The following is a 576716-nucleotide window of genomic DNA, read 5'->3' as shown; positions in this document are numbered from 1 at the left end:
TGGTAAATTTCCTGCGCATCTCAATTTACAGATTAGTACTTTCAAATATCCACATATAATGTAATTTAAAGAAATAACAATACACATCATCACTTGCATACAATTTTCATCTGCACAGATTAAATACATCTTTTATCAAGCAAATTCACATAAGCAGTTTCATCCCAATTCACATAACTTAACCATACATCATAATTCTATATTCATAGTAAAGTCTTGCAATTTCAATAATGGCATACCTCCTCTCAAATTTATCCTATTCTAGGATCATCTAGAGTTCTGTATCTATAAAGCATATAAATGAAGCATCCACATTCATAAATGCTACCCAATCACAGAATCATATAAGTTCTTCATCTAGACATAGCTGACATACGTTAAATCAAGATTATCCAATCAATGGGCCTTTTAGGATTTCAACTTCTTAACACATCAAAAGTACACCACTAGGTGCGATAACTCTATAACTTGGTACAATTATTTTTCTCACAAACCTATCTGCCTAACACAGTCCATTCTATTGAATTATAAAGCATTTATTAATAGGTCAAACAAGGTCAACTAAGTAAATCAAAGCTTGGTTTGGGGAAGGCCTTACATCCTCCTCCCCTAGGGTTCGACTTACTCCTGGAAGTCGCATGAGTAGAATTTCAAAGTAGGGACATAACATTGCCCTCCATTTCCATAAGTTACTCAAACTATTACCCTGCCTACTAGAATGATGAAATACCAAAATAAACTTATTATTGTAATTAACTTACTATCTTCACAAGGTTAAATTCTTAGTATTTTTATTACATTTCCCTTTGATCTCAGGTAGGTGTCTGCAAAGCTCTATCTTTTAACAACTTACATTATTTTACCCTCCAAATCATAATCAAGGTTACACATATAGAATTTTCTAGGAGTTCTACAAGTTTAGGATTTGTTTAAAAGCATGCTTATGCTACTATATTCACGTCCAAGCATGTTACTAAAGAATATCGACATCACACTTAACCACCATGAAGCTACTTATTCTACATTCGAGGCACCTCATTAGGGTGTTAATGTAATATTCGTAAAAGCGTCCTAGGTGCATAATTTCTTCCTACTTTCTTAGGTGACAAGGCAAAAGCACATTTAGGTTCTTCAATTCCGCCCTTATATAGGGTAGTTTTCTACCACTAGGGATTAACATGTTTTTATATTTATAGGCTCCAAGGTTTAAGTTTTATAGGGAGCATCATTCGCAATTTTCCAACCATTAAGGTACACAACACCCCCATTCTAAGGGTGTGATAGAAATTATTAAAACTTATTTTAGATATCATCCACGCAAACCTCTCCATACCCATGCCAAATTTACCAGTCGAAAATCATTACTTTCACAATTCGTTAGGTCTAGGTCACACTATTGTTATAAATTTTCTCTTCCGGTTACTCGCAATTAATTTTACTTAGGAGGATATTCCTTCCTTTATCTTAATTTGATAAAACACGTTCTTTGTTAATTCTTGTGCCTAATTTCACTCCTTGCGATATTCTCCCTTGACACACTAACAATGGTTCAATGAACATGATAGACATTTACACAAATCACATCACTAGGGCTAGTTGTATCAACCATCAAAATGACCACTTGACACTTTACAAGATCAAAATACAAGTTACTTTTGCCAAGTCCAATGAAAGAAGAAAAATGTCGGCAATTGAAAAATATTAAAAATAGAAACACGGCAAGTGCCATAGTTCATAAAAAAAAGAAACATAAATTTTAGTGGTCTTCTCTTCATAAACAAAATAAACCAAAAAGAAAGTCCTAGCCCCAGTGTCACAATATACTCTTCAAAGAAAATCAAAATTAATGTTGGATCAAACTCGAAACAAGATGACCATTCTAGCCATGCTATGGGGAGTAACCGCAGCACATCACTCAAGTTCACGCGTCCTGAGTGTGTTAGGAAGTGATTATTAGACTCTTGAGATTTTAGATTCTTTAAACTCCTTTATCAATTTCTGAAATACATTCTTATACGCAAGAGATCACATTCATTTATTTTTTATAAATCATGTTCGATTTTTTTTAACCTTCACGTGCTAACTATTTCAAGCCACACTTTCCGATATAATCCACGATCTATACCGGGTTATTAACATCCTTAATTATATTCTAACAGGTGTTTGCACTAACTCTACCATTCTCCGTCCATTCCTCTTGCACTAATCTTTTGAACACTTAATTATTCACAACCTATGCTTAATTAGAAGTTAAAGTTGATAGGATTAAGAACATTACTAACGTAATAATTACGATAACTCTTATTCTCAAGTGGGTTTAATAAATTTAATAAGGGCGATTATAATTTCACTCAAAAGTCTCTTCCATTACAGTTGCGTTTAATAGTACTTATGTGAGGCCCTACCCCGATTCAGTTTGACATTTTTAGTTATTTGCATAATGAGACTATTATGGATGTTTTATTTTATGCATTATGGACTTAGAACTTATATGATTCCATGATTTGGATCACACTGACATTTGTTGATGTTTTATTTCATGCATGATGATTATGAAACCTTAGATATGTTACTAGAATAGAATTACATTATGATGGTGAATGTCATTTGCAGGATTCTATTTTGATGAAAGAAAAATGATGCATATTTATGAATGGTTCATTTTTGGGAAATTATGTTGATTGCTTATGTGAAATTGAATTTGAAACAAATGAGATATTGTATTAATGTTGCCAAATGTATGAATGTTGATGTGTAATGAAATCTATGTATTTGAGTATGTATAATTGTGATTATTTGGAGTTACTAATGTGTTAATTGAGATGCGCAGGAAAATTATCCATGTGACCATGGAATTTAATGGAGAACCAAGCCTAGACCAATGTGCGTTTGTTAAGCCGGGAGTTGTCTATTTGGAGAGACAACACCCCTCCCCTTGTAATGTATTTTATTTGTGATGTGTATAATGCTTGAGTGTAAAATTTAATTTATATGTAAATGTGTAATCCTTCAAGAGACATATTCCATGTGTAATTTTTATATTGTATTTTTGTTGTGTCACTTGACACATGTGCTGATTAAGTGTCATTGATGTTGACTTGTCTCTTGGAGGGAGTTTTGTTCTACCCAAGCCATTCAAAAACTTGAGTGTGGTCCCAAATTTGTCTTGGGTAGGGAGTCATGGGAGTGGTCAACTCAAGCTTGACCCGTAGGTAAACTTCAGTGGGGTTTCCAAAGGGTTTAATGGATTCCTAGGGTAAGTTTTTAGGCTTTTCCAAAGGTCCAAAGGGTATACCTATGGGTTAGGGGTGTTTTGAAACATGTGGCTTCTCCCATGTGACTATGTAGTCACTTCAAAAAGTGATAATTCCAAGATGCACGAAAATTGAACTTAGAAAGTTCTCCCTAGGATAGAGAACCTTCCCTTTAGGAGTTAAACTCTCTTCCCCATTCTCTTCCACCTTTTCCCTTTCCAATTTTAGGAATGTGCAAGAGTTTGGGAAGGGCAACCAATGGGAACTCACACCTCACCCAAGGGGTTGGGAAGTGTGTGAGAGGCCTTCTTAGGCAAGAATTTGCAAACTTAGTGAGTAATCACCCACTCTCCTCTCTGGGAGATTTTGCTTGTTTTGAAAAGTTAGTAGGAGTCGGCATTTTTAGTGGAATTTTGGGAGAAAAGATAGTGGAAATTGGGCAGCTCATCCCCAACTAAAGTTAGCAAACCTTTTGGCAGAATAAGGTTGGTTACTCCCTTCTTTCTCTTGTTATGTTGTAAATGATAGTTGTGTTGTTTTGTGAAAAGGAAAGAGTTGCTTGTAAGATTGTGTTTATGAAGTTTTTGGTTGAAGTTATTATGTGTAGTTTCTTTTCTATGTGTTTGTTTGTGTTCTTGTGGTTTTTGGGAGTGTCCAAGATCTCCTATCCTTGGGAGGGTAGGAAGATCTTTGGGTGGAAGGAGTTTGACAGCCATGGGTGAGAGGCTCTCCTTATGGAGAGTGTTCTCAAGGGAGTCCTTGGTGACCCTTGATGCATAGCCTTGTGTATGCATTTGGGGGTCATAAGGGGAGTATATATGGCCTTGAGCCTTTTTGGGGGGCATAAGGTTGTGAAAGTATTTGGGTTGCATTTGTGTTGCCATGGGGTGGCTAATGTAGTATTGTTTGTTGGCATGCATTCTCCCCATAGGTACTTGGTCCACTTCCACCCATGGAAGAGTCACCATGAAAGTGGTGAATGTGAAGCTTGGGAAGGGGAAATTTGATTGTAAATATGTTCCTATGTTTTGTAGAGGTTTTGCATGTTTGTAACCCGTCTAGTGCTTGGTTCTCCAAGCTCGGGGGTGGCTTCTAGTAAGCCTAGGTTGGGAGGTGAGCTTCCCATGGTCAAAAAGTGTTTTATTGCAGGTTGCATGGGAATGGAAAAGGGAAAAAAAAAATTGAAGAACTAAGTTGCTGTTTTATGTTGCAATATATTCTCTTTTGGAGTTGTAAATGAAAAGAAGAAAAAAAAAAAAAAGTGGGCTAGATAGTGTTTATTTACATGGGAAGAAGGATGTTTGTATGCATCATTAGTTTGTAAAAGAAAGAGAAGGACATTGTGTATTTGTTTTCAAAAAAATAATGTAGCAATGTATTCCTATTACCTTGAAAAGGGGGAAATGTAGATGTTTTAAAACTTCAAAACTTCTTTGTAACCATGCTCATTGTATTTAAATCTGTTAAAGAAATACATGATGTTTTCACTATTCTAGTTAGTTGCAAATGAAAGCATTAGTGTATTAGGTTGTATGAAAATTTTGTGTTTAACTAGGGTGGAAAAGTAGATGCATTATATTTCTCTTATGTATTCTGCAAATAAATGAAACCATGTTGCTGTAAATTTAATAAAACAGTCTTTTACTTTTTGGTTATTACAAAAAAGGAATTTTATTAAACAAGTTTATCCTTTGCAAAAAAAAAATAGAACTTTTAGTTTTTAATGTTATCATTTTGTTACAAAAATAGAAAACAGATCTAGAAATCCCCTTGAAATGTATTTTGTTGTTTACAAATTAATCAGACACAAAGATATTTATATATATAAATATATATCTATATATATATATAAATATATATTTATATATATTTCTTTTATACAAATTTAAACATTAAAGAATCTGATTTACACTAAAACAATGTTCACAGTCTGATTATATTAATTTACAGACAAAGGGATCTGAAAAACAAATCATTCAAAAACATAAATCTACTCATATATATATATAAATATATATATTTATATAGATATATACACTCATATATATATATATATATATAAAGAATCTGCCTGTTACAAAACAGCAACCCTTATGCAATTTATTTTACCCAAATTATATATATATAAATATATAAATATATATATATATATATATATATAAATATATATATATATATATCTATATATATATATATAAATATATATATATATATCTATATATATATATATATATATACATACACAAAAAATGTTATTTAACAAAAAAAAAAAAACCATATCATAATCTCTGAGGGTTTAACCCTGTTGAAAAATCCAACAAAAAAAAAAACCTCGTTTAAACTAAGCAAGGGACTGTGTTAGTGCAGCGGGGAGGCCGTGGCTCCCGGGTGGCGGCGGCCGCAGCCTGCGGCGCCCGCAAACTGCGGGCGGCGTCGTCCGCAGCCTGCGGGGAGCCGCAGATTGCGGCGGCGCCGGCCGCAGCCAGCGGAGCCTCCGCGGGCCGGTCCGCCCCCTTCCCCGCTTCGCCATTCTTCCACTCCTCGCTGCGTCCGGAAACCCTTCCCTCCCTTCGTCACCAAGCAACATGAAAATAAACGGCGCCCGGGTAGAGGGTAACATCACTCGGCTCTCACACTCATCGCTTTCCCTCCCGCAGCCGCCGTCTCTCCTACTCGCAACCCGCACACAAAAAAAAAAGGAATGAAGAGCTTGGGCACTAACGTGTTCGCCCTAACCCTAATTTTTCGGGTTAGGGCAACACTCCCAAAATTAATAAACATGTGAGTTTTTTTTTGGGGGATTATAAGTCCAAGCACTCACATATAAGAGGGTTATAGTTAAGTTTATAAATGATTACCTAAAGATATATATATTTATATATTTGTATATATATATATTTATATATATATAAACACATATATATATATATGTAAGTAGACTCTAAATGTCATTTAAAAGGAATTAAATTTAGTAAAATAAGTATTACAACGTAGGGCACATGGAGGATAGATTTTATAGAAGGTTATTATTATTTTTTTAGAGAGGATTTAATTCGAAGAGGTGTTTAACTAATCTATTAAATTGGACACATATATATTGATTTTAGAATTTATGTAATGTTATTTTTCCCTTTAAATTATTATGGAATATAGAAGAAATTCTATAAGAGGGATTTTAATAATTAGGTAAATTAGAATTACAAAAAAAGGGGGATAAACCATTAAGTTCTTTGTAGGGCCAAGAGGGCCAAACCAAGTAAAAGATTATAAAGTGAGTTGTAAATATAGATGTTTCAATTAAATAAAATGTTTTTAAATTACCAGGAATAAATAAATTTAAAAATCCTAGAAGGATAGGAATGATTAAGCAAATTTCATAAAGAGAGTTTAATTTGGGAGTAAACGCCATACTTGAGATTTCTAATTAATAATTTATGAAGAATAGTGAATGTCCTTGTTGGGAGAAGTTTTAGCGCGTGAAACAACTTAGTTATCCTTATTACTAAATCGACACAATTATAGTTAAGACCTAGCCCAAAATGCAATTATTCATTTAAGTTATTCGCACTAAGTTTCATTATTTTAAATTAGTTAGTCGATAATTAGTTAAGTATTTAAAAAAAAAAAAAAAAAAAAATTTCCGTTCGTGCCCAAAAGTGGGCATGACAACTTAATTAGGCCATCTTCTACTAGATAGACTTTTTATGTAGTTACTTGGTTCAATATCCATTATTTAATAAATATCCAATTTTCTCCATCATGTTATCGCATCCTTCCTTAATAACCTAATTTATTATGGTTTCCATTAACTATCTTAAATGCAAAACCTTGATTCAATGATACGTGGCAACTCAAGTGTCGACACTTTCATGTCTTACACACTCGGTTGATAGTTCGGTACCAAATTGACACTTGTTTACTTGGAATCTCTTATGATTTGATTAATGTAATCTTATAGTTTTTACTAGGGACATTATTTGTTTTCTTAGCACCTTATGCCAACTCTTGTATTTTCACCTCCAATACTCACTTGCCTTCCTTAGGCAGGAGCTTTTGCCAAAGTACTAACACTTAAGGTTAAGAGCCATTTGGGGTGAAATTATTGTTAAGTAAGGTCAATAATGGTTGTCAACAATTCCAACCCACACATTTCACAGCATAATTCAAACAACTCAAAGAATGGACTTATTCTCTTCTACTTTACTTAATCACTTTGAAATCAAGGGGGTGTGCACTCGAAAAGTGGCCAACACCCATTCTTTTAATAAAAAATTTAGTAAAAAGGGAAGTTATCTCCTTCCATATTACTTATTTATATTTACTTACAAGTCAAATCCGGCATATCACACCTTCAATCTTTTTGATCTAAACAAATCATCTTACCATTCTAATATCCAGTTACCCTATTATGGTGTAACATAAGGATGTCCAACAATTACCAATGTCTTAAGACTCCCATAATTTCCAAATTCTTAGCTAACCACATAATTTGGCTCCTTATCAATGTTCTCATCAAATATTTTATACTTCCAACTAATCCTCATTAACACTTTAGTATTATATTACTATTATACTCTCCATCCCTAAGCCATTTCTATCTGCACATTGCTTCGTCCATACTTAATGTTTTCGCATACTCTCACACTTGAGTGCCAAAATTTGCAAGGCTTCTTCGATTGTGCCTAGTAGTTAAACTGTGTTACATACTGTCTTGTACCTAGCGACTAACCATTATGGGGTTGCACTTTCCTTCTTAGTTTCCGAACGACATCTAGTTACCCATTTCTAGATCATAAAATCCTAATAGTTTTACACTCCTTGCATTTCAATGGGGATCTTTCGTTCGATTCCCAAATAAACTCTCCTCTTTCTTGCATTATTTACTTTCGCCAAGGTTATCTTTCCATAAAGGAATTAATTTGAGGCTTTACTTGCTTGTTTCCCCAATCATATAATCCACGGATGAACTTAGGGTTTATTGTAATTACGTGTTTTTACCCGAGAAGTTCATGCCGCCTTTCTCTTTGTCTAACTCATCTATAGTATTACTAGGGTTCTCTGATCAAGGGAATTGTCATTCATTAGTTTAGTTCTTATCTCCAAGGTTATCCAACTCTAGCTTCACTATAATGCTACAACCATTGTCTAACAAATGTTCTTAATAAGAAATCTATCATGTCCGCATTCTTAAGGTACCTAGCCATTAGGATAGGTTAATGCTTCTTTCCTGAGATTTGCAAGAGTACCCCTTAACTCTTCTTCATTATGCTCTCTATGTCGGCCTTGATCTTTTAACCATTATAATTTTCACATAACTTAAAATTTTAATTTATCTTGTTTATGGTGCCTCCATCTAAGGTCTATTTATCTCATTTGATTTGCCATGTTAAGAACATATTTCGATGGATGGCATCCTTTTAGTTATCATCAAGAGTATTTTATTGAAAAAATTAACTCCTCATACTTGATTTGATTAGGGCAGTTATTGTGTTTTAGGTTCCAATTGAATGGTAACCTCGTAGGTACAAAAGGTCTAGTTTTTCGTTAATAGACACCGAAATTACTTCATATGAATAAATAGTTGAATATTTCGCAGCCTTCGGGGTTTTATTTAAGCCATAAATATTATGACTAACAAGTTCAAATTTTAGGGTTTTTAGTGACCCTTGGAACCCCTTGAATTGATATATATTGATCTATCGATCTACAAGCATTTTCACTCATGTTTCACTTTGTTATTTCGCAAGTCTTCACCTAGGTGATATACTTCAAGCCATAGTTTGATTTCAACTAGGTTATGAATGTAGCCCATGTTCACCAGTGTATGAACCTAGGGCTCTGATACCAAAATGTCATGCCCAAAATTTAGGGCAAAAACGAAACAAATTTTTTTTTTAAAACACATACTAATTAATTAACAAGTTCACTCACACGACAAGTGTTATTGAAATTTTCATAATTATGTTCGAGCTAATTCTGAAACGAACTAAGCATCGATAATTTATTAAATATTATTTGCAGAAAACTAACTGGTTTACTTTTATCTCCACGAGATACCTAGTCATTAGGTTTATTAAATCAATCAAGCTAAAAGAATAGGAGAGGGAAAAAAATTAATTTAATCTCCAATAAGACATATAGTCTAAACCTCCAATTTAAATTTTAAATACTCTAATTAAATTACACGGGACATCATTAAATACATTTAAAATTATAAAAGATAAGCTTACCTCCGATAATTTATTTATTTCACTTTTCTTTTACTTCTTATGAGTATTCATATGGAGGTATTTAACTATCAAAAAAAAACTCCATTATAAACTTTTAAATATTTTAAACTTTATTATATACTTACCCAATTTATAACCAGAATATATATATATATATATATATATATATATATATATATATATATTTTATTTTAATCCTTTTAAAAATTGTCTCCCCGAAATAATAGTTAATTTTCTCTCCAACCCTAAATGGGGTTTCACATTATTATTTTTTCTTTTATATAAATATATTACTAACTATGAAACTATTCTATTATTTTAATCCTTTTACCCTAGCCCTACCCGGGCTAGGGTTTAATTCTCTTTTTTTTTTAAATCATTGTGAAATCTTTTTAGCAGGGCCGAACCCCGTGGCGGCCATTTTTTTTTTTTTATTGTAGGTCGTTGAAGGCGGCGGGGAGGGCGACTAGAAGAGGGCCGAGACGCCACTGTGTGGGCGCACAGTGGGCACCGCAGCACCACTGTGTGTCCACACAGTGGGCGCCGCTAGTGGCTCCCCCACTGTGTGGCCACAAAGTGGCGGCCGCGGCCATCCACTGTGTGTCCACATAGTGGGAGCCGAAGCGGCTACACTGTGTGTGCACAAAGTGGGCGCCGCGTGGCCCTCACTGTGCGTACACACAGTGGGGTCCGCGTGGACCCAAAAATTTTCTTTTTTTTTAATTTTTTTTTTTTTAAAATATATTATATATAAATATATTTATATATGTATATTTATATATATATATATATATATTTATATTTATATAATTTAATAATCATAGTTAAAAAGGGTGAAAATATTCCAACAAATACTTTTTTTTTTGTTAAGATTTATATGCAAAATTTTAAAACCAAACTAATAAAGGAAATGCATTGCGTTAATTCAAAAATATATATATAAATATAAATATAAATATACATATATATTTATATATTTAAATATATATATATTTATATAGACTTAAGTTTCCTTTTTAATTATTTGTTTCTAATTGTTGATAAATGAATAAAGCAAAAACTAAAGTTAAGCTTTTTAATCAACACTAACTAAAAATACAATTTAGAAATACATTTTAAGAAATACGATATACTTCTCTAGAATAAAAAGATTCATTGATTTTTCCTCTAATAAAATATTTACATAAAACATCTTTTTTTCTTTAAAATACTTAAGATCTTTCAGCATAAATAAACTCCTATTTTGCCACAAGTAAAATATAGATAAAATTTAAATGAGATCTATTCTTTTTTTTTTTTTCCATAATACAAAGAAGCTTTTGCATGCAACTCAAAATAACTTTTCTTTACTAAAAAAAATCAGAAGTAGAAATAAAACAAGCTTTTCTTTTTACAACTCTAGGATATTCTGCAAATTGTACTGGATGTTTCTTTGTTTAACTACAACAATAACCCCAAGTCAAATTTCAAGAATTACATCTTGCCTCTCATTTCTAAGAATGAGGGCTTACTTCTATAATAACTTTAAACAAATATTTGCAAATGAAATAAAGTATCTTCAACAATAATCTTCTGTATCTTTTCATGGCACCTATCCTCTTCTCCTGAGTTTCCTGCATAATAGAAAACACAAATATGACCACGGAGTGCTCACCTCCCAGCCTAGGCTAACTGGTAGCCACCCCCGAGCTCGGAGAACCAAATCCTAGACGGGTAACAAATAGGAAAACACATAGAAAGCAAATGCATATAGATTTTCTAGACACATTCCCAACTTGGCTTTCACAGCACCACACTTTGGTGATAAACTTATTCAAAGGGTGATAGTGGACCAATACCCTGAGAGAACTGCAAGTATGAAATAAACAAGAAGCCACCTCATGGCACAATAATAATATCAAGAATCTCAACCCCTTATTCCTTATGCCCCCCAAAGGCATTCTAGCCTTATATCCCTCCTTATGACCCCCATTGCACAAAACAGGCCATGCAGCAAGGGTCACACAAAGATCCCTTGTGATCGCTCTCAAAGAGAGTCTCTCACTCGAGGGTTGTCACTGCTACCACCCTCAAGATCCTCTTCTCTCCCAAGAGTAAGAGATCTTGAGAAAACTCCCAAAACACAACAATTCATAAAGCAAAAATACCAAAAGATTTTCTAACACAAACTTTCAAGAACACAAATTTCTTACACCAACCAACTTCCAGACATAAACAAGAAGACGACATTAAAAGAATAACTGAAACCAACCTTAATCTGTCAAAAGGTATTATGGTATTCGATGAAGAGCTGTCCAATCCACAAATCTTTTTCCTTCTACCCTTAATCAATTTTTCTATTCCATAACATTATTTTCTATTCAAATTTTCTCTTGTCTCCAAAAATGGAGAGTGGGTGATTACCCTCCAATTCCCAAAAATCTTGCTTAAGAAGCTCACTCCCAAAGTTCTCACAGGTTTCTAAAAACCAAAAAGGAAAGAAAGCAAAAATGCAAAAAGACTCTCATTCCAAAAGGAAAAATCTTGATTAGATTTAACTTCTAATTTTCAATTTTCGCACAACCCAAAAAAGCCAATTTTTAAAGCGTTAAAAAGATCATTATAAAGTAGAAACTTGCCTAAAATTACCTCTAACCCCTAGGTATACCTTATGGGCTTTAGGAAACCCTATTAAACTACCCCTAGGTGTTCATTTAACCCATTTTAAACCCCTCTGAAGTTTATTTTCGGGTCAAACATAAGTTGACCACCCCAAATATTATATCCCCAAAGTATTTATGACAACACATTATTTTATTTAAGAAGAACTATAATTAAACACTTTCCCACCAAGAGACAAAATAAAACATTTAAATTTAAATCCACACATGTCAAGTGACACAAATAAAACACTTTTACAAAAATAAAACATGAAATTGTCTCTTGTGGTTTTTACACAATAAATTTAAATAACACTCAACACTCATGCAACATATACAGTTACGAATAAAATACAACACAAACGGGGTGTTGTCTCTCCAAATAGACAAACCCTGGCTTATGAACATACATAAGTCTAGGTTTGATTCTCCGTAATTTCCATGGTCACATGGTAAATTTCCTGCGCATCTCAATTTACACATTAGTACTTTCAAATATCCACATATAATGTAATTCCAAGAAATAACAATACACATCATCACTTGCATACAATTTTCATCTGCACAGATTAAATACATCTTTTATCAAGCAAATTCACATAAGCAGTTTCATCCCAATTCACATAACTTAACCATACATCATAATTCTATATTCATAGTAAAGTCCTGCAATTTCAATAATGGCATACCTCCTCTCAAATTTATCCTATTCTAGGATCATCTAGAGTTCTGTATCTATAAAGCATATAAATGAAGCATCCACATTCATAAATGCTACCCAATCACAGAATCATATAAGTTCTTCATCTAGACATAGCTGACATACGTTAAATCAAGATTATCCAATCAATGGGCCTTTTAGGATTTCAACTTCTTAACACATCAAAAGTACACCACTAGGTGCGATAACTCTATAACTTGGTACAATTATTTTTCTCACAAACTTATCTGTCTAACACAGTCCATTCTATTGAATTATAAAGCATTTATTAATAGGTCAAACAAGGTCAACTAAGTAAATCAAAGCTTGGTTTGGGGAAGGCCTTACAGTAAGGTACAAATCGGGATGAAGGTTTGCTATTTGTTTGTGATGAAGAGGGAAAATGCTAAAAGAATCACAACAACACCCGGTGAGTAGAACAGAGAGGATGGCATCAAGACATACCAGAAGCCAAGATGAATTATCAAGAGGATGTGCTGCTAGTACATCGGGTGTTTGTTGGTCATACCAGTAAGGTGAATTGAGTCGATAGTGAACCCTGGTAAACAAAGAATTTCAAACCGACGTAGAAATCCAAGCAGAGTTGGATGTCGACAAGAATGACAGGTAGATGCCAGGTGGTGATATTGCACAAGTCGATGAAGTTTGCATTGATGCAACAAGTCAACAAGCATGTCAACTTTTATGAAAAACCTACAAGTCACAGAGGATGCTAGAGGATTGCGGCTCGAGCAAGGCAAGTTGGCAAAGTGACTGGATTGATCCTCTAAGAAGATTTGATCTTCGTTCTCATTTTTTGAAGGAAACAACAAAGCCATTAATGCCATATGATAGAGAAAAGTAGAAAAGCTTGATGCAGACCTCCAAAATTAGAAAACACACATTGGAATGCAAAGCTTTGCTGGTGTTGATCGATGTCATGAAGATCATATCCCTAGAAAAGAAGATTGATGTAGGGACTTTGCGGGGTCATAACTTTTGACTCAGTTGTTCGATTGGGCTGAAATTTTACGTGGACGTAGGGCCCCCAAAACTTCAAATTTTTAGGGCTGGATTCCTTCATCTAAGGCCTCAAAATTGGCTTTTACTCTTTTTTCGGTTTTTTAGAAAGTTGGTTTTTTAGTTAATTTTGAGCTCATAATTTTTTTGAGATTAGAAAGTTATTTTATTGTGTTGTAGGAATGTTTTTTAGATTTCTATAAGTTTTTGTGATTTTTTGGATAGATTTGAAAATTTCCTTAAATGGCAATTTTTGGATTTTGTAAAAATTTGCCCAAAAAGGAAATTTTTGGTGGTTATTTAAAATAGGGAATTTTTCTTTGTAATGGCAGAATGGTTGGAGTTGCAGAAGAATAATGAAGAACATTTGATCTATACTTGTGTTTATTTCTGATTATTCTTGGTTATATTGGTTATGTTTTAACTGGCTACATCAAAGATCGAATCAAATCAGATTTGGTTCGAGTTGGAGAAGGAAAAACCTAACACGACATTGTTTGAATGCGGTTTTAGGCGGGAATCCAAGATTATACATATATGAGCTCGAGACAAAAATGAATTATGATTTATGTGAAGAAGAAGAGTGAAGAGAGCTTGAGAGAATAAAAGATCATCCTCCTTAGAATTTATTTTTAAAAAGTTGTAGAGAAAGCTAATCGGTGAGGTCTGATTGATTAAGAAGGCATCCAAGTGTGACACAGTGGATTGTGAGGCTAAGAGAGAAAGAAGAGAGGTCAAGAATCAGAGAGAGTAATCTGATAACTGACATTATGAGATCCAGTGAAGAAGAGAAGACTGTTAACCAATAGAAATCTATGTGATCAAGCGTTGTAGAACTCATTTGCAACTAGAAGCTATAACTGTATCAAAATTGTATTTCAACATACATCACCAAGTTGGAGCTTGGTGCAGGGGTTGGTTCTCCTTGGGTTGGTGCCCTAAATCAGTAGGGGTTGGTGCTTCTTGGGTTGGTGCCCTAAATCTTTGTAATTCATTGTTTCACTTGTCAGGCTAGATTGGAGGAGTAGTCTCCAGAAGCATTTCTCATCGAGTTTTTTCCCATATTGGGTTTTCCTCATACATCTGGTGTTGTGTGTTGCATTTGTGTGTTTGTCTCTTTTGGTATCCTCATTTTTCTTACTAGTTTAATTGTTTAGTGCTGAGGATAATAATGAGTATTCTAAGGTTGTCTTAAAAAGGAAAAGAATTTAGGAACCACTGAGTCACCCCCTTCTTAGTGGTACATTGTGTTCAACAATTCATAGCAAAGCTCAGGTTCCCAATTGTTTAAAAGCTTGGGTATATTCTAGACTTAGAACACAATGGAAAGAAATGAGTCTGCCTCCTAAAAAGCCCCCATGTTTGATGGATCTAACTATGCCTTCTGGAGCAGAAGAATGGAGACCTATATTCCCTCTCTTGATTTTGATGTGTGGATGACTATCAAAAATGGGTATATTGTCTCTAGTGTTCCTCCCACTGATTTGGATGCCAAGAAGGAGTATGAAAACAATGCAAAGGCTAAACATGCTATCTTGAGCGAGTTGTCTGATAATGAGTTTGACAAGGTCATGCATTGTACATCCGCCAAGGAGACTCGGGATGAAATGCAGAGGTTATTTGAAGGAGATGAAAAAGTCAAAGAGGCCAAGCTGAAAATACTAAGGGGCCAACTTGAAGGCATCAGGATGAAGGATGAAGAAAAGATTGTAGACTACCTTCACAAATTTGATGAAACTGTGAACACCATTAGAGGACTTGGACAAGAAATTGTAGATGAGATTCTTGTCAAGAAGGTACTTAGATCTCTCACACATAAGTATGATACTAAGGTGTTTGCCATAGGAGAATCCAAGGATCTAAAGACCTTCACAATGGATGAGCTTTTTGGCTCACTAATAGCCTATGAAATGAGAACAACCAGTGATACATCCTCAAGGAAAGAGGCAGTGTTTAATTCCACCAAGAAGGGCAAAGAAGTGGTTGCTCATATTGTAGGTATTATGGATATGTTACATTAGTTTTGTCATTGATGTCAACACTTATCAACACTTATCCTTCTAGATATCTTTGGTTATGTTCACCGAAAAGTTCAGTGACTTATGCACAGTCACTGGTATTTGGTTCACCGACAAGCTATATTGTTCACCGTTACTAAGGATGACTTGTTAACATCTGGAGATCACTTGGTTATGTTGAAGACATGGTTTGGATACTTGGTTTTGATGATTTGGTTATTGGTCTAATTAGGTTGACATATTTGTTGTTACCGGCAAATAGGTCTAGGTTATGGACCAACATACATTATCTATTCCAGATCAGCATGACATGTTATGGAGATGGTTTAATCTATTAATATTGTTGTTGAGCCGACATGATACATCATATCTTGACTTACTTGTAATAGATCTTATTGTATTATTCTTAGTAAGCCAACCTACACATTTGGTCTTAGGTTTTGGTATATATGTAAGATCTCAATTGTGATAGTAATATAGGTGTAGTGGTATGTAATAAGGCATTGTAAGGTTGTGATATTCGGTATATGTGAATATAAGCAGAGCTACTCACGCAGACATCATTTGAAGATTCAAGGAAGGTTTGAAAAAGATAATCAAAGCTTAACTAGTACTGAATCTAGCATTGGAGATGCTACTATGAGCAGTACATTATTATTGGATATAATCATCCAATTGTAGTCAGTGTGACTCCCATCTTGTGATTGAGCAGTGAGCTCTAGGGACTTGACCTTTCTGCATGTTCAGACCCTATTTGTAAACACATACTATCTGCAGTAGTATCATTTGATTGTGGGTAAGGTTTCCCACCTTGGTTTTTCCCCTTACAGGGTTTCCACGTACAAATCTCTGTGTTATGTGTTGTGGATATTGTTTCTCTTTCTGTTTCATGCATTAAGTTTCACTGGTACTATTATTAACTATTAATCTATTTACCAACATTAAGTTTGGTTTACTGGTATTAAGCATCAAGTTTGGTTAGGTTGTATTTGGGTTGAAATTTATTACACAATTGATTCACCCCCCCCCCTCTTAGTTGCCTCTGGGTCCTAACACATAAAGGATCCAATGAAAACTTTGATACACAGGTAGAAAACTTCATCAGAAATATCAAAAGAGGATCCAACAAGTATAAAGGAAAGTTACCACTTAAATATTTCAATTGTAGTAAAGTTGGACATTTTGTTGCAAAACGTCCTTATAATGAAACTGGTCGAGATGAGTCAAGAAGCTTTAGTAGATATCCTAGTAAAGAAAAAGAAATAAATGTCTATTGGCAAGGAAGAAGAGGTTACTGAATGTAGAATGACCTATACACTATTGAGGATGATGCCACAGACAAAGAAAGTGCATTGGAAGATGACTACCATGACAATGATAGAGGAGTTAATCTCTTTACGACACTTGATGAACTGGTTGCTGAAGATGAGGAAGAAGAAGACATTGAGGTGGAAGTGGATCTAGAAGGTGAGCTTATAAGTGCTCTTGAGGAGCTGAATAAAACAAGAAGAGAACTCAAGAAGTTCAAGCTTGTTGCAGTAGATGAACAAGGTCTCTTGAAGCAATCCCTGGATAAGAACAATCAAGTTATATCTGACTTGAAACTTCAGTTGGAAGAATCCAAGAGGATATTGTTAGGGTTTCAAGCAGATCTGAAGCAAATATGAACTAACAATTATATGCAGATTTAAATACAAAAGATAAAGAAATAAAACAGGACACAGATAACACAGAGATTTAACGTGGTTCACCCAGAATGGGTTACGTCCACCATACACAGCCATCCAATCTTTCTTATTATCTAGCAAAAATAGTACATCAACCTTACCCGGCGAGGATACGTGCTGAGTGTACAGTACTTTGCTGATCAGTCGCCACATTTCAACAATCTCCCACTTGGAGACTGATCAGGCTCCACACCAAACAATCTCCCACTTGGAGACTGATACTACACGACACCACTGTACATGCAACATCCGCTAGATAAAACACTAGGACTTGACTGGTATAAATTCCACAATTATTAATCAAGAAGACCAACAGAAACTGATGAAGAAATTAGCTTCTCCTATGGAACTGCCTTTGTGAACATATCGGCAGCATTCTCACTTGTGTGAATCTTCTCAAGCCGTAACTGACCCTCCTCCAAAATAGTCCAGATGAAGTGGTACCTGAGCTTAATGTGCTTTGTCCTTGAATGAAAAGTAGAGTTCTTCGCAAGATGAATGGCACTCTGGCTATCAGTATACAATGGGCTATCCTCTTGTGTCTGACCCAATTCCTTCAGAAAACATTGCAACCAAATCATCTCTTTGCTGGCTTCTGTAGCAGCAACATACTCAGCTTCAGTGGTTGAAAGTGCAACAACCTTTTGCAACCTAGAAATCCAACTGACTGCAGTTCCCCCTATAGTAAAAACATACCCTGTAGTACTCCTCTGTGAATCAATATCACCCGCCAGATCAGAGTCAACAAATCCACTTAGAGCAGCATTAGATCCTTTGAAACATAATGCCTTCATAGTAGTTCCTTTCAAATACCGAAGAATCCATTTCACAGCATTCCAATGTTCCATACCCGGATTACTCATAAACCTGCTCACAACTCCCACTGCATGTGCAATATCTGGCCTTGTGCATACCATTGCATACATCAGACTGCCAACAGCTGATGAATACAGGATGTTAGACATTTTATTAACCTCTTCTTGTGCCTTTGGGCACATCTCCTTAGTCAATTTGAAATGACTAGCCAAAGGTGTACTAACTGCTTTTGCATCCTGCATGTTAAATCTTTTCAACACCTTCTTTATATACTCACTTTGGGACAAATTCAAGGTTCTATTTTTCCTGTCCCGTGTAATCCTTATACTGAGAATTTGCTTAGCTGCACCCAAATCCTTCATAGCAAATGACCTGGCTAATTTCTGTTTAAGATCGTTTATATGTTGCATGTTAGACCCAGCAACAAGCATGTCATCAACATAGAGCAACAGGATAATATAACTGCCATTATCAAATCTCTTAAAATATACACAATGATCAGAATGACATCTATGATAACCGTGTTCATCCATGAAACTATCAAATTTTAAATACCATTGTCGGGGTGCTTGCTTTAGGCCATACAGACTTTTCTTCAACCTGCACACCAAGTTCTCCTTACCTTTGACCTCATATCCCTGTGGTTGCAACATGTAAATTTCCTCCTCCAAATCTCCATGGAGAAAAGCTGTTTTGACATCTAATTGTTCAAGATGTAAATCATCTGCAGCCACAAGACTAAGTACAGTTCTAATTGAAGTCATTTTTACAACTGGAGAAAATATTTCATCATAATCTATACCCTTTTTCTGTGCAAAACCTTTTACCACAAGTCTGGCCTTATATCTTTTCTGACCTCCTTCCTCCTCCTTCAGCCGATAAACCCGTTTGTTAAGCAAGGCTCTTTTTTCTACAGGTAGAAGAACTAAGTCCCAAGTCTTATTTTTCATCAGGGAGTCCATCTCGTCTTTCATGCCTAGCTGCCACTGTTGTTTGGCATCCACCTGCATTGCTTCTTCATATTCTTCTGGTTCACCAGAATCCGTTAATAAAATAGAATACAAAGAAGGAGAAAATCTTTCAGGGGGTCTACTTGTCCTCATAGAACGTCTAACACTTGCAGGAGTTTGTGGGACAATCTGTTGTTGCTGAGCATCAGGTACCTGTGGCATTTCATTTTCAGGAATCTCATCCAACACCACATATTCTTGTTTGTCCTGTTCATGCTTCTTTTCCTGCATCTGTTCTTTATACATAACCTTCTCATTGAATATAACATCTCTACTTCTAATTATTTTCTTATTTTCAAAATCCCATAACCGATAGCCATATGCATTTATCCCATATCCAATGAAGGTACATTTCTGAGATTTAGCATCAAGCTTGGTTCTGTTTTCTTTATCAACATGGACAAAAGCTTCGCAACCAAAAGTTTTTAGGAAAGAATAATTTACCTTTTTACTAGTCCATGCCTCCTCTGGAATACCACCATCCAAAGGGGTTGAAGGTCCTCTATTTATCAAATAGACAGCAGTATGTACAACATCTGTCCAAAAATGTAAGGGCAATCCAGCATGCAATCTCATGCTCCTCGCACGTTCCATGATGGTCCTATTCATTCTCTCTGACACACCATTTTCCTGTGGAGTTCTTGGAACTGTCTTCTACTTTCGAATCCCATTTAAGGAACAGTAATCTTCAAATGCTTTGTTGCAATACTCACCTCCATTATCCGATCTGAGACACTTCAACTTTTTTCCTGTCTCATTCTCAACCAAAGCTTTCCATTTCTTAAAAGTTTCAAAAACATCTGATTTTTGTTTTAGGAAATATACCCATGTTTTTCTGGTTGAGTCATCAATAAAAATAACATAATAACAAGAGCCACCAAGAGATGATACCTGAGCCGGTCCCCATACATCTAAATGTACAAGCTCTAACTTCTCACTCTTCTTCTCTTTCCCAACCTTGAGAAATCTAACTCTTTTCTGTTTACCATAAACATAGTTTTCACAGAACTCTAAATCAATCTTCTTTAGTCCTGGCAATAGATTTTTGGAGTGAAGGATTTTCATCCATTTCTCACTCATGTGCCCAAGCCTATGGTGCCACATTATTGAATCTGTTCTTGCAACATTTATTGTTGTTGTCCCTGCAGTAACTTTATCTGTAGCAGCTAAGGTAGAGTAAGTGTTACCAGTACACAGATATAATGTGCCTACCTTCACACCTTTAGCTACTACTAATGATCCTTTAGTGACCTTCCACATACTGTCTGAGAAGGTAACTATGCAACCTTCACTACCTAGTTGCCCTGCAAAAATTAAATTTCTTCTTAAATTAGGAACATGTCTTACCTCCTGCAGAAACCAGTCATTACCATTCTGCAACTTGATCTTTATCTTTCCTTTTCCAATAATTTGACAAGGCTCATCATCACCCAAATATACCTGTCCAAAATCACCTTGAACATAATCTAGAAAATATTTTCTATGGGGTGTAGCATGAAATGAAGCCCCAGAATCTATTACCCAGGAATCATTAACATTATCCAAATATAAGATTAAAGCATCTTGTAAAGTATTACTTGCAATATTAGCTTCCTTACTGTCATTTTCATTTTTGTCTCCTTCTTTGTTTTTTCGAGACCAATAGTCTTTCTTTAGATGACTAGGCTTTCCGCAGTACCAGCAATCTTTCTTTCCTCTAGATTGAGAGTGTCCTTTCTTTGACTTTCCTCATGACTTCTCATTCCCAGGGCCTTTTCCTCTTTCCTTTGATCTTCCTCTATTCTCCACATTCAAAACACTACCCGATGATGTTGGAGTCTCACCTGTGCTTTTCCTTCGCATTTCCTCGCTTAGGATAACACCAACAATATCATCAAATACCAAAGTATTTTTACTAGAGACAGAGTTACTTACAGCCATAACCAAGCTATTCCAACTTTCTGGCAAAGAACATAAAATCAAGAGAGCCCTAACCTCTTCTGTAAAGGTAATTTTTACCAAAGACAATTGACTGGTAATTGTATTAAATTCATTTAAGTGCTCCGCTACAGATCCTCCCTCACTCATTTTCAAATTAAACAAACGCTTCATAAGAAATACCTTATTCAAAGTCGAGGGTTTCTCATACAGCTTAGCCAATGTTGCCATCAAATCTACAGTCGTTTTTGCTTCTGTTATATTGAATGCTACAGACGATGCAAGGCATAATCGAATGGATCCCAGTGCCTTTCTATCTAAAATGTCCCACTCTTCATCTGATATTGTGGTTGGTTTCTTTGCTTTTCCTTCCTATGGCTGCCACAAATCCTTTTGATACAGGTAATCCTCCATCTGCATTTTCCATAACTGATAATTCTGGCCGTTAAACTTTTCAACCTTGAATTTGGAATCCTCCATTGCTCCCACTCAAATCTGAAAGTCCTGCCAATTTACAGAAAACCTCGCTCTGATACCAATTGTTAGGGTTTCAAGCAGATCTGAAGCAAATATGAACTAACAATTATATGCAGATTTAAATACAAAAGATAAAGAAATAAAACAGGACACAGATAACACAGAGATTTAACGTGGTTCACCCAGAATGGGTTACGTCCACCATACACAGCTGTCCAATCTTTCTTATTATCCAACAAAAACAGTACATCAACCTTACCATGCCTTTAGCATCCCAGCCGCTTATAACATGCATTTTTAGGGCAACAAACAAAGTCGGCCTTTTTTAGGGTTTTATTACAATGTCGATTTTTATCAACAAAAACGGCAAAAAAAAATTTCTTGGGGGCTGCTGCCCCCGAACCCCTGCTTTCTCGGGGGCTGCCGCCCCTGAACCCCTGCCTGGGGCCCGGTGCGGCCCCAGACCTTGGCGAGGATACGTGTTGAGTGTATAGTACTTTGCTGATCAGTCGCCACATTTCAATAGATATGTGAAGTCACATCCTTTGATCTGATGAAGAAGGAAAAGGAGAATCAAGATATGGAAGCAGAAATAGTGAAGCTCAGAAAGGAGCTTGAAGAAATCAAGGAAGAAATAAAAGTGAGAAGCAAATATGAAGGTAGAACTGAAGCCTTAGACAAGATGTTAAGAAAACATAAGCAATCCAAACATACCAGTGGTTTGGGATTTGAATAAGGTAAAAGTTCAAGTAGTAAAGATACATCTAGTAAGGAGATATAGTTCACTTCTTCAAATGAAGGTGAAGAGAAGAAGACATTTATGGTAAGCAAGGATACCGGTAAGAAGACATATGCAGATGTTGTTAGAAATCGCCACACAAACTAGTATAAACAATCAATGAACAGGAGGCCACACTCATTGTACCGACATGCAGATCAAAGGAGAAATGCAAGAGTTGGCCATGAAGGATTCACCAGAGTCAGCAACATGAAGGGAAGACCCCCAATGAGGTAGTTGTTTGTAGGACCAAGGCAACTCAACCGATATGTTTCAAACTTTCATGGTTATTGTTACCAGTGTAACAAATTTGGGCATAGAATAGCTGGCTGTAGATTAACCAATAAGCCCTCTATGAGTTATGAAAGTAGAATTTTTTTTAACACACTCTGGGATATGAATGTCATCTTTTATCAGTGCAATGGATTTGGTTATAGGAGTTTTGAATGTAGGAAGAATAAACTGGTGTCCTACAATAATTTTAAAGATACATCTTTACATGAAAATGTGAAATGCTATAACTGTCAAGAGTTTGGACATATAGAAAAGTTCTGTAAAAATAGGAAGATCAAGCAGAAGAAGACAAATCATGATGAAGAACCGGAGCACAAAATAGCAGCTAACAAGAAGAAGGAAACCAAATTGGCATGGGTTGAGAAAGAAAAAGAAAAGGCAGAATCAAGTCTGATAGTGCAGACTACTTTACCTGCTGAAAGGAAAAATCTATGGGTTGTAGATAGTGGATGTTCCAACCACATGACCGGTGATAAAAAGAAATTTATCAAACTTGAAGACTAGAATGGTGGTTCAGTAAGATTCAGAGACAACTCATCCATAAAAATAAAGGGAAAAGGTACTCTAAATATTGATGGAAAATTGAAGGCACATGATGTATATTATGTGGAAGGCCTAAAGCGCAATATGCGGAGTGTGTCAGATGTGTGACAAAGGTTATAAATTCACCTTTGATTCTATCAGCTACTAGATAAAGAAAGAGAGTACCATTCAGGTTGTGGAAGAAGGAAAGAGAACATATGGTAATGTTTACAATCTGAAGGAATGCTATGAGTCCCAATGCATGATGGGATAGGTTGATGAAAGCTGGTTGTGGCACCAAAGATTAGGCTACGTAAACTTTGATAACTTAGCTATAGTAAGCAAAAAGGGGTGTGTAAGAAATATTCCACCCATCATCAAATTGGTAAGCACATTTTGTGATGAATGTGTGAAAGGGAAGCAGACTAAGGTGAGATTTAGGATAAAAGAGCACAACAACTCAAGACCACTTGAAATTGTATATAAAGATCTGTATGGTCCAACTAGGACAAGAGCTCTTACTAGTGAAAGATATTTTATGCTCTTTATTGATGATTATTCAAGAATGATATGGATCACTTTCCTACAAGATAAATTACAAGCATTTGACAGATTCAAGATCTTTAGGAAGATGGTGGAGAAGGAAAGTGGGTGCAAGCTAAAATGTCTAAGATCAGACCGGGGTGGAGAATTCAAATCAAATGAGTTTGAATATTATTGTGAAAGACATGGAATTAGAAGGCAATACTCAGCCCCTATGACACCACAACAAAATGGTGTGGTAGAAAGGAAAAACAGGACAGTCAAGGAGATGACCAGAACTATGTTAAATGAGGCTAGTCTGCTAGACACATATTGGAAGGAAGTTTCTCATACTGTTGCATATACTTTGAACAGGGTTCAATTAAGAACAAACAACAAAATGGCACCTTATGAGTTGTGGTGTGATCGAAAGCCATTAGTAAAATACTTCAAGGTATTTGGAAGTAAGTGTTTTATCAAGAGAGATATGGATAACCTAGGTAATTTTGACTCCAAGAGTGATGAAGGAATATTCCTTAGTTACTCATCTAACAACAAGGCTTGCAAATGCTACAAAAAAAGACTAAGAAGAGTCATTGAGAGTGTGCATGTAAGAGTTGATGAGGATATGCACAAAGGAAGTCAATCATAGGTGAACCGGTATGATGATTCTAGTGATGAAGGTGGGGAATCTCAGTCAGATAATGAACTGGAAGAAGCATCCAAAAAGGTTCCCAATCAGTATGTGCAGTTGAATCACTTGGAAGAGAAAATTATAGGAAATAAGAGTGATGGTGTGCAGATAGAAGAAGACTTTCCCAGAATGATGAACAAGTCAACTTCTGCCTCATGACTAAAGTACAACCTAAAACATTCAAAGAGGCTAGTGAAAGATAGGAATGGATGGATACCATGGAAGAAGAACTGTAATAGATTGTGAGGAACAAGACTTGGGAATTAGTCCCTAGACCAGAAGACAAGAACGCCATTGGCACTAAATGGGTCTACCAGAACAAGATGAATGAAGAAGGTAAATTTGTTAGGCATAAAGCTAGACTTGTGTGAAAAGGATACTCTCAAGTACAGGGCATTGGCTTTGAAGAAACTTTTGCACCGGTAGCTAGATTAGAAGCAATTAGAATGTTTCTATCCTTTTCTACCTATAAGGGTTATGAAGTATATCTAATGGATGTAAAATCTACCTTCTTGAATGGAAATTTGGAAGAAGTGTACATGGAACAACCAGAAGGGTTTCTGCTACATGATGATGAAACCTTTTTGTGCCACTTGAAGAAGGCCCTATATGGTTTAAATCAGGCTCCTCGAACATGGTATTCAAGATTAGATCAGTACCTGAAGGAGAAAGGATTCAAAAAGGGGAGTGCTAACAGAAATTTATACAAAAAGAAAGATGGAAACCACATGATCATTGTGGTTGTGTATGTAGATGACATTATTTTTGGAGGCAACAAGGAAACCCTTTGCAAAGAATTTGCTGATCAGATGCAGTCAGAATTTGAGATGTCAATGTGTGGTGAATTGACATACTTCCTAGTTTGCAGATATTATAGCAAGATAAGGTAATATTTATCTCACAAACTAAGTATGCAAAGGATATGTTGAAGAAATTTCAAATAGAGGATTGCAAACTATTAAGTACCCCCATGGTGACCGAAAGAAAATTAAGAAAGAATGATGAATCACCGGTGGTGGATCCAACATTGTATAGATCCATGATAGGAAGCCTATTGTATCTTACTGCTTCTAGACCAGATATAGTATAGGCAGTGTGCATGGTTGCCAGAGTTCAAGCTGCACCAAAGAAGTCACTGATGAATGTAGTAAGAATAATCTTTAGGTACCTACAAGGAACACTCAGTTATGGTTTGTGTACCCTAAACAAGGGGAATTCATCTTCGAAGCATACATTGATGCTGATTGGGTAGGTTGCATTGATGACTGAAAGAGCACAAGTGGTGGTGCAGTCTCCTTATTAACTATTGAAGTAGAATACATTGTTGCTACTACATGTTTCTCTCAAGTACTTTGGGTGAAGCAAACCCTCAAAGACATACAGGTCGACATCATTGATCCTATTCTCATCCGATGTGATAATTCGATTGCCATTAACATATCAAAGAATCTAGTGAATCATTCCAGGACAAAGAATATAGCCATCAAGTATCATTTTCTCAGAGAGAAGGTTGAAGGATAGGAAGTAAAGATGGACTATGTCACTACTGGAGAACAAGTAGCAGACATTTTTACCAAAACATTGTCGGTAAGCACTTTTAAGTACCTAAGACATAAGTTGGGAGTTGTGTCACCTACCTTATGCACTTAAGAAAGGAATGATTTATATGGTTCAAGGGGAGTTCATAGAAGCATCTATAACTCTTGAACCACATCTCAGTACTGGCTGCAATCACTGGTAGCAGCCTAAGGGGGAGCTAGGTATGGATCAAAGGGGGAGTGTACAACACCCTATGTCATTGTGTCAAAGGGGGATAAATATACTAGTATGAAGTCTTGTAGTAAGTTGACATCAATTCCAAATGGGGAGATTGTTGGCATTATTGACATTAAGTTGCCATTGATGTTAACTGGTTTGGCAAGGTCACAGGTAAGTAAGAAGTGGTGACCGATATAAGAAGAGAAACATATATGGTGACAATGCACATGTGAGTGAGAATCTAGAAGGAAGGCTACTGGTACACATGAATTGTGTCATCTATCAGTAAAGAAGGCTTACTGGGATGAAGGTTGGATGTTTGTTTGTGATGAAGAGGCAAAATGTTAGAAGAATCACAACAACACCCGGTGAGCAGAACAAAGAGGATGTCATGAATACATACCACAAGGTAAGATGAATTATCATGAGGATGTTCTTCCGGTACAAAGGATGTTTGTTGGTCATACCTGTAAGGTGAAATGAGTCAGAAGTCAACCTTGGTCAACAAAGAATGTCAACCCAACATAGAAATCCAAGCAGAGGTGGATGCTGACAAGCATGACAGATGGATGCTAGGTGGTGATATTGTATAGGTCGACGGAGTTTGCATCAATGCAACAAGTCAGCAAGCAGGTTGACCTTTATGAAGAATCTGCAAGTTATGGAGGATGCCAAAGGATTGTGGCTCGAGGAAGGCAAGCTGGCAAAGTGATTGAATTGATCCTACAAGAAGATTTGAACTTCCTACCCATTTGCTGAAGGAAGAAACAAAGCCATTAATGGTGTATGACAGAGAAAAGAAGAAAAGCATGGTGCAAACCTCCAGATTTAGAAAATGCACATTAGAATGCAAAGCTTTGCTGGTGTTGATCGATGTCATGAAGATCATATCCCTAGAAAAGAAAATCAAATCAAAACAGATTTGGTTCGAGTTGGAGAAGGCAAAACCTAACACGACATTATTTGAGTGTGGTTTTAGGTGGGAATCCAAGGTTATAAATATATGAGCTTGAGACATAAATGAATGATGCTTGATGTAAAGAAGAAGAGTGAAGAGAGCTTGACAGAAGAAAAGGTCATCCTCCTTAGAATTTATTCTAAGAATGTTGCAGAGTGATTTTGCAAGTGAATTGGTGAAAGGGTTTAATCAACAGAGATAGAATATTGGTAAATTATTGCAAGTCTAACAGTTATGCTAACTGGTGAGGTGTGATTGATTAAGAAGGCATCCAAGTGTGACACAGTGGGTTGTGAGGCTAAGAGAGAAAGAAGAGAGGTCAAGAATCTGAGAGAGTAATCTAATAACCGATAGTGTGAGATCCAGTGAAGAAGAGAAGACTGTTAACCAACAAAAATCTATTTGATCAAGTGTTGCAGAACTCATTTGCAACCAGAAGCTATAACTATATCAAAATTGTATTTCAACATACATCACCAAGTTGGAGATTGGTTCTCCTTGGGTTGGTGCCCTAAATCTTTGTAATTCATTATTTCACTTGTGAGGATGGATTGGAGCTGTAGTCTCTAGCAGTATTTCTCAATGAGGTTTTTCCCATATTGGGTTTTCCTCATACATCTGGTGTTGTGGGTTGCATTTGTGTGTTTATCTCTTTTAGTATCCTCATTTGTCTTACTGGTTTGACCATTTAGTGCTTTGGATAATAACTGGTATTCTAAGGTTGTCTTAAAAAGGAAAAGAATTTCAGAACCACTAATTCACCCTCCTCTTAGTGGTACATTGTGTTAAACACTTTCATTCTGAGATGCACTAATAGGATTAAAGGTACGAAACGTTTCAGAGATAGGAGTTCAATCCATTCTCAAATGACTTAGACCATCCAACCTAACACACTATGTAACCAAGATTTATGAATGGAGGCAGAGAAAACTTCTCCATCAATTCTTGAAACTTTGATCTTCTTTTTCCCATGTGTGTACATTTGTGTTCATTTTGACTCTTATAACCATCAAAGATCCTTGGAATCCTATGTGGCTAGCTATGTGAGTTATTTTGACTTCAAAAGTATCCGGATAGAGCCTCACTGCCAGCAATATTTTAGGGCTCCGACGAGGTTATACACTATAATCTCTCCAATATTTCTCCATTACTAGCAGGCGTCTAAAGCCCTAATGGAGTTATTCACATATTCCCATAGTCAAGCTTTTATTATCGCACTTGTATGCGTGATATTTTAGCTATATATCTTTGTGCTTTTTGCTTTGAGATGGGTATTGACATAACATTTTTTTTTTAAATTTCTTGCCTTGACTTGTAAGTAATGAAACCTATTTGGGTATGACAATTACAACGATGCTAAAGTAGAATATTGGATTTTTCACTAGTCACATGACCGACTAGGTATCTGTGATGACTTAGAGCTATTGATTAATTTGTGAGATATAGAAATTTATAGAGTTTGGGTAAAAAGACTTGATAGTGAAACTATGACCATGGATAAAGCTTAATCACAAGGTGACATTGAAGATGAATGACTAAAAGCCTCCTAAAGACTTCATGAACAAGTATCTAGGAAATAAGACAACCTTTGTTCCTTTCAATGCAGATAGGTGAATGACTCAGACAATCATCATGTTTTTATTGATGCAACTATATTATAAATCAATAATGATATGCAACTATATGTTGTGCAATTTTAAATGCAAGCAACTATGATGCATGAATATATGCAATGCAATGCAGTAAAGAAATATGCAACTGCAGTATTAAAAATTGAAATGAACCCACCGTTAGATGTAATATATTTTTATGTGCATGTTGTTATTGAGTTGGTATGAACTTTGTGTAGATAATTCATTGGTCTTTGTTTGAAGAGTTAGATGAACCTTTCTTTTTCAATAGAATAGTTAGCTAGGAGTCTTTCATGTACAATTTTTGCTATAGCCTCCTTATTTTCAAACCAATTCAGCTGTGGTAAATCTTCTTGCCCCCAATCTTTCAAGTGTGGGTGTATGAGACAAATAGATTTTGGTTTCAAAGTTGTGACATGAGTAGGTGCTATGCCTATTTTTACTGATGCACTTGAAGAGTATGATGAAGCCAACACGGTGTTGATCACATTAGTTGGTGTTATGTTTGTTTTTGTCACCACATTGGCATTTGATGATGGTGCACATACAATAGTTGACAAGTTGTCCCGTGTAGTATGATATAGATTGATGATTTCATCGATAAGGGGTTCATGAACAACTTGCATAAAGGGATTGAGATCATGAGGGAGACTAAGAGATATGGTAGATGTTAGGATAACCGGTGAAAAACTAAGAGGGGGGTGAATTAGTTGCTAACAAATTATACCAATTAATCCATTTAATAACCTTTAACTAGATTAAGTACTGGTAAAACAAAAACAGATACCTGTAAATAATACAACTTAACAATTAAATAGATTTGTACGTGGAAAACCTAAAAAGGGAAAATGGTGCAGGAGCACCTCATGACTAAGATGATAAGAGAAATAAAGGCTAAAGGACACACATGAGAATGTGACCTTTAAATCTATGTAATAGGGGAGTCTTGTTCATTTGATGTTTGATTTATTTGTAATAACCCCATCTTGTTATCCAATGACATGGATTTGGCAAATTGATAAGCCAACATGGGCATATGGGCCTAGGGGTATTTGGTTGAGTATTTTTCTAGGTGTTTATGTGTTGGAGATGTCTTATAAATGTTTAGGACATGTTGAAGCACCTCTAAGTAGGCAGATTCAACATATGTCAAAAGTTGCTCAGACTTGACAGCTTTGTTGACAACTTTTAATCACAACTTTTGGTTGCAAAAAGAAACTTCTTTCCAATGGTCACCTCAGTTTAAAACATGGTTGATAACCATTGAGGAAGTTATAAAATGTCATCCCCAATCATCATTGGGAGGGGAAAATGACTTTGTAAACTTTGGCATCATTGAAGTAATATATTTCTAAGAATTTCTTGCAATTTCATTATTCTATGTGGTGTATCATACTGTACGATCATTTTTGAATTATGAAACTAGTGGGATGTGTTAGAGTGGCCAATCACCTTTTTGATGCATCAAGTATGAGGTCCTAATTTGCCAAGACAAGGAAGAAATTGACAAATTTCTGGAAGTGTTCTAGATTTGACAATTTTGTTTAGGGTTTGCAAAGAAATTGTCTTACGTTGCTGATCCTTCATTGGTGGTTCATGAATTTGGAGGGGATGCAAGTATGGCCAATGTATTTTAGGATTTTAAAGGCCTTTTATAGGTTAGGACCATTTGGAGGTGAGGTTTTGATGCATTAAGGTGGGAAACTTCATGTGGCCATCGACAAGAGTAAGCAAATAGGTCTCACATCAGGGGTTAAAAGTATGATCATGGCCTAAGACTTAAGAATTAGTGTCTTTGAAATGGCTTAAGAGTATTCCTTGAGTTTTTTTGGTGAGTTATGGTCTATGTCTACACACTCCTTTGTAAAATAGGCCTAATTAGGCTATATCAGTCTCCTAACCAAAGTAGGGTTTGGATTATTGTGTTCCCTACCAGTAAGAACCCTTACAATATGTTTTGTAACTCCAAAAGGGGTATCCAAATCCAGGATTTTTTGTCTGGTATTTTGGAGAAATAAAGAGTTAAGTGTGGAAAACCAGTCTGGCAGGGCTACTAGGTTTTGTAGGCCTTGTTGCAGCAATTACCCAAACCGATAGAGGGGACCTGAATTCAATGATTGTAAGAGGTCTCCCCAACATAAGGGAATTCAAATAAAACCTTAAATATCCATTGTTTCATTGGAGAAGGGACCAAACCATTGCTGACCATAAAGACCTTGTACCGGTAGTCTTTTGTTTAGAAGAAAGGGATGTGGGACTTATCAAATTGATTTTCCTTAGCCCCTGGAGTGTTGTGTGATTGATGGGGTCCTTGGTGTGCTTTTGGATTAGGGTAACCTATCCTATACTAGTACCGGGACCTCTGCATCAGATTGGTATCAGAGCAAAGGAGGAATCCTTTTGGGAAGAAGAATAGTACATGTCAGCAAAAGAGTCAGAGGGTGAGGCTAGAAGAATGCCTCCGAAGATGACAAATGTGGAACTTGACAAGATGGTGCAAGAGAAAAGAGAAGAAAATGATCGACTTAGAAGATTTATTGAGAACTTGGAAGGTAGGCTGGAGAGAGGACCTGATGGCTTAGAGGAAGTGGGAGAAAAGGAGAATTGATAGGGAGAAACCCAAAGAAGGACCAATTAAGGCTAAGTAAAATCTTCTTGTTAAAGGACTCCTTCAAGTGAGAGAGGAAAGGTTTTGGTCTTCTTGATAAGGTCCACTTTCAATGTTCACAAGCTTCACTCGACCCAAAACTTCCTCCTTGAGCTCTTCCCATCATTTGTTCATACACTTGCTCAACTCAAACTACCATGCTCTCATTCCTCAACCCATCAACTTCAACATATGGATACCCCTGCTCACCACACATTGTTTATGTTGTTTCTTGGTAGCATTTAGCTTCTTCAAAAGGTTTAGATAAGGAGTTAAAGACTTTCTTTTGGTTTTGTTCTCAAAGACCTAGTTCAAGCTCACTTCTTCATGACTTACTCAAACCCTTACTATAGGTCTAAACCCCAAATATAGAAACTCTAATCATAATGAGGTGTTAGGAGGTTTCCTTGAGTGTTTTAAAATGGATTCCAATGGCTATTAAAGACCATTCAACCTTGCACAAATCATGTTCACACTTTTTGCAAAACAAGGCTAAAAAGGGCTACTAGCCGAGTAGGGTGAATTTAGGTGAAATTTGATCATACTGTCCAAAGATGGCAAAAGAAACAATGGATCTTTATTGGGATGGTCTATTTAAGGTCCTAGCTCATATACTTTTCAATTTTTAAGCCTTGAGATGGTCAAATAGTGACTATCCACATTTATAGCCATAAAAGTAGGGTTTTGGAGGGTTTTGAACCATGATGCTTTGGAAATCACTTCTCTATCTTGTATCAAGCTTCCACACTACTAGGAAAATTTTGCCAAAAAAATTTAATACCTCCCCCACCACTATCACAGAATAATTATGCCAAGCACTTGACAAACAAACTCTAAATGAGCAAAATACACTCTCAAATCACTATTTTTTCTGATTTTTCATAGTTTTCCCTACATAACAGTTGATAAGGAGTACACCTAGAACACCACCATTGCAAATAGATGCCACCACAAAAGTATTCAACTCTTATACAACATCAAGAATCATTTGCCAATACAAAATAGCATTCATAGAGCAAATTTTGTAACAAAAACCATTATATTTCCCAAAACAAGGAACTTACTATCCTACACCAAACAGTGACACTTTACAATGTAAAATGGATAAATTTTGGTTCTCCAATCCCTTCAAAATGCTTCATGGGATAGGTGTAGACCTCTGTCCATGTCTTGTTTCAATATCTGGTGCTTAGAACCCAAATTTTGAGCATAAAGGAAGAATACTAGCCAAGTTAGACAACTTGCCTAATAAGTGTTCAAACTCATCTTTTCCATCATGACTGACAACAAAAACTTAAAATACAAAATTTACAAAGGTCCAACTTGGTCTCCAAGGTTCATTTTTGCTTGGTTACCCATGGAGACCAAGTGTTCCAACCCATTTTCTTCAAAACCCTAGTTCAAGGCAGCGAACTGACAAAACTAAAAAGATTTTATTTGATAAACCAAAACACAATAAAAACCCTAACACAAAGAATGAAAAACCTTCATAAAACCATGAAAGAATAGTACAAAAATATTGCTCTATATGGACTGTTACAACAGATTACTCTTAAAAAGCATGAAAAACAGTCATATTTTATTAATTTCTGTTGGTGTAAATAAATATTCATTATGGATATTATTACACTTTACTTAAATTAACTTAGGATAATGCATTTCTTCGTAGTTTGAATTTGAGACACTTAGGGAAGTGTGCACATAGAGATAGAGCTTGTAGGAGAAATTCCACCTTTTATGGTCTTATTTTGCTGTTACACTCCACATTCGGTGGGTCATCCACCTCTTGTGGAATATTATATTATTTCTCCTACCTACCCCTAGTATTTCTTACCTACCCTTGTTTCTTATTGAGCCACATGTCATGATTGTGTGCTCGTGGCCTTGCCTATATAAGAAGGCCTATATTCATTATATTGGTGAATCCAGTTGATCATTTTGCATATTGATGAGAATATAGTTTATCTTGTCATTCTATTGTTTCTTTTTTATGCTTTTCATTGTACCCTTGATCTTGGCAAAATCTCACATGGTATCAGAGCCATTGGGGCTTCATTGATTGGTTTTTGGAGACATTGTGGAAGGCTTCTATTTTTGGATTTGAGGGACTATATTTTTTGGAGGCATCTTAGAGCATTTTTGACCTCACCATTGCATCTGGGAGGCTGTTTCCATAAAAATCGAATATAAATTCGACCTATTTTTGGCGAAAATCAATTTTTGGGTGTGGAAGAAATTTTCTTCCCAATTCGGCTGGTACGTCAGCTTCTGCCCAATCACCAGTGCACAGTCAGCACCCAGTCAGCAGCACCCAATCAGCACCCAGTCAGCATTTTCTTTGGAAATTTTTAGACCCCTCTCCATTGAGCAGTTTGGATTTTTGGGTCAACTTTGGAGGCCCATAACTTGCTCAATTTTGCTCCTTTTTGGGTGCAATTTTTTTTATTTGGGCTAATTTTTTGTGCTCTTCGTCGTGGTGTGGTTATTTTCTAGTTTTGGTGCACAGGGTTTTCAAATTTTTCAGATTCTGTCAGCTGTACCTATCCAATCCTCAATTCTACAACTTCAAAGGCCTCGTTTGAGCTCATATGACCTCCTTTTCAGGTGCTAGTTTTTTTTAAAGTGCATGTTTTTTCATCTACTTTAATAATCTATGATCATATTTCAGATATTTTATGTAGAAATTGTACTTTCAGATATTGGTCTTATTTGGCCTATTTGGTACTTGTAAATTGCTTGGATCTTAGTTTAGATCTCTTTCATTATTAGTTTGAGTCTCTTTTGGCCTTATTGAGGCAGTTGTAAAATTGAAATCAGAAGTCCACTTTGCCATTTTTTGCAAGTGGCCCATTGTACATGCACTAAGTATAAAGTGTCAAATCATCACTTTTGGGGGGGTGTCTTGTGTGATTGTGTCTCTCTTTCCTTGTGCTCTTTCATTTTTGTTGCAATGAGTCCTCATAAATTTCCACCTTTAACTCCACATAATTATGCATCATGAAAAATTAAAGTTTGGAGCAAATTAATGGAAAAAGGTCTCACGCATTACATAGATGGAACAATAGCACCACCACTTGATCCTAAGGTTGATCCTAATTCTCAGTTAGAATGGCTCACTAAGAATTGCATGGCTCTTGGAACTTTGCGCAAATATGTATCAGATGACCTCATCTTTCATATTGAAAAGTGTACTACAATCAAAGATGCTTGGGATATGTTTCAGAAATTGTATGGTCAAGTTGATGAAATCAAAGGTTATAAGATTGACAATGAGCTCACCAACTTGGATCCCAAGAGTTTTAATACAATCCAAGATTATGTCACCAAAGAAAATGAGCTAAGAGAAAAACTTAAGGATTGTGGAATTGACAAAAAGGATGTTCAGTTGATATTTAACTTGTTGGACAAGCTTGCACCAGAATATGTAGCATTTGTGTCTAGCTTCCAAACTCATCGTTTGACAGTGGGGAGTTTCTATGTTATGCCTTCATTTGATGCTTTCATAGAAATGTTGATATTGGAACAATCTAAGTTGTTGAACATTGGGTTTCTCAAGTCTTCAAAGTCCAAGGCTTTGGTGGCTAATCAAGGGAATCAAGGAATTCAAGGAAAGATTCCAACAAGAAGAAGAAGCAATCTAAGTCACAGCCACAATAGGAAAAAGGACAATCATCCTCTTCCAAGAAGGGTACACCACCTAAGAAAGATAAGCCAACTTGTGCATATTGCAAGAAGTATGGTCATGATGAGCATCGATGCCACACAAAGTGAGTTGATGAGTTAACTAATCTTCTTAAGAAAAACAACATCAACTTGCCATCCGCCTACATAAAGAACGATTCATCTCCTTCCTCTTCCTCACAGTCTAAGGGAAAAGGGAAAGCATTTATGGCTACAACAAGTTCTTTGCAACAATGGATACTTGACTTAGGTGCCTCATATCACAAGGGTTCTACAAAGGAGCAGTTTTCTTCATTGGAGCCATCTAAGGTACCTCACATTTATATAGGTGATGATACACAAGTAGAGGTTGAAGGGAAAGGTTCAGTTGACATGGATGATGGAACATTTGAGAATGTTCTCTATGTTCCTAACTTGTCTACCAACCTTCTCTCTATCTACCAAATCACTCACTATGGGAATGGGAAAAAGGTTGAGTTTACACTAGATTCAGTTGTGGTAAAGGAACTTGATGATGATGCCTTGGTAGCAGTGGGACAAGTCAATGACAACTCAAGGCTTTATTCATTCTCCCACTTTGTGCCAAGTTCACCTTCTAGGGTCTTGCTTACTCATTCAAATTTAGAAAGTAAGCTATGGCATGAGCGGTTTGGTCACCTCAACTACAGCTATCTTCAGCAGCTTAGCCCTAAAGACATGGTCACATGTCTACCTCGAATCAGTTTTTCAGAGGGTGTATGTTCAGGTTGTTCCATGGGCAAGCATCCCGAGGATAAGTTTGATAAGGGGAAAGCTTGGAGAGCTTTGGAATTTCTTCAACTTGTTCACAACGATGTGGCAGGTCCATTTCTAGCACCTTCATTTAGTAAGGCCCACTATGTCCTCACCTTCATTGATGACTACTCTTGCTTCACTTGGGTCTACTTTCTTATTCATAAGAGTGAAGTATTTGACAGATTTCAGGACTTCAAGACTCGTGTGGAGAAGAAATCCGGGAAAGTGGTGAAGACTCTTCGTACAGATAATGGAAGGGAATATGTGAACAAAAGACTTGAGGATTTTTGTACATTTGAGGGGATTGATCTTCAGCATTTTGTCACATACACTCCATAGTAGAACGGAGTTGCACAACACAAGAATAGAACTCTCAAAGAAATGGCTAGTTGTATGATACATGCATGTTCTCTTGATCCTGCCTTTTGGGCAGAGGCTATCAGTTGTGCCACACACACCCAGAATTGGGTTCCTCACAAAGCTTTGTAAGGTATTACTCCTTTTTAGGCTTGGGCTAGTAGGAAAATTATTGTTAAACATTTCAGAGTCTTTGGGTGTCCAGCATGGGCTCGCATACCTCCACAGAAACACAAGGCATTGGAACCTCAGAGTCGACCTTGCATTTTTGTTGGATATCCTAAGGGTGTTAAGGCATATAGATTGATGGATCCTGAGACACATGAGGTGTTCATTAAGAGGAGTGTTCACTTTGAGGAAAGCTCTCCTAGCTTAGCCTCTCTACCTCCTCCACCTTCCTCCATTGTGGATAGTGATGCTAGTGATTCAGATGATGAGACTCCTTCAACTCTGACTCACAGGGTTACACCTCCGTGGGGTCCACTTGTAGTTGAGGAGCCTTGTTCTCCACCTCCACCTAGACCTCGTTGGGCTTGACAAACACTTGAGTCCGTAGGTTCTCTTGTTGGGGATCCTTCAGATACATAGAGAACTCGATCACAACATCAGGATCTTCCACATGCATTCATTGCTACTGCTTCCGATCCATAGACATTTTGTGAAGCATCAGGGGTTCCTAAGTGGGACCAAGCTATGGAGGAAGAGTATAGTTCCTTGATGAGGAACAACACATGGGATTTAGTCCATCTCCCTAAGGGGAGAAAAATGGTTCGATGTAATTGGATCTATTGGACCAAGTTTGTAGCAGATGGTAGTGTGGATAAGTATAAGGCTCGACTTGTTGCGAAAGGTTTCTCTCAGGTTGCAGGTGTTGACTATACTAAGACCTTTGCACCCATATCCAAGATGAACTCCATTCGCTTGACACTTGCTATTGCTATAGCTCATGGTTGGGTTGTACATCAGATGGATGTGAAGAGTGTTTTTCTTCATGGTGATCTTGATGAGGAGATTTATATGGAGCAGCCATAGGGTTTCATCCAGGATACTTCCTTGGTTTGTAGACTAAGGAAATCTCTCTATGGCCTTAAGCAAGCCCCCAGGGCTTGGTATGCCAAGATGGATTCCTTTCTTCTCTCCGTAGGGTTCACCAGGTGTCATTCTGATCTGAATGTCTACATTTTGCAATAGGATGACTCTCACTTGATACTTGTGCTCTATGTTGATGACTTGATCATTACAGGGAGTACTGCATCCATCATTAGTAGGGTCAAATCTGCTTTGCATGACAGATTTGCTATGACTGACTTGGGTCTTTTGCACTACTTTCTCAGGTAGAGATTTCACAGTCACCTTCCAGGATTACACTATTGCAACCCAAGTATGCACTTGATCTACTTGCACGGTTTCATATGGTTGATTGTAAGCCTGCACCGACTCCCTTTCTTTCAGGAGTCAAGCTTGAGGCTCAGTGTTCTTCTCCACCAGTTGATGCCACTTTGTATCATCAGCTTGTGGGTAGTCTCATCTACTTGACCCATACACGCTCTGATATTTCATTTATAGTTGGCATGGTTTCTTGCTTCATGCAGGAACCACATGAGCTTCATTGGAAAGCCACCAAACACATCCTTCATTACATCTAGAGTACACATCACTATGGGATTCACTATGCAGTAGGCACAGGACTTTGTTTGGTTGGTTACACAGACTCCGATTGGGCTGGTGATCTTGATGATCGTAAGTCTACTTCCAGTTATAGTTTTCACCTTGGTTCAGGCCCCATTTGTTGGCAGAGAAAGAAGCAACAGGCTATTTCTCTCTCTTCGACTGAGGCTGAGTATCAAGGCACTATTAACGCAATGACTAAGACCATTTGGCTCCAGCAGATTCTCATAGAGTTTGAGTTCACCACTCCATGGCTGACAGTTCTACATTGTGATAATCAGAGTGCTATTGCAATCTTGAAGAACCTAGTCTAGTACCAGTAGACCAAACACATCGAGATTCATATGCACTATATCTGAGAGTTGATTTAGGAGCAGGTCATTGATTTGCAGTATTGTCCTACAGTAGAGCAGGTTGCTGACATATTCAACAAAACCTTTCATTAAGAGTAAGTTCCAGTAGTTGCAAGCTCTCTTGGGGGTGCAGGATGTGTCATTAGGGGGGGCCAGCTGACTTCTCCTTCCTCTCTTATGGGGGGGACTTTTTCCTCTTTGAGGTTTTGTCCTTCTTATTTGAGAGTCTTTTGTATTTTCATCTCTCTTTTTGGGGGGAGTTTTTTTCCACTAGGTTTTCTCCTTTTCTCCGTTTGTGAGAGATTGCTTTGCATATTTTTGCTTGCATTTGCATATTGTACATGGGTACCTATCATGGCCTAGTAGCCAGGACCCATCTTGCATTGTTGACTTGAGTCTTCATTCCCCTAAGTTGCACTTAAGTGGGGGTGTTGGTGTAAATAAATATTCATTATGGATATTATTACACTTTACTTAAGTTAACTTAGGATAATGCATTTCTTTGTAGTTTGGATTTGAGACACTTAGGGAAGTGTGCACATGGGGATAGAGCTTGTAGGAGAAATTCCACCTTTTGTGGTCTTATTTTTCTATTACACTCCACATTCGGTGGGTCATCCACCTCTTGTGGAATATTATATTATTTCTCCTACCTACCCCTAGTATTTCTTACCTACCCTTATTTCTCATTGAGCCACATGTCATGATTGTGTGCTCATACATCCATATGGCCTTTCCTATATAAGAAGGCCTATATTCATTGTATTGGTGAATCTAGTTGATCATTTTTCATATTGATGAGAATACAGTTTGTTCTTGTCATTCTATTGTCTCTTTTTTATGCTTTTCATTGTGCCCTTGATCTTGGCAAAATCTCACAATTTCCTCTTGCTAATACAAAGGCAACCCATTTAAAATATTTGAAGTGTCCTTATATAGGCACAATCAAACCATTTCAACCATTATGGTGTCCATAACTACCTTGTAGAGTGATTTTACAACTTTTCTCACTTTTTTTCAAAATGTTGCTTGACAACATTGGCAATTTTTGACTCTTAGTGCATTTTTGACCTACAAGACAAATATCTTCCACCTAATCATTTGATATGGTGTCAAATCAATAAATACACCTATTCCAATTCCTTTCTAGTCTTGTTATAGGGTGTTTAACACATTTTCACCATAATGCCATTTTTGGCTTACAAGGCACTATGGGCCAAAAATGGAAAGAAAACTTGAGAAAAACTACCTAAACAACTCTAAGATAAACCTAAACCATAATGAAACCTAAAACACACACTTGGACTCTTACAATATTCCTTTATTCAATTCATGATCCCATCAAGATCAAACAAGCCAAAATTGTGAAGGTGCTCCTGCACCAAGAACCCACAAGGGTAGGAAGAAGAGGAAGTTCCCATAGAGCATAGGTACCTGGTCAATTCCTTGAAGTCTTTGGAGAGGAGAACCATGGACTATAAATCCAACCTTCCTATTTTTAGTGGGAATATGGATGTTGATGGAATGATGGACTGGATAGAGTCCTTAAACAACTTCTTTGAATGTGAAGACATTGCTGAGAACCAAAAGATAAAGATTGCCAAGTCAAAAATGCAGGGAGCAACCATGACATGGTGGAATTTTGTGCAAGGAGAAAGAGTGAAAGAGGGAAGATGAATGATCACCTCTTGGAAGAAGATTATTATAGAGATCAACAGAGTATATGTACCAGAGGACTATGAAGTCTAATTACACAAGAGAAGGCATAATCTCAGACAGAAAGAGATGGATGTGTGTTCCTATACTGAAGAATTTCATAAATTGAGTATAAAGTCTAAGAAGGTTGAAGATGAAAATGAAAGAGTGGCAAGATATCTAAACGACCTAAGGTGGAACATACAAGAAGAATTGAACCTCTTGTGCCCTGACACTATTCATAAATGCTATCAATTAGCATTAAAAGTAGAGGAGAAGCTCAAACGAAGACAAGAGCAGAGCAGTAGAGGAAGGGGTAAGCAACCAAGAGGAAGGAGCAACTTCAGAGGAAGAGGATCAAATTTTGAATTTCAAGGAGAGAGTAGTCAAGATTCCTCAAGGAATGACAACAACAACAAAGGCAACTTTAGAGGTAGGAGGAGCAGTTTCAGAGGAAGATCATCAGGAAGAGGAGCAGGACCAATAAAATGTTTTAACTGCAACCAAGAGGGACACATTAGTAGCATATGCCTTCAGAAGATGGGGTCTAGTTCCCAAGGATAAAGGAGATCCAATCTAACCCAAAAATTAGATTACCAAGGCAGTAGTAAACCTGATTCATATGGTTATCTAGAGAATGAAGAGGCACTAATGTTGAGAAGGACCCTCTTGAAGGTACCAACACCTATGGAGCCACCTCAGAGGAAGTATATCTTATGCACCACTTGCCAATCAGGAGGAAAGGTATGTAAAGTTCTGGTTGAATCAGGGTATACTAAGAATTTTATGTCAATAGAAATGGTAGAGAAGTTGAAATTGAGGAGGATACCCCATCCATGCCCCTATAAGGTGTCTTGGATCATAAAAGGGCAACAAAATCTTGTAGAGGAGAAGTCATGGGTAGAATTCTAGATAGGAGTATATAAAGATAAGATTTTGTTTGATGTTGTTAACATGGATGCTTGCCACCTCTTGTTTGGAAGACCATGGCAGTATGACCTCAAAGCATACCATGATGGCTTTAGGAATACCTATTCCATCACAAAGAATGGCAAGGTCATAAAGCTACTACCCCTAACTAAAAATAATGAAGAGAAGAAAGAAACTCAGTCCAAAGTGATGATGATAGAAGAAAAACCATTCCTCAAGGAGATAAAGATGGAAGAAGGAATATGCTTTGCATTGCTTCCAATACCAACGCCAAAGGGGAAGCCTGCTGTAGATGATAAGGCAGAGGGAATGGACAAGGATCCCTATCCAAAAGTGAAGGAGATCATTGGTAGATACCAATGCATAGTTGCAGATGGAGTGCCAAGGAGTTTTCCGCCAATGAGAGAGATCAGTCACTATATTGACTTGATCCCAAGGGCTACACTGCCTAACAAGGCTGCATACAAACTCACACCACAACAAAATGAGGAGATGACAAGGTAGATTCAAGAGTTTCTAGGCTCTGGTCTGATTGGAGAGAGTCTTAGCCCATGTGTTGTACCGATAGTTTTGGCACCCAAAAAGGATAGAACATGGAGGCTGTGTATTGACTGAAGAGCTCTCAACAAGATCACCATAAGGTATAGATTTTCAATGCCTAGGATAGAGGATTTTCTTTATTGTTTGGGGGGTGCAAAATATTTTTCTAAAATTGATTTAAAGAGTGGATACCACCAAATTAGGATTAGGCCCGATGATGAGTGGAAAACAACCTCCAAAACAAATGAAGGGTTGTATGAATGGAAGTTTAAGCCATTTGGTTTGTCTAATGGCCCAAGTACATTCATGAGACTTATGAATGAAGTTTTGAAAGAATTCACAGGGAAGTTTGTAATAGTGTATTTGGATGACATCCTAGTATTTAGCAGGACAAAGGAAGAACATTTGAGGCATCTAGACATGGTTTTTAAAAGGTTGAGTGAAGAAGAATTGACGATCAATATAGAGAAATGTGTGTTCATGCAGGAAGAGCTCATCTACCTAGGATTTGTGATCTCCAAGGGTAACTTGAAGATGGATCAAGATAAGGTAAATACAATTCTTTCTTGGTCTACTCCTAAGACTATTAGTGAAGTTAGAAGTTTCCATGGATTAGCTACATTTTATAGAAAGTTCATAAGAGGTTTCAGTCAGATATGTGCTCCAATGTTGGAAACCATAAAAGGTAGTCAAAAGTGTAGGTTTTCTTGGACAAAGGAAGTGGATGAGGCATTTGAAACTCTCAAGATAAAGGTAGCTCAATAATGGGTACTTGATTTACCTGATTTTAACAAAGTGTTTCAGATTGAATGTGATGCTAGTCATGTGGCCATAGGAGTAGTTATAAGCCAAGAAGGTAGACCTATAGCATTCTTTAGTGAAAAACTTAATGAGGCAAAGAGAAATTATTATTCTTCTGACCTAGAAATGTATGCACTAGTTCATGCATTGAAAAAATGGAGACACTATCTCCTACCAAAGGAATTTGTGGTCCACACTGACAACCAAGCCTTGAGTTTCATTAACAGCCAAAAAAAGGTAAGCCATAGGCATATGAAGTGGGTAGAATCCCTACAAGCCTATCCTTTTTCCATAGAACACAAGAAGGGAGTATCCGACAAAGTGGTTGATGCACTGAGTAGGAGAGTGCTAACCATATGTGAAATCCAATTAGAAAGCATTGAGATTGATGCAATGAAAGATATGTATGTTGTAGATGAGGACTTTAAGGAGATTTACAAGGCATGTATAGAATTTGGTGAAAGGTATCATGTGGAGTTTTCTGATTTTCTGATCCAAGATGGACTTCTTTTCAAAGTTGGGCAATTGTGCATACCAAAGTTCTCAATAAGGACTAATATCATCAAGGAAAATCATAGTGGAGCTATGGCAGGTCATTTTGGTTTGGACAAGACACTTGAATTGGTAAGAAGGCACTATTTTTGGCCCAAATTGTAGGTTGATGTAAGAAAATTTGTAGACACGTGCACCATTTTCCAAAAGGCAAAAGGAAGAAGTACAAATGTTGATCTCTATCAACCCTTACCCATTCCCTCAAGACCATGGGAGAGTGTGTCAATGGAATTTGTAATGGGTTTACCTAGGACCCAAAAGGGGTTTGACAATGTATTTGTAATAGTGGATAGGTTTAGTAAAATGACATATTTCTTGCCATGTAAGTCCACTAGTGATGCATCTTATATAGCAAATTTATTTTTCAGAGAAGTAGCAAGGATTCATGGACTTCCATTAAACATAGTGTCTGACCGGGATGTCAAATTTGTTTTCCATTTTTGGAGAACTCTATGGAGGAAACTTGGCACCAATCTTCCTTTCTCATTAGCCTATTATCCACAAATGGACGGGCAGACAAAAGTAGTAAATCGATTATTAGGGAATTTGTTGAGATGTCTTACAAGGCAGCACGGTGAAAAGTGGGATTAAATCTTACCTTAGGCTAAGTTTTCCTACAATGAAACTATAAATAGAAGCACTGGGAAGTCACTCTTTCAAATTGTGTATGGATTGCATCCAAGAGGGGTATTGGAGTTGAGAAAACTACCCCATACGGATCCTATAAGTGCAGATGGTGAGAGAGTTGATGAAGCCATAAAAGAAGTTCATGAGCAGGTCAAAATAAAACTTCAAAAGTCATCAAAAAAATACAAAGAACATGTAGATTAGAAAAGGAGAGAGGTACAGTTTCAAGTTAGAGATTCAGTTTGGGCAAATTTGAAGAAGGAAAAGTTACCCAAGGGCAAACACACTAAGCTCATGCGAAGGAAATTAGGACCATGTCAAATCTTGAAGAAGTTTGGCACCAATGCTTATGAAATTCAATTACCATCAGACCTTGGCATATCTCCTATTTTTAATGTTTGTGATCTAACTCCTTTTAAAGGTGACTCTAATGCAAGTAACTCACAACAGGTCCTAGAAGAAGCAGCAAATATAGATTTTTCCAAACATGAGCCACCTAAACTTGAAAAAGTGTTGGACACCAAGATTGTAAAGAAGACTAGGAACAATGAGTATAAACAATATTTGGTCAAACGGAAAGGAAAACCAGACTCTAAAGCCATTTGGTTGGATGAAGATTAGATCAAGAAGCATCGCACTACATTACACGACCTCATCTCAAGTGGACTTGAGATTCATTCACCCCAGGAGTATGGTGCAAGAGTACCTCATGACTAATATGATAAGAGCAATAAAGGCTAAAGGAAACACATGAGAATGTGACCTTCCAATCTATGTAATAGGGTAGTCTTATTTGTTTGATGTTTGATTTGTTTGTAATAAACCTCACCTTGTTACCTAATGACATGGATTTGGCAATTTGATAAGCCACCATGGGCATATGGTCCTAGGGGTATTTGGTTGAGTATTTTTCTACGTGTTTATGTGTTGGAGATGTCTTAGAAAGGTTTAGGACATGTTGAAGCACCTATAAGTAGGTAGATTCAACATATGTCAAAATTTGCTTAGACTTGACAACTTTTAATGACAACTTTTGGTTGCAAAAAGCAACTTCTTTCCAACTATCACCTCGGTTCAAAAGGTGGTTGATAACCATTGAGAAAGGTATTAAATTTCATCCCCAATCACATTGGGAGGGGAAAATGAGGGGAGAAGGACTTTGTAAACTTTGGCATCATTGAAGTAATATATTTCTGAGAATTTCCAGCAATTCCATTATTCTAAGTGGTGTACTGTACTGTATGATCATTTTTGAATTAGGAAACTAGTGCGCTGTATTAGAGTGGCCAATCACCTTTCTGATGCATCAAGTGTGAGGTCCTAATTCGCCAAGACAAGGAAAAAATTGACACATTTTTGGAAGTGTTCTAGATTTGACAGTTTTGTCTAGGGTTTGCAAATAAATGGCCTTACCTTGTTGATCCTTCATTGGTGGTTCATGACTTTGGAGGGGATGGAATTATGGCCAATGTATTTGAGGATTTTAAAGGCCTTTTGTAGGTTAGCACCAGTTGGAGGCGATGATTTGATGCATTAATGTGGGCAACTCCATGTGGCCACCGACAAGAGTAAGCAAACAGGTCTCACATCATGGGTTAAAGGTTTGATCATGGCCTAAGACTTAGGAATTGGTGTCATTGTAGTGGCTTTAGAGTATTCCTTGAGTTGTTTTTGTGAGTTAAGGTCTGTGTCTACACACTCCTTTGTAAAATAGGCCTAATTGGACTATATCGGTCTCCTAACCGAAGTAAGGTTTGGATTCTTGTGTTGCCTACCTATAAGAACCCTTAGGATGTGTTTTTTTAACTCCCAAAAGGGTATCTAAATCTAGGATTTTTTCTCTAGTCTTTTGGAGAAATAAAGAGTTAAGTGTGGAAAATCGGTCTCGTAGGGCTACTAGTTTTGTAGGCCTTGTTGCAACAATTACCCAAACCGGTAGAGGGAACCTGAATTCAATGATTGTAGGAGGTCTCCCTGACCTGAGGGACTTCAAATATAACCTTAAATAGTCATTTTTGCATTGGAGAAGGAACCATACCATTGCTATTCGTAAAGACCTTGTACCGGTAAATGAAAGAGACCTTGTACCGACAGTCTTTTGTTTAGAAGAAAGGGATGTGGAACTTGTCAAACTGATGTTCTTTAACCCCTAGAGTGTTGTGTGATTGCTAGGGTCCTTGGTGTGCTCTTGGATTGGGGGAACCTATCCTATACCGGTACCAGGACTTGTGCATAAGAAAAACCACAGTGGGAAGCCTACCCATAGTCAGATGATACTTCTGCAAAAAGTATGTAATACAATGAGGGGCCTACACATGCAGGAAGGCACATTGCCTAGAACGCACTTCTCATTACAAAAGATTCTCACTAACTACAAAGAGGTTATAACCACCTCAAGATAAACGGACAACAATCCAGAGTAATGAATTGCCAGAGATAGCATCTACCATGCCTGATTACAGTCCCGGTTAAGCTCAATACTGGAGGCCTTTGACCTCTTACTTAATCCCAATTCGATCACCTATGATCGACCAAATCTCATTCGCATATGATATTGCATTTCAAGACCATGACAGTTATTCCACATTCCCATACCATGATCTACAATAAGATCTTACATCATTTTATACCAACCCTAAGGCCTTAGCCAATTAGGTTGGCCACCTAAAAGATATTACAATATGATCATTACATAAATGCATAATATAATGATATTCCATGTTGTCTTAAGACCAAAATAACAATAACCAATCCATATCATATCCCAAAACATCCCAGTAACGTGTAGAGTACACGTTAACAAGATACCAGTCCATAACCTAGATAGGCACCAGACCTATTCTGGGTCTACCATGCTAAAGAAATGTCTTCAAGCTGTTTGAAGAACCATCAAGAACATCTTCAGCATCTTGAAATCCATGTAGAAGCCACACCAACACCACTTATGCATCCTGTCAAGATTCCTCAGTAAAAGCTCTACCGATAAAACCTTAAACCAATGTTGGTAAGGGTTTACAAGAGTGTATGATAGCATCTGATCAGCAAGTCAATACCAACTGACCAAAACATGCTCCAAGAACATGTAACACATAAAATCAAACATACTCCATTAATCCAAACATGTCGGAAGTGTCCATCAAATAGTCTCTTTTAGCAGTAACACTAGATCTTCTACCGGTAACCAAAACCTGTCTGTCAGTAACTAACCATAACAACTAGTGTTGACCTCAATGACAAGAAATCAATTCAACACATAATCAATTTATCCATAATGCCAACAATATCCCCTGATGCCCTCCTAAATGGCACAATGTTAGTCTAAGATCAAAGAACACAAAACACACAAAACATTAGTGTTAGTCAATCAAAAACTAAAACATATGAAGGCATTCCAAGAGAGACACTAAAAACATGCTAATGAATCTAACTAAAGAAGTAAAGACAATGAGACATCTCCAACTATCTCTTAGCATGAGATTAGCTCCTTCTCCCTTGTTCCTCTCCTCTCCAAGTTCCAAAATAGTGTAGCTCTCCGCAGCTTTTTGCACTATGGATGCTTATGGAGGATTGAGATTGTAGTATAGCTCTAAATATGAAATAAAAAGCTATTTTTATGCTAAAATGATATATTTTAACCAAAAAGACAAGATTTAGTTATGCTATGCTAAATGCTCTCTAAAATGTCTATAGTCTAAATGCTTACAAGTTTTCAGGATCTGGATTATGAAGGAATGGGCTCTATTTATAGGAAAAATGGAGCAATGGATGGCCAGGATTGAAAGGTTTAATCAAGGGTCAAGCTTGAAAGTTGGGAATCCATGTGCACAATTTGCACCAATGAAATGGTGACAAATGTCAACATAGGGTTGGGTTGAAAGAAGAGGTTGGAGGCATTAAAGGCCTGAGAGGACCTCATGGTTATCTAAAGGCTAAGAGTCAAGCCTAAATTAGGATTACCAACTGAATTAGGAATTAATCCAAGGATAAACCTTTGTGCAAATGATTAAGAGATAATCATGGTCAAAGCATTGAAGGCTTGATGAGACCCTTGGGTTGGGTAGAGGTTGAGTCAAAACAAATGTTTTAACCATGTGGGAGGGTTGAATTAACCATTAATGGTTATTGGAGACTTTGGGGAATTAAGTGGTTGAAAGTTGGAAGCCTTCAATGGTTATCAAAGACTTTGAGGAATTAAGTGGTTGAAGGTTGAAAGCCCTTAATGGTTATCAAAGACTTTGGGGTCTTTGAGAAGTGACTCCATTTTGCTTAGGAATGTGACAATATTTAGGGGATGGATTAGACTAATTAGGAAGGGGTTAGAAGAATCTAGAAGGGGATTAGATTTTGCAAGTGGATTTGGTGGGTGAGGGAAAATAGGATTTTATTAAAAATAAAAATTCATTTATTTCAATAAATGTGTGCAAGTTGCATTTGTAGGAAAATGCAAGTGGGGGGGGGGGGGGGGATAATGATTTAAATAAATGTTTTACTTAATTTATTTAAAAGAGGAAAAGGGGATTTAATTAAATAAATTGATTTTATTTATTTAATTGAATGGAATTTGATTTAATGAATTAATTAAAATAAATTGAATAATTTATTTAATTAATAGAAGAATGTTTGGGGATGAATTAATTAAATATTAATTTAATTAACTGATGGCTAGTGGATTTTTAATCAAATAAATACGAAATATTCATTTAATTAAAATGGACAGATTTGTGTGACTACATTTGCCCCTCTTTGAGACGGTGCAGTTTATCGCATCGTTTCAAAGAAAAACTGGTGTGAAGAAATGCCCCATAAAATGTAAATTTAATGGGTGGTATGCCCCCTCGAGAGATGGGCCGAATTTTTTTGAAAAATCGGGCGATCTCTCGAAAAAGAATGAAAAGTGGAGGGGAGGTAGAATAGAAGAAATTAGAACTAATGATGAAAGAATGGGAGAAAATGGAGTGAATATGAAGAAACAACAAGCCAGCGGGTACCCTGAAGTCATGCAAGAGATACATAGCAGATGTAGTGTGGGGTTTGGATCGATGCTATACAATTGATCAAAAATTTTTGGACAATCTGGTGCAATCGATTTAATTGCCCCGGTCAAGTCAAAGCGTGACAGTTGATGTCAGTTGGTCGCTTGGACATGATAAAGTCTGAGTAAGTGAATCAAAGTGACCTGATGTGACTTAGACAATTGATGTAATTGCCCGATGAAGTCAAGGGATATGAAGCAAAATACTCGTTGAGACGTAGACAATTGATGTAATTGTTCATTGGATTGTGTTTGATTGGTTGATCAATTGATAGTGTGTGCGTGTGATGGATGGTTGTGGGGAATCATGGCAGCCCCGTTGAGACTAGGTCATTATGATAAATGCCTGATGTAGTTTAGGATTACCATAATCGATTACCTGTTGAGACCCGAAGATACGTGATCAGAGTATCTGTTGATAGTCTAGGTGTGTGTGAGTCGATGTATCTGTGTAGACAGAGTAACTGGCTTAATTTTGTGGATGAGTGAGGATGGGAAGTGATGAAGGGATTAGGATGATGTTGATGATCAAGATAGGGAGGGTGAGGGGGGATTTGATGTTAGATAGAAGATATGGAGGACTTATGACTCATTCCTATGGAAGAAGAGGAAAATAGAGTATGCATTATTATGACTATGTATGCATGATATGCAGCTATTATGAATGTATGGATGGTTGGAATGCAACAGAATGCAGTATATACAGATGAGATGGAATGACGATCCATAGTGCTCTATTTTCATCATTGAGCTTTAAAATGTTGGAAGAGAATACAAGCATCTTGACATAATGATTCAAGATGACTAGAGTATTTCTTACATGGATTTGATATAGCAAGTTAATACAAGCAACTTGATATAATGGATCAAGTTGACCTGAGTATTGCTTGCAGAACAGACAAGGATTATCTCCTTTCGTGCATGACTTGGATCGTCCTCCTTGATCTTAGGCTGATCAGATCCTGAGACAAGTTCATATCATACTAAGAAAATAAAACCTTTATCCAATTTTGGAGGAAGAGGAACAAAAGGATGAGCATTGTACCTGCAAACAAACAGTATATACATAAAGAATAAAGAATAAGGATCCTTGGTAATGGTTCATGTCCATATGGTCAAGGTATACGCTGTAGTCAGCAAGCCGTAGTGATCTATGACTGTATTTTGCATAAGATCACGTAGCTTGGTGAACTTCCCACGTAGACACCATTAGTACATGCCCCAGAACTTCATCGGAAATAATGCACAAACGATACAAAACAATGCTGAAAGATTCTGATACAGATACACAAACAATTATACTCACAAATCAACCAAGTATTTGATAGCCTAACAGAATTTTCTTGTCAAAGAAAATGTCATCTTGTCTTTGTTTTGGTAAGGAAGGATGCATCCTTGTTTTAAAGACAGGTTGGATTGTTGATGTCGATTGTTTTGGTTTGATTGATAAGTGGTTAGTGTGTGAGTAGTGTTGTCAATGTTTGTGTTGGTATTTGCATGGATGAGTATGTACAAGGTGTTGCCTTGTTTTTGTGTGATTTTTGATGGGTTTTCCGATGTTTTTTGGATTTTGTGAAACAATTTTGAATGTTTTTAGTATTTTGAGAGTCATTTTTGAATGTTTTTGATATTTTCTGATGATTGCCTGAATGAAGAGCGTAATGACACATAAGACAATGTAAAATCCACTTCCATCAATAGGTTAAGGGTATGGCCCCCAGTTTGTAGACCTGACTATGAAAAGGTGGGATGCTAGACGCGTGGAGTACTTTCTTAATTGCAGATCAAATAACAAGCCATAGTTTCGATGGATGGATGTGTGTGTGCATGAATGTGATCGCAATGAGCCTGAAAGATACTGGAGCCATTGTTTTTACGAGTGGCGCCTGTTTGCCAGGTTTTCACCATCGCACTTACCCAAGGTGCCACCGGAGTGGTTGTTCACCATTTGGATGCATGATTTTTCTTTACTTTTTTGAATGTTTTTGTATTTTCTTCAGGACATTTTCTGAATTTTTTTGGTATTTTCTAGTATGCAGGGGACCCGGATGCTCTGTACAGCTTAGGTATAAAACCGTTTGAGGTGCATGCTGTTGATTGGATCTGCAAGTGGTTCTCCATCTGAAGTAGCCAACTGATATGCCCCGGACCCGAATACAGCAGTGACAACATATGGGCCAAGACAATTTGATTCAAACTTGCCTTGATGTTCTCTGTTTGGTTGGTTGCGAGGATTCTCTCGAAGAACAAGATCACCTACCTCAAATGTACGAGATCTAACTCGGTGATTGTAGCTTCTACTCATGCACTGCTGATAGGCTTTGAGGTGATTGTATGCAGCTTGTCGCTTCTCATCAAGTAACTCTAAGTCCTGAAGATGGGATACTCTGTAGGCTTCATCATCGATGAGATTATGCAAGGAAACCCGTAATGATGGTATCTCAACCTCAATAGGTAAGATAGCTTCTGCACCATATACCAATGAATAAGGAGTTGCACCTGTAGGGGTCCGAATGCTAGTTCGATATGCCCATAGTGCTGGATTCAATTGAACATGCCAATCACGACCGGCATCATTGACTGTCTTCTTTAGGATTCTCAATATGTTTTTATTGGATGCTTCAGCCTGACCATTGCCTTGTGGGTAATAGGGGGTGGAAAAGCGATGTTGGATATGAAATTTCTCACAAAGCTCACGGACATCCTGATTTTTGAAAGGAAGATCGTTATCTGTGATGATGGACATGGGTACACCATACCGGCAGATGATGTAGTTGAGGATGAATGAGGCGATCTGCTTGCCGGTGACTTGGGTAAGTGGAACAGCTTCGATCCACTTGGTGAAATATTTGGTGGCGGTGATAATGAATTTATGGCCGTTGGATGAAGATGGGTGAATCTTACCCACAAGGTCAAGGCCCCATTGGCAAAAAGGCCATGGTGTTGTAATTGGTTGCAGTTCCTGTGCTGGTGCATGTATTAGGTCACCGTGAAGTTGACATTTCTTGCATTTCCTGACAAAGTAGTAGGAATCCTTTTCCATAGATGGCCAATAGTATCCAGCTCGCATGATCTTCTTGGCTAGTGATGGACCACTTGAATGAGTCCCGCAAATTCCTTCATGTACCTCTTCCAAAGCCTTTGTTATCTCATCCTGTTCTAGACATCGAAGGAGAGTACCATCAAGACCGCGTCGGTATAGGGTGTCGGCAATAATGGTATATCGAGCAGTTTGGCGAATGAAGGTTTTACGTTGGTTATTTGATTGGTTGGGAGGAAGGGTGTGATCACAGAGATAGGTGTAGAATTCACCATACCATGGGGATTCGGAACCAACAAGGCGACATATCATTTTGGATTCGGGGATATCATAAGCGGGAATCCAAAGCTGTTCGACCAAGAACTCGTAGCGTGTTGAATTCTGTGGAAGATCTAGGAGAGATGCGATGGTAGCCATAGCGTCAGCAGCTCGATTCTGATCTCTTGGTATTTTCTCAAAAGTGATAGTAGTAAATGATGTCTTTAGAGTGTCCACCATTTGCTTATATGGCATGAGTTTATCATCCTTGGTTTGATATTCATCTGTTGCTTGTCGAATGACCAGTTGTGAGTTGCCATATACTTGTAGTTCTTGTAATTTCCATTGTATGGCTAATCTGAGTCCTATGATCAAAGCCTCATACTCTGCTATGTTGTTTGTGCATGGAAATGTGAGCCTGTAAGACTTCGGGATGCTATCACCTTGAGGTGTGATAAACAGAATGCCTGCCCCTGAGCCGTGCCTGGTGTATGAACCATCAAAATATAGTTTCCATGGTTGTACTATTGTGATCATGAATATCTCTTCATCTAGAAAATTGGAAATGAGGGGATGATCGCCTATGAGTGGCGCATCGGCCAACTGATCTGCAATAACTTGACCTTTGATAGCTTTACGGTCCACATACTCGATGTCAAATTCACTTAGAATCATTACCCATTTGGCCAAGCGACCTGTCAATGCTGCTTTGCTGAGTAAGTACTTGAGCGGATCAATATTTGTGATGAGTTGTACCTTGTGTGTCAACAGATAGTGCCTCAGTTTAGTGGCTGCTAAGATTACTGCTAGGCAAGCTCGCTCAATAGGTGTGTAATTGAGCTCATAGCCAACCAGTGTGCGAGAGATGTAATATACAGCACACTCTTTGCCTTCTGCATTATGTTGTGCCAGTAGTACACCCAATGTTGTACTTGTTGCTGAGATATAAAGTAACAACGGTCTACTTGGATCTGGTGGCATCAGCAATGGTGGATTCATGAGATAGTCTTTAAGCGTCTGAAATGCTTGCTGGCATCTGTCATCCCACTGAAAGCGGATGTTCTTGTGTAGCAGGTGTGTGAACGGGTGACACTTATCAGCCAATTGTGCAATGAATCTGCGGATGGATTGAAGCCATCCTTGTAGTGTCCTTAGCTGACTGATATTCTTTGGAGGTGGCATGTCCATGATTGCTTTTACCTTTGCTGGGTCGACCTCAATACCTTTGCTTGAGACAATGTATCCTAGAAGTTTCCTGGAGGTTACTCCAAAGACACATTTCTTTGGGTTGAGTTGAACATGGTATTGTTCCAGTCTATCAAAGATTTTATCTAAGATGTGGAGATGCCCTTCTCTAGTGAGTGATTTTGCTAGTAAGTCATCAACATAATCTTCCATCATGGTATGCATCATGTCATGGAAGATGGTGGTCATTTCTCTTTGATAGGTTGCTCCTGCATTCTTTAGACCGAAAGGCATTACATTCCAGCAATATGTGCCCCATGGACATGTGAAGGTTGTCTCATGTTGGTCCTCTGGTGCGATCTTTATCTGATTGTAGCCAGAAAAGCCATCCATGAGTGAAAGCATCGCATGTCCTGCTGTTAGATCCACTATGATGTCGATATTTGGTAGGGGAAAGTCATCCTTGGGACATGCCTTATTCAGATCTCTGAAGTCAGTACAAATGCGGATGCCCCCTTTTGGTTTGCTGACAGGCACAATGTTGGAGATCCATTCTGCATAATCAATTGGCCTAATGAAACCAACATCTAGGAGTTTCTTGAGTTTTGTTTTGACTAGCACTGCAATCTGGGGATGCATCTTACGAAGCTTCTGCTTGACAGGTTTGGCTCCTTCTGCTACAGTGAGGTGATGCATGACTAAATCAAGATCAAGCCCAGGCATGTCTGCATATGACCATGCAAAGTTGATCTGATGGTGCTGGAAGAACTCTATAAATTTAGGCTGTTCCTCTGGAGTGAGAAGAGATGCCAGATGTATAATATGAGGATTTTCAGGAGTCCCCACATTGTATTCATTGGTTTCCTCGATAAGAATCGTTGATCATTCCTGTTGTGTACTAACAGGGAGAATGTCAAACCCTTCATCCTCAAGTGCCTCAAAGAGGTTTTCACCATTGGATACGCTCTTTCTTTTTACTTTTGTGGGATCAAACAGTGCCACAGTGTGGTTTTCACTGGAAGATCCATGTTTCATTGTTATATTTTTGCAGCTGAAAGGTTTGGCATCCGCCTCGAAGTATGCTGCGCTATTAAGTTCAATGGAGAATCTAGCTTTGTGATCCCCGCTTGGTAGATTATCCTGTAATTCCAAAAAGTCAATGATAGCCTCATCGTTTTGGAAGAGATCAAGACATGGGGGATTTGGTTGGTTCCATTCGATGAGTTCAGGGTGGATAATGGGCATTACTTCATCAATTAGGTTAAGTGCGGGAGATGTATCAGTGAGGGTTAAGATGTTGTGGTGAAGGTCGTTAATGGTACTCTCCCTGTCAGAATCAGGCGTAGGATGAGACGTAGGGTCTGTGGAAGATGTTTCCAGCTCAGGTACCCAAGTGGTCTTTATCTGTGCTTCTCCGTAAACAGGAATGTCTTTGCGTGGCGGAGGTGGTGATGTGTCTTCCTCATCTGAAGTGTTAAGTTGTACAGAATCAAATTCCCACTCATGTGAGTCGGTCTCTGAATCACTCTCCAGCATCCGATTGCTATACCATACTGGGATGTCTTTGGAGTTAAACATGGCAGGTGTGATTGGTTTATGTATCTTTGTAGTGATCGGTGCTGTAGGAACCGTGATGGGGTTTAAAAGATTTGTCACTGGAAGTATCGACAGTGTTGATTTAGTAACTTCTGTTGGAAGGGCTGGTGCCATAGATGCTGCTGCGGGTTCTGATATAGTTGTTGCTGCTATTGGTGTTATTGATGGGATTACTGGTTCGTTTGGTGGGATGATTGGTATTGTAGATGGTTGTGGTGGGGTTGTGAGCCTCGATGGGGCAGTGGGGATAATGTTTGATGGTGCTTTGATTATGAAAGGTGTCCTCTTTGCAGTAGGTGGGCAAAATGGTTTGCTGGGTTTTCCTTTAAATCTGAGTTTAGGAAGGACTTCTTTTTCAAAGCCTAGGCCTGTATTACCTTTGGGCTTGAATTCTGGTAGCAGAGGTTCATGTCGTCCTTGTTTGCAGTATCCCAAAGCACTCTAACCATCATATCCCATTCTTTGCATAATGAGGAGGCCTTTGCCATACTGTTCCGTAGGAAGTGTAACTTGCGGTTTATCAGTGGTAATGGGATCTTTATAGATCCATTCCGCTAGGTCTTCATCTTGTGTCTCTTCCTCTTGACTCTTTCCAAGGATGAAAGGCGTTAAGGCACATGCAGGCGTGATTAGTGGTTGCTGGAGTAACTGTTGTGGTTTACCATGTGTTCTAGGAGAAGTGGGCATTTGTCCCACACAAAAGAGCTGACTCAAGTTGTATTCTCCAGGACCTTCCTCTGTGACTTTCATCTTAAGCTTTTCTTGCTTGGGTATAGGGGTGTTTGAACTGGCAAGAGAGGCAGGATTTACATATGATGTGGAGGAAATGGCTTCCCTATTATTAGGAACAGTAATCTCTGGTTGATGGCTGATATTATGGCAAAATACAAAGGGATTTGCATCGCCCAGGATTGTGACCTCTGCACCATTATGTGGGAACTTGATACATTGATGGTAGGTAGATGGAACAGCTTGCATGGCATGTATCCAAGGTCTACCTAACAATAGATTATATGGCAGAGGAAGGTCCAGAACCTGACAAATGATATGCTTTACCACAGGGCCCACTCGGATTGGTAGTACCACAGCTCCTTTGGATGAACGCTCTGCATCATCATAGGCTTTGATGGTGATCTTCTTACGAGGATCCACTGATTCTATTGCATATCCCAATGCTGTGACCAACTGTAGTGTGCAAATGTTTAGGCCTGCTCCATTATCGATCAAGACTCGCTTGATCCTGTGTTGGTTGACAAAGCCTTCAATGTGGAGTGAGGCGTTATGAGGTTGTTGGAAAGAAGAGTTGTCACTTTCAGAAAAAGTGAGACAAGGTGATGACTTTAGATTTCCAACCATGGCTTGAAATTGGTCCGTATTCAAGTTTGCAGGGACTGACGCCTCTTGGAGTGCTTGATCCAAGATAGTTTTATGAGATGGTGATAGGCGTAATAGCTCTAAAATGGATATAAGCGTAGGTGTTTTATCTAATTGTTCCACAAGATTGTATTGCTTTGGGATGGAGGTGGTGCCTTGTGGAGCTGCCTTGATGGTGACCTTGCCACGATGTGTAACAACATTGCAATTTGAGGTGGGATTTTTGAAGGTTATGGTTGCGATTTGTTCACTGGCATCATACAGGTGATTGACAGTGTAATTATACGCAGCTTGCGTATAATCAGTGGTATCAGGACCTCGTCTGGACGTGGAAGGACCCCTTTGATCTTGCGATGGAAGTGGATTCTTGAACATCTGATGATCATTATTGGTTGTTTTTGGGTCATGCCCTTCAATTTCAATTTCTCCTCGGTCAATAAGATCCTGAATGAGATCTTTCAATCGATGACAATTACTTGTCTTGTGTCCTCTTCCTTGATGGAATTCACAATGTTCAGTATCTCTCCACCATGCCGGTTTGACTTGAGGCTCATAATTTGATAAGTTAGGTAAAGTGATCAAATTCTGAGAAATGAGTTGTCGCATCACTGTTTCAATGGGTTCCCCTAAGGGAGTGTATGTGCGTTTTTGTTTTTGTGGACGAGGTCTTGGTTCATCATGAGATGTGATGCGACCTTGATTAAGAGGAACATTTGTGTTATTTTGAGGTGGAGGATTTTGTCTTGCAAATCGAACCACAGGTTGTGCATTTTGGACAGTCCGAGCATCCACAACTCCATCGTTGACGATATTCTTATTCTTGTTCCAAAAGTTCGGTTTATCGCTATTGAAGCGCGGGCGAGGACCATCTTTGGGTTCATTAAAGATTTTGATGAGTCCTTTTTTGATGAGTGCCCGTTCACATTTTATACCTTTGGTGATCATATCATTAAAAGAATCTGTATCTTTGACATCCAGGTGAAATTCCATTTCTTCATTTAAGTTGGAAATGAAAATTTCCACTAGTTCTCGTTCAGGTAACTGAAGAGAACGTCTGCTAGACATTTGGCGCTATTGTTGCAGGAATACTGAGAATAATTCACCTGGTTTTTGTTTGGTGTTGCATAGATCAGCCATGGTGATGTCGCGTTCAATATTATAAGAGTAATGAGATAGGAATTTCTGGATGAGTTCCTCAAATGTTCTAATGCCACCTGGTAGTCGGGAAAACCATGATGTGGTTGTTCCTCCCAAGCTTTGGGGAAAAAGGCGCATTAAGTATGTGTCTTCATATGCAACTTCGAGACAAGCGGAATGAAATTCTCGGACATGATCGCGGGGATCTCCCTTTCCTCTATATTTTTCGAATTTTGGTGTTTCGAATCCTCGTGGAAAGGGTGGCATATAAAGATTCCTATCAAAAGGATAGGGACAGATGTCATTAAGTGAGAATTGATTGGTCTTAACACCACTATGAAGTTGTTGGGCGAGATTCTCGACTTGTTGCCGCAACATCTCCATTTCATTAGGAGGAGGAGGTGGTGGGTTACCTCGAGGGATGTTATATCTGATGGGATCTCTATGCCTTTTTTCCTCGTGGCGACTTTGTCTTTCTGATGCTTGTCTTAATTGGGCAAGATCAAATTCTGAGGGGAGTTTGGCTCCTTCTTGAGCGAGTTTTAAGAAGTGAGCATCTGCGTTGCTCCTTAGTATTTCATCAAATAATCTGTTAAAATGAGGATTATGCTGAACCCTTTCGATTGTTGAAGGAGTGGGTGTAGCTGGGTTTTCATCATTCCCATTTCCTCCAAGTGCTTCTTGAAATTCATTGAGGTTGTCCTCTTCTTCCTCAATTTCTATTTCTCGTTGCCTTGATCGTGATCGGGTTTGAGCCATTTTGTTTGCAAGTTTGTTTTGAAGTTGATTGAAGATGATGATGAGTGGTGATGAAATGAAAGATTGATTGGTTGGTGATTTGTGTTGTATGGGGATCTCTAGCACTTTAAGGTAGATGTAACTGAAATTCCCCCTTTGAATTGCTTGTTTGTTTTGATAAGATTTGATATGATAAGGTGCAGAGAAATCTGAGATGTGTTACAGATTTAACTACCTAGCAATGAGAGGATTCACTCATGAACTAGTTTTAACCTGCGTAGATGTGTCTCTTAGGATGAGCTTATCCTAGATGTAGAAACAATCTAAAAAGTGATGTGATGTGTTTGATTTCAAGCAATATCTAAAAAGGAATCTTGGGATAAGAACCTCTTAATGTTTTGAGAGTTGGGACTGATTGATGATGAAGTGATGATGTATGAGTGAGATGATGGATGAAAATGTTTTCAACTTCAATGAAAACTTTGTGTTACAAATGGAACAAACTCTACCTCTTCCCTTTCAGGCGTTGGTGGCACTTCTCGAGCTGTGTTGTAGGTGATACAGATGTTTGGGAAGAAGTTGGGATTAATCTTTCCTCCTTGATTTTTGTGATAACTTAGAGCTCTATATTGCATAAAAGCTCTACGGTTCAATGATTCTGAATCAAACTCGTTTGTTTTACCTTGAACGTACAGACGCATGCGATGTAGAAAGACTCTATGTGAGACAAAGATTTGTCTATTGAGATAGAAGAATTTCCTCCTTTTGATCAAAGCCTTTGAGCTTAGTGGTCTTCTTTTCAAGGTAATATTCTGATGACACTTCTTCTTTCGCAAGATGTGAAGAATGGTCATAAATTTTGTCTCTTTGTTGTTTGCACTTTGTTTTTGGTATTTTTAGTTGTGTTGACAGATGTTGGATGAATACTTTGTTTTTGGGATTTGATTTTCTGATTTTTCTTTGACAAGAAAACAAAGCAAGCACACAAACACAAAATTGTTGCCTCAAAGGCACAAATGAGTATGGGTCTAGATTAACCCAATCCTTGGACTTGTTTTTGACCCTTCCTTTAGATTTATTTTAAGGTGTAATTCCAAAGCCTGAAGTTGGCTTAATTTGCTCTAGGTCTGTAAAACGAACACACTTCAAACACTTTTTATCCCTAAGGTCAAATGGCCAGTTGTGATAAATTTAGCCCACATCTTGATATTTCTTCGACTTTGGTACTACATACCTTATGAATCCCGCCATGGCAGGTAAGGATGTGATATACTAAGTCTTGCACGAGCATAACAAATAGATGATCCCTATGATGGGGGAGTCACCACTTTTATCAAGCCACAAGTGACCTTTCAAAAAGCTATGTTTCTACTCAAGGAAATATGTATGGTGAGTATCTTGGGAGCAAAACCATCTATGCTCTTGCACTAAATTATACCTCAAATATCCTCAATCAATAGAATGGGTGGGCTACTACTTAAAGGTGTTTAGTCATGTTCGATGGCTTTGGACATAAGTTCATTCTGCAGTGACTCACTTAAGAGCCTTGTAACTGGTGGTGGGGCCCATTTGTCCTTTCGGCCAGTTACACTGTAGGAACAGCTATACCCAAGGCTACAGCTTTCGCTCTCACCTAATTTCTATAGCGGCTCGAAGGATTTACCGCTCGAGGTCGTTCCCAAGAGTATCGATCCCTTGGCAGGCCTCTCTTAAAAAGATAAAATTTGAGTGTTACTAACACTTTTCTCTTGCACCTAGGACCACGAGAGCCAAGGGAGAGGATAGTGTGTGTTAGAAGTAGGTCCACTCGACTAACTTTTGTGCACAAGCGGGCCAAACACGAAATTCACTTGTTCCTTTTAATCCAACATTTTGCAAAGATGATCTAACTATTTGGAGATGTTGCTCCAACAGCCATGGTGTTCTTTTTAACTTCAAAGGCAATGTGTTTTGTAATCTAGAATTTTGAAAATCCTGGTCAACTTAATGAAAAACACGTTTTTCTTTGAAGGAAAATTTGTTTGTCAAAAATAAATCAAGACAAGTGGATTGTTCTTTTTACTGCACCAAAAATTGAAGTGTGGATTGTACTTTTTAAGTCCCAATTGATGCAAATTAAATTAAAGTTGCGTTGTTAATTTTAAGCACCAAAGAAAATGAGGCCTAACTAGAAAACAAGAAAAAAAACTATTTTTTTTGTGTTTTTAAGTTCTTTTTTAAGCACTTAAATGAAAATTTTTGTGATTTTTGTTGGGTTGTTAACCTGCACAAAGAAAAGAAACAAGTTAATAAAATCAATGCTCAAAGGGGGGGCTTCCACAAGCCTAAATTCTGATTTTTTTGGTTACAAGTCAATTTGGGCGACACTCTGTCGCAATAGTGCTATTCTGTGTTTTTGCAGAAGTGCTGATTCATACAATAGCGCTAGTCTGCGTGAGCAGAAGCGCTAATTAAAACAGTAGCGCTGAAAGAAAACAAGAACCCGAGAAGACAAACGCGCTAAAAGTGTGTCAATAGCGCTGAAACGGTGACAATAGCGCTGGAATGTTGTCAATAGCGCTGAAACATTTTCAATAGCGCTATCTTAGGGTCAATAGCGCTAAAAGAAATTGTTGCAAAAGCGCTAAAACGCATTCAATAGCGCCAAAGCGCGACCTATGTGGCAATTTCAACAAGCAAAATGTTAATTTCAAAAAAAAATGATCAGAAGGTTGCGTGTTCGATTCACGTCAGGTTCACCAAATGATGCCCTCCTAAATGGCACAATGTTAGTCTAAGATCAAAGAACACAAAACACACAAAACATTAGTGTTAGTCAATCAAAAACTAAAACATATGAAGGCATTCCAAGAGAGACACTAAAAACATGCTAATGAATCTAACTAAAGAAGTAAAGACAATGAGACATCTCCAACTATCTCTTAGCATGAGATTAGCTCCTTCTCCCTTGTTCCTCTCCTCTCCAAGTTCCAAAATAGTGTAGCTCTCCGCAGCTTTTTGCACTATGGATGCTTATGGAGGATTGAGATTGTAGTATAGCTCTAAATATGAAATAAAAAGCTATTTTTATGCTAAAATGATATATTTTAACCAAAAAGACAAGATTTAGTTATGCTATGCTAAATGCTCTCTAAAATGTCTATAGTATAAATGCTTACAAGTTTTCAGGATCTGGATTATGAAGGAATGGGCTCTATTTATAGGAAAAATGGAGCAATGGATGGCCAGGATTGAAAGGTTTAATCAAGGGTCAAGCTTGAAAGTTGGGAATCCATGTGCACAATTTGCACCAATGAAATTGTGACAAATGTCAACATAGGGTTGGGTTGAAAGAAGAGGTTGGAGGCATTAAAGGCCTGAGAGGACCTCATGGTTATCTAAAGGCTAAGAGTCAAGCCTAAATTAGGATTACCCACTGAATTAGGAATTAATCCAAGGATAAACCTTTGTGCAAATGATTAAGAGATAATCATGGTCAAAGCATTGAAGGCTTGATGAGACCCTTGGGTTGGGTAGAGGTTGAGTCAAAACAAATGTTTTAACCATGTGGGAGGGTTGAATTAACCATTAATGGTTATTGGAGACTTTGGGGAATTAAGTGGTTGAAAGTTGGAAGCCTTCAATGGTTATCAAAGACTTTGAGGAATTAAGTGGTTGAAGGTTGAAAGCCCTTAATGGTTATCAAAGACTTTGGGGTCTTTGAGAAGTGACTCCATTTTGCTTAGGAATGTGACAATATTTAGGGGATGGATTAGACTAATTAGGAAGGGGTTAGAAAAATCTAGAAGGGGATTAGATTTTGCAAGTGGATTTGGTGGGTGAGGGAAAATAGGATTTTATTAAAAATAAAAATTCATTTATTTCAATAAATGTGTGCAAGTTGCATTTGTAGGAAAATGCAAGTGGGGGGGGGGATAATGATTTAAATAAATGTTTTATTTAATTTATTTAAAAGAGGAAAAGGGGATTTAATTAAATAAATTGATTTTATTTATTTAATTGAATGGAATTTGATTTAATGAATTAATTAAAATAAATTGAATAATTTATTTAATTAATAGAAGAATGTTTGGGGATGAATTAATTAAATATTAATTTAATTAACTGATGGCTAGTGGATTTTTAATCAAATAAATACGAAATATTCATTTAATTAAAATGGACAGATTTGTGTGACTACATCCCCCTTTGGCATTTATGGCAACACTAGATGTGAAAAACATATAAGTACCAAGAAATGCCAAACAAGTCTCGCCCTGTGGAAGACAACCAACAGTCTTTTGAATATCAATAACTCTCCCCCTATGAATGATATCCCTATAAAGTTTTGAAATTATTTTTCACATCACTATCTCTCCCCCTTTGAAATCAATGCCAAAAAGCTGACACAAATATCAAATCAAGAATGTAAACCTCTAAATCTCAAAGTTGACTACTCCCCCTGAGTAGTAGCACCACTCATCAGTGCTAGAATGAATAGTATCTCTAATAATGCATGTCAGACTAATGATAAACTGCATCAATCAAGTATCTGTCAGAGAGGCAGAAATCCCTAACCTATCTCTCAAATACTCAAATGATTCCTTAGACAATAGTTTAGTGAATATATTTGCAATCTATTCTTTTGTTGATCCATGAAACTAGTTTCTTTCCAAGAAAGAAAGCTCCACCAGAAGTGCTATTCCTATCATCAGTATCTCCTGCCCAATCTGAAACAATATATGCACATAAAGTGAAATCATCATTTTAAGAATACCATAAGTCATATTCTGTTGTTCCTTGCAAATACCAAAATATCCTCTTTACTACACATTCATGATTTTCTTTAGGATTACTTTGATATCTAGAAACAATACTTGTTGCATTCATAATATCCGGTCTAGTCTAAGTTAAATATACAAAGACACTAATCATAGATTTATACCTTGTCGGATTTACCGATGTAGAAGTATCCTTGATAGATAATTTCTCACTTGTCACCATAGGAGTACTTATCGATTTGGAATTTTGCATACCAAACTTCTTCAACAATTCCCTCAGATACTTAGTTTGACAGATAAAAATTCCTTTGTCAGTTTGAGTAATCTGCAAACCTAAGAAAAATTTCATCTCATCAATCATGGACATTTCAAATTTATTCTTCATGTTGTTAGCAAATTCCATGCACAATTTATCTTCTCCTCCAAAAATGATATCATCAATTAATACTTCAATAATTAGAATATCATCATCATTAATTTTATAATATAAATTGCTATCAGCACTGCCTTTAGTAAAACCAAGCTTCAAAATATATTTATCCAACCTTGCATACCAAGCTCTAGGAGCTTGTTTTAATCCATATAAAGCTTTCTTCAATCTGCAAACCATATCTTTATCATTTGTCAGTGAAAATCAATCAAGTTGCTCAATGTATACTTCTTCTTCAATTTCACCATTCAAAAATGCACATTTAACATCCATTTGATAAACCTTATAGTTCTTATAAGCTGCATAGGCAAGAAAGAGTCTAACAGTTCCAATTCTGGCTACAGGTGCAAATGTTTCACCATAATCAATTCCTTGCATTTGAGAGTATCCTTTACAAACCAATATAGCTTTGTTTCTTAAAATTTGACCATCCTCATTCAGTTTACTCCTAAAAACCCATTACTTCCAATAACATTCTTATTTTTAGGCCGGGGAACTAAAGTCCAAGTCTCATTCTTCTCTATCTGATTTAATTCATCTTCCATAGCCTTTAACCAAGGTTTATCCTTACAAGCTTCAATAAGAGAAATAAGACATACCTCTTCATTTTCCAATCTTCTTCTTTTCATAACTCCCTTGTTCCTATCTCCAATGATTTGATCTTCAGAATGATTTAATCTTACATACCTTGGTGTCTTTTGAACTTCAGGTTCACTACTCTAATCATCAGTCATAGTTGAATTTTCTAATTGTGCTGGTGTAATTGTCTTAGTTTCCTGTACTGGTTGAGGCATTGTCAATTCTGTTATGATCATTTTCACTATTGGTTCCTTGTCATATGATATAGATTGATTTTTGTACTGCTCATCCACTTTCACATTAGCACTCTCCACAATTTTCTACAATCTTTTGTTATAACATCTATATGCTTTGCTTTGAATTGAATAACCAAGAAATATCCCTTCATCACATCTAGGATCAAACTTTCCAATTGAATCATCTCTTTTAATATAGCATTTACTTCCAAATTTTTTGAAATATTTAATAGTAGGTGTATGTCCAAACCATAATTCATAAGGGGTCTTACTGGTTTCACCTTTGATGTGAACTCTGTTGAATGTGTAGACTGTTGTACTCACTGCTTCTCTCCAGTAGATATGAGGCAATTTGGCTTCCATCAACATAGATCTTGTTGCATCCAAAATTGTTTTGTTCTTTCTCTCCACTACTCAATTCTGCTAAGGAGTCCGAGGTGCAGATAATTGTCTCCTAATTCCATTTATCTCACAATAACTGTTAAAATTCATGAGAAGTGAACTCACCGCCTTGATCTGATCTTAGACAGTTGATTTTCAATCTAGTTTCTATTTCAACCTTTTCTTTAAAGATCTTTAATTTCTCAAAGGCTTCAAACTTCTCCCTAAGAAATCACCCACATCATTCTAGAATAGTCGTCAATAATCAACATAAAATACCTATCACCTTGAAATCTTCTAGTCCTTGCTGGACCACATAAGTTTGTGTGAATCAAATCAAGAACATCATTAGATTTATCTTGTATGCTTTTAAAATAAGTTCTAACTTTCTTTCCCAATCGACATTCCTTACATACCGAAGTATGAGGCTTCATAATCTTAGGTATTGTTAGGTCTGGAAGACAACTGAGAGGGGGGGGGGGGGGGGGGTGAATCATTTGTCAAATAAATTCAAACCAAAAACAACTTAACCAAACTTAATGCTTAATACTAGTAAACCAAAATTTAAGCCGGTAGACAGTTTATTAGTTAATTCAAGTACCGGTAAAGATTAATGCATGAAACAGAAAGACAATAACATCCACAACACATAACGCCAATATTTGTACGTGGAAACCCTGTAAGGGGAAAAACCACAGTGGGAACCCTTACCCACAATCAGATGATACTACTGCAGATAGTATGTGTGTACAATAGGGGGTCTTCGCAAGCAGAAAGGCCAAGCCCCTAGAGCTCACTGCTCAATCACAAATAGGAGTCACACTGACTACAATTGGATGGTTAAATCCAATAATGATGTAATTCTCAAAATAGCATCTTCATATGCTGGATTTAGTACCGGTTCACTTCTGATTGCCTTCACAAAAACCTTCCTTCAACCTTCAAATGATGTCTGCCTGTATAGATCTCCTTATTCTCGCATATACCAAAATATAATCCTTTTCACATTCGCATATTGATCTTACATAAATACCGAAGCCTAGGACCAAAATGTATAGGTCGGCTTTACAAAGATATTACAATAAAAATAATTTACAAGTAAAACAATAAATGATGCAATATTCAATTCAACATGTTGTCTTAATGCATTTACAACATTAATAAATCATCTCCATAGCGTGCCATGCTGATTTGGAATAGATAAGCTTGTCGGTGCTTATCGTGGACCTATTTGTCGGTAATAACAAATATACAAACTTGAATATACCAATGAACAAATCTCCAAGACAAAGTGTCCAAATGATGTCTTCAACATAACCAAGTATTTTCCATGTCATTCCAAGTGTCGGTGAATAATATATCCTGCTGGTGTACTAGATACCAGTGATTATGCATAGGTTACTTGCTTGTCGATGAACTTTGTCAATTCTCCAAGTGTTAACCATAGTTGATAAGTGTTGACATCAATGACAAAACTATATCAACAAATCCAAAATACCAACAATCTCCCCCTTTGGCATTGATGGCAACAAAAGATGGAAAAACCATCAAAGTGCCAAAATAGAAATGCCAAATACCAAAAACCAACAATCTCCAAAAAGAGATCATCACTAGAAATCAAAATTCAGATACAGAGAGTAATCAATCACTCCCAAAATAACAATTTATCCCCCTAGGAGTAACATGTGTTTTCCTTGTGTTTTTCCATATCAATCTCTTCCCCTTTGACATCAAACTTATTTAGCATACCAACTACTCCCCCTGAGAAGTAACTCTCTTCATCAAATCCAGAATAAAAGATTTCTCTGTTATTTCTACCGGTTGATGACAAACATCAACTATTTAAGTTTCTACCGGTGGGGGTATGACCCCAAGCTGATCTCTAAGATATTCAAAAGTCTCCTTAAGCAAAGGCTTAGTGAAAATATCTGCAATCTGTTCTTTAGTATTCACATAAACTAGTTTCACTTCTTTTGCTTCAACATTCTCTTTCAGAAAATTCAGTTTGATAGAAACATGTTTAGTTTTAGAATGTAATACCGGATTCTTTGATATATCAATTGTTGTAGTGTTATCACAATATATAGTTATAGGTTCCTTGCATACCTTTATGTCCTTCAACATTTTCTTAAGCCATAATACCTGTGTACAGTTAGTTGTTTCTGCAACATATTTTGATTCAGCTGTTGATAAAGATGTGCAACTTTGTTACTTACTCAACCAAGAAATTAATCTGCTTCCAAGAAAAAATGCTCTATCGATGGTGCTTTTTTTGTCATCCACATCTCTTACCCAATTTGCATCTATGTATGCACATAATTCAAAGTTTTCATCTCTAGAATACCATAAACCAAGATTTGTAGTGCCTTGCAAGTACCGAAAAATCCTTTTTACTGTTGATTCATGATTTTCTTTAGGATTACTCTAAAATCTTGAAACAATACATACTACATTCATGATATTAGGTCTTGTTTGTGTTAAATACAGTAAACCTCCTATCATAGATTTGTACCTAGTCAGATTAACAGGTGTAGATTCATCTCTTAGTGATAATTTGTCACTTGTAGTCATAGGTGTGCTTACTGGTTTAGAGTTTTCCATACCAAATTTCTTTAGTAACTCCTTCAAGTATTTAGATTAACTCAAGAGTATACCTTTATCAGTCTGTGAAATCTGTAATCCTAAGAAGAATTTTATCTCCCCAATCATAGACATTTCAAATTCTTGTTGCATTTCAATAGAAAAGTCTTTACACAATCCATCTTCTCCTCCAAAGATTATATCATCAACAAAAACTTCTATAACTAAAATGTCATCATTAGTCACTTTATAGTATAAGTTGCTATTAGCATTACCTTTAGAAAAACCAATCTTCAAAAGATATTTATCCAATCTTGCATACCAAGCTCTTGGAGCTTGCTTCAACCCATACAAAGCTTTCCTTAACCTGCAAACCATATCTTGGTTATTTATCAAAGAAAATCCATCCGGTTTCTCAATATAAACTTCTTCTTCAAGATCTCCATTTAGAAATGCACATTTAATATCCATTTGATATACTTTTTAATTCTTGTGTGCTGCAAAAGCCAAGAATAATCTGACTGCCTCAATTCTAGCTACCGGTGCAAAGGTTTCATTGTAATCTATTCCTTCTTTCTGTGAATATTCCTTACACACTAATCTTTATTTATTTCAAATTACATTACCATCTTCATTAAGTTTGTTTCTGAATACCCATTTTGTTCCAATTACATTTTTGTCTTTAGGTTGGGGAACTAATGTCCATGTGTTATTCTTTTTTAATTTGTTCTAGTTCTTCTTCCATAGCTTTAATCCAGTGTTTATCTTCACATACCTCATTAGTTGATGTTGGTTCAATTTGAGAAATAAGACATACCTCTTCATTTTCCAGTCTTCCTCTTGTCATAACTCCTTGATACTTGTTCCCAATTATTTGATCTTCAGAGTGATTTAGTCTTACATACCGGGGTGTCTTCGTTTGCTATTGTTCCTCAGTTATAGTGGAATTTTCAGTTGATACCGGTGTAACTGGATCTTCGTTCTATACCGATGTGTGTTCATTTGTTAGTATCTTTGTTGCCAGTTCAGAGTCTATGTACCTTGAAGTTCCTCTAAACTATTCATCAATCTTCACATTTGTACTCTCAACAATTTTCTGCAATCTCTTGTTAAAACATCTATATGCCTTTCTCTTAGATGAATAACCAAGAAATATTCCTTCATCACTTCTAAGATCAAATTTACCAATATACTCATCTCTTCTAATATAACATTTTCTTCCAAATATTCTGAAATATTTAAGAGTAGGAGTAATACCAAACCATAATTCATGAGGTGTCTTACCAATTTCTCCTTTGATGTGAACTTTGTTGAATGTGTAGACTATTGTGCTTACTGCCTCTCTCCAATATACATGTGGTAAATTTGCTTTTGATAACATACTTCTAGCTGCATCCAAAATAGTTCTATTTTTACTCTCTACAACTCCATTCTGTTGTGGTGTTTGGGGTGTTGATAACTGTCTTCTAATTCCATTCACTTCACAGAATGTATTAAATTCCTTAGATGTAAATTCACCGCCTTGATCTGATCTCAGACATTTGATTTTCTTATCGGTTTCATTTTCTACCATTGCCTTGAATAGTTTGAATTTCCCAAGTGCTTCTAATTTTTCTCTGAGAAAAGTAACCCAACACATTCTAGAATAGTCATCAATGATTAGCATGAAATATCTATCACCTTGTAAACTTTTAGTTCTAGCTGGACCACATAAATCAGTATGAATTAAGTCAAGAACATTATTGGATTTTTCTGGAATACTTTTAAAAGTAGCTCTAACTTGTTTTCCAAATTGACATTCCTTACATACCAAATTGTGAGGCTTAACAATCTTAGGTAAATCTGTAACTGCCTTAGTAGTACTGATTTTCACAATGCAATCAAAATTTACATGACAGAGTCTCTTATGCCATAGCCAACTTTCATTAATATGTGCAATCAAGCATGTCTTTTCATTGTTTTTCAAATGAAAGATATTACCTCTAGTTTGATTACCAGTTGCAATTTCCAAACCAGTTATGTTCATAATTTTGCATTTCCCATTCTTGAATTAAAATTGAAATCCTTTTTCAACTAATTGACCAACACTCAAAATATTGTGCTTTAAACCTTCAACATAGTAAACATTGTCAGTATTATGCTTACCATCAAGAGATATAGTACCTTTTCCTTTGATCAAACAAGCTTTATCATCTCCAAATCTTACTAGACCTCCATTATATTCCTGAAAAGTCAAGAATTTACTTTTATCACCAGTCATATGATGTGAACATCCTGAATCAATGATCCATTCATCCTTAACTTCAATTTCAGCTGCCAGGGCCTGCTCTACTGGTTGAATAGTAGGTGTCGATTGATCTTCTATTATAGCAACAAAGACCCATCCATTATCTATTAGATCCTCATCAGAATCATCAGTGACTCCTTCATCAGCAAGATAACAAGATTTGTCTTTATTCTTCTTAAATCTGTATCTCTGATATCCAGGGTTAGGCTTGTATGTTCTTCTAGCTTCTTCTCTCAATTTTACATGTCTATCAGGGCATCTTGAAGCCATATGACCAATCTTATTATAGTTAAAACATTTAAAAGGTGCTTTACCTTCATACTTACTTCCAATTGGACCTTTAGACATTTTCCTTGCAAATAGTGCTTCAAGTTCTTCAAGTTCTTCATTTTCTCTCCTGCTTTCTTCAAGTTCTCTTGCATAAAAGGCTTTCCAATCAAACTTGTCAAATTATGGTGTAGATAATGTTGATGCCTTAAAAGCTAAATCTATCTTTATAGTAGCAACATGACCAAATTCCTCAATTTCAAAAGCTAAAAGTTTTCCAATCAATGTATCCCTAGTTACCGATGTATTAGGCATTGTTCTTAACTCATTTATAGCAGTAACTTTCATTTTGTATGTCAGTGGCAATCTTATTAAAACTTTTGAAACAATTTAATCTTCACTTAAGGTTCCTCCACAACTTTTAATACCCAAAACAATTTCATTTACTCTTTCCATAAAAGCAAAAATCCTTTCATCTTCTTCCATTTTCAGATTTTCATACCTGACTTGGAAGATTTCAAGTTTTGCAATTTTGACTGTGGAATCTCCTTCATTCAATGTTTCCAAATGGTCCCAAATATCTTTAGCAGTAGACCTATCTGATAATCCCATAATTTTCTGATCTGATAATGCGCTCAAAAGTGCTTCTCTTTCTTTGCAATCATTTTCTTCATCTTTAGCCAAGGTAGGTGGATTAGGTTGATTCTGAGTAGGAGCAGTATAGCCATTCTGTGTAACTTCCTAGATGTCCTCTCCAATGCAATTCATATGTGTCTCCATCCTGATCTTCCATATTCCATAGTTGGTTCCATCAAGTTTAGGAATGTCCTTCTTGAAATAGTTAGAAGACATTGGATCTCCTCAAGCTGTTAAACTTCTGCAAAAGAGGACTCAACTCTGATACCAATTGTTCTAACTTTCTTTCCCAATTGACATTTCTTACATGCCGAATTATGAGGCTTCATAATCTTAGGTATTGTTAGGTCCTGAAAACAACTGAGAGGGGGGGGGGGGGGGTGAATCAGTTGTCAAATAAATTCAAACCAAAAACAACTTAACCAAACTTAATGCTTAATACCGGTAAACCAAACTTTAAGTCGGTAGATAATTTATCAGTTAATTACAGTATCGGTAAAGATTAATGCATGAAACAAAAAGACAATAACATCCATAACACATAACACATAACACCAATATTTGTATGTGGAAACCCTGTAAGGGGAAAAACCATGGTGGGAAACCTTACCCACAATCAGATGATACTACTACAGATAATATGTGTGTACAACAGGGGTTCTGCACATGGAGAAAGGCCAAGCACCTAGAGCTCACTTCTCAATCACAAATAGGAGTCACACTGACTACAATTGGATGGTTAAATCCAATAATGATGTATTGCTCAATATAGCATCTTCATATGATGGATTCAGTACCGGTTCAGTTCTGATTGCCTTCACAAAAACCTTCCTTCAACCTTCAAATGATGTCTGCATGTATAGATCTGCTTATTCTCGCATATACCAAAATATAATCCTTTTCACATTCATATATTGATCTTACAAATAAGATCTTACGTATATACCAAAGCTTGGGACCAAAATGTATAGGTCGGCTTTACAAATATATTACAATAAAAATAATTTACAAGTAAAACAATAACCGACGCAATATCCGATTCAACATGTTGGCTTAATGCATTTACAACATTAATAAATCATCTCCATAGCGTGTCGTGATGATCTGGAATAGATAAACCTGTCGATGCTTATCCTAGACCTATTTGCTGTTAACAACAAATATGCAAACTCGAATATACCAATGAACAAATCTCCAAGACAAAGTGTCCAAACAATGTCTTTGACATAACCAAGTATTTTCCATGTCATTCCAAGTGTCGGTGAACAATATATCCTGTTGTTGTACCAGATACTGGTGACTGTGCATAAGTTACTTGCTTGCCGGTAAACATTGCCAATTCTCTAAGTGTTAACTAGAGTTGATAAGTGTTGACATCAATGACAAAACCATATCAACATATCCAAAATACCAATAGGTATATCTCTAACTGCCTTAGTAGAACTGATCCTAACAATACAATCAAAATTAACATGACACAACCTCTTATGCCCTAACCAACTCTCATCAATATGAGCAATCAAACATGTCTTATTTCCATTGTTCAAGTGAAAGATATTACCTCCAGTCTAAATACCAGTTGCAATCTCCAAACCAGTCTTGTTAATGATTTTGTATTTTCTATCTTTAAACTGAAGTTGGAAACCCTTGTCCACCAATTGACCAACACTTAAAATATTATGCTTTAAAACTTCTACATAATAGACATTGTCAATATTATGCTTACCATCTAGAGAAATAGTACCTCTACCTTTGATCATACATGCTTTGTCATCTCCAAATCTAACTTGACCACCATTGTATTCTTGTAGGGATAGAAATTTCCCTTTATCTCCAATCATATAATGTGAGCATCCACTATCAATTACACATTCATCCTTATCTTTAACTTTTGCTGCCAAGGCTTTTTCTTCATTCATGATAGCTGATTCTGGTTCATCTTCCTTTAAAGCGTAGAACACCCATTCCTTTCCATTGCTAGATCCACTAGCAGAGTCTTCTGTCGGTTCATCCCTTGAGTCATCACTTACTCCTTCCTCATCCACTATGTAGCATTGTTTACTTTTCTTGAATCTATATCTGATCTGGTTAGGCTTAAATTATTTATTAACTCTTTCCTCAAACCTTGCATTCCTTTAAGGACATCTAGATGCAAAATGACCAATCTTATTACATGCAAAATATTTAAAAGGTTCTTTTCCTTCATACTTACTTCCTTCCGGTCCTTTAGGTACTCTTCTGGCAAATAAGGCTTCAAGTTGTTCAAATTCTTCATCTTCTTTCCTCATATCTTCCAATTCTTTTGCATATAGGACTTTCCAATCACTTTTGTCAGTAGATGATGATGATGATGATGCATGAAAAGAAGGTTCAGACTTACAGCTCCAGAAGATCCAAATTCTTCAAGATCAAAAGCCGATAATTTCCCAATCAAAATGTCTCTATTAACTAAAGAGTTAGCCATTTTTCTCATCTCATTAATTGCAGTTGCCTTCATCTTGTAAGCTGGTGGAAGGGCTCTCAATACTTTGGAAACTTTTTAATCTTCACTCAGAGATCCTCCACAACATTGAATTCCCATAACAATCTCATTTACTCTTTCCATAAACACAACAATTCTTTCATTATCTTCCATCTTCAAGTTTTCATATCTTACCTAGTAACCATCAAGTTTAGCAATTTTGACAGTAGGATCACCTTCATTTAGAGTTTTCAATTTATCCCACATAACCTTAGTCGATGATTTATCAGTCAATCCCATGATCCGCTGATCAGTAAGTGTACACAAGAGGGTTTCTCTAGCTCTACAATCATTTTCAATATTCTTGTCCAAGTCTGCAGGAGCAGGATTCCCAGATGCCGAATCATAAGGTGTGTATCCTTTCTCAGTGATCTCCCAAATATCCTTGCCAAGACATCTAAGATGAGTCTCCATTTGAATTTTCCATATCCCATAATTTGTTCCATCAAGCTTAGGGATTTCTCTTCTGAAAATAGTTGAGGGTGGATTTGAAGTGCTAGCTTCCATAGGATCTACCTCAAGCAGTTAAGCTTCTGCAAAAGAGGACAAAAGCTCTGATACCAATTGTTAGGATAACCAGTGAACAACTAAGAGGGGGGTGAATCAGTTGTTAACAGATTATATCAATTAATCCATTTAATAACCTTTAACCAAATTAAGTACCGATAAAGAAAAAATAGATACTGGTAAACAATACAACTTAACAATTAAATAGATAATCAATGCAAACCAACTATACCACATAACACCATGATTTGTACATGGAAAACTCAGAAAGGAAAAAACCACTGTGGGAAGCCTACCCATAGTCAGATGATATTTTTGCAGAAAGTATGTGATACAATGAGGGGCCTAGACATGCAGGAAGGAACATTGCCTAGAATGCACTACTCATTACAAAAGAGTCTCATTTACTATAGAGAGGTTATAACCACCTCAAAATAAATGGACAACATTACAAAGTAATGAACTACCAGAGATAAAATCTACCATGCCTGATTACAATCCCGATTAAGCTCAATACCAGAGGCCTTTGACCTCTTACTTAATCCCAATTCGATCACCTATGATTGACCAAATCTCCTTCGCATATGATATTGCATTTCAAGACCACGACACTTATTCCACATTCCCATACCATGATCTACAATGAGATCTTACATCATTTTATACCAACCCTAAGGCCTAAACCTGTGAGAGTTGAGAAATACAACACCACAGGAGCCCAAATGATCTTTGGAAGCTGAATAACCTGTTACAAGGAGAAGCAAGGAAGCAAATAATAGATAAAACAAATACATAGAAATAATGCTAAAAAAGATGAGAGCTCAATATTCAAAAAATGTGTAATGTGATAATCCTTACAATACAATGAAAGAACTCAACCTTTAATAGGTCAAGAAACCCTAAAAAGGAAAACCTAGGTTTGCACATAATAATTAATAAAAAAATTAATTATTATGCACCTAATGTTAGCTTAAGTGTAAAAAGAGATAATAGGGAACTTAAAGAATTAAACAAATATTGTTTAACTAATCAAGTAAATACCCAAATACTTTAACACCCCCCCTTAAGATAGACTTAGGGAGAAGCTAAAACCTAGAACAACTACTGAAAGCAGGAAAGATGGGTCCCGGCAACAAGGCTTGATCAAGTGCCCAAATACAACCAAATCTCCATGAAATGGAGAAATAGAGAAAACCACGTGGTAAAAAAACTCTACTCCAAAAAAAGATGGAAAAGAACACCACTGAAGCATGAAGAACCTACAAACACTATCAAAGAATAACTGGTGATCTAAAGAACCTCCACTGAAATAGAACATGACCAGGTAAAGAAGACTATAATCTGTATGAGTGCCCTCAAATGACACTACTCGAATCAGAAGGCAAACAAGGCAAAAAACTGAAATCGAAGATACAGATGGCATAAAAACACCAAAGCCTGAAGAGCTGATCAATCAAACCATAGAAGCATTAAACCAATAGGACAAACCTCCCCATAATGCTGAAGAGAGAGAGGGATAGGTACACTGAAAAGAACGACCAACAAGAACCAGGATCATCAAGGGTGCAGAGAAAGTACATGGTGTCTTGGAAGGAACACTCACTTGACACACATCATGAGGTGAATGTCATGGAAGGAACACTCACTGGACAAAGGCAGATGGCAAACAAAAGGCAAACATCAACCCTCATGGCACTTTATAATAGTGCATGTACAATAAGGCACAAGATGTGCATGATCCCAAGTAAACAATACATGATGGCACTTTATCTCAGTGTGTATACATAAATACAATGCTATAATGATAAGAAGACTGGAAATAGAAAGGAGAACCAAAATAGAGACATCCTACTCAGAGAAGAGATCCCTAGACCTAAAACAACCAAGATATCCATAGAGTGCTGAAAAAGAAAAAAACTAAAGAAAATATTCCTAGAGCAGAATATGGAAATAAAACCCACATGGCTCGCAAGTATACAACACACGCTCTCCAAAAATATAAATTTTTTGAAAAACAGAGTTTGGATGCTCATTCTACGGCTCTTGGAGTGCAAAAAAGAGACCCCACTTTGACTAGAAAAACAAATTCCAACATCACAAGGTCCATCTCGAAACCAGCTTTCTAACGCCTATTCATTTTCGAAAAAATGACTCCGTATGCCCAAGATATGGCCAAAAAATGAACCCCCCCTTAAAAAGAAAAGAGGGAGGAGGTCTGGTGGCAGGAGCTTGGCGGAGGTGGCCACTGAGCGGCATAGTGGTGGTGGTTGGTTGGTGCCCTGGTGGCCAAGTGGTGGTTGAGCGGTTGTCAGCGGAGGAGCCTTGGCAGCTGGTAGGCACTAGCGGTGTAGGAAGGCAGCGTGGCGGAGCGGCGGGTGGGCATAGACGGAGCATGGGCAGTGGGTTGACGGGTTGCAATGGCGGTAGGGGTCGGAAAGAGGCCAAAGGCAGAAAGCTGGTGGTGGGTGCCAAGGAGCTGCGGGCGGCGGGGGTCGGGAAGGGGCCGCAGGTGGGAAGGCTGGCAGGTGTTGCGGCTGGGAAGCTGCGACAGGCAGGGAACCGGGGAAGCACCGGCAGAGGCAGGGAGATGCGCCAGCAAGGGCAGGCAGTGGGTCGAGGGATGTCAGTGGGGCCCACTCTGACAGTGGCAACATGTGGCCTACAACAAGGCAGGGGACCCCACGGTACCCTGGGTACCGTGGGGAAACCCCCCCCAAAAAAATTTTTTCCTTTTCACCTTTTACAATTTTTTTTTTATTTTTGACTTTTCCAATGATTTTTTTTTAAAATAAAAAATTTGTCTTGCATGCCGTAAAAAGGAAAAAAATTATTTTTTTGAATTTTTTTTTCTCGAACTACGTGTTAGGGTCGTACGGCCTAGTACAAGAGAGAAAATCACCCCCAGATGCTCAGGAGTCAAAACTAGGCAAGTTTTATATGACTATAGGGGATTTTGAGCCTTCTAAGCATGATGGTGAGATCTGTTTAGGCCCAAAGTGCTCAGAAAAAGAGGCCTATCCCTAAGGACAAAAAAAAACTTCCTGAAACCCCAAATCTGCTTCCAATGCAAAAATTCTCAAAACAAGAACAAATAGTTACAGATCTGAAACTCTGATACCATGTGAGAGTTGAGAAATGCAACACCATATGAGCCCAAATGATCTCTGCAAGTTGAATAACCTATTACAAGGAGAAGCAAGGAAGCAAATAACAGATAAAACAAATACACAGAAAATATGTTCAAAAAGATGAGAGCTCAATATTCACAAAATGTGTAATGTGATAATCCTTACAATACAATGAAAGAACTCAACCTTTGATAGGTCAAGAAACCCTAAAAAGGAAAACCTAGGTTTGCACATAATAATTAATAAAAAAATTAATTATTATGCACCTAATGTTAGCTTAATGTAAAAAGAGATAGTAGGGAACTTAAAGAATTAAACAAATATTGTTTAATCAATCAAGTAAATACCATAATACTCTAACAAAACCAATTAGGTCGGCCACCTAAAAGATATTACAATAAGATCATTACATAAATACATATTATAATGATGTGCCATGTCAGATTAAGACCAAAACAACAATAACCAATCCATAGAACATCCCGAAACATCCTGGTAATGTGTAGAGTACATGTTAACAAGATACCCGTCCATAACCTAGATAGGCACCAGACCTATTTTGGGTCCACCACGCTAAAGCAATGTCTTCAAAGTTGTTTGAAGCATGATCAAAGAACATCTTCAGCATCCTAAAATCCATGTAGAAGCCGCACCAACATGACTTATGCATACTGTAAAGATTCCTCAGTAAAAGCTCTAATGGTAAAACCTTAAACCAATGTTGATAAGGGTTTACAAGAGTGTATGATAGCATCTGATCACCAAGTCAATACCAACTGACCAAAACATGCTCCATGAACATGTAGCACATAAAATAAAACATACTCCATTGATCCAAACATGTTGGAAGTGTCCAACAGATAGTCTCTTTTGGCGGTAACACTAGATCTTCTACCGATAACCAACCATAACAACTAGTGTTGACATCAATGACAAGACATAAATACAACACATAATCAATTCATCCATAATATCAACAGTAGATTCATTTGAGAGGTAATCTTGTGAGAGACATTGAGGATTATGACATGGAAATGATGGGATGGAGGGATCTTGACTTGAAAAGAGATTATTAGAAAGGATGGTAGGGATGTCTTGATCTTGCTTAGGAGGTGGATGTTGGATGGGACCTGAAAGAACATCTTGCTCTTGAGAAACAAGGGTGTTATTGTGAGTGGAATAGAAAAGAATGAGGGGATCATCATAAGATTCTTGATAGGTGGAATCTTCAAAAAAATTGGGTAGGATGAAAAGGTTTGTTCTTGATCTTGATTTATTTCATGATTGATTTTTTCTGATTTTGGATTGTCCTCACGACATGGGGGAGTTTGCATGGGAGATTTTTGGAAAGTTTCAACCTTTTGACTTGATGAGGAAGGATTTTGAATGAGATCATCTAAATCATGACTTGAATTAGATTGGATTTGTGCTATGGATACTATTCATATTATTTTTAGTTAAAGTGCGCGGGCAATGTTTTGGTCGAGATGCCTTGTTTACTTCTTTAAATTTCTAGCTACGCTCGACATATGGGCCAAATGTCATCTCGGTGTTGCTCCGACAGCCCATGTTTTATGATTCAAAGTTTGTAGCAGCGCAGAGGTGACAAACAAATGGATCGGTTCTGGTGACTCGACTTTTCTTTTGGGCCTCGCCTTGTGGTTTGAGAAAGATGGAGACACGTCGCATCTCTGCGTTGTTGGTAGTTTTTCGGTTGGGAGGCTCTTCCGTAGAGGTTCCCCTGAGCATCTGTATGTCCTTTAGTGTGTGTGGTCTATCAGGAAGTGCCACGCCATGCTTTTTCTATTCAAGCAGGCATGAAGATCGTCACGGCTGGGTGGGAATAACAACTTCAAAGGCCGTTTTGTTGGGTGTATTTCTGCGGAATTCCATGGCATGGTTTTTTAGTTTCATGGGTGCTTGTGCTTGGTTGGTGGATGTTTGGGCTATTAGTAGAGCCGTGGGCTCTATTTATGCTTTTTTTTCCCTATTTTGGGGGTTCAGAACTTTCAAAAAGAAACAATTAAGTTTTCTTAGATAGAATTTTATCCTTTTAGCTATTACTGTTTTCTAAAGAAGGTTAATTGGATTGTGCCTGCGGCCTTTTTGATGCCTCTTTTCAGCATGCTTTGATGGTTTGCTATTCTTTTCCCTTGTGATTCTGATAACTTTGGAAATATATATCTAAGACTCTGCCAATTAAACTATGTTTCGCACTTGTTATCTAGTAGATGCATGATTGATATTCTTTTATGTTGCAAAAGAATTTTGATTGTATCTTGGTTATGGTTCTGTTCGGATATGTAGATTGTTGAATGGATTTTAAAACTGCATGTCTTTGGGTTTTATATGCTAATTAATGTTTTTATAAAAAACTCTGGCGCATCGCCTCAGTAGTCTAGATCTTGTTGTTTTAAGTTTCCTTCTTCCCCTTTTCTCAAAATCATAAGGAAGAGTCGGCTTCTCAAACCCGAAGGTCATTCAGTGAGTCTCGCGCACTTTGGTCCCCCATCACTGAATTTCCCATAAGGTTGTTTGATTTTAGAGTAAAATTTAGTCACTTGAGCCATTTTATGAGTCACAGGCCCGTCACCAGGAGTCAAACAACCCTAAATCCTAGTTTACTCCTTCCCCCTAGTGAACGTTCATTCGGCTGCATCCTCCTCTTCTTAGAGCTTACCTATCTTTCTTGTAGTCACCCTCACAATGATGGTACATGTTCCCCCAGAAATTTTTTGACTTGGAATAATGGGAGCCCCCTCATTCCTCCAACCTCACCAGTAGTCTGGGGGCCAATTCCTGTGGCCGCGTTGAAAGCTGTACCCAAGTTTACTAGAGAATGTCATAAGACTTGAGGGGACCATTTACAAGATATAGCTAGCATCTGCACAGTTGACACCATTACCGAGCAACATGTAGCCTTGAGGTTTCTCATAGCCTCTTTCAAAGGAAGAGCTCTAGATTGGTTCAGATCCTTAGGGCTTAACACTAGCAGATTGAGATCAGCTGAGTGACCGTTTCTTTCAGAGATTCTTCGACAAGGCTGACAAATTGTCATTGATGCACTAATTGATCACAATAAAGAGGGCCCCTCAAGAAGTGTTGACGGAATTCAATTTGAGATTCCAACGGACCTGGCAAAGAATACCTCTACCCGCCCTCCCTCCTGCAGATATGGCATTTGTTTTCTACCTAAAGGTCTTCAATTTTGACATATCAGTGATGATCCAATCCCTAGGTGGCAACACCCTCCTGTAAGCATTTGACATAGCAGTACAAGCAAAAAATAATTTGATTGATGCTGGGAAGCTCGCCCCTCGTCCCATCATGTCAGTCTTTCCTGAAATATCTCACTAAATTCCTGAACAGGCCGTCTCTAGTATATCTACTCCATAATCTATGTATGTGTACCCTGCCCCCAGCAAACATATGTCCCTCCACAATCATCCCTAGCTATAGAGATCAATGACATGAAACATTTGCTGAGATCCTTCTCAAACGAAATCGTTAATTTGAAAAGAGCCCAAATCTCACCTGCTAGACCCCCTTTTCAATAAAATTTCCAAGGGAACTGACCCCCATACCAACATAATCAACATGCAAACCACTGTGCCTTCAAGTCTGCCCAGCTGAATGGTCAAATAGTTCTAGTCCCCAATCCTTTTCAGACCGTTTATCCCAACACTGACAAAGAGTTGACAGTGGTCAAAATAATCTAGCGGATGGTACTAACTCTTGGTGTTTTCCCTGCAACAACACTCACATACCAGGAAATTGTCTGAGAAGAAATCTACAACAAAAGATTGTAGGGCAACAGAGCCTAAGTGTGATGCCTGATGAGTCTGTTTATGCATCTCCTGGTATGGATAATGCTTCTCTCATCGCCCAAATGCAGGGTATGTCAATGCAATAGGAGGCAAAGATTTCCCTAGATCATGCATTATTCTCTTGGATGGAAGACGAGGATGCGGTGTTAACCAATGGTGCAACTACCTCAAAGGAGGGAAGCCCCTTTGTACAATTAGATTATAATCTCCATTCTAAAAGACATTTCAATGGGGGGAATCTGAACACATCAGGGAGAACACCCACAGTTAAAGCTCCTGAACAACCTGCAGTCGTCCCTGCATACCCAAGGAAAGAGTTCATCCCTTTCAAGCCAAGAGATTCAAAAGCATCAGTTCCCACAATACTAGATATGGTGGAGTAGCTGAAAAAGGCTCTGACCAATATATCTTTGTGTGACCTCCTTAACATCCTGGAGCAAAAGAATTGGCTGAAGGAGGCCCTGTCTGACACCAGTGAAAGCGTAAGCGGAGTCTTCATCGAAGCTCCAAAGTATAACAAAAGAGAGCCCCAACCCTCTATAGACAAATCCTGCTCTTTGACTGTGTTAACCAACAAGACCACGTCTCCCAAGGCTCAAATAGAAGGTAAACCCAAACCCAACCCATTCTATCTAACCCTTATAGTCGGGGATAAACTCTTGCATAATTCTATGATAGATTCTGGAGATAGCACTACTATCATGCCCAGACAAATTGCTAAGGTTTTGAATATCAAGTACGAACCTTTAAATAGGGGGGTCATGCAATTAGATGGAAATAAATTCTAGACCATAGGTCTTATTAAAAGTCTCTCATTGACATTGTTCATGTGCCCTAGTATTACTGTGCCCCAAGAAGCATTGGTCATCGACATCCCACCTGTTTTTGGGCTCTGCCTTTCCCAGGATTTTACTACCAAGATAGGAGCCTATCTATCCTTAGATTGGTCTCACCTCATCCTCTGCACCCAGCGCGGAGCCAAACTCAAAATCCTTTCAGAGCCCCTTCATGCCGAGCACGTAGCAGACTAGGCAATGATTAATTTTGAGCCCACTCATACTTCCATCTCGAATGAAGAAAGGAAAGTCATAGAACTCCTGGAAGAAAAGGAAGTGACCGAGGAGATCCCACCAAACCAAGAGGTTTTCTTAAATGAATTCATAGACTCCGATCCATTCTCCAACTACCATGCTACTAGCCTTGGCACCTATTGCATTTTTGATAAAAACTAGGTCATCCCAAAGCTTATCAAAGAGCCTTTCTCTAAGGAAGAATTCTCATCTACTCTCTGGACCTTGCATTTTGATGGTGCGAGATGCAAAGTAGGTTTCAGAGCCAAGATTTGATTCACTTCTCCTTCTGGCAAGCGAATCTTGAATTCTTTCCATCTATAGTTTACATGTTCAAATAATGAGGTAGAATATGAAGGACTGATCCAAGGTCTGAGATTGGCGGAGAAGATGGGTATCAAGAAACTAAGAGTCCTGGGTGACTCTGAGCTGGTGGTACACCAAGTTCAAGGAATTTTCAGTGCTAAACATCTCCACATGAGATCTTGCCATGCCAGAACATGGGATTTAATTGAAAGCTTCGATGCTTTCAACATCTAGAGTATCCCCCGACAGATAAATGTTGTTGCCGATCAAATGGTGTTAGGTCCCGAAGACAATTGAGAGGGGGGGGTGAATCAGTTGTCCAATAAATACAAATTAAAACTAACTTAACCAAACTTAATGCTTAATACCGGTAGACAGTTTAACAGTTAATTGTAGTACCGGTAAAGTTTAATGCATGAAACAGAAAGACAATAACATCCACAACACATAACACATATATTTGTACGTGGAAACCCTGTAAGGGGAAAAACCACGATGGGAAACCTTACCCACAATTAGATGATACTACTGCAGATAGTATGTGTGTACAATATGGATTCTACACATGCAAAAAGGCCAACTTCCTAGAGCTCACTGCTCAATCACAAAATGGGAGTCACACTGGCTACAATTGGATGGTTAAATCCAATGATAATGTACTGCTGAAAATAACATCTTCATATGCTAGATTCAATACCGGTTAAGCTCTGATTTGCCTTCTTCAAACCTTCCTTCAATCTTGAATTATGTTTGCGTGTATAGCTCTACTTATATTTGCATAATTATATTCCTCTTCCACTATCCTTGTTACAATCTCACAAATGAGATCTTACGTTTATACCAAAACCTAAGACCAAATGAGTAGGTCGGCTCACTAAAAGATATTACAATAAAATTAATTGAAAATGAATCAATATGCGATGCATGATGTCGGCTCAATGCATTTACAATAATAATAAATCATCTTCATAACGTGTCGTGTTGATCTGGAATAGATATGCTTGCTAGTGCATATCCTGGATCTATTTGCCAGTAACACCAAATATGCAAACCCAATTAGACCAATGAACAAATCACCAAAACAAGGTGTCCAAACAATGTCTTTGATATAACCAAGAAATCTCCAAGTCATTCCAAGTGTCGGTGAACAATATAACTTGCCAGTGAACCAGATACCAATAACTATGCATAAGTCACTGAACATGCCAGTGAACATAATCAAAGATCTCCAAGTGCTGATAAGTGTTGACAAGTGTTGACATTAATGACAAAACCATATCAACATATCCAAAATATCATCAAATGGCTACAATTAGATCATAATTCAACCCTACTATGGACTTGCTTGCCAATTCCCAAACAGTCTGTGTGGTTTTTTGGCCAGCTATCCCTAATAATGACAACCAATTGCATGTTTTCGAGAGTGATGAGCAGATTGCACTGTTCATTGAAAACTTGGGGGAGTTTGCAGATCAGCTACAACCTAAAGTAAAGGAAGTTTACGAGGACCAAATCCTCTAGCTAAAATCCAATAAACTTCCTAATGGTCTGATCACCTTGGAGAATTTGTTTGACCACGATGACACCAAAAAGGACAAGCGGAAGCTTACAATTGATAAAGCAGATTATACCAAAATGTCAGTAGGAGATGGAAGATTACTTAAAGTGGGAAAAGATGTTTCTCCGGAAGATAGGAGATGCTTGGCCCAGTATTCTGATGAATGCATAGGCATCCTGGCATGGTCTTATGAAGACTTGAAAGGCTATAACCCCAATGTCATTCAACATACTATTGAACTCATTGATGGAGCTAGGTTAGTTTGATAGAATCAAAGGCTAGTCAATCTGAAGATTGAGTCTATCATGGCTCAAGAGTTGAGAAAGTTGATCGAGTCCTGAATTATCTACCCCATTAAACATAGTAAGTGGGTGTCTAATTTGGTGCCCGTAAGAAAAAAGAATGGAGATATTTGGGTCTGTGTAAATTTCAGAGATCTAAATTAGGCGTCCCTCAAAGATCACTACCCCTTGCCTTCAATGGGGCAGTTGTTGAGCACAGTAGTGGGATCAGAAATGTTCTTGATGCTTGATGGTTTCTCAGGATATAATAAAGTACTAGTGAAGCTGGAGGACCAACACAAGACAAATTTCACCACCAAGTGGGGAACATTCACATACCAAAAGATGCCTTTTGGGTTGTCAAATGATGGAGCAAATTTTCAAAGAGATATGGATCTAGCCTTTAAAGAGCTCATTAATAAGATTATTTTGATATACTTGGATGACCTAACAGTGTTTTCTAAACATTGAGAAGATCATTTTGATCCTCTCGAACTGGTTTTCCAAAAGTGCCTCGAGTTTGGAATTTCCTTAAACCCAAAGAAATGTATCTTTGGCATTCCCCAAGGTAAGCTAATAGGACATATAGTATCCAAGGAAGGTGTCTCCAGTGACCCAGACCGAGTCAAAGCAATAAAAGACCTTCCCCTTTTGGTCAACAAAAAAGGAGTCCAGTCTTTCCTAGGAAAGGTCAACTTTGTCAGCCATTTCATTTCTGATTTTGCTGGAATAATAAGGCCCATCACCCTAATGCAAGAAGGAGACACATTTCAAATGGACTCTTGAAGCCAAAGGATATTTTGAAAAAATCAAAGATGTCATATGTTCAACCCCCATGTTATCTATCCCAGATATGTCAAAACACTTCATAATGTATGTTTTTTTAGGTCAGTATAGAATTGCCATGGTCCTAACCGAGAAGGATGTCAAAAAGGGGAGCGAGCATCGCATGGATTTTCATTCAAAGACTCTCAAAGAATATGAGGCTAAATACAATTTCATCGAAAAGAAAGCCTTGGTCGTAGTGAAGGGATTGAAGAAATTCAGGCACTTCAATGCTTGCAATAAAACCACCATATATGTAGCTCATCCTGTAGTCTGCGAATACATCATGTAGGGTGATATCACTGAAAAGAGGGCCAATTAGATCACTAAGATCCTGGAGTATGATGTCGATGTCAGCCCAACCAAAATAGTTTGCGAAAGAGGCTTATGCAAATATATAGTTCATGAGTGCGAACCTCGTAAAGACAAGATGGCTACAAAGGAAGTCATGATGTTTTCCCCCGAGTCTCCAAGCACATGCTAGATGGAGGCCAGAAAGAACTCTATGAAAAATGGAATTTTCCCCGAGGGTCTCCCTCTAGAAAAGAAAAGGTTCTATAGACTCCAAAACAATGGTTTCTGCCTGATAGATGGTGTGCTTTTCAAAATAAATTTTGATGGGGTTTTGCTCTGCTGCGTGGAGCCATGCCAAGCCAATAAAATCTTGCATGAATTTCATTATGGTTCGTCAGGAGGCCATTTCTTTGCATAGACAACCATCATCAAAATCACCCAAGCCAAATATTTTTGGCCCTCTATGTTCAAAGATGTGCACGCTTTGGTAAGGGAATGTAAGGAATACCAGTATTATATTGGTAGGAGTAGAAAAGCGGCAATGCCCCTTAGACCTGTGATGATAGATGAGCCTTTCACCCAATGGGGACTTGATTTTATAGGAATGATAAACCCCCTAGTTCAACTAGACACAAGTGGATCCTGACTGCCACTGACTACTTCACCAAGTGGTCTGAGGTCATCCCTTTAAGAAATTCGTCGGAGAGCGAAGTGTTGACTTTCCTAGAAGACCTAGTGTGCTGATATGGTCGGCCCAAGACCATCATATCAGACAACGCGTGGGCATTCACCAATTCTTGAATAACCCAGTTCACCCTCAACAGAGGTATCTACCTCAAAACCTCTTCCAATTACTACCCCCAAGGGAATGAGCTCACCAAGTCCACTAACAAGAACCTTATTAGGCTCACCAAGAGGATAGCCTAAAAAAAAAAGGGAATGGCACCACCACTTGAGGAGTGCGTTGTGGGCAGACCGAATAACACCCAAGAAGGTTCTAAAAAACTCCCCATACAAGCTGGTTTATGGGAAGGATGCGCTATTTCCTACCTCTTTAGAGAGCCCGACCCTGTAGCTACTTAAGTCTATCGAGGTGGCAGAGAACGGCCGATGGCCATAAGGTAGGAAGAAATTATAGAACTCAAAGAAGCCAGAGAGACATCTTTTGCATCTCTCCAAGACCACCAGCAAACCATCAAGAGGTGGTTTGATAGCAAAAAAAGTTTTGATCAGGTTTTCAGCCTAGGGGACCTCATGCTGAAAATAACGAAAGAGCGGCCAAGCTTGGTTAGCATGCCAAGTTCAAAGATTTGTGGGAGGGGCCTTTTCATATCGTGAATTGTAAGGGCGTTAATTCTTTTGACCTCGAAGATATGAATGGAGAATCTCTCTGGATCCCAGTCAATGGGTTCCACCTCAAACCTTTCTATTAATATTTCTTCCTCCCTAAATGTATATATTGTAAATAGTGCTTTTTGCGTGCCTTATTTATTTTAATTATTCTCAATCATTCCCAAGCATGGTAATTGTAATCACAATATACACCATATTAAGCAAAAAGAGAAAAAACTATCATATTATGGGTATTTTGTTTTACATTTTCAAGAGCAAGGCTTTTGGCCCCCTCCTATTTTTTACAAAAAGTAATAAGTCAAGTGCTATAGGTCAAGTTGTCGCTTTCTCATTGATCATCCTCATCTTCACCATCCCCCATCTAGAAGTCTAGGTCCCCGCTATCATCTGGAGCATCATCTCCCTCCGACCCCTCATGGCCTTGATTGTCATCAGGCACCCTAGCCATGTAGATGATGACCAGGTCTAGTTGTATATGTGGCGTCAAAACCCAAGGGAAAATGTAGTCCCTAAATTCAGAATATTATTCAGTTCCATCCAGAATAGGGACTATCATGTGAACCCGCAAGAGGAATTCTACAACAAGCTCAACGCAAAACCTATGAGAAGATAACATCATCGTCTTTAGACCGCCAACGAGCAGATGCCAGGGTACTTCATCACCAGACAAAATGAACCGTCTCAGGTCATATGCCAGGGAGAGGCCCCTGAAAGGGACATGATATGAAATTACATCCTCCAATCTGCCCAGATAGTCCTCAGAAAAGAGATCCTTGGTAAGTTGTGAAGCTAGTAGCCCAGCCAGACCACAATCTAGTAGTGAGGCTATGAAGCGCGAGAAAATATCCGTGTTCACACAGTATCGATCTGCATTATTGATGAAGTCCTCTCTGAACACCCACTTAATAGCAGCAATTATTAGAGGATTCTTCCACCACATCATCAACTGTAGCCTCCGATCAGAGATATTTCCAAGGAAAGTGACCTACACTTTGCTGCTGACAAGCCTAATGGGAGTATCCATGGTTGAAGAAACTCCATCATTGAAGCTAGCACTATACAAAGAATGTCTGAAAAGACATATTTATAGAAAAATTGCAGCTTAATATGACGAATGCTTGAGGTGCCAACCTTCCCAAACTCCAATGCTCCTGCCATTTTTCCCATTAATTCACACAAGGGAATGAGACTAGATTTAGAGTTGGCCATGTCCTGCCAGGTTCCTCAAGGAAAGAGTCTATGTAAGAAAATGCCACACATATGTGCAAGTACATCATGTTTAAAACTGAACCTCTGTAGGACTGTCTCAACTTGCACAAGCTTCACTACCTATCAATTCTCTTGGTTAAAAAAAAGATCTATCTAGACATGCTTTTTCTCTCAAGTTGATTCATGTAACGATAGGTTAACTAAACACTTTCTTGAAAAGTGGGAATGGCGACGCTCGTCCTCCTTGGGAGTTTATTGCAGCTGCAAAATGAGCTATCATGTGTGTAGGAGGGTGCTTGCCATTAAGCATTCACTTTTGCAAAAATCTAGGCATGCAGTGCATTTAAAGAGAAAGGTTACCCTCTCTTTTTTGTCTTATTATGATTTTGTAACCTAAGTGCTCTTTTCTCTCTCAGTTTTTGAAATTTTGGCAGAGGTAAAGTCACAACCTGGAAATGGAGGCTGAAGCAACATCCTCAGGCTCTACTCATGGAGGATTCTAGGTGGATGTTCTCAGAGAACTCTCATATTCTTCACACACCATTTCTCCCAAAGAAGAGTACCCAAGAACGAAAGTCAAGGCAAAGACGATCACTCGGAATACATCTGTTGTGCTGGATTCCTTTGAAAACATTTTTGAGCCAAAGGTCTGCAAGCAACCCAAGAACCTAAGAGAGGCCGCATGTAATAGAATGCTCAACCATAGAGCAGAATCATAGTCAATGGTAGTTCATTTCCTGGGGTAGTGGTGCACCCCAATTTGTTGTCCCCATGGTTCCATATTGTCCAGAGCTCATAGCGGTCTGCGCCAATGTTTTCGACCCCCACTACCTGTTCTATCAGTGGCTCTTCCTTGAAGGTGGTAATCTCTCTAGAAGCTATAAGGAATATGATGTGTTGCCCTATCTTCGAAGGGATAGAGTTATTCTCAGAAAGTTTCAATGGAATAGTTCTAGGGTACCAGGAGAGATGCATTGACCTTTTTCCAGAGCACACTCAACCAGATTCTATCTTATGGGCTTCCGAGGTTCCCACTATCATACAATGATCTAAAGCATGATGACCTCAAGGATATTTCTTCTACCCTTGCCTGGCTCTACGGTTATGATAATGACTGAGACATTACAACCACAATGATGGGTTTTCTTTTTAAGTGTAGGAAATAAAGAGAGTCTGTTCATTTTGACTTCTCAATTACCATAGCCAGGGCCATGGTGAAGCAATTATTAGAGTTTGAGCAGTTGCGACACTTCAGGTTTTCCTCAGTTTTGGTCCATCTGCTCCTACATCTGAATGAAGCTTTCTTCAGCCAGCATATGCGGTTGGCAACTTGTGATGAATCGAGAAATAGGATGTCAGTGTCAGCTTCGACGCCCCTGTTGTTATCCTCTTTCAATGCATACTAGTTTTTGGACCTTTTCTTGACTCCCACGCTCAAATATCTTGGCTCAATCATTGATGAACTATTAGCCCACTTATCTCAAGTCCAGATGAACTGGATGTAGAATGAATGCCCTCCCTGAGATTGGTTCATAGGTCACAATTTTTCTTTTGTTTGAGTGCATGGGTTTTTCGAGGAGCCTTTTCGTCTTCCCGTCTATGTTACCGAGAGGACCCTGGCTCTAGAAATCTCATGAGAGTTGTTAAGGATTAAGAGAGCCATTGGGGCAGGTAAGCATGATACCTCCATCTCTGAATATCACAAGGCCATTGGTCCAATCACTCTAGTGAGGAGAAATATCGCAGAAGAGGTCTTGACATCTAAGCTAGTGCAGCTTGGGCTGGTAGTGATCGATGACTCTTGGAGCTATGATCCTACAATAGCCTCAGTAAGAGAAAGAATGCAGTAAAGCATGAGCCGCGAAGCTCATGGGAGGGGTGTAAAAACCCTTGGGTTGATGACCCAGGTTTGTATGTGGGTCTTGATGATTTCCCTATCCTTAAGTACCCCCCATGGTTGAGTTTCTATTCAGTCCTACAAAGGTTCAACCCTGCAAAGCCCATTCCTCAGGTGATATTAGAAAGTATGAAAGTGGAAGCCTGGCCCAGGAAAAAGAGGGAATATTTTTAGATTTATCGACAAGAAGTAACTCAGCCTAGAGCTAATATTGGAAATGCCCCTTTAGACGAGCGCTTTGAGCGAGAATGGTGTTAGCTAAATAAATCTGATGAAGAGACAGGTGATAGTTCCCCACATGGGGACTCATCCCCTAAGGTGGCCCCACGATAGGAGGTAGATGTTATAAGTGTCGAAGAACAAGATCTAGAACCTCAAATCCTCCTCCCTCTAGTTAGTTCCACTCGTTGGCCTTGTTACTAGGCTAGTAAAAGAAAAGCTAAGAAGCAGGCGCATGACTCCCCTCCAAGCAAAAAATAGCATCCGAGTGTAGAAAAGAAGAGTCCACCTCCCCAGACCCCAGGAGTCCCCTCAGATCCACAATAGTTGGTGACTTTGATGGTTCAAGTATGCCCTTCTTTACCTTTATCTTTTGCTCAAGTTGTTTCCTCTGCTATCCCTCCTGCCACAATGCAAACCCAGGTCCCCACTACCCTTACTTTGGCACCCGTCAAGACACTGGTTGAACCTCAAGATGTATTCCCATAGGTTTCCATTCCTTTCCTAGCCCCCACCTTTATCCCCACGATAATTTCCATGCAGATGTCTGAAGTAGTCTCTTTGTCGCGTAGGCTTGGTTTTGGAGATTCCACTCCCCCCCAAATCATGGGGTCAGCATCCATGATTCCTTTTCCATCTAGAGCCTCTCCTTTCATCCAATTACTTTTTCCATTAGCCCTTGATCATCCTATTCAGACCACTTTTGGTGGGCCTATTTCCTAGTTCCCCTTTGCGGTTCCCCCTGGCACAACTTTCACAAGCGAGGCTATTGATAACCCATATGATTTCCAATAGCAAGTCACCTATTCCATGCCTGCTCGCATCGGTAAGACGGGCAAGCGAAAAGAAAAGGAAGGTGCCTGTCTAGCCCATCCACACCTGTGAATGCATTTCATTGATGAGAAAGATTGCCTTTTCTTTGCAAACCTTTTCCCCAAAGTCAACAAGCCAGAATACCAAATGAGACCAAATGACTACACCTTTCATGCTATTGACATTAGCCTTGAAAATGCTATGACATCTGACAAGGCGAAAATGGTAGAAGAAACTTCAAAGGCCATGTCTTCATATTTCATCAGGAAAACCTGTCACCTGGAGAAAATACAAGTAGAGAATGCGCACCTTCGAGAGTCCTTGACCCGGCAGAGTAAGGAAGACAAGGCATGGAGCTCAGAAATTAATTGCTTGCAAGGTTTGTTGATGCAAGCCAATTCAGATAAGGGAAAGCTACAGTTAGCCCTTAATAATGTGAGCACCCAATTGAAGGTCCAGGAAGTGAAAAGGAGTGCAGCCTTAAAAGAATTGCAGGAGAAAGACATGGAAATCCAACAGCTAAGAGAAGCTTTGAGAGATGCCACCCAAGTACAAGTTCAGTTGTGCGAAGAAGTCTGTCTAAAAGAGGAGTACGCCTGACAGCTAAGTGATGCACAAATTATGCTCTCAGAGGAGAAAGAGAGATTTGAAGCAGAGCTCTAGAGCAGGGAGGTTAGTCTATAATTGTCTGAAAGAAAATTCCTAGACATGGAAGTTTTGTTGTAGCAAGAACGAGATCATACAGTGCAACTCCAACAAGCAGTGCAAGACGGAAGCGCTAGGATTCTCACTCTGAAAAGCTAGGTGATCATTGAGAATAATAAGTGCAAAGAGTTGCAACATGAAGTAGCTTCCAAGAGCAAAGAGGTTTTGTAGTTGCTAAGTATTCCTCCCCTCGTGCAGGTTTCTCAAGATTTTTTGTTAATTCTAACTGAATTGTATGTTTCCCATTGGGAGAGAGTTAAGTAGTATAGCCCCTCACTACAACTCATGCTGAAATTCATTCGGGAAGCACAATCCCTCTGTGCTGAGGTGGAAGCCCTTGTCAACAACTCTATGGTCATCCTTAGTCCTAAGATCCCCATGGCTCAGGACCTAATCCAAATGTTATATGCAGCTCAAGATAAAGAATTGAGAGGAAAGGGGATAGCATACCACCGACAACTGATCAAGAAGACAAATATTTTAATCAACCATCATAGGGTGATCATGCATGTATCGGCGACACTTGAGCCCTTGCAAATCTCTATCCTAGATATCAAATAGTGTATAGAGAGGTTTGTCTCATTAGGCTTACCTTCTCCTTTCTCTGCAGATGGTTTTGTACTGGGAGTGGATCAAGTATTAAGTTAGGTCAAGCATTTGCAATAGGACAAATCTTTCATCCAGCACCTGAGTGATCCCATCTCCACAGAGGAGGTTGAGCATCTCCTGCACCCCTTAGCTCAACTCTATGCATTCCTAAATTTGGTCCATGATGAACTAGTCGGCTTGCCTTTTGATGAAATTATCTACCTAGATCAACATTATCAAAGTCTAGAATCGCAAGAGTTGCCCCTTGAGGAAGATTGGATCTCCTTGCAGCAGGTCTTTGATCTGCTCTACCCCATCCTGGCATGAAGTCTGGTCTCTGAACCAACAATTTTGGGTTCTTGTATTCCGCAGGAAGAATTTCCCCTTTTAGTCGCCAAGAAATGTTCACATTATTTTCAGTTAAAGTCCGTGATCAAATTTTTAACTGGGGTGCCTTGTTTACTTCTTTAACTTTCTAGCTGTCCTCGATGTATGGGCCAAATGTCATCTTGGCATCACCCCGACAGCCCATGTTTTATGATTTGAAGTCTGAAGCAGTGTGGAGGTGACAAGCAAATGGATCGATTCTGGTGACTCAGCTTTTCTTTTGGGCCCTGCCCTGTGGTTTGAGAAAGATGGAGACACATGGCATCTATGCACTGTTGGTAGTTTTTTGGTTGGGAGGCTATTCTATAGAGGTTCCCTTGAGCTTCTGTGTGTCCTTCAGTGTGTGTAGTCTGCTAGGCAGTGCCATGACATGGTTTTTATATTCAAGCTGGTATGAAGATCATCGCGACTGGGTGGGAATAACAACTTCGGAGGCTGTTTTGTTATGTGTATTCTTGTGGAATGCCACGACATGGTTTTTTAGTTTCAGGGGTGCTTGTGCTTGGTTGGTGAATGTTTAGGTTGTTAGCAGAGCCGTGGGCTCTATTATGCTTTTTTTTCCTTGTTTTGGGGTTCAAAACTTTCAAAAAGAAACAATTAAGTTTTCTTAGATAGAATTTTAGCCTTTTAGTTGTTACTATTTTTTGAAGAAGGTTAATTGGATTGTGCCTATGGCCTTTGTGATGCCTCTTTTCAACATGCTTTGATGGTTTTCTATGCTTTTCCCTTGTGATTCTGATAACTTTGGAAATATATATCTAAAACTCTATCGATTAAACTATGTTTCGCACTTTCTATCTGGTAGATGCATGATTGATATTTCTTTACGTTGTAAAAGAATTTTGATTGTATCTTGGTTATGGTTTTGTTCGGATATGTAGATTGTTGAATGGGCTTTAAAACTGCATGTCTTTGGGTTTATATGCTAATTAATGTTTTTATAAAATTCTCTGGCGCATCGCCTCAGTAGTTTAGATCTTGTTGTTTTAATTTTCCATCTTCCCCTTTTCTCAAAACCATAAGGAAGAGTCGGCTTCTCAAACCCGGAGGTCATTCAGTGAGTCTCGTGCAATTTGGTCCCCCATCACTGAATTTCCTAGAAGGCTATTTGCTTTCAGAGTAAAATTTAGAGTCAACATATACCCCTTGGGAAATTGTATTATTGGGTAGAGATGGTGTGGATTGGTCTTGTGTGAATTCAGGGGATGATGAAATGGTGGATAGATATGGTTGATTTGGATTTTGGTTGAAAGGAGTATGATTTTGGGTGAAAGAGGTTTGATTTTGGTTGAATGAATTTTGATTTGGACTTTGATTGAATGGGATTTGATTTTGGTTGAAAGGGGTTTGATTTTGGTTGAAAGAGGTTTGATTTTGGTTGAAAAAGGTACTTTGAATGTTGGGTTGATATGATTGGTATGATAGATATGTTGGGTTGAAAAAAGGTTGACCTGAATCTAATGTTGGTTGAACTGAGGTAGGAATGATTTTGTTGAAGAATGAAAGTTGACATATTTGAATGGTCTCACAAGATGAAGAAGGTTGGCCTAATAATGTTTCCCTCATGGTTATCAACTCTCTCATCATATTTTCTAACCAACCCCTATGGTTGCTAGAACTAGTCATGTCTCTCATTTGTTGTTGCAAAGTATTGATTTGTTGAGCTAAGATTTCTATGGATGGTGATGGAATAGGAATGGAAGGGATGAGTTGTTCACCTTCCCTATGAAATACATAATTCCAGTCCATGATGTTTGCTTGATTGGTTTGGACCTAGGATCACAACATGTAAGATATTTTCTACATTTCTTGAATGTTTGATTTTGATTTTGATGTTGCTATTGACAATTGATCTTGTTGTAGGTGTTTTGATCTTGTTGATGTTGAAACTTGACTTTGATCTTGTTGATGTTGATGTTGCAAAGACACAATAGAAAGAAAAGAAAACAATTTAATTAAACAAAGAGAGCACTTGTTTAAAGGACTTTTTCAAATCCTCATGAATGTTGAGATCTTTTTCAAGACCCTATTTTGTTTTCGATAGTATTTTGGCAATTCCATAGCACATCAAGCACACTCTCCTAGAGACAAAAGGTCACAAGTATTACCAAAATCCACATCTTGATACTTCATCAGCTCAAACAACCTTGTCACACCCTAGGGTATGCCCATTTTTTTGCCTTTTTCCAAAAATTAGACCAAAGAAGATTTCTCCTCAATTGACTCGTTATTTTGGGAGATATATGGTGAGTGTCTTGGGGGCAGATTCTTCCCCACCCTTACACTGTGATAATTCAAGTGTCTGGTTACTAACTCGGTTTGGCTTCTAATTTCTAAGGTGTTTAGAAAGGGTTTCGTTCAAGTTGTCACAATCAACAACATTTTACACTCCATTGAGGGAGGTCTTCCAGTCTCTAGAGGCTATTCTCTATAGATTTTAACGTACCGTATAGGCACTAAGGGAGGCATAATGTCATTGTGACATCATGTAACACTTGTCACATATGATTTTCATCACATACACATTTATACATAGTGGCTTGGATTACTTGGCTTTAGTCGTTGCCATTTAGGTTGTTCCCCTCTCACCAACTTTAATGGTGCCCTAAGGGAAACTTGGGAGGGTAGGCCTTCTAAAGGATGTAAGTACAAAACTTTACTGAAAGCATAAAAGAAGAGAGTTTGGTTTTACGATCACCTATTGAAGGGGAGAGAAAAATACCTATCCCTTCGAAGACACAAAAAACAAAGTTCTTTTAATCATTCCATTGCAATGATTTTCTATTCTAAGTGGAGATGTTGCTCCACATAGGCATGGTGTTCATTTTTAACCTTCATAGCAATTTGTGAAAGAACATGAAAGAATTTGATTTTGTTCTTTTTTAAAAGCACCAAAAGAAGTTCTCTACTCAAAACCTACATAGAAAATAATGTTAGTAGACACATGGTGGGCTATCTAGCCCAATTTTCTCAATTACAGAGCTCTGTCTTTTCACAAACAGAGAGAAATCTTGATAAAAACCAGAACCAAATAAAGACAGAATGTGAAAAATCTAAACTTGCAATTGCAAACTAACTACTGAGTGTGTGGGGGAAAAGGTGACACTAAGCAAACATGCCCTAATCTCACCTTCAATCACACATTTGTGGAATACGAAAGAGCCTAGAGGTATCACACAATTGGCTACTTCTTTTTGTGGAAGAGAGAGCCACGGGCTACCTATTAGTATTTCTATTCCTTTGTTGCAAATGATAGATAGAATGATGCAAGTTCAATTCCTAACCCCAAAGTGCAAGTATGAACTAATAACAAGATTGCAGAATTGAACTTAAACAATGGAAAGCTGTAAACACAAGGACAAGGCAAGAATGCAAATGCATACCCGGAGTCAAAATCTGAGTGAAAATGTTCGGGACAGGGGCGCGGGCGCCACTATCCTGATTCTGCCCCTGAAACTGTTGTTTTGCAACCTGGAAAGCTGTCAAAAATGCTGAAAACTGCTGTCTGTCAGGAGGACCAGGGCGCCCAGCGCCCCTATCCTGGCAGGACCAGGGTGCCTCATGCCCCTGTCCTGGTCTTTTGCTCTGAAATTTGGTGTGAAGTTCCGTCTCAGTCTGCTTCCGTCAGATCTGCAACTTGCGGCGTCGTCCGAATCCCGAAACCTGCACTTATATCTGAAAAGGGTATGGTGGGCGGCTATATAGGATTTTGCCTTAGTCAAACCCCTGCTTTGGTGATTTCCACCTCCACGAATAGCCAAGTTGTATTGTAAAAGTAGTGTGTGTGTAGACCTTGTGTGTGTGCAAGATCCTAAAATGCAAGCAAGCAAACTAGAGCAACCTAGAAAGTAAACCCTAATTGCTTGTAAATGATAATGTAAATGCTCCAAATCAAGATGCAAAGTGATCTAAAGCATGAATACAAATGATGTAATGAAGCTTATGCAAAGACATGAAAACAACATGAAATCATACCCAACCCCAAGGGAGGGGTACAAGCCAATCTTCAGTCGGTAATCCCCTATTGCTCTTCAATGTCTTCAAAGCCCTAAATGAATGAATGAAATTGATGAATTCTTGATGGATGGATGTTGAATGTTGTTGAAGTCTTCAAAGATCTTCTCTTTCGCTGCATAGAAGGTCCTTGAAACCAAAAATTCGGATCCTTTCAAATGAAGAAAGAGAGCCTTTATATATGAAACCCTAGGTCTTAATTTCAACTTTTGGCCGACCTAGAGATTGAATCTCCCGCCAATTTCTTGGGGTTAAGCTTTATTTTATGATTGGATCATGCTCCTAAAATTTCGGGAAAAATGTCCGGGACCATGTGCACGCCGGGCATGGTCCCAACAACTTTTCACCAAATTTTCAGGGCCGTCGGACATGATGATTTTAGAGAGAATCCCGAAGTTACAGCTGATTTCGAGATATTTTGACCCCCGAAATCAAGCCCCCAAGTTCAAAATAGGACCTAATTAGGGTTTTTGATTAAATGATGTATTGGAAGAATAAAATGAAAGGGGCACACTTTAATGAAAGGGCCCAACTTTATAATGTGGAAGATGATGAAATAGGACCTTAGACCTAATTAATTTGATTAATTAAGTGCTAAAGGGGAAATGCAATGCAAAATGAAAAATGCACCAAGGCGGGTGCTAAACTAGGTGTGAAATTGTACCACCCTAGCAAGTGCGTACAATTTACGACGCTACATTTAGCCCCCACTTTAGCGGTCATATGAACACTATGTGCATATGCAAGCTAAAGTACAGAAAAGTAAACATTATTTGAAAAAGGATATATCCATAAGTCTGTCGAATGAAGCCCCTAGTGGTATCTGCAGTACACAGTTAGGAACCGCACCCTACAAAACACACGTTAGATCACAAAATCACCTAATGCTTACTAAGGAAGGTGATGAAAATTCGAGGGTAGCTATATGCCCCCCCCTGTTTCGGCTTGCTAATTTTAGTGAGTTGAAATAGGGTATCATGTTTACCACTTCGAATTGTTAAAGAATATTGATGACAAATGCTCACAAGAAGATTTGATATGAGATCAAAAACTAATGGAGAATCATTTGGCAAGAAAGAGGACTAGATCTCAATTCCAACACAACAAAGAGTGTGAGGATTTGAGAGTTCTCTAACACAAGATGAAGGATGCAAAGAGAAGAAAAGAAAGGAAAAAAGCATGAATACACACATTGGTGATCCATGAGAAGAATAGTGAGAGAGAAAACATGGACTTCTCACCCCTAGATCTTGTCTAGGTGACCCATGGGAAAAAGGACATGGAAAACTAGCCCCTAGAGTCTGTCTAGGTGATCCATGTAAGGGAGGAGAGTGAGAAAGTCTAGCCTTATGCCGCTAGTTCCACTCAACCTCATGCATGTGTGTGTAAGGGAGGTTAGAAGCACCTCATAGGAGTCTATGCCTGAGTATGCTACAACCTGTATATGTATAGTACAAAAGCGTGACATCTCGCTCTAAGAGTCTGTGCTCTGGTTCCGAGAATAATCACCTTGCATAAAAGAAAAATGGAGACATCTCGCTCTAAGAGTCTGTGCTTTGGTTCCGAGAATGACCCATTGCTCAAAAAGTGTAATGTTTATGTCATAAGCAAAGTAGAACAAGGATACCTACCTTTATCACAAAAGAAGATACCCCAAAAATGCAACAATGTCATAGATCCAAGCAAGAGAGTTTTGCACTCTTTAAGCAAGGATAAGATAGTTGAAAAGGGATATCTTGTAGTATGTGTAAAGGAGATCCTTTAGAGGAGAAGAGATCTTTGTACAAAAGACACCTATCCCCGAGAGGAATTATCTTAGACAAATATAACATCTTCTAGAATAAGACAAAGAAGAGAATAAGAATGCAATACTTACTTCTTTTGTGAGGTGAAAGTGATTCTTAATGAAGGATGACGCTCTTTTTAACCCAATTGGGAGAGTGAATTCATTATGGATGTATTTTACCAAGTGCAAAAGAGGTTGTGGTCAAGGACTTACACCTCTTGTAAGAGAGAATCCTTTAACAAACAACAACAAATGCATACAAGGAATAACATCAAGTAATAAAGTTCACACCATCCACAAAATAGGAAAGGGTGGATCCTTAGATAAAAATAAGGAAAGATCATTGCCTCCCAGGGATAAGGACAATGAGAAGGACTTACACAATCTTCTAGGGAGAGATTTAGACTTAAGAAAAATGCAAGCAAGACATTAGTGTATGTACAATGCTCCTCACAAGAAGTGGGTAAGGTAAGAAAGAGAATACACATCTTCTCCCATATCTAGGAAAAGATGATTCTAAAGAAAAGATGATCAATATTTCCACATTATTACCCCAAAGGGAAATTTTAACCATAAAAAGAAGAGATGTATGAAATCACTCTTGTCCCCCATAGGAACAAGAGATAACATAGAAAATTAGGCTATTATGTTGCTTCAAAAATATGATTGCACTTGAAATTGTACCATCATGAATGACAATGAGCCCCCAGTAAATAAGCTACCAATGTCACATAATGATGAGCAACATAATAGCCATTAATGTTATTTAAAGACATGATAGATTGAATGAGGTATTTGAATATGACATGCTAAATGCTCAACTATAAGTGAGATCAAAAACATGTATAAAATGACAAAAATTGAAGAAGAAAAGTCACAAGAAATCTTAGAAGAGGGATGAGTGTAATTTATTAGAGCCTTATCCCTAGAGGAAAGGACTTTATGATGAATAGGAGATAAAGATTCATAAGTGGATTTAGAAATTTGAGGGGATTCATAAAGAGATTTGTTCATTGCCAAGATTTCCTTATGAGGGGAATGAGAGTTGATAGAAGTAGAAGATGATTTAGTTGAAGTGAGATCATCATCACTATTAAATATAGCATTCACATTGAGAGATGGTCTTTTAGATGATTTGGTGGGCTTAGAAAGATTATATCCAAGTCCAAATGAATATTCATGCATGTTATGTTCTAAAGGAACTTTAATTCCTTGTTCATTTGCGCCACAACCATTTCCACTATAGCCACTCTTAGCGAAAATATGGAAACCATGACCATAATGATTAGCCATTTCAGAAAGAAAAGGTGGTTTTTCATAAGGCAAAGAATCAAATTCTTCAAAATTAGAGGTGTGAGGAGAAGAAGTTTGAGAAGTGGCCACAAAATTATTGCTCATAGGTTCAGGTAAGACTGATTGATCTCTAGTTTCTTCCTTCTTTTTAACTTTAAGCTCTCTAGGAGGAACCCTATACTCACCTACAAAGGTGGGATTGAAATCAAGAGATCCCCAATCATCTTCTGCGAGAACCTTCTCAGGATCAAAAGCCTTTTCATGTGTAGATTCAAGTTGAGAAGAATCTTCTTCAGGAACTTCAGACTCATCCAAAGAATTTTGATTATCAGAGGGTGATGATTCATCCATAGGTATCTTGTTTAACGAGTCATCACTAGAAGAGGAAGGCTTAGAAGAACTCCCTTTGGAAGTAGATGTTTGCAAACAAGCTTGAAAATTAGTATCACCTATCAAGGTATATGTCTTATTATTATAAATAAATTTAACTTGTCTATGCAATGTAGAGGGGACAGCTTGCATACTGTGAATCCAAGGTCTCCCTAATAACAAGTTGTATGTTAGATTTCCCGACATAACATGGATAGGAGTAGGCAAAGTAACAGGTCCCACTGTGATGGGTAAGGTGATAATACCTAATGAAGACTTAGCCACATTATCAAAGCCTCTAATGGGACGAGAGTCAGGCTCAATAAGGGATGTATCCACATTCATCTTATGCAATAGATTAATGCTACACACATTAAGGCCAGAACCATTATCTACCAATGTTCGTCTTATAGCAGTGTCATTTATGATAACCACAATCATCAAGGGATCATATTGATGTTGAATTTCACTAGTAGGCAACTCATCTTGAGTAAACACAATCTGAGCTTTAGGATTCATCACAGAGTTAACCAAAGATACTATATTACTAGATGTATTAGGTGGAGGAACATTCAAATCTTTCAAGGCATCTTGTAACATTCCATGATGAGCGGAAGAAGTTTGGATCAAATCCCAAAGGGATATCTTAGCAGGGGTAGCTTTAAGTTGTTCTATGAGATCATATTCCTTACCGAGAACTTGTGAAATACGTGGAGCTTGCGAAAGAATTGGTTGAGGATTAGGAAGAGACACTGGAGTAATAGGAGGAAGATTAGGCTGCCTATTATTTCTAGTATTATAAGTATGGGCAACCGCATGATAACTCTCTCTAGTCAGTTGCTTAGCATACTCATAAGGGCTCTTAGTAGAATAACCTCCTTGCACAGTAATAATAGGTTTCTTAGGAGTGCAAAAAGAATCATTAGCATAACCACCTTGAACCACTAAGATAGGCTTAATTAAAGGTTGAGAATTTTGAGAAGGACAGGCACCTTGGACAGTGAAGAGAGGTTTGTTAGGTGTTTCATTCACACGTATCAAATTAATTGAGGATAGTTTAGAGGAATGAACAAAAGTGTTGGAAGAATTATTGATAGTCTTCTCTTGCACTAAAATCTCATCACGGATTACATCAATTTTAGGAGAGAGACAAGGGGTAGGCATTGATGTTCTAGTAGGAAGAGTAATACTAGGAAAGGTCATATCATCCTCTATCATCAAAGGACCTACATGGGGAATACACTCTCTAGGAGAAGGATCAACATTACTCTCTAAAGTCTCACTTTTGAGATGGAGATCTTTGAAAGAGATGTTAACCATCTTGTTTTGAACTAGGGTATCCATATGAGTAGAACCAAGTTGAGGAGAGGGAGATGCTTTATTTTTAGAGGGAGAATAATTGAGATTCAAGGAAGGTGAGACACTATCAAGGGAGTTTTAAATCTTGATTTCATCCCCTTTGGCTAGGGGTAGAGAATAATCTACACCTTCTTCTAATGGTTCATCCCAAATAGTGAAGTGGTTGAAAGGAATGTTTAAAGTATTGTCAATTTCGGGAGAGGAGATAACATTGTTTATTAATTCCTCATCCTTAGGAGGGAGAGGATCAATAGATGTGTTAAACTCATCCTCTTTCCTCAAAATATGTTCAATATGATCTTTAGGGGAGAGAGAATTAAGGAAATTGCTTATTATTTCATCTTCTTTCTCTAAGGGATGCTTATGGGTAAGACAAACTTTAGGAGAAGGGTAAGCATTTATCATTAATTCATCATCTCTAGTGGGAATTTTGTTGGAAAAGGAAATGCCATCACTAGGAAATGTATGGATAATGTCATCTTCTTGCACAAAAGGATCCTCATGAAGGGAGTGTTTTTTAGGAGGAACATGAACATATTTCTCCAAAGATTCATGCTTAGGAAGGAGATCTTTGAAAGAAGTGTTCATAACCTCTTGTTGCACTAACATGCCCCCATTGGAAGGACCAACTTTAGGAGAAAATAAGTCAATGTCCATCAATACCTTTTCACTTAGAGCAGCATCATGTAGGGAAGGTGAAGTAACATTAAGAAAGGTGTTTATGATATCGTTCTCTTCCTCTAGGATAGCTAAATAGGAAGGGCACATTTTAGGAGAATTGTCAAGATCACTCTTAAAGTCTTCATCCTTAGAGCATGGGAGAGTCTCAAAGGGATTGGTAGCAACTCTTTTAGGCACTAAAATGTTGTTATAGATGGGGGGAGGTTCTTTAGGAGAAGGAAAAATTGAAGCAAAGGAAGCTAACCCATTATCACATCTATGAAATGAATGCATCATGATAACAATTTTCCTCTTTCAAATGATAACACATGCAAAATAGAAGGAAATGTTTAATTTTAACCAATGCAAGCACTTAGAATGTAGATTTAGACAATGAAATTTATGATTCAAATGAGTTCCTAAGTCAGATTTGAAATTATTGATCCCAATTAAGCTATCCACAAGTTCAACTTTGAATTGAAAAATTAGGGTTTTAGCAAAAATTTCCTCTAAATTTTTGAATCTTGCAAGAAATTAACACTTGTAAATACAAATTTGAATTTGAAATAGCATAAACACTCAAATTTGAAAACATAAATCAGAATTAGAGAAGATTGGAGTTCACGTCGGGTTCACCAAAATGTGTGGGGGAAAAAGTGACACTAAGCAAACATGCCCTAATCTCACCTTCAATCACACATTTGTGGAATACGAAAGAGCCTAGAGGTATCACACAATTGGCTACTTCTTTTTGTGGAAGAGAGAGACACGGGCTACCTATTAGGATTTCTATTCCTTTGTTGCAAATGATAGATAGAATGATGCAAGTTCAATTCCTAACCCCAAAGTGCAAGTATGAACTAATAACAAGATTGCAGAATTGAACTTAAACAATGGAAAGCTGTAAACACAAGGACAAGGCAAGAATGCAAATGCATACCTAGAGTCAAAGTCTGAGTGAAAATATTCGGGACGGGGGCGCGGGCGCCACTGTCCTGATTCTGCCCCTGAAACTGCTCCGAAAACTGTTGTTTTGCAACTTGGAAAGCTGTCAAAAATGCTGAAAATTGCTGTCTGTCAGGAGGACCAGGGCGCCCAGCGCCCCTGTCCCAGGGACTAGGGCACCCAGCGCCCCTATCCTGGTAGGACCAGGGCGCCCCACGCCCCTGTCCTGGTCTTTTTCTCTGAAATTTGGTGTGAAGTTCCGTCTCAGTCTGCTTCCGTCGGATCTGCAACTTGCGGCGTCGTCTGAATCCTGAAACCTGCACTTATATCTGAAAAGGGTATGGTGGGCGGCTATATAGGGTTTTGCCTTAGTCAAACCCCCGCTTTGGTGATTTCCACCTCCACGAATAGCCAAGTTGTATTGTAAAAGTAGTGTGTGTGCAGACCTTGTGTGTGTGCAAGATCCTAAAATGCAAGTAAGCAAACTAAAGCAACCTAGAAAGTAAACCCTAATTGCTTGTAAATGATAATGTAAATGCTCCAAATCAAGATGCAAAGTGATCTAAAGCATGAATACAAATGATGTAATGAAGCTTATGCAAAGACATGAAAACAACATGAAATCATACCCAACCCCAAGGGAGGGGTACAAGCCAATCTTCAGTCGGTAATCCCCTATTGCTCTTCAATGTCTTCAAAGCCCTAAATGAATGAATGAAATTGATGAATTCTTGATGGATGGATGTTGAATGTTGTTGAAGTCTTCAAAGATCTACTCTTTCGCTGCATAGAAGATCCTTGAAACCAAAAATCCGGATCCTTTCAAATGAAGAAAGAGAGCCTTTATATATGAAACCCTAGGTCTTAATTTCAACTTTTGGCCGACCTAGAGATTGAATCTCCCACCAATTTCTTGGGGTTAAGCTTTATTTTATGATTGGATAATGCTCCTAAAATTTCGGGAAAAATGTCCGGGACCATGTGCACGTCGGGCGCCATGGTCCTCTCCGGGCGCCATGGTCCCGACAACTTTTCACCAAATTTCCAGGGCCATCGAATATGATGATTTTAGAGAGAATCCCGTAGTTACAGCTAATTTCGAGATATTTTGACCCCCGAAATCAAGCCCCCAAGTTCAAAATAGGACCTAATTAGGGTTTTTGATTAAATGATGTATTGGAAGAATAAAATGAAAGGGGCACACTTTAATGAAAGGGCCCGACTTTATAATGTGGAAGATGATGAAATAGGACCTTAGACCTAATTAATTTGATTAATTAAGTGCTAAAGGGGAAATGCAATGCAAAATGAAAAATGCACCAAGGCGGGTGCTAAACTAGGTGTGAAATTGTACCACCCTAGCAAGTGCGTACAATTTACGACGCTACACTAAGCAATTGTGAATTGATATGCAATCAGTTGTGAATTACTGTGATAGCAACTGTGAATTGATGTCTGAGAAATTGCATAGCAATATTAGGTAAATTGCTCATCAATGATTTTTTATTTTTTTTAACAGCAGAAAAGGACAGTTTATAGGGATTTATTCTACAACGATGTTATCCTAAATTACAAGAACCATCACATCAATGTCATCATAAAATTTGTATTTGGCAATGACTCGATGGATGTTTCTATGGTATTGGGTGATTTCTTATTTTTCTTCAATTTCGTGAAGCTCTCTTTCTCCTTTTAGGAGTCTTTGGTATGCTTTTTGTTTTCTCCTATGTTGTCTTTCTCTCCTTGCACTTGCAATTTTGAAGGTTACCTTTCCTACCATTGGATTAGACACATTTTATGAAAAAAATGAAAATTTCCAAAATTGAAAGATTTTTATGGGTTAGGTGCACAAGATCAACGTATTAAGAAATGACAAACTAAAAAAAAAAAATCTTTTTTGAGCAATTGCAAATCATTTTAGCAATTACGACGGATTTTACTATCAATTATAATGGATTTTGATAGCAAGTGTGGATAAATATTAGCAATTGTGAATTTTTGTCTAGTCAATTGCGGATTCTAGTTTTTTGTGCACGTACAGATCTAAAAAATCAATCAAAACAACAAATCAAGGTTATCATTTCTTCATGTCGAGTTCACCAATTGTTTCTCATGTTTGAAATCATCAAATCTAAGCTAATTAGGCTAAAAGGATGAATTGCAAAAATCCTTAACTAATCAAGCTGATTTTAAACACAAAGCAATGAAATAAATGAAAGAAGTGGAAGAAGTAAACTAATTAAACTCTCTATTCTCCATTTGTGCTTCCATTGTTCTTCTCCATTGTTGTTGGTGTAGGTGGATCTTAGGTATTGCACTTGATTTCCTGCATAAGATGGAAAACAATTTTGAAGACTATGATTCTCTGATTCTAGATGTTGTGATTCTAGATTGAATTGAGAAAAGAGGTTGAATTTATAGAATTTCAAGAGAGATGGGGAGGGATTTTGAACTCAAGTCTTGATTGGGAGACAATTGATTTAGATTGATTAGTTAACATAGTTGATTGATTTGTTAACTAACATTGATTGACTTGTTAACTCATTTGATTGAGTAATCAACTAGATTGATTGGATAGTGAACAAAATAGATTAGTCAGTTGACTGAATAGATTGGGGAGATGACTCAATGGATTGGAGTGATAAGTGGATTGATTGATCAGTTAGAAAAAGGTGATTTGGACTGAAAATGGGTGATTGTTGAGTTAATTGAGTTAACTGATTTGATCAATCAGTTAAGATTTTCAACATGTGTTGTAGGAGATTGATTTGAAATTCAATTTCATGTTATTTGGAATTGAATTTTGGTTTTCGAATACTAAAATGCACATGAGATTTACTGAAATTCATTGAAATTCAAATTTGGTGAAATGTGAATTTGGGAGAAATGAATTTCAATGGAATTATTTGAAATTCAAATTTGGGGAATTAGAAGAAGAAATTAATTTATTTAAATAATTTAAACATTAGAAATAGAATAAATTAAATAGTAAATATTATTTAATTAAAGGATAAGTATTAATTAATTAAATAAATAATATTTAATTAATATTTGAAAAGGGGATTTGATGATGAATTTATTAATAGATAGAAATTGAATACTTAGTAAGATAGATGATGATGATTAATTTGGTTTAGAAGAATAAGATTAATATTAATTAAATAATTATTTAACTAATAGGACAAATAGTTAGAACATGATCAAAGAGACATCTTTAGGTGTCTACAAGGTGCATTGGTATGCATCAATACGATGCATTTTACAATCATATCTTATGATCTAGATTGATGAGATGGCTACTACTCAAGGGGAGTAGTCAAATGTTCAGATTTGTGAGTTTCTATGTTTGCAAATATGTGTTTTTTCCATTAATGTCAAAGGGGGAGAGATTCATGTGAAAAAATAGTTGGAATCCAAGAACACAATTAGGGGGGGGGGGGTTGAATCAGTGTTCTACCGATAAGATTAATTTTAACCTTATTAGCACAACAACCTAGCAACTGGTATGCATAAAAGAAAATAACAAGTAATAATGCAACCACAAAGATGAACACCATAACACCACAAATTTATTTGTGGAAAAACTCAAAGAGGAAAAACCACAGTGGAATTGGTGACCCACAATATCTATCCACTGATCAGATGAATAAATACTACATATAAGGGGCCTACACATGCAAGAAGGAACACTGCCTAGAGCGCACTACTGATCACCAAGGAGCCTCACTGACTACAAAAATCTTCAAACTCCAATCTAGAAAGAAGATTGAACTACAAGAATATCATCTCCTATGCCTAAGTACAGTTTCGATTAAGCTCAATGTCAAAGGTCTTAAACCTCTTACACAAACCCAATTCGATCACCTATGATCAACCAAGACCTATGCATATGATTACAACTTTATTCGCACATAGATAATCCCATAACTACACTCACACGATCTACAAAGAGATCTTACATCATATTTATACAAACCCTAGACCTAAACAATTAGGTCAGCCACCTAAAAGATAATACAATAAATCCATTACATAAACCCACAAACCAATGATAACCCAAGCCGGCCTAAGATCGAACAACATTAACCAAAAAATAAATCCAATTGGTAATGCATTGGGAGCATCCACCAACACGTTACACAAACCGGTCCATAACCTAACATAATAACACCAGACCTAAAATAGGTCACCATAAGCCAAATGAAACACCACCAATCAACTGGAACATGAACATGATAACCATCAACATCTCGAGGAGCTTCAAGAAACTGCACTAACACCACTTATTGAATTCATCAAAATATTTGCAATGAAGCTCTGTCAGCAAAACCCTTACCGGTAACCAAAAGGCTTACTAGAACATATGATATCTTCTGGATCATCAAATCCCAAACCAATTTAATGTGACATGCATCTGAATGAGAAAACCAAACCAATTCCACCAATCATAACATATCAAAGAATACCAAAGATGGTCTCCAGATCAACATCACAATCCAAGCACTCTACCAGAACTCGATAGACAACCAAAAAAGATAGTGTTGACATCAATGACAAACATCAATGCAACACATAATCAATTCCTCCATATTTCCAACAATCTCCCCATTTGGAATTGATGGCAACACTAGATGTGAAAAACATCCAAGTGCCAAGAAATGCTAAACAAGTCTCCCCTAATGGAAGACATCCAACAATCTCCCACAAATGATATATCAATGAAGTTATGAACCAAATAACCAAAGCATAGACCGAACTCCCCCTGTGATTGATATCTTTATTAAGCTCTATTTTTAAAATGCATATCCCTCCCCCTTTGAAATCAATGCCAGAAATCTGACATAAACATCAAAGAAAAATCAAAGATCCTCTGAACCACACAGCTAACTACTCCCCCTAAGTAGTAGCACCATCTCATCAATCTAGAATGAATAATAGCTCTGATAAATGCATACCTGATTGATACCAATCAGCGTCACTAAAGTCTCTACCGAAGGAGGAGAGACCCCCAATCTATCTCTAAAGCACTCAAATGATTCCTTGGGCAAAGGTTTAGTGAAGATTTCTGCAATTTTCTCTTTAGTATTCACATAAATCAATATGACTTTATTTACTTCTACCTTCACCTTAAAAAAGTTATACTTTATTTATATGTGCTTTGTCTTATAATGAAATACTAGATTCTTTGATATGTCAATAGCAGTAGAGTTATCACAATGAATAACTACCAATTCATCATAGTCTATCCTTATGTCTTTCAACATTCGCTTCATCCATAGAACTTGTGTATTGTCAGTAGTAGCAATAACATTCTCAGCTTCAACAATAGATAAAGAAGTACATGACTGTTTCTTGCTAATCCATGAAACAAGTTTCTTTCCAAGAAAGAAAACTCCATCGGATGTTCTTTTCCAGTCATCTATATCTCCAGCCCAATCTAGATCTGTATATGCACATAGTGTGAAGTCATCATCTTAAGGGTACCATAAACTATACTCAGTTGTTCTTGTAAATATCTGAAAATCCTTTCTATCAGAGAAAAAGTTTCATCATAATCAATTCCTTCCTTCCGAGAATATCCTTTACAGACCAATCTAGCCTTGTTCCTCACAACTTATCCATCTTCATTCAATTTATTCCTAAAAAGACATTTAGTTCCAATAACATTCTTATATTTAGGTTAGGGAACTAAAGTCCATGTGTTGTTCTTTTCAATCTAATACAATTCCTCTTCCATAGCTTTCATCCAATATTCATCCTTACATGCTTCATCTACTAATGTTGGTTCAATTTGAGAAATGAAGCATACCTCTTGAACTATCAACCTTCTCCTTGTCATCACTCCTTTGTGTTGGAATTGTGTTGTCATTGATGTCAACTAGTATGCGATGACTACCGATAGAAGAGATATTTGCAACACTATCATGCAGGAGTACAAGATGAGATATCTTTGATATCACCTTGTATTGCAGAACACTGGTAAGGTAAGGAAGAGAATGTCATTCAAAGGAATGATAACTTGAGTCATTGGTACATAAGTTAGTGCCTGACTTGTCTAGATGAATTGGTAAGGTTACCGGTATAGTGTATCACCGATAAGGAAATGATGTCAAGTGATAAGTGAAGTGTTGACAATGAGCAGGTTGCTTGGATGTTATTTGTGATGAAGAGGTGGAATGTTAGCTGAATCACATGAACACCAGAGGAGAAGGATGTATAGGTCACTGGTATGATGTGTGGTTGTAGAAAAAAAGGACTCCCACTGGATAGAGATGCAGTCACCATGTGTAGTGATGACTGACAGTGAATGTGATTACACCAGATCACATGTGCCTATTGGAAGACATGCTGCACAAACAGGGAAGCCACATAAGTGCATTGTGGGATGCAAGTGACAAGGATCCACTATCATCAGTAAGTGGAGCTTATCTCCTATTATGCATAAGTGTGCATCATAGTTATGTGAGATAAGGAAGATGGGGTAAAGGCAATTTTTTGAAGGCTCACACTAGATCTAACGATGAATCAAAGGAATGTCTCAAGTGCATGAAATCAGAGATATGCACTGGACCAACAAAGAAGGCATGTTGAGCCACCAAAACAAATGAAGTGTGATGAGTTTGTCACTTTGAAAAACCAGTTGAGATATGGTCCGATCTAATCAAGAAGAAGGCAAGGGTGAGTAGATGCAGGCAGAGGAAAATTGCCGGATTGAATCTGGTGAAGGTTGATGACATGGTATCTTCAAGAGTGTTTACTGGTATGTATGTCCACCGGTAATATAGACAAGGTGTAGATGCAAAAGAATCCCATTTGATGAAGATGTGCATAAGGTTGGTTAGCAAGTGTGCTGACTAGTTGTGTGTTCCACCAAAAGAGAAGCAAAGTGCAAGGTTGATGACAGACTTGTTTGAGGGTTTTACTGGCAAGGTTATTAAGCTGGTAGATGAACCCAGTAATGGAGTTGGTCAGCAATCCAATCTATACCAACATAGTTGTTCAAGCATAGGTGGATGCTAACATAGATGCCACATAGAGATGAAGTTGCAAGCTTGCAAAGGTTGGTAAAGTGTTGAGTAGAGATAGGTTTTTCTATAGGTGTGTATTTAGTATGGATCCTATGATTTGTGGATCGAATCAGAGGATTGTGGCTCGAGGAAGAATGAATGACAGAGAAAAATCAGGGAGTTTTTGGTTCCTGGATCGAAGCAAAGAAATTGGATTGGATGCGGACCTTTAGAAGGAAACAATAGAAGTATTAATGGCATTTTGATAGATGCAGGTTGAGATACAGGGCTAGAGTTGCTAAGTTTAGAAAATTTGTATTAGAAGGCACGTTAATCGTGGTGATGTGCAAACAACTGTCTAGGGGATCAGATCGGATAAGATTTGATTGGATTTGGTTTGCCTCAAGGCTAATGGGGAAACCCTAACCACCTGAGATTTGAATTGACTTTTTGTGGGAAAACTAGGTTATAAATAAGGAAGCCAAAGATATTGTTAAGTGTTGCTAGATGAGAGAAGAGTGAGCTGCTATGAAGTGATTGAGTGTTGCATGAGAGAGTTAGATCAGTCAAAGTGAAAATAGCAGAAGAGGATAGTGACTGAGGGAGTAAAGATTAAATCAGTGATAGGGTTTAATAGAGGGTTAACTGGTATGGTTTGAGCAACTGGTATAGCAGCTAGAGTTTATCTAAGGACATAACCAGTATGTGCTTGTAGCAGTAGGAAGATAGTTTAGAGGATTGAAGAGAAGAGCAGTGAGGAGGAGATTCAGTAGAGCACAAGAAGAGTAGAGGTGAACCAGAAAAGGTGACCGAAAATGCAGTAGTAGATGAAAGCAATAGAAAAGTGAACTGATGTAGTAGATAAGGTGTCTCACTAACTGAAGGAATTTATGTTGTAACTAGGATATTACTTTTGTATTTAAATATTTTTGTGGTCACTGAGTTGTAGCTCGGTGTAGGGGTTCTAGCTCCTTTAGGTTGGAGCCCATAAACAATTTAGTGGTTGGTGCTCCTTGGGTTCATGTGTTGGCAATATTGCATTATAACAGACAATGAAAGATTGTTGGCATTTCTTAAGGATATTGAGAAGGTTGTTGATGATTATGGATATAACTGATTAAAGATGTTTTACTGTCTTGATATTATTATTTTGTCATTGATGTCAAGAAATTGATTTTCTAATTCAATATGATGTTGCCATATCTTGAGAAGTATGATATGAAGATTATAAAGATGTCGGTAAAAGACACAGGAAAGAATATGATGAATAAGGTATTCAATGGGCAACTACTACCGAGTTAGACAATGATGAGATCATGATGTTTTAGATTGTTTTAACATCATACATATGTTGTAAATTGTAAAGGTTAATACTATACTATGTTATCAAGCAAAGAACCTAGTCGGTAAACCCTAAGGAAACTAGTCCGTAAACCCTAAGGTTATCGCTATCGGTTAATGAAGGCGGAATGTCTACCGAGTGGAGTTTAGTATTCACCGAGCTGTTACCGAGTTGTAACCGAGCTATAACATAATGCATTAAATGTTTACATGCGGTATTTAATGAAGGAAGCTGATGAGCTGGAGTGGATTAAATGATTGGTAAGTCATGGAAGAAGTTTGTTAATGCATCCAAGGCAATGGAAAGTCGGCATGAAGATCTACAGCTCAGATTGAACCGCAATACCTTGGCACAAGTTCCAAGACTATTATGCAAGTTCCAAGGCGAGGTAAAACATTTTCAGATCAAAAGATGCATTGAACCTAGACAAGATTGAAGATCTGATGGCTATGATTGATCATGGGAAATGTGATCAAGGAGATTATATGGTTACCTAATTGTTTATAAATAGGAAACTATTGATAAATAATGTATGTGGGCAAGTGTATGCACAGGGATGCTACATAGTGATTTCTGAGCACAGAAGCTCGAAGACCTGTTAGAATAACAGAGTATAGAAACCCAGCAGATAGACAAGATTAGTTCTACGTCTAGATTGTATTGAACAAATAGGAATCTGCTTTAGCATTTTAGATGTGAAGTTGCAGATAGATTTGTATTACTGTTATTTTGTGAAAGTGACAAAAAATCTCTTAACCGAGTGGACTTAGCAGTCTTATATGTAAATTCTCTAGCAAGGTGACATTCTGATTGAGTGTTTGAAATCCTTTAACAAGGTCACTTCTAACAAAGTGAAGATCCTAATAGATCTGAGGGAAATCCCTTAACCGGGTCACATCTAGCAATGTGTTTGTAATATTTAATAGGATTTGCTTTTAACTGAGCATACTCTAGAAGAGTATATTTCTTAGTGGGTCCGAAATCCCACAGTGGTTTTTCCCTATTTGGGTTTCCACGTTAAATCTGGTGTTATGAGGTTTATATTGTTCATATGCTTTTGAGTTTGCATGTTTAACAGTTTTGGTTATATTACTGTTATATATGTTACCGAGGTTGAATCTGATGTTTTTATGGATTATTAAGTTTGTATGATTCACCCCCCCCCTCTCATCTTGTTGGCTATTGGATCTGTACTTATATTAAGTATCAGAACTATCAATTGGTATCAGAGCTTTGGACTCAAGAAGGAAATTTTAAAGGCACTTGAGTTAAAGATCCAAAGATGTATAAGAGGGATGCACTGAAGCTGAACAAGTCAAGTTTCTCTACATGGCAGAAAAGGATGAAGCTACATCTGTCAGGAGTTGGAGAATATGTTGTATACTATCTGGAGAATGATTTTGTTACACAGAGCACCTATCCATTGACTATGGAAGAGATAAAGGCGAAGCAAGAACATATTCAAGCAATGATTGAAATAACATCTGCATTGACTGATTCAGAGTTTAATGATCTAGAAGGCTGCAATGATGCAAAGACAATGTGGGATAAGCTCATATCAGTATATGGAGGAGATGAACATGTTCAAAGAGAAAAAGTAGATAGTCTGAGAGGACAACTTGAATCTATGAGGATGATTGAAGGTGAGAACATAACTCAGTACAGTACAAGACTAAAGGAGATTTTCAATCAAATCAAAGGAGCAGGTGGAACTATTGAAGAAAAGGATATAACAAGTAAGTTGTTAAGAACCCTTCTACTAGCTTATGCAATCCGAGTCTCTACAATCAATGAATTGAGGTCTGTACACAGAGACTTCAGAAGAAGAGATAGAAATACATGCTTAATAGCTGATGAGGAATCTAACTATGATAAATTAGATGAGACTGATACAGAGGAAGTAGTTTATGTGGCTATCAAGGATGGCTTAGATGAAGAAAGGTATGAAGAAAAAGCCCTAATATCTCACATAAACACTAATGATTCTTGGATTATAGATAGTGGATGCTCACATCATATGACAAGAGATAAACACAAGTTTGTTATGTTAGAAGATTATGATGGAGGCTATGTTAGATTTGGTAATGATGCACCATGTCCGGTAAGAGGTAAAGGATCTATAACACTTCTTGATAATGAAAGATGCAATGATGTTTACTGGGTTGAAGGTTTGAAATACAATTTGTTGAGTGTAGCATAGCTAAACAACACAGGTTACCGAATAGAATTTCAGAAAGGAATTGTCAAAGTTCATGACAAGAATGGAAAGTTAGCTGCTACCAGGACACAAATAAAATGTAATACATTTCACCTTGACTCAACTTGGAATAAGTGTTTGCATGCAAAGATTGATGATACCTGGTTATGGCATAAAAGGTTTTGTCATGTAAATTTTGATAATCTGATCAAAATAAGTAAGAAGCATAGAGTAAGAGGTCTATCGAGTCTTGAAAAACCTGAGAATGCCAGATGGGTAAGATGACAAGATCAAGCTTTACAAGTAAGTCTTACACTTCTAAGGGAATTTTAGATCTAGTGCACACTGATCTTTGTGGTCCTATGAAAGTTCAAAGTTATTATGGTGATAAGTATTTCATATTATTTGTGGATGACTATTCAAGGATGATGTCAGTAATGTTCTTAAAGAAAAAATCAGAAGCTTTTCAAATGTTTAAATGGTACAAGGCAAGAGTTGAAAATGAAACAGGAAGACAACTGAAATGTCTTAGATCAGATAGAGGATGAGAGTTCACATCTGAGGAATTCAACTTATTATGCAATGATCATGGTATTAAAAGACAGGTCTCTGCACTGAGAACTCCACAGCAGAATGGAATAGCTGAAAGAAGAAACAGATCTATTGTGGATTGTGCTAGAACACTGATGATTGAAAAGAAGGTGCCACAAACATTTTGGAGAGAAGCAATAAGCACAGCTGTTTACACCTTGAACCGAGTAAAATTGAAGAAAGGTACTTTGAAGACACCATATGAAATCTGGTATGATAAGAAACCTAATGTTAGTTATTTTAAAATCTTTGGAAGTAGATGCTATGTTCATAAAGATGATAGAAATGGCAAGTTTGATCAGAAAAGTGAAGAAGGAACATTTCTAGGTTATTCTTCCAGATGCAAAGCATTTAAATGTCTGATCAAATCATCTAACAAAATAGTAGAAAGTGCAAATGTGAAAATTGATGAATTTGCAGAAAGAAATGATGAAGGAAATTCCAAGGAACTAGAAGACTATGATGAATTCATCTATGTTCAACCGAGAAGTCCTACTGAGAAGACTGTTGAAGAAAATGAAGAGAATATCCAGTTACCGAGTGATGAAGAAGATCATACAGAGCCTATCGAGCCTATATTAGCCAAGTATGTTAGAAGACATCATGCACCAAGTCAGATTATAGGAGATAAGGATGGTCTAGTGATGACAAGGAACAAACTGGGACAGAACACATGCTTGATATCTGAATTTGAACTGAGAATAGTGAAAGAGGCATTTAACAGTGAAGATTGGGTAAATGCTATGACAGAAGAGATTGATCAAATCAAGAAGAATGACACATGGAAACTAATCCCAAGACCGAAGGACAAAAATGTAATCGGTACAAAGTGGATTTTCAGAAACAAGCTAAATGAAAAAGGAGAAGTCATTCGAAACAAAGCAAGATTAGTTTGCAAAGGTTATGCTCAAGAAGAAGGAATTGATTATGGTGAAACTTTTGCACCTGTTGCTAGACTTGAAGGAGTAAGAACATTGTTGGCCTATGTTGCTTTCAAGAACTTCAAGGTATATCAAATGGATGTCAAATCTGTATTTCTGAATGGAATATTAGAAGAAGAAGTTTTCATTGAACAACTTGAAGGATTTGTTGAAGACAATAATAAAGATCAGGTATGTAAATTGAACAAAGCTTTATATGGTTTGAAACAAGCACCAAGAGCATGGTATGCAAGATTGCACTCTTATTTGATTAAGGTTGGTTTTATAAGGACAAGTGAGAATAGAAACATGTACATGAAGAATGATGAAAATGGAATATTGATCTCAGCCATATTTGTTGATGATATTATATTTTGTGGAAATGACTCTTTATGAAAGAACTTTGGAAATGAAATGAGCAAAGAATTTGAGATGTCATTAATCTATGAGATAAAGTATTTTATAGGTTTATAGATACTGCACATGAAAAATGAGATTTCCATTACTCAATCCAAGTACATAAAGGAAATCTTGAAGAAATTTGGAATGGATGATTCAAAACCAGTAAGTACTCCTATGACTATCAACTGTAAATTATCTAAGAATGATGAATCTGCATTTGTTGATGAGACACTCTATGGATCCATGATTGGAAAACTACATTATGTTGTTCACAGCAAACCAGACATAGCACATGCAGTAGGTATAGTTGCAAGATTCTCTGCAGATCCTAAGGAAACACACATGATAGCAATCAAAAGAATTTTTAGATACTTGAAAGGCACAGAGGATTATGGCTTAGTATATCAGAAAGGAAATGATTTTGATTTAAAAGTTTATACTGATGCTGATTGGGAAGACAACATTGATGATAGAAAAAGCACAATTGGAGGAGCTTTCTTTTTAGGAGAAAGACTAGTGAGTTGGCTTAGTAAGAAACAAGGATGTGTTTCATAGTCAACAACAAAAGCTGAATACATTACTGCAGCATTGAATTGTACCAGCATTGCATGGATCAAACAACTGTTGGAAGGTATAAATGAGAAAGTTACCGAGCCAGTAACTATATTCTATGAAAATACTAGTGCCATTAATATTTCAAAGAATCCTTTTATGCACTCTAAGACAAAGCACATATCTATCAAATATCATTATCTTAGAGAAGAAGCTCAAGAGAAGAAAGTGGTGTTGGAATATGTTAGCACAAAGGAGCACATAGCAGATATCTTCACCAAGCCACTACCAAAGGACACTTTTGAATATCTCAGAAGCAAGTTAGGGGTCCTACCCCTATCTTCTACTCACTGACCGAGTTCAGTGAAAGCATCAATCCAATGACTCTAATGAACATCTTTGGGAGTTGATGCTGAGTTATACACTTTAGGATGTTTTCTAAAACTGTATTGGAATTAATATAATAAATATTACAGGGAACAGGAATTAAAGACAAATGCTCTGAACGAGACTCAGTTGATACACAATAGCAGGAAATCACTTCTTACAGAAAGAAATTTTGTTTTAGTTCTTTATTTTCTTTTTGGCATCGTTGTCAAAGGGGGAGAAGACCTACAAAGGGGGAGAAGACTACTATAAAGGAGAGAAGACTGATAGAAGATCTATCAGGGGAGAAGACTAAGAGAAAACTGAGCAAACTACAGATTGGGAAGAAGACTGAAGAAATGAGGAGAAGTCTAATGTATGGGGGAGAGCATTTCAGCATTTCAGAATCACAACAATCCGAATCTATTAAGGTCAAATCAATTGGTTTTTCCATCAATGCCAAAGGGGGAGATTGTTGGCAATATTGCATTATAATAGACAATGAAAGATTGTTGGTATTTCTTAAGGATATTGAGAAGGTTGTTGATTAGTATGGATATAATTGATTAAAGATGTTTTACTATCTTGATATTATTATTTTGTCATTGATGTCAAGAAATTGATTTTCTAATTCAGTATGATGTTGCCATATCTTGAGAAGTATGATATGAAGATTATAAAGATGTCGGTAAAAGACACAGGAAAGAATATGATGAATAAGGTATTCAATGGGCAACTACTACCGAGTCAGACAATGATGAGATCATGATGTTTTAGATTGTTTTAACATCATACATATGTTGTAAATTGTAAAGGTTAATACTATACTATGTTATCAAGCAAAGAACCTAGTCGGTAAACCCTAAGGTTATCGCTATCGGTTAATGAAGGTGGAATGTCTACCGAGTGGAGTTTAGTATTCACCGAGTTGTTACCGAGTTGTAACCGAGCTATAACAGAATGCATTAAATGTTTAAATTTGGCATTTAATGAAGGAAGCTGATGAGCTAGAGCAGATTAAATGATTGGTAAGTCATGGAAGAATTTTGTTAAGGAATCTAAGGCAATACAAAGTCGGCATGAAGATCTATAGCTCAGATTGAACCGCAATACCCTGGCACAAGTTCCAAGACTATTATGCAAGTTCCAAGGCAGGGTAAAATGTTTTCAGATCGAAAGATGCATTGAACCTGGACAAGATTGAAGATCTGATGGCTATGATTGATCATGGGAAATGTGATCAAGGAGATTATGCAGTTACCTAATTGTTTATAAATAGGAAACTATTGATAAACAATGTATGCGGGCAAGTGTATGCACAGGTATGCTACATAGTGATTACCGAGCACAGAAGCTTGAAGACCTGTTAGAATAATAAAGTATAGAAGCCCAACAGATAGACAAGATTAGTTCTATGTCTAGATTGTATTGAACAAATAGGAATCTGCTTTAGCATTTTAGATGTGAAGTTGCAGATAGATTTGTATTACTATTATTTTGTGAAAGTGATAGAAAATCTCTTAACCGAGTGGACTTAACAGTCTTATATGTAAATCCTCTAGCAAGGTGACATTCTAATTGAGTGTTTGAAATCCTTTAACAAGGTCACTTCTAACAAAGTGAAGATCCTAACAGATCTGAGGGAAATCCCTTAACCGGGTCACATCTAGCAATGTGTTTGTAATCTTTAATAGGACTTGCTTTTAACCGAGCATACTCTAGAAGGGTATATTTCTTAGTGGGTCCAAAATCCCACAATGGTTTTTCCCTATTTGGGTTTCCATGTTAAATCTGGTGTTATAAGGTTTATATTGTTCATATGCTTTTGAGTTTGCATGTTTAACAATTTTGGTTATATTACTATTATATATGTTATCGAGGTTGAATCTGATGTTTTTATGGATGATTAAGTTTGTATGATTCACCCCCCCTCTCATCTTGTTGGCTATTGGATCTATACTTATATTAAGTATCAGAACTATCATCATACCCTAAACATTGTAATAGAGTTTCATTGTGAGGTTGGATTGGAACAGTAGTCTCCAGTATTATTGCTCACCGAGGTTTTTCCCAACTTGGGTTTTCCTTATACATACTGGTGTTATGTGATGTCCCTTTGTGTGAATGCATTTGTGTCTAGTCTCCTCACTAACCAATAAGTCTGCATTCGGCTAGATCTTTTAATCAGTATACTTTCATAGGGATAGTTAAAGGGAAAAGTTTGAGATCCACTGATTCACCCCCCTCTCAACAGTGCATTATGTCTAACACTTTGTTCTTATCTCCAATGATCTGATCTTTTGAATGATTCAACTTACATACCTGGGAGTCTTCTGACTTTCAGATTCTCTTCTCTGATCTTCAATTACTATTGAATTTTATGATACTGTAAGGGTAACTGGTTCAACATTTTGTTCCAGTGTAGGAACTACTGGATCAGTTATGATCATTTCCACTTCCAGTTCTCTCTCATAAGTTCTGATTTGACCTTTGTACTGCTCATCCACCTTGACATTAGTGCTCTCCACAATTCTCTGCAATCTTTGGTTATAACATCTATATTCTTTTCTTTCATTTGAATAACCAAGAAATATCCCTTCATCACATCTAGGATCAAGCTTTCCAATGGAATCATCTCCTTTTATATAGAATTTACTATCAAAAATTTTGAAGTACTTAATTATAGGTGTGTGGCCAAACCATAACTCATAAGGTGACTTATCGGTAAACCCAACCAGATCCAAGATCCAACAAATATTCATTGGTTAACCTTCAAACTGAATTCTCCAATGTCTGAAACAAGGTTTTAGACCATTATTGAGGGTAATGCAATATTTATCATTGATTTGCCTCCCCTAAGGTGAATGCCTCAGTTATCAGATGAGTTTCCTGCCAGTGCAAGAACATTCTACTCTATTGGATGAATATCGGGGGTATTTGATTCTACCAGTTGATCCTCAGACATTCTAATCCACTTCTTCTCATGCTCCTTTCAGATTTCATCAACTTTTTTCTTTCCCTTCTCATTGGATTTTTCATTTCCTATCGGTAGGTTCTTGCTTCTACAAAATTTAGCAATGTGTCCTACTTTGTTGCATGCATAACAAGTGACATTATTCTTTTGAATTTCCTTTCTATAACCTTGATCATTTATTGACCTACATTGATTAGCCATATGTCCAAACTTTCCACATGCATGACATTTTACATTCATTCTACAATCTATTGTCCTATGACCATACTTTTTGCAACTGAAACACTGTCTGGTAAATGAATTGTTGTTTTGATTGACTCTATTTCTGCATTGACTTTCCATATGATCAAACTTATTGCAAAAACAATTCTATAATTAAATTTATGTGCATTGGGTTGTCTTACCGGTGACCTTTGATTCTGGTTGTCTAGTGGATTCTTCTGATAGTTCTTCTGACCGGATGCATCATCCTAATTTGTAGTACCAAAGCTGCCTCCATGCTCAAATCCAAGACCTCTACTATCTCCATTGTCCCTTTGATTCTTCAATAATTCATCAAGCCTTGCACAACTGACCTTGAACTTGTCTTTGTACTCATTTGCAACATCCAGATCACTTCTTCAGACTGTCATAATTATTTCCAACTCTTGCTCATTGTTTTGAGATTGCACCAATTCAGTTATCAACATATCATTCTCATGTGCCAACCTAATGAATTCTTCATATCCGTCTTTCAGAGATTTGGCAAGATTTTCATCATTTTTCTTCCGGCCTTCAATCTCCTTGGACATCCTCATGGTAAGGGCTTGCATTTCATTCTTCATGACACCATTTTCTTGACTCAGCTTCTAGCATAGTTCCTTTAGAGCATTCTTCTCTTCATCATCTTGATTTTGTAAGATTTTTTTCCTTTTAGCTTGTGTAGATGACAACCTCTCTTGAAGAGTAAGGATGAATTCCTTTGTAGATCTCAGCTCATCTTTTGTAGAGTTCATCTTGTCTTGCATCTTCATGTTCTTTAATCTTTAAGAATCATAGTCTTCAAGTGCTACTTCAAGTTCTTTCTCCAAACTCATCTCCATGGATTCTGGATTCAGGATCTTCCTCAAGCTATTAGACTTATTTTGAGGCACTAGGGTCTGATACCAATTGTTGGAATCCAAGGACACTGAGAGGGGGGGGGTGAATCAGTGTTCTACTGGTAGGATTAATTTTAACTTTATTAGCACAACAATTAGCAACCCATATGCATAAAAGAAAATAACAAGAAGTAGTAATGCAACCACAAAAATGAACACCATAACACCATAAATTTATACGTGGAAAACCTCAAAGAGGAAAAACCACAGTGGGATTGGTGACCCACAATATCTATCCACTGATCAGATGAATATATATTACATATAAGGGGCCTACACATGCAGGAAGGCACACTGCCTAGAGCACACTTCTCATCACTAAGACACCTCACTGACTACAGAAATCTTTGGACTACAATTTGGAAAGAAGATTGAACTACAAGAATAACATCTCCTATGCCTAAGTAAAGTTCTAATTAAGCTTAATGTTGGAGGTCTTAAACCTCTTACACAAACTCAATTCGTTCACCTATGATTGATCAAAACTTCTGCATATGATTACAACTTTATTCACACATAGATAATCCCATTACCACACTCACACGATCTACAAAGAGATCTTACATCATATTTATACAAACCCTGGACTTAAACATATAATACAATAAATCCATTAAATAAACCCACAAATGAATGATAACCCAAGTCGGCCTAAGACTGAAACAACATTAACCAAATAGTAAATCCAACTGGTAATGCATCGAGAGCATCCACAAACATGTTACAAAAACAAGTCCATAACCTAACAGAATAACACCAAACCTAAAATAGGTTGCCATAAGCCAAATGGAACACCACCAATCAACTAGAACATGAACATGATAACCATCAACATCTCGAGAACCTTCTAGAAGCCACACCAACATCACTTATCGAATTCATCAAAAGATCTTCAAGGAAGCTCTACCAGTAACCAAAAGGCTTACTAGAACATATGATAGCTTTTGAATCATCAAATCCTAAACCAATTGAATGTGACATGCTTCTGAATAACCAAGCTAAACCAATTCCACCAATCATAACATATCAAAGAATATTGGAGATGGTCTCTAGATCAACATCACAATCCAAGCACTTTACTGGAACTTGGTAGACAGCCAAACAAGCTAGTGTTGATATCAATGATGTTCTTGGTTGAGATGATGTATGTAGCATGTTGCAGATGCTCGATGCATAATTATTGGAGGTGTTTCATATTTGAAGTGGTGATTTAGGTCCATGCTATGTCCTAGCCAACATTTTTTGATTCATATATGATATTGTAGTGTGTATGGTTATAATTTTATAATTAGGTGATATGTGTTGAGTCAACCTTGATGTTATTGGTCCAGGTTGATGTCATGTATAAATAAACGTAATATTCACTATGAGAGGTGTGTGTGTGGTGTGTGAATAATGTTTCAATCATTCAAAAGCAAGGAAAAAGTGTGGAGAAGTAAGTGAGAGATGTTTTGTGCTTAACTGAACCTATAACCAGACATAGATGATGCTATTTCTCAGTACATAATTTTTTGGAAGTGATCTGAATTTGTTTGTAAGGTAGTGAGCCTTCCCAGGGTTGTTGGCCTTTGTTGTTTTTAAGTAGTGAGCTATAGATAGTGTGCCTAAATACATGTTCATTCCCTATTTTAATATTTCATATACTTCTAATAGGGTATCATCATATTGTGGGTAGGTTCCCACCATGGTTTTTCCCTTGATTGAGTTTTCTACGTCAAAAATCTTGGTGTTATGTGTGTTCATTTTGTGTTGTTGATTTATTCTTTCACTGTTAATTATCATATCTGAGATTAAAGTAAGTTGTAGTAAATATTTGGTGACAACTGATTCACCCCCCTCTCAGTTGTGTGTCCTATTTTCGTCACAATAATCTCCCCCTTTTTTATTGAGGGAAACATCAATAAAAAAATTGATAATCTCAATGAAAATTGATAATCTCACAACAACTCTCTCTCTCTCCACAATAATCTCACAACTCTCTCCCCCTTTGATAAAACTAACAAAAGGCATTGAAAGACAAAAGAAGAAGCATTTTGACCAACTCACACCACTTCTCCCTCTAAGAGTAGTATCACCATCAATCTAGGAAATAAGGATAAGTGCTAAGTCTCCCCTTAGAAAGATGCATCATAAAAAATGCATCTAGTTAGATAAAGGAGGGGCAATAACCCATAACTTCAATCTTAGATACTCAAAAGTATCTTTCGCCAATGCCTTTGTAAAAATTTCTTCTATCTGCTCTGATGTATAAATGTATTCTAGTATGACTTCCTTTTTCACAACCTTCTACCTAAATAAATGATAATAGATTGAAATATGTTTAGTTCTTTAGTGCATAATTGGATTTTTTGAAATATTTATAACATTGGTATTATCACACATAATAGGAATAGCTTCATCATATATTACTTTGATATCCTTAAGATCCCGCTTCATCCAGAAAAATTGATTACAACAAGATGTGGCAATATATTCAGCTTTAGTAGTTGATAATGGTACACATTCGTGCTTCTTATTTATCCATGAAACCAATCTGTCTCCCAAAAAGAATGCTCCACCACTGATACTCTTCTTGTCATCAACACTTCCAACCCAATCAACATATGTATATGCCTTAAACATGAAATATCCATCTTCAATGTACCATAAACCAAAATCTTGAGTCCCTTTCAAATATCTGAAGATCCTTTTCACTACTTGATCATGAGTCTTCTTTGGACTATCTTGAAATCTTGCAACCAAATATACAGCTTGCATAATATCTAGTCTAGAAACAGTAAGAAACAATAATGCACAAATCATAGATATGTACTTCTTTTAATCAACATCTAGAGATGCATCATCTTTTCATAACTTGCACCCAATAGCTAGAGAGGTAGTAATAGGTTTACAATTCTCAATATCAAACTTCTTCAACATCTCTTTAACATACTTATCTTGAGAAATAAAATTTTCATCCAACTAAGTAATCTGAAGTCCAAAAAAAAATGACATTTCTCCAAACATATACATCTCAAATTCTTTTTGCATTTCTTCTATAAATTCTTTACACAATTCATCACTTCCTCCAAAGATAATACCATCAAAATAAACAACAACAATCAACAACTTACTTCCTTCAACCTTAAAATAAAGATTGTTGTTTGAGTACCTTTCCTGAAATTCTGTTGCAACAAATATTTGTCTAATATTTCATACCATGATCTAGGTACTTGTTTAAGTCCATACAATCCCTTCTTTAATCTACAAACCATGTCTAGATCATCTGATAGTCTAAAACCATCTGGTTGCTCAATGTATAGCTCTTCTTCCAATTCCTCATTCAAAAATGTTGACTTAACATCCATTTGATATACTCTAAAGTTCTTGTAGGTAGAAAATGTAAGAAACACTCTAATACCTTCCATCCCAACAATATAGGAAAAGATTTCTTTGAAATCAATACCTTCTACCTCAGAGTAGCCTTTACAAACCAATCTTTCCTTTTTTCTTATGACTTGTCCTTGTTTATTCAATTTGTTCTAGAACACCCACTTCGTTCCTATCACATTTTTATCCACCAATCTAAGTACTAGCTCCCAAGTCCGATTCTTCTGCATCTAATTTAGTTGTTCTTTCATAGGTTTAACCCAACTTTCTTCTTTTCTTTCTTATTCATATGATTTATGTTCAATGCATGAAAGAAAAAACAATTAGTTTTCTCATTTACCTTTATAACACTTCTTGTCTAGACTCCTTTATTCCTGTCTCCAATTATCTAATCTTCAGAATGATTCCTTTGCACATATTTCAAGGTCTTAATTGTAAGTTGGTTTATGCTCAGATATCTTCCATTGTATTATTCACTCTATGTATGTAACTTTCAATGCTTTCATGATCATCCATTCTGATACCTTTAAATTTTTGCTTCAAGTTCAAAATTCTTGCTTATTGAGTCTTCAGATCACCTTCATATGCATCACACAACTTGTTCCATATTTCCTTAGCTTCTTCCATTCCTTTAACCTTGCTAAATAATTCTTCACTAAGACATTTAATGATAATTGTTCTAGCCTTTGCATTCATCTCCCGAGCCTTAATCTCATCTAGAGTTGATGGTCCATTCTGAGGCTATTGATAACCTATCTAAATAATCTCCCAAATTCCATTCTGCAATGCTTCCAAGTAAGATTCCATTTTTATTTCCAATAGGTATAGTTTGTTACATCAAACATTGGATTTTTAACATGAAGGTCATGTGCCATCTGTAGATATGCCTCAAGCGGTTAAGCTTTCCAAAGAGGAACCTTTCTCTGATACCAATTGTTGAACACTTAACATGACTCACAGAGGGGGTAAATCAGTTTGAAATTTCAAAAATAATTAAAAACTAACTTATTTAACATTAGCACTTTAATCATCAACACATCAAGTATAAACATGTAAACACATGTACAACAAATTTACATGGAAAACCCAAATAGGGAAAAATCGTGATGAGAATCTAACTCACAATATGAATAACAATCTTTACAACATTTTAGGCTTGTATCCAAGGAGAACCAACACCTGAAGGAATTGTAGAACTAAGGCACTCTACCTTAGGAAATATACAAAAAGGACCTATACAATTGAAGAACACTTCTTCAAGTCAAGATACAACTATTGCTAAAGGACTCATTGTCAATCAACAATGAACGAAATAGCTAAATTGAAATTGAGAAGGATTCTCTAGATCATGCAATTATCCTTGAACAATAATCAAGTGACCAATAACATGGAAGAAATCTCTAATAATCTCCACTGTCACAACACACTTTCTTGCAAAATATATCAACTTCAGAGCTCTTCTTAAACTAACTCTCGCATCACCCCAAACTGAAATCTATTTGCAAATAATTCACATACACTTCTCACAGAATTAAATTTTCATTCATGCTCAATTCCTTCATCCCATAGCCCTACTATTCCTCCATACATCCAATCCTCCATCTTATTTATGTGATACAACATTGAAATCCTAATCAAGGGTCGGCCAAAACAAAATAAGCAATATTACACAAAATAAGTCAGCCGGATCTAAAACATTTAGCTTGGTCTACTCTTGGACAAAAAAGGAAACCAAAACATATCATAATACATCATTCTATGAATAATCCGACAATCCACACATGCTAACCCATATTCCAAAGGATGTTACAAAGCATAACATGTAGATATAATTAGCTAGTTTTCCACATAACCACTTCCAATGCAAAATACTCCATGCGGATGTCCACACACCAAAGGGAGACCCAAATAAACATATCAACATATTTTCCAATACATATTTGGACTAAAGAAATATGATCTAGACTAAAATACAATGCAATTAAAAGCATATTTAGAGGGCACCAAAAGCATTCTAGACCACCCTAAATATAGGATGACATAAGCAACACCAAAAGAGTATCCGTACCAACATCCATATAGATAACCAAAGTTTGACAAAAAATATCTAAATCAATACCCATCCAGATAACTAGGTTTGACATCAATGACAACCATACAAGCTCATGCTAACAACATTCTCCAACATAAGAGAACTCCAAAATGATATTATAGACGGTTTTGTATCATGGCCAATCATATATTAGAAATTAGTTTACTCAAGTTTGTGGCTTATTTACCCATAGACAATTATTTGGCAAATTTAGGAGTGCAATAGGAGAATATTTTTAGAAAAGGAGATGGGAGAGGGATCCTTGTTAAAAAAGTTGAAGCAATAGTAGTAAAAACAATAAATAATAAGGTTAGAGAGTATAATTTGAGAGATCATTTGTTTACACCTTAGGATGCAAAAATGAGAAGCATTTGATTTGGATTGAAATTCCCAAATGTAATTGATTTTTGGGGGTAAATAGAGGTTTCGAGAAGAGTGGCTAAACCTCTTACGAATGGAACAAACAACAAAGCTATGTTTCAAGCACTACTTTAGGGTTTAAAAAAAAAAAGCGAATTAAACTTAGAGAAGTTGAAAATAAGAGGTGATTCAATGATAGTTATTAATGTTTTGAGAAGAGGGAAAATCCTAATTCGAAGCTACAATCCTCTTGGAAGTAGCTCAAATCATCATCGAGGATTTCAAGTTGGTGACTATGAATCATATCCATATGGAAGCTAATGCAGAGGTTGAAAGATTGGCTAACATGACAATAGATGAGATAATAATTAATGAGGTAGCTAGTAATGAAACCTTGGTAGAAAAAAAGAGTGCAATAAAATAGCTCTAGAGTTTGGAATAGTGGGTCTAAGGATGACATCTAGACTGATATTATTTTTTGATTATGTCTATTTGATTTTTTTAATGGTCTTGTTGGAATGTGCAAAATTTTGCTTCTTTTGCTAAAAAGCATTGTTTGGGTTTAAGGCCTGATAGACTAAACCTTACCCTTTAAACTCTAAACCCTAGTATTATTGCCTATATCCTATTTTCCCTTTTGTTATATTTATGTGTTGACCTGCTACAACCCATTTCCAATCTCTTTAGTTATGACTTGAGCCTTTTAATTTATCACGTTGACCAGCCCCATGTTAAAAATCCAATATTAATCGGTTGGTCTCCATCAACTTCTGAAATGCATATATCTTTTCCTAAGTTTCCCTTTGTAGTTGCTTGCTAGGGTGGCCCAATTTTATGATATTAAACTGTTTGCCTCCTTTCTGCACATGTTATTTGAAGTTTATAAGTGTTTGGGTGCAAGCAGTTGAGGCAAACTATGATTTAGCGATCTAGCCATAATTAGTCACATAAGGTGTTAGCTGCATCTTCGTGGGTTAGGGTGATTTCATGAATCAAGGTGTACAAATTTGTGAGGAGATGACACATTTCAAGTAGGACAAGTGTATAAATGGTTAATTATGGTCAGATCACATGGTCACAATAATCAAAGTTCAACTACCTATTATCTTTGCAATGGACCATTGAAGGTTATTAAAATGTCAAGGCATATCATCACAACAGTTAGGGATAACACTTTTATGGCCCATGATGATGACACATGTCTAGTCCAAGAAAGAAGTTAGGTTGATGGTGAAGCTTGTGAGATGTCCACGATGACCGTTGATATTTTTGATCAATGGATGAGATTTAAACTTTCATTCCTGACCATCTACACCATCCAACCCCACATTGAAACTTGTAATCAGTATAGACGTGCCAACACATGGAACCACATCAGATTGAAATTCGATATGCATAAAAGGAAATTATTTCTAATCAAGTGGCTAGTTTATGAAATTCTTAGAGAATTTTACAGTATGATCTCTCTATTCAATACATATCTTTCAAAGAGATTTGGCAAGCCACTCTAGTGAGCATTCAATAAGTCTATAGGGTTATCTGATTCCCTTGAGTGATAAGAAATTTTGTGAGAAGATAAGGAGAGCTTCAGATTATCCACAACAACTATCAACAGTAGAAAGAAGAAGGAGAATGTTTATCTTTGATAGAAGATCTAAAATTTGTTTGTTTTTCTCTAAGGAAGTCACCTACTGCTTTTTGAAATTGTAAAAGGTTTGAAGCTTGTTGCATCCTCAATTTTTCTATAAGAGGATATTCAAGGCCTTGTGTCGAGTCTCTAGGTCCATATAGAAAAAAAAATTTAACATTGTAAGAGAGCTTTTTCACCACAGGTGAAAATAACACAAAAAATTTCCATAGTTTTGCAAGATAGTATTGTAACTAGTTTCATGTCCTATTTGCCATCTTTTTACAAAGGATATGCATAAGTACTTTGCAATTATATAAAAATCTTGAAATCAAGTCAGTGTTTTCCAAATTGTTCTATCTATTTGTTTTCTAGAATCTTATATGAATCAATGAATCAAGGATTTTTGGTTTATGCTTCTAGAGTGTGTTGTTGAATTTCAACAGATTTAAGCTCCTTCTAAAGTAGAAGATTAAATTTCATATTTCAAGTCAAAAAGATTTTATTAGAGAATAAATTTGGTTTAGATGCAATTAGGAAATTCATTTATGCTATGATCAATATTAGATATAAGTCATATCAGGCAAAGGATGTTTTAGAGCATGTATATCTTATATTATAATAAAGGTTCATCTAGCCCAATGGATGAGACACTAGTCATAGAATGATGTTGCTAACTATGGAAATTAAAAACAAGAAACAACATTAATCCTTATATTTAATTTCTTTTTTTTATATTTCAGTTTTCAAGAGTAGCGAAAAGTATTGATTCTCATAGCGATTCAAGACAAATATACAATGATACAAGCCATATCCAATAAGTTTTAAGCTTTTCTTATTCACTCAATATGTTGAAAATATATTTGTGATAGTACTAAAAGGAGCTCAAAATCATCATTAGAGTACTATAAAAGGGATACCCACCTGGGTCCAACAGAGCCTAAAGTGTAGAGAATTGAGTAGTTCCTTATCCCTAGTTACTATTTTTTTAGTTGGTCCACTGATCCAACACCTTGAAGATTGAGATTGGCTACTCATAAAGGATTCTTGGAACTATCAATTGGAAACACTAACAAAATGGTGACTCTTCTAGGGAAGAGTTAGTGGTAAATTCATTTGTGGAAGAGTCAAGAAAGTGTAGATTCTAAAAATTTGTTTCAAATTACTTAAATTTTTAGATCTAATTTTTTTGTTGCAGTACATATAAAAGTTATTGTGAGTGACTTTGTTGTCGGAAGAACCTAGAAGAAGAATAATCTTTAAAGATTTTTCAAGCTATTGATAATTCATTCCTCTACAAGAGAGGTGGAAAATCTATAAAAGAAGAACCTAAGATGTGAAGGAAATATTCAGATCTACAAAAAAATTAGTCAAAGAAGAAAGAGGACAACAACTACAATAATTCCCATTTTTTCTCATATTCCTTTGCAGAGACAAAGTTCCCTATTAGTTTAAAGATAGCAATAAGGAAGGGAAATCATAGTAGTAAGTTTTGCATACTTCTAAGATGTTGAGTGCATTTTTTGTGTTGTGAGATGAAGTATGCATGCTCTTAGATTTTATGTTTTTTGAAAGGAGCTCTTAGTATTTGTTGTAGTAGGTTATATATTGTGTAAATTTAAGATCTCTTGTTGTATGAGAAAGTCTATCAAAGTATAAGTGTTAGGATGTATTAACAATATGTGCATCCATGTATGGTTCCTAATGCGACCATACCTACTAACTAGCCATGTGCTCAGAGAACTAATTTCACTATGGAAAGATATAGAGCCATACATTTCAATGGAATCATTGGTTACCATAAGCACATACCACCTGAAATCAGAGATAGGATACTGAACTTTGGGGGTGATAAGTTTGAATCTTCATCTAAACATCTTCAAAGATTCAACAATATTATAAAGGAATATGAGGTTGATCATGAGGATGTCATCATGATCTTATTTATGCAGTCTTTGAAGAATAATGCAAGAGAGTGGTTCTCAAACTTATTACCATGTACAATCAACTCATGGGATGAGCTCAAATCATATTTCATTGAGAATTTTGGTGAAAGAATATCAGAAATTTTGATTATTAATGAGTTCATGAACATCCACATTCAAGAGGATGAGTTAATTCCAACATTCAACCACAGATTGATGAAGACATGGAAAAGAATACCTGAAAAATCAGACCTAATGACAAATTAGCTTTATTCATTTATCTAGGAGAAATTGACAACAAGGTGAGCTATCAGTTGAGAGATAAAGATCCACAAAGTTTGAATCAATATATTAAAGAGGTAGTGGGAATTGAAAGGTTGTCTAAGTATGGAATGATGAGAAGTCATAGGTCTAAAAAAAGGGTTCTCATTGATCTATGTATACAGTTGATCAAGGAAGACGAGAAGTTGTAAATAATTTCAAAATTATTATTAGTCTATTGCCCCAGGTTTTACTTCATTTCAAGATGTTGGTAATGTTTCTCCCAATGTTATTCATGAATCATAGTATGATGGAGTATGTTGTTGTCATATATGCTGAAATATGATGACATGATAGTATTGTATGTTGTCATTGATGTCAATATGTTGTAGTATCAACTGGTATATTGAAGCTACCGAACTGGCAAGTGAACCGGTATGATGATTCAAGTGAAGCGGTATGTTGAAGTGTGAATAGGTATGATGGTATGAATCGGTATATATAGAAAGTGAAGTGGTATGTTGGAATGTGAACCGATATATGCAAAGTTTGTATCAGGGTTCATCTGATATGACTATCGGTTGGTAGTCTCAACTTCAGGGTTTCTGGTTGATGCATTTAAAGTCTGTGTGATTCGACTGATGAAATTCTGTGATGAGTTAGCATTGAAATGAAGATAAGGTTTGTTGTCACGTCAGCCTTGTGCACGTGAAGAATCTTCTTGAGGATCCTGCATTAAGAAGATTGATTTTATCCACCTCGAGAATGTTTAAAATCACAATAAATGGTGGAGAATGCGTGATGGGTTATTAGCTTCCAGAAGCAGAGAAGAAAAAATGATGGAGAATGTCTTGAGATTTGTTCAAGATTGTTTTATCCTATGTAATGTGATTAAATGACCAGGATTGAATTGACTGTATTGATAACCTAGATGCTTCGGGGTTTAGGGTTTATGCTACCAGCCTAATTATTGTCTATAAGGTCGATGATGTTTGTTATTGTAAAGTTGTTGGAAAATATTGTGTGTGTATCCAAGTGAAGAGATACTTGATTCTTGCTAGACTAGAGAAGTGAGTAGATACCTGCAGAGTGTGATTGCAGAAGTATAGGAACTTAAGTGGATCTGCCTTAGCATTGAGTGTTGTTATCAGATCAGTGTATTACCTGTTGACTTCTAATCATTTCAACAGTTTGAAAATCCCTTTACCGAGTAGCTTTAACAGGCTTTTTGTAAATCCTTTAATAGGGTGACTCAAAATCATTGAGTTCTTTAAATCCTCTTGCAAGGTAAACTTTAACAGGGTTTTAACCTCTAATTAGGTATTTAGCCATCCCATAATCGAGTGATTCCTAGCAGAACCTATTGTAAAGTCTTTAACCAGACTAGGCTCCTAACAGAGTGAACTTCAGAAGAGTTCAAGAACAACTTGTGGGTATTCATCCCCATTGTGGTTTTTCCCAATTGGGTTTCCACATGAAAAATGAGTGTGTTATGTGTGATGTTTTTTCATATGATGTTTTAGTGTTTTCTATTAAGTGGTAAAGCATGCAAATCCAATGGTCATTGTATTTCTAATGTTTTACTTGCTTAGGCTTATGAGTGAAGTTGATATGAGATGTTAGGTCTAAAGATGATCTAGATGAACTGGTTTATGTCTTTCACAGTCACACTATGTGTTATCGGTAGTGCCTTATTTTAGATCAGTGATAATGTTTGTTGGTTAGTGCAGTCTTTGCAGTTTGAGTTGTTTAAGAAGTTTTTGTCCATACTGATTGACCCCCCCCTCTCAGTATCTGTTGAGTATGTACTATTCATCATTATTCATAAATTGGTATCAGAGCAGTCCTCCTAGTCCTATGTGTTGTAAGCTTAACTGCTTGAGGAAAAGATCCTATTCTAATGTTGAAGAGGGAAGGTCCTAAGTTCAACAAAGATAACTTTAAGATATGGAAGGACATAATGAATATATACATTAAAAGTATGGGTACTCAACACTGGAACTATGTTAAGAATACTTATGTTGTCCCTACTGGTACTCTCATCGATGATCAAAGAAGAGAAATTCAGGAGAATGGGCAAGTCATGGAAGCTCTTATCAACAACCTATCTGATATTGAGTTTATAGATGTTCAAGATAAAGACAATCCCAAAGATGTATGGGATACTCTGGAGTCTATCTATGGTGGTGATGAGCATGTGAAGCAAGCTAAGGAAGAAAGCCTTAGAGGAAAGTTTGAAGACATGTGGATGGTTGAAGGAGAGACCATTCAAAAATATGGGATAAGCATTAAAACTATTGTTGGAGACATCAAGAGTGCAAAAGGTACAATGGATGATTCCACCATTGTTAGCAAAGTTTTGAGATCCTTATTACCAGTCTATGCAATAAGGGCTGCTACTATTTAGGAGTTGAGATCTATTGATAAGACAAAGGTATCCCTTGACTCTATTATTGCTAAGTTGACTGCATATGAGCCAAACAGTTATGATGGTAGTGTTTAGAAGACTCAATCAGCCTTTAGAGCATCTGCTGCACCATCTAGAAAGGGAAAGAAGTTGGTACCAGTTGTGAATCGAGACAAAGTAGAGATATGGATGATGAGGAGATCTTGATGGAATTTGAAGCTCTTCTTGCCAAGAGACTTCCTAAGGGAACTGGAAAATACAGAGGTAAGCTCCCTTTGAAATGTTTTTCTTGCAATAGGATAGGACACATTATTGTCAACTGTCCTAATAGTGATAATAAGGACAAATTGGAGAAGTTTAAAAAGTTCAAAGGTGGAAATAGAAGAAATTGTCTTATTGTAGTTGATGAAGGTGTCATTGGTGATGAATCAGAAGATGAAGAAAGTGAAGACATAGTGGTTGTTGTTGTTAAGGAAGATGTGTCAGACAAGAAGGCTCTTGTCTCCCACTTTGATAATTCTAATGAGTGGATTATTGACAGTGGTTGTTCTCACCACATGACTGGTGACCGGAGAAATTTTCTGTCCCTAGAAGAGTATGATGGAGGTATAGTCCAATTTGGTAATGATGCACCATGTATGGTAAAAGGAAAAGGGTCCATTTCTATAAATGGAAAAAGCAATGCTGATAATGTGTATTGGGTAGAAGGTCTCAGGCATAACCTTCTGAGTGTTGCCCAGCTGAATGATAATGGACTCACTCTGGAATTCAAAGATGGAGTGTGCAAAATAAAAGGAAGGAGTGGTGACCTGATGGCCACCTGTATACAGACCAAAGGTAACTTATTTAAGTTAAATAAAAATATTATTCAATGTCTAATGGCTAAGTTTGATCACAATTGGATATGGCATATGAGACTCTACCATGTAAATTTTGATAATATTGTGAAGGCCAGTAAGATAAAGGAAGTTAGAGGATTGCCTGTGCTAAAAAAACTGGAGAATCCTTTGTGTAGAGAATGTCAACTGGGGAAAATGTCTTCCTCAACCTTCAAAGGTAAATCTGTTACTACTTATCAAATTGCCATTAGTTTTACATCCAAAGTCATTCTATATACTCTAGTCAGTATGAACTGTCTAGTCGATTACAAAAGGAAAGTAGTCACAGAACGCAGTATACACCGAGCTGTCTACCAAGTGTTATATCATGTCTACCAAGAAGTAAAGATAATACACTGAGTTGATATACACCGAGTGAAACGTGTTACCAGATTCATTGAACCTGGACACACATATGAAAATGTGATACAAGATCGACGCACATAGAACCGTTATCGCATTGGAAATTGCACATATAGATTTTGTATAATTTTGAGGTCATCCAACCAATGAAATATTTTGCATGGTTATTCATTCAAAAAATCATGTTTGTAAGATCGAAGCAATGAATTAGATCACCGACATAAGAAATCTATTTATACAGCATGAATTTAGGGTTAGAGATATATATATATGTGAATGAGAGAAATGTGTGTGCATATGTGTATGAAGCAAGACTTATGTGATACATGAGAAATCACAAAGTATTATGACTGTTACAGAGACACAAAGGTCACCGAGAAGGTTTTTAGAGAACAGTCAAAGAACAGAGTAAACAGAAGGGTTTACCGAGTTACTTTATGAGTTACTGAGGTATGCTATAGGCAAGGTAATCTTATTTTGAGGACATAGAATCTGCTATAGCATTTCAGATGTAAAGTTGCAGATATTTGTAAAGTCTTATTGTAATATTTTGAAGTTGTAAGAGAAACCTTTAACAGGGTAAAAGACTCTAATCAAGTCTATAAATTGTAAAGCCTCTAACCAGGTGCAGCATTTATATAAAGTGTTGTAAAATCCTTTAGCAAGGTAGATCTAACAGATCTTATTACTCCTAACAGGGTAAGCTATCAAAAATAGCTAAATATGTAGCTCTAACTGAGCACTCTTTATTATTGCAGTAGTGAAGTTGTGGGTGCCATCCCCACCGCAGTTTTTCTCTCTAACCAAGAGTTTCTGTGTAACCAAAATATATGTGTTATGGAGTGAATCATGTATGATTGTTATCTGTTTGTTTTAACTTTATTTTATGTTATTGCACTATTCTGTTTATGCATAACAGTAAGGTTATTATTAAAGAAAACTTTTGGAGTACTAATTCAACCCTCCCCTCTTAGTACATTAGCTTTCCATATTGGGCCTAACAATTGGTATCAGAGCTTGAATCTTGGAAAAGGGTTTAACTGCCTAAAGAGAAAGATCTTATCAATGGAAGGCTACAAACAATCTTGGAGGATTGTGTATCTGCAAGAAGAATTGGATCATGCTAATCAAGTGATTGCAGACATGCAAAGGCGAATGCAAAAATCTCTGAAAGTGAGAAGAAGACTATCTGATGATTTGTAGGACTCTCAAGAGTTAGTGGAACAAATTGAGACATCATCTGAGAACAGTATGTCTGAAGAGACTGAAGAAATGATTGGACAATTGAAAGAAAAGAACAAAGCACTGGCTAATGAACTAAAAGCAATGAAAAGAGAACATGAACATTTCAGCACACAGATGACTGAAAATCTTGATGCATTAAGGACAACCGAGGACAAAGTAAGAGATTTAGAAAGAGAGAAACAACAACTTGAAGCTTTAGTATTTGATAAGGATGATGAAATCATAAGGTTGACTGGGATTCAAAAAAATCTGTCAGATCAACTAGGTTATGCACATCATGAAGCAAATCTGAAAGATGATGAGAATCAAGCATTGAAACTTGAAGTATCAAGGTTGAGCAATGAACTTGAAACAGAGAAGAAATCCAAGGAAACACTGAAGAAGAGTTATGAAGCATCAAAGATGTTGGATGAGCAACTGAATACAAGACGACCCTACAAAGAAGGAGGACTCGGTTACAAAGGAAAAGACTCTACAGAGAAGGGAATCTGCACTATCGAGAGAGGAGAATCATCAAAGCAATCTGGAATCAAGAAGAACATCAAAAGAAAGAAGCCTATTTGCAACTACTGTGGAAATCAAGGTCATACTGCCAGCATGTGTCAAATCAGAAAAGGTAAGCAACTGAATGCCACTAAGACCAATGGTTATTGTTACAATTGCAATAAATATGGTCACACATCTAATCAATGTAGGACAAAGTCTATTAACAATTATTAGAAGGTAAAATTCAAAGGGTTTTGTAAAAACTGCAATAGATATGGACATAGTACCGAGAAGTGTTGGTTTAAGAAAAAGAACCACATGTGGTTTGCACACCGAGCAAATACTAGAGGTTACCGGACTCACACAGATCCTTACTGACAATATTCTGCAGTACCATGGGATTACAATACAAGGATATGGTGTGAATGTTGTGGAAGATATGGACATATAAGTGCCAATTGCTTTATAAGGTTTGGAATGAACAACCGAAGATCATGGAGAAATCCTGGTATGGCATGTTTTCATTGTCACAAAGTTGGACACTTGGCTGGAGATTGCAGAGATCAACCTAGAGAAGACACTGAGGAAATAAAAGAGAAATTAAAGATGATTTGGAGAAAGAGGGAAATTGTGTCAAATAAAGAAAGCACCTTACCTACCGAGTTAGGTGCTCCCACTCCAAATTAATCGGTAAAGGTATGAAGGGACTTCATTCTCACAAGGTTAAATCTTAAACAGTTCCTATTTTAGTATGTACTAAATTCAAAATCTGCATAGTAAGATGTAGCAGTAAGTTTGAAATTCTATCAAAGTCTTTTGGAGTACTTTACAGGAAATCTGTCAAGTCGGTGAATTCAGGAAGCCTGTCAAGTCGGTCTATGAAGGAAAGTTGGTTACTCAGTTAAAACAAAAAAAAGGAGTAAATCAGTTAAGTAGAACTGAGTGCATTTAATGTCTTTGACCTAACTTGCACAGAGCCCGATAAGGTTTATTATGTACTTAAAGTATTCTTCGAGGTCATTTTCCTTCACCAAGTTTTCGAGAAGTAGAGCAGAGCAAATCAAGGTGATCAAACCATCTTCAAAGTGAAATCTAAGGTATTTACATCAAATCTCATCATATTGCTAAGTTGGTTTACCAAACTTATTAAGTTGTTATTATCTGCTAAGTGTGAAGCGTCTGTCGTTTGTTAAGTTCTCAAACCCTAAGGTTCCTGTGTCGATTTTTATCTGAAATCAAAATAGCACCTAAGATCCAAGACCCCATTGTTGTCAAGAATGTAGAGAAGCCCTCACTAAAATACTCTTTGACTCCCAAAATTGCATCTGAACTGGATGACAAAACTGCCTTTTCACTCATCCCGGATCGAGTCTTATTAGTCGAGGATGTGAGATTCTTCACCAAATGTCATGTTGAAGAACTCGGTCATGTTGAGGTCAAAAATGCATATGATGAATTGTGCACAGATGGTAAAATGGATAGCAAGTATGAGCACATCAAAATCAAGGGATTGACTGAAGCCCTAACCTATCCCCATGTGTCCAAACCCCAGTGGGTCAAGTTTGTACTAAGCCAAGTGCATGATGATTTCATGTGGCTACAAGAGCAACTGCTTAAGATCACTAAAGAAATCATTCATCTGATCATCGATTATCCTATCTATGATCATGCTCAAGCACAGAAAATGATATCACAGAAGGAATTGATCAGTTTGACTAGAGTAGAATCTGATTGCAGAGGTTTGAAGTTGAACAATATCACTGATCCTGAACTCAAATTTGCCATTAGAGTAATTGGTTATTGTTTCTTCCAATCGACAAGGGAAAATAGTGTACCCTGTGCAGCGGTGGACTTAGCATACAAAATTGTTAAGAAAGGCATGAAAATTGACTTGTGTGAAGTATTGTTGAAGAACTTGTTTGAAAATATGAACACAATCAGGAAGCCAAAGAAGAACAACTCGGCAAATACTCTAAAATTTGGATCACTACTTGTATGTATGTTTTTCTACTTTGAGAAGTTTTTTCCAATAGTCGGTAAAGTTGTTTGGGAACTACACTGACCAATCACCCATCAGATCAATGACTTCATAAAGAAGTTAGGTGATAACTTTAATGATATAATGGATGATTACTTTAGCAAGTTCCAAGAGAAAATGCATAACAGGTACAGGATTCCACCCCAGCTAGTAGAAAAATACAAAGATGAAATATGTTTTGAAGTCAACACCGATTATTGTTATGTGAATGTTGTGGAACCAAGGATTCAATCTTTGTCACCTATGGGTTACGAGATTGATTTTGATATCACACAACAGCAAATCGATGCATTTCTAACACTACCAAGGCATACTACCGAGTTGAGGTATCGAACCTATGAAGAGGTGAAAGAAAAAGTAAAGATGAGCATTGTAGTACCCAAAGCTACAAGGAAGGCATCAAAGATGATTAAGGCATTAACTGAGAAATTCGGAGAAGAGTCTTCCTCCACACCTGTCAAAGGCATTCTAGCCATCACTGAAGAGGAGACAGAAGCCCAAGAAGCAGCCATAACACTTAGCACCGAATTGCCTAAGGGAAAAGTATTGAAGAGAAAGAAACAGGACACTTCAATGGCCCTACCAACTCCTCCAACAAAGAGACCTAACACAAGGGCATCTGCTACATCACCGAGTAAGAAACAAAAGACTGTTGTCATTCCTAAGGTAACTAGAACTTACAAGAAATCTACTCGGAGACTCATTTTGCCAAAAGAGTCGAGTGATACCGAATCTGAAGATGCAAGTAAATTTCAGATTGTGAAAAGCAAAAAGGTAGATGTACATAGTGTAGAAATTTTTTGTAATAATCTGAAGGAATATGGTGGATTTGGTGGATTCAGATTTGTCAAATATGAATCCAGATCTGCTAATGAAAAGAGGCAAATTGAAGAAGCTGTCATTTGTACACTTCTAAAATTTTGAGTGGTCCCATTAGAAGTATGTAATTCTATTCCTAAGGAATTATATGCACATATTGAAACCAGATGGCAATATGCCCTAGACTCGGAGAAACAAATTAGAGAAAGAAGTCTAGTGCATCTCTTTCCTGATATGTCGGTTGATGAAATAAAAGAACATCTAACAAACAGCCACACACAATTTACAGTAAAACAAAAGGCCTTGAATTTGATGAATGGCCTGTATATAGAAGTGGAGAAGGAAACAAAAGAGAAATGGTAGGACGTCTTTCGAAGAAAGAATGCTGGTGAACAATCTATAGTGGAAATAGTCGATGTCATCGACCAAGATCCTAATGTCACTGAGCAAGACCCTGCTGACACCATTGAAATAGATGAAGATATCATGGATGCAGAGGCACCTGAACAAGAAATGATAGAAGGCAATGCTTATGCAAAACTTGTCTCCAGTGAATCTATTTTGGAACAAGTTCAGCCTTACCCACCGATCAATCAACCTGCTACAACCAAAGCTCCTCAAGATACAGATGAAGGCACCAAAGGTCAAAAGTCTACAGCAGAAGGTACTTCACAAGAACAAACCTCTCAAGCACCTTCTAGCATGGAAAATGTTACAGCTGAGACACCAAGCACCGAGACACCAAAGGACACTACCGAGGCTAAAGAAACCGACCAAAGTGTTGCCTCTATCGAGCAACCTGTCGAGGGTCCTCAAGCCTCTCAAGCTATTGTAGTGGTTCACCCAGTGAAAGGTAAAGAAAAGAAGTTGAAAAAGCATAGTTTCAAAATAGATTTATTGAAACCGATAGTGTTGCCCAATGTAGACATCTCCAAATTGAAAGGGCAAGAACTCACTGAATTCAGTGAACTGTGCAAAGAAAAGGCCGAACAAGAGAAGCAACTGGCCATACAAAAGAAGAATAAAGTACTTCAGAAGGTAAAGACCTTACTATTAGATATGCTACCTTCAGCTATAGTATCAACTGATGCAGCTATCCATATTCAATTAGATGAACTCCTAAATCAGATTGAGACATCTAGAGTAGATGCATCCGAATACTTGAGCAAACTAAAAGACAAGGAGCTAACTGCTAAAATGATAGAGGAAGTACAAAAATCCATTGTTGTTGGCAAGGTAAAAATTGTCAAATTTATTGCTGAGTTGTCCCCTCAACTCAAGCACATTCTTTCATTATTTCAGAAACTCTACACATTTTCTTTATTCATTAAGGACATTAAGAATAAAATGGAAGCAATTGAGAAAGAGATCACCGATCTCTCAAATAAGTTGACCCCCGAGCCCAATTCAGTTTAGAATTTTTATACTAAGCTACAACAGCTCATGGCTCAACAATTGGAACTGAGGAATGAAGAACACAAGATCAGGATGGACATAATGACACTTCAAACATTATTCCTTCCTCATCTTTCATCCGTTCAAGAATAGCTCAACCGAGCCACTTACCTCTCTACTACACAAGAGGGAAGCACTTTAGATGGCTTAATTTCATTATTGGCTGATATTAATGCACAAAATTCTTTAATGGACAGTGTAAAGGATGCACTCTCTGTAGCTCTCACCAAAGCCAAGACAAAGTACAAATCCATTTTTGATCAGTTGCCACCTCCAAATGGTAACTAAATTTTGATGTTTGTCAAAAAGGGGGAGTATATCATCAGAGTATATATAGCATCAAAGTACACAGGGGGAGTGTATAGTATTCAAAGTATCAAACAATCGGAGTGTAGTATACAGGGGGAGTATACCGAGCAGAATGAGCAGAATAAGCAGAGTATCCAAGAGCAGTGAACCAAGCAGTGAACAAAGGTAAGAACAGTGATTATAGAGTCTTGATCACCGAGCACACATAATTAGAGTTTTGTACATCATACTGATAAGGGGAGTATATTTGATTACACTATTTCATTGACTAATGTATATACTGTATGTTTAGTCAAATTTTGTAAAGTATACAAATTTTTGAGTAATGACTTTGAAAGTAGTTTTGTCAAATATCTCAACTAATGTCAAAAGGGGAGATTGTTACTACTTATCAAATTGCCATTAGTTTTACATCCAAAGTCATTCTATATACTCTAGTCAATTACTACTACTGAAATATTTAGTCGGTATGAACAGTCTAGTCGGTTACAGAAGGAAAGCAGTCACAGAATGCAGTATACACCAAGCTGTCTACCGAGCAATAAAGATAATACATCGAGTGTATCTACACCGAGTGAAACGTGTTACCAGATTCATTGAACCTAGACACACATATGAAAATGTGTTACAAGATCAAGGCACATAGAACCGTTATCGCATTGGAAATTGCACATATAGATTTTGTATAATTTTGAGGCCATCTAACCAATGAAATATTTTGCATGGTTATTCATTCGAGAAATCATGTTTGTAAGATCGGAGCAATGAATCAGATCACCGACATAAGAAATCTATTTATACAGCATGAATTTAGGGTTAGAGATATATATGTGAATGAGAGAAATGTGTGTGCATATGTGTATGAAGCAAGACTTATGTGATACATGAGAAATCACAGAGTATTATGACTGTTACAGAGACATAGAGGTCACCGAGAAGGTTTTTAGAGAACAGTCAAAGAACAGAGTAAACAGAAGGGTTTACCAAGTTACTTTATGAGTTACCGAGGTATGTTATAGGCAAGGTAATCTTATTTTGAGCACATAGAATCTACTACAGCATTTCAGATGTAAAGTTGCAGATATTTGTAAAGTCTTATTGTAATATTTTGAAGTTATAAGAAAAACCTTTAACAGGGTAAAAGACTCTAATCAAGTCTATAAATTATAAAGCCTCTAACCAGGTGCAACATTTATATAAAGTGTTGTAAAATCCTTTAGCAAGGTAGATCTAACAGATCTTGTTACTCCTAATAGGGTAAGCTATCAAAAATAGCTAAATATGTAGCTCTAATCGAGCACTCTTTATTATTGCAATAGTGAAGTTGTGGGTGCCATCCCACCGCAGTTTTTCTCTCTAACCAAGAGTTTCTGCGTAACCAAAATATATGTGTTATGGAGTGAATCATGTATGATTGTTATCTGTTTGTTTTAACTTTATTTTATGTTACTGCACTATTTTGTTTATGCATAACAGTAAGGTTATTATTAAAGAAATGTTTTGGAGTACTGATTCACCCCTCCCCTCTCAGTACATTAGCTTTCCATATTGGGCCTAACAAAATCTTTCACAGTAGATAATTTGCTTGATCTTGTGCATACTGATTTGTGTGGTCCTATGAAAACTGGGAGTGTTTAGGGAGATAGGTTCAATAAGTACTATGATTCTTACTGATGATTTCTTAGAATGACGTGGGTCACATTCTTGAAAGACAAGTCTAAAGCTTTTGGAAAGTTCAAAGCCTTCAAAGCACTAGTTGAAAAGGAAAGCGGTAAGAGGATCAAATGCCTTAGAACCGACCAAGGAGGTGAGTTCACTTCTAGTGGGTTCAATAAGTACTATGAAGAGAATGGCATCAAGAGGCAATTGTCTGCCCCCTGGACTCCACAATAGAATGGCCTAGCAGAAAGGAACAACTAGACTATAGTTGAAGCAGCCAAAACGATGTTGATTCAAGGGAAGGTTGCTCACACTTTTTGGAGAGAAGCGATGAGCACTGGAGTCTATACTATGAACCGGGTACTCATCAAGAAAGGTAAGGATAAAACTCCTTATGAGTATTGGGCTGGTAAAACTCTAGTAGTAAGCTACTTTAGAGTGTTTGGTAGCAAGTGTTATATCAAGAGGAGCAAACACCAGAGCAAGTTTGATGTAAAATGTGATGAGGGAATATTCCTAAGGTATTCCACCAAGAGAAAAGCTCTCAAGTGTTTTAACAATAGGACTCAGAGAATTGTTGAAAGTATCAATGTTAGAGTTGATGAAACTTCTGAGAAACCTGAGGAAACCAACAGTGAGCAAGCGGTAAATGAACTCGATATAACCTTCTGGGAACCAGTTGCAAAACAACCAAGTACAGGTAACAGTGCTCCTACACCGGTAGATGCTAATGTAGATGAAGATGTGGTTGAAGAGGAAAAGCAAGATGAATCAGTTAAGATCATTCCTAGGTATGTAAAGTTGAATCATGATCCAAAGCAGATCATAAGGGATAAGGATGCATGAATACTTACACAAAAAAAGGTAACTATAGATTATGGATTGTGGTATCCATATAGTAATGATTTCAATCTTAAAGTGTTTACTGATGCAGATTGGGTAGGTAATGTGGATGACCAAAAGATCACAACCGGTGGTGCATTCTTTCTCGGTGGTAGACTAGTCTCATGGATGAGTAAAAAGTAGAGTTGTATCTCTCAGTCTTTAGCAGAAGCAAAGTATGTTGCAGCTTTTATGAATTGCACTCAGACAATTTGGATGAAGCATGTATTAAATAAGCTTCAAAGTTTCTGTATCTGAACTGGTAAGTATATTTTGTGACAATACAAGTGTAATTAACATTTCCAAGAATCCGGTTTCACATGCTAGAACCAATCACTTTGAGCTCAAGTATCATTTCTTAAGAGAAAAGGTTGAGAACAAAGAGGTTGTATTGGAACATGTTTCCAGTAAGGAGCAGTTAGCAGACATATTCACCAAGCCTCTACCGAAGGCTACATTTACCTATCTAAGAGGTGAATTAGGGGTGCTTCCCCTTCAAGAGGTGAACTAAAGGTGTGTGCTCCACATCAGTCAGGTATTGCATTGTCAAATCTTTTTAAGATTGATGTGTTGAAGGATGCTACTCCTCAGGGGGAGAAGCATAGTAGATCATGAATGTTTTTGCCTCGACTTTGGCATTGTTGTCAAAGGGGGAGAAGATGTGAAGCAAATAAGATATCTACAGTATTGAAGACATTTAATATGGAAGAGATTGGGGAGAAGATGTGAAGATGTAGAGATATCTTTGTATATTGCCATCAATGCCAAAGGGGGAGATTGTTGGCATATATGTTGAAGTATGATGACATGATAGTATTGTATGTTTTCATTGATATCAATATGTTGTAGCATGAACTGGTATATTGAAGTTAGCGAACTGGAAAGTGAACTAGTATGATGATTCAAGTGAAGCGGTATGTTGAAGTGTGAACCAGTATGATGGTATGAACCAGTATATGCAGAAAATGAAGCGATATGTTGGAATGTGAACCGGTATATGCAAAGTTTGTATCGACGTTTCATTTGATATGACTACCGGTTGATAGTCTCAACTTCAAGGTTTCCTGTTGATGCATTTCAAGTCTGTGTGATTCAACCGACAATATTCTGTGATGAGTTAGCATTGAAATGAAGATATGGTCATGTTGCCACATTGGCCTTGTGCGCGTGAAGAATCTTCTTGAGGACCCTGCATTAAGAAGATTGATTCTATCCACCTCGGGAATGTGCAAAATCAAAGTAAATGGTGGAGAACGCGTGATGGGTTATCAGCTTCCAGAAGCGGTCAAGAACAAATGATGGAGATTGTCTTGAGATTTGTTCAAGATTGTTTTATCCTATGTAATGTGATTAAACGGTTAGGATTGAACTGACTATATTGATAACCTAGATGCTTAAGAGTCTAGGGTTTATGCTACCGACCTAATTATTGTCTATAAGGTCGATGATGTCTGTTATTGTAAATTTGTTGGCAAATGTTGTGTGTGTATCCAAGTGAAGAGGTATTTGATTTTTGCTAGACCAAAGAAGTGAGTAGATACCTATAGAGTGTGATTGAAAAAGTATAGGAACTGAAGTGGATCTGCCTTAGCATTAAGTGTTGTTATCAGATCAGTGTATTACCTGTTGACTTCTAATCATTTCAATAATTTGAAAATCTCTTTACCGAGTAGCTTTAACAGGCTTTTTGTAAATCTTTTAATAGGGTGACTCAAAATCATTGAGTTCTTTAAATCTTCTTGCAAGGTAACCTTTAACAGGGTTTTAACCTCTAACCGGGCATTTAGCCATCCCTTAACTGGGTGATTCCTAGCAGGATTAGTTCCTAGCAAAACCTGTTGTAAAGTCTTTAACTGGACTAGGCTCCTAACAAAGTGAACTTCAAAAGAGTTCAAGAACAACTTGTGTGTATTCATCCCCATCGTGGTTTTTCCCAATTGGATTTCCATGTGAAAAATCAGTTTGTTATGTGTGATTCTTTTTCATGTGATGTTGTAGTGTTTTCTATTAAGTGGTAAAGCATGCAGATCCAATGATCATTGTATTTCTGATGTTTTACTTGCTTAGGCTTATGAGTGAAGTTGAGATAAGATGTTAGGTTTGAAGATGATCTAGATGAACTGGTTTATGTCTTTCACAGTAACACTATGTGTTACCGGTAGTGCCTTGTTTTAGATCAGTGATACTATTTGCCGGTTAGTGAAGTCTTTGCAGTTTGAGTTGTTTAAGAAGTTTTTGTCCATACTGATTCACCCCCCCCTCTTAGTATCTATTGAGTATTTAGTATTCATCATTATTCATCATATGCATGAATGGAGCAAATGTGTTTCAAATAATAGTTATTTCTCATGTGCCTAATCAAATTTATGTATACAATCAAGCATCTAGTATGTATATGCCTAAAAGAAGCATCTCAAATTGGTATAAGTTTGTTGTCCCTCAACAAGTAGCTCCCATTAATGAACATCAGGTTGAGTCAGAAACCTTTAATCTGAAAAGTACAAATATTCTTGACTCCATAGAACATGTCCAAGCCTTGATTGACCATGAGACAAGGAGTCTTGCAAATAATGAAGAGATTATATCAAGAGAAGTTTAGGGGCAACCCTACAATGAAAAAAGTTCAAGTGAAATCCATGTCCTTAATTTTATAATACTATTTTTCTCCTTATTAAATTCACATTAATATAGAAAAATCCTTTTTGTAATTATCTTATCATAATCTTTGAACCCTATTATGTTCCTTTGCCTACATTTGAAGTCATTTAATGGAAGGTCATACATTTTCCAATTTTAATAAGCATTCTCCCATTCTTCTCTTTATATAGTTAATGCTCACCATATTAAACTCTCCACTAATTTTCTTAATAGGATTACATTTTCCCCTTTCACTACAAGCCTCCATTCCAATTTTTTCTCTTCCTTATATTAAGCACCAAATCTGATTTAATTATTTCTAATAGGGCATATAAAGTATAATTTTGAATACTATTATTCAACTGACTTCTTCGGTCTTTTCTATTATTTTTTCTTCATTTGTGTAATAATTTATTTACTAGTTATTTTTGTTATTGATTTTATTCCTACATTCCTTTCATTATACATTATTTTTCTTACTTTCTAATAAACAAATCATTTATGAGGCATATTGTCATTAAGTTTTTTCTATGAATTCTATTGTAATCAAGCATCATCAATAACATACATATCTTAAATACATCAATCAATAATGTTGGTATTTTGGATATGTTGATATGGTTTTGTCATTGATGTCAACACCTATCATCACTTGTCAACACTTATCACCACTTGGAGATTCTTGTTATGCTCACCGGCAAGTCAATGACTTATGCATAGTCACTGGTATTTAGTTCACTGGAAGGTTATATTGTTCAAAGACACTTGGAATGACTTGGAGATTACTTGGTTATGTCATAGACATTAATTGATCACTTGGTTTTGGCGATTTGGTTATTAGTTTATTCGGGTTTGCATATTTGTTGTTACCGACAAATAGGTCCATGTTATGCACCGGAAAGCATATCTATTCCAGATCAGCATGACACGTTATAGAGATGATTTTATTATTATTATTATAAATGCATTGAGCCGACATGATGCATCAGATATCGATTTATTTGTAATTGATTTTATTGCAATATTCTTTGTAAGCTGGCCTACACAATTTGGTCTTAGCTTTCAGGATATATGTAAGATCTCAATTGTGAGATTGTAATGCGATAGGGAAAAGGATTGTAATAATTTTAAGTGTCTACAGGTATATGCGAAAATAAGTAGAGCTATACATGCAGATATCATTTGAAGATTGAAGGAAAGTTTTGAGAAGATAATCAGAGCTAAACCGGTACTGAATCTAAAATATGAAGATGATATTTTGTGCATTACATTATCATTGGATTTAATCATCTAATTGTAGTCATTGTGACTCCCATTTTGTGAAGAGCAGTGAGCTCTAGGCAGCTGGCCTTTCTGCATGTGCAGACTCCATATTGTATACACATACTATCTGCAGTAGTATCATTTGATTGTGGGTAAGACTTCCCACCGTGGTTTTTCCCCTTACAGGGTTTCCACATACAAATATTTGTTTTATGTGTTGTGGATGTTATTGTCTTTTTGTTTCATGCAGTAATATTTACCAATACTGTAATTAACTGTTAAAATTGTATATCGGCATAAAGTTTGGTTTACCGACATTAAGCATTAAGTTTTCGTTAAGTTAATTTTGGTTGAATTTATTAGACAACTAATTCATCCCCCCCCCCCCCCCCTCAGTTTCCTCTGGGACCTAACAATTGGTATCAGAGCCTAGTCCTCTTTTTGCAAAAGTTTAATAGCTTGAGGAGATCCAATGTCTACTAACTATTTCAGGAAGGACAGTCTGAAACTTGATGGAACCAACTATGGCATATGGAAGATCAGGATGGAGACACTTTTGAATTGCATTGTTAAGGACATTTGGGATGTTACAAATAATGGTTATACTACTGCTACTCAAGGTCAACCTAATCCACCAACATTGGCTAAAGATGAGGAAAATGATTGCAAAGCAAGAGAAGCACTTTTGAGCGCATTATCAGATCAACAAATCATGGGATTATCAGATAGATCTACTACTAAAGTTATTTGGGACAAATTGGAAACATTGAATGAAGGTGATACCATAGTCAAAATTGCAAAACTTGAATGCTTTCGAGTTAGGTATGAAAATCTGAAAATGGAAGAAGATGAAAGGATTTCTGCTTTTATGGAAATAGTAAATGAAATTGTTTTAGGTATACAATGTTGTGGAGGAACCTTAAGTGAATATGAGATTTTTTCTAAAGTTTTAAGAGCTTTGCCACCGGCATATAAAATGAAATTTATTGCTATAAATGAATTAAGAACAATGTTTAATGCATCAGTATCTAGAGACACTTTGGTTGGAAAACTTTCAACTTTTGAACTTGAGGAATTTGGTCATGTTGCTACTATTAAAACTGATTTAGCTTTCAAGGCATCATCATCTGCAACATCATCATCATCATCATCTGAAAAATCTGATTGAAAAGCCTTCTATGCAAGAGAACTTGAGGAAATTAGGAAGGAGAATGAAGAATTGGAAGAACTTGAAGAACTATTTGTAAGGAAAATGCCTAAAGGTCCAGTTGGAAGTAAGTATGAAGGTAAAACACCCTTTAAATGTTTTAACTACAATAAGATTGTTCATATGGATTCTAGGTGTCTTGATAGACATGCTAGATTAAGGGAAGAAGCTAAAAAAAACATATAAACCTAACCCTGATTATCAGAGATACAAGTTTAAGAAGAATAGAGACAAATCTTGTTATTATGCTGATGAAGGAGTGATGATTCTGATGAGGATCCGGAAGACAATGGATGGGATTTTGTTTCTATAAAAGAAGATCAACTGACGCCTCCTATTCAACCAGTAGAGCGGGCCCTGACAGCTAAAGTTGAAGATAAGGATGAATGGATTATTGATTCGGGATGTTCACATCACATGACTGGTGATAAGAGTAAATTCTTAAACTTTCAGGATTACAATGGAGGTCTAGTGAGATTTGGAGATGATAAAGCTTGTATGATCAAAGGAAAAGGAACTATATATTTTGATGGTAAGCACAATATTGATAATGTTTACTATGTTGAAGGTTTGAAGCATAATCTTTTAAGTGTTGGTCAATTAGCTGAGAAAGGATTTCAGTTACAATTCAAGAATGGTAAATGCAAAATCTTAAACAGAACTGGTTTGGAAATTGCAACCGGTAATCAGACTAGAGGTAATATCTTTCATTTGAATAACAATGAGAAAGAATGTTTGATTGCACATATTGATGAAAGTTGGTTGTGGCATAAGAGACTTTGTCATGTAAATTTTGATTGCATTGTGAAAATTAGTACAACTAAGGCAGTAAGAGATTTACCTAAGATTGTTAAACCTCACAATCTGTTATGTAAGGAATGTCAATTGGGAAAGCAAGTTAGAGAAACTTTAAAGAGTATTCTAGAGAAATCTAACAATGTTCTTGACTTAATTCATACTGATTTATGTGGTCCAGCAAGAACTAGAAGTATACAAGGATATAGATATTTTATGCTAATCATTGATGACTTTTCTAGAATGTGTTGGGTTACTTTTCTCGGGGAGAAATATGAAGCATTTGGGAAGTTCAAACTATTGAAAGTGATGGTAGAGAATGAAACCAGCAAGAAAATCAAATGTTTGAGATAAGATCAAGGAGGCGAATTTACATCTAAGGAATTTAATACATCCTGTGAAGTGAATGGGATCCAAAGACAGTTATCAGCACCCCAGACACCCCAACAGAATGGAGTTGTGGAAAGGAAGAACAAAACTCTCTTGGATACAGCTAGAAGTATGATATCAGAAGCAAATCTACCTCATATATACTGGAGATAAGTGGTCAATACAACAATTTATACATTCAACCGAGTTCACATCAGAGGTGAAACCGGTAAGACCCCTCATGAATTATGGTTTGGTAATACTCCTACTCTTAAATATTTTAGAATATTTGGAAGTAAATGCTACATTAGAAGAGATGAGTATATTGGAAAATTTGATCCTAGAAGGGATGAAGGAATATTTCTTGGTTATTCATCTAAGAGCAAGGCATATAGATGTTTTAACAAAAGATTGCAGAAAATTGTTGAGAGTGCAAATGTGAAGATTGATGAATAGTTTAGAGGAAATTCAAGGTACACAGACTCTGAAACGACAATAGAGATAATCACAAATGAACCTATTATGAGTACACTGGTATAGAATGTTGATCCAGTGACACCAACATCATCTGAAGATTCAATGGTTACTGAAGAACAACGATAAGTAAAAACACCCCGGTATGTAAGATTGAATCATTCTGAAGATTAGATAATTGGAAATAAATTTCAAGGAGTTATGAGTAGAGAAAGATTGGCAAATGAAGAGGTATGTCTTATTTCTCAAATTGAACCTACATCTATTAATGAGGCATGTGAAGATAAATATTAGATTAAAGCTATGGAAGATGAATTGGAACAAATTGAAAGGAATAACACTTAGTCATTAGTTCCCCGACCTAAAAACAAAAATATAATTGGAACTAAATGGGTTTTCAAAAATAAACTTAATGAAGATGGTAAGGTAATCAGAAATAAAGCAAGACTAGTGTGTAAGGGATATTCTCAGAAAGAAGGAATTGATTACAATGAAACCTTTGCACTGGTAGCTAGAATTGAGGTAGTCAGACTTTTATTGGCTTTTGCAACTCACAAGAACTATAAAGTATATCAAATGGATGTTAAGTGTGCATTTTTGAATGGAGACCTTGAAGAAGAAGTTTACATTGAACAACCTAATGGATTTTCTTTGACAGATGACAAGGATATGGTTTGCAGGTCAAGGAAAGCTTTATATGGACTAAAGCAAGCTCCTAGAGCTTGGTATGCTCTAGATTGGACAAATATCTTTTGAAGCTTAGATACACTAAAGGTAATGCTGACAACAATCTATACTACAAAGTGACTAATGATGGCATCTTGGTTATTGAAGTTTTGTTGATGATATAATCTTTGGAGGAGAAGATGGATTGTGTAAAGACTTTTCTAACAAAATGTAGCAAGAATTTGAAATGTCTATGATTGGAGAGATAAAATTCTTGTTAGGATTGTAGATTTCATAGACTGATAAAGGTATATTCCTATGTCAATCCAAGTACTTGAAAGAATTACTCAAGAAATTTGGCATGGAAAAATGTAAACCGGTAGGTACACCTATGACTACAACTGATAAATTATCTTTGAAGGATGAATCAACACTTGTTAATCCAACTAGATACAAATCTATGATAGGAGGTTTACTGTATTTGACACAAACAAGACCTGATATTATGAATGCAGTATGTATTATTTCAAGATTTCAGAGTAATCCTAAAGAAAATCATGAATCAGTAGTAAAAAGGATTTTCCGGTATCTACAAGGCACTACAAATCTTGGTTTATGGTATCCTAGAGATGAAATTTTTGATTTATGTGCATACACAGATGCTAACTGGGCAGGAGATGTAGATGATAGAAAAAGCATCACCGACGAAGTATTTTTTCTTGGCAGCAAACTAATTTCATGGTTGAGAAAGAAACTGAGTTGTACAAGTTTATCAACAACAGAATCAGAATATGTTGCAACAACAACTAATTGTACACAAGTATTATGGATTAAGCAAATGTTGAAGGATAGAAAAGTAAAATGCAAGGAACCTATAATCATTTACTGTGATAATATGGCAGCAATTGATATATCTAAGAATCCTGTATTTCACTCTAAAAATAAACATGTTTCTATCAAATTCAATTTTCTGAAAGAGAATGTTGAAGCAAAAGAAGTGAAATTGGTTTATGTGAATACTAAACAGCATATTGCAGATATTTTTACAAAGCCTTTGCCTAACGAGACTTTTGAATATCTCAAATAGAAGCTTGGAGTCCTACCCCCACCGAGAGAGACTTAGACAGTTGATGTTTGTCATCAACCTGCAGAATTAACAGAGAATTTTTTTTTCTGGCTTTGATGAGGAGAGCTACTTCTCAGGGGGAGTAGTTAGATAAGTTTGATGAATTGGTATTTTGGAATGAGTTGGTATTTTTTATTTGAATCTGGTTTTTGTATTGCTTTGGCATTTGATGTCAAAGGGGGAGAGATATTATGGAAAAACATTTTGGGGAGAGATATTATTTGGGAGAGACTTTTATGTATTTTCATTTCTGGTTAATGATCTCTTTGGGAGATTGCTGGTTTTTGGTTTTTGGCATTTCTATTTTGGCACTTTGATGGTTTTTCCATCTTGTGTTGCCATCAATGCCAAAGGGGGAGATTGTTGGTGTTTTGGATATGTTGATATGGTTTTGTCATTGATGTCAACACATGTCATCACTTGTCAACACTTATCAGCACTTGGAGATTCTTGTTATGTTCACCGACAAGTCAGTGACTTATGCACAGTCACCGATATTTGGTTCACCGATAGGTTATATTGTTCACCGACACTTGGAATGACTTGGAGATTACTTGGTTATGTCGAAGACATTAATTGATCACTTGGTTTTGGCAATTTGGTTATTAGTTTATTTGGGTTTGCATATTTGTTGTTACCGGCAAATAGGTCCATGTTATTCACCGACAAGCATATATATTCCAGATCAGCACGACACGTTATAGAGATGATTTTATTATTATTGTAAATGCATTGAGCCGACATGATACATCAGATATCGATTTATTTGTAATTGATTTTATTGTAATATTATTTGTAAGCCGACCTACACAATTTGGTCTTAGCTTTTGGTATACATGTAAGATCTCAATTGTGAGATTGTATTGTGATAGGAAAAGGTTTGTAATAAGGTATATGCGAAAATAAACAGAGCTATACATGCAGACATCATTTCAAGATTGAAGGAAGGTTTTGAGAAGATAATCAGAGCTAAATCGGTACTGAATCCAGCATATGAAGATGGGTCAGTGCAAGAAGATGAGTCCACTTTTTGGCCAAAAAGTGGAAGTGTTTTCCCTGATTTTCAAATTTTGTCTCATTTGAGCTTAAATTTTGAAACAGTTAGAGATTGAATCTTGGAAAAAGTCAGTAATATAAAAGATAGCCCTCTGAGTGTACTTTCCAAATATATAATTTATTTTAATACCCACATAATAAAAAATAACTTTTTAAATGGAGTTCTGAAAACTATGTTTTAAAAATGCATGTTTCAGGACCATACCATGCATGTGTACGACCCACACTTTTTGACACAATTAAAATTATTTTCTCAAACCATTTTGGGAAATGGTTTGTAACACACTGAAGATTGATGAGCATATTTTTCTATATTTTTTTTTCTAATATTTTTTTTTTAATTAATTTTTTAATGGCCGTAATTATCTTTTTAAAAATTTGACGTGTACGACCCACATAATTTGATGTAAACTTAACATTTTTTGATTTTTTTTTTTTTTAAATACAAAAGAATTTTGTGTAGATTGATGACATATAATTTTTTTCCCAAAATTCTTTAAAATAAAAAAGTTATTAAATTAACAAAATTAGTTAATATTTCAAATTTATGGACCCGATTTAGTATAAATTAAATGAAAAATAGTTAAAATAATCAATTTTTAAATAAATTTACATATTTAGAATCTAGACAGTATAATCTGAAATGGGTTTTAATTTCGTATAAAAATTCTTTGATTAGAGGCGCGTAAACTATTTCTGAAGTTCATATTTGTGCTTTCATTCATGGAGATTTGAATTTGCAGGTCCATGTCTCAGGTGTGGCCATCCCAGGGCTATCCCGGGCCTAATCCCGAGCCGAGTGGCGGGTTGTGGAATCAACTTCCACAAAACGGGCCCCCGTTTTCAAACAAGGGCGGCTTGTGGAAAAAAAAAGGAAAAATGCCATTTAGAAACGGGGGCCCGCTTTTAAACAAAACGGGGGCCCGTTTTTAGAAACGGGCCCCCGTTTTTAAAAACGGGCCCCCGTTTCTAAAAAACGGGCCCCCGTTTTGTTTAAAAGCGGGCCCCCGTTTTAGAACAAAACAGGGGCCCGTTTTGTTTTGCTTCGAACCCCCGTTACCTTTCGGCTCGGGAGCCCGAAGCACAAACGGGCCCCCGTTTTTTGAAAACGGGCCCCCGTTTATAAGAGCGCATTTTCCAACGCGTGGACTTCCGCGAATTTGTGACTCATTACCTTGCACTTGCCCAGATGCTATTTTGTGCAGTACATTATCATTGGATTTAATCATCCAATTATAGTCAGTGTGACTCCCATTTTGTGATAAAGCAGTGAGCTCTAGGCAGCTGGCCTTTCTGCATGTGTAGACTCCATATTGTATACACATACTATCTACAATAGTATGATTTGATTGTGGGTAAGGCTCCCACCGTGGTTTCTCCCCTTACAGGGTTTCCACATACAAATATTTGTGTTATGTGTTGTGGATGTTATTGTCTTTTTGTTTCATGCATTAATCTTTACTGGAACTGTAATTTACTATTAAAATTGTCTATTGGCATAAAGTTTAGTTTACCAACATTAAGCATTAAGTTTTGGTTGAATTTATTAGACAACTGATTCACCCCCCCCCCCCCTCTCAGTTGTCTCCAGGACCTAACAAATAATATACCAAAAGATATTAGTTCAGGTGTTCTCGATAAAAAATGGACATATTTAAATGTATGTACTTTAAATATCTATTTTTTTAAATACTACTTTTATTTTGATTTTATTTTTTAAGTATTATATATTGAACATAATTTTAGTTTCTGAAAATTATTTTATTTTTGTTTATTTAAGAGTTATTTAAGTACTATATTTAATCGTTTACTTCTTTAAAGTATTACCTACTATTCTATTTGTAGACGTATAAAAATGACCATATTCCTAAATGAATATTTTATGTTCATTTCTCTATTTGATTAAATCTAATTTAATTAAATTATCCACATTCTTCTATTTAATTAAATAAATTATTCAATTTATTTGAATTAAATTCACTATACCATTTAATGAATAAATCATTTTATTCAATTAAATCCCCCTATCCACTTTTAATTAAATTCAAATTTAATTAAATAGTTATCCCAAATTGAATAAATCAAATTTATTTAATTACAACCAAATTGAATTAAATTACTTTATTTCAATTAAATCCTATTATCCCTTCATCCACTTGCAAAATCCCAAACCCCTTTCTAAATCCCTTCTAGAATCTTCTAATCGCTTCTAATTAACCTAACCCCTCCTCTAAACTTTTTCACATCCCTAAGCAAAGGGAAGTCACTTCTCAAACCTTTAAAGTCTTTGATAACCATTAAAGGTTTTCAACCTTCAACCACCAAAACCCTTAAAGTCTTTGAAAACCATTGAAGGCTTCCAACCTTCAACCACTTAATCCCCAAAGTCTCCAATAACCATTAATGGTTAATTCAAACCCTCCCACATGGTTAAAACATTTGTTTTGACTCATCCTCTATCCAACCCAAGGGTCTCATCGGGCCATTAATGCTTTGACCATGATTATCTCTTAATCATTTGCACAAAGGTTTATCCTTGGGTTAATTCCTAATCTAGTGGGTAAGCCTAACTTAGACTTGACCCTTAGCCTTTAGATAACCATGAGGTCTTCTCAGGCCTTTAATGCCTCCAACCTCTTCTCTCAACCCAACCCTATGTTGACATTTGTCACCATTTCATTGGTGCCAATTGTGCACATGGATCCCCAACTTTCAAACTTGGCCCTTGATTAAACCTTTCAATCTTGACCATCCATTGCCCTGTTTATGCTATAAATAGAGCTCTCATTCCTCCATTTTTAACAATCATCTTTCAAATTTGAAGCATTACACTTATGCTCAAATTCTTTCAAGCTTTCTCATTTCATATATGCTCCTCATTTAGCCTCTTTTAAATCAGAAATTAGTCTAAATATTTCATACTAAAATCTATCAAAGCATCTCTCATTCTCATATTTGCCATCCCTAAACCATTTTGCTTAGTGATCTGAGAGCAAAAATGTTGGTTTGAGGGACATTGTGAGATAGAGAACCATGGGACCCTCCTTGGGAAGCTGAGTAACACTATGTTACTCCATAGCTTGCATCAAGAAGTCCTGTGTGTGTGTGTGGACTAGTATTATCACATATTTTCACATATTGAGTTTTATTCGCCCACTTTTCCCGCATACATTTCTGGCGCCCACCGTGGGGCCCAACCCCGAATAACAAATCGGTTTTTGAAATTAATCATTTTTGCAGGTCCGCGGGAAATAAGAATCGGTGCGTGGGAAACATTTCCTAGCGCATCTGATCAATAGTATAGCGCATCCAGCTCCCTGTTTAGCGCGTACAGTCTACAAATTAGCGTGTGGAAATATTTTTGTAGCGCATAAACTCCCTCTAACACCTTTCCTGTAGATCTCGGCGTGGGTAAAACACAGAGTAGCGTAGACAATAACCAGAATAGCGCATACAATCCACAGTTCAATGCTTATAGTCCATCATCCAGTGCGTGCGGTTCAAACATTAGCGCATCAAATTCAAAATTTTCCTGCAGGTCTCAGCAAAACCACAGAACAGCGCTTCTAACTTGCAGAATAGTGGAAAATAGTTGTAGCGCAGCGGAAAATAGTTGTAGCGCATCCTGTCTCTATTGTAGCGCGTAAAAACCTTTCTGTAGCACATAACAAACAGAGGAAAATTTTAAAATTGTAACCGAAAAAGAAATTTTAGACTTGTGGAAGTCCACCAAATCAGCTAACAATTTTCTTTGGTTTGCTTGCAGGCTGCTAACCACATTTGTTGCAGAAGGGAGAGTGATTCTAGCATTTTTAGATAGTTTAAAATTTTCTCTAACTTAGTTAAATTAGTTTAAAATTTTACAACATCTTTTAGTCTTAAAATTGAACTCACTAGTTTCTTTTGGGCTATAAAACGAACTACTATCCAACATCTTCTTGCTTTTTTAGGAGAAAAACACTTCATTTTGGAAGCTCTAAAAAGAACCAACAAAATTTTATTTTGGCAAAAGTTTTAAAAGGAACCTCACCATCCTTTGGTGCATAAAAGGATTCACTTCAAATTTCTGTCAAGTAAAAAAATCACACAAGTCCAGAGTCAATTACAACTAAAGAAGGAAGATCTTCCCCTTTTAACGATTTCTTTTATTGACCAACACATCGAAAATTTTGCTTTGTTGACAAAATTCCTTTCATAGATCAACAAATCATTGCTTTGATAGGATAAAAATGAACATCATGTTTTTGTGGAGCAACATCTCCACATAGAATTTAGCAAAATCACTGATTTGAAAGGATAAAATAAAATTGATTGCTTTGTCTCGAAAGTGGTAGGAATATGCTCTCCCCTTAACTGGGTGATCAAAAATCCAGCCCACTCTTATAGCTTTTATTATTTCAAGCATTTACATCCTTTAGCAGGCCTGCCTTCCCGAGGAGTTGCAATCAACTCTTAAAGCCATTTATGGCCGGTGTGAAGGGAACGACCTAAGTGGGAAACGACTTTGACGCCAAGAATTTCAACCCACTATAATCAAATGTGGAAAGTGACGAAAGTCCTTTACAATGGTTGCACGCAACGATTAGCCTTCCCCCAGTATCCTTGAGATATGTAAAGCGTTTGTTCTAAAGGTTGGGAAGCCTCCTGAGGGAGTTTATCACTGACGGCCGAACAGGAAGCCTGATTACGAACCATAGAATTAGAAACTTTGAACCGAGTCAGTAACCAAATATTTGTAACATCATAGTGCAAGGGTGGGGAAGAATCCACCCCCAAGATTACTCACCATATATCTCCCAAGATAACTACTCAATTGTGAAGCAATTCACTTTGGGTTAATTTCTGGCAAAAGGCAAAAAAACGGGCACCCTCTAGGGGGTGACACCGTTGTTTGAGTTGACGGAGTATCGAGACTAGTGGGCTATGATGTTATTTATGACCCTTGAATAAAGAGTCTTTCTGAAGTGTATTACTTGTATCCAAACCTGTTAAAACATTGGGGATTTGAACACATCCTCGCAGAACATACACTTTTTGTTAGATTAGGCAAAATGGTTGTACTTTTTGTGCCGTGCTTGCAGTTATTACTTCAGAAAATCATCCATCGCACTTGAAAATTTCTCAACAAAAATAAAAAACCTCAAGAAATCACCCAAATGGAAAAATCAGGGCAGTCTAGCGCATAAGAACAACATCTTAGCGCGTGGAAGACTTCTGTTAGCGCATCCAAACCTCACATTAGCGCATGAAATTAAAACAGTAGCGTTTTATCCTTAGGCAAAAATAGTAATAATCCTTTAGCGCAACCACAACATAGCCTAGCACATCGCAGCAACCTATTAGCACGTGGGAACCAAGAATTAGCGCATAAAACAAAACAGTTAGCGCTTCACAGGCCCAGTGTAGCGCGTAACTTTTTCAAAAAAAATTCAACAACAAATTTTCAACAGTCCTAACTTTAGCGCGTGGAAGAAACAGCTTAGCGCGTCGGAACCATATTTTAGCGCATATACTCCAACAGTTAGCGCGTGTAAAGCCCAGTATAGCGAGTAGATTTTTCACCAGTTAAACAAAAATTTTCCAAAATCCAAACTTTAGCGCGTATCTAGGGGCAGATTAGCGCATGTGATCATTCCTTTAGTGCATCAAGTAAATTCAGTAGCGCATGTAAACTCCGTTTTAGCGCGTGATCCAAAACAGGAAAACAGAGAACAAAAACCGTGAAAAATTTCAAAATTTCAAAAACATTTTAGAAGACTTTTTCATCAAAGACCATTTTTCATCAAACCAGAGTGACAAACGAACCACTAAAACTATTTCTTGAGCTCAATTTGTGTCAAACAAAGTTGTCCGAATCCTAAACAAATCGCACAATAGAGGATGTCTCTCCTATCATAATCCGGAAAATTTTCATCATCAGTGTCATCAAAATCCTTTACCATCTTACGGATCTCTATCTCAAAACAATTGTTTAAAATTCTCAAATCGTCAAATCTAATTTCTAGATCGGGAAGCTTTTATCCATATCATTTGACACACTTTGTCGGGAAGGGGCATCTAAACCTTCATTCTGATAAAATAAGATTTGAAATTTTCAAAAACAAAAACCAACTGAATCCAAACAAATCAAAGGAAATCATTGATCACTCTTGCATGACTAATCCCCTTATTCTGAGAAGAAAGAACCTCTATCGTAACATCACATTGAAGAAATGACAACCTAATTTTTCCAAATTCATCAAGAGAAATAAGTTTTTATACATCAATCGTCAACTTTTCAAATCTCATCGGGTATTCCTTCATCACATCAAACGTTATATCCAAAACAAATCTAGCGAATTTGACAAGGAACCCTTGAAGACAAGAGAATACTGTCAAAAGTTTGCTTTTAATCAAACCATAAACCACAGCGGAAAGATCAATCTAGCATTCTTGCCTGACGAGTGCATCACATATAGCACATCTCGACCAGAACCACCAACCCCCGAGCAACACATCGAGGAGGATTTTGTTCCTTTCATCACTGAAAGTTTCTACTAAAATGCCTGTCACTCACTCTCAACGAGACAAACAAAGCGAGACACCCGCTGAGTCCAGTATGAATCGAAGATTATCAAACCCTTTTGAAGTTCCACCTATAGAAGAACCTGAAATTACTGAAGCCCTTCTTCGGGAATGTCAAGTAAATCCCTCCTTCCAAAAACTTGTCGAAAAGCTCATGGAAAATGACAAGGAAAAATATCTGTTGATGCTCACAAGCAAGGGCGTTAAACTTCCTGAAGATTTCGACCCAAACATTTTTCAAACCGGATCTCGGCAATATGCATATCAAGAACAACACAGAGAGGAAGAAACTCGCATACCTGAACAACATAACTTTGAACAACACATTCCAGAATAACGCATACCAGAAATGCGTATACCTGAGCTAGAAACACCAGAGCAACATATACCATTTACCACACCTTTTTAGCTGAGAACCAATACAAGGCAAGAACTTTTTCCTCGGCAAGACAATATACTCTTGGCAGCCCTTACTCAACAAATGCAAATGTTGCAAAGGCAAATACAGGATATGCAACAAGGGACAATAGTGCGGTACTCTTTAAAAAAAATCTGTCCTTATCCATTTGACAGAAGCTTGAACATGGTACCTTTTCCTCCAAACTCAAACATTCCCAAATTTGATAAATACGATGGGAAAAGTGATCCCCGAGATCATGTACGGGAATTTTGCACACTAAGCCTTGAATTTGCTCATGATGACACCTATTTGATGAGGTTATTCCCCAGAAGCTTGGGAGGGCAAACCATGGAATGGTTATCCAAAATTTCGCCACCCGTCAGATCATTTGATGAGTTGGTTAGCAAATTCATCACCCACTATTCCTACAACATTCAACATGCCATAACTATGCTAGATGTTTGCAACACCAAACAAAAGAACAATGAAACATTCATGGCGTTCCTTCAACGCTGGCGACGCATGGTATCTAGATATCCTCGAGATATTCCTGAAAAGGAGAAAATGGAAATCTTCATTAATAACTTGAATAGCGAAATGAGTTACAGACTAAAACTTCAATGCATACCATCTTTCGCTAAATTGATTGAAAATGGCATTCAGGTAGAGGAAGCATGTGTCAAAAAGGGAACACTCAAATTCTACAAGGAAGGAACAAACTCATCAAATTACAATATTCAGAACAACACCAACCTTGACAAATCTCGATTTTGGACTTGAAACAAAAATGAAGGCAACAATGAATCATATGATCCCAAATCTAAGCAACCCGTGCTTGCATTATCCGGAAATCCTCAAAATCCGAAAAATCCTAAAAATGCTACCCCCAGTGCTAACACATATGCACCAAACAATGATCAAGGACAACTCAATGCGAACAACACCAATGATACTCAAAGCAAAAACATGAGCCCAGGACCTAACAACAATTCACACCACAACACGAACAATTTCCAAAAGCATATCTTCACACCATTGGGACAATCATTAGAATCAACATTCAGAGAACTTTTGGCAAACAAGATTCTTTCTTTGCCTCCAATCAACAATTATGAACCCCCAATCAAACCACCTTGGTGGAATGATTCCCACTATTGTGATTTTCATCGCAACAAGGGTCATAGAACAAATGAGTGCATGAGATTGAAATGCATAGTCCAAGACATGATTGATCAAGGTGACTTAACGGTCGATGGTCTCAAAACAAATGGTGATCACGGAGCCTTTAAAAATCCTCTCCCAAATTACAATAAAGATGGAGCATCTACTTCAAATGATACACGCGACACTCATATTAATCACATCTACAACAACACCATCAACCACATATCAGCTAAAGATCATCAAGTAAATGTCATCACCATCCGAGATCAGCGTAATCATGAATCTGTCAATGTAACAACCCGAACTCAGAAATATGTCTTGAAAGGACATACTGTACCTGCAACTACTCCACCAAAAATCCAATATGACCTGGTTAGCCAACTACGCAAGACTCTAGCTCAGATATCTATCCTGGAATTATTAAAACTATCACCAAAGCACAAAGACATATTGGAGCAAACACTATTGGAAACAAATGCACCTCAAAATCTGGACACAGACAGATTTCAAGCCATGGTCGCCCATATGACAGGACCTCATAACCTCACCTTCTTAGAGCATGACAATACCTCATTAAGTCATCCGCATAATACTCCCCTCCATATTGAAGTCATTTTTTGCAAACACTGAGTCAAAATAGTCCTAATAGATGGAGGAGCCGACCTTAATATATGTACTTTAAAGCTTATCTGTGCATTAGGCTTCTCAGAAGAATCTATTGATCCTTGGAAGAAAATTACCATAAAGGCATATGATGATGAAGAGAGATCCTCTAAAGGCACAGTGATATTACCTATTCAAGTAGGCCCAGTACAAAAGGATACTATTTGCCAAGTCTTAGATATTGATCTAACCTACAATATTTTGTTAGGACGACCATGGATACATGAAATGCAAGCAGTACCTTCTACATATCACCAGTGTGTCAAGTTTCCTTATGATGGACAAGAAATCTCCATATCTGCTGATCACAATCCATTTCAACATTGCAATGCAATGGGGGCAGCCCAGGACAGTTTGGTTCCTCATAATAGAGAAAAGCAACAATCTTCAACGTCAGATCCACACACAGCAAAATCCAACTCCTTATGGGGAGACTTCAAACAGAAAATGCAAATCAAAGACCAAGGCATAGGAGAATACTCTTTGGAGCTTTTATGTTTGGCAAAATTGCCGACATCACCTAGATCACATGGTTTGCCTACTACATCAACACAACTAGCTACTCAGTCCATCACTAAATTTGATGGTACCTTCATCCAATTGGGTACTCTAGCACATGAATCAGAAGACAAAGATGTTCTTAGCTGGTTATACAAAGATGAAGAAAATCATAGAGCAGCCGCTCTGGACATCGTTCTACCAACACGCCTGTATGGAAAAGGCTACTTAATCATGAAGCAAATGGGATATGGCGGTAAAGGACCTATTGGAAAACGCAAAGAAGGAGTCACTGAACCTATAGATCTTCCTTCACAACCTAGTAGAAACAAAGCAGGATTGGGTTCTAAGCTCACATTCCTATTAAAACGGCTGCCACACACAACTACAAAACCTCAATGGAAGGAAAAGAAGAAGTACAAAGAAGAATCCTGGCAGGAAGCACTTTTTGAATTAGCAGAAACAATCCGCAAGGCATGGGAACGTCAAGATCAGAAGTTACATCAGGAAAAACTTCTAAGTCACAAAAGGGCCCTATCTGTAGCAGTAGCTCATATTCAAACACAAATCTCTCAAGAACAAATCAGGTCATCTCTAGATACCGTTATTCCTCCTCGAGGAAACATAGTCTATGAACAAATCCAACAAGTAAAAGACGGATCTGACACCGAATCAACAAAAACCATCAAAATGGTATCCATCATCAAAGATTTGTTTTCACCATACAACACACCTGTTTACAGCACAGATAGAATCTGGGATGATGCCTATGAGACTGATTCCAATGAATATGAATGGGGTACCTGCTCCAATGCTACTGCAGATATCTCTAGTGATACTGATTCTATATCTATCTCCCAAGAAGAACATAACGCAGAAGATAGACCTCTGGAATTTGGACCACAAAATATCTATGACGCCCAGGAAAGTGAACAGAAACATTATGAACAAGTCTATGTGGAGGATGATACCATCGAGGACCTCGACGAAATCCTAAATTTCTTTAAACCCAAGACCCATCACGATGAAAACTCTATCCTAACACTTACAATAGCCGAACTTGATCACCCAACGATTCCTTACCACTTGTCTTTCCTGACCTCATCGACTGGGACGAACCTGAAATAAATGGTATACCCATTTTCCCAGATGATGCATCTATTGTCCATTACCTATGTACCGTAAATCCGGAAACAGGCTCTACCAGTGAACAAAATAATGATATTTATCAATCAGGGAGTGTCAAGTCTCTCAGTCGCAAAAATAAACCAAATAAAGAATATAATGTTGAAAACCAATCAATGGCAGCTCTAGATCACAAAAAAGTAAAAATAAAGGACGCATCTGAGGGTGAAAACCTTTTTAAGGCACCTAACGATGGGAGACTTGACACTCTTCCTGAGCACTTTTATGAGAAATTGCCCATTTTGATTAAGCCCACTCAATCAATCAACATTGGCACCACAGAAGCAACCAAAAACATATACCTTGCAGAATCTCTGACAGAGGAAGAAAGATCGGCATTCATCATCTTCTTTAAAGGACAGCAAATCAACTTTGCTTGGTCATATGCTGATATGCCCGGAGTAGATCCACACTTAATCATGCATCATCTATCCATTTCTACAGGAGTTAAGCCAGTCAAGCAAAAGCTACAAAAGATGAATCCATAGGTGGCACTCATGGTCAAAACTGAACTAAAGAAATTATTAGACGTCGGATTCATCCGACCCATTGACTATGCGGAATGGATTTCCAACATCTTTCCAGTATCAAAACCAGATGGTAGTATCAGAATATGCACTGACTTCAGAGACGTCAACAAAGCTTGTCCAAAAGATGACTTTCCTTTGCCATGCAATGCTCTCACTAATGGACGGTTTCTCAGGCTATAATCAAATCAAGATAGCCCCAAAAGACCAAGATAAAACCGCGTTCACCTGTCCTTGGGGAACATACTGTTGGAATGTTATGCCTTTTGGCTTAAAGAATGCCAGAGCCACTTATCAAAGAGCAATGACCACAATATTCCATGACATGATGCACACATTTATGGAAGACTATGTGGATGACTTACTAGATAAATCTTTCACCAGAGCAGAACATCTTGGCATCCTAACAAAGATTTTTGATCGATTGGAAAAATTCCAAGTCAGGCTTAACCCTAAGAAGTGTGTCTTCGGGGTTACATCAGGCAAGTTACTAGGCTACATAGTCTCAGCTAAGGGTATTGAAGTTGATCCAGCAAAGGTACAAGCCATTATGGACATGCCACCACCAAAGAATATCAGTCAACTCATATCTCTACAGGGATGACTTCAATCAATTAGGCGATTCATCGCTCAGCTAGCAGATAAAAGTCTACCATTTAATCATTTGCTACACAAAAATGTACCATTCAAATGGGAGGCTAAGTGTGCAGAATCTTTTTATCAAATCAAATAGTACCTGATGAATCCACCAGTTCTAGTACCACTAGTCGTTGGAAAGCCACTTATTCTATATATCTCAACAACAGATATTTCACTAGGGGCATTATTGGCACAAGAAGATCAACAAGGAAAGGAACGCGCCATATACTACATCAGTAGAACATTGAATGGCTATGAACTCAACTATACATTCACTGAAAAGGCTTGCCTAACAGTGGTTTTTGCATCTCAGAAGTTTCGACATTACATGCTAGCACACACTATAAAGCTCGTAGAAAAAATTGATCCTCTCAAATATTTAGTCAGCAAAGCAGCTCTTACAGGACGATTGGCTAAATGGGTCATGATTCTCAGTGAATTTGACATTCAATACATAGAAAGATGAGCCATCAAAGGACAAGCAATTGCAGATCAGTTGGCTGAAGCACCACTCCCAGGCAAACACACCGTGGAGATCGAATTTTCAGACAGGGACGTTCTTGCTCTTTCTACCAAATACTGGACCCTATACTTTGACGGATCCTATACTCAACATGGTTCAGGGGCCGACATTCTATTCATCACTCCTGAAGGACACACTATACCCAGATCATACAGACTTATGTTCCCATGCACAAATAATGTAGCTGAATATGAGGCATTGGTCATAGGCATCAAAATGGCCGTCGAATGGAAAATCACAGGGTTAAAAGTCTATGGAGACTCACAACTGGTCATTAATCAAATCAATAACAACTATCAGACAAAGGACGACAAGCTACTACCCTACAAATGAATGGTGGATGACTTCAAACAGTATTTTGTACACATTACCTTCGAGCAAATACCAAGGTTGAACAACAAAGTAGCCGATGCAATGGCTACAATCGCTTCGTTACTACAAATTCCAGAGCAACAGAGTCGTTATGAGGTCCTGGTAGAGCAATTGTTCTCCCCCGCCTATGACCACTCTGAATCCCATGTTATCTATGCCTTGACTGGTTCCGATTCTCCGTTAAATGGACCAATATACGACTACCTTAAACATAATATCTTACCCATTGACCAATCCCGTAACCAAAAACGTAACTTTATCCGACAAGATGCCCGTTACACCCTTACCACTGATACTTTATATCATCGAGGTCTCGATGGTACTCTTCTTCGTTGTCTTGATCGTAATGATTCTGATTTGGCTTTACACGAGCTTCATGAAGGTATTTGTGGCACACATTCAAGTGGCACTACTCTTGCTAAAAATCTTCTAAGGATGGGATACTACTGGCCTACAATGGAAAAAGACTCATATCACTTTGCCAAGAAATGTCCTAAATGCCAAATCCATGATAATTTGATACATGCACCAGCACAAAAACTGCAACTATTTACAACATCATGGCCCTTTTGCCAGTGGGGACTGGACCTAGTTGGCAAAATTCATCCATCATCTTCAAATGGACACAAGTTTATTATAACAGCAACAGAATACTTTACCAAGTGGATAGAAGCAGTTCCCATGACCACAGTGACCGGGAAACAAATTGCCTCTTTTATCCTAAATTATCTGATCTGCAGATATGGTATTCCAAGTTCAATCATCACAGATAATGGACGGCCCTTCAAGAATCAAGATATCCAAGAACTATGTGAAAAATTCAAAATCCAACATAGGTTCTCTACACCATATTACCCACAGGGAAATGGACAAGCGGAAGCATCTAACAAGACAATACTAAAAATCCGCAAGAAAACAGTGAATGATGCAGGCAAAGATTGGCATATACAACTCAATCCAGCACTTTGGGCATACAGAACCAGCATCCGCACACCTACAGGGGCAACACCATACTCATTGGTATATGGATCAGAGGCTATTTTACCACTGGAGGTAGAGATCCCATCTCTCCGAGTCTCTTTGAAAGGCTTAATCCCAGATGAAGAATATCGAGTTAACCGTCTACAAGAACTTGAGCTATTAGATGAAAAATGCTAACATGCTTATACTCATCTCAAAGCATATCAGCAACGCATGTGCAGGAGCTACAATCACAAGGTCATTCCCCACAACTTCAAGGTTGGTGACCTAGTCCTCAAAGAAAATCCAAGAAATCAGCAAGATCGAGAAAAGAAAGGGAAATTTGAACCTAACTGGTTGGGTCCCTATGTTATCATATCCGTTTATGGATCAGGTGCTTATCAGCTAACAAATTCTGAAGGAGATGTGCTCGACGAACCAACTAACAGCATCCATCTGAAAAGGTACTATACTTAAAGTAGCCTAGTGCACGGAAAAAGCCCAAAACAAACAAAAAAATTAAAAATCCAGAAAAAAGCAAAAATACAAAGTACAATAAAAACAAATGGTGAAAACTTGGTAAATAGGTGCCCTTGTGAAAGAACGGCTCCTCTATCTATTTCCATACCATGTTATCCATACAAACACTATCGGCCATCGCCCGACACTTAGCAAATATCCATTCAGGACATACTTAGTGTAGTCACTATCCTGATTTGTCTATATATATCCTCCTACCACTAATCCACCATGGCTTGGTAATCACTGTACATGATCATATCGAAGGGCACACTCACCTAGGGGCATTCATTGGTTCAAAAACTTGCAAACATTCCAAACATCACAAATTATCGCCAAAATCAAAGGCATGACATCCAACAAACAACACCACGCTTCATCGCAAAAACCAAAACAAAGACAATTCACACAAATATCAAGGATGGATGATTTTCTGAAGTACTGAATGTTGCACTATAGCATAAAATCTTCACTAGTTTTGCATTTTGAATTTTTGCATTATTGGATTCTCTTCCTTATGCTTCACAGCTGGAGGTCAGGAGGAATTTCCAATATTTTCTTAGTCTTCTATCTGGGAGGCGATCACTTGTATTGTGTGAATACATGCCTCGAGACGTGATACGTCCAATATCACTAAAGACCTGATTCCACTTCACGCATATAAATGATCTAATCTTGTCTGTTTACGCAATACGCACTCCGATCGTCCTGGTTCAATTATACCTTGACGCTTGTGCTATCTTGCAAAATCAAATATCATGTAAATTTTTCTCAAGTCATTATGGTTCAATTATACCATTATGCTTGTATAAATTTTCAACATATCCTAAAATCAATAAATGCTCAATGATGATATTTACAAAGAAAGCAAAAATATGGTTATATCGGATGGCAAATACAGAATGATGGATGCTCCAAAAAAAATTAGTTGCATATCATTTTACAATTAGTTGCATATCATTTTACAATTAGTTGCACATCATTTTACAATTAGTTGCATACACATCATTCCATATCATTTAACATCATTTACATATCACGATACATTTAGCAACATAAATAAAACATACATCTCATTTTCAAGATACATCTCACAGCATATAAAAAAACATACATCCTGCATCATACGTTACATCATATATTTAAGCATTACATCATCACATAAAATCAATGCATCCATATCAACACATCACATGATCAAAAATGGTGCCGTATATATATATATATATATATATATATATATATATATATATATATATCTCAAAACTGATCAAAATGTACAAAATGTGTCCAAACACTGTGTCCAGTACAACAAATAACAACTACTCAAAAATACAACAGAGACCATGTCTCTCAAGTATGACTATCTCCTGACGGAGATGGTCTCGCTCCAGATGCACCTGCCCCTGGATCTCCAGGAGGGTCCTGTCTCGGTGGCCCCATCACACCTCGGCTCTCAGATCGTGACCCAGTGGCTCGAGATCGACTAGATCTCGACTGCGCAAAGCTCTCCACTTGCCTCTCCCTGGGTACTGCAGCCTCATAATGCTGCCTATAATACTCTACCTCCTGCACTCTCCGAGTTAGCTCTCTAAGGGTGTCTCTCATCGGAACACCTGCTGCTGCTCTCTGCACACTCGCCAATGCCTCCTCCGCTCGTCCTCGCCGCTCTATCTCAATATCTCTCTCAATGGTCAACTGAGAAATCTACCGCTGATAGGTCGCAATCTGCGCCTGCAGCTGCTGAACGGTAATCTGCAAAGTCCGGATCTGCGCATCCTCCACATGACCTGGCACTCGAACCCGCAGCGGTACCTGTGCTGGAGGAACCCCTCCCACTCGCCCTGTCCTCGGTGCTGGAGGTGGAAGTACATCTGCCCTCCTCCTCTGTGCTGGTCTCCTCAGCTCCTCCTCACCCCCCACTGTCGCTAGCACCTCCCCCACTCTCCCCTCCCTCCCAGCTCTGATAGCCAATCCACCTCTCCCTCTCTCTATCCTCCCCTGCTGCACTGCTCTCTCCACACCTCTCCCTCCCTGCCTCCCTCTGGCTCCTCTACCTCCTCCTCCTCCATCCTCCCCATCATCTCCATCATCTCCCCCATCTCCCTCCTCCTCATCAGAGTCAAACGCTGGTCTCATCTCCTCGGGATCTGAGATCCTAGCCACTGCCCGCACAGCAAACAAACGGGCGAACTCATCTGTTATCCCTGCGTCCTGAATCTCTGGGGCATAGTCCCAGATCTGCCCAGCCAACCCCACAAACTCCTCTACTGCCACCGCACTGTCAATAGTCGGCCCCCAATTGGCCACATCCTGCTGCCTCCATGCATACAAGCATGCTCCCTATGGAACACCCTGCTGGCGCCCGAACTGCCTCAAAACTTGGGTCACCACAAACCGCTCAATGACGAATGGGGTCCTCCCAATCAAATACCTTGTCATAAATACGAAGGGCATCTCCAGCCCATCCTCCGCCCATACCTCACAACCTGTATACGGTCTCCAGGTGATCGTATCTATGTCGTCAAAAACCCTCCTCCAATGCTCTAGTTTGCCCAGCTTATGCTGGACAACTAGACCTTTATATCTGTAGGCATATGCTACACCTACGAGCCTGTCTCTATCTGCCAGTGGCCTCGGTGCTGGAATGTGCTCCCAGCACCATACCTGTAATAGGGTCACTCCAGCTGACAAACTGCCGTACCCGAGGTATACTACCTCATGTAAACTCCTGTATAAATGAGCTAGCATCGTTGACCCCCATGCAAACCTCCTGCCCTGTGTAACCATCTCCTCCAAAACTAGTCTCCATCCCACCGAGAATCCCTTTGACCTGCGATCAGGACAAAGGAATCCCCCAATAAATCCTGCCAGTACAGATGGCAGCGGTGCATAACCCAAATCCAAAAACTCCTGCCAGGGGATCTCGTAGCCACAAACTGTGTCATCCTAAAAAATGCGGCGCAGTGCCTATGTGCCACCCTCCTCTGACTGCTCATAGGGAAGTAGTGCCCCTACTACAAGAATCCACAAAATTCGGTAGCAATCCTCAGGTGTCACTGTCATCTCTCCAGTGGCAAAATGAAAGGTGTTCGTATCGCTATGCCACCTCTCTGCCAACGCTGTCAAAAGCCCCCGGTTCACAGTGAACCGAGGCATATCCAGAAGTGAGGTCAACCCACATCTCTCTATAATATCCAAATCTGCCTGTGACAATCGTGGTATCAACGTCCACGGTCTCGGGAATCTCTCCCTCGACTGTACAACACCCAATCGCTCCTATCAACAAACAAAACATATCCAATATCAGTTTCCACATCAACACAAAGATATCAAAATCAAACTTACATCAACAACATGAAACAATTTGCTCATCTACAATCAAAGTTCAAAATCCTATCATTTCATATCAGCTTGTAAAACAACTCAAGTTCTCAAAAATCATATCAAAACTTGTAAAACAACTCAAGTCTCCACAATCACATAAACTTGTAAAACAACTCAAGTTTCCCACCCATATCAGCTTGTAAAACAACTCAAGTTTCCAACCCATATCGGCTTGTAATACAACTCAGGCTTCCCACACATTGAATTTGAAACAGACCACGCAAATACATCATATTCTGATTAACAAAACATGTTGATATCTATACATAACTTGGAAAATCGCAAATCAAAACAAGTTCTACAAACACTCATATTGGATAAATTCATCAAAACGCGACAGACAGATAAAACAAATTTTCAAATCGGCCAAAATTGCAAAAAAAATTTCAGATGCGCTAAAACAGATCTTCAATGCGCTAAAACACCCCCATGTGCTAGGCTGTCTCTCCTACACGCTAATCTATCTATTCTATGCGCTAGACTCTGTCTATGCGCTACTCTTTTCCCTCATTGCGCTACCTAGCCCACCCTATGCACTAGAATCTGTCTACACGCTAATCTATCCCTCCTAGGCGCTACCCGTTTAGCACTATGCGCTAGGTTAGTCTTACGCGCTAAACCCCCTTCCCTATGCGAACCCCTGCGACTCCTATGCGCTAGGTCACCCCTACGCGCTAACCTATTGATGCGACGCGCTACCCAACACTTTCCATGCGCTATTCTACCTGCACGCACTACCCTAATAGTTTGATGCGCTAACCTATCTTTTTTTGGATGCAACCCCTAAAATTAAACTCTATGCGCTACTTCACACTTCGTATGCGCTACAACAGACCCTAGACACGCTAAAACGTCAGACCCGAACTTTGAAAATCAAAAAACGCGTAAAAATGACAAAATAAAAAATCAAAAAGGGGTCCAAAACATTGACTTACTGGTGGTCCCCGTGCTACAGGTCTCCAATATCTCCGGACGCGCTCAAAACGGTGTCTGTGATAAGGAATAGGCATTTTCTCTCCAGAGCCAATCCTCTTTCTTCAAAGTCAATAAAGCACAAATGAACCTAAATCAAGCCCTTTTCCCCTTTTATAGGAGGAAAATGAAATTAGGGTTAGCCGACTGGACCTGTAATATGGTCGCGGTCTCCTCTATTCCAAAACAGTTGTAACTTATCAGGAAATGAATCAATCTGCACACTTTTTACATGCACGAAATCATACACATCATACGATCTTCATCACATTAAATTAAAAAAATTTCAAAATATTGATTCATCTCCCGAGGGGGCATCATCATCAAATATCGAATCTGGGGCATCACATCAAATCTGGGGCACAATTGGTAAATCAAAAGAGCGACACAAAAATTGCATTTGATCATAAATCATGATAAAGCATCATTTTCTTTGAAATAACATGTGCACACACGTCACTTCAAAGAGGGGCAAAATGTAGATGTATAAAAATGACCATATTCCTAAATGAATATTTTATGTTCATTTCTCTATTTGATTAAATCCAATTTAATTAAATTATCCACATTCTTCTATTTAATTAAATAAATTATTCAATTTATTTGAATTAAATTCACTATACCATTTAATGAATAAATCATTTTATTCAATTAAATCCCCCTATCCACTTTTAATTAAATTCAAATTTAATTAAATAGTTATCCCAAATTGAATAAATCAAATTTATTTAATTACAACCAAATTGAATTAAATTACTTTATTTCAATTAAATCCTATTATCCCTTCATCCACTTGCAAAATCTCAAACCCCTTTCTAAATCCCTTCTAGAATCTTCTAATCGCTTCTAATTAACCTAACCCCTCCTCTAAACTTTGTCACATCCCTAAGCAAAGGGAAGTCACTTCTCAAGACCCTTAAAGTCTTTGATAACCATTAAAGGTTTTCAACCTTCAACCACCAAAACCCTTAAAGTCTTTGAAAACAATTGAAGGCTTCCAACCTTCAACCACTTAATCCCCAAAGTCTCCAATAACCATTAATGGTTAATTCAAACCCTCCCACATGGTTAAAACATTTGTTTTGACTCAACCTCTATCCAACCCAAGGGTCTCATCAGGCCATTAATGCTTTGACCATGATTATCTCTTAATCATTTGCACAAAGGTTTATCCTTGGGTTAACTCCTAATCCAGTGGGTAAGCCTAACTTAGACTTGACCCTTAGCCTTTAGATAACCATGAGGTCTTCTCAGGCCTTTAATGCCTCCAACCTCTTCTCTCAACCCAACCCTATGTTGACATTTGTCACCATTTCATTGGTGCCAATTGTGCACATGGATCCCCAACTTTCAAACCTGGCCCTTGATTAAACCTTTCAATCTTGACCATCCATTGCCCTGTTTATGCTATAAATAGAGCTCTCATTCCTCCATTTTTAACAATCATCTTTCAAATTTGAAGCATTACACTTATGCTCAAATTCTTTCAAGCTTTCTCATTTCATATATGCTCCTCATTTAGCCTCTTTTAGATCAGAAATTAGTCTAAATATGCATGCTTAAAATAATTTCTTTATCATTTAGCTCAATCATAGACTAATATATATTGTTAGGATAGTATTTATACTAATCTTGTCATCTTATCATCTAGTGTATTGCATTTTAGAATCATACATAGCTTAATCTCCATTTCATACTAAAATCTATCAAAGCATCTCTCGTTCTCATATTTGCCATCCCTAAACCGTTTTGCTCAGTGATCTGAGAGCAAAAACATTGGTTTGAGGGACATTGTGAGATAGAGAACCATGAGACCCTCCTTGGGAAGCTGAGTAACACTATGTTATTCCATAGCTTGCATCAAGAAGTCCTGTGTGTGTGTGTGGACTAGTATTATCACATATTTTCACATATTGAGTTTTATTCGCCCACTTTTCCCGCATACACTATTTACTAAATACATAATCCAATTATGTGTTTTTGTATTTGTTTAGCTTGTGAAAAACAGGTATACACTACATAAGTTTCACATTGTAATAATAAATATATCCTTTATCTAACCCAATTTACTTGAACCATTAATATGTTTACTTAAGGACTCTTTTAAATGTTATTTTGTATTTTATTTAGATCTAACTATTTTGTTTTCAATAGTTTCATTTTGTTTCTATAGTAATTATATAATATCCATTTAAATTATTATGTTTACACGCATAAATGTATTAATATATATTTAATTTATGTTAAAAATTTAGAAAATAGATCTATACATAAATAAATATAATACAATAGATTTTAATTTAATTAATAACAAATTCTAATTAAAGAATTTATTATTTACTTTCAATCAAAATATTGAGCTGATACCTTTTTTTGTCATCATCTTTTATTAAAATATTTTTTAGAATCTTGTTTTCAACTCTTTTTTATGTTCATTTTTATAGCTTATATCATGATATTTTTCACTTTGTAAAAATTATTCATGATTTCTATTAAATTATCTACACTTTATGTTATGATGAAACTTCATAATTCACTCTCAACAACTTATGGTCCAATCACTATTTCCTATTATGAATGCTATGCTTTGCTAACCTTGTCTAAATCCTTAGATTTTAAATTGATATATACAAAACCATTTTGAAATTTGTTTAAATAATTTTGCCATATTTTTAATAAAATTCTTAAGTCTTGAGAGTCCCAAATTTTCATGGAATCCAAATTCAAATTAACTCTTATTAAATTATTTCATAAGCTTTTGTATATGGAACCTCTAACTATAAAGAGGTAGATTAGTCAAGAAGCTTTGAGTTCTAGAGAGTATGGTATATTCAATGGTACTATTTCATCTAGATATTTCAACCCACGAGGGGGGAATCGATTTATGTTTATAGGGCCCACCGGACTTGAAGAATTTGATGCAAAACAACTTATATTCATTTGTTTTTAGTAGCTTGATGAAAAGGTCGTCATATGGTGACCCACAATGGGTACTATGTAAACACGAAAATGATTTAAAATGTGTGAAAGACTACTGTCCAAATAATGAAATAGATATTTGAGACAATACGTGACAAATAGAAGATAAATTTCATGATACTTACCTAGTGAGAGTTGTTGGGTTATCTATGTCATTTAGTAGGGCTATGAATAATATTTGAAGCCTTAATTTTTAGGAACCAAAATTACTTTTATAGAGTTTGGTTGAGAGCATCATATGTGTCAATTTTACTTTTTTATATTTAAATAGAATAGTTTTTTCCTTTCAATAAAAGTGATTGAAGGTACTTAAAATATATTAATTAAAAATGAAGTCTTATAATATTAAAAGAATCTTAATTTGGAAAAATAACAAAATTTTCTTAAAGGGAAGTAGTTTGTAGTCCAAAATCTTAAAAAAACCAAAAGAGATAGTCGCACCAGAAAAAAACCATCAAAATGGGTCATATGAAGAACCCCATCTATCCAATCACATTCGATCTTAAATTAATAAAAACCTACTTCAATTATTAGGAATAAAAAGAGTTTTTGAATGACGAATCCCATCTACCCAATTACATTCAATCTTATATTAATAAAAACCTAGTCCAATTATTAGGAATAAAAAGAGTTTTTGAAGGGATTCGAAAAACTATTCAAACATATTTTGTTGGGATCAAGAAACCACTTACAAAATACTACTAGAAAATAGAACACATACCATCAACAACCAAACAAGAACAAACTAAAATAAATTAAATAAGATGATTATTGTTATAGGTTAAGACCACATTAGATTGAGATATGATTGGAACAAGTGTTATGATATTATGAATTCTTAGGTAATATTATTGGATTATATATTGATCAATTGCCAGTCAATCAAATTAATATTGTTATATATTTTCTTTTCTTTTCTTTTGAGTATTGTTTAGGGTATCATTTACACTTGTTTTTATAGACAATTGTGTGGTTTAAATCATTTTGAGAAGGTGTTTGCATGATAAGTCATTCACTAATCTAAGTGTTTTAATTTTTTTCTTACCTTAAATGTTACTTTGTTAGAGTAATTGTTGTACATTATTAGTTAATTTCAATACAACTTGTCATGCCATCTAAAAGCTCTTTTAATTTTTTTCAAGATATTTCTTGTGTATGTATATACCAAGTATGATTTATTAATGATTTTTATAGTAGTTTCAGGTATACATTTGAAATAATAATTTATTTTAAATTATAGATCTAACATATTATATAGTGACATATAAATACATCTTTTTATATAATCTTCTATAAATAAATAAAGTAAAGTAAATAAAATATTTTTTTAAGTAAAATAAAAATGTTAAATAGATAAGATAACTCTTTAATAAAGACACACTTCTATACATTTCTTTTATAAATATGTAAATTTTATATATCTAAATAATCTTGCTTACACATATACTATTGTAGTGTCATAAATTGTACACCCTTGCTACAGTGGTACAATTTCACACTTAGGTTAGCACCTACCTTGGTGCGTTTTGCATCTTGCATTTCTTATTCTCCTTGAAGCATTTAATTAATTAATTTAATTAAATCTAGGGTCATGTCTCATCACTTTACACATTACAAAGTTGGGCCCTTTACCCCAAGTGTGCCCCTTTTCATTTTATTCCTCCAATGAATCATTTCATCATAAACCCTAATTATGTCTTATTTTGACCGTTTAGGCCCGATTTCGCATATCAAAACATCTCTATATCAGCTGTAACTTTGGGATTTTCTCTAATATCACCATATCTAATGGCCCCGAAAATTTGGTGAAAAGTTGGTCAGACTGTGGCGGGAATGCACATGGTTCGCGACTTTTTTCTTGAAATTTTGGGAGCACAATCCTATGATATGATAATGCTTAACCCCAAAATATCAGTGGGAAATTCAAATCCTAGGTTGGCCTAAACACGAAATTAAGATCCAGGGTTTCATACTTAAGAGCTCTCTTTCTTCATTTGAAGGGGTCTTCTTCTAAGAATCGAAGAGTAGGTTTTTGGAGTATTAGAGCCTTCTTTGTAGCGAAAGAGCAGATCGTTGAAGTCTTCAACAAAATTCATCATTTATTCATCAAGCATCATTTTATCAATTGGGGGCTTTTGAAGATGTAGAATAACAATAGGAGATCATCGACTGACGATTGGCTTGTACCTCTCCCTTGGGGTTGGGTATGGTTTCATGTTGTTTTCAAACATTTGCATAAGCTTCATTTTGATTCATATTCATACTTTGGATCACTTTGCATTATGCATTTAGAGCATTTACTTTGTCAATTATAAGTAATTAGGGTTTACTCTTTAGGGTTGTTCTAGGTTGTTTACTTTCATTCTTAGATCTTACATATACACAAGGTTCTTGCACACACATTTTCAGTACATTATCGACTATTCGTGGAGGTCGAAATCACTAACACGGGGGCTTGACTAAGGCAAAATCCTATATAGCCACCCCAAACCTTCCCTTTTCAGTTGCAGATGCAAAACCAAGAATCTAGAAGTAGTTACAAATCTGGAACAAGCATCTACACCACCCAGAAATCTCAGAAGTACAAAAATATGTCAAGGATAGGAGCATGGCATCATGGTCCTACCCAGGACAGTGGCATGGCACCATGGTCCTGCCCTCTATCAGCAGGATATGGCAGAACAACACCTTACAGATCTCAAAATCCCTCTTGTTAGTTGCAGCTCTAGTATTGCAGAATCAGGACAGTGGTGTGGCACCCTGGTCCCAGATATTTCTTCTCAGATTTTAGACATAGGTGTGTTAGACAGTTCAGATAACTAAAGGACAACTGAGAGGGGGGGGGTGAATCAATTGTCTCAGATTACATTCAACAATTAGAACTTTAATACCGAAATCCAAAACAATAATATCAAAATAGCAATTAATCAATTAAGGATAAACAATAATCACAGAATAAAAGCCATCCACACAACACCAAGATTTGTACATGGAAAACCTGGTAAAGGGAAAAACCATGGTGGGAAGCCTACCCATAGTCAAATAATACTTCTGCAGTAAGTATGTGAATTACAATGAAGGGGGCCTGCACTTGCAGGAAGGCCAACAACCTAGAGCACATTGCTCATCACAAAAGGAGCATCACTGACTAAATATAAATCCAGACTACAATCCAAAGAAGTGTTGAACTGCAAAAGATAGCATCTCCTATGCCATAGTATACTTCTGGTTAAGCTCAATACCGGAGGACTAAATCTTCTCACATAAAACCAATTCGATCTCTAATGATTGACCAACTCCTCTGCCTGAATGATATTACATTTATTCACTTTACATTCCTTGACCATGACCTCTTACATTAACCATGATGATATACATTGAGATCTTACATCTATTTATACAAAACCCTAGACCATAAACAATCAGGTCGTCCACTAGACAATAAACTGATTACATAATTACAAACCATGTCGGCCTTAGACTACACAAATAATATCCAACTCATAAGACATCCTGAAAATACATCAATAGGTCCTTTCCACATGTTTCATTAAAGTTGGTCCATAACCTAGATCAACCGGGACCAAGTATAGGTCCACATGCTTTAGCAATGATCTCTATCCGCCAAGTCACAAACATGATCACCAATAGCATCCCAAAACTCCATCAGAAGCTACACCAACATCATTTATTCAATTCATCAAAGATCTCCATCAATAGCTCTGCTGGTGAAACCCTCGCCGGAACCAGAAACCAATCTTCTAAGCAAGCAGGATAGCATCCAATCACCAGACCAAAACCAACTGACCAAATATGAGTATAAGTATCATGAATAAGTCAATTCCATCACCAGACTATACCAGAGCATGTCGGATCATATCGGATCCAAGTTAACCAGAAACCACTCAACCTACTAGAACCAGAAGGGTGCCGATAAAGAATCCAAAAAGCTAGTGTTGACATCAATAACAAAACATCAATGAAACACATAATCAATTCCACCAAATAGCCAACAAGGTGCACCTCTAATTTTGCCTTCTGATTTGTACTTTTTAGTAGTGTATCAGTTGTTCTTTGATGTGCATTCTCATATTAGGATTTGCTTGCTTACTTGCTTTCTAGGTTAGATTGCATTTTGCGTCTTTCCTCTCTCTCATTTAAAACAAAGGAATAGAAAACCTAAGAGGTAATCCACGACTCTCTCATTCTCATAACAAGTAGCCAACGTGTGTTACCTCCCTAGGCTTTTTTGTATTCCATGAGTGTGTATGAGAGTGGGATTAGTGTTTCCATACTTAGTCTCATTTAATTTGCATTGCACTGCATTGTTAGATCTAGATCTAGTTTATTTCATTTGCTTTCAAAACATAAAACAAAAAAACAAAAAAAAAGGAGAAAAAAAAAGAGATAGGTTTCTTTCATTTTCTTTGCATTGTGTGTTTACATTTCATGCAATTTTCATTTCAAGATGTCAGATTTTTATTTATAATAAGTTCATGCTTTTGATGATGTATGCAATTTTGTTGATTATGATTTTAGTAAAGATGAATTATATGAAGCTCTAGATGATTTTTTGAAGCCTAAGCCTTCTAAACTCTCATTTTACCAAAAATTAATAAACCTTGTTACTATGCCATTTCGTGGTGATGAGAAAGATAAGCTGAATGATCCCTCTCATGGGTACATTCCTATCAACTCCTCCACTAGATATAGTAACATAGTTGATTCCCATGATTCCCTCTATGATGTTATGTCTTCTTTTGAATCCAAGGATAAGCCTTTCAATCACTATGACCATGCTTTATTGGATGATGCCCTTCATGACTTTATGTCTTTTCCTAAACTTTCAAACAAGAATAATGCATCTAAAAAGTCAATCAACATGATCAATGTGAATGAATATAGCAAACCACTTTTTATTGTCCAAGGTGCTTGTCCTTCTCCAACTTCACCTCTTCCTAATCAACCTCTTTTCACAGTTCAAGGTGGATATGGTCATGATTCCTTTAGCACTCCAAACAAACCCATCATTACAGTTCAAGGAAGGAATCCCACTAAGAGTCCTTATAGCTATCCTATAAAACTTACTAAGGAGAGTTATAATGTAGTTGCCCATACTTATAACACAAGAAACAATAGGCAACCTAACCCTCCTCCAATTATTCTAACTCCTCTACCTGATCCTCAACTCATTCTTCCTCAAGCACCTCATATTTCACAAACTCTTGGTAAGGAATATGATATTATTGAACAACTTAATGCTACTCTTGCCAAGATATCACTTTGGGATCTACTTCAAACTTCCTTAACTCATCATGGAATGCTACAAGTTGTCTTGAAAACATTGAATGTGATGGGATAGGGTTTGGGATAGATTAGCCTAGTCTATGCTCTTGGATCCTTTCCTTGGATCACCTGGTGTTGTCTACACACCCTAGGGTCTCTAGGACTTCCCTTTGCTTGAGGAATCCCCCAACCATGCCCAATCCACCCACCAATGAGTTGCTATGCTGTTGCTAAGGTCTCACCTACTCATGAGACTCAAAACCCCTTACTATGGCTAATAAGGGCTAATGCTTGTTCCACACTTTCCAAGGTCTTAGTAAGGTTGTTTCAGGTCTTTTTCATGGCCTTTCCACCCATTCATGATCCCCCAAGAGGTTTCAAGATTCTAACCCCTTACCAATTTCACAAATTTGCATTTTGGCCTTCAAAAAGGCTACAAGGATTAGGACCAATTAGGCCTCCTAACCAGTCTTCTAGGGCTCCCTCTCACAAATGATGCATACACAACCCTAACTCCCAAAATAGACTACCATTCAATTGGAAAGGGCTCAAGGATTTTCTAGGTTTTGGGCCTCCAAGTGGATGTACAGTGCCTAGGGCGAATTTTGGGATTTTTAAGGATTTTGTGAGGGTTTCTAGGGTCTGCCTAGGTCACAGTGAGTACTTTGCATTTTAGCCACCTTGTTTGGATTGGTGGAGGCTCCTCCTTCACACAAATGATGCTTCAAACACTCCTCTACACTTCCTCCAAAGGATGCACTCTCCACTAATCAACCTTGCTCTCCAAGACCTCTGCACCAACAACCATTCCTAACCGGGCATTGTCCAGTCTCACCTAGGAATGAGCCTTTGCTTGGCCTCCTTGCATTTCCAAGGGCCCTGCTTGCTTGGGACTATAGTATAGGGTCTTCACTCTCATTCCCCATGGTTTCATGGTGTTTCCACAATGAGGAATGGAGTTAAGACTTCATTTACACAATCCTGTCCAAAACTGGATAGTAAGAAGACAATTTACAGACTTGTAGCATTGTAAATTGTACGCACTTGCTAGGGTGGTACAATTTCACACCTAGTTTAGCACCTGCCTTGGCGCATTTTGTATTTTTCATTGCATTTCCCCTTTAGCACTTAATTAATTAAATTAATTAGGTCTAAGGTCCTATTTTATCATTTCCTACATCATAAAGCTGGGCCCTTTCATTAAAGTGTGCCCTTTTCATTTTATTCCTCCTATACATCATTTAATCAAAAACCCTAATTAGGTCCTATTTTGAACTTGGGGGCTTGATTTCGGGGGTCAAAACATCTCGAAATCAGCTGTAACTTCGGGATTCTCTCTAAAATCATCATATCGGACGACCCTGAAAATTTGGTGAAAAGTTGTCGAGACCATGGCGCCCGGAGTGCAACATGGTCCTGGACATTTTTCTCAAAATTTTAGGAGCGCGATCCAATCATAAAATAAAGCTTAACCCCAAGAAATTGGCGGGATATTCAATCTCTAGGTCGGCCAAAAGATGAAATTAAGACCTAGGGTTTCATATATAAGAGCTCTCTTTCTTCATTTGAAAGGATCCGAATTGGGACTTTCGAGGACCTTCTATGCAGCGAAAGAGAAGATCTTTGAAGACTTCAACAACATTCAACATCCTTCTATCAAGCATTTATCAATTTCATTCATCCATTTAGGGCTTGGAAGACATTGAAGAACAATAGGAGATTATCGACTGAAGATTGGCTTGTACTCCTCCCTTGAGGGTTGGGTATGATTTCATGTTGTTTTCATGTCTTTGCATAAGCTTCAATATATCCTTTATTCATGCTTTAGATCACTTTGCATCTTGATTTAGAGCATTTACATTATCATTTACAAGCAATTAGGGTTTACTTTCTAGGTTGCTCTAGTTTGCTTTCTTGCATTTTGGACCTTGCATACACACTAGGTCTGCACACACAATACATTTTACAAAACAACTTGGCTATTCGTGGAGGTGGAAATCACCGAAGCGGGGGTTTGACTAAGGCAAAACCCTATATAGCTGTCCAAACATCTTTTCAGATATAAGTGCAGGTTTCAGGACTCGGACAACACCGCAGGTTGCAGATCCGAAAGAAGCAGACCGAGACAGAACTTCACACCAAATTCCAGCCCAGAAAGCTAGGATAGGGGCGTGGGGTGCCCTGGTCCTACCAGGACAGGGGCGCTGGGCGCCCTGGTCCTTCTGTCAGACAGCAACTTTTAGCAACTTTCTGACAGCTTTTCAGGTTGCAAAAACAGCAGTTTCAGGAGCAGAATCAGGACAGTGGCGCCCATGCCCCCATCCCAAACATTTTCACTCATATTTTAACACCAGGTATGCATTTACATTCTTGTTTTGTCCTTGTGTTTACAACTTTCCATTATTTAAGTTCAATTCTGCAATCTTGTTATTAGTTCATACTTGCACTTTGGGGTTAGGGATTGAACTTGCATTATTTTATCTTTCAATTACAACAAAGGAATAGAAATCCTAATAGGTAGCCCGTGGCTCTCTCTTCCACAAGAAGAAGTAGCCAATTGTGTGATACCTCTAGGCTCTTTCGTATTCCACAAGTGTGTGGTTGAAAGTGAGATTAGGGCATGTTTGCTTAGTGTCACTTTTTCTCCCACACATTTTGTTGAACCCGACGTGAATCTATCATTGCTTCCTCTTGCATTGCATTTGTTAGATCTAGATCTAGATTTAGTGTGTTTTCATTTCATTTTCATTAAAAAGAAAAAAAAAAAGTGTGTTTCTTTGCATTGTGTGTTTAAATTTTATGCAATTTCAAAATGTCAGATTTTTATTTGCAAGATGTTCATATTTGTGATGATTATGAGTTAGATGAAGCTTTAGATGAATTTTTGAAACCTAAATATACAAAACCTTCATTTTACCAAAAACTCATAAACATTGTTACTATGCCATTTCGTTGTGATGAGAAAGATAAGTTGAATGATTCCTCTCAAGGGTACATTCCTATCAGCTCTTCCACTAAATCTAGTAACATGGTTGTTTTCAATGATCCCCTCTATGAAGAGATATCTCCTTTTGAATCAAAAGATAAACCTTTTAATAGATATGATCATGCTTTGTTGAATGATGCCCTTGATGCCTTTGTGTCCCCTAAAAAACACTCCCTTCATGAGGATTCTTTTGTGCAAGAAGATGACATTATCCCTAGATTTCCTAGTGATGGCCTTTCCTTTTCCAACAAAATTCCCACTAGAGATGATGAATTAATGGTAAATGCTTACCCTTCTCCTAAAGTTGGTCTTACCCATAAGCATCCCTTAGAGAAAGAAGATGAAATAATAAGCAATTTCCTTAATTCTCTCTCCCCTATTGAACATATTTTGAGGAAAGAGGATGAGTTTAACACATCTATTGATGTTCTCCCTCCTAAGGATGAGGAATTAATAAACAATGTTATCTCCTCTCCGAAATTGACAACACTTCAAACATTCCTTTCAACAACCTCACTATTTGGGATGAACCATTAGAAGAAGGTATAGATTATTCTCTACCCCTAGCCAAAGGGGATGAAATCAAGATTGGAAACTCCCTTGATAGTTTCTCTCCTTCCTTGAATCTCAATTATTCTCCCTCTAAAAATAAAGCATCTCCCTCTCCTCAACTTGGTTCTACTCATAAGGAAACCCTAGTTCAAAGCAAGATGGTTAACATCTCTTTCAAAGATCTCCCTCTCAAAAGTGAGACTTTAGAGAGTAATGTTGACTCTTCTCCTAGAGAGTTTATTCCCCATGTAGATCATTTGATGATAGAGGATGATATGGCCTTTCCTCTTCCTACTAGGACATCAATGCCTACCCCTTGTCTCTCTCCTAAAATTGATTTGATTCGTGATGAGATTTTAGTGCAAGAGAAGACTATCAATAATTCTTCCAACACTTTTGTTCATTCCTCTAAACCATCCTCAATCAATTTGATACATGTGAATGAAACACCTAACAAACCTCTCTTCACTATCCAAGGTGCTTGTCCTTCTCAAAATTCTCAACCTTTAAATAAGCCTATCTTAGTGGTTCAAGGTGGTTTTGCTAATGATTCTTTTTGCACTCCTAAGAAACCTATTATTACTGTGCAAGGAGGTTATTCTTCTAAGAGCCCTTATGAGTATTCTAAGCAATTGACTAGAGAGAGTTATCATGCGGTTGCCCATACTTATAACACAAGAAACAATAGGCAACCTAATCCTCCTCTAGTTATCCCAACTTCACTTCCTCCTTCCCAACCTATTCTTCCTCAAGCTCCACGTATTTCACAAGTTCTTGGTAAGGAATATGATCTCATAGAACAACTTAAAGCTACCCCTGCTAAGATATCCCTTTGGGATTTGATCCAAACTTCTTCCGCTCATCATGGAATGTTACAAGATGCCTTGAAAGATTTGAATGTTCCTCCACCTAATACATCTAGTAATATAGCATCTTTAGTTAACTCTATGATGAATCCTAAAGCTCAAATTGTGTTTACCCAAGATGAGTTGCCTACTAGTGAAATTCAACAACAATATGATCCCTTGATGATTGTGGTTATCATAAATGACACTGCTATAAGACGAACACTGGTAGATAATGGCTCTGGCCTTAATGTGTGTAGCATTAATCTATTGCATAAGATGAATGTGGATACATCCCTTATTGAGCCTGACTCTCGTCCCATTCGAGGCTTTGATAATGTGGCTAAGTCTTCATTAGGTATTATCACCTTACTCATCATAGTGGGACCCGTTACTTTGCCTACTCCTATCCATGTCATGTCGGGAAATCTAACATACAACTTGTTATTAGGGAGGCCTTGGATTCACAGTATGCAAGCTGTCCCCTCTACAATGCATAGACAAGTTAAATTCATTTATAACAATAAGACATATACCTTGATAGGTGACACTAATCTTCAAGCTTGTTTGCAAACATCTAAGCCTTCCTCTTCTAGTGATGACTCTTTGAACAAGATACCTATGGATGAATCATCACCCTCTGATAATCAAAATTCTTTGGATGAGTCTGAAGCTCCTGAAGAAGATCCTTCTCGACTTGAGTCTACACATGAAAAGGCTTTTGATCCTGAGAAGGTTCTCGCAGAAGATGATTGGGGATCCCTTGATTTTAATCCCACCTTTGTAGGTGAATATAGGGTTCCTCCTAGAGATCTTAAAGGTAAAAAGAAGGAAGAAACTAGAGATCAATTAGTCTTACTTGAACCTAGGAGCAATAATTTTGTGGCCGCTTCTCAAACTTCTTCTCCTCACACTTCGAATTCTGAAGGATTTGATTCTTTGTCTTATGAAAAACCACCTTCTCTTCCTGAAATGGCTGATCGTTATGGTCATGGTTTTCGCATTTTTGCTAAGCATGGGTATCATGGAAATGGTTGTGGCGCTCATGAACAAGGGATAAAAGTTCCTCTAGAGACTAATTTTCACAATTATGCCTTTGGACTTGGCTACAATCCCTGCAAACGCACTAAAGCATCTAAAAGACCATCTCTCAATGTGAATGCTATATTTAGTAGTGATGATGATCTCACTTCAACTAAATCATCTTCTACTTCTATCAACTCTCATTCCCCTCATAAGGAAATCTTGGCAATGAACAAATCTCTTTATGAATCCCCTCAAATTTCTAAATCCACTTATGAATCTTTATCTCCTATTCATCATAAAGTCCTTTCCTCTAGGGATAAGGCTCTAATAAATTACACTCATTCCTTTTCTAAGATTTCATGTGACTTTTCTTCTTCAATTTTTATCATTTTATACATGTTTTTGATCTCACTTATAGTTGAGCATTTAACATGTCATATTCAAATACCTTATTCAATCTATCATGTCTTTAAATAACATTAATGGCTATTATGTTGCTCATCATTATGTGACATTGGTAGCTCATTTACTGGGGGCTCATTGTCATTCATGATGGTACAATTTCAAGTGCAATCATATTTTTCGAAACAACATAATAGCCTAATTTTCTTGTTCCTATGGGGACAAGAGTGATTTCATATATCTCTTCTTTTGCTTATGTCCAAATCTCTCCCTAGAAGATTGTGTAAGTCCTTCTCATTGTCCTTATCCTTGGGAGGCAATGATCTTTCCTTATTTTTATCTAAGGATCCACTTTTTCCTATTTTGTGGATGGTGTGGACTTTATTACTTGATGTTATGCCTTGTACGCATTTGTTGTTGTTTGTTCAAGGATTCTCTCTTACAAGAGGTGTAAGTCCTTGACTACAACCTCTTTTGCACTTGGTAAAATACATCCATAATGAATTCACTCTCCTAATTGGGTTAAAAAGAGCGTCATCCTTCATTAAGAATCACTTTCACCTCGCAAAAGAAGGAAGTATTGCATTCTTATTCTCTTCCTTGTCTTATTCTAGAAGATGTTATATTTGTCTAAGACAATTCCTCTCGGGGATAGGTGTCTTTTGTACAAAGATCTCTTCTCCTCTAAGGATCTCCTTTACACATACTACAAGATATCCCTTTTTCAACTATCTTATCCTTGCTTAAAGAGTGCAAAACTCTCTTGCTTGGATCTATGACATTGTTGCATTTTTGGGGTATCTTCTTTTGTGATGAAGGTAGGTATCCTTGTTCTACTTTGCTTATGACATAAACATTACACTTTTTGAGCAATGGGTCATTCTCGGAACCAGAGCACAGACTCTTAGAGCGAGATGTCTCCATTTTTCTTTTATGCAAGGTGATTATTCTCGGAACCAGAGCACAGACTCTTAGAGCGAGATGTCACACTTTTGTACTATACATATACAGGTTGTAGCATACTCGAGCATAAACTCCTATGAGGTGCTTCTAACCTCCCTTACACACACATGCACGAGGTTGAGTGGAACTAGCGGCATAAGGCTAGACTTTCTCACTCTCCTCCCTTACATGGATCACCTAGACAGACTCTAGGGGCTAGTTTTCCATGTCCTTTTTCCCATGGATCACCTAGACAAGATCTAGGGGTGAGAAGTCCATGTTTTCTCTCTCACTATTCTTCTCATGGATCACCAATGTGTGTATTCATGCCTTTTTCCTTTCTTTTCTTCTCTTTGCATTTTGTTTCGATTTACATCCTTCATCTTGTGTTAGAGAACTCTCAAATCTTCACACTCTTTGTTGTGTTGGAATTGAGATTTAGTCCTCTTTCTTACCAAATGATTCTCCATTAGTTTTTGATCTCATATCAAATCTTCTTGTGAGCATTTGTCATCAATATTTCCTTAACAATTCGAAGTGGTAAACATGATACCCTGTTTCAACTCACTAAAATTAGCAAGCCGAAACAGGGGGGGGCATATAGCTACCCTCGAATTTTCATCACCTTCCTTAGTAAGCATTAGGTGATTTTGTGATCTAACGTGTGTTTTGTAGGGTGCGGTTCCTAACTGTGTACTGCAGATACCGCTGGGGGCTTCGTTCGACAGACTTATGGATATATCCTTTTTCAAATAATGTTTACTTTTCTGTACTTTAGCTTGCATATGCACGTAGTGTTCATATGACCGCTAAAGTGGGGGCTAAATGTAGCGTCGTAAATTGTACGCACTTGCTAGGGTGGTACAATTTCACACCTAGTTTAGCACCCACCTTGGCGCATTTTGTATTTTGCATTGCATTTCTCCTTTAGCACTTAATTAATTAAATTAATTAGGTCTAAGGTCCTATTTTATCATTTCCTACATCATAAAGTTGGGCCCTTTCATTAAAGTGTGCCCTTTTCATTTTATTCCTCCTATACATCATTTAATCAAAAACCCTAATTAGGTCCTATTTTGAACTTGGGGGCTTGATTTCGGGGGTCAAAACATCTTGAAATCAGCTGTAACTTCGGGATTCTCTCTAAAATCATTATATCCGACGGCCCTGAAAATTTGGTGAAAAGTTGTCAGGACCATGGCGCCTGGAGTGCAACATGGTCCCGGACATTTTTCCCAAAATTTTAGGAGCGCGATCCAATCATAAAATAAATCTTAACCCCAAGAAATTGGCGGGATATTCAATCTCTAGGTCGGCCAAAAGATGAAATTAAGACCTAGGGTTTCATATATAAGAGCTCTCTTTCTTCATTTGAAAGGATCTGAATTGGGAATTTCGAGGACCTTCTATGCAGCGAAAGAGCAGATCTTTGAAGACTTCAACAACATTCAACATCCTTCTATCAAGCATTTATCAATTTCATTCATCCATTTAGGGCTTGGAAGACATTGAAGAACAATAGGAGATTATCGACTGAAGATTGGCTTGTACTCCTCCCTTGAGGGTTGGGTATGATTTCATGTTGTTTTCATGTCTTTGCATAAGCTTCAATATATCCTTTATTCATGCTTTAGATCACTTTGCATCTTGATTTAGAGCATTTACATTATCATTTACAAGCAATTAGGGTTTACTTTCTAGGTTGCTCTAGTTTGCTTTCTTGCATTTTGGACCTTGCATACACACTAGGTCTGCACACACAATACATTTTACAAAACAACTAGGCTATTCGTGGAGGTGGAAATCACCGAAGCGGGGGTTTGACTAAGGCAAAACCCTATATAGCCGCCCAAACATCTTTTCAGATATAAGTGCAGGTTTCGGGACTCGGACAACGCCGCAGGTTGTAGATCCGAAAGAAGCAGACCGAGACAGAACTTCACACCAAATTCCAGCCCAGAAAGCTAGGACAGGGGCGTGGGGTGCCCTGGTCCTGCGAGGACAGGGGCGCTGGGCGCCCTGGTCCCTGGGATAGGGGCTCTGGGTGCCTTGGTCCTTCTGTCAGACAACAACTTTTAGCAACTTTCTGACAGCTTTTCAGGTTGCAAAAATAGCAGTTTCAGGAGAAGAATCAGGACAGTGGCGCCCACGCCCCCGTCCCGAACATTTTCACTCATATTTTAACACCAGGTATGCATTTACATTCTTGTTTTGTCCTTGTGTTTACAACTTTCCATTATTTAAGTTCAATTCTGCAATCTTGTTATTAGTTCATACTTGCACTTTGGGGTTAGGGATTGAACTTGCATTATTTTATCTTTCAATTACAACAAAGGAATAGATATCCTAATAGGTAGCCCGTGGCTCTCTCTTCCATAAGAAGAAGTAGCCAATTGTGTGATACCTCTAGGCTCTTTCGTATTCCACAAGTGTGTGGTTGAAAGTGAGATTAGGGCATGTTTGCTTAGTGTCACTTTTTCTCCCACACAAGACTATTTACAAACACTTACAATCTGCAAATAAAAACCTAAACTAATTGCTTGAAATGAAAGTATCTACACTAGGAAAAACATTCCACACAGATTTTGGCATTTCTCAATCCATTAATTTGCTTGTTTTCTTCATTCAAACTGACTGGTAACAGTTTCACAATCTCAGTCTGATCTTTCTACTAGGGCCGTACAATCTCTGACATCCAACCCTTTCATTTAGGGTTTTCAAGTACTTATACTACCTATACCTCAGTCTGTGTGCCCAAACTAGGGTTTTCCATGCTAACCTAAAGAACTTGACATCATGGTGGAAAAGTTGCTTGACAACTTTTAAAAGTTGTCATTCAACTTTTGAGCAACTTTCCCAATGTTGCTTTTTATGACTCCTAGACCCACATTGGGCCAACCTAAGGACACCACCATGTTATAAAGGACCCCTAAACACTTCAAGGACACACATACCCTCCATTTTCAATAAAATCACAATCTTGACTTATGACCCCTAAGATCTCGACTAGGACCCTAACTAGGACCTATGAGCACATGGCTCATTATTTTATGTACAATGGCTTCATAAGAAGCATAAAACCAAAAAAACAAGAAAGAGAAAGAGTTTGGAAGGGTGCTTCTACACCATACTCCCCCTCTACACATAATTAAGAAATAGAAGAAGAGATGAGAGTCGGGTCTATTCCATGTGCCTTGAACCTACTCTCCTCCACCCATGTAGCTTCAGATACTGGTTGATCTACCCATTTCACTAAGTGCTCCATGTAGACCTGGTGTCTAGTTGACTTCTTCACCCTTGATTCCAAGATCTCATCTACTTTAGTCTTTTTCACCTATGGTAAGACATTAACTTCAAGGTCCTGCAGTACCTTGGCTTGGTTCTCAGTCTGCCTTGCTATCTCACCCTTGTACATGATCAGGTCAACTACATTAAAGACTGGTGATATAGCTAAATCTGAAGGCAAGTCAACTTTGTACACATTCTTACCATATTGCACAAGGATTCTACAAGGTCCTACCCTTCTCATCTGCAGTTTGGTAGGCTTGCTTCCTTGCATCCTAGCTTTACTCAAATGGACCATCACATAGTCACCCACCTTGAACTGAACTGAACTGAACTCCTCTTCTCATCCACTTTGGCTTTTAGTTTTTGAGTGGAGTCAAGGATGGCTTGCTTAACTTTCTTCTGAACTTCCTTGATGGTTTGAGTGAAGTCTTCTGCTTGCCCACTCTTCATTTCCAAACTACCAAGGTCTCTCAACTTACATACTCCTCTTGGATGTCTGCCATATACCACCTCAAAAGGACTTCTACTAGTGGTTCTATTCACACTGTCATTATATGCATACTTTACTTGAGAAATGATTAGGTCCCATGTCTGGCCATACTCCTTAGTTAGACACCTCAACAAATAGCCTTACACTCTATTGATGACTTCAGTTTGACCATTTGTTTGTGGATGGTAAGCTGAGCTAAATGACAAGTTAGTTCCTAGTCTCCTCCATAATGTTATCCAAAAATGACCCGTGAATTTGTTGTCCCTATCTAAAACAATGCTTAAAGGGAGTCCATGAATCCTAACAATCTCTTTAAAGAAGAGATGTGCAACATAGCTTGCATCATGTGTAGTCTTACATGGGATAAAATGACTTATCTTGGAAAATCTATCTACTACCACATAGATGTTGTCCATACTTGTTTTTGTCTTGGGAAGTCCTACTACAAAGTCCATGCTTATACATTCCCAAGGTCTGTTTGGGACTGTTAATGGTTGATATAAATTGGCATTGATTGATCCACCTTTGGCTCTTTGGCATACACCAAACTGTTCTACATATCTTTTCACATCTCTTGGCAACTTTGGCCAATAGTAGTACCTCTGTACTAAATCCAAGGTTTTGTTAACTCTAAAGTGTCCACTCAAACTGCCATTATGTTTCTCTTGGATGAGGTTCTCTCTCATAGATCCTCTAGGTACACACAACTGGTTACCCTTGAACAAGAGACCATTTTGGAGAGTGTAATTTGCATACTCACCATGGAAATGGTTCTCAAACTCCTTGCAAACCTTGTAAGTTGTTGAGAAGTCTTCATGTCCTTCATAGAGGTCTTTGAAACCTTCTATGCCTATGATTTGCAACTATAATTCTTGAATAGTCAACAACTTCCTGCTTAATGCATCTGCCACCTTGTTAAGTTGCCCCTTCTTATGCTTGATGGTGAAGGTGAAGGATTGGAGGTATTCCATCCATTTCAGATGCCTGTTGCTTAGCTTCTCTTGAGTGTTTATGTAACTCAATGCTTGGTTGTCTGTGAACACTACAAATTCTTTTGGAAGTAGGTAATGCCTCCATTTCTTTAGAGACTGCACTAATGCATACAACTCTAGGTCATAAGTTGAGTACTTCTTCTTTGCTTCATTAAGATTCTCACTAAAAAATGCCACAGGTCTTCCCTCTTGACTCAATACACCACCTACTACAACTCCACTTGCATCACACTCCAAAGTGAATAGCTTATCAAACGTAGGTAGGAGAAGGATAGGTTTTGTGGCTACTTCTTGCTTCAACATTTGAAATGATTTTTTTGCCTGCTCAGTCCATTCAAACTTAGTTTGAAGACCTCCTTTAATGGTGTCAAGGACTGGTGCACATATGCCACTGAAATTCCTCACAAATTTCCTATAGAATTGAGCTAATCCATGGAAACTTCTAACTTCAGTCCCTATTTTAGGTGCAGGCCAATTCAAGATTGCCTCCACTTTGCTTGGATCCATCTTCAAGGTTCCTTTAGACACCACAAATCCTAGGTAAACTAGCTCTTTCTTCAAGAAGTCACACTTCTCTAGGTTGATGGATAGCTTCTCCTCATGCAACCTTTCTAAAACTAACCTCAAATGCTCAAGGTGCTCTTTTTTGGTTCTGCTATAGATGAGAATGTCATCTAAATACACCACCACAAATCTACCTGTGAAATCCTTCAACACTTCATTCATCAACCTCATGAAGGTGCTTGGAGCATTAGTAAGCCCAAATAGCATCACAAGCCATTCATACAATCCATCTGTGGTTTTAAAAGCAGTCTTCCACTCATCAGCCTCCTTAATTCTTATCTTGTGATAACCACTTTTAAGGTCAAGCTTAGTAAAATACATAGCCCCTCCTAAACAGTCCATTAGATCCTCTATTCTAGGAATAGGAAACCTATACCTTATGGTAATCCTATTGATTGCTCTTGAGTCAGTGCAAAGTCTCCACTTACCTCCTTTTTTTGATGCTAGCACTATCGACACTGCACATGGGCTGATGCTCTTCTTAATCAGTCCTTGTTCCAATAACTCTTGCACTTGCCTTGCTACCTCCTTATTCTGATCAGGTGTGAGCTTATATGCAGCCTTGTTAGGTAAGGATGGACCAAGAACAAAGTCTATTTGATGACTTATAGACCTTCTTGGTGGGAGTGTTGCAGGTGCTCCATCACTCACTATATCCTTATACTCTTGCAACATTTTCTTCACCTCCTTGGGTGTTTCTACCTGTAACTTGTCTGTTTTCTCCTTTGGCTTCACAAAGATGGCACACTTCACTATCTCCTCCTCATGTAGCATATTTAAGAACTCTTTACCAGTAGCCATTAAAACACTAGGTGTTTTTGAAGTGCTCTCTTCATCCTCTATCAAATACTGAATATTGAAGGTCTTGCTGTCCTTCTTAAAGGATATGGAGTTCTCCTCTCCATCATAGATCACCTTCCTATCAAATTGCTAGGGTCTTCCTTTCAATAAGTGGCATGCATCCATAGGTAACACATCACAAAGGATCTTGTCCTTATATCCTCCAATAGAAAACTCTACCCAAGTCTGCTCATTGACTAGCACACTCTATCCTTTGTTCAACCAAGTCACTTTGTAAGGATTGGTGTGGGGTATTATTGTGAGTTTCAACTTCCTAACTGCCTCTTCTGAGATGATGTTGTTAGATGAGCCTGTATCAACTATCACGTTGCACACTTTACCAAGAACTTTCCATCTCACCCTAAACAATGCTCTCCTATGTTTGGGTTCCTCCTTAACTGGCTGTCTGATCAAAATCCTATTGAACATCAAATTCTCACCAACTTCTGATTCAATCTGGTCCATATCCGGTGTCTTTCTACTTGAAGAGTCTTCTTGTGCATAAACAACCCTCTTTCCACTATTTGATGAGGTAGGCTTGTTTGGGCATCTATATGCCGAGTGTCCCAATTGTCTACAATTGTAACACTTCATAGTTGCAAAATAGGAGTTACCTCTGCCGGTACCTCTACCCCTATTTGGACCATCTTGTGCACCTCTTCCTCTAGAATTTCCTCCTCTGAGATTGGATTCACTTGGTCTCTACCTCTGCCTCTACTCCTGTTATTGGAGTCTCCTTTCCTTTTGTTCCTCTCTTCTACCTTGACAGCAAGTTGATGGCATTTCTGCATAGTAGTAGGAGTCCATAGGCTTATCTCCTCGTGAATGCTCCACTTTAGGCTGCTTAGATACCTGGCCACCTTAATAGATTCATCTTCTTAGACCTTTGATCTAAGACAAAGTTTTTGAAACTCTTTGGTGTAGGAGGTTACATCAAGATCTTTCTGCTTAAATCCTTGTCTCTTCTTATGAATTTGGACTTCATAATCCTCTGGTAAGTAGTTCTCCTTAATCTTACTCACCATAGCTTTCCAATTTGCAATAGGTAGCTTTCCCATGCTAACCCTTTCTTCTTGTAGGTACTTGCACCATGTCAAAGTTGCTCCCCTTCATCTTGATTTGGCAACTTTAACCTTTTGAGCCTCTGTCACTCCTTCACACTCAAAGTGGTTTTCCATGCCCTCAATCCATTCCATAACAATGTCTATGTCCATTCTTCCACTAAAATGTGGCAATCCTTCAAAAGCTTTGGTGTTCAAAGCCTTAATAGCCTTCACAAAAGGTTCTTCGTTGAACAAGGAATTAGGTTCAGGGATTATGTCATCTATGTCTATATTTATCTTGCCTTTACCCTTGGTGTCTTCATCCAAAGGTTCATGTGTCCTCTGATCCACCACTTCCTGCAGTTTATCCCTTATCTCACTCATTGTTGCTTCAAGGAGTCTATTCTTCTCCTTCTATTCTTCCACCTCTCTAGCCAGCTCTACATTAGTAACCATTTTTCTCTCCCCTATTGATTCACCAGTATATAGAGACATACATAGTCCAACAAGTCTTTTACTCACTCTGGTACCAATATGATGGGATGGGGTTTGGGATAGACTAGCCTAGTCTATGCTCTTGGATCCTTTCCTTGGATCACCTGGTGTTCTCTACACACCCTAGGGTCTCTAGGACTTCTCTTTGCTTGAGGAATCCCCTAACCATGCCCAATCCACCCACCAATGAGTTGCTATGCTGCTGCTAAGGTCTCACCTACTCATGAGACTCAAAACCCCTTACTATGGCTAATAAGGGCTAAGGCTTGTTCCACACTTTCCAAGGTCTTAGCAAGGTTGTTTCAGGTCATTTTCATGGCCTTTCCACCCATTCATGAGCCCCCAAGAGGTTTCAAGATTCTAACCCCTTACTAATTTTACAAATTTGGGTTTTGGCCTTCAAAAAGGCTACAAGGATTAGGACCAATTAGGCCTCCTAATCGGTCTTCCAGGGATCCCTCTCACAAACAATGCATACACAACCCTAACTCCCAAAAGAGACTACCATTCAATTCGCAAGGGCTCAAGGATTTTCTAGGTTTTGGGCCTCCAAGTGGCAGTACAGTGCCTAGGGTGAATTTTGGGGTTTTTAAGGGTTTTGTGAGGGTTTCTAGGGTCTGCCTGGGTCACAATGAGTACTTTTCATTTTAGCCACCTTGTTTGGATTGGTGGAGGCTCCTCCTTCACACCAATGATGCCTCAAACACTCCTCTGCACTTCCTCCAAAGGATGCACTCTCCACTAATCAACCTTGCTCTTGAAGACCTCTGCACCAACAACCATTCCTAACCGGGCACTGTCTAGTCTTGCCTAGGAATGAGCATTTGCTTGGCCTCCTTGCATTTCCAAGGGCCCTTCTTGCTTGGAACTATAGTATAGGGTCTTCACTCTCATTCCCCATGGTTTAATGGTGTTTCCACAATGGGGAATGGAATTAAGACTTCATTTACACAATCCTGTCCAAAATTGGATAGTAAGAAGACAGTTTACAGACTATTTACAAACACTTACAATTTGCAAATAAAAAACTAAACTAATTTCTTGAAATGAAAGTATATACACTAGGAAAAACATTCCACACATATTTTGGCATTTCTCAATCCATTAATTTGCTTGTTTTCTTCATTCAAACTGAATGGTAACAGTTTCACAGTCTTAGTCTGATCTTTCTACTAGGGTCGTACAATCTCTGGCATCCAACCCTTTCATTTAGGGTTTTCAAGTACCTATAGTACCTATACCTCAGTCTATGTGCCCAAACTATGGTTTTCCATGCTAACCTAAAGAACTTGACATCATGGTGGAAAAATTGCTTGACAACTTTTAAAAGTTGTCATGCAACTTTTGCAACTTTTGAGCAACTTTCCCAATGTTGCTTTTTATGACTCCTAGACCCACATTGGGCCAACCTAAGGACACCACCATGTTATAAAGGACCCCTAAACACTTCAAGGACACACATACCCTCCATTTTCAAGAAAATCACAATCTTGACTTATGACCCCTAAGATCTCCACTAGGACCCTAAATAGGACCTATGAGCACATGGCTCATTATTTTATGTACAATGGCTTCATAAGAAGCATAACACCAAAAAAACAAGAAAGAGAAAAAGTTTGGAAGGGTGCTCCTACACCAGAATGTCCCACCTGTAGTGACATCCAATAATATTGCTTCTTTGATTCACTCTATTACATCACCTAAGGCTCAGATTGTGTTTACACAAGATGAGCTGCCTTCTAGTGAAATTCAACAACAATATGATCCCTTAATGATTGTGGTTATTATAAATGATAGTGCGATAAGATGAACATTAGTGGACAATAGTTTTGGCCTTAATATTTGTAGGATTAACTTGTTGCATAAGATCAATGTTGATACATATCTTATTAAACCCGATTCTCTCACTATCCATGGCTTTGATAATGTTGCTAAATCTTCACTAGGTATCATCACCTTGCCTATTAAGGTAGGGCCTGCTAGTTTACCCACTCTTGTTCATGTCATGTCTGGAGAGTTGACATACAACTTTTTGCTATGGAGACCTTGGATTCATAGCATGCAAGTTGTTCCCTCTACATTGTATAGGCAAATCAAATTTATTTACAACAATACAACATACACCTTGTTAGGAGACACAAGATTTCAGGCTTGTTTACAAACATCAAGTTCTAAATCCTCTTCAATCAATTCTTCCCCAACTATTTTAGACAATTCCTCTAAATATTCTACTTTGATTAGTATGACTAGTTCATCAAACCTGTCTCCTATATCTAGACCGATCCCCAATTCTTCCTCAAGTGGACCTAAGGTTCTTGAGGAATAGTCTTCTCAACTTGACTCTACAATTGAGAATACTTTCTCTACGGAATAGATTCTTGCAAAAGATGATTGGGGGTCCCTTGATTTCAATCCTACTTTTTTAGGGGAATAAAAAATTCCCCCTAGAGAACCTAAGGTCGAAAAGAAGAAAGAAGAATAAGAACCTAAAAAGCAATCTACATTGTCTAGGCGATTGAGAAATAACTTTGTGGTAGCTTCTCAGATTTCATCTCCCTTAGTTTCTAGTCTAGAGGATTTTGATCCTTCAATTTTTGAAAATCCTCCTTCTTCTTCGAAAATGACTAACCTTTATGGTCCTAGTTTTCACATCCTGGCTAGATGTGGATATAATGGAAATGGATGTGGTGTTCAAGAACAAGGGATTAAAGTTCCCTTGGAAAATAAATTTTGTGATATGACATTTGGGCTTGGTTATGATCCTTTGAAGTGCACTAAAGCCTCTAAGAGGCCATCTATTAGTGTTAATGTCATTTCTGCTTCTCTCTCGCTAAAATATCTAGAATATATTGACTTTGACCCTTCTTATGTCTTTGCTTTGGATGTTTTTTCTACCGATGATTCCTTAGCTGAATTCTTGGGAGCTTATGACAACCTTCCTCATTATCACCATAATCATAGTTTTCCCTATTGTTTAAATGTGAAAGCTTACTTTGGGAAAGAAAGAAATAATGATGAGATAGTTAAAGAATTTCCTCCATTGAGAGATACTCCTCAACAAAGCAATCTCCTAATAAATGACACCATTCATATCAAGATGGATCCTTGTGTTAAAGATAAGATCATCAAGATAGGGAAATGTCTTGACAAAGAAGAGAAAAAACAATATGCTAAGTTGTTTCATGGATTTCCTAAGATCTTTGCTTGGATATATTCTGACATGCCTGGCACTGATCCTAAGATTGTCACTCATAACATTGTCCTATTTCCTGATGCTAAACCTCTGAAGCAAAAGATTCCAAATATTCACCCTAAAATGGCATTACTTGTTAAAGCTGAGATTGAAAAATTGTTAGATGTTGGATTCATTCATCCTATCGATTATTCCCCATGTATTTCAAACATTGTGGCGGTGGCTAAAGCTGAAAACAAGATTAGGATGTGTATTGATTTTTGTGATTTGAACAAGGCCTCTTTAAATGATGATTTTACCTTTCTAAATATTGATATGATAGTGGATTCAGTAGCAGGGCATGCTTTACTATCCTTTATGGATGGTTTCACATGATATAATCAAATTTTCATCAATCCCAAAGATCAATATAAAACTACTTTCACCACTCCTTGGGGTATGTTTTGTTGGATTGTGATGCCTTTTAGATTGAAAAACGTAGGCAAAACCTATCAGTGTGCCATGACCCTCATCTAACATGACTATATGCATAAGACCTTATAAGATTACGTAGATGACGTCTTAGCCAAATTTGTTCTTTGTACATATCATGTTAAGATCCTTCGACAAATCTTTGAGAGAATTTGTAAATAAAACATGTGTTTGAATCGCCAAAAATGTATTTTTGGTGTGGATAGTGGAAAACTATTAGGATTCATAGTTTCACATTGTGGTGTTGAGGTGGATACGAAGAAGATAGATGCTATTGTTAATACGCCAACTCTTAAGAATGTTTCTCAACTAAAAAGTTTGCAAGGAAAGATCCAAGCTATTTGTAGGTTCGTCTCTCAACTTGTAGATCATACCTTTCCCTTCACATAATTGATTAAGAAGAATATCACTTTCCAATGGAATGAGGATTGTCATCAAGCATTTGAATACTTAAAGACTTATTTGGCCAATCCTCCCATTCTTCAACCAGTTGATCCTACTAAGCCTTTCCTTCTATACACTGCTACTTCCCCTCAAGCTCTTGCAACCTTATTGGCACAATGTGATAAGTATGGTAGAGAATGCTTGGTTTATTACATAAGTCGCACTCTACTTGATTGCAAAGTCGTATATTCTACAATAGAAAGACAATGCCTTGCTTTAGTCTTTGCAACTCAAAAGTTGAGGCATTATCTCTTGAATGCTGAGATCCATGTTATCGTTAAATTAGACCCTCTTAAACATCTTTTCTCCAAAACTGATCTTTTCAGACACTTCGCTAATTGGGTTATGATGTTGACCGAGTTTGGCCTTAAGTTTGTCTCACAAAAGGCAATAAAGGGTCAAGTGTTGACCGATCATTTAGTTGTTTCTCCTTCACCCTTCTCTCTATCTAATCCAAAATCTTTTCCTGATCAATGCATTCTTTCCATTGAGGCTGATGAGACTTGGGAACTATACTTTGATGGTTCTAAGTGTTGTATATGATCGGGGGCAGGGGTGGTCTTAATTTCTCCTAAAAAGAAGCCTATTCCTTTATCATATTGTCTCAATTTCTTATGTACCAACAATATTGCTGAATATGAAGCTCTTATAATTGGAATTTAAGCAACCATGGCATTAAGTGTGAAAAATATACATATTTATGGAGATTCTCAGATAATCATAAGACAAGTGACAAGAGTTTATCAAGCTAAGTAAGACAAACTATCACAATATAAAGATCTAACTTTATCCTTGTTGCAAAAATTCGATGCTTATACCATGGAGCCCATTCCTTGAAAAGATAATCGACATGCTGATGTGATGGCATGTGTTTCCTCTCTTGTGTCTCTAGAGGACCCCTTGGTAGATCTTAAGTTCACTATTCGCAACCTTACTTCCTCGGCTATTGTTGATAATCCTAGTGATGTGGCATATTGTTGCATAATAGATTCTGATGAATGGTACTCGCATGTCATAAGATATTTGAGTGATGGTACCTTTCCTAACTCTATGAATAAGAATATTAGGGCTAGGGTTTGCAAATTTTCTACTAGATACATTATCCTCTCTAATATTCTCTATAGGAGGGGTTATAATGTTCTTCTTCTTCGATGCTTAAACAAGGCTAAGGTCCCTATCACTCTCAAAGAAGCGCATTTAGGTACTTGTGGGGGGCATTTTGGGGGTAGGTCTTTGGTTCAAAGATTGCTCCGAATGGGATATTATTGGAAAACCATGGAAACAGATTCTTTTGAATTTCTTAAATGATGTCATCAGTGTTAGCAACATAGCAATTTGATCCATGCCCCTACCCAAGAGCTTTGATCACATGTAGCATCTTGGCCCTTTTCTACATGGGGTTTGGGTCTTGTTGGTAAAATATCTCCTCCTTCATCTCAAGAACATACTTTCATCATAACTGCCACTGATTACTTTACGAAGTGGGTGGAAGTTTTTCCTCTTAGATCCACTACCGCTAAAGTAATTTGTCAATTCATTTTGGAAAATGTCATTTCTCAGTTCAGGATACCTTTTGCCTTAGTTTCAGATAATGGAACACCATTCAAAAATAGGGATGTGAAGAAGTTTCTCGAGAAATATCATATCCAACATAAATTTTCTACACCTTATTATCCTCAATCAGATGGTCAAGTTGAATCTTCTAATAGGATAATTGAACAAATTCTTTGAAAGATTGTAAACAAGTATGGTAAGGATTGGCATACTCATTTAACCTATGCTCTGTGGGCTTATCACATGAGTGTACATGTTTCTATGGGTTGTACGCCTTATAATCTTGTTTATAGAGCTAACACCATTATGCCTTTGGATTTAGAAATTCCTTCTTTGAGAGTTTCTCTTAGGGGCATAGTGGATGATGATTCCTATAGAGAGAAAAGACTTCAACAACTTGAGATGCTCGATCAATGGCATATAAATGCCCTCGAGCATATTCAAGCATATCATAAAACTTTGCAATGAAGCTATAATGATAAGGTTATTCAACATTCCTTCTTGATAGGGGATTTAGTCCTTTATGAGAATCATCACAATGTGAATGCCTTACCTAAGGAGAAAGGAAAGTTTAGTCCTAATTGGCTTGGACCATACATCATTGTTAAGGTCTATGGATCAGGTGCTTACAGGATAGCAGATGTGGAAGGTACACCTCTCAAGGAACCCATAAATGCTATGCACCCTCATAGATACTATGCCTAGTTCTATTTTTCTCTCTCTTTCTTTCTTTCTAGTCTTCTTTTTGTTCTCTCTCTATATATTTCTCTTCAAAATTGAGTACTATTTTAGCATATCTTCATTTAAGTATGTAAGATTAAATGATGTTATATTGTTTGGTCTACATTACTTATTTCTTGACAAGCATGTTTCATTGCTATGTTGTTTGTCTTGGATTCTTTTTATGTAAATTGTAATGGATTTACATTTCATATGTGCTAGCATGTTATACAATTTCTTATGTGTTAAGTAGAGTTATATCATGTTGTGTCTAATTAGAGTTAATTAAATCACATTAGTCATATGGTTCTCATGCTTAATACATTCTTCTTTTACATCATCAAAGTAGTATTTGATTAAATACTTAGTTATTTAATTAAATCACACATGTATCAATTTAATCATGAAGTATTGAGAAAACAATCACATGAAAATTAAATCAGATATAATGCTCAGTACTTAATATGTTACCTCTAATATAAGAAATGTGTACATTGTTTAAGCATTAAAAATAACATAAACATGAGTGTCATCATATATACATCAATTCATCAAAATCATCTCCTATCCCTAGGACTAGTAGCAGGAGGATGGTGGCTAGATAACCCCTCCTGATTTGGCCGTGTGGGTGGCCCCATGGGGGTGTATCATGATATGAACTGTGAGTGACTCTACGAGGAGCTCTTACGATCTCTCTCCATCATGATCCCTCGGTATGTGGTTGCCTCTATTTGTGATGCTACTAGGTCATGCTCTATCTGTCATAGTCTCTCTCGTAGGACCTCCACCACTGTCCAAATAGGGGATAAAAGGTTTTCATGTCATCCTTCATTCCTCTAGGATCTATGTGCTATCTATGAGGAACTTGGAATGTGTGTAGTCACAATAAGGTCTGCCACTGCATTCTGAATCAAAGAATGCCACTCCCAGATGATAGCTGCAAGATAGAGAGAAATCTTTCATCAGTAACATTCTATAACATCAAACTAAAGCAAGTAGAATGCATATGTTAATCAATAATAGGGCACATTACCTGGATCTCCCTCTCACCAGTGAGGATTGTGGACAATGACTGTCTGAGACTGGGACTCACTAGGCTCTCCTCGCTTGTATTGTCTCTGTATAGTTGGTGTGGGCCGATGGGGATCAAGATCAAGACCCCTTATGGGATCCCTCTCATCCCACCATGGGAGACTTGGTGGATCTAGGGCTTTGGTATCCTCTCTCAAGTGATGAAAAGTACCTGACTCATCCTCATCCTCATCCTCCTCATCCTCCTCGTCCTCCTTCTCATCCTCCTCATCCTCATCCTCATCCTCCTCATCCTCCTCCTCGTCCTCCTCATCCTCCTCCTCATCATCTCCATCTTGATCTCCCTCTCTAGTATCAGGATTGCCTCCATCTCCACCTATCTCCTGCTCCTCTTTGTCATCACCCTGATCATCTGAATCCTCCTTGGATGCATTGGATTACTCTCTGTCACCTAACTATCTCCATGGTCTAGGGTACCTGATAGATAATCCCAATCTAGTGTCCCCAATGATCAATACTCTGCACACACCTAGTCATATGAAATGGAGGGCCCCCAAGTAGCCGCATCCAATCTCCTATGAGCATAATGCGTTGTACCCTGTGCTATCCCCTGTATCCTACCATACTGTCTCAACACCCTCATACAATGGAATCACTCGATAACATTGGGTATTGATCTGATCAAGTATTGCATCAAGAATACATATGAAATCTCCATTGCATCCTTAGGCCAGATCTTACAATCTTTGTACGGTCTCCATATCACAATATCCAGATCATCTAGTGTTCATCGCCAATACTCCAATTTGCCTATCTTTTATTGATAATGGTGCTTAGATACCCATCAGCATAGGGCCTGCCTACAGGTATATCTCTGTCAGCCAATGGTCATGTGATAGGTAGGTGCTCCCAGGCCCATATGTAGAGAACTGTCACCCCTGCTGATAATCCGACCTATCTTTGGTACACTACTCGGTGCAAGTTATAATACAAATGAGCTAGCATGCATGAGCCCCATGCAAATTGAGTCCCCTATGTCACCAAGTACTCAAGAAGGTGACCCCATCCAATAGATAATCCCTTTGAGTTGTGATCAGGACAAAGAAAACCCCCAATGAATCCGGCAAGAATAGTGGGTAATGTGGCATAACCTAGCTCTAACATCTCCTGCCACATAATGTCATATCCACCAATCTCATCATCATCAAAAACTAAACAAAGTACATCTGTCCCACCCCGCTCACTAAGATTGTAATACACTAGCTCACCCATCACATGGATCCACAGTATCTGGTATAAATCCTTAGGTGTCACTATCATCTCTCCCATCGGTAAGTGAAAATTATTGTGCTCACTATGCCAACGCTTTGTTAAGGTTGTCAATAATCCTCGGTTAATCAAAGGCTGGGGCATGTTAAGAAGGGAAGATAAACCACACCTGTCAATGTGGTCGGGTGAAAGCATAGTGTTGTGTCGCACTTTTAGCTAAGTGCGACACAAAAAGAAATCTACTCGATCGAGTCTGTGTGGTGCAACATTGCACCTATGTGGAGGATGGGTGGCGAGGTATACTCGGTCAAGTACTACCCAACACTACATATACCTGCCTTCCTACTTTTATCCCCCCATTTGCACACTTTGAAATAGCTGGCGCAGAAGGGGGGGATAAGAAGACTTTCGACCGAGCAAGGTAGGGCCGAAAGGATTTTTTTCATTTTAATTTTTCTTTTGTTGTTTTTAATTGTTTTAATAATTTATATGTATAGATTTTTAATTTTGTAATTGTTTTAGTAATATATATATATATATATATATATATATAGTTTTAATTACATATAATTAAAAACATATACAACCAAAACATATACAACCAAAAAGCATATACAACCAAAACATATACAACCAAAACATATACAATAAAAAACCATATACAACCAAAACATATACAACCAAAACATATAAAACCAAAAAACATATAGAATAGAACCAAAACATATAATTACAAATAATATAAAAGAATATAATTTACAAACATTCTCTCTAATTACATTTAGGCATCCATGTATACCTTCCAAGAATTTAGGAGATCTTTTAGTTTCATGGAGTACCAAAGAATATCATATTTAAGACACCTAGATAATGTCAAGGTTTCGGAAAAAACATACACATAATTGGGAAGTAAATTAGACTATAGATCAACCCATCACCTTAAGATTGATCAACAAAAAGAGAGTGAACCAAATTCTTGAGGACTTGTGAACAAAAATATGGGAACTTACTTACCATTAATTGAGTTTGCATATGATAACACTAACCATAAACACACTTCTCATTTCTTCATTGGAGGTTTGTAAGCTCAAGTATTGTATGCTTAACAAATAGGCTCGAACATGGTAGTTGTGGATCCAAATGAACTAGAAAAGATGAAAGACCAAACTTAGATTGATTAGCAATGGGGAAATGTAGTGGATTTTTAGAAAATTTATAAATGACAAAAATATATACATCAAAATAGTCATGTATCGGAGAGAATGTTTCTAATAAATTAGCCACTGACAAGCTTGATTAATTTTTGTCTTCCAAACTTGCATATCACTTTGTGGAACCTTTTGAGATCCTAGAACCCTTTGGTGCAATAAATACTATATAGCGAGCTTCATCATTTCAACTTCTAATTATAACTTTAGTTATTCAAGTCTTGGCTCCATATATCCCCTACTCTCAAGTTCTACCCCCAAATCATGATTCTAAATGTTGGTTCCCTCCCATTAATCATTATTTTGATTAGAATTCTTAGAATATTTTAATAGCTTCATTGACATTTCCTAAATATTTTTGGTCCTTTGATCTTTGGTTAAACTAGATTAACTAGATTAAATTTTACACTAATGAATTTTCTTATAAAAGCAAAATGAAAACCCTAGATAAAGTAAAAGGAATGTAATTAATGATTTATTAATAAATTAGGTGATTGTATATTTTACTCCAACATTATATACCTATTACGAAATTTTATATTTGAAGTACAATTATGCTAGAATGATTATTATTATCAGCATGATATTTGACGTAACTTTCTAGTTTAATAAAATGAACTCATAATCATTATCTATAATGGTGTAGTTGCATATGCATATTATAATTTTTATGTTAATTAAGTTCATGTGTATGCTCGTGTAATTTTTTTTGCAATGTAATCTTTAAGTTGCAATGTCTATAGGTCGCAATTCATTTGATTCATTTTGTTTAAAATGTTTAACTCAAGTGCATATTTGTACAATGTTTTATCTTGTTTGTGGCATACATTGTATATGAACTTGTTTTTAATTCAATTTAATGTATACATGTAGATTCACACACACACACACACACACACACACACACACACATCACATCTAGATATGGCTTCTAGTGGTTCACATTATTTTTCTTCTGAGCAGAGTGTGCATCCTGATCCTCAGCAGACCTCATGTAGGTATGAGACTCCTAAGAATTCTGAGACTGCTTGTACTGTGACTATTTTGAGAATGTAGTCCTCTTTAATACAGTTACAATGGACTTTAAATAACACTTATGTGTTGGCCAATAGAGATAAATTAGAACTTATTAGAGATGGGTTGATGCATATGATTGAGATTTCTCAATCATACAACCCATATGATGACCCTAATATTGAGCATTTTTATAGGACTTTATCTCACATTGTCTATGGCATGGTTCAATGGAAAACAGTAGATAGAGATTTTTCTATAGTGAATGTGAAATCCATGTTCCCATTTTACATGGAAATGGCTATGGTTAGAGGATATCAGGTCACTAGATGTGAGGATCCTATTGTTGCACCATTCATATATCCTAGATGGTTGGTGACACATCATAGGTGGCCGCAGAAGGATGAGCTGCCACAGTATTTTTGTAAACAATTGTATGCAGAATTTCATCTAGGATATGATGTTGATTACACAAAATTTCTGCAACATGATGGGTGTTAGACAATTTAGATAACCAGAAGACAACTGAGAGGGGGGGTGGGTGAATTAGTTGTCAAAGATTACTAGGAGCATTAGCAGTTTAAAACAACAATACCAGAATAACAGCTAATCCAATTAAGCATAAACAATAATCACGTAATAAAAGCCATCCACACAACACCAAGATTTGTACGTGGAAAACCTAGTAAAGGTAAAAACTATGGTAGGAAGCCTACCCATAGTCAAATAATACTTCTACAATAAGTATGTGAATTTACAATGAAGGGGACTACACTTTCAGGAAGGCCAACAACCTAGAGCACACTACTCATCACAAAAGGAGCCTCTCTGACTACATACAAATCCAGACTACAATTCGAAGAACTGTTGAACTACAAAAGATAGCATCTCCTATGCCAGAGTATAGTTCTGGTTAAGCTCAATATCGAAGGACTAAATCCTCTTACAAAAACCCAATTAGATCTCCAATGATCGACCAACTCCTCTACATGAATGATATTACATTATTCGCACATTACATTCCTTGACCATGACCTCTTATAATAACCATGATGATCTACAATGAGATCTTACATCTTATTTATACAAACCCTTGACCATAAACAATCAGGTCAGCCACTAGACAATAAACCAATTACATAATTACAAACCATGTTGGCCTTAGACCAAAATAAATAATATCAACACATAAGACATCCCGGAAATACAACAATAGGTCCTATCCACATGTTACATTAATTCTGATACATAACCTAGATCAACCCGGACCAAGTATAGGTCGACACATTTTAGCAATGATCTCGAAACACCAAGTCTCCAACAGGATCACCAACAACATCCTAAACATCCATCAGAAGCTGCACCAATACCAATTACGCAATGCATCAAAGATCTCCACAAAAATCTCTACCGGTGAAATCCTCACCTGAACCAAAAACCAATCTTCAAAGCAAGTAGGATATCATCCAATCACCAGACCAAAATCAACTGACCAAATATGATTATAAGCATTATGAACAAATCAATTCCACCATCAGATTATACCGGATTCAACCGGATCATGCCGGATCCAAGTCAACCAAAAACCACTCAACCTACTGGGACCAGAAGGGTGTCGATAAAGAATCCAAACAACCAGTGTTGAAATCAAGGATAAAACATCAATGCAACACATAATCAATTCCACCAAATGGCCAACAATCTCCCCCTTTGGCATTGATGGCAACACTAGATGTGAAAAACATCTAAGTACCAAGAAATGCCAAACAAGTCTCCCCTTGTGGAAGATAGCTAAGAATCTCCTGCATATAGCTCTAAATATCAATGCCTCTCTCCTTGTGAATAATGTCTCTGTAAAGTTCTAAATTTCTTTTTCATATTAGTATCTCTCCCCCTTTGACATCAATGCCAGAAATCTGACAGAAATATCAAAGAAAAAGTATAAGCCTCTGAATCTCAAAGCTAACTACTCCCCCTGAGCAGTAGCATCCCACATCAGTGCCAGAATGAATTGTATTTCTATTAATGCATATCGAACTGATGCCAAACCACATCAATCAAGTCTCTGTCGGAGAGGCAGAAACCCTCAATCTGTCTCTTAGGTACTCAAATGATTCGTTGGATACAGGTTTAGTGAAAATATCTGCAATCTATTCTTTAGTGTTCACATAAACTAGTTTAACTTTGTTTGCTTCCACTTTCTCCTTCATAAAGTTATACTTGATAGATATGTACTTTGTCTTAGAATAAAATACCAGATTCTTTGATATATCAATAGCAGCAGAGTTATTATAGTGAATAACTATCAGTGCATCACAATCCACCTTTATATCCTTCAACATTTGTTTCATCCATAAAAATTGTGTATAATTAGTAGCAGCAACAACATACTCAGCTTCAATAGTAGATAAAGAAGTACATGACTGTTTCTTGTTGATCCATGAAACCAACTTCTTTCCAAGAAAGAAAGCTCCATCGAAAGTACTTTTTCAGTCATCAACATCTCCAGCCCAATTAGCATCTGTATATGCACATAAAGTAAAGTTATCATCCTTAGGGTACCATAAGCCATATTTTGATGTACCTTGCAAGTATCTAAAAGTCCTTGTCACTGCCATCTCATGATTTTCTCTAGGATCACTCTGAAATCTTGAAACAATACAAAAATTCATAATGTCGGGCCTAGTCTGAGTCAAATAAAGTAGACCTCCAATCATAAATTTGTATCTTGTAGGATTTATCGATGCAGAAACATCTTTCTTTGTCAATTTCTCACTTCTAACCATAGGTGTACTTACCAGTTTAGAATCTCCCATACCAAATTTCTTCAACAATTCTTTAGCATGTTTAGTTTGACAGATAAAATTACCTTTATCAGTATGAGTATTCTGCAAACCTAAGAAAATTTCATCTCACCAATCATAGACATCTAAAATTCTTTCTCCATGTTCTTAGAAAATTCTATGTATAATTTATCTTCACCTCCAAAAATAATGTCATCAACATTTACTTCAATAATCAGTATATCATCATCAATGATTTTATAATATAAATTAGTGTCAACACTACCCTTAGTAAACCCAATCTTCAAAAGATATTTATCCAACCTTGAATACCAAGCTCTAGGTGCTTGTTTCAATCCATATAAATCTTTCCTTAACCTATAAACCATATCAGTATCATCTAATAGTGAAAAATCATCAGGTTTCTCAATATAAACTTCCTCCCACTATCCCCATTCAATAATGCACATTTAACATCCATCTGATAACGATGTAGTTTTTATAAGTAGCATAGGCAAGAAATAATCTTATAGCTTCAATCCTAGCTACCAGTGCAAAATTTTCTCCATAATCAATTCCTTCCTTCTGATAATATCCTTTACAAACCAATCTAGCCTTATTCCATATAAATTGACCATCCTCATTCAATTTATTTCTACAAACCCATTTAGTTCCAATGACATTTTTATTTTTTAGGTTGGGGAACCAAAGTCCATGTGTTATTTTTCTCAATCTTATCTAATTCTTCTTCCATAGCTTTTAACCAAAACTCATCTTTACATGCCTCAAATACTGATACCGGTTCAACTTGTGAAATTAAATATACCTCATTAGTTGCCAATCGTCTTCTTATCATCACTCCATTGTTCTTATCCTCCATGATTTGATCTTCAGAATGATTCAATCTCACATACCTAGGAGTCTTCTGACTCTCTGTTCCTCTTCCCTGATCTTCAGTTACTATAGAATTCTCTGATGTTGCCAGAGTAACTGGTTCAATTCTCTGTTCTGATAAAGGTGCTACCGATTCAAATATAAATATTTCCACTTCCAGTTCCTTCTCATAAATTCTGATTTAACTTTTGCTCAACTCATCTACTTTGACATTAGCACTCTATTGGAACCCTAAAATTTGCAATTTTTAGAATTCCAAATTCCAAGACAAGGAGCAAGAAAAATTCTAAATATATATATACATATATATATATATTGAACAGGTACAAGTAATATATTTTATATTTGTTGCACAATATGAAACCATAACATAAACACAATAATGGGCATAAAAAATGGAGTGTGAAGCACCAAAGGGGGTATTTACATCATTTAAAGACCATTTATCCATTATATACCCATAAAATAGCCTTAAAATACCTCTAATATGCCTAAACAACTTGTAAAGTGACAATTAATTACATAAACTAAGGCAATTTCGGGATTTGGAATTATTTTTATTTAAAAGGGGGGTGTCTTTTCACCCAAAGGGGTATGAAAACCATTCAAACAAATATATATGTGTGATGTAAAATGTAAAGAGAATAGAGAGATACAAGAGGTGGAGGCAATTTTGTACTTTTAAACTTTTTATCAAAAATAACCAGTTGCATTTTCTTTCTCATATGTGTTGAGAGTTAACATATTTTTAGAAGGCAGTTGCTTATGATATTATCTAAAAGTGGATAAGGTTATTCGTGTTCTTCCAGTAAAATTTTGTGTTTTATATTGTAGATTTGGATCAAAAAGATTTACTTACGAATTGTAATTGTTCCTTGTATTTCTTCCTTGGATGGTCTCTTAAAAGTTAGAGTTAAATTCATTCAAGCAGTTTACAATATAGACATTGAAGTAGAGCTCATAAGAAACAATAACTGACAGACTCATCGAGAGGTGGTGGGATTAAAAACTGTCTCATAAGTTTACACAATAAGTCCTGAAGAAATATAAGACTCTGTAGCCCAAATAGGAGGAAAGGCACTGATCATTTGTAAACAAACCCTTTAACCATACTAGTTACCCTTTACCTTTAAGCATTAGGATTAGTAGAGTAGGTATAGTAGGTAATTTAGCCAAAGTGTAACATATATACTTTTGTAAGATACATAGATCAATACACACATCTGAAATCAGTCTGTTTAAGAAACTTATGCCATTCTGAGAATAGGAGATATTAGATTAAGACACTAAATCTGCTATAAAAAGCATTAGTTGAAGGAACAACTAGTGAGTAGGTATACCCGCCTAGGTCCTGCAGAGCCTAAAGTGAGAGAGTTAGTAACCAAATAGGTTCACTCTATAAGTTGGCCAAGTCAATTGGAGGGTTTGATCATAGGAGTTGGCATTTCCTTAGAACCTATCCAATCTGTTGATTTGAGACCCAACACACTCTCCACTATTTTCTACAATCTCTTGTTATAACATCTATATGCTTTAATTTCATTATAATAACCAAGAAATATGCCTTCATCACTTCTAGGATCAAATTTCCCAATAGTATAATCTCTCCTGATATAACATTTGCTACCAAAAATTCTAAAATACTTAACTGTGGGTGTATTGCCAAACCATAATTCATAAGGTGTCTTACCCGTTTCTCCTTTGATATGTATTCTATTGAATGTATAAACTATTGTACTAACTGCTTCTCTCTAGTAGATATGAGGTAGATTAGCTTCCATCATCATTCTTCTAGTAGCATCCAAGATAGTTCTATTTTTCCTTTCTACAATTGTATTCTTCTGAGGTGTCTGGGGAGCAGAAAATTATCTTCTAATACCATGCCTGTCACAAAAGTTATTAAACTCACCGGATGTGAATTCTCCACCATGATCTGATCTCAAAAAATTAGTCTTCAATCCTATCTCAGTTTCCACCTTAGCTTCAATATTTTAAACTTTTCAAATGCTTCAGATTTTTCTCTCAAAAAAGTAACCCACATCATTCTAGAATAATCATCAATGATTAGCATGAAATATCTATCACCATGAAAAATTTTAAACTCTAGCAGGGCCACACAAATCAGTATGAATAAGATCAAGAACATCATTTAATTTATCTTGTATACTCTTAAAAGAGGTTCTGACCTATTTACCCATTTGACATTCTTTACATACCAAATTATAGGGCTTCATAATCTTAGGTATATCTCTAATAGCCTTAGTTGAATTGATCTTCACAATGCAATCAAAATTCACATGACACAACCTTTTATACCATAAGCAACTCTCATCAATCTATGTAATCAAACATGTCTTCTCATTGGAGTTCAAATGAAATATGTTACCTTTTGTTTGTGTACCGGTTGCAATCTCCAAGCTAGATCTGTTAATGATTTTGCATTTTCCATCCTTGAACTATAATTGAAATCCCTTATCTACCAATTATCCTACACTCAAAAGATTATGCTTCAAACCTTCAACATAATAAACATTGTTAGTAATGTTCTTACCATCCAATGATATAGTTCCTTTTCCTTTAATCATACATGCCTTGTCATCTCCAAATATAACTAATCCACCATCAATTTCTTGCAAAGACAAAAAATTCCCTTTATCTCCAGTCATATGATGTGAACAACCACTATCAATTACCCATTCATCCTTGCCTTCAATTTTAGCAAAAAGTGCCTTCTCCTTAGGTACATTCTCTTCTAGTGCTGGATCATCTTCCTTGATAGCCAAGAATACCCATTCCTTCCCATTGTCAGATACACTAGTAGAATCTTCTGTCGGTTCATCATCTGAATCATTAATGCCTTCCTCATCTGCTATGTAGCATGATTTTTCTCTATTTTTTCTTGAATCTATACTTGTTCTGATATCCAGGGTTAGGCTTAAATGATCTTTTAACTCTTTCTTCAAATCTTGAATTCCTTTCAAGAAATCTAGATGCAAAATGACCAATCTCATTACATGCAAAACATTTAAAACGTACTTTTCCTTCATACTTACTTCCTATCGATCCTTTAGGTACTCTTCTAGCAAATAGTGCTTCAAGTTGCTCAAACTCATCATCTTCTCTCTTCATATCTTCTAATTATTTTGCATATAAATCTCTCCAATCTTGTTTATCGATTGTAGATGTAGATGCATGAAAAGCAGGTTCAGTCTTCACAGCTCCAGAAAGTCCAAATTTCTCAAGCTCAAAAGAAGATAGTTTCCCAGCCAAAGTATCTCTATTGATAGATGTATTAGCCATTGTTCTCAACTCATTGATAGTAGTAGCCTTCATTTTGTAAACCAGTGGTAGGGCTCTCAAGACTTTAGAAATAATTTCATCTTCACTCAGAGTTCCACCACAACATTGAATTCCCATAACAATCTCATTTACCCTTTCCATGAATGTAGTAAACCTTTCATCTTCTTCCATCTTCAGGTCTTCATATCTCACCTGGTAACCATCAATTTTAGCAATCTTCACTGTAGGGTCACCTTCATTAAGAGTCTACAACTTATCCCATATAGCTTTTCCAAATGATTTGTCAGTTAATCCCATTATTTGTTGATCAGAAAATGCACACAAGAGGGCTTCTCTTGCTCTACAATCATTCTCGAGCTCCTTATCCAGGTTTGCTGGAGGAGGATTGCTAGAACCTAGATTATAGAGTTTGACACCATTCTATGTGATCTCCCAAATCTCCTTGCAAGACATCTCAGATGAGTCTTCATCTGAATCTTCCATATTGTATAATTTGTTCCTTCAAGCCTTGGTATATCCCTTCAAAAGATAGCTCCAAAGGAACTAGATGAACTTGAATTGTTAGTCACCATAGGATCTTCCTCAAGTGGTTAATCTTTCTGTAGAGAGGACCAAAGGTCTGATACCAATTGTTAGACAGTTCAGATAACTGGAAGACAACTGAGAGGGGGAGGGGGTGTGAATCAGTTGTCACAAATCACTGAAAGCATTAGCAATTTAAAACAACAATACCATAACCCAAAACAATAATATCGGAATAGAGGTTAATCCAATTAAGCATAAACAATAATCACAGAATAAAAGTCATCCACACAACACCAAGATTTGTACGTGAAAAACCTGGTAAATGGAAAATTCACAGTGGGAAGCCTACCCACAGTCAGATAATACTTTTGTAGTAAGTATGTGAATTTAAAATGAAGGGGCCTACACTTGTAGGAAGGCCAATAGCCTAGAGCACATTGCTCATCACAGAATGAGCCTCACTGACTACATACAAATCTAGACTACAATCCAGAGAATTGTTGAACTGCAAAAGATAACATCTCCTATGCCAGAGTATAGTTATGGTTAAGCTCAATACTGGAGGACTTAATCCTCTTACACAAACCCAATTCAATTTCCAATGATCGACCAACTCCTCTGCCTGAATGATATTACATTATTCGCACATTACATTCCTTGACCATGACCTCTTACAATAACCATGATGATCTACAATGAGATCTTACATTTTATTTATACAAACCCTCAACCATAAACAATCAGGTCAGCCACTAGAGAATAAAACAATTACATAATTACAAAACATGTCGGCCTTAGACCAAAACAAATAATATCAACACATAAGACATCCCATAAATACAACAATAGGTCTTATCCACATGTTACATTAATGTTGGTCCATAACCTAGATAAACTGAGACCAAGTATAGGTCCACATGCTTCAATAATAATCTCTAAACGCCAAGTCTCGAACATGATCACCAAAAACATCCTAAAACCCCATTAGAAGATGCACCCACACCAATTATGAAATGCATCAAATATTTCTACAAAAAGCTCAGCCAATGAAACCCTCACTAGAACCATAAACCAATCTACATAGCAAGCAAGATAGCATCCAATCGCCAGACCAAAATCAATAGATCAGATATGAGTATAAGCATTATGAACAAGCCAATTCCATCATTAGATTATACCAGAGTTAACCAGATCATGTCGGATCCAAGTCAACCAGAAACCACTAAACCTATCGGGACTAGAAGGGTGTCGGTAAAGCATCCAAACAGCTAGTGTTGATATCAATGACAAAACATAAATGCAACACATAATCAATTCCACCAAATGACCAAGAATTAGGGTAGGGGAAGATTTGCAGAAAGATTTAGATACCATGATACACAACCCCCTAGTAAGAGGGCAATGGTGGGTCAGAACCTTTTGGTTTTTCTAAAAGGTTTGGATTTGGTCACAGGTGGTGCTGGTGATATGGTTGTTGAGGAGGAACGCGTTGACATGTATTCTAGCATTACCAACATTGCTACTCAGGTTGATGAGATGACTTCTGATCACATGGGGAGATATATGTTGCATTCTCATACTGCCCTTATTATTGATGAGATGGATCCATTTTATGACCCATATATTCGTTATGAGCTACCGTTGCCTATAGAGATCACATGTTTACCGGAGGATTGTCTGCACCAGATGAGCTCCTATTTAGTGAGTGATCTTGTGGATTCTTATCAAGCTCTCTCTACATTACATAGGATCACTCCTTAGTAGTTGCCTGAGTTCATTGGATGATTACTTCAGAGATCCTCGACTAGTACCAGCCATGGTGGAGGAGATTCAAAGCCTAGTAGTTCCAGTCAAGAGGATATTTCAATACCTCCTACAACTCCCAAGACTACAAGGCATCCTACACCATAGACTCTAGGAGTTTGGTGATGAGGTTTTTCATCTCCTCTTATGGATGACTTTATTGATCCAGATGCTATGTCATTACACTCTTTGGAGATATCTGGCATCTGGTGTGCATACGAGGAGAGGAATAAGGTAAGAAATTGGAAATTTTGATTTTAACTTAGTTGTATACATAAAGTTTTTATGTTTTCACGGTATTGACATATTTTTTTAATTTTAAATATATATTATAGGAGATTATGATGGACGCAAGATATGGATTTTTACAGGCACTTAGTGATCATATTCATCAGGATACATAGGTAAATTTATATTTAAATTTAAATTTAAATTGATGTGTCTTATTTTTTTCCTATTCATCAGGATCCACTATATATATAATTTTTTTAACATGGAGAATGTGTACACAATGTAGGCCCCTAGAGCAGGTGACGGATTAGATCGGGGATCGGGACAGGGCACGAGATAGCTCATTATATTGTTATATATACATGCTTTCTTCTTTTATTATGTATATATGATATTTCTATTATACATGTTGTGGACATTTCTATTATACATGTTGTGAACATTATATTTTTATTATGCACTCGATTTCTATTATACATGTTGTGGACATTTAGATATTATACATGAACCATGGACATTGCATTTGTAGCCTTATTTTAGACATTATACCTCGACATTTTATACATGTTACATGTTTATCTAGACATTTCATGTGTTATATGTTTATATCTACATTTCATGTGTTGTACATGTTTATTTTATGTGTTACAATGAGCTCTCACTCTGAATAGGTGCACACTAGATCACTCTCCTAATTCATTGAAACACCTTTTCTTAATATTTATAATTTATTATTTAGTGCATAATTTAGTTGAAAAAGGATGTCTTAAGGGGATCATAATACATGCTAAATTAGTATTGAATTTCTTCGAACTCATTATTATTGAATTTGTCTACTTAGTTGTGTTATGTGTTTATAGAAATTTCATAATTCTGAGTTACATGTTTATTTCATGTGTTACAATGTTCAAATTTCATGTGTTACATTTTAGTTAGATTGATATGCAAATCATTTCTACATTTCAGTTAGATTGATATGCAAATGATATATACTAGGTTTTATGGTTGGTATTAGTATTGGTATTTATATAGGTTTATTGATCATTTTAGTAGGTTGTGGAAATATTATTAACAATATTACATGTTGTGTTTGTTGTAACACTTAAACTTTAATGGTGATGACCACAAGTAGTATGGGATGCTTGCTTTTCTTCACAACTAGTACTGAAGTAAGAGCTAAGTTTGATATTAATCTAGCATTTGACATTATTTAAGACTACATACTAGGACTATACCTAGCTTTTCTTAAGGGGATGTCAATGAAATAATCACTAATAAATATGAATAATGCAATTATGACTAGTGCCTTGTTCTTAATCAAGAAATATAAATAATTACTAATAATTTCTTAATCAAGCAATATAAATAATTACTAATAATCTAATTCAAGTAATATAAATAATCACTAATAATTTAATATAACAAAGAAAGGAATTTACATGTGTGTGAACTCATGAAAAATTGAATAACAATGTATATATACATATATTAGCATACTTAGTTCATAAGGGGATCTAAAATTAGGACCTATTAGGGTGTCTTAAGGGGATGTCCAAAGATGATGTCTTAAGGGGATGGCCAAAGAGGATGTCTTAAGGGAATGCATAACATAAAAGAATACATTTAAAAGCTTTTCAACCAAGAATGCATGTGTAACAATTTATATAATTTAGCATACTTCACATAAGGGGATCTAAATTTAGGGGATGTCTTAAGGGGATGTCCAAAGCGCATGTCTGATGGGGATGCATATCACATGTAAAAGCACATGTCTGTATGTAATTGAAGAATACATAAAATCATAAATATAAAAGCATTTAAACCTTGAGCATGCATAACAATATATGAAAACCATTGTTCACCATGTCAAAAAAACAAAACTATCTATATGATCCAATATAAAAAAATCATCTCTAAGTTTTAATATGGTCCAAAAATATATATATCCAGTCCTAGTTCAAATTAAACATGAGTTCAAACTCTACTTCAAATATAAAAGTATTCAAGCTACAAAAACAAGTTAGATAGCCTAAGTTAGCTCCTGATACATATAGTCTGGATCCTCTCTATCTTTTATTATCTCCAAAAAAATTTCATGTTCTTCAAAAGTTAACCTCCACTTTTGGTTGCCACATCCTTTTTTTGACAATGTCTCAAATTGTAGCTTTGTCTCTATAACCAAGTTATTGTAATGTAGAACTATTTTTCTAGGTATGTATTCAATAAATTGAACATCATTTTTGTCTATCTTAGTTTGCTGATAATAGGTGCCTTCTATAACAACTGAACCAGTTGGATATGACTGTCCATCACTATCTACAATTACTTCTGGCAATTTGAATTTTGCTTTCATGCATCTTAGTAGATAATAATCTACACCTTCCACATTGTTAGGATCCACAACCACAACAAAAATATCACCTACATGTATGTACATCCAGATGATACCATATAAATCTAAAAGAAAAGTAAGATGTATCTATAAAATTTGAACATGTCACTACAAGATATAAATTAAAACTAAATAAAAGAACATGCATGCACACACAAACCTGAAATGAATAAATTAGAAATACGCTCATAATCAACTAAATATATAGGATCATGAATGTCTATGTCATTTTCATCATATTCACAAGGAGTCATTCTGATTAACTCCTTCATATCCCATTGTGAGACATATCCATTTGCAATATTCTTGTATTAACCCATTGGATTTCTCCTCCTAATACATTTTTGAACAGTTTTTCTAGATATATGCACTAATTCAGAAATTGTTGTAACTTGTCTTTTATGTGACAACCTCTTACTAGAAATCATAGTCATCAATGCTCTACGTGCAACACCTGAATCAACTCCTTGACTTGTGGTATCAATAAGGTTCAATGCATCTTGCAAATTTTCAATTATTGTTTCTTTAACATGACCTCCTAAGCTTTTGCTATTATCGACACCCAACAACTCCAAAATAGGAGTCATTTCTCTTTTCCTGAATAACTTTACAAATAATTGTGCTCTCCCGACCATAGATTTTTTTTCAAAATATTCCTCCCACATGTTTTTGCAATGCAATTTAATTGTGCTCTCAAGTACCATGTGTTCAGATGAAATTTGACTGAAAAGAGAATCCTCATTCATCTCCATCAAATTTCTCATGACAAAAGAAAAATTTGTACCTTGACTAGTACTAATTTCTTCTAATACTTCAATTACATCATCTTCAACATCAACAGGATCTTCCTCAACATCAACAGGTTGTTCTTGATTACGTTTTGTATGACCTTTCTTTGAATCATCCTTTATACGATCATATTTTTTTTCTCTATTTCTTTTATTCCCCATTACACAAAGTATTGAAATTTTCTTTCCTAGAATCGCAAGTGAATACTCCTTAAGAAAAAAATCAACTCCTTTGCAAAAAATCACCTCATTCAAAAAAAAAGTCTCCTTCCTTGAAAAAATCAACTTCCTAGAAAAAAAATTGAAGATTTTATGAATTATTATTTGTTTCTTGTTTTTAAAAAATTAAAAAAACACCTCAATAATATATGAGGGGAAGGGTGGGGAAGTGAGTGGTCACTTCCCCACGCGACCGCTCACGGAGGGTCCCACCGCTTGGGGGACTCGGCTGAGCCCTACTCAGCCGAGGCTGCCTATGTGCCATCCCACATGGCAGCCTACTCATCAAACCCCCCCCAATTTGCAGAACTTTCAAGTTCTACTAAGAATTTGACCATAAATTTTTATTTATTTTTTTAAAACTAAAAATACCCTTTTTGAAGCTCAGAGTGAGGTACATTGACATATAATTTTTATAGAATTTCAATTAGAATTAGTATATTAAAATTACAAAATACTATAGGTATGTATATTAACATTCGAGAAGACTTTGAATCGGAAAAACAAAAAAAATAGTAAATTATATTACAAAAAAATAAAAATTATATAACACTAGAGGAGAGAGTCCTCTTCAATAATATATAAGTTTTTTGGGGATTGCTATAGTTTCAATAGGGGAAATTTAGTGGGAGAGGAAAACTATCGATTTTGGGAAACTTTGACTTTGAATTGTTATAACGGTGAAAATATACATCAAAATCAGATTTTTTTTTCTACACTGGCTATGGATGTCATCTAAAACATTTTTCAAAATCAGAGGAAAACAAGATTATTTATGTATAGTTTTGTGGTGGGAGGTGAAACCCCTGATTTGGAGTATTTTTCAATAATTGGAAAAATGACTTTAATAATCAACAAAACATATCAATTCTTGTTCCAATTTTTTTTAAAAAATAATAAGCATAAACTTCATATAGTTTTACACATTTCATCAGTTTACATCATCTTCAAATACCAAATAGAAATATCACTTTTGTGCCATTGAAGTTGAATTGTTTTGTTGTTGTTAGCCTTTTCCTTTATAAAAGTGAGACACAAGTTTGTACATTTACCTGGTCTCACTCCACCTGGCTAAGGTGGGGTATCAACATCCATGTCTTCAGGAAGCGCACCCGAGACTGGAGGAAACTAAAGTGCTCCTGCAATCAAATCATCTCATCATATCAGTCTCTCAATTTATCTATCTATTAGTCTATCTTGCTCACTTGAGATTTCTATCAAATTTCATTGAGCCCCTATCAATGACACTCATCTATCATGCAGTCATTATCAATCCTATTTCATCTCACAGGTACATCAAGATAATCATAACTGATCATCAAATTTCATCAATTAGGAGTATCTAATTTTCTCACTTAGATAGCTAATCAAATCTATCTTACCCTATCGAAATTAAAAAAAGTCAAATCAAATTGATAGCATTTCAACATCTTTAATTAACAATCGTGACGTTTAGGGATCAGAGGAGTGGCAATTTTTTTATCAAAATCAATCATCCAAATTCATCAAAAATTTAAATCGCAATCAAAAACTCAAATTGATCAAGTCATCAAAAGTCGACATCAAAAATCAACTCAATAATGCGAAATTGAGAAAATCATGTCTAAAAATTTAACAAATCGCAAAAATAAAAAAAAATAAAAATTTGGCATCGATGGCACTGCCTGTGGTGTCCGTCGCACCCTTGATGGCACCGCCATGGCACTACCACCCCCCCCAAATGCAAAAATAAATAAGCAAATAAATTATTTTTTTATTTTTTTTCGGATGTGAATTTTAAAAAAAAAATTCCAAAACCCAAAAACCCATTTTGGCCGAGTGAAAACCCATATCAAAAATGCAAGTTTTTTAAAAACCCACATAGCAAAAAATGGAGAAAAATGATTTTTAATAAAACTAGATAAATTTTTAAAATATCAAATTAAAAATTGACAAAGCTACTTTTTATCGAAGAACATACTGATGGACCGTAGGGCGAAGGATACTCATGTTGCCGAACTCGCTCGAACCTATGCTGGTGATACGAGATCACCATTCCTTCTATTAGAGAAAAATGTTTCCAAACAACTGAAGTGCATAAATGAAGAGTGATAAAAAGAATTCACCTTTTTCAACTCAAAATAGGGCATTTAAGTGGGATTTTTATTCCACTAATTTTTAATCATCTAATCAACTAATCAGTTTTCTAGGGAAACATTTTTAAATTTCATTTTGGGAAATGAATCGGTTCGACTCTAAAAATATCTAAAAATTAGAAAATCATTAAGAATCTAAAAATCATAACAATTTCAAAAAAAAAATCAAAAAAATCGCGAAAAATTCAACAACATTGAAAACATTATCCGATTCATCTCCCGAGGGGGTATCCTCGCATCGATATCTATCAGTCAGCGTCTAGGGCATCATATCGAGATTTATCATCTCAAAATCAAAACTGCATCAAATGCACATCATATCGAGATTTATCATCTCAAAATCAAATCAGTATCATATCGAAATCGCATCTACATCAAAATCAAGATCAAATCTGCATTTTATCAAAATCAATATCAACAACAGCATCAATCGAGTCTTGTTTGAACCAACACATCGTCACACATTGCTTCAAAGAGGGGTAAAATGTATAAACCTAAAAATGGTCTGAAGATAGTTAATTAAATACATAGTTATTTAATTAATTCCCCTTCCCAATTAATTGAATTCACAAGAAATTTGATTAATTTCTCTACTCATCTACTAGTAAATAATTCTACATGATTTATTTATATAGTTCATTTCATATCCCCCTTTGATTAATTAATTAATTAATTAATTAATTAATTCCCCTCATTTTTAGTCAATTCTTCTAATTCCTAATTAAGATTAATGAACTCAACTTTGTTGAGATTAATTACCATTTTCCAATTATTTGACTTTCTAAATTCAAATGAGCACATGGCTCCTAACTTTTAACCACCTAACCTAACCATCCCCTTGTTGGCAATTGACACTCTATTGGGTTGTTTCACTTTGTTGTCATTGATGGAAACACGATTTTGTGTTCGGGCTTTATGTTTTGATCCTATGGTGTACTGAAAGGCACTTCAGAGATTCTACACTAGCACCAACACCGGTAGGACCGAGGATTTCTTTGGTCACCGACAATGAAGGCCAACATGGTATAGTAAAGGTTATTGGTATTGGAGGCCAACATATCTTGGATCCGACATCGACAATTTGTTTTAATGTTTATACATTTATGTTATCTAGCTGACATGTAATTTGATATTGTATATGTCTTTGTAAGCTGACATAAGGCATAAAAAGTTGTGTAGGGTATATAGGTCAGTTAAGATTAGATCATTTTGATAAGGAATATATAGAGATTTAGACATGGTGATGGATATGTGAATGTAATATGATATGAAATTATTTAGAGAGATTATGCATGTGAGGAAATTATTGTAAGGGTTATTCCGGTAAAGGGGTTTAGGGTTTCACACTAGAACATACATAACTTAAACTAGAACTGTATTCTAGCATAGAAGATGCTATCTTAGTAGTTCACACTTCTCTGGATTGTAGTCTAGAATTTTATGTAGTTAGTGAGGCTCCTATTGTGATTGAGCAGTGTGCTCTAGGTTGTAAGCCTTCCTGCAAGTACAGGCCCCTCATATTTTGTAATATCTCTTCATATGGATAGTGGATTGATATTATGGGTCACAAATCCCACTATGGTTTTTCCTCTTTGAGGTTTTCCACATATAAATCTATGTGTTATGATTCTCATTTATGTGTTTGGATTATTGGTTGCTTTACTTCTTTCAATTCTGTATGTACCAGTATACCAGTTGGTGTATGAATGTTTTAATTTGGCTAAAATTTACTATTCTGGTATAACACTAATTCACCCCCCCTCTCAGTGTTATTGGTTTCCAACAATTGGTATCAGATCCTTGTGCCTCAGAGGAATTTTAATAGCTTGAGGAAGATCCTAAAACTAGAATCCATGAATATGGCTTTGGAGAAGAAACTTGAGATGGCACTTGAAGATTATGATGCTGAAAGGTTAAAGAACTTAAAGCTACAAGATAAATTGAATTCTGCTAAGGAATTCATTCTTGTTCTACAAGAGAGGCTATCATCTATTCAAGATAGAAGGAAGGAACTTTTGCAAAATCAGGATGATGAAGAGAAAGATGCACTTAAAGAACAATGTTAGAAATTGAGTTAGGAGAACATGGATATGAAAAATGAAATGCAAGTTATAACTATGAGGATGTCTAAGGAGATTGAGGATAGAAAGAAAAATGAAGAAAATCTTGTTGTATCCTTGAAGAACAAATTTGAAGAATGTGGTAGGTTGGTTCATGAGTATGAAATGTTGAGAACTGATTTGGTACAATCCTAGAGTAATGAGCAAGAGCTTGAAAGACAAATGATAATACTAAGAGAAGATTTAACTACTACAAGTGAGTACAAAGAAAAATTCAAGATTAGCTCAGCACAACTTGATGAGTTATTAAAGAGGCAAAGGCAGATTGGAGATTCCAGTGGACTTGGATTTGAGCAAGGACAAAGTTTCAGTACTTCTAATGATGATCAAAACCATAAGGCACCGGTAAGAGAATTTAATTCTTATAAATTCAATGGTAGATGTTCTGTTTGCAATAGATTTGGTCACATGGTTGGGCAATGTAGAAATAAAGCAAATCAAAACCTTGGTTCTGCTTCCGGTAAATATTCTAAATGCAATAAGGTTGGTCATAAGATAGAAGATTGTAGAATGAATGTAAAATTATATGCTTGTGGAATATTTGGACATATGGCTAATTAGTGCAGGTCAGGAAATTTTGCTGGTTTTAGCAAAGCAATCCAGAAGAATAATGTTACATGTTATGCATGTAATGAAGTTGGACATATTGCTAAGTTTTGTAGAAGTAGAAATCCATCGATTAGTAATGGAGGATCAAATGAAAAGGGAAAAGAAAAGGTTAGTGAAATCTGGCAAGATAATACTCAGAGATGGGTTAGGAAGACTGAAGAAAAATCATCAGATGGGAATGTCCTAGTTACTTATCTGGCAGAAGAGGCTACTCCTATACCGACAGGAAGCTCATCCGGTAACTAAGGTAGATGCCTTAGGGGTAGGCAAAATTCATGAAGATGTTGCATATGACCTGAGAAGAGGTTCTAGAAGATGTTCCAGATATTGGAGAGGATTATCTGATATGGATATGTTCTAAGCGAGATCCGATATCTTTCACCGGTAGTCATTTATGTCAATGGAAGATTAGGGGTTTTCTCAAAGGTTAAAAGGTTGAATACACTTTATTGTTAATCACCCTACATTCAAAGCAATTTCAAAGCGATTCAGAGTGACTAAGTGCCATCAGAGGCTATTCAGAGGCAATCAAATTTCTTCTAGAGCGATTTCACCAATGTTTGGAAGAGTTTTTTGAAGGTTTTCACTGAGAGCAATCAAAAGGTATTTGTCTTTAAACATGGAAGTGGGATCATCTTCTATTCATGTTTTTGTTGCAAACCCAACTGTCGTAGAGGTCAAGGATAGCCCCAAGCCAATTTTCAAATGGTATCCACATGTGGCTACCCTGGAAGATTTGGTTGGAGTATTTTATCGCGTTCTGGAGGGAGTTGTGTATGTAGAGGATGTTAGGGCATATATTCACTATCATATCGAGGACTTGGGAACTTCAAAAAGTTAAGGGAATGCATATGAGTGAGCTAATGGGAGAATCTAGAAAGATCAAACCGATATATAAAAATATTGAAGACCTAAGGTTTATAGACATTCTAGATATTTCAGAGTTTGAGGATGAGATAATCAGATATGTACTAAGCCAAGTACACGGGGAATTCATATGGCTGAACAGACCTTACAAAATTACCAAGGAAGCCATCCGAGCAATTATTGGCTTGCCAATGGTAGGGCAACATCCAAACAAGAAAGTTTCAAATGATTTCATGAGGAAGATCACCGGTGCTACATCTGACAAAAGATCCATGAAAGTGAGTACTATCACCGACATGAAAATAAAATTTGGTAGCATGATTATCAGATATAAGGTAACTCACTAAGACCAACTGAATTCTGTTTCCAATTCATTCATTTTGGCTGCATACAAAATGATGAGAGATAATGTAAAGTTAGATCTATGTGGTTGGATACTTGATGAGTTGTTAATAAACTTAGGGAAGATTAAGGGTGAGAAGAAGGGTACTTTCCAATATGGGAACTTGTTAGTTTTCATAATGTTATATTTTCCGAATGATACACCCGTTTCTGGTAAGAGGCAATAGGCTTTTGACATTCTGGTAGGAAGACAATTGAAATAGGCAATTGCTACATTAGGAAGCAAAAGAGATGATAAGGTATGGGGGTACTTTAAATGCATTTCAAAAATCTATGAGATCTAGGGTAACGGTTTTGGTATTTTGGTATGGTTTTGTCATTGATGTCAACACCTACTAAACACTTATCAACTTTGGCACTTTCGAGAATCAACAACATTCACTGGCAAAGAAAATGACTTATGCATAGTCACTGGTATCTGATACAATGGCAGGATATAATGTTCACCGGCACTTGGAATGACAAGGAAAATACTTGGTTATGTCGAAGACATTGTTTGGACACTCTATCTTGAAGATTTGTTTATTGGTATATTCGTATTTGCATATTTACTATTACCAGCAAATAGGTCCAAGTTACACATCGACAGGTTTATCTTTTTTCTAGATCAACACGACACACTATGGAGATGTTTTATTATTATTGTAAATGCATCAAGCCGACTTGTTGAATTGGTTATTGCATCGGATATTGTTTTAATTATAAATTGATTTTATTGTAATATCCTTTAGAGCTGACCTACTAAAATTGGTCTTAGGTTATGGTATAAATGTAAGATCTTATTTGTAAGATCGAATGTGGAATGCGAAAAAGGGATTGTGTGAAGGTTTATGCAAGAACAAGTAGAGCTATACACACAGACATCATTTGAAGGTTGAAGGAGGGTTTTTGTGAAGACAATCAGAACTACACTGCTACTGAATCTAGCATAGAAAGATGCTAATTTGAGCAGTACATCCTTATTGGATTTAACCATCCAATTATAGTCAGTGTGACTCCTATTTTGTGTTTGAGCAGTGAGCTCTAGGCGCTTGGCCTTTCTGCATGTGCAGACCCAATTTGTATACACTTACTATCTGCCGTAGTATCATCTGATTGTGGGTAAGGTTTCCCACCGTGTTTTTTCCCCTTACAGGGTTTCCATGTACAAATATTGGTGTTATGTGTTGTGGATGACTTTGTCTTTTTGTTTCATGCATTAATCCTTACTGGTATTGTAATTAACTGATATAACTATCTACCGACATAAAAGACTGGTTTATCAGTATTAAGCATTGAGTTAGTTAAATTGTTTTTTGTTTGAATTTATTTGATAACTGATTCACCCCCCCATCTCAGTTGTCTCTGGGACCTAACAATTGGTATCAGAGCTTAGTCCTCTTTTGCAGAAGTTTAATAGCTTGAGGAGATCCAATGTCTACTAACTATTTTAGGAAGGACAGTCCTAAACTTGATGGAACCAACTATGGCATATGGAAGATCAAAATGGAGACACATTTAAATTGCATTGGAAAGGACATCTAGGATGTTACAAAGAATGGCTATACTGCTCCTACTCAGAGTCAGCCTAATCCACCTAACTTGACTAAAGATGAGGAAAATGAATGCAAAGCAAGAGAAGCACTTTTGAGCACATTATCAGATCAACAAATCATGGGATTATCAGATAGGTCTACAACTAAAGCTATTTGGGATCACTTGGAAACACTGAATGAAGGAGATTCCATAGTCAAAATTGCAAAACTTGAAAGCTTCCGGGTCAGGTATGAAAATTTGAAAATGGAAGAAGACGAAAGGATTTCTGCTTTTATGGAAAGAGTAAATGAAATTATTTTAGGTATTAAATGTTGTGGAGGAACTTTAAGTGAAGATGAAATTGTTTCAAAAGTTTTAAGAGGATTTATACTGGCATATAAAATGAAAGTTACTGCTATAAATGAGTTAAGAACAATGCCTAATACATCAGTAATTAGGGATACATTGATTGGAAAACTTTCAGCTTTTGAAATTGAAGAATTTGGTCATGTTGCTACTATAAAGACAGATTTAGCTTTTAAAGCATCTATATCATCTGCACCATCATTTGACAAGTCTGAATGGAAAGCCTTTTATGCAAGAGAACTTGAAGAAAGTAGGAAAGAAAATGAAGAACTTGAAGCACTATTTGCAAGAAAAATGTCTAAAGGTCCAATTGGAAGTAAGTATGAAGGTAAAGCACCTTTTAAATGTTTTAATTGTAATATGATTGGTCGTATGGCTTCAAGATGCCCTGATAGACATGCTAGACTAATAGAAGAAGCTAGAAGAACATACAAGCCTAACCCTAAATATCAGAGATACAGATTTAAGAAGAATAAAGACAAATCTTGTTATCTTGCTGATGAAGGAGTAACTGATGATTCTGATGAGGATCCCACAAACAATGGATGGGTTTTTGTTGCTATAATAGAAGATCAACTGACACCTACTACTCAACTGGTAGAATAGGCCTTGGTAGCTAAAGTTGAAGTTAAGGATGAATGGATCATTGATTTAGGATGCTCACATTATATGATTGGTGATAAAAATAAATTCTTGACTTTTTAGGAATATAATGGAGGTCTAGTAAGATTTGGAGATGATAAAGCTTGTTTGATCAAAGGTAAAGGTACAATATCTCTTGATGGTAAGAATAATACTGATAATGTCTACTATGTTGAAGGCTTAAAGCATAATCTCTTGAGTGTTGGTCAATTAATTGAGAAAGGATTTTAGTTACAATTCAAAAATGGAAAATGCAAAATCATGAATAGAACTAGTTTGGAAATTGCAACCGGTAATCAAACTAGAGGTAATATCTTTCATTTAAATAATAGTGAAAATACATTCTTGATTGCACATATTGATGAAAGTTGGCTATGGCATAAGAGACTCTGTCATGTAAATTTTGATTGCATGGTAAAAATCAGTACTACTCAGGCAGTTAGAGATTTACCTAAGATTATTAATCCTCACAATTTGGTATGTAAGGAATGTCAATTTGGAAAGAAAGTTAGAGCTACTTTCAAAAGTATTCCAAAAAAATCCAATAATGCTCTTGACTTAATTCATACTGATTTATGTGGTCAAGCTAGGACTAAAAGTTTACAAGGTGATAGATATTTCATGCTAATCATTGATGACTATTCTAGAATGTGTTGGGTTACTTTTCTCAAAGAAAAATCAGAAGCACTTGGGAAGTTCAAACTATTCAAAGCAATGGTAGATAATGAAATTAGTAAGAAAATCAAATGTTTAAGATCAGATCAAGGAGGAGAATTTACATCTAAGGAATTTAATACATTTTGTGAAATGAATGAAATCAAAAGATAGCTATCAGCACCTCGGACACCACAATAGAATGGAGTTGCTGAAAGGAAAAACATAACTATCTTGGATGCAGCCAAAAGTATGTTACTAGAAGCAAACCTACCACATGTATATTGGAGAGAAGCAGTAAGTACAGCGGTCTATACATTCAACAAAGTTCACATCAAAGGTGAAACCAGTAAGACCCCTCATGAACTATGGTTTGGTATTACTCCTACTCTTAAATATTTTAGAATATTTGGAAACAAATGTTATATCAAAAGAGATGAGTATATTGGTGAATTTGATTCTAGAAGTGATGAAGGAATATTTCTTGGTTATTCATCTAAGAGTAAGGAATATAGATGTTTTAACAAAAAATTGTAGAAAATTGTTGAAAGTACAAATGTGAAGATTGATGAACAATTCATAGGAACTTCAAGGTATATAGACTCTAAACCGGCAATAGAAATTCTAACAAATGAACCTACACTAAACCCACCGGTACAAAATGAAGATCTAGTTACCCCGATATCATCTGAAAAAATCCACTATAACTAAGGAACAACAACAAACAAAGACACCTAGGTATGTAAGACTGAATCATTCTGAAGATCAGATAATTGGAAACTGTAGATGTCTAAAAATGGTCAACGCTTGCGGAGTCATATTTTAACATTGACGCATTGCCTTATTTTAGGGTTTTTGCATCGCATTAACATTTCTCCTATGATTTGCACTTGGTCTTTATCATTTGCGAGCATCGAGTCCTTCTTCTGCATTCTTCAGTTATCTCACTTTCAAATTTGGTCTCGTCGATAACAATCTTCAGTCATGATTTTGGTCAATCTGATCCTGTCGTATCAATGTGCATGTTTATTTGTCATCATTCTAGACATCGTCAATCCTAATCGATGATGGAATTAGGGTTTTGTCCTCTTATCAATCTTGTCATCATGCGATTGATTTGTCATTGATTGTTGTCATTTTCAATCTTATCATCATGTGATCGATTTGTCATCAATCGTTGTCATTTTCAATCTTGTCATCTTGCGATCGATTTGTCATCGATCGTGGTCATTTCCAATCTTGTCGTTTTGCAATCTATTTTATCATTGATCATTGTCATTTTTGTCATTTTGCGATCGATTTGACATCGATCGTTGTCCTTCTCAATCATGTCAATTTGGATCAATTTGTCATTGTTCCTAGTTAATTGGTGCATTTATCAATCAAATCACTTATCAACATTGGTCTTTTATCAAGTCAGAATCATGATCAAGTCGATCCTACATCAAGACCTAATTGTCGTTCTTGCATTTATAATTCATCTTCTAGGGTTTCATGATTTATTCATTTAACCTTGTTTGTCATTTCTCCCTCTAGGTTAAATGATTTATCTATCCTAAGTCTTCTTGTCACAATTAAATGTTTATTTAATTGGTTAATTAATTCCTCCTCTTTTTGTAAATTAATTAATGAATGAAAAATTATTAATTAATTTACCTAATTTGCATCAATTTCCTAATTTCCAAGTCATTATTTCTAACTTAATTTTCTAATTTCTCCTAAATTCCTAAATGTCTATTTCTATTTAAAAATCTTGTCATAAATCCTTGCATTGCAATTTGTCATAAATTGTCATAAGTCCTTGCATAGCAAGATGTCATAAGCTTCTAGTCCTCTAACCTTTGCATTGGCAATATGTCATAATTCATGACATAGAAGGTGTCATAACCTTCTTCTTTCCACTCAATTGTGCCATTTTTGAAATCAATTGCCTCTAATATCAATGTCATGCTAATCTTGTCTTTTATCCAATTTGTCTATAAATTGGATGAATTTCTTCAATCAAAGGGCCGAATCAATCATGCTTCTAGTACCCTTATGCTATCGTCTAGTCTTGTCAATCTTTCTTTCATATTATACTTATGCACTTGAAGGTGAGATCCATAAAACAAAGTAATTTGAAGGAGAAAGAAGGACAATGGAGATTTCTGGAGGAGATATTCACATTTGTGATGGTTTGCATTTGAATTGAATGTCTTGTTTTTCATGTATCTCTATTGAATGTAATTAGGATTTGTCATTGCAATTGAGTTTTCGTGATTGAGCTAGGCTAATGTTTATATTGCTTTGATGTTTTCCAAATTCCTATCTACATTTCTTGGTGAACCCGATGTGAAACTTAACCCCCTTAACTATGTTTTGAGTGCCTTCGAGCTGATTTGCAGGTGAAAAACCCAAGAAACAGGGCAATTCAGGGCTTTCTGGGCACTTTTGCGCCTATGTAGGAGGAATTTGCGCTTGTGTCAAGGGATCTACACCTATGTCAAGGACTTCTGCACCTATGTCAAAGGGATCTGCACCTATGTCAATTGATTCTGCGCCTGTGTCAATGCATTTTGCGCCTATGTCAATTCATTTTGTGCCTGTGTCAAGACATTCTGCACCTATGTAAGGCTAGAAACAGAGGTAAAAATCAGTGTTTTCACTTGCAAATTACTTTGTTTTGCATTCTGTTCTGGTATTCTAGTTTTCTTTGGTACTGATTCTCTGTGCAGCACCTTGGCATTACGCATGGCGAAGACAAAAATGAAACTACTAACAGATCTTATGCAGGTTCGCTAGTCAAAGACCAAGCAAATCAAACTCCTAACTAGTGATTTTGCAGGTTGCCTTATATTCCAACCAAACTTTGTGTTTGCAATTCATAATTAGGCACCTAGTATGATTGCTAAGTATGATGGAATGAACATGTGTTTTCTTTGATTGTCGAGTTTGACATTGGAGTAGGAGAGTATGCTCTCATCCTTCTTAGGGTGATCAGAAATCCAGATCTTTGATACCATTCTCATGTCTTGGATTGTTTGTTACCTTTAGAGGGCCTACCTTCCCAACCATTTGCTTTCTTTTGGAAGCAAGTGACAATAGTGAGAAGGGAATGACCCAAAGTGAGCACAGCCAGAGTACCTTGGCATTCTAACTCACTATAAATAAATACCTAATGGGTGAAAGCTTTGAAGGAAGGGTTACGTGAGAATTGTAGTTACTTGGGAAGTGATGAACCTTGGACTCTTTCTCATATCAACATCTAAGTAGGGCCTCATGGTCTAAATCATGCTTGCGTGACTACATTTGTTTGGTATCTTGGTGGGCCTGTGTCTCAATCATGCTTGCGTGACACCAAGGAGTAGCGCTTAACAGAAATCCTTATTAAACACCTTTTATTTAGAGGCCAAGAATCCTTCTAGTTGCTTGAGAAGGAGGAGTTCGGATACTTGGAAGATATACTAAGTTTTCCATGGGGATATTTCCATGGGGACTGATGCTTGGCTACCCTAAGAAGTGAGTGTCGTGGAGGGAAGCCCGTGGGGTCAAGCATCTATGTATTCTCCTTGAATCTCATAATGAGTCTACCTCTCAAGTACCTACTGTCCTTACCTACCATAAGAAATGTGTGAATGAGCATGATTGTCTTGAGTCTAAGTTAAAATATCTTGTCTTCTTTGCTTGTCAAAAGTTGAGTTGTGTCTCATTTCAAAAACAAGACAAATTGATTCAAAACAAGGTTAAATACAAGAGTATTTCATTCAACAAAGTTCAAAACACCTTCAAACATGGTTGTCAAACATTTTTGAAAATCTTGTCTCAACATTCATGTCACTTAGATTTAGGTTCATCCTAGGTTTGCATTTTGCAAATTCATTATCAACTACCAAGGTTAGGTTTCACCTAGGTCATACTCCTTTGCATATCAATAAGGGTCATCCATTTGCATGTGTCCTCTTGCATTAGAGTAATACCATTTCATAATTCAAGCTTAGGTTTTGTCTTAGGTTGACATTGTCATACATTTGCATTTGCATCTTTGTCCTCATAACATTAGGTCACATTTGCATACCCTAGGTCTCTTCATTAAGCTTAGGTCATTATCATATCATATTAGGGTCATTTGCATAGTAATTGTCCCTTGGCATATAGTGTCAAAACTAGGTTTTGTCATACTTGAGTAATCCAAATCTTTGATAAACCCTAAGTTATTGTTAGGAAGTCTAAACCTTATCAAAATTTTGTCTTTTTGTCATCAATGTCATTTGGTCAAACCTAGCTTAGTATCCAAGCATATAGGGGAGACATTTTCATTTTGTCCTTTTGTCACTTGGTCCTTTTGTCCTTTGAGGTCTAGACATCATTTCAATTTCCTAAGGGTCTCATTTTTAGAATTGCATTCATGAGTTTGTCAAAATCTTGAAAAACAAAAAGAACATTAATTTGCATTGTCATCCTTTAGGTTGCATTTGTCAATCCCATTAGTTGCATTGCATAGTGACATTTTTGTTGAAATGAGGTCTCAACCTTCTTACAAAGCCATGTCATCACAATTGAGCAATCAATCATGTCAATCCAATCTCTACATGTCTCAGAACTTGGATCAAACTTATCATGATGATGTAAATGTCCAAATACAAAAACTAGAGGAGAAACTAGCTCAAGAAAATGAGATTTTAGAACAAAGAGTGAAAAACATTGAGAAGAACAGATCACAAATGTCCAAAATGTTTCAAAAATTTCCAGGTTGAAATCCAAAGATTGAGCCAATTGATGTAAGATCTCTTTTTGAATGATTAGACATACCAACTCTCCTCTCACAAATAGAGATGATGAAACAATTTCAACATTATGTGCCTCCACAACAAGAACAAGAAGGTGTTTACTATCAATCACATTTTCAACCATCACAACCAATGGTTCAACTAGTTGTTCAACATTTCCAATAGACACAGCCAATGGTCCAACATATACAACCAATACAACCAATGGTCCAATTTCAACAATATGTCCAACCAACTATACAATGTCAACAAATGGTTCAACCAATGGTGGAATATCAACAAGTTCAATCAACATATCAATGTCAACAACCACAATCACAAATTCACAAACAAAACTTGCAACATGCACCAAGCCAAATTTTGAACATGTCAAACCAATTTGATCAACATCTAGTTCAAAATCAAAACATGACATCAAACCAAGACCAAATTCTTGCCAAACAAGTTCAAATTCCAGATACAACCATGTCAAAACCTCGAAAGAAAGGCGGCTTTATAGCAATGATCTTAAGGAAATTACCCAGTGAGTTCTTTGAGGAAGATCAAGATAATACAATTATGTCTAGCAATGCCTCATCCCCCCGCAAACAAATTGACTCTCCAGTGGAATCTATCCCTACACCTTTAGAAGTTTTCCAAGAACCTTCCATATTGTCCTCATCAAATAATACACCCAAGGATGCAATTATCCAAGAGCTATCCATAATTGATTGCCAAGATAATCCAATTCATGATGCACATCCTTGTCATGTTTTAGAAATACAAGACCCAATGCCACCATGCACTTTATTGCCATTACCTATTTTAGAGGATCCCATTTGAAGTCCCTCTTCCTCATGTTAAAGCATTGATTCCTTGCTAGAATCCATCACAAATGTTCAAAGTACATTTCCTTCATCCTAAAGCATTGATCCCTTGTCAGAATCCCCCATGCATATCCAAAGTCCAACCTCATTTCAAGAGGATAATTTAGAGCACGAAGAAACGTGTCTTGAAACAGATCAAGATCAAGATCCTGAAACCTTATCATCCCATCCAATTATTGACCTGGACCCCATTTCCCCAGACACTCATGACAATTCCCCTATTCTTGTCCATCCTATCCAAAGTCCTATTGACACTCCATTCCCAGAGCAAGATGAAGATATCCTAGTCCATCCAATCCCAAATGATCCCATTCCATTCCATGAAAAAAATGTCCTTTCAAATCCCATTGACATTCCAGATATTCCTTCCATCCTTTCCGATGATCCCATTAAAAGTCAAGAGCAAAGAAACTTTAAAGAGGATTCCAATGATCTTCCTCCTTGTCAAGATCAAATTATTCCTTTAAATCCTCCACAAGATCCTTTTCTTAACACTCCATATACACTCCAAGATCTCATTTCTTTTGATGATCCCATTATTTCTCCCATTCCATCTTTTGAAGAGCCTGCCATTGAACCATGTCCACTACACAATCCTAGTCCCCCTCATGATCCTAATCCCCCTCATGATTCTAACGTGTCAGTGCAAGATGTTCATGAACCCTCGACATACATAATGGGTTCTTCCACTTTGGTGCAATTCGATCCACTTCAAGATCTCATTATTTCTCTCATATCATATCCACCTCATAATGGACTCGCATCTTCTTCCCAAAGAAAAGAGTATCCTACAAGTCAAGATATTCATAAAGGCAAAGGAGTAGATCTCCATAAGAAAGAACCCCTTCATGTTAAAGAAGATCTTAAGGGTCATGTCTACACAACTCACTCTCAAGACGTTGGTATGCCTCCATCAAAATCCAAACATATCCCTTCCCCATCATACCTTCCATCCATCTTAGGTCCTTATATCCCTTCCTCCTCTATGTAAGGTTAGAAAAAGCACACATCCTTGAGTAAATTTCATCAATCCAAAAGAACTCCATTTCATTCATATCCATCCATGCATTCCTTTCCCCTTCCAAGCAATTTAGATGCCAAGCATAAAAGTCATAAGTCTAGCAATCCACATGTATTCAAGGATCAACATGTCCAATATAATCGACATGTCCAAACAAAGAACAATATGATCTATAAAGAAAAAGAAATATTCAAAAGGCCACAAAGGTCCACTGAGAAAAATAAAGCAAATTCAAAATATATATGGGTTCCTAAATCCCTTGTGCAAGCAATGCACTCCAAGGAACCACAAAAGCATGAAAAATCAAAAACCATGTGGATCCCTAAGCAACTCCTTGAAGCACAAAAGCCTAAAGAAACATCAAAATTGGCATCTAAAATTGCTATTCCTCCATCCAAACCTTCCAATTCTATTTCTTCACCACCTTCTTCATCCATTTTGGGCCCTTATGTCCCAAAATCCCAAGCTATTCCTCCATCCAAATCTCACAATCTAAGATCCATTTTTCCTCCATCAATCCACCACCCGTCAAGGTGTGTGCCAATGTAGATCTTGCCTTCATTTCCATCCACTCAAGCCCAATTCTTCCAATACCCTATCCATTATCCAATGCATATTTTCCATCATTTGATCCCTTTGCATAAATCCTTGCCTTAGTGTCATCTCTTTTTCCATGTCCTTATCCTACCAACATCTTTGAGCATACTTTTAAAAGTCATGGTCCATTTTTTTCAATGCTATTATCCAAAAAAAATAAAAGATGCTTGAGTCCTTCTTCCATCCCCTATCATGTGTCCATCTTCTATTGAAAAAGTCAAAATACAAAAAAAAAAAGTGAAAAAAAAAAAAGTCATAAAAAGACAAAAGAAAAAGAAAAAAAGTAAAGCAAAAATAATTCGTCCACTGGTGAAAACCTGACAAACAGGCACCTTGGGCAAGTACCATGATGAAAACCTGGCAAACAAGCATCATTCATAATCTATGAACTTCTTGCATACCGTACTTGGGGACAGGTTTTATCCTATCATATCCTTTTGTCCTTCATTGTTCCATTATCCTATCGAACCCCTGTCATTACCCTTCATATCATATTGTCCCTCATGCACATATCCCCTTTTCCACTTTTGATCTTGACAAGGCTGAGGATCTTCATGAGCATCATGCATCTTGTTTGCATCTTTTAGTCCATCATAGCTTTTGGTCTTTATCCATTTGCTTATTATAACCTTTCATCCATATTCCCTAGCTTATTGCAACTTTCTGCCACTATCCCTTAGCCTATCCCAACCTTTCGTCCATGTCCCTTGCCCATTCTTGGTCTTTCTTATCCTATCCATATCTTATCACTATCCATACACTCTTTTTCATTCCTTGATCTTGATCTAACATAAGGATGCAAAATTTAAACATGGTTTCAAAAACCTCTTGACATGTCCCTCATGCCATGTCACTGCTTTACATTGTCATATCCAGTCTCTTGTCCCATCATGCAATAGCCCTTGAAAATTGCATCTGTATTGTCTCCATAATAAAAGGCCTTTGTCTTCCCTCTATCCACCATCATTTCAGCAAGCCTATTTATTCATCTATCATATTCCTTTCCTTGCTAGACACTGGGGGCACAATCCCTAAAAATCATATAAAGTCCTAAAAAAATCCAAAAAAAATCATATAATGTCCTTAAAAAATCCAAAAAAATCAAAAAATGTCCTGAAATAATCCCTAAAGAAAAAAATAAAAATAAATAAATGTCCTGAAAAAATCCCTAAACATCAAATAAAGTCCTGAAAAAAAATGAACACAAAAAAAAAATTGTAAAAACTCGAAAAGCAAAACAAAAAAATATCCCCTTTTGTGCATAAGATAGATCACTGAGCATCCCTCCAATGACACACAATCACACATTGTGCTTTAATGGAATCATGCGTTAACGGATGAACTTTTTCAATCAAACCAGACATTCAAGCTGATCACAATTGTCTTCTCAATTGAACATCAACATCAATATCATTTGTCCTTGTCACTACTATCATGGGTCTTATATAGGGTGTGGTATACTCAAAACCAGACTATGTCCTATCTTAGATGGGGTACCGTATGTCCTGAAACTAGACAACATGACCATCCTATCAACATTTTCAACTTTTGACAATGAAGATCAAGATGTTTGTTTGACTTGTTGGAATTAGCGAGTCTTATCATTTATTGATTTATCTTCGATCATGTTCCTATGTTGCTCGATGATGTCACTGAGTGATTTAGAGTGACCGGGATGGTTCATGGTCCCTTTTTTTTGTGGTGTTTGCTATTTGTGGAAAGTTTTTCACAAACTAGGGCAACTATATCATTGGGTGTCTGTGATAAGTACGTTTGCTTTGTGAGTGCCGCACATACCTCAAACCTTGATGTATGCACCCTAGGATGCTTCACTCATTCCTTGTGTGTGATGTGTCTGTCTTTTGCAAAAAGGGTTGTGTTTCAGCTCTGGCCTTCAATGCCATAATGCTAGGCATCTGTTTTGCTACATTAAATAAAGGTTCTCACCTACAAAGTGCATTCGTGAAAGCAATTTTTTCTTCGTCTCTAACTATCCTGTCTCATTTCTTCTTACTAACATTTCTTTCGTCAGTTCGGGTAGTCAGTTCGGTCTAGTGCTCCGATCTCCAAACACATAAGCTGCATCCTGCATTCATTGATTAGTAAATTTGCATTATCTCAAGCATTATATCAAGAATTTTATCCATTTCATAAATGCATCAAAAACACATAAAAATGTATGCATACATGTTCCACAATAAATAGTGCATCAGCCATCCATGCATGGAAAGTAAACACATCAACCATAACACATTGCATCTCATCATATCACTGCATATCATATCATATATCAAAATAATATCAGAGTACAAAATTGGACTGTTTATCCTAAGTATGGCCCACAGGCTGACTATATAATATCACACTACATAATGTCAACTGTCTGTCATAAGGAGCACGTGCCTCTGTCACTAGGTGCTCCCTTTGTCCTCCTCATCCCTACCATGTCTCAAGAATGATGTCCCTCCTATTGTAGGTCCTAGCTATGGTGGTCTCATAGGTCCACTCACCCCCATGCTGCTCACTGACCTTTGAGAACGTGGCTTGCTCTCTGTCCTCGATCATACCTGGTATGCAGTTGCTCTCTGCTCTGGTGGAACTACACTCTCATATAGTGTCCTCCAATGGCATATATCCTTTTTGGTCTCTACCAACATCTGTGCCATCTCACGTGCACTGGCATCCCTAATTGACCCAATATACTTAGTGACTCTTTGTTCTTCTCACTATGCCTGGGCTATTGCTGTATCTCGAGCCGCTGTAAGTCTGGCTATCTCCGCTTTGAACTGATCCTGCTTTGTCCTCAAGATAGCATTTTGTCTCTCTAATGTCGCAATGTGATCATGCTGACTTGCTATGGTAGCTATGCATATCTCCATCTCCTCTATGCTAGCTGTCTCCAGCTCTATGGGTATATCCTGCAATGATTCCTGATCGGTTGAGTCTGGCTCATAATCTTCATCCTCATCATCTCTGTCCTCATCATCCCCCTCATCCTCATCACCGCCCTCATCCTCCTCATCCTCATCTCTATCCTCATCATCTCCCTCCTCTCTAGCGAGTGGGAAGTCCTCCTGTCTCCTCGGTACTGGAATATCCAGATCTCTCAATGGCACTGGCCGTCATCATGCAAACCATCGCTCATACTCCTCTATTGTCTCGGTGTCCACCACATCTGATCTCCAATCCCACTGTCTCTATTGTAGCTGTGAGAAGTTAGCATAGGCTATGTGTGGCTGAATCATCCTCCCCCATTGACTCGTCTCTTTGTAAGATCGGGTAAAGTGTGCAGTCCCTCTAGGTACTTCCTTCCTCTCTCCAAACTATCATCTGACTCTCTCTAGTAGGTACATCTCAATCACTCTCTGATGATTCACTGGTCGCCCAATCAAGTACCTCCCCTGTCTACAATAAAGTATCTCCTCACTATCATCTAATCATCCAGGGCAATCAAGATATGGCCTCCATGTGAACTCTCTCAATCTGTCTAGCTCATGTCGCCAATACAGTATGTATCCAAAAGGACCTTGTCTCAGTGCTCCCCCATAGTAGTACACATATGGTCGGTGTGGTAATACCTGTCTCTCTACAATCGGTCAACATATGGCTATGTGCTCAAATGCCCATACCTATAACAGTGTGACCCCACAACTCAAAGTCTGAACTCCCTGATATGTTATCTAATGCAACTGAAAATATAGCATAGCTAGCACACATGGTCCCCATGCGTACACAGTCCCCTTTGTCACCATCTACTCTAGCACTCTTCCCCATCCAATAGGGAATCCATGTCCTCATCTATCCCCTGCTAATAGGCATGCTATAACCACTGCTATCACCACATATCGCCGATCATACTCTGATGCCATGGTCTCCTAGCCAATCTCCCTCTCTACGATATCCAAATCATCTGCGTTGCACTCAAATAATTTTCACAAAGCATATCTCCCTGTCACTGGGTCATACAGATGATACGCCATACATCCTCTAGTGTCATAGTCACCTCTCCAGTCGCTAGATGGAATGAGGAAGTCTCCGAATGCCATCGCTCTGCCAATGTGGTAAGTAGTCCTGTGTTTGCCCTAATCTCGGGCATGAATGTGATATAGTATATTCCAAGTCCTGCTAATGTATCTTTGTTCGTGCTTCTGAGTCTATGTCGTAACATGAAGCAATTAGGTTGATTCTCCCGCGTAATCAGTGGATACTGTCGACTCTGCATCACAATTGGGGCACATTTTGTTAGTTTTAGGGTTTGCTCCTACAGGCTGCATTTCCTTGTTTCATATCCAAATCAGGGTGTTTCTAATCTATTTAGACCTATCCTACCCTTATCCCCCTTTTCAGATCATTCACATGCTGTTTTTGACCAAATTTGAGTTCCCAGTGCACAACTAAGCCTATGTGCTATGTCCTACGCCTGTGTACCCTACACAAGCACATGATACCCTACACAAGCACAGGATGCGCTCACACAGGCGCAAAAGTCACTTTCTGCATTCTCTGTGGGCCCCGCAATGTCCCGCAAGCAAGTCAAATTCATAAAATTGACAATATGGGTTTTTGAGATACATACCACTGCTCCCATGTCGTCCAGTTGTCTATAGGTGCGTACACATTCCCCAAGGTGCTCTGCCATTGGAAATTTCTCCATCTCTCTACACATGTCCTTTTCTAGAGCAACAAATCCTCCTCTTTGGCTAGTGCAAATGAGCTCTTTTCACTCTCTTTGTCTCATTTATAGATCTTTGTCAGTGCATAGATGGACATGCACTCTCTCCATTTCATGCTGGTCATGGTCTTTTGCACCTTAAATTGCTTGTCATTTGTCTATCCGATCCTCGATTGTCAGTCTGTTCGCTCCTATCATTTTCTCTTATTCTTATCGATCAATTGGCCTCTTTTCTGGATGTTTCCAACCAATTCCTCGAGGGGGCATGCATATGTCATTGTTATTGTCTGGGGCATTTTCATTATTGTTCTTTGAAACAACGCTTAAACTCGCATTGTCTCAAAGAGGGGCAAAATGTAGACGTCTAAAAATGGTCAACGCTTGCGGAGTCATATTTTAACATTGACGCATTGCCTTATTTTATGGTTTTTGCATCGCATTAACATTTCTCCTATGATTCACACTTGGTCTTTATCATTTGTGAGCATCGAGTCCTTCTTCTACATTCTTTAGTTATCTCACTTTCAAATTTGGTTTTGTCGATAACAATCTTTAGTCATGATTTTGGTCAATCTTATCCTGTCGTATCAATGTGCATGTTTATTTGTCATCATTCTGGACATCATCAATCCTAATCAATGATGGAATTAGGGTTTTGTCCTCTATCAATCTTGTCATCATGCGATTGATTTGTCATCGATTGTTGTCATTTTCAATCTTATCATGATGTGATCAATTTGTCATCAATTGTTGTTGTTTTCAATCTTGTCATCTTGCGATCAATTTGTCATCGATCGTGGTCATTTCCAATCTTGTCGTTTCACAATCTATTTTATCATCAATTGTTGTCATTTTTGTCATTTTGTGATCGATTTGACATCGATCATTGTCCTTCTTAATCATGTCAATTTGGATCAATTTGTCATTGTTCCTCATCAATTGGTGCATTTATCAATCAAATCACTTATCAACATTGGTCTTTTATCAAGTTAGAATCATGATCAAGTCGATCCTACATCAAGACCTAATTGTCATTCTTGCATTTCTAATTCATCTTCTAGGGTTTCATGATTTATTCTTTTAACCTTGTTTGTCATTTCTCCCTCTAGGTTAAATGATTTATCTATCCTAAGTCTTCTTGTCACAATTAAATGTTTATTTAATTGGTTAATTAATTCCTCCTCTTTTTGTAAATTAATTAATGAATGAAAAATTATTAATTAATTTACCTAATTTGCATCAATTTCCTAATTTTCAAGTCATTATTTCTAACTTAATTTTCTAATTTCTCCTAAATTCCTAAATGTCTATTTCTATTTCAAAATCTTGTCATAAATCCTTGCATAGCAATTTGTCATAAATTGTCATAAATCCCTGCATAGAAAGATGTCATAAGCTTCTAGTCCTCTAACCTTTGCATTGGCAATATGTCATAATTCATGACATAGAAGGTGTCATAACCTTCTTCTTTCCACTCAATTGTGCCATTTTTGAAATCAATTGCCTCTAATATCAATGTCATGCTAATCTTGTCTTTTCTCCAATTTGTCTATAAATTGGATGAATTTTTTCAATCATAGGGCCGAATCAATCACGCTTCTAGTACCCTTATGCTATCATCTCATCTTGTCAATCTTTCTTTCATATTATACTTATGCACTTGAGGGTGAGATCCACAAAACAAATTAATTTGAAGGAGAAAGAAGGACAATGGAGATTTCTGGAGGAGATATTCACATTTGCGATGGGTTGCATTTGAATTGAATGTCTTGTTTTTCATGTATCTCTATTGAATGTAATTAGGATTTGTCATTGCAATTGAGTTTTCATGATTGAGCTAGGCTAATGTTTATATTGCTTTGATGTTTTCCAAATTCCTATCTATAGAAACAAGTATAAAGGAGTTATGACAAGAGGAATATTGGCAAATGAAGAGGTATGTCTTATTTCTCAAATTGAACCATCATCTGTTAATGAAGCACGTGAAGATGAACACTGGATTAAAGCTATGGAAGAAGAATTAGAGCAAATTGAGAAAAATAACACTTGGACATTAGTTCCCTGGCCTAAAGACAAAAATGTGATTGGAACCAAATGGGTATTCAAAAACAAACTTAATGAAGATGGTAAGGTGATAGAAATAAAGCAAGACTAGTGTGTAAGGGATATTCTCAGAAAGAAGGAATTGATTATAATGAAACCTTTGCACCAATAGCTAGAATTGAGGCAGTTAGATTATTTTTGGCTTTTGCAGCACACAAGAACAACAAAGTATATCAAATGGATATTAAATGTGCATTTCTAAATGGAGATCTTGAAGAAGAAGTTTACATTGAACAACCTGATGGATTTTCTTTGACAGATAACAAAAATATGGTTTGCAGGTTAAGGAAAGCTTTGTATGGGTTGAAGCAAACTCCAAAAGCTTGGTATGCAAGATTGGATAAGTATCTTTTGAAAATTGGTTTTTCTAAAGGTAATGCTGACAACAACTTATATTACAATGTGACTAATGATGACATCTTGGTTATAGAAGTTTTTGTTGATGATATAATCTTTGGAGGAGAAGATGGATTATGTAAAGAGTTTTCTATTGAAATGCAACAAGAATTTGAAATGTCTATGATTGGAGAAATAAAATTCTTTCTAGGATTGCAGATTTCTCAGACTAATAAAGGTATATTATTGAGTCAATCCAAGTACTTAAAAGAGTTACTAAAGAAATTTGGGATGGAGAACTCTAAACTGGTAGCACACCTATGACTACAAATGACAAATTATCACTAAGGGATGAATCCACACCTATTAATCCGACTAGGTACACATCTATGATAGGAGGTTTACTTTATTTGACACAAGCCAGACCTGATATCATGAATGAAGTATGTATTGTTTCAAGATTTCAGAGTAATCCTAGAGAAAATCATGAATCAGCTGTAAAAAGGATTTTTTGATACTTACAAGGCACTATAGATCTTGGATTATGGTATCCTAGAGATGAAAACTTTGAATTATGTGCATATACAGATGCAAATTGGGCAGGAGATTTGGATGATAGAAAAAGCACCATCGGTAGAGCATTTTTTCTTGGAAGCAGATTAATTTCTTGGTTAAGTAAGTGTAGACACCTAAAAATGGTCAACGCTTACGGAATCATACTTTAACATTGGCGCATTGCCTTATTTTAGGTTTTTGCATCGCATTAACATTTCTTCTATGTTGCGTACTTGGTCTTTATCATTTGCGAGCATCGAGTCCTTCTTCTGCATTCCTCATTTTTCTCTCTTTCGAATTAGGTCTTGTCGATAGCAATCTTTAATCATGATTTTGGTCGATCTTGTCAATCTCTTATCAACTTGTCAATCTTGTTGTTTTGTGATCAATTTGTTATTGATCGTCGTCCTTCTCAATCATGTCAATTTGGATCAATTTGTCATTATTCCTTGTCAATTGGTGCATTTATCAATAAAATCGTTTGTCAGCATTGGTCCTTTGTTAATCAAAATCATGATCGAATCGATATCAAATTGATCTTACATCAAGACCTAATTGTCGTCCTTGCAGTTCTAATTCATCTTCCAAGGTTTTATGATTCATTTAATCTTGTTTGTCATTTTCCCTCAAGGTTAAATAGTTTATTTATCCTAAGTCTTCTCATTGCAATTAAATGTTCATTTAATTGGCTAACTAATTCCTCCCTCTTTTGTGAATTAAATTAATAAATGAAAAATTGTTAATTAATTCACTTAATTCCTAATTTCCTCATTTTCTAATTTTTCTTAATTCCTAATTTCCTCATTTCTAATTTCCTAAGTTCTAATTCATCTAATTTCAATTTTCTCCTATATTTCTCCTAATTTCATGGGAATGACATTTCAATTTGTCATAATTTGTCATAATTGACAATCAATCAATTTTGACATAGAAATTTGTCATAATTTTGTCAAAATTATCAATCAATCAATTTTGCATAGAAAGTGCAAATTTGTCATAATTGGTCATAATTGTCATTCTTGATTTGAAATTTCCATTCAAATCAAATTCATGCTAATTTGTCTTTTCTCCAATTTGTCTATAAATTGGATGAATTTCTTCAATCAAGGGCCCTGATCCCTGGTCGAATCAATCACGCTTCTAGTACCCTTATGCTGTCATGCTATCTTGTCAATCTTTCTTTCATCTCATGCTTATGCACTAGTAGGTGAGATCCACAAACAAAGCTATTTGAAGGAGAAAGAAGGACAATGGAGCCACATGAAGAAGACATCTGCATTTGGTTTGCTTAGTTTTCAATCTTGAATGTCTTGTTTTCATGTTTTCATTGAATCTAATTAGGATTGTTATCATTGCAATTGAGTTTTCATGATTGAGCTAGGCTAATGTTTATATTGCTTTGATGATTTCCAGATTCCTATCTACATTAATTGGTGAACCCGATGTGAACTAACCCCTTAATCATGTTTTGAGTGCTTTTGAGCTGTTTGCAGGTGAAAAACTCAAGAAATAGAGAAACTCAGAGCTTTCTGGACACTCCTGCACCTATGTCAAGGCATTCTGCACCTGTGTCAAAGGGATCTGCGCCTGTGTCAATGCATTCTACGCCTGTGTTAAAAAATTTTTTTATTTTTATTTTTTTTCATTCTCTTTCTTGCATTATGCTTTTTTTTGGTACTGATTCTCTATGTAGCACCTTGTCATTACGTGTGACGAAGACAAAAAAAGAATGAAACTACTAACAAATTTTATGCAAGTTCGCTAGTCAAAGACCAAGCAAATCAAACTCCTTACTTAGTGATTTTGCAGGTTGCCTTGTATTCCAGCCAAACTTTGTGTTTGCAATTCATAATTAGGCACCTAGTATGTTTGCTAAGTAGGATGGAATGAATATGTGTTCACTTTGCTTGTCAAGTTTCACATTGGAGTAGGAGAGTATGCTCTCATCCTTCTTAGGGTGATCAGAAATCCAGATCTTCGATACCATTCTCATGTCTTGGATTGTTTGTTACCTTTAGAGGGCCTACCTTCCGGACCATTTTCTTTCTTTTGCAAGCAAGTGACAATCGTGGGAAGGGAATGACCCAAAGTGAGTACAGCTAGAATACCTTGGCATTCTAACTCACTATAAATAAATACCTGATGGGCAAAAGCTTTGAAGGAAGGGTTACGTGGGAATTATAGTTACTTGGGAAGTGATGACCCTTGGACTCTTTCTCATATCAACATCTAAGTAGGGCCTCACGGTCTCAATCATGCTTGCATGACTACATTTGTTTGGTAGCTTGGTGGGCTTAATGTCTCAATCATGCTTGCGTGACACCAAGGAGTAGTGCTTAATAGAAATCCTTATTAAACACCTTGTAATTAGAGGCTAAAATCCTTCTAGTTGCTTGAGAAGGAGGAGCTCAGATACTTGGAAGAGATACTAAGTTCGCCATGGGGAGATTTCCATGGGGACTGATGCTTGGCTACCCTGAGAAGTGAGTGTCATGGAGGGGAGCCCGTGGGGTCAAGCATCTATGTATTCTCCTTGAATCTCATAACGAGTCTACCTCTCAAGTACCTACTGTCCTTACCTACCATAAGAAATGTGTGAATGAGAATGATTGTCTTGAGTCTAAGTTAAAATATCTTGTCTTCTTTGCTTGTCAAAAGTTGAGTTGTGTCTCATTTCAAAAAAACAAGACAAATTGATTCAAAACAAGGTTAAACACAAGAGTATTTCATTCAACAAAGTTCAAAACACCTTCAAACATGGTTGTCAAACATTGTTCAAAGTCTTGTCTCAACATTCATGTCACTTAGATTTAGGTTCATCCTAGGTTTGCATTTTTGAAAATTCATTATCAATTACCAAAGTTAAGTTTCACCTAGGTCATACTCCTTTGCATATCAATAAGGGTCCTCCAGTTGTATGTGTCCTCTTGCATTATAGCAATACCATTTCATAATTCAACCTTAGGTTTTGCCTTAGGTTGACATTGTCATACATTTGCATTTGCATCCTTGTCCTCATAACATTAGGTCACATTTGCATACCCTAGGTCTCTTCATTAAGTTCAGGTCATTATCATATCATATTAGGGTCATTTGCATAGTAATTGTTCCTTTGCATATAGTGTCAAAACTAGGTTTTGTCATACTTGAGTAATCCAAATCTTTGATAAACCCTAAGTCATTTTTAGGAAGTCTAGACCTTATCAAACTTTTGTCTTTTTGTCATCACTGTCATTTGGTCAAACCTAACTTATTATTCAAGCATATAGGGGAGACATTGTCATTTTGTCCTTTTGTCACTTGGTCCTTTTGTCCTTTAAGGTCTAGGCATCATTTCAATTTCCTAAGGGTCTCTTTTTTAGATTTACATTCCAAAAAGTTTGTCAAAATCTTGAAAAACAACAAAAACATAGGTTGCATTCTTTCCATAGATTGCATTTTCATTTATTTACGTTGCATTTAGTTGCATATCATACATCATCCTTTTAAAATCAAAAATCCCAAAAACATTGCATAATGACATGTCTATTGAAACAAGGTTTGAAGCACCAATTATGCAACAAAGTTTGACGTATTAACAGACAATGCAATCAAATTTTAATCCAAGGCAATCACAATTATATCCAACCCAACAATAAGGCAATATCGGTCAAACTTTTTATGATGAAACAAGTCTCCAAATACAAAAACTAGAGGAGAAGCTAGCTCAAGAAAATGAGATTTTGGAACAAAGAGTGAAAAACATTGAGAAGAATAGATCACAAATGTGCAAAATGTTTCGAAAATTTGCAGGTTGAAATCCAAAGATTGAGCCAATTGATGTAAGATCTCTTCTTGAACAATCAAACATACCAGCTCTCCTCTCACAAATAGAGATGATGAAACAATTTCAAGAAAAGAGACAACATCAATTTCAACATTATGTGCCTCCACAACAAGAACAAGAAGGTGTTTACTATCAATCATATTTTCAACCATCACAACCAATGGTCCAATATACAACCAACACAATCAATGGTCCAATTTCAACAATATGTCCAACCAACTATACAATGTCAACAAATAGTTCAACCAATGGTGGAATATCAACTAGTTCAATCAACATATCAATGTCAACAACTACAACCAAACATTCGAAAACAAAGGTTGTAGCACACACCAACCCAAGTTTCAAACATGTCAGAACAATTCAACCAAGTCCAATATCAAAACATGACATCAAATCAGAACCAACTCCTTGCCAAACAAGTTCAAATTCCAGATACAACTATGTCAAAACCTCGAAAGAAAGGTGGCTTTATTGCAAGGCTCTTTAGGAACCTACCAAGTGAGTTCTTTGAAGAAGATCAAGATAATACACTTATGTCTAGCAATGCTTCATCCCCCCATAAACAAATTGACTCTCCAGTGGCATCTATCCCTACACCTTTAGAAGTTTCACAAGAACCTTCTATACTGTCCTCATCAAACAATACACCCAAGGATGCAATTATCCAAGAGCTATCCATAATTGATTGCCAAGATAATCCAATTCATGATGCACATCCTTGTCATGTTTCAGAAATACAAGACCCAATGCCACCATGCACTTTATTGCCATTACCTATTTTAGAGGACCCCATTCGAAGTCCCTCTTCCTCATGTTCAAGAATTGATTCCTTGCCAGAATCCATCACAAATGTTCAAAGTGCATTTCCTTCATGCCAAACCATTGATCCCTTGTCAGAATCCCCCATTCATATCCAAAGTCTAACCCCATGTCAAGAGGATAATTTAGAGCATAAAGAAACGCATGTTAAAACAGATCAAGATCAAGATCTTGAAACCTTATCATCCCATCCAATTGTTGACCAGGACCCCATGTTCCCAAACACTCATGATGATTCCCCTATTCTTGTCCATCCTATCCAAAGTCCTATTGACACTCCATTCCCTGAGAAAGATCAAGATATCCTAGTCCATCCAATCCCAAATGATCCCATTCCATTTCATGAAAAAAAATGTCCTTTCAAATCCCATTGACATTCCAGATATCCCTTCCATCCTTTCCGATGATCCCATTAAAAGTCAAGAGAAAAGCACCTTTAAAGAGGATTCCAATGATCTTCCTCCTTATCAAGATCAAATTATTCCTTTAAATCCTCCACAAGATCCTTTTGTTCCTCCATCTCCTTGTCTTAATGCTCCATATACACTCCAAGAACATATTTCTTTTGATGATCCCATTATTTCTCCCATTCCATCTCTTGAACAGCCTATCATTGAACCATGTCCACAACACAATCCTAGTCCCCCTTATGATCCTAATCCCCCTCATGATTCTAATGTGTCAGTGCAAGATGTTCATGAACCCTCGACATGCATAACGGGTTCTTCCACTTTGGTGCAATCCAATCCACTTCAAGATCTCATTATTTCTCTCATATCATATCCACCTCATAATGGACTCGCGTCTTCTTCCCAAAGAAAAGAGTATCCTACAAGTCAAAATATTCATAAAGGCAAAGGAGTAGACCTTCACAATAAAGAACTCCTCAATATCAAAGAAGATATTAAGGGTCATGTCTACACAACTCACTCTCAAGATGTTGGTATCCCTCCATCACAATCCAAACATATCCCTTCCATCCATCTTAGGTCCTTATATCCCTTCATCCTCTATGCAAGGTCAGCAAAGGCACACATCTTTGAGAACCTTCCAGTCATCCAAAAGAACTCCATTTCATTCCTATCCATCCATGCATTCCTTTCCCCCTCCAAGCAATTTGGATGCCAAGTATAAAAGTCATAAGTCTAGCAATCCACATGTATTCAAAGATCAACATGTCCAATATAATCAACATGTCAAAACAAAGAAAAATTTGATCTATAAAGAAAAAGAAATATCCAAAAAGTCAGAAAGGCCCACTGAGAAAAATAAAGCAAAGTCAAAATATATATGGGCTCCTAAATCCTTTGTGCAAGCAATGTACTCTAAGGATTCACAAAAGCATGAAAAATAAAAAACCTTGTGGATCCCTAAGCGGCTCCTTGAAGCACAAAAGCCTAGAGAAACATCCAACTTGGCATCCAAAGTTGCTATTCATCCATCCAACCCTCTCAAATTTGTTCCTCCATCACCTTCTTCATCCATTTTGGGCCCTTATGTCCCAAAATCCCAAGCCTTTCCTCCCTCAAAATCTCAATATCCAAAATACATTTTTCCTCCATCAATCCACCACCCGTCAAGGTGTGTGCCAATGTTGATCTTGTGTTCATTTCCATCTGCTCAAGCCCAATTCTTCCAATACCCCATCCATTATCCAATGCATATTTTCCATCCTTCGATCCCTTTGGTCCAATCCTTTACATAAATCCTTGCCTTAGTTTCATCTTATTTTCCATGTCCTTATCCTACCAACGTCTTTGTGTATAATTTTAAAGGTCATGGTCCATTTTTTTTCAAGGCTACAATCCAAAAAAAAGATGCTTGAGTCCTTCCATCCCCTATCATGTGTCCATATTCTATTGAAAAAGTCAAAATACAAAAATAAAAGTGAAAAGGGAAAAAAAAAGTGAAAAAAAAAGACAAGAAAAAAATAAAGAAAAATAATTCGTCCACTGGTGAAAACCTGGCAAACAGGCGCCTTGGGCAAGTACCGTGATGAAAACCTGGCAAACAGGCGTCATGCATAATTTATGAACTTCTTGCACACCACACTTGGGGGCAGGTTTTATCCTATCATATCCTTTTGTCCTTCATTGTTCCATTATCCTATCGAACCCAAGTCATACTCCTTCATATCCTATTGCCCTTCATTATCCTATCGAACCCCTGTCATTACCCTCCATTATCCTATTGTCCTTCATGTACATATCCCCTTTTCCACCTTTGATCTTGACAAGGCTGAGGATCTTCATGAGCATCATGTATCTTGTTTGTAGCTTTTAGTCCATCATAGCTTTTGGTCATTTATCCATTTGCTTATTATAACCTTTCATCCATATTCCCTAGCTTATTGCAACTTTCTGCCACTATCCCTTAGCCTACCCCGACCTTCAGTCCATGTCCCTTATCCATTCTTGGTCTTGCTTATCCTATCCATATCTTATCACTATCCATACACTCTTTCTGTCCCTTGATCTTGATCTGACATAAGGACGCAAAATTTAAACATAGTTTCAAAAACCTCTTGACATGTCCCTCATGCCATGTCACTGCTTTACATTGTCATATCTAGTCTCTTGTCCCATCATGCAATAGCCCTTGAAAATTGCATCCGTATTGTCTCCATAATAAAAGGCCTTTGTCTTCCCTCTATCCACCAACATTTCAGAAAGCCTATTTATTCACCTATCATATTCCTTGCCTTGCTAGACACTGGGGGAAAAATCATAAAAATTGAAAAATGTCTTGAAAAAAATCCAAAAAAAAAATTGAAACATGTCCTGAAATAAATCCAAAAAAATTGAAAAATGTCTTGAAATAATCCAAAAAAAATTGAAAAATGTCCTGAAATAAATCCCTAAAAAGTCAAATAAAGTCCTTAAAAAATGAACCAAAAAAAATAAAAAAAATTGTAAACGCTCGAAAAGCAAAACAAGCATTTTGCAATAAAAATATCCTCTTGATGCATAAGACAGATCACTGAGCATCCCTCCAACGACATGCAATCACACACTGTGCTTTAATGAAATCATGCATAAATAGATGAACTTTTTCAATCAAACTAGACATTCAAACTGATCAAAATTGTCTTATCAATCGAACATCAACATCAATATCACTTGTCCTTGGCACACTATCATGGGTCTTATACAGGGTGTGGTATGCTCAAAACCAGACTGTGTCCTATCTTAGACGAGGTACCACATGTCCTGAAACCAGACATCATGATCATCCTATCAACACTTTCAACTTTTGACAATGAAGATCAAGATGTTTGTTTGACTTGTTGGAATTAGCGAGTCTTATCATTTATTGATTTATCGTCAAACATGTTCCTATGTTGCTCGATGATGTCACTGAGTGATTTAGAGTGACTGGGATGGTTCATGGTCCCTTTCTTTTTTTGTTGTGATTGTTGTTTGTGGAATGTTTGTTACAACCTGGGGCAACTATATCATTGGGTGTCTATGATAAGTACGTTCGCTCTGTGAGCGCCACACATACCTCGACCCTTGATGTATGCACCCTAGGATGCTTCACTCATTCCTTGTGTGTGATGTGTCTGTATTTTGCAAAAGGGGTTGCATTCCAGCTCTGGCCTTCAATGCCATGATGCTCTGCATCTATTTTGCTACATTAAATAAAGGTTCTCACCTACTTATGTGCATATGTGAAAGCAAGTTTTCCTTCATCTCTAACTATCCTCTGTCTAATTTCTTCTTACTAACATTTCTTCCATTAGTCTTGGCAGTCCATTCGAACCTATCGTCTTCTGTCATTCTTATCGATCACTTGGCCTCTTTTCTGGATTTTTTCGGCCAATTCCTCGAGGGGGCATGCATATGTCATTATTATTGTCTGGGGCATTTTCATTATTGTTCTTTGAAACAACGCTTAAAATCGCATGTCCTGAAACTAGACAGCATGATCATCTTATCAACACTTTCAATTTTTGACAATGAAGATCAAGATGTTTGTTTGACTTGTTGGAATTAGCGAGTCTTATCATTTATTGATTTATCTTCGATCATGTTCCTATGTTTCTTGATGATGTCACTGAGTGATTTAGAGTGACCGGGATGGTTCATGGTCCCTTTCTTTTTTGTTGTGATTGCTGTTTGTCTGCGATATGTCTATCTTTTGCAAAAAAGGGTTGCATTTCAGCTCTGGCCTTCAATTCCATGATGCTACGCATCCATTTTGCTACATTAAATAAAGGTTCTCACCTACAAAGTGCATTACTAAAAGCAAGATTTTCTTCTTCTCTAACTGTCCTTTGTCTCATTTCTTCTTACTAACATTTCTTCCATCAGTTTGGGTAGTCAGTTCAGTCTAGTTCTCCGATCTCCACACAAAAACACATATGTTGCATCCTACATCCATTTGGTTAGTACATTTGCATTACATCACGCATTACATCAAGCATTTTATCCATTTCGCATTATAAATGCATCAAAAACACATAAAAAATATATCCATACATGTTCCACAATGGTACATAAAACCTTGCATAAGCCATCCATACATCGAAAATAGCTATAAGTCATAACACATTACATCCCATCATATCGATGCATATCATATCATATATCACAATAATATCGGAGTACAAAATTGGACTGTCTGTCCTAAGTATGGCCTGCAGGTTGACTACATAATGTCACACTACATAATGTCAACTATCTATCATAAGGAGTACGTGCCTCTATCACTAGGTGCTCCCTCTGTCCTCCTCATCCCTGCCATGTCTTAGAGATGATGTCCCTCCTAGTCCTGGCTGTGGTGGTCTCATAGGTCCACTCACCCCCATGCTACTCAATGACCTCCAAGAGCGTGCCTTTCTCTCTATCCTCGATCATGCACGATATGACGATGCTCTCTGCTCTGGTGGAACTGCACTCTCATATAGTGTCCTCCAATGGCGTATCTCCTCTCCGGTCTCTACCAACATCTGTGCCATCTCCCGTGCACTAGCATCCCTAATCGACCCAATATACTCAGTGACTCTCTATTCTTCTCGCTGTGCCTGGGCTATTGCTGTATCTCAAGCCGCTATCAATCTGGCTATCTCTACTCTGAACTGATCATGCTCCATCCTCAAGATGGAATTCTGTCTCTCTAATGTCACAATATGATCATGTTGACTCTCTATGGTAGCCCTACACATCTCCATCTCCTCTATCCTAGCTGTCTCCAGCTCTATGGGTATATCCTGCAATGACTCCTAATCGGCTGAATCTGGCTCATAATCATCATCCCCCTCATCATCCTCTCTATCCTCATCATCCCCCTCATCCTCATCCCTGTCCTCATCCTCATCTCTATCCTCATCATCTCCCTCCTCTCCCGTGAGTGGGAAGTCCTCCTGTCTCCTCGGTACCGGAATATCAGGATCAGTCAATGGCACTGGCCGTCGTCATGCAAACCATCGCTCATACTCCTCTATCATCCCAGTGTCCACCGCATCTGATCTCCAATCCCACTATCTCTGTTGTAGCTGTGTGAAGTCAGCATATGCTATGTGTGGCTGAATTATCCTCTCCCACTGACTCGTCTCTCTGTGAGATTTAGCAAAGTGTGCAGTCCCTCTAGGCACATCCTACCTCTCTCCAAACTGTCATCTGACTCTCTCTGGCAGGTACATCTCAATCACTCTCTGGTGATTCACTAGTCACCCAATCGGGTATCTCTCCTATCTACAATATGGTAGCTCCTCACTATCATCTGACCATCTAGGGTAATCGAGATATGGCCTCCATGTGAACTCTCTCAATCTGTCTAGCTCATGTCACCAATACAATATGTATCCGAATGGACCCTATCTTAGTGCTCCCCCATAGCAGTACACATATGGTCAGTGTGGTAATACCTGTCTCTCTGTGATCGGTCGACATATGGCTATGTGCTCAAATGCCCATACCTGTAATAGTGTGACTCCATAGCTCAATGTCTGAACCCCCTGATATGCTATCTGATGCAACTGAAAATATAGCATAGCAAGCACACATGGTCCCCATGCATACACCGTCCCCTCTATCACCATCTGCTCTAGCACTCTTCCCCATCCAATAGGGAATCCATGTCCTCATCTGTCTCCTGCTAGTAGGCATGCTATAACCATGGCTATCACCATATATCGTCAATTATACTTTGATGCCATGGTCTCCCAGCCAATCTCCCTCTCTACGATATCCAGATCATCTACATCACACTCAAATAATCTATACAAAGCATCTCTCCCTATCATTGGGTCATACTCTATCATCTCCCCATGAATTAGAATGCGGAGGATATGCCATACATCCTCCAATGTCATAGTCGCCTCTCCAGTCACCAGATGGAATGAGGAAGTCTTTGAATGCCATTGCTCTGCCAATGCGGTCAGCAGTCCTGTGTTTGCCCTAATCTCGGGCATGAATGTGATATAGTATATCCCAAGTCCTGCTAATGTATCTCTGTTCGTGCTCCTGAGTCTATGTCGTAACATGAAGTAGTCTGGTCAGTTCTCCTACGTGATCAATGGATACTGTTGACTCTACATCACAATTGGGGCACATTTTGTCAGTTTTAGGGTTTGCTCCTATGGGCTACACTTCCTTATTTCATGTCCAAATTAGGGTGTTTCCAATCTATTTTGATCTATCCTATTCTTATCGCCCTTTTCGGGATCATTTGCATGCTGTTTTTGATCAAATTGGGGATCTCAGTGCACAACTGCGCCTGTGTGATATGTCCTATGCCTGTGTCACAACAACTTGCACCTATGTACCCTACACAAGTGCAAGATACCCTACACAAGCGTAGAATGCACTCACACAGGCGCAGAAGTCAGTTTCTGCATTCCCTGTGGGCCCCGCAATGTCCTGCAAGCGATCAAAAGTCATAAAATTGACAATATGGGCTTTTGAGATACATACCACTGCTCCCACATCATTTGATCATTTGTAGGTGCGTACACATTCTCTGAGGTGATCTACCATTGGAATGTTCACCATCTCTCTATAAGTGTCCTTTTCCAGAGCAACAAATTCTCCTCTTTGTCTAGTGCAAATGAGCAATTTTCACTCTCTTTGTCTCATTTATAGATCTTTGTCAGTACATAGATGGACATGCACTCTTTCCATCCTATGTTGGTTGCAGTCTTTTGTGTCTTCCTTTGCTTGTCATTTATGCATCCGATCCCCAATTTTCAGTCTATTTTCTCCTATCGTCTTCTGTCATTCTTATCAATCACTTGGCCTCTTTTCTAGATTTTCTCGGCCAATTCCTTGAGGGGGCATGCATATGTCATTATTATTGTCTGGGGCATTTTCATTATTGTTCTTTGAAACAACACTTAAAATTGCATTGTCTCAAAGAGGGGCAAAATGTAGACACCTAAAAATGGTCAACGCTTGCGGAGTTATACTTTAACATTGGCACATTGCCTTATTTTAGGTTTTTGTGTCGCATTAACATTTCTTTTATGTTGCGTACTTGGTCTTTATCATTTGTGAGCATCGATTCCTTCTTCTGCAATCCTCATTTTTCTCTCTTTCGAATTTGGTCTTGTCGATAGCAATCTTTAATCATGATTTTGGTCGATCTTGTCAATCTCATCATTTTGCAATCAATTTGTTATCGATCGTCGTCCTTCTCAATCATGTCAATTTGGATCAATTTGTCATTGTTCCTCGTCAATTGGCACATTTATCAATAAAATCATTTGTCAGCATTGGTCCTTTGTTAATCAAAATCATGATCGAATCGACATCAAATCGATCTTACATCAAGACCTAATTGTCATCCTTGCATTTTTAATTCATCTTCCAAGGTTTTATGATTTATTCATTTAATCTTGTTTGTCATTTTCCCTCAAGGTTAAATAGTTTATTTATCCTAAGTCTTCTCATCGCAATTAAATGTTCATTTAATTGGCTAACTAATTCCTCCCTCTTTTGTGAATTAAATTAATAAATGAAAAATTGTTAATTAATTCACTTAATTCCTAATTTCCTCATTTTCTAATTTTTCTTAATTCCTAATTTCCTCATTTCTAATTTCCTAATTTCTAATTCATCTAATTTCAATTTTCTCCTATATTTCTCCTACTTTCATGGGAATGACATTTCAATTTGTCATAATTTGTCATAATTGACAATCAATCAATTTTGACATAGAAATTTGTCATAATTTTGTCAAAATTATCAATCAATCAATTTTGCATAGAAAGTGCAAATTTGTCATAATTGGTCATAATTTTCATTCTTGATTTGCAATTTCCATTCGAATCAAATTCATGCTAATCTTGTCTTTTCTCCAATTTGTCTATAAATTGGATGAATTTCTTCAATCAAGGGCCCTGATCCCTGGTCGAATCAATCACGCTTCTAGTACCCTTATGCTGTCATGCTATCTTGTCAATCTTGCTTTCATCTCATGCTTATGCACTAGTAGGTGAGATCCACAAACAAAGATATTTGAAGGAGAAAGAAGGACAATGGAGCCACATGAAGAAGACATCTGCATTTGGTTTGCTTAGTTTTCAATCTTGAATGTCTTGTTTTCATGTTTTCATTGAATCTAATTAGGATTGTTATCATTGCAATTGAGTTTTCATGATTGAACTAGGCTAATGTTTATATTGCTTTGATGATTTCCAGATTCCTATCTATAGTAAGAAACAAAGTTGTACATCTTTATCAACAATAGAATCAGAATATGTTGCAGCAACAACTAACTGTACACGGGTATTATGGCTTAAACAAATGTTAAAGGATATAAAGGTAAAATACAAGGAACATATTACTAACTATTGTGATGACACTGTAGCAATTGATATATCTAAGAATCCAGTATTACATTATAAAAAAATACATGTTTCTATCAAACTAAATTTTCTAAGGGAACATTTTGAAGCAAAATAGATAAAACTAGTTTTATGTGATAACTAAAGAGCAGATTGCAAATATTTTTACTAAACCTATACATAAGGAGACTTTTGAATATCTTAGAGATCAACTTGGGGTCATACCCCCACTGGTAGAGACTTAAGAAGTTGATGTTTGTCATCAACCGATAGAATTAACAAAGAAATCTTTTATTCTGGCTTTGATGAGGAAGCTACTTCTCAGGGGGAGTAGTTGGTATACTAAATTGGTTGGTATTTTGTATCTGAATTTTTTTTTTACTTTGGCATTTGATGTCAAAGGGGGAGAAATTGATATGGAAAAACACATTATCTTTTGGGGAGAGATTATTCATTGCGAGAGATTGTTACTCTCTGTATCTATATTTTTATTTCTGGTTATGATCTCTTTTTGGGAGATTGTTGGCTTTTGGTATTTGGCATTTCTGTTTTGGCACTCTGATGGTTTTTCCATCTTGTGTTGCCATCAATGCCAAAGGGGGAGATTGTTGGTATTTTGGTATGGTTTTGTCATTGATTTCAACACCTACTAAACACTTATCAACTCTGGCACTTTGGAGAATCAGTAACATTCACTGGCAAAGCAAATGACTTATGCACAGTCATTGGTATCTTGTACACTGACAGGATATAATGTTCATCGACACTTGGAATGGCATGGAAAACACTTGGTTATGTCAAAGACATTGTTTGGACACTCTGTCTTGAAGATTTGTTTATTGGTATATTCGTATTTACATATTTACTGTTACCGGCAAATAGGTTCAGGTTACACACTAGCAGGTTTATCTTTTCTAGATCAGCACAACACACTATGGAGATGTTTTATTATTGTTGTAAATGCATCAAGACGACTTTTTGAATCGATTATTGAATCGGATATTGTTTTAATTATAAATTGATTTTATTGTAATATCCTTTAGAGCCGACCTACTAAAATTGGTCTTAGGTTATGGTATAAATGTAAGATCTTATTTGTAAGATCGAATGTGGAATGCGAAAAAGGGATTTTGTGAAGGTATATGCGAGAATAAGCAGAGCTATACATGCAGACATCATTTGAAGGTTGAAGGAGGGTTTTTGTGAAGACAATCAAAACTACACCGCTACTGAATCCAACATAGAAAGATGCTAATTTGAGCAGTACATCCTTATTGGATTTAACTATCCAATTGTAGTCAGTGTGACTCCTATTTTGTGTTTGAGTAGTGACCTCTAGGTGCTTGGCCTTTCTACATGTGTAGACCCCATTTGTATACACTTACTATCTGCAGTAGTATCATCTGATTGTGGGTAAGGTTTCCCATAGTGGTTTTTCCCCTTATAGGGTTTCCATGTACAAATATTGGTGTTATGTGTTGTGGACGACTTTGTCTTTTTTTTTCATGCATTAATCCTTATCGGTATTGCAATTAACTGATATAACTGTCTACCGACATAAAAGACTAGTTTACCGGTATTAAGCATTGAGTTGGTTAAACTATTTTTGGTTTGAATTTATTTGACAACTGATTCACCCCCCCTCTCAATTGTCTCTGGGACCTAACAAAGGGTACTTGAGCATATTGTAGAAAAATACTCTACCGACATATGCTTCATGATAAAGAAGGATGAGACTCTCATGGAAGTAGTTAAGCCCCGAAAGATTTGGATTGAGGAAATGGGCTATGGGGTAGATGCACAGATTCTTGATGCCTATGCAAAAATGCTAATTGATGCACCAATTGATGAGATAGAGAAGCCCTGTGGAAGTGCACAACAAAAGACTCAAGAGGTTGAAATAGAGTTCAACTGGAAGAAAAGAGAGAAGCAAGAAGGAAAAGCAAGAAAATTTGTGGAGAAGGTCTCAAAGGACATCAAGGAACTAATTGATGTTGTCCTGGAGAAAGGCAGAAAGAGGAAGGATCCTGAAGTTCCTATTGAGCATGCTACTATAGAATTTGAATCAGAGGATGATACATCGTTAGCATTTAAGAGGGTTGTTAGGAAGAAACCAGAGGAAACAAAGTAAGAATCTAAGAAGCAATCTATTAGGAAGGTCACAATCAAGCTATCGGCATAGAAGCAAGCACCTAAAGCTACACCTATAGCTACATCTAGTACTACCAAGAGGAAGAAGAAGAATGACAATGATTCTGGTAAGGTTTCACCTAAAAATTGTGCAGAAATTGTAGATGAAATCACTAAAGATGGCATGTTGAAGAATGTTAAATTTTATTATGAAAACTTAGAGGATGATGAAAAGAGAGAGGTAGAAGAAGCAGTCCTATTATACTTGGATATCTATAATAAATCCTTAATAGAGATATAAAATCAAATATTGGCTGAGTTATATAACATGTTGGATGATAGAAGATTATCAAATATGCAAGAGGATAAACACATTAAAATTCAAGAACTATTATATATCTATGTTACTATAGCTCCAGATGAAATGGAAAAGACACTTGAGGTGGCCGACATAAAATTTTTCAATAGAAAACATATGATAACTAGTCTGATGATAAGGAGAGTGAATGAAGTAATAAAGGAAACTCAAAAAGCATGGATTAAATTTTTGGGAGAAAATAGAGGATTCTTTACTTCACCAAAAACCAAGACAGACACTATAGATACCCCGGCTAAAGGAAAAGAAAAGGGGATTATGGGTACTTCACCTTCGATTTTGAAAAATATTAAGATAGTGGAAATTGAGCCATTGATAAATACAGATGTATAGAAAAATTTTGAGATACCGGTTAATACTGAGAATGAACAAGATAACATTGTACATGATACTAATATTGATGACATCATCCTCTAGATACAAATGTACATGTTGAGGATACTGTAACTACAGAGGAACCGATAGTTACACAAACTACACCAAGTGGCAAAGCCATTGGTGCAAGTGAGGAGGTTATAAAGGATGAAACATTAGAGGAGAAAATAGGGATTACAGCAAGGAACCAATTATTGGTCCATCATTATTGTCAATTGATACTTCTCAAGTAGAAAAGAAAACCATGACAGAGATGAGTCCCATTGAACTGATGATGATGGCTACACAAAAACTGATGAAGGAGGGAGCCACAGACAAGGGGATTATAGATCAATCAATCGTTGTTCTACACAGATTGGTCCCAGAGTGTAAGATTGAAAATGAAGCGAGCCCATCTAGCAAGCTTAAGGCTCACTAAGCACATATCAAAAGACTTTCAATCCTTAGAACAAATATCAAACCGACAAGCACTATAAAGATTTACTTAGGCTAAGAGAGCTTCTTTTGATTAGATAATTGAAACAGAGAAGAAAAAGATTGAGGAGAAGCTAATCCTATTAGAAAATTATTTGAAACAATGTACAAATATATATATGGTATGTTGTAATACTAAAATACTTACAAAAAATGTAGATAAAAAGATAAAAGAGAAAATTGCAAGCATTGCCAACTCTTTTGATGGATTAATTTCATTAACTACATCAATTGATGGTCAAATTTTGATTTTGGAGAACCCAATTTATGCTCTTGAAAAGGAAAGAGATAAAAAAATTAGAAGAGCCAGAAGTCTAAGAGGCTTGGTGAGTTCCCGATTGGATTCACTTTGTGTACACAAGAAAGAATGCATGGATATGGTGGGAAAACCCACACCGGTAGAGGTAAATGAGAAAGAGTCTTTTGTACATTTATTGAGTGGACTTGTATCTATTTCCCGCACAATAAAAATTGGCTGGGATACTTATGTGGTGTTACTGGAGAAGGTTTATCCAAAAATTTTGAAGTTGGTCAAGCTCCAGTAAGATTTTTGGGGATATTCATTGTACAGTTATTATTCTTTGACATTCCTTTTTCAATTTTTATGGAATTGATGTCAAAGGGGGAGTAGTATAGATGTGAAAAAGAATAAAAGACTTGTATACATTAGGGGGAGTTGTGGAGTTTTGGAGTTTTTGGAGATATGGAATACTTTACATATTCGACTTAGGGGGAGTAGGGCAGGATAAAACCAATAGATGAAACCTTGACCATTTTTCACATGAGTGTTGCCATCAATGCCAAAGGGGGAGATTGTTGGCAATTGACACTATATTGGTTGGTTTCACTATGTTGTCATTAATGGCAACATGATTTTTTGTTCTGGCTTTATGTTTTGATTCTGTGGTGTACTGACAGGCACTTCATAGATTCTACATTGGCACTGACACCGGTAGGACAAAGCATTTATTTGGTCACCGACAATGAAGGCCGACATGGTATAGTAAAGGTTATCGGTATTGGAGGCTGACATATCTTAGATCTGGTATCGACAATTTGTTTTAATGTTTATACATTTATGTTATCTGACCGACATGTAATCTGATATTGTATATATCTTTGTAAGCCGACATAAGGCATAAAAAGTTGTGTAGGGTATATAGGTCAGTTAAGATTAGATCATTTTGATAAGGAAGATTTAGAGATATATACATGGTGATGGATATGTGAATGTAATATGATGCAAAATCATTCAGAGAGATTATGTATGTGAGGAAATTATTGTAAGGATTATTTCGGTAAAGGGGTTTAGGGTTTCAAACCAGAACAAACAGAGCTTAAACCAAAACTATATTCTGGCATAGAAGATGCTATCTTAGCAATTCACACTTCTCTGAATTGTAGTCTAGAATTTTATATAGTTAGTGAGGCTCCTATTGTGATTGAGCAGTGTGCTCTAGGCTATAAGCCTTCCTGCAAGTGCAAGCTCCTCATAGTTTGTAATATCTCTTCATATGGCTAGTGGATTGATATTGTGGGTCACAAATCCCACCATGGTTTTTTCTCTTTGTGGTTTTCCATATATAAATCTGTGTGTTATGATTCTCATTTATGTGTTTGGATTATTGGTTGCTTTACTTCTTTCAATTTTGTATGTACCGATATACCGGTTGGTGTATGAATGTTTTAATAGGGCTAAAATTTACTATTCTGGTATAACACTGATTCACCCCCCCTCTTAGTGTTATTGGTTTCCAACACCCCTAGCCTAACTCATTCTATCTAATCCTAGGGTATAACTAACCCTATCCACTTGCACATCCTAACCTCCTTATCCTAACCTCCTATGGTGTGGATATTCTCCCCTTGAGACACATGTCACTTTTGTCACATGTCTCCTCCCTTGGACACTTTCCCTCTCATGAGAAAGGCTCCTTGACACTTGTCACTATAGATGACAAGTGTCCCTTCCTCCAATCTCTTCTCCAACTTCCTCAATCTTGACCATTGATATCTTTAGATCAAATTGGAACCATCAATTCCTACCACCTCAGCTTTGGCCTTGGAATTCCTATAAATACCCCTCATTTTTGAGCAATAAGGATCGCTTGCATTCATAGTTTTAGCATCATTACTATAGACAATTTGCATTAAAATTATCTAGCAATTAGCATTTTGGATTAAGCATATCATGTTAATCTAGTTTCTTAGATCATGCATTTCATATCATTTGCACAATCAAACATGAAGTAGCTACTCAACTCATGAGTTGTCACTTTGGAGGTCATTGCCTCACTGAGAGCCAAATAATCCAACACCTTGAAGGTCCTCAAGAATAGAGGAAAATGGGACATTTCAATGGAGGCTTATGGTTTGTATCTTTAATTTAGTTTTCAATTAAGCTTTCCATTATGTTTTATTGTCTCATTATATGTGTATGCTTGCTTATTTTTACCATATTTTTAGCATCACACTCTTGAATGCTTGATCAGATGTAAAATTACCACTCATCCAACTTATGCAAATGACAGGGTAAATGCATATTTTATACTTGTCAATAAGGGTTAATTGAACTGATTTTTATCACAGGCCGACATTGGGGAAGTTTTCCTGCTCACTGCACAACCTTCTATGCAGACTCAAGAAAGGTCCTACCCCAAAATAGGGTAGGGATAGGAGTGCCATGCCCCTATCCTAGGGGGGATAGGGGCACCACACCTTTGTCATGCCCTTTTCTCCAGGGCAGAGTGCAGACAGGGTGGTGCAGAGGGCAAGGGAGAAGCATTTTCAGAGGCTGAGTAGTCTCTGGTGTCCGATTAGGCTAGGGGATTCGATCTCATGTGCGTGAGGACCCTAATGTGGTCAAAAATTGCTAGGGTCACAATTTTATGGCACTACAATATCAAACATGAGTTCTCTTGGATCTTTCTCCTTGTTTGCACACCTGCTTTCTTATCACCAATTATCTACTCTTGTGAATGGTTCAATCTGACATATCTAGGTATTGCTATTAGGGTTCCCATAGATACTGAGAGGGGGGGTGAATCAGTATCTGACCGGTAATGAGTTTTTCTTGAAACTGAACATGCAGAACGTAAAGTAACAGTATACCGGTACGCAAGAATTAATGTAAATAATAGAAAAAACATCCACATGAAAAGAACACCATAAAACAAGATGTTTAACGAGGAAACCCAGTGTGGGAAAAACCTCGGTGGGATTTGTGACCCACAATATTCACTTACTGGCCAATAAGAGAATATTACTTACAATAGGGGCCTGCACATGCAGGAAGGCCAACTGCCTAGAGCACACTGCTCAATAAGGAGTCACACTGACTTACAATGAGGATTATGCAAATCCAATGATCTGTACTACTTTACAATAGCATCTTCAATGCCAGATTCAGTACCGGTTCTTTCTCTGTTCTTTACATATACCCTTGACCTATAATTCACACATTAGGTCTGCCTTATAATTTTCTTTATGCTTCCTATCCATATCCTACAAATGTCTACAGTGATCTCTTTTATATACAAGAGTCATTTTACAAATTGCCAAGTTAGCTTATAATAATAAACAAAATATTACATATCAAAAATCCTGTCGGCCGCTGTGCCGGTATACATCTTTTCTTCTGTGCCAGTGTACATCTTCTGTGCTGGTGCCGGTGTAGATTGATCTTGCTGATGCCGGTGCACTATCTTGTTTGAATAATGTTTTGCTAGTATAATGTCTTGCTGGTGCCATAGGATTGCAAGGTTGCCTGTGTAATGCTTTGCCGGTATAATGTCTTGCCGGTGCCATAGGATTGCAAGGTTGCCTGTGTAATGCTTTGCCAGTATAATGTCTTGCCGATGCCATAGGATTGCAAGGTTTCCATCAATGACAAAACCTTCAATCAGACACAATGTCTCATTGGAGTGTCCATATGCCAACAATCTCCCCCTTCGGCATTGATGGCAACACTCATGAGAAATTTCAAAAAAATATCCAAAAATGTGTAGACCAAAAATTTTACCAAAAATGTGAGAACTCCCCCTGAGCATGTGATCCTTATGTTTTTGAGTTTTCTCATCCTACTGCTCCCCCTTTGGCATCAATGATAAAGGTTAGTAGATTTTGTATTTGTACCAATCCATAACCTCAACCTTGTAGTTGGGTAGTTATTATCTGAAGAAGATCTCCCAAAATTAAGTTTATGCCATCCATAAACTTCTTACTATCTTTTATTGTTGTCTCAGTTTTGTTTACTATACCAGTGAGATATTGCAAGTTCTCTGCCAGTGTTTTGCTTCCCTATGTTAGTGCCTCTGAGATTTCCTTCCGTAGAGATGCTAAATAGTCCAATCTTGGACTTAGTTTAGATCTCAAGAATTTTGCCTTGTTTATTATTTTCTCTTTCTCTCTTTCCAATTTGAGCAATTCTTCCTCAAAATTTGTTATCTTTTCCTCAAAAACTGATAATGTATCGAGTGAGTTAACAAAATTATCTGCAAGTTTATTGATCTCTTCCTGTACCTTGCTCATCTTTTTGTCTACATCTATGGTCAAAAAGTTTGTCTTACAAGTGTCTTTGTACAGAGTTTTGTATTCTTTCAATAAATTACACAGTTCCGATAGAAGTGTGTCAAATTCCTTGTTACACTTCTTTATTCCTTCCTCAAAGAATTTATGTTTCTCTTTTTCTACAATTTCCTTTACAGATTCTACCTTTGTTTGCTCAAAATTTCCAAAAATATATTTACAAAGTGTATCCAACTGGCCTAAGGAATCTTTATTGTCTATATTACAATTAGGAGCTATTGATTTCAAAAATGAAATTGAATCATCTATTGCTTTATAAGCTTGTGAGCTATAATCAGTTATTTTCTTGATAGATTCAAGTAATGCCTCAGTCACATTTGATGGTGACCCAACAAACTGAGTACTGGTGGAAGTGACCAAGGGGTGAACTCACAAAGCTGGTTCCCACTTTTTGGTACATCCTGATTTTTGCTGAAATCATACATTTTTTGGAAAATATAATTATTTAAGCTTTAAGAGGTCCCATTTGAAGTAATTAATTGAAGAGAGTTAGATCAAAGGCTCTTAGATCAAAATTTCTTGGATAGAACCTCTCTACTTCTAAATCATACTTGCAATGGAGTCTCCTTTGCATCTATCAAATGCTGATAAAAAACCAATTTTACATTAGCTTTTGAGGGGTCAAACGAATTCATTTAGAAGTTTTGTTTTCTTAAGGATTTAGTCCTTATTATAAGCTTTCCAAATAGTATAATTTTTAATATATTTAAGTTTATTAATATATTTTTATTTTATTTTTTATGAATGTAGGTTTTTCACCGAACATGAACTTCTTTGTTCAATGCATTGGGAAAAATAGCAAACTAATTCAAAAAAAATCTGAAAAATATCTATGCCCTAGGTATTGATGTCTTCTTTCTAACAAAAAAAAAAAACTTAATTTTGATATATATAGAGCAAATTATGTGTTCAAACGTAAACCTATATCTAAATTGTAATTAGTCGGACTTCAAAACTTAATAAAATAAAAAATATTCAACATATCACTATCAAACCAATTGCATGCCTTGGGTATTGATGTTAGAAACCAAAATATAAAAGAGATAAGTTTTTATCATTTATAAAAAAAAATTTATACGTTTCGGGATGCACATCACTCTTAAAAAATGTTGTTTCCTATTAAAAACTACTTTTGAGGGAGATGGAAAAATCAATAAAATTTTATTCAAAAAAAATTGAAAAAAAATATTTAGAATCTACAAAAAGGATGTTACAAATCACTAATTTACATCATCTTCAAATTCTTAACGATTTAAAAGTTATAGGTGTCGGAAAGTGAAGGTTTTTTGCAAAATGTTCATCTAAGTGTCAAAGTTGGTCAAAAAGTGGAAACCAGTATTGTGAGTTCACCCCAAGCTTGTATTGACCTCTGGTAGGTCTGTTTGTGTCTGCATTTCTTTAAGCACTAGTTTTCCTGCTTCATTTCTTACCGGTGGCATATGTTCTGAAGCCTTTAGCTCTATTGGTTCCTGTGTTTGTGTTTCAGATTCCTTCTTTTTCTCTATATCTGCTGCCGGTTGCTCTGTGTTTCCTGTTACCAGAGGCTCTTTGGCTATACCTAATTTATCTGTTGTATCCTTATCTACCACTATGTTGATCTTCTGAGTATCAACATTCATAGTATATGAGACTTCAGGATTAGGATTATTATCCTTTGTATCCATACTCTCAACTACCGGTTGATCTTCGGTGGTTGTTGTTTCTACTGGTGGAGTATTTAGAGGAGGTGGGGGTAAGTTGTCTTTAATCTTGATACTTGGTGGTCCACCAACTTTCCCTTTCCCTTTGTCCTTCTGATATACCAGAATGGGCTTGGGATTCCTATATTCTTCTTGTTTTTCTTTTTCAACCAAGAATATATCCCAACCATTTTCTATTTCCTCTGAAACCTCTATAACTCTACCTGCCATCAGTGAAATTTGCCGATGTGCAGTGGAAAAAACTATCCGGTTGGCCTGAGCTATCAGATTGTTAATTTCTTTAGGTGAGTTAACCGGGTATACTGCAAGTAGTTTTTCTATTTTAATTTTCATATCCAATTCAATTATTCCTTGCCTTCTGGCCTCAAGTCTTTTGTATAGTTCATCAAGAATTTCATTTAAGACTTGCATCAAAAACTTTTTATACATGTTCATGTAATATAACACTCTCCTCAACTTGTCCTTTCTCATCATCTGATAGGGTGTCATAAATTTTCCCTATGTTTTTTAGTTTACCTTCCTCTGTGATCTCATTCAGTAATATGTCAAGAGGGGCCAAGTTAGTGTTTGTCTTTTTCTTCTTTTTGGGGGTCAGCTTCTTTTTAGGTGTGACTTTCTTGACCAGAGATCTCACGGCTTGTTGCTTTTGCCTTGTCCTTCTAGGTGAAGGAGTGGTTTCTGGTGAGGGGTCTCTTTTCCTGACAACTCTTTTGAAAGTTGTTGGCATATCTCTTTCGAAGGAAGTACCTACCGGTGATAGATGCGCTTTAGGTTGTTGGGCTGCCAACTCATCTTTAGTTATGCCAGTTTTCTTTAATACATCTTCCTTTGTGGCTTTTTCTTGTCTGGATCCTTTTCTCACAAATGCCTCAACCTTTTTCACTCTCTTCTTAGATTGAATTTGACTTTCTATGGTCTCAGCACTACCAAATACTTCCTCCTTTGGTTCCTTGGGTGCTTCCAGAAGTGCTTTAGCATAAGTTTCAATGATATGATCATCGGTCTCATAACCCCTCTCTGTTACCCAAATTGTCCTTAGGATGACTGCTTCCATCTAGATCTCATCCTTTTTTATTACAAAACATATATCATCCTTGTATTTGTTGACAATTTCCTATGATAGTCTGATTCTTTTGTTCATTCTGACCTTTAGTGCTTGAAAATACTCATTGATATTCTTTTCTTTGTTTTCACCCATGTTGTTGAATAAGTCTAATAATTGTTTTCGTACCGGTATGTCAAATCCAAAATCCTTGTTGTCTATACTGGGAACTTGTTTGGTTATATGTAGCATTAAGCATACAAGTAAATTTCCAAATCTAAAGGTTCCTTTCTTATCCTTCTTGATTTTTCCTAAATTATCAATTAACTCATCCTTTAACCATTCACAGATATCAATTTTTACATTGTCCTTAACCATGTCATAAGCACTCTTTATGCATAAACTGGAAACTGAGTTAAGCCTATTAGCATGAGTTGCTTTGTACCCTAAAATAATGCTAAAAAATCTAACATTTGTATCAGTCACATCATTAACCCTCAATGATCTCTTGTCGGATGTTGCACCAGTTAAGTTCATTACTAGGTCATTGGAGACCTTCTTGGTCTTGTCGGGTCTGTTACCAGTGGAAGTAACCCTGTTACTACTTTCACAGCTTCCTTAGTAATTTTGTGAACTGAATTAAGCCAAAAGAATGATCCATGTACCCTACTTAGAACTATCCTAACCACTTCCTTGGAAAATTCAGGAATGCAGAGGATTTCAGTGAATCCTAGGGTTTCAACAACTTTAAGTTCAGGTTTCACATTTCTGGAATTGTCACATATAATAGACTTATACATGTTTTTAATTTCTTCATCACCTAATTCCTCTATGTTGCAATGAATATACATTCTAGGGTCTTCTGCATAAACAACACCTTTTGGAATTTTTGAAAAAGCACCTGTATTGTCATCTTTCTTAGCTACCTCGAGAACTAGCTCAAACATGAACCTAGGTCATTTTATAACTTCGACTACTGTAGGGTTTTCTATGAATTCAGGTGTAGAGGAGGATGCCATGATGATAAATACCTTTTTCTACCTTTGGATGCATTGATTGCTGAAGTGCTTTGCCTCTTTGCTTGGAATGCCTTAGCTCAAAAATTTTCGCGCTCTCTGAAAGTTTGAATGCTCGATGAAGTGAAATGGAGCCAAAACCTTATTTTATAAAGTTTTTTCTGCTACCTACCACATTAATTGCTTTCTAGTAATGTATTAGCTTGACTTTATTTGCTAGTAATGAGTGATTTTTCAACTTCTTTTCTCTAACCGAGGGAATAATAGCACATGTGTCATTAGATTGCCAAACCCTCAAGATAATTTTCTTCAATTAGATGAAAAACATCCTGTCGGTGGAGCATCATATTGTCCTGCCGGTGGAGTATTTGTTGGTTCTACGGTGGAGGAGTATCCCTAATATTTAGATCACCTTTTCTAATCCATTGCTTTGAGAATTTTTGCTTAACCTCTTCAACCTTTTCTTTACCTTTCAAACTAGTACTTTTGTTGTCTACCGGTGTACCTTTACTTCTACAAAATTTAGCAATATGACCAATCTTGTTACATGCATAACAAGTTACATTATTTTTCTGAATAGCTTTCCCATAACCTATGCCAGTTTGTGTTCTGCATTGATTTGATAAATGACCAAATCTTCCACAAACATAACATCTTACATTCATTCTACAATTTTCAGAGTTATGACCAATTTTGTTGCATTTGGAGCATTGACCGGTGGGATGATTGATATTATGATAATTTCTATATCTACATTCATTTGCCCTATGACCATATTTGTTGCAGTTAAAGCATTTTCCATCGAATTTGTAAGTATTAGAAGGTCTTACCGGTTTGCTGTGATCCTGGGTATTTACAGTACCGGAGCTTTCTCCAACTTCAAATCCAATTCTAGAAGTGTCACCTTTGGGTTTTTGATTCTTCAATAAGGTACCAAGTTCTTCTGAGCTTTTCTTGAATTTTTCTTTGTGTTGATTTGCAGTTTCCAATTCCCTTTCCAAGATTTCTTTTTGTCTCATTAGTTCATTCGAGTCATTCTGAGTATGGATCAGATCTGTCTTCAACATGTCATTTTCATAGCTAAGCCTTGTGTTCTCATTTGTTGCATCACTTAGTCTTCTGGTCAATTCTTCTTCATTCTTCTTTCTGTCCTCAATCTCTTTGCAAAATCTCATAGTCATATCCTACATTTCATTTTTTGTTGTCATGATCTCTTGTTTCAATTTGCTTATCATATCATTTAGTGATTCCTTTTCATCATTCTCATTTTGCAAATTTTCACAAAGTTCTCTTCTCTTATTTCTTGTAATAGTAAGATTTTCTTGAAGTGCCTGAATAATATCCTGAGCTGCTTTTAAATCATCTTCTAATTTGATATTTTTCAACTTTTCTGCATCATAGTCAGTAAGAGCTCCTTCAAGTTGCTTCATCAGATTTTCCATCTTTACCAGTGTCAAGATCTTCCTCAAGCTATTAGGCTTCTAAAAATAGAGGACCAGGCTCTGATACCAATTGTTAGGGTTCCCACAGATACTGAGAGGAGGGGGTGAATCAGTATCTGATCGGTAATGAGTTTTTCTTGAAACTGAACATGCAGAACATAAAGTAACAGTATACCGGTATGCAAGAATTAATGTAAATAATAGAAAAAACATCCACATGAAAAGAACACCATAACACAAGATGTTTATCGAGGAAACCCAGTGTGGGAAAAACCTCAGTGGGATTTGTGACCGACAATATTCACTTATTGGCCAATAAGAGAATATTACTTACAATAGGGGCTTGCACATGCAAGAAGGCCAACTGCCTAGAGCACACTATTCAATAAGGAGTCACACTGACTTACAATGAGGATTATGCAAATCTAATGATCTGTACTGCTTTACAATAGTATCTTCAATGCTAGATTCAATACCGGTTCTTGCTCTATTCTTTACATATACCCTTGACCTATAATTCGCACATTAGGTCTGCCTTATAATTTTCTTTATGCTTCCTATCCATATCCTACAAATGTCTACAATGATCTCTTTTATATACAAGAGTCATTTTACAATTTTCCAAGTCGGCATACAATAATAAACAAAATATTATATATCAAAAATCCTGTCGGCCTCTATGTTGGTGCCGGTGTAGAGTGATCTTGTTGATGTCAGTGCACTCTCTTGTTTGAATAATGTTTTGTTGGTATAATGTCTTGTCGGTGCCATAGGATTGCAAGGTTTCCTGTGTAATGCTTTGTCGATATAATGTCTTGTTGGTGCCATAGGATTGCAAGGTTGCCTGTGTAATGCTTTGCCGGTATAATGTCTTGCTGGTGCCATAGGATTGCAAGGTTGCCATCAATGAAAAAACCTTCAATCACACACAATGTCTCATTGGAGTGTCCATATGCCAACAATTGCATGTGCTGGTTTTGCATCTTCTTCATCAGGTTCTTCATCTTCTTCCTTATTGTCATGTCTTATTGGTTGAGCATCTAATTTTGCATTTTCCAGTTGTTCATTATTCTTTGCCTCCGGTTCAATTTTCACAAACTTTTCCTCATTATCATCCTTTTCAGGTTCTGATCTACTTGTACCTTTAGACTTATCAGATAGATCATTAATTTTTACATTATCACTTTCAACAATTTTCTTATTTCTCTTATTGTAACATTTATATGCCTTACTCTTAGAAGAGTAACCAATAAATATTCCCTTTATTAGATTTTGCATCAAATTTCTCAATGTAGTTATCTCTCTTAATAAAACATTGACTTCCAAAAATTTTAAAATAACTTACACAAGGATTTTTTCCATACCATAGCTAATAGGGTGTCTTACTATTACCTCTCTTTACTAGTACCCGGTTTAAAGTGTATATAGCAGTACTAAAAGCTTCTCTCCAAAACATTTTGGATACATTACCCTGCAATAACATGGTTCTTGAAGCTTCAACTATTGTTCTATTAATCCTTTCTGCTATGCCATTTTGTTGTGGTGTCCTCAGAGTAGACATCTGTCTCTTTATACCCTGTTCATCACAATACTTAACAAATTCATCAGATGTGAATTCACCTCCTCGGTCTGATCTTAAACACTTCAAGTTATTACTAGTTTCCTTCTCAACTAGAGCTTTAAATGGTTTAAATTTATTAAATTCTTCTAATTTCTCTCTCAAAAGTGTCACCCACATCATTTTAGAATAGTCATCGAGGAAGATCATGAAATACCTATCACCGTAATAACTCTTTGTTCTCATAGGGCCACAAACATCAGTATGTACTAATTCTAAAATATTCTCAAAAGTACAATTCTTGCTCTTGAAAGAAATAGAGGTCATCTTACTGAGTTGACAATCTTTGCATATCACACTATCTGGTTTGACAAGTTGGGGTAATCCTCGTACAACTCTTGACTTTCTTATTTTAACCAAATTATCAAAATTCACATGACAAAATCTTTTATTCCATAACCAATTGTCTTCCATTCTTGCAACCAGATAATTATTAATATTACTATTCAAATGGAATAAGTTACCTCTAGTTTTCTTCCCGGTAGCAATCAGTTCACCATTACCTCCAAGAATTCTGTAGACTCTACTCTTAAACTCAAGCAAATAACCTTTATCATTGAGCTGACCAAAACATAAAAGATTATGCTTAATACCATCAACCCAAAATGCATCATTAGTATTACTCTTCCTATTTAGAGAGATTGAACCTTTACCTTTCACCATGCAAGGAGAGTTATTTCCAAATCTGACAAAACCTCCATCAAATTCATTAAGGGTTATGAACTTACTTTTATCTCTAGTCATGTGGTGGGAGAAGCCACTATCTATAATCCATCCATCACTACTCTCCATATGAGATACTAGTGCCTTTTCATCTAACAGTTCCTCCTTCATGGCTACAAACACAATTTCTTCATTGTCATCTTCTTCTTCCGACTCCTCATCGGTCACACCTTCATCTACTGCAACATAACAATGTTTCTTTCCCTTTCCTTTGAATCTTCTAAAATTCTCTTTCTTATTAGAGTTAGGGTAGTTAGCAGCAATATGACCAATTTTACTACAAGAGAAACACTTCAAAGGTAGCTTTTGATAGTTCTGATACTTAATGTTAAGTATAGATGTCAAGCTAATAAGATGAGAGGGGGGGGGGTGAATCATACAAACTTAATCTTCAATAAAACAACAATTTCAACCTCAGTAACATATACTTCAACAATATAACCAGAATTGCTAAACATGCAAACTCATAAGCATATAAACATCATAACACTCATAACACCATATTTAACATGGAAACCCAAATAGGGAAAAACCACTGTGGGATTTCGGAACCACTAAGAAATATACTCTTCTAGATTATGCTCGGTTAAAAGCAAATCCTGTTAAAGATTACAAACACATTGCAAGATGTGACCCGGTTAAGGGATTTCCCTTAGGTCTGTTAGGATCTTCACCTTGTTAGAAGTGACCTTGTTAAAGGATTTCAAACACTCAATCAGAATGTCACCTTGCTAGAGGGTTTTACAAATAAGACTATTAAGTCCACTTGGTTAAGAGATTTTCTCTCACTTTACAAAATAATAGTAATAAAAATCTATCTTCAACTTCACATCTAAAAATGCTAAAGCAGATTCTTATTTGCTCAATACAATAGGACTTATCTTGTCCATCTGTTGGGCTCTATACTCTGTTATTCAAACAGGTCTTCAAGATTTTTTGCTTGGTAATCACTATGTAGCATCCCTGTGCATACACTTGCCCGCATACATTGTTTATCAACAATTCCTTATTTATAAACAACTTGCTAACTGCTTAATCTCCTTGATCACATTTCCCATGATCAATAATAGCCATCAGATCTTCAAACTTGACCAAGTTCAATGTATCCTTCGATCTGAAAATATTTTACCCTGACTTGGAACTTGCATACATTTCTTGGAACTTGTGCTAGGGTATTGTGGTTCAATCTGAGCTGTAGATCTTCTTGCCGATCTTCCTTTTGCCATAGATTCTTTAACAAACTTCATGAATGGCATACCAATCATTTAATCATAGCCACCTCATCAGCTTCCTTCATTAAATAATGTTTTTATTCATTCAATGCATTTTGTTATTACTCGGTTGCAAATCGGTAAATACTAAACTTCACTCGGTAGACATTCTGCCTTCATTAACCGATATCGATAGCCTTAGGGTTTACTTACTAGGTTCTTTAGGGTTTACCGACTAGGTTCTTTGCTCAGTAACATAGTATAGTATTAACCTTACAATCAATAACATATGTAGGATATCAAAACAATCTAAAAATCATGATCTCATCATTGTCTAACTCGGTAATAGTTGTCCATTGAATAACTTATTCTTCCCCTTATTCATCACATTCTTTCTGTTTCTTTTACCGACATCTTTATACTCATCAAATCATACTTCTTAAGATATGGCAATATCATACTGAATTAGAAAATCAATTTCTTGACATCAATGACAAAATAATAATATTAAGACAGTAAACATCCTTTAGCAATTATATCCATAATCATTACCAACCTTCTCAATATCCTTATTGAAATGCCAACAATCTTCCTTGTCAGTTATAATGCCAACAATCTCCCCCTTTGACATTGATGGAAAAACCAATTGATATGACCTAATTGATTCAAATTGCTGTGACATTCTGAAATGCTAAAATGCTCTCCCCCATACATTAGTCTTCTCCCCCTTTGACAACAATGCCAAAAAGTAAAGAACTAAAACATGATTTCTTCCTGTATGAAGTGATTTCCTACTGTTATGTGTCAACTTAGTCTCGGTCAGAGCATTTTGTCTTCAATTCTTGTTCCCTATTATTGTTTCTTTCACACCTTTAGAAAACATCCTAAAGTGTGTAAATCAATATCAACTCTTAAAAGATATTCTGTAGAGTCATCGAATTGATTCTTACACCGAACTCAGTAAGTGAGTAGAAGATAGGGGTAGAACTCCTAACTTACTTTTGTGATAATCAAAAGTGTCCTTGGTAGTGGCTTGGTAAAGATATCTTCTATTTGTTCCTTTGTGCTAACATGCTCCAACACCACTTTCTTCTCCCGAGCTTCTTCTCTAAGATAATGATATTTGATAGAGATGTGCTTTGTCTTAGAGTGCATAACAAGATTCTTTGAAATGTTAATGACACTAGTATTGTCATAGAATATAGTTACTGGCTCAGTAACTTTCTCATTTATACCTTCCAACAATTATTTGATCCATGCTATGTTGGTACAATTCAATGCTGCAACAATGTATTCAACTTCTGATGTTGACTGTGAAACACATCCTTGTTTCTCACTAAGCTAACTCACTAGTCTTTCTCCTAAAAAGAAAGCTCCTCCACTTGTTCTTTTTCTGTCATCAATGTTGCTTGCCCAATCAGCATCACTATAAACTTTTAAATCAAAGTCATTTCTTTTCTGATATACTAAGCCATAATCCTCAATGCCTTTCAAGTATCTAAAAATTCTCTTTGTTGTTGTCATGTGTGTTTCCTTAGGATCTACAGAGAATCTTGCAACTATACCTACTACATGTGCTATATTTGGCCTGCTGTGAACAATATATTGTAGCTTTCCAATCATGGACCGGTAAAGTGTCTCATCAACAGATGCAGATTCATCATTCTATGATAGTTTACAATTGGTAGTCATAGAAGTACTTACTGGTTTTGAATCCTCCATTCCAAATTTCTTCAAGATTTCCTTTATGTACTTGGATTGAGTAATGAAAATCTCATCTTTAATTTGCAGTATCTGTAAACCTATAAAATACTTTATCTCACTGATTAATGACATCTCAAATTCTTTGTTCATTTCATTTCCAAAGTTCTTGCATAGAGAGTTATTTCCACAAAATATCATCAACAAATATGGTTGAGATCAGTATTCCACTTTCATCATTTTTCATGTACATGTTACTATTTTCACTTGTTCTTATAAAACCAATCTTGATTAAATAAGAGTGAAATCTTTCATACCATGCTCTAGGCACTTGTTTCAAACTATATAAAGCTTTGTTCAATTTACATACCTGATCTTTATTCTTGTCTTCAACAAATCCTTCAGGTTGTTCAATAAAAACTTCTTCTTCTAATATACCATTCAGAAATGCAGATCTGACATCCATTTGATATACCTTGAAATTCTTGTAAGCAGCATATGCCAACAATGTTCTTACTCCTTCAAGTCTTGCCATAGGTGCAAAAGTCTCACCATAATCAATTCCTTCTCCTTGGGCATAACATTTGCAAACTAGTCTTGCTTTATTTCCAATGACCTCACCTTTTTCATTCAACTTGTTTCTAAAAATCCACTTTGTACCGATTACATTGTTGTCCTTCGGTCTTGGGACCAGTGTCCATGTGTCATTCTTCTTGATTTGATCAGTCTCTTCTGTCATAGCATTTATCCAATCTTCAATGTTAAATGCCTCTTTCACTATCCTCGGTTCAAATTCAGATATCAGACATGTGGTCTATCCTAGTTTGTTCCTTGTCATCACTGGATCATCCTTATCTCCTATAATATGACTTGATGCATGATGTCTTCTGACATACTTGGCTAATACAGGCTCAGTAGGCTCTTTATGATCTTCTTCATCACTTGGTAATTAGATATTCTCTTCATTTTCTTCAACAGTTCTCTCAGTAAGACTTGTTGGTTGAACATAGACAAATTCATCATAATCTTCTGGTTCTTTGGAGTTTCCTTCATCATTTCTTTCTGCAAATTCATCAATTTTCACATTTGCACTTTCTACTATTTTGTTAGATGATTTGATCATACATTTAAATGCTTTACTTCTAGAAGAATAATGAAGAAATTTTCCTTGTTCACTTTTCTGATCAAATTTGCCATTTCTATCCTCTTTGTGAACATAACATCTACTTCCAAAGATTTTAAAATAACTTACATTAGCTTTCTTGTCATACCAGATCTCATATGGTGTCTTCAAAGTTCCTTTCTTTAGTTCTACTCGGTTTAGGGTGTAAACTACTGTGCTTATTGCTTCTCTCCAAAATGTTTGTGGCACTTTCTTTTCAATCATCATGGTTCTAACACAATCCACAATATATCTATTTCTTCTCTTAGCTATCCCATTTTGTTGCGGAGTTCTCAGTGTAGAGACTTGTCTTTTTATACCATGATCATTGTTGAATAAGTTGAACTCATCAGATGTGAACTCTCGTCCTCTATCTGATCTAAGACATTTCAGTTGTCTTCCTGTTTCATTTTCAAGTCTTGCCTTGTACCATTTAAACATTTGAAAAGCTTCTGATTTTTGGTTTAAAAACATAACTGACATCATCCTTGAATAATCATCCACAAATAATAGGAAATATTTATCACCATAATAACTTTGAACTTTCATAGGACCACAAAGATCAGTGTGCACAAGATCTAAAATTCCCTTAGAAGTGTAGGACTTACTTGTAAAGCTTGATCTTGCCATCTTAAGCATCTAGCATCCTCGGCACATAGCATTCTCAGCTTTTTCAAGACTCGGTAGACCTCTTACTTGGTGCTTCTTGCTTATTTTGATCAGATTATCAAAATTTACATGACAAAACCTTTTATGCCATAACCAAGTATCATCTATCTTTGCATATAGACACTTGTTCTGAGTTGAGTCAAGGTGAAATGTGTTACCTTTTGTTTGTGTCTCGGTAGCAGCTAACTTTCCATGCTTGTCATGAACTTTGACTATTCCTTTCTGAAATTTTATTTGGTATCCTGTATTGTTTAGTTGTGCTACACTCAACAAATTGTATTTCAAACCTTCAACCCAATAAACATCATTGCATTTTGCATTGTCAAGAAGTGTTATACATCCTTTACCTTTTACTAGACATGGTGCATCATTACCAAATCTTACATAGCCTCCATCATAATCTTCTAATGTAACAAATTTGTGTTTATCACCTGTCATGTGATGTGAGCATCCACTATCTATGATCCAAGAATCATTAGTATTTATGTGAGATATTAGGGCTTTTTCTTCATACCTTTCTTCATCTGATCCATCTTTGATAGCCACATAAACTACTTCCTTTGTATCAGTTTCATCTGATTTATCATCATTGGATTCCTCATAAGCTATTAGGCATGACTTTCTATCTCTTCTTCTGAAGTCTCGGTGTCCTCTGTAATGATTATCTTTTTGTCTATCATCTCGGTAATCTCTCTTTTCAGTAGAATCTTTGTCAGGATAGTTAGAAGCCATATGTCCTATCTTATCGCAATTGAAACATTTCAAAGGTAGTTTTCCTTTATACTTACCTTTTCCTCTCGGTAACCTTCTGGCTAATAGTGCTTCAAAATCTTCTTGGTTTCTAATTTCCTCATACAGTTTGTGTACTTCTTCCATGTTCTTGCGAAATCTTTCACTTGCTCCACTATGATCCCCTTTAGTGTACTTACTCATTCTATCATTGTAATCATCAGATTCACCAATATGAAAATAACTAAATGCAGATTCAACTTTATTTATTGAAGACCCACTGTTATCAAAGTAACTTAACTCAAATGCATGTAGCTTACCAGTAGTAGCATCTAAAGAAATTGGCATATTTGGTACAAACCTCAATTTATTGATTGCAGAGACTCGGATTGCATAAGCTGGCAGAAGGGTTCTTAACAACTTACTTGTTATGTCTTTTTCTTCAATAGTTCCACCTGTAGACACCTAAAAATGGTCAAACGCTTGCGAGGTCATACTTTAACATTTACGCATTGCCTCATTTTAGGTTTTTGCGTCGCATTAACATTTCTTCCATGTTACGCACTTGGTCTTTATCATTTGCGAGCATCGAGTCCTTCTTCTGCATTCTTCATCTATCTCGCCTTCGAATTTGGTCTTGTTGACAACAATCTTCAGTCATGATTTTGGTCGATCTTTGTCCTTGTCAATCTTGTCATATTGCGATCGATTCGTCATCGATCCTTGTCCTTTTTCAATCATGTCAATTTGGTCAATTTGTCATTGATTTTTGTCAACCAATCTCAATCAAATCATTTATCAACACTGGTCATTTATCAATTCAAAATCATGATCGAATCGACATTAATTATCTATCATCAAGACCTAATTGTCATCCTTGCATTTCTAATTCATCTTCCAAGGTTTTATGATTTATTCATTTAATCTTGTTTGGCATTTTCCCTCTAGGTTAAATAATTTATTTATTTATCCTAAGTCTTCTTGTCACAATTAAATGTTTATTTAATTGGCTAAATAATTCCTCCTATTTTTGTAAATTAATTAATGAATGCGAAATTATTAATTAATTTACCTATTTTTCATCAATTTTCTAATTTCCAAGTCATCATTTCCAACCTAATTTTCTAAATTCTCCTATATTCCTAAATGTCTATTTCTATTTCAAATTCTTGTCATAAATCTTTGCATAGCAATTTGTCATAAATTGTCATAAATCGTCATAAGTCCTTGCATAGCAATTTGTCATAGACATGTCATAATTTTGCTATTCTTGATTTGAATTTCCATTCGAATCTCATCATGCTAATCTTGTCTTTTTCTCCAATTTCTCTATAAATTGGATGATTTTCTTCAATCAAATCCCTTAACCCTTGAATCCTTAATAACCTTCAATCCGAATTTCTATCAAACTACCGAACTTCGTTTCTAGTACTCTTGAACTTTCTTGCTTTCAATTGTGTGTGCACTTGTAGGTGAGATCCACAAACCCATTGAAGAGGAAAGAACAACAATGGAGCCGCATGGAAGGAGTATTCAATTCTACGTCTGGTTTGCATAATTTTCATTTTGAATGCTTTGTTTTCATACCTCCATTGAATGTGCTTTGGAATTAGGTTCATTTCAATGAGTGTTCTTATGATTAAGTTATCATGTCTTGCGTTTTGATTGATCTACTTATCTTGTGATGAATCCTAATTTCTACGCTACACCACCTACTCCTTTGATTTGATTGACAATCTCCTTTAGTCTTGCACTACACTGGGTTATGTTCTCACCTTCATTCATCCTCATAGATTCAATTTGTCCTCTTAGACTATCCACTTTTTCTCTTTGAACATGTTCATCTCCACCATACACAGATATGAGCTTGTCCCACATTGTCTTTGCATCATTGCAGCCTTCTAGATCATTAAACTCTCAATCGGTCAATGCAGATGTTATTTCAATCATTGCTTGAATATGTTCTTTCTTTGCCTTTATCTCTTCCATTATCAATGGATAGGTGCTTGGTGTAATGAAATCATTCTCCAAATAATATACAACATATTCTCCAACTACTGATAGGTACAACTTCTTCCTTTTCTACCATGTAGAGAAACTTGACTTGTTCAGCTTCGGTGCATCTCCCTTATACATCTTTGGATCTTTGCCTCAAATACATTTAAACTTTTCTTCTGGAGTCCAATGCTCTGATACCAATTGATAGTTCTGATACTTAATGTTAAGTATAGATACCAAGCTAATAAGGTGACAGGGTGGGGTGAATCATACAAACTTAATCTTCAATAAAACAAGAGATTCAACCTCGATAACATATACTTCAATAATATAACTAGAACTGCTAAACATGCAAACTCATAAGCATATAAACATCATAACACTCATAACACCATATTTAACGTGGAAACCCAAATAGGGAAAAACCACTGTGGGATTTCAGACCCACTAAGAAATATACTCTTCTAGAGTAAGCTCGGTTAAAAGCAAATCTTGTTAAAGATTACAAACACATTGCTAGATGTGACCCGGTTAATGGATTTCCCTCAGATCTGTTAGGATCTTTACCTTGTTAGAAGTGACTTTGTTAAAGGATTTCAAACACTCAATCAGAATGTCACCTTGCTAGAGGGTTTTAAAAATAAGACTGTTAAGTCCACTCAGTTAAGAGATTTTCTGTCACTTTACAAAATAACAATAATAAAAATCTATCTGCAACTTCACATCTAAAAATGCTAAAGTAGATTCTTATTTGCTCAATACAATAGGAATTATCTTGTCCATCTACTAGGCACTATACTCTATTATTCAAATAGGTCTTCAAGCTTCTATGCTCAGTAATCACTATGTAGCATCTCTGTGCATACACTTGCCCGCATACATTGTTTATCAATAGTTCCTTATTTATAAACAACTTGCCAACCACTTAATCTCCTTGATCACATTTCCCATGATCGATCATAGCCATTAGATCTTCAAACTTGACTAGGTTCAATGTATCCTTCGATCTGAAAATGTTTTACCCTGCCTTGGAACTTGCATACATTTCTTGGAACTTGTGCTAGGGTATTGCAGTTCAATCTGAGCTATAGATCTTCCTGCCGATCTTGCTTTTGCCATAGGTTCTTTAACAAACTTCATGCATGGCATACCAATCATTTAATCATAGCCAACTCATTAGCTTCCTTCATTAAATAATGCTTTTATTCATTCAATTCATTCTATTATTACTCTGTTGCAACTCGGTAAATACTAAACTTCACTCGGTAGACATTCTACCTTCATTAACCGATAGCGATAACCTTAGGATTTACTGACTAGGTTCTTTGCTCGATAACATAGTATAGTATTAACCTTACAATCAATAACATATGTAGGATATCAAAACAATCTAAACATCATGATCTCATCATTGTCTAACTCGGTAATAGTTGTCCATTGAATAACTTATTCCTCCCCTTATTCATCACATTCTTTCTGTGTCTTTTATCAACATCTTTATACTCATCAAATCATACTTCTTAAGAAATGGCAACATCATACTGAATTAGAAAATCAATTTCTTGACATCAATGACAAAATATTAATATTAAGATAGTAAATATCCTTTAGCAGTTATATCCATAATCATCAACAACCTTCTCAATATCCTTATTGAAATGCCAACAATCTTCCTTGTCTATTATAATGCCAACAGCTTTCCTTTATACTTACCAGTGCCTCTTGGAAATATCTTTGCTAACATTACCTCAAGTTCTATTACTTGATCTTCATTGTCTTCATTTCCTCAGTTAATTCCATGACTTGTCCCGCACTCATGATTTTGATATATATCTTTTTCTTTTCTAGCAGATGAACCGGTAACAGAAGATTTAAGGGCATATTCAGTAGATTTTGTCACACTATTGTCAAAACTATTTATGTCAAAAGCTGGAAGCTTACGAATCAATGAATCAACAATTACCTTATCCTTTGAAATAGATCTAAGTTCTTGGATTGACGATACTCTTATAGCATACCGAGGTTGAAGAGTTCTGAGTATTTTACTTACTATTGTGTCATCTTCTATTTTCCCTCCAACACTCTTTATGTTGCCAATAACTTCTTTGATTCTCTGACCATACTATGCAATATTATCTCCTTCATGCATTCTCATGTCATTGAACTTTCCTCTCAAGCTTTCCTCTTTGGCTCTTTGAACACGCTCATCTCCTCCATAGATTGTCTCTAACTTTTCCAAAACCTCACCTATAGTTTCCAATCCTTGAACATCAATATATTATGAATCAGATAAAGTACTTACAATAGCTTCTAGGTCTAGCATGTTATCTTGCTTCTCTCTAAGTTCATCTGGTGTCAAGGGAGTAGTGGTAGGAGCAACAGATGTTGTTTCAACTTGCTTCCAATATTGTGCACTGAGACCTTTAATGTAGATTTTCATTCTATCTTTCCATATCTTGTAGTTATCCTTGTTGAATGTCGGACCCTCTTTCTTCACCATCTTGACTTCCTCAGAATCTTTTCCTCAACCAGTTAGGCTTTCTACACATAAAGGACCAAAGCTCTAATACTGATTGTTAATCCTATGAGGATCTGGTTAGTACTGAGAGGGGGGGGGCTGAATTAGTACTAATAGCAATTGTAAATTTGAATCCAAAATCAAACTTATATCATATTTGAAACCATTTAATGAATATCTCAACTTCTTTAATCAGATCTAATAACCTCTTTATCAAATTTTCTTAACACATTATTCAAATCATTTACCACATCAATCAATACCTTCACCACCGAAGCAATCATATAAACTTGATCATTTACCAACTCATTAACCTTATCAATTAGATCAAAAACTTTCTCAAACAACTTCTAATTAGTACCAGTAACCTCCAATAAACTTCTGATAAAACATCATAACTAGTGTCTCAGAAATAATGCATGAAATGAAACATAAACAAGAATATCATATGAAAAATATTCCACACATGAACAACATAAGTTTTTGAAGTGGAAACCCAAATAGGGAAAAACCACGGTGAGAGTTGGCACAAATAAATATTTGTACTCTTTTGAAGTGCGCCTTGTTAGGAGCTTAGCCTAGTTAGGAGCTTACAATATGCATGGTTAGAAGCTTGATGATCTGTTAGGATCAATCTCGTGAGAGGATTTAATAGTCTTTTGAGAGCTGCCCTATTAGGGGACTTACATGTTTAAGGCTTGTTAGGACCTACCTAGTTAAGGGATTTAACCTGCTGCAACTATTAGGGAACAACAGTAAGAAAATGATATGTTACCTGCACTTCTCTGCTTGCTTGATCAGATCCATTTGTACACAACACTCTATGACTCTCAGGAAGATCTCTCACTTCACTTGGATGACTTAACACATTCTCTAAGACCACCGACACAATAAACATCTACTTTGTCATCCTAAATAGCCATCTCAACTAGGTCGACCACAAAACCCTAATTACATCATGAATTTACAATTTAAATCATAAGAGATCATCACATATCGTTATACAGATCATTACAACAAATTACAATGCAATATCAACAATTCATTGATTGGAACCCATCACGAAAATCCGATCTGTACCAAAATCAAACCCTCAAAACACTCTACTAAGCGTTTCACTAATTCCCAAGAAATTCTTCCTTGAATCATGCCAAAATAACAATTAAATATTTCATGTGGGTTGTGCCGTGTTACCAACTTCATGTAGACTTGCGGTCGACCACCATCATAACATAAATCATTACTAGTTTGATGATTTTTTCACCAGTCTTAAACTCTACTAAAACCTTAGCAAAACTTCATCAGAAATTTGAAACACGCCTTTCGGTAGTCTTCACAAGTTCCAGTTCTAGTAAAATACATCTTTCCATGATACAAGTTCACTATCCAAACCTCAAATCACTAATCATCGCTGATTGTCTGATTCAATGAAAACAACTCTGCTTTACCTGTTAAAGTCCTATTTCACAAACTTTAGCTCTCTATCGGTAAACCTTGTCTTCCAGTAAACCAAATCACTAAGATGACAAAACAAAACATCAAGAACATCAGGAACATCAATTTCCATCAATGACAACACAAATAATTGATCATGTCATCTATTCATAGAATCTCAATCTCTTCATTACAAATAGACTTCTATCCTTTACTGGTGCAATCATCCATCTTCAACTGCATCACCTCATCTTGCATCAGTTATGCCAAATGCCAACAAAATTGCATAGAGACAAAGTGGAGAATGGTTAAATTAATATCACCCAATGGAGATAGATGGTTTCAAGATTGAAGGAGAATTTCATACCAGGAAACTATGAGTTGGAATTGTTCAAGAAGTTGCAGAACCTAAAGTAGATAAACATGACTTCAAAAGAGTATACTGAGGAATTCTACAAGGTGATGATCAGATCTGAACATAAAGAGATGGAATGAGAAAAGGTGGTGAGGTACATAAATGGACTTGCATTTAACATTCAGGATGAGATGAGTATGTTGAGGATTTCCACAATTGAAGAAGCTTACCAGTATGCTTTGAAGGTTGAGGAGAAGGTGAGAAGAAGACAATAGAATAACCCTAGAGGGAAGGAGAGATTCAAGGGGTGGATCAGTACAAAGAAGCAAAATGTGGAAGATGAATCAAAACCTAAGTGGAATAAAGAACCAAATCCGAAAAGACAGAGGAAAGGCAGTGGCAGTGGCAGTAGAGAATTTTTGGGGAAATGTTTCAAGTGTGGAGAAACCAAACACAAATTTTATGAATGTAAGTAGGGAATGGCAAGAAGTTGTGTGGGAAATGAAGAACCAAAAGGTGGAGTTACCGGATCTGAGTGTGCACTAGAGCAAGGAGAATCCCTTATGTTCAAAAGAGTCATGATGGAGTAAAGTAGTGAAGATACCAGACCTACTCAGAGACGGAGTCTTTTCTGGATTGTGTGCAAATTAGGTGATAAGTGTTGCAAGGTTATTGCGGATAGTGGAAGTACTGATAATTTGGTTTTTGAGGAGATGGTAGTGAAGCTTGGATTGAAGAGGCTTGAACACCCTTGTCCTTACAAGGTAAGTTGGTTACAAGATGATCAAAAGTTAGAATTAAAGGAGCAGTATTTGGTGAGTTTTAATATTGGGCCTTTTAGGGATGAGGTCTTGTGTGATGTATCTATGACTGCTTTTCATGTCTTGTTGGGAAGACCTTGGCAGTTTGATAGAGGAGCTATTTATGACTGTAGAAGAAAACTAATCACTATTGAGAAGGATGGGTAGATTTTCACATTGGCTTCTTTGAAGGAGAAAGAGGAGGTGAAGAATATGAATCTTGAGAGAAGTTGTAGTGCTGAGAAACCGGTTGCAGAGGTTATACCGGAAAGTGGCATGAATTTGCAGAAGGATTTGATAGATAAGTCTGATAGACATATGGAACTAGATGCCAGTAAGGTTGTGATAATGAACCAGATGAAGTCTTGTGGTAGAAACAAGTCAGAGTTACAGCAAAAAGAGAGAAGTAGAGACAGTGTGCAGATCTAGATCTAGGGAAGAGAAATAAAGAGAGTCAGGAGTTAGAGAATCCGGTTGAGGTTCCAGAGGAGCTAAGGAAGAGGTTTGTAGATAAGGAAGATGTTTGGATAAGAAATGAGCATGGGATATATATCTTGAATCCTTTTTGATGTTCATGAGTTGCCTCTCATGGAACATCTCTTTCTACCTAGGGTGTCTGATGCAAGAGCATCCCCAGTCTATGAGCAATCTTGCATCAACCAAAAATATTTCCTTTTCAATTTAGTTCTTGTTTAGTTCTGTGTGTAGTTTCTGTGTTCCTACTAGTATGTTCTGGTGGTGGATTTCTTTTCATTGTAGATCATATTTTTTGTTTCCAAGCTTGTTTATGTGCTTAAATCTATATTTTCAGACCATTTAGATTCTTTTCTGACAAGATATTGCTTCCTGTTTGACTGTTTCTGTGTTACAAAGAAGTTTTGGTCTTACTGGTTGGTTTTCTTCTTTTTCGGAGCGGTTTCTTGGCGTGTGGATCTATTTTGGGTCTCAATTAATGTTCCTAAGTCCTTGCTCAACCTTCCTATTGATCTGCACCTCTCGGTTGTTCTTTTTTGGAGGAATTTCTTCCATTCTTGGGGCAGACCTATTTACACATTTCATTTTCTTGCACTAGTAAATTTAATCTTTTGTAGCTGACCCAAATATGTTCCGGAGGGTATATATATGGTATTGTGTAATCATTTGTACAGAAGAGATGAGAAAGAAGATTTGGATTCATGATTAGAGGTCTGGATGACTTTGAGAGTTCCAGATGGATTGTATCTGGCATGTTAACCTTCATGTAACCGATTGACTATCGGATGTTCTATGATGAATGTATGATGATAACCGGTTGGTTACTGAAGATTATAAGATGATATTATGATATGATTATGTAATATTTCAATTTTTTATTGTTGCTTCCATTGTGTTACTCTTGCTGCATGAGATGGTCAATTCTCTTTGAGGATTCACCAATTATCGTTGCATCACATTGGGGCTTCATTGAGTAGTCTTTTTGGAGAGATCTTGGTGCATTTGAGATGGTCAGTTCTCTTTTTGGAGAGATCAATTCCAACCTCTCCATTGAGTCCAAAAGGCTGTTTCCATGAATTATTGTTGGTATTTTGGTATGGTTTTCTCATTGATGTCAACACCTACTAAAACACTAGCACTTTGGAGATCCAGCAACATTCACCAGCAAACAAGTATCTATTGCATAGAAAATCATGAATCAACAGTAAAAAGGACTTTTCGGTACTTACAAGGCACTATAAATCTTGGATTATGGTATCCTAGAGATGAAAAATTTGAATTATGTGCATACACAGATGCAAATTGGGTAGGAGATGTGGATGATAGAAAAAGCACCACTGGTGGAGCATTCTTTCTTGGAAACAGACTAGTTTCTTGGTTGAGTAAGAAACAGAGTTGTACATCTTTATCAACAGCAGAATCAGAATATGTTGCAGCAACAACTAACTGTACACAGATACTATGGCTTAAGCAAATGTTGAAAGACATAAAGGTAAAATGCAAGGAACCTATTACTATCTATTGTGATAACACTGCAACAATTGATATATCTAAGAATCTAGTATTACATTCTAAAACCAAACATGTTTCTATCAAACTGAATTTTCTAAGGGAAAAATTTGAAGCAAAGGAGATAAAACTGGTTTATGTGAATACTAAAAAGCAGATTGCAGATATTTTCACTAAACCTCTGCCTAAGGAGACTTTTGAATATCTCAGAGATCAGCTTGGAGTCATACCACCACCGGTAGAGACTTAGACAATTGATGATTGTCAACAACCGATAGAATTAACAGAGAAATCTTTTACTCTGGTCTTTGATGAGGAAGCTACCTCTCAAGGGGAGTAGTTGGTATATCGAATTGATTGATATTTTGTATATGACTTTGGCATTTGATGTCAAAGGGGGAGAGATATCTATGGAAAAACACATTATCTTTTGGAGAGATTGGTATTGAAAAGCTTTGGAAAACACATGTTGCTCCCAGGGGAGAGATTGTTACTTAGGAGAGATTATTACTTTCTAGTTATAATCTTTTTGGAGATTGTTGGTTTTTGATACTTGGCATTTTTGTTTTGGCACTTTGATGGTTTTTCCATCTTGTGTTGCCATCAATACCAAAGGGGGAGATTATTGGTATTTTGGTATGGTTTGGTCATTGATGTCAACACCTACTAAAACACTAGCAATTTGGAGATCCAGCAACATTCACCGGCAAACAAGTAACTATTACACAGTTACTGGTATATGGTTCACCGACAAGATATAATGATCATCGACACTTGGAATGGCATTGAAAACACTTGGTAATGTCGAAGACATCGTCTAGACATCTTGTCTTGGAGTTTTGTTTATTGGTATATTCACAGTTGCATATTTGCTATTATTGGCGAATAGGTCTGGGGTTACACCGACAGGTTTATCTTTTCTAGATCAACATGGCACACTATGGAGATAATTAATTATTGTTGTAAATGCATTAAGCCGATATGTTCAATTGGTTATTGCATTGGATATTATATTGTTTGTAAAATATTTTTATTGAAATATCTTGTAAAGCCGACCTACTAAAATTGGTCTCAGGTTATGGTATAAATGTAAGATCTTATTTGTAAGATCAAATGTGGAATGCAAAAAAGGATTGTGTGAAGGTATATGCAACATTAAGCAGAGCTATACATGAAGACATCATTTGAAGGTGAAGCTAGGTTCTTATGAAAGCATATCAGCATTACACCAGTATTGAATCCAACATATGAAGATGCTATTTTGTGCAGTACATTCTTATTGGATTTAACCATCCAACTGTAGTCAGTGTGACTCCCATTTTGTGATTGAGCAGTGAGCTTTAGGTTGTTGGCCTTTCTGCATGTGCAGACCCCATTTATGTACACTTACTATCTGCAGTAGTATCATCTGATTGTGGGTAAGGTTTCCCATTGTGGTTTTTCACCTTTAAGGGTTTCCACATACAAATATTGGTGTTATGTGTTGTGGATGACTTTTTCTTTTTATTTCATGCATTAATCTTTACCAGTATTGCAATTAACTGATTAAACTGTCAACTGGTATAAAAGACTAGTTTACCGATATTAAGCATTAAGTTGGTTAAGTTGTTTTTGGTTTGAATTTATTTGACAACTGATTCACCCCCCCTGCCCCCCCTCTTAGTTGTCTCTGAGACCTAACAATTTGAAGTATAAATTTGACTATTTTTGGTGAAAGTTGTTTTTGGGGCATCAAATGTTTTTTTGCCTATTAGGTGGTATAGTACGATTTTTGCAAAAAAAATTATAATTTTTTAATGTATTTTCTGTAAAAAAATTTATTCACAGATTTTTAGGATATTTTAAAAAGTTTTTTTTTAATTAAAAATAAAAAAATATTATTATTTTCATGGGGGGTCCAATTTGTCCCTATCACTGTACCCTACCGCATTCATTTTTTGTAGGGTTTGTCTGCTTATATTCTGTCATTAGTTTTGTGAATGCCACTAGCATCTAATTTTCTACTTTTTGGTGGCTCAACTTCTTTAGCCCCAACACACTTCGCTAGCCATCGTTCGACTGCCCTAGTGCTTTGACTCTTGACGCCTATTCTAGCAACCTCCCGATGGTCTCTACCTTGATGCCGATGGCCCCACTATTTTCCTTAGCTCACCACCCAACATCATCACCTCCTCTATGACATGTAAAAACTTCTTATCATCCCATGTAACAACCTTATTAGCTTAGTAGAGACACAAGCAATTTTTATTTTTCTCATCATATGCCATATGGAGATCTGTGATTGGTCCACATGACAGAGTCAACACCAATTATGCATCCACATGTCATCCATACTAGCATATGGATTTATCCACCTCCCCTACCACACAAGCAGGCCATATTGCCATGTGCCAACCATGTCATTGTACGAAAAACATAGTTAGTGGGCCCACATCAGCAGTTTATACAACCACGTTGGTAGGGGTATCTTTCCCATTATGGCCATACAACCATCAAATTTAACCCAATGTTTTATTGACATCAGCATTGCATTTGCACTTTTTGAATTTTTTTGACCCCTCACCATTGAGCTTTTTGATTTTACAGTCCAACTTTGGGGGCTCATATCTTGGTCATTTTGAGGCCTTTTTCAATGCATTTTTATTATTTGGCTAATTTTTTGTACTCTTCATAGTGGTGTGGTTAGTTTCTAATTTTGGTGGACAAATTTTTCAAAAAACACAGCTTTTCACATCTATACCTATTCAATCCTCAACTCTGCAACTTCTTGGGCTTCGTTCAAGCTCACAAGACCTCCTTTCCAAGTGCCATTTTTTTGAAAGTGCATTATTTTTTGTCTACTTTCACATGGTGCTATCAGTTTTTCACCAATGTGACTAGAAATTGTACTTTCAAAATTTAGTCTTTTTTGGACTATTTGGTACTTGCAATTTGCTTAGATCTCAATTTAGATCTCTTGCATTATTGGTTCAAGTCTCTTATATCCTATTTGAGGTAGTTGTAATCTTGAAATCAATGGCTCACTTTTCCCTTGTTTGCAAATCTTGTGTACTAGTGGCCCTTTGTACACACACTAAGTATAAAATGCCAAATCATCATTTTTATTTATTTATTTATTTATTTTGGGAGGGGTGGGTTCTTTGATTGAGTGAATTTGGAAAGTGTCTTGTGTGATTGTGCCTCTCTTTTTCTTGTGCTCTTTCATTTTTTTCTATGGGTTCTCCTAAATTTTCTTTCAATTCCACATAACTATGCTTCTTGGAAAATTGATGTATGGAGTAAGTTAATGGAAAAAGGATTAACTCACTATATTGAAGGAACTATTCTAGAAATAGTTGATCCTAAAGATGATCCTAATGCTTACATGGAATGACTCACTAAAAATATTATGGCTCTTGGAAATTTGAGGAATATGTATCAAAGGATCTCATCTTTCACATTGAAAAGTGTAAAACAATTGAAGATCCATGGGATGTCTTTAGTGTAGTCACCGGTTAGGAGGGACCTCAAAGATTTCAATCCAAACCGGGTCTTGGGTAAATTGTATGACCAAATTGATGAGATTAAAGGCTATCAGATTGATCATGAGCTCACTATGTTGGATCCCAAGGATTTTGATAGAATCCAAAACTATGTCACTAAGAAAAATGAGCCAAAACAATAACTATAGGATTTGCCCCTTTTGAACTAGTTTATGGAAAAACAATAGTCATGCTTGTAGAATTTGAACACAAAACACTCAGAATTGGATTAGACCTAGGGTTGCATTTATCAATAGTACAACAAGAAAGAATACTACAACTTAATGCATTGGATGAATTAAGATAATAATCTCTTCAACATATAACCTGATTTAACAACGACATATAAAGTGGCATGATTGGTATATCAAATATAAAATATTTCATGTGGGAGATTGGATCTTATTGTATGATTATAGATGCAAGGATAATCTAGGAAAACTATAGAATAGATGGCTCGGACCTTATGAAATTGTTGAGGTTTATTCTAATGGTGCAGTCAAATTGGCTACCATAGATAATGATTAATTTAAAATTTTAATTAATAGACATCATCTATGCCTCTACCACAAGCCATTAACTAAATTGAAGTTCATGCAACAATTTAATGAATTCAAATCTTCTTCTTCTCTTGTAGCCATTGATAGTGGTCCTCTGGACCCACCACCAATTTAACATGTTTCCAGCATGGCATAATAAAGACTCCATTCCTGCGTGGAGTCCCTTTCTCCAATTTCATTCCAGGTCAACTCCACTTTATTCATTTATCTTACCTTTCATTGTCACTTCCTGTTGGAATTAGGGATCACTAAGAGGGGGGGTGAATCAGTGATCTACTCGTTAGTAAATTTTTGACTTAACTTTAAACCACTAGAAGCATAAACATGAAACTAAAATGTAGGAACATAAAACAAACAACCACAAAATCATAACACTATAATTTTTACGTGGAAACCTAAATGGGAAAAACCATGGTGGGATTTGAACCCACAATATTATTCCACTATGGCCAGTAGCAAAACAATATTACAATATGGGGAATGCACAGGCATTCAGGAACACTACCTAGAGCTCACTACTCAAATACAATAAGGGATACAACCCCAGAAGGCTCACTACCTTACTGATCAATTACAATAATGAATTACAACAAATGAACTCCAAAATTGCATCTACAATGCCTGGATGAGTTCCAGTTAAGTGCCAAATATACTGATTGTATCACCTCTATTGTTCTGCTCTATTCTCTGTCTCAGTAAAAAACCAGATCAAGAATGCACACGTAAAGTTGTACCAAAATGGATTATCAATAACCACTTGATCACATACATTCATAGCATACCATAAAAAGATCTCCTACACTGATCTTATATATCCACAATCACAAAATATATCATTTATCAAGTCGGCCTGCTAATGTAATGTGTAGACATATCGGCTTGACCGGATCACCAAAGATAAATGTGGATCACAAAAAAAATGATAAAATGATGTTTCTATGTCGAAAAAATCATCCCATACATGACTCAATACACCGCAATCACCAAAAATCTTCTAGACCAAAACTACTATGTTCAACGTGAAATACCAGTTAACTGACTATCAGTTGAAATCCTTTTCCAAAAATCAAGATCTATGATTACTGGATAGGAATCTCAAGAGGAGTTGCCATCAATGGAAACCCTAAACTAATAATAAACCATCAAAAGTCACTAGATGAGAGTCAATTTCCAACAATCTCCCCCTTTGGCATTGATGGTAACACTCGTGAAAAATGGCTAAGTGTTAAAAAAACTATACACCGAATCAAAAGAATTTCTAAGGGTCCCCCTTAGACAAAGAATTCTGAAACCTATAATTACACTCTTCTATAGTACATTTTTCACCTTTACTCTCCCCCTTTGACAATAATGCCAAAAATAGGGTGTTGTCCAAAACTTATATACAAAGATACCTGCTGGAGACTTTACAAGTACTTAAAGATGTCAGCAAAAATGGTCTTCAAAAATCCTAGGTGAGTGTCCCACCCACTCTTCAAGTTATCCAAAACTATAATGAATGCACTAAATATAGTTGCATGAATCTCTACTTCCTTCAGATCAAATGAAACAGGTTGGGCCATTGCCTTTTGTTGGCATATGTGCAGAGTATGATGACATGGTGATATTGTATGTTGTCATTGATGTCAATATGCTGAAGAGTGAACTAGTATATTGAAGTAAGCAACAAGCAAGAGAACTGGTATGATGTTGTGAACTGGTATATGTGAAAAAGTGAAGCGGTAAGTTTTTTTCAAGTGAACTGGTATGTTGGAATGTGAACTGGTATACATAATGTTTTGTATCAAGGTTTCATATGATATGACTACCGGTTGGTAGTCTCAGCTTTAGGGTTTCCGGTTGAAGTGTTCCAAGACTATGTGATGAGTTACCATTATAATGAAGATCTGATCATGTTGCTACATTAGTCTTGTGCACGTGAAGGATCTTGCATGAAGGAGATTGATCCTATCTACCTTAGGAATGTGCGAAGTCTCTGTAAATGGTGGAGAACATGTGATGGGTTATCAGCCTCCAAGAAGTGATGAAGAATGAACGTTGGAGAATGTCTTGAGATCTATTCAAGACTATTGTATTCAATGCAATGTGTTCAATGGTCAGGATTGAACCGATTGAATTGCTTAAGCTAAATTTTTCAGGTTTAGGGTTTATGCTATCGACCTATCTGTTTGCATATGCACACTCCAATGAGACATTGTAGGTGATTGAAGGTTTTGTCATTGATGGCAACCTTACAATCCTATAGCACCAACAAGGCATTACACCGGCAATGTATTACACTAGCAAGATAGTTTACTAGCATCAACAGATCACACTCTACATCGGCACTCAAACTACTGGCACCGACATAGAGAAACGAAGCATACCGGTACAGAGGCCGACAGGATTTTTGTTATATTGTATTTTGTTTATTATTGTAAAATGTTTGTAAGCTGACTTGGCATCATTGTAAAATGACTCTTATATTAGAGAGATCATTATAGAACATTTGTAAGGAAGAAAGAAGATCATTTTTAGGCGAAATAAGGCAAACCTATTATGCGAATTATAGGTTAAGGGTTTATGTAAGAAGAAGAGCAGAAATCGGTACTGGATCTGGCATTATAGATGCTATTCTGAAGCAATACAAGATATTGGATTTGTATAATCTATCATTGTAAGTCAGTGAGACTTTCCAGTAAGCAGTGAGCTCTAGGTAGTTGGCCTTCCTACATGTGTAGGCCCCTGTTGTAAGTAATATTCTCTTATTGGCCAGTAAGTGAATATTGTGGGTTACAAATCCCACTAAGGTTTTTTCCACACCAGGCTTCCTCATTAAATCCTTGTGTCATGGTGTGCTTTTCATGTGGATCCTTTTAATTCTATTTATTGCATTATTTCTTGCATACCAGTACACTGTTATAATATGTTCTGCATGTTTTAAGTTGAGAAGTTATAATCACCGTTTATATACTGATTCACCCCCCTCTCAGTATATGTGGGAATCCTAACACTATCTGTTTCCTATAAGGTCGATGTTGTTTATCATTTTGAGGTTATTGGCAAGTGTATCCAAGTGCAGAGATACATGATTCTTGCCAAACCAGATAAGAGAGTAGATACTTGTAGAGTGTGATTGCAGAAGGAAGGAACTAAAGCGGATCTGCATTGGCATTGAGTGTTGTTACCAGATCATCGTAATACCTGTTGACCTCTAACCACTTCAATAGTTGGGAAATCCCTTAATAGGGTAGCTTTAACTAGCTCACTATAAATCCTTTAACAGGGTGACTCAAAATCATTGAGTTCTTAAAATCCTCTAACAAGGTAACCTTTAATAGGGTTTAACCCTTAACCGGGTATTTAGCCATCCCTTAACCGGGTGATCCGTATCAGGATCGATTCCTAGAAGAATGTATTGTAATAGTCTTTAATCAGACTAGGCTCCTAATAGAGCGGACTTCAAAAGAGTTCAAAGAACAACTTGTGGGTATTCATCCCCACTGTGGTTTTTCCCAGTTGGATTTCCACGTGAAAAATCAGTGTGTCATGTGTGATGCTTTTCACGTGATGCTTTGTTATTTTCTGTCAAGTGGTAAAGCACGTTGAACTAGTAGTCTTTACATTTCTATTGATGTATTACTAGTGTATGCATATGGTGATGAATACTAAGAGGGGGGGGTGAATTAGTATGCCAAAAATCTTTGTACTTAAACACTTAAATAGTCTGAAGATAAATCGGTAAAACAGTTTAACAGATAGACCGGTTATCACACATGCAAACCAAAATGCAAATAAAGCATTCACCCACAAAAGCAATACAACCATAACACAAGATATTTGACATGGAAACCCAAATGGGAAAAACCACGGTGAGATGGAACTCACAAGTCACTATCTATAGAATAGAAACCAGACCGTTTAAGGTCTTACAATGTTCTTCACCAGAGCAGATCCTATTAGGAATCTCAATCTCTGTTAGGAGATAAGTCTGATTAAAGACTACCTTGCTAGAGGATTTTAGATTCACAGAAGTGGACCACCTTGTTAGAGGATTATACAAAAGGCTTTTGGGCCTACTCGATTAAGGGATACAGACTTGTCAAAGATGTGAGTAATCAACAAGTATTTGATCTATCTGATAGCACAAACTGCTTGGTTAGATCTAGTATAGCTCACTACTAATGCATTCCAGCATTACTTCAGTCTTCTCTATCTCTCTCTCAGTTACAACTTGATCTTCTCAAATAAGACTTCTCTTTCAACAACTCAACAACCACCATAAACCCTAGTCACAACATAAACCCTTTTCCGCAACAACCTAAAACCCTAGACATGATGTCCTTTTAAAGGAATCTGATTTCATGTCGGTCTAATAGGATTACATTACAATTTCCTAGGTTCAATGAATCTAGACATACTTAGTAACATGACACAATAAGCACCGTCAATAGGTCGACAGCATCAAACAATCGGTGGATTGGTAACTCATCACAAAATGTCGGTTGGTAACTCATCATAGAGTATTACCGATTCATACAAAATACCAGTTGCTGGTTTGACAAAAATGAAGACTGGTAAGAATGTGTTATGCCACTTTGCTCCCTCATACCGCTTGAGATCTATGATCTGCTTGGGGTCGACATGCCGCTTCAGACCGGGAAACACATTCTGAAAAATCACCACTAGTCTAAAGACTAGAATACAACATACTGGTTGGAACAGATACCGGTTGAGCTCTAGCTCATACATATAAAGGGGATCTCAATACAAGTGTGTGTCCATCAATGACAATCACAACATAAACATAAAAAATATGCCAACAATCTCCCCCTTTGGCATTGATGGCAACACTTAGGAAAATAAAATTTTGACATCTAAGTGTTTTACAACAAAAAACATGCCATTAACAAAATTGCTCCCCCTAACCATATACACTATCCCTTAATCAATACAATGTATAGCAATTTTGCATACAAAGCATAAACATTGAGATATCAGAGCATAAAGCATGCATCAAAACATATATCAAAATTTTAAAACTAGATACTTCTCCCTATTCTTCTCCAAAATAGCTATTCTTCTCCAAAATAGATAGAGTACTTCTCCCCCTTTGCCAACAATGACAAAGTACCGCTGAACAACCCTATTTCCATTTGATATTAAAATAATAAAATTTTATGACAACAATGAATAATACTTATCAAAAATCGATTTATAGTACTACAAAAATTGTTTCATGGATAGAGACCAGGACTCAAGTAGTGAGGTGGCCACTTCTTTCTCTGTTTGCATCTAGGATACCTGTTCCTCCATGGCATCAACTATGCTCAGCTCCTACGTAATTGTCAAGGCATCCAGGTTCAAATAACACTTCTGAAGAATTTGCAGACGTGGAAGTAAAACTAGTTGTAGCTCCTACAAATCTCTAGACTGTGTACTAATCTCTTGCTCCATTTTGGCTGACTGGATCTGGAACCGGTGAACGGTTTTCCCATAAGTTGCAAAGGAATCATAAGGTGGCTTAAATGTGCTCAAGTAGTACTGTAAGTCCATTTGAAGCATTTTCTTCTAAGCTAGCACATCATCGTAGAATAGATGGGGTTGACAGATTTTGCTTAGCAGCAGATTTCCCTCATCCAAAGCATCCCTTAGATCCTTTTGGTCTTTCAGAAGTTCAGACTGGAGTTCATTCAACTTTTTCACCAGAGCAATGTTAAGAGCCTTTTGATGCTCTTTCTTGACATTTGCCTCAGCTACTTCTTCCAGGCTTTGCACCTGATCATCCACTACAGTACATAGTAGTTTAAGTTGTGCTAGTGATGATTCAGTGTTAGGAAGATTGGTACCGGGGATCAAACCGGTAAGGGTGTCTACAGCCACTTGAATTATGTCTTGCTCCTTTTTCCTTCGAATGATTTCAAGGCACTCTTGAGCAACCTTAATGCTTTGCATTAACTCTAACTCACTTGCAGACTGGAGATTGATAGGACTGGCGATATCAACTGGTTTGGCTTGACTCCCGTTTGTCTTCGGAGTCTCCATCTGTGTGCTCTTCATCACTTCCACTGCCTTATCTGCTTCTTCTTTCTTCATTTTCTCTACTTCCTTCCTCTTTTCTCATTCCTTGTCTTCTTCTTTCTTTTTCCTCTCTGCTTCCTTCCTCTTCTCCTCTTCTTTCTCTTCCTCTTCCTTCTTCTTTTCTTCTTCCTTCTGCTTTTCCTTTTCTTTATCTTCTTCTTCCTTCTTCTTCTTTTCCTCTGCCTTCTTCTTTTCTTCCTCTTCCTTCTTCTTTTTCTCTTCTTCCTTCTTCTTCTTTTCTTCCTTATCCTCTTCTTCTTTCTTTTTCCTCTCATCTTCTTGCCTCTTTTTCTTTTCATCTTTTCTTTTCTCCTCTTCCTCTTTTCTCTTCTCTTCCTCTTTCTTCTTTTTCTCATCTTCATCTCTCTTCTTCTTCTCTTCCTATTCCTTAGCCGCTTTCTATCTATCCTTCGCTTTCTCACTACCCACTTTGGCTTGTTGCACCTATTCTGTTCCCTCAAAAGGTATGTCCTGAGTGACATCTTCTATGTCTAGGGCATCGACATCAATAGTGTCGATTGGTTCTTCAACCGGGTTTCCTTCTTCATCAAAAACTTCATCTGGTTTGGAAATAACCAGTTCTTTTTCCACTTGCAGGTTGGCTATACATGCTTTGTGAGAATTGACAGCATAATCCATATGCTGATGAGTGTCTTTTTCAACATCATCAATTCTCACCTCTAATAGCTAGAGTCTTCTTCTCCTTGTGAAGAAGAGTCCTTTATTTTGATCCAAAACATCAAATAATTCTGAGTTTGAGAGGTCGGGAAAGTATTATGCAAAGACTTTCTTCGTAATCTCCTATTCTTTTTCTATGGAAATGCACCGTTTATTATCTAATGCTTTATATAAAAAATCCGGTGTCTAAGATTTAATCTCTGATGGCGACTGGTCATTTTTACACAAATAAATAATAATCTCCTGTAATACTTCTTCTTTCTCCTCATCACTAAAATCATCATAATAATCTACTAAATCATGAAGTAATTTTCTCCTAATATTCTTTATTGTCCTTTGATAATGTGTCAAAGGTTTGTATGAGGAGATATCAATATTTACTAGTGCAGATGCTGTCGGTTCATTCTTCTTCGTCTTCTTTGTCTGTCTAGCCTTCTTTGGCATTTCATCAGACTAAGTCTCTTAAGAGTCCATTTCATTTAACTTAGTCTTTCTTTTTCTTTCAAAGACTTTTGCCGGTGTCACTTCCGGTTTCTTCTCTACAGGTGACTGCTTGGTCACTCTTGGAGTTGTAGTAGTAGCCGGTGCTGATGCTGCAGGCACTGCCTTTGCTTTCTTTGCTATCGGTTCTTTTCCTTTCTTAACAAAGGGTTCCTTGACTGGTGCAATCCTCTCCAGATAGGTTCCAGTCCTCTTATCCTTAGGATCAAGAGGCGAGACAATAAGGGTTGAGGCATACCCTTCCAGCATATCATACATCACCTCATAGCCCATTGGCTCCACTTCTTCCATTCTAGGCTCAATAGCCTCCATTAGGCATTTGTCCACCTGGATGGTGAAATAGATGTCATCTTCATATTTCGTAATGATGTCACTTGAGATCCTCATCCTTTGACTCATCTTCCTTCTAAACTCATCAAAATACTTGTTCAGCACATCAGGGTAACCGGTTCCAATGGCTTGAATGCTTTCCTTGATCTGCTTGGTTACTGGTTGGTCAGGAGACCACTGGACATCTCCTACTCTAGGAAATTAGCCTTGGAAATAGAAAAACAACCCAACCAGTAGTTGTCCGAACTTGAATCTCAGTGCATTATCCTGTTTAATCGACTTCAGATTAGACAGGAGTTGCCTCTGCATACTGGTGCATAGGTCAAATGATGCATCCTCTTTAATCATCCGGTAAGTAGCATTTACTGCTATAGTAGATATAGAATTAATACTGCTAGTTGAGAATGTTCTATAGCCTATCACCATGCAGGCATACTTCACTAGATCATCCTTGATACGATTAACTGTCATACCTCATGAGTCACTTGTTAAATCGGTGAGCTTGGCCATTTCCATTTTTCTTACCATTCTTAGGGTTGACACTTCCCCTGTGTTGCAGAAACTGGTGACTGCATGAATTTCATATGGTGTGATATCATGCATCCTCTCCAGGTACATCTTGTCACCATGGACTCTGCTCAAAATGATCCTAATATGATCCTCCGTAAAGTCTTCCAAAAAGTATACAACGTTGTGGAGTTTCTTCTTCTCTAAGATACAGTATTCCGATTTGATTTTCTTGTCCTTGCCGCAAAATAAACCTAACTAGGTGTGAATAGCTAGAGACCCTAGGTCTTCTATTTTGCAATCAATATAGTCAGAAATTCCCTCTTCTCTTATTACTCTAGCAAGAGCTTGTGATAAGGCATTATACTTTGACTTCCATTGAATGAAAATTTCTAACTCAATGGATGTACTAGAACTAGTATGAGATGCGGAAGCCATTGTAAAGTATTTCAAGAACATGAAAAATACCTTTAAAATGCAAATTTAGGGCTTCCTAATTCTGCTTCACTCCACTCTCCATCAGTTGCCAAATCACCGCTTTGTGTTCTCCACAACCATTTGCAAACTGAATTTGAATCTCCTTCAAGACTTGTCAATTTCTTGAAATCTTAGCTCAAATCGCCTTTTCTTCATTTTGCAGTTTGAAAACCTTTTCTTCGCTCGAAAATAGATAGTGAGAAATGATTTGAAATATGCTTTTATACATGTCTCTCACCTACCGCCATTAATGCTCCTTTATTAGGGTGTAAACCCTAATTTGTCTTTTTTACTATTTCCGGTCTTCTGCCAAGTGACGGGTATCACATACCGGTTAAGGTCTTTTACCAATGTAACTCAGGGTTCACAAACATTTCATCATTTGCTCCCCCTAAGCCTCTTTGGAGCTTAGTTTGCTAGTTCCGATATTTCCACACTAGGTACAGAAACCGGTTCCTCTTCCAACATTGTTGATTTCTTCCTCCAGGTTTTGTTCATGTCTGCTTGAACTATTTCAACATCAATTTCTCCTTTCTGAGTGACCAGTATATCCTCAAATATACTCTTTCTACTTCTACAGAATCTTGCAATGTGACTCGATTTGTTGCAGTGGTAGCAAACCAATCTAGGTGTTCTCCAAGGTCTATTGTTCATGTTTCCATTCTTCCTTCTGCATGTAGCAGTAGTGTGACCATGTCCATGAAAAATCCAATATTTTTCTCTCCATCCGGTTGCCATTTGATAACCATTGTTGCTTGACTGATAATTGTAAGCATTAAAATGGTTAGGGTTCTGATTCACAAAATATTCCGGACCAGCTCCTTGGGTCCTCTGAGGATATCTTCCGGTATTGTTCATGACAAACCTACATTCAAATGTTGTATGCCCAAACTAATGACCATTGAACTTATTGGATCTAGGTACATTGTTGATAAAGTAAGGAAAATTATTGTAGGCTTTGCTCCTACATACATTGGCAGTGTGTCCTTCTTTAAGACAGTTAAAGAAAACAGGTTTGAATTTTTGCTTACCTTTTCCTTTGAGTGTCGGTTGCTTCTTTGATGCTTCAGCATTTGTTCCTGAGGATTCTCCTTCCTCATGTCCAGAGAAACCAAGTCCATTGGTATTCTTTACTGGTCTAGATGACTCAAGATTTTGCTCTAGCTTGATAGTACTTTTGCTGAACTTAGCAAGTATTTCCTTTGACTCAGAGAGTTCTTTGGAAATAGCAGTATTTGTCTCCATTAGGCTTGCATTTTCAGAGATGGTTATGTTCAGTTTATCTTATACTCCTTCTTTCTCCATTCTGCTATCATGAAGGGGAGCAGTTAGTGCACTAATCTCTTGTTTCAACTTGGAGATCTCATGATCTTTGTCCTTTACCAGATCTTTAGCTTTCCTCCAGTTCTCAAGCTCTTGACTAAACCGGATAGTCAGTCCTTCCAACTCCTTTCTCAGATTGGAGTTTGAATCATTCAGCTTATTTACTTCTGCAATCATGGCTTCCATATTTGTTTTATCTTCAAAACTATTTTTAGATAGCTCCATCAGCTTCTATGCATGTTCTCTCCTTTTAGCTTGAGATGCCTTGTATTTGACCATAAGATCATCATAGGCTTGCTCAGACTGAGTGAGTTGTTGAGTAAGTTCCCTCAAGGTGTATTCCCCCTTTAAAGAGGAAAAATCGAACCCTAGTTGTTCTCCTCTCCCCAACTCCAAGGAGAGAGAAGGGAGATTCACTAGGGTTGATGGTTTTCACTTAGGAGGGACTTTACATTCAAAAGAGGGGTTGAAACCCACAAGATCCAATCCCACGCAATGGAAGATTGGATTCTAAATGAGTTTCAAGGGTTGTGATAGCAAGGATACCCTCTTTTGTAAAGAATGTGGATAGAATGATTAAGCTAGGAATGCATAGAAAGTGAGAAAGATTCGCTTATAAGTTGAGAGAGGGATATGATATGAAGCTGTGGACCTGGAATTAGTAGTAAAATGTTGGGACAGTGCTGTTCTACAAATTTGAGCAAAAGTTGACGGGACGTGGCACCCAGCGTGCACACAGTCCTCCGAAAAATCCGCGAAACGAAGGGGGATCTGTTTGTCTCTATACAAGGATTCCAGATCTTCAATTTCAGCTACGTACCTGCAACCTACACACAGAAAAGTGAAGACGATTGGGGGGTTAGGGATTAGGGGTTTGCCCTTAGGTCAAACCCTAGTTTTGGAATTAACCAAGAAATGAGAAATGCTGTAAATGTAAATGACTGTAATGTAAATCAAGTACTAGTACCTTGTTGTAAGGATGTTTGTATCCTTATATGCAAAGGTATAGATGTTGTTGTTTGTTGTATGTTGTATGTTGTAGCATGTGATCTCCTCTTCAATGGTTGAATCCTTGTCTTGAATGCAACACTTAGCCTTGAATGGAGACTTAGAATGATCAATTGCTTGAAGGAATGTTTGAATGCTTGAATGCTTGAATGTTTGAGTATCATTTCCACCTTTTTCGCCCCTCCTACCAAAATGAGAGAGGAAAAGTAGTTTATATACTTGTCAATTAGGGTTGATAGACTGATTTTCCCGACCTTAGGCCGACCAGGAAATGTTATTTTCCAATTTGCAAACTTCAACACCCGAAGTCCCATAGGAGACCGGGCCCAAAATAGGGCCAGGGACCAGGGCGCTGGGCGCCATGGTCCTGGGGGACCAGGGCGCTGGGCACCCTGGTCCTGAAGGACCAGGGTGCTGGGCGCTCTGGTCCCACCTCCCGGGACAGAAGGGTGCAAGGAGGGATCAGGCAGGGTGCTGGAAAAATGCAGTTTTTGATGTTGTGGACAAGTTTCGGGGTCTCCATTCAGGTTCCGTGTTGCATCGCCATCGTGAAGACCCAAATGCAGTCAAAATTGCAAGTGTCGCAATTTTAGGACGCTAAATTTAGCCCCCACTTTAGCGGGAGTATAAGCGTACGCTCATACTTCCGGTAAAGTACAAGGAAACAACATTGAAAAACTGTCACCACGTCAAGGAGGCAAGATACACCAAGCCCCCAGTGGACTAAGGATCTTACGACTTCGATTGACAAAGTAAAAGGGAAGATCACGAGGGAGAACCATGACTATCAGTAGTAAGGTTCCCTCACTATGAGTCATGCAAGAAAGATATCAAAAATTTTCAAGGCAAAGCTAAATTTGTTGAGAAATTTTTAAGTATCTTGAAAAGATATGAACGGGATGTATGCCCCCCTACGTTAAAGCGATCGCACACGCCTCACCGGGGGTAATTTCTTTAAGGTAGTGATACATATAATAAATGAGAAAGGAGCACGTTATCACAAGGATTTAGCCCCCAAGTGTGAGATAAGCCCAAGGATAATAGACACAAAACACAAAGCACAAGGTGACTTTGCTTTCCTCGGGGTCAGTATGCTGTATGATAATTCATGTATATCATATGTATGTATGCATAATTGTTCTTCATTCCCCAATCAAGGAAGGTAACCTAGAAGAAGGGAACACATGTGTCTTTTGAGTCAACATGAGAGAGACCAAAAGAGATCTCAATGTTTTGCATCGTCCTCAAGTAGACAACACTAAGGACAACAAATAGAAGAATGAGAATAACATATAGAAGAAGTAACAAAAGAGAGGAGGAGAGAATCTGCTATGCTAATGAACTAGTCTAGCACATCATCTACCCCCCGATCTTGCTGATCAATGTTTCGGGAAGGCAGGGAACACGCCAGAGGAGGAACATCCAACACAGCAGATGGAGCTATCACAAGATCCAAACAAGGGCTATGTTCATGTTCCAAGCCACGTTGTTCTTGTCTAGGAGCTAGGATAAGTGCTTTAGAAAGTTCATTAGATAAATGGTTATCAACATCAACATATTCATATTCACTATCAGAATGAACAGGAGTAACATTTTCGTCTATATCATCATCAAGATTTATAAAAATAGGGTCTTTAACTCACACAGGATCAAGACCATCATGCATCTTATGTTTAGGAGATTTCGGCTCAATCGTCGACTGAGGAGAAAATGGAATAATGCTTGTTGAAGGTGTTTTTGGGGATTGCAAAGTTTGAGCTCTAAGACGACGCTTTCGTTGGCGTTCTCGTGCAGAACGATTTCGTCTAGTCTTAGTAGGAAGTTGAGAAGATTGAGGAGGAGGAATGTTCTCATCCTTATCACTTGGGTGTTTAGGTTGTGGTCTCTTAGGCTGAAAAATAGGAGAAGAGGAAGGTCTCTTCTCTCCATAAGAGGAAGGAGGAGGAACTGCTCCATATAAGGGAGGAATATTTGGTTTAGGAAGGAGACCAAGTCCATCATGACGAGGAGGGATAGGTCTACTTTTGGGAAGTTTATTAGATATAGGCATAGTCACATCCATAGGGATGGGTTGGGAATCTTCTTGAGGAAAGACATTAGTTTTATCTTTCAAAGGAAGAAGTTCCTTCTCAAGAATGATAGGAATGTCAAGTTTGGGTGTTCTAGGTTCACTTAGAGATAGGATCATATCTTTTTTCCACTTTTGATAAGATTTGAAAAGATGATCACTTCGCAGAGGAAGAGATTGGAATTGTTTAAGCCAAAAATAATCAATAGGAATGCTAGAAGTTCTTTCAGCTAGTTTAAAGAGACTATGATTGATAGTAACAACTTCACCATTATGGGGAAATTTCAAACACTTGTGAATAGGAGAAGCAATAGCTTTCATGGAAGATAGCCAAGGATAGCCTAGCTTCACACGAAATTGTTCAGATGATGGAATAATAGCAAAGTCCACATCAAGGGATTTGTTATGGACCTCAATGGGTAATGTAATAGAACCAATTGCAGGAGAAGAAAATGCATCAAATAATTTCACAACCACATTTGTTTCATCATAGATCACTTGATTCAATTGCAAAGTAAAAAGAAATTCTTCAGTAATGACATTAACCATGCAAGAAGGATCAATAAGCACTCCACGGCAAGGTGTATTTTTTACTTTTGCAACTATATATAAAGGAACATCAGGTGCCCTAATAGTTTCACTAGAATCAAAGGTGATGGAAAGTTCTTTAGGGATTTTCTGCTGCTCTACAAAGTTAATCACATTCGGAGTCATAGACACAAGATCATCAGGTGAGACAGAGGAATCAGTAGTATCAATCGCATTAGAGGTATGAGAAGGTAATGGATCAGTAAAAATCTGAAGATTTTGGTTAGGAGGAGCTACAGATGTATTGCCTTTATCATTCACTCCAGAAACAGAAATAGTATTATTATCAATCAAATCTTGAATTTTTCCCTTTAAAGCAAAACATTTTTCAGTATCATGCCCAGGTTGACGATGAAATTGACAAAAAGATTTGTTATCAAAATAGGGTGAATTAATCTTTGTAGGGTCTATTTGCCTTATAGGAGGAAGAGTAAGCACATTTTGTTCCAATAACTTATTCATAATACTATGCAATGATTCATTCACAGGAGTAAACTTTCTTTCTTTCTTGAAAAACTTAGAAATAGGAGGCACACCTGATGCTGCATTCACATTGTTGTTGATGATGTTTTCATTGAATTTAATGGACTCTCTGTTCGGTTTAAACTTCCCAAATGGTTGTTGACTACTATCACTCTTATCACTCAGAGTCATAGGATGTGATTGTTCCATTTGAGTCACAGTCAGTTGATAATTGTGAAGAGTTGCGCACAACTATTGGAAAGAAGTAAACTCAGAAAATAGAAGTTTATCTCGAATATCTTTTTGTAAATTAGAAATGAAGATTCTTTGAATATCATTGTCAGGCACTGGAAAGGAAATTTGAGCATACAAATGCTTATATCTACCAATGAAATCAGTCACTTTTTCTTTAACACCTTGTTTACAATGCATTAAATCAATCAAAGTAACTTTAGGACTTATATATTGTTTTGAAATTGTTGAATGAAAGCATTTGCAAGTTGTTCGAAAAAAGTAATAGAATAGGAAGGCAACGAGAAATACCATTGTAGGGCTTTGTCTCTTAATGTTCTAGTAAACAGTTTTGCAAGCAACCTTTGGTCATAAGAAAAATCAGTACATATTGTTTGAAAGGTCTTAACATGTGTTAGAGGATCACCCTTACCATTATAAAGCTCCAAATGCGGAATTTCAACATGTTTAGGGGAAATAGCTTGAACAATGTCAAGAGAAAGTGGGCTCGCAACATCAAATGTGGGCACACTAAACTTAGATTGATTCATAGAGGCAATTTGTTGCTGTAAAGAAGAGACAGTTTGTGCAAGATTGTTAATGGTCGCTTCAGTCGAAGAGTTCATATTAGATGTGTTAGATTGTGATGGAGGTGTTATGTTATTGAAAGAAGGTAGAGAGTAAGGTGGTGGGACACTATGATAGTTAGTCATAGGAGATGATTGGAAAGGAGGAACACTACAAGGAGGAATGGAAGGGTTAAATGAATTGCCCCCTTGTGTCATGTTCATTTGTGGAGATATAATAGGAACACTCATTGAAGGAATGAATGAAGAAGTCGGATTGAATGAAGGAAGAGGGTTGATTGAAGAAGAGGGATTGCCCCCATGACTAGTGATCATAGGAGGAATGTCTTGAGTTGAAGTAGTCATTATGTTTGATGTAAAAGTAGGTATACTAGCAATAGAAGTCGTCAAAGGAATAGAATGATTGTCTTGAGTAGGAGGTTGTGTATAACCCAAAGTTTCAGCACAACTCTTCATAGGCATCACATTTGAATCCACAATGTGTGCAATACCACACAAAATATCAATTCCATTCTTATCACTTTGAAGCATACATTTTAGACCCTCAATTAAAGGAAGAGCTTGACTATCGGGGTATTCTTGAGACATCCATTGTCGAAAATCATCAAATTGGTTATCCAATTTTGAAAGTTGTTCTATAGAAACCTCATGGAGAGCTTCTTCATCATTAAGAGGATTAGAGGAATTACCTATGTCCTCGTTAAAAAGGCCATTCAAATTAGGTTCCATCTCCTTAGTAATTAAACCTTGGAAGGACTTAATTCTAAGGCTTCGTCTAATGGGAATAGTGTAAGTAGGACTTATTGTTGTAAAACTCATGCACTAAAGAAAGAGAGAAGATTTTGAATTTTAGAGGTAGCAAATTTGAGTAAAATTAGCCAATCTTCTAGATTTAAGTTGTCAAATACAATCAGGACAATCTCCCAAAATTTCGGAAAAAATGTCCGGGACCGTGGGGCTCGGGGTGCACACGGTCCTCGCAACTTTTTTTGAAATTTGCACGGATGAAAGTTATGATGATTTTACAGCTAACCTGAAAAAATTGAGTGATTTTACGATCTGTAGATAGGCCAAATTAAAGTTGCAATCTCAAAATTGAACCCTACCCAGATTGTCGAAAAATACAAAATTTGAATTTTGAAAAAGAGAGGGAAACTGAAATTTTGAATTTTATGATTTTAGAGGGAATACCAAAAGCAATGCAAGTTTTGAAATTTGAAAATTGACTCAATTTCACGCAAAATTCAATTTTGAAAGCGGAAATCAAAGTTGTTGTAATTAAGCACTTAATTTCAAAAGTCACAAATTGCAAAAATTTGAATAAATCACTGAAATTTCGAATGAATGATAACACACTTTTCAGATTTAGGACTGTAAGAAACACAATTTTGACACAAATTTCAATTTCAACAATTTTTGAATGATTAGAAGCCTCAATCCAAGCAATCGCTAGACCAACTTTGACTGTAATTTTGAAGGTGTTAAAATTGATAAAATCAGCCAAAATTCTGGATTTTAGCAGAAAAATACAGTAAGGTCTAGCTCCCGAAATTTCAGAAAAAATGTCAGGGACGATGGCGCTCGGAGTGCACATGGCCCTCGCAACTTTTTTCCAAATTTTCAAGGATGAAAGATATTATGATTTTATTGCGGAATCCAAAGTTACAGCTGATTTGGAGATGTTTTGATCAGTGAAATTGTCAGACAAAGGTTGAATCAAGAGGGTTTCAAAAATTAGGGTTTTGACACTTAACCAATTAATTTTCAAAATTAAAGCACAAATATGAATTGATAATTTGTAATAGAAGGGCAGATCTGAAACAAGAATTAACAATTAAACATTTCACAAGTTTAATTACTTAAAAAGAAAATTTAGGGTTTTTATGCAATTAACCTCTAAAATTTTGCAAAAGATCAAACATGGAAATGTAATTAGGAAAGAAAAATTTTCAGATCTAACCATGAATAATTAGAATGAGGATGTTCACGTTGGGTTCACCAAAATGTAAAGCGGAAAAATCGAACCCTAGTTGTTCTCCCCTCCCCAACTCCAAGGAGAGAGAAGGGAGATTCACTAGGGTTGATGGTTTTCACTTAGGAGGGACTTTACATTCAAAAGAGGGGTTGAAACCCACAAGATCCAATCCCACGCAATGCAAGATTGGATTCTAAATGAGTTTCAAGGGTTGTGATAGCAAGGATACCCTCTTTTGTAAAGAATGTGGATAGAATGATTAAGCTAGGAATGCATAGAAAGTGAGAAAGATTCGCTTATAAGCTGAGATAGGGATATGATATGAAGCTGCGGACCTGGAATTAGCAGTAAAATGTCGGGACGGTGCTGTTCTACAAATTTGAGCAAAAGTTGACGGGACGATGGCGCCCGACGTGCACACGGTCCTTCGAAAAATCCGTGAAACGAAGGGGGATCTGTTCGTCTTTGCACAAGGATTCCAGATCTTCAATTTCAGCTACGTACCTGCAACCTACACATAGAAAAGTGAAGACGATTGGGGGGTTAGGGATTAGGGGTTTGCCCTTAGGTCAAACCCCGGTTTTGGAATTAACCAAGAAATGAGAAATGCTGTAAATGTAAATGACTGTAATGTAAAACAAGTACTAGTACCTTGTTGTAAGGATGTTTGTATCCTTATATGCGAAGGTATAGATGTTTTTGTTTGTTGTATGTTGTATGTTGTAGCATGTGATCTCCTCTTCAATGGTTGAATCCTTGTCTTGAATGCAACACTTAGCCTTGAATGGAGACTTAGAATGATCAATTGCTTGAAGGAATGTTTGAATGCTTGAATGCTTGAATGTTTGAGTATCGTTTCCACCTTTTTTGCCCCTCCTACCAAAATGAGAGAGGAAAATTAGTTTATATACTTGTCAATTAGGGTTGATAGACTGATTTTCCCGACCTTAGGCCAACCAGGAAATGTTATTTTCCAATTTGCAAACTTAAAGACCCAAAGTCCCATAGGAGACCGGGACCAAAATAGGGCCAGGGACCAGGGCGCTGGGCACCATGGTCCTGGGGGACCAGGGCATTGGGCACCCTGGTCCTGAAGGACCAGGGCACTGGGCTCTCTAGTCCCACCTCCCAGGACAGCAGGGTGCAAGGAGGGATCAGGTAGGGTGCTGGAAAAATGCAGTTTTTGATGTTGTGGACAAGTTTCGGGGTCTCCATTCAGGTTCTGTGTTGCATCGCCATCGTGAAGACCCAGATGCAGTCAAAATTGCAAGTTTCACAATTGTAGGACGCTACACCCCCATATCTCTTTCCAAGTGGTTAAACTTATAGAAAGGTAGGCTCTGATACCAATTGATGAATACTAAGAGGGGGGGTGAATTAGTATGCCAAAAATATTTGTACTTAAACACTTAAACAAACTGAAGATAAACCAGTAAAATAGTTTAACAGACAGACCGGTTATCACACATGCAAACCAAAATACAAATAAAGCATTCACCCACAAAAGCAATACAATCGTAACACAAGATATTTGACGTGGAAACCCAAATGGGAAAAACCACGGTGAGATGGAACTCACAAGTCACTATCTGCAGAATAGAAACCAGACTGGTTAAGGTCTTACAATGTTCTTCACCATAACAAATCTTGTTAGGAGATAAGTCTGATTAAAGACTACCTTGCTAGAGGATTTTAGATTCACAGAAGTGAACCACCTTGTTAGAGGATTTTACAAAAGGCTTTTGGGCCTACCCGGTTAAGGGCTACAGACTTGTCAAAGATGTGAGTAATCAACAAGTGTTTGATCTATCTAATAGCACAAATTACTTGGTTAGATCTAGTATAGCTCACTGCTAATGCATTCCAGCATTACTTCAGTCTTCCCTATCTCTCTCTCATTTACAACTTGATCTTCTCAGATAAGACCACTCTTACAACAACTCAACAACCACCATAAACCCTAGTCACAACATAAACCCTTTTCTGCAACAACCTAAAACCCTAGACATGATGTCCTTTTAAAGGAATCTGATTTCATGTCGGTCCAATAGGATTACATTACAATTTCAAAGGTTTAATGAATCTAGACATACTTAGTAACATGACACAATAAGCACCGTCAGTAGGTCGGCACCGTCAAACAATCGGTGGATTGGTAACTCATCACAGAGTATTACTGGTTCATACAAAATACGGGTTGCCGGTTTGACAAAAATGAAGACTGGTAAAAATGTGTTATGCCGCTTTGCTCCCTCATACCGCTTGAGATCTATGAACCACTTGGGGTCGACATGCTACTTCAGACCAAGAAACACATTTTGCAAAATCACCAATAGTCTAAAGACTAGAATACAACATACTGGTTGGAACAGATACCGGTTGAGCTCTAGCTCGTACATATAAAGGGGATCTCAATACAAGTGTGTGTCCATCAATGACAATCACAACTTAAACATCAAAAGTATGCCAACATATGGGTGAAGTGGAAATAAGATGTTAGATTGTGTGGAAAGCTAAGTGTTACCAGTTTAGGTCCTTCACAGTCTCACTGTGTGTTACCGATAGTGTCCTATTTTAGACCATTGATATTGTTTACTAGTTGAGTGTTGTTTTTGCTGTCAAAATAGTTTGGGGAAAGTTTTTGTCTGTACTGATTCACCCCCCCCTCTCAGTACCATTTTGGTGTCAACTATTCATCATTGATTCATCAATTGGTATAAGAGCATCCTCCAGGTCCTCTGTGTTGTAAGCTTAACTGCTTGAGGAAAAGATCATATTCTAATGATGAATAGGGAAGGTCCAAAGTTTAACAGAGATAACTTTAAAATATAGAAGGACAAAATGAAGATATAAATCAAAAGCATGGTGATAGTTCTAATACTTAATGTTTAGTACAAATGCCAAGCTAATAAGATGAGAGGGGGGGGGAGTGAATCATACAAACTTAATCTTCCATAAAAACAATAGATTAAACCTCGGTAACAGTTACTTTAGTAATATAACCAAAACTGCTAAACATGCAAACTAATAAGAATATAAACATCATAACACTCATAACACTAGATTTAATGTGGAAACCCAAATAGGGAAAAAACACTATGGGATTTCGGACACACTGAGAAATATACTCTTCTAGAGTATGCTCGGTTAAAAGAAAATCCTATTAAAGATTACAAACACATTGCTAGATGTGACCTAGTTAAGGGATTTCCCTCAGATCTATTAGGATCTTCACCTTGTTAGAAGTGACCTTCTTAAAGGATTTCAAACACTCAATTAGAAGGTCACCTTGCTAGAGGGTTTTACAAATAAGACTGTTAAGTCCACTAGGTCAAGAGATTTTTTGTCACTTTACAAAATAATAGTAATAAAAATCTATCTGCAACTTCACATCTAAAATGATAAAGTAGATTCTTATTTGCTCAATAAAATCTAGTCATAGGACTTATCTTATCCATCTGCTAGGCTCTATACTCTATTATTCAAACAGGTCTTCAAGCTTATGTGCTCGGTAATCACTATGTAGCATCCCTGTGCTTACAGTTGCCCACATACATTGTTTATCAGTAGTTCCTTATTTATAAACTATTTGCCAACCACTTAATCTCCTTGATCGCATATCCCATGATCAATCATAGCCATCAGATCTTCAAACTTGCCCAGGTTGAATGTATCCTTTGATCTGAAAATGTTTTACCCCTCCTTGGAACTTGTGCTAGGGTATTGCGGTTCAATCTGAGTTGTAGATCTTCCTTCCAATTTTCCTTTGCCATAGATTCTTTAACAACCTTTATACACATTGTAACAATCATTTAATCATAACCATCTCATAAACTTCCTTCATTAAATAATACTTTTATTGATTCAATGTATTTTGTTATTACTTGGTTGCAACTCAGTAAATACTAAACTTCACTCAATAGACATACCGCCTTCATTAACCGATAGCGATAACCTTAGGGTTTACCGACTAGGTTCCTTAAGGTTTACCAACTAGGTTCTTTTCTCCGTAAAATAGTATAGTATTAACCTTACAATCAACAACATATGTAGGATATCAAAACAATCTAAACATCATGATCTCATCATTGTCTAACTTGGTAATAGTTGCCCATTGAATAACTTATTTCTCCCCTTATTCATCACATTCTTTCTATGTCTTTTACCGACATCTTTATACTCACCAAATCATACTTCTTAAGATATGGCATCATACAGAATTAGAAAATCAATTTCTTTACATCAATGAAAAAATAATAATATTAAGACAGTAAACATCCTTTAGCAGTTATATCCATAATCATCAACAACCTTCTCAATATCTTAATTGAAATGCCAACAATCTCTTATTGTAATTGGAATGCCAATAATCTCCCTTTGTCTATTATAATGCAAATAATATCCCCCTTTGGCATTGATGGCAAAACCAATTGATATTCAAGTATCTAAAAATTCTCTTAATTGTTGTCATTTGTGTTTCTTTGGGATCTGCAGAGAATCTTGCATCTATACCTACTACACGTGCTATATCTAGCCTGTTGTGAACAATATATTGTAGCTTTCCAATCATGGATCGGTAAAGTGTCTCATCAATAGATGTAGATTCATCATTATTTGATAATTTACAGTTGGTAGTCATAGGAGTACTTACTGGTTTTGAATCCTCCATTCCAAATTTCTTCAAGATTTCCTTTGTGTACTTGGATTGAGTAATGAAAATCTCATCTTTCATTTGTAGTATTTGTAAACCTATAAAATACTTTATCTCATCGATTAATGACATCTCAAATTATTTGCTCATTTCATTTCCAAAGTTCTTGCATAAAGAGTCATTTCCACAAAAGATAATATCATCAACAAATATGGCTGAGATCAGTATGATAGTTGTGATACTTAAAGATAAGTACAGATGTCAATCTAATAAGATGAGAGGGGGGGGGGTGAATCATAGAAACTTAATCTTTCATAAAAACATCAGATTCAACCTCAGTAACATATACTTCAGTAATATAACCAAAATTGCTAAACATGCAAACTCAAAAGCATATGAACATCATAACACTCATAACACCAGATTTAACGTGGAAACCCAAATAGGGAAAAACCACTGTGGGATTTTGGACCCACTAAGAAATATACTCTTCTAGAGTATGCTTGGTTAAAAGAAAATCCTTTTAAAGATTACAAACACATTGCTAGATGTGACCCGGTTAAGGGATTTCCCTCAGATCTGTTAGGATCTTCACCTTGTTAGAAGTGACCTTGTTAAAGGATTTCAAACACTCAGTCAGAATGTCACCTTGCATGAGGGTTTTACAAATAAGACTGTTAAGTCCACTCGGTTAAGAGATTTTCTGTCACTTTCACAAAATAACAATAATAAAAATCTATCTGTAACTTCACATCTAAAATGCTAAAGCAAATTCTTATTTGCTCAATACAATATAGACATAGAACTAATCTTGTCCATCTGCTTGGCTCTATACTCTGTTTATTCAAAATAGATATCCAAGCTTCTGTGCTTGGTAATCACTATGTAGCATCCCTGTGCATACACTTGCCCGCATACATTGTTCATCAATAGTTCCCTATTTATAAACAATTTTCCAACCGCTTAATCTCCTTGATCACATTTCTCATGATCAATCATAGCCATTAGATCTTCACACTTTGTCCAGGTTCAATGTATCTTTCGATCTGAAAAATGTTTTACCCTGCCTTGGAACTTGCATACATTTCTTGGAACTTGTGCTAGGCTATTGCAGTTCAATCTAAGTTGTAGATCTTCCTACTGATTTTCCTTTGCCATATATTCTTTAACAAACTTCATTCATGGCATACCAATCATTTAATCATGGCCAACTCATCAGCTTCCTTCATTAAGTAATGCATGTAATCATTTAATGCATTCTGTTATAGCTCGGTTACAACTCGGTTACAACTCGGTGAATACTAAACTTCATTCGGTAGACATTCTGCCTTCATTAACTGATAGCGATAACTTTAGGGTTTACCAACTAGGTTCCTTAGGGTTTACCGACTAGGTTCTTTGCTCGGTAACATAGTATAGTATTAGCCTTTCAATAAATAACATATGTATGATATCAAAATAATCTAAACATCATGATCTCATCATTGTCTAACTCGGGAATAGTTGCCCATTGAATAACTTATTTCTCCCCTTATTCATCATATTCTTTCTGTGTCTTTTACCAACATCTTTATACTGATCAAATCATACTTCTCAAGATATGGCAACATCATACTGAATTAGAAAATCAATTTCTTGACATCAATGACAAAATAATAATATTAAGACAATAAACATTCTTAATAAGTTATATCCATAATCATCAACCTTCTCAATTTCCTTATTGAAATGCCAACAATCTCTACTTGTCTGTTATAATGTCAAATGCCAACAATCTCCCCCTTTGGCATTGATGGCAAAACCAATTGATTTGACCTTATTGATTCAGATTGTTGTGCTGAAATTCTCTCCTTCTGTCAGCAGAATTCTCCCCCATACATTAGCCTCTTCTTTTCTGCTTTTCTCTAGTCCTCTCTAGTCTTCTTCCCCTTTGACAACAATGCCAGAAAGTAAAGAACTAAGACATAATTTCTTCCTGTATGAAATGATTTCCTGGTGTTATGTGTCAACTTTAGTCTTGGTTAGAGCATTTTGTTTTCAATTCCTCTTCCCTGTATTTTTTCCTATACACCTTTAGAAAACATCCTGAAGTGTGTAAATTAGCATCAACTCTTAAAAGATATTCGATAGAGTTATCGAATTGATGCTTTCACCAAACTTGGTCAGTGAGTAGAAGATAGGGGTAGGACCCCTAACTTACCTCTAAGATACTCAAAAGTGTCCCTTGCTAGTGGCTTGGTGAAGATATTTGCTATTTGTTCCTTTGTACTAACATACTCCAATACCACTTTCTTCCCTTGAGCTTCTTCTCTAAGATAATGATATTTGATAGAGATGTGCTTTGTCTTAGAGTGCATAACAAGATTCTTTGAAATGTTAATGGCACTAGTATTGTCATAGAATATAGTTACTGGCTCGGTAACTTTCTCATTTATACCTTCTAATAGTTGTTTGATCCATGCTATGTTGGTACAATTCAATGCTGCAACAACGTATTTAGCTTCTGCTATTGACTGTGAAACACATCCTTGTTTCTTGCTAAGCCAACTCACTAGTCTTTCTCCTAAAAAGAAATCTCCTCCACTTGTGCTTTTTCCGTCATCAATGTTGCCTGCCCAATCAGCATTAGTATAAGCTTTTAAATCAAAATCATTTCTTTTCTGATATACTAAGCCATAATCTTTAGTGCCTTTCAAGTATTTAAAAAATCTCTTGATTGTTGTCATGTGTGTTTCTTTAGGATTTGTAGAGAATCCTGCATCTATACCTAGTATATGTGCTATGTCTGGCCTGCTGTGAACAACATATTGCAACTTTCCAATCATGGATCAGTAAATTGTCTCATCAACAGATGCAGATTCATCATTCTTTGATAGTTTACAGTTGGTAGTCATAGGAGTACTTACTAGTTTTGAATCCTCCATTCCAAATTTCTTTAAGATTTCCTTTATGTACTTGGATTGAGTATTGAAAATTTCATCTTTCATTTGCAGTATCTGTAAACCTATAAAATACTTTATCTCACCAATTAATGACATCTCAAATTCTTTGCTCATTTCATTTCCAAAGATCTCACATAGAGAGTCATTTCCACAAAATATAATATCATCAACAAATATGGTTGAGATCAGTATTCCATTTTCATCATTCTTCATGTAAATATTGTTGTTCTCAGCCATATTTGTTGATGATATTATATTTTGTGGAAATGACTCTTTATGCAAGAACTTTGGAAATGAAATGACAGAGAATTTGAGATGTCATTAATCGGTGAGATAAAGTATTTTATAGGCTTATAGATACTGCAAATGAAAAATGATATTTTGATTACCCAATCTAGATACATAAAGGAAATCTTGAAGAAATTTGGAATGGAGGATTCAAAACTAGTAAGTAATCCTATGACTACCAACTACAAACTATCAAAGAATGATGAATCTGCATCTATTGATGAGACACTCTATCGATCTATGATTGGAAAGTTGCAATATGTTGTTCACAGCAGGCCAGATATAGCACATGCAGTAGGTATTGTTGCAAGATTCTTTGCAGATCCTAAGGAAACACACATGATAGCAATCAAAAGAATTTTCAGATACTTAAAAGGCACTGAAGATTATGGCTTAGTATATCAGAAAGGGAATGATTTTGATTTAAAAGTTTATACTGATGCTGATTGGGCAGGCAACATTGATGATAGGAAAAACACAAGTGGAGGAGCTTTCTTCTTAGGAGAAAGACTAGTGAGTTGACTTAGCAAGAAACAAGGATGTGTTTCTCAATCAACAATTGAAGCTGAATATGTTGCTACAGCACTGAATTGTACCAACATTGCATGGATCAAACAACTATTGGAAGGTATAAATGAGAAAGTTACTGAGCCAGTAACTATATTCTGTGACAATACTAGTGCCATTAATATTTGAAAGAATCCTATTATGCACTCTAAGACAAAGCACATATCTATCAAATATCATTATCTTAGAGAAGAAGCTCAAGAGAAGAAAGTGGTGTTGGAATATGTTAGCACAAAGGAGCAAATAGAAAATATCTTCACCAAGCCACTACCAAAGGACACTTTTGAATATCTCAGAAGTAAGTTAGGGGTCCTACCCCTATCTTCTACTCACTGACTGAGTTCAGTGAAATCATCACTTCGATGACTCTATTGAATATCTTTTGGGGAGTTGATGCTGGAGTGATACACTTTAGAATGTCTTTTCTGAAAGTGTACTAGAAGTAATACTGGAATAATATAGAGAATGATATAGGGAACATGAATTGAAGACAAATGCTCTGACCAAGACTCAGTTGATACACAATAGTAGGAAGTAACTTCTTACAGAAACAAATTATGTTTTAGTTCTTTTCTTTTTGGCATTGATGTCAAAGGGGGAGAAGACCTACCAAGGGGGAGAAGACTAATATATGGGAGAAGACTGAGAGAAGACTACAGATTGAAATAAAGATTGAAAATAGAAGAGAATTCTAATGTATGGGGGAGAGCATTTCAAGCATTTCAGAATCACAGCAATCCGAATCTTTTAAAGGTCAAATCAATTGGTTTTGCCATCAATGCCAAAGGGGGAGATTGTTGGCAATATCACATTATTTGAGATAATGAAAGATTGTTGACATTTCAATAAGGATATTGAGAAGGTTGTTGATGATCATGGACATAATTGATTAAAGATGTTTTACTATCTTGATATTATTATTTTGTCATTGATGTCAAGAAATTGATTTTCTAATTTAGTATGATGTTGCCATATCTTGAGAAGTATGATATGAAGATTATAAAGAAGTCGGTAAAAGACACAGGAAAGAATATGATGAATAAGGGGATAAGTTATTCAATGGGCAACTACTATCGAGTCAGACAATGATGAGATCTTGATGTTTTAGATTGTTTTAACATCATACATATGTTGTAAAATGTAAAGGTTAATACTATACTATATTATCAGGCAAAGAACCTAGTTGGTAAACCCTAAAGAACCTAGTCAGTAAACCCTAAGGTTATTGCTATCGGTTAATGAAGGTAGAATGTCTACCGAGTGAAGTTTAGTATTCACCAAGTTACAACTGAGCTATAACAGAATGCATTAAATGTTTACATGTGATATTTAATGAAAGAAGCTGATGAGCTAGAGCGGATCAATGATTGGTAAGCTGTGGAAGAAGTTTGTTAATGAATCTAAGGCAATGGAAACTCGGCAGGAAGATCTACAGCTCAGATTGAACCGCATTACCCTAACACAAGTTCCAAGGTGAATATGCAAGTTCTAAGGTGGGGTAAAACATCTTTAGATCAAAAGATACATTAAACCTAGACAAGATTCAAGATCTGATGGCTATGATTGATCATGGGAAATGTGATCAAGGAGATTAAGCAATTAGAAGATTGTTTATAAATAGGAAACTATTGATAAACAATGTATGCAGGCAAGTGTATGCATAGGGATGCTAAATATTGATTACCGAGCACAGAAGCTTGAAGACCTGTTAGAATAATAGAGTATTGATGCCCAACAGATAAACAAGATTAGTTCTATGTCTAGATTGTATTGAACAAATAGGAATCTGCTTTAGCATTTTAGATGTGAAGTTGCAGATAGATTTTATTACTATTATTTTGTGAAAGTGACAGGAAATCTCTTAACCGAGTGGACTTAATAGTCTTATATGTAAATTCTCTAGCAAGGTGACATTCTGATTGAGTGTTTGAAATCCTTTGACAAAGTCACTTCTAACAAACTGAAGATCCTAACAGATCTGAGGGAAATCCCTTAACCGGGTCACATCTAGCAATGTGTTTGTAATCTTTAATAGGATTTTCTTTTAATCGAGCATACTCTAGAAGAGTATATTTCTTAGTGGGTCTGAAATCCCACAGTGGTTTTTCCCTATTTGGGTTTCCACATTAAATCTGGTGTTATTAGGTTTATATTGTTCATATGCTTTTGAGTTTGCATGTTTGACAGTTTTTGCTTATATGACTGATATATATGTTACAGAGGTTGAATTTGATATTTTTATGGATGATTAAGTTTGTATGATTCACCCCCCCCCCCCCTCTCATCTTGTTGGCTATTGGATCTATACTTATATTAAGTATCAGAACTATCAGAATCATACAAACTTAATCTTTCATAAAAACATCAGATTCAACCTCGGTAACATATACTTCAGTAATATAACCAAAATTGCTAAACATGCAAACTCAAAAGCATATGAACATCATAACATTCATAACACTAGATTTAACGTGGAAACCCAAATAGGGAAAAACCACTGTGGGATTTTGGACCCACTAAGAAATATACTCTTCTAGAGTATGTTTGGTTAAAAGCAAATCTTGTTAAACATTACAAACACATTTCTAGATGTGACCCGGTTAAGGGATTTCCCTCAGATCTATTAGGATCTTCACCTTGTTAGAAGTGACCTTGTTAAAGGATTTCAAACACTCAATCAAAATGTCACCTTGCTTGACGATTTTACAAATAAGACTATTAAGTCCACTCAGTTAAGAGATTTTTTGTCACTTTCACAAAATAACAGTAATAAAAATCTATCTGCAACTTCACATTTAAAATGCTAAAGCAAATTCTTATTTTCTCAATAAAATATACATAGAACTAATCTAGTCCATCTGTTGGGCTCTATATTGTGTTTATTCAAAACAGATCTCCAAGCTTCTATGCTCAGTAATCACTATGTAGCATCCCTATGAATACACTTGCCCACATACATTGTTTATCAATAGTTCCCTATTTATAAACAATTTGCCAAACACTTAATCTCCTTTATCACATTTTCCATGATCAATCATAGCCATCAGATCTTCAAAATTTGTCCGGGTTCAATATATCTTTCGATCTGAAAAATGTTTTACCCTGCCTTAGAACTTGCATACATTTCTTGGAACTTGTGCTAGGGTATTGTGGTTCAATCTAAGTTGTAGATCTTCTTGCCAATTTTCCTTTGCCATAGATTCTTTAACAAACTTCATTCATGGCCAGCTCATTAGCTTCCTTCATTAAATAATGCATGTAATCATTTAATGCATTTTGTTCCAGCTCGGTTACAACTCAGTGAATACTAAACTTCACTCGGTTGATATTCTTCCTTCATTAACTGATAGCGATAACCTTAGGGTTTACCAACTAGGTTCTTTGCTCGGTAACATAGTATAGTATTAACCTTTCAATCAATAACATATGTATGATATCAAAACAATCTAAACATCATGGTCTCATCATTGTCTAACTCGGTAATAGTTGCCCACTAAATAACTTATTTTTCCCCTTATTCATCATATTCTTTCTGTGTCTTTTACCGACATCTTTATACTCATCAAATCATAATTCTCAAGATATGACAACATCATACTGAATTAGAAAATCAATTTCTTGACATCAATGACAAAATAATAATATTAAGACAGTAAACATTCTTAATTAGTTATATCCATAATCATCAACCTTCTCAATATCCTTATTGAAATGCCAACAATCTCTCCTTGTCTATTATAATGCCAATTGCCAACACAGTATTCCATTTTCATCATTCTTTATGTACATGATACTATTTTCACTTGTTCTTATAAAACCAATTCTCAATTAAATAAGAGTGCAATCTTTCATAACATGCTCTAGGTGCTTGTTTCAAACCATATAAAGCTTTGTTCAATTTACATACCTGATCTTTATTCTTGTCTTCAACAAATCCTTCAAGTTGTTCAATAAAAACTTCTTCTTCTAATATACCATTCAGAAATGCAGATTTGACATCCATTTGATATACCTTGAAATTCTTGTAAACAACATATGCCAACAATGTTCTTACTCCTTCAAGTCTTGCCACAGGTACAAAAGTCTCACCATAATCAATTCCTTCTTCTTGGGCATAACCTTTGCAAACCAATCTTGCTTTATTTCGAATGACCTCACCTTTTTCATTCAGCTTGTTTATGAAAATCCACTTTGTACCGATTACATTTTTGTCCTTTGGTCTTGGGACCAGTGTCCATGTGTCATTCTTCTTGATTTGATCAATCTCTTCTATCATAGAATTTATCCAATTTTCACTGTTAAATGCCTCTTTCACTATTCTCGGTTCAAATTCAAATATCAGACATGTGTTCTGTCTCAGTTTGTTCCTTGTCATCACTGGATCATCATTATCTCCTATAATCTGAGTTGATGCATGATGTCTTCTAACATACTTGGCTAATATAGGCTCGGTAGGCACTATATGATCTTTTTCATTACTCGGTAACTGGATATTGTCTTCATTTTCTTCAATAGTTCTCTTGGTAAGACTTGTCAGTTGAACATAGATAAATCCTTCATAATCTTCTGGTTCTTTGGAGCTTCCTTCATCATTTCTTTCTGCAAATTCATCAATTTTCACATTTGCACTTTCTACTATTTTGTTAGATGATTTGATCAGACATTTAAATGCTTTACTTCTAGAAGAATGACCAAGAAATGTTCCTTCTTCACTTTTCTGATCAAACTTGCCATTTCTATCATCTTTGTGAACATAGCATTTACTTCCAAAGATTTTAAAATAACTTACATTAGGTTTCTTGTCATACCAGATTTCATATGGTGTCTTCAAAGTTCCTTTCTTTAGTTGTACTCAGTTCAGGGTGTAAATTGTTGTGCTTATTACTTCTCTCCAAAATGTTTGTGGCACTTTCTTTTCAATCATCAGAGTTTTGGCACAATCCACAATAGATCCATTTCTTCTCTCAGCAATTCCATTTTGTTGTGGAGTTCTCGGTGCAGAGACTTGTCTTTTAAAACCATGATCATTGTAGAATAAGTTGAACTCATCAGATGTGAACTCTCCTTCTCTGGCTGATCTAAGACATTTTGGTTGTCTTCCTATTTCATTTTCAGCTCTTGCCTTGTACCATTTCAACATTTGAAAAGCTTCTGATTTTTGTTTTAAAAACATTACTGACATCATCCTTGAGTAATCATATACAAATAATATGAAATATTTATCACCATAATAACTTTGAACTTTCATAGGACCACAAAGATCAATGTGCACAAAATCTAAAATTACCTTAGAAGTGTAGGACTTACTTGTAAAGCTTGATCTTGTCATTTTACCCATCTGGCATCCTCAGCACATAGCATTCTCAAGTTTTTCAAGACTCGGTAGACCTCTTACTTGGTGCTTCTCTCTTATTTTGATCAGATTATCAAAATTTACATGACAAAATCTTTTATGCCATAACCAGGTATCATCTATCTTTGCATATAGACACTAATTCTGAGTTGAGTGAAGGTGAAATGTGTTACCTTTTGTTTGTGTCCCAGTAGCAGCTAACTTTCCATGCTTGTCATGAACTTTGACAATTCCTTTCCGAAATTCTATTCAGTAACCTGTGTTGTTTAGCTGTGCTACACTCAACAAATTGTATTTCAAGCCTTCAACCCAATAAACATCATTGTATTTTGCATTGTCAAGAAGTGTTATAGATCATTTACCCTTTACTGGACATGGTGCATCATTACCAAATCTAATATAGCCTCCATCATAATCTTCTAATATAACAAACTTGTGTTTATCACCTGTCATGTGATGTGAGCATCCACTCTCTATGATCAAAGAATCATTAGTATTTATATGAGATATTAGGGCTTTTTCTTCATACCTTTCTTAGCCACATAAACTACTTCCTCTGTATTAGTTTCATCTAATTTATCATCATTGGATTCCTCATCGACTATTAAGCATGACTTTCTGTCTCTTCTTCTAAAGTCTCGGTGTCCTTTGTAATGATTATCTTTCTATCTGTCATCTCGGTAATCTCTCTTTTTAGTAGAATCTTTGTCAGGACAGTTAGAAACCATATGTCCTATCTTGTCACAATTGAAACATTTCAAAGGTAGTTTTCCTTTATACTTACCTTTGCCTCTCAGTAACCTTCTAGCTAATAGTGATTCAAACTCTTCTTGCTTTCTAATTTTCTCATATAGTTTGTGCACTTTTTCCATGTTCTTGTGAAATCTCTCACTTGCTCCACTGTGATCCCCTTCAATGTACTTACTCATTCTATCATTGTAATCATCAGATTCACCAATATGAAAAGAAATAAATGCAAACTCAACTTTATTTAATGATGACCCACTGTTATCAAAGCTACTTAACTCAAATGCATGTAGCTTACCAATAGTAGCATCTAAAGAAACTTGCATATTGGGTACATATCTCAATTCATTAATTGCAGAGACTCAGATTGCATAAGCTAGTAGAAGGTTTCTTAACAACTTACTTGTTATATCCTTTTCTTCAATAGTTCCATTTGCTCCTTTAAGAAGAGACAGAGAATCTATGTTGCATTGTGCTGAGGAGAAATAGATCTATTATGGATTGGGCCAGAACCCTGACGATTGAAAAGAAGGTGCCACAAACATTTTGGAGAGAAGAAATAAGCATAGTAGTTTACACCCTGAACCGAGTACAACTGAAGAAAGGAACTTTGAAGACACCATATGAAATCTGGTATGACAAGAAACCTAATGTATGTTACTTCAAAATCTTTGGAAGTAGATGCTATGTACACAAAGATGATAGAAATGGTAAGTTTGATCAGAAAAGTGAAGAAGGAACATTTCTAGGTTATTCTTCTAGAAGCAAAGCATTTAAATGTCTGATCAAATCATCTAACAAAATAGTAGAAAGTGCAAATGTGAAAATTGATGAAGGAAACTCCAAAGAACCAGATGATTATAATGAATTTGTCTATGTTCAACCGACAAGTCTTACCGAGAGAACTGTTGAAGAAAATGAAGACAATATCCAGTTACTGAGTGATGAAGAAGATCATACAGAGCCTACTGAGCCTATATTAGCCAAGTATGTCAGAAGACATCATGCATCAAGTCAGATTATAGGAGATAAGGATGTTCTAGTAATGACAAGGAACAAACTGAGATAGAACACGTCTGATATCTAAATTTGAATCGAGAATAGTGAAAGAGGCATTCAACAATGAAGATTGGATAAATGCTATGATAGAAGAGATTGATCAAATCAAGAAGAATGACACATGGACACTGGTCCCAAGACCGAAGGACAAAAATGTAATCAGTACAAAGTGGATTTTCAGAAACAAGCTGAATGAAAAAGGTGAGGTCATTCAAAATAAAGCAAGACTAGTTTGCAAAGGTTATGCCCAGGAAGAAGGAATTGATTATGGTGAGATTTTTGCACCTGTGGCTAGACTTGAAGGAGTAAGAACATTGTTGGCATATGCTGCTTTCAAAAATTTCAAGGTATATCAAAAAGATGTCAAATCTGCATTTTTGAATGGTATATTAGAAGAAGTTTTTATTGAACAACCTGAAGGATTTGTTGAAGACAAGAATAAAGATCAGGTATGTAAATTGAACAAAGCTTTATATAGTCTGAAACAAGCACCTAGAGCATGGTATGAAAGATTGCACTCTTATTTAATCAAGATTGGTTTTATAAGAACAAGTGAAAAAAACAATATGTACATGAAGAATGATGAAAATGGAATACTGATCTCAGCCATATTTGTTGATGATATTATATTTTGTGGAAATGACTCTCTATACAAGAACTTTGGAAATGAAATGAGCAAAGAATTGAGATGTCATTAATCGGTGAGATAAAGTATTTTATAGGTTTACAAATACTGCAAATGAAATATGAGATTTTCATTACTCAATCCAAGTACATAAAGGAAATCTTGAAGAGATTTGGAATGGAGGATTCAAAACCAGTAAGTACTCCTATGACTACCAACTATAAATTATCAAAGAATGATGAATCTACATCTGTTGATGAGACACTTTACTAATCCATGATTGGAAAGCTACAATATGTTGTTCACAGTAGGCCAGATATAGCACATGCAGTAGGTATAGTTGCAAGATTCTCTGCAGATCCTAAGGAAACACACATGACAACAATCAAGAAAATTTTCAGATACTTGAAAGGCACTAAGGATTATGGCTTAGCATATCAGAAAGGAAATGACTTTGATTTAAAATTTTATACTGATACTGATTGGGCAGACAACATTGATGACAGAAAAAGCACAAGTGGAGGAGCTTTCTTTTTAGGAGAAAGACTAGTGAGTTGGCTTATCAGGAAACAAGGATGTGCTTCACAGTCAACAACAAAAGCTCAATATGTTTCTGTAGCATTGAATTGTACCAATATAGCATGGATCAAACAACTGTTGAAAGGTATACATGAAAAAGTTACCGAGCCAGTAACTATATTCTGTGACAATACTAGTGACATTAACATTTCAAAGAATCCTGTTATGCACTCTAAAACAAAGCACATCTCTATCAAAGATCATTATCTTAGAGAAGAAGCTCAAGAGAAGAAAGTGGTGTTGGAGTATGTTAGCACAAAGGAACAAATAATAGATATCTTTACCAAACCACTACCAAGGGACACTTTTGAGTATCTCAGAAGTAAGTTAGGAGTCCTACCCCTATCTTCCATTCATTGACCAAGTTTGGTGAATGCATCAATTCAATGACTCTACAAAATATGTTTTAGGAGTTGATGCTGATTTACACACTTTAGGATGTTTTCTAAAGGTGTACAGGAAACAATACAAGGAATAGGAATTGAAGACAAAATGCTCTGACCGAGACTAAGTTGACACATAACAATAGGAAATCATTTCATACAGGAAGAAATTATGTTTTAGTTCTTTACCTTTTGGCATTGTTGTCAAAGGGGGAGAAGACTGAAGAAAAGAGGAGAAGACTAATGTATGGGGGAGAAGACTGATGATAGGGGGAGAGCATTTCAGCATTTTAGAATATCACAGCAATCCGGATCAGTTGGGTCAAATCAATTGGTTTTTCCATCAATGCCAAAGGGGGAGATTGTTGGCATTTCAATAAGGATATTGAGAAGGTTGTTGATGATTATGGATATAACTGATCAATGATGTTTACTATCTTAATATTATTGTTTTGTCATTGATGTCAATAAATTGATTTTCTAATTCAGTATGATGCTACCATATCTTACGAAGTATGATTTGATGAGTATAAAGATGTCAGTAAAAGACACATACAGAATGAGATAAATAAGGGGAGGAATAATTTATTCAATGGGCAACTATTACCGAGTTAGACAATGATGAGATCATGATGTTTATATTGTTTTGATATCCTACATATGCTGATTGATTGTAAGGTTAATACTATACTATGTTATCGAGAAAAGAACCTAGCCGGTAAACCCTAAGATTAACGCTATCGGTTAATGAAGGAAGAATGTCTACCGAGTGAAGTTTAGTTTTTACTAAGTTGCAACCGAGTAGTAACATAATGCATTGAATGAATAAAAGCATTATTTAATAAAGTAAGCCGATGAGCTGGAACTGATTAAATGATTGGCATGTCATGAATGAAGTTTGTTAAAGAATCTATGGTAAAATAAAATTGGTAGGAAGATCTACAACTCAAATTGAACCACAATACCCTAGCACAAGTTCTAAAGCAGGGTAAAATGTTTTCAGATCGAAGGATACATTGAACCTAGTCAAAGATTTAAGATCTGATGGCTATGATTGATCATGGGAAATGTGATCAAGGAGATTAAGCGGTTGGCAAATTGTTTATAAATAAGGAACTATTGATAAACAATGTATGCGGGCAAGTGTATGCACAGGGATGGTACATAGTTATTACCGAGCATAGAAGCTTGAAGACCTTTTTGAATAACAAAGTATAGAGCCTAGTAGATGAACAAGAAAAAGTTCTATGTCTAGATTGTATTGACCAAATAAGAATCTACTTTAGCATTTTAGATGTGAAGTTGCAGAAAGATTTTTATTACTGTTATTTTGTGAAGTGACAGAAAATCTCTTAACCGAGTGGACTTAACAGTCTTATTTGTAAAACCCTCTAGCAAGGTGACATTCTGATTGAGTGTTTGAAATCCTTTAACAAGGTCACTTCTAACAAGGTGAAGATCTTAACAGATCTGAGGGAAATCCCTTAACTGGGTCACATCTAGCAATGTGTTTGTAATCTTTAACATGATTTGCTTTTAACCGAGCATACTCTAGAAGAGTATATTTCTTAGTGGGTCCAAAATCCCACAATGGTTTTTCCCTATTTGGGTTTCCACGTTAAATTTGGTGTTATGAGTTTTTTTATGTTTATATGCTTTTGAGTTTGCATGTTTAGCAGTTCTGGTTATATACTAAAGTATATGTTACTGAGGTTGAATCTATTGTTTTTATGGAAGATTAAGGTTGTATGATTCAGCCCCCCCTCTCATCGTATCAGCTTGGCATCTGTACTTAACATTAAGTATCAGATCTATCAAATTCTTATTTGCTCAATACAATCTAGTCATAGGACTTATCTTGTCCATCTGTTGGGCTCTATACTCTATTATTCATATAGGTCTTCAAGCTTCTATGCTCGGTAATCACTATGTAGCATCCCTGTGATTACACTTGCCCGCATACATTGTTGATCAACAGTTCCTTATTTATAAACAATTTGCCAGTCGCTTAATCTCCTTGATCACATATCCCATGATCAATCATAGCCATCAGATCTTCAAACTTGACTAGGTTCAATGTATCCTTTGATCTGAAAATGTTTTACCCTGCCTTGGAACTTGCATACATTTCTTAGAACTTGTGCTAGGGTATTGTGGTTCAATCTGAGCTGTAGATTTTCCTGCCAATTTTCCTTTGCCATAGATTCTTTAATAACCTTTGTGCACGTTATAACAATCATTTAATCATAACTAGCTCATCAGCTTCCTTCATTAAATAATGCTTTTATTCATTCAATGCATTCTATTATTACTTGGTTGCAACTTAGTAAATACTAAACTTCACTCAGTAGACATACCGCCTTCATTAACTGATAGCGATAACCTTAGGGTTTACCGACTAGGTTCCTTAGGGTTTACAGACTAGGTTCTTTGCTTGATAATATAGTATAGTATTAACCTTACAATCAACAACATATGTAGGATATCAAAACAATCTAAACATCATGATCTCATCATTGTCTAACTCAGTAATAGTTGCCCATTGAATAACTTATTTCTTCCCTTATTCATCACATTCTTTCTGTGTCTTTTACCGACATCTTTAGACTCACTAGATCATACTTCTTAAGATATGGCAACATCATACTGAATTAGAAAATCAATTTCTTGACATCAATGACAAAATAATAATATTAAGACAGTAAACATCCTTTAGCAGTTATATCCATAATCATCAACAACCTTCTCAATATCCTAATTGAAATGTCAACAATCTCTTATCAATATCCTAATTGAAATGTCAACAATCTCTTATTGTAATTGGAATGCTAACAATCTCCCTTTGTCTGTTATAATGCCAACACATGGGTTCTAACCACTTGAGATATGTTGAGAATGCATATGTTACCCTTACCGATACTCTCACCGATGATCAAAAGAGAGAGATTCAGGAGAATGGGCAAGTCATGAAAGCCCTAATCAGTAGTTTATCTGACATTGAGTTTATTGATGTCCAAGACAAAGACAATCCCAAAGAAGTATGGGATGCTCTTGAGAATATCTATGGCGGTGATGAGCATATGAAATAAGTTAAGGAAGAAAGCCTAAGGGAAATTTTGAAGACATGTAGATGATTGAAGGAGAGACCATTCAACAATATGGAATAAGAATCAAAATTGTTGTTGGAGATATCAAGCGTGCAGGAGGCAAAATAGATGATTCCACTATTGTTTAATAAAGTCTTGAGATCCTTATTATCGGTCTATGCAATAAGGGTTGCTACTATTTAGGAGTTGAGGTCTATAGACAAGACAAAGGTAACCTTAGACTCCATCATTGCAAAGTTGATAGCATATGAGCTAAATAATTATGATGGCAGTATTTAGAAGACTAAATCAGCCTTTAGAACATCTACTGCACCATCTAGAAAAGGAAAAGAAGCAAGCACCAGTTGTGAACCAAGACAAAGTAGAGAAATGGATGATGAGGAGATCCTGATGGAATTTGAAGCTCTTCTTGCTAAGAGACTTCCTAAGGGAACCGATAAATATAGAGGTAAGCTCCCTTTGAAATTATTTTCTGGTAACTGGATAGGACACATTGCTATAAACTATCCTAATGGTGATAATAAGGACAAACTAGAAAAGTTCAAGAAGTTCAATGGAGGAAACTGGAGAAATTGTTTTGTAGCAGTTGATGAAGGTGTCATTGATGAAGAATCAGAAGATGAAAAAAATGAAGATATTGTGTTTGTAGCTGTGAAGAAAGATGTGGCAAACAAGAAGGCTCTTGTCTCCCGCTTTGATAATTCCAATGAGTGGATTATTGACAACAGTTGTTCTCACCATATGACTGGTGACCAGAGTAAGTTTCTATCTCTAGAAGAAGATGATGGTGGTGTGGTCCGTTTTGGTAATGATGCACCATGTATGGTAAAAGGTAGAGGGTCTATCTCTCTGAATGGAAAAAGCAGTGTTGATAATATGTATTGGGTAGAAGGTCCCAGACACAACCTTTTGAGTGTTGCTCAGCTGAATGATAATGGACTAACTCTAGAGTTCAAAAATGGAGTGTGCAAAATCAAAGGAAAAATTGGTGAACTGATGGCCACCAGAATGCAGACCAAAGGTAACCTATTTCAGCTGAATGCAAATATCAGTACATGTCTTATGGCTAAGTTTAATAATAGCTAGATATGGCATAGGAGACTCTTCCATGTAAACTTTGATAACATTGTGAGTCCCAGTAAGATCAAGGCAGTTAGAGGATTGTCTGTGCTAAACAAACCAGAAAATTCTTTGTGTAGAGAGTGTCAACTGGGGAAAATGTCTTCCTTTACCTTCAAAGGTAAATCTTTCACTACAGACAATTTACTTGATCTTGTGCATACTGATTTGTGTGGTCCTATGAAAAGTAGGAGTGTGCAGGGAGATAGTTATTTTATGATTCTTACTGATGATTGCTCAAGAATGATGTGGGTCACATTCTTGAAGGAGAAGTCTGAAGCCTTTGGAAAGTTCAAAGCCTTCAGAGCATTGGTAGAAAAAGAAAGCGGTAAGAGAATGAAATGCCTTAGAACGGATCAAGGAGGAGAATTCACTTCCTGTGAATTCAAAAAGTACTGTTAAGAGTGGCATCAAGAGGCAACTGTCTGCCCCCCAGATTCCACAATAGAATGGCCTAGCAGAGAGGAACAACTAGACTGCGGTTGAAGCAGCTAGAACTATGTTGATCCAAGGGAAGGTTGCTCACACCTTTTGGAGAGAAGCAGTGAGCACTGCAGTCTACATAATGAACTGGGTACTCATTAAGAAAGGTAAGGATAAGACTCCTTATGAGTATTGGACCGGTAAGACACCACTGATAAGCTACTTTAGAGTGTTTGGTAGCAAGTGCTATATCAAGAGGAGTGAACATCAGAGCAAGTTTGATGCAAAATATGATGAGGGAATATTCCTAGGATATTCCACCAAGAGTAAAGTTCTCAAATGTTTCAACAACAAGACTCGAAGAATTTTTGAAAGCATCAATGTTAGAGTTGATGAAAAATCTGAGAAACCTAAGGAAACCGGCAGTGAGCAAGTAGGAGATGACCCGATAGTAACCTTCTGGGGACTGATTGCAAAACAACCCAGTACCAGTAATTGTTCTCCTATACTGATAGATGTTGATGCTGATGAAGATGAGGATGGAGAAGATGTAGGTCCTAGGGACAACTGAGGGGGGGGGGTGAATCAGTTGTCTAATAAATTCAAACCAAAATCTTATTAACCAACTTAATGCTTAATACTGGTAAGATAGTTAAGTGTGCTGGTAAACAGTGTTAATAGGAAATGGTATACCGGTAAGAATTAATGCATGAAACATAAGCACAAAGTCATCCACAACACATGACACAAATATTTGGATGTGGAAACCCTGTAAGGGGAAAAACCACGGTGGGAAACCTTACCCACAATCAGATGATACTACTGCAGATAGTAAGTGTACAAAGAGGGGTCTACACATGCAGAAAGGCCAATAGCCTGGAGCTCACTGCTCAAACACAAATGGGAGTCACACTGACTACAGTTGGATGGTTAAATCCAATGAGAATATACTGCAAAAAATAGCATCTTCATATGCTGGATTCAATACCAGTGTAATGCTTCTACAAAAACCTAACTTCACCTTCAAATGATGTCTTCATGTATATCTCTGCTTGATCTCGCATATATCCTTCCTTAAAACTTTTTCGCATTCCACACTTGATCTTACAAATAAGATCTTACATTTATACCATACCTTAAGACCAATTTTAGTAGGTCGACTCTACAAGATATTACAATAAAACATTTTACAAATAATACAATATCCGATGCAATAACCAATTGAACATGTCGGCTTAATCCATTTACAACAATAATAAACCATTTCCATAGCGTGCCATGCTAATCTGGAAAAGATAAACCTGCCGGTGTAACCCTAGATAACTTGGACCTATTTGCTAGTAAAAGAAAATATGCAAATAAGAATATACAAATGATTATTACTTCAAAGAAAAGTGTCCACATGATGTCTTTGACATTACCAAGTGTCTTCCATGTCAATGCAGGTACCGGTGAACATTATATCCTGCCAGTTAACCATATACCGGTGACTATTTGAACAGTTTACTGAATGCCGGTGAATGTTGCTGGATCTCCAAAGTAGGTGTATTTAGCAGGTGCTGACATCAATGACAAAACCATACCAAAATACCAATAGAAGAAAAGTAAGAGGAATCTATTAAGATCATCCCCAAGTAAGTTAAACTGAAACATGATCCAAAGAAGATCATAGGAGATAAGGATGTAGGAATTCTTACAAGAAGAAAGCTCAGAGAAAAATCTTGTATGATCTCTGAATTTGAGCCTAAATCATTTAAAGAGGCACATAAAGATGAAGCATGGATCAAGGCAATGGAAGAGGAACTTGACTAAATAGAAAAGAATGGTACATGGTCTTTGGTACCCAGACCTGAGCATAGAAATGTCATTGACACCAAATGGGTTTTTAGAAATAAGTTGAATGAGGATGGCACAGTGGTAAGAAATAAGCTAGACTTTTGTGTAAATGATATGCCCAAGAAGAAGGAGAAGACTATGGAGAAACCTTTTCTCTTGTAGCTAGATTGGAAGGAGTTCATATGCTTCTTGCATATGCAACTTTTAAGGGATTTAAATTATATCAAATGGATGTAAAATCTGCATTCCTGAATGGAATAATTGAAGAAGAGGTGTATATAGAGCAACCAGATGGGTTTGCCTTATCAAAAGATAGTGACATGGTGTGTAGGCTACATAAAGCCTTGTATGGACTAAAGCAGGCACCTAGAGCATGGTATGAATGTATGCACTCCCATCTTGTGAAGATTGGATTTGAAATAACAAGTGAAAATAGCAATATCTACTTAAAATCAGAAGGAGATCAGACTCTGATCTATGAAGCATTTGTTGATGACATAATTTTTGGTGGAGATCACAAGATGAGTCATGACTTTGCAGATGAGATGAAGAAGGAATTTGAGATGTCACTTATAGGGGAGATTAAGTTCTTCATTGGACTACAGATTCAACAAATGAAAGATGGAATCTTTATCACTCAGTCCAGGTATGTCGAAGAGGTGTTGAAGACCTTTGGCATGGAAGACAGCAAACCAGTTGGTACACCGATGGTGACCGGTTGTAAATTATGAAAAGAGGATGACTTAGCATTGGTAAATGAAAAGGAATCTCGATCAATGATTGGTAAGTTACATTATGTAGTGCATAGTAGACTGGACATTGCACATGCAGTGGGCATTATTGCACGGTTCCAGAAAAGCCCAAGAGAATCCCACTTGGTAGTAGTCAAGCAGATTCTTAGATATCTGAAGGGAACTATTGACTATGGATTATGGTATCCATACAGTAATGACTTCAACCTGAGAGTCTTTATAGATGTTGATTGGGATAGTAATGTGGATGATTGGAAGAGCACAACCAGTGGTTCATTCTTTCTTGGTGGTAGAATAGTCTCATGGATGAGTAAAAAGAAAAGTTGTATCTCTTAGTTTTGAGTAGAAGTAGAGCATGTTACAGCTTTTATGAACTGCACTCAGATAATTTGGATGTAGCATGTATTAAATGGCTTCAAAGTTCATGTATGTGAATCAGTAAGTATATTTTATGACAATACAAGTGCAATTAACATTTCCAAGAATCCAGTTTTGCATGCTAGAACCAAGCACTTTGAGTTCAACTATCATTTCTTAAGAGAAAAGGTTCAGAACAAAGAGGTTGTATTGGAACATGTTTCTAGTAAGGAGCAGTTAGTAGACATATTCACCAAGCTACCACCAAAGGCTACATTTACCTATTTAAGAGGTGAATTAGGGGTGCTGCCCCTTCAAGAGGTGAACTAAAGGTGTGTGTTGTTAGGTCTCAGAGACAACTGAGAGGGGGGGGAGTGAATCGGTTGTCTATTAAATTCAAACCAAAAACAACTTAACCAGCTTAATGCTTAATACCGGTAAACCAGTTAAGTATCCTGGTAGACAATTTTAATAGTTAATTTCTATACCAATAAAGATTAATGCTTTAAACATAAACACAAAGTCATCCACAACACATGACACCAATATTTGTACGTGGAAACCTTGTAAGGGGAAAAACCGTGGTGGGAAACCTTACCCACAATTAGATGATACTACTGTAGATAGTAAGTGTACATAAATGGGGTCTGCACATGCAAAAAGGCCAATAGCCTAGAGCTCATTGCTCAATCACAAAATGGGAGTCACACTGACTATAGTTGGATGGTTAAATCCAATAAGAATGTATTGCAAAAATAGCATCTTCATATGCTAGATTCAGTACCCGTGTAATGCTGATATGCATTCACAAAAACCTAACTTCACCTTCAAATGATGTTTGCATGTATTGCACAACATAATCTTGCATATACCTTCACACAATTCTTTTTCGCATTCCCACAGTTGATCTTACAAATAAGATCTTACCTTTATACCATAACCTAAGACCAATTTTAGTAGGTTGGCTCTACAAGATATTACAATAAAACATTTTACAAATAATATAATATCTGATGCAATAACTGATTGAACTTGTTGGCTTAATGCATTTACAACAATAATTAATCATTTCCATAGTGTGCCATGCTGATCTGGAAAAGATAAACTTGTCGGTGTAACACTAGGTAACGTTGGACCTATTTGCCGGTAAAGGCAAATATGCAAATATGAATATACCAATGATTAATTCATTAAGATAGGATGTCCACATGATGTCTTCGATATTACCAAGTGTCTTCCATATCATTTCAAATGTCGGTGATCATTATATCCTACCGGTGAACCATATACCAGTAACTGTGCAATTGTGACTTGCTTGCCGGTGAATGCTGCTAGATCTCCAAAGTGCTAGTGTTTTAGTAGGTGTTGACATCAATGACAAAACTATACCAAAATACCAACAATTTCCCCTTTTGGCATTGATGGCAACACAAGATGGAAAAACCATCAAAGTGCCAAAATAGAAATGCTAAAAACCAACAATCTCCAAAAAGATCATAACCAGAATATAGAGAGTAATAGTCTCTCCTAAACAACAATCTCTCCCCCTGGGAGCAACATGTGTTATCCAAAGTTTCCATACCAATCTCTCCAAAAGATAAAGTGTTTTTCCATATATCTCTCCCCCTTTGAGATCAAATGCCAAAGTTATAATTAAACCAAGTTCATATACAAAATACCAATCAATTCAGTATACCAACTACTCCCCCTGAGAAGTAGCTTCCTCATCAAAGACCGGAGTAAAAGATTTGTCTTTTAATTATGTCGGTTGATGACAATCATCAACTATCTAAGTCTCTACCAGTGGTGGTATGACTCCAAGCTGATCTTTGAGATATTAAAAAGTCTCCTTAGGCAAAGGTTTTGTGAAAATATCTGCAAATTGTTCTTTAGTGTTCATATAAACCAGTTTTATCTCCTTTTCTTCAATATTTTCCCTTAGAAAATTCAGTTTGATAGAAACATGTTTTGTTTTAGAATGTAGTACTAGATTCATAGATATATCAATTGTTGTAGTGTTATCACAATATATGGTAATAAGTTCCTTGCATTTTACCTTTATGTCTTTCAACATTTGCTTAAGCCATAGTACCTATGTATAGTTAGTTGCTGCTACAACATATTCTATTTCTACTGTTGATAAAGATGTACAACTCTATTTCTTACTCAACCAAGAAACTAGTCTATTTCCAAGAAAGAATGCTCCACCGGTGGTGCTTTTTCTATCATCCACATCTTCTGCCCAATTTGCATCTGTGTATGCACACAATTCAAATTTTTCATCTCTAGGATACCATAATCCAAGATCTATAGTGCCTTGTAAATACCAGAAAATCCTTTTTACTACTGATTCATGATTCTCTCTAGGATTACTTTGAAATCTAGAAACAATACATACTACATTCATAATATCAGGCCTAGTTTGTGTCAAATACAGTAGACCTCCTATCATAGATTTGTATCTAGTTGGATTAACAAGTGTAGATTCATCCCTTTGAGATAATTTGTCATTTGTAGTCATAGGTGTGCTTACCGGTTTAGAATTCTCCATCCCAAATTTCTTTAGTAACTCTTTCAAGTATTTGGATTGATTCAAGAATATACCTTTATCAGTCTGTGAAATCTGTAATCCTAAAAAGAATTTTATTTCTCCAATCATAGACATTTCAAATTCTTGCTGCATTTTAATAGAAAATTCTTTACATAATCCATCTTCTCCTCCAAAGATTATATCATCAGCTAATACTTATATAATCAAGATGTCATCATTACTTGTTTTGTAATATAAATTGTTGTCTACATTTCCTTTAGCAAAACCAATCTTTAGAAGATACTTATCCAATCTTGCATATCAAGCTCTTGGAGCTTGTTTTAATCCATACAGAGCTTTCCTTAACTTGCAAACCATATCATTGTCATTTGTCAAAGAAAATCCATCAGGTTGTTCAATGTATACTTCCTCTTCAAGATCTCCATTCAAAAATGCACATTTAATATCCATTTGATAAACTTTGTAGTTCTTGTGTGCTACAAAAGCTAAGAATAATCTGACTGCCTCAATTCTAGCTACCGGTGCAAAGGTTTCATTGTAATCAACTCCTTCTTTCTGATAATATCCCTTACATACTAGTCTTGCTTTATTTTTGACAACCTTACCATCTTCATTAAGTTTATTTCTGAATACCCATTTGGTTCCAATTACATTTTTATCTTTAGGTCGGGGAACTAATGTCCAAGTTTTATTTTTCTCAATTTGTTCTAATTCTTCTTCCATAGCTTTAATCCAAAATTTATCTTCACATGCCTCATTAATAGATGATGGTTCTATTTGAGAAATAAGACATACCTCTTCATTTGCCAATCTTCCTATTGTGATAACTCCTTTAAATTTATTTCCAATTATCTAATCTTTAGAATGATTCAATCTTACATACTGGGGTGTCTTTGTTTGTTGTTGTTCTTCAATTATTGTGGAATCCTCAGATGGTACCGAGGTAACTGGATCTTCATTTTGTATCGATGGATTTGGTGTAGGTTCATTTGTCACAATTTCTGTTGCCGGTTCAGAGTCTATATACCTCGAAGTTCTTTGGAATTGTTCATCAATTTTTACATTTGTACTCTCAACAATTTTCTGCAATCTCTTGTTAAAACATCTATATGCCTTGCTCTTAGATGAATAACCAAGAAATATTCCTTCATCACTTCTAGGATCAAATTTGCCAATATACTCATCTCTTCTAATAGTGCCTTGTAAGTACCAGAAAATCCTTTTTACTGCTAATTCATGATTTTCTCTAGGATTACTTTGAAATCTTGAAACAATACATACTGCATTCATAATATCAGGTCTAGTTTGTGTCAAATATAGTAAACCTCCTATCATAGATTTGTATCTAGTTGGATTAACAGGTGTAGATTCATCCCTTAGTGATAGTTTGTCATTTGTAGTCATAGGTGTGCTTATCGGTTTAGAGTTCTCCATCCCAAATTTCTTTAGTAACTCCTTTAAGTATTTGGATTGACTCAAGAATATACCTTTATCAGTCTGTGAAATCTGTAATCCTAAAAAGAATTTTATTTCTCCAATCATAGACATTTCAAATTCTTGCTGCATTTTAATAGAAAATTCTTTACATTATCCATCTTCTCCTCCAAAAATTATATCATCAACAAAAACTTCTATAACCAAGATGTCATCATTAGTCACTTTATAATATAAATTGCTGTCTACATTACCTTTAGAAAAACCAATCTTCAAATGATACTTATCCAATCATCAACAAAAACTTCTATAACCAAGATGTCATCATTAGTCACTTTATAATATAAATTGTTGTCTGCATTACATTTAGAAAAAACAATCTTCAAAAGATACTTATCCAATCTTGCATACCAAGCTCTTGGAGCTTGCTTCAATCCATACAAAGCTTTTCTTAACCTGCAAACAATATCTTTGTTATCTGTCAAAGAAAATCCATCAGGTTGTTCAATGTAAACTTCATCTTCAAGATCTCCATTCAAAAATGCACATTTAATATCCATTTGATATACTTTGTAGTTCTTATGTGCTGCAAAAGCCAAAAATAATCTGACTGCCTCAATTCTAGCTACTGGTGCAAAGGTTTCATTGTAATCAATTCCTTCTTTCTGAGAATATCCCTTACGCACTAGTCTTGCTTTATTTATGATAACCTTACCATCTTCATTAAGTTTGTTTCTGAATACCCATTTGGTTCCATTTACATTTTTATCTCTAGGCAGGGGAACTAATGTCCAAGTGTTATTCTTATCAATTTGTTCTAATTCTTCTTCCATAGCTTTAATCCAATATTTATCTTCACATGCCTCATTAATTGATGATGGTTCAATTTGAGAAATAAGACACACCTCTTCATTTGCCAATCTTCCTCTTCTCATAACTCCTTTATACTTGTTTCCAATTATCTGATCTTTAGAGTGATTCAGTCTTACATACCGGGGTGTCTTTGTTTGCTGTTGTTCCTCAGTTACTGTGGAATTTTTAGATGATACTGGGGTAACTAGATCTTCATTCTGTACTGGTGGATCCAGTGTAGGTTCATTTGTCAAAATTTCTGTTGCCGGTTCAGAGTCTGTATACCTTGAAGTTCCTCTGAATTGTTCATCAATCTTTACATTTGTACTTTCAAAAATTTTCTGCAATCTTTTGTTAAAACATCTATATGCCTCGCTCTTAGATGAATAACCAAGAAATATTCCTTCATCACTTCTAGGATCAAATTTGCCAATGTACTCATCTCTTCTGATATAGCATTTACTTCCAAAAATTCTGAAATATTTAAGAGTAGGAGTAATACCAAACCATAGTTCATGAGGGGTCTTACCAGTTTCACCTTTGATGTGAACTTTGTTGAATGTATAGACCATTTTGCTAACTGCTTCTCTCCAATGGTAAATTTTCATCTGATAACATACTTCTTGCTACATCCAAGATAATTCTATTTTTCCTTTCAACAACTCCATTCTGTTGTGGTGTCCAAGGTGCTGATAGCTGTCTTCTGATTCCATTCACTTCATAGAATGTATTAAAGTCCTTAGATGTGAATTCTCCTCCTTGATCTTATCTTAAGCATTTGATTTTCTTACTAGTTTCATTTTCAACCATTGCTTTGAATAGTTTGAACTTTCCAAGTGCTTCTAATTTTTCGCTAAGAAAAGTAACCCAACACATTCTAGAATAGTCATCAATGATTAGCATGAAATATCTATCACCTTGTAAGATTTTAGTTCTACCTAGACCACATAAATCAGTGTGAATCAAATCAAGAGCATTATTGGATTTTTTTGGAATACTTTTGAAACTAGCTCTAACTTGTTTTCCAAATTGACATTCCTTACATATTGTATTATGAGGTTTGACAATTTTAGGTACATCTTTAACTATCTTAGTAGTACTGATCTTTACCATGCAATCAAAGTTTACATGATAGAGTCTCTTATGCCATAACCAAATTTCATCTATATGTGCAATCAAGCATGTCTTTTCAGTGTTATTCAAATGAAAGATATTGCCTCTAGTCTGATTACTGGTTCCAATTTCCAAACTAGTTCTATTCATGATTTTGCATTTTCCATTTTTAAATTGTAACTGAAATCCTTTCTCAACTAATTGACCAACACTTAAAAGATTATGCTTTAATCCTTCAACATAGTAAACATTGTCAGTGTTATGCTTACCATCAATAGATATTGTACCCTTACCTTTGATTGAATAGGATTTCTCATCTCCAAATCTTACTAAACCTCCATTGTATTCTTGAAAGTTCAAGAATTTACCTTTGTCTCCTGTCATATGATATGAGCATCCTAAGTCAATGATCCATTCATCTTTTACTTCAACTTTAGCTGCTAGAGCTTGTTCTACCGGTTGAACAGTAGGTGCCAGTTGATCGTCTGTTATAGCAATAAAAACCCACCCATTGTTTGTCGGATCCTCATCAGAATCATCAGTTACACCTTCATCAGCAACGTAACAATATTTGTCTTTGTTCTTCTTAAATTTGTATCTCTGATATTCAGGATTAGGCTTGTATGTCCTTCTAGCTTCTTCTCTTAGTCTAGCATGTCTATCAAGGCATCTCAAAGCCATATGACCAATGTTATTACAGTTAAAACATTTAAAGGGTGCTTTACCTTCATACTTACTTCCAATTGGACCTTTAGGCATTTTCCTTGCAAATAGTGCTTCAAGTTCTTCAATTTCTTCATTTTTTTTCCTGCTTTCTTCAAGTTCTCTTGCATAATCAGATTTGTCAAATGATGGAGCAGATGATGTTGATGCTTTAAAGGCTAAATCTATCTTTATAGTAGCAACACGGCCAAATTTTTCAATTTCAAAAGCTGAAAGTTTTCCAATCAATGTATCCCTAGTTATTGATGTATTAAGCATTGTTCTTAACTCATTTATAGCAATAACCTTCATTTTATATGTTGGTGGAAATCCTCTTAAGATTTTTGAAGCAATTTCATCCTCACTTAAGGTTCCTCCACAACATTTAATACCTAAAACAATTTCATTTACTCTTTCCATAAAAGCAGAAATCCTTTCATTTTCTTCCATTTTCAGATGTTCATACCTGACCCGGAAGCTTTCAAGTTTTATAATTTTGACTGTGGAATCTCCTTCATTTAGTGTTTCCAAATGATCCCAAATAGATTTGGCAGTAGACCTATCTAATAATCCCATGATTTGTTGATCTGATAATGTGCTCAAAAGTGCTTCTCTTGCTTTGCAATCATTTTCCTCATATTTAGCCAAGGTAGTTGGACTGGGCTGACTAGGTACAACAGCAATGTAACCTTTCCTTGTAACTTCCCAGACATCTTTACCAATGCAATTTAGATGTGTCTCCATTCTGATCTTCCATATGCCATAGTTGGTTCCATCAAGTTTAGGACTGTCATTTCTAAAGTAATTAGTAGACATTAGATCTCCTCAAGTTGTTAACCTTCTACAAAAGAGGACTAGGCTCTGATACCAATTGTTAGGTCTTGGAGACAACTGAGAGGGGGGGGTGAATCAATTGTCTATTAAATTCAAACCAAAAACAACTTAACCAACTTAATGCTTAGTACCCGTAAACTAGTTAAGTATGTCGGTAGACAATTTTAACAGTTAATTTCTATACCAGTAAAGATTAATGCATGAAACATAGATACAAAGTCATCCACAACACATGACACCAATATTTATATGTGGAAACCCTATAAGGGAAAAACCATGGTGGGAAACCTTACTCATAATCAGATGATACTACTACAGATAGTAAGTGTACATAAATGGGGTCTGCACATGCAAAAAGGCCAACAACCTAGAGCTCACTGCTCAATCACAAAATGGGAGTCACACTGACTACAGTTGGATGGTTAAATACAATAAGAATGTATTGCACAAAATAACATCTTCATATGTTGGATTCAGTAATGGTGTAATGTTGATATGCTTTCACAAAAACCTAACTTCACCTTCAAATGATGTTTGCGTGTATTGCACTGCTTAATCTCGCATATACCTTCACACAATTCTTTTTTGTATTCCCACACTTGATCTTAAAAATAAGATCTTACCTTTATACCATAACCTAAGACCAATTTTAGTAGGTCAGCTCTACAAGATATTACAATAAAACATTTTACAAATAATATAATATCTGATGCAATAACCGATTGAACATGTCAGCTTAATGCATTTACAACAATAATTAATCATTTCCATAGTGTGCCATGTTGATCTGGAAAAGATAAACCTACCGGTGTAACTCTAGGTAACATTGGACCAATTTGCCGGTAAAAGCAAATATGCAAATATGAACATACCAATGATTAATTCATTAAGATAAGTTTTCCACATGATGTCTTCAATATTACCAAGTGTCTTCCATATCATTTCAAATTTCAGTGATCATTATATCCTGTGGGTGAACCATATGTTGGCATATGCACACTCCAATGTGACATTGTATGTGATTGAAGGTTTTGTCATTGATGGCAACCTTACAATCCTATGGCATCGGCAAGGCATTACACCAGCAAGATAGTTCACTGGCATCAATAGATCACACTCTACACTGGCATAGAGAAAGGAAGCATACCAACATAGAGGCCGACAAGATTTTTGTTATATTATATTTTGTTTATTATTGTAAAAACCTTGTAAGCCGACTTGGCAAGTTGTAAAATGACTCTTATATATAAAAGAGATCATTGTAGACATTTTGTAAGAAAGTAATGTAAATGAAAAAGGAAGATATTAGGCAGACCTATTCTGCGAAATATAGGTTAAAGGTTTTATGTAAAGAACAAAGCAGAAACCGGTACTGGATCAGGCATTATAGATGCTATTGTAAAGTAGTACAAGATATTGGATTTGTATAATCCACATTGTAAGTCAGTGAGAGTTCCCATTGAGCAGTGAGCTCTAGGCAGTTGGCCTTCCTGCATGTGCAGGCCCCCTTTTGTAAGTAATATTCTCTTATTGGCTAGTAAGTAGATATTGTGGGTCACAAATCCCACTGAGGTTTTTCTCACACTGTATTTCCTCATTAAACCCTTGTGTCATGGTGTGCTTTTCATGTGGATATTTTTAATTATATTTATTTCATTATTTCTTGCATACCAGTACACTATTATAATATGTTCTACATGTTTTAAGTTGAGAAATTCTAATTACCAGTTAGATATTTATTCACCCCCCCCCTCTTAGTATCTGTGAGTTTCCTAACAATTGGTATCAAAGCCTGGTCCTCTATTTTCAGAAGCCTAAAAGCTTGAGGAAGATCTTGACACCAGTAAAGATGGAAAATTTGATGAAGCAACTTGAAACAGCTCTCTTAGACTATGATATAGAAAAATTGAAAAATATCAAACTAGAAGATGATCTAAAAGCAGCTCAAGATATCATTTAGGTACTTCAAGAGAATCTTACTATTGCAAGAAATAAGAGAAGAGAACTTTGTGAAAAGATGTAAAATGAGAATGATGAAAAGGAATCACTTAATGATATGTTAAGTAAGCTGAAACTGGAGAACATAACTACAAAGAATGAGATGTAGGATATGACTATGAGATTTTGTAAAGAGATTGAAGATATGAAGAAGAATGAAGAACAATTAACCAGAAGACTAAGTGATGCAGCAAATGAGAACACAAGACTTAGCTATGAAAATGATTTATTGAAGATAGATCTGATGCACACTCAAAATGACTCCAATGAATAGATGAGACAGAAAGAAGTCTTAGAAAGAGAACTAGAAACTGCAAATCAACATAAAGAAGAATTCAAGAAAAGCTCAGAGGAACTTGGTAACTTACTAAAGATCAACAGCCTAAAGGTGATACTTCTATAATTGGGTTTGAAGTTGGTGAAAGCTCAGATACTGCAAACACACAGGATCACAGCAAACCGGTAGGGAAACCTAATGCTTTAACTGTAATAAGTATGGTCATAGAGCAAATGAATGTAGATCTAGAAATTATCAAAATATCAACACACCCACTGGTCAATGTTCAAAATGCAACAAATTTGGTCACAATTCTGAAAATTACAGAATGAATGTGAGATGTTATGTTTGTGGAAGATTTGGACATTTATCTAATCAATGCAGAACACAAACTGGCATAGGTTATGGGAAAGCTATTCAGAAGAAAAATGTGACTTGTTATGCATGTAACAAGATTGGGCATAATGCAAAATTCTATAGAAGTAAAGGATCACCGGTAGACATCAAAATTTCTAGCTTGAAAGGTAAAGAAAAAGATGAAGAGGTTAAGCAAGAATTCTCAAAACAATGGATTAGAAAAGCTAATCTAAATATTGGGAATACTCCTCCATCGGTAGAACTAGTCAATGCTTCACTAGTAGGATAGAGTGATGCTTCACCAGCACGACAGAGTGATGCTCCACCAACAGGAAGTTCTTCATCAAATTGAAGGAAGTTTCCTTGAGGGTTTGGCAATCCAATGACGTGCTATCATTCCCTTGGTTAGAGATGAGAAGTTGGAAATTACCTCACTACCGGCAAACAATGTTAAGTGAATACTTAACCGACATGCATTTAATGTGGTAGATGACAAATTAACACTATAAATTTGTGGTTTTGGCTCCATTTCATTTCACCGTGATTCCAAACATTCGTAGAGCGTGAAATTTGCAGAGCTAAGGAACTTCAAGCAAAGAGGCAAAGCACTTCAAGCAATCAATCCATCCAAGATAGAAAAAGGTATTTATCATCATGGCATCCACCTCTGCACTTGAATATATAGCAAACCCTATTGTAGTCGAGGTCATAAAATGCCCTAGGCTCGTATTTCAACTAGTTCCCGAAGTAGCAAAGAAAGATGACAATATAGGTGCTTTCTCACAAATACCTAAAGGAGTTGTTTATGCTGAAGACCCCAAAATTTACATTCACTACAACATAGAGGAATTGGGAGATGAAGAGATCAAAACTATGTATAATACTGTCATATGTGATAATTATGGAAATCTGAAACTGGAACATAAAATCATTGAAACCCTAGGATTTACTGAAATCCTCTACATTCCTGAATTTCCCAAGGATGTGATTAGGATAGTCTTAAGCAGGGTACATGGTGAATTTTTCTGGTTAGATGCAATTCACAAAATCACCAAGGAAGCTATGAAAGCTATCACAGGGTTACTGACCACCGGTAAAATGCCAGACAAAACTAAGAAGGTATCCAATGACCTAGTTACTAAGCTAACTGGTGCTACATCTGATAAAAGGTCCCTAAAAGTCAACGATGTAACCAACATCAATGTAAGATTTATCAACATGATATTAGGGTATAAGGCAACTCATGCAAACAGACTCAATTCAGTTTCAAGTTTATGCATTAAAAGTGCTTATGACATGATCACAGATAATGCAAAAATTGATATATGTGAGTGGTTGAAGGATGAGTTAATTGACAACTAAGGCAAGGTTAAGAAGGATAAGAAAGGAACTTTTAGGTTTGGAAAACTGCTAGTATGTTTGATGCTACATATAACCAAACAAGTTCTCGGTATAGGTTACAAAGAACTTGGATTTGATATATTGGTAGGTAAATAGCTAACAAAAATATTCAACAATATGGGAGAAGATAAGGAAAACAATATCCATGATTTCTTTCAAGCACTTAAGGCCAAAATGAAGAAAAGAATTAGATTATCACAAAAGATTGTTGACAAATATAAGGATGAAATATGGATGGAAGCAGTCATCCCAAGAATAATCTGGGTAACAAAGATGGGCTACAAGACAGATGATCACATAATTAAGACTTATGCTAAAGAACTTCTAGAAGCACCAAATGAACCAACGGAAGAAGTATTTGGTAGTGCTGAGACTATAGAAAAACAAATACAATCTAAGAAGAGAGTGAAAAAGGTTGAGGCAGTTGTGAGAAGACACTCTAGATAGACAAAGGCTATTAAAGAAGATGTGTTAAAACAAACCGGTATCACTGAGGATGAGCTAGGAACTCTACAGCCCGAGACTCATCTATCACTGGTAGGCACTTCTTCGAAGAGTGACATGCCTACAACTTTCAAAAGAGTTGTAAGGAAAAGAGAACCCTCACCAGCAACCACACCCTCACCTAGGAGGACAAGATAGAAACAACAAGCAGTAAGATCACTGGTTAAGAAGACTACTTCAAAGAAGAAACTGACACCCAAGAAGAAGAAGAGAACAAAAAAAACCTGGCTCCTCTTGATATACTATTGAATGAAATTACAAAGGAAGGGAAACTGAAGAATATAGAGAAATTGTATGACACTCTGATAGCAGATGAAAAAGAACAAGTAGAAAACAGTGTTATATTGCATATGGACATGTATAAGAAATTTTTGATGGGAGTTGTAGATGAAGTACCAGATGAACTGTTCAAAATATTGGAAGTAAGGATACAAGCAGTAATAGAACTTGACAAGAAAGTCAAGATAGAAAAGCTACTTGTTGTGTACCCACTGAACTCGCCTAAAGAAATTGATGATTTAATTGTTGAAGCCAACCGATCAGTATTCTCTACTGCACACCAACACATTGCATTAATGGTTGGAAGAGTCAATGAGGTGACTGAAGAAACAGAAAATGCATGGGATATATTCCTAGTTGAAAAAGAAAAACAGGAAGAATATCGGAACCTCAAACCAATAAAGGTATATCAGAAAGAAAGAGACAAAGGAAAAGGAAAGGTTGGTGGACCTCCGAGTATTAAAGTAAAAGACAACTTACCCCCACCTTCTTTTACATCACCAGTAACAGCAACCAACAGTTGAAAGTATGGATGAAGAGGATGTCAATCCTAATTCTGAAGTCTTATACATAGTAGATGTTGATACACAAAAGATCAACATTGTGGTAGATAAAGATACAACTGGTAAGACTGAAATAGCTAGTGAGCCATCAGTAGTTGAGCAAACTATTAAAACATAGGAGAAACCAACAGATGACAAAGAACAACAGGAAAAAGCTCAGACTGAGATAGTACAACAAGAAGAGCAATAACAATAGGAATGAGTTCATGAGGAAACAGTGCCATTGACAATTGGAGAAGTACACAAACCATTGCTTAAAGAAATGCAAACACAAACAGACCTACCAGAGGTCACAACAAGCTTGGTTACTTCTTCCACTAGTGGAATTCAGAATGTTGGTTCCTCCTTAGCAGGCCACAAACCAACAAATGTAACTGAAGTACTTTTGGATTCAATCAAAAGGATAACAGATTGTAGTTCACAGGCTTACAAAGCTATAATGACACAATCCCAATTTTGAAGGTAATTGCTCCTAACTGTAATATAGACAATAAAGATTCTTTAGGACAACTTGATACTTTGTGTAAATATATCACAGAGAACATTGAGAAAATAAAGGAAAAGACATTGAAGGACAAAGTAGAAATTGAAAAGAAAAAATTCTTTGAAGATTAGATAAAGAAGTGTACTAGGTATTTTGACACACTTCTACCGGAACTATGTAACTTATTGAAAGAGTACAAAACTTTGTACAAAGATACCTGTAAGACAAACTTTTTGACAGTAGACATAGATAAGAAAATAAGAAAGGTACAGGATGAAATCAATAAACTTGCTGATAATTTTGTTAACTCACCAGATACATTATCATTTTTTGAGCAAAGGATAACAAATTTTGAGGAAGAGTTACTTAAATTAGAAAGAGAAAAGGAGAGAATAGTGAATAAGGCAAAGCATTTGAGATTAAAACTGAGTCTAAGATTGGACTATCTAGAATCATTGCGGAAGGAAATATCTGAGGCACTGATATAGGGATAGAAAACACTAGCAGAGCATTTGTAGCATCTCACTGGTACAGTTAAAAGAACAAAGACAGCAATAAGAGATAGTAAAAAGTTTATGGAGAGTATAAACTTGATTTTGGCAGATCTATTTCAAATTGTAACTACCCAGTTACAAGGTTGAAACCACAAACTCTACTGACATCTTGACAACCTTTGTCATTGATACCAAAGGGGGAGTAGTGGTATGAGAAAATTAATTATCACAAGAATCATATGCTCAGGGGGAGCACACATTTTTTGTAACATTTTTGGACTTCACATTTTTGGATACACTTTTGAAATTTCTCATGAGTGTTGCCATCATTGCCAAAGGGGGAGATTGTTGGCATATGCACACTCCAATGAGACATTGTATGTGATTAAAGGTTTTGTCATTGATGGCAACCTTACAATCCTATGGCACCGGCAAGGCATTACATCGGCAAGATAGTTCACCGGCACAGAGAAAGGAAGCATACTAGCACAAAGGCCAATATGATTTTTGTTATATTATATATTGTTTATTATTGTAAAAACCTTGTAAGCCGACTTGGCAAGTTGTAAAATGACTCTTATATATAAAAGAGATCATTGTAGACATTTTGTAAGAAAGTAATGTAAGTGAAAAAGGAAGATATTAGGTAGACCTATTATGCGAAATATAGGTTAAAGGTTTTATGTAAAGAACAGAGAAGAAACCAGTACTGGATCAAGCATTATAGATGTTATTGTAAAACAGTACAAGATATTGGATTTGTATAATCCACATTGTAAGTCAATGAGACTTCCCATTGAGCAGTAAGCTCTAGGCAGTTGGCGTTCTTGCATGTGCAGGCCCCCTTTTGTAAGTAATATTCTCTTATTGGATAGTAAGTGGATATTGTGGGTCACAAATCCCACCGAGGTTTTCCCACACTGGGTTTCCTCATTAAATCCTTGTGTCATGGTGTGCTTTTCATGTGGATGTTTTTAATTTTGTTTATTTCATTATTTCTTGCATATCGGTACACTGTTATAATATTTTCTGCATGTTTTAAGTTGAGAAATTCTAATTACCAATTAGATACTGATTCACCCCCCCTCTCAGTATCTGTGAGTTTCCTAACACCATATACCAGTAATTGTACAATAGTTACTTGCTTTCCAGTGAATGCTGCTAGATCTCCAAAGTGCTAGTGTTTTAGTAGGTGTTGACATCAATGATAAAACTATACCAAAATACCAACATGTGCTCCACATTAGTCAGGTCTTACATTGCTATATCATTTTCTAGGATTGATGCACTGAAGGATGCTACTCCTCAGGGGGAGTAGCATAGTGGAACAGGGAAGCTTGTGCCTCCACTTTGGCATTGTTGTCAAAGGGGGAGAAGATGTGAAGTGGAGAGATATATTTGTATATTGCCATCAATGCCAAAGGGGGAGATTGTTGGCATATGTGTAGAGTATGATGACATGATGATATTGTATGTTGTCATTGATGTCAATATGATGAAGAGTGAACTAGTATATTGAAGTAAGAAATAGGAAAGAGATCTAGCATGATGTTGTGAACCGGTATATGTGAAAAAGTAAAGTGGTATATTTGTCCAAGTGAACCGGTATGTTGGAATGTGAACCAGTATACGAAATATTTTGTATCAAGGTTTCATATGATATGACTACCAGTTGGTAGTCTCAGCTTCAGGGTTTCCGGTTGAAGTGTTCCAACCCTGTGTGATTCAACTGATGACATCATGTGATGAGTTAGCATTGTAATGAAGATCTAATCATGTTGCCACGTCAGCCTTGTGCGTGTGAAGGATCTTGCATGAAGGAGATTGATCCTATCTACCTGGGGAATGTGTGAAGTCTTTGTAAATGGTGGAGAATGTGTGATGGGTTATCAACCTCCAAGAAGCGATGAAGAACGAATGTTGGAGAAAGTCTTGAGATTTGTTCAAGACTGTTGTATTCAATGCAATGTGTTCAATGGTCAGGATTGAACTGATTGAATTGCTTAACCTAAATGTTTTGGGTTTAGGATTTATGCTACCGACCTATCTATTTCCTATAAGATCGATATTGTTTTTCATTTTGAGGTTGTTGGAAAATGTTGTGTGTGTGTATCCAAGTGCAGAGATACATGATTCTTGCTAGACCAGATAAGAGAGTAGATACCTGCAGAGTGTGATTGCAGAAGGAAGGAACTAAAGCGGATCTGCATTGGCATTGAGTGTTGTTACCAGATCGTAATACTTGTTGACCTCTAACCACTTCAACAGTTGGAAAATCCCTTAATAGGGTAGCTTTAACTAGCTCGTTGTAAATCCTTTAATAGGGTGACTCAAAAACATTGAGTTCTTAAAATACTCTAGCAAGGTAACCTTTAAAAGGGTTTAACCCTTAACCTGGTATTTAGCCATCCTTTAATCGGGTGATCCCTAGCAGGATCAGTTCCTAGCAGAACCTATTATAATAGTCTTTAACCAGACTAAGCTCCTAACAAAGTGGACTTCAAAAGAGTTCAAAGAACAACTTGTGGGTATTCATCCCCACCGTGGTTTTTCCTAGTTGGGTTTCCACATGAAAAATCAGTGTGTCATGTGTGATGCTTTGTTATTTTCTGTCAAGTGGTAAAGCATGTTGAACCAATAGTCTTTACATTTCTATTCACGTATTACTAGTGTATACATATAGGTGAAGTGGAAATAAGATGTTAGATTGTGTGGAAAGCTAAGTGTTACCAGTTTAGGTCCTTGACAGTCTCACTATGTCTTACCAGTAGTGTCCTGTTTTAGACCGGTGATACTATTTACCAGTTGAGTGTTGTCTTTGCTGTCAAAGTGGTTTGGGGAAAGTTTTTGTCTATACTGATTCACCCACCCTCTCAGTACCGGTTTGATATCAACTATTCATCATTAATTCATCACCTTCATACAATCTACCTTATTTCTCAACATGGTATCCAACCGGGGGGCAATCAAGTTCCCGAGTTCACCAACTCTCCTCAAAATTTTGTCCTTATCCACATTAAGGCTCGAGATCTGATTATTGAGAGCCATTATCTATCCTTCAACACTGCTGGTTAGAGCTACATTAGGATAAAAATATTGAGAAATACCAGCTAGTTTACCCTGGAAAACACTTATTTGGTTGTCTATGACTATTGTGAACTTGGGCCAAATTAGACAAGACTTACATAATTTATCGCCTTCTACCAATGCATCTAAAATAGTCTATAGACCTTTATTCAATCTTACTCTATCATCTTCTATCATTTTCTAGAATATCTACATTATTACATCTTTGAATCTATCCAAAACTCGTTTAGTAGTAGACTTTTCTAAAGAATCAAAACTGGTATTTACACTATTAATCAAACACAATAGTATACTAGAGGGGCTAGCATTAGGATCTAATTGTACACCTGGAGCCACCTTCTGCAAAGCATCTATTGGCATTATTGGCATTAAGTTATCATTAATGTCAGCTGGTTTGGCCAAGTCACCAGTAAGTAATAAATGGTGACCGGTATAAGAAGAGCAAGACAGAAGAAAGGCTATTAGTAAATATGACTTATGTCATCTACCAGTAAAGAAGGCTTACTAGTAAGGCACAAACCGAGATGAAGGTTGTTTGTTTGTTATGAAGGCACAACAACCGATGAACATAACAGAGAGGATGTTTGATGGTCATATCGGTAAGATAAAGTAAACCAAGAAAAGGTGGATATCAACAAGAACAATAGGCACTCTATTGTATCTAACATGCTTCTAGACCAGATATAGTACAGGCAGTGTACATGGTGGCCAGATTCGAAGTTGCACCTAAGCAGTCACATGTGAATGTTGTAAGAACAATATTTAGGTACCTCCAAGGAACACTCAGTTATGGATTATGGTACCATAAACAAGGGGAATTCATCTTAAAAGCATATACTAATGTTGATTGGGAAGGTTGCATTGATGACTGAAAGAGCACAAGTGGTGGTGCATTCTTCCTAGGTGATCGTTTGGTCTCATGGCATAGCATGAAGTAGGACTCAGTCTCTCTATCAATTGCTGAAGAAGAATACATTGTTGCTGCTACATGCTACTCTCAGGTGCTTTGGATGAAGCAGACCCTCAAATACATACATGTGGACATCATTGATCCTATTCTCATTTTGTGTGATAATTCGAGTGCAATCAACATAGCAAAACATCCGGTGATGCATTCCAGGACAAAGCATATAGCTATCAAGTATCATTTTCTCTAAGAGAAGGTTGAAGGACAGGAAGTAAGGATGGGTTATGTCCCTACAAGAGAACAAGTAGCAAACATTTTTACCAAACCATTATCGGTAAGTACCTTTGAGTACCTATGACATAAGTGAGAGTTGTGTCATCTACCTTATGCACTTGAGAAAGGAATGTTTGATATGGTTCAATGGGAGCTCGATATGGATCAAAGGGGGAGTGTACCATACCCTTTGTCATTGTGTCAAAGGGGAAGAAATGTATTGGTAAGAAGTGTCTTGCAGTAAGTTGACATCAATGTCAAAGGGGGAGATTGTTGGCATTATTGGCATTAAGTTGTCATTGATGTCAACTAGTTTGGCTAGGTCACCAGTAAGTAAGAAATGGTGACTGGTATAAGAAGAGAAAGATAGAAGGAAGGCTATCGATAAATATAACTTGTGTCATCTACTAGTAAAGAAGGCTTACCAGTAAGGCACAAACCAGGATGAAGGTTGTTTGTTTGTTATGAAGGCACAACGACCAGTAAACAGAACAAAGAGGATGTTTGATGGTCATACATGTAAGATAAACTAAACCAGTAGTCAACCTTCATCAACAAAGAAAGTCAAACCAACATAGGAATCCAAAAAAGGTGGATGTCGACAGGCATGACAACTGGATGCCAGGTGGAGGGATTGCACAAGTCGGTGGAGTGTGCATCGACGTAACACATCTGCAATCAAGTTGACCTTAATGAGAAACCCACAAGTCACGGAGGATGCCAGAGGATTGCGGCTCGAGGAAGGTAAGGTGGAAAAGCAACTAAACTGATCCTGCAAGAAGATTTTGATCTTTGTACTTGTTTGGTGAAGGAAAAAACAAATCCATTAATGGTGAATGGCAAAGAAAAGAAGAAAAGCATGGTGCAGACCTCCAGATTTAGAAAACACACATTGGAATGCTAATCTTTGCTGGTGATTGATTGATATCATGAAGATCTTATCCCTAGAAAAGCATATCAAATCAAATCAGATTCAAATCAAGTTGGAGAAGATAAAACCTAACACGACAATGTTTGAATGTGTTCTTGGTGGGAATCCACGATGATAAATAGATAAGATCAAAATAGAAATGATTGATGCTAGAGAAAAAGAAGAAGATTGAAGAGAGATTGAGGGCAGAGAAGGATAATATCCCTTAGAATTTATTCTAAGAAAGTTGCAAAGAGAGTTAACAAGAAAACTGGTGAGAGGGTTTAACCAGTAGTGATTGAGTACTGGTATAACTATAGTAGGTCTAATAGTTGAGCAAACCAGTGAAGTTTGATTGATCAAGAAGACATCCAAGTTGGTTCTCCTTGGGTTGGTGCCCTAAATCAAAAGGGGTTGGTGCTCTAAATATTTGTAATTCAGTGTTTCATTTATGAGGCTGGATTGGAGCAGTAGTGTCCAACAACATTTCTCACTAAGGTTTTTCCCATATTGGGTTTTCCTTGTATATTTGGTGTTGTGGATTGCATATGTTTGTTTGTCTTCTTTGGTTTACTCATTTTCTTTACTGGTTTGATTGTTTAGTGCTTAGGATAACAACTAGTATTCTAAGGTTTCTTTAAAAGGGAAAAGAATTTAGGAACCATTGATTCACCCCCCTCTTAGTGTTACATTATGTTCAACAACATCAACTGACATCAAAATGAGCTTTTTATCTTCGAACTCTGATTTGACTAGATCCTGACTGGCATGAGCTTGAACAGTTGTTGCAAGCATCAACTTCTCTATAGGTGACATTTGTCAAAGATTTAAAGGACCATCTAGATTGATAGAGGTTTGAGGTGGGGTCCTTATGACTACAAGAGTGTCAATTGCTCAATCAAAAACTCCTTTACCCTTGTCTACCTCAACATCCTTTGCCTCTACTTTCTCAAGTTCTTTTTCAACTCCATCCCCTTTATCTTGTGCACCAGTGTTGCCACTTGGTGTGGTATAATCATTTTGACTCTCAGGGACTGCAGAAATATCTACCACCAGAGGATTATCACCAGTTTCAACATCAAGATTTGTGCTCTCTTGATTTTCTGGATGTCCCTTAGTCTGAGTTTCATCCTTCTGAACAAGAGAAAACTTAAATACATCTTTATACAAAGGATCATTCTTTATGATTCTTCTCCAAATATCTCTAGTCTCATTTCTCACTTCTTCAACCTTGCCAATCATCAACCTGTTCACCTTGTTTTTACTTTTGAATTCTTTCTTGTTAGCTTCCTCAATTAGCCTTTTGGCCTCATCATGGGATACACAGGTGCAAACATTAAAAAACTCTCCTTCCTTCATTTCCTTATCAATTTTACTAGTTGTTAGCCTCCTTGAATCAATAATGTTATATAGATCCTTAGGGATGCTCCGCTCCAGCTCAATCAAAGTTTTACTAAAATTATGCAAGTATAAAATAATAGCTTCTTCAACCTTTCTCTGATCTGCCTCATCTATATTTCCATAATAAGTTCCTAGATTCTTCAAATTTCCATCAACAACTATTTTATCAATTAATTAGTCTATTGGCAATGGAGGAACAATTGTATATTTACCTTGTAAATCACCGGATTCAAGGTCTTTGTCAAGTTGAGATCTAACTGGTCTTCCTCTCTTGGGCCTTCTAGTAGGTGTAGGTTCAATTTTAGCTTTCTTGATTTGTTGGGCTCCATCGGACTACGGCTTACTCACCACCCTTACAAATGTGCCTTTTTTCTTAGCCTTACCTACCTCTTCCTCTAAATTAGTCTCAGAGGCCACCAAAGATACATCAACATAAGTTCTCTTAGGCTTCTCCTTTTTCTTCAAAATTCCCTTTCTGGATGAGCTCTGTCCTGTAGATGGTGGTACCGGAATAGGGGCAGACTTAGTCTCCTTTGGTTTAACTTTAGAGGGAACTGGGTTGGCCTTAGGCTTCTTCATTTCCTCTTTGGCCTCCATATGTGCATGTTTCTCTCTAGCCTACTTCACCTCCTCCCAAGTGAATCTTATCTGAACAACTACTTCCTTGACAATCTTGGAAACTTTCCTCTTCCTAACAGGGGTTGTGAATTGTCTGTGCAACTCTAGGTGATTCTCCTTGAATGTGCCAAACCTTTCTTCTTTTTCATCTACTGGTTGACTCAACATGTGTTGAGCATAGGCATCTAGGGTAGCAGCATCAACTTCATAACCCATAGGAAGAATCTACATAGTCCTTGGCTCAACTGCTTCCATTAAGCATTGGTCCTTATCAACCATGAAGCAGGTTGTTTTCTCATACTTCTCCACTATTTCCTTTGGAATTATTTCTCTGCTCTTCATCATGGCTTAAAATGTTTTGAAATAGCCCCATAGAGTGGATATCCTCATTGTGGCATCATCAATTCCCATAATCCCTTCCTGGATTTGCATTGCAACTGGCTTATCATGGGCCCATTGGACCTTCCCTTGAACACTAGGGATCTCATTCTTGAAGTATAGTGCCAAACAGATGATAAAGGTGCCAAATTTAAAGGTGTGCTTCTTGTCTTGTTTTATTTTCTTCAAATTCCTTAACAACTCATTCAGGAGAACTGTACACAAATCATACCTTTTGTCTTCCTTCAACATCAAATAGGCAAAGTATATAGTAGTATCGGAGACAAATTTTTTTCTGCTTGACTAGTAAACCTTATATCCAGCCACCATTGATGCAAACTTGACATCATGCTCCAAAATGTCATTTATAGTCATCACTCCATTGTCAAATTTAGAACCAATGGTGGAAATCACAATTTTGTTTGATATTTTCTTCAAGATAGGAACTTCACCAGATGCACTCAAACAAGTCACGACTCAGATTGCTTGTTGAGTAATCTTGTGAGGTTTATCCAACCACAAGAATTCATCATGGATTCTGCTGAGTAAAAATGGGATCCATTCTTTCTCATCAAATGTCAAAAAATGCACAAACTGAGAAAAACCCTTGGCCTCCAAGTACTGATATTCTGGCTTGAGGTTTCCTAAGCTATCCGCTAGATGTTTGTTATACAAGTTCAACATGTCTACACTCCTGAGTTCATCAAGATCATAGTGAATATATGCCCTTATGTCCTTGTTGTGAAGAACACTATAGGGTATAGAGGAAAATGCTCCTTTAGGATCATCCTTGATTGATTTGAAAGGATGTTTTGTAAAAATGGGTTGAGCTCTATCCTTGATCTCCACGACCAATGGGGTAGCAATTCTAGAAGCTGAAGCCATTTAAAACTTAGGGTTTGAGGAAACTGATATCTTGAAATAGATAAATACCTTACTTCGCAACTAAGCACAAGAATTATCTTTTGGGTCATTGTAATCACTATTTAGATCACCCAATCACTTTTCTCTTCTTCCCTGCACTATTCTCTTTATCACATTGTGACGAATGAAGCTTTGAAATGCTATTTTAACCTTCAAAAACCTAATTCTTCATTATAATAAATGTTGCAACTGGTTACCTTGATCTTCATGGAATCACTTACAGGAGCATCAAATCTTCACTTAAACTTTTGGATAACATCTTCATATACGATTTAATCCTTCTGTGACCTTCCAAAATAAATTGTAGATACCCAAAGAGGGGGTTCTCATAATTTGCATGAAAAGTTCCCCCTAAGGCATAAAGCCCTAGTTATCGGATGAAGATCCTGCACTAGATTCAGGTGCAGATCCATTGTCTAATTTTGATTCATCTTTTTTTACCAACATATTCTCATGTTTATCTCTGATCTCTTCTACCTTTGCATTCCCCTTCTCATCTAATTTCTTCTTGTCTATCAGAACACTATTCTTGCTTTTGTAGTATTTCAGAATGTGACCAATTTTATTGCATGCACGACAAACAACATTCTGCATAGGTCTGAAGTTCATCTGATTTGGTCTCATCCTGCACTGGTTAGAGATATGTCCAAACATCCCACAAGCATAGCATCTCTTATTTTGGAAGTTATTCATTACTGCTCTACACATATTTGACTTGTGACCAAAATTATTGCATATGAAACATTGACCGATAAAGGTAGGAACATTATTCATCCTACTTTTGCATTGATTCACCATATGACCAAATTTATTGCAAGTACAACATCTACCATTTAATTTATGATCATTAGGTTGTCTTACCGAAGGATTCTTTCTCTTCTTCTGGTTAGGTTTTGCATTGCTTTGTCCAGATCCGAAGGATTCACATTTCTCAAATCCAAGTCCTCGTGTTATCACTATTTAAGAAATGGGTTTTCTTTTCCCATAATTGGCTAAGTTTTTGAAATTTTGAGTCAAGCACACTATTAATTGCTTCAAATCTATGTTAGGTCTTTAAGGGTTTCGGGTTTCTGGTTTTAAATTGTTCAAATGTCTCATTAAAACCCTTTGGTTTCTATTCCTACGTTACTTTAATCCACTTAAGTAATGGGTCTTGGGGTTGTATGATGTGTTCCCCCTTATCATTTACCTAGGCAGTTGTTGATTAATCGTAAAAATTTATGCCTTATGTCTATTTCCTTCTAATGTTGTCAGGCCCAGTAAATGTCTTGCAACTCTCAGATGGATCTATGACTTTTACCATTTCGTTAGGTGAAGTTGCGAGTGTTTTAAGTCTTATGAAATGATGAAAGGAAAAGCATGTTCAATGGTGTGCATTTGGTCAGGTTTAACGAGACTCCATCTCACTCAAGATCTAATGGTTGGTGTTGATTCATAGTCGAAAATAGCAAGCAAGTTACTGTAGCGTCGTAAATTGTACGCACTTGCTAGGGTGGTACAATTTCACACCTAGTTTAGCACCCGCCTTGGCGCATTTTGCATTTTGCATTGCATTTCCCTTTAGCACTTAATTAATTAAATTAATTAGGTCTAGGGTTCTATTTTATCATCTCCCATATCATAAAGTTGGGCCCTTTCATTTTATTCTTCCAATACATCACTTAATCAAAAACCCTAATTAGGTCCTATTTTGAACTTGGGGGCTTGATTTCGAGGGTCAAAACATCTTGAAATCAGCTGTAACTTCGGGATTCTCTCTAAAATCATCATATCCGACGGCCCTGAAAATTTGGTGAAAAGTTGTCGGGACCGTGGCGCCCGGTGCACATGGTCCCGGACATTTTTCCCGAAATTTTAGGAGCACGATCCAATCATAAAATAAAGCTTAACCCCAAGAAATTGGTGGGAGATTCAATTTCTAAGTCGGCCTAAAGTTGAAATTAAGACCTAGGGTTTCATATATAAGCGCTCTCTTTCTTCATTTGAAAGGATCCGATTTTTGTTTGGAGGACCTCATATGCAACGAAAGAGCAGATCTTTGAAGACTTCAACAACATTCAACATCCTTCTATCAAGCATTCATCAATTTCATTCATCCATTTAGTGCTTGGAAGACATTGAAGAACAATAGGAGATTACCGACTGAAGATTGGCTTGTACTCCTCCCTTGAGGGTTGGGTATGATTTCATGTTGTTTTCATGTCTTTGCATAAGCTTCAATATATCCTTTATTCATGCTTTAGATCACTTTGCATCTTGATTTAGAGCATTTACATTATCATTTACAAGCAATTAGGGTTTACTTTCTAGGTTGCTCTAGTTTGCTTTCTTGCATTTTAGGACCTTGCACACACACTAGGTCTGCACACACAATACATTTTACAATACAACTTGGCTATTTGTGGAGGTGGAAATCACCGAAGCGGGGGTTTGACTAAGGCAAAACCCTATATAGCCGCCCAAACACCTTTTCAGATATAAGTGCAGGTTTCGGGACTCGGACGACGCCGCAAGTTACAGATCCGGAAGAAGCAGACTGAGACCGACCTGCCCACCAAATTTCAGAGCAAAAGACCAGGACAGGGGCGTGGGGCGCCCTGGTCCTGCCAGGATAGGGGCGCTGGGTGCCCTAGTCCCTGGGACAGGGGCGCTGGGTGCCCTGATCCTCCTGACAGACAACATTTTCAGCATTTTGACAACTTTTCCAGGTTGCAAAACAACAGTTTCCAGAGCAGTTTCAGGGGCAGAATCAGGACAGTGGCGCCCGCGCCCCCGTCCCGAACATTTTCAGTCAGATTTTAATTCCGGGTACACATTTACATTCTTGTCTTATCCTTGTGTTTACAACTTTCCATCATTTAAGTTCAATTCTGTAATCTTGTTATTAGTTCATACTTGCACTTTGGGGTTAGGGATTGAACTTGCATTATTTCATCTTTCAATTACAACAAAGGAATAGAAATCCTAATAGGTAGCCCGTGGCTCTCTCTTCCACAAGAAGAAGTAGCCAATTGTGTGATACCTCTAGGCTCTTTCGTATTCCACAAATGTGTGATCGAAGGTGAGATTAGGGCATGTTTGCTTAGTGTCACTTTTTCCCCCACACATTTTGGTGAACCTGACGTGAACTCCAATCTTCTCTAATTCTGATTTATGTTTTCAAATTTGAGTGTTTATGCTAATTCAAATTTGTATTTACAAGTCTTAATTTCTTGCAAGATTCAAAAATCTAGAGGAAATTTTTGCTAAAACCCTAATTTTTCAATTCAAAGTTGAACTTGTGGATAGCTTAATTGGGATCAATAATTTCAAATCTGATTTAGGAACTCATTTGAATCATAAATTTCATTTTCTAAATCTACATTCTAAGTGCTTGCATTGGTTAAAATTAAACATTTCCTTCTATTTTTTGCATGTGTTATCATTTGAAAGAGGAAAATTGTTGTCATGATGCATTCATTTCATAGATGTGATAATGGGTTGGCTTCCCTTGTTTCAATTTTTCCTTCTCCTAAAGAACCTCCCCCCATCTATAACAACATTTTAGTGCCTAAAAGAGTTGCTACCAATCCCTTTGAGACTCTCCCATGCTCTAAGGATGAATACTTTAAGAGTGATCTTGACAACTCTCCTAAAATGTGCCCTTCCTATCTAGCTATCCTAGAAGAAGAGACTGATATCATAAACACCTTTCTTAATGTTACTTCACATTCCTTCCATGATGCCTCTCTAAGTGAAAAGGTATTGATGGACAATGACTTATTTTCTCCTAAAGTTGGTCCTTCCAATGGGGGCATGTTAGTGCAACAAGAGGTTATGAACACTTCTTTCAAAGATCTCCTTCCTAAGCATGAATCTTTGGAGAAATATGTTCATGTTCCTCCTAAAAAACACTCCCTTCATGAGGATCCTTTTGTGCAAGAAGATGACATGATCCCTACATTTCCTAGTGATGGTATTTCCTTTTCCAACAAAATTCCCACTAGAGATGATGAATTAATGATAAATGCTTACCCTTCTCCTAAAGTTTGTCTTACCCATAAGCATCCCTTAGAGAAAGAAGATGAAATAATAAGCAATTTCCTTAATTCTCTCTCCCCTAAAGACCATATTGAACATATTTTGAGGAAAGAGGATGAGTTTAACACATCTATTGAGTTTAACACATCTATTGATGCTCTCCCTCCTAAGGATGAGGAATTAATAAACAATGTTATCTCCTCTCCCAAAATTGACAATACTTCAAACATTCCTTTCAACAACTTCACTATTTGGGATGAACCATTAGAAGAAGGTGTAGATTATTCTCTCTCCCTTGATAATTTCTCACCTTCCTTGAATCTCAATTATTCTCCCTCTAAAAATAAAGCATCTCCTTCTCCTCAACTTGGTTCTACTCATAAGGAAACCCTAGTTCAAAGCAAAATTGTTAACATTTCTTTCAGAGATCTCCCTCTCAAAAGTGAGACTTCAGAGAGTAATGTTGATCCTTCTCCTAGAGATTTTATTCCCCATGTAGATCATTTGATGATAGAGGATGATATGACCTTTCCTCTTCCTACTAGAACATCAATGCCTACCCCTTGTCTCTCTCCTAAAATTGATTTAATCCGTGATGAGATTTTGGTGCAAGAGAAGACCATCAACAATTCTTCCAACACTTTTTGTCATTCCTCTAAACCATCCTCAATCAATTTGATACATGTGAATGAAACACCTAACAAACCTCTCTTCACTATCCAAGGTGCTTGTCCTTCTCAAAATTCTCAACCTTCAAATAAGCCTATCTTAGTGGTTCAAGGTGGTTATGCTAATGATTCTTTTTGCACTCCTAAGAAACCTATTATTACTGTGCAAGGAGGTTATTCTACTAAGAGCCCTTATGAGTATGCTAAGCAACTGACTAGAGAGAGTTATCATGCGGTTGCTCATACCTATAACACAAGAAACAATAGGCAACCTAATCCTCCTCCAGTTATCCCAACTTCACTTCCTCCTTCTCAACCTATTCTTCCTCAAGCTCCTCGTGTTTCACAAGTTCTTTGTAAGGAATATGATCTCATAGAACAACTTAAAGCTACCCCTGCTAAGATATCCCTTTGGGATTTGATCCAAACTTCTTCCGCTCATCATGGAATGTTACAAGATGCCTTGAAAGATTTGAATGTTCCTCCACCTAATACATCTAGTAATATAGCATCTTTAGTTAACTCTGTGATGAATCCTAAAGCTCAAATTGTGTTTACCCAAGATGAGTTGCCTACTAGTGAAATTCAACAACAATATGATCCCTTGATGATTGTGGTTATCATAAATGACACGGCTATAAGACAAACACTAGTAGATAATGGCTCTGGCCTTAATGTATGTAGCATTAATCTATTGCATAAGATGAATGTGGATACATCCCTCATTGAGCCTGACTCTTGTCCCATTCGAGGCTTTGATAATGTGGCTAAATCTTCATTAGGTATTATCACCTTACCCGTCATAGTGGGACCTGTTACTTTGCCTACTCCTATCCATGTTATGTCGGGAAATCTAACATACAACTTGTTATTAGGGAGACCTTGGATTCATAGTATGCAAGTTGTCCCCTCTACATTGCATAGACAAGTCAAATTTATTTATAACAATAAGACATATACCTTGACAGGTGATACTAATCTTCAGGCTTGTTTGCAAACATCTACTTCCAAAGAGAGTTCTTCTAAATCTTCCTCATCTAATGATGACTCTTTAAACAAGATACCTATGGATGAATCATCACCCTCTAATAATCAAAATTCTTTGGATGGGTCTGAAGCTCCTGAAGAAGATCCTTCTCGACTTGAGTCTACACATGAAAAGGCTTTTGATCCTGAGAAGGTTCTCGCGGAAGACGATTGGGGATCTCTTGACTTTAATCCCACCTTTGTAGGTGAGTATAGGGTTCCTCCTAGAGAGTTTAAAGTTAAAAAGAAGGAAGAAACTAAAAATCAATCAATCTTACCTGAGCTTATGAACAATAATTTTGTGGCCGCCTCTCAAACTTCTTCTCCTCACACCTCTAATTATGAAGAGTTTGATTCTTTGTCTTATGAAAAACCACCTTCTCTTCCTGAAATGGCTGATCGTTATGGTCGTGGTTTTCGCATTTTTGCTAAGCATGGGTATCATGGAAATGGTTGTGGTGCTCATGAACAAGGGATAAAAGTTCCTCTAGAGACTAATTTTCACAATTATGCCTTTGGACTTGGCTATAATCCCTGCAAACGCACTAAAGCATCTAAAAGACCATCTCTCAATGTGAATGCTATATTTAGTAGTGATGATGATCTCACTTCAAGTAAATCATCTTCTACTTCTATCAACTCTCATTCCCTTCATAAGGAAATCTTGGCGATGAACAAGTCTCTTTATGACTCCTCTCAAATTTCTAAATCCACTTATGAATCTTTATTTCCTATTCATCATAAAGTCCTTTCCTCCAAGGATAAGGCTCTAATAAATTACACTCATCCCTCTCCTAAGATTTCTTGTGACTTTTCTTGTTCAATTTTTATCATTTTACACATGTTTTTGATCTCACTTATAGTTGAGCATTTAGCATGTCATATTCAAATACCTCATTCAATCTATCATGTCTTTAAATAACATTAATGGCTATTATGTTGTTCATCATTATGCGACATTGGTAGCTCATTTATTGGGGGCTCATTGTCATTCATGATGGTACAATTTCAAGTGCAATCATATTTTTGAAGCAACATAATAGCCTAATTTTCTTGTTCCTATGGGGACAAGAGTGATTTCATACATCTCTTCTTTTGCTTATGTCCAAATCTCTCCCTAGAAGATTGTGTAAGTCCTTCTCATTGAGGCAATGATCTTTCCTTATTTTTATCTAAGGATCCACTTTTTCCTATTTTGTGGATGGTGTGGACTTTATTACTTGGTGTTATGCCTTGTACACATTTTTTGTTGTTTGTTCAAGGGTTCTCTCTTGCAAGAGGTGTAAGTCCTTGACTACAACCTCTTTTGCACTTGGTAAACTACATCCATAATGAATTCACTCTCCCAATTGGGTTAAAAAGAGCATCATCCTTCATTAAGAATCACTTTCACCTCGCAAAAGAAGGAAGTATTGCATTCTTATTCTCTTCTTTGTCTTATTCTAGAAGATGTTATATTTGTCTAAGACAATTCCTCTTGGGGATAGGTGTCTTTTGTACAAAGATCTCTTCTCCTCTAAGGATCTCCTTTACACATACTACAAGATATCCCTTTTCAACTATCTTATCCTTGCTTAAGGAGTGTAAAACTCTCTTGCTTGGATCTATGACATTGTTGCATTTTTTGGGGTATCTTCTTTTGTGATGAAGGTAGGTATCCTTGTTCTACTTTTCTTATGACATAAACATTACACTTTTTGAGCAATGGGTCATTCTCGGAACTAGAGCATAGACTCTTAGAGTGAGATGTCTCCATTTTTCTTTTAGGCAAGGTGATTATTCTCGGAACCAGAGCACAGACTCTTAGAGCGAGATGTCACGCTTTTGTACTATACATATACAGGTTGTAGCATACTCAGGCATAGACTCCTATGAGATGCTTCTAACCTCACTTACACACACATGCACGAGGTTGAGTGGAACTAGTGGCATAAGGCTAGACTTTCTCACTCTCCTCCCTTACATGGATCACCTAGATAGACTCTAGGGGCTAGTTTTCCATGTCCTTTGTCCCATGGATCACCTAGACAAGATCTAGGGGCGAGAAGTCCATGTTTTCTCTCTCACTATTCTTCTCATGGATCACCAATGTGTGTATTCATGCTTTTTCTTTTCCTTTCTTTTCTTCTCTTTGCATTTTGTTTCCATTTACATCCTTCATCTTGTGTTAGAGAACTCCCAAATCCTCACACTCTTTGTTGTGTTGGAATTGAGATTTAGTCCTCTTTCTTACCAAATGATTCTCCATTAGTTTTTTGATCTCATATCAAATCTTCTAGTGAGCATTTGTCATCAATATTCTTTAACAATTCGAAGTGGTAAACATGATACCCTGTTTCAACTCACTAAAATTAGCAAGCCGAAACAGGGGGGGGCATATAGCTACCCTCGAATTTTCATCACCTTCCTTAGTAAGAATTAGGTGATTTTGTGATCTAACGTGTGTTTTGTAGGGTGTGGTTCCTAACTGTGTACTGCAGATACCACTGGGGGCTTCGTTCGACAGACTTATGGATATATCCTTTTTCAAATAATGTTTACTTTTCTGTACTTTAGCTTGCATATGCACTTAGTGTTCATATGACCTCTAAAGTGGGGGCTAAATGTAGCGTCGTAAATTGTACGCACTTGCTAGGGTGGTACAATTTCACACCTAGTTTAGCACCCGCCTTGGCGCATTTTGCATTTTGCATTGCATTTCCCTTTAGCACTTAATTAATTAAATTAATTAGGTCTAGGGTTCTATTTTATCATCTCCCATATCATAAAGTTGGGCCCTTTCATTAAAGTGTGCCCTTTCATTAAAGTGTGCCCCTTTCATTTTATTCTTCCAATACATCACTTAATCAAAAACCCTAATTAGGTCCTATTTTGAACTTGGGGGCTTGATTTCGGGGGTCAAAACATCTCGAAATCAGCTGTAACTTCGGGATTCTCTCTAAAATCATCATATCCGACGACCCTGAAAATTTGGTGAAAAGTTGTCGGGACCGTGGCGCCCAGTGCACATGGTCCCGGACATTTTTCCCGAAATTTTAGGAGCACAATCCAATCATAAAATAAAGCTTAACCCCAAGAAATTGGTGGGAGATTCAATTTCTAAGTCGGCCTAAAGTTGAAATTAAGACCTAGGGTTTCATATATAAGAGCTCTCTTTCTTCATTTGAAAGGATCCGATTTTTGTTTGGAGGACCTCATATGCAGCGAAAAAGCAGATCTTTGAAGACTTCAACAACATTCAACATCCTTCTATCAAGCATTCATCAATTTCATTCATCCATTTAGGGCTTGGAAGACATTGAAGAACAATAGGAGATTACCGACAGAAGATTGGCTTGTACTCCTCCCTTGAGGGTTGGGTATGATTTCATGTTGTTTTCATGTCTTTGCATAAGCTTCAATATATCCTTTATTCATGCTTTAGATCACTTTGCATCTTGATTTAGAGCATTTACATTATCATTTACAAGCAATTAGGGTTTACTTTCTAGGTTGCTCTAGTTTGCTTTCTTGCATTTTAGGACCTTGCACACACACTAGGTCTGCACACACAATACATTTTACAATACAACTTGGCTATTCGTGGAGGTGGAAATCACCGAAGCGGGGGTTTGACTAAGGCAAAACCCTATATAGCCGCCCAAAAACCTTTTCAGATATAAGTGCAGGTTTCGGGACTCGGACGACGCCGCAAGTTACAGATCGGGAAGAAGCAGATTGAGACCGACCTGCCCACCAAATTTCAGAGCAAAAGACCAGGACAGGGGCGTGGGGCGCCTTGGTCCTGCCAGGACAGGGGCGCTGGGCGCCCTGGTCCCTGGGACAGGGGCGCTGGGCGCCCTGGTCCTCCTGACAAACAACATTTTCAGCATTTTGACAGCTTTTCCAGGTTGCAAAACAGCAGTTTCCAGAGCAGTTTCAGGGGCAGAATTAGGACAGTGGCACCCGCGCCCCCGTCCCGAACATTTTCAGTCAGATTTTAATTCCGGGTACGCATTTACATTCTTGTCTTATCCTTGTGTTTACAGCTTTCCATCAATTAAGTTCAATTCTGTAATCTTGTTATTAGTTCATACTTGCACTTTGGGGTTAGGGATTGAACTTGCATTATTTCATCTTTCAATTACAACAAAGGAATAGAAATCCTAATAGGTAGCCCGTGGCTCTCTCTTCCACAAGAAGAAGTAGCCAATTGTGTGATACCTCTAGGCTCTTTTGTATTCCACAAATGTGTGATCGAAGGTGAGATTAGGGCATGTTTGCTTAGTGTCACTTTTTCCCCCACACAGTTACCTTTCGCAAAATGGCGAAAAGGTTTGGAGGGACCCTACAGTGAAGACTTTTCAAATGGTTAAAAGGTGATCAAGTTCAAGAGAGATCGACGATTCACGTTGTTTCATGGCCGGTAGATGCTCATTTGTTATGCCTTGTGAAGAAGCAAAAAGGTTTTTGGCCTAGGAAAGGGGTTTTAATAGGAGCATAATAGATGTGCGAGTCCAATCTGATCCGTCAGTTAGCGCAGCTTCGCAGGAGGAAGGTGCTCGACAGTTAGCTTTCACGAAGTAGCAGAATGACATGGTGCTCCAAGAAGGCAGTCCAGTTGGTCAAGATGGAAAATCAGATAAAGACACGTGGCAGAAAGTCAAAGTAGTCAGCAAGTCAAATCTAAGGCTTAAAAGGTGGGTCTAAGAGGACGACTCATGTCACGGCGTGTGAAAGTGACTTGGCAGATCTAGGTGGTAAGGATGAGGTGGAATCAGATGCTTCCTCTCAGTGAATAAAAGGTTGACATGTTAGTTCAGAAATGACTAGATGCCAGATAGGTAATGCTGAATCAGAGGGCCCACGTCTGCCAGATTCAGTTAAGTTGTTAAGCATCGAGCAAGTCAAATATAATCTAATAGTCCGCATGTATTTGTCAAGGTAAAATGCTCATGTTTTAAAACCAACAAAACAATGAAAGGTTTTTGGGCCCTGAAGAACAGATAAAGCATGAAGGTAAAAGGGGATGAACTCTGATTTGATCCAAGGGCTCGCGTTGTTTCGTGACTGTGAACTAACCAAGGGATATGCTTCGCAAAATGGAAAAATAAAAAAGAAGGTTCTTCCCAGCGTAATGCTAGATGGTGACATGTTGATTAACACGTGGTTTCAAAAGAAATTGAGGGCCCGCCAAGGTGTAACTGGTAGTTATAAGGGAAATAGGACATGTGGCTGACTCTGAACTAAACTCGAAGAGTTTTCCAAGGCTAATGGCTGAATGCCACATGGTATTTGGTAACCAGTGGGAGAGCGGGTAAGCGATGCAAGCATAAAGGTCTCGCTTAAAGGATGGTCATCTCCAGATTGATCCAATGCTCTGCGTTGTTTCGTGGCCCAAAGTTGAAAGGGGGTTAAGCTATGCGAAATAGCAAAAAATCGTTAGCCATCAAGATAAGGCGCAGTTAGTGAAAAAGTTGACGGTCCCAGTAAGAGTTAAAGGCGGAGCGGTTAGAGTCCCATCTGATGCTTGGTGTAGCTTCATGAAAGAAAAGTGCTTGCGAGATAAAGCCTGCGAAGTGGTGAAAAGAGGTGGGGCCCGATGCGAGGGCAGAGACGTTAAGATAGTGTAAAGACTGATTAAGTTCCATTTGATCAAACGGCTGGTGTGATTTCATTTGGTGAAATTGCTCAAAGGTTATGCTCTGCGAAATGGAAAAAGAGTGGAAGGAAAAATATGCAGGTGTGTTGTGACCCGTTGGAGAAAATTTTTTGAATTCTTTCATGAATTCAATTCTGAAAGGACGGCCAAAGCATGCAGTATCAATGTCGCAGTTAAGAGCCTGAGTACCATATATGATCTTGTATCAATTGAATGAAGGTATCATTCTAAAGAATTTTTGTAGAGAAACGGTTGTAGAGCTATTTTCTTCAAACACAGAGAAAATTTATTCACTTGCAGAGCGGATTCCTTCAAGCAAAAACAGGTTCTCTTACACTCTTGTTTGGCAATCACTTAGCAATGTGTTTTAATTAAGGTCTTCATTTGTCATAGAACAGCTGGGGATAATAGTTAAACTGCTTGCATAATTTTAAGATGGCACCTAAGAGAGAATTTTTAGGAAAAGTTAATTACCAGGAAAGGGCTATTTGTGATGATTTCCTTGAATAGTTGACATTGTCAACTAATGTGGCTGCAAAGATAAAAGAACGTGTGCCAAGAGCTCCTCACCTAAAAATAGGGGAGGGATTGTATGATAAAGGTAACTGGCTGAGAGACCCATAGGTTGGGTTGTCTGTGTTGGGGTTATTCAAGGTTGGATTTGGCATGAGAAATTACTCAGCCCCGCAGAATAGTATCTGGGAGTTAGATGTGGGAAAATTGGTAGTTCCAGGAGTATTCATGGATATGGATCTCCTAACTCAGATTGCACTCAATTATGATCTAGTCACAAGAAGTATTAGGGATATAAATGGGAAAACCCTCATTGAAATAAATAATGAGGAATTCATAAGTTCTTTTGGGCTTAGTGAATTCACCAATTTTCTAGAGCCTATTAATTTCAAATCACTAGCTCAAGTGTACAATGTGCAGAGGAACCACCTTAGAAATGGGCCTCTTAAAGAATTCTTTGTGAAGATAGGTGGGTTGATAGTTGTAGGACCCAACACTGAAGAGCCCTTCTCATTAAAATTGTTCACCCTTAGGGCTAAGGGATTATACTGGTCACTCTGCCAAATTTTAGGAGAAGATGTTGAGGCAAATATGCCCACTCATTACATGTTAATGATTGCTCAAATCTTGAATCCTTCTCTTGCAGTGACTTTTGATTATGCTTCCTTTATCATTGATGCTATCCATGAAGGATTAATAGGAATAAATAATGGGAAGGTAGATAGGCCTTTTGGATGGTATTCCCTCCTTATGCATTTATTTTTATTCAAGGGTGGTGATTATTTTGCAAGTGGAATGGATCTTGTAAAAGAGAAAGATGGAGAAAAGATGCCAGTGCAGTTATGGAGTATAGTGTTGTCATGGGACAGAGAAGATGCAAGCTTCTTAAAGTTTGATAAGTATTTTGCATCTAAGATTAGGACTCTCCTCTGTTCAGAGAATCCAAGAGGCCCCAAGGTTCTTTTGGAATTTATTAGGCCAAAAGAGTTCGCAGAAAATATAAAAATTGTTCACAATTGGGGTGATATTTACTTATACCCTGTCTCCACAGTTTTCAGAGTATATGGTTTCACAGGCACTCCATTTTTGTTACCCTATCAGGTCCCTCTTAAAGTGGGAATTGCAAAGATCCTTAGGCAGATTGGTGGTGTGCAGGAGGTAGAGTTAACAGGCAGAGGTAAAGGGACCATTTTCCCTACAGTTACCATAGCACACCAATTTGTGATAGTTAAAGGAGGTTGGAAGTGTTTTGGAGATTTCCTTCAACCATATCTTTTGTCAACTACAGTCTCCCAGTGTGCTGACCTTGAAGACTTCTTCAATGGCATGTTTAGAAAAAAGGCAATATGCAGAGGTAAACCCTACCAGTTCCAGTTTACTGAAGACCTCATTAGGAATGAGTTTGATCTAGATGAGCAAGAGTTGAGGAAGGAAAAGTGGGTGGCTTATAAAAAGGCCTTAGATTTTGTACATCAATTTGATACCAGCTATGACCCATTGTCTAGCTTCCACCCTTTTGAGGAGAAGATAAAGTTACTAATTCTTTGTTTTGAGGATGTGATGCAGACTTTGAAAGAAAAGAGGGAGGTTGTAATTAAAAACAACCCTGAGAAAGCAAGACTAGTTCTAAGTAGGTCTGCATCCACTAGAGAAATCCCTCCTGGTGACTACATGTTGCATAAGAAGTCCAATTACAGTGTGTTGATGCCTACAATAGGGGAGCCCTCTACTTCAAAGGGGAAGAGGAAGGTATAGGATGTCATTGACATTCAAGATATCCCAAAGAAACAGAGAGTGGGAAAAGAAATACAACCTGATGAACCCTTGTACTCTCCATCTCAATCCCCTATCCATATAGGAGATGAATAGGCAGTAGTTGAGCAACTGTTATAGTTAGGTAGCCTTGGAGAGATAGCATATACATATGATGAAGTGGAAGAGGGAATGCCAGAAGAGCCCCCTACTACTGAAATGAATATCACTACTAATGAGTTCAAGGGCCAGGAGTGGGATCCTGAGATTAAGCAAGCCAGTGAAGATTTCTTGGCTGACAATAACTTTGTTACATCAGGAGCTTTCATGCAATTTATGTGGAAGCAGAACATTGATAAGTTTAATACTAGGTGTGAAAAGAGAAAAGGTGAGCAGCCCCACAGAGATCCAGCTGTGGTTGAGGAGGAAATAAAGCAAGAAATGACTGATGAGTTTAAGACCATCACTCCTGAGTAGGGAAGAGACATGGTGGCACAAGTTGGGGTACTCATTCTCCCTGAGTGGGACATAGCAAATGCCTTGGTACTAGAGGTAGTAAGAAAAGAGATCAAACCTATGGAGGGGGTCACTTTCAGCAAAGACAATGTTGCACTGGTCATGTGGTCTCTTAAAAGAGATGAGAATAAGAGAAATAAGGACACCCCAGGGTCAAGTTACCTTGGTGGAATGATAGTAAAAATAGTGCAGAGCACTGGGGTAGTGGAGGCTGCTAGCACTGTGCTAGAAATTGCAAAGTTTAGTGTTGCAGTGGCAGAAAGGGAGGCCAAGGAAAAGGCAGATCTCTAGGTTAGGCTGGAGATAGTTTTAAAAGTCTATAATAGTGCCAAGGAAGAGGTAAGGGGTAAATACAACATCATTGCCAAGCTACAAAGCCAATTGGCAGGACAGTACCATCAAGGTGAGTCTTCAACACTGATGATCTCCTCTTCTCCTGCAAGACCTCCACCTACCAGCCCCATCATTGAGCTCCCACCATCTCCAGCACCTTCTAGCTCTCAATTGGTTGAGATTACTCCTCAGGAGTTGGAGGATTTAAAACAGGCTCAAGTCCTGTATGCAAAGAAATGTGAGGAAAGAGTAAGGGCTACAATTTTAAGTTTTGTTGACACCATAGGGGCCTCATTATTATATAATAACATGAGCAAGATTCTAGATATGTAGAATGAGTTTAATGGAGATAAGGCCATTTTAATGCCTATTTTTGACAAGTGGAAGCCCAGAAGGCAGGATTTGGAGCTTATTTGTGTATCCTATGATGAAGCAGGGTCTGATCCTATCATCAAATCCACTTGTGACACCACAAAAGATCTAGTAAAGTTAGCAGAAGGAATAGATAATGCTGATAGGAAGATCAATTTGTACAAGAAGGAGTACACTGATCAAGTTTTTGAATTGCTCCTAGGAGGTTTTGTCAGCCCTAACCAATTGAAGGACAAATAAGTATGGCTTAAGGAATTAGAAGCCAAATTGTCAGCTAGAATAAAAGGAATTATTAGCCTAGAAGATGCTTCCTTCTTTGTTGTAACAATTGAGGAGATACAGAGAATCAAATCTCATTATGGTTTTCTCAATTCAGAGGTTAACAAAATGAGGAATTCCTGGAAAAGGTTAGCCAAGGCAAAAGAAAAAGTGATTAACTTCATGTGGCTAGCTGATGATGTATACAATGAGTGGACAAGAAAATATGCCATAAAGGATGTAGAACTGTTAGAAGAGGTTGCAACTAGACAACAAGTAGAAGAAGCTGCGGAGGTAGAAAAGGACTTATAACCATATTTGTAAAAGATTTTGTAAATTCTTCTTGAGAAGAAATGATTGTAACAAATTCTCCTAGGAAAGTTTGAAGCTATGTGCATCCATGTTGTTATAAATGGATACCAGGACTAGTAGAAAAATGATCGCAAAGAATTGTAAGAAAATGCTGCAGAAATTTATCAAAGCTTTTCCAAGTTTTTAATGGAGAATATTTGAAGGTTTCTTGTAATAGTTTTTTGAAGAAAATATCAATATACAGACCATTGGTTTTGAGTTAAAACTTTGTGTTGTCTTCAAATGTGTTTGCAAGTGTTTACTATTTCATTCTAAATAATCCAGGGTTATTTCGTTTGAATAGGGGTTGTAAGGCAACTTTCAATAGATATGTTTCTTAGCTTTTCTCTTTAGGAGGGGAATTAAATATGCAGGAATCACTTGTACTAGTAAATTCCTTGTGAGATATTTTGAATCTTGATGAGCATAGTTTAATTTGGTATGAATAAATTCTTATGTGTGTCAGGCATATATAGGGATCTACAGAAGCCAAACTAATGGGATATGTATAGATATTTGATTGTGAGAGTATTGTTTGAACTTAGATGACTCTGTGACCTTGGATAAGGCACTGGTATAGATCGAGGTTGTCTATTACATGTTTTGAAGGTCAATACTAAATATGAATACAATTTTCATTCCTTTATTTCAGTAAGTCTTAAGGTGATTAGATCCACTGGTTTTCTGAACTGGTTTGTTGTGGATTTATCTTTTAAAAGTGTGAATTTTGTTCACAAAGGTATACCTGCCTGGACTTTGAGTAGGTCCAAAGTGTAGAAGGTTAAATCAAACCTTGTCATATGTTGTCCTGGAAGTTTCCTTCTCTTTAATATCTCTTCTACACAGAGTTATCATATCATTATAAGGATTTTGAAGTGAATCAAATTTTGAAGACAACACCTCGCATGTCCTTTCCATGTCTCTGAATTTCCAACATCTCATCAATCCTTTCTTAGTTGTCTTTGAATTTGTCCTTGTATTCATTTGCAATAGCAATTTCATCTCTTAAGGAAACAATCTATCTTTCAAGTTCTTGACCATTATTCCTTGACTGTGTCAACCAACTTCAATTGATCATTCTCATAAGTAAGCCTAAATCATTCATCTTCACTTTCCTTCAATGATTGTGTCAAACTCTCTTCATTCTTCTTCCGATCCTCAATCTCCATAGTCAGTCTAATCACAATGGATTGCATCTCATTCTTCAATGCAACATTCTCTCTCTCAAGCTTGTCAACTTCATAAGCTTTACCTTGATTTTCCTTGATTTGATCTTCTTTCTCCTTTAGCTTGTCCATCAATTCCTTCCCCTTGTCTCTTTAAGTGTTCACTTGATCCTTCAAGTCATTAATGAAATAATCAACAACATTTAGGTTTCTCTTCAAGGAAATGATCTCATTTCTCGCAGCATCAATATCCTCAAGTGCCACACTAAGTTGTCTCTAAAAATCAAAATCCATTGATTCAATCTCTCAGACCTTCCTCAAGTGGTTAGGATTTCTCAAAAGACTAGGCTCTGATACCAATTGTTGGAATTAGGGATCACTGAGAGGGGGAGTGAATCAGTGATCTACTAGTTAGCAAATTTTTTAACTTAACTTCAAACACCCGAAGCATAAACATGAAACTGAAATGCAGGAACATAAAACAAATAACCACAAAATCATAACATTGGAATTTTTACATGGAAACCCAAATGGGAAAAACCACAGTGGGATTTGAACCCACAATATTATTCCACTATGGCCAGTAGAAAAACAATATTATAATATGGGGAATGCATAGGCATTCAGGCACACTGCCTAGAGCTCACTGCTCAAATATAATAAGGGCTACAACCTTAGAAGGGTCACTGACTTACTAATCAATTACAATAACGAATTACAACAAATAAACTCCAAAATAGCATCTACAATGCCTGGATGAGTTCCAATTAAGTGCCAAATATACTGACTGTATCACCTTTGTTATTCTGCTCTATTTTCTATCTCAGTCAACAACTGGATCAAGAATGTGCATGTGAAACTACGCCAAAATGGATTCTTGATCACCACTTGCTCGGATACATATATACCATACCATAAAAAGATCTCTCTCACCAGTCTTATATATCCATAATTACAAAATAGATCATTTATCAAGTCGGCCTATAAATGTAATGTCTAGACATATGTCGGCTTGACCAAGTTACCAAAATGATGATAAAATGATGTTTCTATGTCGGCCCAATCATCCCATACATGATTCAATACACCGCAATCACTAGAAAGCTTTCGGGCCAAAAATTCTCTGTTCAACTTGAAATACCAGTTAACTAGCTACCGATTGACATCCTCTTTTGTAAATCAAGATCCATGATTACTGGATAGGAATATCAAAAAGAGTTTCCATCAATGATAACCCTAAACCAATAATAAAAATTCAGAAGTCACTAGATGAGTGTTAATTGCCAACACTTTCACCATGATTTTCCACTCATGCATATCTTACACATCTTTTTGCTCTGCACATGCTACACATTAGAATAGTGTACCAAGATCTTTTCCCTTTATCACGTAAGTATTTAATCTCTCACTTCTTGATTGTAAAATTTTGTGCCATACATTATTGTCTTTTCAGAGATCAGTATATTTTTATTTGCATTCATGAATTCTACTCTTCCACATGTGTGGACACCTACGTCTAACTTAAGTTGGGGTGGGTGGGGGGGGGTAGTATGAAATTTGAAATTTCATTAAATGTTTGTTACATAAAAATCAGTCACATGTTACCTTGGGTCGGTTTTCACCAAGCCTAAACATCAAATCAACTAATTTAAAAATTTAAATAAGGCTGTGTGATCTTATTTTTATTTCCTTTGCCATATTTGGTGCCTTTTTTTTCGTGTTGTACTTGAATTATGTGAGACATAAGATTATCTAATTCATGTTTTTTAACTAATCATGAAGAAGAGAGATTTCAGGATTGAAGGCTGCAAAACAAAAGAAAAAGAGTTTACAACAACAGAATGAGTTTTTTGTTTGAAATATTGTGCATTTGTTCTGCAAAAGAGGCGATCTCTCAAGGATTGGGGGTCCACCAATCCACCATGAATCAATGGATCATTGTCTTATCCTACAAGAGAAAAATTATAAGCCTTTGTTTAGGGGATGCAGTTGGTTAGATTACTTTCTGAAGTTTCATGCCTTCGATGAAGAAGTTGCTCTTGAATTCATACAAACTTTGAAAGATGACCAAGTTGTGAAGGGGTTAAGTGTGCCTATTAAAGAGTAGAGGATTTCACCAATTATAGGGTTACCTATGATAGGAGAGCCATTTCCATAGAGTAAGGATGCTAGGTCAGCTAGGGCTTAATTCATAGAACATGATTACGCTCTGTTGGTGTAAATAAATATTCATTTTGGATATTATTACACTTTACTTAAGTTAACTTAGGATAATGCATCTCTTCATAGTTTGGATTTGAGACACTTAGAGAAGTGTGCACATAGGGATAGAGCTTGTAGGAGAAATTCCACCTTTTGTGGTCTTATTTTTCTGTTACACTCCACATTCGGTGGGTCATCCACCTCTTGTGAAATATTATATTATTTCTCCTACCTACCCCTAGTATTTCTTACCTACCCTTGTTTCTCATTGAGCCACATGTCATAATTGTGTGCTTGTACATCCATATGGCCTTGCCTATATAAGCAGGCCTATATTCATTGTATTGGTTAATCCAGTTGATCATTTGCATATTGATGAGAATATAGTTTTGTTCTTGTCATTTTATTGTCTCTCTTTTTATGCTTTTCATTGTGCCCTTGATCTTGGCAAAATCCTACATGGTATCAAAGCTTATAGGGCTTCATTAATTAGTTTTTTGGAGACATTTTGGAGGCTTCAATTTTTGGATTTGGGGATCTTCATTTTTGGGGGGTGTCATACAGTGATTTGGACATCACGGTTGAATCTGGGAGGCCGTTTCCATGAATTTTGACTATAAAGTTGACCTATTTTGGTGAGAAATTTTTTTTTTCCCCATTTTGGCTATTATTGTATGGATTTCAAAAAAAAATTTAATTATTTTTCAAAAAAAAAAATAGGAGAAAAGAAAAAATTTCGAAAAAGGCGATAAAAAAAAATCAAAAAAAAAAAAAATTTTTTTTTTTTGGGGGGGTCCACAGACCCCCACCCCCGTGACCCCGTAGTACTCTACAGGTTGCAGGTTGCAGGGTCGTACCGACGCTGTCACCCCGTACTCTCCTCAGCCACCACAGCTCCAGAGCCTCCGACCGCCGCCGTGCACCTCCCGCTGGTACCCCCTCGGTCGCCGCAGCTGCCGGTTCACACTGCCGACCGCCCCACTCCACACACCATCGGCTGCCCAGCTCCACCACCGTGCCTCAAGTCTGCCACGCAGGCACCCGACCTCCGGTAACCACCTCGCTACCGCCACCCAACCTCAGGGAGCCTTGCACCTTCTGCCACACGGTCTCTGGGACCCCGCCATGTGGCACACACATAGCCCTATCTGTGTGCTCAGTCACCGCCACATCAGCAGCCAAATCAACACGCCACGTCAGCAGTCCGTACAGTACGGATGCCATGCAAGGAAATGACATTTTTGTGATGGCCAGATGCCCATCATTTGATGATGTCAGTGCCATATCAGTAGACGTTTGAAATTTTTTGACCCCCTCTTCATTGAGCTTTTCAGTTTTGTAGTTCAACTTTGAAAGGCCATATCTTGCTCATTTTTGCTCCTTTTTTGGTGCAATTTTTTTTGAAATGGGATAAAATTTCATGATATTTGCAATGGGGTGGTTATTTTATGAGTTTGGTTCATAGGTTTTTCGAAATTTTCTGATTCTCTTAGTTGTACCTGTCCAATCCTCAATTTTGCAACTTCAAAGGCCTCGTTTGAGCTCATACGACCTCCTTTTCAAGTGCCATTTTTTTTGAAAGTGCATGCTTTTTTGTCTACTTTCATAATCTATGATCATATTTTAGAGATTTTGAGTGGAAGTTGTACTTTCAGATATTGGTCTTATTTGGCCTATTAGGTACTTATAAAGTGCTTGGATCTTAGTTTAGATCTCTTGCATTATTAGTTTGAGTCTCTTTTGGCCTTATTGAGGTAGTTGTAAAATTGTAATCAGAAGCCCAGTTTGCCATTTTTTGCAAGTGGCCCATTGTATACGCACTAATTATAAATTGCCAGATCATCACTTTTGGGGGGGTTCTTTGATTGAGTGAATTTGGGGGGGTGTCTTGTGTGATTGTGCCTCTCTTTGTGCTCTTTCATTTTTGTTGCAATGAGTCCTCATAAATTTCCACCTTTAACTCCTCATAATTATGCATCATGGAAAATTAAAGTATGGAGTAAATTAATGGAAAAGGGTCTCACGCATTACATAGATGGAACAATAGCACCACCACCTGATCCTAAGGCTGATCCTAATGCTCAATTAGAATGGCTCAGTAAGAATTGCATGGCTCTTGGAACTTTGCGCAAGTATGTATCAAATGACCTCATCTTTCATATTGAAAAGTGTACTACAATTAAAGATGCTTGGGATATGTTTTAGAAATTGTATGGTCAAGTTGATGAAATCAGAGGCTATAAGATTGACAATGAGCTCACCAACTTGGATCCCAAGAGTTTTGATACAATCCAAGATTATGTCACCAAAGCAAATGAGCTAAGAGCAAAGCTTAAGGATTGTGGAATTGACAAAAAGGATGCTCAGTTGATATTCAACTTGTTGGACAAGTTTGCACCAAAATATGCAGCATTTGTGTCTAGCTTCCAAACTCATCGTTTGATAGTAGGGAGTTCCTATGTTATGCCTTCATTTGATGCTTTCATATAAATGTTGATATTTGAACAATCTAAGTTGTTGAACATGGGGCTTCTCATGTCTTCAAAGTCCAAGGCTTTGGTGGCTAATCAAGGGAATCAAGGAAGTCAAGGCAAAGATTCCAACAAGAAGAAGAAGCAATCCAAGTCTAAGCCACACCAAGAAAAAGGACAATCATCCTCTCCATCACAAGGTGATTTTTCATCCTCTTCCAAGAAGGGGACACCACCTAAGAAGGATAAACCAACTTGTGCATATTGCAAGAAGTATGGTCATGATGAGCATTGATGCCACGCAATGCAAGTTGATGAGTTAACTAATCTTCTTAAGAAAAACAACATCAACTTGCCATCCACCTACACAAAGAAGGATTCATCTCCTTCCTCTTCCTCATAGTCTAAGGGAAAAGGGCAAGCATTTGTGGCTACAACAGGTTCTTCATAGCAATGGATACTTGACTCGGGTACCTCATATCACATGGTTTCTACAAAGGAGCAATTTTCTTCATTGGAGCCATCTAAGGTACCTCACATTTACATAGATGATGATACACAAGTAGAGGTTGAAGGGAAAGGTTCAGTTGACATGGATGATGGAACATTTGAGAATGTTCTCTATGTTCCTAACTTGTCTACCAACCTTCTCTCTATCTACCAAATCACTCACTATGGAAATGGGAAAAAGGTTGAGTTTACACCAGATTCAGTTGTGGTAAAGGAACTTGATGATGATGCCTTGGTAGTAGTGGGACAAGTTAGTGACAAGTCAAGGCTTTATTCATTCTCCCACTTTGTGCCAAGTTCACCTTCTAGGGCCTTGCTTACTCATTCAAATTCAGAAAGTAAGCTATGGCATGAGCGGTTTGGTCACCTCAACTACTGCTATCTTCAGCAGCTCAGCACTAAAGACATGGTCATAGGTCTACCTCGAATTAGTTTTTCTGAGGGTGTATGTTCAGGTTGTTCCATGGGCAAGCATCCCAAAGAGAAGTTTGATAAAGGGAAAGCTTGGAGAGCTTTGGAAGTTCTTCAACTTGTTCACAGCGATGTAGCAAGTCCATTTCCAGCACCTTCATTTAGCAAGGCCCGCTATGTCCTCACCTTCATTGATGACTACTCCCACTTCACTTGGGTCTACTTTCTTATTCATAAGAGTGAAGTATTTGGCAGATTTCAGGACTTCAAGACTCATGTGGAGAAGCAATCCAAGAAAGTGGTCAAGATTCTTCGCACAGATAATGGAATGGAATATGTGAACAAAAGACTTGAGGATTTTTGTACATTTGAGGGAATCGATCTTTAGCATTCTATTGCATACACTCCACAGCAAAACAGAGTTGCAGAACACAAGAATAGAACTCTCAAAGAAATGGCTAACTGTATGATACATGCATGTTCTCTTGATTCCACCTTTTGGGCAGAGGCTATCAGTTGTGCCACACACATCCATAATCGGGTTCCTCACAAAGCTTTGCAAGGTATTACTTCTTTTGAAGCTTGGGCTGGCAGGAAACCGATTGTGAGACATTTCAGAGTCTTTGGGTGTCCAACATGGGTTTGCATACCTCCACAGAAACACAAGGCATTGGAGCCTCAAAGTTGGCCTTGCATATTTGTTGGATATCTTGAGGGTGTTAAGGCATATAGATTGATGGATCCTGAGACACATGAGATATTCATTGAGAGGAGTGTTGACTTTGAGGAAAGCTCTCCTAGCTTAGCCTCTCTACCTCCTCCACCTTCCTACATTGTGGATAGTGATGTTAGTGATTCAGATGATGAGACTCCTACAACTCTGACTCGCAGGGTTACACCTCCGTAGGGTCTACTTGTAGTTGAGAAGCCTCATTCTCCACCTCCACCTAGACCTCGTTGGGCTTGATAGACACTTGAGTCCATGGGTTCTCTTGTTGGGGATCCTTCAGATACATGGAGAACTTGATCACAGCATCAGGATCTACCACATGCATTCATTGCTACCGCTTCCAATCCACAGACATTTAGGGAAGCATCAGGGGTTCCTGAGTGGGACCAAGCTATGGAGGAAGAGTATAGTTCCTTGATGAGGAACAGCACATGGGACTTAGTCCATCTCCCTAAGGGGAGAAAGATGGTTTGATGTAAGTGGATCTATCAGACCAAGTTTGCAGTGGATGGTAGTCTGGATAAGTATAAGGCTCAGCTTGTTGCAAAAGGTTTCTCTCAGGTTGCAGGTGTTGACTATACTGAGACCTTTGCACCCGTAGCCAAGATGAACTCCATTTGTTTGACACTTGCTATTGCTGCAGCTCATGGTTGGGCTGTACATCAGATGGATGTGAAGAGTGCTTTTCTTCATGTTGATCTTGATGAGGAGATTTATATGGAGCAGCCACAAGGTTTCATCCAGGATACTTCCTTGGTTTGCAGACTAAGGAAATCTCTCTATGGCCTTAAGCAGGCCCCCAGGGCTTGGTACGCCAAGATGGATTCCTTTCTTCTCTCCGCAGGGTTCACCAGGTGTCATTCCAATCTGAATGTCTACATTTTGTGACAGGATGACTCTCACTTGATCCTTTTTCTCTATGTTGATGACTTGATCATTACAGGGAGCACTTCATCCATCATTAGCAAGGTCAAATCTGCTTTGCATGATAGATTTGCTATGACTGACTTGGGTCTTTTGCACTACTTTCTTAGGATAGAGATTTCACAGTCACCTTCTGGGATTACACTATCACAGCCCAAGTATGCTCTTGATCTACTTGCATGCTTTCATATGGCTGATTGTAAGCCTGCCCGACTCCCTTTCTTTCAGGAGTCAAGCTTGAGGCTCAGTGTTCTTCTCCACCAGTTGATGCCACTTTGTATCGTCAGCTTGTGGGTAGTCTTATCTACTTGACCCATACAGGCCCTGATATTTCATTTGTAGTTGGCATGGTTTCCCGCTTCATGCAGGAACCACATGAGCTTCATTGGAAAGCCGCCAAATGCATCCTTCATTACATCCAGGGTACACATCACTATGGGATTCACTATGCAGCGGGCACAGGACTTCGCTTGGTTGGTTACACAGACTCCGATTGGGCTGGTGATCTTGATGATCGTAAGTCTACTTTCGGTTACATTTTTCACCTTGGTTCAGGCCCCATTTGTTGGTAATTAAGAAGCAACATGCTATTGCTCTCTCTTCGACTAAGGCTGAGTATTAAGGCATTGTTAACGCAGCGACTAAGACCATTTGGCTCCAGCAGATTCTCACAGAGTTTGGATTCACCACTCCACGGTCGACAGTTCTACATTGCGACAATCAGAGTGCTATTGCAATCTCGAAGAACTCGGTCCAGCACTAGTGGACCAAACACATCGAGATTCATATGCACTATATCCAAGAGCTTATTCAGGAGCAGGTCATTGATTTGCAGTATTGTCCTACAGCAGAGCAGGTTGCTGACATATTCACCAAACCTTTCACCGAGAGTAAGTTCTAGCAGTTGCGAGCTCTCATGGGGGTGCGGGATGTGTCATTAGGGGGGGTCAGTTGACTTCTCCTTCCTCTCTTATGGGGGGAACCTTTTCCTCTTTGAGGTTTTGTCCTTCTTCTTTGAAAGTCTTTTGTACTTTCATCTCTCTTTTGGGGGGGAGTTTTTTCCCACTGGGTTTTCTCCTTTTCTCCGTTTGTGAGAGATTGCATTGCATGGTTTTTCTTGCATTTGCATATTGTACATGGGTACCTATCATGGCCTAGTAGCTGGGACCCCTCTTGCATTGTTGACTTGAGTCTTCATTCCCCTAAGTTGCACTTAAGGGGGGGTGTTGGTGTAAATAAATATTCATTTTGGATATTATTACACTTTACTTAAGCTAACTTAGGATAATGCATCTCTTCGTAGTTTGGATTTGAGACACTTAGGGAAGTGTGCACATAGGGTTAGAGCTTGTAGGAGAAATTCCACCTTTTGTGGTCTTATTTTGCTGTTACACCCCACATTCGGTGTGTCATCCACCTCTTGTGGAATATTATATTGTTTCTCCTACCTACCCCTAGTATTTCTTACCTGCTCTTGTTTCTCATTGAGCCACATGTCATAATTGTGTGCTCATACATCCATATGGCCTTGCCTATTGGTTAATCCAGTTGATCATTTGCATATTGATGAGAATACAGTTTTATTCTTATCATTCTATTGTCTTTCTTTTTATGCTTTTCATTGTGCCCTTGATCTTGGTAAAATCCTACACCCTCCATTGCAAGTTTCTCATCAAGGGACAAGGCGGTTGTCATTGCCACCAATTTTGGCTCATAGGGTAACACAACCAAAGACACAATATGATAAATCATAATCTGTTAGACATCTTAGATAACTGGTGAACAACTGAGATAGGGGGTGAGTCAACTTTTAAGAGATTCTAGAACTTTAAGCATTAAAACGTTATTACCAAAACACATAAACCAAATACCAGAATACCAGATATAACAGTTAAGCACAAATATAATCTATAGAACATTTACCAACCATCCACAAAAGATAACACCAAGATTTGTACATGGAAAACTATGGTGGGAAGCCTACCCACAGTCCGATAATACTTCTATAGTAATTATTTGATTAGATAAAGAGGGGCATGCACATGCAGGAAGGCTAATAGCCTAGAGAACATTTCTCATCACTAAAGGAGCCTCACTGACTACAATCCAGAAAGAAGAGTGAACTGCAAGAATATCATCTCTTATGCCTGAATATAGTTTCGGTTAAGCTCAGTACTGGAGGTCTTAAACCTCTTTCACCAACCCATTTTGATCACCTATGATTGACCAAAATTTGTGCATATGATTACAACCTTATTCACACATAGATAATCCTATAACCTTTATCCCATGAATATGCCCATGATCTACAAAGAGATCTTACATCATATTTATACCAACCCAGGACCTAAACAATTAGCTTGGCCACCTAAAAGATAATACAATAAATTTATAACATAAACCCACAATCCAATGATCAAACAAGTTAGCCTAAGACTGAAACAACATAATCCAATCAATAGACCCAACCGGTAATGCATCAAGATCATCCACCAACACGTTACATAAACCGGTCCATAACCTAGCTGAATAAGATAACATTAGGTCCTGACCCAAATCCAACACCGTCGATCAATAAGAACACAAACAAGATAACCAACAATATCTCCAAATCCGTCTAGAAGCCATGCCAACACCACTTATCATGTGCATCAAAAGATCTTAGACAAATCTATGTTGGTAAAACCCTTACCGGTGACCAAAAGGCTTACTAGAACAAATGAGAGCTCCTGAGTCATCAAATCCCAGACCAATTGATCATGATACACATATGAATAGCATGAATTACATATCCAAACCAATTCCATAAACCAAAGCATATTGAAGCAATATCTTAATCCAACTGCTCTATCAAAACCTACTAGAAACCGGTAAACAACCAAAACAACTAGTGTTGCCATCAATGACAAAATGTCAATGCAAAACATAATCAATTCCTCCAATTGCCAACAATCTCCCCCTTTGGCATTGATGGCAACACTAGATGCGAAAAAAATCCAAGTGCCAAGAAATGCCAAACAAGTCTCCCCCAAAGGAAGACAACCAACAATCTCCCATAAGATGATATTACAATGAAGTTAACAAACTCCCCCTGTGAATGATATCCCTATTAAGCTCTAATCTCACTTTGACTGATATTCTATTAAGCTCTATTTTTCACATATATCTCTCCCCCTTTGACATTAATGCCAAAAATTTGACATAAATATCAAAGAAAAATCATAAATCCACTGAACCACATAGCTGACTACTCCTCCTGAGTAGTAGCACCAACACATCAATCTAGAATGAATAGTAGCTAGGTAAATGCATATCAAATTGATGTCAATCAACATCATTGAGATCTCTAATGGAGGGGCAGAAACCCCCAATTTGTCTCTAAAGTACTCAAATGATTCCTTAGGCAAAATTTTACTGAAGATATCTGTAACCTTCTCTTTAGTGTTCACATAAACCATTCCAACTTCATTTGCTTCCACCTTCTCCTTCAAAAAGTTATACTTTATAAATATGGGCTTTGTCTTAGAATGAAATACCAGATTCTTTGATATGTCAATAGAAGTAGAGTTATCATAGTGAATAACTACTAGTTCATTACAATCCACCCTTATATCCTTCAACATTTTCTTCATCCATAGAAATTGTGTACAGTTAATAGCAATAACAACATACTCAACTTAAATAGTAGATAAAGAGGTACATGACTGCTTCTTGCTGATCCTTGAAACAAGTTTCTTTCCAAGAAAGAAAGCTCCACCAGATGTGCTCTTTCGGTCATCAACATCTCCAGCCCAATCTGCATCTGTATATGCACATAGTGTAAAATCATCATTTTTAGGATACCACAAACCATATTCAGTTGTTCCTTGTAACTACCTAAAAATCCTTTTCACCGGACTCTCATGATTCTCTTTGGGATCACTTTGATATCTTGATACAATACAAACTGCATTCATTATATCCAATCTAGTCTGAGTTAGATATAATAAACCTCCAATCATAGACTTGTACCTTTTAGGATTTACCGGTATTGATGCATCTTAGTCAATTTCTTACTTGTAACCATAGGTGTACCAACTGGTTTAAAATTTTCCATACCAAATTTCATCAACAACTCCCTAGCATACTTAATTTGATAGATGAAAATACCTTTATCATTATGAGTAATCTGCAAATCTAAGAAAATTTTCATCTCCCCAATCATAGACATCTCAAATTCACTATTCATGTTATCAGAGAATTCCATACATAACTTATTATCACCTCCAAAAATGATATCATCAACAAAGACTTCAACAATCAATATGTCATCATTAGTGATCTTAAAATATTAATTAGTATTAGCATTACCTTTAGTGAAACCAAGTTTCAAAAGATATTTATCCAATCTTGCATACCAAGCTCTAGGGGCTTGTTTCAATCCATATACATCTTTCATTAAACTGCAAACCATGTTTTTGTCATCTAAAAGTAAAAATCCATCAGACTGCTCAATATAAACGTCCTCTTCAAGATCTCCATTCATAAATGCACACTTAACATCCATCTGATAAACCTTGTAGTTCTTATGGACAACATAAGCAAGAAATAATCTCATAGCTTCAATCCTAGCTACCAGATAAAAAGTCTCATCATAACCAATTCCTTTCTTATAAGAATATCCTTTACAAACCAATCTAGCCTTATTCCTCACAACATGTCCATCTTCATTCAATTTAATCCTAAAAACCCATTTAGTCCCAATAACATTCTTATTTTTAGGTCGGGGAACTAAAGTCCATGTATTATTCTTTTCTATCTATTCTAATTCCTCTTCCATAGCTTTTATCCAACATTCATCTTTACATGCTTCAATTACTGATGTCGATTCAATTTGTAAAATTAAACATACCTCATCAGCTACCAACCTTCTTTTTGTCATCACTCCTTTATTCTTATCTTCGATGACTCGATCTTTTGAATGATTTAACCTAACATACTTAGGAGTCTTCTAATTTTTTGTTCCTTTGCTCTAATCTTCAGTTACTGTTGAATTTTTTGATACTCCAAGAGTAACTAGTTCAACATTCAGTTTCAGTGTAGGTGCTACCATTTTAGTTATGATCATTTTTACTGTTGGTTCTCTCTCATAAGTTTTGATTTGACTTCTATTAAGCTCATCCACCTTGACATTAGTTCTCTCCACAATTCTCTACAATATTTTGTTATAACATCTATATGCTTTTCTTTCATTAGAATAACCAAGAAATATCCCTTCATCACATCTAGGATCAAACTTTCCAATGGAATCATCTCTTTTGATATAACATTTACTACCAAAGATTCTGAAATACTTAATTGTCGGTGTATGACCAAACCATAACTCATAAGGTGTCATATCGATGTCTCCTTTGATATGAACTTTGTCGAATGTGTATACTATCATGCTTACAACTTTCCCTAGTAGATATGAGGTGGATTATCTTCCATTATCATATTTCTAGCTACATCCAACATAGTTATGTTCTTCCTTTCTACAACTCCATTCAACTATGGTGTATGAGGTGTAGATAATTGTCTCCTTATCACATTCTTTTCACAGTAAATGTTAAATTCACCGGATGTGAATTATCCACCCTGACCATACCTTAAGCATTTAATCTTTAGTCCCATCTCTATCTCAACTTTAGCTTTAAATATTTTAAACTTTTTGAATGCTTTAGATTTCTCCCTTAGAAAAGTAACCCGTGTCATTCTAGAATAGTAATCATTGATTAGCATAAAATATCTATCACCCTAATTTTTTTTATTCTAGTAGGACCACACAAGTATGAATAAGATCAAGAACATCATTAGATTTCTCTTGTATACTCATAAAACAAGTTCTGACTTTCCCATTTGACATTCCTTACTGTTGGCTTGATGATGATTGTAATGAATTCATCATATGTTGTCATTGATGAAACACATACACACACATATGTTCATATTATCTACTGGTGTGACTTCAAAGTTGTTTGTAATACAACTGGTATATAAATGGAGACAACCAGTGGTTATACATAACTCGACATCAACATGAAGATCCAGCAAAGATTATAATAGGAGCATCAATGGATAAATGGCTTATATGATTAACTCTAACTAGTATTGATTGTTCTGATCGATATTTGTTGATTGTGTGATGAGTTACCACAAGTCGTGATGATTTATCCTCACTGACAAGTTTTGGTGGTATTTTTGTGATGAGTTATGATCACTTGACCAAATACATTGCACCTAGGTAATTGTTTTATGATTTCTAGAGGCCGACATGAAATCTAAATGTCTATATATTGACATCACAATAAATTATTTTGTATTGAGCGAAAGAGATATGTTATGTGTGAAGGCAAAAGTGTTAAGTCACAGAGTATGTTGGTAAAGAAGTGTTAAGTGCACAAAAGAGGATCTATCCAAGCAAGATGTGCTATTACTAGATCACACTACCTGTTGTTTTCTAATCACTGCAATAGTCAAATGCCCTAATCGGTTAAGATCTAACAAGCTTCATTGTTCAAATCCTCTAACCAGGTGATCCATTAGTTTGGGTTCAAGAATCCTCCATCAAGGTTACTCCATATAGGGTACTACCTTTTACAGGGTATATATTTTAACTAAGCTTTGGGATCTTTAACAGGATTCTCTCCTAGCAGAGCACTTTGTAGACCCTAACCAGTCAGTTATCTATTACTGCAGATAGTTAACTTGTGAGTCCCATCTCACCATGGTTTTTACCTATTTGAGTTTTCCACGTATAAACACTTGTATTATGGTGGATGTTTTACTTATTGTGGATGTTGTTATATCATTTTTTATTGCATGCATATTATTTAACAAACTTGTTAAGTTTATCAACCGGTCTATGTTTAAAGTAGTACTATTTCAAGTGTCACTGATTCACCCCCCACTCTTAGTGCTTTAAAAGTCCATCAACTAGTATCAGAGCCTAACTTCCTTAGAGCCTAATCGCTTGGCAGAAAACCCTGAAGCTACCATGGGGGATATGAGCTACTTTGAGATGGCTAGAGAGCTTGAGGCTAGTAGGAATTAGCTTGAAACCCTAAGGGTCAAACTGAAAGCTTCTCAAGTCAAAATAAGAGAGCTAACTGAACAACTATTAGAAATATCTGATAGTAGTTCTTCAGATGAGGCCAATATTGATGCTTTAGCTGACGGAGTTGAAAAAACTAAATAGTAAAAAGCTAAATCTGAGGAGAGAGCTAGAAGGTCTAACTATCCGCATGAGTCAGGAACTGGAAGCTAGGAGAACTATTGAAGATCTCATCAAGGGTAAAGATCATGAGATTTCCAAGATTAAGTGAGAGAATGCTACCTTGCATGAGAATTTGAATGTAGAAAGAGAAGAGAAAGAGAACATATAGCTAGATCTTGAATTAGCATCATCTATGAGAGAGAACCTGTCAAAGCATAATGAAGATCTCACTAGATAACTTACTGAAGTGAATGGGTGTTGGTATTTTGGAATGGTTTTGTCATTTATGTCAACACCTACTGAAACACTAGCACTTTGGAGATCCAACAACATTCACCAGCAAGCAAGTAACCATTGCACAGTTACTAGAATATGGTTCACCGACAGGATATAATGTTCACCAGTACTTGGAATAATATGGAAGACACATGGTAATGTCAAAGACATCATGTGGACACTTTGTTTTGAAGAATTAATCATTGGTATATTCATATTTGCATATTTTCTTTTATTGGCAAATAGGTTCAGGGTTATCTAGGGTTACACCGGCAAGCTTATCTTTTTCAGATCAGCATGGCATGCTATAGAGATGATTTATTAATATTGTAAATGCATTAAGCCGACATGTTCAATCGATTATTGCATCAGATATTATATTATTTGTAAAATGTTTTTATTGTAATATCTTGTAGAGCTGACCTACTAAAATTGGTCTTAGGGTATGGTATAAATGTAAGATCTTATTTGTAAGATCAAATGTGGAATACAAAGGAGAATTGTGAGAAGGTATATGCGAGATTAAGCAGACGTATACACGAAGACATTATTTGAAGGTGAAGCTAGGTTTTTGTAGAAGCATATCAACATTACACCGGTACTAAATCCAGCATATGAAGATGTTATTTTGTATAGTACATTCTTATTGGATTTAACCATCCAATTGTAGTTAGTGTGACTCCCATTTTGTGATTGAGCAGTGAGCTCTAGGCTGTTGGCGTTTCTGCATGTGCAGACCCCATTTATGTACACTTACTATCTGCAGTAGTATCATCTGATTGTGGGTAAGGTTTCCCACCATGGTTTTTCCCCTTATAGGGTTTCCATGTACAAATATTGGTGTTATGTGTTGTGGATGACTTTATGTTTATGTTTCATGCATTAATCTTTACCGGTATAGCAATTTACTATTAACACTGTCTACTGACATACTTAACTGGTTTACCAGTATTAAGCATTAAGTTTGTTAATTGGTTTTTGGTTTGAATTTATTATACAACTAATTCACCCCCCCCCCCCCCTCTTAGTTATCTCTAGGACCTAACAATTGGTATCAGAGCTTAGTCCTCTTTTGTAGAAGTTTAACAGCTTGAGGAGATCCAATGTCTACTAATTATTTCAGGAAGGATAGTCCTAAACTTGATGGAACCAACTATGGGATATGGAAGATCAGGATGGAGACACATTTGAATTGCATTGGTAAAGACATCTGGGAAGTTACAAAGAATGGTTATACTGTTGTTGTAGCTAGTCAGACTGCTCCAACTACCTTAGCTAAAGATGAGGAGAATGATTGCAAAGCAAGAGAAGCACTTTTGAGTGCATTATCAGATCAACAAATCATGGGATTATCAGATAGGTCTACTGCTAAAGCTCTTTGGGATCATTTGGAAACACTAAATGAAGGAGATTCCAAAGTCAAAATTGCAAAACTTGAAAGCTTCTGAGTCAGGTATGAACATCTGAAAATGGAAGAAGATGAAAGACTTTCTGCTTTTATGGAAAGAGTAAATGAAATTATTTTGGGTATTAAATGTTGTGGAGGAACCCTGAGTGAGGATGAAATTGTTTCAAAAATCTTAAGAGGATTGTCACTAGCATATAAAATGAAGGTTATTGCTATAAATGAGTTGAGAACAATACCTAATACATTAGTAACTAGGGATACATTGATTGGAAAACTTTCAGCCTTTGAAATTGAGGAATTTGGTCCTGTTGCTACTATAAAGATAGATTTGGCCTTTAAAGCATCAACATCATCTGCTCCATCATTTGACAAATCAGACTGGAAAGCCTTTTATGCAAGAGAACTTGAAGAAAATAGGAAGGAGAATGAAGAACTTGAAGCACTATTTGCAAGGAAAATGCCAAAAGGTCCAGTTGGAAGTAAGTATGAAGGTAAAGCACGCTTTAAATGTTTCAACTGCAATAAAATTGGTCATATGGCTTCGAGATGCCTTGATAGACATGCTAGACTAAGAGAAGAAGCTAGAAGAACATACAAGCCTAATCCTGAATATTAGAGATACAGATTTAAGAATAACAAAGACAAATCTTGTTACATTGCTGATGAAGGTGTGACTGATGATTCTGATGAGGATCCAACGGACAATGGATGGGTTTTTTTTGCTATAACAGAATATCAACTGACACCTACTGCTCAACTAGTAGAACAAGCCCTAATAGCTAAAGTTGAAGTAAAGGATGAATGGATCATTGACTCAGGATGCTCACATCATATGACAGGAAACAAAGGTAAATTCTTGAACTTTCAAGAATACAACATAGTTTTAGTAAGATTTGGAGATGACAAAGCCTATTCAATCAAAGGTAAGGGTTCAATATCTCTTGATGGTAAGCATAACATTGACATTGTCTACTATGTTGAAGAATTAAAGCATAATCTTTTAAGTGTTGGTCAATTAGTTGAGAAGGGATTTCAATTACAATTTAAAAATGGAAAATGCAAAATCATGAATAGAATTGGTTTGGAAATTGCAACCGGTAATCAGACTAGAGGTAATATCTTTCATTTGAATAATAGTGAAAAGGCATGCTTGATTACACATATAGATGAAAGTTGGTTATGGCATAAGAGACTATGTCATGTAAACTTTGATTGCATGGTAAAAATCAGTACTTCTAAGGCAGTTAGAGATCTACCTAAAACTGTGAAACCTCATAATATAATTTGTAAGGAATGTGAATTTGGAAAACAAGTTAGAGCTAGTTTCAAAAGTATTCCAAAAAAATCTAATAATGCTCTTGATTTGATTCACACTGATTTATGTGGTCCAGCAAGAACTAAAAGCTTACAAGGTGATAGATATTTCATGCTAATTATTGATGATTATTCTAGAATGTGTTGGGTTACTTTTCTCAAAGAAAAATCAAAAGCACTTGGAAAGTTCAAACTATTCAAAGCAATGGTTGAGAATGAAACTGGTAAGAAAATCAAATGTTTAAGATCAGATCAAGGACGAGAATTCACATCTAAGGACTTTAATACATTCTGTGAAGTGAATGGAATCAGAAGATAGTTATTAGCACCTTGGACACCACAACATAATGGAGTTGTTGAAAGAAAAAATAGAACTATCTTGGATGCAGCAAGAAGTATGTTATCCAAAGCAAATCTACCACATGTGTATTGGAGAGAAGCAGTTAGCACTGCTGTCTATACATTCAACAAAGTTCACATCAAAGGTGAAACTGGTAAGACCCCTCATGAACTATGGTTTGGTAATACTCCTACTCTTAAGTATTTCAGAATTTTTGGAAGTAAATGTTATATTAGAAGAGATGAGTATATTGACAAATTTGATCCTAGAAGTGATGAAGGAATATTTCTTGGTTATTCATCTAAGAGCAAGGCATATAGATGTTTTAATAAGAGATTGCAGAAAATTGTTGAGAGTACAAATGTAAAGATTGATGAACAATTCAGAGGAACTTCAAGGTATATAGACTTTGAATCGGCAACAGAAATTGTGACAAATGAACCTACACTAAATCTACCAGTATAGAATGAAGATCCAGTTACCCCAGTACCATAAGAGGATTCCACAGTAATTGAAGAACAACAACAAACTAAGACACCCCGTTATGTAAGATTGAATCATTCTGAAGCTCAGATAATTGGAAACAAATTTAAAGGACTTATAATAAGAGGAAGATTGGCAAATGAAGAGGTATTTCTTATTTCTTAAATTGAACCATCATCTATAAATGAGGGATGTGAAGATAAATTTTGGATTAAACTATGGAAGAAGAATTAGGACAAATTGAGAAAAAAATACTTGGACATTAGCTCCCTAGCCTAAAGATAAAAATGTAATTGGAACCAAATGGGTATTTAGAAACAAAATTAATGAAGATGGTAAGGTTGTCAGAAATAAAGAAAGACTAGTGTGTAAGGGATATTCTCAAAAAGAAGGAGTTGATTACAATGAAACCTTTGTACCAGTAGCTAGAATTGAGGTAGTCAGATTATTCTTGGCTTTTGCAGCTCACAAGGACTACAAAGTTTATCAAATGGATATTAAATGTGCATTTTTGAATGGAGATCTTGAAGAGGAAGTATATATTGAACAACCTGATGGATTTTCTTTGATAGATGACAATGATATGGTTTGTAGGTTAAGAAAAGCTCTGTATGGATTAAACAAGCCCCAAGAGCTTCATATGCAAGGTTGGATAAGTATCTTTTAAAGATTGGTTTTACTAAAGGAAATGCATACAACAATTTATATTACAAAATAACTAATGATGACATCTTGATTATAGAAGTATTCATTGATGATATAATCTTTGGAGGAGAAGATGGATTATGTAAAGAATTTTCTATTAAAATGCAGTAAGAATTTGAAATGTCTATGATTTGAGAAATAAAATTCTTTTTAGGATTGCAGATTTCACAGACTGATAAAGGTATATTTTTGAGTCAATCCAAGTACTTGAAAGAATTACTAAAGAAATTTGGGATGGAGAACTCTAAACCGGTAAGCACACCTATGACTACAAATGACAAATTATCTCAAAGGGATGAATCTACACTTGTTAATCCAACTAGATACAAATCTATGATAGGAGGTCTACTGTATTTGACACAAACTAGGCCTGATATTATGAATGTAGTATGTATTGTTTCTAGATTTCAAAGTAATCCTAGGGAAAATCATGAATCAACAGTAAAAAGGATTTTCCGGTACTTACAAGGCACTACAAATCTTGGATTATGGTATCCTAGAGATGAAAATTTTGATCTATGTGCATACACAGATGCAAATTGGGTAGGAGATGTGGATGATAGAAAAAACACCACTGGAGGAGCATTCTTTCTTGGAAAGAGATTAGTTTCTTGGTTTTGTAAGAAATAGAGTTGTACATCTTTATCAATAGCAGAATCAGAATATGTTGTAGCAACAACTAACTATACACAGGTACTATTGCTTAAAAAAATGTTGAAAGACATAAAGGTAAAATGCAAAGAACCTATTACTATATATTGTGATAACACTACAACAATTGACATATCTAAGAATCTAGTATTACATTCTAAAACAAAACATGTTTCTATCAAACTGAATTTTCTAAGGGAAAAAGTTGAAGAAAAGGAGATAAAACTGGTTTATGTGAATACTAAAGAACAACTTGCAGATATTTTCACAAAACCTTTGCCTAAGGAGACTTTTGAATATCTTAGAGATCAACTTGGAGTCATACCACCACCGGTAGAGACTTAGATAGTTGATGATTGTCATCAACTGACAGAATTGAAAGACAAATCTTTTACTCCGGTCTTTGATGAAGCTACTTCTCAAGGGGAGTAGTTGGTATATTGAATTGATTGGTATTTTGTATATGAACTTGATTTTTGTAACTTTGGCATTTGATGTCAAAGGGGGAGAGATATCTATGGAAAAACACACTATATTTTGAGGAGAGATTGGTATTGAAAAAAAATCTTTGGATAAACACATGTTGCTCCCAGGGGGAGAAATTGTTTATAGGAGATTGTTGGTTTTTGGTATTTGGCATTTCTGTTTTGACACTTTGATGGTTTTTCCATCTTGTGTTGCCATCAATGACAAAGAGGGAGATTGTTGGTATTTTGGTATGGTTTTGTCATTGATGTCAACACCTACTAAAACACTAGCACTTTGGAGATCGAGCAACATTCACTGGCAAGCAAGTAACTATTGCATAGTTAGTTGTATATGGTTCACCGACAGGATATAATGTTCACCGGTACTTGGAATTATATGGAAGACACTTGGTAATGTCAAAGACATCATGTGGACACTTTGTTTTGAAGAATTAATCATTGGTATATTCATATTTGCATATTTGCTTTAACCAACAAATAGGTCCAGGGTTATCTAGGGTTACACCAGCAGGCTTATCTTTTTCAAATCAGCATGGCACGCTATAGTGATGATTTATTATTGTTGTAAATGCATTAAGATAACATGTTCAATCAGTTATTGCATCGGATATTATATTATTTGTAAAAAAATTTTATTGTAATATCTTGTAGAGCTGACCTACTAAAATTGGTCTTAGGGTATGGTATAAATGTAAGATCTTATTTGTAAGATCGATTGTGGAATGCGAAGAAGAATTGTGAGAAGGTATATGCAAGATTAAGTAGAGGTATACACAAAGACATCATTTGAAGGTGAAGCTAGGTTTTTGTAGAAGCATATCAGCATTACATAGGTATTGAATCCAGCATATGAAGATGCTATTTTGTACAGTACATTCTTATTGGATTTAACCATCCAACTGTAGTCAGTGTGACTCCCATTTTGTGATTGAGCAATGAGCTCTAGGCTATTGGCCTTTCTGCATGTGCAGAACCCATTTATGTACACTTACTATCTGCAGTAGTATCATCTGATTGTGGGTAAGGTTTCCCACCATGGTTTTTCCCCTTACAGGGTTTCATGCAGATATGTGTTGTGAGTGACTTTATGTTTATGTTTCATGCATTAATCTTTACCAGTATAGCAATTTACTCTTAACACTATCTACCGGCATACTTAACTGGTTTATCGGTATTAAGTATTAAGTTGGTTAATTGGTTTTTGGTTTGAATTTATTAGACAACTGATTCACCCCCGCCCCACCTCTCAATTGTCTCCGGGACCTAACAATGGGAAATTGGAGAAGTTCAATAGAAGTTCTACCTTGCTAGAAGAGAAAATTCAATCACAAAGGTTGAATGGTGATACCTTTGGACTTGGTTTTCACACATCTAAAAAAGGTGAATACTCGGGTACCAAGAGCAATAGTCTTAAGAACAAATCTGCTCCTAAAGTCAAAAAGCCTACTGATAAGAAGGTCTTTAAACCTCTTTGCTTTGTTTGCCATAAACTTGGTCACACTACAAATGTTTTTAGAGACAAACCTAATAGAAATGCAAGATACAATACTAATACTAGGTATGTGTCCAAGAAATTTGAAGGTTATTGCTTCACATGTAAAATGTATGGACATAGATCATTTGAATGCAGATATGGAGCAAATAATCTTGTACCATATATCCATCCAAGACCAAATGGCAATTGGATGAGGAATTTTGACAACCGAGTTAACATGAACTAGCAAAGACCATACGACAACCAGTTTAATCCAATTGAGATGGAAAAAGTAACAAATGTCATTTGCACCATCTGTAACAACTTTGTTCATGTGGCTATGAATTGCAAAAGAAGAACTAGGAGAGGTAATGTAGGACCTTGGAGATCATCTGGTACGGCCTCCTATCACTGTTACAAATCGAGACACATGGCAAAATTTTGTAGATCCAGAAAGAGCAAACCGGTCAATCCTTCTAAAGATCAGAAAGGAAAGCAGAAAGTTAATGTTGAAGAAACCAAAGAAGAAATGAATCAAATATGGAAGAAGAGTGATGACTCACGTGGAGAAGAAACTATTCCTTCACCAAGTGTGGAGAATCATGCACTAGTGAATTAAACCTTTTCAATATGGCTAAGGGGAGTATATTGTAAATCCAGCTCCAGACCCCTTGAAATGAATGAGTTGTAAGAGAATTTGAATGCATGAAATTTTGATAACTTTTTGTTAATCGATTATCAACTGGTTTTACCTTAAGTGGTGTAATTAGGGTTTGTAATCCTAACAGGTGAGCATTTAATGTAGTAGGTAAAAAGGATAAAAGTGAATTTTCACTTTGTTATTTTTACCCTAATGCATACGAGAAAGAAATTTTGAGCACTTGCAGAGCTAAGAAAGGCTTGTTAGATGATTTTAGTTGTAGTTGCATTGAGATTTGAGTAATCAAGCTGATTTGAAGGTTGGTGAAGACTAAACTGGTGTGCACTTGAGAATTTAACCGATAAACAAGGCAACATGCATGAAATAAGGCATTTCTTTGAAAAATCCTCCTTTGAATCTAGTCTATTTGAAATGGCAACATCAGCTAAACCAGTAGAGAAATTGATGCTTACATCTGAACCTATGGAAGTTGCAAAAGTGGAATGAATTGTGTCTTATAATGCTTTATCACAAGTTCCTACTGGTGTTTTAGTGAAAGGAGATTTGTCCAGCTACATTGATTGCACGATTGAGGATTTAGGATCATTATCGATATATTCTTAGTTAAAATCCCTTTGCGATGAAAATGGAAACATTCAAATAGAATATATTAGGGTTTATGAAAAAGGTTTTCATAACGCAACTTACTTTCTTGAAGATTTTGAAGAAGAACATATCCGAATTATTTTTAGCCAAGTTCATGGAGAAAACATGTATTTGGAAAGGACTCATACTATAACCATGGAAGCTATTCAAGATGTAATTGGTTTTTAATCAACTGGTGAAGTACCTAAACTGAGGCATATTTCAAAAGGGACATTAAACACTCTAACCTAATCAACATCTGATGGACATTCTTTTTTTGTCAATAACATTAGGGACCTAACAGTAAAGTTGGAAACTATGGTTATAGGCTACCAAGTATTCTATTCTAGCAAATTAAATAGTGTTCCGTCTGCAGCGGTGCATACTGCTTACAAGATGATAGCTGAAAATGTTAATTATGACCTATGTGAGGCCATAAGGAGCCAATTATTGTTAAATCTTTAGTCTATCAACAAGGACAACAGTCTTAACTTTAAATTTGGATAGTTATTGATCGGTCTATTCTTTTATTTCCAGAATTTCCTACTGGGAATAGGTGATCTTGAATGGTCTAAGGATCTACTGGTATCTGCCCAGATTAAGAACAGTATCAAGGTTGTGAAGAACACCTTTTCTACTACAATGAACAAATACTTCAATAAATTTCAGAAGAAAATGAGCACGAGAGTAAGATTGCCTGAGGATGTGGTAAAACACTTTGCTAAGGACATTATTTTCACAGTTACCACTAATTTCTATTTGATGGAGGTAATTGAGCCTAGAGAAGAAGAAATGAAAGATATGAGTTATGAGGTCAACTATGACTTACTGATTGGTTAACCTATTGGCATCTCCTAAAGATAAAAAGAAGGTAAAATTGGATATAGTTGAAGTTCAGACCACACAAGCTAAAAATAGTATTGTTCCTACCACAAGTGGTAAAGGTAAGAAGAAGAAGGCTGAGCAAGCACCTTCGGTGATGAAAAGTACAAGAGTGACATGAAGTGTCCAAACCAAAAAGGAACCAGAACAAGAAGAATCTGAAGGTATTGATATTGAGCAAGAACCAAATAAGATGAAAGCAACTAGTAAAATAGTCAAACTAGTGAAGGTAGTGCCAAAGGCAACCATGCCTTTTGATATCACAACTTACAAGCCTAAGACTATCTTTGAGAGAACAATGAAGATATTAGAAAGAAATAGATTTGATAATGTCAAAGAACATTTTGATTCATTCAGTGAAGATGAAAAGGATCATATCATTCAATAGGTAATCAATTATTTGTGCCATTACAGTAGATTACCACATGATCTTGAAAAGAATATTTCTAATTCCTTGTATACAATTCTTTTGAATAAATGGGAGGAAGATGTAAAGAAGGAAAAAGGAATTATAGATGATATATATGTGCAATATTTTCCTAGTTTTTCAAAGGATGAGTTGAATTAATTGGTTGATAAGTACAAAGTTCATTTTGCTTACAAATCAAGAAGATTGAAGCTAATTAGTGGAAAGGTGCAAACTATTGAGGCTGATACTCATCTGGATAACCTGCAACATCCAATGGATGGAAGATCTTATACATGAGCAAGATGTTGTTGATGTACCTAAAATAGATAAAATTATGCAAGCTGATGTTGTCAATGAAAAGGATGAACTATTGTCCAACAAGTCATACATGTTGATGATATTCAGGATACAATTGATCTATCTAGAAACATTATTGTACCAGATATGCAGCCACCTGAAATCACTGACTTATAGGTTACTTTAGTTGAGAAATAGACAACTCAACTTGGAGTGGTTATTCCACTAGCAGAGGAACAACTTGAGTAACCCCAATCCCCATATGTTCCACAAGATATTTAGAAGGAATCTAATGAAAACGTTGATACACAGATTTCTGAACAGGAAATGAAGAAAGGACAGGGGAGATAAATTCTTAAGGTAACATCTTCTGAATCAGTAAAAATATTAGTCATTCATCAGACCAATGAAGATGATGATGACTCATAAGGCATCTTAGGGCCTATAAATGTTGATAATATGAGTGCATCTGAAATGATGAAGATTGCAACTATCATGCAATCTAGGGCACATAGGAAGAGACTTAAAGAATAAAGAATGGAAGCTGAAACAATTCAGAATGCAATGGATATTCTATCAAGTCTACTACCAAAAACTGCTACAGGGCATTTGTCAACCCCTATTAGCAAACATGGTCAATTGGTTGTTGATGAATCTAACCAAATTAAGTCACTTGAAGATGCAACACAAACTTATGTTGAGAGGAGTTACAGTAAGAAGTATGTAGTGTTAGGATTCCCAAAGATACTAAGAGTGGGGGGTGAATTAGTATCTGACCGGTTAATGAATTTTTTGAACTTATTATATGAAAAGCATTCCAAAACTGTGTAACGGTAAACCAAAATTAATGCAGTAAATAAAAACAACAACCACAACATGAAAGACACACCATAACACAATATTTTTAATGAGGAAACCCGATGTGGGAAAAACCTCAATGGGATTTGTGACCTACAATATTTGCTTACTAGGCCAATAAGAGAATATTACTATTACAATAGGGGCCTGCGCATGCAAGAAGGCCAAGTGCCTAGAGCTCACTGCTCAGTTACAAAAGAAGTCTCACTGAATTACAAAAATGGATTATACAAATCTATGTCATGTACTACTTTAGATCAGCATCTACTATGCCAAGTTTAGTACCAGCTTAAGCTCTACAATAATCATAAACCCTTATCCAAAATTTTCCTTACAATTCACACATTAGGTCTATAATAATCTAAACATATCTTCTTCCTAAATGATCTACAAGATCTCATACTTATATGAGTCTTATTACAATCCGCCATGTCGGCTTACAAAAAGATTTTACAATTAAATACAAAATATAATTAAACAAAATTCCTGTTGGCCATGGTGCCGGTAATCAATCTTTTCGGTGTTAGTGAACTATATGTCAATGTAGAGTCTATCAGTGCCAGTGCCTGCCGATATCATATGATTGTAAGGTTATCATCAATGATAATACCTTCAATCACCTACAATTTTTCATTGGAGTGTGCATTTGCCAACAATCTCCTCCTTTGGCATTGATGGCAACACTCATGAGAAAAATCCAAAAAGTGTCCAAAAATGAATCTACCAAAACTTGTCAAAATTGTGTTACCAAAATGTGTGCTCCCTTGAGCTGATGATGTCTTCCTTTTGATCATTTTTATCATCTCCACTACTCCCCCTTTGGCAATAACAAATGCTGTCATTCACTGTCAATGGAGTGTGGTTCCTGCCTAGATCCTTGTAACCAGTGGGTTACAATATGATAGATGTCCGCCAATGCAAAATTTTGACTGTCATTAAACTTCTCATTGTCCTTTATTGTTGCTTCTGTTCTCTAAATTGTACCGGTGAGTATGTGCATTTTCTCTTTCGGTGTCTTAAGTCCTGGTACCAAAGCCTCAAAAATTTATTTTCTCAAAGAAATGAGGTAATCTAGTTTAGGGCCTAGTTTGTATTTTAAATCCTTTGCCTTAACTTTATCTTTTTCTAACTTTTCAATTTTCTCCTCAAGAACTGCAATATTCTTTTCAACTTCCAAAAATGAATCTGATGTTCCTATTAAGTTTTCAGCAATATTGTTCATTTCTTTTTGTGCTTTGCTGATCTCTGAATCTATGTCCTCTGTCAAAATATCATTTTTGCAGGTATCTCTATACAGTTTCTTGAAATCCAAAATTATTTCTCCTAATGTCGGTAATAAGGTTTCCATTTTTTCCTTATTCTTCTTCACTGTTTCCTCAAAGAATTTTTCCTTTTCCTTATTCATTTTCTCTTTGAATGTATCTTCATTTATCTGGTCCAGTATTATTAGGTTGCCAGTTATATACTTAGACAATGTGTCTAATTGGCTCAAAGAATCTTTATTATCTATGTTACATTTTGGAGTTATCATCTTCAAAATTAGTAAAGTGTCATCTATAGCCTTATAATCTTGTGCACTACAATTTGTTATTTTCTTTATTGAATCCAAGAGTACCTCTGTTACATTTGTTGGCCTGAATTCAGTCATTGATGTGCCGGATGACTGTCCAACTATTCTCACAATTTGTAGTCCATCGGTTGTAGTGATAGCTTTGCTTTTGTCTTTCTCTGGAGGATCTATTTGAGTTTGCATTTCTACTTTCCCAAAGATACTGAGAGGGGGGGTGAATAAGCATCTGACCGGTTAATGAATTTTTTGAACTTATTATATGAAAAGCATTCCAAAATTGTGTACTGGTAAACCAAAATTAATACAGTAAATAAGAACAACAACCACAACATGAAAGACACACCATAACATAATATTTTTAATGAGGAAACCCAGTGTGGGAAAAACCTTAGTGGTATTTGTGACCCACAATATTTGCTTATTGGCCAATAAGAGAATATTACTATTACAATAGGGGCCTGCACATGCAGGAACGCCAAGTGCCTAGAGTTCACTGCTTAGTTACAAAAGAAGTCTCACTGACTTACAAAAAAGGATTATAAAAATCCAATGTCATGTACTACTTTAGATTAGCATCTGCTATGCCAGGTTTAGTACTGGTTTAAGCTCTACAATAATCATAAACCCTTATCCAAAATCTGCCTTACAATTTGCACATTAGGTCTGCAATAATCTAACCATATCTTCTTCCTAAATGATCTACAAGATCTCCTACTTATATGAGTCTTATTACAATCCACCATGTCAACTTACCAAAATATTTTACAATTAAATACAAAATATAATTAAACAAAATTCTTGTCAACCATGGTGCCGGTAATCAATCTTTTCGGTGTCGGTGCCTGCCGGTATCATATGATTGTAAGGTTGCCAGCAATGACAATACCTTCAATTACCTACAATTTCTCATTGGAGTGTGCATTTTCCAACACCGAGAGCAACTTATGAAAGAGATTGGTACAAGAAAACTTGCTCTATCTCTTAAAAAAGATCTGTTGAGAAATGTTATTGAAATAGGAGGGAGATATCTTGCATCTACTTCTAATGTTTCAATCTTTTATTCTGATATCAATAATAGGTGAACTGAAACATATCAAGAGCTAGAGAAGATATGCAATGCATATGTACCACTTCAAGATTCATTTTTTTTTTTAGTAAATCTATGGATGATTTGCACAAGAGGCTAGATATCTATGATCTTGATAAAGCAAAAAGACTCTGGTCACTGAAGGAATTGAAGAGTTTACTCACATCCCAAGTGGACATACTGCAAAGAGCCTACAAGAATACAGAAGCTATTTTGGCTACTCCAGAAACCTGTACACTTGATTCCATGGAAGAGTTCCATACACAAATTATGTCTACACTTGAGTACACTGAGAACGTGCTAGAGACATGGAAACATGCCATATCTCAGTTGAAGATGAACTTTAATGTTATTTTCATGAGACTTGCGAATGCATGAATCTTGATTTAGTTTTTCAAGTTTTTGTATATGTAGAACATTTTGATACAAACTTTTCTATATATATATATATATATATATTGTTTTTCAATTTGACATTGTTGTGAAAATGGGAGTAGAAATATGTATGTGTGTTTTTGAAAATTTTGTATGAAATATGTAGTAAGAGGGAGTATGTGTATATGTGTATAATTTTTATTTTTGTAAGCACACTTAGCGGTATTGCTGTAAAAAAATTTAAGTGTTGCCATCAATGCCAAAGGCGGAGATTATTGGCTTGAAGATGATTTTAATGAATTCATCATATATTGTCATTGATAAAACACATACACACACATATGTTCATATTGTCTACATGTGTGACTTCAAAGTTGTTTATAATACAACCGGTATACTAGAGGTTTATATGTAGCCGGTACATGGTGACAACCGGTATATAAATGGAGACAGCCAGTGGTTATACATAACTTGACATCAACATGAAGATCCATCAGAGATTATCATAGGAGCATCAAACCTGATAAATGGCTTATATAATTAACTCTAACCGATATTGATTATTCCAACTGGTATTCGGTGATTGTGTGATGAGTTACCACAAGTCGTGATGAGTTATCCTCACTGACAAGTTTTGGCGGTATTTTTGTGATGAGTTATGACCACTTGACCAGATATACTGGACCTAGGTAATTGTGTTATGATTTCTAGAGGCCGACATGAAATTGAAATGTCTATATATTGACATCATAAGGAATTATTTTATATTGAGTGAAAGAGATATGTTATGTGTGAAGGCAGAAGTGTTAAGTCACAAAGTATGTTGGTAAAGAAGTGTTAAGTGTGTAGAAGATGATCTATCCAAGCAAGATGTGCTATTTCTAGATCACACTACTTGTTGTTTTCTAATCACTACAATAGTCAATTCCCCTAACCGGGTAAACTCTAACAAGCTTCATTGTTCAAATCCTCTAACCAAGTGATCCATTAGTTTGGGTTCAGAAATCCTCCATCGAGGTTACTCCTTATAGGGTACTACCTTTTAGAGGGTATAGCTTTTAACTAAGCTTTGGGATCTTTAATAGGATTCACTCCTAGCAAAGCACTTTGTAGACCCTAACTGGTCATTTATCTATTATTGCAGATAGTTAACTTGTGAGTCCCATCTCACCATGGTTTTTACCTATTTGGGTTTTCCACGTATAAACACTTGTGTTATGGTGGATGTTTTACTTATTGTGGATACTGTTATATCATTTTTCATTTCATGCATATTGTTTAACAAACTTGTTAAGTTTATCTACCAGTCTGTGTTTAAAGTAGTAGTATTTTTGGTGTCACTAATTCACCCCCGCTCTCAGTGCTTTACAAGTCCATCAATTACATACCAGATTATAGGGCTTCACAATCTTAGGTATATCTCTAATTGCCTTAGTATAATTGATCATTACAATGCAATCAAAAATCACATGACACAACCTCTTATGCTATAGCCAAATCTCATCAATTTGTGCAATCAAATATATCTTCTCATTAAAGTTCAAATGAAGATGTTACTTTTAGTCTGATTACCTGCTGCAATCTCCAATCCATATCTGTTGATAATCTTGCATTTTCCATCCTCGAACTGTAACTGAAATCCCTTATCCACCAACTATCCTACACTCAAAAGATTATGCCTTAAGCCTTCAACATAATAAACATTATCAGTGTCATACTTAAAATCCAATAATATAGTTCCTCTTCCCTTGATCATGCATGCTTTGTCATCTCCAAATCTAACCAAACCACCATCAAATTCTTACAAAGATAAAAACTTCCTTTTATTTCCATTCTTATGATTGGAACATCCACTATCTATCACCCATTCATCCTTGTCTTCACCTTTAGCAGCAAGGGCCTTTTCTTCAAGTACAAGATCATCTTCCTTGATAGCCAAGAATACCCATTCCTTTCCATTACCAAATCCACTAGCTAAATCTTGTGTCGGTTTATCATCAGAATCAGTCACACCTTCCTCATCCACATAGTAGCATGATTTGTCTTTGTTCCTCCTATACTTATGCTTGTTTTGATAATTATGGTTAGGCCTAAAATATATTCTAGCTCTTTCCTCAAATCTTGAATTCCTTTCAGGATATCTAGATTCAAAATGACCTATCTTATTACATGCAAAACATTTAAACGGTGATTTTCCTTCATACTTCTTGTTGGACCTTTATGTACTCTTCTAGCAAATAGGGCTTCAAGTTACTCAAACTCTTCATCTTTTTTCTTGATTTCCTCTAGTTCCTTAGCATATAAGGTTTTCCAATCAATCTTTTTGGTAGATGATGTAGATGCATGAAAAGCAAGTTCAGATTTTGCAACTCTTGAAGAACCAAATTCCTCAAGCTCAAAAGAAGATAACTTCCCAACCAAGGTATCTCTATTAATAGAGGTGTTTGCCATTGTTCTCAACTCATTAATTGTAGTATCCTTCATCTTATAACCTGGAGGCAAAGTTCTCAATACTTTAGAAACTATTTTTGATGGACTTGAAAAGCACTGAGAGGGGGGGTGTGTTGTTCTCAAAATCTGATTCACTTTAAAATCCTTATAGTGATATGATAACTCTGTATGCAGAAGAGAGATTAAAGAGAATGAAACTTTCAGGACAACATATGACAAGGTTTGATTAACCTTCTACACTTCAAACTTATCCAAAGTTTAGGCAGGTATACCTTTGTGAACTGAATTCACACTTTAAAAAGATAAATCCACAGCAAACCAGTCCGAAAACTAGTGGATCTTATCACCTTAAAATCAATTGAAACAAAGAAATTAAACTTGTATTCATGTTCAGTATTGACCTACAAGATATGTAATAGACAACCTTGAACTACACTAGTGCCTTATCCAAGGTCACAGAGTCTCTAAGTTCAAACAATACTTCCACAATCAAATATCTCTACATATCCCATTAGTTTGGCTTCTGCAGATCCCTATACATGCCTGACACACATAAGAATTTATTCATACCAAACTAAACTATCTTCATCAAAATTCAAAATATCCCACAAAGAATTTACTGGTAGAAATGATTCCTGTGTATTTAATTCCCCTCCTGAAGAGAAAAGCTAAGAAGCATATCTACTGAAAGTTGCCTTACAACCCATATTCAAAAGGAATAACCCTAGATTACTCAGAATGAAACAGTAAACATTTGCAAACATACTTGAAGACAACACAAAGTTTAAACTCAAAACCAATGGTTTGTATATTGACATTTCTTTTGAAAGTATTACAAAAACATTTGAATATTCTCCATCAAAACTCAAAAAAAGGCTCAGATAAATTTCTGCAGCGTTTTCTTACAATTCCTTGTGATCCTTTTTTTTACTAGTCCTAGTATCCATTTATAACAATATGGATGCACACATAGCTTCAGAATTTCCTAGGAGAGTTTGTTACAATCATTACTTCTTAAGAAGAAGTTACAAAACCTTTTACAAATGTGGTTACAAGTCTCTTTCAACATCCGCGGCTTCTTCCTCTTGTTGATCTGTTGCAACACTTTCTAACTGCTCCACATCAAACACTGCATATTTTCTTGTCCATTCTTGATACACCTCATCAACAGGCCATGAGAAGTTAATTACTTTTTCTTTTGTCTTGGCTAATCTTTTCCAAGAGTTCCTCATTTTATTGACCTCTGAATTCAGAAAACCATAATGAGATTTGATTTTCTCAATCTCCTCAATTATTTTGAAAAATATGGAGGCATCCTCTAAATTGACAATTCCTTTAATTCTAAGTGACAATTATGTGTCTAGATCCTTATTGTGACTCTCCCCAGCAGAGCTACCACTTTTGTTGTTCTCAAAATCTGATTCACTTTAAAATCCTTTTAGTGATATGATAACTCTATATGTAGAAGAGAGATTAAAGAGAAGGAAACTTTCAGGACAACATATGACAAGGTTTGATTAACCTTCTACACTTCGAACTTATCCAAAGTTCAGGTGGGTATACCTTTGTGAACTGATTTCACACTTTAAAAAGATAAATCCACAGCAAACCAGTCCAAAAACCAGTGGATCTTATCACCTTAAAATCAACTGAAACAAAGAAATGAAACTTGTATTCATGTTCAATATTGACCTACAAGATATGTAATAGACAACCTTGAACTACACCAGTGCCTTATCCAAGGTCACAGAGTCATCTAAGTTCAAACAATACTTCCACAATCAAATATCTCTACATATCCCATCAGTTTGGCTTCTGTAGATCCCTATACATGCCTAACACACATAAGAATTTATTCATACCAAACTAAACTGTGTTCATCAAAATTCAAAATATCCCACAACCAATTTATTGGTAGAAATGATTCCTGCGTATTTAATTCCCCTCCTGAAGAGAAAAGCTAAGAAGCATATCTATTGAAAGTTGCCTTACAACCCATATTCAAAAGGAATAACCCTAGATTACTCAGAATGAAATAGTAAACATTTGCAAACATACTTGAAGACAACACAAAGTTTAAACTCAAAACCAATGGTCTGTGTACTGATATTTCTTCTGAAAGTATTACAAAAACATTTGAATATTCTCCATCAAAACTCAAAAAAAGGCTCAGATAAATTTTTGTAGCTTTTTCTTACAATTCCTTGTGATCCTTTTTTGCTAGTCCTAGTATCCATTTATAACAATATGGATGCACACATAGCTTCAGACTTTCCTAGGAGAGTTTGTTACAATCATTACTTCTTAAGAAGAAGCTACAAAACCTTTTACAAATGCGGTTACAAGTCTCTTTCAACATCCACAGCTTCTTCCTCTTGTTGTTTTGTCACAACACTTTCTAATTGCTCCACATCAAGCAATGCATATTTTCTTGTACATTCCTAATACACCTCATCAACAGGCCATGAGAAGTTAATTACTTTTGCTTTTGTCCTTGCTAATCTTTTCCAAGAATTCCTCATTTTATTGACCTCTGAATTCAGAAAACCATAATGAGATTTGATTTTCTCAATCTCCTCAATCGTTTTGACAAATATGGAGGCATCCTCTAATTTAACAATTCCTTTTATTCTTAGTGACAATTTGGCCTCTAATTCTTTAAGCCATATTTGTTTGTCCTTTAATTGGGTTGGGCTAACAAAACCTCCTGGGAGTAATTCAAAAACTTGATCAGTGTACTCTTTCTTGTACAAGTTGATCTTTCTATCTGCATTATCCACTCCTTCTGCCAACTTTACTAAATCCTTTGTCATATCATTGGTAGATTTAATAATGGTGTCAGCCCCTACCTCATCATAGGATACACAAATAAGTTCTATATCCCGCTCTCTAGGTCTCCATTTATCAAAAATAGACATTAAAATAGCCTTGTCCCCATTTAACTCATTCCACATTTCCAAAATCTTACTCATGTTGTTATACATTAATGAAGACCCTATAGTGTCAGCAAAACTTAAAATTGTAGCCCTTACTCTCTCTTCATATTTCTTTGCATATAGGGTCTGAGCTTGTTTTAAATTCTCCAACTCATGGGGAGTGATCTCAATCAATTGAGAACTAGAAGGTGCTAGAGATGGTGGGAATTCAATAATGGGGCTGGTAGGTGGAGGTCTTGTAGGAGAAGAGGAGATCATCAATGTTGAGGACTCACCTTGATGGTATTGTCCTGCCAACTAGCTTTGTAGCTTGGCGATGATGCTATCTTTACCCCTTACCTCTTCCTTGGCACTGTTGTAAGCTTTTAAAATTGTCTCCAACTTAACTTGGAGATCTTCTTTTTCTTTTGCTTCTCTTTCTGCTACTGCAACACTAAACTTTGTAGTCTCTTGCACAATGCTAGCAGCTTCCACTACCCCAGTGCTCTGCATTCTTTTCACTATCATTCCTCCAAGGTAACTTGACCCTAGGGTGTCCTTATTCCTCTTATTTTCATCTCTTTTAAGAGACCACATGATGAGTGCAGCAGTATCCTTGCTGAAAGTGACTCCCTCCATAGGTTTGGTCTCCTTTCTTACTACCTCTAAAACTAAGGCATTTTCTATGTCCCATTCGAGGAGAATGAGTACCCCAGCCTATGCTACCATGTCTCTTCCTTGCTCGAGAGTGATGGTCTGAAACTCATCAACCATTTCTTTCTTTATCTCTTCCTCCACCATAGCTGGATCCTCGTGGGGTTGGTCACCTTTCCTCTTTTCACACCTAGCATTAAATTTATCAATATTCTGCTTCCACACAAATTGCATGAAAGCTCATAATGTGACAAAGTTATTATCAGCCAAGAAATCCTCACTGGCTTGCTTGATCTTAGGATCCCACTCCTGGCCTTTGAACTCATTAGTAGTGATGTTCATCTCAACAGTAAGGGGCTCTTCTGGTATTCCCTCTTTCACTTCATCATATGTGTATGCTATCTCTCCAAGACTGTCTAATTGTAATAGTTGCTCAGCTGCTACCTATTCATCTCCTATATGAATAGGGGATTGAGATGGGGAATACAAGGGTTCATCAGATTGTACTTCCTTTCCCACTCTTTATTTCTTTGGGCTATCTTGAATATCAATGACATCATGTATCTTCCTCTTCCCTTTTGAGGTAGAAGGCTCCCCTATTGTTGGCATCAACACACTATAGTTGGACATCTTATGTAACATGTAATCACCAGGAGGGATTGCTCTGGCAGATGTATACCTATTTAGAACTAATCTTGCTTTCTTAGGGTTGTTCTTAATTACAACCTCCCTCTTTTCTTTCAATTTTTGCATCACATCCTCAAAACAAAGAATTAAGAATTTTATCTTCTCTTCAAAGGGGTGAAAGCTAGACAAAGGGTCATAGCTAGTGTCAAATTGGTGCACAAAGTCTAAAGCCTTCTTGTACTTTTCTTTCCTCTACTCTTGCTCATCTAAATCAAACTCATTCCTAATGAGGTCTTCAGGAAACTGGAATTGGTGGGGTCTACCTCTGCATATTGCCCTCTTTCTGAACATGTCGTTGAAGAAATATTTAGGGTCAGCACACCAAGATACTGCAGTTGATAAGTGGTACAGTTGAAGGAAATCTTCAAAATACTTCCAACCTCCTTTAATTATTACAAATTGATGTGCTATGGTAACTGTAGGGAAAATGGTCCCTTTACCTCTGCTTGTTAACTTTGCCTCTTGCACACTACCAATTTGCCTGAGGATTTATGCAATTCCCACTTTAAGAGGGACTTGATAGGGCAACAAAAATGGAGTGCCTTTGAAACCATATACTCTAAAAACTGTGGAGACAGGGTATACGTAGATATCACCCCAATTGTGGATAATTTTAATATTCTCAGCAAACTCTTTTGGCCTAATGAATTCCAAAAGAACCTTAGGGACTCTTGGATTCTCTAAATAGATAAGAGTCCTAATCTTAGATGCAAAACACTTATCAAACTTTGAGAAGCTAGCATCTTCTCTGTCCCATGACAGCATTGTACTCCATAACTGCACTAGCATCTTCTCTCCATCTTTCTCTTTCACAATATCCATTCCACTTGCAAAATAGTCACCACCCTTGAATAAAAATAAATGCATAAGGAGGGAATACCATCCAAAAGGCCTATCCACTTTCCCATTCTTTATTCCTATCAGGCCTTCATGGATGGCATCAATGATATAAGAAGCATAATCAAAGGTTACTACCAAAGAAGGGCTCAAAATTTGAGCAATCATTAACATGTAATGAGTTGGTATATTTGCCTCAGCATCCTCTCCTAAAATTTGGCAAAGTGACTAGTATAATCCTTTGGCCCTAAGGGTGAATAGATTTAAAGAGAAAGGCTCCTTAGTGTTGGGTCCTACAACTGTTAATCCACCTATCTTCACAAAGAATTCTTTAAGAGGCCCATTTCTAAGGTGGTTCCTCTGCACACTGTAAACCTGAGCTAGTGATTTAAAATTAATAGGCTCTAAAAAATTGGTAAACTCACTAAGCCCAAAAGCATTTCTGAACTCATTATTTATTTCAATGAGGGTTTTCCCACTTATATCCTTAACACATCTTGTGATTGGGTCATAGTTGTGTGCAATCTAAGTTAGGAGATCCACATCCATGAATACTCCAGGGACCACCAATTTACCTATGTCCAACTCCCAGATATTGTTCATTGGGGCTAGAGAATTTCTCATACCAAATCCAACCTTAAATAATCCCAACCTAGACAACCCAATTTGAGGGTCTCTTAGCCAGTTGCCCTTATCATACAATCCTTCTCCTATTTTTAGGTGAGGAGCTCTTGGCACTAATTCCTTTACCTTTGCTACCACATTAGTTGACATTGTCAATTGTTCTAGGAAATCATCATAGATAGCCCTCTCTTGGTAATTAACCTTTCCTGAGAATTCTCTTTTAGGTGCCATCTTAAAAAACTATGCAATCAATTTAATTACTAGCCCCAACTATTTTTTAATAAATCAAAACCTCAATTAAAACACACTGTCAAGTAATTGCCAAGCAAGAGTACAAGAGAACCTATTTTTGGCTTGAAGAAATCCACTCTGCAACTGAAGAAATTTTTTCTGCAACTGCTTCTCTGCAACAAATTTTTAAAATGATGCCTTCATTCAATTGATGCGAGATCATATACGGTAGTCGGGCTCTTAACTGCAACATTGATACCGCATGCTTCGGCTATCCTTTCAAAATTGAATTCATAGAAGAATTTGAAAATTTCGCTCCAACGGGTCATAACATGCCTATATATTTTGTTTTCGCTCTTTCGCCATTTCGTAGAGCATAACATCCTAGCAATTTCGCCAAATGAAATCACACCAGCCGTCAGATCGGATGAGACTTGATCGGTCTTTACACTATTTTAACCTCTTTGCCTTTGCATTGGGCCCTACCTTCTTTTTGCCATTTCGCAAGGTTTATCCCCGGAGCATTTTCCTTTCGTGAAGCTACACCAAGCATTAGATGGAACTCTAACCGCCCGGCCTTTAACTCCTACCTAGACAGTCAACTTTTTCACTAGCCACACCTCATCTTGACGGCTACCGGTTTTTTGCTATTTCCCAGGGGTTAATCCACTTACATCTTCGGGGGCCACGAAACAATGAAAAATGTTGGATCAATCTTGAGATGATCATCTTTTAAGTGAGACCTTTATATAGACATTGCTTACCTCACTTATTCATCAGTTAACAAATGCCACATGGCACTCGGCCATTAGCCCTGGAAAACTCTTCGGATTTAGTTCAGAGTCAACCACATGTCTTACTTCCTGCATAACCACCCGTTACACCTTGGCAGACCCTTAATCACCTTTTGAAACTACGTGTCAATCGACACATCACCATCAAGCTTTACAAGAAGTGATAGCTGTCACTCCATGTCATGTCGAGAAGAACCTCTCTTTCTCTTTCATCATTTCGTGGGCCTTAATCCTTGGTTGATTTGCAGCCACAAAGCAACGAGAACCCTTGGATCAAAATAGAGTTGATCCTCTTTTATCTTTATGCTTTATTTGTTCTTTGGGCCCACTAGCTCTTTCACCATTTCATAGACCTTAAAACACTAGCACCTTACTTTCATGAATTCATGTGAACCGTTAGATCATATCAAACTTGCCTGATGCTTAACAACCTACTTGAATTCGACAGACATGGGTTGTCTGACTCAGCTTTATCCACCTGGTGTCTAGTCATTCCTGAACTGACATGTCAACTTTTTATTTGCTGAGAGAAAACATTGGGATCCATCTCATCCTTGCCACCTGTATCTGCCAGGTCACTTCTTATGTCACAGCATGACTCATCTTCTTGGACCCACTTGTTAGTCCTTAAATCAAATTTTCTGACCACTTTGATTTTCAGCCACGTGTCATTATCTTACTTGCCATCTCAACCAACTGGACTGCTTGCTTGGAATGCCATGTCATTTCATTGTTTCACAAAAGCTATCTTTCGAGCATCTTTCTCCTACGAAACTGTGCTAGCTATTAGATCTTGAGGACCTACGCATCTGTTATGCTTCTTATGAACCTCTTTTGCCTGGGCCAAAAAACCTTTCGCTATTTCATAGAGCATAACATGTGAGCAACTATCAGCCGCGAAACAACGCAAGCCGTCGATTTCTTTTAAACTTGATTCCCTTTTATCCGTGGGAAACTCTTCACTGCTGGGTCCCGCCAAACCTTTTCACCATTTTGCAAAAGGTAATTTACTCACTCATTTCGGCTGTGAATCAATGCCAGCCATTAGATTCAAAGTGAGATGGAGTCTCGTTAAACTAGATCCAATGCACACAGTCAAACATTCTTTTTTCTTTCACTATTTCGCATAGCTTAACACACCCGTAACTTCGCCTAACAAAATAGTGAAAGTCGTAGATTCATCTGAAAATTGCACAACACTACTAGATCTGACAACATTAGAAGGAAAAAGACATAAGGCATAGATTTTTTACAATTATTTAATGACCGCCTAGGCAAATAGCAAGGGGGGACACTTCACACGACCCCAAGACCCATTACTTAAGAGAATAAAGTAACGTAGGAATAGAAACTAGAGGGTTTTGATTAGACATTTGAGCGATTTAAAACTAAAACCCTTAACCCTTAAAGTCCTAAAATAGTTTTGAAGCAATTAATAGCATACCTGACTCAAAATTTCAAAAACTTAGCCAATCATGGGAAAAGAAAACCTATTTCTTAAATAGTGATAATAGGGTGAATCACTGAGACCAAAACTAAAACTACTTCAAACACTAACCGGTAGATGAACTTAACAAAACTTTTAAACATAATGCATGCAATCCAAAATGATATAACAACATCCACAATAAGTAAAACATCCACCATAACACAAGTGTTTGTACGTAGAAAACTCAAATAGGTAAAAACCACTGTGAGATGGAACTCACAAGTTGACTATCTGTAGTAATAGATAACTAACTGGTTAAGGTCTACAAAGTGCTCTGCTAGGAGTGAATCTTGTTAGAGATCCCAAAGCTTGATTAAAATCTTATACCTTGTGAAAGTTAGTACCTTATTAGGAGTAAACTCAGTGGAGGATTTTGAATCCAAACTAATGGATGACCTTGTTAGAGGATTTGAAAAATGAAGCTTGTTAGAGTTTACCCAGTTAGGGGATTTTAATTCCACTGTAATTGTTAGAAGACAACAGGATTTGTTTAATCTGTCTGAGTAGCACAATACTTGCTTGATTAGATCCTTCTAAGCATATTCAACACTGATTCTCATCATACTCTAGAAGTTAACACTTTTGCCTTTGCACATAACATATCACTTTCTCTCTTACAAAATAATTCATTGTGATGTCAATATATAGATGTTAAGATTTCATGTCGGCCTCAAGAAATCATAACACAATTACCTAAGTGTAGTGTATCTGGTCAAGTGATGATAACTCATCACAAAATCTATGATTACTGGTTGGAACACTTAATACCGGTTAGGGTTAAACCATTTGACTTTGATGCTTTTGAGATAGTCTCCGCTGGATCTTCTTGTTGATGTTGAGACATATATAACCAAGTGGTTATCTCCATGCATACATGGGTTGTCACCAAATACTGGTTAGAAATAAACCTTTAGTATAACCTCTAGCATACCAATTGTAGTATAAACAATTTGAAGTTACACCAGTAGACAATATAAACAAATGTGTGTATGTGTTTCATCAATGACAACATATGATGAATACATTACGATCATCATCAAGCCATCAATCCCCTCCTTTGGCATTGATGGCAACACTTAGAAAATTTTACAGTAATACCACTAAGTGTGCATTCAAAACAAATTTACACATATATACATGCTCCCCCTTAATGCATACATTATACAAAATTTTCAAAAACACACATACATATTTCTACTCCCTCTTTGACAACAATGCCAAATTGAAAAAGTAATATATATATATATATAGAAAATTTGTATCAAAATGTTCAGTATATACAACAACAACTTGAAAAACTGAATCAAGATTCATGCATAACCTAGTCTCATGAAAATAACATTAAAGTTCTCCTTCAACTATGATATGGAATTTGTCCATGTCTTTAGCACATTCTCAGTGTACTCAAATGTAGATAGAAACTGTGAATTGAACTCTTCCATGGAATCCAATGAACAGGTTTCTAGAGTTGCCAAAATAGCTTCTGCATTTGTGTAGGCTCACTGTATGATGTCCACTTGTGTTGTAAGTTGACCCTTCAATTTCTTTAGTGATCAGAGACTCTTTGCTTTCTCATGATCATAAGTATCCAACCTGTTGTGCAAATCATCTACAAATTTGCTAAAATCAAATATAGAGTCAAGAAGTGGGACATATGTATTACATATCTTTTCTAGCTCTCGCTATGTTTCTATTTGCCTTTTTGTGATATCAAAATAAAATAATGAAAAATTAGAGGTAGAAGCAAGATATTTTCCTCCTATTTCAATAGCTTTTCCCAATAAAGCTTTATTATGTTATAGAGCCAGTTTGACGATATCAATTTCCTTCATGATCTGCTCTCCACGCTTTTTCCTATAACCCTTTTCTGCATAAGCATGGACTGATTCTTCAAGTGATGTGAGTTGGTCAGATGCATCAATGACTAATTGACCAAGCTTTATAATAGGCAATGATAGATGTCTTGTAGAAGTTTCTGGTAGCAGATTTGTCAGAATGTCTAGAGCTTTCTGAATAGTTTCTAGTTCAATCCTTTGTTCCTTAAGTCTCTTTTTGTGTGCTCTAGATTGCATAACATTTACAATCTTTATCATTTCAGATGCACTCATTCTGTCAACATTGATAGGCCCTGAAATGATTAATGAATCATCATCATCTTCATCAGTCTACTGAGTGACTAATGATTTTTTCGGTTTAGAATATTTGACCTTAACGATTGCTTTTTCTTGGCTTTTCTTTGTTTCCTATTCAGAAGTCTATGTGTCAACATTCTTATGAGATTCCTTCTAAGTATATTTTAATACCGGTGGGGATTGGGGTTTCTCAAGTTGTCATTTTTCTAGTGGATTATCTACTTTGGGTTGAGTTGCCAGTTGCCCAACTAAAGTAACCTGTAAGACAGTGATTTTAGGTGGCTCCATATCTAGTGCAATGATGTCTCCAGATAGATCAACTGTATCATGAACATCATCAACAACATGAATAATAGTGTCATCCTTCTTCTTTACATGATAGACCTCATCATCTTGTACAATATCTTCTTCATCCATTTCAGGTCAATTAGCAGTATCTTCCTCATCTTTAGAGGATTGTAGGAGCTCTTCCATCCGTTTGATTTCATAGGCTATTTGATGAGTCTCAATCTCAATAATTTCCCTCTTTCCACTAAGTAGCTTCAACCTTCTTGCTTTGAACAAAAATTGAATTTTGTATTGATCAACTAAAGCACTTTTATCATCCTTAGACAAACTAGGAAAATATTGCACAAATATCTCATCTATAATTTCTTTTTCCAATTTTATAGCTTCCTCCCATTTATTCAAAAGAATAGTGTATAAAGAATTAGAGATATCCTTTTCAAGATCATGTGGTAATCTACTGTAATGACACAAATTATTGATTACCTGTTGAATGATTTTCTCCTTCTCATCTTCAGTGAAGGAATCGAAATGTTCTTTGACATTGTCAAATCTGTTCCTCCCTAATGTCTTCACTATTCTTTCAAGTGGGTATCAAGTTTGAAAGTTGAGATATTAATAGGCACAGTTGCCTTTGGCACATTTTTCACTGACTTTGCTACTCTACTAGTAGCTTTCATCTTCTTAGGTTCTTCTTCAGTGTCAGTTCCTTCAGATTCTTCCTAAAGAATTAACTTTTGACCTCTTTTCTTTGTCTCCTTTTTTATATACACCTTAGGTTTCAGTTCCTTTTTGTTTTGGACACTATGTGTCATTCTAGTACTTTTCATCACCAAAGGTGCATCCTCAACTTTCCTTTTCTTACCTTTACCACTTGTGGTAGGAGAAATACTAGTTTCAGCTTGTGTACCCTAAACTACAACAATATCCAATTTTGCCTTCTTTTTATCTTTTGGAGATGCTTGTTAGGATTCCCACAGATACTGAGAGGGGGGGGGGTGAATCAGTATCTAACCAGTGAATTGAATTTCCTAACTTAAAACATGTAGAACATATTATAACAGTGTACCGGTATGCAAGAAATAATGCAATAAATAGAATTAAAAGCAACCACATGAAAAACACACCATAACACAATGATTTAATGAGGAAACCCAGTGTGGGAAAAACCTTGGTGGGATTTGTGACTCACAATATTCACTTACTGGACAATAAGAGAATATTATTACTACAAGAGGGGCCTGCACATGCAGGAAGGCCAACTGCCTAGAGCTCACTGCTCAATGGGAAGTCTCACTGACTTACAATGATGGATTATATAAATCTAGTATCTTGTACTGCTTCAAAATAGCATCTATAATGCCAGATTCAGTACCGGTTTCTGCTCTACTTCTTACATAAACCCTTAACCTATAATTTGCATAATAGGTCTGCCTTATTTCGCCTAAATATAAACTTCTCACTTACTTGCAAATGTTCTACAATGATCTCTCTTATATAAGAGTCATTTTACAATGATGCCAAGTTGGCTTACAAAGATTTTACAATAATAAATAAAATATAATATAACAAAAATTTTGTTGGCTTTTGTGCCAGTATGCTTCCTTTCTCTGCCTGTGCCAGTGGTCTGAGTGCTGGTGTAGAGTCCAATCTTGCTAGTACCATTGTAATGCATTGTCGATACCATAGGATTGTAAGGTTGCCATCAATGACAAAACCTTCAATCACCTACAATGTCTCATTGGAGTGTGTATATGTCAATAATCTCCCCCTTTGGCATTGATGGCAACACTCATGAGAAAATTCAAAAGTGTATCCAAAACTTGTAATCCAAAAATATAAGAGCTCCCCCTGAGAAAATAAGTCTTCTGCCTGTTATTTTCTCGTACTACTACTCCCCCTTTGGCATCAATGACAAAGGTTGCCAAAAGTTAGTAGAGTTATAGTCTCACTCAACCTTGTAACTGGGTAGTTACAATTTGAAAAATATCTACCAAAATCAAGTTTATACTTTCCATAAACTTTTTGTTGTCCTTTATTGTTGTCTCTGTTCTTTGAACTGTACCAGTGAGGTGCTACATATGCTCTGTCAGTGTTCTCTGTCCCTGTACTAGTGCCTCAGATATTTCCTTCCATAATGATGCTAGATAGTCCAATCTTGGACTCATTCTTAGTCTCAAATGTTTTTCATTATTTACTATTCTCTCATTTTCTTTTTCTAACTTAAATAATTCTTCCTCAAAACTTGTTATCCTTTGCTCAAAAACTGATAATGTATCAAGTGAGTTAACAAAATTGTCTGCAAGTTTATTGATTTCATCATGTACCTTGCTCATTTTCTTATCTATGTCTACTATCAAAAATTTTATCTTGCAAGTATCTTTGTACAAAGTTTTAAATTCCTTTAATAAGTTACATAGTTCTGGTAGAAGTGTGTCAAATTCCCTAGTACACTTCTTTATCCGATCTTCAAAGAATTTTTGCTTTTCAGTTTCTACCTTATCCTTCAATGTCTCTTCCTTTATTTTATCAATAGTCACTGTGTTCTCAGTGATGTATTTACACAAAGTATAAAGTTGTCTTAAATAATCCTTATTGTCTATGTTACAGTTAGGAGCTATCACCTTCAAAATTGGGATTGTGTCATCTATAGCTTTATATGTCTGTGAACTACAATTTGTTATCTATTTGATGGACTCCAAAAGTACTTTAGTTACATTTGTTGATTTGTAACTTGTTGAGGAGGAACCAACATTCTGAATTATGCCAGTGGAGGAAGTAACGAAGCTTGCAGTGACCTCCAGTAGGTTAGTCTATGTTTCCATTTCTTTAAACAATGGTTTTTTATCTTCTCCTATTGTCGGTGGCACTGTTTCCATGTGAACCTGTTCCTGTTCCGGAGCCTAGTACTCTACTTGTCTCTCTATTTGTTGCTCTGGTTTGGTCTCTACCTATTGCTCTATGTTATTAACTTCAACTTTCCTTTCAGTATTGTCAATGCTGTTAGTTGTCGGTGGCTCACTAGCCATATCTGTCTTGCTGGTTGTTTCTTTGTCTATCACAATGTTGACCTTTTGTGTATCAACATCAACTATGTATAGTACCTCATGATTAGGATTTGTATCCTCTATGTCCATACTCTCATCCGTCAGTTGATCTTCAATAGTTGTTACTAGTGATGTAATTTGAGGTGGTGGGGATAAGTTATCTTTTACTTTGATGCTCGGAGGTCCACCAACCTTTCCTTTTCCTTTGTCTCTCTCCTTCTAGTATACCTTTATTGGTTTGGGGTTCCTGTACTCTTCCTATTTTTCTTTCTCAACAAGAAATATGTCCCATGCATTTTCTATTTCCTCTGTTACTTCATTCACTCTTCCAACCATTAATGCAATATGCCGGTGTGTAGTAGAGAATACTAATTGGTTGGCTTCTGCAATTAAGTCATCTATCTCCTTAGGTGAGTTTACTGGATAAACAACAAGTAACTTTTCAATTTTGATTTTCTTATCAAGCTCTACAATAGCTTGTCTTCTTGCTTTCAGTATTTTGAACAATTCATCTAGTAGATCATCTATTACTTCCATTAACAACTTCTTATAGATGTCCATGTGTAAAATAACACTGTTTTCAACTTGTTCTTTGTCATCTGCTGTCAGTGTATCATAGACCTTTCCTATGTTTTTGAGTTTCCCTTCCTCTGTGATTTCATATAGCAATTTGTCAAGAGGGGCCATGTTTTTTTTAGTCTTCTTCTTCTTTGGTGTCAACTTTTTCTTTGGTGTTATCTTCCTAACCGAAGACCTCCCTGCCTATTATTTTTGTCTAGTCCTTCTAGGCGAAGGTGTGGATGTCGATGAAGGATCCCTCTTCCTTACAACTCTTTTGAAAGCTGCAGGCATGTCACTCTCTGAAGAAGTAGCTACTGGTGATAGGTGAGTCTCAGGCTGTAGAGTTCCTAACTCATCCTCAGTGATACCGGTTTGTTTCAATACATCTTTAATAGCCTTAGCCTGTCTAGAACCTCTTCTCACAACTACTTCAACCTTTTTCACTCTCTTCTTAGATTGAATTTGTTTTTCTATGGTCTCAGCACTACCAAATACTTCTTCCTTTGGTTCATTTGGTGCTTCTAGAAGTGCTTTAGCATAAGTTTCAATTATATGATCATCAGTCTCATAACCCATCTCTGTTACCCAAATTGTTCTTGGGATGACTTCTTCCATCCAGATCTCATCCTTTTTTATTACAAAACATATATCATCCTTGTATTTGTTGACAATTTTTTGTGATAGTCTGATTCTTTTGTTCATCCTAACCTTTAGTGCTTGAAAATAGTCATGAATGTTCTTTTCTTTGTTTTCACCCATGTTGTTGAATAGGTCTGTTAATTGTTTTCCTACCGGTATATCAAATCCAAGATTCTTATGGCCAATATCGGGAACCTGTTTAGTTATGTGTAGCGTCAATCATACAAGTAGATTTCCAAATCTAAATGTTCCTTTCTTATCCTTCTTTATTTTGCCTAAGTTATCAATCAACTCATCTTTTAACCATTCACATACATCAATTTTCACATTGTCTTTAACCATGCCATAAACACTTTTAATGCATAAACTGGAAACTGAGTTAAGTCTATTTGCATGAGTTTCTTTGTACCCTAAAATCATGCTAACAAATCTCACATTTATATCAGTCACATCATTAACTCTCAGAGACCTTCTATCTGATGTTGTGCCAGTTAAGTTCATTACTAGGTCATTGGAGACCTTCTTAGTCTTATCTGGTTTGTTACCAGTGGAAGGTAACCGTGTTACTACTTTCACAGCTTCCTTTGTTATTTTTTGTACTAAATCAAGCCAAAATGATGAGCCATGTACCCTTCTTAAAACTATCCTAATCACCTCCTTGGGAAATTCAGGAATGCAGAGGATTTCAGTGAATCCTAGGGTTTCAACAATTTTATGTTCAGGTTTTACATTACCGGAATTGTCACATACAACAGTCTTACACATGCTTTTAATTTCCTCATCTCCTAATTCCTCTATGTTGCAATGAACATATATTCAGGGATCTTCTATGAAAACATCTCCCTTTGGAATTTGGGAAAAAGAACCTACATTGTCATCTTTCTTAGCTACCTTGGGAACGAGCTGAAATACGGGCCTAGGGCATTTTATAACCTCGACTATTGTATGGTTTTCTATGAATTCAGGTGCAGAGGAGGATGCCATGATGATAAATACCTTTTTTTTCCTTTGGATGGATTGATTGTCGAAGTGCTTTGCCTCTTTGCTTGAAATCCCTTAGCTCTACAAATTTCACGCTCTTTGAATGTTTGAAATCTCGGTGAAGTGAAATGGAGCCAAAACCACAAATTTATAATGCTTATTTTCCATCTACCACATTTAATGTATGTCAATTAAGTATCCACTTAACATTGTCTTCTGGTATAGAAGTAATTTCCAACTTCTCACCATTAACCGGGGGAATTATAGCACATGTCTCATTGATTGCCAAACCCTCAAGAAAATTTTCTTCAATTTGATGAAGAGCTTCCTATCGGTGGAGTATTACTCTATCCTATTGGTGAAGCATTGATTGGTTCTACCAGTGGAGGAGTATTCCCAACAATATTTAGGTCAAACTTTCTAATCCATTGTTTTGAGAATTCCTGCTTAACCTCTTCAACTTTTTCTTTACCTTTCAAGCTAGAACTTTTGTTGTCTGCTGGTAATCCTTTACTTCTACAAAATTTTGCAATATGCCCAATCTTGTTACATGCATAACAAGTCACATTATTCTTCTGAATAGCTTTCCCATAACCTATGCCAATTTGTGTTCTGCATTGATTAGATAGGTGTCTAAATCTCCCACAAACATAACATCTCACATTTATTCTACAATTTTTAGAGTTGTGACTAACTTTGTTGCATTTTGAACATTGACCAGTGGGTGTGTTGATATTCTGATAATTTCTAGTTCTACATTCATTTTCTTTATGACCATACTTATTATAGTTAAAGCATTTTCCATTGAATTTATAAGCATTAGGTTGCCTTACTAGTTTGCTATGATCTTATGTATTTGTAGTGCTAGAGCTTTCACCAACTTCAAAGCCAATTCCAGAAGTGTCACCTTTAGGTTTTTGATTCTTCAGCAAGTTACCAAGTTCCTTTGAGCTTTTCTTGAATTTCTCTTTATGTTGATTTGTAGTATCTAGTTCTCTTTCTAAAACTTCTTTCTACCTCATCAGTTCATTGGAGTCATTCTGAGTGTGCATCAGATCTATTTTCAACAAATCATTTTCATAGCTAAGTCTTGTGTTTTCATTTGCAGCATCACTTAGTCTTCTAGTCAAATCTTCTTCATTATTCTTTCTATCTTCAATTTCTTTACAAAATCTCATAGTCATATCCTGCATCTCATTCTTTGTTGTCATGTTCTCTTGTTTTAGCTTGTTTATCATATCATTAAGAGTTTCTTTTTCATCATTCTCATTTTGTATCTTTTCACAAAGTTCTCTTCTCTTTATTCTTGAAATAGTAAGATTTTCTTGAAGTGGTTGAATGATATCCTAGGCTACCTTTAGATCATCTTCTAGTTTGATATTTTTCAATTTCTCTACATCATAATCTGAAAGAGCTGCTTCTAGTTGCTTCATTAGATTTTCCATATCTACCAGTGTCAAGATCTTCCTCAAGTTGTTAGGCTTTTTAAAATAGAGGACCAAGCTTTGATACTGATGGGATGGGGTTTGGGATAGACTAGCCTAGTCTATGCTCTTGGATCCTTCCCTTGGATCACTAGGTGTTCTCTTCACACCCTAGGGTCTCTAGGACTTCCCTTGCTTGAGGAATCCCCTAACCTTGCCCAATCCACCCACCAATGAGTTGCAATGCTTCTCCTAAGGTCTCATCTACTCATGAGACTCAAAACCCCTTACTATGGCTAATAAGGGCTTGGCTTGTCCTACTCCTTCCTAGGTCTTAGCAAGGATAGGTAAGGTATCTAACAAGGTTTTTCCACCCATCCATGTGCCCCCAAGAGGTTTCAAGCTTTCAACCCCTTACCGATTTCACTATTTTGTGTTTTTGCCTACAAAATAGGGCTATAAGGATTTTGACCAATTAGGCCTCCTACCTGGTCCTTTAGGGATCCCTCTCACAAATGATGCACTTGCTTGTGAAACTTCCTAAAAGACTTGCTATTCATTTGGCAAGGACTCAAGGATTTTCCAATTTTTAGGCCTCCAAGTGTCCGTACACTGCCCTAAGTGGATTTTAAGGTTTTTAAGGGTTTTTAGGAGGGTTTTTTTAGGCCTGCTAGGGACATAGTGTAGGTTTTCTTCTCTTTCCCCCTTGTTTGGATTGGTGGAAGCTCCTCCTTCACACCAAAGATTCTTCACTCACCCCTCTACAACTCCTCCAAAGGGTTCCTTCTTCTCTGATCTTCGTTTCTCTCCAAGACCTCTGCAACTTGACCCTTCATAGTTGGGCACTGTCCAGTCAAGTGGGTCTTTGTTTGGCCTCCTTGCATTGAACTATAGTACAAGGTCTGTACTCCCATTCCCCATGGTTTCATGGTGATTCCACAATGGGGAATGGAGTCATGATTCCATTTGCACAAACCGGTCTAGAACTGGATAGAGAAAAGATAGTTTACAAAGATTTACAAACACACCACACTTGCCAGATAAAAACCTAATCTATATGCTCAAAATTGAATTATATACACCATAGAAGACACTACACATAGTTTTTCTCACAAATCAATCCTTTAACACTCTTCCTTTACTCCATTTGTGCCGACTGGGAACAAAATTGCAGTCATAGTCAGTCAGTTTGCTTGGGTTGTACAATGTCTGACATCCAACCCATTAATTTAGGGTTTGGAAATACTTATACTACCCTCTCCTTGGTCTGTGTGCCCATATTAGGGTTGTCCATGCCAAACTAAGAATTTTGGCTACTAGGTGAAAAAGTTGCTTGACAACTTTTAAAAGTTGTCATGCAACTTTTGAGCAACTTTCCCAATGTTGCTTTTCTTGACTCCTAGACCCACATTGGGCCAACCTAAGGACACCACCATACTATGAAGGACCCTTAAACACCTCAAAGGCACACATACCTTCAATTTTCAAGAAAATCTCAATCTTGACATGACCCTAAGACCTCAACTAGGACCTTAACTATGACCAATGAGCACATGGCTCTTTATTTTATATACAATGGCTTCATAAAGAAGCAAGAACACAAACAAAACAAATGGTGGGAGCCCTTTGAAGGGTGCTCCTCCACCAGATACCAATTGTTAGGATTCCCACAAATACTGAGAGGGGGGGGTGAATCAGTATCTAATTGGTGAATTAAATTTCTTAACTTAAAACATGTAGAACATATTATATCAGTGTACCAGTATGAAAAAATAATGCAATAAACAAAATTAAAAGCAACCACATGAAAAACACACCATAACACAATGATTTAACGAGGAAACCCGGTGTGGGAAAAACCTAGGTGGGATTTGTGACCCATAATATTCACTTACTGGACAATAAGAGAATATATTGCTACAAGAGGGGCCTGGACATGCAGGAAGGCCAACTGCCTAGAGATCATTGCTCAATGGGAAATCTCACTAACTTACAATGATGGATTATATAAATCCAGTATCTTGTACTGCTTCAAAATAGCATCTATATTTCTAGATCCAGTACCGATTTCTGCTTTAGTTCTTACATAAACCCTTAACCTATAATTCACATAATAGGTCTACCTTATTTCACCTAAATATAAGCTTATCACTTACTTGCAAATGTTCTACAATGATCTCTCTTATATAAGAGTCATTTTACAATGATGCCAAGTCGGCTTACAAAGATTTTACAATAATAAACAAAATATAATATAACAAAAATCCTATCGACTTCTATGCCGGTATACTTCCTTTCTCTATCGGTGTCTATGGTCTGAGTACCAGTGTAGAGTCTGATCTTGCTAGTGCTGGTGTAATGCCTTGCCGGTGCCATAGGATTGTAAGGTTGCCATCAATGAAAAAACCTTCAATCACCTACAATGTCTCATTGGAGTGTGTATATGCCAACAATGCTAATAGGTTGTTAGCATAACTAATCAGTAAGTCATAGTTCACCTCATAACTCATATCTTCCATTTCTTCTTCTCTAGGCTCAATTTCCTCCATTAAATAAAAATTAGTGGTAACTGTGAAAACAATGTCCTTGGAAAATTGTTTTACCACTTCCTCAGGCAATCTCATTCTCATGCTCATCTTTTTTTAAAACTTATTGAAATATTTGTTCATAGTAGCAGAAAAAGTATTCTTCATAGCCTTGATGTTGTTCTTTATCTGAGCGGATACCAGTAGATCCTTAGACCATTCAAGATCACCTATTCCCAAGAGAAATTTTTTGAAATAAAAGAATAGCCTGATCAATAACTATCCATACTTAAACTTTAAAATATTGTCCTTCTTGATAAACTAAAGATTTAACATTAATTGGCTCCTTATGGCCTCACATAGGTCATAATTAGCATTTTCAGCTATCATCCTATAAGCAGTATGAACTGCTACAGATGGAACACTATTCAGTCTACTAGAATAGAATACCCGATAGCCTATAACCATAGCTGTCAATTTCACTGCTAGGTCTTTGATATTATTGATAGAAAAATCTTGTTTATCGGATGTTGATCTAGTTAGAGAATATACTATCTCTTTTGCAATATGCCTCAGCATAGGTACTCCACTGGTTGAGTAAAAATTAGTTACAGCGTGAATGGCTTCCTAGGTTATTGTATGAGTTCTCTCTAAGTACATGTTCTCAACATGAACCCGACTCAAGATAATTCAGATATGCCCTTCTTCAAAATATTCAAGGAAGTAAGCGACATTGTGAAAACCTTTCTCAAAAACCCTAATATAATCTATTTGAATTTTCCCATTCTCATCACAAAGTGATTTCAACTAAGTATATATAGACAGTGACCCTGAATCCTCAATTTTGCAGTCAATATAGCTGGACAAGTCTCCTTGACTATGACACCACTAGGAACTTGTGATAATGCATTATAAGTGATCCAAAGCCCTCCTTGTATCTTGTCAAACACTCCAAGATGTATGACACTAACCCCTCAACACACCAATAGGATCCTACAAAGCAAGACTCTACAATCTTACTTCCAACTTCTCATTTCACTCCAACGTTCATACTACTCAAATTGGGTAATTTTCTCCAAAGTGCATCATGAACCCTCCTATAGTTCCTAACCTTCACAACCCCTATTTTGGATCATACAACACTCACATGGACCAAACCAAACACTGGTTTCAAGATTCAACCCAATTCCCTATGACACCTTCACAATTAGGCCTATTTGCTTGTAGCCCTTGGAGATGGGTAATGGGACCTTAAGTCCAAATGTTTCCAAACACCATGATAAAAAAATCACAGATTCAGATACCCTTTATGGTTTTACACAATCCACCAAAAGGAGAGGTCAATATCTGACAAGGAAAGGTTTGAACCCGATGATGACCAACTGTCCTAAAGGGCTAATTAGGCCTCCATTTGTGAAGCAGCTATATCAGAATGGACATACCTTAAAACCACAACCACATGGGAATGTGGGGAACCATAAACCATTATAGATTCCATACCTAGAATGATCACCAATTATCTTCTAGGGTAATTATTGCAGTCTAAGGACTAGGTAGCCACATAGAGATGTCTACCAATGGAATGGTCAAACGGACATCTCCCCTGCTCCTCCTACAAATTTCCTTTGGAATATTAGAATATATAGGCCACACTTGCATCCCATCCACTACCATGAGTTCTAGATGAACAAGTTGCAATTTATGGCCATGGGATGGAAAAACCTTGGTTTTCCGGGTACCTACAACAAAACTTAGATATGTAGAGAAAAACAAACGATCAAGACCTCAAATCAAGACCAAAAAATTGATAACTCGCTGAACTAACAAAATCACAACATTGGGGGTTGGTCCTAATCCATACAACTCTGTACCCTATGCCAAAACCTCATAGTCTCCCTTGGGAATTATGTCCCCAAGATGTTTATACCCCTCTACAACTTCTCCCAACTGAAAACAAGAGGTTAGAGCCATTGGATGAGTTAGACCAACAAGAATTCCAAAATTGCACCAAAAAGTTGCTCATGACAAATTTTGACAAAGTTGTCAAAAATGTCATTTCTTGCACCCGAATGACTTGGGTCAAGACTAACACCTCTAAACACCCTAGAAGCACATAAAACAACTAAAATCACTAGGACAAACCTATCCTAAGAATATTTAGTTCCCTTTTGTCCAAAAGTCCTAATTGGCTTATCAAGATGCCAAAATAGGAGTTTGGCTCACAAGATGAGGTCTTTTATTACAAACACAAAATGCATAATTGAAAACACTAGGACAACATCCTAAGATATGTTTAAGGTCTTATCCTTCCTCCTCTGAGCTTGAATGATCATGTTGAAGGGGTGCCCCTACACCATACTCCCCGGAAAAAGAAATCTCAAGTCCACTTGAGATGAGAGTCTGCACATCCGCACCATGGTTTTTGATTTGTTGTTCTATCATCTAGACTACTTCAGAATCTAGTTGTCCCTACTAGGCCACCAAATACTCCATATATACTTTTTTCCTTGTCCTCTTTGCAACCTTGGTGTCCAAAACTTTATGCAATTTTGGTGGTTCATGTTTGGGAATGTCATCATTTGCTACAACCTGGATGGTTTCTTCTCTTGCATCAATGCTATATTTGTAAAGAGTTAAGTCACATACATTAAAAATGGGTGACAAACCAAGATCGGGTGGGAGTTGAAGTTTATAAGCATTTTGTCCATATTTTTTTAAGATTTGATAGGGTCCAATCTTCCTCTACATAAGCTTTGTGTATTTTTCTTTTAGAAGTCTTTCCTTCTTCAAGTGAACCCACACCAAGTCTCCCACATCAAACTGGACATCCCTCTTCTTCTTATCAGCTTGAGCCTTATATCTTTTTGCAGATTGTTGCAGGTGAGATTCAACTTGGTCATGTATCTCCTTTATGGAGGTGGCAAAGGTTTCTCCATCTGCACTAATTTCTTCTCCTTGAGGTAGTTCCCTTAACTCCAACACACCCCTTGGGTGGATGCCATACACAACCTAGTAGGGTGACTTACCAGTGCTTCTATTTACTATATCATTATAAGATAATTTTGCCTGAGACAGTATGCTATCCCACTTCTCTCCATATTTCCTAGTTAAACATCTTATCAAATTTCCCAATGATCTATTTAGAACTTCAGTTTGGCCATCCGTTTGGGTATAGTAGGATGAGAAGAAGGCTATATTTGTGCCAAGCTTCTTCCAAAGAGTCCTCCAGAAGTGTCCAATGAATTTCACATCCCTATCAGAGACTATGGTCAAAGGCAAACCATGTATTCAGACAATTTCTTTGAAAAATAAGTCAGCAACACAAGAAGCATCACATGTGGTTTTACATGGCAAGAAATGTACCATTTTACTAAACCTATCCACCACTACAAAAACACTATCATAACCTTTTCTTGTCTTAGGCAATCCTAAAACAAAATCCATACTTATACTTTCCCATGGTCTTGAAGGAATGGGTAAAGGCTGGTATAAGCATGCATTGGTGGACTTCCCCTTTTCTTTTTGGCATATCACACATGTCTCCACAAATATCCTAACATTTGTCTACAATTTGGGCCAAAAGTAGTGCCTCTTCACAAAGTCTAGTGTCTTGTCAAGGCTAAAATGGCCTTCCATTGCTCCACAGTGCTTCTCCCTGATTATGTTTAGTCTCATAGAGCATTTGGGTATACACAATTCCGCACCCTTAAACAACAATCCATCTTGTATCAGAAGTTCATAAAAATCAACATTGAATTGCTCATCAAAAGATGCACATACCTTGTAGATCTCTCCAAAGTCTTCATCATCCTCGTACATGGCCTTCAAGGAGTCTATTCCAACACTCTCCAATTGGATCTGATTTATGGTTAATACTCTTCTGCTCAAGGCATTTGCCACCTTATTCTTGACCCCTTTCTTATGCTTAAGAATGAAAGTGAAGGCTTGTAGGGTCTCTAACCACTTCATATGCCTATGGTTCAATTTTTCTTGGCTATTTATGAAGCTGACATCCTGATTGTCTATGAAAACTATGAACTCCTTCGATAGCAAGTAGTGTCTCCACTTTTTCAAGGATTACACTAGAGCATACATCTCTAGGTCATAGGATGAGTACCACCTCTTTGCCTCATTTAATTTCTCACTAAAAAAGGCAATGGGCCTTCCTTTCTGACTAAGCATTGCCCCAATAGCCATGTGACTCTAATCACATGCCACTTGGAAGATTTTGTTGAAATCAAGTAGGGGAAGGACTGGATGCTCTGCAACTTTCTTCTTCAATGTTTCAAAGGAGTTATCTGCCTCTTTAGTCCAACTGAACTTGCACTTTTGTCCTCCCTTTATGGTGTCAAGCATTGGAGCACAAATATGGCTAAATCCCCTTATAAATTTTCCTTTAGAATGTGGCTAAACCATGGAAGCTTCTAACATCATTCATTGTTCTAGGTGTAGGCCAAGACAATATAGCACTCACCTTTTCTTGATCCATTTTCAACTCACCATATGAGATTACAAATCCCAAGTAAATGATATCTTCCTACATAAAGAAACACTTTTCCAAACTGATCATTAATTGCTCTTCATATAATCTCCTTAGGACAAGGTCTACATTTTTTAGGTGCTCTTCTTTGGTTTGACTAAAAATTAGAATGTTATCTAGGTAGACTATGACAAATTTTCCTATGAAATCCCTCAAAACTTCATTCATTAAACTCATAAAGGTACTAGGTTCATTAGATAAGACAAAGGCAATGACCTTCCACTCATACAACCCCTCATTTGTTTTAAATGTAGTCTTCCACTCATCTCCTGGCCTAATCTTAATCTGATGGTAGCCACTTTTCAAGTCAGCTTTTGTAAAATATCTAACACCCCCCAAGCAATCTAAAAAATCCTCAATCCTAGGCATTGGAAATCTATACCTGATAGTAATTTTGTTGATAGCCCTTGAGTCGGTGCAAAGTCTCCAAGTTCCTTCATTTTTGGGTGCCAAGACTGTAGGGACTGCACATGGGCTCAAACTTTTGCCAGTCAGTCTGGACTCCAAAAGTTCTTCAACCTATTTTTCCATCTCAATATTCTGATTTGGGGTGAGCTTATATGCTACTTTGTTAGGAAAGGGGGATCCAAGTATAAGTTCTATGCAATGATTTATATCCCTCATAGAAGGTAGTGTCCTTGGCATGCCATCATAGATGACACCTTTGTACTTGTTTAATAATTGTTGCACTGTAGGGTCAACCAACCTCAATTTGTCTCCTTTCTTGTCTTCAGACTTCTCCACCTTTGTCACTTTGGGACTAGGAATAAGAGCATATCAAACAATGCCTTCATCTGCTATCTTCTTCAAGAATTGCTTTCCTCCTACCACCAACACCTTGTCCTCCTTTGATTTAATTTCCCCCTCACTCTCCATCTAAGGCAACAAATCTATCACCTTACCATCTTTGGTGATTGAATATGTGTTCCTAGCACCATCATGTTGTGCCTTCAAATAAAATTGTCATGGTCTCCCAAATAGGAGATGGCAAGCATCCATCTTTGCAATGTCAAACAACAACCTATCCTTATAGGCTCCAATCTAGAATTCTACCCAAGCCTGCTCTTCCACAACAACTTGCTGACCTTGAGTGAGACATGAGACCTTGTAGGGGCAAGGGTGAGGTATTCTTCTCAATTTTAGCTTCTCCACCATTTCTAGAGAGACAAAGTTTTTAGTTGGTCCAAAATCTATTAGAACCTTGCATACCTTTCCACCTGCTTTGCAAGTGGTCTTGAATAGAGACTTTCTCTGTGGGGGTTCTTTGTCAGCCATCTTCATGGTAGTTACTACTCTTTTGATCATCAAAGCTTCACCTCTTTCAGGGTAACCATAGCTATTAGGGGTATTGACACTCTGGTATGTATTTGCACTTGCCACACTTTGGCAGTCAGATTCTTGGATCAAGTTAGTTCTTCTTTCCCCCATGGAACTAGTAGGCTTGTCAGGACACCTATTGGCCATGTGCCCTTCTTGATTATAGTTATAGTATCTGATTGGACCTCTACCTTGAGATCTTTCCCTAAATGGTGGTCTTCTTCCTCTGAAATTACCCCTTTAATTGTATCCTCCATTGTTACTTTGACTACTTTCTCCTTTAGTGCCTTCTTGATTTGTTTCACCTTGGTTTCTAAAACCATTTCCCTTAACTCTGAAAAAATTTCTTCCACCCCTCTGCTATCTTCCTCTTTCTTTATTGTTCTTCTCTTTTCTCCTTTTTATTTTCTCTTCTACCTTGATGGCAAGTTGATGGCATTTACCAACTATAACTAGGCTAAGGAGGTTTAGTTCTTCTTGGATGTTGTACCTTAATCCATTTAGGTACCGGGAAACTTTTTCACTCTCCTCCTCCTTTGTCTTAGTCTTCATACATAGCCTTTGGAACTCCTTAGTCCAAGAGTTCACATACATATCCTTCTTCTTGAGATTTTGCCTCCTCTTGTGGAGTTGAACTTCATAATCCTTGGGTACATAAGCCTTCTTTACTAAGGCAACCATCTTTTTCCAAGAAATAGTCTTCGATTTGTTGTCCTTTTCTCTCTCTTCCTGGACAAAGTTCCACCAAGTTAGGGTGGCTCCCTTCAACTTGGATTTATCAATCTTCACCTTTTAGTTCCTTGGAATGTCTTCACATTCAAAGAAACTGGATAGGGAGTCTATCCAATCCACCACTACCTCTAGTTCCATCTTCCCAGTGAAAGTTGGCAAATCAATCTTCTACTCCATGGTTCTTCTCTCCATGGACTTGAGGGCATTAAGGAAGTGCCTCTGGTAAGGAGGAATCACCTCTTCCTCCGATATATGGATCTCATCTTCATCCCCTTCTTCACCACTACCAGTGCCTCCATCTTCCTTCCAATCTACTCTACTCCTCAACCTCTCTATCTCCCTCTACATGGCCTTATAAGAATTGGCCATCTCTCTCACAATCTTTGCCAATTCCATGTTGGTGATTGGTCCCCTAGGGACTTCTTCCTCTTCCTATGCCATTTTCTCAAAATCACTATCTCTTTACCAAAGTTGTTACTAGCTCTGATACCACTTGATGTAGAGCCCTCCTTCTATCTTTTCAAACACTCCAAGATGTATGACACTAACCCCTCAACACACCAATAGGATCCTACAAAGCAAGACTCTACAATCTTAGTTTCAACTTCTCATTTCACTCCAAGGTTCATACTGTAGACGTATAAAAATGACCATATTCCTAAATGAATATTTAATGTTCATTTTATTCTCATTCCTCTATTTTATTTATATCTAATTTAACTAAATCACCCACATTCCTCTATTTAATTAAATAAATTATTCAATTTATTTATTTATTTATTTAAATTCGCTTAAGCCCTTTACATCATTTAATTGAATAAATCATTTTATTTATTTAAATCCCTTTTCTATACTTTTTAATTAAATTTACATTTAATTAAATAGTTTGCCCTAATTAAATAAATCTAATTTATTTAAATCCCCAACTTGCAACCAAATTGAAATAAAAAAATTATTTTAATTAATTCTATTATCCCTCATCCACTTGCATTTTCCTACATCTCCCACTTGCATCCTAACCCTATTCCTAATTTCTTCTAGAGTCCATCTAATCCTAATCAATTCGCCTAAACCAGTTCACTATCCCTTTTCCCTAAATTTGAGGAGGTCACTTCAGAAATTTGGAGTAAAGTCTTCAAAAGGCATTAAATCCTTTATGCCTTCAACAAGCCAACTTGTTGAATACCCCCAAATTTGGAAAGACTCTTACAAATTTGTCCCCAAAGTCTTCAAACCATTCATGGTTAACTGACCCTTAGTGGCATGGTTAGATACTTTTTTACTAATTTAACCCTTATCTAACCCAGCGGTCTCATCAAGCATTCATTGCTTTGACCATGGTTATCCCTTTAACCTTTGCACATTAGTTTACCCATTCGGTAAAAGCTTTATCCCTTGGATAACCCTAACCTAACCTTAAACCTTACCCTCTAAGGTAACAATGAGGTCTTCTCGAGTATTTAATGCTTCTTACATCTCCTCTCAAGCAGTCTTATGTTGACAATTGTCACCATTTCATTGGTGAAAATTGTAAACATGGATTCATAACTTTCAATCCTGACCTTCCATTGCCCTATTTTCACTATAAATAGAGCTCTTATTCCTCCATTTCAAAGATCATCCAAGCTTTTACTATCTCATTTATGCTCAAATTTATTAATACATCTAACTTCTCTTTGTAGTAGGAGTTAATCTAATAAGCATTTTAGAGTATTTCCTTTATCATTAGCTTAAATCATTAACTAGTATATCATGTTAGGTTAGTATTGCTACTAACCTTGTCATCTTATAATCTAGTTTACTTCATTTGTAGAATCATGCATAGATAGGATGCATTTCATGGTAAAATTAATTTAAAGCATCCCTCATTCTTGCATTTGTCATCCCTAAGTCACTTTGCTCAGTGATCTAAGAGCAAAGGCATTGGCTTGAGGGACCTTGTGAGATAGAGAACCATAGAACCTACCTTGGGAATTTGAATCATTCTTCATGACTCCATAACTTGCACCAAGAAGTCCTATGGGTGTGTGGACAAGTCCCTTTCAACATATTTTTCACATTTTAAGTTTAATTGACCCGCTTTTCCTGCACACATTTATGGTGCCCACCATGGGGCTCTACCCCATTAATCAAATCGGATTTTAAATATAATCACTTTTGCAGGTACGCGGGAAAGAGGAATCGGTGTGTAGGGAACATCCCTTAGCACATCTGGATAACATTCTAGTGCATCTAGCTCACTGTTTAGTGCGTGGGACTCTTTCCCTAGTGCGTGTAGACCATCACTTAGCGCATCAACTTTATTAACATTTTCCTATAGGTCTCGGCATGGGAAAAAAATAGAGCAGCACATTTCGAAAATAGTTCAACGCATTGGGTCTGTCCGATAGTGCATCTCAGTTGTCTTGTAGCACATACAGTCTTTTCTGTAGCACATCACCAACATAAGGTAAAAATTAAAATTGTAACCAAGCCTTAATTTAGACTTGTTGAAGTCCACAAAAATCCTGTATTTTTCTAACTATTTTGGTTGGTATTTTGCAGGGTCTTTAACATTTTCTTGTGGGAAGGAGCATAGTTTTATTTTTAGAGTTACAATAGTTTAAGTTTATACTAACTTAGTTAAGTTAGTTTAAATTTAAAGTCTTTTAATTCTTATTGGATAAAATTGAACTCACCATCTTTTGGACCAATACAATCCTTTTTGCTTTTCCCAGGAAGACAAATTTTCATTTTGGGCTCTAAAAAGAACAAGTCAATTTTTCATTTTTGCAAATAAAGGGGCTTAAAAAGAACTTTACCATCCTTTGGTTCATAAAAGGATCCACTTCAAAAAATTTACAAAGTAAAGAATCACACATGTCCAAAGTCATTTACAACTAAAGAGGGAAGATCTTCCCCTTTTGATCGATTTCTTTTGTTGACCAGTTCCTTTTCATAGATCAAAAAATCATTGCTTTAAAGGGATAAAATAAACACCATGTTTTTGTGGAGCAACATCTCCATATAGACTTTAACAAATCATTGTCTTGAAGGATAAAAAGAGCCTTGTTTGCCTTGTTTGGAAAGTGGAAGGAATATGCTCTCCCCTTAACTGGGTGATCAAAAAGACAGACCACTCATACACTTTCAGTGATATTGCATTAAATTCTTTAGCAGGCCTACCTTCCCAAGGGGTTGAAAAACTTTTAAAGCCATTCTTTGGCTGGTGTGAAGGGAACGACCTAAGTGGGAAATGGCTTTGACTGCAAGTGTTCCAACCCACTATAAACAAAAGTGGAAAGTGACGAAAGTCCTTTTCAATGGTTGCGTGCAGCGATTAGCCTTCCCCCAGTATCCTTGAGATACATAAAGCCTTTGATCTAAAGGTTGGGAAGCCTCTTGAGGGAGCTTATCACTGACGGCCGAACAGGAAGCCTGATTACGAACTTTAGCATAGAAAATTTGAGCCGAGTCAGTATTTAGACATTTGTAATATCATAGTGCAAGGGTGGGGAAGAATCTGCCCCCAAGATCGCTCACCATATATCTCCCAAGATAACTACTCAATTGTGAAGCAATTCACTTTGGGTTAATTTCTGGCAAAAGGCAAAAAAATGAGCGCCCCCTAGGGGGTGACACGGCTATTTGAGCTGACAGAGTATCGAGACTAGTGGGCTATGATATTACTTATGACCCTTGAATAAAGAGTCTGACTGAATTTCTTGTTGTATCTAAACCTATTTAAACATTGGGGATTTGAACACATCCTCTTAGAACATACACTCATTGTTTAGATTAAGCAAAATGGTTGCTTCTTTTGTGTCATGCTTTCATTTGTTACTTCAGAAAATCATCCATCATCATTGAAAACTAAAGACAAAGTTCCAAAAATCGCAAAAAAACAACCAAGTCAAACTATTTGGGTAGTTTAGTGTGTAAGAGCAATATCTTAGCATGTGGATACCATCTTTTAGTGTATTCAACCTTCACCTTAGCACATTAAGTCTTAACATTAGCGCTTCATCAAAATCCAAAACTAGCAGTTTCAAGTAGCACCTTTTGAAAACAGTCTGGCGTGCTGAAGCATCAACTTAGTGCGTGGAGACCAAACTTTAGCGCATAGAGACCAACGATTAGCGCATTGACGACCTATATCAGTGCATGAACTTTTAGACCAAGGCAAAAGCAAAACAAACTAGTTAGCACATCGTGGGGGGTAGTGTAGGGCATGGGGTCTTTTCTCTAGCGCATTGCATTTTTGTCTTAGTGTGTGGCAGAAACCAAGAAAATAGGGGGCAAAACAGAGGCCATTTTTGAAAAGTTTGAAAACAATTTAGGGATCTTTCCCTCTTCAACCTAAACTTCATTAAACAGAAAATCAAAACAGGATATCAAAACCTATTCTCAAAGCAAGTTCTCCATAAAACAAAGTTGCCAAAATCTGAAAACTAGTCACAAGATAACACACATCTCTCCTATCCAAATCAACCTCATCGCAAGTATCAAACAAGTCCTTCAAATCAAAAGGATTTCTATCCAAAAACACTTATTTTAAACTCCAAGTTGTCAAATCGAGTTTCCATATCAGGAAATCTCGTATTCCATATCATGTGATGCGCTTTGTCGTGAGGGGGCATCTAAACCTTCATTTGATAAAGTAAAACTTAAAGTTTCCAAAAACAAGCCAACTAAATCCAAAACAAATCAAAGGAAACCATTGATCACTTGTGCATGACTAATCCTCATATTCTAAAAAGAAAGAGTATTTATCATAACACTAAGTTGAGGAAACAACAACTCAGTTCTCAGAAACTTGCCAAACGGAATAAATTTTTATACATCAATCGCCAACTCTTCAAATCTCATAGAACATTCCTTCATCATATCCGCTTATATCTTCAAGACAAAACCAACGAATTTGACAAGGAACCATTGAGGAGTAGAGCATTCTGTCAAAAATCTGCATCCACTCAACACATAAATCAAGGGGGGAAGATCAATCCATCCTTCTTCCTTGACAAGTGCATCACTTACAACATGACGCGGTTTGAACCACCAACCCTTGAACAAAACAACGAAGAGGAGTTTGTTCCTTTTGTCACAAAAAGGTTCTTCTAGATGCTCGTTGTTACTTGCTCTCAATGAAATAAACAACGCAAAACACAACCAGAGTCCAACATGGATCGAAGATTATTAAATCCTTTCGAGGGTCCACATCTAGAGGACACCAAAATTTATGAAGAACTCCTTCAAGAGTGTCAAGAAAGTGCTTCATTCCAAATACTTGTGGAAAGACTCATGGAAAATGAAAAAGAAAAATATCTACTCATGCTCACAAGCAAAGGAGTTAAACTTCCTAACGACTTTGACATTGGCATTTTTAGAACAAGGTCTCAACATTATGACAATCAAGAATGACAAAGAGAGGAGGAAGCACGTGACCTAGAACAAAACATACCAGAGAAAAATCTGCCAGAACATAATTTACCCGAGAAAAACATCCTCGAGCAAAACATGCCATTGCACACACCATTTCAGCTTAGAACTAATGCAAGGGAAGAACTCTTCCCTCGGTAGGAAAATGTGCCTTTGATTGCTCTCACTCAACAAATGCAAATGTTACAAAGACAAATGCAAGACAAGCAATAAGGGACAACAGTACGGTTCTCCTTGACTGAAATTTGTCCTTATCCTTTTGATAGACGGTTGAACATGGCACATTTCCCCCCAAACTCAGATATTCCTAAATTTGAAAAATATGATGGGAAAAGTGATCCTCATGATCATGTTTAGGAATTTTGTACCATGAGTCTTGAATTCACCAATGATGACACCTATTTGATGAGGTTATTCCCAAGAAGCTTGGGAGGACAAACAATGGAATGGTTATCCAAAATCACACCTCCTGTCAGATCTTTTGATGAATTAGTCAACAAATTCATAACTCAATATTCCTATAACATTCAATATGCTATCACTATGCTAGATGTCTATAGCACCAAGCAGAAAAACAATGAAACATTCATGCTATTTCTTTAACATTGGCGACGAATGGTTTTGAGATATCCTTGAGATGTGCCTAAAAAAGAAAAGATGGAAATTTTCAACGACAACTTGAATAGTGAGATGAGTTACATACTCAAACTTCAATGCATACCATCTTTTGCCAAATTGATTGAAAATGGCATCCAAGTCGAGGAAGCATGTGTCAAGAAACGAACATTAAAATTCTTCAAAGAAGGAACAAATTCATCCAATTAAAACAATCAAAACAACAACTTAGACAAATCCAAATTCTAGACTAGAAACAAAAACACTAGAAATGAAGGAGGAAACAAATCAAATGATCCAAAATCCAAACAACCCGTGCTAGAATTATTAGGTAATCCTCAAGCTACAAAGAATCCCAAAGGTGCTAACCAAGGTACTAACACTTATGCACCGAATACCAATCAAGATCAACTTAACATAAACAATGCCAACAATACCCAAAGCAATGTTACTACTTATCAAATTTCCATTAGCATTACTGAATCATGCAGTCGGTATGAACAGTTTAGTCAGTTATAGAAGAAAGCAGTCACATAACACAGTATTCACCGAGCTATTTACCAAGTATCTTTTTACGGCTACCGAGCAGTAAAGTTAACACATCGAGTTGATATTCACCGAGTGAAACGTGTTACCAGATACATTGAACCTAGACATGCACATGAAAATGTGTTACAAGATCGAGGCACATCTAACCGTTATTGCATTGGAAATTGCACTAGAAGATTGTGTATGATTGCAAGATCAATCTAACCAATGAAATATTTTTTTTAGTTATTCACTCGAGGAATATTGTTTGTAAGATCGAAGCAATGAATTAGATCACTACTTTAAGAGATCTATTTATACAGCATGAGAAGAGAGTAAAGTGTGTGTATGTGTGAAGGAAGACTATTACAGAGACACAGAGATGTCATTGAGAAGGTTATCAAAGAACAGTCGAAGAATAGAGTAAACAGAAGGGTTTACCAAGTTACAATATGGGTTACCGAGGTATGCTATAAGTAAGGTAATCTTATTCTGAGCACATAGAATCTGCTATAACATTTCAGATGTAAAGTTGTAGATATTTGTAATGATTTTATTGTAATATTGTGAAGTTGAAAGAGAAACCTTTAACAAGGTAAAAGACTCTAACCAAGTCTATAAATTGTAAATCCTCTAACCAAGTGCAGCATTCAGATTAATGTTGTAAAATCCTTTAGCAAGGTAGATCTAATAGATCTTGTTACTCCTAACAGGGTAAGCTATCAGAAATAGCTAAATGTAGCTCTAACCGAGAAATCTTTGTTATTGCAATAGTGAAGTTGTGGGTGCCATCCCCACCGCAGTTTTTCTCTCTAACCAAGAGTTTCTGCGTAACCAAAATATATGTGTTATGGAGTGAATCATGTATGATTGGTATCTGTTTGTTTTACATTTATTTTATGTTACTGCACTATTCTGTTTATGCATAACAATAAGGTTATTATTAAAGAAAAGTTTTGGAGTACTGATTCACCCCTCCCCTCTCAATATATTAGCTTTCCATATTGGGCCTAACAATTGGTATCAGAGCTTGAATCTTGGAAAAGGGTTTAATTGCCTGAAGAGAAAGATCTTACCAATGGAAGGCTATAAACAATCTCAGAGGATTGTATATCTACAAGAAGAGTTGGATCATGCAAATCAAGTGATTGTAGACATGCAAAGGCAAATGCAAAAATCTCTGAAAGTAAGAAGAAGATTATCTGATGACTTGTAGGATTCTCAAGAGTTAGTGGAACTAATTGAGACATCATCTAAGAACAGTATATCTGAAGAGGCTGAAGAAATGATTGGAATGTTGAAAGAAAATAACAAAGCATTGGCTGATCAACTAAAAGCAATGAAAAGAGAACATGAACATTTTAGTACACAGATGACTGAAAATCTAGATGCATTAAGGATAGCTGAGAATAAAGCAAGAGATCTACAAAGAGAGAAACAACAACTAGAAGTCTTAGTATCTGATAAGAATGATGAAATCATAAGGCTAACTGGTATTCAACAAAATATGATAGATCAACTATGTTATGCACATCATGAAGCAATTCTAAAGAATGATGAAAATCAAGCATTGAAACTTGAAATATCAAGGTTGACTGGTGAACTTGAAATAGAGAAGAAATCTAAAGAAACATTGAAGAAGAGTTATGAAGCATCAAAGATGCTGGATAAGCAACTGAATACAAGAAGACCCAACAAAGATGCAGGACTTGGTTACAAAGGAAAAGAATCAACCGAGAAAGGAATTCATACCACCGAGAGAGGAGAATCGTCAAAGCAAGCTGGAAATGGGAATAACATCAAAAGGAAGAAGCCTATTTGCTACTACTGTGGAAATCAAGGTCATACTGCCAACATATGCCAGATTAGAAATGGTAAGCAATCGAATATCACTAAGTCCAATGGATATTGTTACAATTGCAATAAAAATGGTCACACATCTAATCAATGTAGGACAAAGTCTGTTAACAACTATCAGAAGGCAAAATTCAAAGGGTTTTGTAGAAATTGCAATAGATATGGACATAGTACCGAGAAGTGCTGGTCTAAGCAAAAGAACTACATGCGGTATCCACACTAAGCAAACACTAGAGGTTACCGAACTCACACATATCCTTACCGACAATATGCAGCAGTACAATGGGATTACAATACAAGGATATGGTGCGAATGTTGTGGAAGATATGGACATGTTAGTGCCAACTATTTTATAAGGTTTGGAATGAACAACCGAAGATCATGGAGAAATCCTAGTGTCACATGTTTTCATTGTCACAAAGTTGGACATTCAGCTGGAGATTGCAGAGATCAACCTAGAAGAGACACTGAAGAGATAAAAGGAAAATTCAAGATGATTTGGAAAAAGAAGGAAATCATGTCAGATGAAGAAAGTACCTTACCTACCAAGTTAGGTGCACCTATTCCAAATTAGTCAGAAAAGGTATGAAGGGACTACATTCTCTAAAGGTTAAATCATAACAGTTCCTATTCTATTATGTACAAAATTAAAAATCTGCATAGTTAAGATGCAATTAGTCAATTTGAAATTCTATCAAAAGTACTTTACAGGAAACCTGTCAAGTCAGTGTATACAGGAAGCCTGTCAAGTCGGTTAATGAAGGAAATTTGGTTACTCGGTTAAAAATGAAAAAGGAGTAAATCAGTAAAAGGTGAATCGAGTGCATTTAATTTTTTGACCTAACTTGCATAGAGCCCAATAAGGTATTTTTGAGTACTTAAAGGTATTTTCGCAGTCATTTTCATTCACCAAGTTTTCAAGAGAGTAGAGCAGAGCGAATCAAGGCAGTCATACTTCATTAAGAGCGAATTTCAAGGTATTTACATCAAATCTATTCACACTGTTAAACTGGTTTCTGATCTAGTCAAATTGCTATTATCTACCAAGTGTGAAGCGTCAATCGTTTGTAAACCCTAAGGTTAGTTTGCTAAATTTTACCTGAAACCTACAATGGCACCCAAGATCCAAAATCCTGTAGTTGTCAAAAATGTGGAGAAGCCCTTGCTAAAATATTCTTTGACTCCCAAAGTCACCTCTGAGCCAAATGACAAAGCTGCATTTTCACTCATCCCGGATTGAGTCTTGTTAGTTGAAGATGTTAGATTCTTCACCAAATTTTGTGTTGAGGAACTCGGTCATGTTGAGATTAGTGACACATATGATGAACTCTGTATTGATGGAAAAATGGATAGCAAATTTGAGCATATCAAAATCAAGGGATTAACTAAAGCCCTAGCATATCCCCGTGTGTTCAAACCCCAGTGGGTTAAGTTTGTCTTGAGCAGAGTACATGATGATTTTATGTGGCTAGAGGAGCAGCCATTCAAAATCACTAAGGAAATCATTCATGTAATCACTGGGTATCCTATCTATGATCATGCATGAGCACAAAAAATGATATCACAGAAGGAGCCAATCAGTCTAACTGGAGTAGTATCTGATTATCGAGGACTGAAATTGAACAATGTCACTGATGCAGAACTCAAGTTTGCAATTAGAGTAATTGGTTATTGTTTCTTCCAATCTGAAAGGGAAAACAGTGTACCATGTCCTGCAGTTGACTTGGCCTACAAAATAGTGAAGAAGGGAATGAAAGTAGATTTATGTGAAGTGCTACTAAAGAACTTGTTTGAGAACTTGAACACATTAAGGAAGCTGAAGAAGAACAACTCAGCAAATACACTGAAGTTTGGTTCACTTCTTGTATGCATGTTTTTCTACTTGGAGAAGCTCTTTCCCCCAGTTGGTAAAGTAGTTTGGGAGCTACACTGACCTATCACCCATCAAATCAATGATTTTATCAAGAAACTGGGAGATAAATTTAATGATATCATGGATGACTATTTTAGCAAATTTCAAGAGAAAATGCACAATAGGTATCGGATTCCACCATAGCTAGTAGAAAAATATAAGGATTATATATGTTTTGAGGTAGACACCGATTATTGTTATATGAATGTTGTTGAACCGAGGACTCAATCTTTGCCACCAATGGGTTATGAGATTGACTATGATATAACACAACAACAAATTGATGCCTATCTATCATTGCCAAGGCATGCTACCAAACTAAGATATGGAACATATGAAGAGGTGAAGGAAAAAGTAAAAATGAGCATTGTAGTACCTAAGGCTACAAGAAAAGCTACAAAAATGATAAAGGTTTAATCTGGAAAATTCAAAGAAGAATCCTCCTCTACACCTGTCAAAGGCACTCTTGCCATTACCGAAGAGGAATCAGAAGCTCAAGAAGTAACAATAACATTAAGTACTGAGTTGCCTAAGGGTAAAGTTTTGAAAAGAAAGAAAGAGGACATTTCAAAGGCCCTACCGACACCACCAACAAAGAGACCCAACACTAGAGCATCAGCTGCATCACCGAGTAAGAAACAAAAGAGTGTTACTGTACCCAAGGTAACCAAGACCTATAAGAAATCTACTCAGAGACTCATTTTGACAAAAGAGTCTGGTGATATAGAATCTAATGATGCGAACAAATTTTAGATTGTAAAAAGAAAAAAGGTAAATATTCATAGTGTTGAAAATTTTTGCGCCAATCTTAAAGAATACAGTGGATTTGCAGGATTTAGATATGTTAAGTATGACACTAGGAATAATGATGAGAAGTGACAAATTGAAGAAGCTGTCATCTGCACACTTCTAAAGTTTCAGCTAGCTCCATTAGAACTAGTAAAGTCACTTCCAAGTGAAATATACTTACATATTGATAATAGATGGAAATATGCAATGGACTCAGAGAAACAAATAAGAGAAAGAAGTCTAGTCCATCTATTCCCTGATATGTTTGCAGCAGAAATCAAGGAGCATTTGACCACATATAATTCTAAATTTCTTGTCAAACTGAGAGCCTTACAATTGATGAATGGGGTATACATTGATGTGGAAAATGAGACAAAAGCCAAGTGGCAGGAGATCTTCAAACTAAAGGATGTTGGTGAACAATCTCAAATTGAAATTGTTGATGTCACCAAGCAAGATCCTAATGCCACCGAGCAAGGTCCAGACCTGACTAACACTATTCAAATTGATGAAGATGTTATGGATGAAGAAGCACCAGAGTAGGAAATGATTGAAGGCACTACTTATGCAAAACTTGTATCTAGTGAATCTATTTTAGAACAAGTTCATCCTTATCTGCCGGTGAAGCCACCTGTCTCAACCGAAGCACCTAAGGACACAAATCAAGGCACCGAAGGTCACAAGTCTGAAGCAACAAAAGATACAACCAAAGATTAGACGTCTCAAGCACTATCAAGTACTACAAATGTTACAGCTGAGACCCCTAGCACCAAGACACCCAAGGACACTACAACGGCTATAGGAAATGACCAAAGTGTTGCATCTACCGAGCAACCAACCGAGGGTCGGGAAGCCTCACAAGCACTTGTCTTAGTGCAACCGACCAAAGGAAAAGATAAGAAGGTGAGAAAGCATAGTTTCAAAATTGATTTGAATAAACTGATAGTGTTACCCAATGTCGATATCTCAAAATTAAAAGGGCAAGCACTTACCGATTTCGGTGAATTATGAAAAGCAAAGGCTGAATAGGAAAAACAATTGGCTATTCAAAAGAAGAATAAAGTACTATAGAAGGTCAAGACACTACTAACAAAAATGCTACCTTCAGCAACACTATCGACTGATGCAACCATCCACATTCAACTGGATGAACTCCTTACTCAAATAGAAACATCTGGAGTTGATGCATCTGAGTACTTAAGCAAGCTAAAAGATAAAGAGCTTACAGCAAAAATGATTGAAGAGGTACAAAAAGCTCTAGCTATAGGAAAAGTAAAGCTTGTCAAATTCATTACTGAGTTGTCCCCTCAACTCAAGCATATTCTTTATTTATTTCAGAAACTTTGTACATTTTCCTTATTCATTAAAGATATCAAGAATAAAATTGATGCAATTGAGAAAGAGATCACCAATCTCTCAACTAAGTTGACCACCGAGATTAATTCAGTTTAGAATTTTTATGCCAAGCTTCAATAGCTCATGGCTCAACAGTTAGAACTCAAGAATGAAGAGCATAAAATCAAGATGAATATAATGACCCTTCAAACATTATTCCTTCCTCATCTCTCATTAGTACAGGAACAGATCAACAGAGCTACACGCCTATCAACTACACAAGAGGGAAGCACTCTTGATGGCTTAATATCACTATTAGCTGATATTCAAGCACAAAATTCATTAATGGAAAGTGTAAAGGATTCACTCTCAGTCACCCTCACCGACGCCCGAAACAAGTATAAATCTATTTTTGATCAGTTACTGCCCCCGGATGGAAATTAAGTTTTTGATGTTTGTCAAAAAGGGGGAGTAATATTATAATACTACATAGGGGGAGTGATACCAGACAAAGAGGGAGTAATACTATATTTGGAGAGTGACACGGTTTTGGTAACATAGTTTTGAGTATTGTATACAAAGGGAGTATACCGAGAAGAATATACAGAGCAATCATAGCACACAAGAATAGAACAGAACCGAGCATGCAAAATTCAGAGTTATGTACAGAATAATGATAAGGGGAGTATATCTGCATATACTATTTCATTGACTATTGTATATATTGTCAAGTGTAGTCATTTTGCAAAGTATTTAGATTTTTGAGTTATGACTTTCAAAGTAATTTTTGTCAAACATCTCAACTAATGTCAAAAGGGGAGATTGTTACTACTTATCAAATTGCCATTAGTTTTTATATTTAGAGTCATACTATATATTCTAGTTGGTTAGCATTACTGAATCATGCAGTCGGTACACACAAAGAAGTCAGTATGAACAGTATAGTCAGTTACAAAAGAAAGCAGTCACAGAACACAGTATTCACCAAGCTGTTTACCAAGTATCTTTTTACGGCTACCGAGCAGTAAAGTTAACACACCAAGTTGATATTCACCAAGTGAAACATGTTACCAAAGACATTGAACCTAGACATGCACATGAAAACGTGTTACAAGATCGAGGCACATCTAACTGTTATTACATTAGAAATTGCACTAGAAGATTGTGTATGATTGCAAGATCAATCTAACCAATGAAATATTTTGTTTAGTTATTCATTCGAGGAATCTTGTTTGTAAGATCGAAGCAATGAATTAGATCACCGCTTTAAGAGATCTATTTATACAACATGATAAGAGATTAAAGTGTGTGTATGTGTGAAGGAAGACTGTTACAGAGACATAGAGAGGTCACCAAGAAGGTTAACAGAGAACAGTCGAAGAACAGAGTAAACAGAAGGGTTTATCAAGTTACAATATGGGTTACCGAGGTATGCTATAAGAAAGGTAATCTTATTCTGAGCACATAGAATCTGCTATAACATTTCAGATTTAAAGTTGCAAATATTTGTAATTATTTTATTGTAATATTGTGAAGTTGAAAGAGAAACCTTTAATAGGGTAAAAGACTCTAACCAAGTCTATAAATTGTAAATCCTCTAACCAAGTGCAGCATTCAGATTAATATTGTAAAATCCTTTAGCAAGGTAGATCTAACAGATCTTGTTACTCCTAACAGGGTAAGCTATTAGAAATAGCTAAATGTAGCTCTAACCGAGCAATCTTTATTATTGCAGTATTGAAGTTGTGGGTGCCATCCCCATCGCAGTTTTTCTCTCTAACCAAGAGTCTCTATGTAACCAAAATATATGTGTTATGGAGTGAATCATGTATGATTGTTATCTATTTGTTTTAACTTTATTTTATGTTACTGCACTATTCTGTGTATGCATAAGAGTAAGGTTATTATTAAAGAAAAGTTTTGGAGTACTTATTCACCCCTCCCCTCTCAGTATATTAGCTTTCCATATTGGGCCTAACAAGAAATAACACCAATCAAGGACCTAATACAAACTCATGAGATAACACCAACAACTTTCCAAAACACATTTATACACCATTAGGGCAATCATTGGAGTCAGCATTCAGAGAACTCCTGGCAAACAAAATTATTTCCTTACCAGCAATCAACAATTTTGAACCACAAATCAAACCACCCTGGTGGAATGATTCACACTTTTGTGATTTTCATCGCAACAAAGGTCATCAAACAAACGATTGCATGAGACTAAAAAACATTGTTCAAGGCATGATTGATAGAGGCAATTTAACAGTCGATGGTCTCAAAACAAATGGTGACCATGGAGCCTTTAAGAATCCTCTTCCAAACTACCACAAGGATGGAGCTTCAACCTAAAATGATACATGTGGAGCTCGTATAAATCATATCTACAATAATGCCATCAATCATATATCAACCAAGGACAATCAAGTAAACGTCATCACAATCAAAGACAAGCATGACCATGAATCCGCCAATGTAACCACGAGAGCTCAAAAATATGTCTTGAAGGGGCATACGTTAATGACAAACACCATACCCAAAATTCAATATGATCTAGTCAGTCAACTGTGCAAAACTCTTGCTCAAATATTTATACTGGAGTTGCTAAAAATTTCACCAAAATACAAAGACATCTTGGAACAAGCACTATTCGAAACAAATGTACCTCAAGATTTGGATGCTGACAAATTCCAAGCCATGGTGGCTCATATGATAGGGCCTCATAACCTCAGCTTTTCTGAGCATGATAATATCTCATTGAGCCATCCACACAATACTCCACTCCATATTGAAGTCTTGGTCTACAAGCATTGAGTAAAAAGCATATTAATAGATGGAGGAGCTGGACTCAATATTTGTACCTTGAAACTTATCCGTGCATTAGGCTTCTCTAAGCAATCTATTGATCCATGCAAGAAGATCACTATCAAAGCATATGATGATGAAGAAAGATCATCTAAAGGAATAATAATGTTACCAATTCAAATAGGACCAATACAAAAGGACACTATGTGCCAAGTCTTAGACGTAGAGCTTACATACAATATCTTGTTGGGTCGGCCTTGGATACATGAAATGCAAGAAGTACCTTCTACTTATCATCAGTGTGTTAAGTTCCCCTATAATGGACAAGAAATTTCTATATCAGTAGATCATAATCCATTTCAATATTGTAATGCTATGGGGGAAGCCCAAGATAGCTTGGTTCCACATAATAGAGAGAAACAAAGTTACTCAGCACCATATCTTCAGCAAGAGAAGTCTAAATCGCTATCTGTGGGTTTCAAGCAGAAAATGAAAATCAAAGAGCAAGGCATAGGAGAATACTCTTTAGAACCCTTGTGTTTGGCCAACTTACCAGCATCACCTAAATCTCATGGATTACCTACAACATCAACACATCAAGCAACACAACCCATCACCAAGTTTGATGGCACATTTATCCAACTCGACACTCTAGCACATGAATCAGAGGAAAAAGACATCCTTAGTTGGCTATACAAGCATGAAGAAGAAGATGACAAAGTGACTACTATGGAAGTAGCTATACCAACACACCTATATGCAAAAGGTTACCTGATCATGCAACACATGGGATACAATGGCAAAGGACCTATCAGAAAACTTCAGGAAGGCGTCACAAAACCAATAGATCCTCATTCACAGTTCAATAAAGACAAAACATGATTGGGCTATGAACACATTCTACCACCAAGGAAGACACCAAGAAAATACCAAAAACCTCATTGGAAAGAAAAGAAGAAGTACAAGGAGGACTCATGGCAAGAGGCACTATTTGAGTCAGCAAAGACAATACACAAAGAACGTGAATATCAAGAACGCAAGCAACATCAAAAGAAACCCATCAAATAGAAGAAGGAAGCATCTACTACAGAAGCACATCATATTCTAGAACTAGTATCCAACAAAGAGGAATCACCTCTTGAAAATATCATTCCTCCTCGAGAAGAGACAGTATATGAACAAATGCAAAGAGTCGAAGCATGATCTGACACAAAATCAAAGAAAACTATCAGACTTGTATCAATCATCAAAGACCTATTTTCATCCTACAACATACCCGTCAACAGCACTACCAGAGTCTGGGATAATACCTCTAAGACTGATTCCAATGAATATGATTGAGGAAGCTATTCTAATTTTACTGAAGATGTTGCTTGAAATGATAGTCATACACCCATCTCTCAAGAAGAACATGGAACAAAACCTAGACTACTTGAATTTGGTCAACAGAATATCTATGATGCCAAAGAAAATGAGCAACGACATTACAAGCAAGTCTACATAGAAGATGATACCATTGAAGACCTTGATGAAATCCTTAAATTATTTAATACCTTGGCCAACCATGATGATACTTCCATCCTGACACTTACAACAGCTAAACTTGATCTGCCTAATGACTCCTTACCACTTATCTTTCCTGACATCATAGATTGGGACGAACTTGAAAACCATGACATACCAATTTTCCTGAATGATGAATCCATTATCCATTACTTGTGCTCTATTAACCCAGAAATAGACTCTACCAGTGAACAAATTAATGACATTCGCAATCAGGGGGTGCCAAGTCTCTCAGTCGCAAAAATGAACAAAATAAAGGATCTACTGCTGAAAACTAGTCAATGACAGCAATAGATCACAAAAAAAGTAAAAATAAAGGGCGCATCTGAGGGTGAAAACGTTTTTAAGGCACCTACAAATGAGAGACTTGACACTCTTCCTGAACATTATCAGGAGTGATCACCTATATTGATTGAGCCCACTCAATCAATCAACATTGGTACTACAGAAGCAACCAAAAATATACACCTTGCAAAATCTTTGACAAAGGAAGAAAGATCAGAGTTTATCAAATTTTTCAAAGAAAAGCAAACCAAATTCGCTTGGTCATATGCAGATATGCTCGGGATTGATCCGCAATTAAGCATGCATCATTTGTCCATTGCACCAAGAGCTAAACCACTCAAGCAAAAAATGCGAAAGATGAATCCACATGTAGCACTCATGGCCAAAGTTGAGTTGAAGAAACTATTAGACATCGGATTTATTTGACCTATTGACTATGCTTAATGGATTTCCAACATTGTACCAGTTTCCAAACCAAATGGCAGTATCAGAATATACACTGATTTTAGAGATGTCAACAAAGCTTGTCCAAAGGATGACTTTCCTTTTCCTAGTATCGATATAATTGTAGACCTCGCAGTAGGCCATGCAATGCTATCATTAATGGATGGTTTTTTAGGCTATAATCAAATCAAGATAGCCCTAGAGGATCAAGATAGAATAGCATTTACTTGTCCTTGGGGAATGTACTGTTGGAATGTCATGCCTGTTGGCTTAAAGAATGTAGGAATAACTTATCAATGAGCAATGACAACAATCTTTCATGACATGATGCATACCTTCATGGAGGATGATGTGGATGATTTACTCACTAAATCATTTACCTGGGTAGAACATTTAAGCATTTTAGAGAAGATTTTGGATAGATTGGAGAAATTCCAAGTCAAGCTCAACCCTAAGAAGTGTGTCTTTGGGGTTACATCAGGAAAGTTACTAGGCTACATAGTTTTAGCTAAGGGTATTGAAGTGGATCCAGCAAAGGTAAAAGCCATAATGGAGATGCCACCACCAAAGAACATCAGCCAACTCAGATCTCTACAAGGGTGGCTCCAATCAATCAGGTGATTCATTGCTCAACTAGCAGATAAAAGTCTACCATTCAATCATTTGCTACATAAAAATGTACCATTCAGATGGGAAGCCAAATGTGCATAATCATTATATCAAATCAAACAATATCTAGTGAATCCACTAGTTCTAGTACCACCAATAGTAGGGAAACCACTCATTCTCTACATCTCAACAACATATATATCACTGGGGGTATTATTAGCACAAGAAGATCAACAAGGCAAGGAACAAGCTATCTATTACATCAATAGGATATTAAATGGATATGAACTCAATTATACATTCATTGAGAAGGCTTGCCTAATAGTGGTATTTGCTTCTCAAAAGTTCCGGCACTACATACTAGCACATACAATCAAGCTCATAGCAAAAATTGATCCTCTCAAATATTTACTCGGCAAAGCAGCTCTTACAAGAAGATTTGCTAAATGGGTCATGATTCTCAGTGAATTTGATATCCACTACACGAAACAACGAGTTATCAAGGGACAAGCAATTGCAGATCAACTAGTTGAAGCACCGTTACCTGGAAAACAGCCAATGGAGATCGAATTTATGGATAGGGATGTTCTTGCTATTTCCACCAAACAATGGACCCTATATTTTGATGGATCATATACTCAACATGGCTCAGGTGCTAGCATTTTCTTCATCACTTCTGAAGGGCACACCATACCAAGATGATATAGGCTTATGTTTCCATGCACAAATAATGTTGTTGAATATGAGGCACTAGTTATAGGAATCAAAATGGCCTTGAAATGGAGAATCACATAATTAAAAGTCTATAGAGATTCACAACTAGTCATCAATCAAATCAACAATGACTATCAGACAAAGGATGACAAGCTACTACCATACAAGCGAATGGTGGATGATTTTAAATAGTATTTTGTACATATCACCTTCGAGAAAATACCAAGGTTAGCCAACCGAGCAACCAATGTAATGGCTACTATTGCTTCACTACTGCAGATTCTAGACCAATAGAGTTGTTATGAGTTTTTGGTAGAGCAATTGTTCTCCCCTGCCTATGACCATTCTAATTCTAATGTTATCTATGCCTTGACTGGTTCTGACTCTCCATTATACGGACCCATATACGACTATCTTAAAAGAAATATCCTACCCATTGACCTTTCCCAAAACCAAAAATGCAACTTTATCCAACAAGCCGCTCGTTATACTCTCACTATTGATACTTTATACCGTCGAGGTCTAGATGGTACTTTTCTTCATTGCCTTGATCGTAATGAATCTGACTCCATTTTACAAGAGCTTCATGAAGGTATCTATGGAACACATTCAAGTGGTCCTACTCTTGCTAAAAAACTTCTAAGAATGGGATATTACTGGCCGACAATGGAAAAAGACTCTTATCATTTTGCAAAGGAGTGTCCTAAATGCCAAATCCATGATAATCTTATACATGCACTAGCATAGGAACTGCAGCCATTCACAACATCCTGGACCTTTTGCTAGTGGGGACTAGACTTAGTCAGAAAAATTCATCCTTCATCTTCAAATGGACACAAGTTCATTATAACTTAAACAGAATATTTTACCAAATGGATTGAAGCGGTCCCCATGACCACAGTGACTGAGAAACAAATCACCTCTTTTATCCTTAATTATCTGATCTGCAGATATGGAATTCCAAGTTCCATCATCACAGATAATGGATGACCTTTCAAGAACCAAGATGTGTGAAAACTATGTGAAAATTTTAAAATCCAACATCATTTCTCTACACCTTACTACCCACAAGGGAATGGTTAGGCAGAAGCATCCAACAAAACAATCTTGAAAATCCTAAAGAAAATAGTGAATGATACAGGCAAAGATTGGCATGTACAACTCAATCTGGCACTTTGGGCATACAGAACTAGCATCTGCACACCTACGGGAGTTACACCATTCATTGGTGTATGGATCAAAAGCAATTTTAACCTTGGAGGTAGAAATTCCATCTCTCACAGTCTCTTTGAAAGGCCTAATTCCAGATGAAGAGTATCAAGTGAACCGACTATAAGAGCTAGAACTTCTAGATGAAAAACATCGACATGCCTATACTCACCTCAAAGCATATCAACAACACATGTGTAGAAGCTACAACCACAAGGTCATTCCTAGAATTTTTAAAATTTGTGACCTAGTACTCAAGGAAAATCCTAAAAATCAGCAAGATCAGGAAAAGAAAGGGAATTTTGAACCTAATTGGTTAGGTCCCTATGTCATCATATCAGCCTATGGATCAGGCACTTATCAGCTAACAACTTCAGAAGGAGATGTGCTCGACAAAACCACTAACAATATCCATCTAAAGAAATGCTATACTTGAGTAGTCTAATGCATGGAAAAGTCAAAAAATCAAAAAATATCAAAAATAATAAAAAAAATAGAAAAAGCAAATAAAAAAGGGTACAATAAAAACAACTAGTGAAAACATGGCAATAGGCACTATTGTGAGAGGACATCTCCTCTATCTATCTATCCTAACAAGCCATTATATCCACAGTCAAGCACTATCGGCCATCACCCGACATTTTTTATTGTATTATCTAGGACATACTTAGTGTAGTCACTATCCTGGTTTATCCACATATCCTTTCACCGCATCTCACCATGGCTTGGTAATCACTGTACATATCCACCTTAAGAGGAAAACTCAGCTAGGGGTAGCATTGATAAAAATTTACAATACATTTAGGACATCAAAAAATGCAGCAAACTCAGAACATCATATCCAGCAAACAAACTCAACAATCACAAAAACAAACATTGATCATTTAAAAGGACTCACAAAACATGATGGATGATTTTCTGAGATATCAAATATTTGCATCTTGCATAAATTTTTGACTATTTTTGCACTTGAACTTTTTGAACTATTGGATCCTTTATATTTTCTCAACAATGCTTCAAGATGGAGAAAGTTGTGGGGACTCCAATATTTTTTAGTTTTTTGTCTGTGAGGCAATCATTTGTACTGTGGAAATACTTGTCTCAAGACGTGATTCAAAGCATATCACTAAAGATATGATTCCACTTTGTGCATACAAATGGTTTAATCTTGTTTGTTTATACGCAATCCGCATTTAGGTCGTCCCGATTCAATTATACCTTGACGCTTGTACTATCTTGCAAAATCAAAAAATCATGTAAATTTTTCTCAGGTCATTATGGTTCAATAATACCATTATGCTTGTATAAATTTTCAACATATCCCAAACAAATCAATGCTCAATGATGATACCTACAAAGAAAGCAAAAACATGTGGCTATACGGGGATGACAAATGCAAAACGAGGATGCTCAATTAGTTGCATAATCATTTTACAATTAGTTGCATAATCATTTTACAATTAGTTGCATATCATTTTAATCTTGCATTAGTATCATTATCAATATCATATCATACATCTTATTTTCAAGATACATCTCACAACATATCATTATCATACATCTTATTTTCAAGATACATCTCACATCATTATCATATCATACATCTCATTTTCAAGATACATCTCATAGCATATCATTATCATACATCTCATTTTCAAGATACATCTCATAATATCATGCATTAACACATCACATTCATCAAATATCAAAGCACATACATCTAAGCATTGCATCATGATCATAGAATAATCAAAATCATATAGAAAGCATCATCCATAACACATCACATGAGGATCAAAGATAATAGTGCTAGATATATATATATATATATATATATATATATATATATATATATATATATATATATATATATATATATATATATATCTCAAAAATGATCAAATGTACAAAATATGTCATGTCTATGCCAATACAACAAACTCATCAAAATACAATAGAGACAACATCTCTCAGGTATGACTATCTCCTGAGGGAGATGGTCTCGTAGCAGATGTCCCAGCACTTGGATCTCTAGGTGGATCCTGTCTAATAGGCCCAGTCACACCCCTACTCTCTATCCCTGACTGACTCTGAGATGAATGACTAGCATTAAAGCTAGGGGCCCTCTGCTCTTTGGGGACTAGGTCCTCATACAACTGCCTATAATACTAAACCACCATGGAGGTGTGTCATATCTCCCTCAGTGTGTCTCACATCAAAGAACCTGTTGTCGCTCTCTATAGTCTCTCTACAAGCTCCTCTGCTCATCCCTGACGCTCTCTCTCTATATCCCACTCTGCAATAAGCTGAGTAATCTGATGGTGATGCGCCATCAACTGTGTCTGAAGATGTTGCACTGATAACTGCAGTGACCTAATCTATGCATCCTCCCGATGTGTCAGAATCCACATCTGGATGGGTACCTGTGAAGTGGTACCCCCTATCCCTCCCCCTATCCTCGGTGTTGGTGGGGGTAGCATATCAGACCTCCTTCTCTGAGTCGGCCATCTAAACTCATCAGTCCCTCCCACCACTTCTATCACCTCTCCTAATCTCTCCTCACCCCAAGCTCCAATAGCTAAACCTCCTCTTCCTCTATCCACCACCACTTGCCGCACTGCTCTCTCCACCCAAATCCCTCTGTCACCACCATCTCCACCCATGTCTCCTCTCCTCCCTTGATCTCCACCCTGATCTCCTCTCCTAGCCCGATCTCCTCTCCTCCCCGTATCCCCTCGCCAAACTTGATCACCTCCTCTCCCATCTCCACCATCATCCCCTCCACCATCCCCACCTCCACCATCCATCTCCTCTCCATCCTCTCTTTGTCTCCCTAGCCTCTCGAGTTGCTCATCATCCTCATCATCCTCATCATCATGAAAAGCAGGAATCATCTCTGTTAGATCTGAAATCCTGGCAACAGCATGTGCCGCAAACAATGTGGCGAACTCCTTTGTCACCCCTACATCTACTACCCCATAGGAATAGTCCCATATCTGGCTAGCTAAGTGAAAGAACTTCTTAACTGCTATCGTGCTATTAATAGTGGGTCCCCACTCTGGTGTATCCTATCTCTGTTGAGCATACAAGCATGCTCCCTATGGAACTCCCTGCTAATGACCATACTGCCGCAACATCTGGCTATGCAAGAATCTCTCGATAACAAAGGGCATCCACCCTATAAAAAATTGAGACATATAAACATATGACATCTCCATCCCATCCTCTACCCATACCTCACACTCCATGTATGGTCTCCAAATGACCGTATCAATATCGTCTAACACTCTCCTCCAGTGCTCTAGTTTTCCCAACTTACGTTGGACAACTATCCCTCGATATCCATATGCATAAGCACACCTAGGAGGCCTATCTCTATCTGCTAGTGGCCTGGCTGTCAGGATATGCTCCCACGCCCATACTTGTAGTAGTGTAACTCTAGCGGATAAACTGCTATACCCTAAGTACACCACCTGATGCAGATCCCTATATAAGTGGGCCAGCATAGCTGACCCCCATTAAAATCGATGACCCTATGTCACCATGTCCTCCAGAACCAACCCCCATCCTAGTACCAGTCCCTTTGACCTATAGTTGAGACATAAGAAACCACCTATGAATCCTACCAGTACTAATGGTAGAGAAGCATAATCCAAATCTATGAACTCCTGCCAGGGGATCTCATATCCACAAATTGTATCATCTTGAAGAATCCAACGAAGTGCCTCTATCCCACCCTCCTCTGTCTGCTCATAAGGTAACAATGTACCTACCACAAGAATCCATAGAATCTGGTAGCAATCCTTAGGTGTCACTATGATCTCACCTGTCACCAAATGGAAGGTGTTGGTGTCACTATGCCACCTCTCGGCCAATGCTGTCAACGAATCCCGGTTAATGATAAACCGGGGCATCTCTAACAAAGAGGATAGGCCACACCTCTCAATAATATCTCTGCCAGTCTATGTCGATCATGGTATTAATGACCACGACCTTGGAAATTGCTCTCATGACTGAACAACTCCAAATCACTCCTGTCACAAACTAAGCAAGTCCAATATCAGTTTCCTCATCAAATCAATTCATATCAAAATCAAATTCAAAACCAACTTGAAACATTGAAAATCCAATCAAGTTCCAAATCATATCAACTTGTAAAACAACTCAAGTTCCACAATCATATCAACTTGTAACACAAGTCAAGTTTCACATTCATATCAACTTGTAAAACAACTCAAGTTCCACAATCATATCAGCTTGTAAAACAATGTAAGCTCCACATATATATCAACTTAAAACAATGAATATCAAATCAAGTTCATATCAAACATCCATATCAAAATCAAGCATTCATATCAAATCAACATTAGATCAAAATCAACTTGAAACATTGCAAATCAAATCAAGTTATATCAGAACTCATATTGGACAACTTATCAAAATAATGACAACAGACACATAGACTGACAATTCGCACCCATTCTGGCCACACTGGCAAAAACTTACCTATCTTTCTTCATCCAAAATCCTACTTTACCCAAATTTTTCCCCTCGTGCGCTAAAAAATCTTCTCTATGTGCTAAACTATTGGTTATGCACTACCCTGTCCTATCAATGCACTACACCATTCACCCTATGCACTAGCCTGCACCTCTGCACTACCCTATCCTATTTATGTGCCACCTAAACTACCCTAAGTGCTAAAAAACCCCTATACGCTATCTTCTCCTAGCCCTATGCTGCAAACCTAACCCTATGAGCTAGGGTATACCTACGCACTATCCTACACTACCCGTATGAACCCTGGCTAACGCTATGCGCTAGGTCTTTCCTATGTGCTACCCATTTTCTTCTAAGCGCTACCATGTATCCCCAATGCACTAACTTACTTCTATGTACTACACTTACCCATCGTTGTGCTATCCTAATCTAACCAGACGCTACCCTAGTTTATAACACCCTATACATTAACCTACTTATCGTATGCGCTACGATTTTTACCGGATGCACTAAACCATTAAGCCCACATGGAAAATTTGAAAAACATGCCTAAAAATGACAATAAAAATAAAAGAGGGGCAAAAAATGATGACTTACTGGTGGTCCATATGTGGCAGGCCTCTCATACTTCTGAACGCGCTCAAATCGATGAGAAGAAAATAGAATTGGCATTTTGTCTTTTTCTCCAAGTGTCACTTTCTCCAAAGTCAGCAAGCACAAATGAGACAAAATAAATCACTTTTTACCTTTTTATAGGGTAAATAAAAATTAGGGTTGTGTGGACCAACATGTAAATTGCTCGTGGTCTCATATCAAATCCTCGCAAACATCATTATCAGGAGATGAATCAATTTATCGCATTCAACATAGACAAAATTTAAAATGCAATCAAATTTATCAAACCAAATCAAATTTTCAAAATTTTGATTCATCTCTCGAGGGGGCATTATCAACTTCATTTAACAAATCTGGGGCATGACATGAACATCTTGACATGACATCACACTGATCATAACCAAATCATGACGACACATCATTTTCTTTGAATCAACATGTGCACACACATCACTTCAAAGAGGGGCAAAATGTAGACATATAAAAATGACCATATTCCTAAATGAATATTTAATGTTCATTTTATTCTCATTCCTCTATTTTAGTTAAATCTAATTTAATTAAATCACCCACATTCCTCTATTTAATTAAATAAATTATTCAATTTATTGATTTATTTAAATTTACTTAAGCCCTTTACATCATTTAATTGAATAAATCATTTTATTTAATTAAATCCCTTTTCTATACTTTTTAATTAAATAGTTTGCCCTAATTAAATAAATCTAATTTATTTAAATCCCCAACTTCCAACCAAATTGAAATAAAGCAATTTATTTTAATTAATTCTATTATCCCTCATCCACTTGCATTTTCCTACATCTCCCACTTGCATCCTAACCCTATTCCTAATTTCTTCTCGAATCCATCTAATCCTAATCAATTAGCCTAAATCCATTCATTATCCCTTTTCCCTAAATTTGAGGAGGTCACTTCTCAAATTTGGAGTAAAGTATTCAAAAGACATTAAAGCCTTTATGCCTTCAACAAGCCAACTTGTTGAATACCCCCAAATTTGGAAGGACTCTTACAAATTTGTCCCCAAAGTCTTCAAACCATTAATGGTTAACTAACCCTTAGTGGCATGGTTAGAGACTTTTTGACTAACTTAACCCTCATCTAACCTAGGGGTCTCATCAAGCATTCATTGCTTTGACCATGGTTATCCCTTTAACCTTTGTACAAGAGTTTACCCATTGGGTAAAAGATTTATCCCTTGGATAACCCTAACCTAACCTTAACCCTTACCCTCTAAGGTAACAATGAGGTCTTCTCAAGCATTTAATGCTTCTTACATCTCCTCTCAAGCAGTCTTATGTTGATAATTGTCACCATTTCATTGGTGAAAATTGTAAACATGGATTGTTAACTTTCGATCCTGACCTTGCATTGCCCTATTTTTACTATAAATAGAGCTCTTATTCCTCCATTTCAAAGATCATCCAAGCTTTTACTATCTCATTTATGCTCAAATTTATCAATACATCTAGCTTCTCTTTGTAATAGGAATTAATCTAATAAGCATTTTAGATTATTTCCTTTATCATTAGCTTAAATCATTAACTAGTATATCATGTTAGGTTAGTATTGCTGCTAACCTTGTCATCTTATAATCTAGTTTACTTCATTTGTGGAATCATGCATAGATAGGATGCATTTCATGGTAAAATTAATCTAAAGCATCCCTCAGTCTTGCATTTGTCATCCCTAAGTCACTTTGTTCAGTGATCTGAGAGCAAAGGCATTGGCTTGAGGGACCTTGTGAGATAGAGAACCATGGAACCTACCTTGGGAAGTTGAGTCATTCTTCATGACTCCATAACTTGCACCAAGAAGTCCTGTGGGTGTGTGGACAAGTCCCTTTGAACATATTTTTCACATTTTAAGTTTAATTGACCCGCTTTTCCCGCACACACATACTACTCAAATTAGGTAATTTTCTCCAAAGTGCATCATGAATCCTCCTATGTTTCTTGACTTTCACAACCCCAATTTTTTATCATACAACAGTCACATGCACCAAACCAAACATTGGTTTCAAGGATTCAACCCAATTCCCTATGACACCTTCACAATTAGACCTATTTGCTTGTTGCCCTTGGAGATGGGTAATGGGACCTTAAGTCCAAAATTTTCCAAACACCCTAACAAAAAAATCATAGATTTAGATACCCTTTATGGTCTTACACAATCCCCAAAAAGGAGAGGTCAAGATTTAACAAGGAAAGGTTTGAACCTGGTGATGACCAACTATCCTAAAGGGCTAATTAGGCCTCCATTTGTGAAGTAGTTATATATCAGAATGGACACACCTTACAAACAAAACACCATGGGCATGTGGGGAACCATAAACCATTATATATTGCAGGGTTACACACCTAGAATCATCACCAATTGTCTTCTAGGTTAATTATCGTAGTCTAAGGACTAGGTAGCCACATAGAGATGTCTACCTAGGGACTGGTCAAACACACATCTCCCTTGATCCTACAAAAAAATTCCTTTGGAATCATATAATAAATATGCCACACTTTCATCCCATCTGCTTCCATGAGTTCTAAATGAATAGGTTACAAGTTATGGCCAAAACCCTAGGCAAAACCCTGGTTTTCCGGGTACCTACAGAAAAACTTAGATATCTAGATCAAAAAAAATGACCAAGACCTTAAATCAAGACCAAAACATTGATAACTCACTACACTAACAAAATCACAACATTGGGGGTTGGTCCCAATCTGTACAACTCCGTACCTCGTGCCAAAACCTCATAGTTTGTAGGAAAAATTCAAAAATTCTTTATTGTTTGCAAGCATAGATACTTCCTCCATACAGTCTCCCTTGGGAATTGAGTCCCCAAGATTTTTATACCCCTCTATAGCTTCTCCCAACTGAAAACAATAGGTTAGAGTTGTTGGAGGAGTTAGACCAACAAGAATTCCAAAATTGCACCAAAAAGTTGCTCATGACAACTTTTGACAAAGTTGTCAAAAATGTCATTTCTTGCACCTGAATGACTTGGGTCAAGACTAACACCTATAAACACCCTAGAAGCACATAAAACAACTAAAATCATTAGGACAAACCTATCCTAAGAATATTTAGTCCCATTTTGTCCAAAAGTCCTAATTGGCTTATCAAGATGCCAAAATAGGAGTTTGGCTCACAAGATGGGGTCTTTTATTACAAACACAAAATGCATAATTGAAAACTCTAGGACAATATCCTAAGATATGTTTAAGGTCTTATCCTTCCTCCTCTAAGCCTGAATGATCATGTTGAAGGGGTGCCCTTGCACCGATAAGACACAATCTTATCTGCTTTTATAGCTTCCATAGGTTCAGATGTGATCATTAATTTCCCTATTGACTTTGAAGATGATGCCATTTTAGATAAAATAGATTTCACAACAATTTAATCAAGAAATACCTTATTTCGTACATGCTGCCTCATTTTTACCGGTTGAATGCCCCAAGTGCACACTAGTTTAGTCTTCTGCAACCTTCAAATTAGATCGAACACACCAATCTTAAAGCAACTTCAACTGAAATCAGCTAATAATCTTTACTTATCTCTGCAAGCACTCAAAAAAAATTTCCCGAATGCATTAGGTAAAATAACAAAGTAAAAATTTGATTTTATTCTTTTTACCAACTGCATTAAATGCTCTCCTATTAGGATTACAATCCCTAATTACACCACTCAAGAAAAAACCGGTTGATAACTAAATGACAAAAAGCTATCAAAATTTCATGCTTTCAAATTCTCTTACCACATATTCACTTCAAGGGGTCTGGAGGTGAATTTACCGTTAAGCTCCCCTTAGCCATATAAAAAGGCTTAATTCACCGGTGTAGGATTCTCTTCACGGGGTGAAGGATTAATTTGTTCTCTAGGTGAATCATCACTCTTCTTCTTCCAAGTTCGATTTATTTCTTCTCTTGTTTCTTCAACATTAACTTTCTTCTTTCCTTTCTCATCTTTAGAAGGGTTGACCAGTTGGTTCTTCCTGGATCTACAGAATTTTGCCAAGTGCCCTGGTTTGTTATAGTGATAGCTAGCCATATGAGATGAGTTCCAAGGTCCTACATTTCCTCTCTCGGTTCTTCTTTTGTAGTTCATAGCCACATGACCAAAGTTATTACAGACGGTGCAAATGATATTTGTTACTTTTTCCACCTCAAATGGAATAAACCGGTTGTCATAGGGTCTTCGCCAGTTCATGTTGACCCGGTTGTGAAAATTCCTCATTTGGTTATTATTTGGTCTTGGATGCATATGTGGTACAGGATTATTTGCTCCATATCTACACTCGACTGGCCTATGTCCATAATTCTACATGTGAAGCAATGACCTTCAAATTTATTGGACACATACCTAGCATTAGTATTGTAGTTTGCATTTCTATTAGGTTTGTCTCTACAAACATTTGTAGTGTGACCAGGTTTATGGCGAACAAAACAAATAGGTTTAAAGACCTTCTTACCAGTAGGTTTCTTGATCTTAGGAGAAGATTTGTTCTTAAGAGTGTTGCTCTTTGTACTAGATGATTCTCCTTTCTGAGATGTGTTAAAACCAAGTCCGGAGGTATCACCTTTCATCCTTTATGATTGGATTTGTTCTTCCAGCATTGTAGAACTTCTATTGAACTTCTCCAATTTCTCATTTACTTCAATAAGCTTCCTAGTGAGATATTCATTATGCTTTGACAGGTTCTCTCTTAGAGATGATGCTAGTTCAAGATCTAGCTATAGGTTCTCCTTTTCTTCTCTTTCTGAAACCAAATGCTCATGCATAGTGACATTTTCCCACTTGATCTTGGAAATCTCTTGGTCTCTTTCCTTGATAAGATCTTTGGCTATTCTTCTGGCTTCCAGTTCCTGACTCATGCGGATAGTAAGACCTTCTAGCTCTCTCCTCAGATTTAGTTTCACATTGTTTAACTTTTCAACTTCCTTGGCTAAAGCATCAATATTGGCCTCATCTAAAGAACTGTTATCAGATATTTCCAACAGTTGTTCAGTTAGCTCTCTCCTTTTGATTTTTGAAGCTTTCAGTTTGACCCTAAGGGTTTCAAGCTCATTTCTACTAACTTCAAGCTCTCTAGCCATGCCAAGGTAGCTCATGTCCCCCATGGTGATTTCAAGGCTCCCTTCTAAGTGATTAGGCTTCAAAGAAGGTAGGCTCTGATACCAATTGATAGACTTGAAAAACATCGAGAGGGGGGGGGTGAATAAGTGACACTAGAAATAAAACTACTTCAAACACTAACCGATAGATGAACCTAACAAAACTTTTAAACACAATGCATGCAATCCAAAATGATATAACAACATCCACCATAAAACAAGTGTTTGGATGTGGAAAGCCCAAATAGGTAAAAACCACGGTGAGATGGAACTCACAAGTTAACTATCTGTAGTAATAGATAACTAACCGGTTAAGGTCTACAAAGTGCTCTGGTAGGAGCAAATCTTGTTAGAGATCCCAAAGCTTGATTAAAAGCTTATGCCCTGTTAGGAGTAACCTTGGTGGAGGATTTCTGAATCTAAACTAATGGATCACCTTGTTAGAGGATTTGAACAATGAAGCTTGTTAGAGCTTACCCATTAGGGGATTTTAATTCTGTTGTAATTGTTAGAAGACAACATGATTTGTTTGATCTGTCTGAGTAGCACAATACTTGCTTGATCAGATCCTTCTAAGCATATTCAACACTGCTTCTCATCATACTCTACAACTTAACACTTTTTCCTTTGCACATAACATATCACTTTCTCTCTGACAAAATAATTCATTGTGATGTCAATATATAGATGTTAAGATTTCATGTTGGCCTCAAGAAATAATAACGCAATTACCTAGGTGCAGTGTATCTAGTCAAGTGATCATAACTCATCACAAAAATGCCGCCAAGTTGTCAGTGGTGGTAACTCATCACAAAATCTATGATTACTGGTTGGAACACTTAATATCGGTTAAAGGTAAACCATTTGAATTTGACGCTTCTAAGATAGTCTCTGGTAGATCTTCTTGTTGATGTTGAGACATATATAACCAAGTGGTTATCTCCATGCATACAATGGTTGTCACCAAATACTGGTTAGAAATAAACCTTTAGTATAACCTCTAGCATACCGGTTGTAGTATAAACAATTTGAAGTTACACCAGTAGACAATATAAACAAATGTGTGTGTATGTGTTTCATCAATGACAACATATGATCAATTTATTATAGTCATCATCAAGGCAACAATTTCATCTTCTCTCAGAGATCCACCACAACACTGAATTCCCAGAACAATTTTATTAACTCTCTCCGTAAAAGCAGTAATCCTTTCATCTTCTTCCATCTTTAGGTTCTCATATCTCACCCGATAACCATCAAGTTTAGCAATTTTAACAATAGGGTCACCTTCACTCAAAGTCTCCAATTTATCCCATATAGCCTTTGTAGTTGATTTGTTGGTTAGTCCCATAACTTGTTGATCAAAAAGTGCACACAAAAGGGCTTCTCTAGCTCTACAATCATTTTCAATGTCCTTATCCAAGCCTACCAGAGGAGGATTTCCAGATGCAGGATTATGAGGTATATATCCTTTCTCAATGATCCCCCAAATCTCCTTACCAAGACATCTTAGATGAGTCTCCATCCAAATCTTCCATACTCTGTAATTTATTCCATCAAGCCTAGGAATTTCTCTCCAAAAAACAACTATAGATGAAATTGATGAACTTGAACTATTAGATGCCATATGATCTTCCTCAAGCGGTTAAGCTTTTGCACAGAGGACTAGGTTGTAATACCAATTGTTAGGCAACTCAGATAACCAGTGAACAACTGAGAAGGGCGTGAGGTGAATCAATTGTTAATAGATTCTAGAACTTTAAGCATTAAAACCTTATTAACGGAATACATAAACCAAATACCAGAATAGAAGATATAGTAGTTAAGCACAAATATAATCCATAGAACATTTACCAACCATACACAAAAGATAACACCAATATTTGTATGTGGAAAACCCGGTAAAGGGAAAAACCACAATGGGAAGCCCACCTATAGTCAGATAATACTTCTGCAGTAAGTATGAGATTACATAAAGAGGGGCTTGCACATGAAGGAATGCCAACATCCTAGAGTGCACTTCTCATCATAGAAGAAGCCTCATTGACTACAAAATAAATCTAGACTACAGTCTGGAAAGAAGAGTGAACTGCAAGAATAGCATCTCCTATGCCTGAATATAGTTTCGATTAAGCTCAGTACTGAAGGTCTTAAACCTCTTTCACCAAGACAATTTGATCACCTATGATCAACCAAAACCTTTACATATGATTACAACCTTATTTGCACACAAATAATCCTATAACCTTTATCCCATGAATATGCCCATGATCTACAAAGAGATCTTACATAATATTTATACCAACTCGAGACCTAAACAACTAAGTCGGCCACCTAAAAGATAATAAAATAAATTCATAACATAAACCCACAATCCAATGATCAAGCAATTCATCCTAAGACTAGAACAACATAATCCAATCAATAGACCCAACCGTTAATGCATCGGGATCATCCACCAACATGTTATGTGAATCGATCCATAACCTAGCCGAATAAGATAGCATTAGGTCTAGACCCTAATCCAACACTACCGATCACTAGGAACACAAACAAGATAACAAACAACATTTTGAAAGCCATTTAGAAGTCACGCCAACACCACTTATCATGTGCATCAAAAGATCTTCAACAAAGCTCTATCAGTAAAACCCTTACCGGTGACTAAAAGGATTACTAGAACAAATGATAGCTCTTGAGTGATCAAATCCCGAACCAACTAATTTTGATACACATCTAAATAGCATGAATGAAATATCTAAACCAATTCCACAAACCGAAGCATACCAGAGAAATGTCATAATCCAATTGCTCTACGAGAGCCTACCAAAAACTAGTAAACAACCAAAATAGTTAGTGTTGCTATCAATGACAAAACATGAATGCAACACATAATCAATTCCTCCCATTGCTAACACAATCATCCTCTTGACAATAAGGAAATTCTTAATCCTCTTTGAAGAAGGGGTATACACCTAAGATGGAGTGACCACCTTATGCATATTGCAAGAAAAATGGCCATGATGAGCATCATTGCCACACCAAGTAGATTGATGAGTTGACAATCATCGTTAAGAAGAACAACATCAATTTTCCAACCACCTACAATAAGAAGGAATCATCTCCTTCCACTTCATCGTAGTCAAAGGGAAAAGGGAAAGCATTTGTGGCTAAAGCAAGTTCTTCAAAATAGTGGATACTATTGGTGTTTCCAACTGATACTCCAAGATCCCTCTATGAGAAGCCAAACTCAATATTTAAGATTTTGGATCAGTTGACCAATTGATAGAAAAATGACTAGGGATAAGGAACTAGTCACTCTCTTTACACTTCAAGATTTGTAGGACCTAGGTGGTTGTTCTTTTTAACAACATCATTGATATTTCAAACTTATTTAATATTGCAATAGATATTTTCTCTACCTATTATGTGATTCAATAGACTTTAAATCCTTTAGGATGTGGCTTTCACCCCTATATTGATTGTGATCACAATGAGAACTAATTATCATAATTTCTTCAAAGTAAAATGCATAAAACAAAAATTGTAATTGAGTTGTTGATTAAATTTTCTTTCTATCATTGTTAACCAATACAATACCATGATCAATGCCTTATCCATTGGGCTAGATGAACCATTATTACAATATAGAATGTATTGACTCTGCACTATCTTTTGCCTAGTATGACTGATACCTAATATCAATAATCTCATGAAATGAATCTTCCAGTTACAACTTACTACTTGTTCTCTACATAGAATCTCTTTGAATAGAGTTAGAAAATTTAATCTTCTACTTTACAAGAAGTTTAAATCTTTTCAAACTCAACAACACGATGCAAACATATGAACCAAAAATCCTTAATTTTATTGATTCATATAAGATTATGGATAACAAGTAAAAGAAACAACTTGGAAATCATTGAGTTGGATTTCAAGATGTTTATATAACTGCAAAGTACTTGCACATATCCTTTGAAAAAGTTACTACAAGTAGGACATGGGACTGGATTACAGTATTGTATTGCAAAACTCTATGAACTTTGTTGCATTTTAATCACCCTTAGTGAATGAGTATACAAGATTCTTTCTCAAAATATAATAGTATATTGTCTATATATCAAAGAAGAAGAATAAAAATAAGGCCTTCATTATCCTCTTATAGAAAAATTGATGATGTGACAAGCTTCAATCCTTTTACAATATAAATTTTTTGGTAACTGCCTAATAAGAAAATGACAAGCAACTTTTTGAGTTCTCTGACAAGGACAAACATTCCTCTATCTTCCTCCATAGGTGGTAACTATTGGAGATGATATGGAAACCTCATTTTCTTTTCTCGAGCTCCCTTATCAAGTTGAAAAGTGTGATAACCCCACAGACCTATTAAATACACATTGACATAGAGTATCTTACACATCTTTCTCAAGGATATGCATTTAGTAAGAAGGATAAAAATCAATATCTTTGCATAGTTGTCATAGATTTTCTACATATTCAAGAAATGCAACTTTTAAATCATATTACATTCAAAGAGAAAGGAAGGAAACAACATCTTAAAAAAGACATTGTAGACACCTAAAAATGGTCAACGCTTGCGGAGTCATACTTTAACATTTGCGCATTGCCTCATTTTAGGTTTTTGTGTCGCATTAACATTTCTCCTATGATTCGTACTTGGTTTTTATCATTTGCAAACATCGAGTCATTCTTCTACATTCTTCATTTATCTCGTTCTCGAATTTGGTCTTGTCGACAACACTATCCAATCATGATTTTGATTGATTTTATCTTATTGCATCAATGTACGTGCTTATTTGTCATCATTTTGGACATTGTCAATCCTAATTAGGGTTTTGTCCTCCTGTCAATCTTGCGATCGATTTGTCATCGATCGTTGTCCTCTTATCAATCTTGTCGTTTTAACGATCGATTTGTCATCGATCGTTGTCATGTTCGATCTTGTCATTTTGCGATTGATTTATCATCAGTCGTGGTCATTTTCAATCCTGTCATTTTGCAATCTATTTTGTCATCAATCCTTGTCTTTTTTTTTGTCAATCTTGTCATTTAACGATCAATTTGTCATCGATCATCGTCCTTCTCAATCATGTCAATTTGGATCAATTTGTCATTGTTCCTCATCAATTGGCGCATTTTCTCAATCAAATCATTTATCACATTGGTCATTTATCAATCCAAAATCAAATCGAATCGAGTCAATTATCTTTCAAGACCTAATTCATCTTCTAGGGTTTCGTGATTTAATCATTTAACCTTGTGTGTGTCATTTCTTCCTTTAGGATTAATAAATTGTTTATTTATCCTAAGTCTTCTCATTACAATTAAATGTTCATTTAATTGGCTAATTATTCCTCTTTGTGAATTAATTAATAAATGACAAATTATTAATTAATTTACCTAATTTCTAATTTCATTATTTCCTAATTCCTATTTTCTAATTTCCTAATTTTAATTTCCACCTAATTAATTTGTCTTTAGTGCTCCCTATTTTTGTGCTTCATGCGTCATACTCTTGGCATAGCAAGATGTCATAGGGTTCTAGTCCTCTAAGCTTTGCATTGGCAATATGTCATAATTCATGACATAGAAGGTGTCATAACCTTCTTCTTTTCACTCAATTGTGCCATTTTTGAAATTAATTGCTTCTAATATCCATTTCATGCTAAATTTGATCCTATCTCCAATTTATCTATAAATTGGATGATCTTCATCAATCAAAGCTAATTGGTAATCAGACTATTGAATTTCTAATCACTTTGTCAAATCACGCTTCTAGTATTCTTGTGTCAATGTCAATCTTTCTTTCTCAATTAGGTGTATGCACTTGAAGGTGAGATCTACAACAAAACCATTTGTAGAAGAAAGAAGGACAATGGAGCTGCATGAAGAAGCATTCAAATCTGCTATTGGTTTGCATATGTCTTTAATCATGAATGTTTTGATTTCATGTCTCTATTGAGTGTGCTTAGGATAGATTCATTGCAATTTGCGTTTGTGATTGAGCTAATGATTAATGTTTTGATTTGTTTGTGATGATTCCTATTTCCTATGTAGACACCTAAAAATGGTCAACGCTTACGGAGTCATACTTTAACATTTGCGCATTGCCTCGTTTTAGGTTTTTGCGTTGCATTAACATTTCTCCTATGATTCGTACTTGGTTTATATCATTTGTGAACATCGAGTCATTCTTCTACATTCTTCATTTATCTCGCTCTCGAATTTGGTCTTGTCGACAACACTATCCAGTCATGATTTTAATCGATCTTATCCTATTGCATCAATGTGCGTGCTTATTTGTCATCATTTTGGACATCGTCAATCCTAATTAGGGTTTTGTCCTCCTGTCAATCTTGCGATCAATTTGTCATCGATCATTGTCCTCTTATCAATCTTGTCATCTGACAATCGATTTATCATCAATCCTTCAATCTTGTCGTTTAACGATTGATTTGTCATCGGTCGTTGTCATGTTCGATCTTGTCATTTTGCGATCAATTCATCATTGATCGTGGTCATTTTCAATCCTGTCATTTTGCAATCTATTTATCATCAACTCTTGTCATCTTGTTCGATCTTGTCATTTTGCGATCGATTTGTCATCGATCGTTGTCTGTCTCAAATATGTCAATTTGGATCAATTTGTCATTGTTCCTCATCAATTGGCGCATTTTCTCAATCAAATCATTTATAACATTGGTCATTTATCAATCTAAAATCAAACCATGATCGAGTCAATTATCTTTCAAGACCTAATTCATCTTCTAGGGTTTCGTGATTTAATCATTTAACCTTGTGTGTCATTTTCTTCCTTTAGGATTAATAAATTGTTTATTTATCCTAAGTCTTCTCATTGTAATTAAATGTTCATTTAATTGGCTAATTATTCCTCTTTGTGAATTAATTAATAAATGACAAATTATTAATTAATTTACCTAATTTCTAATTTCCATCAATTTCCTAATTTCTTAATTTTCTAATTCCTAATTTCAATTTCCTCCTATTTCTCTCCCAAATTCATGGAAATGACATTTCAATTTGTCATAAATTTGTCATAATTGACAATCAATCAATTTTGACATAGAAGTTGTCATAATTTGTCATAAATTATCAATCAACAAATTTTGCATAGAAAGTGCATAATTTGTCATAATTGACATAATTGATTTGCAATTTCCATTTGAATTGAATCATGCTAATTTGTTCATCTCTCCAATTTGTCTATAAATTGGATGAATTTCTTCAATCAAATCCCTTAATTAATAATTGGTAATCAGACTATCGAATTTACGCTTCTAGTACTCTTGATCAAAAATCCCGTCTACTTGCTTTCAATTGTGTGTGCACTTGTAGGTGAGATCCACAACTATTTGGAGAGGAAAGAAGAACAATGGAGCCACATGAAGGAGCATTCAAATCTTGCCTATGGTTTGCATAATATTTTCTTTTGAATGCTTTTGTTTCATGTCTCTATTGAGTGTGTCTTAGGATAGATTCATTGCAATGAATGCATTTGTGATTGAGCTATTACGTTTATCTTGTCTTGTGATGATTTCCTATTTCCTAACCTACACCTATGCTACAGACATGAAACTAAAACTTCAAAAAACTTCAGAAATAGAATAAAAGAAGATTAAGAGAATTCAAATCCATATTTCTTGAATCGTTGCAACTTCCTAATATGTTGGTTGTATCTATCATCATCTATCTCTAATCTTTCAACTTCCATCTTTGTCATTCCATTGTCAAAGATTGACAGTGCATCCATATATGGCTGCAACTTCCCCTATACCTATGCTTTCTCTGTGAAGACATCTATCAATATTGGATCTAGAATTACCCCAATTTTTGTCTTCCTTTCTTCCTTTGATCTCACTACCTTTCTTCCTTTTGCATTACTTTTTTCTTTACCAAATATGGTTGGCATGGGGCTAGTGACTAGGCACTGGAAAATATTAAGTTCAAGCTTTACCCTATGAGTGTACATCTTGTGGATAATGAAGACATGCTTCATCAGTTCAAATCTTGTACTGAAATGAATCAGAGTGTCATACAAATAATCAGGAAGAGGCTCAACCAATGAAATATTCAATACTAAAATTGTTTAATTAATATAAGATAGTGAGCAAGCCAAAAAGTTTTTCCACTTTAGATGCTCTTCAAGGAATCCCAACATCTCTCTATGCTCATCCCAAGTAGCATCAACATGGTCCAAAATTGTACTAACCTTTGTCTTAAATAAAAACTAGAACATCTTAGTTATCGCCCTCTTCTCTATCCTTGAGGTCTCTAATTTCCATATCTCCATTTCATTATTCAATCTTGTTATTTTTATTATAGCTTCAACCAAATCTTTCCTCAATCCCATTACCTCATCTGAGGAATGTTATATCAAACTAGGAGGTTTGTATAATAGTCCTATATGTAATTGCTCTTACAATGTCTATACTTTATGTTAGGATTCGCAAAGATATTGAGAGGGGGGGGTGAATCAGTATTTGACTGGTAAAATAATTTTCTTAACTTATAACATGAAAATCATATTAAAACTATGTACCGATAAACCATAAATAATGCAGCAAATAAGAACAACAACCATGACATGAAAATCACACCATAACATAATATTTTTAACAAGGAAACCCAGTGTGGGAAAAACCTCGGTGGGATTTGTGACCCACAATATTCGCTTACTGGCCAATAAGGGAATATTACTGTTTACAATAGGGGCCTGGACATGCAGGAAGGCCAAGTTCCTAGAGCTCACTGCTCAGTTACAAAAGAAGTCACATTGACTTACAAAATTGGATTATACAAATCCAATGTCTTGTACTGCTTCAGATCAGCATCTACTATGCCAGATTCAGTACTGGTTTAAACTTGCAATATACATAAACCCTTATCCTAATAATTCGCACATTAGGTCTTCTATATTCTTTTCATGCTTCACTATTTAAATGATCTACAATGATCTCATACATATATGAGTCATATTACAATCCACCATGTCAGCTTACAAAATATTTTACAATTAATTACAAAATACATTTATACAAAATCTTGTTAGCCAGGGTGCCGGTAATTTTCTTTTTCGATGTCGGTGATCTGTATGTCGGTATAGAGCTTGCCAATGCTGGTGCCTATGTCTACATCTAGTATCACATGATTGTAAGGTTTCCATCAATGAAAATACCTTCAGTCACCTACAATTTCTCATTGGAGTGTGCATTTGCCAACACTTTATCCCTTAGGATATGAACTTCATCATTTGCCTTCATTGCAACCTTGTGAGAATTTTTTTCCATATTTAATGTCATACCTATGGCATCTGTAGTAGTAGTGTTTGATACTCTTTTGACAAGAAAACTCCAAAATAGTTGGTACATATCATGACTTAGAATTGACCTCCTTGTAACAGGATGGAGGCATCAAATAACCAAATTGATCCAAATGATCATCAAAGATTGCTCCTAAAAGCACCTTGTTCCTTTTTTGTGGATCCATTATATCTAGATCAATATCATGTCTTCTTCTTAAGGCATCAAACTCCACTATAGAAGATATGTCTCATCCTTTTGAAAGAAGCACATGACTTTTCTTAACAATTCGCCTTCCCATGTCAGGGGTCATAATGGCCAATTTCTCCTTAGGAGCCCTGATTAATTCATCCTTTAACCTAAATATTCCATTATCACTTAGGCTATTAAGCCTAATTCCTTTCCTCCTTTCCATTTCATCTACCGTGTTCCTTATCACAAAATGCTAAAACTCCCTTGTGTTGATGAACTCATCATCATCCATGAATTTTTCACAAGCATTTAGCCTTATGTCTTCACTAAGGTCACCCCCAAGCTTAAAAGCATCAAGCACCCACATCGGAGAGGGACTTTGAATGTTAACACCTAACCTGGTGTCAAACCTACGAGGAGGTAGAGGTGCCTTTCCATATTCAAAACCATCATAATTCTAAAATGGAATATGTGCGTAGTTGAGTGACAACTCTTGGGATCTTTGGGGTTTGATACTGTGAGCTTCCTAAAGATGAAGCAATCATTGGATTTTTCATGGCAGCTTCTGCAAGAAACCCATGTGAGGGGAGGGGTCCTAATGTTATTTGAACTTAAGTATGAATAAATAAAGGCTCCTCTTAGACAAGAGGAGGGGATGATAGAGGGGAAGAAGGGCTAATAGGGGGACCAATGGATTGAGGGGAGTTGGTTCTTTCCTCCTCTACCTCCTGAACTAGCAGTCCAATATTTAATCTAGGCCTCTCATGAGGCACGGGGATCCTATAAATATTATGATAAGAACCAAAGATGGCCCTTTCTCTCACCTTTGAAACAAATAATATTTGCCATGATGGAGAATATATGCTATCCTCCCTCTTTTTCTTATGTTTCTCATATTTAATTGTATACCACCTCTCCTTCCTTTTCAAAACATCATTATAATCCTCAACATTTCTGATAATATCTTCTTCATCATGCTACTCATGATTTTTAGGCCTTGATAAACCATGCAGATTCATAGTATCTATATTTAGCTCGAGAAAGGTGATACTTATTCAACAAAGAGTCTAAAATCTCATATGCCTTTCTATTTGCAAAGTTGTACATCCCTATCACAACTTTTAATGGGAGTAATGACCCTTTCTTATGAGCCCCTCTGACTAGGTACTTTTCTACTTGAACCAATTGATGCATAATTTCAAGGAAAGAAACTCTATCCTAAATAGTGATAGGCAAGAATCTAGGAGTAACAAGGCTATCAAAAACCCTTATAATTGTGAGGTCCTTAAAATAGAACCATGAGCCCTATTTATGAGGAATTCCCAATTCAGGTGCTAGGTCTTTAGGCCTTAAGAAATTCTTCACTTCCTTACTCAAACCCCACCTCACCACTCCTTGGAGGATACTAAACAATTTTATAACAAACAAATTTTCAAAATCCATATAGCTAGACTCATCCATATTCATATACCAAATGTAAGTCCATTCCTAAACTGGAAGCAATTCTCCTTTTTCCATAGTAGTAATATGTATTTTTGTAGGCCAAACCTTAAGACCTTTATATAAAAATATATGCATCAACAAAGAATAATACCTGAAAACCACTATTTTCCATTCTTAAAATCACATATTGCATTATGGAGGCCCTCTGCCACCAAGGTTGCATAATCAAATGGTATGTTAATGTCTCTGCTTTGAATGTCCACACATAGCACCAACATCCAATTTGGAATCATGCTCCTTGCATTTGCAACACAAACTTGACACAGAGCATAATATGTGTCTATAAAATAACCAACAAACAATTTGACATTATAAGGAGCAAATTATTTGAAGTTAATGGTCTCTCATCTCTTGTCAAGCCCTTAGGCCTGAAAGAAGCCAATTTGTCTCTGTAGAACCCTTCATTATTCTTATACTCTCTTTTCAACTCTTTTGGATTGATAGGCCAGTCCATATTAGGGTTCAACATAAACACTTTATCAATGACTTCCTTAGTGATGGTAGTGAGTCTACCCCCTCTTGTGGCCAAGACTTCTCTAGTTTTTAGTCTGTAATTACTTGTAATAGAAATAATTATCTCAATATTCATATATATATTAGGGACTACCAATCTAGCCAAATTGTGATTCCATATGTTAGATACATGAAAACATTCCTTCTTCTTGTTGTATCCTCTTCTCCATAGGCCGAAACCCCAAGGTAAGATTAAAGCATCTCTACACCTGATAGAATGGTCAATGATGAATTCTTCAAGCCTTGCCCCAAGCCTAGATCCTTTTTATGTTTGTGTTGACCTTGGGAGTTGTGCCATTATCTCTTCAAAGAATTTTCTCTTACCTAGGCTAGAAGATTCTGCCGTTTCTAAAATCATGGTTTATGCAAATAGGTACAAAATAGTTAGGGTTAATGTGAATAAAACCTAAAACCTAGAGTGATCTTTCTGAGACCTTGAGTAATGAATTGAGCTTATAATTGATGAACACAAATGGACCACTGAGAGGGGGGGTGAATTAGTGGTAACTAAAAACTTGAACTATTTGTATGACCAACACATTAATAACATAAATCAAGAAACTATGAGTAGAGCTATCAAAAACATTTAAAAATAATGCACATAATATAGACTCATAACACATTAAGTACGAGGAAAACCCATTGTGGGGAAAAAACTCGATGATAAATATTGTCATAGTCTACTTCTCCTATCCAACCTCATAATGGTAAACTGATTACAATGTTTAGGGCACCAACCCAAGGAGCACCAACCCCTATATTTATGGGCACCTACTCCTTCTCTAAGAACCCACTCAAAGATTTACAATGCACAAGATATTCAAATATAAATCAGCACTTTTTTACAAATGAGGTTTTGTAACACCTAGACTCTGATGGATATACATGCACTTCTATTATTTATCTTCTTCTCATCTATACATTTAGCTATGTTATCTCTTCTTGATCCAATCTTCCTTTTCAACTTCACTCTATGTGACTAACCTGTTGTGTTATCTTACAAGGCTCATTGTTCTCTATCTTATGCACATTATCCTCTATTTGTCTCTGCAAACAATTCTCCTTTTTCTCCTTCAAACTATCTCTACTAGCTTTGTTTCTCATAGTGCATATAACATGTTGTGTTATCCAGACTCAACAATGCACTCTACTTCTATGTTCTTCTTTGTCTATACCCTACTATGCCTCTCGGCTTCTATTGTTATTCTCTACACATGGACTATACTCCTACTACACACACATTACTCATCTCGTGTCACTCTTTTGTTGTTTGGCATACACCTCATACGCTCTGCCAGCTAAACACACCTCCCTTTGTCACATCCAAAATCCTCTAACTCTGTCATATCTCATTACTTATCCTTCGTATTTTATCATCTCTGTATGCATGAGATTTTCCCTCCAAAATAGATTCAAAGATCTTTCTGGGCTCCTAACCAATTTGATCTATAGGCTGATTGGCCAACACCATTAAATGCATTATTTTCATCTTTTTATTATTATCTATATATAGATTTCTATATTTAGAAATCTCTATCTACTTGTCAGATATTCCTAAAAGTCCTCTTGACCTGCACACATGTCTACAATAGATATTCCATTAATGCATTCTCCATCCTCATGCACAGATTGGATTGACAACTGCCTCATTTGAATGCATGATCACCATAATCATCGACTTTTCCATGTCATTCATATTTGACCTCCTAGAAGCCAATGTCTTCAATTATGTCATCTAGATCACTCAATCAAGTCTGGTCAACTGCCACAAGGACTTATGTGTGATGCAAGAGCACCAGTCTAGTTCCTACTGGTTGGGCAATTTTTAGTGGAACTATTTAAGATCATGACATTTCTTCTTATTTGAGTGTTTATTGTTGTAGTTTTAATTTTATTCCATTGTGTTTGTCATCTATGTCATGTTTGAGTTTAATGGCATTTGTATTTAATCCTGGTGAGATCAATTTTGGTATTGGCTTGATTGATATGTTCTTATCAGTTATTCTACCAGTGTGTTGAGTGAAGTTGGATCTGGTTGTGGTTGATCTACATGACTTGTGGATCATTGATTTATGTTTCTTGTGCCATGTCTAATGTTCCTGGATGATCACACATTTTTTTATGCATTTTGGAAGTTTTTCTTAGTGATTTGAGCTGACATGTTATTGTTATACATTTCATGAACTGGTTGGTCTTTGGGTGGACTTGATTAAGTTGTTATTATTTACGAATGGTATAAATGGAGGTTTGTGAATCATTTGAGAAGAAACAAGTTAAAAGATTGAAGATAGAGTTTAGAGATCGAGAAAAGATGTAGATTTGATGAGATTTTGATCTAGTGGACTAAGGCCGATAGGGCCAAGATTTGGATTAAGGTAGAACCGACAGACTATTTTTCAGAGGCCGATCTGATATGTGGATGATCTACGGATCTTATATTTGTGTTGTAAGCATTGTTTGTATCTTAGACTATGATCCAACTGATGAATACTAAGAGGGGGGGTGAATTAGTGTGCCAAAAATCTCTACACTTAAACACTTTGCAAGACTAATAGTAAACCGGTTAACACACATGCAAACCAAATAGCTAATAATGCTTTCACCCATAGAAGAAAAAACACCATAAAACAAGAGATTTTGATGTGGAAACCCGAATGGGAAAAACCATGGTGAGATGAAACTCACAAGTAACTATTTGTAGAATAGGAATGAGACTGGTTAAGGTCAGACCGGTTAAGGTCTTACAATGTTCTTTACCAGAATAGATCCTGTTAGGAATCTCAATTTCTGTTAGGAGATAAGTCCAATTAAAGACTACATTGGTAGAGGATTTTAGATCCACAGATGTGAACCACCTTGTTAGAGGATTTACAAAAGGCTTTTGGGCCTACCCGGTTAAGGGCTACAGACTTGTCAAATATGTGAGTAATCAACAAGTGTTTGATCTAGCTAGTAGCACAAACTGCTCGGTTAGATCTTTGATAGCTCGTTCCTAATGCACTCTAGCATTACTTCAATCTTATAAACATTCATATTCTCTCGAACTCCTCAACCACCTTAAACCCTAGCAACAACATAAACTTTTTCTACAACCACATCAACAACCTAAAACCCTAGACATGATGTCCTTATAAAGGAATCTAATTTCATGTCGGTCCAATAGGATTACATAACAATTTTGTAGGTTCAATGAACCTAGACATACTTGGTACCATGACAAAAAAAGCACCGTTAAGGTGTCAGCACCGTCAAACAATTGATGGATGGTGACTCATCACAAAATGTCGGTTGGTAACTCATCACAGAGTATTACCAGTTCATACAAAATGTCGGTTGCTAGTTTGACAAAAAATGAAGACTAATAAAAATGTGTTATGCTGCTTTAATCCCTCATACCGCTTTGGATCCACGAACCACTTGGGGTCAACATGCCACTTCAGACCAGGAAACACATTCTGCAAAACACCAATAGTCTAAAGACTATTATACAACATACCAAATGGAACAAATGTCGGTTGTGCTCTAACTCATACATATAAAGGAGATCTCAATGCAAGTGTGTGTGTCCATCAATGAAAATCACAACATAAACATCAAAAATGCCAACAATCTCCCCCTTTGGCATTGATGGCAACACTTAGGAAATTTTTTTTTTACATCTAACTATTTTACAACAAAATCATGCCATTAGCAAAATTGCTCCCCCTAAGCATATACACTATCCCTTTAACAATACAATGTATAACACTTTTGCATATAGAGCATAAACATTGAGATATTCAGAGCATATATCAAAATTTTGATTACTAGATACTTCTCCCAAATAGAATTCTTCTCCCCCTTTGCCAACAATGACAAAGTATAGTTGAACAATCTTGTTTTCATTTGATATTAAAATAATAAAAGTTTATGACAATAAGGAATAATACTTGTCAAAAATAGATTTAAAGTCCTGCAAAAATTGTTTCATCGACAAAGACTAGGACTCAAGTAGGGAGGTGGCTACTTCTTTTTCTGTCTGCATCTAGGAGACCTGTTCTTCCATGCCATCAATTGTGCTCATCTCTTGTGTAACTTTAAGGCATCCAGGTTCAGATAGCACTTCTGAAGAATTTGCAACTATGGGTGTAGAATCAGTTGTAGCTCCTGCAAATCTCTAGACTAGGTGTTGATCTCTTGCTCCATTTTTGCTGACTGGATGTGAAACCAGTGAATGGTTTGCCCATAATTTGTAAAGGAATCATAAGGTGGCTTGAATGTGCTCATGTAGGACTGCAAGTCTATTTGAAGCTTTTGCTTCTAAGCTAGCACATCATCATAAAATAGATGGGGTTGGCAGATCTTGCTGAGTAGCAGATTCCCCTCATCTAGAGCGTCCCTTATATCCTTTTGTTCTTTCTTTAGTTCAGGCCGGAGCTCATTCTACTTCTTCACCAAAGCTATATTAAAAGCTTTTTGATGCTCCTTCTTGACATTTCCCTCTGCTGCCTCTTCTAGGCTCTTCACCTTATCATCCACTACTGTGCATAGGAGCTTAAGTTTAGCTAGTGATGAATCGATGTTGTGAAGATTTGTACCAGGTATCAAACCGGTAAGAGTGTCCACAGCCGCTTGAATTACATCCTACTCCTTCTTCCTTCGAATAATTTCAAGGTGCTCTTGAGCAACCTTGATGCTCTGCATTATCTCTATTTCACTTGCAGACTGGAGATCGATAGGACTGGTGAGATCAGCTGGTTTGGCTTGACTCCCGGTTGCCTTCAGAGTCTCCATCTAGGTGCTCTTATCCGCTTCTCTTGCCTTGTCCTCTTCCACTTTCTTCTTCTCCGCTTCTCTCCTCTTCTCTGCTTCCTTAACCTCCTCTACTTTTTTCTTCTCTGCTTCTTTCCTTTTCTCCTCTTCTTTGTCCTCCTCCTCCTTCCTTTTCTCTGCTTCTCTCCTCTTCTCCTCTTCTTTTTCTTCCTCTTCCTTCTTCTTCTCCTCTTCATCTTTCTTCTTCTTCTCTTCTTCATCCTTTTTCTTCTTCTCTTCTTCATACTTTTTCTTCTTCTCTTCTTCTTCCTTTTTCCTCTGCTTGGCCTATTCATTTGCTGCTTTCTATCTATCCTCGACTTGCTTATCAACTTGTTCAGCCTGTTGCTCCTATCCTATTGCCTCAGATGGTGTTTCCTAAGTAACATCTTCTACATTCAGGGCATCGACATCAATAGTGTCGACCGGTTCATCAACCGGATTTCCTTAATCATCAAATACTTCATTTGGCTTGGATATAACCGGTTCTTTCTCAGCTTGTCAGTTGGCTTCAACCACTCGATGCATCTTCATAGCTTCTAGAGCATGAGTGTGTGTATCCTTGAGCACTTCCTTACCCTTCCCTTCCAGTAACAGGAGTCTTCTTCTTCTCATGAAGAAAAGACCTTTGTATTTGTTCATTACATCAAATAGTTCCAAATTTGATACATCAGGAAAATGTTCAGCAAATTTTTTTTCTCTCATTTCCTATTCCTTCTCTATGGCAATGTGCCATTTATTGTCTAAGGACTTATACAAAGAATCTAGTGTTTCAGATCTAATTTCTGAAGGCGACCGGTCATTAACAGATAAATACTAAATTATTTCCTTTTTGACTACTTCCTTTTCATCATAATTAAAGTCATCAAAATACTCAATTAAATCATGTAGCAATTTTCTCCTAATATTCTTTATTGTTCTTTGACAATGTGTCAAAGGTTTGTAGTAGGAGATATCAATATTTACCGGTGCAGATGATGTCAGTTCATTCTTTGTCTTCTTTCTTGTCTATCTCACCTTCTTGGGCTACTCCTTAGACACAGTTTCCTCTAAGTCCAGTGTATTGCTCTTTGTCTTCCTTTTCCTCTTGAAGACTTTAGCTGGTGCTACTTTCAGTTTCTTCTTGGCCGGTGACCATTTGGTCACTTTTGGACTTGCTGTTGTAACTGGTGCTGGTGCTATAGGCATTGGCTTTTCCTTCTCCACTGCAGGTTCTTTTCCTTTCTTTGCAGAAGGTTCCTCGACCGGTGTAACCCTTTCCAGATAGGTTCCGGTCCTCTTTGCCTTAGGATCAAGAGGTGAGGCAATAAGGGTAGAGGCATACCCTTCCAGCATATCGTACATCACCCCATAGCCCATTGGCTCCACTTCTTCCTATCTGGGCTCAACAACCTCCATTATGCATTTATCCACTTGGATGGTGAAACAAATATCGTCTTCATATTTCTTGATGATGTCACCTGATATCCTCATTCTTTGGCTCATTTTCTGTCTGAACTCATCAAAATACTTGTTCAGAACATCAGGGTAACTGGTTCCAATTGCTTGAATGCTTTCCTTGATTTGCTTGGTCACCAGTTGGTCAGCAGACCACTGTACATCTCCTACTCCTAGAAAGTAGCCTTGGAAATAGAAGAACAACCCAACCAGTAGTTTTCCAACCTTGAACCTTAGTGCATTATCTTGTTTGATCGACTTCAGATTCAACAGGAGTTGTCTCTACATACTAGTGCACAGGTCAAATGATGCATCCTCCTTTATCATCCGGTAAGTGGCATTTACCACTATAGCAGATACAGAGTTAATTTTGCTGGTAGAGAATGTTCGGTAGCCTATCACCATGCAGACATACTTAACCAGATCATCCTTGATAGAATTGACTATCATGCCTCATGAGTCGCTCACTGAACCGGTGAGTTTGGAAATTTCAGTTTTGCTTACCGTCCTTAGGACTAGCACTTCCCTTGTGTTGTAGAAACTGGTGACTGCATGAATTTCCTGTCACATGATATCATGTGTTCTCTCTAGGTACATCTTGTCACCATGGACTCTGCTCAGAATGATCCTTATATGATCCTCTGTGAAATCCTCTAGGAAGTAAATAACATTGTGGAGCTTCTTCTTCTCAAAAATATTATACTCTGGTTTGATCTTCTTATCCTTTCCACAAAATAAACCTAACTAGGAGTGGATAGCTAGAGACCCTAGGTCTTCAATCTTGCAATTTATGTAGTCAGAAATTCCTTCTTCTACTATCACACTAGCCAGAACTTGTGATAGGGCATTATACTTAGACTTTTGTTGAATAAAACTTGCAAACTCGATAGATGCACTAGAACTGGTATGAGATGCGGAAGCCATGATAGAAATTTTAAGTTCTCAAGAAATACCTTTTGAAACATGTGAATTTAGAGCTTGCAGATTCTCCTTCACTTCACACTCCGTCGGTTGTTGAATCATCGCTTTGTGTTCTCCACTTGACCATTTGCAGTTTGAATTTGAATCTCCTCCGCAGTTTCTCAATTTCTCAAAATCTTAGCTCAAATCACCTTTTCATTGCTCTTCTCTGTGAAAAACTTTTCTTCATTCAAAAATTGATAGTGAGAAATGATTTGAAAAATGCTTTTAAGCATATTCCTCACCTACTATCATTAATGCTCCTCTATTAGGGTGTAAACCCTAATTTGCCTTTTTACCATTTTCGGTCTTCTACCAAATGATAGGTATCACATACTGGTTAAGGTCTTTTATCAGTGTAAACCAGGGGTTCAAAACATTTTTCCGTTTGCTCCCCCTAAGATTTTTTGAAGCTTAGTTTGCCGGTTCCATGATTTCCACACTAGGTGCAAAAACTGGTTCCTCTTGTAACACCACTGATTTCTTCTTCCAGGTTTTGTTCATGTCCACTTGAATAATTTCAACATCAATGTTTCCTTCTAGAGTGATCAGTATATCATCAGATATGTTCTTTCTTGATCTACAAAATCTAGCAATGTGACCCGGTTTGTTGCAGTGATAGCAGACCAATCTTGGTGCTCTCCAAGGTCCATTGTTCATGTTTCCATTCTTCCTTCTGCATGTTGCAACAGTGTGACCATGACCATGAAAAACCATACCATTTTCTCTCCATCTGGTTGCCACTTGATAGCCACCGCTTCTTTGCTGATGATTGAAGGCATTAAACCGGTTGTGATTCTGGTTCACAAAAGGTTCAAGACTAGCTCCTTGGGTCCTTTGAGGGTATCTATCAATGTTGTTCACCTGCATTCAGATGCTCTATGCCCATACATGTTGCATGCATAACAGTTACCATTAAATCTATAGGATCTAGGCTTATCATTTAGGAAATAAGCAAAATTGTTGTGAGCCTTACTCCTACACATATTTGCAGTATGTCCTTCTTTAAGATAGTTGAAGCAAACAAGTTTAAACTTTTTCTTACCTTTATCCTTTGATGCTAGTTGTTTCTTTGACGTTCCAACATTTGTACCAAAGGTCTCACCTTCCTCATGACCAGAATAACCAAGTCCATTGGTATCCTTGACCGGTTTGGCAGATTCAAGCTTTTGCTCTAGCTTGACAGTACTCTTGTTGAACTTAGCAAGTATTTCCTTCGACTCAGAGAGTTCTTTGGAAATAGCAGCATTTGTTTCCAATAGGTTTTCATTCTCAGAGATGGCAATGTTTAGTTCTCCTTGCATGTCTTCCTTTTCCACTTTGCTTGCATGGAGTTGAGCATTTAGGGCACTAATCTCTTGTTTTAGCTTGGAGATCTCATGATCTCTTTCTTTCACTAGATCTTCAACTTTCCTCCAGTTCTCAAGCTCTTGACACATCCGGATAGTTAGTCCTTCCAACTCCTTTCTTAGGTTGGAGTTTGATTCATTCAACTTATTTACTTCTACAATTAGGGCTTCCATGTCTGCTTCATCTAAAGAACTATTTTCAGATAGCTCCATTAGCTTTTCAACATGTTCTCTCCTTTTTGTTTGAGATGCCTTGTATTTGACCATAAGATCATCATAGGCTTGCTCAGATTGAGTGATTCGATGAGTAATTTTTGTTATAGAGTATTCCCCTATATCTCTTTCCAAGTGGTTAAACTTATAGAAAGGTAGGCTCTGATACCAATTGATGAATACTAGGAGGGGGGGTGAATTAGTATGCCAAAAATCTCTGCACTTAAACACTTTGCAAGACTAATAATAAAATGGTAAAATAGTTTAGTAGACAAACCGATTAACACACATGCAAACCAAATAGTTAATAATGCATTCACCCATAGAAGCAAAAACACTATAACACAAGAGATTTTGACGTGGAAACCCAAATGGAAAAAACCATGGTGAGATGGAACTCACAAGTAACTATCTGTAGAATAGGAACTAGACCAGTTAAGGTCAGACCGGTTAAGGTCTTACAATGTTCTTTACTAGAACAGATCCTATTAGGAATCTCAATCTCTATTAGGAGATAAGTCCGATTAAAGACTACCTTGCTAGAGGATTTTAGACCCACAGATGTGAACCACCTTGTTAGAGGATTTACAAAAGGCTTTTGGGCCTACCCGGTTAAGGGCTACAGACTTGTCAAAGATGTGAGTAATCAACAAGTGTTTGATCTAGCTAGTAGCATAGACTGCTTGGTTAGATCCTTGATAGCTCGTTCCTAATGCACTCTAGCATTACTTCAGTCTTATACACATTCATATTCTCTCCAACTCCTCAACCACCTTAAACCCTAGCAACAACATAAACTTTTGCTACAACCACATCAACAACCTAAAACCCTAGACATGATGTCCTTATAAAGGAATCTGATTTCATGTTGGTCCAATAGGATTACATAACAATTTCTTAGGTTCAATGAACCTGGACATACTTGGTACCACAACACAAAAAGCACCGTTAAGGTGTCAGCACCATCAAACAATCGGTGGATGGTAACTCATCACAAAATGTCGATTAATAACTCATCATACAGTATTACCGGTTCATACAAAATGTCAGTTGCCAATTTGACAAGAAATGAAGATTGGTAAAAATGTGTTATGCCACTTTAATCCCTTGTACCGCTTGGGATCCACGAACCACGTGGGGTCGACATGCCGCTTCAGACTGGGAAACACATTCTGCAAAACACCAATAGTCTAAAGACTATTATACAACATACCAGTTGGAACAAATGCCGGTTGTGCTCTAACTCATACATATAAAGGAGATCTCAATGCAAGTGTGTGTGTCCATCAATGACAATCACAACATAAACATCAAAAATGCCAACACCAACATGTGGCATGTGTAATTCTTCAGACTGTAGTAAGAGTTGTTCATATTGTTTACCAGTTATGTATTATGTGTTGTTACTGGTTGATCTTTTTTCTATTTATGGTGTTGTATTACCAGTTACCGGTATATTTTACATGGTGTTTGTGTTAGGCTACAAGGATGGGTTGTCCTTCTTTGGATCTCCCTACTGTTGAAATGTGGCGAATGATCAGCAAAGTACTGTACACTCAGCATGTATCCTTGCCGAGGTCCAGGGCTGAGAAAATTTTTCTTGCCGTTTTTGTTGATGAAAACCGACATTGTAATAAAACCCTAAAAAAGGCCGACTTTGTTTGTTTCCCTAAAAATGTGTGTTATAAGTGGTTGGGATGCTTAAGGCATTGTAAGGTTGATTTACTATTTTTGTTGGATAATAAGAAAGATTAGACGGCTGTGTATGGTGGACATAACCCATTCTGGGTGAACCATGTTAAATCTCTGTGTTGTCTATGTCCTGTTTTATTTCTTTATCTTTTGTATTTAAATCTGCATATAATTGTTAGTTCATATTTGCTTCGAATCTGCTTGAAACCCTAACAATTGGTATCAAAGCGAGGTTTTCTATAAATTGGCAGGACTTTCAGATTTGAGTGGGAGCAATGGAGGATTCCAAATTCAAGGTCGAAAAGTTTAACGGCCAGAATTATCAGTTATGGAAAATGCAGATGGAGGATTACCTATATCAAAAGGATTTGTGGCGGCCATTGGAAGGAAAGGCAAAGAAACTGACCACAATATCAGATGAAGAGTGGGACATTTTAGATAGAAAGGCATTGGGATCCATTCGATTGTGCCTTGTGTCATTTGTAGCATTCAATATAACAGAAGCAAAAACGACTGTAGATTTGATGGCAACATTGGCTAAGCTGTATGAGAAACCCTCAGCTTCGAATAAGGTATTTCTTATGAAGCATTTGTTTAATTTGAAAATGAGTGAGGGAGGATCTGTAGCAGAGCACTTAAATGAATTTAATACAATTACTAGTCAATTGTCTTCGGTAAAAATTACCTTTGCAGAAGAGGTTAGGGCTCTCTTGATTTTATGTTCTTTGTCAGAAAGATGGAATAGCTTGGTTATGGCTATAAGTAACTCTGTCTCTGGTAAAAATACTTTGGTATTTGATGATATTGTTGGTGTTATCCTAAGCGAGGAAATGCGAAGGAAAAGCACAGGTGAGACTCCAACATCATTGGGTAGTGTTTTGAATGTGGAGAACAAAGGAAGATCAAAGGAAAGAGGAAAAGGCCCTGGGAATGAAAAGTCACGAGGGAAGTCAAAGAAAGGACGCTCTCAATCTAGAGGAAAGAAAGATTGCTGATACTGCGGAAAGCCTGGTCATCTAAAGAAAGACTGTTGGTCTCGGAAAAACAAAAAGGGAGACAAAAATGAAAATGACAGTAAGGAAGCTAATATTGCAAGTAATACTTTACAAGATGCTTTAATCTTATGTTTGGATAATGTTAATGATTCCTAGGTAATAGATTCTGGGGCTTCATTTCATGCTACACCCCATAGAAAATATTTTCTAGATTATGTTCAAGGTGATTTTGGACAGGTATATTTGGGTGATGATGAGCCCTGTCAAATTGTTGGAAAAGGAAAGATAAAGATCAAGTTGCAGAATGGTAATGACTGGCTTCTGCAGGAGGTAAGACATGTTCCTAATTTAAGAAGAAATTTAATTTCTGCAGGGCAACTAGGTAGTGAAGGTTGCATAGTTACCTTCTCAGACAGTATGTGGAAGGTCACTAAAGGATCATTAGTAGTAGCTAAAGGTGTGAAGGTAGGCACATTATATCTATGTACTGGTAACACTTACTCTACCTTAGCTGCTACAGATAAAGTTACTGTAGGGACAACAACAATAAATGTTGCAAGAATAGATTCGATAATGTGGCACCATAGGCTTGGGCACATGAGTGAGAAAGGGATGAAAATCCTTCACTCCAAAAATCTATTGCCAGGACTAAAGAAGATTGATTTAGAGTTCTGTGAAAACTATGTTTATGGTAAACAGAAAAGAGTCAGATTTCTCAAGGTTGGGAAAGAGAAGAAGAGTGAGAAGTTAGAGCTTGTACATTCAGATGTATGGGGACTGGCTCAGGTATCATCTCTTGGTGGCTCTTGTTATTATGTTATTTTTATTGATGACTCAACCAAAAAAACATGGGTATATTTCCTAAAACAAAAATCAGATGTTTTTGAAACTTTTAAGAAATGGAAAGCTTTGGTTGAGAATGAGACAGGAAAAAAGTTGAAGTGTCTTAGATTGGATAATGAAGGTAAGTATTGCAGCAAAGTATTTGAATATTACTGTTCCTTAAATGGGATTCAAAAGCAAAAGATAGTTCTAGGAACTCCACAGGAAAATGGTGTGTCAAAGAGAATGAATAGGACCATTATGGAACGTGCGAGGAGCATGAGATTGCATGCTGGATTGCCCTTACATTTTTGGGCAGATGCTGTACATACTACTGTCTATTTGATAAATAGAGGACCTTCAACCCCTTTAGATGGTGGTATTCCAGAGGAGGCATGGAATGGTAAAAAGATAAATTATTCTTTTCTAAAAACTTTTGGTTGTGAAGCTTTTGTCCATGTTGATAAAGAAAACAAAACCAAGCTTGATGCTAAATCTTAGAAATGTACCTTCATTAGATATGGGATAGATGAATATGGCTATCGATTATGGGATTTTGAAAATAAGAAAATAATTAGAAGTAGAGATGTTATATTCAATGAGAAGGTTATGTATAAAGAACAGATGCAGGAAAAGAAGCATGAACAAGACAAACAAGAATATGTGGTGTTGGATGAGATTCCTGAAAATGAAATGCCACAGGTACCTGATGCTCAGCAACAACAGATTGTCCCACAAACTCCTGCAAGTGTTAGACATTCTACGAGGACAAGTAGACCCCCTGAAAGATTTTCTCCTTCTTTGTATTCTATTTTATTAACGGATTCTGTTGAACCAGAAGAATATGAAGAAGCAATGCAGGTGGATGCCAAACAACAATGGCAGCTAGGCATGAAAGAGGAGATGGACTCCCTGATGAAAAATAAGACTTGGGACTTAGTTCCTCTACCTACAGAAAAAAGAGCCTTGCCTAACAAATGGGTTTATCGGCTGAAGGAGGAGGAAGGAGGTCAGAAAAGATATAAGGCCAGACTTGTGGTAAAAGGTTTTGCACAGAAAAAGGGTATAGATTATGATGAAATATTTTCTCCAGTTGTAAAAATGACTTCAATTAGAACTGTACTTAGTCTTGTGGCTGCAAATGATTTACATCTTGAACAATTAGATGTCAAAACAGCTTTTCTCCATGGCAATTTGGAGGAGGAAATTTACATGTTGCAACCACAGGGATATGAGGTCAAAGGTAAGGAGAACTTGGTGTGCAGGTTGAAGAAAAGTCTGTATGGCCTAAAGCAAGCACCCCGACAATGGTATTTAAAATTTGATAGTTTCATGGCTGAACATGGTTATCATAGATGTCATTCTGATCATTGTGTATATTTTAAGAGATTTGATAATGGCAGTTATATTATCCTGTTGCTTTATGTTGATGACATGCTTGTTGCTAGGTCTAACATGCAATATATAAATGATCTTAAACAGAAATTAGCCAGGTCATTTGCTATGAAGGATTTGGGTGCAGCTAAGCAAATTCTTGGTATGAGGATTACACGGGACAGGAAAAATAGAACCTTGAAGTTGTCCCAAAGTGAGTATATAAAGAAGGTGTTGAAAAGATTTAACATGCAGGATGCAAAAGCAGTTAGTACACCTTTGGCTAGTCATTTCAAATTGACTAAGGAGATGTACCCAAAGGCACAGGAAGAGGTTAATAAAATGTCTAACATCCCGTATTCATTAGCTGTTGGTAGTTTGATGTATGCAATGGTATGCACAAGGCCAGATATTGCACATGTAGTGGGAGTTGTGAGCAGGTTTAAGAGTAATCCAGGTATGGAACATTGGAATGCTGTGAAATGGATTCTTTGGTATTTGAAAGGAACTACTACGAAGGCATTATGTTTCAAAGGATCTAATGCTGCTCTAAGTGGATTTGTTGACTCTGATCTAGCGGGTGATATTGATTCACAGAGGAGTACTACAGGGTATGTTTTTACTATAGGGGGAACTGCAGTCAGTTGGATTTCTAGGCTGCAAAAGGTTGTTGTACTTTCAACCACTGAAGCTGAGTATGTTGCTGCTACAGAAGCTAGCAAAGAGATGATTTGGTTGCAATGTTTTCTGAAGGAATTGGGTCAGACACAAGAGGATAGCCCATTGTATACTGATAGCCAGAGTGCCATTCATCTTGCGAAGAACTCTGCTTTTCATTCCAGGACAAAGCACATTCAGCTCAGGTACCACTTCATCCAGACTATTTTGGAGGAGGTTCAATTACGGCTTGAGAAGATTCACACAAGTGAGAATCCTGCCGATATGTTCACAAAGGCAGTTCCATAAGAGAAGCTGATTTCTTCATCAGTTTCTGTTGGTCTTCTTGATTGATAATTGTGGAATTTATACCAGTCAAGTCCTAGTGTTTTATCCAGCGGATGTTGCATGTACAGTGGTGTCGTGTAGTATCAGTCTCCAAGTGGGAGATTGTTCGGTGTGGAGCCTGATCAGTCTCCAAGTGGGAGATTGTTGAAATGTGGTGACTGATCAGCAAAGTATTGTACACTCAACACGTATCCTAAAAAAGGCCGACTTTGTTTGTTTGCCTTTAAACGCATGTTATAAGCGGCTGGGATGCTTAAGGCATTGTAAGGTTGATGTACTGTTTTTGCTGGATAATAAGAAAGATTGGACGGTTGTGTATGGTGGACGTAACCCATTCTGGGTGAACCACGTTAAATCTTTGTGTTATCTGTGTTCTATTTTATTTCTCTATCTTTTGTATTTAAATCTGCATATAATTGTTAGTTCATATTTGCTTCGGATCTGCTTGAAACCCTAACACCTACCTTGACTACATCAAGTGGTATCAGAGTAAGGTTTGTAGGTAGATCATTGAATGTGAGGTAGAGAAAGGTTTGTAGGTAGATCACTGATCCTAGAGCTTGAGCTTGAGCTTGAGGCAGTTAGTGTGTGGAGACTTGAATAGATCAATGATTGATGTAGGCTACAATTTGGACTGATAGATCATCAAGGAGAGGAAACCTGAAGCTGTAATCAGATTGTTGAACTCTTGAGGCAGTTGCAAGTACCTACTGATAAATCATCAAACCAAATCAAGTGATGGGAATCACTTTTCAATTAACCCCGAGAGTCTGATGCAGGAGAATCAGTCTAGTTCCTATCAGTTGGGTATTCAGTGGAATTATTTGAGATCGTGGCATTTCTTCTTGTTTGAGTGTTTAACATTATGGTTTTGGGTTTATTCCCTTGTGTTTGTCATCTTTGTTGTGTTCAAGTTTCATGGCATTTGGATTTAATGTCAGTGAGTTATCGATTCCAGTATTGGCCCAGTTGATATGTTCTTACCAGTTATTCTGGCAGTGTGTTGAGCAAAGTTGGATCAGGTTGCAGTTGATCTTTGTGAATTGTGGATCATGTATTTATGTTTCTTATGTTGTGTTCAATGTTTTCAGAGGACCTTAGTGATTTGAGCCCACATGTTACCGTTACACGTTTCATGAACTGATTGGTCTTTGGGCCGACTTGATTAAGTTGTTATTATTTGTGAATGGTATAAATGGAGGTTTTCAAATCATTTGAGAAGACAAAAGTTAGAAGATAAAAGATAGAGTTTAGAGATCGAGTGAAGATGTAGATCTAGCAAGATTTTGATCTGGTGGACTGAGGTTGATAGGGCCAAGGTTCGAATTAAGGTAGAATTGACAGACTATTTCTAGAGGCCGATCTGATATGTGGATGATCTATGGATCTTATATTTGTGTTGTAAGCATTGTTTATATCCTAGACTACAATCCAACATGAGACATGTGTAATTCTTAATACTGTAATAAGAGTTGTTCATATTGTTTACAAGTTATGTATTTTGTGTTGTTATCGATTGTTCTTTCTTCTATTTATGGTGTTGTATTATCAGTTACTGATATATTTTGCATGGGGTTTGTGTTAGGTTGCAAGGATGGGTTGTCCTTAATTGGATCTCCCTACCTTGACTGCATCAATGTGTCTATCAAGCTGCAAGCATGGCATCAAAATTATCTTATTCATGTCCAAACATCACTGGTCAAAATTTGGTCAACAACCACATGTATCTCTGAATCTTTTGGCATCCAATGGGGTCATCAAAAACCTTCAAACATTCATCCAAGTTATGTAGTCAATGATCATCAAATGCCCACTTGGACAAGTCAACTATTGGGCTACACATAACTATAAAAAAATGTATTATGACTAACACGAGGGTTATGTGCCTTTGCAGCATCATAGGTGGCAGAAAACCCTTTGGCAAAGAGCTCCATGAAATGGTGCAATCCTCAAGCCTTTCGCAGGTTCACAAATGAATACGTCAATCTTGGCAGTCACGCAGTGAAATGCCAAAAAACCACCATCCAAACATTTACCACTACATCTTTTATCACCTTGCAGTCACCTTCTCCTTACCGCATGGTCTCCATGACATTTTTCCATTTCACAAAGGGTCAAAGTCAATAGAAAGGTTTGACAACAAATTGGCGAAAGCCTTTTCACATAAAAATCTGCCACTTCATCAAATATGACCCCATAGGTACAACTCATTGCAAAGGTGGAAAAATAAACTTATGTTAGATAAGTAGCTGCCAACACATGGGCAAAGAAAGCCTGATAGACATAAAATCATTTTGTAGTTTCTCAGACCACTATCACCACTTGATTTAAACATCTCGTGAAATGGAAAAAAGACATTTCATTTCCTCATTTTTGCCAACATTACTTTAGCTTAGACAAGAGGGACCAATAAACGTGCACCAACTGGATGCTTAAATGGGTCCCATAACCTTCGCATAGACCATTTTTTTCATTTTGCTAAGCGTATGGGTCAACAACAAAGTTTGACTATGAAATGGTGAAAAACGAGTTGTCAATAACATGCATGTTATACAAATTTCCTAGTTTCGTGGCTGGTCAGAACACTTGGGTAGTCTTCTCAATGAAATAGAAATAGACCACAATGGTAGTAAATGACACGTACATTATGCACATTTCACTATATCTCGAGGCACATTAGTCAACACAAACCATTTTCTAAAATGGCAAAGATCACTAATCTTTGTGTTATGTGCTTTTCATAGTTTATCAGTTGTCTTGGTTTGCATGAAATGTTACCCTTGCAAAATGGTGATGCATCTAACCTTGTGTGTTATGCATGTTTTGGTCCTCTTGTCGTAGTTTCATAGAAGTCATTTGTGAATGTGGAGAGTTCTCTGTGAAATAGCAATAGTGCTAACTTGATGTTTTATATGCATATCGACTACAATAGAGTGCAATTAACATGTCATGTTAGTCAAACTGCAACCATACTTTTTTTGAGTCAGTTTAACTCACCAAATGCTTTCACCACACTATGACTCATGTCTTCCTTGACCAAAAACACATCCCAATGACACACTTCATGCCTTCCTTTTGTATCCTTGAGTGTGACTATCACTTCCTGTAACTGAGTGCGACTAACACAATTTTTTATCCATTTTTTGCACTTGCCCTTTTTGCAGAGATCATGATCATTGATCTCATAAAATTTAATAGCTCATTAATTTGTGAAAGAGTCAAGCAACTTGGACCCACAACCTTGCCACCTCATTGATTTCTCCATGGGTCATTTATTGAACAATCCATCTGCATGTTGTCACCATTGGTAGGGTCCACATGCCACATACTCAAGCGGAGTTGTGAAGTTGCGGAGGTAGGCCTTTCGAACATTTCAATTAATCACACGGGAACTCCATAATGATTTGGGCCATCCGATGCATAGAAGGTATTCATTCAATAGAATGACATATGTTATAAAATCATCGTGGCCACCTACTTGACATGTTTGCTGACATCCAATAGAAAAATTCATTGGTCGACCTAAAATGAGTGATGCCTGTTCAGGGTCCATGCACCAAGTAAGTGGGCGGGGTTGCAGAGTTAAGGCAAGCTAACACTTTAGGTTAATCATGCAACTGCATTATCAACTAAGTTGTTGGTTTTGTAGAAGATGTGCCACATGGTAATGGTGTAGAAGGCCAAATCAAACAAATGTCTAACAAAAGGGGTCGATCACAGGGACAACAAGATAGGCTCAAGTCATAACTTAAGACACTAGGAACTAGTTACTAGAAGTCATCGAGTGGTTAAAACAAAAAGAAAGAAAATCAGCGATCACTCTTAGGGTTTAGGGTTTAAGGATTTTAAGCTTAGAACATATAGAAGACCTAAACCCTAAACCATACTTCTAGTATCACAAAACATAAAATTTCAAGATAGATCCCAATAGTGGCTCTAGTTGGGGACATGCAACACATTAGGGTTGGCATGAGAATTCAAAACTCTGGAAGCACAAACCAGGTGAGAAGGCAACTCCAAGTCTTTCCTATTAACATCTTGAAGCACATATTTTGGTCCATTATTCTTAATAACTAGATAGGGTCCAAGCCATAATGCCTCAAATTTCCCATGTTTAACCTTATCTTTATCTCTGGCATTACACATGAGAACCATATCTCCTGGTTGAAAAATTCTTTAAGCAGTCCTTATGTCAAACAAATACTTGACTTGTTGTTGTTGCTTCAAATTTTTCCTATGAGAATCTCTTCTTTTCTCCTTAAGTTCTATGACCTGCATTATCCTTTCTTGGATTGGATCAGATATATCATTATCGTGATCTTGAACAAATATGTAAATATATACTAGATTGTTGACTGGAAGCCTAGCATCTGACCCATAGAATAGTTTGAAAGGTGTCTTCCCAGTAGCACTTTTGATGGTCACTCTGTCTACCCATAAAGAAATATTTAACTTTTATTCTCATGCCCTCTTGTTTGCATCCAAAACCCTCTTGATGATTTTCATTATACTTTATTACTAAACTTTACCTGTCCATTTCCTTGAGGGTGATAAGGTGTAGAATATAATATCCATATGCCATAAGATTCACAAAAATGAACAAATTATTCTAATATAAAACACATGGCATTATTTATTACAATTTTGATAGGAACACCAAATCTAGTGATAATGTTATCAAGAATAAAATCCACGACTATCTTGCCTATAGCTCTTCTAGTGGGGATTGCTTCAATCCACCTGGTGAGGGAGTCTATGGCTACTAGAATCCACATATTTCCTCCACTTGATGGTTGAATAATCTCACCTATAAAATCAATCCCCCACTGATGAAAAGGGGCTTTTGATAAAACAAGCCTTAGTGGTAGAGCTCCTGAGAATTTCAATTTTCCTGAAAAACTTTTGACATGATTCATATTTTTGGACCAATTTGTATGTCTCTGCAAAAAAAGTGGGAAAATAGTTTAACCTACCCTCAAAATCTTATGAGAAGTGGTATTGGTAGTGTAATGGCCTCCACATACTCCCTCATCCATTTTCTCTAGAACCATCTTTGTCTGGTACTCATCTAAGAAATGTAACAAAACTCCATCCCTATTCTTCCAATATAAATCACCCTGAATAAAGACATACCTTTGTGCTTGTAACTTCAAGGTCCTCTTTTGATTATGAGTTAAATTAGTCTTAAGTGTTCAAATAAGTAATAATATCAGAGTACCAAGGTAAACTTTCAAACTACATACTTGATTATTAATAATATGAGCCTCATTGACCTGGACAACCTGCAAGTTATCCGCGATCATCAATTTAGCTAAACCTTGTCCTCTGATAACCTTTGAAATCGGGATATCAATATCTAATTCTTGAATCTTGTTGATCCATCTACACCTTCTTGTTGCTTCCGTTAGTATAAATAAATCCCTCACTGCAACACTAGGGACATAAGCAATAATTTGAGATCCTGAACTAGGTAAATCAATACAGGCACAAAAACTTTTCCTGAATCGGTTTGACTGCAAACAATGAACTTGACTGGCAATCACTAACACTGGTCTAAACCAAATTACTACCGGTTAAACACAATGAGATAGTGAAAGATATAAACTGGAAACACTTAACTTACCACACAACCTACACCCTCATTTCCACATTATCCTTCTGCATAAACAGGTAATCTATCATCAGAAATATAACAACTTGCTAGATCAACATGATTCACCACTTGACAAAAACAACAAAGCATCACATGAAAAAGATATCACATATGACACACATATTTTTCATGTGGAAACCCAACTAGGAAAAACCACGGTGGGGATGAATACCCTCAACTTGTTTTTGAACTCTTTAGAAGTCCACTCTGTTAGGAGCCTAGTCTGGTTAAAGACTGGTACAATAGGTTCTATTAGAAACCGATCCTGTTAGGGATTACCTGATTAAGGGATGGCTAGAATACCTGGTTAAGGGTTAAACCTTGTTAGAGGTTACCTTCTTAGAGGATTTCATGAACTTAATGGCTTTGAATCACCTTGTTAAAGGATTTACAGCAAGTTGGTTAAAGCTACCCTGTTAAGGGATTTTCCAACTATTGAAGTGGTTAGAGATCAACAGGTATTACAATGATCTGGTAATAGCACTGAATGCCAATGCAGATCCACTTTAGTTCCTTCCTTCTGTACACACACTCTGTAGGTATCAATTCTCTTATTTGGTCTGGTAAGAATCATGTATCTCTGCACTTAGATACACACACAACTTCTGCCAACAACTTCAACATGAAACACAACATCGACCTTATAGGAAATAGATAGGTCGGTAATATAAACCCTAAACCCTAAACATTCAGGTTGAGAAATTCAATTGGTTCAATCCTAACCATTGAACACTTTGCATTTGAATACAACGGTCTTGAATAGATCTCAAGACATTCTCCATCGTTCATTCTTCACCACTTCTTGGAGGCGATAACCCATCACACATTCTCCACCATTTGCAGGGACTTTGCACATTCCTGAGGTAGATAGGATCAATCTTCTTCATGCAAGATCCTTCACGCGCATGAGGCTGATGTGACAACACGATCAGATCTCCATTACACTGCTAACTCATCACACAATGCCATTAGTTGAATTACACAGGCTTGAAACACTTCAACTGGAAACCCCGAAGCTGAGACTACCAACCGGTAGTTATACCATATTAAAGCTTTATAGAAAACATTCCATATACCGGTTCACCTTTCAATATACCAGTTCACTTAAACAAACATATCACTTCACTATTTCAATATACCAGTTCTCAACGACATACTGGTTCACATTGCCAGTTGCTTGGCTTCAATATATGGGTTCACTCTTTAGGATATTACTGGTTCACTCTTTAGCATATTGACATCAATGATAACATAATATCATCATGTCAATATACTCTGCACATATGTCAACAATCTCCCCTTTGGTATTGATGGCAATATACAAAGATATCTCTCTTTCTGCATCACATCTTCTCCTTAATACTACAAATATCTTAAATGCTTCACATCTTCTCCCCCTTTCACAACAATGCCAAAGTGGAGGAACGCGTTATCCTATTCTACTATGCTGCTCCCCTTGAAGAGTAGCATCCTTCAACACATCAATCCTAAAAAAGATATAGAAAAGTAAGATCTGACTGATGTAGAGCAGAAAACTTTAGATTACCTCTTGAAGGGGAAGCACCCCTAATTCACCTCTCAAATAGGTAAATGTAGCCTTTGGTACAGGCTTGGTGAATGTGTCTGCTAACTCCTCCTTACTGGAAACATGTTCCAATACCACCTCTTTGTTCTGAACCTTTTCCCTCAAGAAATGATACTTGAGTTCAAAGTGCTTAGTTCTAGCATGTAAAACTAGATTCTTGGAGATGTTAATTGCACTTGTATTGTCACAAAATATGCTTACCGGTTTAGATACAGGAACTTTAAAGTCATTCAACACATGCTTCATCCAAATAGTCTGGGTGCAGTTCCTAAAAGTTGCAACATACTCCACTTCTGCTATAGATTAAGAGATACAACTTTGATTCTTACTCATCCATGAGACTAGTCTACCACTGAGAAAGAATGCACCACCAGTTGTGCTCTTCTGATCATCCTCATTACCAGGCCAATCAACATCTATGAATACTCCTAGGTTGAAATCATCATTGTATGGATACCATAATCCATAGTCAATAGTTCCCTTCAGATATCTAAGAATCCACTTGACTGCTACCAGGTGGGATTCTCTTGGGCTTTTCTAGAACTTTGTGGTAACCCATACTGCATGTGCAATGTCCGGTCTACTAAGCACTACATAATGCAACTTACCAATCATTGATTTGTAATCCTTCTCATTTATCAATGCCGAGTCATCCTCTTTTGATAGTTTACAACCGGTCATCATTGGTGTACCAACAAGTTTGCTATCTTCCATGCCAAAGGTCTTCAACACCTCTTTGACATACTTGGACTAAGTAATAAAGATTCCATCTTTCATTTGTTGAATCTACAGTCCAATGAAGAACTTAATCTCCACTATGAGTGACATCTCAAACTCCTTTTTCATCTCATCTGCAAAGTCATGGCTCATCTTGTCATCTCCACCAAAGATTATGTCATCAACAAATACTTCACAGATTAGAATCTGATCTCCTTCTGATTCAAGTAGATATTGCTATCTTCACTTGTTCTTTCAAATCTAATCTTCACAAGATGGGAGTGCAAGCGTTCATACCATTCTCTAGGTGCCTACTTCAGTCCATACAAGGCTTTATGTAGCCTACACACCATGTCACTATCTTTTGATAGGGTAAACCCATCTGGTTGCTCTATATATACCTCCTCTTCAAGTATTCCATTTAGAAATGCAGATTTTACATCCATTTGGTATACTTTGAATCCTTTAAAGGCTAGATATGCAAGAAGCATATGAACTCCTTCCAATCTTGCTACTGGAGCAAAGGTTTCTCCATAGTCTTCTCCTTCTTCTTGGTCATATCCTTTACATACTAGTCTAGCTTTGTTCCTTACCACTATACCATCCTCATTCAGCTTATATCTAAAAACCCATTTGGTTCCAATGACATTTTTATGCTCCAATTCCCCTCCTTGATCAGTTCTAAGGCATTTGATTCTTCTACCGCTTTCCTTTCCTACCAGTGCTCTAAAAGCTTTGAACATTTCAAAGGCTTCAGACTTGTCCTTCAAGAATGTGACCCACATCATTCTTGAGCAATCATCTGTAAGAATCATAAAATACCTATCTCCCTACATAGTCCTATTTTTCATAGGACCACACAAATCAATATGCACAAGATAAAGTAAATTGTCTGTAGTGAAAGATTTACCTTTGAAGATTGAGGAAGACATTTTCCCTAGTTGACACTCTCTGCATAGAGGATTTTCTGGTTTTCTTAGCACCAACAGTCCTCTAACTACCTTGATCTTACTGGCCTTCACAATGTTATCAAAGTTTACATGGCAGAGTCTCCTATGCCATATCCAACCATCATCAAACGTAGCCATAAGACATGTACTTTTATTTGCATTCAGCTGAAATAGGTTACCTTTGGTCTGCATACCAGTGGCCATCAGTTCACCATTCTTTCCTTTGATTTTGCACACTCCATTTTTGAATTCCAGAGTGAGTCCACTATCATTCAGCTGGGCAACACTCAATAGGTTGTGTCTTAGACCTTCCACCCAATACACATTGTTAGCACTGCTCTTTCCATTCAGAGAGATGGACCCTCTGCCTTTGACCATACATGGTGCATCATTACCAAAATGAACCACACCACCATCATACTCTTCCAGAGATAGAAACTTGCTCTAGTCACCAGTCATATGGTGAGAACAACCACTATCAATAATCCACTCATTGGAATTATCAAAGCGGGAGACAAGAGCCTTCTTGTCTGACACATCTTCCTTGACTGCAACAAACACAATATCTTCATTTTCTTCATCTTCTAATTCCTCATCTGTGACACCTTCATCAACTGCTACAAAATAGTTTCTTCAATTTCCTCCTTTGAATTTCTTGAACCTTTCCGATTTGTCCTTGTTATCACCATTAGGACAGTTTACAACAATGTGTCCTATCTAGTTACAAGAAAAGCATTTCAAAGGGAGCTTACCTCTGTATTTACCAGTTCCCTTAGGAAGTCTCTTGGCAAGAAAAGCTTCAAATTCCATCAGGATCTCCTCATCATCCATTTCTCTACTCTGCTTTGGTTCACCGTTGGTGCTTTCTTCTTTACCTTTTCTGGATGGTGTAGTAGATGCTCTAAAACATGATTCAGTCTTCTGAATACTTCCATCAAAACTATTTAGTTCATAGGCTGTCAACTTTGCAATAATGGAGTCTAGGGATACCTTAGTCTTGTCTATTAACCTCAACTCCTGAATAGCAGCAACCCTTATTGCACAGACCGATAATAAGGATCTCAAGACTTTGCTAACAACAGTAGAATCATCAATTTTTCCTCCTACACTCTTGATATCTCCAACAATAGTTTTGATTCTTATTCCATATTGTTGAATGGTCTCTCCTTCAACCATCCGCATGTCTTCAAACTTTCCCCTAAGGCTTTATTCCTTAGCTTGTTTCACATGCTCATCACCGCCATAGATATTCTCAAGAGTATCCCATAATTCTTTGGGATTTTCTTTATCCTGGACATCAATAAACTCAATGTCAGATAAGAAGCTGATTAGGGCTTCCATGAGTTGCCCATTCTCCTGGATCTCTCTCTTTTGATCATCAGTGAGAGTAACAGTAGGAATAACATAAGCATTCTCAACATAGCTCTAGTGTTGATCACCCATGCTTCTAATGTATATCTTCATTCTATCCTTCCATATTTTGAAATTATCTTTGTTGAACATTGGACCTTCCCTCTTCATCATTACAATAGGATCTTTCCCTCAAGCAGTTAAGCTTACAACATAGAGGACCTAGAGGATGCTTTGATACCAATTGATAACTCAATGATGAACAGTGAGTACTAAACAGGTACTGAGAGGGGGGGTAAATCAGAACAGGCACAAAAACTTTTCCTGAACCGGTTTGACTGCAAACAATGAACTTGACTGGCAATCACTAACACTGGTCTAAACCAAATTACTACCGATTAAACACAATGAGACAGTGAAAGATATAAACCGGAAACACTTAACTTACCACACAACCTACACCCTCATTTCCACATTATCCTTCTACATAAACAAGTAATCTATCATCAGAAATATAATAACTTGCTAGATCAACATGATTCACTGCTTGACAGAAAACAACAAAGCATCACATGAAAAAGACATCACATATGACACATATTTTTCATGTGGAAACCCAACTGGGAAAAACCATAGTGGGGATGAATACCCACAAGCTATTTTTGAACTCTTTAGAAGTCCACTCTGTTAGGATCCTTGTCCGGTTAAAGACTATTACAACAGGTTCTGTTAGGAACCGATCCTATTAGGGATCACTCAGTTAAGGGATGGCTAGAATACTTAGTTAAGGGTTAAACCCTATTAGAGGTTACCTTGTTAGATGCTTTCATGAACTCAATGGCTTTGAGTCACCCTATTAAAGGATTTATAGCAAGCTGGTTAAAGCTACCCTGTTAAGGGATTTTCCAACTATTGAAGTGGTTAGAGATCAATAGGTATTACAATGATCTGGTAATAGAACTCAATGCCAATGCAGATCCACTTTAGTTCCTTCCTTCTGCACACACACTCTGCAAGTATCAATCCTCTTATCTAGTCTGGCAAGAATCACATATCTCTGCACTTAGATACACACACAACTTTTGCCAGCAACTTCAACATGAAACACAACATCGACCTTATAGGAAACAGATAGGTCAATAACGTAAACCCTAAACCCTAAACATTTAGGTTGAGAAATTCAGTCGGTTCAATCCTAACCATTGAACACTTTGCATTTGAATACAATGGTCTTGAACAAATCTCAAGACATTCTCCATCATTCATTCTTCACCACTTTTTGGAGGCGATAACCCATCACATGTTCCCCATCATTTGCAAGGACTTCGTACATTCCCAAGGTAGATAGGATCAATCTCCTTCATGCAAGATCCTTCACGTGCACAAGGTTGACATGGCAACATGATTTGATCTCCATTACACTGCTAACTCATCACACAATGCCATCGGTTTAATTACATAGGCTCAAAACACTTCAACTGGAAACTGTGAAGCTTAGACTACCAACCGGTAGTCATACCATATTAAACCTTGATAGAAAGTATTCCATATACCGGTTCACTTGAACAAACATACCATTTCATTGTTTCACATATACCGGTTCTCAACAACATACTAGTTCACATTGCCAATTGCTTGGCTTCAATATACCGGTTCACTCTTCAACATATTACCGGTTCACTCTTCAGCATATTGACATCAATGACAACACAATATCATCATGTCAACATACTCTACACATATGCCAAGAAGATTTACTAAAAAATGCAATAGGTTGTTCATATCCTTGTGAATTCTTATAGAGTAAGACAACAACAATTGTATGGTAGGAAGCAAAAGAAAATATTTATAAAGAAAGAACATAAACCTTAAGGAGATGGCTAGTTGCATGATTCATTCTTGTTCTCTTAGTCTATCCATTTGGGTAGAGGTTATCAATTGTGCCACACACATCCAAAATCGGATTCCCCACAAAGCTTTGAAGGAAATCACTCCTTTTGAGGCTTGGTGTGGTAGAAAATTGGTTGTGAGATATTTCAGAGTCTTTGGGTGTCTAGCATGGGCTCACATTCCTCTGCAGAAATGCAAGGCATTGGAACCTCAAAGTAGGCCTTGCATATTTGTTGGATATCATGAGGGTGTGAAGGCATATCAACTTATGGATCCAAAGACATATGAGGTATTCATTGAGAGGAGTGTTCACTTTGAGGAAAGCTCTCCCTTCTTGGCCTCACTTCCTCCTCCTCCTTCCTCCATTCTAGATAGTGATGATAGTGACTCTCAACCTTGACTTGCAGGGTCACACATTTGTAGGGTCCACTCGCAGTTGAGGAATATCATCCTCCATCTCCTTGTAGACCTCATTGGGGATCCTTCAAACACTCAGAGGACTTGATCATAGCATCAAGAGCTTCCACATGCTTACATTGCTATCACTTCTGATTCACAAACCTTTCAGGAAGCATTATATGTTCCTGAGTGGGACTTAGCCATAAGGAAGAGTATAGTTCCTTAATGAGGAACAACACTTGGGAGTTAGTCCCTCTCCCTAAGGCAAGAAAGATGGTTTGATGTAAGTGGATCTATTGAACCAAGTTTGCAATAGGTGGTAGTGTGGGTAAGTACAAGGCATGACTTATTGTGAAAGGTTTCTCATAGGTTCCTGGTGTTGACTATACTGAGACCTTTGCACCCATAGCTAAGATGAACTCCATTCACTTGACACTTTCTATTGTCATAACTCATGCTTGTGTTGTACATTAGATGATGTGAAGAGTGCCTTTATTCATGAGGATCTCAAAGACAAGATTTACATGGAGCACCCACAAGGATTCATTCAGGATTCTTTATTGGTTTTCCAATTGAGGAAGTCTATCTATGGCCTTAAGAGGGCCCCTAGGGATTGGTATGCTAAGATGGATTCCTTTCTTCTCTCCATAGGATTCACGAAGGGTCATTCCAATCTCAATATCTATATTTTACAATAGGATGACTCTCACTTGATACTTGTGCTCTATATTGGTGACTTGATCATTATTAAGAGCACCTCATTCATCATTGGCAAGGTCAAATCTTCTTTGCATGAGATATTTGTGTTAGACAAATATGATACAGGGAGTAAATTGAGAGAGGGGGTGAATTAGTTTACCATCATAAATCAGAACTTATGCATATCAAAACCATTAAACTGGATCACAAAGGAGCTAACACAATGAAGAAACACAACACCAATATTTTTATGTGGAAAACCCGATAAAGGGAAAAGCCATGGTGGGAAACCCTACCCACAATCAGATAATAATTTTGCAACAATATGTGAAATTACAATGGGGATCACACTTGCAATCAAGCCAACTACCTAGAGCTCACTGCTCATCACAAAAAGAAGTCTCACTGACTTACAAAAACATTGGACTACAATCCAGAAAGAATGAATTATGAAAGTAGCATCTCCTAATGCTTGATACAATTTCAGTTAAGCACAGATGTTCGCCCTACAAAAACCATCACCGAATGATATATTACTTATTCGCACATAAATTTTCCTCTGATAATGTAGACATAACCATCTATCCCATCCATGTATCAATATTTAAATTACATGAATAAGTCACCTATAAATACAGGTCATCAACCTTATTGACAAGGTCGGCTAAACCCTAAACCCATAAATGCATAATAACAAAAATTACATTACACGATATCAATAGACCAATATTATGATTTACATTACATATCATGGACCTAAATCAAGTAACTAAACAATTCCATCCACTGGAAATTCTGCTAAGACGAAAATCCAACACGCTTAGAAACCCTTAGTGAAGTAACATGGAAAGTCTAACCAGATCCATATAGGACCACCATAACAGCTCGCTAGCCAATGTAAAGTCACCAAATACTTAGAATATAATCAAGAAGCACCTTAAGCATGATAGAAACCAATTCCATAAGCCGGACCAAAATCATCTAACCAAAACACCAAATATCTCTTACTAGTAAAGCTAACCGGTACCGAGAAATACCAACTGAGAACATAAGTGATATTTACTAGAGCACCAAAACATGAATTGACAGAATATGGAAAATAGATAACCATCTAGAGTAAGCATCCAAAACTGATTCCAGAGATCTGATCATACCAGATTAGAATCATAGCCAAAACCAAGATGATCACCAAGACTAATCGGGATAGGTCCAACTGAGATAGCCTCCAACTGGGATATAGTGTTGACATCAATGATGACACTTAACCAAATCTAGTATATTGCCAACAATTTTCTATGACTGACTTGGGACTTTTGCACTACTTTCTTAGGATAAATATTTCATAGTCACCCTCCAGGATTATGCTTCCATAGCCCAAGTATTCTCTTGATCTTCTTGCACAATTCCACATGGTTGATTGTAAGATTGTGTTGACTCCCTTTCTTTCAAGAGTCAAGCTTGAGGCCAAGTGTTCCACTCCATTTGTTGATGCCACATTTTATCGTCGACTTGTTAGGAGTCTCATCTACTTGACTCACACATGCCCTAATATTTTCTTTGCATTTTGCATGGTTTCACACTTTATGTAGGAACCACATGAGATTCATTGGAAATCTGCCAAACGCATCTTGGAATACAAATAGGATACTCATCACTATAGGATTCACTATGTAGTAGACACATGCCTTACCTTATCTGGTTACACAAACTCAAATTAGGCTGGCGATCTTGATGATCATAAGTCCACTTTAGGTAACAACTTTCATCTTGGTTCAAGCCTCATTGGTTGGCAGAGCAAGAAGTAGCATGCTATTTCTCTTTCTTCAACTAAGGCTAAGTATTGAGGGACTATTAATACAATGACTAACGCTATTTGACCTCAACATATTCTCACAGAGTTTGGCTTCACCACTCCACGACCTACAATTCTTCATTGCAACAATTAGAGTGCCATCCAAATCTCGAAGAACTCAATCCACCATCAATGGGCCATACACATCAAGATCCATATGCACTACATTAGGGATCTAATTTAGGAGTAGGTCATTGATTTGTATTATTGTCCTACAATAGAGTGGGTTGCAGACATCTTCACCAAACCATTCGCTGAGAGTATGTTTGATCAGTTGCAATTTCTCTTGGGGGTGCAAAGGTATTTCATCGAGGGGTTTAGCTAACTTCTCCTTCCTCTCTTATGGGGCAAACTTTTTCCTCTTGAGGTTTTGTCCTTCTTCTTTGAGAGTTCTTTTGCACATTAATCTCTCATTTGGGGGGAGTTTTTCCCTAGTTGGTTTTCTCCCGTTCTTTGTTTATTAGTCGAGACCCATATTGCGTTGTTAACTTGAGTCTAAACTCCCCTAAGTTACACTTAAGGGGGGTTGTTGGTTTAATTTATGTCTCATAATTACACTTTACTTAGGTTGACCTAGGATAATGCATCTCACAGTATGTTGCATATGAAACACTTAGGGAAGTGTGCACATAGGGAAGTTGCTTGTCAGAGAAATTCTACCTTTTGTGGTCTTAACTTGTTGCATTCCACCTTTGGTGAGTGATCCACCTCTTGTGGAGTATTTTACTATTTCTCTTACCTACCCTTACCTACCCTTGTTCTTATTGGGCCACATGTCATGATCATGTGCTCACATATCCACATGGCCCTAGCTTTATAAGCAAGCTCATCTTCATTGTATGGTTTATCTAGTTGATCCTTTTTTGCATCTTGATGAGAATACAATTTTTTCTTATCAATATTTTGTCTCTCTTGTTTGTGCTATTCATTGGGCTCTAGATCTTGGTTACTTTTGACCAATTCTTACAATTAGTTGTAAGGTAATGTGAATATGAAACATGTAGTCCCTAACTAGTTGACCCAAAAACACATCTTACAGATGAATTTATTCAATCTAAATCCTCACAAGCTATTGTAGGACCCAGATTTAACTCAAATCTCCAATTCTAGTGCAAACCCCCAAAATACATAGCATAAACAAGAGAACAAGCCCTATCATGTAGATAACTACAAATTAGCCTAAAAACCAACTCTAGACATAATGCAATACCAAAGAAATCAACCAACATCATGCAGACCATATGGAGACATTCCTAGAACATCCATCAACACTTCAAGACAAATATTTTATACTTCCAAGTGAATCTACAAGATGGAAAAATCAAACTTATACTGAGCACTTTATTACCGAAATTCTAGGAAACACAGTCAAGAGATAAGAGATTGATAAACATACTTCTAGAACACTTTATCACCTAAAATATAAACTGAGACACTACACAAACATTATAAGCTTGTCCTCCAATCCATATCAATAGAGAAATCAATGTGGAGCATTCTCTAGACTAGCCCTAGCTAGCCATCAAACTACCAAATTACTACCTTAACTAGAACCATCGGCTACAAAACCAAGGACCCAAAAAAGATAGGAGTATGACATCCAAAAAACTTACACATTATATCAAAAACTATAAAGTCATATCTACAAATATGGAGGAATGCAGAAAATTATTCTAAACTATCTTTTGCATAAATTTCTTGCATTCACACACTTCAACAACTTATAGAGACCAAAACACCTTGAAGTGACATTTTCTCACTCAAGAGAAACAAAGGAGATAATACAATAGCTTGCATGCGTAATACCATTCTAAAAACAACATTTTATCGCCATGATTCTAATTCTCATTTAAATATTATATGACCATGATACCATCTCTACTATCAATCATGAGCATCAACACCATCATATTTCTTTTAAACATCAACAACAACATCACTGTAAACTAAATATAGACATCAACACCAAGAAGGTGGACATTCACAACAAAGAACATTCCTAGCCATTTAACCAACTGTACTATACATCAATGACCATAGACTACAACAAGCACAACACATCAACAACATATACTTCCATCAAGACACAAACAAAGGGTTGACACCAATGGATAACACAATAACTACATTAATGATAATATCTAATATCTTCTACAACACTGAGGGTTGACATCAGAGAAAACACTTAGTCATCAATGACAATAACTACCAACACTAATTATAGCTTTCACTAAAGTTTACTTAGGGACCACATAGGACATTTCCATCTTTAGTAGACTTATCACACGTTATCACTTTTGACCTCACATGAAACTTCCACTTTTTGTGATTTTATCATGTTATCACTTTTCCACCTTAGGTGAATGATCAAGCATTAGTGTACACATTGCACTATCACCTTTCCACCTTATGTGGGTAATAAATTATCACATTATGTATCATGTCATAAGATTAAGAAACTTGTCATAATCTTATGCAATCCTGTCTCACCTTGGCCTACATAGCTATGGGGTTTCCTTTATACTCTCATTTAATTCAATTTATTGATTCTATTACATTATTGATAGGAATATAGTTTACTCTTGTCATATTGATTCTCTCTTGTTATTGTGCTTTCTATTAGGCCTCTATATTTTGGGTGGCCATCTCCATAGCCAAACCTTACATGGTATCAAAGCTAATAGAGTGTTATTGGTTAGTCATTTTGACATATTTTTGGTACAATTTGGTGGTTTTATTTTTGTGGCTTTATATTGTAGGTCAAAATTAGAGCGTGTTCAGTTAAATCTAAGTTCAATGCTTGATTTAGAAGGTTCGATAAAGTCAGTTTTTCCATTTGTTTTGTCTAAATCGGACACCATAGGTCAAATCTATGAGGGTTTGAGGGTATGAAGGTAAGAGAATTAAATTAAAATTGAAGTGAAAGATTTAGATCTAGAAGAAGGACATTTTGTGAGGATATTAAAAAGAGGTTTTGGCAAGTATGAAGGTAAGTAACCTTTCAAATGTTTCAATTATGGTAAAATCAATCACATTGCTTCAAATTGTTCCTTTAAGATAGTGGTGATAATACGTCACAACATAAGAAGAGGAATGGATTTTATTATAAGTAATATGGTTACTCATCTAATGAATATGAGACACACACCTCTAGAAGTGAATGTTTAAAGGTTATATATTCATGGTGATGGAAACTCTAAATGGCAATGCGAAAAACATGGTTTTCCAAAATGAAGAAGAAGATGCTAAAAAGGATCCTAAAGGAGAAAATCATTGTTCTCATAGTGAGATTAATAATCTCAAGAAAAGAATTGTGAAACAAGGATTACAAATCTCAAAGGACATAAAAATAAAAGAAAAATTAGAGAAGTTGATCATAGATTTGAATGTTAATTTGAAAGAAGCAAAAGGAATAAATGATGTCATAATAGAATATTTAATGAATAAAGAGAAGGACTATGATATGCTTGAAGTATAAGTTAGAGCCTTGAGAAATTATTTGGTAAAATGAAAATTTGGTTGAGAAATAATTTAAAATTTGCAAACAGTAATGAGATTATATGCAGCCAAAGAGCACCACACATAAAGACCAATATTGAATGTAATGAAAAGTAGATCAATAAGGATATTGAGAATTTCACAAGGACAAGTGTAGAAGATCCAAATGTGTATAGCTCTAAACTTTCAAGATCTGATCAACCCAAAGTGACCAAAGATAGAAAAAGGGAGATGAAGGGTAAATTCATGTTCACAATTAGAAGAAAAAATCAAGGAGGACTAGTATATAGTAGCAAGTTCAATCATTATTTTTCAATTTATTATTTTAGTTGCAATCACTATGGACATAAGGAAGTATATTTTAGAAGGTTCCCTACAAGGAAGAACAATTTTGTGAGTAGAAATTATTTTTCTCCTATCATTGGTTTCAATGTTATATTTTATAAGTAACACAACCTTGGAAACATTGCAAGACATTGTACAAGTAATTTGTTAAGGCCTCTAAATTATATAGAAATAAAGGTACCTCTATAGATCAAAATAATGATTCTAAGAATATGTGGAAAACAAGGAAAGATGAATATAATTTTGAAAGATTGACATCTACTCATACTTCATTACATGTTCAAATTGAGAAGAGTGATGGAATTGATAACAATGATTCATCTAGTGTAAAAGAATTTGAAATTAGAGAAGAAAGAATTAGAAAGCTTGTTGTGTAAAGTTGCACATAGAATGTGATGACCCCAAAGAAATCAAGGAAATATAATGCCTTTTGGGAAAAAAATGAAAGTTGTACATGGTACGAAAATGTAGAGTGTGATAACACTTTTGAGTATTTTAGAAAGAGGATAAGAGTAATTCTCTTTCTTTTTTAATTTAAGAGGAAATACAGGTTCATGGGGACTGTTGACTCCCTACCACATATACACATGTGGCCTTGTGGAGATTCACAAATTGTATCAAATGCATGGATTATTTTAGACATGGGCTAGAGAAAAGTTATCAAAGGAAAGATCAAATTATCAATTTTCCATTGATTTCAAAGAGAGAAAGAGAATGACAAAATGTTGGTTAGATAGATCTTGTTGACCAAGGAAGAGTATCAATCACAAGGGGAAAATTTTTATGGTTTTCCATCAATGGCAAAGGGGGAGATTGTTGAACAAACTTTTGCTATTGATTTCAATGGTGTTGTTAGTGTTGTCATCAACGTCAAAGTATCTGGGACTTTTTCGAAGCATTAATTACTTTATTCATAACATGCAAAGAATTTGAAGGACATAGTTTAGTATTGTTTCATGGCTCTTTTGTAGAATGTTAATGTTGTTGATCATGAACTAGTTTTAGTTGATTGCATAGATCCAAAAGTGTTTGCAATAGGATTTGAGATTTGTTTCTCAACTCGTGTGTACACCCAATTGCATTGGCATAATGTTTAGTATTATATTTTATTGTAGAGTGTATTATGGATTATGGTTTAGAAGTAATAAAAGTGGCACATGAAGTTTTTTATTCCAAAGTTTCATATGATTTGGTCGAGCAATAAGTAATAGAGTGGTCACTTTGTCAGGTTGATGACAATTCTCATGTTCCTGATGAATTTTCTAGATAAATTTAATGTGTGCTAGCTAGAGGAATCATGTGAAAGTTGTTTGTAACTAGTTCATATTGTGTTAGGTAATACGTAGCATGATTGTACTCCTTGTGTAATGTCTTGGCCTTACGACCAATTGAACTAAATGTATGGTTTTAGGATTACTCTTGTGGCCAACTTAAGGATGCAATTAATGTAGGGATGCATATATGATGGTGATCATATTTATTCCAAGGTTTCTATGTGTGTATGATAACCATGAAATTTTTTTTGTAATTTATCTACTCAATTTGTGTTGAAGTGTGTGAACTAAAATGCAAATCTCATACACTTTCTATGAGATTTTCTTGAAGTAAATCATATCAGAGAGATGTTGAAGCCTAATATTTTAATTTCTACATAACATAAGTTTTATATATCTTCTTGTAATTAAGATTGGTATCACATAACCTATGTAGGTGCCCATTCATTATACTAGGGGATTGGTGTCTCCTATAGGTTGGTACCTACAAATTTTATTGGAGATTTGTGCCTCCTTTTTGAGTTGTAATCCATATGGTTTGGTTCCTACAAAATATTTGAATTTCCTTATTATATTTCTGAGGTTGGATTTGGACAACAGATCGAATTAACTACTCTCGCCATGATTTTTCTCTTATGGGTTTTCACATATATATGGTGTTCACATGCGTTGATGTATGATATTTTTATGATTTCCTTAGCTTATTTAATGTTAAAATAAGATTTGTTAATGATCCTAATGATAAATTTGATTTGAAGTTGATATTTGACATATAATGGTACACCCCATCTTAGTACATTTGTGTGCTTAACAAATGTGAGTATAAAGGGCTTATTTTAGGCATGGAATTATAATAAAATTAAATAAAGGTCATTTAAAAATATTACTACATCAATGAAACTTGACTTATAAACAACACTAAGATATTGCAATAATAAGAGATGCAAGATTCAAAGATAACTAGAAATAAGACCATCGATTTGAAAGGAAGCTAAGTGCAGAATAAAATTTCCAAATGTAAAATTTAATAAGAGAGTGATGGAAAAAAGTTTCTTAAACACCCTTTAACTCAGTTGTAAAATAGATTCACAAAGTAAAATCAAAAGCTAAAAATAATCTGACTGCCTCAATTCAAGCTACTGGTGCAAAGGTTTCATTATAATCAATTCCTTCTTTCTGAGAATATCCCTTACACACTAGTCTTGCTTTATTTTTGATAACCTTTCCATCTTCATTAAGTTTGTTTCTAAATACCCATTTGGTTCCAATTACATTTTTATCTTTAGGCCGACGAACTAATGTCCAAGTGTTATTTTTCTCAATTTGTTCTATTTCTTCTTCTATAGCTTTAATCCAAAATTTATCTTCATGTGCCTCATTAACTAATGATGGTTCAATTTGAGAAATAAGACATACCTCTTCATTTGCCAATCTTCCTCTTGTCATAACTCCTTTAAACTTGTTTACAATTTGTGTAGGGGAAAAAGCGAGACTAGGTTAACATGCCCTAATCCTACCTTTTGACACACATTACGGAATACGAAAGAGCCTAGAGATATCGCACAATTGGCTACTTCTTTTTGTGAAAGAGAGAGCCACGGGATATCTATTAGGATTTCTATTCCTTTGTTGAAATTGAAAGCTAAAATGATACAAGTTCAAACCCTAACCTCGAAATGTAAGTATGAACTAGTAACAAGTTTGCAGAATTGAGATTAAACAATGAACAGCTGTAAATGTAAGGATAAAATAAGAATGTAGATATGTACCTGGAGTCGAAATCAGACTGAAAATGTTCGGGATGGGGGCGCGGGCGCCACTGTCCTGATTCTGACCCTGAAACTGCTCCGAAAACTGCTGTTTTTGCACTTTAGAAAAAGCTATCAAAGTTGCTGAAAATGCTGTCGGACCAGGGCGCCCAGCGCCCCTGTCCCAAGGACCAGGGCGCCCAGAAGGGACCAGGGCACCCAAAAGGGACCAGGGCGCCCAGTGCCCCTGTTCTGGCAGGACTAGGGCACCCCACGTCCCTGTCCTGGTGTTCTGGGCTAGAATTTGGTGTGTTGTTCTGTCTCAATCTCCTCTTTCCGGATCTGTGTCCTGCGGCGTCGTCCGAATCCCGAAACCTGCAATAATATCTGAAAAGGGGGAAGGGCGGCTATATAGGGTTTTGCCTTAGTCAAACCCCCGCTTCGGTGATTTCCACCTCCACAAATAGCCAAGTTGTATTGTAAAATGTATTGTGTGTGCAGACCTAGTGTGTGTGCAAGGTCCAAAATGCAAGAAAGCAAACTAGAGCAACCTAGAAAGTAAACCCTAATTGCTTGTAAATGATAATGCAAATGCTCTAAATCAAGATGCAATGTGATCTCAAGCATAAATAAATGATATATCAAAGCTTATGTAAGGACATGAAAACAATATGAAATCATACCCAACCCTCAAGGGAGGAGTACAAGCCAATCTTCAGTCGGTAATCTCCTATTGTTCTTCAATGTCTTCCAAGCCCTAATTGGATGAATGAATGAATTTGATAGATGCTTGATAGAATGATGTTGAGTGTTGTTGAAGTCTTCAAAGATCTGCTCTTTTGCTGCATATGAAGTTCCTGGAAACAAAAATCGGATCCTTTCCAATGAGGAAAGAGAGCTTTTATGTATGAAACCCTAGGTTGTAAATTCGTATTTTGGCCGACCTAGAGATTGAATGTCCCGCCAATTTCTTAGGGTTAAGCTTTATTTTATGATTGGATCGTGCTCCCAAAATTTCAGGAAAAATGTCCGGGACCATGTTGCACGGGCGCCATGGTCCCGACAACTTTTCACCAAATTTTCAGGGCCGTCAGATATGATGATTTTAGAGAGAATCCCGAAGTTACAGGTGATTTCAAGATGTTTTGAGCCCCGAAATCAAGCCCCCAAGTTTGAAAGAGGACCTAATCAAGGTTTTTGATTAAATGATGTATAGGAGGAATAAAATGAAAAGGGCACACTTTAATGAAAGGGCCCAACTTTATGATATGGGAGATGATAAAATAGGACCTTAGACCTAATTAATTTAATTAATTAAGTGCTAAAGGGGAAATGCAATGCAAAATGCAAAATGCGCCAAGGCGGGTGCTAAACTAGGTGTGAAATTGTACCACCCTAGCAAGTGCGTACAATTTACGACGCTACATTTAGCCCCCACTTTAGCGGTCATATGAACGCTACGTGCATATGCAAGCTAAAGTACAGAAAAGTAAACATTATTTGAAAAAGGATATATCCATAAGTCTGTCGAACGAAGCCCCCAGCGGTATCTGCAGTACACAGTTAGGAACCACACCCTACAAAACACACGTTAGATCACAAAATCACCTAATTCTTACTAAGGAAGGTGATGAAAATTCGAGGGTAGCTATATGCCCCCCCTATTTCGGCTTGCTAATTTTAGTGAGTTGAAACAGGGTATCATGTTTACCACTTCGAATTGTTAAAGAATATTGATGACAAATGCTCACAAAAAGATTTGATATGAGATCAAAAACTAATGGAGAATCATTTGGTAAGAAAGAGGACTAAATCTCAATTCCAACACGACAAAGAATGTGAGGATTTGAGAGTTCTCTAACACAAGATGAAGGATGTACATGGAAACAAAATGCAAAGAGAAGAAAAAGAAAGGAAAAAAAAGGCATGAATACACACATTGGTGATCCATGAGTTAGACAAATATAACATCTTCTAGAATAAGACAAAGAAGAGAATAAGAATGCAATACTTTCTTCTTTTGTGAGTTGAAAGTGATTCTTAATGAAGGATGATGCTCCTTTTAACCCAATTGGGAGAGTGAATTCATTATAGATGTATTTTACCAAGTGCAAAAGAGGTTGTAGTCAAGGACTTACACCTCTTGTAAGAGAGAGTCCTTGAACAAACAACAACAAATGCATACAAGGAATAACATCAAGTAATAAAGTTCACACCATCCACAAAATAGGAAAAAGTGGATCCTTAGATAAAAATAAGGAAAGATCATTGCCTCAATGAGAAGGACTTACACAATCTTCTAGGGAGAGATTTGGACATAAGCAAAAGAAGAGATGTATGAAATCACTCTTGTCCCCATAGGAACAAGAAAATTAGGCTATTATGTTGCTTCAAAAAAATATGATTGCACTTGAAATTGTACCATCACGAATGACAATGAGCCCCCAGTAAATGAGCTACCAATGTCACATAATGATGAGCAACATAATAGCCATTAATGTTATTTAAAGACATGATAGATTGAATGAGGTATTTGAATATGACATGCTAAATGCTCAACTATAAGTGAGATCAAAAACATGTATAAAATTGAAGAAGAAAAGTCACAAGAACTCTTAGAAGAGGGATAAGTGTAATTTATTAGAGCCTTATCCCTGGAGGAAAGGACTTTATGATGAATAGGAGATAAAGATTCATAAGTGGATTTAGAAATTTGAGGGGATTCATAAAGAGATTTGTTCATTGCCAAGATTTCCTTATGAGGGGAATGAGAGTTGATAGAAGTAGAAGATGATTTAGTTGAAGTGAGATCATCATCACTACTAAATATAGCATTCACATTGAGAGATGGTCTTTTAGATGCTTTAGTGCGTTTGCAGGGATTATAGCCAAGTCCAAAGGCATAATTGTGAAAATTAGTCTCTAGAGGAACTTTTATCCCTTGTTCATGAGCGCCACAACCATTTCCATGATACCCATGCTTAGCAAAAATGCGAAAACCACGACCATAACGATCAGCCATTTCAGGAAGAGAAGGTGGTTTTTCATAAGACAAAGAATCAAACTCTTCATAATTAGAGGTGTGAGGAGAAGAAGTTTGAGAAGCGGCCACAAAATTATTGCTCATAGATTCAGGTAAGACTGATTGATCTCTAGTTTCTTCCTTCTTTTTACCTTTAAGATCTCTAGGAGGAACCCTATATTCACCTACAAAGGTGGGATAAAAATCAAGAGATCCCCAATCGTCTTCTGCGAGAACCTTCTCAAGATCAAAAGCCTTTTCATGTGTAGATTCAAGTCGAGAAGAATCTTCTTCAGGAGCTCTAGACTCATCCAAAGAATTTTGATTATCAGAAGGTAATGATTCATCCATAGGTATCTTGTTTAAAGAGTCATCACTAGAAGAGGAAGGTTTAGAAGAACTCCCTTTGGAAGTAGATGTTTGCAAACAAGCCTGAAGATTAGTGTCACCTATCAAGGTATATGTCTTATTGTTATAAATGAATTTAACTTGTCTATGCAATGTAGAGGGGACAGCTTGCATACTGTGAATCCAAGGCCTCCCTAATAACAAGTTGTATGTTAAATTTCCCGACATAACATGGATAGGAGTAGGCAAAGTAACAGGTCCTACTGTGACGGGTAAGGTGATAATACCTAATGAAGACTTAGCCACATTATCAAAGCCTCAAATGGGATGAGAGTCAGGCTCAATAAGGGATGTATCCACATTCATCTTATGCAATAGATTAATGCTACACACATTAAGGCCAGAGCCATTATCTACTAGTGTTCGTCTTATAGCAGTGTCATTTATGATAACCACAATCATCAAGGGATCATATTGATGTTGAATTTCACTAGTAGGCAATTCATCTTGAGTAAACACAATTTGAGCTTTAGGATTCATCACAGAGTTAACCAAAGACACTATATTACTAGATGTATTAGGTGGAGGAACATTCAAATCTTTCAAGGCATCTTGTAACATTCCATGATGAATGGAAGAAGTTTGGATCAAATCCCAAAGGGATATCTTAGCAGGGGTAGCTTTAAGTTGTTCTATGAGATCATATTCCTTACCAAGAACTTGTGAAATACGAGGCGCTTGGGGAAGAATAGGTTGGGAAGGAGGAAGTGAAGTTGGGATAACTAGAGGAGGATTAGGTTGCCTATTGTTTCTTGTGTTATAGGTATGTGCAACTGCATGATAACTCCCTCTAGTCAATTGCTTAACATACTCATAAGGGCTCTTAGAGGAATAACCTCCTTGCACAGTAATAACCGGTTTCTTAGGAGTGCAAAAAGAATCATTAGCATAACCACCTTGAACCACTAAGATAGGCTTATTTAAAGGTTGAGAATTTTGAGAAGGACAAGCACCTTGGACAGTGAAGAGAGGTTTGTTAGGTGTCTCATTCACATGTATCAAATTGATTGAGGATGGTTTAGAGGAATGAACAAAAGTGTTGGAAGAATTATTGATAGTCTTCTCTTGCACTAAAATCTTATCACGGATTAAATCAATTTTAGGAGAGAGACAAGGGGTAAGCATTGATGTTCTAGTAGGAAGAGGAAAGGTCATATCATCCTCTATCATCAAAGGATCTACATGGGGAATAAACTCTCTAGGAGAAGGATCAACACTACTCTCTAAAGTGTCACTTTTGAGAGGGAGATCTTTGAAAGAAATGTTAACCATCTTGCTTTGAACTAGGGTTTCCTTATGAGTAGAACCAAGTTGAGGAGAGGGAGATGCTTTATTTTTAGAGGGAGAATAATTGAGATTCAAGGAAGGGGAGAAACTATCAAGGGAGTTTCCAATCTTGATTTCATCCCCTTTGGCTAGGGGTAGAGAATAATCTATACCTTCTTCTAATGGTTCATCCCAAATAGTGAGGTTGTTGAAAGGAATGTTTGAAGTATTGTCAATTTCGGGAGAGGAGATAACATTGTTTATTAATTCCTCATCCTTAGGAGGGAGAGCATCAATAGATGTGTTAAACTCATCCTCTTTCCTCAAAATATGTTCAATATGATCTTTAGGGGAGAGAGAATTAAGGAAATTGCTTATTATTTCATCTTCTTTCTCTAAGGGATGCTTATGGGTAAGATCAACTTTAGGAGAAGGGTAAGCATTTACCATTAATTCATCATCTCTAGTGGGAATTTTGTTGGAAAAGGAAATGCCATCACTAGGGATTGTAGGGATAATGTCATCTTCTTGCACACAAGGATCCTCATGAAGGGAGCATTTTTTAGGAGACACACAGGCATCAAGGGCATCATCCCACAAAGCATGATCATATCTATTAAAAGGTTTATCTTTTGATTCAAAAGGAGATATTTCCTCATAGAGGGGATTATTGAACACAACCATGTTACTAGATTCAGTGGAAGAGTTGATAGGAATGTACCCTTGAGAGGAACCATTTGACTTATCTTTCTCATCACATCTAAATGGCATAGTAACAAGGTTGATGAGTTTTTGGTAAAATGAAGGTTTGGTATATTTAGGTTTCAAAAATTCATCTAAAGCTTCATCTAACTCATAATCATCACAAATATGATCATCTTGCAAATAAAAATCTAACATTTTGAAATTGCATAAAATTTAAACACTCAATGCAAAGAAGCACACTTTTTTTTTTTTTTTTTAATGAAAATGAAATGAAAACACACTAAATCTAGATCTAGATCTAACAAATGCAATGCAAGAGGAAGCAATGATAGATTCACGTCGGGTTCACCAAAATGTGTAGGGGAAAAAGCGAGACTAGGTTAACATGCCCTAATCCTACCTTTTGACACACATTACGGAATACGAAAGAGCCTAGAGATATCGCACAATTGGCTACTTCTTTTTGTGAAAGAGAGAGCCACGGGATATCTATTAGGATTTCTATTCCTTTGTTGAAATTGAAAGCTAAAATGATACAAGTTCAAACCCTAACCTCGAAATGTAAGTATGAACTAGTAACAAGTTTGCAGAATTGAGATTAAACAATGAACAGCTGTAAATATAAGGATAAAATAAGAATGCAGATATGTACCTGGAGTCGAAATCAGACTGAAAATGTTCGGGATGGGGGCGCGGGTGCCACTGTCCTGATTCTGACCTTGAAACTGCTCCAAAAACTGCTGTTTTTGTACTTTGGAAAAAGCTGTCAAAGTTGCTGAAAATGCTGTCGGACTAGGGCGCCCAGCGCCCCTGTCCCAGGGACCAGGGCGCCCAGAAGGGACCAGGGCGCCCAGAAGGGACCAGGGCGCCCAGCGCCCCTGTCCTGGCAGGACCAGGGCACCCCACGCCCCTGTCCTGGTGTTCTGGGCTGGAATTTGGTGTGTTGTTCTGTCTCAATCTCCTCTTTCCGGATCTGTGTCCTGCGGCGTCGTCCGAATCCCGAAACCTGCAATAATATCTGAAAAGGGGGAAGGGCGGCTATATAGGGTTTTGCCTTAGTCAAACCCCCGCTTCGGTGATTTCCACCTCCACGAATAGCCAAGTTGTATTGTAAAATGTATTGTGTGTGCAGACCTAGTGTGTGTGCAAGGTCCAAAATGCAAGAAAGCAAACTAGAGCAACCTAGAAAGTAAACCCTAATTGCTTGTAAATGATAATGCAAATGCTCTAAATCAAGATGCAATGTGATCTCAAGCATAAATAAATGATATATCAAAGCTTATGTAAGGACATGAAAACAATATGAAATCATACCCAACCCTCAAGGGAGGAGTACAAGCCAATCTTCAGTCGGTAATCTCCTATTGTTCTTCAATGTCTTCCAAGCCCTAATTGGATGAATGAATGAATTTGATAGATTCTTGATAGAATGATGTTGAGTGTTGTTGAAGTCTTCAAAGATCTGCTCTTTCGCTGCATATGAAGTTCCTGGAAACAAAAATCGGATCCTTTCCAATGAGGAAAGAGAGCTTTTATGTATGAAACCCTAGGTTGTAAATTCGTATTTTGGCCGACCTAGAGATTGAATGTCCCACCAATTTCTTAGGGTTAAGCTTTATTTTATGATTGGATCGTGCTCCCAAAATTTCAGGAAAAATGTCCGGGACCATGTTGCACGGGCGCCATGGTCCCGACAACTTTTCACCAAATTTTTAGGGCCGTCAGATATGATGATTTTAGAGAGAATCCCGAAGTTACAGGTGATTTCGAGATGTTTTGACCCCCGAAATCAAGCCCCCAAGTTTGAAATAGGACCTAATCAGGGTTTTTGATTAAATGATGTATAGGAGGAATAAAATGAAAAGGGCACACTTTAATGAAAGGGCCCAACTTTATGATATGGGAGATGATAAAATAGGACCTTAGACCTAATTAATTTAATTAATTAAGTGCTAAAGGGGAAATGCAATGCAAAATGCAAAATGCGCCAAGGCGGGTGCTAAACTAGGTGTGAAATTGTACCACCCTAGCAAGTGCGTACAATTTACGACGCTACACAATTATCTAATCTTCAGAATGATTCAGTCTTACATATCAAGGTGTCTTTGTTTGCTCTTGTTCCTCAGTTATTGTGGAATTCTTAGATGATACCGGGGTAACTAGATCTTCATTCTGTACTGGTGGATTCAAAGTAGGTTCATTTGTCAAAATTTTTGTTCCTGGTTCAGAGTCTATATACCTTGAAGTTCCTCTAAATTGTTCATCAATCTTTACATTTGTACTTTCAACAATTTTTTGCAATCTTTTGTTAAAACATCTATATGCCTTTCTTTTACATGATAACCAAGAAATATTCCTTCATCACTTCTAGGATCAAATTTGCCAATATACTCATCTCTTCTGATATAACATTTACTTCCAAAAATTCTGAAATATTTAAGAGTAGGAGTAATACCAAACCATAGTTCATGAGGGATCTTACCGGTTTCACCTTTGATGTGAACTTTGTTGAATGTATAAACCGTTGTACTGGCTGCCTCTCTCCAATATACATGTGGTAGGTTTGCTTCTGATAACATACTTCTTGCTGCATCCAAGATAGTTTTGTTTTTCCTTTCAACAACTCCATTCCGCTGTGGTGTCTGAGGTGCTGATAACTGTCTTTTGATTCCATTTACTTCACAAAATGTAGTAAATTCCTTAGATATAAATTCTCCTCCTTGATCTAATCATAGACATTTGATTTTCTTATCGGTCTCATTTTCTACCATTGCTTTGAACAGTTTGAACTTTCCAAGTGCTTCTGATTTCTCTCTAAGAAAAGTAACCCAACACATTCTAGAATAGTCATCAATGATTAGCATGAAATATCTATCACCTTGTAAGCTTTTAGTTCTAGCTGGACCACATAAATCAGTGTGAATTAAATCAAGAGTATTATTGAATTTTTCTGAAATACTTTTGAAACTAGCTCTAACTTGTTTTCCAAATTGACATTCCTTACATACTGTATTGTGAGGTTTGATAATTTTAGGTAAATCTCTAACTACCTTAGTAATACTGATTTTCACCATGCAATCAAAGTTTATATGACAGAGTCTCTTATGCCATAACCAACTTTCATCAATATGTGCAATTAAGCATGTCTTTTCACTATTATTCAAGTGAAATATATTACCTCTAGTATGATTACCGGTTGCAATTTCCAAACCAGTTCTATTCATGATTTTGCATTTTCTATTTTTGAATTGTAACTGAAATCCTTTCTCAACTAATTGACCAACACTCAAAAGATTATGCTTTAATCCTTCAACATAGTAAACATTGTTAGTGTTATGCTTACCATCAAGAGATATTGTACACTTACCTTTGATCAAATAAGCTTTGTCATCTCCAAATATCACTAAGCCTCCATTGTATTCTTAAAAGTTCAAGAATTTACATTTGTCTCTTGTCATATGATGTGAGCATCCTGAATCAATGATCCATTCATCCTTTACTTCAACTTTAGCTGCCAAGGCCTATTCTACTAGTTGAGCAGTAGGTGCAGGTTGATCTTCTATTATAGAAACAAAAACCCATCCATTGTCTATCGGATCCTCATCAGAATCATCAGTCACACCTTCATTAGCAATGTAACAAGATTTGTCTTTATTCTTCTTAAATCTATATCTCTGATATTTAGGGTTAGGCCTGCATGTTCTTCTAGCTTCTTCTCTTAGTCTAGCATGTCTATCAAGGCATCTTGAAGCCATATGACCAATCTTATTGCAGTTAAAACATTTAAAGGGTACTTTACCTTCATACTTACTTCCAACTTGACCTTTAGGCATTTTCCTTGCAAATAGTGCTTCAAGTTCTTCAAGTTCTTCATTTTCTTTCCTGCTTTCTTCAAGTTCTCTTGCATAAAAGGCTTTCCAATCAGATTTGTCAAATGATGGAGCAGATGATGTTGATGCTTTAAAGGCCAAATCTATCTTTATAGTAGCAACAGGACCAAATTCTTCAATTTCAAAAGCTGAAAGTTTCCCAATCAATGTATCCCTAGTTACTGATGTATTAGGCATTGTTCTTACCTCATTTATAGCAGTGACTTTCATTTTATATGCCGGTGGTAATCCTCTTAAATCTTTTGAAACAATTTCATCCTCACTTAAGGTTCCTCCACAATATTTAATACCCAAAACAATCTCATTTACTCTTTCCATAAAAGCAGAAATCCTTTCATCTTCTTCCATTTTCAGATGTTCATACCTGACCCGGAAGCTTTCAAGTTTTGCAATTTTGATTATAGAATCTCCTTCATTCAGTGTTTCCAAATGATCCCAAATAGGTTTAGTAGTAGACCTATCTAATAGTCCCATGATTTGTTGATCAGATAATGCACTCAAAAGTGCTTCTCTTGCTTTGCAATCATTTTCCTCATCTTTAGTCAAATTGGGTGGATTGGGCTGACTCTGAGTAGGAGCAGTATAACCATTCTTTGTAACATCCCAGATGTCCTTTCCAATGCAATTTAGATGTGTCTCCATTCTGATCTTCTATATGCCATAGTTGGTTCCATCAAGTTTAGGACTGTCCTTCCTGAAATAGTTAGTAGACATTGGATCTCCTCAAGTTGTTAAACTTCTGCAAAAGAGGACTAGGCCCTGATACCAATTGTTAGGTCCCAGAGACAATTGAGGGGGGGGGTGAATCAGTTGTCTAATAAATTAAAATGAAAAACAACCTAACCAACTTAATGCTTAATATCGGTAAATCGGTTCAATATGTCAGTAGATTGTTTCAATAGTTAATTGCTATACCAATAAGGATTACTGCATGAAACATAAAGACAAAGTCATCCATAACACATAACACCAATATTTGTACGTCAAAACCCTGTAAGGGGAAAAACCACGGTGGGAAACCTTACCCATAATCAGATGATACTACTGCAGATAGTAAGTGTACATAAATGGGGTCTGCACATGCAAAAAGGCCAAGTGCCTAGAGCTCACTACTCAATCACAAAATGGGAGTCACACTGACTATAATTGGATGGTTAAATCCAATAAGAATGTACTACTAAAATTAACATCTTCATATGCTGGATTCAGTACCAGTGTAGTTCTTTTTGTCTTCACAAAATCCCTCTTTCAATCTTCAAATGATGTCTGCATGTATAGCTCTGCTTATTCTCTTCTTCTATTTTCCTTGTGTTTTTCCATATCAATCTCTCCCCATTTGACATCAAATTCCAAAGTTCTTACCAAACCAAGTTCATATACAAAATACCAATCAATTTAGTATACCAACTACTCCTCCTGAGAAGTAGCTTCCCATCAAAGTCGAAATAAAATATTTCTCTGTTAATTCTACCAGTTGATGACAATCATCAACTTCCTAAGTCTCTACCGGTGGGGGTATAACCCCAAGATGATCTCTGAGATACTCAAAAGTCTCCTTAGGTAGAGGTTTAGTAAAGATATCTACAATCTATTCTTTAGTATTGACATAAACTAGTTTTATTTCCTTTGCTTCAGCATTTTCCCTTAGAAAATTCAGTTCGATAGAAACATGTTTGGTTTTGGAATGTAATACCGGATTCTTAGATATATCAATTGCTACAGTGTTATCACAATAGATAGTAATAGGTTCATTGCATTTCACTTTTATGTCTTTCAACATTTGCTTGAGCCATAGTACCTATGTATAGTTCGTTACTGCTGCAACATATTCTGATTTTGCTGTTGATAAAGATGTACAACTTTGTTTCTTACTCAACCAAGAAACTAGTTTGTTTCCAAGAAAGAATGCTTTGCCAGTGGTGCTTTTTCTATCATCCACATATCCTGCCCAATTTGCATCTGTGTATGCACATAATTCAAAGTTTTCATCTCTAGGATACCATAATCCAAGATTTATAGTACCTTGTAAGTACCAGAAAATCCTTTTTACTACTGATTCATAATTTTCTCTAGGAATACTTTGAAATCTTGAAACAATACATATTAAATTCATAATATCAAGTCTAGTTTGTGTCAAATACAATAAACCTCCTATCATAGATTTGTATCTAGTTGGATTAATAGGTGTAGATTCATCCCTTAGTGATAATTTGTCATTTGTGGTCATAGGTGTGCTTACTGGTTTAGACTTCTCCATCACAAATTTCTTTAGTAACTCTTTTAAGTACTTGGATTGACTCAAGAATATACCTTTATCAGTTTGTGAAATCTGCAATCCTAAAAAGAATTTTATTTCACCAATCATAGACATTTCAAATTCTTGTTGCATTTTAATAGAAAATTCTTTACATAATCCATCTTCTCTTCCAAAGATTATATCATCAACAAATACTTAGGGTTCAATATGCCGGTAGATAGTTTCAATTGTTAATTGCTATACTAGTAAGGATTAGTGCATGAAACATAAGGACAAAGTCATCCACAACACATAACACCAATATTTGTATGTGGAAACCCTGTAAGGGGAAAAACCATGGTGGGAAACCTTACCCACAATCAGATGATACTACTACAGATAGTAAGTGTACATAAATGGGGTCTGCACATGCAGAAAGGCCAAGCACCTAGAGCTCACTTCTCAATCACAAAATGGGAGTCACACTGACTACAATTGGATGGTTAAATCCAATAAGAATGTACTACTAAAATTGGCATCTTCATATGCTGGATTTAGTACTGGTGTAGTTCTATTTGTCTTCACAAAAACCCTCCTTCAATCTTCAAATGATGTCTGCCTATATAGCTCTGCTTATTCTCACATATACCTTCACACAATCCTTTTTTGCATTCCACTCTTGATCTTACAAATAAGATCTTACATTTATACCATAACCTAAGACCAATTTTAGTAGGTCAACTCTACAAGATATTACAATAAAATTAATTTACATATCAATTAATACCCGATGCAATAAATGATTCAATATGTTAGCTTAATGCATTTACAACAATAATAAGTCATCTCCATAGCGTGCCATGCTGATCTGGAAAAGATAAACCTGCCGGTGTAACCTGGACCTATTTGTCAGTAACAACAAATATGCAAATGCTAATGTACCAATAAACAAAACTCCAAGACAAAGTGTCCACACAATGTCTTTGACATAACCAAGTGTTTTCCATATCATTCCAAGTGTTGATGATCATTATATCTTGCCGGTGTACCAGATACCAGTGACTGTGCATGAGTCACTTGCTTGTCAGTGAATGTTGTTGATTCTCCAAAGTGCTAGAGTTGATAAGTGTTTAGTAGGTGTTGACATCAATGACAAAACCATAACAAAATACCAATGAAATAATCCCTACAAATTAACTAAACCTTGTGAAGAATATAGGTCCTTAGAATAAGACCATGTGAACTAAGAGATTGAAATCTCTAGAAGATTCTTGAGTCAAAAATAAATAATAAAGGAGATACATGTTCTAATCCTAGAAGATGAGGGTTTTCGTATAGCCAAGAACCTCACCAGGACCAATGTACCTATAAATATATTCAATTATTGGCACAAAGCACTAGAATTTATTACAATTGTAAATGAACTATGATGATATATGGAACTTTTTTAAATCACATTTTATTATAATTGTAATATCGTTAAAATGAGTTTGAAACCTAAATATGCATTTATAGTAACATTCATACTTTGTGGTGAGAATATGATGATACACCTACATTATTGAAAACTTGCAAATGAATAAACCATATAAAATATACCATTTTTGCTTGATGTAATATTTCTCTTACACCTTCGATGCTCTTGAATTAGTTTCTAGTTTAGGGAGAAAATAAGTTCAATGTTGTTCAAGGATGATTCATAACATAGAGTATACATTTGTAACTATAACTTTGTTTAAAATTTTTGAGCTTGTCCTTTGATAAAACACAAATATAATACAAATACCAAGGAATTTCACTAATAAGTTGACACTATTTTTATAATAGAAATGTAGCGTCTTAGATTGTACTCGCTAACAACTTTGTCCTCACTAGACCTCACTTTGGTGTTTTGGCTTCCAATGCTTGATAATTGTGCTTGTTTTGCTCACACCCCCCATCAGACTTAAATTTTCATTATTTCCACTATATCCCCCTCATGTTGAGTCTTGATTTTTTAGGACCAGGGCATTGGGTGTCCTAGTCCTAAATCACGACTAGGGCACTAGGTGCCCTAGTCCTCCTTATCAAGACCCATTTTTGGGCCCTAGCACGGTCATCTCAAACAAGTGGGAAATTGGATCCTGCGTTGGCCTACTTTGAATATTTAATTTATTTTTTGGAAGTCACGTATAAAAGGAGGTCTACCCCTCTCATTTAAAAACTAACTTCTTCTATGATGTCAATTACACTTTGGCAAAATTCAATTCATGTGAGCAAGCAATCAGTCATTAATGCTATCAGATTTTCACAATCCATGTTGTTTTCTCTTATTTTTTTCTTGATTTGATTGTGTATGTATTTTTTATCATCAATGTTTTGAATCACACTTTTTTATTCATCATCAAGATGAAAAATAATTCTCAGGATATTGTATACACCTAAAAATGGTTTGAAGATAATTAATTGAATAAGCAATTATTTAATTAATCCTCATTCCCAATTTAATTGAATTCATTAACAATTTGATTAAATTCTCTCACTCATCTACTTATTAATAAATCTAAGGATTTATTTAATAGGTTCATTTGAATAGTCCCCTTTGATTAATTAATTCAAATTAATTAATTGCTCCCCATCAAATTCATTTCTTCTAATCCCCTAATTAATTAAAACAAATCAATTTGAGTTGTTGAATATTAATTAGCCTTTTCCTGTTATTTGAATTTTTAAATTCAAATTCCCCACATGCCTCCTAACTTCTAACCACCTAACCTAACCACTCCTAAACCTAACCCATTCCATCTAACCCTGGGTTTAACTAACCCCATCTTAGCTTGCACATCCTAACCTCCTTACCCTAACTTTCTATGGTGTGGATACTCTCCCCTTGAGACACATGGCATTATTGGGCCACATGTCTCCCCTCTTGGACACTTTCCCTCTCATGAGAAAGGCTCCTTGACACTTGTCATCATAGAGATGGCAAGTGTCCCCTTTCCTCCAACCTCTTCTCCAACCACCTCCAGTTTCACCCTTGATATCTTTAGACTCAATCTTGATGATTGATTCTTCCCACCTCACCCCTGGCCTTGGAAATCCTATAAATATCCCCCATGTTGGAGCACAAATCATCCCATCTCATTTTCATCTTAGGCATTGTTACTATAGGCATATTGATCTTAGCATTATCATTTAAGCATTGCTATTATAGGCAATTGTATCTTAGATCCAGCTTAATTTGCTCATTTTCTAGCATAATTGCTGAATAATGTAGCTTAATCATTCTCTTTTCTAGCTTAGATGCATCATTATCATTTAAAATCCTCCATATAGGTGTAGTCAAGTCACTGGAATGTGCTTATCCAGATCTAAGAGAAAATCCACACTCACATCTCTTAGGAGGTGATAGATCGCTTTGTCATGGTTTTATGTTTCTTTGCTTTAAATTTGCTAACCATGCTTGTACTGATCTATTGAGTGTTTGTGTTGTAGCTGCAGGTATCACACTTCACAAGCACAACTTTTTGGCCCCCACCGTGGGGCTCGAAATCTCATTTTTGGCCGGGTCTGAATCAGAATCTCATACGAGCCCCTTTTCAGCCTCGTACGCACTCCTTTTTGTACTTGGATGATAATCCTTTCTTACTCCTATGAGCTCCTAAATTTTCGTACGAGCTCCATTTGGCACTCATATGATCTTGGAAGGATACTCATACAAACAGGTAAATACTATCGTACAACATTCTACTTCTGTGTTTTCAAAACAGATTGCATTTTAGGGTTTCATGCTTTAATTTGATTATCACTAATGCTAACCTTAGTATGTTTGTGAGTTTTTCGACAGCTTAACTAGTTTATGCAAGACGATTGTCTAATATTATGCTTTCCAAAGCTTCATTTCATCAAAAAAAACATCATGACTACTAATGCATTTATTTTGCAGGTTGCCTAGGAGGACTCAACCAAACTTTATGTCTTCTTTAAATTTTCTAGGCACACTTGTATTTGCTAATGGAAATGAACAATCATGTATTATGTGTTTTGATGATAGGCGAGTATGCTCTCACCTTTCTTAGGTGATTAGAAAGCCAGACTCATCCTTTTCTTTCATTAGTGCATATCTTTAGTGTGTCTGCCCTCCCAGGGAGCTCATAACTCTTAGCCATTAAGGCCAGTGAGAGGTGAAGGACCTAAGTGGAAATGGCTAATGCCAAGTAGTCCAACCCACTATAAATAAACATGATTTGATAAAGATCAATTCAATGGCAGTGCTCAGGAATAGCTCTCCTCCATACCTTCGAGTATATCAAACCTTGGTTTTCAATGCTGGGAGACGTCTTAATTGAGTTTATACCTTGATGTGCGGAATGGATCCCTTACTAGTTCCAATTAAAATTAGAAGCTACTCGATTCACCTCCAAAAGGGGGATAATCTTTATGCAAGAGAGATAGTAACTCTCCCAAGACACTTGCCATATTGTGCCCCCGTTAGCATTTGGAATTGGATAATACAGTGTTGAGAATCCATTGTGCGAGACTCAACAGCTGTATTCTGATTTGCTATTGGGTGTGTACCTAAGTTTGCAAGAAAAGATTTTCTCTCTTAGCCAACTTCCTTAGGTAGCATATTGTGCTTGAGGTCACTTAGCATATCATGTGTTTGTTGTGTATTCATCCCTAAATCAGAAAATCAGACATCTAAAACTGGAAAATAGAAGCAAAACAACAGACTTCATTGATCAAAAATTTGTCCAAATAATTTTTTTACCTCTATTCTGTCTTGAATCGTACATCTAGTGTTTTGCCGTATGAGCCTTCTTGTTTGTCATATGATTCAAAAAGATTTGTCATATCAGGCATATGGTTTATTGTTTTGTTCAGTAGGAATTGTCATATGAGCATGTACTTTGTCATATGAGATTCCTGATTTGTCGTATGGTTCTATATAAATTGTTGTTCTATGCTGGATAATTTGTCATACAAATTTCTATATCTATCAGTCTAGAGCTATCATTTTTTCATACCTTTTTCAGATCTGCCATTCTTTCTTGGTCAATTTATAGTAATCCTAAACACTTGTTATCTGTCGCTTTGTGCTTAGATTGTCTTTTTGGTTCGCTTGGTCAAGTTATCATCTATCAAATCGGATTCTAGTGTAGACTAGGAAATTGAGGATTCATCAAAGCAAATAACAATTAGGACAATCACAAAACCTAAAAATGCAATGAAAACAATCCTAATCTAATCAATGAAAACATGAAGACAAGATATTCAAAATGAAATCAAAGCAAACCAAATGTAGATATCTCCTTCATGTGGCTCCATTGTTCTTCTTTCACCTTCCAATTTGATGTTGTTCTCACCTACAAAGTGCATTTGCAAGTGGAAAGCAAGTTGTTAATGAAATCTATAGCATAAGGTTACTCGAAAATGTGATTGATTGATTCGATTGAAGAAAATCATCCAATTTATAGACAAATTGGAGAGATGACAAGATTAGCATGAAGAGATTTGAAAGGAAATTTCAAATCAAGGATGACAAATATGACAAATTATGACAAGATTGACATTTTCTATGCAAGATTGATTGATTGACACAATTATGACAAATTTGACATGCAAGATTGATTGATTGACAAATTATGACAAATTATGACAAAATTGAAATACCACTCCCATGAAATTAGGGGAAAAATTAGAAAAATTGAAGAAAATAGGAGAAATAGAAATTAGGAATTAGGAGAAAATAGTAAATTGGAAAATTGAGGAAAAATATGAAATAGAAATTAGGTGAATTAATTAATAGGTTTTCATCCATTAATTAATTCATGAAAAGACCTAGGACTAAATAAATAGATTTATTTAACCCACCAAGAAGAAGAAAAGGATTTAATGATCAAATCAAAAAACCCTAGAAATAAGAGGACAAGGAATTAGGTCAAGACAACAAGAAATTAATGTCGATTCAATCATGATTTTGATTGACAAAGGACCAATATTGACAAATGATTGAGATTGGTTGACAAATTGATAGGCACCAATTGATGAGGAAAAATGACTAATTGATCCAAATTAACATGATTGAAAAGGACAACGATCAATGACGAATTGATTGCAAAATGACAAGATTGACCAAGACAAGGATTGATGATGAATCGATCGCAAAATGACAAGATTGACAAGGACGAGGAGCGATGATGAATCAATCGCTAAATGACAAGATTGATTAGGACAAGGATCGATGACAAATTGATCACAAAATGACAAGATTGACAAGGACGAGGATCGATGATGAATCGATCGCTAAATGACAAGATTGACAAGAGGACAAGGATTGATGATGAATCGATCACAAAATGACAATATTGACAAGAGGACAGAACCCTAATTCTATCATCAATTAGGATTGATGATGTCCAAAATGATGATAAATGAGCACGCACATTGATGCCACAGGATAAGATCGACCAAAATCATGATTGAAGATTGTTATCGACAAGACTAAATTTGAAAGCGAGAAAAATGAGGAATGTAGAAGAAGGACTCGATGCTCACAAATGATAAAGACCAAGTGCGCAACATAGAAGAAATGTTAATGCAATGCAAAAAACCTAAAATAAGGCAATGCGCAGATGTTAAAGTATGACTCTGCAAGCGTTGACCATTTTTAGACGTCTACATCTAGAAATAGGCACCTGAAGATTTTCAAGTAGACACCCTTAACAAGCTTAAGATTTAAACATCTCAAAGTGAATCATCACCCTCTTTGGTAAACTGATCACTCAAACATAGTTTCTCATCAGGATCTATCATCCTCTATCACAAAACTACAACGTTTGATCAGGATACTCTTGTCCCACATCATAGGATATATCATTCCTATTGGATTTAGTTTTTACCAAAAATCATTGCACTCCAAAACCAAAGATCGAAAAACTTGCAAACTTTTAAACACTTGAATCCTCTTTTCGTGTCATATCACTCTATCATATCTACCTTGACAGTTGCTCACTTATCAAAACAACCTTTAGAAAATCTAATCCTAGCACAATATCAAACACATGTGTATGCCTATTTTAACTAGGGCTCAGAGACAAAAGATTGTAGAAATAGAAAAAAAAAACTTTTGAAATAGTTGAAAAATCATAGCAACATGCCATACCAAAGCAAAATACAAGAAGACATAACAAGCCAACATATCAGAGAAATAAAAAAAGTCCAAAATAAAAAACCAACTATGTCAAAACCTAATAGGAATTCAAATACATATCCAAAGAAAGGTGGCTCTTTTATGCAACTCTTAAAGAGATCCCTAAAGGATTTTGCTGAGGAAGATCAAAATCACACACCTATGTCTAGCAATGGCTCATCCCCCCATAAGAAAATTGACTCTCCAAAGGCATCTATTCCTACACCTATTGAAAACTTGCAAGAACCTTCCATAGCATCCTCACCAAACAATACACCCAAAGATGAAGTTCCCCAAGGGATATCCATAATGGCCATCAAACCTATTTTAGAGGATCCTATTCAAATCCCATCTCCTTCATATCCAAGCATTGATTCCTTGCAACATCCCCATAATTTTCCCTTGCAAATTGAATTCCTCATTCATAGAACGCTCATTAAACATGTCCTAATAGATGGGGGAGCTGGCTTGAACATTTGCTCATTGAGTCTTGTCCATGCTCTAGGTTATTCTGAAGATGCAGTTAATCCCCAGAAAAAGATCACCATCAAAGAATATGATGAAGAAGAGAATTCCTCTAAAGGAATTTTGGGATTACCCATTAGAGTGGGACCTTTGTAGAAAGACATATCATACTAAGTTCTAGACATGGAATTACCATACAACATACTCTTGGGAAGACCATGGATACATGACATACAGGCTATTCCATCAACATGTCATCAGTGCCTATAACTTCCATACAATGGGTAGGAAATCATGATCTCAGCAAACTCAAATCCATTACAGTGTTATAGTAATCTAAAACTAGCTCAAGAGATCATTGTTCCACATAACAAAGAGGCAGCATCTTCAAGCACACAATCCAAGGAACAATCATTTGCATCAATTTTGTCAAGTATGAAAAAATAAATGTAGCTAAGGGATCAAGGGAATGGAGAATATTTGCTATCATGGAAAAACAAAAAAGAGCAACTTGAAATTGAAAGGGAAGAAGAAGTAGATGTAGGTGTTGATGTAGTTCAGGCATATGCAGGACAAATGTTAGGAACTAGCCCACTTGAATCAGAATCGCATTCGGCTAACTTGGACTTAATCTAGGACAATCAAGAGCTACTTGCACAAGGTCATTCTGATGAGAGTATCATTCTAGACATTGAAATACATATTGAAAGCTTTGACATCTCTATCATGACCCCTAATATCTTTGAAACAATTCAACCTGAAGATCCTTTATCCTTAATCCCTCCTAAACCTATGGATTGGGAAAATGAAGAACATACTACCATTGATACCTTTCCTAATGACTAGGCCATATCCTTATATCTTAATGAAATCATACCCACAACAACTTTCACTAGGGATTCTACTAACTTATCTTCGAGTCAAGAGTGTGCCAAATCTCCAAGTCGCAAAAGTGAAAATAAAGAAAAGAATATCAAGTCTAATGCTGAAAACCATTTATTGGTAACATTAGACTGAGAAAAACTAAAAAGAAAGGACGCATCTAATAGTGAAAACCTCCTCGAGGCATCGGAAGATGGGAGATTTGACACCTTACCTGCATTTTATCAAGAGAGGTCATCTATCCTAATAGAACCAATAGAGGTAGTTAAAACTGGCACAACTGATCTATATCCAACAACTTCTTTATCAGAACTAGCAAGGCAAAAATATTTGGAACCCTTCAAAACATGGTAAATCAATTTTACTTGGTCATATGCAGACATTCCAGGATTGGATCTAGATCTTATAATACATCACCCAAATATTAGTCCAGGAGCATACATAAATAATGAAACACAACATGGATCAGGAGCAGGTATTCTATTCATCACACCACAAGGTCACACAATTCCAAAACCATACAAATTAAGTTTTCCATGTACCAACAATACAATAGAATATGAAGCTTTGGTTACAAGGATCAAAATGGCTATAGAATGGAACATTACACAACTTCAAGTCCTTGGAGACTCTTAGCTTGTCATCAATCAAATTAATGACGATTACCAAATAAAGGATGAAAATTTAATGCCTTATAAGAAGATGGTTGATGATGGCAAGAAATATTTTGTAGAAATAATTTTTCAGAAAATTCCAAGGAATGACAACAAAGAAGCAGATGCCATGGCAACACTTTCTTCTCTACTTCAGACATGGGAAAATCAAGAGCGTTATGAATTCCTGGTGGAAGACTTGTTTTACCCTGCTTATAATTGTCCTAATTCCCATACAATATGTCACCTTGTTGGGCATGATTCCTCCCGCTATGGCCAAACTTACACATACCTGAAAGATAACACCCTACCTCCAGACTTATCGAAGAACCAAAAGAGAAACTTTATTCACCAATCCTCCCATTATACTCTCGTCGCAGATACCCTATTTAAATGAGGTCTGGGTGGTACTCTTTTAAGATGTCTTGAACAAGAAGAATTTGAGAAGGCCTTAAATGAATTCCATAACGACATTTGTGGCACTCATTCAAGTGGTCTTACCCTTTCAAAAAAACTCATATGCTTGGGCTATTATTGGCCAACTATGGAACGAGATTCTTTTCAAATAACTAGAACATGCAAACAATGTCAGATCCATGGAAACTTGATTCATGCACCAGCACAAGAACTTCATGCTTTAGCAACATCTTGGCCTTTCTACCAATGGGGTCTTGATCTAGTAGGAAAGATAAACCCTTCTTCATCCAATGGTCACAAATTCATCCTTGTAGCTACCAAATATTTCACAAAGTGGATTGAGGCAGTACCTCTCACAAATATCATAGGAAAACAAATTGTTGTATTTATCTTGAACTACATCATATGTCGCTATGGAATACCCATGATCATTATCACTGATAATGGCCAACCATTCAAGAATCAAGATCTACAAGAGCTATGTGAGAAATTCAGGATCCAACATAGATTTTCCACACCCTACTATCCATAAGGAAATGGACAAGTCGAAGCATCAAACATAACCATTCTGAAAAATCCTCAAAAAGACAATGAATGATGCTGGCAGAGATTGGCATGTTCAATTGAACCCTGCTCTATGGGCCTACTGTACTAGTATCCACACACCAATAGGTGCCACACCTTTCTCTCTTGTTTATGGATCAGAAGCAATACCACCAATCAAAGTAGAGATACCTTCTCTCCGAGTATCATTAAAAGGTCTTATCCTAGATGAAGAACAATGAGTATCTAGACTGCAAGAGTTAGAATTGATTCATGAATGAAGACAAAATGCCTTTGATCATTTAAAGGTATATCAACAAAGAATGTGCCACAGTTACAATCACAAAGTCAAACCGAGAGCATTTCAAGTTGCAGAACTAGTACTCAAAGAAAATCCACACAACCAAGCAGATCAAGAAAAGAAAGGGAAGTTTGAACCAAACTGGTTAGGACCATTTGTTGTCATGACAGTATTTGGGTCAGGAGCATATCAGCTATCAACATAGAATGGAGATCATCTCGAGGAACCAATCAATAGCATGCATCTAAAGAAGTTTTATGTCTAAAAAATCAAAAAAATCCCAAAACAGTGAAAAATCAGAAAAATCCAAAAATAGTGAAAAAACAAAAATTCAAAAAAATTAAATATGAGAAAATGTGCAATAAAAAAAAAATGGTGAAAACCTGGCAAACAGGCACTATCTGTCAGTTAGCTCTTCCATATATTAGTTCATGCATCTTTCTGCATGCATTCATTCTCCATTAGCGTTGTCCATATCCATAATAAGCCTTTGTACATACGTAAACATCATGGCTGCTCTCTCACCATGGTTTGGATCATTGGGTATATCATAATGACTTTGTTTATAGGCTTGGGGAAAAATCCTACACCTAGCTGGGGGCAAAATTTATGATCATTTTGAGCTTAATCAAACAGGTCAAACAATAGTTATACAACACTTGTCAAGCGAAAACACATCCAACATTGAACATCAGATCACATTGTTAACCATCAAGCTAATACATGTCAATCTAAGCACATCACACATTTTTTAATAGATGATATCCTTTGGATACTGCTTTCAGCACTTTGGTTCAATGTTATTATCTTGATTTTCACTATCATGATTTCAAAGTGCCTCCAGGATGTCTTTGACTAGAGGAACAAGCAAGAAACATGATATTTTTCTTATCTGTTGTCTGTAAATTAATCATTAGTAGGTACAAATTTGTCTTAGGACATGATAATCAGAGTATCATCGAAGACATTACCGATTTACATATACCAATGGTTAATACTGCATGTTTTACGCAAGCAACACTCAGGTCATCTTTGTTTAATTATACCTTGATGCTTGTGCTAACTTGCAATATCAAAATCCAGGAAAGAAGTTCTTAGGTCATCATGGTTTAATTATACCATCAATGTTTGTACTCACTTCCCACATTTCCAAAAGCTCAATGATGACAAAAAAGCAATAACCCAGTGACTGGTCCAATCATAGCTTTGCATTTCATTAGCATTCGCATTGGCATTTAGCTTGTATTTCATTCTTGCATGGGATTCCAAAAGTTCATCTTATCCAAGGTCAAATCTATCGCAGGAATCATCAATGTATTATCATAGGTGTATACACAATCAGAATGATGACTCATCTCTCTCTAGATATTGTCAACCTAGTGCAAATCTTATGCTACCCCCTCAAATGCACCAACATCAGCATATCCAAATCATCCTGCAACTTGATATCAACAAAATGTCAGTTCTTTATCCAATCAACCTTATCCATTCTATCAATCAATCACATCTGATCTATTATATCATGTCTTATATATGATGTATCTTTCTTGGAACCAAACATTCTTATCAAGTCTTATACAAGATATATTGTTCCTGAAACTAGACGCTTTTAATCATCTTTGTCTTATACAGGAGGTATCTTTCCTAAAACTAGACTAAATCTAGATCTTATCAAGCTAATCGAACTTGTTTAAATTTATCAATCTCTATCAATCATCAAGAACCACACCATCGTGATCAAAGAACTCGCACTTTCAGCAATCAATGTTGCAGAATCAAATCTTTTCTAATCGGGACATCAATTTTGCAACCATCCAAAATCACTCCAATAGTCAATTATCTCAATTGATCTCTCGAGGGGGAATAATCATATCAAAATTTATCAATCAATGTCTGGGGCATCCTATCAAACCAATATCATCATCAAAATGAAACTATTCTTTGAATCAATGCATCATCACACCTCGCTTCAAAGAGGGGCAAAATGTATACACCTAAAAATGGTCTGAAGATAATCAATTGAATAAGCAATTATTTAATTAATCCTCCTTCCCAATTTAATTGAATTCATTAACAAATTGATTAAATTCTCTCACTCATCTACTTATTAATAAATCTAAGGATTTATTTAATAGGTTCATTTCAATAGTCCCCTTTGATTAATTAATTCCTCCCCGTCAAATTCATTTCTTCTAATCCCCTAATTAATTAAAACAAATCAATTTATGAGTTGCTGACAATTAATTAGCCTTTTCCTATTATTTAAATTTTTAAATTCAAATTCCCCACATGCCTCCTAACTTCTAACCACCTAACCCATTCCATCTAACCCTGGGTTTAATTAACCCCATCTTATCTTGCACATCCTAACCTCCTATGGTGTGGATACTCTCCCCTTGAGACACATGGCATTCTTGGGCCACATGTCTCCCCTCTTAAACACTTGCTCTCTCATGAGAAAGGATCCTTGACACTTGTCACCACAAAGATTGCAAGTGTACCCTTTCCTCCAATCTCTTCTCCAACCAAGTCCAATTTCACCCTTGATATCTTCAGACTCAATCTTGACCGTTGATTCCTGCCACCTCACCCCTAGCCTTGGAAATCCTATAAATATCCCCCATGTTGGAGCACAAATCATCCCATCTCATTTGCATCTTAGGCATTGTTACTATAGGCATATTGATCTTAGCATTATCATTTGAGAATTGTTATTATAGGCAATTGCATCTTAGATCTAGCTTAATTTGCTCATTTTCTAGCAAAATTGTTGAATCATGTAGCTTAATCATTCTCTTTTATAGCTTAAATGCATCATTATCATTTCAAATCCTCCATCTAGGTGTAGTCAAGTCACTAGAATTTTCTTATCCAGATCTGAGAGAAAATCCACACTCGCATCTCTTAGGAGGCGATAGATCGCTTTGTCATGGTTTTATGTTTTTTTGCTTTAAATTTGCCAACCATTCTTGTAATGATCTATTGAGTGTTTGTGTTGAAACTGCAGGTATCACACTTCACAGGCATGATAGATATCATGGAGTGTTATTTGAAGCGTTGATTATAAAAAATCATACACAATCGAATCTAGAAAAAAATAAGAGAATCAGTAGTTAATCAAGCATTGGAGCCAAAGTGAAGTCAAGTTCAAATATTGAAGATGACATCCATGATCAATGTTTTATGAAGATATTCTACATGAAACCCTAAAGCCTTTGTGTGAAGGTCAAACAAAACTTTATCAAGGTATATATTGTTGTTTCAAGCATTTCATTTCAGATCTTTCAAAAGGAAAGTATTTTATTACAATCTTTCATTACATTTATCATTTTAATTTCATGGTTAATTCTATAACTAGGATTTGACCTAAGGAAAACCTATAATCCCAACCTATTTCCTATCTTTTTGTGTGCAAGTAACAAGTGAAGGAGCTAGATTTGAGAATCCCAATAGAGTTGACAGTGACAAACAAGTTCAACTTTCAACAACGGAAAATTCAGAGGATCTATGCTACTTGGTCCCAAAAAATCAGGCCGAACTTCTGGGAACAAGTTCTAAATGTCTTCTTTTGCCCATATCTCAGTTTCTGGCTCTGTGGGATATCTTCAGTAGTCTCTTTGTGATGATTTACTTCAATTATTCATTTTTTTTTTCTCTAATTTGCAATTTTCATTCAATTTCAACCTAAGAAAGGGGAAAACCCTAATCCATGTGCATCTAATGAAACTTTTAGCCCCTTATTTGGATTGAGGCTAGATCTATGAGGTTCACCCCTTTTTCCACCATTATTTTGGTTAATTTAGTATTAATGGTAGTTTTATTATCTTAATTGACTCTAATTCCAATTACACCATTACATTTTAGTGAACTTGGCATCTTTCATACTTAATTTTGATTTATTGTCTTAAATCTAATTTTGTAAGCATTTTAAAATTCAAATTTTCACTCATAGTTTTTATTTTCAATTGAAATACATAAATCTAGAGGTTAAATTCACAAAAACCCTAATTTTTTATTCTAAAATTAACTTGTGGGTCGCATAATTTTTCAAGTATATTTTAAGATTTGATTATTATGACATGTTATATTATGATTTAAAAGAATTTATTGTTGAGATTCATAATTTAAATTTTATAATTTTGTGGTTAATCAATGATTTTTATAACAAATTACATTGCCTAATCATAGTTTTCAATTTTGTCATTCAAATTTCCCCCCTTTGTGCATGAGTTTTGTTACTATTAGTCCTACATACAATATTCCAGTGAGAAGAAGTTGTAGACTTAAGGCTTCCCAAGGTTTAAACACTAAGGATATGGAGCCTTAGTTGGATAACTTGTTCCATGAGAATGTTGGTGTTTCCTCTAATCCAACAAATGACATTGTTTATCCTTATTCTCCTTATATTTCTCATGATATAGATGAATCACTAACTAGGGTTAATATTGATTGGATAAGATTGACAATGACTTCAAAAATATTCAACAATGGATGAGTCAATAATACTTGAAAAATTAGGCAATCCCTTTGATTGAAGGATTAAAAAGAATGTTGCAAAGTGATAAAATAGGTGTAGATTTTTTGGGTGGCCTTGCTCATATTTTTCACACTAATATCATGTCAATCAAAATTTGTTTTGAAGTCCTTGGTTACTCTCAACCCACTAGTCAAGTCAACCATTCCATTCCTATGCACACATCCTTGCCTAGTGTGCCTACATTTACATCTTCTATCATGACTAATTCCAAACAAAATATTAATCTTACACATTCTAGTAATGAGGGAAATCCTATTAATCAATATTCTTACATACCTCCTTCCATGAGTCTTCCATTTGTCCCAAAATCATCTCCCATACCAAAATACCACAATGTTCCACCTCCTTATTCTCAGCCTCCACCTACATATAACAATGTTACTCCTCCATCACAATCCAACATGTCCAATTTTAATCCATCCATTGAAGGAACCATCAATAACCTAGCCCAAACTATTACATCCTTACAACATCGATTGCTATCCATTACTCAATCTAAGTTCAATATTTCCAAATTTGATATAATGAGCCCACTATCTGATGATATTGTGTCTGTGGTTCCCCCTAAACATATGAAAGTCCCTCAATTAGAGTTGTATAATGGAAAAGGTGACTCCTTGACTCATGTGAAGACATTTCAAACATTGTGTATTTATTTTTCTCATGATGAAAGACTTATTCCTAAGTTATATACTAGAATCTTTAGAGATAAATCTTTGCAATGGTATTTTTTTTTGTCTCCTTATTCTATTGCTTATTTTCAACAATTGGCTAATTCTTTCATTCAACAATTTTAAAATAATATTGGTCCTAAAATAATTTTGACTGATTTGATTCATTGTAAGCAAGGTGTTAAAGAAAAAGTGATTGATTTTATTGGTATATATAAACATTTGCATTCTCAAATTTCTTATCTAGTGCCTAATCATGACGTTCAAAGAATTTTTATTGCTAATTTACAAAAAGACATTAGGATAAGATTTTATTTTTACATTTTACTTCCTTTATGCAATTGTGTGAAGTGCTTCATAAATATCAATTTCAAGTGATTCAATTTGAATCATCCTCTTCAATGGCTACGATTGATAAGAATGAGGGTGCTCAAAAATCATTTATGAAGTTTAAACCAAACAAATGTTACATCAAGATAAATGAAAACATGAACACTCAAGTGGTAGTCACGACATCAAGTATGGCCCTTTTATCCAATACTTTAGAAAAGAATTAACTCCTCTTTCTGAGTCTTTGCATAGTATAATGTCGAGGTTGATAAATGCTAATGTATTGAAACTTCCTCCCATCAAGACAATTTACACTTCTAAACCATTGCCACCCTACCATGATTGTAAATCCTTTTGTCAATATAACCATCAACTTGGCCATGATACCGAGGAATGTTACACATTAAGGAATAAGATTCAAGACTTCATTGATAATAATAATATATCCATAGATATTGTGAATGAAAAAGGTAACAAGTTCATAGGTACTCATTAAAATTTTCAAATTTCACCAATTCTTCTTCTTCTCACTCTATCAATGTTGTTGAGTTTGAGTCTCTTGCCTTTTCTCTCAATGACCTTGGTGTAGAATCTAATAATGTTGTGAATCTTGTTGATAAGCCTACACCTCCTAAATACCTATGCTTTAATTTTGATCCTAATGAGACTATTGTTGTACCTAATGGCCCATCATATATCACTACAAAATCAAAGACAAACTCTCATTAGGGGTTCTTATTTATCCAATGTGTATGGTGAATGTTATTATTGGATAATATATGCATATCTTACAATTGCATCAAGTAAAATATGATAAATCTAATGTTATGGTTAAGGTGTTTGATACTTTCTCTTACCAAACTATTGGTTCCATTATTCTCCCTATTGAGATTGGTATTTAAGTTCTTAGACATGACTTTTTCTATTATTCCTACATCGAATCAAATTCATGTTGTATGCGGGAAAAGTGGTTCAATGAAACTCAAAATGTGAAAATATTTAAAGGGCTTGTCCACACACCCATAGGACTTCTTGGTGCAAGTTATGGAGTCATGAGGAATGACTCAACCTCCCAAGGTGGGTTCCATGGTTCTCTATCTCACAAGGTCCCTCAAGCCAATGCCTTTGCTCTCAGATCACTGAGCAAAGTGACTTAGGGATGATGAATGCAAGAATGAGGGATGCTTTAGATTAATTTTAACATGAATGCATCCTATTTATGCATGATTCTACAAATGAGTTAAACTAGATTATAAGATGACAAGATTAGTAATAATACTATCCTAACATGATATACTAGTTAATTATTTAAGCTAATGATAATAGAAATACTCTAAAATGCTTATTAGATTAATTCCTATTACAGAGAGAGGCTAGATGTATGCTAAAAATGAGTATAAGTGTGATGCTTAAAAACTTGGATCTCTGAAATGGAGGAATGAGAGCTCTACTTATAGGAAAAATAGGGCAATGGATGGTCAAGATTGGAGGAGTTTATCAAGGGTCGGGATTGAAAGTTATCAATCCATGCTTATAATTTTCACCAATGAAATGGTGACAATTGTCAACATAAGACAGCTTGAGAGAAGAGGTAAGAAGCATTAAATGCTTGAGAAGACCTCATGGTTACCTTAGAAGGTAAGGGTTAAGGTTAGGTTAGGGTTATCCAATGGATAAAGATTTTACCCAAGGGGTAAACTCTTGTGCAAAGGTTAAAGGGATAACCATGGTCAAAGCAATGAATGCTTGATGAGACCCCTAGGTTATAAGAGGGTTGAGTTAGTCAAAAAGTCTCTAACCATGCCACTAAGGGTTAGTTAACCATTAATGGTTTGAAGACTTTGGGGAAAAATTTGTAAGAGTCCTTCCAAATTTGGGGGTTTTCAACAAGTTAGCTTGTTGAAGGCATAAAGGCTTTAATGCCTTTTGAAGACTTTACTCCAAATTTGAGAAGTGACCTTCTCAAATTTAGGGAAAGGGGATAATTGATGGGTTTAGCTTAATTGATTAGGATTAGATGGATTCTAGAAGAATTTAGGAAGAGGGGTAGGATGCAAGTGGGAGATGTAGGAAAATGCAAGTGCATGAGGGATAATAGGATTTAATTAAAATAAATTGCTTTATTTTAATTTGGTTGCAAATTGGGGATTTAAATAAATTAGATTTATTTAATCAGGGTGAACTATTTAATTAAATGTAAATTTAATTACAAAGTAGAGAGAAGGGATTTAATTAAATAAAATGATTTATTCAATTAAATGATATAAAGGACTTAAGTGAATTTAAATAAATAAATTGAATAATATGTTTAATTAAATAGAAGAATGTGGATGATTTAATTAAATTAGATTTAACTAAATAGAGGAATGACAATAAAATGAACATTAAATATTCATTAAGGAATATGGTCATTTTTATACGTCTACATTTTGCCCCTCTTTGAAGTGATGTGTGTGCACATGTTAATTCAAAGAAAAATGATGTGTCGTCATGATTTAGTTATGATCAGTGTAATGTCATGTTGAGATGTTCATGTCGTGCCCCAGATTTGATAAATGATGCCCCATATTTGATAAAGGATGCTGATAATGCCCCCTCGGGACACGAATCAAAATTTGAAAATTTGATTTGATGTGGTAAATTTGATTGTATTTTAAATTTTTGCCTATGTTGAATGTGTTAATTTGATTCATCTCCTGATAATGATGTTTGTTAGGGTTAGAAATGAGACCATGAGCAATTTACGTGTTCGTTTATGCAACCCTAATTGTCATTTACCCTATAAAAAGGTAAAAAGTGATTTAGTTTGTCTCATTTGTGCTTGTTGACTTTGGAGAAAGTGACACTTGGAGAAAAAGTCAAAATGTTGATTCCCTTTGCTTCCCATTGATTCAAGTGCATTCAAAGGTATCGGAGGTCCGCCATGTATGGACCACCGGTAAGTCATCATTTTACCCCTTTTTTATTTTTGTTTATCATTTTTAGGCATGGTTTTGAATTTTTTTTTATTTTATTTTTATTTTTTTGACTTATCCGTGCACTAGAATACTCAAGTGTAGTATTTCTTCAAATAGATTCTGTTAGTTGGTTTGTCAAGCACATCTCCTTCTGAAGTTGTTAGCTGATAAGCGCCTGATCCATAGGCTGATATGATGACATAGGGACCTAACCAATTAGGTTCAAATTTCCCTTTCTTTTCTCAATCCTACTGATTTCTAGGGTTTTCTTTGAGTACTAGATCACCAATTTTAAAAATTCTGGGAATGATCTTGTGGTTGTAGCTTCTGCACATGCGTTGCTAATATACTTTAAGGTGAGTATAGGCATGTTGTCATTTTTCATCTAGAAGTTCTAGTTCTTGCAGTCGGTTTACTCGATACTCTTCATCTGGAATAAGGCCTTTCAAAGATACTTGTAGAGATGGGATCTCTACCTCTGGGGGTAAAATTGCTTCTGATCCATACACCAATGAATATGGCGTAGCTCCCGTAGGTGTGCGGATGCTAGTTCTGTATGCCCAAAGTGCTGGATTGAGTTGCACGTGCCAATCTTTTCTGGCATCATTTACTAAATTCTTTAGGATTTTCAATATTGTTTTGTTGGATGCTTCAGATTGACCATTCCCATGCAGGTAGTATGGTGTAGAGAAACGATGTTGGATTTTGAATCTGTCACATAGTTCTCACACATCTTGGTTTTTGAAAGGTCGTGTAAGTTCTGATACTAAATGTACAGAACTAATGCCAATAGCTAACAAGATGAGATGGGGGGGTGAATCATACAAACTTAATCTTCCATAAAATTAATAGATTCAACCTTGGTAACCTATACTTCAGCTATATAACCAAAAACTGCTAAAGATGCAAACTCATAAACACATAATCATCATAACACATATAACACCAGATTTAACATGGAAATCCAAATACAAAAAAACTATTGTGGGATTTCGGACCCACTAAGAAATATACTCTTCTAGAGTACGCTCGGTTAAAAGAAAATCCTGCTAAAGATTACAAACACATTGCTAGATGTGACCCGGTTAAGGGATTTTCCTCAGATCTGTTAGGATCTCCACTTTGTTAGAAGTGACCTTGTCAAAGGATTTCAAACACTCATTTAGAATGTCACCTTACTAGAGGGTTTATAAATAAGACTATTAAGTCCACTGGGTTAAGAGCTTTCCTGTCACTTACAAAATAACAATAATAAAAATATACCTACAACTTCACATCTAAAATGCTAAAGCAGATTCTTATTTGCTCAAAACAATCCTGTCATAGGACTTATTTTGTCCCTCTACTAGGCCCCCTACTCTGTTATTCAAATAGGTCTTCAAGCTTCTGTGATCGGTAATCACTATGTAGCATCCCTATGCTTACACTTGCCCACATACATTATTGATCAACAATTTCTTATTTATAAACAATTCTAACCGTTGAATCTCATTGATCACATTTCCCATGATCAATATTAGCCATCAGATCTTAAATCTTGACTAGGTTCAATGCATCCTTCAATTTGAAAATGTTTTACCCTACCTTGGGACTTGCATTCCTTTCTTGGAAATTGCACAAGGTTATTGCAGTTCAATCTATGCTGTAGATCTTCCTGTCGATCTTCCATTGCCATAGATCCTTAACAAACTTCATGCACGACATACCAATCATTTAAACAACTCCAGTTCATCATTGTTCTTCATTAAATAATGCTTGTATTTATCCAATGCACTTTTTCATAACTCGATTGCAACTCAGTAAATACTAAACTTTACTCGGTAGACATTTCGCCTTCATTAACTGATATCGATAACCTTAGGGTTTATCGACTAGGTTCCTTAGGGTTTACCAAATAGGTTCTTTGCTTGGTAACATAGTATAGTATTAACCTTACAATCAACAACATATGTTGGATATCAAAACAATCTAAACATCATGATCTCATCATTGTCTAACTCAATAATAGTTGCCCATTGAATATCATATTTCTTCCCTTATTCATCACATTCTTTCTGTGTCTTTTACCGACCACTTAATTCTCTTCAAATCAATCTTCTTAAGATATGGCAACATCATACTGAATCAGAAAATCAATTTCTTGACATCAATGACAAAATAATGTTATAAAGATAGTTATCATCCTTTTTCCAGTTATATCAATAATCTTCAACAACCTTCTCAATATCCTTAATGAATATCAACAATCTCCTTCTATTGAAATGCCAACAATCTCCCCCTTTGGCATTGATGGCAAAACTAACTTTTAAATGGTAATACCAACTAGATATTCAAATTGATTTGGATTCAGATTATTGTTAGACTTCTCCTATTATCTGTTATCCTTGCGCTATTAAAATCTTCCGAAGTCTTCTTCCTTTTGTTTTCTTCTCCCCCTATCATTAGTCTTCCATTATCTTCTTCATTTAGGACTTTACCATTTAGTCTTCTCCGCCTTTGACAACAATGCCAAAAAGTAAAAGAACTAAATCATGATTTCTTCCTCTATGAAGTGATTTGCCTTGATGTGTATCATCTCAGTCTCGGTCAGAGCAACCTTTCTCTTTCACTATTTCCTGCACACCTTTAGAAAACCTTCTAAAGTGTGTAAATTAGCATCAATCCACACATAATATTCTGTAGATTCATCGAATTAATGCTTTCACTGAACTCTGTCAGTGAGTAGAAGATAGGGGTAGGACCCCTAACTTGCTTCTGAGATACTCAAAAGTGTGTTAGGGATCCCACAAATACTGAGAGGGGGGGGTGAATCAGTATCTGACTGGTGAATGAAATTTCTTAACTTATAACATGCAGAACATAATATAACAGTGTACTAGTATGCAAGAAATAATGTAATAAACAGAATCAAGAACATCCACATGAAAAGCACACCATAACAAAAGATTTTAATGAGGAAACCCAGTGTGGGAAAAACCTCAGTGGGATTTGTGACCCATAATATTCACTCACTGGCCAATAAGAGAATATTACTTACAATAGGGGCCTACACATGCAGGAAGGCCAACTACCTAGAGCTCACTGCTCAATGGGAAGTCTCGCTGACTTACAATAAGGATTATACAAATCCAATATCTTGTACTACTTTACAATAGCATCTTCAATGCCAGATTTAGTACTGGTTCCTGCTCTATTCTTTACATATACCCCTTGACCTATATTTCGCACAATAGGTCTGCCTAATATTTTCCTTTTTTTGGTTATCTCTCCTATATCTAATGCCTACAATGATCTCTCTTATATATAAGAGTCATTTTACAATTTGCCAAGTCGGCTTACACATTTTTTACAATAATAAACAAAATATAATAGAACAAAATCCTGTTGGCCTCTGTGCCGGTATACTTCCTTTCTTTTGTGTTGGGGTCGGTGTCATGAGTGCTAGTGTAGAGTGTGATTTGCTAATGCTGGTATAATGCCTTTGCCAGTACCATAAAATTGCAAGGTTGCCATCAATGACAAAACCTTCAATCATATACAATGTCTCATTGGAGTGTGCATATGCCAACAATCTCCCCCTTTGGCATTGATGGCATCACTCATGAGAAATTTCAAAAAAAATGATCCAAAAATGTGAAGTCCAAAAATGTTACCAAAAATGTGTGTTCTCCCCCTGAGCATATGATTCATGTCCTATGATTTTAATTTTCTCATCCCACTACTCCCCCTTTGGCATCAATGAAAAAGGTTGTCAAGATGTCAGTAGAGTTTGTAGTTTCAACCTTGTAACTGGGTAGTTACAATTTGGAAAAGATCTCCCAAAATCAAGTTTATGTTGTCCATAAACTTTTTGCTATCCTTTATTGTTGTCTCAGTTCTCTTCACTATACCGGTGAGATGCTGCAAATGCTCTGCTAGTTTTTTGCTTCCCTGTATTAGTGCCTCAGATACTTCCTTCCGTAGAGATGCTAGATAGTCCAATCTTGGACTTAGTTTTGATCTCAAATGTTTTGCCTTATTCATTATTTTTTCTTTCTCTCTTTCCAATTTGAGTAGTTCTTCCTCAAAATTTGTTATCTTCTCCTCAAAAACTGATAGTGTATCAGGTGAGTTGACAAAACTATCTGCAAGTTTATTGATCTCATCCTATACCTTGCTCATTTTCTTGTCTATATTTACAGTCAAAAAGTTTGTTTTACAGGTATCTTTATATAGATTTTTGTACTCTTTCAACAAATTACATAATTCCAATAGAAGTGTGTCAAAATCTCTATTACACTTCTTTATTTGCTCATCAAAGAATTTCTGTTTTTCAACTTCTACTTTATCCTTCACTGACTCTTCTTTTATTTTCTCAATGTTTTCTGAGATATATTTACATAGTGTATCAAGTTGTCCTAAAGAATCTTTATTGTCTATATTACAATTGGGAGCAATTACCTTCAAAATTGGTATGGTATCATCAATTGCTTTGTAAGCTTGTGAGCTGTAGTTGGTTATTTTCTTGATAGAATCGAGTAGTACCTCAGTCAAATTGGTTGATTTGAAGCTTGATGATGAATCAACAATATGAGTACCGGTGGAAGTAACCAAGCTTGTATCGACCTCTGGTAGGTCTGTTTGTGTCTGCATTTCTTTAAGCAATGGTTTTTCACTAGTTGTCGGTGGTACTGTTTCCTTATGTACCTATTCCTGTTCTAGAGCTTTTTTCTCTATTTGTTCCTCTATTTGTTGCATTGCCTCAATCTATGTCTGATTCTCTACCTTTTGTTCTTTATCTTCTATTGGTTTCTCCTATGAGTTATCAGTTTCCTCAGCTACCGGAGGCTCACTAGCCATATCTATCTTATCTGTTGTATCTTTGTCTACCACTATGTTGATCTTTTGAGTATCAACATCCACAGTATATAAAAATTTAGGATTAGGATTATCATCCTCTGCATCCATACTCTCAGCTGTCGGTTGATCTTCAGTAGTTGTTGTTTTTACCGGTGGAGTAATTAAAGGAGGTGGGGTTAAGTTGTGTCTAACCTTGATACTAGGTGGTCCACCAAATTTTCCTTTTCCCTTGTCTCTATCTTTCTGATAAACTTTTATGGGTTTGGGGTTCTTGTACTCTTCTTGTTTTTCTTTCTCAACTAGGAAAATATCCCATCCATTTTCTGTCTCCTCTGTTACCTCATTAACTATTCCTACCATTAAAGCAACGTGCTGGTGTGTAGTAGAAAATACTGTCCGGTTGGCTTGAGCAATTAGGTCATCAATTTCTTAGGGAGAGTTTACCAGATATATAGCAAGTAGCTTTTCAATCTTTATTTTCTTATCCAGTTCTATCACTGCTTGTCTTCTTGCTTCTAGTCTTTTGAATAGTTCATCAGGAATTTCATTGACTACTTCCATCAAAAATTTCTTGTACATATCCATATGTAATATAACACTATTTTCAACTTGCTCTTTTTCATCAACTGTTAGAGTGTCATATATTTTCTCTATGTTCTTCAATTTTTCTTCCTCTGTGATTTCATTCAATAGTATATCAAGAGGGGCCAAGTCTTTGTTTGTCCTTTTCTTCTTCTTGGGTGTCAGTTTCTTCTTTGGTGTGGCCTTTCTTACCAGAGATCTCACTGCTTGTTGTTTTTGCCTTGTCCTCCTGGGTGAGGGTGTGGTTTCTGGTGAGGGATCTCTTTTCCTTACAACTATTTTGAAAGTTGTAGGCATGTCACTTCCTGAAGAAGTACCTACAGGTGATAGCTGAGTTTCAGGTTGTGGAGCTGCTAACTCATCTTTTGTTATACCGGTTTTCTTCAGTACATCTTCTTTGATGGCTTTTGCTTGTCTAGAACATTTCCTTACAATTGCCTCGACCTTTTTTACTCTTTTCTTTGATTGTATTTGGCTTTCAATGGAAACCTTCTTAGTTTTATCTGGTCTTTTACTAGTGGTCGATAACCCTGTGATAGCTTTCATAGCTTCCTTGGTGATCTTGTGGATTGCATCCAACCAGAAAAACTCACCATGTACCCTACTTAAGACTATCCTAATCACATCCTTTGGAAATTCAGGAATGCTAAGGATTTCTGTAAATCCTAGGGTCTCAATGATCTTGTGTCCATCTTTAACATTGTCAGTTTTATCGCATATCATAGTTTTAAACATGGTTTTAATTTCTTCATCTCCTAACTCCTCAATGTTGCAATGGATGTACATTCTGGGGTCTTCAACATAAATAACTCCCTTAGGAATTTGAGAAAAAGCACCTAAGGTATCATCTTTCTTTGCTACCTTGGGAACTAACTAAAATACGGGCCTAGGTCTTTTAATTACTTCAAAAATAGTAGGGTTTGCTATATATTCAATTGCAGAGGTGGATGCCATGATTAAATACCTTTTACTGCCTTAGGATGGATGCTTGTTTGGAGTGTTCTTGCATCTTGCTCAAAATGCATTAGCTCGGAATCTTCGCACTCTTCGTAAATTTGAAATCTTAGTGAAATGAAATGGAGCCAAATTCTTGATTATATAGTGTCTATTTGCTATCTACCACATTAATTACATCCCAGTTAAGTATTCAGTTAACATTGTTTGCCGATAATAAGTAATTTCCAACTTCTTATCTCTAACCAAGGGAATAATAGCACATGTATCAATAGATTGCCAAACCCTCAAGGAAATTTTCTTCAATTAGATGAAGAACTTCCTACCGATGGAGCACTACTCTGTCCTTCCGGTGAAGCATCACTTTGTTCTATCAGTGAAGCATTGGTTGGTTCTACCAGTGGAGGAGTATTCCCAATATTTAGATCAGCTTTTCTAAACCATTGTTTTGAGAATTCTTGCTTAGCCTCTTCAACTTTTTCTTTACCTTTCAAGCTAGAACTTTTATTGTCTACCGATGTTCCTTTACTTCTACATAATTTAGAAATATGCCCAATCTTGTTACATGCATAACAAGTTACATTATTTTTCTGAATAGCTTTCCCATAACCTATACTGGTTTGTGTTCTGTATTGATTAGATAAATGTCCAAATCTTCCACAAACATAACATTTCACATTCATTCTGTAGTTTTCAGAATTGTGACCTACTTTGTTGCATTTAGAACATTGACTGGTGGGTGTGTTGATATTTTGATAATTTCTAGATCTACATTCATTTTCTCTATGACCATACTTATTACAGTTAAAGCATTTTCCATTGAATTTATAAGCATTAGGTTGTCTTACCGGTTTGTTGTGATCCTGAGTATTTACAGTACTGGACCTTTCACCAACTTCAAAGCCAATTCCAGAAGTGTCACCTTTAGGTTTTTGATTTTTCAGCCAGGTGCCAAGTTCCTCTGAGCTTTTCTTGAATTTTTCTTTATGTTGATTTGCAGTTTCCAGTTCTCTTTCTAAGACTTCTTTTTGTCTCATTACTTCATTTGAGTCATTCTAAGTATGCATCAGATCTGTCTTCAACATGTCATTTTCATAGCTAAGTCTTGTGTTCTCATTTGCTACATCACTTAGTCTTCTGGTCAATCCTTCTTCATTCTTCTTCCTATCCTCAATCTCTTTGCAAAATCTCATAGTCATATCCTGCATTTTATTCTTTGTTGTCATGATCTCTTGTTTCAACTTGCTTGTCATATCATTAAGTGATTCCTTTTCATCATTCTCATTTTGCAATTTTTCACAAAGTTCTCTTCTCTTATTTCTTGCAATAGTAAAATTTTCTTGAAGTGCCTGAATGATGTCCAGAGCTACCCTTAAATCATCTTCTAGTTTCATATTTTTCAATTTTTCTGCATCATAGTCTGTAAGAGCTCCTTCCAATTGCTTCATCAGATTTTCCATCTTTACCGGTGTCAAGATCTTCCTCAAGCTGTTAGGCTTTTGAAAATAGAGGACCAAGCTCTGATACCAATTGTTAGGGATCCCACAGATACTGAGAGGGGGGGTGAATTAGTATCTGACCAGTGAATGAAATTTCTTAACTTAAAACATGCAGAACATAATATAACAGTGTACTGATATGCAAGAAATAATGTAATAAATAGAACCAAGAACATCCACATGAAAAACACACCATAACACAAGATTTTAACGAGGAAACCCAGTGTGGGAAAAACCTTGGTGGGATTTGTGACCCACAATATTCACTCACTGGCCAATAAGAGAATATTACTTACAATAGGGGCCTGCACATGCAGGAAGGCCAACTACCTAGAGCTCACTGCTCAATGGGAAGTCTCACTAACTTACAATAAGGATTATACAAATCCAATATCTTGTACTACTTTACAATAGCATCTTCAATGCCAGATTTAGTACCGATTCCTGCTCTGTTCTTTACATATACCCCTTGACCTATATTTCACACAATAGGTCTGCCTAATATTTTCCTTTTTTTGCTTATCTCTCCTATATCTAATGTCTACAATGATCTCTCTTATAGATAAGAGTCATTTTACAATTTCCCAAGTCAGCTTACACATTTTTTACAATAATAAACAAAATATAATATAACAAAATCTTGTCAGCCTCTGTATCGGTATACTTCCTTTCTTCTATGTCGGTGTCGGTGTCCTGAGTGCCGGTGTAAAGTGTGATCTGATGATGCGGGTATAATGCCTTTGCTGGTGCCATAAGATTGCAAGGTTGCCATCAATGACAAAACCTTCAATCACATACAATGTCTCATTGGAGTGTGCATATGTGAACAAAGTGTCCCTTGGCAGTGGCTTTGTGAAGATGTCTACTAATTGCTCCTTTGAACTGATATATTCCAACACAACTTTCTTCTCTTGAACTTCTTCTCTGAGATAATGATACTTTATAGATATATGCTTTGTCTTAGAGTGCATTACATGATTCTTTGAAATGTTAATGGCACTAGTATTATCACAGAATATAGTTACTGGCTCGGTAACTTTCTCATTTATACCTTCCAATAGTTGTTTGATCCATGCTATATTGGTACAATTCAATGTTGCAGCAACATATTCAGCTTCTGCTATTGACTGTGAGATACATCCTTGTTTCTTGCTAAGCCAACTCACTAGTCTTTCTCCTAAAAACAAAGCTCCACCACTTGTTCTTTTCCTGTCATCTATGTTGCCTGCCCAATCAACATCAGTATAAACTTTTAAATCAAAATCATGTCTCTTTTCATATACTAAGCCATAATCTTCAATGCCTCTCAGGTATCTGAAAATTCTCTTGATTGTTGTCATATGGGTTTCCTTGGTATCTGTAGAAAATCTTGCAACAATACCTACTGCATGTGCTATATCTGGTCTACTATGCACAACATATTGTAGCTTCCCAATCATAGATCGGTAAAGTGTCTCATCAACAGATGTAGATTCATCATTCTTTTATAGTTTACAGTTAGTAGTTGTAGGAGTACTTACTGGTTTAGAATCCTCCATTCCAATTTTCTTCAAGATTTCTTTTATGTACTTGGATTTAGTAATGAAAATCTCATCTTTAATTTGTAGTATCTATAAAACTATAAAATACTTTATCTCACCGATTAGTGACATCTCAAATTCTTTGCACATTTCATTTCCAAAGTTCCTGCATAAGGAGTCATTACCACCAAAAATAATATCATCAACAAATATAGCTAAGATTAGTATTCCATTGTTCTCATCATTCTTCATGTACATGTTGTTTTCACTTATCCTTATAAAACCAATCTTGATTAAGTAAGAGTGCAATCTTTCATACCATGCTCTAGGTGCTTGTTTCAGACCATATAAAGCTTTGTTCAATTTGCATACCTGATCTTTACTCTTGTCTTCAACAAATCCTTCAGGTTGTTCAATGTAAACTTCTTCTTCTAGTATACCATTCAAAAATGCAGATTTAACATCCATTTGATATACCTTGAAATTTTTGAAAGAAGCATATGCCAACAATGTTCTTACTCCCTCAAGTCTAGCCACGGGTGCAAAAGTCTCACCATAATCTATTCCTTCTTCTTGAGCATAACCTTTGCAAACTAGTCTTGCTTTGTTCTGAATGACCTCACCTTTTTCATTTAGCTTGTTTCTGAAAATCCACTTTGTATCGATTATATTTTTGTCCTTCGGTCTTGGGATCAATGTCCATGTGTCATTCTTCTTGATTTGATCAATCTCTTCTATCATAGCATTTACCCAATCTTCACTGTTAAATGCCTCTTTTACTATTCTCGGTTCAAATTCAGATATCAGACATGTGTTTTGTCTCAGTTTGTTCCTTGTCATCACTGGATCATCCTTATCTCCTATAATCTGACTTGATGCATAATGTCTTCTGACATATTTGGCTAATATAGGCTCGGTAGGCTCTGTATGATCTTCTTCATCACTCAATAACTGGACATTCTCTTCATTTTCTTTAGCAGCTTTCTCAGTAGGACTTCTCAGTTGAACATAAAAAAATTCTTCATAATCTTTTGGTTCTTTGGAATTTCCTTCATCGTTTCTTTCTGCAAATTCATCAATTTTCACATTTACACTTTCTACTATTTTATTAGATGATTTGATCAGACATTTAAATGCTTTACTTCTAGAAGAATAACCAAGAAATGTTCCTTCTTCACTTTTCTGATCAAACTTTCCATTTTTGTCATCTTTGTGAACTTAGCATCTACTTCCAAAGATTTTAAAATAACTTACATTAGGTTTCTTGTCATACCAGATCTCATATGGTGTCTTCATAGTTCCTTTCTTTAGTTGAACTCAATTCAAGGTGTAAACTGCAGTGTTGATTGGTTCTCTCCAAAATGTTTGAGGTACCCTCTTTTCTATCATCAGGGTTCTGGCACAATCTACAATTGATCTATTTCTTCTCTTGGCTATCCCATTTTGCTGAGGTGTTCTTGGTGCAGATACTTGTCTTTTTATACCACGATCATTGCAGAATAAGTTAAATTCATCAGAAGTGAACTCTTCTCCTCTATCAGATCTAAGACATTTCAGTTGTTTTCCTATTTCATTTTCAACTCTTTCCTTGTACCATTTAAACATTTGAAAATATTATGATTTTTCTTTTAAAAACATAACTGACATCATCCTTGAGTAATCATCCACAAATAATATGAAATATTTATCACCATAATAACTTTGAACTTTCATGGGGCCACAAAGATCAGTGTGTACTAGATCTAAAATTCCTTTAGAAGTGTAGGACTTACTTGTAAAGCTTGATCTTGTCATCTTACCCATCTGGCATCCTCGACATATAGCATTCTTAGGTTTTTCAAGACTTAGTAGACCTCTTACTCGGTGATTCTTGCTTATTTTGATCAGATTATCAAAATTTACATGACAAAACCTTTTATGCCATAACCAGGTATCATCTATCTTTGGATAAAGACACTTGTTCCAAGTTGAGTCAAGATGAAATGTGTTACCTTTTGTTTGTGTCTCGGTAGTAGCTAACTTTCCATGTTTGTCATGAACTTTGACAATTCCTTTCTAAAATTCTATTTGGTATCCTGTATTGTTTAGTTGTGCTACACTCAACAAATTGTATTTCAATTCTTCAACCCAATATACATCATCACATTTAGCATTGTCAAGAAGTGTTATAGATCCTTTACTTTTCACTAGACATGGTGCATCATTACCAAATCTTACATAACCTCCATCGTAGTCTTCTAATTTAACAAACTTGTGTTTATCACTTGTCATGTGATGTGAGCATCCACTGTCTATGATCCAAGAATCATTATTATTTATGTGAGATATTGAGGCTTTTTCTTCATACCTTTCTTCATCTGATCCATCTTTAATAGCCACATAAACAACTTCCTCAGTATCAGTTTCATCAGATTTATCATCGTTGGATTCCTCATCAGCTACTAGGCATGTCTTTCTGTCTCTCCTTCTGAAGTCTCGGTGTCCTCTATATTAGCTGTCTTTCTGCCTGTTATCTTGGTATTCTCTATTTTCACTAGATTCTTTGTCAAGATAGTTAGAAGCCATATGTCCTATTTTATCACAATTGAAACATTTTAAAGGTAGGTTTCCTTTATACTTACCTTTCCTCTCGGTAACCTTCTGGCTAATAATGCTTCAAACTCTTCTTTCTTCTTGATTTCCTCATACAGTTTGAGCACTTCTTCCATGTTCTTGCGAAATCTTTCACTTGCTCCACTGTGATTCCCTTCAGAGTACTTACTCATTCTATCATTATAACCATCAGATTCACCAATATGAAAAGAACTGAATGCAGATTCAACTTTATTTACCGAAGACCCACTGTTATCAAAATTACTTAACTCAAATGCATGTAGCTTACCAATAGTAGCATCCAAAGAAACTGGCATGTTAGGTACAAACCTCAATTCATTGATTGTAGAGACTTGAATGGTATAAGCAGGTAGAAGGGTTCTCAACAACTTACTTGTGATATCCTTTTCTTCAATAGTTCCTCCTACTCCTTTAATTTGATTGACAGTCTCTTTTAACCTTGTACTGTATTGGGTTATGTTCTCACCTTCATTCATTCTCATGGATTCAAGTTGTCCTCTTATGCTATCTACTTTTCCTCTTTGAACATGTTCATCACCACCATACACAGATATGAGCTTAGTCCACCTTGCTTTTGCATCATTGCAGCCTTCTAGGTCATTAAACTCTGAGTTGGTCAATGCTGATGTTATTTCAATCATAGCTTGAATGTGTTCCTTCTTTTCCTTTATCTCTTCCAAGGTCATTCAGTTGGTGCTTGGTTGTATGTAATCATTCTCCAAATAATATGTTGCATATTCTCCAATTCCTGATAAATGCAACATCATCCTTTTCTTCCATGTGGAGAAACTTGACTTGTTCAGCTTTGGTGCATTCCTTTTATACATCTTCGGATCTTTGCCTCAAGTTCCTTTAAAATTTTCTTCCAGAGTCCAAAGCTTTGATACCAATTGTAAGTTCTAATACTAAATGTAAATAACTAATGCCAATAGCTAACAAGATGAGAGGGGGGGGGGGTTGAATCATACAAACTTACTCTTCCATAAAATCAATAGATTCAACCTTGGTAACCTATACTTCAGCAATATAACAAAAAACTGCTAAACATGCAAACTCATAAACACATAATCATCATAACACATATAACACCAGATTTAACGTGGAAACCCAAATAGGGAAAAACCACTGTGGGATTTTGGACCCACTAAGAAATATACTCTTCTAGAGTATACTCGGTTAAAAGCAAATCATGTTAAAGATTACAAACACATTGCTAGATGTGACCTAGTTAAGGGATTTCCCTCAGATCTGTTAGGATCTTCACTTTGTTAGAAGTGACCATATCAAAGGATTTCAAACACTCATTTAGAATGTCACCTTGCTAGAGGGTTTACAAATAAGACTGTTAAGTCCACTCAGTTAAGAGCTTTCTTGTCACTTACAAAATAACAGTAATAAAAATATATCTGCAACTTCACATCTAAAATGCTAAAGCAGATTCTTATTTGCTCAAAACAATCCTATCATAGGACTTATCTTGTCCCTCTGCTGGGCTCCCTACTCTATTATTCAAATAGGTCTTCAATCTTCTGTGCTCGGTAATCACTATGTAGCATCCCTATGCTTACACTTGCCCGCATACATTGTTCATCAACAATTTCTTATTTATAAACAATTCTAACCGATGAATTTCCTTGATCACATTTCCCATGATCAATCTTAGCCATCAGATCTTCAATCTTGACTAGGTTCAATGCATCCTTCAATATAAAAATGTTTTACCTTGCCTTGGGACTTGCATTCCTTTCTTGGAACTTGCACAAAGTTATTGTGGTTCAATCTGCGTTGTAGATCTTCCTGTCGATCTTCCATTGCCATAGATCCTTAACAAACTTCATGCGTGGCATACCAAACATTTAAACAACTCCAACTCATCATTGTCCTTCATTCATAATGCTTGTATTCATCCAATGTGCTCTGTCATAACTCGGTTACAAGTCGGTAAATACTAAACTTTACTCGGTAGACATTTCGCCTTCATTAATTGATATCGATAACCTTAGGGTTTACCGACTAGGTTCTTTGCTCAGTAATGTAGTATAGTATTAACCTTACAATAAACAACATATGTAGGATATTAAAACAATCTAAACATCATGATCTCATCATTATCTAACTCGATAATAGTTGCCCATTGAATATCTTATTTCTTCCCTTATTCATCACATTCTTTCTATGTCTTTTACCAACCACTTAATTCTCTTCAAATCAATCTTCTTAAGATATGGAAACATCATACTGAATCAGAAAATCAATTTCTTGACATCAATGATAAAATAATGTTATAAAGATAGTTATCATCCTTTTTCCAGTTATATCAATAATCTTCAACAACCTTTTGAATATCCTTAATGAATATCAACAATCTCCTTCTATTGAAATGCCAACAGGTCATCCATTATCTGTGATCGTGGAACTTGGAATGCCATATCTGTAGATCAGATAATTAAGAATAAAAGACACAATTTGTTTCCCAGTCACTGTGGTCATGGGGACCGCTTCAATCCATTTGGTAAAATATTTTGTAGTTATAATGAACTTGTGTCCATTTGAAGATGAAGGATGAATTTTTCCAACTAAGTCCAGTCCCCACTGGCAAAAGGGCTAGGATGTTGTGAATGGCTGCAGTTCCTATGCTAGTGCATGTATAAGATCGTCATGGATTTGGAATTTAGGACACTTCTTTGCAAAATGATAAGAGTCTTTTTCAATTGCCGGCCAATAATATCCTATTCTTAGAAGTTTTTTAGCAAGAGTAGGACCACTTGAATATGTGCCACAGATACCTCTGTGAAGCTCTTGTAAAGTCGATTCAGATTCATTACCATCAAGGCAATGAAGAAGAGTACCATCTAGACCTCAATGGTATAGAGTGTCAGCAGTTAGGGTATAACGGGTAGCTTGTTAGATAAAGTTACATTTTTGGTTTTGAGTTAGGTCAATGGGTAGGATATTGTTTGTAAGATAGTCGTATATTGGTCCGTATAACAAAGAGTTAGAACCGATCATGGCATAGATAACATGGGATTCAAAATGGTCATAGGCTAGGGAGAACAATTGCTCTACCAGAAACTCATAATGACTCTATTGCTCTGGAATCTATAGTAGTGAAGCGACAGTAGCCATTTCATTAGCTACTCTATTATCCAACCTTGGTATTTGCTCGAAGGTGATGTGTACAAAGTATTGTTTGAAATCATCCACCATTCATTTGTATGGTAGCAGCTTATCGTCCTTCGTCTAATAGTCATTATTGATCTGATTGATGACTAGTTGTGAATCTCCATAGACTTTTAATTCTATGATTCTCTATTCTATGACCATTTTGATGCCTGTAACTAGTGCCTCATATTTAGCAACATTATTTGTGCATGGAAACATGAGCCTATATGATCTTGGTATGGTATTCCCATTAGAAGTGATGAACGGAATGACAGTACCTGAGCCATGTTGAGTATAGGATCCATCAAAGTATAGGGTCCATTGTTTGGTGGAAATAGAAAGAACATCCCTGCCTGGAAATTTGATCTCCATTGGTTATTTTCCAGCTATCGGTGCTTCAGCTAGTTGATCTGCAATTGCTTGTCCTTTTCTAGCTCATCGTTTTGTGTAGTGGATATCAAATTCATTGAGAATCATGACCCATTTAGCCAATCTGCTTGTAAGAGCTACTTTGCTGAGCAAATATTTGAGAGGATCATTTTTTGTGACTAGCTTAATTCTGGGAGCTAGCATGTAATGTCGAAACTTTTGAGAGGCAAATACCACTATTAGACAAGCCTTCTCAATGAATGTATAGTTGAGTTCATATCCATTTAATGTCCCGCTGATGTAATAGATAGCTCGTTCCTTGCCTTGTTGATCTTCTTGTGCTAATAATGCCCCCAGTGATATATATGTTGTTGATATGTAGAGAATAAGTGGCTTCCCTACTATTGGTGGTGCTAGAACTGGTGGGTTCATTAGATATTGCTTGATTTGATAGAATGATTCGGTGCATTTGGCTTCCCATTTGAATGGTACATTCTTGTGTAGCAAATGATTGAATGGTAGACTTTTATTTGCTAGTTGAGCAATGAATCGTCTAATTGACTGGATTCATCCTCATAGAGATCTGAGTTGACTAATGTTCTTAGGTGGTTGCATCTCCATGATGGCTTGTTCCTTTGTTGGCTCACCTTCAATGCCCTTCTTTGAGACTATGTATCCTAGTAACTTGCCTGATGTAACCCCGAAGACACACTTCTTAGGGTTAAGCCTGACTTGAAATTTTTCCAATCTATCAAAAATCTTTTCTAAGATGTTTAGATGTTCTACACGGGTAAATGATTAGTTGGTAAATCATCCACATAGTCCTCCATGAAGGTATGCATCATGTCATGAAATATTGTTGTCATCATGCATTGATAAGTTTCCCCAACATTCTTTAAGCCAAATGGCATGACATTCCAACAAAATGCTCCCCAAGGATAGGTAAATGTTGTTCTATCTTGATCCTCTGGGGCTATCTTGATTTTATTATAGCTCAAAAAACCATCCATTAGTGATAACATCACATGGCCTACTGTGAGGTCTACAATTATGTCGATACTGGGCAAAGGAAAGTCATCCTTTGGACAAGCTTTGTTGACATCCCTAAAATCAGTGCATATCCTAATGTTGTGGTCTGTTTTGGAAAGTTGTACAATGTTGGAAATCCATTCAGCATAGTCTATAGGTTGAATAAATTCGACGTCTAATAGTTTCTTCAACTCAGCTTTGACCATGAGTGCTACATGTGGATTCATCTTTCTCAATTTTTGCTTAACAGGCTTAGCTCCTCGAGTAATAGACAAGTGATGGATGATTAAATGTGGATCAATCCCGAGCATATCTACATATGACCATGCAAAATTGATTTTCTTTTTAAACTCTGATCTTTCTTCCTCTGCCAAAGATTCTGCAAGGTGTATGTTTTTGGCTGCTTCTATTGTACCAATTTTATTGATTGAGTGGGCTCAATCAATATGGGTGATCACTCCTGATAATGTTCAGGAAGAGTGTCAAGTCTCCCATATTTAGGTTCCTTAAAAAGGTTTTCACCCATGGATGCATCCTTTATTTGTACTTTTTTGTGATCTATGTTTTCCATTGACTGGTTTTCAGCAGTAGATCCTTTATTTCATTCATTTTTGCAACTGAGAGACTTGGCACTCCCCTGATTGTAGATGTCATTACTTTGTTCACTGGTAGAGTCTATTTCTGGGTTGATGGTATACAAGTAATGGATAATGGAATCATCATTTGGGAAAATTGGTATGTCATGATTTTCAGGTTCATCCCAGTCTATGAGATCAGGAAAGACAAGAGGTAAATAGTCATTGGGTGGGTCAAGTTCAGCTGTTGTAAGTGTCAGGATGCAGGTATCATCGTGGTTGGCTAGATTTTTAAATAAGTTAATGATTTTCTTGAGGTCTTTGATGGTATCATCTTCTATGTAGATTTGCTTGTAATGTCGTTGCTTGTTTTCCATGGCATCATAGATATTATGTGGACTAAATTCAAGTAGTCTAGGTTTTGTGCCATATCCTTCTTGAGAAAGGGGGTATGACTAGTGGTTTCAGCAACATCTTCAGTAATATTTGAATAGCTACCCCATTCATATTCATTTGAATCAGTCTCAGAGGTATTATCCCACATTCTGGTAGTGTTGTGGATTGGTATGTTGTAGGGTGAAAACAAATCTTTGATGATTGATACGAGTCTGGTAGTTTCCTTTGATTTTGTATCAAATCCTGCTTCCACTCTTTGCATTTTCTCATATATTATCTCTCCTCAAGGAGGAATGATGTTATTAGGAGGTGATTCTTCTTTGTTAGACACCAGTTCTTGAACATGATGTACTTCTGTAGTAGGTGCTTCCTTCTTTTGATTGATGGACTTCTCTTGATGTTCCTTTCTTTCTTGGTATTCACGTTCTTTTCTTATTGTTTTTGCTGATTCAAATAGTGCTTCCTGCCATGAGTCCTCCTTGTATTTCTTCTTTGCCTTCCATTGAGGTTTCTGGTATTTGCCTAGTGTCTTCCTTGGTGGTAGAGTGTGTTCATAGCCCAATCCTATTTTGTCTTTAGCAAGCTGTGAAGGAGGATCTATTGGTTCTATGACACCTTCCTGACACTTGTCAATAGGTCTGTTGCCATTGTATCCCATTTGTTGCATGATCAAGTAGCCTTTTCCATACAACTGTATTGGTATAGCTACTTCTATATTAGTTTCTTTGTCTTGCTCCTCATCCTTGTATAGCCAACTAAGGATGCCCTTTTCCTCTGATTCATGTGCTAGAGTGTCGAGTTGGATAAATTTCCATCAAACTTGGTGATGGGCTTTGTTGCTTGATGTGTTGATGCTATAGGTAATCCATGAGATTTAGGTGATGCTGATAAGTTGGCTAAACACAAGGGTTCCAAAGAGTATTCTCCCATGCCTTTCTCTTTGATTTTCATTTTCTACTTGAAATCCATAGATAATGATTTAGACTTTTCTTGCTGAAGATCTAGTGCTAAGGAACTTTGTTTTTCTCTATTATGTGGAACCAAGCTGTCTTGGCTGCCCCCATAGCATTACAATGTTGAAAAGGGTTATGATCTTCTGATATAGAAATCTCCTATCCATTGTAGGGGAACTTAACACACTAGTGATAAGTAGAAGGTACTTCTTGCATCTCATGTATCCAAGTTCGACCCAATAAGATATTATATGTGAGGTCTATGTCTAAGACTTGGCACATACTATCCCTTTGTATTGGTCCTACTTGAATTGGAAATATTACTATTCCTTTGGATGATCTTTCTTCATCATCATATGATTTGATAGTGATCTTTTTGTGTGGATCAATAGATTTCTCAGAGAAGCCTAATGCATAGATAAATTTCAAGGTACATATATTGATTCTAGCTCCCCCATCTATTAATACTCTTTTGACTCGATGCTTGTAGACCAAGACTTCAATGTGGAGTGGAGTATTGTGTGGATGGCTTAATGAGATATTATCATGCTCAAAAAAGGTAAGGTTATGAGGTCCTGTCATGTGAGCCACCATGGCTTGGAATTTGTCAGCATCCAGATCTTGAGGTACATTTGTTTCCAATAGGGCTTGTTCCAAGATGTCTTTGTGTTTTGGCAAAAGTTTTAGCAACTCCAGTATAGATATTTGAGTAGGAGTTTTGCGCAGTTGACTAACTAGATCATATTGAATTTTAGGTATGGTGTTTGTTGTTGACGTATGTCCCTTTAAGACATTTTTTGAGCTCTGGTGGTTACATTGATAGATTCATGTTCACGCTTGTCTTTGATCATAATGATGTTTACTTGATTGTCCTCAGCTGATATATGATTGATGGTGTTATTGTATATGTGATTGATACAAGCTCCACGTGTATCATTTGAGGTTGAAGCTCCATCCTTGTTATAGTTTGGAAGAGGATTCTTAAAGGCACCATGGTCACCATTTGTCTTGAGACCATCAACTATTTAGTCGCCTCTACCAATCATGTCTTGAACAATTCTCTTCAGTCTCATGCAATCATTTGTTTGATGACCTTTGTTTCTATGAAAATCACAAAAGTGTGAGTCATTCCACCAGGGTGGTTTGATTTGTGGTTCAAAGTTGTTGATTGCTAGTAAGGAGATAATTTTGTTTGCCAAGAGTTCTCTGAATGCAAACTCCAATGATTTCCCTAATGGTTTGTAGATGTATTTTGGAAAGTTGTTGGTGTTACCGATTGGTGTTATTGTTCTGGGTATTGTTGGTGTTGTCTTTGTTGAGAGGATTTTGACTAGTAGCTAGTGCATAAGTGTTAGTGCCTTGGTTAGCACCCTTTGGATTCTTTATAGCTTGAGGATTTTCTGGTAAAGCCAACACTAGTTGCTTGGATTTTACATCATTTGATTCATTCCCTCCTTCATTTATAGTGTTTTTGTTTCTGGTCCAGAATCTAGATTTGTCTAAGTTGTTGTTGTTCTGGTTGTTGTAGTTGGATGAATTTGTTCCTTCTTTGAAGAATTTCAATGTTCCCTTCTTGACACATGCCTCCTCTAATTCGATGTCATTTTCAATCAATTTGGCAAAAGATGGTATGCATTGAAGTTTGAGTATGTAGCTCATCTCACTATTCATATTGTCGATGAAAATTTCCATCTTTTCCTTTTCAAGCACATCTCAAGGATATCTCGAAACCATACGCCACCAACATTGAAGGAATACCATGAATGTTTCATTATTTTTCTACTTGGTGTTACATACATCTAGCATAGTGATAACATGTTGAATGTTGTAGGAATATTGAGTTATGAATTTGTTGACTTATTCATCAAATGATCTGATAGGAGGTGTGATTTTGGATATAGCCATTCCATTGTTTGTCCTCCCAAGCTTCTTGGGAAGAACCTCATCAAATAGGTATCATCATGGGCAAATTAAAGACTCATGGTACAAAATTCCCGAACATGACCACGAGGATTGCTTTTCCCATCATATTTGTCAAATTTGGGAATATCTGAGTTTGGGGGAAAAGGTACCATGTTTAACCATCTGTCAAAAGGATAAGGTCATATTTCATTCAAGGAATACCGTACTGTTGTCCCTTGTTGCATGTCTTGCATTTGTCTTTGTAACATTTTCATTTGTTGAGTGAGAGAAATCGAAGGTGCATTTGTTTGCCGAGGGAAGAGTTCTTCCCTTGCATTGTTTCTAAGTTGGAATGGAGTGTGCAGGGGTATGTTTTTCTCAAGGATGTTTTGCTTGGGTATGTTCTGCTCAGGTATGTTTTGCTCATGTATGTTTTGTTCAGGTTCACATGCTTCCTCCTCTCTTTGTCATTCTTGATAATCATAATGTCGAGACCTTGTTCTAAATATGTCAGTATTGAAGTTGTCAGGGAGTTTAACTCCTTTGCTTGTGAGCATGAGTAGGTATTTTTCTTTGTCATTTTCCATGAGTCTTTCTACAAGTTTTTGAAATGAAGCACTTTCTTGATACTCTTGAAGGAGTTCCTTAGAAATTTCGGTGTCTTCTAGATTTGGACATTCGAAAGGATTTGATAATCTTCGATCCACGTTGGACTCTGGTTGTGTTTCGCTTTGTTTGTTTCGTTGAGAGCGAGTAACAATGGGCATCTAGTAGAAAATTTTTGTGACAAAGGGAATGAATTCCTCTTCGATGTTTTTCTTAGGGGTTGGTGGTTCAAATCGAGGTATATTGTAAGTGATGCACTCTTCAGGGAAGAAAGCTGGATTGATCTTTCTTCCTTGATTTAGGCATTGATTGAATGCTCTACTCCTCAATGGTTCCTTGTCAAATTCATTTGTTTTGTCTTGAACATGCAAGTGTATATGATGAAGGAATGTTCGATGAGATTTTAAGAGTTGGCGATTGATGTATAAAAATTTATTCCGTTTGGCAATTTTTAGAGAACTGGATTGTTGTTTCCTCAACTTAGTGTTATGATAAATAATCTTTCTTCTTAGAATATGAGGATTAGTCCTGCACAAGTGATCAATGGTTTCCTTTGCTTTGTTTTGGATTCAAGATATCTTGTTCGGAAACTTAAGTTTTACTTTATCAAATGAACGTTTAGAAGCCCCCTCATGACAAAGCTTGTCAAATGATATGGAATAAGAGCTTTCCCAATATGGAAACTTGATTTGAGAACTTGGAGTTTAAAACAAGTCTGTTTTTGGATAAAAATCTGTTTGATTGAATGATCTTTTGATATGTGTGATGATGTTTCCTGATTCTGATAGGAGAGATGTGTCTTATATTGCGACTTGTTTTCAGATTTGGACAACATTGTTTTATGAAAAAATTTCTTTTGAAGTAGTTTTGATACTTTGATTTTGATTCTCTGTTTGAGGAAGTTCAAGCTGAGGAAAGAAGGCTTCCTAAACTATTTTTAGAAATTTCAAAAATAGCTTCTATTTTGCCCCCTATTTTCTCAGTTTATGCTCCACGCTAAGCCAGAAACCCAATGCAGTACTGAATTTCCTCAAAGCGCTAGAGAACAAACTCCATGTGATAAGTTGTCCTTTGTAATGTGCTAACTATATGATTTAAATTTGTTTTGGTCTGAAAGGTTATTGATAGAGAGCTTGGTAGGGAAGTGCTCACAAGGCTAACTTGCTCAAAAGGGTCAATGTATTAGCTAAAACCTTGTAGGATCTGATGTGTATGTTTACTCAACCTATCTTGTTATTGTAATGCCAAGGATACCATGGTCTACTTGCCTAGCAAACTCCCTTTATGTTGATGGCTTACTCCCATGCTCCAAAATTACTCAAATTGCTTGTTCCTCCCATCTTCAACTACTTGTGCTTGGTTCTTGGGGCTTCCTTCCTTAGGTTTTTAGAATGAGCTAGGAGTCTTTCACAAGGAAATTCAAGGACAGCAAGGTACAGCTCTTCTTAGGGTGCTCAACATCTGGTTTGAGTTTTGAACCCTCTACCTACTCAAGTTCATTAGCAAGACTCACCTACCCCCAAAGGAGGCTGCACATGGTTTAGGAGACCTAAGGAGAACTTGGAGGACTACTTGGAATGTTTCCATATTGTTTTATAATCCCAAGACTCATTTTCCAACTGGGTTCATGCAATTTTGCAAAAAACTGCCAATTTTGTGTGTTTTGCAGCAGGGCTACTAGCTTGTTGAGGCCTAATTGGCCCTTTTTTTCTCCCACTGGTCAACCATGGTCATTTTAACCACAAAGAAAGTTTGGGATGATGTTTTAGGTTTTAATGCTCAAGTATTTTTGAGGTTTTGTAGGGTTTAGACCAAGTAATGTTTGAAGGACACTCCAACTCCCCTCTTCAAGCGTCCACCAAAGTTTGCAACCTCTACCACATATTTAAGAATCTTCCCCTACCTTTTCCCTATAAGAAATATGTCAAACACTTGGCAAGCAAGTGGTAAAACAACAAAATGTCACTGTCACTGCCCCTTTTCTCTGCCTTTTATCGGTCAGCAACATTTTCACTTTGGGACCTACAAGAATGAAGTATTTGGAAATGGGAAAAAACCATTAAGAGGTCTTCAAACATGTATCTCTTCTCCTATTACATTGCCTTCAAGATGCAAGGCTTGGATTATGCTAAACAAGCATTCCATGGGCATTTTTTTGCCAATTACAAGTTCATGAAAATAGTGAACTCACTGTTTGGTTACAAAAGAGAAAGATTAAAGTAAAAAACAATTAAATTATCCATCCAAGAAGATACTAAATTCCCATGGCCAAATCTCCAGGTCCCTGTCACATTCATTTGCTCACTCAAATTACTTTTGATTGCAAACTATGAGTTTTTAACAAGTTACTAGCCAAATGACAAACACTTGCCTAGTAATCACTCAATAGCATCTTCAAACCATTCTTCTAGCACAAAAAGAAATATATATACATTATCTACACATGGATCAACTTGGTAGAATCCATAGGAGGGATCCCAAACCTGGATCAACCAAGTTGATGCATCTTACAACTCCAAACCCCTGGCAGGGCAACAGATACACAGTTTACAAAACTTTTTGAATAAACACTTTGAAAATTAAAAATCAATGAAACAAGTACATGAGAAGTCTTAATACAACAAAATCTCAACTTCCCAAAAGGTACAGTATAGATTTGTACAGCTACAGTAAGGACTGCCCTTCAAAAGGAACAAAAAAAGTCATAAAAGCTAAAAAAACTTGTTTTCTATTAAGTTACTCTTGCAAATTCCCTTACCAACCCTTTCCAAAGAAAAGGGAGGCCTTATATAGTTTCTCCAGTTGGTTTCCATGCCCTTGTATGGACAAGAGGCTTCAATAATTACATTTTCAAGAAAATGACAAATTTGACAACTTTCTTAAGTCAAATGACAACTTTTCTTGCTCACAAAGGCATTTTTGGCAACCTAGCCTTATCAACTTGCCTAAACAACTTAGACATGATTAGAAACACTAAAAAAACATGTTTCAATTCTCTTGAAGCCATTAGGAGACCTTTTTGCCAATTTTTCACATTTTGGCCAAAAATTGTCAACTCAAGACCTGAAATGCAAGATTTGATCTCTTAAGCCCAAAATGAGATCAAAACCACTACAAATGACTCAAAACAACCTAAAACAAAAAAAAAAACCTAACACAAGACTTTACAAACATAAAAGCATAAAATACCCAAAAATGAAGTTTTGACTCAACTAGGTGCTCCTGCACCATACTCACCCAAAAAACAAAGAAGTCATGTGACTCCTTGAGGTAGCAAAGAAGAAGGAATGCCAACTTTCTAAAAGTCATATTTAGGTATCCAAGTGGCCTCTGAGATAGGCTAATCCTTCCACTTGATGAGATGCTCCATGTAGGTGTGATTCCTTGTCTTTTTGAGAACTCTGGAGTCTAGAACCTGTTCAACATGGGGAAAAGAAAGAGAAGGGAGTTGGAAACATCTAAAACTCTTTGATCCTCCTTAGGTGGCTGCCCTTTGAAAGCAATCAGATCTGTAACATTAAAAATGGGGGACAAAGAAACATTAGTAGGCAAATCAACTTTATAAGCATCAAACCCATACTTAGCCAAGATCTTGCAAGGGCCTATCCTCCTCATCTGAAGCTTGCTTGGAACTCCCTTTTGTAGCCTTGCCTTATTCAAATGAACCATTACATAATCACCTATGGAAAACTAAACATCTCTCTTTGGAGCATCCACTCTTGCCTTGACTTTTTGAGAGGTGCTTGGAGAGCTTGTCTCACTTGCTCATGAACCTCCTTCATGGAATAAGCCATGTCATCTATTGTCCCACTCTTATGCTGCAAGTTAGTGATATTCCTTAACTCCAATATACCCCTTGTATGCATACCATAAATAACTTCAAATGGACTTTTACCTATAGACGGGTTAACACTATCATTGTAGGCATATTCTGCTTGATGAATGAGCTGATCTCAACTTTGTCCATATTCATTTGTCAAACACCTAAGCATGTTTCCAAGAGACCTGTTCACAACCTCTGTTTGGCCATCAGTTTGTGGATGATAAGATGAACCAAAAGAGAGATTAGTACCTAATCTCATCCACAATGTTTTCCAGAAATGACCAAGAAACTTAACATCTCTATCAGATATAATGCTAGTAGGCAAACCATGAATCCTAACAACTTCCTTGAAAAATAAATAAGCAATATGACTTGCATCATGTGTTGTTTTGCAAGGAATGAAGTGAGCCATCTTACTGAATCTATCAACTACCACAAAGATGCTATCAAATCCTGCTTGAGTTCTAGGTAACCCTACCACAAAATCCATGCTAATGCAATCCCAAGGGCTATGTGGAATGGGAAGAGGCTGATATAAACCAGTATTAGAGGAATTACCTTTTCCTTTCTGGCATACCAAGCACTGCTCAACATACCTCTTGATGTCTCTCTGCATTTTAGGCCAATAATAGAACCTTTGAATCAGTTCTAAGGTCTTGTTAAGATTGAAATGTCCACTTAAGCACCCATTGTGCTTCTCTTGAATGAGGTTCTCTCTCATAGAACCATTTGGAACATACAACTGTCCACCCTTGAATAAAAAACCATCCTGCAAAGTGAAATCAGCATAGGCACCATGGAAGTTATTCTCAAAATCTTTACAGACTTTATAAGTGTAACGCCATAAATTGTACGCACTTGCTAAAGCAGTACAATTTAACACCTAGTTTAGCACCCGCCTTGGCGCAGTTGCATTTTGCATTACAGTTCCCCTTTAGCACTTAATTAATCAAATTAATTAGGTCTAAGGTCCTATTTCATCATCCTCCACATCATAAAGTCGGGCCCTTTCATTAAAGTGTGCCTCTTTTCATGTTATCCCTCCAATACATCATCTAATCAAAAACCCTAATTAAGTCCTATTTCGAACTTGGGGGCTTGATTTTGGGGGTCAAAACATCTCGAAATCACCTGTAACTTTGGGATTATCTCTAAAATCATCATATCTGACGGCCCTGAAAATTTGGTGAAAAGTTGCCAGGACCATGGCGCCCGGAGTGCACATGGTCTCGGACATTTTTCCTGAAATTTTAGGATCAGGATCCAATCATAAAATAAAGCTTAACCCCAAGAAATTGGCGGGATATTCAATCTCTAGGTCGGCCAAAAGACGAAATTGCGACCTAGGGTTTCATACATAAGAGCTCTCTTTCTTCATTTGAAGGGATCAGAATTTTGTTTTCAGGAACCTCATATGCAGCGAAAGAGCAAATCTTTGAAGACTTCAACAACTTTCAACATCCCTCTATCAAGCATTTATCAATTCCATTCATCCATTTAGGGCTTGGAAGACATTGAAGAACAATAGGAGATTACCGACTTAAGATTGGCTTGTACCCCTCCCTTGAGGGTTGGGTATGATTTCATGTTGTTTTCATGTCTTTGCATAAGCTTCAATATATCATTTATCCATGCTTTAGATCACTTTGCATCTTGATTTAGAGCATTTACATTATCATTTACAAGCAATTAGGGTTTACTTTCTAGGTTGCTCTAGTTTGCTTACTTGCATTTTAGATCTTGCACACACACAAGGTCTGCACACACATTACTTTTACAATACAACTTGGCTATTCATGGAGGTGGAAATCACTGAAGTGAGGGTTTGACTAAGGCAAAACCCTATATAGCCGCCCAAACACCTTTTTCAGATATAAGTGCAGGTTTCGAGACTCGGACGATGCCGCAGGTTGCAGATCCGAAAAAAGCAGGTCGAGACAGCACCCCACACCAAATTGCAGAGCAGAATACCAGGACAGGGGCGTGGGGCACCCTGGTCCTGTCAGGACAGGGGTGCCAGGCGCCTTGGTCCCTGGGACAGAGGTGCTGAGCGCCCTGGTCCTCCTGACAGATAGGATTTCAGATAGTTTTCTAGAGTGCAAAATAGCAGTTTCCAGTGCAGTTTCAGGTGCAGAATCAGGACAGTGGCGCCCGCGCCCCTGTCCCGAACATTTCCACTCAGATTTTGACTCTGGGTACGCATTTTCATTCTTGTTTTATCCTTGTGTTTACAACTTTCCATTGTTTAAGTTCAATTCTGTAATCTTGTTGTTAGCTCATACTTGCATTTTAGGGTTAGGAATTGAACTTGCATAATCTTACCTTTCAAATACAACGAAGGAATAGAAATCCTAATAGGTAGCCCGTGGCTCTCTCTTTCACAAAAAGAAGTAGCCAATTTTGCGATACCTCTAGGCTCTTTCATATTCCGTAATGTGTGACAAGAGGTAGGATTAGGGCATGTTATCCTAGTCTCGCTTTTTCTCCCACACATTTTGGTGAACCCGACGTGAACTATCATTGCTTCTTCTTGTATTGCATTTATTAGATCTAGATCTAGATTTAGTGTGTTTTCATTTCATTTTCATTAAAAAAAAAAAAGAGTGTGTTTCTTTGCATTGTGTGTTTAAATTTTCATGCAACTTTTTATTTCAAAATGTCAGACTTTTATTTGCAAAATGTTCATGCTTATGATGATTATTATGAGTATAGCCAAGATGAATTAGATGAAGCTTTAGATGAGTTTTTGAACCCTAAAGATGCCAAACCTTCATTTTACCAAAAACTCATAAACCTTGTTACTATGCCATTTCGTTGTGATGAGAAAGATAAGTTGAATGAGTCCTCTCAAGGGTACATTCCTATCCACTCTTCCATTGAATCTAGTAACATGGTTGTTTTCAATAATCCCCTCTATGAGGAGATGTCTCCTTTTGAATCAAAGGATAAACCTTTTAATAGATATGATCATGCTTTGTTGGATGATGCTCTTGATGACTTTGTGGCTTTATCGAAATCTTTAAACAAGAACAAGAATTCTAAATTGGTTAACATGATAAACTTGAATGAGCATAAAAAGCCTCTCTTTGAATTCCAAGGTGCTTATCCTTCTCCCACCTTTCAAGTTCCTAAATCACCTCTCCTTATTGTCCAAGGAGGGTATGATCATGATTCCTTTCGTACTCCGAATAAACCAATCATCATAGTGCAAGGAAGAAAACCTATAAGTCCTTATAGTTATGCCAAGCAAATAACTAGAGAGAGTTATCATGCGGTTGCCCATACTTATCATACCAGAAAGAATAGGCAACCTAGTCCTCCTCCTGTTATTCCAGTTTCTCTTCCGAATCCTCAACCAATTCTTCCACAAGCTCCACGTATTTCACAAGTTCTTAGTAAGGAATATGATCTCATAGAACAACTTAAAGTTACCCTTGCTAAGATATCCCTTTGGGATTTGATTCAAACTTCTTTCGCTCATCATGGAATGTTACAAGATGCCTTGAAAGATTTGAATGTTCCTCCACCAAATACATCTAGTAATATAGCATCTTTGGTTAACTCTGTGATGAATCCTAAAGCTCAAATTGTGTTTACCCAAGATGAGTTGCCCACTAGTGAAATTCAACATCAATATGATCCCTTGATGATTGTGGTTATCATGAAAGACACTGCTATAAGATGAACACTAGTAGATAATGGCTCTGGTCTTAATGTGTGTAGCGTTAATCTTTTGCATAAGATGAATGTGGATACATCCTTAATTGAGGCGGACTCTCGTCCTATTCGAGGCTTTGATAATGTGGCTAAAACTTCATTAGGTACTATCACCTTACCCATCACAGTGGGGCCTGTTACTTTGCCTACTCCTATCCATGTTATGTTGGGAAATCTAACATACAACTTGTTATTAGGGAGACCTTGGATTCACAGTATGCAAGCTGTCCCCTCTACATTGCACAGACAAGTTAAATTTATCTATAACAATAAGACATATACCTTGATAGGTGATACTAATTTCCAAGCTTGTTTACAAACATCTACTTCCAAAGGGGGTTCTTCTAAGCCTTCCTCGTTTAGTGATAACTCTTTAAACAAGATACCTATCGATGAATCCTCACTCTCTGATGATCAAAATTCTTTGGATGAGTCTGGAGCTCCTGAATAAGACTCTTCTCGACTTGAAACTACACATAAGAAGGATTTTGATCCAGAGAAGGTTCTCGCAGAAGATGATTGGGGATCCCTTGATTTTAATCCCACATTTGTAGGTGAATATAAGGTCCCTTCTAGAGAGCTTAAAGTTGAAAAGAAGGAAGAAGCTAAAAATCAATCAACATTACCTGAGCCTATGAGCAATAATTTTGTGGCCGCTTCTCAAACTTCTTCTCCTCATACCTCTAATTCTGAAGAGTTTGATTCTTTGTCTTATGAAAAACCACCTTCTCTTTCTGAAATGGCTGATCGTTATGGTCGTGGTTTTCGCATTTTTGCTAAGCATGGGTATCATGGAAATGGTTGTGGCGCTCACGAACAAGGGATAAAAGTTCCTCTAGAGAATAATCTTCACAATTATGCCTTTGGACTTGGCTATAATCCCTGCAAGCGTACTAAAGCTTCTAAGAGACCATGTATTAGTGTTAATACTATTTCTACATCTCTATCAATGCAACTCCCTGAGTACATTGATGAGGATCCTTCGTGTGCTTGTGCTTTTGATGTTTTCCCTATCGATGATGCTTTAGCTGAATTTTTAGGAGCATATGATACTCTTCCTCGTTATCATCACAATAGAGGACTCCCTTATTGTTTGAACACTGAAGCCTATTTTGGAAAAGAGATTGATAATGATGAGATTGTGAAAGAATTCCCTCAGTTAAAGGATACTCCTCAACAAAGTAATCTTCTCATAAGTGACACCGCTAATGTTAAGATGGATCCTTGCAATGAAGAAAAAGTTATTAAAATTGGAAAGTGTTTGGATGAAAAGGAACAGAAACAATATGAAGATTTATTGCATGAATTCCCCGAGATCTTTGCTTGGACATACTCTGACATGCCTGGTATAGATCCTAAGATTGTTACTCATAATATTGTCTTAGTCCCTGATGCTAAGCCTGTGAAACAAAAGATTCGAAAAATGAATCCTAAGGTGGCTTTGCTTGTTAAGGCTAAGATTGAAAAGTTATTGGAGGCTGGATTTATCTGCCCTATTGATTATTCCCCATGGATTTCAAATATTGTCACTGTGGCTAAACCAGATAATAAAATAAGAATGTGTACCAATTTTCGAGATTTAAATAAGGCTTCTTTAAAAGATGATTTCCCTCTTCCAAACATTGACATGATAGTTGATTCTACGGCATGGCATGCCTTGTTATCCTTCATGGATGGCTTTTTAGGATACAATCAAATTTTCTTTAACCCTCAAGATCAATTCAAAACCGCTTTCACTACTCCTTGGGGTACGTTTTGTTGGATAATGATGCTTTTCGGACTTAAAAACGCCGGTGCAACTTATCAACGAGCGATGACCCTTATCTTTCACGATTACATGCATAAGATTTTAGAAGACTATGTTGATGATGTTTTAGCCAAATCCATTCTTCGCATAGATCATATTAAAATCCTTCGTCAAATCTTTGAAAGAATTCATAAATATCACATGCGCTTGAATCCCCGAAAATGTGTTTTTGGTGTAGATAGTGGAAAACTATTAGGATTCATAGTTTCGCATCATGGGATTGAGGTGGATACTAAGAAAATAGATGCTATTGTAAACATGCCACCTCTTAGAAACGTGTCTCAACTCAAAAGCTTACAAGGAAAGATTAAAGCTATTCGTAGGTTTGTATCTCAACTTGCGGATCATACTTTTCGTTTTACTCAACTTCTCAAAAAGAATACCACTTTTCAATGGAATGAAGATTGTCAGCAAGCATTTGAAGATTTAAAAATGTATCTGGCTAATCCTCCTATCCTTCGACTAGCTGAATCTTCTAAACCCTTCCTTCTTTATACGGCTGCGTCCTCTCATGCTCTTGCAGCATTATTGGCACAACATGATAAAGATGGTAAGGAGTGTCTGGTTTAATATATAAGTCGTACCTTACTCGATTATGAGACCCGATATTCTGCGATAGAAAAACAATGCTTGGCCTTGGTGTTTGCGACTCAGAAATTGAGACATTATCTCTTAAACTCAGAAGTCCACGTCATGGTAAAGTTTGATCCTTTGAAGCATCTTTTCTCTAAAACTGATTTATCAGGATGCCTAGCTAAGTGGGTTATGATGTTAACTGAATTTGACCTTAAATTTGTTTCACAAAGAGCAATTAAAGGGCAAGCGTTGATCGATCACCTAGCTGAGGCCCCTTCACCTTTCTCTTTCCCTAACCCTGAGTCTTTTCCTGACGATTTCATTCTTTGTACACAGAAAGATGAAACTTGGGAGTTGTATTTTGATGGCTCTAAGTGTCGTATGGGATCGGGGGCAGGTGTTGTTCTGATTTCTCCTACAAAGAAGTCTATTCCCTTATCTTATCATCTCAATTTCCTATGTACCAATAACATTGCTGAGTATGAGGCTCCTATAGCAGGAATAAAGGCAGCCTTAGCTCTGAATATAAAACACATACATATTTTTGGAGATTCTCAACTGATTATAAGACAAGTAACAGGACTGTATCAAGCAAAACAAGACAAGTTATCACAATATAAAGACCTTGCTATATCTTTGTTACAAAAATTTGATTCTTACACCATAGAACCTGTTCCTCGAAAAGATAATCGACATGCGGACGCAATGGCATGTGTGGCTTCTCTTGTATCTTTAGAGGACCCTGTGGTTGATCTTAAATTTGTTATTCACAACCTTACTTCTCCAGCTATTGTAGATGATTCCAGCCTGGTGACATGTTGCGACTTCATAGACTCAGATGAATGGTACTCACCTATCGTAAGATACTTGACTGATGGTACCTTTCCTGATTCTGCTAATCGGAACACTAGGGCTAGAGTTCGTAAGTTGTCCGCTAGGTATATTATTCTTTCTAATGTTCTTTACCGAAGGGGTTATAACGGTCTTTTCCTTCGCTGTCTTAACAAATCAGAAATCCCTATTGCTCTTGAAGAGGCGCATTCAGGTGCTTGTGGGGGGCATTTTGGAGGTAAATCCTTGGTTCAAAGATTACTTCGTATGGGATATTATTGGCAAACTATGCAGCAGGATTCTTTTTCATTTGTTAAGAAATGTCATCAATGTCAACAACACAATAATTTGATTCATGCTCCTGCCCAAGAACTCCGTTCTCAGGTAGCTTCTTGGCCTTTCTCTGCATGGGGGTTGGATCTCATCGGTAAAATCTCCCCTCCTTCATCTCAAGGACATACTTTCATTATAACCGCAACAGATTACTTTACAAAGTGGGTAGAAGCCGTTCCCCTTCGCTCTACTACTGCTGAAGTGATTTGTCGATTTCTTTTAGAAAACATTATTTCTTGATTCAGGATACCTTCCACTATAATCTCTGATAATGGGACATCATTTAAGAACAAGGATGTGAAGAAATTCCTCGAGAAGTATCATATCAAACATCGATTTTCTACACCATACTATCCTCAATCAAATGGTCAAGCCGAATCATCCAATAAGATAATTGAATAAATTCTTCATAAAACTGTGAATAAGCATGATAAGGATTGGAGTACTCAGCTAATCTATGCTCTTTGGGCCTATCGAACGAGCGTACGAATTGCTACCGGAACTACACCTTATAATCTTGTTTATGGTACTGATGCTATTATGCCTTTAGAATTAGAGATTCCATCACTTAGATTTTCTCTCAAAGGTATAATAGATGATGACTCCTATAGAGAACAAAGACTTCAACAACTTGAGATGCTTGATGAACAGTGTATAAATGCTCTTGAGCATATTCAAGCGTATCACAAAACTCTACAATGAAGCTATAATGTTAAGGTTATTCAACGTTCCTTCTCAGTGGGTGACTTAGTTCTCTATGAGAATCAGCGCAATGTGAATGCCTTACCTGAAGAAAAGGGAAAATTCAGTCCTAATTGGCTTGGACCGTATATCGTTATTGAAGATTATGGATCAGGTGCTTACAAAATAGCGGATGTAGACGGTACGCCTCTTAAAGACCCTATAAACGCTATGCACTTGCGTAGATACTATGCTTAATGCCTCATTCCTTATCATTTATCTATTTCCTTTCTCACTTCTTCAAAATTGGATAATATGTTAGCATATCTTTGTTAGAGCAAATGGAATTAAATGATGTTTTGTTTAATCTACATTGCTTCGTTCTTGATAAGCATGTGTCTTTACTTTATGGTTTGTCTTGAATTCATTTTATGTAAATTGCAAAAGATTTACATTTTTCACTATGTTGACATATTATACAATGTTTTTATGTGTTAAGTTGAATCATGTCATGTTGTGTTTAAATTTCAAATTAAATCACATTGGTTATATGATTTGTAGGCTTAATACATACTTTCTTCCTTATCATCAATATAGTACTTGATCAAATATTTTAATTAAGTCACACATGTATCAATTTAATCATGGAGCATTGAGAAATCAATCACATGGAAATTAAATTCGGAACATACATGTACACTTACCAAATGTATTAACTTTAATCACAATACACATTGTTTAGGCATTAAAGATAACACGTTTGAAACAAAGAAGCATGTATATATATATGTGTGTGGATCAGTATACAAAGGTAGGTCCCTATACACCCAAAATATGACCTACCCTACATCATAAAATCATCTTCTATCCCTAGGGCTGGTGGCCGGAGAGTGACGACTAGATGCTCCCTCCTGATCCGGCCGTGCAGGTGGACCCATAGGCGTATACCGTGATATAGATCATGAATGGCTCCAAGAGGAACTCCTACGATCCCTATCCATAAGGATAGCGCGATATGAGGTAGCCTCGGCTTGAGCTGCTGCTAGATCATGTTGTGCTTGCTGAAGGTCCTCTGATAGAGCCCGCTCTCTCTCCCTCCATATCTCTACCTGTACTCGAAATGGGGAAAACAAATCATCATGCCGACCCGCGTTTCCTTGAGGTCTATAAGCAACCTGTGAGGAACTAGGGATCTGCGCTGTCATGGAGATATCTGTCACTGCTTGCTAGATCAAGGAGCGCCACTCCTGCACATTAGCTGTAGCAGTGGAACAGATTTTGTGTTAGTACCATTTTATATCATCAAAACATCAATCAATCAATATAAACCTACTATACCTGGATCTCCCTTGCGCCAGTAGGGATCGTGATATGGTAGCATCTATGACTGGGAACTACTAGGTTCCCCACGCTCAAACAATCTGTGCACAATGGGTGTAGGCTGGCCCGTACTAGAAACAGGTCTCCGTATCACCTCATGTTCCCCCTTTTGGGAAATAAGAGGAGGATCCAGGGCTATGGTATCATCTCTTGAATGGTGGGGAGCAGCATCTGACCCCTCCTCATCATCTCTATCCTCCTCCTCCTCGTCATCCCCATCCTCATCTGTATCCTCATTCTCCTCATCATCATCTCTCTCCTCCTCATCGTCATCCCCGTCCTCCTCGTCCTCGGCACTAGGCTGATCCTCTGTGGGTGGATCAGGATCTCCTGCCTCCTCATGACCCTCTCCCTCCTCCGACCTAGATCCCTGATCCTCATCTCGGTCTCCATGTCTCCATGGGCTTGGATGGCCTGTCGGGTGATCTGGTGGAAAGATAGGCCCTGGGTATGATCTCATAAACCATGAGAGATACCTGCGCTGTGCCCCGGGATCTGCAGCATAATCAGTGACCACATCCTGGTCAGATCCCTCTATATCTATGATCTCGATATCGTCTATCGTCGGTCTCGCTACTGCTCTGGGTCTAGGAAGGACTCGTGAGTGTCGAGTGTAGATGGGCACATCGGCTGGAACACACTGCTCTAGCCCAAACTGCCTCCATACTCGGTCAAAGTAGAATGGGACTATGATGTGTGGATATCACCCTCTCAGTAGGCGGTTCCTCTGTAAACATGCTAACTATCTCTCCATCCCATCCCATCTGTGCATCCACAAATATGGTCTCCACACGGTCACCTCAGCTGTCAATCTGTCAACTATCACTCTCCAATACAATAGATCTCCAAATCTCCACTCGCTGGTAAGTGGATAAGCAAATACCCTAGGTCGCTCGCTAGCCGTACTCATCGGATAGCCGACAGGCCTGGTGCATGTAAAGTGCTCAAATATCCACACCTGCAGAAGTGTGCATGTCATCAAGCTGCAACCCTGTCTGAAAACATACTCCTTGAGGTCGTGATAGAGATGTGCAAGCATACTCCGACCCCAGGCATATACTCTCCTGTGTCTCTCCATAGCCCTGATGCACCATGTGAGACCCCCATGCATGTGCGTACCTCGCCCATTAGGGCAGACGGCTAAGGCAATGATGGCTATCATAAGATGTCTCATGAGGGGCACCTCTCCTATAGGATGTAAGAGCCAGCTAACCATGATACGACCTCTCATCTCACTCGGCATGACTCTCCCTATGCAATATACCTACTCCCTCTGATAATCCTCTACTAACCGATCGGTCGCATATGTCACGGTAGCTCCTCTGATCGGTAGGCGAAGAATGTGGTACACATCCTCAAGTGTCACCATCATCTCCCCTACTGGAAGCTGGAATGTGCATGTGTTAGGATCCCATCGCTCCATGAGTGCCATCAGCATCGCGGGATGAAATCGGATGGCTGGCATAAGAATCATAGACCACAAACCTACTATCGACAATGTGTCCCTCTCTGCCTGAGTAAGTCGGGGAATCTGATTTCGCAAACTGTGAAGAATCTGCCCCACCGTGTGCTCTCTCATGTACGGGAGACCCTGCATCACAAAAACATAACCGTAATCAGTACTCAATCATCAAAATCATTCATGCAAACTGTCGAACATCGTATGCTAACCCTGGTATCTCTCGCCAAGTCCTGTCAGGGACCATGGCGCCCTGAAGGGACCATGGCGTCCTGAAGGGACCATGGCGCCCCACAAGGACCATGGTACCCCACAGGGACCATGGCGCCCTGTGTGGGACCCACGATCGGGTTCCAGGGCCTGCAAATGATCACAGAAAGTCAAATGCAAAAAATCAAAAGTCAAAGTTTAGTCAACTCACCTCGTCCAATGGCTCGTCGTCAATCACGGCCTGTCGCATGATCTGAATCCTCGTGGGACGCTCTGGTCATCGTGAAGGCATGATGATGGCTATGTGGGCTCCGCTGCAATAGACAATATTCAGAAATCAACAAAGTGACAAATGCAAATGTCACTTTCAAAGGTATATACTTTCATTCTTTTACATTTACTTTCAAAACCCTAATTTTCCTCTATCACTCATTTCATCATAACTTGAGTTTGGGAGATGCAATTTTCGAACCGTTTGTTGCGTAGGAATCGTATTTTGGCTCCCCTACTCTTGGGATGTTCCAAAAAGTGCTCTGATGAAGCCTTTTCAGTGAACATTCCTCATCAATACTCTCTTACACAATTTGTTGTAAGTAAACATGCTACCCTGTTTCACCTCCCTAATAAGCAAGTCGAAACAGGGGGGGCATATAGCTACTCGCAAATTTCATCAATTTCCTTAGTAAGCATTAGGTGATTTTTGTGATCTAACGTGTGTTTTGTAGGGTGCGGTTCCTAACTATGTACTGCAGATACCGCTGGGGGCTTCGTCCGACAACTTATGGATATATCCTTTTTCAAATCATGTTTACTTTCTGTACTTTAGCTTGCATATGCACGTAGTACTCATATGACCGCTAAAGTGGGGGCTAAATGTAACATCATAAATTGTATGCACTTGCTAAAGCAGTACAATTTAACACCTAGTTTAGCACCCGCCTTGGCGCAGTTGCATTTTGCATTACAGTTCCCCTTTAGCACTTAATTAATCAAATTAATTAGGTCTAAGGTCCTATTTCATCATCCTCCACATCATAAAGTCGGGCCCTTTCATTAAAGTGTGCCCCTTTTTCATGTTATTCCTCCAATACATCATCTAATCAAAAACCCTAATTAAGTCCTATTTCAAACTTGGGGGCTTGATTTCGAGGGTCAAAACATCTCGAAATCACCTGTAACTTTGGGATTCTCTCTAAAATCATCATATCTGATGGCCCTGAAAATTTGGTGAAAAGTTGCCGGGACCATGGCGCCCGGAGTGCACACGGTCTCGGACATTTTTCCTGAAATTTTAGGAGCAGGATCCAATCATAAAATAAAGCTTAACCCCAAGAAATTGGTGGGATATTCAATCTCTAGGTCGGCCAAAAGACGAAATTGTGACCTAGGGTTTCATACATAGGAGCTCTCTTTCTTCATTTGAAGGGATCGGAATTTTGTTTTCAGGAACCTCATATGCAGCGAAAGAGTAGATCTTTGAAGACTTCAACAACTTTCAACATCCCTCTATCAAGAATTTATCAATTCCATTCATCCATTTAGGGCTTGGAAGACATTGAAGAACAATAGGAGATTACCGACTGAAGATTGGCTTGTACCCCTCCCTTAAAGGTTGGGTATGATTTCATGTTGTTTTCATGTCTTTGCATAAGCTTCAATATATCATTTATCCATGCTTTAGATCATTTTGCATCTTGATTTAGAGCATTTACATTATCATTTACAAGCAATTAGGGTTTACTTTCTAGGTTGCTCTAGTTTGCTTACTTGCATTTTAGATCTTTCACACACACAAGGTCTACACACACATTACTTTTACAATACAACTTGGCTATTCATGGAGCTGGAAATCACTGAAGCGAGGGTTTGACTAAGGCAAAACCCTATATAGCCGTCCAAACACCTTTTTCAGATATAAGTGCAGGTTTCGAGACTCGGACGACGCCGCAAGTTGCAGATCCAGAAAAAGAAGGTCGAGACAGCACCCCACACCAAATTGCAGAGCAGAATACGAGGACAGGGGCATGGGGCGCCCTAGTCCTATCAGGACAGGGGCGCTGGACGCCCTGGTCCATGGGACAGAGGCGCTAAGCACCCTGGTCCTCCTGACAGACAGGATTTCAGACAGTTTTCGAGAGTGCAAAACAACAGTTTTCGGTGCAGTTTCAGGTGCAGAATCAGGACAGTGGCACCCATTCCCCCATCCTGAACATTTCCACTCAGATTTTGACTCCGGGTATGCATTTGCATTCTTGTTTTATCCTTGTGTTTATAGCTTTCCATTGTTTAAGTTCAATTCTGCAATCTTGTTGTTACCTCATACTTGCATTTTAGGGTTAGGAATTGAACTTGCATGATCTTACCTTTCAAATACAACAAAGGAATAGAAATCTTAATAGGTAGCTCGTGGCTCTCTCTTTCACAAAAAGAAGTAGCCAATTGTGCGATACCTCTAGGCTCTTTCATATTCCGTAATGTGTGACAAGAGGTAGGATTAGGGCATGTTAACCTAGTCTCGCTTTTTCTCCCACACAATAAGCTTCTACAAAATCATTATCAATAGGATGCATGTCCTTGATACTATCAATACCAATACTCTGAACTTGAATCTCATGAATAGTCAACAATCTTCTACTCAAAGCATCCGCTACTTTATTCAACTGACCCTTCTTATGCTTAAGAGTAAAAGTGTAAGCTTGTAAATATTCTACCCATTTAACATGCCTATGATTCAATTTATCTTCTGAGTTCAAGAAATTGAGTGCCTAATTATTTGTGTATACAACAAACTCTTTATGAAGAAGATAGTGTCTCCATTTCCTAAGTGCTTTTACCAATGCATAAAGTTCTAAATCATAGGATGAGTACTTTTTCTTTGCATCATTTAACTTTTCACTAAAGAATGCTACTAGTCGATTTTCTTGACTTAAAACAACTCCTACAATAATATTACTAGCATCACATTCAATAGTAAAAAGCTTATCAAAACTAGGCAAAATGAGCACTGGTTGAGTAGCTACTTTAGTTTTCAGTAATTCAAACCCCTTATTTGCTGCATTTGTCCATTGAAACTTTACCTTGACACCCCCTTTGATGGTGTCCAACATTGGAGCACAAATCTCATTGAATCCCCTGATAAATTTTCTGTAAAACTGAGTCAAACCATGGAAGTGTTGGGTCCTAGAGACAACTAAGAGGAAGGGGTGAATCAATTGTCAACTAATTTCAAACCAAAAACAACTTAACCAACTTAATGCTTAATACTGGTAAACCAGTTAAGTATGTCGGTAGACAGTTTTAACAGTTAATTGCTATACTGGTAAAGATTAATGCATGAAACATAAACACAAAGTCATCCACAACACATGACACCAATATTTGTACGTGGAAACCCTGTAAGGGGAAACACCATGGTGGGAAACCTTACCCACAATCAGATAATACTACTACAGATAGTAAGTGTACATAAATGGGGTTTGCACATGCAGAAAGGCCAACAGTCTAGAGCTCACTGCTCAAACACAAAATGGGAGTCACACTGACTACTATTGGATGGTTAAATCCAATAAGAATGTACTGCACAAAATAGCGTCTTCATATATTGGATTCAGTACCGGTGTAATGCTGATATGCTTTCACAAAAACCTAGCTTCACCTTCAAATGATGTGTATAGCTCTTCTTAATCTCGTATATATCTTCACACAATTCTTTTTCGCATTCCACATCCGATCTTACAAATAAGATCTTACATTTATACCATAACCTAAGACCAATTTTAGTAGGTCGGCTCTATGAAATATTACAATAAAAACATTTTACAAATAACCGATTGAACATGTTGTCTTAATGCATTTACAACAATAATTAATCATTTCCTTAGTGTGCCATGCTGATCTGGAAAAGATAAACCTACTGGTGTAACCCTAGGTAACCCTGGACCTATTTGCCGGTAAAAGCAAATATGCAAATATGAATATACCAATGATTAATTCATTAAGATAAGATGTCCACATGATGTGTTCGATATTACCAAGTGTCTTCCATATCATTTCAAGTGTCGGTGATCATTAAATCCTACCGATGAACTATATACTAGTAACTATGTAGTAGTTACTTGCTTGCCGGTGAATGTTGATGGATCTCCAAAGTGCTAGTGTTTTAGTAAGTTTTGACATCAATGACAAAACCATACCAAAATACCAACAAGAAGCTTCTGACATCACTAGTTGTCTTAGGAGTTGGCCAACTGGTTATTGCAGCAACTTTTGATTGATCCATTTTCAGATTGCCCCCTAATACAACAAAACCAAGATAGACCAATTCTTGCTTCATAAAATCACATTTCTCAAGATTAATGGTTAGCTGTTCATCAGATAATTGTTTCAAAACATTAGCTAAATATTGTAAGTTCTCTTCCTTAGTCTTCCTGGAAATAAGAATATCATCTAAATACACTACAACAAATTTGCCAATGAAATCATATAAAACTTCATTCATGAGCCTCATGAATGTGTTGGGAGCATTAGAGAGGCCAAAAGGCATGACTAGCCATTCGTAGAGACCCTCATTCATTTTGAAAGTTGTCTTCCACTCATACCCCTTTTTGATTCTTATCTGATGGTAACCACTCTTCAAATCAATCTTACTAAAATACTATGCACCCCCCAAACAATCCATCAAATCTTCTATCTTGGGTATGGGAAATCTATATCAGATGGTGATTTTGTTTATGGCTCTGGAATCTATATAAAGTCTCCATGTTCCACCTTTCTTAGGTGTCAATACTGTTGATAACTCAATGATGAATGAAAAGTACCAAACCGGTACTGCGAGGGGGGGTGAATCAGTACAAACAAAAGTACAGTCCAAAACTGGTCTGACAGCAAATACTCCAAATGACTAGCAAGCAGTGATACTAGTTGAAATAGAGTGTGACCAGTAAGACCCAGAATAACTAAAAAAATCATAAACCAGTCACTCACTAAGCTTTCCTCTTAGCTCAATACTATAGTACCATTACACCCTCATGCATGAAAAGGTAAACTATCATCAGATCTTCACAATAGTTAGTTCAATATGTTTTATAGATAGGCATAAAACATAGAACCATCATATTCTCAATAGGTAATAAGAAAGCATCACAAGATAAAAGCATGACACATGACACACATATTTTTCATGTGGAAACCCAACTGGGAAAAACCACAGTGGGGATGAATACCCACAAGCTGCCTTTGAACTCTTTAGAAGTTTGCTCTGTTAGGAGCCTTGTCCGGTTAAAGACATTACAATAGGTTATGCTAGGAATTGATCCTATTAGGGATCACCCGGTTAAGGGTTAAACCTGGTTAGGGTTACCTTGTTAGAGGATTTCAAGAACTCAGTAACCAAAGGATCTCCAGAGCTCTATAGCTTTCTAGAACTCAATAACTTCGAGTTACCCTGTTAAGGGATTTGAATCAAGCCGGTTAAAGCTACCCTCTTAAGGGATTTGTATCAAGCTGGTTAAGGCTACCCTGTTATGGGATTTCACAACTATTGAAGTGGTTAAAGATCAACAAGAATTACAATGATCTAGTAACAACACTCAATGTTTTGCAGATCCATTTTGGCTCCTCTTCACCTTCTGCACATTCACTTTGCAGGTATCTCTTCTCTCCTTTAGTCTGGTAAGAACCATGTATCACTTCCCTTGGATACACACACACAACTTTTTCCAACAACCTTAGAAAGAAACACAACATCGACCTTATAGGAAATAGATAGGTCGGTAGCAAAAACCCTAAACCCTAAACCTGTTAGGTTAAGCAATTCAAGTGGTTCAATCCTGACTGTTGAATCATATTGCATTAAATGCAACAATCTTGAATCGATCTCAAGACATTCTCCATCATCCATTATCCACCAATTTCATGGCGGCTGATAACCCATCACGTGTTATCACCGTTTGACAAACTTTGCACATTCCTGAGGTAGATAGGAATAGTCTTCTTCATGCAAGATCCTTCACGTGCATAGGGATTACATGGTAACATGATCTATTCTCCATTATACTGCTAACTCATCACACAAAGAAAACCTATTGAGTCACATAGGCTTGAGGTACTCCAACCAAAAATTCTGAAGTGGAAACTGCCTACCAACCGGTAGGCATACAATGCTTCCATGTGTTGAT

The sequence above is a fragment of the Cryptomeria japonica genome, chromosome 5 (genome assembly GCF_030272615.1).
Source record: "Cryptomeria japonica chromosome 5, Sugi_1.0, whole genome shotgun sequence".
NCBI lineage: Eukaryota > Viridiplantae > Streptophyta > Pinopsida > Cupressales > Cupressaceae > Cryptomeria > Cryptomeria japonica.
This window is presented reverse-complemented; position numbering follows the sequence as displayed.